The 576,716-nt window shown below is 46.6% G+C and overlaps 1 protein-coding gene and 1 long non-coding RNA gene across 5 annotated transcripts; one reads left to right on the top strand and one right to left on the bottom strand.

Annotated features, from left to right (window-relative positions):
* The first annotated feature begins 129,323 nt into the window (after positions 1-129,323).
* Positions 129,324-240,086, top strand: LOC135896416 (uncharacterized). Its single transcript, XR_010562696.2, has 3 exons — positions 129,324-129,635; positions 222,565-222,631; positions 239,876-240,086. It is a non-coding gene; the product is annotated as an uncharacterized lncRNA (long non-coding RNA).
* Positions 197,786-401,110, bottom strand: LOC135896415 (uncharacterized). Of its 4 annotated transcripts, none has more exons than XM_065424789.2 (8): positions 400,648-401,110; positions 338,725-338,782; positions 307,279-307,327; positions 219,964-220,145; positions 216,254-216,471; positions 207,538-207,673; positions 204,754-205,140; positions 197,786-200,591 (listed from the first exon to the last, which is right to left on the bottom strand). In XM_065424789.2, the coding sequence occupies exons 4-8, from the start codon at positions 220,034-220,036 to the stop codon at positions 200,464-200,466; spliced, it is 942 nt and encodes a 313-aa protein (XP_065280861.1). In that variant the 5' UTR covers positions 220,037-220,145; positions 307,279-307,327; positions 338,725-338,782; positions 400,648-401,110; the 3' UTR covers positions 197,786-200,463. The 4 variants fall into 4 exon arrangements, with proteins under 4 accessions (XP_065280861.1, XP_065280860.1, XP_070393130.1 ...); XM_065424788.2 differs by lacking the exon at positions 400,648-401,110 and adding an exon at positions 381,477-381,605; XM_070537029.1 differs by lacking the exons at positions 338,725-338,782; positions 400,648-401,110 and adding an exon at positions 319,614-319,645 and having other exon boundaries at positions 219,964-220,142; positions 307,279-307,314.
* Positions 401,111-576,716: the final 175,606 nt, after the last annotated feature.

The raw sequence follows: 576,716 nt of genomic DNA on the forward strand, positions 1-576,716 counted from the left end.
TGTTGTGAACTAATGTTGCACAATGTATCAGTGGTTAGATTTGCGCAACTCTCTACTTGTACGTTCTTGTTGATTTGGGATGTTACATTGTAAGACTCGTCACTCCATCATTACCGCAAGAGCAGGCATTCTATTCCCATGGCTGTGCCGATGACGGTTGGTAGACTCCTTTTACTTCACCACATCATAAACAATTTTTTTAGTAGAGCTGCCTTGTGGCATAGAAAAATAACGAGAAAAAGCTTTACGAAAGCAACACTGTAGCTGGAAATGAGGTGAAATACAACACAGGAGCACTTCTTCGGCGCCGCCAAAATATCAAAAGGCAGAGCAAATCTCAATTCCCGAGCTCTCCGTAAAGTATCGAACCGGCTCGTTGGTGTTACATTTTTCTGAACAGCTTGAAACGAAGGAAATTATAGCGAAAAAGAGGGTAGAAGGCAAGCTGCTAACTGCTATTGTAAAGAAATTATATTACTCGTAACATGCGGCTATGCGACGTAACATGCGACGAATATGACCACAATTAAATGATGATCACAGTGAGGTACCGGCAGCATAAGAACAAAGTAATCCCGATGCAATTGTGCGACGACGACAGCAGCGTCACAAACACGACATGAAGACCACGGAATGACCAGAGCGTGACGAATATGTTATGACGTGAGTTGCACATCCTCGGTTCCCCCCCCTCACCTTTTACACCATTAAGTTCAAATTACTCCGCCGACCATTCGATTTGAAATTATCCACACACTCACCCACTGCAAGAGTTGTTTAGACTTGGTCTAAACTAAGCTGTGATGAGCGGGTAAAACGAAACCTGGTTGGTCGCCACCGACCGCCCGCATGTAAACCTTCAGACACTACAACACACTCAAGCGAAAGCGGGTGCGTCCCCAAGGTAAAGTAGGGAATACACAGGGAAGGAGCGAGATGGAAATTCAAGACGATGACCAAAAGGAGAACAAGGTAAAAACGGGAGCTTCAAAAAAGATGCGCGTTAGAATGGTGCAGAGAGAGAGAGAAAGTAATATAGGAAGGCAGGGATGTTAACCAGTCAATAGTCTGGTTGGCTACCCTACGCTGGGGGGAGGGAGGAGGGGAAGCAAGAGAAGGGTTGGAATGGTGCAAATACCATATGCCCTTTAACGGAAAAACCTGTGATGAATAACGGCGGCCGGTGTTGATTTCTCCCGATGCCCTCTTGTGGCAATTGGTAAAATCATGCCGAAATATATATCGAAACATCAGTACGGGCGCTTTTGTAGTTGAATATCATCAGCGCGTAATTTGAACAACTGACAAGTCATAGTGAAAGGAAACGATCGTTAAGATTTTCTGGTCGCATACGTTAAGCTGTAAAAATTTGTATTTCTGTAAATATTAATCTAGAAACTCTAGAAAAGCAGACGCTTCTTTTTTATTTATTTTTTTCGCATGCAATGCGTTGGACTGTTACCGGTTCCCAGTATTTAATTTTAAAAAGTCAATACAATCTGCAAATTGTGCAGGCTCTAATAATATTCAGATTAGTATTACAGATATAGATTAATATTGACAGAAACAGAATTTTTTGTAGTTTAACGCAACCGACGAGAAAATGTTAGTGATACTTTCCTTTCACTATGGCTTGAGAGTTGTTCGAATTCTGCGCTGATTATGTACAACTGCAAAAGTACCCTTACTTATGTGTACACACACACACACACACACACACACACACACACACACACACACACACACACACACACACACACACACACACACACGCACACGCATATATATATATATATATATATATATATATATATATATATATATGTCGGTACTATATTTCCGATGTCCAATACATGGAAATGGAGAAATCAACAGCGACCACAGTTGTTCGTCACATATCTTTCCATTAGAGGACATAATTCTTTCAGTCCATACACTGCGTACCCAGAGAGGGAATCTGCATTCGCTTTGTGTTCGTTGCTTGTCATTTCGTGTTATTTATGTTACGTTGCCATGACCGCAAGCATCGCTCGATGTTGTATAATGCACACGTGATTACTATTCAGCTGAGTGTCATCATCCCATGTCCGAACATAACGCATGCCGTTACGGCCAACGTCACCATAGATCCGGTTAAAGCTGCTTTGGAAGAACGAGTTAGGAGCCATCCATAAACTGCGAATCCCTTTTCTTTTTTATCTAGCAAACCTTAACTAATACTCGAACCATGCTCGTCGCATACTAATTACCCGACCAGTAGATATCTTTTCTACATCAAGGCAGCGCGTGGAGGTGGGCAACCACGGTAGTTTGTCGCGGGCTTGGGCTCGTGCATGCATGCCATTTCAGCATTTCTCGCTATGCATGGCTGGCTCATTGCGCCAAGGGGTTCAGTTGTTAGGTATTCACCGCATTGCTCAATACGATGATCTCGGACTCCCAGTTCCATCCGCTCGCAAGCTCACCAGGGACTCTCGATATCAGTTTCGCAAGGAACGAAGCCTGCGTGGCACAGATAAGCGACTCTTTAGCCTGGGAGATGCATACCGATGTGGAAATAGAGTTCCCCATGTGTACTTTTTCCAGAAGTTCTAATCCTATGCGACCATCTCGTTCGCCGGTAAATGCGTGCGGATATGAAGAAATGAGTTAATACAATACCACGGGATACAGAGGCCACTGCACTCGCACTATTCGAGAGTACAGTACACCCTTCATACACTCAAGAACGACTTCTCGGACCGATTAACAAAATATCCAGTCTTACCGCAAGGCTGCAGTCGCTTTCTATCTTTCCTGATGTCGCGTCTACTTGAAGCTGATTAGCACTGAACAACCGTCTCACGTAACGCGGTGTCCAGCAGGCGCCCTCGCGAGCAAGCCTCTGTTCCCGGCCCCCATATTTCTTTTCCCTTCTTGCACTCCCCCCCCCCCCTCCACTCCACTTCAAACCACTAACAACATCAATGTTGTTGCTAAACCACCCCTGATCACGTTGGGCTGAGCTATACACTGGAAAAAAATACAACGAAGGTAACAAGGACGCAGACGGACAAAGCGCTCTTCGTAGTTTGCACTTCATCCATGTGCCTCCTGGTTCCCTCTTTTGTATTTTTTTTTGCCAGGGTAAAATTCAGTGCAACGTAAACATTAACGTGCTTCAACTAGCCCATTTCATTGTTTTACTCAAGGTAAACCACTGTTATCATTTTTTTTTCTTCGCAAGCTACTATTTAGTGAACTCGATTTTGTAACAATACATTTTGTTCGCCAATGACAATTCAAACCGCCGTAAATAAAGCCACATAATTGCGCAACCATGCGCGCCAAGCGCTGTCTAGCACGGCAAGATCGAATGCCAGTTGAATGTTCAAGGTGCGTTAGGTCCGCGTGAACGAGCCTGAACACGACCAGTCGCTGGCCCTGGTGAAAACTTCATTAGCCGCTGATAGGCTTTGCGCTCGGGGGAACCGGCTTCGGTGTGCCTGCGGACACATTGCTGTGGTCTGTCTGTTGCCTCGCTTTCATGCTGCACCTGGCGAGTGACGCAATCTACGCCTATAGAAAAGGTCCGGGAAAAAGTGTCGCCAGAGAACGCCCAAGGCGGGTTCTGCTAAACAAAGCGTGCTCGTTTTGCGCCAGTAACCCAAACAACGCGTAATTTTATTCAACTTTGATTTGCTGTCAGAAACGGCCGAGTGTCAAAATGTGTGCTTTAACACAGACTTTATTGTGACCAATAAACTCATATGGCAGATCAGTTCTGCGGAAATGCATAAGTTGGAGGAATTATCACGAAAGAGAAAATTTTCATCCATCCGAAAGTAGTGTGAAACTTATTTCCCCAGCTTCGTGTTACTTACGGGTGGACGACAATTTTCACTTTAAATAAACTAATAAACATGATCTTGGGTTGAAGCGTGAAGGGACACGGACACATACTAGAAGCAAAGCAGACAGGACGAGCGCTAATTCTAAGCTAAATGTTTACTGAAACGAAGTGTGTATATATATATATATATATATATATATATATATATATATATATATATATATATATATATATATATATATATATATATATATATATATATATATATATATATATATATATATATATATCCCTTCGCGCTACAATCCAAGATCGTCTTACCATACCAACTCGCCCAACTTGCTATCTTTTTGCAAACTAATAAACGTTCTGCAGACTTTTTCCTTGCATTGCACACTCATCCGGAGATAGACAGCCGCCTCTTCTGATTCGCCTGCTTAACTTTGAAGCAGCAAAGCACCTTTTTATTACAATACCTTCTTCATTCGCACATGCTGCATTATAAACATAATAATTCAAAATTCAAAGTATACTGTTTAGGTCAAGAAGACAATATTAAGGACGCATGTTTAAAATAAATTAATTGCTCCTTTTTCTTGTTCTTCGGTAGTCGATTCAGAACGCCTACTGCCTGATGCAGTTTGACACGGAAAAGCGAGAACTCGGTTGTACCCAGAATCGTGGCTTAACGAGAAAAAAAAATACTAAAAGGAATCACGTTGAATTCGTAGCTGCACTAGTTCAAGTGCAATATTTTATGATCAAGCGCCGTTATTGATTTACTGACTGCTAAGCAACTAATTGCACCAGGGGAAAGCTGTTTCGTGACTTCGTATAGATAAAAAGCTACGTGGCATACAATAAACGGTTGTGCGCCTGGGAATTACGAAACTATTCATAGCACGGAAGAATGAACTTAGCCGAAACTTCAGATTCGTACACTTTCAAAGTGCTATGTGGCTGAAGTAATGGGCCACTGTATACTTAAAGCAAGCTCGCAAATAAGCAGCTGCCATTGAAACAGCTTGATAACAAATAGCGATAGATGCAACAGATCATAGTATTCTAGTTTCAAAAAGCAGAAGCTCGAATAAGTTAAGTAAAATAAGGAAAGGTCTTCGTGTTAACAGCTAAAGCCGCTCCAAGCATATTCGATCGTCCAATGCCCCACTTGACATTAACTTCCCATTCATCAATGTACAGTTTCCGAAAAAAAAAAGATAGCCTGTAGTGAATATCCTTACACGCTTTTTTTTTCTCTAGCATGCGTTTTATGTCATCACTCCAAATCAGATAATATACGTTTTCATAATTGCCGAAGGAGCCAGCTCAGGCACATTCACATAAACCAAGTCACTTGTTTCTCGCATCTGTCACATTTGCCTACGTAGCGAACGAAACATTAAAAGCAGCGATCAGGTTTCTTCACTGCGGGACGTCGATAATAAAGGTGTCCCAGCCAACGCTAGCCAAGCTGTTGAAAATGTATAAGAGAGGATTCTGAGGCCTATGGTATTCAATCGTCTGCCCTCTTCTGTAAGCAGAATCATTTTTGGTGCGCTGATCCCCTTGATAATTACGGAGGACTCTTATATATTTAAATTCGTTTTAGTTAGGAGGGTGACTTTTGATGGTAAAGCCATCGATCCCTCCTAAAACAAGCTTCTGACGCTTTTTTCGCATGCTATCACCTGCGTAAGCATTGTTTCCACGCTTTAGTTGTACCGCGCGAAATACAAAAAGTGCTGAGCAATTACGCCTCCGTATGCAGTGACTGATGCCGATTGGTCCTAACTATTACCTCAAGGAACTAACTCCGCTCAGTATTTGACTCGGCAGCAGCTAAGCTGATAACCAAGCTACGCTCTTCACGCAGGACACGTGAAACTTGCCTGGAACCACCTGGGCGCTTGCCGCTTCCAGGTGGTTGCCGAATCAAACAATGAATGGAGTTTGTTTCGTCTAATTTATTTCGAGACGACTGATTTCCCTACGCGCGGGAACATCAGCCGCGCTGCACTTTTCGCATTTCGCGCGCTACCAATAAAGCATGGAAACAATAATTAGGCAGGACATAACGTGTTGAAAATGACTTGATATGTTTTGCGGAGCAATACAAGCTGTCTTTATGAAAAAACATGCGCTTAAACAAAAGGTTTGGCAGTTGTTCAACAACATTTTCAAGTTAGCCAATTATCTAGATAGTGGAAGAAGACATGATAACCAATATAAACAAATCTCATAGTTTGATATTGTGCCAGTTTTTTTTTTCAACAATTTGGCTAACGTTAGTGGGAACACCCTGTATGCAAACAGACTTTTACAGTCACCAGAGCTAACGAAGTCCAACGATTTGATGATTTTATTCACACGCCATGTGACGCGATACAATATCATTGTTTCGGCTTTGGCATACATAATGTCTAACTAGAACAGGTATACCGGCACGAACCCACAGCATCACTCACGCAATCCTATAGCACGCCATCTAACTGGCAAATAAGAGAGCCATATAGAGCTGAACACACGAGTATCGATGGCTGCAGAATTACAGCTGGTATTCATTCCTAACATATATCACGCAAATCACACGTGAAAACGTAACGTCAAACTTTCGAGATATGGATAAGCTATCGGAGACTCGTTTGTTCTACAGTGCCACATAAGCTTATAAACAACAGACATCACAAAAGACGTCGTGTCACACTTTGCCACTTTCGCTCTAAACGCTCTAAACACTCGAGTTAGGCTGAATAGGTGTGACTTAGCACATCCAGTTTCTTCTCGGCCTTTGCCTTATTCTCCAAAAAGATAAAAAAATAACGCGGCATGAGAGCGCCGATTTGGCAGTTTCAATAGAACTACAGAAGAAGAAAACAAATAAAATGTTTTCTTCGTAGTCAAGAAAGAACCAGATGTACAACGCGATGACATAAGAAAGCTTACATGGGAAGAGGTGAAAGCGCGGGTTCTTTTCTTGTTTTTAAGCCTAAAGAGAAGCGGAGCAGCGTGCCGTTAAAGAAAAAAAAACAGCACAAAGTGCTTCAGAGCCACGCCAAACCTTTTCCTCCGGGTTCGTTCCACTTTCGTCCTATCGGCCGAGCCGGTGCCATGTCATCATCATCAGCCTATTTGTTTTGCTGCAGTGGACGTAAGAATAGGTTGATGATGATGAACATGATGACATTGCACCCGTTTGGCCGACAGGATGAAAGTGGCCCGTTCTTCTTTCGGGCCAACTCGAGTTTGAGTGGCATTGCTTCCGTGCTGGTAGGTTTTAGGAACACTTGGATTAGCAATTTTTGACGGGTTTCGTTTGTCGAATATTTTATTCCTTGCTGTGATGCTCATTCTAGAAATCTTGTTTTGCCTTGATGCCGACGCGACTACGCGTTCGCAGAGGAGGAATGACGCTTTACGGTGCAGAAAGGAGCGTTTAAAGATAGCGACCCGAGTATAATCATAATATGACACTTTTAATTACGAGTTATGGTTTTTTTTTACCTTGACGCGGACGCGAGAATAACGTATTCAGTAAACCATGCATGAATAAAAACGTTGTCAAAAAATTCCAAATTTATTGATGAATATTATTCTTAGCCGAAGTGTACATCATATGAATGATTATACAACCCACGTACGAGTAAGCGTAAACGGTAAAAAATCAAGAGTTAGAATAAAGTCAATAAAGCTTATCTAGGCGAACCATAACAAAGTGTTCTTGAACTGCTACTAGGACTAATACAGTTTTAGTTCTAGATTTACAGCGGTGTATTGTTTTCTAAACGGACCCTTAATGCCGCTTACCAGCCGGTACGTCACATGGTGCTTCTGATCGTTCTCTTTTCAAATACTGAAGTGGTGGCGCAGCTCTGTCCAGCGTTTTCCATGTCATGACACGTAACCTTGAAGGCTTCCATTGGAGAGACGGTGTCACAAAACATATCATAGATCACCGCTACATTTAGCTTGTAAACAATGCGGAAACTTTTGGTGTTCACGCATAACGCGCTGAGGCCAGGTAGTGTGTCCTTGGACCATGGATGATTGGTAGCGAATGATCTGTTCTTTTTTTTTTCCAACAGCAACTGTTACATTTTTCTACACATGTAATTTTCATGCTGCATCTATTATTACTACATACGACTGAAAAAGGCGTATTCTCTGTAGTGCGACCAATAAAGTATCAATGTAGCACTGAAATCTACCGGTAGGCTGGTTAGTGATTCGCTTTCTCACGGGCAGAAAAGGACTGCTGCGTAAATAATCATTTATTTAGTATACGGGATGATTCATTTTTCAATTTTTCCGCAATATACAAAATTTATCTGTAGCAGATAGCATAGCTCTTGTCCTTTACCTCAATTATTCGAATAAGCGGTCATTACCGGCACGAGATATCGAAACACACATTCATAACATTAACAAAAATTTGCTAATCAAGGTATTAATTACTTTACGCCAGATATTGCAAGGTACGAATTTTAGCCGGTGAGCTTGCAGGAGGTATCCACTTGAAGTGAAGCCCTAGGATAACACCAGTTTAGATGTATTATTCCCCAAGATGTGGGATGAAATACATGGACGTTCCCATTAGATTTTTGCTTCAATGCATGAAAGAGTGTTTTGTCACAAGAATACACCAAAACTCATGATGGATACATGAAAGCGTCTGTGTGACGACGGTGACAAAGGCATGGCAAAGGTAACATAGTCACGGCTGAATGGCGACAGCATGATTACAATAGAATGATGAAAAACGAATGACCTAGATCGATGGATGAAGGTCACATGACGATGACCGCACGTCAACAATTGGATGACGAGAGAGAAGAGTTCACGACGGTGAAACAAGACCATGACGAGGATAGCATGGCGATAACGGTATGACGACGGCCGCATGACGAAGATCGCATGTTGAATTTACAGTGATGACGATGGATGACCGCGACGACATACCGACGATGGCACAGCAACGCATGCACGACGACGTTTCTAGGACGACGACGGCATGATAAGGGCATGAGGACAATGGCATGACGACCAGAGAGAGAGAGAAAGGCAAAAGAAATACAGGGTGGTTAACCAGAGATTATCTCCGGTTGGCTACCCTGTACTGAGGGAGGGGCAAGGGGATGCGATAGGTGAGAGAGAGAAGGATTAAAAAGAAAGAGAAAAGAAAAAAAATTACACACACACGCACGTACACACAAACTTCTTTTCGTGGGCACTGTCACGCAGCCCGCAAAGGCTTTCCTAGTGTTATGCAGTGTCCCCGTACAATCCTGCGTCACACAGTGAAGTAACAATCTGTCAGACAATCCAGTGTCTTTTAAATACCGCAGCAGCGCCTTCATAGCCGATCACGCTGATGTTCGCGTAAACCAGTTTCCAAGGATCTGGTTTTCTGTCATTGGGCGCTTGTCCAGTTTGTCTAGGGTGGCTGTGTATGAGGATAATGGCGGGCCAATGACCCTATCACGAAATCTGTCAGATGACGACGGCGTGCCGACGACGTCGTCGGCAGAGAAACAAGAAACAAAAAGCCGACTGAGAAGTAGGACTCCGCAACCGTTACGTGCATTGTGTGCAGGTCGTTGTGTACAGGATCGCCTTGAAATGCGGCGCATGCTACTTAGGTCAGAGAGGCAGGTGTCCGAACGATCGCCTGCGTGAACATGCGAATAATAATAAGAATGGAAAGGAACGTTTATTAGCCCTGCGTTGTAGCGCATGCGGATGCACCCCTTGTTTAAAAACAAATCAAAAGTAATTTTCACACACATGGATGATCGAATGCGCATCATCGTTGAATCGCCCAGCATGGCGCGTGAAAGAATGCCTGTGCATAAGTAAGTTATCCCTGGCCTTATCACGAAGGGGGTTGACATTCTTAGACAATGGCATCGCGAACAGTGAGCGGTGATGGCATCTTTATAATGTTTTCCTTCTTAAATTTTTCTTCTTTATTGTTTGTTATTTACACAGATATTTTTGATGTCGGGTTCCCTCTGTTTGTTTTTCTATATAACACCTTGCATCAGGCAATTAAATTTCATTTGGCAGTAAGTGCTTGTCCTGGCTTTTTCCTGTTCCTCCTGTCCCGCTTCGGGCTGTACCACACAGTTTAAAATGGAAAATCAACTAGCCCAAACCATCACCCTTTTAACTTAGAATACAACTGCAGGGCAGACATCATCATCATCATCATATTCATATATGTATTATAATCATCATAATCAGGGTAAGTTATGTCTACATCACAATGAACACTTCTCCCAGCAATATCCAATAACATCTGTCTTTCGTCAACTGGCTACCTTCGAGTATATAAATTTCCTAATTTCATCCAACCGCACATATTCTGGCGTCTTCGACCGTGCTTGTTTTTTCTTTGCCCCCCCCCCCCCTTCGTGTTGCTTAAACAGGCCACCGGTTCACGCGTTTTTGCGCGCGACACACATGCAGTGGCATAGTGCTTTATTAATTTACTCGCAGTTAAACAGGCTCTTTGCCTGTGAGTCGAATGACACCAATGTTCAGAGACGCTTTCATTTATAATGGCCACACTGTAAGAAGGTGGGCGACTGTGCAAGTACACAACTTTTACATTGATAACAGAGCCTAAACAGATGTAAACACAAGTATTTGTTTTGGCGCTATTCTTGTAATGCTAACTTGTCGTAAATCTGGTTAACCTCCCTGCCTTTCCTCTTCATTCTCTCTCTCTCTCTCTACTTGTCGTAATTTAATAAATATGAAGCACAGTAATAATTAAGACAAAAGAAAAGCGCTTGTTTGTTTTACTTTATCCGAAAATATAGCTTTTAGGATAGGAGAGTAATAAATAGAATAGGCTAAGATCAGCGAAATTGATGAATGGCTAAGATCAATGGCTTTCATGTTCACTGTGTCTTTCTCAACTTCGCTAAAGCTTACCCGCCGTGGTTGCTCAGTGGCTATGGTGTTAGGCTGCTGAGCACGAGGTCGCGGGATCGAATCCCGGCCACGGCGGCCGCATTTCGATGGGGGCGAAATGCGAAAACACCCGTGTACTTAGGTTTAGGTGCACGTTAAAGAACCCCAGGTGGTCAAAATTTCCGGAGTCCCCCACTACGGCGTGCCTCATAATCAGAAAGTGGTTTTGGCACGTAAAACCCCATATATTATTATTCGCTAAAGCTTTGGACGGGGTGGCACATGGCTTACTTCTACTAAATCTTAGCGAACTTATTATTTACACCAACGTATGTCGCCAGAAAAAAAGGCGTCTCTTACAAGTAAACCCAATGCGTAACGGCTAATGACCGTTCGTCCACTGTTTCACCGGTTTCTTCTGGCGTCCCACAAAGATCTGTTTTGGGTCCCTTGCTCTTCCTTAATTTACCGGCCTGTCTGTCTATGGTTATTTCTCATTCATAATTCTTTTTCACGACGATGGAGTTATTTGTAAGATAATAAATATAACTTTTATATACTCACAAGCTTCAGAAAGAGCTTAACAATGTGTCCTCATGAGGTGAAAATGGATCTTTCGACAAAACGTCAAGAACTGTTAATGCATGAGAAGAACTCGCCAGAACTGCGCTAAATACTGCCCATTCAATGTTGATGGCACGACATTAGATCCTGAATCGTCTTACAAATAAAGTGGCATCCACATCAGCAGCCATCTTTCTTAGCTCTTGAACGTGGACTCTGTTGCTGACAACGCTAACCACATGCTGAGTTATGTCGTAACTTTTGCCTATCAACATCGTCGCTAAAACTGCAAGAATGCGGTTGCACAATTTTGGACCATAATCACGTAACACTTTCCACTTCCCTTGAATCCATTCCCGATTGCGCTGCTCGTTGTAATTTATCAAATTACTTTCGTCTAGACAGCGTTTTATGTACGGCGTCCTCACTCGCATTACCTGACTTTTTATGGCCTCGTAAACGCTCTGGCCGTTCATTGTTCCTCAAACTATATCATTATTATCGCGTTCCAAACGGTGTTCTTTCTGCTACCATTTGTGTGTCATCTCCCTCGGACCATAACTTCAGTGTTTGTGTGCTATCTTGCAGTACAAATCCGTGTAACGATTCTTTTATCTGCTAAACGAGCATTAAATGTAACTGCGTTCCGGCCGATATTACTGCCATCGGACACCAAGAGCTTCAAGGCTGCCATCCATGAGGCTTTTTGTTAGTTAGGTTAATTTTGTTTTTCAATCTTGGTAATTAATTGTTCTCAAACGTTTTTTTATCTTTACTTGTTGTGTTGGTATTTCACCACTACTTCCTATAATGCCCGCAGGACTAAGAAGTATGGTAAATAAATAAATAAATACTGCATTACCTCTGGAGTGCTCTACATTCTGGAAATCGAACTTTATCGATGTATGTATTATTCAAAGCCCTGCAGACATTGCCTAATAGCATAAGTTAGTGCATAGTAGTTCCAGCGACATTGTGCTGCGTTGTCCTTAAGCTCCTTGATAGGCAATGGTCGCTGCAAATGCCGTTATTCATCCAGTCGAAAGTGTCTATCGTAAGTTGTAAAATAAATTGACATACAGAAAAAGTTATTGTAAACCACATGGGAGATAGCTAAAACCTGCAGATTCTTCATGAACAACGTTAGAGCCTTCAGTGACTATAAAGCACATGGCCGCCTACGAAGTTTAAAAGTTGTGAATTATCTCGCTCTAACGCAGCTTTCGTTGCTTCCTCGTTTCATTGCGATACATATGAAATGCTTTCTGCTCGGTTGTATTAGTCAAGTGCAATGTCTCTGACATTCAGCAGGACACCTACAACAATCTTGCCATATTAAACTTCTGGCTATCTCAAAAAATAAAACCTTGCTGAACTAGCCTGCATTAGAGATAACGTGCTAGGGTGGAAGCTGATGCATAATGAATTGGCATATTAGGTATAATTGCGACACAAGTCCAGATAAGAGGAAATGTTGCAGGCTCCGCCGTGGCTTAATCAAAGCATCTTAGATAAAGTCAGAAGATGTTAAGGCATCACAGTGACGTTGCAAATAGGTGTGTGAATTGTCAGCAGATTCGACCGCAGCAACAGTAAACCTGACATAATATAAATCGAAGCTTTCTTTGCCTGCCATCCCCTCACTTCTGCCTGAGTCGGTTGGTCTCTGGTCGGGTACTCGCCGAATAGAGTCCTCGCCAATGTGAAGAAAAGAACACAGAACCACTTTGGGCAGCGAGATTCGATTATCAGTGCCCCAGCACAGCACAGTGCTCTAACCATTAGGTCATACTCAGATTTTTTATCTTTTCAATTATTTATTAAAAATATAAAACGTACGTGTACACGTTACATGCAGAGTGGCCAAAGCAGCCATAGCCGCGTCTACTAGCAAAAAGGAAGCGTTCACACTACACTTAATGCAGAACTAATTGTAGCTTCGCAGCCACGTTTCGTTCAAGTGATTTCCCAGCTTAAACACCCTGATAATCCTAGAGATGTTCAACTGTAGTGGTATTCCGTTTCCTTAGTCTATACTTTTTCACTCTTTTAGAGAAACTTTTGCAATATTGGGTCCCCATCGCACGCGTACTTCTGTCGTGTCAACGACAACTAGCTTTCGCAGAATAACACCGCTTGTTTATGATAATGATGTTCATCTGCTAAGGTACACACCCACAACGGGTAGGATCGGTCTAGAAGTGCATCCGCGTGTTGAGTAGAATGATGATTTGCATACTATGGCGGTTACCCACCACAGGAGATTGGCCAAGAAACGAGCCGTACGTGCAGTGCCATTACCAACAAGCTCTTTGAGATGTTTGTCGCATGTTTATCATGATTAAGATTTTCATACTATGGCGTAAACCTGCAAGGTTTGCGTGGTGCACTAAAAGAAAGAAAGCAGTTAAAAATGAAAAAAATGCAAGCCACTACAATAGTTGGTATGTAGCCTAGCACGAGTGCGCGCGATGATATGCGCGCACCCCAGTTTCCTTTACGCCAAAGACACATGATAAAAATGGACGTATTTAAAGCTCTTTATTACTAATCATGAGAGCTTGGCTTCAAAAAATTCCAGAATGTACGTTGGATTAGCATAAATTTTATTATTCTAATTCGGATAATGGGTTCATCAAGATCTGATAATTTCAGCTTTCACTTTTGGCGAGTCTAAAAAAAATGTTGTGGTATTGGTCAATTCGGGCGTATTTCCAGTGTCTATTGTGTGCTTACGACCAAGTATTTGAATCCGGTGGCACAAAACGCTGGTATAAACCGCTTTCTCACGCAATATGAATGGGTTAATGCACGTCACGTCTACCAATGCTTTGGATAGCCTACGAGAAGCCCAGTGAGATTTGCTATCAGGGATAAAACCTTAGTTTGAGCGCATTTCTCGAATGTATATGGCTGCGATTTCGCTCACTTTGTCGTCTAGTGTAGCTTTCTCTGCCGCACTCAGGAGCAAAAAGAGCGACTTGCCGGAATAAATGCCTAGTCAGTGTCAAGAGAAGCAGAGTACACATTCGATGCTCGATTTCTAATCTAGGTACTTCATTTAGAGGTGCTGAAGGTGAATTGGGGAGGAACCTTCTGGCTGGAGGAAAATCAGAAAGCTGAATTGTGGTAACTTTGTCCCATTTCCTTACTTTTTCTTAGCGAATTAAACCACAGTGTCTCGCAAAAGTCCTGAGGCTTGCTCTAATGGTGTTTGTTAAGGGTACACAGTAATGCAATCTGCACTGCTTTTTTATGGACGGCAAGCGCTTCTTTTTATCTTGCTCGTCTCCTTGCGACTTTTATTTACGTCCCTTCCCTGGAATCAGAATACATGTGTCAGCAAAGCTCGTTAGCTCAGTCAAAAAAAGAGGGGGAATAAATTACGAAGTAGAAGCCCAGGGGGCGTCAACAGCCGTTTTATACAGATTTACGAGTAAAGTGATATTGTTTATAAAAATTGCAGCAGAACCCATCTCACCATGACACTCTACGTTAATGAGATTAGAACTGAAGCAGTGCAGTTATACACAGTATTTCCAGCGCCAAATCACGTCAATATTGGCGACTGTATGCAGCGGTGCTTCTCTCTCGAACTTGCTTGTCGATACGCTGTGCCATCTAATGACGACGCGGCGAAGTCCAGGCGTTCAGCCTGTGTTAATTATTCAGAGATTTCTGAATATAGAAGCTGTCCCAGCTAACTTTCGCCAGAGTTTAGAAATATGTCTATGCCCTCTAAGAGGACGCGACCAAATGCATGTTGCTTAATATTGTGTGTAGTAAGTCACGCTATTTTTTATTCTGCTTAATTGCCTAATTAGCCAAGATTATATAGCCAACTTCTCAAGCAACAAGGTTTGACAAAACATTCCTATTAGCAAGTTGTACAACAGTTTGGAAAACGTCCAATTAAACAGTTTTTAACTTTCTATCTATTGAGTATTGGTGTTTCTTTTCGCTTACTGCAAATGCTCGTGAAATACAAAAAAAAAATACCACGTGACATGCCCGCTTGGGCGCCGTGATTACAGCGTTCCCAAACGTTGCGCGCACAAATGAACATAGACTTTAGCAGGGTGTGCTGCCGTGACAGGGCAGCTACGCAGATGTTGGCTGTACGATTGAGACTAGCAACCGTTGTCTCTTGCGCTGTGATAGCGGTCGCCCTGTCACCTTTTAAGCGACAGCTCACCCTGATAAATGCTATGGCCGTTTGTACACAGAACATTTGGGAGCGCTACAATCACGGCGCGCAAGCGGGAATGTCACGTGGTATCTTTTATTTTACGAGCGTCTGAAGAAGCGAAGAAAGCACTAACAGTGGCTAGATAGAAAGCTAGAAACGGTTTATACGGACGTTTCCTGAAACATTCTACAACTTTCTAATTGAAATTTTTTGCCTAACTTCGTTGCTTCAGAAGCTATTTGATTAATGTTGACGAATCATGCAATGAAGCAAAATACAAGATATAGTGTGGCTTACCCTATAAAATAATCAGCAACATACATTTGATCGCGCCGTCTTTGAGTGCATCGGGATACTTTTAAACTCTGGCTAAAATTAGCTGGGACACCCCTCTGTATGATGCGGGTTCAATTCCACCTTGCACTGGAGAAATTTTAAACAATCTTCCAGTCATACAAGAGCGGCCCATATTGAGTAGCCCACGCCCAGTGACGTAAGTGGGCGTGAAAGCGGTACATTGACTGGTGGCACATACTCCGGGGGTGCATATCCAGAGAGCCAAGAGGGCGTCAAAGAGCGCCTCATATCCAGTGGCATATGCCCAGTGACACTAGTTTACATGAAAGATTTTCATTGATCTTCCACTGATGAATACTCAGGAGGCCAAGTTGTTCCTATGGTTGTTTAGAACCTTCCTCCCACCACAGTAGTTTACATGAAGAATGTTCATTGATCTCACACTGGGGAATACTCAGGAGGCCATGTTGTTCCTATGGTTGTTTCGAACCCTCTTCCCACCACAGCAGCCGAATGTGCTACCCATTGCAATGATTATAGGCCCATATAGATTCACATTCGGACAGACAGGTCGTGAAAAGAGGGTGAAGTGCCCAAAGAATGCTAATCGCGATAAAATAAATGAGGCAGGAAACGAGCCAAAGAGAGGAAACTATTTCGTAGCTCAATGATTTGCAATAATTAAAGGCAGTGGCTTTGACTTATGTTTGACGTCAAAATTTGTAACGTATGTTAGACGTGTGTTTGACGCATGTTGGCCTAAAGGCATAAATGCAATGTAAATATAAACATCTGGGAGTATGCATATGATTATATCTCAATTATGAAGCCAAAATTTCAGTTTGGAATGTTGTCAAAAGTGGTCCAAAACAATGTCAAGATTTAGGAAAGTCGAATAGACCGAGTGTACTTTCGAGTCGATGTCAAATATTGAATGTAAGACCGACCGTGGTAGCACGATGGATCATACACTGAATTCAGTGGCGATGGCGTTACGCTCCTCAGCTCAAGGCCGCAGGTTTGATTCCGCAATCGGCGGCTGCATACCGATGGGAGCAGAAGGCAAAAAGGCTCGTGTACCGTGAATCTAATGCCATTCAAGGACACCTGGTGGTCAAAATATTTGGCTCATGTTTTAGCGCGGTAAACCCGAGAATTTAACTAATGAAATGCAATGTGTGACCCATCCAGTGTGCTTCCAATGTGAGTCGAGGACACTGAGATGGGCTTTAGGGGAAATTAAGCTCTAAGAAATCAAGCAATTTAAGAAATTGCCTAATTAATCACTTTGTTGTTAACTAACGGCAGATGGCGCGTGAAAGCGCGTAGCAAATTTTGTGAAAGCAAATATAGGAAGCTGCAGGGCTATGTATGTGACTATCTCTATCTGAAAATTGTGCATAGACTGCATGGCGCAATTTTTTTCCCCAAATAACTCAAGACCGTGTGTGTGCCTGTGCACACGTCTAACTTGCGCACGTGTGCCATTGCACACGTGGCACACGTCACAGCCATCTAGTTGACCAAAGGTGTGACTTTGTGTGTGCATCATTGGACACGTGACGGCATAACCAAGGGAAGCAGGTGGTGCCACATCATGAGTACATAAAATGAGCGCGTTCATGACGTTCAGGAGTCTACAAACGGTACGATGCTTTCGCATTCCCACATGTAAACAGTCTTAAGTGTCTCTGCATAACTTTTTTTAAGCTACATGTGCTTCGTTTTAGGATAGGACTTGTGCTTTGAACGTGACCAAAGGCATCATTTCACATTTATCCATAAATATTTTTAATTCTCGCAATATTAGGCGCTCAAGTCGGGGGGTGAGGGGGGGGGGGGGGGGGCTTCTTCTGCCGTTATTAAATATGCGTTCGTGTTTCTTTTGCTCGTAAAGTCATGGACTATTATACGAGACGGGCGCTTGTAAAGCGTGCTCTGCCTTCCACGCCGTATTTATCAGGAGAAGCACACCCAGCTCTTGTGCACTGTGCACCACGTTTCGAATTGGCTGCAACAACGACGATGCCGATAGTATATAAGGTTTTCAATGGAAAATTTTATTTCCGAGTGCATCTCTCAAATTTACAACTACTATGCACATCCCAAGGGATCTTTGCATTCATAGTTGTCCTTAAAAACACAAGGAAATGAAAATATAGGCTTGTTGACGCAGCATACATTGGTAGCATTGGTAGCAACTTTGACAGTGGTAGGCATATTTGTATATAGGATCAAAAATAACTGATATGTGATCATTTGCGGTCCCCAAATATTGTAAGACCAAAAGATCGTTAAAAAATAGGAGTGCAGCCAACAATAAAATTATTTTTATCTTCGTGTGGCAAGGGTAAGGGAGGGAGGCCAGTACGCGGTCGTGGTTTTGCAACACTTCTTCGTTTTCAGTGTGTGTAAAGAATTACCGGTGGTGTAAAACAGTCAACTGGTTTACCTCGTTCAAGCGTTATGCTCTTGGTTTATTTGTTTTTAATGTGATGCAGCACTGACAAACTCAGTGTTCTACATCACAACAAAAGTTCATTGCTTCATGGTTGATGGTATATTTTTCTACATGTATAATAATTCACCAGATGATTTTAGGGAAAGCGTCTAATTATTATTGATTGGAAGAATCAATTAAGCGATTAAGAGCATGCATTTTGTTACATCAGTGCTCTTATAACCATGTCATTATAAAGTCATTGCAAATGTTCCAACCAGCCGATTTATTACATCTAGTGTGAAGCATGTTAACTACGTACTTTATCATATTGTCCGTGAAATATATCTAGTGGTTCGATGCATCTTGCCCTAGCAGAAAGCACACTTCTGTCTAAGGGAGGCGAGATAACTATTACTTTACGAACAAACCAAGTAATATGCTCTTTTTATGCTGTATCCCATAGTTTAGAGGCTACACCAGCTACAACGATAACATTTTATGCTTTTTTGGCATCTAAGCAACATTAATTGAAAAACGAAGAATGGAAACATTGAAACGCGTCGCCAAACTTAAATAAACACTGAACTTCTAAGGCCTGAAATAAACGAGCAAGCACCGCAGTTTTCAATTCGGAATGTACCCGGGAAAGATTTGTTCAAACTGCTCAACCATTGCGCAAGGTAGTGAATCAAATCTGTGGGAAATTCTAACGCAGCACACTACCCCTGATACAGTTTGTTTGTTAACACATTGAGAAATTATCTACTTGAAAGCAGTTCAAGACTCGCCGTGGTTGCTCAGTGGCTATGGTGTTAGACTGCTGAGCACGAGGTTGCGGGATCGAATCCCGGCCACGGGGTTCGTGTACTTAGATTTAGGTGCACGGTAAAGAACCCCAGGTGGTCGAAATTTCCGGAGTCCTCTACTACGGCGTGCCTCATAATCAGAAAGTGGTTTTGGCACGTAAAACCCCATAATTTTTTTAAGCAGTTCAAGGCGTGCTGTTCGTCTCCTGATATGCCCGTGTACGAAAGGACAACTTTGATCCGATGAAGCTCTTCAAGGTCCCAATGAAATGTCTGCAGTCAAATTTCTAAAGCAAAAATAAAATAACAAAATATTTAAACAGAATATTCATCCGTCAAGCGATGTAAACAGGTTGGCTATTGTGAACCTAGTCTGATAAGTTGATGCTGGTTTGTTCTTTTGTTGGCCCTGCTGCGCCTGACTTTCCTTATAGTTTAGGGTGTGTGCTCTCGAAGCCGTATTTAACGACATGCCAACATTAGAAACTGTTTCATTTCTGTCTCTATTTATGTTACCCGGTGATACTACACGTTCATACGCATGACCGTTCGGAATCGATGGCAATAAAAAAAAGGGGGGTTGTGGCTGAGCTAACTCAATTATCTATGACATGCAAGCACTTAATTTGATCTAGCTTCAACTTCGTGACCTACATAATAATAAACATGCCTCAACAAAGATTTGCAAATGAAGAAATAGAGGTGTTACGGACTGTACAGAAACCCGACCGAGTGTGCAATGAACAATGAATTTTTATCATGGTGCATAGACAAGCTTGACAAGAACACTTTACAAAGTTCATCTGTCTGCTCCGTTACCATTTTGCGTGCACAGCGTGACACAACAATTGATGATGCCGAGAAATGAAATCAATCCTCTTCTATTCATTCATTGCGGTGGCAAGAATATTCTTAGAGAGCATGCAGAACTGGCTGCTGGAGATGTGCATGGGAACCGCGGCGAAAGTAACTCAGACTGGAAATGGTCAGGCCGCAAGAATCGCAGTGCGTCCAAGAAAGGTCGGTGTTTTATTCCTCCAGCGGCAACATATAGAATTGCCCCCTTGTTGAATTTGTTTTTGCTCAAAATTTTTATGGCGAAGAAAGGATGAGAGGAACTAAGCAGGCAAATCGATCAAAAAGAAAGGAAATATAGGGTAGAGTGACGTAGGGAGAGATACCGCTGTCGTTCTTTATTAGAACGCTCGTTTTCTTAAGTAGCCGCAGTCACATTCAGCAGCTATGTCGTTCGCATGAGGATAGTATCAAACTACCTATTCTAAAGAGAAAAAAATGCATGAATGCTCGAACCAAGAAAACCAAACCAAAATACTTTCTCCAAGCAGTTTCCTTTCATTCAGACCTGTTTTCTAAACTATTGTTTCTGTTTTTGGTTTAACATGTCAATAAGGATTTAACATGGCTGCTTCGGTTAGGTATCTGCCTGCTAAGAAATGAAAAATATGAATAATGTTCGGAGCCTTGCAATCTTGCAATCTTGCAGAGTCTTGCAATCTACACCTTTATTTTACCTCATAGCCAACTCAGGTGGATACACATATTTCTATGGAGACAAGAATCACGAGTACTAAATAAATGAGGCGTTTTGAAATTTTAGTAGTAGAGCGCATCATGTCTAAAGAATTGATTTCAACACTACATTAACGGCTGTGTTAAATATAAAACATATCTAGGCTAAACAATCATGGTATACAAGTTCTTCGTGTTACGTTTCTTGGAAGTGCGGGGTATCTGCTCGATGATTTAGCTATAAACATGGAATAGTGCAGTTGTAGAGGTTTATACAGAATCACTAGTAATTTGTCACTGTACTTTCCCGCTCAATGATCGCGCTGGAACAGCAGAAATACTAATTACTGCGTCCTCTAGTGACTTTTGAGGCGCGTGTGTGACGCCGTGGTTATTACTGTTTTAAATATAGGAAACATTTTATGCATAAACATATGCTCTCATCGCTGCATATCTTCATTCCATCAAATAAGTCATAAAGGCTTACAAAATGTCCACAGCAAAACTCTTTGCCAACCACCTCTGTCGTCGCGATTGTCTCAACTGTAAGTCTCAACCTCTTCATCCTACTTTTTTTGTCTCTGGCAACCACCTTGTATTTTTATTTCTCAGCCGTTCAAGAAGTGATTACTCAGGTGTACTTATTTCCATATATTTCGTAAAGACTTCTCTCGGAGCATATGCACGTGTGGTTTGTCCGCGAAATTCGAGTACTTCTTAACGGTTTAAATATCAACGGAGATAGGTGGATTGCAGCAAGGTATTCTTCAAAATGATATCCTAGTCCTCCACCCATTAAACCAAAGCAACGGCGACAGAACAATACATCGCCAGTACATCGTCGCATTACGTAGCGGATGATTATATCTGGCACCTGGCAGCACTGAAATGTTTATTTGCTAACCGAAACGTTCCTTGTTCTTCATAGTGCACAAAATGAAGTGAGCAATGAATGGGGAGTGACATATGCTGGTCCGATTAGCTGTAAGACAACGTACTTTTAGCTCTTTCCACACTGCAGCCTCCCCATCTCAAACACCGATTTTGCTTTCAACATGATAGTTTACTAAACACGAGGACTGTTAGAGAACGTCGTTGTTACATGTGCCTATGAGGCATAAACTATACTCCACCTGCGACTTGGTTCCCTTAGTCAACGGCGAAGACGTTACACACCTCTAGCCACCATACCAGAAGGAAAGAAGCGCAGCTTCATTTTTTCAGGAGAAGTCATTCGCCATTCCCCTGAATATAACTTTTGTCATACTAGGAGATGAACATCAAACTTTAAAAAGGAAAAAATCAGGGGCAGACACAGGCGAAGCATAGTCGCTTTGTCCGTGTGCCTCTCTATTTCTTCCTTTCTCATGTTTGCGGGAATTCTACTTGTATAAACATGTACCAACTAGCCCAATAAGCCACTCTCAAAATAAGTTATTTGTAGAATTTGTGTTCAAAATGTTGGAACGCAAGATTTATCAGCTGTATCAGAATTCGGAGAGGTCAGAAAGCTTGCGCAGATGGTAGACATGTCCTGTTAAAAAATAGAACATATACCAGAGGTCGCAGTTACATTTCTAGGGAGTCTTGTGCTGAGGAAACATTTTATTGTACGTGATAAACTTCACTATAACAACTGAATATGGTTGTTCCAATTTTTCATCTGTCAGAATTGCCACGAAAAATTATTAGCTTTCATAGTCCGCATACCTCTGTAGTCTCCGTAGGGCCTCTACACTCTGACGCTCCTCTTCCGTTCGATACTTTCGAGAGTCCATTGTGGTATTTGCGAGTAGAGGCCTACGCGCCACACAATGACCGCGACTAGGTCGCGCAGCGCAGCTAGCGCGACCGAGTCACGTCTATTTGTGGCTCGCTGACCCGTACGGGCAAGTGGACCACGAAGAGGAGGCGCCAGGTCAGTCGCTGCTTGAGAGTGGGCGCGTAGGAGAGCGCGCCCGTGCGCGCGAAACAAGGAGGGCCCGAGCCGAAATCAGCCAGTGAGCGGGGCATGCGCGTGAATCGTCGACAAACTCTGTGACCTTATATGGCCTCCTGCTCGACCTTGGCTCCGACTAAGCAAAAAAAATTCTTCCCATTCAAAAAAGCTGCTTTACGCCTAATGTGGTAATAGCACCGTCTGCTGAATTTCTTGTGTTTTCAGGATTCAAGCAACCACGGCACGACTAAACACTACTACTCTCGGCTTCCCTACATCTGCAGAGGCGAAGGTCGTTATTAACGACCACTTAACACAAGACAACAAACGTCTGTTTGCTGAAGCCCTCGAACTAAAAAAGCAGCACAGCTGGAAATTCCTATGGACGGACAACTGCCGCATCAAAGCACGAAAGACAGAAGGAGGCCGCGTGTACGTTATTTCTAGCACACGCGACCTTTCGCTAATCGCCTCGTAGCTGTCCAAGCCTTCCGTTTTTACATCTAATCAAATAAATATTCCAAAGAATGCATTTTTCTTCAGAAGAACTAAAACGTTCACTAAATAACAGCAGGCTCACCCATAAATCCCTGATACACTTCAACATACGTAGCCTCTCAAAGAACTATGATAACATAATAGATTTTTTTTCTAATCTAAATAACCCTTTCACTATCATTTGCCTCTCAGAAGTATGGCTGACAAACGCTGATAGCAAGCCATTTGGTATACGCGGATACACAATGGAAGTATGTGTCCGTAAGGATGTTCGGTATGGTGGTTCAGCAATTCTTGTCCAAGATAACCATCCATATCACCGTCGCCATGATCTATCTTTCTCTTGCCCTAACGTTGAATCTGTATTTTTGGAATTCAATAAAACTTTTCTTTCAGCTAACAGTAGAAACACAATAATTGGATCAGTATACCGTTCTCCATCATCTTGTTCTGCAAACTTTTGTTCTCAACTAGGTGCTATCTTGAACATCATTGCAAACGAAAACAAAAATGTTGTCATCCTCGGTGACATAAACATAGATATTACTAACCCCAATGATAGTCATTGCTCTAATTATACCAACTGCTATGCGGGATATGGCCTAGATTCATTAAAAACCGTACCCAACAAGATGTCCTCCATCCGGATCTCACACTTTAATAGATCATGTATTATCAAACTTACACCTAGAGCATTGTGCTGGCATAGTCACTGTTCCCATAACAGACCACTATCCCATATTCGTTCTATTAAAGTCTATTAACACACCGTACCAACGAAACACAAACACGGCAAACTTTCACACCACTAAGTTAAACTAAACTAAACCCCGTGTTCTTTGACATGTGTGATTCCTGTGTTTTATTAACGTGTCAATTACCACATATTTATTTATTCATACGCTGTATCTGTTTCATCTGCTGTATTTTGAACTTCAATTATTGTAAGCAACTTTTTGTATTTCTTTATTTTTTTCATAAACTTCGTGTTTTCTGATGTCTATCGTTGCTATGTTGCCAAAATGTATTAATTCATGCAATGTTAAATTACTAATAGGAGGTCCCCCTGACAGTTCTTGTAACTCCGGGACCTCCTTCTGTACTAATGATGAATGATGAAATTAAAAAAAATTATGACGGAGAGTGCCTGGAGTGGAGGGGGAGGTCAGTGGGTATGGCAGTAACCAAAGCAGCGAGCGTTGTGGTTCAAACTAAACAACTTTTTCTTTTCTTTCATAGCAATGCATGGATTTTGGTAGTTGCCTTCAAATTAGTAAGTAAAGTCGACATGACGGAGTTCGAATTAATGGGTGTCGACTGTAATACAAACTGCATCACAAGATGGGACAAAAGATGAGAAAGGGAACAGACGGTGCGGCCGACTGATCGCTTTCTTACCTCGTATCCACTTTTTTTCGCGCAGTTTGTATCAATATCACGTAAGAGCTGTTTGATCAAGATAAAATAATTATCGATGTTGAATGACACAACCCGCTGCACTATGATATGCAGTGCTAGGGCAGATATCACAATTCTTGTCGCTGAGCTGGATTATCCGAAGAAGCGGGCTTTACTAGCACTGGAAATCGAAACACGTATTCAACCAATTAGCAAAAAGTTACTAATTACCTTTTGAACTTACTCCTTCATGGCAAATATTGCAGTTAACAAATTGTTGCTTGTGAGTTTGCAAGACGCATCGATTTGAAGTTATTTTCCAGGATTTTGCCAGTTTTGAGATGGTATTTTCCAAAGTGTGGCCGTTCCAGGTACTTTTCTGCATCAGTGCATAAACAGCGTTTTGTTACAAATGTAAGTGGACTAATAGTTCAAATTACGGTGACCTTGATGGCGAATAACTCCGACCTGCTGTCATTCTGGAAGTTTATTCCAAGTGGATACACCTAACAATCTCACCGGTGACAATAAGTAAACTGCAATATGTGCCTCAATGCGATTAATTAAAAAGTTAGTTATTGAATGTTCGTTAATTAGTTGAATATGTGTTTTGATTTCTCGTGCAAGTAATGTCCGCCTTTCTAGACAACCCAGCTGAAGAACTCCAATGATGGTATCTTCAACAAGAGATTTTGAAATATCGCATAAAACTCAAAAAATTATCCCCCCATATAAGAAGACCGGAGGTGGTATGCGTAGAAGCAGGATTTATACGAATGACTGCACTAGTCACATACTTGCTTCATACACTTTGGATCGTATCGGAAGATCTGTTGAGGCATATAGAGAAGCCACCACCACTCTCACCATTGGCAGTTAAGCCAGGACGTACACTGGTGCACCACTTGAAATGAAGAGCCAAGTCGAAGTTCCTGTCGAATACAACGGGCAGCGGAAAGATTCCCCTGCCGTAGTAGTAATGCCGGGAAACAACCCACCGCTTCTGGGACGTGACTGAGTTGAGAGCCTGGCGATGTGGTTGAAGGGCTATCGCGTGATACAAGCTGAGCTCACTCCGGAGAGGGTCACCAAAGTCTGTGTAGATGTTTGGCGCTTGGGTTACTTATGATAACTGGCTTTCAAGTGAAACTTGTCTCTAAAGGAGGCAGTTTGCCTGTATTCTGAAAGGTACGCCCAGTGTCACATATGTCAGTCGTGAACGAGTCGCAGAAGCGCTAGGCACCCTACAAGCCGACTGGGTGCTCGTTGCCGTCATGAAATGTGACTAGGTCACGCCATTAGCCACAGTGAAAAAAGAAAAAGAAAAGAAAAACAAGTTAACAAAGTGCGTCGCTGCGGAGAGTTTATAGTAATAGTGAATCCCTGTGTTAAAATTATCAGTACATATTGCCCATTTGGAGACATTTTGGACTTACTCGCAATTCACAAGGTATTTACCACAATAGACTTTTTGTCAGCTTATCAACTAATCGAGCTGCAGCCTGACTCGTGGTCATCGCTAACTATAAATAGCCACGTAGACTAATTTCAACATATTAGTATTTCAGTATGTTAGTACTTCCAGTTTTCCAAGCAATCATGGACGTGCTACTACACTTCCTACCTGGAGTGGTTTACTACCTCGACGATGTCCTCATCCCAGCTGCCTACTATAACGAATGCCTGACACAGGTGGAAGCGGCTCTTCAGCACTTCGTAAAGCCCGGCAAGAAAAATTCAAATTCAAAATATGTGAAATATCTTGTCCGCTTATTTGACGAGACAGACGTGCATCCTTGCTTTGAAAAGCTGGAAGCCATTACGAAGGCCCCAAGCCAAGGTTCTAGCTAGGCATGCGCAGATTTTATTCCCGCTCCATGCCGTGTATGCCATTCGAGCTTAGTTGTTTGTATAGACTGCTTCAGAAAGATAATCCATGGTTGCGGTCGGCGGAAACGGAACACGCATTACAAAACAACAAAAAAGTACTGACTCAGAATGCAGTACTAACTTATTATGACCTGGAAGAACCGCCAGTTTCATATTGTGGCTCGTCCCCACACGTCGGTACGGGCCGTTTGATTTCATGTTATTAACGACGAAGAGAAGCCCAGCACGGAGACATCACGCACCTTGGGCTATGCGCACATCGAGATGGAAGCATTGGTGATTGTGCTCAGATAACAAATGTAAATGCCTTTATGGGTGACAGTTCACTAATTTTTCTCAATACTTATCGCTAGCTGGTGTTTTTGGCCAGACAGTGCCGATTTCGCATATGGCCGCCATGCGCATGCGGCGTTGCATGCTGTTGTTGGCTGCTTACCGCTACAAGTATTTCCACCGAAATAGAGCGCTGGTAGCCGACGGGTACATACTATCATGATTACCACTTCCTAATGGAAGCAGACAAGAGTTATTACATTTGTTTTGTTTTGTTTTTCGCTGTAGAAGCAGCACCGGCAGCAGCACTTTAGCAGACAAGATTTGGAGTTTTCCGGCGACAGATAAACACTGCATCACGGTGAAAGCGACAATTTATATTTTGGATGGCTCACCTGAGAGGCTCTATAATGATATGACACTATATTTTGTATACAGAGACGAGCTATCTGTAGACACAGGTTGTGTTACGTCGGGCAACAGGGTAATCGTTCCTTAGTTGCTACAGTGCGAGGTGTACGGATTGTGCAGGAAGGACACTGGTGTGCTGAAGGATGGGATATGCTCTCAAGGAGTCACGTGTGGTAGGAAAAGGGGAATAAACGTTTTCAGGCGAAGTTAAAAGGCTATCTAGAGCTTGTCAGCTAAACAAGAGCGCGGCACCAGACGTACAATACCACTGGTTTTACGGTGGTGGCTCACCATACGGTCGCAGCGGGCGCACCTGGACGTCGCGTACCAAAGAAATGACTAAAGTTTGGAACTTGTGAATGCCCATTTTAAGTGGTTTGACGTAAATCGCGTGCACTCGACCGCCGCACAGAAGCCAGTAAAAAAGCTTCACACCGTGTTCGCAACTTTTGCAGTTCCCAAGCAGATCGTAACACGTAATGGATGGTAACGTGCAATGGCCACTGTACATCTTTTGTAAGAGTCGACGCTGCGCGTCACATAAGTATACCTCCGAACCAACCAACTTCGAATGGAGCAGCAGAGAGGCTCGTTTAAACAGTAAAGAGTAACTTCATAGATTTGCGGCTTGACGAGCAGTGCACGGGAGAATCTCGGGCCGTTCAGCTTCAGCTTGACCAGCTGATGTTTACATATCGTAACACTCAAAGTTGAACGCAAACAGAGAGCTTTCTGTTGATAACACCATGCACGCGCCTCTACTTTGTCCCCGGAATCAGCACAGTGGCTAGAGTAAACAGCAGCTCCACGCCGACATCATGGACTCAAAATGACGGACGTGGAGGGAGCCATATTCAGGAAACAACATCCGTGCAAGAGAATCTGACGTGGCGAACCACATTAGTTAGAAGATACTATTGTTCATCGATTCGATGCCGTAACATATGCAGTCCATGCAGAAGGCCAGGGACAATTCATGGATGCAAACGGCATTGTTGCTAATACGTGTTCTCTTCCTTTACCCAAATCCGCGCGCACACCTCACGCAACCGCTATGCAACCCTGTCTAGCAGTGCCTGAGCTGACAGAGGAAAGTCAGACCATGGTCAATGAACTCACTCATGAAGCTACGTCTACAGCTACGTCTACCTGAGCCACTGCCATGTCGAAGCACGAGGATACCACGCCAGCCCGGAAAATATGACTGTTAAACAAAAAGCAGGCGTGGTGACAACACACAGGACGCCCGCGAGCACTCTGTATGTTTCCAAGCAAGACGCTGGCTTATAGCATTACGCTTCTTCCCCACGAAGCTACAGCAACTGCCTTCTGAGAGCCAGCCGAAGACAGGCCGGAATGTCCAAAAATCAGAACGCGCAGCCATGCGTATATTCGTAGAATAAGTAAACCGCTGTCCAGAATTTTCAATAAGCACGCTGTCCAGGTAATGCATCTGCCGACTCGTAAGACGAGGAATGAGCTCATAACTGTGAAAAGCCACTTGCCCAGTTCAAAATATCTGGGAGAATTTTAAAACTTTCCCTGCGCATATTACGAATTTGTCTACATCGTAGAAACGGGAAATTTACAAAGTGACTGAAACAACGCAAGAACGACGTTGTCAAGAATGACATCAGTCGCTATTGCCGAGCACATTCAAAGCGCGCGCGACCCAAGAAACTGGAACGAGTCAAAAGCTCACAGCAAGGAAAAAAAATTATCGGTGAGACTACGTCTATCTGTAATTTCTTGTTTTTCCTACCCACAATACAAGCTCAGGAGGATGCAAGGAAACGTTAATAACGCGTGCATTCTCAAGCCCTATGGCGAGCGTAGTAGCGATCGCCACTTGTAGTGTCCATGTAGTAAATTTTCTGGTGAGCGGCTCATTCTAAACAAAAGATCTGTGGAGATCTTAAAACATTCGTTTTTTTTCATTGGTCTGTGACCGGTAATATAATGATGCGCTTACCGTACGTGAAAGAGCCCCAGGTGGTCGAATATTCTGGGGTCATCCACAACTGCGCGCCTCATAATCAGAAAGGGGCTATGACACCTAAAACCCCATAATTTTATTGATACCCTTACCTGATCAGATTGTATACCTTTAAGCTCTCGATTGCGTTTTGAGAATCAAGAATTGCTAAACTTAGGGAAAAGTTAGGGCTGAATTTACAATGCAGCAGAATGTAGAGTGTGGTTAACTGTTGAAGGGAACATTCAAATATACGGCTCAATTTGCTTGTGGCCTAGCTGCAAGTACCTATGGAAGCACTGTCAATGCATTGCGCAGCTGTGTAGAAAGGTGCCATAACTACCAACCACTCTTGATATGCTACAAATATAAGCCATATTACACTTTCGAGAGAAAGAAATTGTGCGCGACTCTCCTATCGCCAACACCAGGGACCAGCGGAGCGGGTAAGGCCAGTATATTTTTTAAGACTGGCTCCTTCATATACTTAGCAATGCCATCTCGAGAGTAATGTCTGTGTCTACTCGCTATAGGTCTTCCCCGTTTCTTATAGCGGAAGAGGCTGGAAGATCCTGGGTTGCGTGTGCTCGGGAACTTTCGCACAATGCAACGATTCTCACACCCTCGCCATGTACTCCCCCCCCCCCCCCCACCATCACTAGGACCGCGCAAGCAAGCGAGTGGGCTTTTATTGGATAGCAATGACGTCCCACCACCTGTGTCCCCGCTGCATCGCTCCTTCTCCACCGCTAGCCTTCACCCACCCTCGCCACGTCGCTATGCTGCGCGATGCTATTTTTATACACTTTTTTCACTCTCTCTCAGCACTCTCTCCCCCAGCTCGTCGAAGCTGCGGACGCCAAGAGAAAACCAGCGGGGTTCAACAGCTCCGATGTGAAATTCGTGGTCGCCTAAGCACTTATTATGAGTAGTGAATGCAAAAGCATTCATGTCAAATGGGACGCCGCTGAGCGGTTCTTCAAGATTTATGTTATGAATAATGTTCTTGAGTTTTTTTCCGGAATATGTTGCGGAGTTTTGCAGATCCGCTGCTGCCTGACTGAATCGGATCGACGCGTCTGCATTTCGCGTTTCTGTCCTAAACGTTCCCTACCTTCCTAGGGACTAATCACAACCTTCGACGCTACTCCGCTTCGCATTGTCGAGCCAATATGCGCTCGCGTTCTGAGCTACACTTCGCTGGTTATTGACGACGTTCTCTATCGCGTCGCCGTATCTTCTCTGTCGAGGCGCGATGATGACGTGGCATCGCGGCGATGCCCTCTCTCCTGACGCAAAACACCCGGCGCGCTCTTGCGGCAATCGGTGTTCCGATTTGCCCGCTGTGCTACGTCGACGCGCGCTCGTGATTTGGCGTCGCAGCCAATGGGAATTTAGGTGCCGTTTTGCTGCTACAGAGCGCGCCGGCTTTTTCAGTCAATGGGTCATTTGATTCTTTGGCATTAAATATAAATCTGGATATGCTATTTATCGTTTAAGAGCGGAAGGCACTGCACCTTTCAAAAAATCTGGAGAGCGCGTAAGCTTCTTCTTTAACAGTGGAACGTGACAGCATTCAATGATCCCTGCGTACTTCTCACGCTACCCTGCAACTGCAGCTTATGTAACCGTAATGTTTACCGGGAAACGCTGGCAGCGAGCTCTATGAACGAAGGCGAGCTTTGTGTTTCTTTTTTGATGCTGCGCAAGGAACACAGGGGGCCGCGCCGCTCCTACTAAAACAGACCTTAAACGGCAGCTCGAAAACGAGTGGTGTGCGTTTGAGTTTTTGTGCAACCGAATTGTGTTTTCTCGTAATTGCAATCCGACGCTGTCATCTCCAGGCTATGCGTAAGTGGTACCTTACGATTTTTCTGATGCATATTAGTTTGCTTTGAGAAATTCAAGTATTTCAGGAACTTCTTTGCGCTACACGGAAGGTCTGCGTAGCTGGTTATGCCTGGCTGGGTAAGCGTGGTTCGGAAGGATTTGTGCCGAAACAATGGTTGAGGCCGGACGCCAGCACCGGGTTTCCTGTGACACGGGCTCCTTCACGCTCCCGCGTTAAAATATGGAACCACCCTAAAACAGGGCGTAAGCATCATTTAGAACGCTCCTTACGTTGCATCTACGCGGACGTTTGCTCATAGTAGGTGTGGGGCCGTTGTATTGCTGTTGAAATTCTATTAGTTCAGCAGCTTCTTTGCACTACACGGAGGGTCTGCGTAGTTGGGTATGCCTGGCTGGGTTAGTGTGGTTCGGAAGGATTTGTGCCGAAACAATGGTTGAGGCCGGACGCCAGCACCGGGTTTCCTGTGACACGGGCCCCTTCACGCTCCCGCGTTAAAATATGGAACCACCCTAAAACAGGGCGTAAGCATCATTTAGAACGCTCCTTACGTTGCATCTACGCGGACGTTTGCTCATAGTAGGTGTGGGGCCATTGTATTGCTGTTGAAATTCTATTAGTTCAGCAACTTCTTTGCACTACACGGAGGGTCTGCGTAGTTGGGTATGCCCAGCCAGGCATACCCAACTACGCAGACCCTCCGTGTAGTGCAAAGAAGTTGCTGAACTAATAGAATTTCAACAGCAATACAATGGCCCCACACCTACTATGAGCAAACGTCCGCGTAGATGCAACGTAAGGAGCGTTCTAAATGATGCTTACGCCCTGTTTTAGGGTGGTTCCATATTTTAACGCGGGAGCGTGAAGGGGCCCGTGTCACAGAAAACCCGGTGCCGGCGTCCGGCCTCGACCGTTGTTTCGGCACAAATCCTTCCGGACCACGCTTATAAGCGTGGTCCGGAAGGATTTGTGCCGAAACAACGGTCGAGGCCGGACGCCGGCACCGGGTTTTCTGTGACACGGGGCCCTTCACGCTCTCGCGTTAAAATATGGCACCACCCTACAACAGGGCTTAAGCATAATTTACCGCCGTATTCAGAAATGCATCTTAATTTGAAGCCCATGCTTGACTTGATTTAAACGACGCCTGTCGTCAACGCACCAAAAGAAACGCGATGAGCGTCATCGGCGCGTTCGCACCAGGCGTCATTTATATAAAGTCAAGCATGAGCATCAAGTTAAGCTGCATTTCTGAATACGGAGGTTAGAACGCTCCTTACGTTGTATCGACACGGACGTTTGCTCATAGTAGGTGGTGGTGGTGGTATAAACTTTATTTAATAAAGGCCAAAAAAAGAAACGAAAATTAAGATGCCGCAGTTCCGTGGGTGGCCTTCAGGCTGCCGGTCGTGGCCACCAGACCATGCCTGGCGGCGACTTCCACTGCCCAGATCGTTAGCCGTAGCTGGACATCCGGCTCCGAGCTGGCCAAAGCAGCCTCCCACAGCTACGGACTAGATACATGCCAAGAGGCAGGGGGAGAGTGTTTCCGGCATGAATAGAGAATATGAGCATAGTCTGCTCGTGGGTGTCTGCAAAGCATGCATTCAGGTGAGAAGGTCCCGTGGTGAATAAGGGCAAGTCGGGCAGAAGAGAGGAAAGTGTGGGCCTGTAAATGGCGCCATGTGCTCTGTTGGAGCTTAGAGAGGGATTTGTGAGGGGGAGGGAGGGCTAGGCGAGAGTTGCGGTAATGAAGGGCAATGTCATGGAAGGTGAGGAGGGAGTCACGCGTGTCCATCCCGGAGTGGAGGGGGCCAGCTCGGTTTGTCATCTCGCGAGCGATGGAATTTGCCGCCTCGTTGCCAGGGTGCCCCGCGTGAGCTGGAACCCAGATGAGTTGGATACGACGAGAAGGGGGAGGGGAGTGCTCAAGGATGCTGAGCGCGGAGGAGGAGATGAGACCCTTCGCAAAGTTGTGGACTGCAGCTTTGGAGTCGCTGAATATGAAACGGGCCGGGGTAGTGCAATGGCAAGCGCAATAGCTGCTTCCTCGGTGGCAGTGGAGGTGGGGGCAGGTATAGTGGCAACGGTCAGGGGAGCAAGTATACGGGAAGTGGCTGCAAGGGCGTAGGCGGGGTGGGAATTGTATGGCGCCGCATCGACATACACAGCATTAGACTGTGAGCCATACTGGCGCCAGAGGGTGGTGGCGCGGGCAGAGCGGCGGGCGGCGTGATGCTCAGGGTGCATGTTCCTCGGAAGAGGGTTCACAGTGAGCATGGAAGATACAGAGGAGGGTAAGGGGTGGGTTACACAGGCAGGGGACACAGGGGTCAAGCGGAGGGAAGAGAGAAGGGCTCTACCAGAGGGGGTGCGAGAAATGCGGTCGAGTTGTGCCGTGCGATGGGCCTCCACAAGCTCTGAAAGAGTATTGTGGACGTCCATCGCCAGCAGACGAGAAGTGGGGGTGTAGGTGGGGAGCGCAAGGGGTGACTTGTAAGCTTGGCGGATGAGACAGTTCACCTTGTCTTCCTCGGTGCGAGAGAGAAAGAGATAGGGGAGGGAGTAGACAAAGCGGCTGAGAACGAAGGCCTGGATAAGACGGCGGAGGTCGTGCTCACGCATGCCGTGGTGCCGGTTAGCGACACGTCGAATAAGTCGGACGGTCTGGTGGACAGTGGTAGTAAGGCGGGAAAGGACGGCATTGTCTTTGCCATTGAATTGGAGAAGGAGACCCAGTATGCGGAGGCAGGAGACAGAAGGGACGGGGTGCGCGTCAATAATGATGCTAATGGTGGGAGATGAGGAGGCGGTCGTACCTCGAGCTGGGAGGAGCAGAAGCTCCGACTTTGACGGGGAGCAGGCCAGCCCGACTGTGCGAGCATGACTGGCAACCGCGTTCGAGCCCGCCTGGAGGACGGCCTCCATCACTCCAACATTTCCGGTGGTCACCCAGAGGGTGATATCATCGGCGTAGAAAGCATGGGCCAGGTTAGGAATGGCAGCCAAGCGCGTGCCATGGGGAAAAGAGTGATGTTGCAGAGCAGGGGGTAGAGGACAGAACCCTGGGGGGTGCCCCGATTTCCAAGAGTGATATTTGGAGAGGAGAGAGGGTCGAATGAGATCTCAGCCGTACGACAGGCAAGGAAAGCCGTGATATAACCGTGGATACGAGGACCAACGTTAAGGGTGGAAAGAGCATCTAGGATGGCGGAACGGAGGACGTTTTTAAATGCTTTCGTCATGTCCAGTGCCAAGACCGCACGAGTGCGCTTGGCGTGAAGAACCTCTTCGGAGAGCTGGAGCATGACGTCATGGGTAGAGAGGGAGGGGCGAAAGCCGAACATAGAATCGGGGAAAAGGTGGTTGTCGTCTAGAAAGTTCTGCAAGCGGTCGAGAACAACGTGCTCCAAGAGCTTACCAAGACAAGAGTTGAGCGAAATAAGGCGCAGATTTCGGATGTCTATTGGTTTGCCAGGTTTGGGGATGAAAGTTAACTTAGCGTGGGTCCACTCATAAGGCAAAGTGCTTATACCCTCCGTGCATTGCCGTTGGATGCTCAAGGTGTCCCTTCACTGCTGTTGGAGCCACAGTTTGCCTTGCCGTGTTGGTGCTACATTTCTCACAAGCATGGATATTTCTCAGCCTGTGAGCACAACGTTTGTCGAAATATTTTCTTTTCTTTTGCATGACCAATATTACAGAAGAAGAGAGTCAACGAATAAGTTTCCATCCACGCACTCTTTTAGCGTGACAACTATAACTGAAGGTTACATGATAGCCTTTTGTGCAGTTAAGCTCTTGAATTAGGTTGCGGAATTCTTTATGTCACTGGCGATTTAGCAAAAGCTTCCGGAACTGTCACACCACTCAAGTGAGTGCCGGGCGTTTGCGTAAAAAGAGGAGATTCTTAAATCGAAAGCCTTAAAACTCTGTGCTTGAAGGTCGCGTCGGGAGGTGCAGAAAATATCACGCGACCAAAGGAAGGCCGGAAGCGAACCAGCGCCTGTCGAGCCGTATATAAGAGATGATTAACGATTAGCAAAAGTAATTGATGATTGATTAGTGATTGGATAAAGGTGAGTTAATGTTGGGAGCCTTTGGAGCTATGCAAAGATGGAAGGCAGCTGGGGAGGATCAAGTAACAGCAGATTTGTTGAAGGATAATGGACAGATTGTTCTAGAAAAACTGGCCACCCTGTATACGTAATGCCTCATGACCCCGAGCATAGCGGAATCTTGGAAGAACGCTGACATAATCCTAATCGATAAGAAAGGGGACGCCAAGGACTTGAGAAATTATAGACCGATCAGCTTCCTGTCTGTTGCCTACAAAATATTTACTAAAGTAATCGCAAATAGAATCAGGAACACCTTAGACTTCTGTCAAGCAAAGGATCAGGCAGGATTCCGTAGAGGCTACTGAACAATAGACCATATTCACACTATCAATCAGGTGATAGAGAAATGTGCAGAATATAACCAACCCTTATATATAGCTTTCAGTGATTACGCGAAAGCGTTTGGTTCAGTCGAAACCTCAGCACTCATGGAGGCATTACGGAATCAGGGTGTAGACGAGCTGCATGTAAAAATGCTGAAAGATATCTATAGCGGCTCTACAGCCACCGCAGTATTCCATAAAGAAAGCAACAATATCCCAATACAGAAAAATGTCAGGCAGGGAGATACGATCTCTCCAATGCTATTCACAGTGCTTTTACAGGAGGTATTCAAAGACGTGGATTGGGAAGAATTGGGTATAAGGGTTAATGGAGAATACCCTAGTAACTTGCGATTCGCTAATGAAGTTGCCTTGCTTAGTAACTCAGGGGACCAATTGCAGTGCATGCTCACTCACCTGGAGAGTGAGCATGCAAAATTATTTTCCAGAAAACTAAATTAATGTCTAACAGTCTGGGAAGAGAACAGCAGTTTACGATAGGTAGCGAGGCGCAGGAAGTGGCAACGGAATACATCTACTTAGGGCTGATAGTGACCGCGGATCCGGATCATGAGAGTGAAATAATCTGAAGAATAAGAATGGGCTGGGGTGCGTTTGGCAGGCATTCTGAGATCATGAACAGCAGGTTGCCATTATCCCTCAAGAGAAAAATGTATAACACCTGTATCTTACCAGTACTCACGTACGGGGCAGAAACCTGGAGGCTTACGAAAAGGGTTCTACTTAAATTGAGGACGACACAACGAGCTATGGAAAGACGAATGATGGGTGTAATGTTAAGAGATAAGAAAAGAGCAGATCGGGTGAAGGAACAAACGCGAGTTAATGACATCTTAGTTGAAATCAAGAAACATAAATGGGCACGGGCAGGACATTTAATGAGGAGTTACGGAATGGCTTTCAAGGGAAGGGAAGCGTAGGAGAGGGCGGCAGAAAGTTAGGTGCGCGGATGAGATTAGGAAGTTGGCAAGGACGACATGGCCACAATTGGTACATGACCGCGGTAGTTGGAGAAGTATGGGAGAGGCCTTTGCCCTGCAGTGGGCGTAACCAGGCTGATGTTGATGATGACGATGACGATGATGATGATAATAACGATGATGATGGTGATTTAATGTTGACTAGGGTTGATGAAGGATGATTAGGGAGGATTAGAGTGAATTAATATAGATGGAGGTTGATTCACGTGAATCAAGGAAGATTAAAGTGGATTATGGTGGATTAAAATTAGGATTGATTCATGTGGATAATGATGTTTAAGGTGGACTAGGGTAGATTAAGGTGGATTGGGGTATAATAAGGTAACTTGAGGTGTATTAACAAGGATTAAGGTGTATTAAAGTGTATTCAGGAGCTCTAAGGTTAATTAAGGTGGATGAAAGAAGATTAAGATGAATTAGTTTAGATTAGGATAAATTAAGGAGGATTAAGGTGAATTAAAGTGGTTTAAGGAGTCTTAAGGGCGATTAGTCTGAATGAAGGAAGATGGATCAGGGGGATTAAGCTGAATTGCAGTAACATTACAAGGCTTTCGCCTTCGCGCCACTTAGGCGATACCTGAGAACACCCGGAACATTATTGTTTTTCATAATTTAACACATGGAGAGCATTGGCCAAATAAACCGGCCACCCACGACTTTAATTAGTGATGGGACGGGATCAGCTCCCTTTACAAAAAATAAAAAGAGGGAATACCAGTGAAGCTGCGTATGTAGGCCCCTTAATAGCGAACTGCACCTCCGTCAGGGGTCGGCCCGGCGTTGCACTGTATTCGAGATCAGCCCACGTATGGGGAGCGCTTAACGCCTGCTTCACCTTCGTCGCTTGTTGGGCCGGTATTGCACTATATTCGGGATAGGCCCACGTATGGGGAGTGCTTAACGCCTGCTTCACCTCCGCCGCGGGTCAGCCCGGCATTGCACTATCTCCGGGGTCGGCCCACGTACGGGAATTTTTTTTGTTTTGCTTACGACACGAAATTTTCCTGGAACGGTAGAGGTACATAGCTTCTCTGTAAAAAGAAATACACCCTTCAGCGGAGCTCCTTGCACGCATTGTAGCAATATCGGACCACAGATGTTTTATAGCACTGGCAATTATATCAAACCCGAGCCGCCTTCGGACTGTTAGCGCCGCCGTCACCGCCCGGTGAAGCTATCCATGCCGACTGCAGCTGGACGGCACGACCCTCGCAAGGTTCTCCAGATACGTGTTAGACGCCTAGTGCGTTTGGCTGCAAGAATGAGGAAGCTAATTAGGCGCGCCCTTCCGCTCTGCCCAGTCGTTTTTGCAGCGGAGCCAGAGCGGCGTTCTATCTCTAACTGCTTGCGTTAGTGTTCTGTGAACGAAAACGAGCGCTTCTGCTGAACCTACGTGTGTATACACCTGAGCTAAACAGTAAATAAATTTCAATCTAGAGGACTAAGCTAACCTAACGTATCCGCATGGCCATTCAACGTGTATAAGTGCTACACACATCACAGAATATTGTATGCAGAGTTGGAAACAACCGCGCTGAGCTGATAAAAGTAAGCGCAAAGCCACTGTGTAGTGCCCAACTCAATGCGATCAATACGTAAAAAAAAAACAGCTCAGTGCCATTCTACTCTGTGAAGAAGGATCACCAGTGGAGCTGTGTATATGGGCTCCTTAATGGCGAACTGCTCCTCCGCCGCGAATCGGCCCGGCATTGCACAATCTTCGGTATCGTGCCACGTAGGGGGAGTTCTGTGTCTACACGCGGACACGATCATGGGGAACTTGTCTTAAGAGGAAGCTTTAGCTCGGGTGCTCCTATTTAAATACATGTAAAAGGATAGTTCGTTTTTCTAGGCAACCACAGCACCAAATTTGACGGGGTTTGCTGCATTTAAAAGAAAATCTTAAAATCTAGTGACTGTTGGTTTCAAATTTTCGATTTAGGGCGTCAATTTTTTATAAAAATTTGGCAAAAATAGCAAATTTTCAGAAAACGAAACTATCAAGTTTATAACTCCGTAACTCAGCAAGAAAAAATGACATCGCAATTCTGTGAATTGTACCTGATAGCACATCTAAAGCGGACAAAATTGATATGTTACACATGAACCTAAAAAAATGGGGAAATGTGTAATTACAACTTTTGCAGAACCCTCGTAAACAACGTAACAAATTCACGTAAGATGTAAACTGACATAACAAATTTGTCCGCTTTGAATGGTCTAATGGATGCCGTTTACAGAATCGCGATATCTGTTCTTGATGCAGAGCTTTTAGTTTGTAAACATCGTGCTTCAATTTTTTTCAAACGTCTGCATTTTTGAAAATCCTTTTAACAAAATTCAAGCCCTAAATCAATATTACACTTCCAACAGTCACTAGAATTCAACTTTTTCTCTCAAGTGCAACAAATTTCATTAAAATCGGTCCAGGGGTTATCTCAGAAAAACGTTTTTGCGTTTTTACATGTATTTGAATAGGCCGCGTCGGAGTTGGGCCCGAGCTAAAGCTTCCTCTTAACAGCTTCTTTGTAATTCGCTATAAAATAGGTTATGTCTTCGTATCCTAATTATCATGAATGGATTAATAAATAATGAAATAATTAATTGCTGACGCCTATGAACACGGGAGCATTGAATTGGCAAGAACGCGTTCGCCAGCTGGGGAAGAAGAGGCTGAAGCAACTTGTGATGATGATAGTTTTGTGATAGGGAAAGTATCCCTTAACAGCTTCGCTGTAAAAATAAAGAAGAGAATCTTGTCTTTGGTACAGCGTTTAAGTCTGCGTCTCTTTTTGCCAAAGTAATTTTTTAATGACTCAGGCGCATAAACACAGAGCAAGCAAAAGTGAACATTTATTTACACTGTAAAATCAAGCAGAAAACCTTGGAGGCTGCTTGTGAAAGTCATGCGATAGCTTCCCGACACAGCTTCTGAGATTATCTGGTGGAGACGCGTATAATGTAGCTCGGTTGGCTCTTGCTAATAGTCGTTTTGATCTTGCGATATTCTGCTCCTTTCATCATAAGTTCACTTTAGAAAACCCCTTAAACTCCTTGCGGGGACACATTTAGCGCAGATATCAGTCTCGGCTCAACACGTTACAGCCTTCGATTATACAGAAATCAGCCTTATTTACTCCGCAAGGCAACCGCTGATTGGATTGGAAAAACTTTCATAAATTAAAGTCCTGCAGGACGCACGTCAGCGCGCGTCCTGATCTCTAAAAAATATATAAGTTTTACGTGCCAAAACCACTTTCTGATTATGAGGCACGTCGTAGTGAAGGACTCCGAAAATTTCGACCACCTGGGTTTCCTTAACGTGCACCTAAATCTAAGTACACGGGTGTTCTCGCATTTCGCCCCCATCGAAATGCGGCCGCCGTGGCCGTGATTCGATCCCGCGACCTCATGCTCAGCAGCCCAACACCATAGGCACTGAGCAACCACGGCGGGTACCGCTGATCTCAGGGGGAAGAAGCCAAATAAATATTTGGCTTTTTCTTTCTCTTGAAAACAATTCTTGGAGCAATGCTTTTTTGCCGCGGTAAAAGATCACGCTGCGAAAAATCCGAAATTTTCTGGTGTAGTTGCGTACATCATATTCAAGGAACACCAAGGCGGCATTACCTTGCACATCATTCTGTAAAACTTTAGCCATGTAAATTAAACGTTGGCACAGTAACAGACTTGGTACTTTATCCCCTTCCTCAAAAATTATGTTGCTTTAGGAGCCACCCCTTGTTTTAATTGGCACTACTATTCATGGAAAACTCGAAGGGCCTTGACGACCTGCTGTGCATAACTTTGTTCGTTTGAATAGTTCGAAAGCCTTTACTGAAGATTTCTTATCATTAGCTACAAATAAGCAATGGTGTCTGCAGCCAGAAGTGCGAGGATAGAAGCCACACATATGAATAGAATCACGGGTATTATATTTGAGTAAGTACTATCGTCCGTCTGGTTTCATACGCCAGTCGATTATTCAATAGCATTGCCTACCAGTACAGCTTTTTCTTACCTAATTGGCTGAGAAGAGGCAAGGAGCGCGCAGAAGAGAGTTCCGATGGAGCGGAGCTGGAGAAGTGAAAGTAGATGACTGGATGAGAAGACTGGCGCCGGCGTTTCTGATTATACCCATTCGTCTTGCTTTGTTTGCGTTGCTCGTCTACGACTGTGGTGGCGCACAAGGGGGCGCTAAAGAAATTTCACCAGAACCCATCATGCGATTACTATCGACGGCAATGCATCGAATCAATATAGCAACACAACGTATTGCCACCATCGGAACGAGTTATGTATGAGGCGTGTACTGTAGCAGGACTCCTCTTTCGCGGTTCACCATGAACATTCGGTGCCGTCTCGTGCCAATGCCCCGAAGCCTGGGCGCGGTCTCTGAAATGGATGGCGCACCGTTGGGTGCGAACGCTGAGAAAAGCGTCATCAAGAAACCGGCCTGCTCTTAGTAACCATCGCGAGGGTGGACACAGAACGCGTGTTCTATGTCTCGCGCTTATTTCTAGAGACGCTGCGCCATCTGGTGGCACTGCTCAGGAAGACGAGACGCTCTGACGTGACGCGCCGGTGCCTTCCAAAGCTGAGTTCCCTGGATTGCCGTACCCTAAGTGGCCCGTAGTCAGTGACCCGATTTGCCGAGAGGTTCAGTGAAGAGCGGCACATACCGAGTGCACTCATGGCACAGCTACCTAAAGAGTTAGGGTGACGGCGTTGATTGAAAAGCGGTGCCTACCCAGTGCATTTCTTGCGCAGCCTGCTATTGTGTAAGGTCAGACGGACAACAGGTCAGACGAACAGACGGACGGACGGACGGACGGACGGACTTGCCGGTCCATTTCATTCTCGCAAATTTTTCTTTTAATTTTCATACACGCATCTTTCAGCGTGGACGATATCATGTCAACTTTTCCGTTCGAAAGTGCCTTCAAGTCAGCCTTTCCTTGACTGTTTAATACTGTGTGTCATCTTCGTGACCACCAGTTGTATATACAGTAGCAATGCGTAAACAATCTAAAAAAAGCATCGTACAGTGATAACGGGATGATATGACGACGAATTAGGTTCAAAGGGACTACAATTAGGCAATTTCAAAGACATGCACCTATATACTTCCCAACGTTAACAACGTGAAATACAGCTTAATTGCATAAACATAAGCGTGTTACATCTTGGCACAAAATTTACGGGGAAAGCAAAAATGTTACCTAGACCGATCCTAGTAGGGTACCCTGCACTGGAGAAGGCGGAAAGAGCGCCGAAAGAATAGAACAAGAGAAGTTCATAGCACAAATGCGCGCACAAGTAAATGCGCATTCATCATTCTATTTATCACACGCAGCAGCATTTTTGCGACTTTCCACATAGCAGATGAACGAAGCCGCAGTCACAGGATCTTCTCGTTTGAAAAAAGTTTGCTTGTCATTTCCATAAAGCCACCTGCCACACAGGTGGTGTCTGCTATACCGTCGTAGACGAGACGACTTAAAATCTCTTCTGTGCCACGTGTTACAGCTGACCCTTAAGATATTCAAATTAGGGACAAATGTCCGGTCGTAAAGGAAGCGGATAGTCGCAGCCGACAAAGTAATGTTTCCTCGAGTCCAGTAAGCAGGGTAGATGGTGTAATTTCACTATATATCCACAATGTGTTGATGCCGGTTATTCCACTCTGATGCATTCCACTTTCTTAATGTGACGGTGCAGGCAAGGCTGCTAAACCCTGCCTTCATTCTCGACAATGGAATTGAAGGTTCTCTTGTTATCCATAGGCCTCACCAACAGCTTTACCCACACTTGCATTGCTCATGATATCGCGGTGACACGGTAACAATTGAAATGTTGTGTCGTGTCCTTTGGCAATCACTTGCTTTAATGACAAATAATTTGCGCCATTGGTTTTTCATCCATTCATGGTAAGAAAGCTTGTACATGTCTCTTGGAAATCAAAGTATATAACTTGGAAATTTAGTGACTGATTATAGCGACAAGCGTCAAGAGACTAGGAACAAGACAGGGATCACTTGAGTGACTCCCTCCATGCTGCCATTTAGCTACTTCGTCATCAGCCACCACTGTAATATCTGTTGTGTTGACGCTAAAGCACCGACTTTTGGGCTAGTTGGTTACGCATAGCCGATCATGGTCAGGTGCGCACAAGTAAGCGCTTCTGTTTTCTGCTGCTCACTTTGTGATTGTTTTTGCGTGCTGGCACAAATTTCTGGAAGAAAAGAATTGCTCCGTTTAACACCATCAGCAGCAGCAGCTTTACTTTTGTGTCCATTGCAGGACTTGCAGGACATTGCCTCTCCCCGCGATATTAATTACAGCTGTCTTGTGCTAGCTGATTCCGAGTTGCATATAAAATTTTTCTAAGTTCATCCCGCCATCCTAAGTTTCTGCCATCCTAAACTGCGCTTCCATTTCCTTGGCCCCAATTCTGTATATCTAATGGTCTACGGGTTTTTGTCCCTATGCATCGTTTCGCCGGCCTAGCACCATTTTTTCTCCTAATATTAACTATAATATTGTCTACCTCCGTTTTCTCTCTGATCCACATTGCTTTGTTTCTTAATAACTTCACTACTTAACCTTACGCCTAACATGCTTCATTCCATCGCTCTTTGCCCAGTCCTCTATACTTATTCTCAATCTTCTTTCTAACACTCCAAGTTAGTGCCACATAAGTCGAAAGGGGAGTGGATATGTCTAGTGCCCAGTATGTCCAGTTAATAAATAGCATACCTGATTAATACAAACAGATTGGGTGTCTTTCAGCACTCTGCCTCAAAGGGGATGCCAGTAAAGCCTCATCATCATCATGATCATGCAATTATTTTATACTTTTCTCTTCCACGATGGCGGGAAGCTCCCGGTTATGGTTTTATAATGCCTGGGGTATGCGCTGCAACCCGTAATTATTATTCTGTAAATTTTTTACGCATTATTAGGGTCCGCCGTGAGTATCGACCTCGATAAACGTTCTTTTGCAGATTGTACAGGATAACTGGCGATCACGAATTTTTGTAATTTTACGAGGCTATTGAACATTACGGTTACATTCTGCATATTATTCTTCAGCTGTACTGCTACAATATCTGGGTAATGTCCTCAATCATTTGGTGCAATTCGTCCCCAACGTTGCTGAATAGAAAAATGTCATCTGTAAACCGAACGTTACTGAGATATTCGCCGTTCATCCTCACTCCTAATCCTTCAAAGTCTAATAGCTTGAATACTTGTTCTAAGCTTGCAGTAAATAGGATTGGATAGATTGTGTCTCCATGCCTGACCCCTTTCTTAATAGGTATTTTTCAGGTTGCCTTGTGGAGAAATAAGGAATTTGTAGATTCATAGATATTTGCCAGTATGTTCACGTATGCTTCCGGCGCTCCTGCATTGCGCAAAGCCTCTATGAGTGTTGGTGTCTCTACCGAAATAAATATTTTTTTTTTCATAAGCTATTTATATAGTGATTTATGAAGGCTGTTTTTCAGAATCGCCGACGGCGTGGTATTAACGTGTAAAAACGTCCACTGAGATAGGAATATATCAATCATATACTCATCACTGGAAGATCACTTACGGAAAAAGCTCAGACTGCCGATGACGTTACTCACGTGTCTGTTTTGTATGCCCAAGGTTTTCAAGTGCTGCATATACCTGTATATACCGTGCCCCTTCAGCAGTATAGCCTGAAGCGAAAGGTCTTCTAGGATCGTCCTGCAAGCATAATCTGCCTGTTTGACTGGCGCTAGGCGTACCGATTAAGCATAAAATGTGTCATATCAGCGTACACGCAGAGTACCACCATCTATTTCATGTTTGGTTCCCGCGGTCTCTTCCGCAGACCATGCCTTGTGACAGGACATCATTATACTTCTGCGTAGGTAGATGCATCCAACGGCAGTGGACAAAGAACTATTAGGCCTACGTCTAAGTCTGATTATGCTTTCCAGATTTTTTTTTCCATTCCCTTGTTTCTGTCTTGCTGTTTTCTGCATAAGAAACAGTTTGCAGAACGCGCTTTTTCAATAAGGCGTGTCTTTGTCTCATTTATTCTTTTACTGCTCAACCTTTGCTACGCTGTCTCGCTTCCCTGTTCTAAGAATGCCATCCACTTTCATTTTTTGGTTTAAGAGAAGGGATGATGGAAAAATAAACATATCACAAGAAGCGATGGCAAAATAAGTTCACGATTCTGGAGAGGAGTGACCAAAAAAAAGAGTAAACAAAAAATGAACTCCAGACGTTACAGAAAAAGCGCCCTATGAAGACGACAGCGTGCTAAAACCACTTTCGCACTCCCTTCAGTCTAGCCGCTCAAGAAGCAGTTTATCTTTATAAGGATGGAAGAGACTTTCACTCTTGTTCAACGGCCAGTGCTAGTAGAGGTAATACTGCACGCACAGGTGCTGTACAGCTGTGGCTGGCGATTTGAACTAGATAGGGCAAGCAGCCGGCGCCAATCCTGTAAAAAAAAGCAAAGAAAGCTTTGCTTTCTTGATGACCGCAATTCAGAACACACACACGGAGCCGAGGCAGCCCTGTTTTGCATGGGAACGTCTACGCGTTTAGGTGTTTCGTTTGTTTGGCTGCAGTTCGTGTTGCGACTAGAAGCTCTCCGTAATTGCCACTCATTGATCGGGTCCGCTCATAAAACACATGTCACCTACTGAGCACCTGTGCGTAACTAAGTAATGTGCTGGCGTAAGTAGTTCTGAATAAATTGATGGTGCGCGCATCCCATTTAACATGATTTTGGGGCGATTGAATCATAGGCATCTCCTGCAGTCCGGAATATTCACAGTATAGATGGAAATTTCTTTTTCGAATCATCTGCGCATTAGTGATTTTATATTCCAATCATGTACATTAGTAATTTTATATGAAATACTTCGATACATATTGTTGAAATCAAGTATCTGTTTCACCGATAATGCCTGAAGGAACCTGGCTTCACTCGATTAGCAAATCTGTTGAGGTGCTTTGCTGCAAAGCGCCTTTTTGTGCTGTATTTACTCGTAAAACGCTTTTAAATGAAAACCTGGGAAATGTTTCAATAGCCCTATGGTTTGCTCTCTAACGCTTATTCCTAATATGCTCTAGTCTAAACTGCGCAAATTGTTTGTGCTGTGTACATGTATCGTGCATGAAATGGTGCTGCGTTTTCCTTTTTTTTCCTTTTTTGAGGTCTGATAAAGAAATACGGCAATGATATTCCTTTTTCTTAAATAAGAACTTATACTACACTGTACTTAAAAAATAAAGTGTGTGTTGCCGAGGCGCTTCATAAATGTGGACACAACGGAGTCAGTGCGATTCTTTTCAATGAATATCTTCCCACACAATTGTTTATGAAGTATATAATAATGGCGTAGGTATAACGAGCACAATTTTTACATCCCCCCTCCACCCTTAGCACTGTTTCCTCCTAAGAAGGGTATCGTCAATGGAAATACCCTGCCTGTGCCTCCATTTTTCATTCCGTGGTCGGTGCGCATATGGTAATCCTTTAAGGTAGGTGCCATAGAAAGGTACTACAATGGAACCGTGGCAGGATGGGTGGTACATGTGAACGTCTACTGCTTTCACTTTTCTAAGAAGAAAGGAGTGAATATACATACGCGCACTAGGTTTCAGTGGGGTATAGCCTATAAAAAAAGCATTTGCCCAATGACTGCTGTCTATGCGCTATAACGTGAATGACGTCACGGATAATTGGTTGCGTCGAAAGCCTCAGGACCGAGACAGCGAGCGATCTTCTGTTCGAGATTGTGGACTTTCTTCTGCTTACGCCGGCAAAAGTCTTGTCTTACACGTCCAGTTCAACGTTGTATGCGGAGTGGAAACGTTTTCTTACAGTGCTCAAGAAACGTTGCAGTTTCCCTTTATTATTAGGTTTCGCGTGCCACAGCTAAACAGGTGTGATGACAAAGTATCGGTGTAATGGCACGCTTGGGAATAAGATCAACGTCACGTTCTTTACCATGCGTCCAAACACACGTAGCGAAACATTTGGCACTTCCCTACCCATCAAAACATGACAGCTGTGGCCAGAAATTGAGTGAGTGATTAAGCTTATTTATTAAAATGCAAATACAAGATTTCAGAGTCTTTCCATTCTGTGGAGAAAGATAACCAGGGAAACCGTGTATGTGGGCTCCGCAGTGGCGAAATGCACCTTCGCCGCTGGTCGGCCCGGCATTGTGTTGTCTTCGGAATTTTATTCTGCACGCGGACACGATATTGCAGAATTTAGCCCTCAACAGTTTCACTGTAAAAAAATAAAAGAGAAAATAAATACTTATATTGCCTCAGGGCCTATACAATAAATGAATTTATAAAGCTCCTTCAGACGCCAAGGCCTTGTTTCTGAAGGTAAGCACAAGTCAGCGGTACAGCCTTTTCTAATCGTGGGCAAAGCTACAGGCGAGTTACTTCTAAAGATCAGGTGGAAATGGGCCAACGGTTTAGGTTATCAGACCGACCGATTGTGGCAGTTATTCCGCTAGTCATATAAGAGCTAGGTTGAACACTACAGCTTCTTTCTCCTTTATACTTGGCAAGTTTAACACTTCTGGCCCTTTAAAGGTGCTGTTTTGCGTTAGTGCAGCACATGACGCTGGTAATAAACCAGCCCTTAAAAGAGGCCTGCGGGTCATCTTTTTTTATGTTTTAAATTTCCACAGGATAATTCTTGCATAGGCCCGTGGATTTTTACATAACGACATAAAAAAATGCCGGCAGATCCGACGTCCTGTGGAAATCCATGCTATGCGAAGCAGTGTACGGAGAGCCTACCAAGTCAACGAAACGACCATGGGAGCACCAAAACGTAGGTGGCTGTTTGATGACGTACATAACGCGCATCTCATGATATTCATGTAATTTATGTATTAATGTAATATATGCATTTACGTATGTAACTCATGTATTCATTCATGTTCGTCATTGTCATACTATGCCTATTTTGGTATTTACCAAGTAAACAAAACAGCCCTGAGAGTACCAAGATGCAGGCGGCTGTTTCATCATTTAGATGACACACACATCTCATGATATTTATGTCTTGACCGATCACTTATGTTCGCCACGCACTCTCCTCATACTATGCCAATTTTGGTGTATACCAAGTTAACGAAACGACCATTATAGCACGAAGACGTAGGCAGACAGACAGACAGACAGATAGATAGATAGATAGATAGATAGATAGATAGATAGATAGATAGATAGATAGATAGATAGATAGATAGATAGATAGATAGATAGATAGATAGATAGATAGATAGATAGATAGATAGATAGATAGATAGATAGATAGATAGATAGATAGATAGATAGATAGATAGATAGATAGATAGATAGATAGATAGATAGATAGATAGATAGATAGATAGATAGATAGATAGATAGATAGATAGATAGATAGATAGATAGATAGATAGATAGATAGATAGATAGATAGATAGATAGATAGATAGATAGATAGATAGATAGATAGATAGATAGATAGATAGATAGATAGATAGATAGATAGATAGATAGATAGATAGATAGATAGATAGATAGATAGATAGATAGATAGATACTGTCAAAGTGGCAAATGTTCGGCAAGAAATGCTTCCCGTATAAAATGGTTAGCCTTCTCGAAGAAACGTGCCTAACTCGAACATTTTAGTCATGCTGCGTCTACAGTTTGGAGTGCAGGCGAAGAGTCACTGCATATTTTATTGAGTGCGCCTCATGAAGAGGCAGAATACGAACTACCGGAACGCAATTCCTTTGGCTAAGCACGTCAGAAAAATACGCTGACTGTGGCTTGTTCGTGGACAGAGTTATCTGCCTGCTTCTCATCATTTCTAAACCCGAAGCGCGTCCGCATCAGAAGGAATTGCTCGTCTTGAGCGAAAAACTAGAAGAGAACGATGACGCGGCGCAACACTTCGTATAGATTAGACAATGCGAGCGTGCTCTGAACTATTCCGGGACGCGCATCAGGAGTCTCTTACCGTTTAGTGCCGGTTGCGACAGGGACTCAGAGCAGCCGAACTATTCAAACCGCGCAACTTTCGCGTTTTTTTTTAACAGCGCAGTTCTTACATTTGTTGCGCTGTGACCGCTTCGCTGCAGTCGAACAGCGAGCGTCGTAATGCGTGTTTTACGGCGTTCGAGGGAGCCGCATTCGAACAAGGCCGGGACAATTTCCTCGCAAGCTCTAGTATGGGTGCACCAAAAGTAAGCCCTTTGCGCGGCAGCAAAAGCACTAAAGTTTCGTATCGTGTTTGTGTCGTCGCTGCGCTGGAGACGCTAAAGTGCAGTAGGAGAAGATCAACGAAGGGAAATGATGCGAGCAGCGCCACTTCAGGAGTAGAAATGAAGCAGCAACTCAAGAGTGAGTGCGCTCTGGAGGCGCCAAATATCTGCTCTATAAGCTTTGTTTAGTTTACAGAACATGTCGGACAAATCGCTTTCATTTCGAGGTGCTTAACCCTCCTCAGAATTAGGGGTGTGTTAGGCGCTGAACATTGCTTTGTGTCTGTCACAGAGCATGCATTTCTGCTCAGTTTCATGCTGGATTCTTTCAGCTTTCTGCTTTTTTTATTTTTCGTGGTTGGGAGCAACAACGCCCGTGTCGAGCATTTCGCAGGAGACGCGTGCTTGCTTCACGTGAACAAAACAAAATTATAGGGTTTTACGTGCCAAAACCACTTTTTGATTATGAGGCACGCCGTAGTGGAGGACTCCGGAAATTTTGACCACCTGGGATTCTTTAACGCGCACCTAAATCTAAGTACACGGGTGTTTTCGCATTTCGCCCCCATCGAAATGCGGCCGCCGTGGCCGGGATTCGATCCCGCGACCTCGTGCTCAGCAGCCCAACACCATAGTCACTGAGCAACCACGGTGGGTCACGTGAACAAGGAACCATTGAACACACTATATGCACGTGCTCGAGCATGTAGGAGACAGAATTGACTTAGCATGGCCTGTCGTATTTCTCTTAGTTTCTTGCCAATACATTTTCCACCATGCGCGGACCGAGGCTCTCTTACAAAGAGGGGGTCTGCGTGGCTTTCTTATGGTACTTGAGGATGATGAGTGCACGAGCGCTTACGATAAATAATAATAATAATAATAATAATAATAATAATAATAACAATAATCCTGTGGTCCCGCAGGGGCGTCTGCGTAAGCAGGCGTTTGGTGTGTTGCGACACCACGTACCCGAGCACACGAGGGTTGGACCCTCCCGCGTGTAGCCGTGCGCGGCTTAGCCGTGTCTGGGGAAAGGGGGATCCTGGGGGTTGAGCTGAGGCTGGGTGTTTGGACCTTGAAGGCCCCCCGGCGGAGGCAACACACCCCTTTGGCCTCTGCTTCACATAGACGGCACCCCCGGACTGACCCACCCGGGGGAAATCGGTAGTTGCCTTTTCCTGTCTCTCTCTCCCTACAACCTTCGTCTGTTTCTTACTTTCCACCTTTCCTGTCTCCTTCTCATTTCTTTATTACTTCCGACCTTCCTGGCAGCAAGGGTTAACCTTGTGTGAGTAGCCAACCTTGGTTATATCATATTGGGTTATAGCGGCAACGTACAGCTGGCGTTTGCAGGCCCTCTTTTTCAGGCCCTGCAGCGTCCCCTTGTTGGACTCCATGGTGGTTGGCTAGCGTTGCTGCCGAAAACTACACATCCACACATGGCTGCTTTCTTCCCTCGGCTACCTGATCGCCCTCAGAAAAGAGGGCGCACCGATGAAGTATTCCAGTTTTTTGGCCGCCAAAAAGAATCCTTCCCGCGCTTCCATGTCATTCATTCTGCACAACCAGATAAACCAGTACGAACAATCTCACCCTTCCTTGTTTCCAAGTCATTGACTGAAGTCTTTGGTCCTGGTTATAAGGCGTCGCGGATGGCAGGCGGTGATCTGCTCTTGGAGCTGCGCGATCAAAAACAATACGAAAAAGTGTCAAAACTGGTGTCATTTGGCGAAACCCAAATAATTATAACCCCGCACCGCACGATGAACACCACCCGTGGTGTTGTCTCTGACGATGACTTGATGGAGCTCACTGAGGCTGAACTCTTGGAGGGCTTCCGTGACCAGAATGTTATCAATGTTAGACGAATTAAGATGAGGCGAGATGGAAAAGAGATCAAGACGAAACACCTGATACTCACGTTTGGCTCAAGTGTCCTTCCCGAGTCCATCGAGGCCGGTTATATCAAACTTCGTGTACGACCATACGTTCCCAATCCTCTCAGATGCTTTAAGTACCAACGTTTCGGCCACAGTTCACAGAACTGTCGAGGCCGGCTGACTTGTGCCAAGTGCAGTGACAAAGAGCATTCCTCTGAAACGTGCCAGAACACTCCACATTGTGTTAATTGTGATGGTGAGCACGCCGCGTACTCGCGGTCGTGCCCTTCCTGGAAAAAAGAAAAGGAAATCGTTACAATCAAGGTCAAGGAAAACATAACTTTCAAGGAGGCACGGAGGCGGGTATCATACCTGCCCAAGAAAACTTTTGTCGATGTGGCGCGTCAGGGGGCAGCGTCACAACGGCCTCCGGCGGCTGTCCGACTCACAAGCAGTGAGTCGGCAGTTACGCCTTCTGCCCCCGCGGCGGTAGCAGCTAGCGCTGCTCCGTCAACCGAGGAGAAGGGACCATCGACCCCGAAGGTGGGCGCAGCCGAGGCTGCCTCAACTTCCCAGGTCCCTTCCAGCGCTGGCAATGGCCGGCGCAGCCAAATCCCCCAGGGAACCCCATCGACCTCCGGACTGGTGGGCGCAGGGGTCTAGCCCTCCAAGGCGGGACTCTCCCTGGTAACTTCTCGCTCGCAAGAGCAGGTGTCCGGCGCCTCACAAGAGGCAATGGACACTACACCTATCCTCCAGGGGCGCCAAGCGCCTAAGGAGCGGCGAGGTTCACTCGAACGCTCCAGAAAGGGCAAAACCCCGATCACAGGGCCTCGAAAGAGCTCTGTAATCTAATCTCTGAAATCTCTGTAAATAATAGTTCTGTTTCCGTACACACAGCACCTATTTACTCCAAATATGGATACACAGATAATACAATGGAACGTCAGAGGTCTTCTTAGAAACCTTGATGATGTGCAGGAACTCATCCACAAATACAATCCAAAAGTGCTGTGTCTACAGGAAACACACCTAAAATCCAAACATACAAACTTTCTCCGACAGTACATAACTAATCGCAAAGATCGCGATGATGCTGTTGCATCATCGGGCGGTGTCGCCATTGTTATCCATAAGAGCATTGCGTGTCAACGTTTACAGCTACAAATGCCTCTCGAAGCAGTGGTGGTTCGAGCTGTTCTCCTAAACAAACTCATCACCATTAGCTCTCTTTACATACCCCCACATTACAAATTAACGAAACATGAATTTCAATCCTATATAGATCAATTGCCAGAACCTTATGTTGTTCTTGGCGATTTGAATGCACATAGCACCTTGTGGGGAGACTCTCGCATCGATGCGCGAGGTCGTCTCGTTGAACAGTTCCTTTTTTCTTCAGGTGCGTGCTTGCTCAATAAGAAGGAACCCACGTATTACTCCCTAGCAAACAGAACCTTTTCTTCAATAGATCTTACCATTGTTTCCCCGTCCATACTGCCCGAACTTGAATGGGAAGTCACGAACAATCCTTACGGGAGCGACCACTTCCCTATACTGATAAGAACATCTAAAGAAAACCAATATCCTCCGCAAGCTCCTAGGTGGAAAATAGACACAGCTGATTGGGAGAAATTTCGAACTCTCAGTAACATCTCATGGGCCGACATGTCTTCTCTAGAAATTGATGCTGCTGTGGATTATCTTACATTATTCATAATAGATGCCGCATCAAAATGCATATCCGAAGCGAGTGGTCTGGCATGCAAACGACGTGTACCGTGGTGGAACAGCGAATGTAGGATCGCCCGTAAGAATCAGAACAAGGCGTGGGGGTTGCTACGCGCTTCTCCCACAGCAGAGAATCTTATGAACTTTAAGAAAACTAAATCCCAAGGCAGGCGAACCCGCCGACAGGCCAGAAGAGAAAGCTGGCACAAGTTCTTATCGAGTGTTAACTCGTTTAGGGATGAGGCCAAAGCCTGGAACAGAGTTAATAGGATTAGAGGGCGGGAAACACATTCACTCCCCCTAGTAAACACACAGGGCGATACACTGCAAGACCAGGCAGACTCACTTGGGGAATATTTTGAGAGCGTTTCAAGTCAAACAAATTATACACAATCCTTCCTCAAATGCAAACAAACAGAAGAACGTAAGCCATTAACAAGAAAAGGTGGAGAGAATGAGCCTTACAACCGTCCTTTTTGTATTGCCGAATTGAGAGCTGCCTTGAGCGCATGCAACAGCTCCGCACCAGGATCTGATAGAATCATGTATGAAATGCTCAAACACTTACACAATGACACGCAGGTTACACTACTCACACTTTTCAACACCATTTGGGATGCAGGGTACCTTCCAGCTGCATGGAAGGAAGCCATTGTGATCCCTGTTTTGAAACAAGGCAAGGACCCTTCCTCAGTGGCAAGTTACCGCCCGATAGCCCTCACAAGTCGCATTTGTAAGGTGTTCGAAAAAATGATAAATCGGCGACTCATCTTTTTCCTTGAACAGAGCAAAATTCTTGATCCTTATCAGTGCGGCTTCCGAGAAGGACGCTCCACAACTGACCGCCTTGTACGTGTAGAAGCAAATATCCGGGACGCATTTGTACACAAACAATTCTTCTTATCCATATTCCTCGATATGGAGAAGGCGTACGATACGACGTGGCGTTACGGAATCTTAAGAGACTTGTCAGAAATGGGCATCCACGGTAATATGCATAATATTACCTGCAATCACGCTCCAATCCTGAACATCCATGTTTTCATAACGTTACCGATATGACGTGCGCTACACTTTTCAGCAAGCTATCTGTCAAATCGTACCTTCCGAGTAAAAGTCGGCAATGCACTTTCACGCCCTTTTACGTAAGAAACGGGTGTACCCCAAGGAGGCGTGCTCAGCTGCACGCTCTTTATAGTGAAGATGAACACGCTTCGTGCTTCATTACCACCCGCCATCTTTTACTCTGTCTACGTGGACGACATTCAAATAGCTTTCAAATCTTGTAACCTCGCAGTCTGCGAGAGACAGGTACAGCATGGCCTGAACAAAGTCTCAGTGTGGGCAGACAAGAATGGATTTAAGATCAATCCTAACAAAAGCTCTTGCGTTCTTTTTACAAGAAAGAGAGGCCTGGTTCCGGATCCTTCCTTAGAACTGTGTGGACAACGAATACCTATCAGCAAAGAGCACAAATTCCTAGGTATCATACTTGACTACAGACTCACTTTCGTCTCCCACATTAAACATCCTAGAGAAGAATGTCTGAAAACAATGAATATAATGAAACTTCTATCCCAGACTACGTGGGGTAGTGACAGAAAGTGTTTAATGAATCTATATAAAAGCCTCATTCGATCGCGACTAGACTATGGTGCCGTGATTTATCACTCTGCCGCCCCGAGCGCACTAAAGATGCTAGACGCAGTGCACCATCTAGGAATCCGACTGGCCACTGGCGCTTTCAGAACGAGTCCCATACAAAGTCTATATGTAGAATCAAATGAATGGTCTCTCCACCTACAGAGATCATACATCAGCTTTACATATTTCCTTAAACTACGCTCCAATCCTGAACATCCATGTTTTCATAACGTTACCGATATGACGTGCGCTACACTTTTCAGCAATCGTCCCTCCATAAGACAGCCTTTCTCGCTGCGTGTGAAGGAGCTTAGCGATGAAATGCAAGTCCCACTCCTCGAGCATCGATTAATGCATCTAACCAAGCTCTTACCTCCTTGGGAGTGGCAGGTGATACAGTGTGACATATCCTTTATAAAAGTTACAAAGCACGCTCCTGAGGCCGAAATCCAAATGCATTTCCTAGAGCTCCAGCACAAGCACTCCTGCGCAGAGTTTTACACAGATGCTTCGAAGTCAAATGGAGGGGTATCCTATGCAGCCGTCGGCCCATCGTTTTCGGAATCCGATGTACTGCATTCGGAAACAAGTATCTTTACGGCCGAGGCCTACGCATTACTCTCTGCTGTAAAGCACGTAAGAAAATCGAAACTTCCAAAAGCAGCGATCTATACAGACTCTCTCAGCGTCGTGAACGCCTTAATGTCACTCAGCAAACATAAAAATCCCGTATTTAATGAACTATATTCGGTCTTGTGCAAAGCGTACACAACTAACCAGAACATCATATTATGCTGGGTCCCTGGCCATAGGGGAATCAAAGGTAACGTTCTGGCGGACGAGATGGCCACGTCAATCACATTGCAAGCTGTTAACCCTACCGCTGCAGTGCCTGTCACAGATCTGAGTCCTTTCTTGCGAAGGAGGCTGCGAGATCACTGGCAACACATGTGGGATGCGGAAACGGATAATAAGCTCCACCTGATAAAACCACAGTTAGGATTTTGGCCGTCTACTACAAAATCGCGCCGAACGGATGTCCTATTCTGTCGTCTCAGAATAGGACACACGTTTGGCACCCATAATTTCCTACTCACCGGAAGTGAGCCTCCAGCCTGTGGGAGGTGCGGAGAGAGGCTGACCGTCCTCCATGTCCTCCTGGAGTGTCGGAAAGCCGAATCTGACAGAAAGAAACATTTTCCGTTAGCATACCGGCAGCATATTCCCTTCATCCTGTAATGTTACTCGGCCCAGAACCGCTCTTCGACACTAACGCAGTCCTAAGTTATCTGAAAGATGTTGTGTTGCATGTTGTTAGCCCAACATGTTCGTAGCGTCTCCTCTCTTCAGAGGATGGCGCTGCGATAGTTTTTTCGTGTAGCACGTGCCTCTAGGCCCTTGTGTTTCAAGGGCTCTGGCGAGGCAACAGTGCTCCAGGCATTTTTACCATCTCATATATTTTCTATTCTGCATCATTCTTTTGCGATGGATTTTAATGTTCGTAGTATTCGTCATCTGTCATCGCCATAATTTTATAACAAGTTAATTTTACGCACTTTACAGCGAATATTTTTAGGCCACTTTACAGCCAAGTTACATGTTCCATAATACATCGTCAACATTACCCCTTGTCATGGCGCTCTTTGGCCAAACCTGGCCCTTGCGCCACAAAAAACCACACATCATCATCAATAATGCTGTGGTGCACAAAGCAAATGCCATGCATACGCACTACAGTTGCTAATAGGTGCGGTCTGCTATGTAGCATATATACCGCGGCCGCCGTGGGATGCCTTCTTTATTATTATTATTATTATTATTATTATTATTATTATTATTATTATTATTATTATTATTATTATTATTATTATTATTATTATTATTATTATTATTATTATTATTATTATTATTATTATTATTATTATTATTATTATTATTATACTACGGAGCGAAGTACGGAGTTACTGCCTCGCTCATTGAGAGATCGCGCTAGGAATAGAGTTGGTGACGCGTGGGTGCCATTCTCAGCAGCTGTCGCAGAAAACCTCCGCTCATGGAGCGCTTTGTTTTAATACAGACGATGCAGGCTACTTTGGCGTCATCTCGTAGTCACCGTCGCAGCAAAGCCCCTCGTGCGTGGCACTACGCTTTTCTGCTCGAGCTTTCGCCATACCCTCCTCCTCCACTTTCCTACACGTGCTCTATTCGCTCTCCACGTTTTTTTTTTTTTCATCCCCTGCAGCGCTCCGCTTTAATTTAGAGCAGTTTAAATTTAAGTTTAATTCCAAGTTAAATACAAATTTAAATTTTAACATGTTTTAGTAATTCAGGGTTTTCTTTATTTTTCAGATTAGCCTTCTTTTATGAAGCATTTAATCCATAAAAAGCGTTAGGAAAGGCGAATAGGCATAATCAGGGTCCAATTGTTCATAACTACTTCCCAATCAGTCTGCAGTAATTCCACCTGAAATACTTTCAACGTTAATGGGTTTATACCTTGAATTATTACAGATTGTCGGTATTGGAAAGGTTTGTTTCCAACGCTTGATTCAGGGAGAAATGAAAACTGGTGAGTGATCACTTACTTTTACACCGATAGTTCCTGAGACCGTATTATGAGCGTTCAGATTAGTCATAAAGACGTCTAACCATGTAGCACAGCCATTTCATATTTGCGCATGCGCAGCAGTTAGACTGGATAATTCATTTGACCCCAGCAGTGTTACGAACGCACGCTGGGTAACTGATTCTTGTAACCTGTTAATGTGTGTTTTTACATTTTTACATGTTAGCACTGTGTTTTATACATTTTCTTTTGCGCAACACAAAAACGGATTTAATAATTTAAGAAAAGGTCGATGAGCAACCAGTTGGCGGACGATAAAAAACAAAGAAAACATCATTTTTACAAAGAATGGTTAAGATTTCGATATTATTGTCACTGAAATCATATGGTTTATATACGTCACCATAAAATAAATCTTTCATCTACACTAATAGACCCCGACATTTCTTTTCTGCGCGATTCAGATAATACGTATGCTAGCCGGAAAGACTAAGTATGTCACATTCTTCCTGATACCTGGTTTTAGTAAGCATGATGACGTCATATAAAAAACCAAAGCATGAAAATAACGCATGCGCTTCACCCTGCTTTTTTCTGGTGGCCTGGGAGTTCAGATGAAAATATAAGGGTTTACTGATAGCCGAGTTAACGTCTGTTACGGCAGAGTCTGCCAGAGGAACCTCACCCATAATCTTGTTTATGATAGGGGTGACAGCTAGAAATTTTTATTACCGTATTTTATTTAAGCCCTCAGAGCATGTCACGTGAAGCACGTGCGATGTGTCAGCTTTCCGCACGAGTATATTGCCACCCTTTACCTATGCGTACCTCCATGCTTTTTTTTTTTACAATAGTCTGTCCAAGAAGCTTTCTTGAGGACCGGATGCAAGTGCACGATTTTATTATCTCAACAAATATACAAAATATTCGGATCATTTTCACCCTACGCTTCAGACCAGTCTTTGTTCTCTATAAGTTAGCGAAAAGTCCTCATATTATCTTCGGTAAAGTTGCGACAGAAAGAAGGCTGACATTAAGTATAAATAAATTACGCATATTGGAATTACACGGCGGAACCACTGCCCACATGTTACATTGCGTAGAAACGAGAAAAACAAACGTAGAGTAGAACAATAGTGGCATCTCAACTTATTTGCTGCTTTCGCGATACAACAGGTGCACCGCAGAAGAGTCTTCCGCCTTATTTTACTTCCTGGCTATGACACTCTGCTATGTACAGCAACGACCGTGGTCTAGAACAAACCTGTTTTTCTCCTCAAGATCATTGAAACTTCCGCCTTCTATTTTTGCTTACATGAAATACCTCGTTTTTTATGTTTGTCTTTTCTCTATCGACCTTCAGTGTCCTAGCATTTCGACTGGTATTTCAGCGCATGACCCATTTGTTTACTTTGCCCTGATAAGTCATGAATGCGCCGCTCCTATTATTTTTATTTAGTTTAGTTTTATAAGCTCTTGATTAAAAATTTTCGCAACACAAATTAGTTGTCCATTCGTATGACTGCGATCGAAGAGGTTGTACATCTGCTGGCTTACCTAATACTTACTTTAAACAATTATAAAGAATGTACCTTGTTTAGTTCACCAAGGATAGCAGGGAAACGTATTACAAGCCTTGTATAAGGCATAAAAATAAGGATAAGACGAAGTATTACTAATTATTTGCAACGCTTCTTTTAAGCCAGAAACGTATAAGCTTCACCAAATACACTGAACATGCCCCCGTTTCCATCAAATGTAAAATCAGTCAGATGCACAGTTTCTTCAGGACCATTTGAAGCATTGCGAACAGTGGCACCATGACACACTGTAAGGCTTTAATAAATAATTTACCACGAAGCCTCTCATTACTTTACATAGAATTAACATTTATCGTACGTCACCTGCACCATGCTTCCTAATTGACCTTAATATATATAACGTCCATAGCATAACTCTCAAACCGTACCGGAAAAACCAACTAGACACATCGTACACACCACCAAAATGCCCACATTGAAATATTTTGCTACTCATCATTCTTAGCGTGCACTTGATGTTCCCTAAATATGCAAAAGCAATCTGCGGTTTTCGTTTCTCCCAAGGCTGTAGACAAACACTGTAACCATTTCGTATAACGTTAATAAACAAGCCAAGAACGACGGCTTTGTAGTTTTCATTTAGGCCATTATTAAAGCACGCATAAAACATTGTCTTCTTATTGCGTATAATATCTCTAAACTTGCTCAAGATATAGATTTCCTCATTGAACTGGTGTCAGAAAACCGCATGTTTTTGAGCGGTTGTTGTCGCTCTACTCGCTTCGATGTAAAATCTTCAGGTTAGAGTTGTCAAATACCACGTAACGTCCTGTGATAAACTACCATGGATAAGTGCCCATTAGAATCATTCCATTTTGTGCTTCGTAGATACTGCTCATTTCATAAACATAGCTATTACTGAAGCTATACTTGCCATGCCCGTCAATTTATTATTTTCTCTCCACGAATCAACCTTAAGCATTTAGAGTGACGTCACAGTCTCGCGGCGTGAAATTTAGTGTTACAACGAGAAATTCGGAACGTAGTTTGCGTAAACAAACTGTAAACGTGTCTCGAATACATCATGAACATTGCGAGAAAACTGGCATTTAGTAATAATCTTATAGTACAATATTAACCTAACTACATCGAACTTTCGGTACACGTGACTCGTAGCATAGTCCCAATTTTGTTCAAGTGTGATTCCGCTGTCGCTTCTGTCTTCGCTGGGCAGAAGAGAAGTTTTGTAAGCATTTCATATAACACCTTCAAACAGAAAGAAAACTAATTTTTAGCCATTTTTATTCAGCGCCTAATTTACCTAACAGGGTGGTGATTTGGGCGAGTTAGAACAGTTAAGTAGTGGTTGCGGTAAGCGCATTGCGCTCCGCAAAACATATGACAAAAACAAATCGAAATAGGTAACGAGGCCATAGCGCTCTTTCCTCGTTACTGTGGTGGCCTTTTTACTGAGTCCCTTGTTTTGCGTATCGTTCCAACATCTATCATGCCTAAATAACCTACAAATTAAGAAATATCCGGTGTAATTGCCCCTACCATTTTTATTATTTCTTCTATATACCAGCTTTGTAAGTGGTTTCTTATAAGAACACAATAAAAAATGCCATATAACGCTCGTTAGTACTACTAGATGCACTAACTGTATTGCTGTAAACGCGTTTCGCATTGTTACTCCCTGTGGTACTTCAAGTGGTAATATGAATTTGTAAGATATGTCAATGTCACACTGAAACACTGTCTCACTTCAGTGTTAAATCTAGAAAATTATTCTTCGCAGTAAAATTGCATCTCTACCCTACCACAGAAAGTTTCAGAAAGCCTGTTCTTTACCATAGTGGATCTTTGTTTTTTTCTTGTTGTACCATCTCGGTCTTATAATTGGTTCTCCCACGTTTGAAAAATTTAGGAAAGTAATTTTTCGATTCCTCAACTAAGTAGGACTTAAGGACAACCTTGATAATTATTGCTTTGGGCCAGTATTGGTGCTCACGTCTATCAAGAGCATGTGGTTGGGAGACCGGCTAAAACAATAACATATTAGGAATTCTTCATTATCTCAGCGATGTGTCAACCAGAAAGCTGAGCATTCAAGCCCTTCTTTGTAAATGTTACATGACTTTAAATGACGAATTATACTGTGCAGTGATGGTGTAGGAAGAAACTTGGCTATTTAGTAATATGACCGTGCCTTCTTAGTACTTTGGTACAAGTATCTTCTAAATTAAAGAATAAAATCCGACGTTTTACTTGCCAAAACCAAGATCTCATTGAGAAGCACGTCCGGTAATTTTGAATACCTGTGGTTCCTTAACGTGCACCCGATGCACGCTACACGGACGATACTGCATTTCACCCCGTGTCTAAATCCGGCCGCGCGGCCGAGATTTGGCCCCGCGAACTCGTGCCCGGCAGCACAACGCCAAAACTTCATCTACAACTTATTACGGGTCACAGTGCGCAGAGCCCATTGTTGCGTCAGCGATGTATATCTGGCCTAAATGAAGAGAGTGCCTAACTCAAGTGGCTACAATCCGCGTTTTCATCTCAGTAAAACCCAGCTCGTTGTATGTTGGAGGTTTCCATGCTTGACGAAGCTTGCAGTTTGTCTTTGTTCTACGCAACATCCTTCCACACCTGACAACGTCGCCACGTTCAAAGCAACGAGTTCCTCCCAACTTGTGCCATCACTGTGCAAAATATTTGCTCGCGCATGTTTGCTATATTTACAATATTTACAATAGAATATAATTTACAATATTTATTTACAACGTGCTGACTATTTCCCGAGTAAAAGATACTTGGACCACGGCCACATCCGTCGCTGGCGCCAAATGCTACCCGTGAGCAGAGACAGTTATTGAAGTGCACCAACCACTTAAAGTGCACCTGTGCATTCGACCTCAAGCACTCAGTAGTGACTCCCTTCCTCGTTCCATTTACCCTTTCCTTTAGTGCAAGCTTGGGGTAGCAAACCGGACGCTCGTCTGGTTGACCTCCATGGTTTGCCTATCCTTGCTTTCTTTCTCTCTAGCGACACTTCTTTTTCTCATGGCAGCCGAAAATTAAAAATACGAGCGTAGCGAATACCTAACAACACCTTCCAAATGCGTTTTCAAATATATCAATGTTTGAAATGCCACATACATTTTAAACACCGATAGTAGGCTTCAGGGCTATTTCCAATGTCGCAAACGTTAGAAAAAAGCTGCATAGCGTTCTCGATATGTTATGCTACGAATATGCCAAATAACTTTATGCACTTGTGGTGCTTGTACCCATGGTGGCGCTACTAGCATGTTTGTGGTTTTTGTTATTCCGTGCAGGGTTTGTTGGAATTTCCATCTGACTTTCTTTTATGAATATTTCTCTCTTCATTAGTAGTGTGTATTGCATCTGGTGACAACCGGCTCAAAAAAGCCCTGCATTCCCATTTCCTTCACCTCTTAGGAAAAATAAAAATGAACCATCTCTTGCAAGGTAACATTAATGTCCATAACAGAGATATTCCATTTGGCGTGGAACGCTTGTACGTTCATACAAGACAAAAATATTACTGCTCTAGTAAAGCCTCCTATCTCTCGCTTGCACAGTACAGCCGCAGGGCAGGAAGGCTTCACATCGACACCTCAATAATGTCACTTCCCGCTTACTGTCACAAATGTATTAAGTTACAAAATTCTTGCCCTGTTATGCTGTTTTATTTATAATATTACACTTCTCCACTCACGCATATCCTCGCCAGCAGAGTAAAATACTGCAGCTTTCATTATCGACACATTTTCGGTGGTGGGCACACTCAAATTCCAACGAATAAAAAGACAACGCGAAACTCTTTCCCAAGGCAGGACTCGTTAGAACGCCTTCCGGGCTGAGTCATGCAGGCCATTTTTACAGTGAGAGTCATGAAGGCGATGCGGAGGACAAGCGCAAATCGTATCACGCCATTTCCAATCGACAAGGCAAGAGTGGTGAGAAAATTTGTTGGTTGTTATCTCCCGCTGCTTTAAGAACGTGAAGAGGAAAGCTGCTAGAGGGAAGAAAAAGATAAGAAGAGGCAAGCAATGTACAAGTACTGTGTGAGCGGCGCTAGGCTAATAGTGCAACCATATAGAGAATATGGAGCAACGATGATTCCTTGGTTGGAAAAGACGTGATTACTGGGTGCGAAAACGTCGAAGGGGTCCCAGGTGCGTCTGAACCCTCAACGGGCTCTTCTTGTTTGCCGATTCCTTTTCTTTTAACCCCATTCATTTTTTTCCTTGTAGTTCTTTTGCTTGCTGTGTTGCTTTGGTTGTGCTGCTTCTTCTGGAGTTGCTTCCATGGCGTTTCTACAACAAAGGCCAGGAAAGCGCCTAGAGAAATTACATTCATATCCATTCGTTTCACTGTGCTGTGGAAGTGGCTTCTGAACATATACTAGATTTTACATGCACCTCAATTATTCTGTTTAAGTAGCCTTGGTATTCTTCTGTTCTACTCTACATTTGAAGTATTGCCCATGTGAAAGAGTTCCTGCAAATAAAGAAAAATGCAAAAAACGTCAGCCTGTCATTGGATAAGTATACGTGGAAGTGTATCCTGCAAACGCCCTTAATTCATTTTTTATCCAGAATAGCTCGTTCGCCTGCCAGAACACTGCTCTGACAGGCCCGATCATCCTAATATTGACGCAAGTGTGTCATCTGTAGCAGTATCTGCAGCTTATGTAGCGGCGGTTATTCGCCATCCATACTCTGTTCATCGTTGCATAGAGGAACATGAAGGGACCCGCAGTGGTTGATGGCTGACTGCTCATTCACTGTCACAGGGAAGCTGGCTCCGCAGCTTAACTGCGAAGCCAGCTTCCCTGTGACAGTGAACAGTGTATGTATCTACATGAGAACATACGTTCTCATGTAGATACATACATACATACATACATACATACATACATACATACATACATACATACATACATACATACATACATACATACATACATACATACATACATACATACATACATACATACATACATACATACATACATACATCATGTTTTGAATATTCTTGCAGATAGATTGAACTTTACAGGCAGTAGTGCTGCATTTAAAAAACAAGCAAAGAACTTATTAATTACCACATGTATACAGTATAATCATTAACCTGTGAATTTTCATGCCTCGACCAATGCTTAAATCATTCAAGAATTAGTATTTTGAGTGTTTCCATGTATAATGTAATTTCATCGTATCCTCATGCATTCTTAGTTTCAAATTTCTTGAATTTATTTTGTGTAGCTATATATTATGGCGTGCGCGCGACCTCTTCTGTATGATTGTTTAGAGATGTTATGTAAATTTTTCTCTTGTTCATGTGATTTGTTATGTGTACTCTTGCAAGTAGCTAGTTGTCCATTTTCCTGAAACTGATGTACTGCAATGTTTTTTTTACTCTGTTGAACTCGAAGCGTGTGAGCTGCCACGAACTGCGGAGGGACAGGGACCTTTGTTAGGCTTGATTGCCTTTAGCCCCTGCCCCTGCAGTGAGCTTTGCATGCTGCTTACTGTAAATAAAACACTTACTTACTTACTTAAACTTACGTCGCAGCAATTATTCGGCTTTGCATTGTCCAATATTTTAATGTTGATCTATATTCTCCTGACTCAGGAACTATAGTTATTCGTAATCATGATAACATTGAAACATGCTGCGGGATTTATTTCTGTCCGGAACCTAAACAGGTTTTCATGTTTGCGGTTGCTCTTGACAGAACTTAGAATGCTGTAGAAGTTTTTCTTTTCTTTTCTTCACGGTCGGTTTGTCCCACGGTAGGTTTGTACCTCATAAAGAAAGTACTGTCATTCTGCTTACACCCCTACAAATTCATGAAAGCGAAGACGCATACTGTGCATTTTTAGGCGCTGTCTATGGTTTCCCTTCCTCGAAAGTTTTAGATGCGTGCGTGCCTTAACTAAAATGCGATCGTAGCTTGACGCATATGCCTGGCTCTAGTTTGTTCAAGCGCAGCCTGCCGCTTTCTTTATTCCTGTATACAGTATGAAACAATTAGGGCCACATTACGTAATATAGTGCTATGCTACGAACCCGTAGGTTTGCTTCTGCGCTTATGTCAGTGCAGCAGCTTTCTTAAAAACATGTCTTCGTTTTGCTTATTCCCGCTCACTCGTCGTTATTAAAACAATCTCTACCGCTTCTTACAACGAAGCTCTTCGTGGCTAGGGTTCCGTGTACTTTTCATGTCCGTCAACAGTTCTGCATGTGCAAGAACTCAGCTCCCGAATTGGATGCTAACTCATTTCATTCTGTGCCAAAGCTTGTAGTCTCATCACTTGAATATGCCTTTATGAGTAGAAGAGTTATAAACAGGCACCATTTTGAAAATCAGTAGACTCTCAGGCAGGTCGTTTTCTTTGCTTGCTTACGGGGGTATGAGATATTGCATAAGGCGGTATGAGGCATCCGTTATCTTACGATAGCTGGTAAAATAGTTGGATACATACATACATACATACATACATACATACATACATACATACATACATACATACATACATACATACATACATACATACATACATACATACATACATACATACATACATACATACATACATACATACATACATACATACATACATACATACATACATACATACATACATACATACATACATACATACATACATACATACATACATACATACATACATACATACATACATACATACATACATACATACATACATACATACATACATACATACACAGGGCGTACGGCATAACTTCTGCCAAGCATTAAAAATATGCAGATGCCACATAGCTACAGAAAACCAAGGTAATGTTGTTTGATGTGACTTTGAGATATTCATATTACGTTCTTACATTCTGCCTAATTAGATAAACAGTATTAATTGAATAATCAACTTCTGAAATATTGTATTTAAAATAAAAGTGTTAATGAGAAAATTGTAGAGCGACATGAATAACTCCCGACATGGTTTTCTGTACCTAGATACGTAGTACATAAACGTCTTTATCTGAGCGTGAAAGAAACCGGCGAATACACGCAAAGTTCCTCGAGTGACCAGTCGCGCGGCAATGTTGCGTGTATTTGCGGGCGTGTGCGTTGCGAGCAAATCTTACGCGGTATCGACACGTTTGCTCGTCTCTCATTGGCGTATGCGGTGTGACGTCTCCGAAGCAAACATAGCACTTGCTCGAAACGAAGTGGGGCGCAGCGGGGCCTAGGCGACAGCTCCATGAACTAGAGTTTATTTTTGTCGTTCTTGTGACCATTGCATGTGTTATCCAGCATCCGCAGAGATAGTAAGCGAAGGCAGCAGACCGCTCTACCCTTCCTGACTACTCGTCTGCGTGTGATCTTCAACAGAAACTGAAGAGGCGAAGTTTATTGTGTTACGCGAATGTCGGAAGGAACAGGCGGGTCGGCTACGATGACTTTGGACGTTCCGAATTGGTCGACGGTTGAACGGCCGTTTTCCCTCACCTAGGAATCTTGGGAGGACAGAGTGTTTATAAGCAGCCATGGTGCGGCTGCTGGGTGGGCATTCTCTTGCAGTCATGCTAGACTGATGAACAGTAACATTCTCATGTAGATACTGTAAATGAATCCCATATTCCTCGTTGTCGATGAGAACCAGTCTCTCCCTTAAACAACGTCCTCAGCGTGGATAAGTTGGACGACGGTCGAAGTAGAAGCGGTCTATTGCAAGCCCGACCCCAACCCTTACAGTGTATGCATAGCATGATACATTGTCCTTATGTGTCAAAATGAAAAGTGTGCGACCGCCACTGCTAGCCGGATCCTGCATACGCGATTGGATGCGGTTATGCATGCGGTTAATCACAATTGATGAAAGCCAGTCCTCTACAAGTTTCAGAAATAATGATACGATCAGTAGCGATAAGCTTTAATTCCTCATCACTTTCATTTGTGATGTGCTATTCCGTGTGAAGTTTTGCCTGCTGCTACGGGCTGTGGTGATGCCAAAAGCCTACAGACCCTATCCAGATTCAGTACTCGGGTCCTTCTTTTTACAAAGTGTGTTCAAGAGATACAAATTTTAATGTGTACGCGGGATGTGCCGCAGCTGTGCTAGGCGTAAATGTGTTCGCTTTGTGCAATGTTCGTGCACTGTGAAGTGAAAAGCGTGTAGCGGCGCGACTGTCGCCTCCAAAGCTGACCAAGAAGAGAGCCTTACGTGCCGGTAGCACGACAAGGGAACACGCTAGCGTGCTCGACTTAGTGGAGCGGTGTCGGCCGCTCCAGAGATCCCGCGGCACCATGGGTGGCCGGCCTAAATAAACAGTGGCCACGGCGGCTACCTCTTCACACTGCCTCCCACAAATTAGCGACGCGAACGACAAAGCCCTGCCTTCCCACAAATTGGTGACCCGGACGACTGAGCCGAGCCTTCCCACAAATTAGTGACCACACCAGCGTCAGCACACCGACTCTACTAAGGCCAGTTACGCAACCTCACGGGGTCCGGCAGAAGCCCTGCTTTTGCAGGGTGTCCAGGAAGTCTGCTTTCGCATGCCGGACGTCTGGCTCATTCCGCTGGACAGCCACTTCCTTCTCAACAAGGTTTCAGGTTGCGGAAGCGTTCCAGGCTCCGGTTGTCAACACGGCCCCAAATTTTACGAGGACCTGCTGGCAGCCGTCCTGGCTCACTACGTCACCTCAAACGCGCAGTCTCCTCCATCCAGCGCTCCGTCAGAACAGTTCTCGCCATCTGAATCATCACCTCATTCCGTGTCTTGCCATCGCACATCGCCGGCCTCCATCTGTGCCGACCGCCAGTGCGCACCGGCCCCAGCGTCAAACCGCCACTCGGTTCGTGAGGCTCCTTCCCAGCTCAAAAGTAGCTGCTCAACGACTCTTTCCAAGGAGTTCACTGGGCCAAACGCAAGCGCTATCATCTACTCTCCGGCCCACCACTCTCCTTCCTTGGACGGTCCCGCAAGCTGTGTACTTTCCGTTCGGGTGCGCCTCACTGATCATCGGTTCAGAGTCTGCTACACCGGCTCCACTGGGCGCATGTTTCATACTCGCAAGCACGGCGACGCCACATTCCCAACCTTCGCGATGCCTTCAGCGACTGCCGCAATCCTGATGCTATCGGCATTCGATATTTCACCGCAAGCAGCAGCAGGCGAGCCTTCTGGTGTTCCGAGCTCACACCTTCCGCGGATGCATGGCCTACCGAAGTTCTACAGGAGCAGCTCTGCCATCTGTTCCTTTTTTTATTTTATCGTCAGCTCGAGAATCACTTCTACATCAAAAACATGAGTGACTAATACTTGGGGCTACCTCCACGCAAGTCCCGAGCTGCCAGACTGTTTACTTTTGGTGATCCAACTTCTGCAGTCCCGGGCACCTGCGAAAACCTGCGGCAGGTCACAATTTTGCACTACTGCATCACCTTCGCTGCATCTCGCTCACAACCAACATTGCCGGTGCTGCCTGGTACACCTCTCTCAGATTGATGCATCCCTCTCGGATTGAAAATAAAAAATACGCGAGCGCAACCTAGCTGAAGAAAACCAAGGTAATGTTGTTTAGCGTAGCTTGGAGCAAGTCTATCTATTTTTGTATATATGTTGCCTAGGTACAGAATTATTTATTACTAATTATTTAACCTCTCAAATATTGTAATCAGAACAAAATTGACAATCGCGAAATTGTGGGGAGTCATGATGAATTCCTTATTCATCTTTATGCTGCTCTATACATGCTACATAAAGGTTTCACCCAAACCGCAAAAATCCCGCAAACACACGCGAGAAAAGTCTCGCGGCACTTTTTTTCGTTTCGCGGGCTTTAAACATTGTTGAAACATTAATAGCGGTTAGTGTTACGTCAATTTGGTTTGAACTGGTATAGAATATTAGCAATCTGTAGAGGCACAGCGAAAAAATTGCTCGCTCATGATGAAGCTTTTTATCAATGAGATTTGGACATGACTTCGGCAAGGGCAGTAGCCGTTTCTGGTGTTATGCCAAAGCGCAGCTATAAGATAAGAAGTTCGCAATCATTCTAACATAAGCAAAGAGGATGAAAACGAAAACCTGCGCGCTCACGAGACATTCGTTACATTACTTGGCATTTTCATTCTAATGCGTTTTTACTTCTTGTTGTTTTCTCCCACCAAATGACGTGGGTTCGAGTGCCCTAATTAACTATATCTTAACTAAATTACCTTAATTACCTTCGCCTTATAAGGACATCAAAGGTAATGGGTTCGACTATCGCCCTTCACAATGTCAATTGAAATCCAACTTGAAGATATGGTTGGTTCGGCCATATCCGTGTGGGCCTTTGGGTCCGGGGCAGGTCGTCACCTAGCCTGCTTTAGTTACTCAGGTATGCTGTCCATGCTTTTTTTCTAGCATTATTGTATACGTCTCTTTAATCTTCTCTATCTACCTTGTGCCGCTACCTGCCTGTAATAGACCCGGACGTATCATTCTCTTCGCTGCATTTTCCCCCAAATACTCCAACATCTCTAGCTTATCTCGACTGCTGACCGTTGGTACCGTTGACCACTGGCTGGTACTTTTGCCTACTTTAACTCCAAGCGTTTCTGGTAGTTTTACCTTACGTACATGTCTCGCTGGGCGAATCACTTCGCATTCCATTAGAACGTGCAGAGTGGTCCCCGGATTTTCGCTGCAGCATACACGTGCCCGATCTAATTGCGAATATTTGTTCCGGTATGTTTTGCCCTTAGGTAACCATCTCGAGCCTCAAACAGCAAGGCACTTTCCTTCGTGTTATCGTACACATTTTCCATTCTAATTTCTTTTTTCTCATTCTTGCAACTCTCGATGGTGTTTTCCGTTTCCACTATTTGCATCCAATTCGCTGTTTCTGTTTCTCTCAATTTCTTTCTGATTGCTCTGGCGAATGCCTGGAGGCAAGTGCCATCTGTCGGAGGTTCCAGGAACCCAGCGGTGCACTTTGCGTGTGCCTCCCGCTGTGATTGATGGGTTTTTGGGTGCAGAGACGAAGAAATCCCAGGATCCTAATCGTACACAACTTCGCTGTAAAAATATCACCTATATCACATAGTTTGCTGTCGCCCATGCCGCAAGCCTGCTTGCAGCCACTAGAAAAAAAAAGCACATCATATCCCTTGCAGTAGTGCAGAAAGCTAAATGTATGCAGAAACCATCTTCTGTGTTTTTTTTTCTGGTTTCCGCACTAATAGGCGTGCAGCAAGAACGAACTTCTACTGTGTGGCTTTCAATGTTTAATACTTTTTCTGAACAGAGAAAAATATTTTGTTTGGAACGGCCGACTAACCTTGAGCAATAGCTCGGTATATAAAGGAGTAGCACCGCCAAAGCACACACTGCAGTGGTTCCAATGCACAGTAAGCAGCCATTTCCGGAACTCTGACTAGATCTGTTAGGCTAAAATGGAGTTTGCCAATATTTAAGAGCAAAATGTATTGTGCCGAGTACCGCAGGCAAAGCTTTAGCAGTTGTCATTAAAGTGTAAATTAGTAGCACCTACAAAGCAAATTGTAATGTTCTCGCATTGCATTGCAATATATCGTTTTGGTTAGGATTTTCCCAGTTTTCTCGGAATTGTGAACCCCAGTTCTGCATGTGTTAAATGTTTCACTACTCTGTAACCTGCAAATTTTCCAGCGAATCTGTTAGTGCGATTGAGAGCGCTCAAGAAGGTGTGATTTTCTGCAAGAAATATACCACTAACAATGACAAAATTTTGATGAGACGTGAGTAACCTTAGGGCGAGAAATGACAGTGATTTCATATTTACAGAAAATTGCTGCAGCAAATGCCATAGTGTTTTATCTTTATTGTACGCTGTGTTTTCCAGTATCGCAAGCAAACTTTACGTTACATCAAGGTTATGTTTGTGCGAAATGACTGGAATGTTTTAGGCAGTGTGTAGCTAAATTGATATGGACTTTTTCAATAGTTAAAAAATTCATTGAGCTACGCAGCGTCATAGTGCAATTTAGCCCGCCGCCCTCGCATAAATATTTAAAAATCCATGCTCAAACTTAACGATAATGCGGACAGGGCTATGGTAATGAGCATTTGAAGGTAAATGGGTGAAGATCAAATACATCCTGTGTAAGATGAAATATTTACAAGTGCTTGAAAGTATTGTACCTATGTTTATTGGTATGTTTCCCAGTTCCCAGAGGGGACTACATTATAGCAAGTTTAAATTTGTGAGGAAGGTCCTAAATGTAACGTGTAGCAAAATTTTAACGTTATTGTCTTAATTAGAAGCATGGCACGTAATAATGAAACTTTATTCACTCACTGATATTGTGTGCCACATAAGCTTGATGACAAAGTCCACCGTTGTCATCAGTTAACAAAACGACGAACCATGTTTGTTTGGTGTTAGCAAAGTTCAAATTAGGGGTGATGTGTTGGTAAAGAGTGAAGTGGGCGCGTTATATGCGTCTTTTGCAAAAAAATCTACTTATGCGAAAACCTTGGAGCGTTACGAGTGTGTTTTCCCAGCCACGCCGAATTTAGACCTTTCGGAGTAGAGTTGACAAACAAAACGTCGATTTTGTTCAACAAGTTCGAAAGGGTGAAAATGTATAAATCCGGAACTAAACCATTTTTCATACTATGAGACAATAAAGTAAAGTCGTACCTACATTCAATTTGCTTCGGGACATTCCTTATATGAGATTAAGCCGCTTGTGTTGTTGCATAAGACTAATGACTACGACCAGAAAATGTAACTCACTAACGTTTCTCGAACAATATTGCCGTATTCCAAAGTTCTCACAATGGAAGAGTTGTTCTTGGCCTAAATGACGTTCACTAGAAGACATCGCCATGGCAACAAAATGTCAAACAAATGCACAGAAAGAAATAGGACATGGCCAGCGTACTTTAGAATAAAGTTAATTCATTCTTTGGAATTTCGAACGACAGTGCTCCGCATTTTATGATTTTGTATTTTACCTCTTCGTAACAGTAACATATTTTCAGCTGAATGGAATCCCTTTCCGCAACAAATTCCGTCATGTTTATGCATAAACTATGCGATTATTCTGGAAACAAAACAAGTCCTTCTCCAAAGAAATAAAATTCAGTTTCTCTCGTAGGCGAAGTATTGATAGAGATGGCAAAGTAATCAACATATACATGAAATAACTTTTGTGTCTTTATCGGCCGTATAAATTGTATTTACACTTCCCTACTAGTTACTTTAACAAACACGAAGTCACAGGCGCCTGAGCAAACACGAACCATTCTCACTCGATCTCCGAGAGCACTCCCCTATCGGGACGCTGGCGTGGAGAAGAGTGCCGGCAGCAGCGAACGAATGTTGCGTACTGTCGTGGCTCTGAAACTTCTCGACTGCCTCTCTAAAGCTTGATATTATTCGGCGTTGACAACTAGGCATGTGGAAAAGTAGCGTGCATGAAGCCATCAGCCATATCGACTCGCGCACCTTCCCAACCACTGCAGATTACTGATCTTCCATATATACGCATCTTTCAGATATATAGTTTAGCATTGTCTTGTTCAGGTAGAAATTTATTTCCATATGAGCGGTAGCAAACTATGACAGCATAGAGATACCCTACTCACACCACGCGCCTGATCTCGCTGCTCAATTTTGCAAACCAGCTTGCGAGGGGCAACAGTTACTCTCGGTTCGTAACAAAAGACGATAACTAACGTTTTGTCAAGTCTACAAGTGTTCGCAGAAAAAAGGAACACTAACTTCCATAAGCTGTTCTTCTCTCGTTATGGCCATTCGGTGAAGGAGTCGGTGTTTAACTTTTCAATTCACTGTCGGTTATTTCTCAGTGTGTGTTGCACAATCGCTCAGTGACGTACCTAACTTGCTACATAGCTATGGCGGCACCTGTGTCCAAGGTACAGTTCGCGCGATCTAAACGCTTCAACCCGCATAGAGGATGGTAGAACTGGCATGCGTTAGACTTATCTGCTTTGTCACGCGATGTTGCCTGCGCGCATTAAAGAGAAGCTGAAACGGTTTTCAATTTCCATGAATTGCTGGGATTGGGAAGAACAGACCTAATAATTTACGGTTCCGAAATTTTTTTTTCGTTTTGTTAATATAAGGGGCGGAAATCGCTTTCTAAATAGGTAGTGACTACAGTGACGGGGCCCGGCACTTTAACATCTGTACTACAGTGACGGGGCCCGGTACTTTAACATATGCACTACAGTGACGGGCCCCGGTACTTTAACATATACACTACAGTGACGGGGCTCGGCGCTTTAACCTCTGCCCTGCAGTTCTTTCAAACATTCTATGCAAACAACTTCGAGTACTTCACGGCAGGCAGTGAACTTTATTAAGGTCCTGAGGAGCGACTCCGAAACCCCCTTATGAGGGAGGGGGCCGCCGCGAGCCGTTCCGACGTTGGGACGGGCAGGCCGTGCTTCACCGCCTCCTCCTACGCTTCTTCCGTGGTGAGATGACCGTGGTCCCGTAACGAGGGACACCGCCAGAGCATGTGTTCTAAGTGCAGAATGGATCTCCGCAATCCGGACACCTGCCCCGCGCGGACGCGGCGTTAGGTTGCCCCTGTGATCCACCACGGCCGCCGCGAACCGGTCGGACGAACCGTATTGGGCGACGTCGACGAACGCGACCGATCGTGGATCGTCGGCGACGGATCCGAGAAGTGCGGCAGCTCGGGCCCGGCGTGTGCCTACATTGCGTTGCGGGTGCACGTTGCGCGGGAACGGCGAGACCGTGACGGCCTCCCGCGACCACGCGTCGAGCACGCACCGCCTTTCCCTGTATGGTTAAAGTCCAGCGCCTCCAGGATCCGCCACCCCGCAGGCGAGGAAGCGAGCCTGACAACCTGGACTAACTTCTGTGACCCAACCTCATCGAAGGTGTTGTGGACCCCCAGCTGCATGAGCTTCTCGGTGCTGGCGCTTATGGGGATGCCGAGCACTTCACGGACCGCGGTATTTTATTCCAGTACTGTCCACAACACCACGTGAATTTCACGATGTCAGCAACTTCCGTGCAGTAACGGAATACATCGATTGCACACATGCGGATCGAACGACCGCAGTGGGTACTTGTCCACGAATGTACAATCTTTTGCGTATGCACTGTAACACCTATGATGATTATAATAAAGAAAGAAAGTTCACTCTAATGGAAGGGGAATGGTAAAAACACATTAAAAAAGGCACGGCACATGTTCCTGCTTGTGTAGCACCAGACAATGAATATTCTACTGAATTAAGAAAAAGAAGCAGCGGGTAATTGCTCGCTTAGAAGATTGATAAACATGCAGTTCGATAAAATTTGAGAAATAATGATATTGAAGCTTCCAAGACTTTAGAGGAAAGAAAAAAAATTAAGACTGAATCATCGCGACGGAACATCACAAGTCGCTGTAGGCGTCGAAGACCATAGCTATAACAAAATTATTTTTGAACAGCTCCGATAGTGTCCATGCAACAATGGTTGCTTGCGTACTGTCAAATGGTCATATGCTGCGGCATAAAGCTCACGGCACGATGCGAAAACGTGATCGGAGCGAAAGCGAAACATTGCGCGAGGACATGCATGCAGACGCGAAGTCGGTCGCCGCGAACCCGTGCGATCGCTGCATTGCAGCTTCATTCTGTTATGCTACATTTAGTTACACAGACAGCCATCCCACTATAAGAACACCTTTCACATAGTTTTTTCAGCGATTGCTTACGTTTCACGCAAACCGGTTCGGTGGAATCGATCGCGGCGACCGCTCGCAGTGTCCCAGCTTACTGTACGTAGTAGGCAGAAAGATAGCGTTTGTAAACCATTCTGTGCTTTCTGTTTATCCAGCATGATTATTTTAAAGGTAAAATACTGCCATTTCGAGAGTACTTGCAAAATTGTTCAGGAGGGCTGCCGCATAGTATGTTTAACGCCGACGCATGTGAGGCGCTTCCGACAGATGGCGACTCCGTAAGTGGTCCTCGCCCCCAATACCAACATCGTTATAGTGACGGCCCCGTCGGTGTAGTGTTGTTGTTAAAGCGACGGGCCCCGTCACCGTAGTGTGGATGTTAAAGTACCGGGCCCCGTCACTGTAGTGCAGATGTTAAAGTGCCGGGCCCCGTCACTGTAGTCACTACCTTCTAAATAACCCGCGCGGACACGCCCCCATCGCTTCCCGGAGCGCCGGGTGAGGTTGTTGCCAGAGGAGAGAACCGGCGAGAGCGACGTCACGGGCGGAGACCGAGCCAACCGAGCTGCGGACCGGCGTGCTGACATGTGCTGGCATGCCTCTTTCCGTCCTGCGCTTTACTGAACGACGCTACGAGAGATCTGCCGCCGCCGCCGCCGCTCACGTTTGTTTTGCGATTTTCGTAAACTGTTCTTTCCTTCTGTGCTGCGTGAGTGCCTACAGCCAAGGGCGCACAACATGCCCTCGTTCTGTGCAGCATTCGGCTGCGCGAACACAGGCGGGCGAGACGATGTGATGTTTCACGAATTCCCGAAGGACAAGAAGCTTGCAGCGCAGTGGGTACGTGCGGTGAGGAGAGATAAGTTCGGGCCGACGAAATCAACTGTGCTGTGCTCGGACCATTTCCGCGACAGTGACTATCATCGGAGCTTGACAACGATGCGGGCAATCGGTATTCCAGTTAAATAGGCGCGACTGAAGCCCGGCGTTGTTCCGTCTATATTCTCCTACAAGAGAATATACCATCCGTGTACTTATACGGCTGCTAACACGTTCTTTTTAAAAAAAAATTCTTTTCGGTATTTTTTAATTGCAGCCCGTAGCGGCAGCTTCACGTGCATGCTCGCGCGAGCAAACGCCGCTGGCACGCTGCGAAGCATAGACGCAAACGCGCGCAGTAATAAATTTTGGTGACCGGACTTCGAGCGTAGCTTCCACAGCGTTGCACCTGAGGTATCAAATGGAGTGTATAGGCTTGCCTAGTGACATTCGACGTACGGTTCAGTCATCGTGTTTACCACACGGCGGTGCTAAAACTGCCTAATATCTTTATGTCAACACTAGCATGGAGCACGTATACCGATTCTTGATCGAGCCACACTCGCAAAGTCGTTGAACTATATTATGAATACGGCACATATAATACCTCTGGTCATCTCTGGATGTGTATGATAAGCAACTTCCATGACTGTACCTCACAGCACTGCATGTGCGCGCTTTGAAACGCGGCACTTATGTTCGCGATCGTGTATCAACGCTGAAAAAACCACGGGACTTTAGACAAGCAGCGGCAAGGTGCTTGACATCGCGGAATTTCACCCGTGTTTAGGATCTAATGAGAAGTTAGTGCTTCGGAATTCTTCCAGCAGCATGTTCCCACTGACACTTCAGCGCATTTTTTCACCCGTCATTGCAACGTGCAGCTACATGAAAAGAACAACAACATACGTACTAGCTAAGATTTCCAGCGCGCGAGAAGGTGCACACATCGCTCTCGCTGTTGGCACACTCAACATCGTCGTTGCCGCCGTTGCCGCCATCGTTTTCCGTATCGGCTGTGGTTTCAAACATGTACGGGGAAAATACAAGCTGTCGGAGACAGCGAGAACGTTCCATCTTACAACTCAGCTATGAAGCCAGAACAGCAGAACCGCATGCTACCAGAGAGAAAGGCATGGTGCTACGCTCTGAAACGGAGACATGCGGCGGCGCCTACCGGTGACTACCGCCAACGACGTCACAGCGGCCCCGACCAATCACGGGCAACAGCGGCGTTCGCGCGATGCCCTGAGGCGCTGGTGCGCGTTTTCTTGAAAAAACAGCCGCTTGAGTTTGTTTCCGCCCTTTTTGAACCAGATATTCGTGTTCAGGGGACTCAAAACTGTAGAATGCCGCAGAGAACTCATTTTTTTCGAAAAGTGTTTCAGCTTCCCTTTAATAGTAAGCTCTGTGAGGAGCTCGAGTGAGACGCTGAACCTTGCTAGGGCTTTTTTTTTTGCAGTTGTGGCACAACCATCAATTTTATGTACTCCATCACTTCTGCAAGTTGCTCCAGGGGCAGTATTCCCGGGCGATCTCTTCCGGAGATACTTCACTTTCGCGAGATTTCACGAAATTAGCGCTGGACGCGTCAGCGTCTGCGAGCGACAGCGTTCCTGGCACATTTCCTTGGCACAGCGCGAGAACACTGTCGCCCGTATACGCCAAATGCGTCCGGTACTTAGTATGCTGAGATCTCGCGAATGTGGTAATATCTCCGAAAGTGAATGGCTGATAACAGTCAGTTATAGAATGGCGTTTGTCGCCTTACGCACGTTAAACGCAAGTACCTTTGCGGGACGTTACAGTGCGCGTCCCTTCAATGCTTTTAACGCAAAAGCTTTACTGGCCGCGAACTTGCGATTTCACCGTGGCGGAGCTCCGCGGAGGCACATGACGTCACAACGCACGCCTCACCGCAGATATCTCTCTCTTTCACTCCTTAGCCACTACTGCGCATGTGCCACTAGTAGCACCGAGCCACAGCTGTTCCGCCGCTGTGCAGCGCCGCGCCTTTCCGAAAGGGTGGTATGATGTTTGGTATGACGTCACCACGTTCCTCGTTGTTGCGCTCCATAGAGTTCCCTACAAAAATTCCCTACGCCTCCGCTCGCTTCGCCAGCTGCATCGCATGCCTAATAACATGTCGGAGGATTGAAAAGGAGCGCTCGCGTGCACCGCAACCACAGTTGAGGTGGCAGTATGGACGGCAACAATTCTGATAAGCAGGAGGAGGCCTGGAATCGTCATCGGAACGAGATGAAGAGGAAACGAATCGCCCAGGAAGCAGAACAGCGTGCCGAACGACTGGCTAAACGCCGCAACATAGCTAGACAACCAGACTAACCTGTTGTTCCGATCAAGATTGCAGATGCAATCCGCTTTCGCTAATAGCCGAGCGAAGCCACTGCCAATCTTTAGTTTGACATACCGGAACGCGAACTTAAGAACGCGAAATTCATGTACAGGCCATCCATTAGCAACCAACTTTTGCTTAGTATGCGGACGCGTCTCGATAGGCCTGCGGACGCCTGCATAGCCGAACAATCTCAGAAATACAACAACCTCTACAACCATCCCACCATGTGGGATAGTTGTAAAGGGAGCGTTCCCGACTTCTTCGCTTGTGTCAGGTGGAGTTTAAACCCAATCGCTGAGATGCTGCGCCTCTGGTAGCAGCAGAGGCATCCACTCGCAGTCTTTGTATGGGATTCGAAGCTTATCCTTGAGGAAGCGGCGTTCAAAATACCGGTTGGCTCCCGCGTACATGTTTGCAACTGTAAGGAACATAACACATGTTTCAACATAGTGCGGCAAATAACCACCCGAAAACCATGCTTACCGCATTCTGATATAGTTACCCGGGTTGGTTCCTCACAATATTTTTCTCTATTTTCTTGTGCGGCATTTCTGATTTGCCATGGAGCGATATTTTTTTCTTCTTTCTACTGCTTTTATAGATTTGTTCGCACACCAAACACTTCTACGCGTCCTGAATTTATTTTAGACTTTCAGCTGCCTCTGCTTCTCCCATGCTTATCAACCAACCCATCGTCTCCAACGCAATGCATTCGAGAACCGTTTTGGTTTCTCCATTTTGCTCTGAATTTTCTGACGAACACGTCATCTCACTTACTATCCTGTGTTTTGCGTGATTTTTCGAGGTACAAGATTGGATGTGGTCTCGCCCGCTCCATTATTTACGTTCGGATACGGAGCCGCAGAACGTCGAGCAATGAGTGATCCAATGCAGAGGCTACCTTCTTTTACTGAGTTATGTTTTATGTAGAAAAAAATGGGTGGTCTTCCCGTCATCGTGCATCTGAATGAAGGGTCGCTTTGGCAACTTATACTGTGCTTGTTTGCTTGTTTTTTTGAGAAATCTGCATCGGCAACCCAGTAGCTATGGCGTTGGGTTGTTTAGCTCGAGGACGCGAGGTAAATCCCCACCATGGTGGGCGCATTTCGCTGGGCCATATACAAAGTATGCTCTGTCACTTCAATTTAGGTGCACGTTGAAGAAACACAGAGAGCCATAATTATTCGGGCGCCACCACTATGGCGTGCCTCAAATTCAGGTCGGAATTTTTGGACGTAGAACTGTAGAATTTGGATAATTTATTTCAATTATGTTAGCGCGTTGTTACATGCGTGAAGGCCAACCTCTCGCACAGCGTCCACTCCAGGATGAAACATGGCACTCAGCATGGGCACAACGGGCAGCGTTATCCGAGAGGCAGTTATCAGTGCTATCTAGATACTGCCGGAGCATCACCCAATCTGACAGAGAAAACCGCTTCACCGCTTAACCTTGTGGCTTCGGAACTGTTTGTGGCCGTTGTCGCTGGAGTTGGGCAGTCCTTTGAAACTCACAATAATAGTGGCTAAGTGTGGCTGCCTCACCTAGAAGTTTCGATGCAAAAGCAGTACACGTTACCTACGCTCACAGTCTTCAAATAAGAGAATTGTAGTTTCTAGATAATCAGCCCTTAAACATCATTGCTGCTTGCTGAAACCAAAGATGTGCGGTTAGTATACGGTCATTGCTTGTGGCGACGCCATCAATTACGTGACGGCTTCTTGGCAAACAAATGTGGTAAGCGTATTTGGTGTTGTCGGTGTCTAAAAATAAAGTCTTGTTGGGTAGTAGTTGGAAGGATGCAGTCATTCACTACTTGTGAATTGCTCTTGTACGATTAGGTGAGCATGATTAGGTGGCATCAAATTCAAATTCAAGTTCTTTATTTTGCCATGAAAACACAATAAAAGTGTGCCAAGAACTGTTTGGACCCATAGCCATAGGATAGTTATGAGTCCAAGAAATGAAATTCTATAATGCAGACGCTTCGTCACATGAACAATAAAAACTTGGAAAAGTGTAGCGGGGGATATATACATAATAAAAATGACAAAAAGAAAGCATAACAAGAAACAGTTGATTCAATTCAAAAACATCGTGCATGGTATATTATAATAATAAATGAGATGCAAACAGCAGATAGGTGTCTTTTAACATGTTTAATGCATGCACTGAAAGAATTTTTTGGCTGTAAGTGCAAAATTTCGAGCGTATTTTATTTCTTGTGGAAGAGTGTTCCATATCTTAACACCAATGAAAGAGAGCTGTCGTTCTCCATAAACGTTGTGCGTGGGAGATAGAATAAAGTTGCTTCATAATACATTTCTGGTAGTACACGATGATGTATGAAAGAGGTACATAGGGAAGGGGTGGTTGTTTCTTACTATACTGTTTACGACAGTTGCTGTTTTTAGGAGGCGTAGTGAATCGAAGGGTAATATCCATAGATCGTGGAATAATGGGTTGCTGGGGGGATCCTGCTTAGATTGAGTTGTGATTCGTAATGATCGTTTCTGCAATTGTCTGATTGGCTGGAGATAACTACTGTAGGTCCATCCCCATGATTCTAGACAGTATGAGAGATGACTGTCGATAAAGGAGAAATATAAAATACGTAATGTGCTTGTGTAAAAAAAATCACGTGCTTGAAGCTGTTTATAGCGCCCCGATGCCACCTTCGCCCAAACTGCTAATAAGTGGTCTTGCCAGTGCAGGTTTCTAGCAAAGATTACGCCAAGATATTTAAAACGCGGAGTATATTCTAGTAGAGAGTTGTCAATACTAATGTTTACAGAGTTGGCATCTACTTGTTGTCCGCGGGAGTGAAATATAGTATATACTATATTTTGTTTTCTTGACATTTACAGTAAGCTTGTTGGCTGAAAACCATTTAGAGACGTTTGCCAAATCTACGTTTGCTTTGGACTGTATTTCCTCGATGCTATTGCCAATAATTATTATAGCAGTGTCGTCTGCATGCATCAGCATTTTTCCGAATTTTAAGATACGTGGAAGGTCGGAAACATATATGGAAAAAATCATGAGTCCCAAAACAGACCCTTGGGGCACACCTGCCTAAATACATTGTGGCGACGATGAGACATTATTTATGACAACTATCTGATGACGTTCATTGAAGTAACTAGAAAACAAACCGAAAATCCGTTCCCGAAAACCGTAGTGCTTTAGCTTGTACAAAAGGATGGAATGGTTGACTGTATCGAAAGCCTTCTTTAAATCGAGAAAGACTACAGCTACAAGTTTGTTGTCATTTAAAGCACAGTTTATAATGTGGGCTAAAGACTGCACTGCTGATGACGTTGAGTGGTTTGGCCGAAAACCATGTTGCTGTGGGCAAATTATGTTGTATTTGTGTGTAAAGCTACTGATTCGATTCGCAAGGATTTTCTCAAAAAACACACTAATGGCGCTGAGCACGGATATTGGTCGGTAACTAGAAGGGCTGAGCGATCGCCGTCCTTGTATATCGGGACAACTCGGGCTGTTTTTAGTGAGGTTGGGTACGTGGCGGTTTAAAGTGAGTGATTGAAGACGTGGTATAATATTGGACCCAGAATATCAATATTTTCTTTTACCATATGTACTGTAATTTCATCTATACCTGCAGCTTTATTACTATCCATGGTTGCTAATGTTGAGTGTATCTCGTTAAGTTCAATGTCATCCATACGAAAGTAGTTTGGGAGTGGACTAGGTAATAAAGAGTTCATATCTGCATTATTTACATTGGTACCTGAAGAAATTCCAACAGTAGAGAAATATGAATTACAGCTGTTTACAACATTCTCATCAACCACGTCCGGAAACGTTTGTTTGTGTGGCTTGCTTATAACACTATTCACGATTTCCCACAGTTCTTTAGAGTTACCGGAGCTCTGTTCGATTAAACGTGTATAGTATTCTTTTTTTAGTGTACGCATAACTGCCACAGATTTATTGCGTACCTTTTTGTACTGACCCAAGTAATAGCTATTATCCTTATGCTGTTTCCATTTATGATACCAAATGTCCTTCTGCTGCAATACTGCTAAAATCTGCTTCGTCATCCAGGGTGACACGGGCAACATATATGAGCGAACAGATGTTTTAGTACTGCTGCTAGTTTTAACGCAGCAGTATTATTATGTGCACTAGTTGCTCCATATTTATCTGCAAACAGCGCAGACGCAGCAGAGGTAACTAGAACACACTGAACACAGCACTGATCACCAAGTGAATGATTGTTGCATTGAAGGTTGTAAATATAAACCTTGTAGGAGCTAGAGACCTAAGGAGGTAAGTACATAAGATGGATGCAACGTATGTATGAAACAAGTTTAAATAAAGCACGTAAAATAAATGAAACTAAATTAATTGCAGAGAAATAGACCTGTTCTATCAGTCAGGCACAATAATGGCATGGCTGTACAAAGTGGCCTGCTAAGACAATTAGCATAAGCGTCAAGAATTTCACACATCCGTCGCACGCCGTAAGTCCTGAGGACGCGTGCATTTCAAATTTCACCAGAATCCAGTAGCACTTATTGCGGCGACATGCAAAGAAGACTGCACATGGATCTCGACACACGTATACAACAATGTTTAATTGCTTTTTTCTTTACATTATTCATGAATAATACTCTGCTGAATTCAGCGAAAGTATGATCCTACTAGCTCAGCTGAGCGGCATTGTACTCCACTTTCAGAACTTTTGCACAATTTCACCCATAAGACAGTACAGTGCCACGCAGTTGCCTCTCTTTCACTTCAATAGATTTGCATGCTTTCGCAAACAGTTCATGCAGTTCGCTTAAATTGATTTAACCTCTATTATGTTTACCAGCAGTACGTATGGATCAAAGGACTTCTAATGGACAATGACTGTCATTTTGTATTTAAGGGGGCATGCGGAGCTGAAGAGTCAGCTTTTGAACTGCTGCACCTAAACTTTTGATCAAAATTTCAGGGATGGTTTACCTTTTTTGCATTAGAATATGTTCTAGGGTGCAGCATCCTAGCACGAAGAGAGAAGAGCTTATAAGCGTCATATTGAGCAATCAAGTGTGTCAACTTAGGAAAACTGTCATTTCAAAAATAATAGATGTGTAATAATCGTTTGTGATTAGATACCTTCTAGATGGTTTATATTGCAGAATGAGGTAAGTCGCATATTTTTATGTCATTTCTGTGAAAATGTCATCACTCTAAAAGCGAAGTTCATTTCTTTTGTTGTCATTATGTATCAGACGTCTCATAATTTATTGTGTAGGAAAATATTTATGGATTTAAAAAGTACCTCACCTTGTTCCTGACGAAATTCTAGTCCAGAAACCACCTTGTAAGCACCTTTTAGCGAAGAAGTTTGGAAATGACAGTTTTCCTAAAGGTTCTGTTTGGCCAAAAAGTGCAAGTTGAGAAAAATTAGCTTAAACATATTAGAACACGCTATCTTATCTTAAGACGAAAAGTTATTATAAATTAATAATAAAAGCGCCCTGGTTCATAGGTTCGACCATCCTCTTCAATTTTAACCTGCTCGGCTGCAATTGCTTCAAGTCATCTTTGCCTTCTTTTTGTTTTTTAGCTTCATAACAGTGTACCCGCCGTGGATGCTCAGTGGCTGCTGCTCAGTGGCAGTGGCTCAGTGGCAGGGGCTGCTGAGCATGAGGTCGCCGGGTCGAATCCCGGCCACGGCGGCCGCATTTCAATGGGGGCGAAATGCGAAAACACCCGTGTACTTAGATTTAGGTGCACGTTGAAGATACCTAGGTGGTCGAAATTTCCGGAGTCCTCCCCTACTGCGTGCCTCATAATCAGGACGTGGTTTTGGCATGTAAAACTCCATAATTTATTTTTGATAACAGTGTAGCACCGTCGTCTGCGCTCGTAGACAAATGCGCCGCAGCCGGAATTGCGTCTTGCCTTTTTAGTTTTTACCTTCCGGCCGCCGCACTCTCGATGGAAGGCACCCTATCATTTAAAGAGCGCGAAGAAGGCACTTTCTAATGCGGGCATTCACTCTGCGTTTGCTTTCCAGTGCACTCTGTGTTTACGTCTTGAATACAATGTTCATGGGCGCTCTCGACGGCGAGCACGCAGCACTGTTACGAGAAGAGAGTTAATTTTCTCCTTTTCTACAGCGCAGATTGCAACAAAACTTCGTAATGAGTTTCTTTATACGTCTAGGAATAGGAAATAAATGAAATTGGAAAATGCATTTTTTCTCGCGAAATTCTCGATTTAACCCCGCATCCCCCCTTAAACCGGCATGCTTAGGTAACTCAGACGATCATGCGAGCTTTTAATATCTCTCGGATAAATACGAGATAAAGATAACAGAAATTTTAGGTAGAAACTAGACCTCATCTAGTGTCACGTGGAGTGATTTCACATGCGACTTCATCCTTGAGATTTCGCGCGTGTAGTAAATGTACCCTTGGCCTCTCCTTGCATGCGATGTTCCGATATTCGCAGGTGCTGAAGTTCTCGGCGTATTTGTATATGCAACGTCAACGGCGGACGAATAAATATGCGGATCACCAAACACGCTGCAGTGCTCAGTTTTATACGATTTCAAGAGCAAAATGTTTTTCACAAGAACAGTTGCTGATTAGATTTACTATTTTTTTTCAACAAAAGCGACCTGAATAAAAGCCTACGCCAAGCGTTCGACTTAACGTTCGCAAATGCGACAATCAAAACCACCGGGATCGATGCACGCGGAACGACAGCGAAAAGGTTTCATTCGTGAAAACAGTACTCGCGAACGTTGCTGCTGCGAAAGGTGAAACAAGCATTCCGCGAACCGCATTGACGGCCTGGGGCTACCTTGGAGTAACTCATCACGGAAACAAAGATAAAACAAACAAGAGTTCCGGACCTTAACCATAGGATCTCTCCCGTTTGTCTGTCTGGATCAGGGAAGAGAAAAAAGGGATATTACTGGTGAGAAAGAAATTTTCGGGTGGTCAATCTACGGTAATTGTTTAAGGTACACCCGAGAGCCCCCACACGCACTGCACACACGCTTTCTTAAGCTTCCAATGGCAGCCTACTTAGTGGAGCTCGAAACTGCGACTCTTTATAGCTCCGTTGCTCTTGCAGGCGAAATCGCTGCCCGTATTAAAATACCGTATAACCAGCCACACGCGGGCCGCGCGCACCATTCGCTATCGTGATAGCATTGTGGTGATTGATATCTTCTCACTTCGTTTCAATTGCTTTATTTCCCTCAAAAAATTGACTTCATATGCACAGCATATTCTGGAACCCTGTATTCATTTCGCTCTGATCTCGCATCTATTATTCTCTCCTTTCAGACTGTTGGCCTAACGCCGTGGATTGGTTCTCGCTTATCGTGCTTCAGGCCTGGGATTGATTCCTTGTAGGCGCTAGGTTTTCTTAATTCTTCATACGGGGTTGGGGTGTCCAACCCAAGTACGAGTAGGATAGCTGAGAAAATGCTCTCGCATTTAAGAAGAGCTATGCGTATGCTTCGCACTTTGACGGTTAGCTAAGTGGCGCACTCACAAACTCTCTGACAGCGTCCGTACGGATACATTTATGTTGTTCATTCAGCTCATCTTCAAACATGCACACAGATTACTGTTTTTGAAACTGCTTTAAAGCACGTCATTTATAGTGAAGCACTCTACGACGCAAGTGCACAATTTGGTGAAGTCGCATGCCGCACATTGGTGCTGTGGCTAGCGGCCGCGTCTTAATTCAGACTTACTCATCCTCAGTCAGGTTGGCCGAAATGCATAACGTCTTCTTCTTCAAACACCTGCCTTGCCTCGCAATTGTGATACCATGGTTGTGATGGATCTCTTTTCTCTTCGTTTTCGTTTGTTTATTTCCGTCAAAAAATTACTTCATGTGCAGAACATATTGCGGCAACTGTGCACCATTTCGCGACCAATGTGGCAGAAAATGAACAGTCGCAAAAGTCATCATTAGTGCCAAGACAATTTTCACGACAATGCTGCTCACTGCATTTACACCGATGATGTAGTCCCACGAAATGACCTCGGCACCGCTTGGACAAACAGCGACAGTTGTAACGCGGCAATAACTGTACGTGACGCACCATTAAGAACTAACGGCGAAGAGCTACAAGCGGTTCTGCTAGATGGCCAAGCAGCCAGAAATGATAGCCTTTCATCACGGCTCCCTTCAGTTATAAACGCCGTCGCCGAAAACTATACGCGAATTGAGCAACACTCACGCAGAGCAGCTGGCAACCGCCATCCACGGAAAATCCGAAGCTCTGCAGAACAACAGAATTCAGTTGCGCATTTATTGGACACTGCGCAATATATGTGCGACAGAAGGAAAGAGTGAGCGGACCGTTTGCGCGGACGCTCTCTCACTCATTCCTGTCTCTGTTGCCCTGCTTCCCTTGCCGCAAGATCGGCAAGAAAGGTTGATGTCGTCAATGCTTCCCGGCATCTCCGGGAGCATAGAAAACTTACTATGAAAGCATTTAAGGTCATGACTCTTTTAATCCAGCGCTTCCACCCCGGGAACTAAATCGTCGTTATTAAAAAAGTGTGCATGTATACACACACACTCCACCATCGGTGCCTTGGCAGAGTCAGTAGCACCTAGGGTCATAGCTACTTTCCTTGAAAAGTCGCCGAATCCAGCCTGTGGTACTTGCGACACTGCGAACCCGTCAGAATGCGCTATCTCGGCGCATGCTGGCTTATTGTCACTGCGATAAATCTCGCTTTCAGGGCTATGGAGCACCACGTGTTACATAAAACGAGCGGATCGTTCAAAAAGATGTTACCGCTTTCGGCAACGCCAGGAGGAGTAAAGAGTAGAGGAGTAAAACAATCTGCACAGGCACATCGATTGGGTCTTGACCAAAAGCGCTGAAAATTATTCAATATTTTTGAAAATTATTTTAACGATCTTTCCAAATACTTCCGTTGGGCGCTGACAAACGCCGGGGCTTTTCCATCGATCTCATCTTATGCACCATCTATGCACGGCGCTTGCAACGCTGCTTGAGATGACTGGTAGCTGTTACTGACGCGGTTGCGACTAACAAACGCGGCTTCTATTGCTTTCGAAAATGTATGTTTCGTAAGCTACAAGCGTCGTTCTTTTAAACATTAAGCATGTGGCACCCATCCTGGGGCGCTATGATGTGAAGCTGTTTGAAACTGTTTCTATTTCATTTTCGCAATCAGAACTGTGCACTTCCGGCCCACCCCAATTTCGCCCACCTGTCGCGCGACGTCGCGAGAACCGCGAAAGTTTGTTATCTCATATGACGTGTACACACTGGTTACGCACGATTAGACTGTACAACAGTATTGCAATCATTTTCGATTTGACGCTTTTTTTCGCCGCTAGCCATCCGCTATTGGTCCAATACTCTCGGGCTGAGCCCGCTTCTCCTGTTTCGTATAGTATTTAAGAAAACTGTAGAAACTCAGCACGCCAAAGTGACGTGTAAGAATTAACGCTGCAGTAATATGCCAAAAAAACTGAACTTTTTTTTCGGAATAGCTGATGACAGTCCCGTTGCCAGATGAATAGAAAGTCCCTGCCTGCCGATCACTCTGTCAGTGGCTACTGTTGCCGGATAAAGTGGATTTATTTGCGTATAATAAAAAAATGCCTGGCAGTATAACGTTGCCGATCACTTCCGACCCGTACAGGACATCGCTCTGGGAAATCTTTTTCACTGAGGATCCGTTTTAAGCAACGTGTTTACACCTCGGTTGCACGCCGCCATGACTTTTGGCAAGCCGCCCCAACCTAAGCAAGGGAAGCGGACAGATCGCGGACGCCGGCACCATTCTCCTCATCCAGTTATCTGCTTTCACTGCACTAGCAAAGCACCACCGAAGCCTTTTCTCCACGTCTGCGTCTCCCTTGTCTTTTTTCACTCGGTTTGATCAGAGGAACCAAGGAAAACAATGCTATTCGCATTGAACGCAAACAAATGTTATCTACCTTAAACGAGTAGGGCGTTTTGTTGGGCTTATCCAGCAACAACCCGACGCTTGCGTTGGCAGTTACGTCAAATTGGCTATTGGGGATTGACATAAAAACAGATTGGGATTAGAATATTTATATGTTATAAGGCCCCTGATCATAATACACATATTACCATTTAGGAGAGCCCTAAAGATTTCAGCTGTCAGGTGTTCAGTTTACTTTAGTGCTCATCTATTTTTCATTGATCTTTTTCACAGTCCAATAAGATACAGTGCACACACTCAAAACTCGCGGTGATGAAGTATGTCAAATTCTGTTAGACAGTCAAAATGAACCCCACAATATCTGCGACACAAAATAGTCGCCTTTCTCACTCTTCAAAAATTAGACAAAAAGAAAACTCAGCTTGAGTTCAGCCTGACTTGCACAGTTATTTCTCAATCCATGGTCAGCAATGGCTACTTCATACGCTGCGGTAAGAACAGGAAATCATCCCTAAACTACACATTTGCTGTGCACAGGCACTTACTTTTATCTTTTCATGTTCTTTTATATTTGATTGTTCTAAGGGGAACAGCTCAGATTTTACATATAATGCGCTGTTACAGTTAATTCCACAATCAAGCTAACACAAGCTAAATTGACAGCAGAGTCATGCAACCTTGTATGATCACAGCGTAACTTTAATGAATCTGTTCCTTCCACATAGTTATATTTCCAATTTTATTTGCCTGCAATAAACCACGCAGTTGAAAACGTTTTCGAGTGTGACTTAGCCGTTTGAAACGTTGCCAGCGAGTAAAATGTGAAGTTAAGAAATTACCAACCTGAAGACTATGTAAATGGATCATGGCCGACGCGTTGCATGTATATGTCGCCTTCGTTGTATCTGCATAAAACTGGCCTCTACTGGTGCATCTAATTTCACCCTAAAGTTCTGCCACGTGGCACCTCAAGCGAACAAAAGAAGTAAGGCATCCGAAGGATTTATTACGCAATTGTTGACAAAAATAGTATTGCACCAAAACACATTCAATGCTAAGCGCACATTAGCCATAACAGTGCCTTAATTTAGAGGCCATTTGATATTATTGGCGGTCATAGTTCTCAGAGCACAGCAGACTAAGCTCTACGTGGTTCGTAAAACAATTTTCACGCTCTGGATTGATGACATAGGAAATTTTCTACAAAAGGCCCTCATTAAACCACACACTTACGTCTGTTTTGCATTTCCCTTACCCAACACATATTTCCAGGAAATGTCAACAGAATCGCTCATTTAGTTCGCCGAGGACGCCATTGGCGCCTCGTGTGAGGCATGAAAACGAGTGCTCAGTAATTGCCACTTAATCTGAGTCATGACAGAAAGCTGTAAAAAGTAAAACCAGTCATTAATGAACGCTATCTCACGCTGAGGAAAAAGTATTATCATCTGTCTTTATGATCGGTATCATCTGTTTCTTTTCATGGCGATAGGCCTAGTGAAACGGCACCAGGGTCCTAGCTCATGGTGCCAGAGCATCATTTCTATGAGGTGTCCACCTGCTGTAAAATGAAATGGAGATCCTTGGACTATGGCCGTATGCATCGATGGTACAGAAAGCACTGAAAACGTTATTGCAATGCCTCAAGTCGACAGGTCATGGTGGCCGTTTGTAGATTCGGTACATGCCTTCAAATCTGCGCGAAACTGTAGTCTCTCTCTCTCTGTTCTTCTTTACTCCCCTTCCCCCAGTGCAGGGTAGCAAACCAGATGTGCATCCAGTTAACGTCGCTGACTTTCCTCTCTTCTACATCTCTCAGTCTCTCTGTCGCGCACTCTCTTTGATGCCTCGTTCTTCACCGCAACATTGTAATACATGAATCTACAATCTAGCAGGGCTTGTGACGAAGAAACACTGAATCCTTGACAACACTGCTTGTCACCGGCGGTTCTGTAGAGACGCGCCGTGTGTGCAGATGGTCAACGTATGTCTTTACCACAGTAATCTATGATCTGTGAAGCTTAGCTAAAGTTGTCTATTACGGATAACGGCCGCGTAACGCGTTCAAGCCGCGTGCTTAATAACTATTTTACAATGATTGTCATTTACCCACTGACATTTAGGTCTGCACGCATAAGCTTTTAACATTTTTGCAAAATATAAGGTAGGTAGCATCTATAGTTCTAATGTAGCTTCCTCATTTTACGCCATTTGTAGAATACACGTAAAACTCTAACGTGCATGCATAATTAATTTATTAGGAAGTCCACAATTACGCCCCGCATTCTGAACTTTGTTCATGCCTAACACATAACCGGTTTCTTAATCTTGTTAAGTATAACTTAGGTACATGGCTTAATCAACAAACAAAAAGATCAAGGCAAATTACTGTGCACACTGGGGAACGGATAAAAAGAACGGGAATACGTGTATTCAGCAAATATTTGCCACTCTCCTGATTAAAGCCGCAATGTTGAACGTCCTCCACACACTATTCACTGCCTGTCCCACATTTTTATTGCGCTCTTTATTGGGTGGCCGGTACAGTTCTCTTACGAAATTGGGAAATATTGCAGGTAGCTGCAATATAACACTTTAGAGCACGCCTTTGCGGGATTTCCCCTAAGCCCTTTAGTAATTCACGCTCTTAAACATAAGACTGTAAGTCATAGGTATGATTTCATAAATTTGCTTCTTTCAGGACATTAGGAAACTTTCCTTCGCGGATAGCGAAAGCTGTCTAGACGCTTTGCAACAAGAGTATGCTCTTTTCAACAAACGCTGCAGTTACCGCACACAGACTTTCAACGTTCCTCGTACATTACACACAGCCTACCACCATTTTATGTCGTGCATAAATCAAATTGACTTGCTTGCTCTGCCTTAACACCTTCATCTGCGATTCGATTACGAGGCAAGTTCTCCCGCTTGTAACTAAAGACGCAGCAAAAGTTTGCGATGGCAAATTTACTCTTAGCTGACGTGATGCTCGCAGATGCACAGAACGCATTATTGATGCGTTCTCTCCACTAGTGAGCAAGGAGTTATCATGAATAAAGATTCTAACCACGTCACTGTCGCTGACAGCTCCTGGAGAAGCAAGTGGCCGTAGACGTCCTGATTTTCTCAGTGGTGGCGACCATCGCTTGAAGGGTAACTCGCTATAGAGGAGGATCTCTACACAGATTGTGAGTCGTGGAAGGTGCAATACGCGGAGAAGTACTTGAACAACAGCTAGGAAAATTGGACGTATCTATAAATAAATGCATCATTAATTTCAATTGTCATTGGAGGATAAGGGCTAAAACGGTTAGACAACTTATGACTGACACATTTTAATGCGCCAATATTCTCAACGTACTTCACCCACTTTCTGTGGACCAACTGTATGTACGCGCGCGCGCGCGCGCGCGCGCTTGTGTGTGTGTGTGTGTGTGTGTGTGTGTGTGTGTGTGTGTGTGTGTGTGCGTGTGTGTGTGTGTGTGTGTGTTTGTGTGTGTGTGTAACCGTACTCCCGCCTGATTGAGTTACTTTGGGTGAGAGAATGGATAGTTGCCGCTGTTCGAAGAAAGTCTTTGAAGCCCGCCGGGAGCCCTGCGTTTGTGCCACTCGGTCGGTGCTGGTCTTCGATCAACCTCTTTGATGCTAAGTTGAGTCTCTGGGTATGTGCAAGTAGGTGTGTGCCGCTCTTCAGTGAACGTCTGATACCCGCGTGCGTAACTAGGTATGTGCCAGTTGTAAGAAGATTTCTTAAAGATTTCTCTGCCACTGGGCAGAAATATCTCTTAAATTTCTCCACTGCTGTGTGGAATCGAACCCACGTGACAAGGGTTCATCAAAGACAGCAACACGAAGCTTTCAGGCACAGATGCAATGGCTATGCGCCACTGTTCATTGAACATCTTTCACACCAACGTTTTAGTGAGCAGTGCCATGAATGCACTGGGTAGGTGCCGCTATTGAATTAACCTCAAGGCAACTTAGCTCACTGAGCATGTTTGGCTTAGTTTGCGGCGAGCAAGGGAACAATTCTCGGTCTTCGAAGACGTCGGCGCGCCACGCTTCTGGTCTCGGAGGTGACGCGGGAACTTCTTGGAAGCGCCACCAGATGGCGCAGCGTCTTCAGAAAGAAGCGACGGAGAGAAGCCGACTTGCCGCATGACACGTTTCTCGGCGACCGCACGCATCGCGCTCCAGGAATTCCAGAAGCCACGCGGAAGCCTCATGACGGCGGCGCGAGATAGCGCCCAGTGTTGTTTGGGAAGCATGAAAGGGTAATTATGCAGCAGTACACTCCTCATACATACCTCGGTTCGACATTGGCGATAGGTTGTGTCGCTGCATTGATTCAAGGGTAAACGCATTACCATCGGCAGTCATCATGAGGCGGGTTCTGCCGAATATTTTTCGAGGCTCCCTCCGCTCACTTACCCAACCCAAAGCAAATGCTGGTTGTGTCGAAACTACAGTGTCGTAGCTCGTTTTCACACATCCACAAAAGTGATGTAGGTGATTAAGGAAGCAATGAACACGCGTAATGCTAATAAGCAAGTTACACGTGCTCATTAGGCAATGCGAGGCCTACTTTGTGACTTCATTAGTAGCGTGCAATAAAATGTCGTCTCTCCCTTCGTTAAGCTCGTCATTAGCGCTCCAAAACGAGCGCGGTGTATTTGATTTTTATGTATGTACGTGTGTATATTTGGACACACCAGACGAATCATTATCAGGACCTCGACAGAATCTCGTTTCTTATTTTTTTTCGGAACTGTTTCTTTCCTGCCGTTTTTGTTGCCCTCGGTATAGTACATTAAAGCAATGTGTATGAAAGTAGGCTGTTTTCTCTTTTTTGCTCCTATTGAAGTGCACTTGGTATTTCTATAGTGATAAATGCACCCTTAGCAGTGTGAGCCTCCGCTCCATTGCCTCTCCCCGTTGCTAGGCCATAGTTAGCTCACTTACACTGCACTGAACTACGTACGGTGGCCGCTTCTGGACACGGAAGGCTTGTTGGTTTTTCTAGCGAATGTGTCAATATATTGCAATTCAGACAAGCGCTGCGTTATGCCAGTTTGTATTAAATCTTCAAGAATGGGCAGGCTGATCGTAACTGAGAAAAACATGTGAAAATGGATACGATGATACCACGCAGGAAGCCGCTTTAGCATTTCGCCTTAGGTGTAGGCTGGGATTTATTTGTCTAAAGCATGATGAGGCCTCATTGCTGTCGCTTCTGGACATACAAAGGAATGCCGAAATGTGATTGGCATAGTGAAGCTAGGACTTTTGCGTCAATAAAACACGAAAAAAATTTGGGTCTTTTTTGTCGGTTTTCTGCACGCGTGTAAAGAAAATTTATGTTGTAATTTCGGTTTCATCATCATTGTCATCATCATCATCCTGGCTACGCCCACTGCCGGGCAGGGGCCTCTCCCATACTTCTCCAACAGCCCCGGTCATGTGCTAATTGTGGCCATGTTGTCCCTGCAAACTTCTTAATCTCATCCGCCCACCTAACTTTCTGCTGCCCCTGCTACGCTTCCTTTCCCTTGGAATCCAGTATGTAACCTTTAATGACCATCGCTTATCTTCCCTCCTCATTACATGTCCTGCCCATGCCCATTCCTTTTTCTTGATTTTAACTAAGATTTCATTAACTCGTGTCTGTTCCGTCACCCAATCTTATGCGATATTGTGCAACTAATATCATAAAGAGAGAGACAGAAGAACAGGGAAAGGCATGGAGGTTAACCAGATGGGTAGATCCGGTTTGCTACCCTACGCTGGAGAGAGAGGGGGGAGACAAGGTGATAGCAAAGTAGAGATAAAGAAAGAGAGTAGCATAGAAACGAACAAAGACACCAAACTTTAGCAGGGAAGAAGTTTGGGCGTGTTGGTGGGATGCATTCAGACTGGGATACATAGCGCAAAAAATTACACAGGGGCAAGCAGAACACAGGATCCTGTGTTCTGCTTGTCCCTGTGTAATTTTTTGCGCTATGTATCCCAGTCTGAAAGACACCAAAGACTACCTAGGGCAAATTACTTGAATTGACTAATTGAGTTAAACGAATGATAAAAAATAATGGAAAAGAAAGTGGATGAAAGAACAGCTGGCCGCAGGTTTTACATTCCCATTAATTTATCATTTCTTTAGTTCTGTTAGTAAATCGAAGTAGTTTCCCTCATGTGCGCCTTGGTGTCTTTATTTGCTGGTTTATTATGACATGATTAATACAAAACAAGACCCTTCGGTTCCCTTTCTTCTTGTGTTACTAAGTCAATTTACCGGCATGCATGGGAATGACTGACAATGCTGCCTGCGACGATGGTGGCAGCGACTGGGCCATCGAACATGTCCTTTTCGATTGTCCTTGCTACAGCTTCCAGAGACGGTCAATCCTTGTCACTGTCGCTCCTCCACGACCGGCTGCTTTCCGAGCAGTAGACCTTGCAGTTTTGGCTGATACGGTCTCGACACCAGAGGGTGACGAAAGCACTAATGAAATCCCTCTGTCAAGCGACCTATAGTTGCACGGCTATGGCACTCCCGCGTTCTTTTATGCCTCTGTGTTTTCTTCTGTTTTTTTTTATATCTCTCTCTCCATTTCTCTCTCTCTTTGTTCTTTGCTTCTTTACCTTTCTGTCTCCCCTTATCCTCTTCCCCAGTGCAGGATACCAAAGTGGTTATTTATCTTCCTGTTAAACTGCCCGCCTTTCGCATTTCATTTATTTATCTCTCTCTCTTTCTCTATATGTCACCTCACTAACTGTCCACCGCATTTTTTCCGCATCCACATGGCGTCACCGCTCACTGAAACCTGGCAATGGATATTTGCATTTAGCTCGTAACGGTCGTGTCAAGCTCAAGCTGACATTCATGAATATCTCTGAGTCTCCTGAATTTTACACATACCGTACACTCTTTATATATAACCTCAAGCCAAGAATTCTTCTCCCCCTTTAAGCCCCCCCCCCCCTAACACACACACAAGCGCAAGTAACAATTTCCTCTCGCATGAACTCTGAACACTTAGGGGAATGTTTTTCGTATTCCCATCCCGTTCTCCGCCGATACGTAAATTGTGTTCGAATAGTCAGGCGTGTGGGCAGGCTAATAGGGCGAGATTCGATAGATATAGCATAGCCTCTTGCGGGTTGCTGAGCATTTTTCTCGGCCGTTTTTCGCCATTTTAATTGTTATGACCAGACATGTAGGTGTTACAAAAAAAGTTACAATATGCAATTACGATTACTTTATTCAGAAATTTAATTGATTAAGATTACTAATTGCTGCCCCACAAATGTAACAGAGCAATTACTAAAAAGTAATTCATTCCTTTAGCGTTACTTCCCTCCCTACGATTATTAACATTGCACAAATGCTGTAAAGATAACGCGCTCGCCTGACTCTTTCAATGCGTCCTCTGCAGCCTTTCCACGTTATTTATCTTCACTAAGCATTCCTTTTGGAAATGTTACTCGGTATTCTTCCCTCAATTTTCTTTTTTTTGTGTGTGTGTGTGTGAACACAACTGCAACGACAATGAAAAATCGCTGAATTTGCACGCAGTGGGGAAGGGCACCGTAGTAACGTACGAACACCTTTAAACAAAATGATTGCGGTTACTAAATGCTGCGGTGCTCGGGCTTGGATTCTCTATGAAGCGCAGCGCTTCGTTTTTGTTGGGACTAGGGGAAAGTGGTCGCAGCAGGGTCAGTCAGAGAGAGAGAGAGAGAGACGGAAAAATCAGAGTAGCTGAGTCTTTGGCGTCAACGTCTAAAGTGGCTATCATTATCGAGCCACTAAAATGTGTCGAACGACTTCTGGTAGGCATTCCTTTCGGCTTCATTCCCTTCTTAGCCATTTAGACTTAAGCGACTAATTGTAACGGACATAGAAAACGTTCTAGTTCCTTGAAAAGGTGTCCTAATCATATTATAATATAACTTAATAGAATTCTGCATATTATTCGGTCTTAGAAATATTGTTCATGCGTTGCAGGCACAGAAATACGACCATATAAAGCCAGCAGATCATTAAGCCAAGAAAATGGTAGAGGTAATTAGCTCTCGCTTAGAAAGAAAAGGGGAAATCAATGTTGCCATGGAAATATAATTTGTCGTCATTGGAGACTGAACCCACAGGTTTCGCGTAATACAGGGGTTGTGAATTCTGATATCTTTATATGATCGTCATTAACCAATATTGAGCCCATCTGTTTCCCTTCTCCTAAGTAACGAAAATATGTGTATATGAGTAACTTAACATATACCAGATAATAACAGATGCGTTTACCTGCCACAAACTTGTATCTTTCAATGAAGCCATAGACCGCACTAAGAAAAGAATTCAGCAGCATCTCTTATCAGATATGAAGGTCGCCTATAACTCTTCCAGGAGAGAGAAAGAGAAATTTATCACATGATAAAAGCTCAGAGGTCGAAACTCCACGAGAAGTATGCAAATCTGCCAGCCTGTCTTGTTCAGGTGATCAAGGAGCAGCTGCATCACGCTGATTGTCCGAATGAGGTAACCTATGTTCATAGTTTAATCCCTTCGGACCTTCAAAGCTGCGTCGCCACTCAAAGGTTGTTTCGTCAAAAAATATAACTTCGTACATTTTATCGGTTACTAAACTAAGTAGTTGAACTACCGCGAGCGTTACCGAGTACTCAATGGAGCCATTAAACTTGAAAATTTCCGCAGAAACTACTGTGGGAGTTGTGTGGGCAAGCGTAAGCATTGTTCTACTTGCTCATCTGCACGCATCCCGGTGTCATCAATGTTATGAAACTTGTTCAGGCCAGTTCAAACTACAGCGCTATGGCGTTACGAGTGGATGCGGACGGCGACGCCAGGTACGCTGATGACGTTCCGATCATTATAAGCTGTTAGCGCTCTTTAGCACCTTGTCTATCCGCGTCGAACCGTTGACCAAACGTACTCGGGCGACAGCTTCGTATGGCACCGCCACGCCCGCCACACCATGACAGCGATCTGCAATGCTGACTGAGACTGCCGACTTTTGATAGCTTCCAGCGCTGTGTTCTCGCCACTTAGGATAGAATAGGGATAACTTTAATAAAGTGCCGTCAAACGACGGTTTACCGCGTCGTGACGCTGGACAAGCATCGACCCGGGGTTATATCCTACTCTGCACTAGCCCAATTGGGCCCGTTTGTAGTGGGTCATGAGGCTTGTGCTTTTCGAGCGCACCCCGGGCCTGCTGAATAGCCCATAGTTGTGAGTCCTTGTCAACAGACTGCAGTGCACTTTGAAGTTCGGGCGGGTAAGTCCTGGGGGTAGCTGCCGTCGGGAACCTTGCACAGTCCCACATGATGTGCCATTGGTCCGCCGGACTCGCGCCACAAACACCGCACAGCCCACTGGGATAGAGCTCTTGGTGAAGCACGTGCAGCTTCTCGCCGCTTACATAGCGTGGAAGACAGACCCGTGGGCCCGTATCTTGAAAGCGACCTGCGAAAGTGGCAGAGTGAGGCATGTGCTGAGAGCTGCGTGGGCACTGTGTTCTGGCCGCTGCGTTGGCGTTGAAGCAAGGAGCTGCACGAAGGTGAATACACTCACTGCTACGGGCGCTATGTCAAAAGCGGTCGTCTTACGGGACGGACGGAGGGACGGTTTTCTCGTTCGGTTCGCCTAGAAATGCTTACGCATTTATAACTATCAAAAAACGTAAATAACTACATGTATTTCGTTGCGTACAAGTGTGATTACGACCGACTTTAGACTCTACCGCTTGTGATAAATGGCGCTTGGGTTAAACCTTGGCCGGGTACTTTTGCAAGCTTAAATCGACGTCTAACAATGGTCTTCTATGTATTCCTAGTTGTAGCACTGAGAGCGCATGATTTGTCCTGTGAAATTATTGCCCTTTGTCTTGTCTACGTACCACTTTACGTCATGTACTACATGCCATTCAAATCTTAGACATGTTCCCCTAAAAGCTGCTAACTCTCTGACGTGTACCTTGTAAATATCGTTGCGATGCTTCCGTCATATTCTGGTTGAGGTATTCATGGTGGCGGGTTTACCAATGTTTATTCCATGTGCTAAATTATTACCAGCGATTCGGACCGTGCACTTATTTCAACGTAATGTTAGGAGAACATAGTTCATGAAGGATAGCGTACATTTAAAAGCAGGAAACATGATTTGCAATCAGCTCAGTCCTCTGGGGGCAAATTTCCTACCATTAGAAAAAACGCAATGGAAGGAAACAAAACTTCTTTATTTTAATTATTGCCACAATGCTATTAAACCCTCAGTCCACGCCTCCACAGGAGTATTTCTCCAATCACTTCTAAGTGTAATCCATGAAATAGGGCTGCTTTTCTAGGTTCTTGCGCTTGTCCAATGTTCAAGGTAAGAGGTGAAAAATATTATTAAGCAGAGTGCGTCACACAAGTCTCAGTGTCGCCCGAAAGACAAAGCACTGGTTATGATAGCAAACATTACACAGTGATACAAGGTAAAGATAGTAGTTTTGTCGACCGCCATAAACTGCTTCGAAGATTCACTTACCCATTTCGTAACTAATGGTCCACCGGTTATCTGCCCTGATCATATTCCATGGCCTAATTATTTCAGGTTTTTTTCTGGTAATGTTAACAACAATGTAGACTATACCCGTTCGCTGTCTGATCCACAGCGCTTGCTTCCTGTCTCTTAAGTTACGCCTAATACATTTCGTTGCATCGCGCTTCGCGAAGTGCCTAACCTGCTCTCGACTTTCGTTAACCTCCAGTTTTCTACTAATCTCCTCGCGTTACGCTTTATAAAATTTCAGACTACGTAAACAGGCAAGTGACACATACGCTTATCTCTTGACAGGCTTTGTTGCCCGTGAGAAGTGGTATTGCTTGTGTGAGGCTTCATTGCCAGTGAGAGTAGATGCTGCGAACAAGACGAACCTTAAGTTCATAGCGTTACTGAGGTAACGGATAGAGCACCTACCAACAAAAAGTGAATGTGTCGCTCTATCTCTACAAGTGCGCTAAGCCTAACGATTTCTGCGTGCCGAATGGTGCAGCGGGAACTGTGTGTGTGAAGTGACTTTAAAGAGAATGGAAGAGATAAGTGCAGGGCAGTAACTGTCTGTCACAGGAGGACACCTCAACAGCACTGCACGGGGAAATGGGGTGTGGGGAGGAAAAGATGAACACAATGGAAAACAGAATGCGGTAAAAAAGAAAATGCAGGGCTCAGAGCCGCGCTTTCAGTTGCGTCGCACTGCAAAAGTCAAGTAGTGCCGCAAGCGCACTCTTGTCGATAGACGAGCGGGCAACAGGAAAAAGCAGCGTGTTGGTCATGTCGCAAGGCAGTCTCGAACGCTGATACGATGAGCACAAGTCCGTGCGCTCCACACTGAAAGTATGACAGTGAAGTAGGAGGTGCCCAAGCGTCTCCACATCTGCGCAGTTGCTGCAGACGGAGTCTGTCACGGTCGTCATTCAGAGCAATCGCGTAGTTGAGCGGGTGCCTGTTGCAAAGTGCAGTGAAGAAACCACGCTAACCGTGCGCAGTCAATTTGTCTGATGGTCTCCAGTTGCTTATGGGCTCAATGCACCATGGACTTCGAGAATACTATTCTGTGCTATGAGGATCGCTGATCCTTGCAGCCCAGCACACTTCTACAAGTAGCATGTGAAACTAATATTCAAGCTTTTCGCCATATGCAAGTATTATGGCTGGAATATTTGTTTGCTTATGGTGACAGCTCCGTTTTGTTTTAGTTTTTTCCTGCTCTCGCTTACTATCGTCTCCACTACATGTTAGATAACCAAACGCTTTTCTGGTTGACACTCCTGCATTTTCCCTTTTTCATGCTCTTGCTCCTTCTAGTTTTCTTTGTCATTGTTTTAAATGCAAGGCAAATATTTTCTGCATTACAATTTTGAAGTGTAATTCTGCATAGCGAACTGTTTGGCGACGTTATCATAGAATCATTTTTCAGGAATGAGTTGGCTTGATCTATGGGAATTTTATTTCCTCCATACCTTTACAATGTTTTAGTTACGGACAACACATCCTCCGGAGAAACATTTCTTGAAACAAAAAAAAAAGCTATTCCAATTCACCAAACGCAATGACCTTCTTTTCTGATTGAACTGCAAGCCACGCAGAGTTCAAACCATTCGTAGCACACAACTTTTGTTAGGGCAGGTTGAGCCCAGAATATCACGAAGAAGCACTCCAGGAAGAGCAGGACTGTCGACAGCGGATGGGCTAGTAAGATGAAGTAAAGGCTTGAGCAGATGACCTTCTCAAGACTAAGCTGACGCGACCTTGGAGATCTGAAAGCTTAGACTTGACAAGAGTAATGAAATGAAGGAGAAAATCGACTGAACGAGCGAAAAAGCTAAAGGTAGAGAGGCGGCAGTAGTGGTCAACAACTGTGTCGGCGAGTAATTTATTAGTCCATGAAATATGTGGTTGAGACGGTGGCTAACTTTATGAGAAGGATAAAATGCCTATTTGCCTAGTGCCTCTTTATCTTATGTGAGATGAAATATTTCAAAAACCAGTAATGCATATTGGATGGCGCTGTATTATGATTTAACCGCGATGTTAAATCTTCTATATCTGCCTATTATTTTATTACAGTATACGAAGCAGGTTATAGGAGCGCTCGTGAGTTAAGCTTTTGACTGTTGTACTTCTGCGGGTGATATAAGGAATAACAGTTGCTTTCATCGCCGTAACATATCATGACGAAACCATTAATTAGCCTGGGTAAGAACAAGATTTAAGTTTTCATTTTCATGTGGCGTGAAGTTTAAAAGAATTACAAGCACCATGTTCTCTCAGCCGAACACACTTACGTTGTAACAAACCTCCTGTACTACTTTCAGGCACCTTTCCTAGCAGCACACTCCCTAGGATCGATAGCTTAAAGAGACATGAACCACATTCATTTTAGACTGAACAACAAAAAAAGTTTTTCGCGAAACTAAATGGGGTCGAAAGTAGCGGATATGGCACTGGTAGCTACAAGCTACTGGGACTTTGGGTAATTATTGACAAGACGTTTCTTTCTGCTGCCTTCCTTTTTTTCATTTTGATGTAATTATTGCCAAGAAGGAAATAAAGTGTTTTGTTTAAGTGCTTGCTGAATGCAGTTCAACCCATATCCTACAGAGAAACTTCCCGGCTGAGTATGAGGCGCAGGGTCTCGTCATGACAAATCACGTCGAACAGTGACAAACAGAAAACCGATTAGCTATAAACGGACTTTCTCAAGTCTACACTATTACCGCGCAGCCACAGCGCGTATTGAATTCCAGGAGAAAACGAGCTCATGAAAACGTTACCGAACAGCAGCCCCAATAGACATCGTTCCTTCTTTCGTTCCGTGCAACAGTATTGCCACAATTCTAACTTTAAAATGATGTTGCCAGATGCTCATGTCCAGTGTAGTTTCCATGGAATGTGTACACGAGCAGGCATAAAGAGAGGTGTTATAGTAATAGCTACTAGGAAGAGAAGGTTGCGAGGGGTGTGTGCGTGCGTGCGTGCACACACGCGCGCGCGCGCGCGCGTGTGTGTGTGTTTGTGTGTGTGTTTGTGTGTGTGTTCGTAAGCATGTGTGTGTGTGTGTGTGTGTGTGCGTGAGCCTGAACGTGGGTGCGTGTGCATGTGTGGGCGAGTGTGTGTGTGTGTGTGTGTGTGGTGTGTGCGTAGGTGCGCGTGAATACAGGTGTGTGAGGGTGTGTTTGTGTGTGTTTGTGCGTGTGCGTGTTTGCGTTAACAGGAGTTCACATATGCATGCGAAGGCAGCTGATATACGCCCTAGAAAATCTATAGAATCATCCGAAACTTTACTTATGATGATGTTTTAATTTTTGCCGGTGTTTCAATCTCGCACTAGAACTAACCAAGGCATGCTAACAGTTTTAGCACAAGGCCTGCACTAGGCTACATATGTGAATGTAAGAATTTTGGGGTTTTACGTGCCAAAACCACGATTTCATTATGAGGCACACCGTAGCGGGCGACTCCGCATTATTTTGACAACCAGGGGCTTACGCGTGTCATTTCACATCGCTGTCTACTCAAGATACTGCTGACAAGAAATGCAATCTACAATGACAAGAAATAAGCTTCTCTGCGTGGATGTATCCCGAAATTTTGAAATTTATTTATCCATCGACAATTAAAATAAAAGAAATCCATGCTACGCGTTGATGCTTTAAAACAATAAAAATGGTCGCCGCTTCGGACTGCTAAATTTCTTGAGCCCACGTTTTTGACACTTTCTTAAAGAGCACACAAGTGCTTAGGGTCGTCCATACTAATTTTTCAGCGCATTAGTGCCACGTACCTCACTAAATATTTCGCTTTCAACAGCGGGACATAGCAGAAGCACAGCCTAACAAAAGACTACGGTGAAACTATGAAGGAGCTGAGTGGAGGCTTTATAGACCTGCTTCAAATTTATTTCACTGTAATTAGGTTCTCGCGCAAGATAAATGAGAAAGTCGGGTTTATTTAAATATAGGCCATATCACAACCTATGATTTAAAGTTTGATCCTTTTCCGGGCATTTCGCAAGTATCTGTTATGAAAAAAAAAAAAACCAGCCCCGTTCTCGCGCATTGGTGCAAAAAGAGTATAGACGTCAGTGAAAAAAAAATAGTTCAATGTCCTGCAATTTTTCCATGCAGATTAAAAAGAAGCGATATAGCAGTTCTGAAGCCAAACAACAACAAAAAATTAATTTTTCGCTACCTAGGCAAGCCCAGAAGCCAAAACGCACAGAAGGCAACGCACGCTGTTCCTCATTAACGTCGTACAAAGTTGAGTACAAGTTGAGTACAGTTGAGTTGAAAAGCAGCAATTTCAAAGCACAAGAAGGTAACCTCACCTCACCTCAACCTCAACTTCAATTATGCGCAACCGAAGAAAACAACCGAAGCTCAAAAAAAAAAGAAAAACTAGTGAAATTCTAGAGGGCAGCGTACCTCTATATTTACGAGAGTAAATATTTAAACCTAAATCTGCAAGTGAGGGCGCGTGATATCTTTGTGATGGTCAGTGAGAGCTCGTTAATGCTGAATAAGATGTTAGAGTGAGAGGCCCGTCCCACCTCATGTATCTCATTTATTCGTTGTGTTATATTTATTTTTTCTGTATGTCAGTGTGCACGCGTGTCCATTACCTCTGATATCTTCCTCCACAAGCGTAAATAATGTGCTCGGAATGAGGCAATTAGCGTACGGGCACCTAATTAATGACAAAGTTGACAAGGAGGTACAGATGTTCTCGGCCGGTGGCATGGCGAAACAAGCAAAACCATACAGGGCATATAAAAGATTTGTCAGCGAGTACGAATCTCATCAGTGCCATTTTCTGGACAGCACTCAACTCTGTTTTCTCTTTCAGGCGTTTGTGCGTGCTCCGGCCATGGTAATGCTGTAGAAATGCGTAGCTGGGGACTTGCGATAAGGGCATTCTGAAAAACGTGCGAGCAGAACAGCCTTTGTGTTTTTGTCATAAAGCTGCCAAAAAAAAAATGAAACCTCTAAGCAAAACGAGCCCAATTCTCAAGACTGATGCTCAGCAAGAAAGCTACACATAGTGCCGTGTGTGCCTTTTTTTCCGTGTCGCCGTCTTCCGTGCTGTGCTCGTTGTTTCATAAATGGCTAAGTTGCCCGAGCCTGCACGCTTGTGTCTAAGCAAACGTGATAAACTGCTGAGAAAAATGTGCATGAAGTACACCTTCAAGAAGGTGATGTGAAGAAGGAGAAGAGCAACAACGAGATGAGCAAGTCGCGGTAGTCCGATAATTTCTATTTTTCCGTCATCTTCATTTGTAACAGTCACACGATTAGGAGAATTTTCCACTGAGAATGACATCCACAAATCTTTATTGTCCGCCTCCGAAAATTTGCATCTAAATTTTTGTTGAAACAGTAAAGAGTGCTCCACTAGAGCGGCTGCAGCGTCGCGTGCATGCCTCCATTGTAGAGTCCCTTCATTAAACTTTTAGCTTCACAAGTTTGATCTGGTGTTATCCCCATTGTGCCAATTCTGCAATGAGAGTAAATCTCTAGAACATTTCTTGTCAGCAGAAGTCGCCATCTTAGAGTTTAAAGAAAAATGCTGTAAGACCCATTGAGTGAACATGAGATTGGCTCTATCGGTGGTCCTTTCTTTTGGTGCTACCAAATGGAGTTTTAGCTCCAAGGACGTTTGTGAGGCGCTCTCCACTTTACAGTGGAAAAAGAAAATAAGCCAATCTAAAAAGTTTCCTTTCCATTCTTATTTTGTACTTCAAATATTGTATTGAGTGAACTGTAGACACAACAGAGTTTACATCTATATCAAATAAATTCTCAAGTTCAAATTACTAATTTTTGCTGTAGCCGTATTCCTCAAAATTATTGTTTTCTTTATTTCATCCTCGCAACGCCCTGTTGATCATTAATTCCCCAAAGCTGGATGCGGTAGGTCATTAAGGAACAATAAAAATGATGCAGATAATTTGTATTCACAGCCGATGATTAATATGAACTGATGTAGTTATGGTTCTTACAATGCGGCCAGATGAGAACGAAAAGTGGCGTCTTCCGAGAACAGAAAGCGTGTCTTCTTGGAACATGTAATTCAATAAAGGGAAAATGAGACATTCACCCAATCGTAGCAATTGCTACAAAAGAAATACATATGGAGTCCTCGAAAGAAAAACCTCGCAGTTGAAAAAAATTCGTCCTGGTCAGGGTCTCGAACCCGGGGCCACTGCCTTTCCGGGGTAGCCGTAGCCGTAGAACTATTACGTCAAACTCTTGCCTTTTCTTCGACTTCTTGATAAGTTCTACATCGCCCTGCGATCTACTAGCCCCCTGGTTAGCTCAGATGGTAGAGCGGCTTCCCCGGAAAGGCGGTGGTTCCGGATTCGAGTCCCGGACGACGACAAATTTTTCTTCAACTGCGAGGCTTTTCTTTCGAGAACTCTGTACGGATTTTCATTATAGCAGATGCTACGATTTGGTGGATGTTTCATTTTTGCTTTATTAATTTCTTCTCTCCCCCTTGCGGGTTTTGCGCAGAACTATTATGTCAAACATTTAATTTATTTCAGTAGTGCTCAAGACATTGTGCTGCAGCTTTACCTTTTAGGACTAATGCACTCATCTTGCAAGCGGATCTTCTTTATTTCTTCCTCTCCTTGGTTTGGCGTGGTTGTTTGCTGCTCTCGGCGGCTGGGTTGGTCCGTATCTCGGCGGAGATGTTTGTGAATATGTATACGAAAGTGTAGTCTTGCACTACTGTCTGTTACCGGGCACGTGCCAACAGGTAACGGATATAGTGCAAAGCGAGGCTGTCCGTAGCGGCAACTAAAGTACGTAAACGATGACGTAAGCTCCAACTCAAACAAGCCACCTTCGTCATTCCATTCTCCTTATTTCATCGTCTTTCTTTCGTTGTGATCACTCCTTCGTTGTCATGCCATCGTCATTACGCTGTCGTCATCATTATGCAGCCGTCATTCCGTCAGCGACCTTCCATCAGCATTATACCGCCGTCATCATGGCACCAAAATGCCTGTCGCAATTCCACCGTCATCATGCCGCAGTTGCCATGTCATCATCCTTACTGTGTTAGCGTCATTCAGTCATCGTTGCGCATTTATGGTCATACTGTCATCATGATTCCGCTGTTGTCGTTTCCGCGCTGTCAACACCCTGACCGCCATCAGGGTGTTGCCGTCGTACACTGAAAGCTCGATCTAATGAAACCCCGTACTGCGAAGTTTCCGCTCTAGCGAAGAAATTTCCATTCCCCGGCAGGTACCCATACAGTTCGATATTGTCATCAACACGACTTAACGAAACTAACTTTACCGAACTCAATTTAACGAAGTTTTTCCTGAAATGAATGTGTAACAAAAAAGCGTTGATTTCTTTCTAATTTTGGCACAGACGAGATTTTCTTCGAGCGTGCACTCTAAAGATATCTCGTTAAAACACCTACGTGCCGTAGTCACGTCCCTAGCATTATTTTGACGAGGCCGCATGACGTACCCATACAAGGAACTGCGGATTCAGCACCACCCCGGTAAGGGCGGTGGTGGTTGCTTTCGTTATTTCATACTTCATGCGACAGATGGCTCGATTAGCAGTCAATACAATGCCGCAGTAGTTCTACGTGTCGCTACATTACAATTTTAGAATTTTAAGGACCGAAAAAATGTTATCTTTATTTTACAAGCATACCGATTGAACGAACTAATTCGAGCATGGTCACCACTTCGGGAAATCGAGTTTCAGTTGTACATCGTTATCGTTTCGGAGTTGTCACCACATTGTCGTCATGTCGTCGTCGACGTTCCATATTCGTCATTCCTTCTTCATCTCAAGGTCATGATACCGTCCTCGCCATGTGATCATAATCACTCAACCGTTGTCGTTTTGTCGTAGTCATCGCAGTGTGTCGTATAACAGTCGTCGGCGTTCATGAATGTGTTGCCGTGATGCCGCTGTGTTCGTTCCATCACCGTCAATTGAGCTTCATCCTCAAATTGTCACCAAGGCATCGTCATCCTACATCGTCTCCATCCCATTTTTGTCACGATGTCGTCATCACGCTGTCGGTGTCATATCTTCATCGCTGGAATATGGTCATCCGTATCTTCATTCGTGCATTGGGGTCGCTACATCCCCGTCCCGCTGTAGTCGTCATAGCATAGTTGTCTTTACATCGTCCTCGTTTCTTCCTTGCCATATCATCGTCGACATAGCGCAGTAGTACACCAATCGGCGTTATGGCGTCATGAATGTTCAATCGTCGCATTCTATCGTAGTCAGTCCGGCATTGTCCTGCCATTGTTGTCATGATCTCGTTGTCCCGCCGTCGCATAGTCATGCCATTGTCTTCATTCTACCGTCATTATACGTAGTATCCACATGTTCGAGCGCCACAACTTTATGTTTACCTATGCGTTTCCTGCTGAAAATGGGCTCTTTACTTTCAAATGGTCATTATATTCTGGCTAACCTCCCTGCCTTCTGCTTTTCTCTTTACTCCAACAGAGAAGCACAAGTAGAGGCATAGTGGAACTGACGCTACATAGGACCTCAACAAAAGAAGCCACTCATTAAGGAACTCTCTTGTATGAACCTAACCACCCTGCTGGACACAGTGAAAATATCAGTGTTTCTGCAGATGGGGCAAAGTGGTCTTCTGTTTATATGAGTTCCATTCTAACTTGGTCAGGATGGATAAAAATAAGTTACATCTCATGTGGCAACAAAACTGCAAAAATATGCCCAGCAATAGACCTTTATTGTGGGCCATGGGTGTATAAGCTGCGTATGTTTTCTTACTTTGGAAAATAATTTATATGTAAGCACGCCTCTCAAATTAACAAAGATCACTAGTCCCACAGTAGAATCGTGGGCGGGCGCATAATAAATTTTGATTATATTTCACTGCCTCAATCAATAGTTGGCACCAGCACTAGAGTTGGGTACTGATCTGAAAACGCGGTTATTAGCCCAGAAAATCCTCTCATAGTTAAAGGCGCCCGCTTACCTGCACTTCTGACAGGGATTTGTGGATCAAAAGGGAAGGTGACATGCTATGTGATTGCACAACGAGACATTGCCGCGGACTGCTCCATGAGGAAAGATGAATGGCCCAGTAGCTCTACACGATAAATCGAAGTTGCGTGTGGCAGAGCGGTGAACACGGCAGGCAGTGCGGGGACGCGAGATGCCAAAAGAGTGAATATTAGTGTATGAGTCGCCTACTAATAACGTTCATTGCGCCATTCGTGTCCTACCATATGTGCTGATTGGTGTTTGCGCCAGAACACCACCGAGTTTTTTTATGAGCGTGGCATTCTGTGTCGAAAACTCTGCGCAATTCTGTGACTAATCGTTCCGACTGTTGGCTTAGAGGTTTGCGACACCGGTACCGGAGTTGTCAGGGCTGTCCACTGGGTGGTCTTGCTTTGCGCGTGAGACCGTGGCGTTTCACAATGCAGCCTAACACGCGACGAGCGGACAAATCTCCTGATTAAGCCATTAGGCCAGTCTGCTCACTGCGATTGGCAAACACGCACCCACAAAAGTACACTGCTGCCGCAGACGCAAGGATGATGAAATGGAATCGATAAATCTAGTTATGGTATTTGTAGGCGACAAGAACACGGTGTTCGTCGTGATGGCTAGGCATCATTTTTCTTCCCTCATGTAAAAAGTTCCTAGGTTCTTTTTCGTGTTACTAAATGGTATTCTGTAGCAGAGAAGGCGTGGCTCTGTTTATTCATTATCCAAGCGCACGATAGTGCCTGAAGGCTGGAAATAATTGGTGCGAATACTCCAGTACGCTTGGCTTTGGTATCATGCATTTATGATAATTCTAGTCATATTGTACTTTTCAAGGCTATTTGCGCTTGTGCTGATAGTACCTTTGACGGCACTGTTCCTGATGGTACCTGCCTACTTAATTAAGTGTCCAGGGATGTCCAGGGATGTAGTCATGTATTAATGAAGTTGGGCTCATTCCAATCAGATAGTTCCTGTTGGCGTGTAGATATGCGAAGTTTTTTCGAAGCGTTCGTTCTTGAAAGTGGGATTGATAAATACCAGGATTCTCCGTGAACTAATTGAGCCGCTTCGTCTATACCTTCATTGAAATTTGAGGTTTTACGTGCCAAAACAGCGATTTGATTATCAGGCATGCCGTAGTGGGGTTCTCAGGATTAATGTTGACCGCCATGGTATTTTTAACCTGCCCCCCAAGCACGAGACACGGGCGTATTTCCCTTTGGCGTCCATCAAAATGTGGACGCCACGGCCGGGATGTGATCCCATGAACTTTTGCTTGGCAACGCAATGTCATAGCCGCTAAGCCACCGCGGCGGGCAGCATCTGCACGTTCATTACCGATAATGCCACAATGACTCTGCGACCACTGAAAAATGGAGTAGCACCCCTTCATGGCTAAGTTGTCTGTTGCTTCTACAATATCAACTACCATATCTTCATGTGCATCACGACGCAATGCTGACCATAAACACTGCAGTGCGACTTCGAGTCACATAAGATTGACCATTTGCATGGTTGTTCCCCATTGGTTAAACTGAGTGTGACACGAAGGATGACAACCTCTGCAGCTGTCGATGTTGTCCAGTGAGGTATATTGAAATTGATGGTGGTGGCTTTCATCTGGATGACAACAGCAGCGGTTGAGCTGTTCAGTTGAACCGATCCGTTGGTGTATATGTGCGCGTACTTATTGTACCTCTCACTCAAGGTGAGCATGGTAAGCTGTTTGAGATCTGGCGATGAGCACTCTGTTTTCTTCTGGCTACCAGGTGGTCAGGTGGACTAAGGGTTGAATGAAACACCAAGAACGCGTCGAGAGCTTTGTTGAAAGTGTGAAGCGAGAAGGTGATGACTTGATCTTGAACTTACAGTTTTTCGGAATAAGGTACGTGGTCCTTCAGCAGGTAAAGAAGCTAAATGGTGACGAGGTGTCCGGGCAAGGTGTCGTAAGTGTGCCCTGAGGTTTCCGACGGTGATGCGCGTCGTGATCAGGTAAACTCGGGTGATCACGATGGTTCCCAACGTTGATGCATATCGAGGAAGTTATAGAAAAATACGTGTGTTCCATGGTATCGAGATTCAAGCTCTTCAAACTAAATAAATATTATACATGTTTGCTGATAATTGAAGGCGCCTGAGAACTCGATATCGTCTTCTACTTCCTGTACATCTGCCTGAACGCGAGCTGATGTACTCCAGCTCGGAGCTGAGCGGCGGGCTACCGTTTCCCCAGCTCCTTTCGCTTCCTCAACTGAAAAAGCACCCGTGACTGAAAAAAAAAAAAAACAGGAGTCCTGCCTGTGTTGGATCCCTGAGGCCTTCGATGTTATCGGTAGCTCAACGGTCGCAATCGCCTAAGGGTATTTTTGTTTTCAAGTTGAACAGAGAAACCTCTTCCGACCTGACGAAGCACTTAAAGGGAAGTGTTCAAGCGAACCCTATCCGCAATTTTGGGCGGAAGTGAACCCGAACCAGAATCGATATTTTTCGAACGTACCTGAACTTGAATAACGATTGCCGGTTCGGCATGAATACGTTCAGCCATATAAGGCTAGAACGAGTGCACAAAGTCTGCGCCATTCATCGAATAACTACGTCTTGAAGAGGCGCACTCTACTACCATATTGCCACGACTCACAGGTTGCGTTGTGTGCGAGAATGGGCATAGACGATTCGTATCTGCTGTTAACGACAGCCTCCTTGGCAGAGACGCTTGCACTTCTAAAGTCGGCCCCGCCAAATGCGTTCCACGGCCGAAAAGTAGTTTGCTCCTGATTGCCTGATTGCTTACTGCTGATTGCCTTCATGCGATACACGGGGCTCTGTGACACTTGATGAAACACATAGTGACACTCAGAGTAGGCTCAGGCGGAACAATAGCCAGCTATGTATGCCAGGCTAACCCCGCCTGCTGTAACACCACCACCTAAAATCATTGCATTCTACATGTGTGCGCATACGGGATAGAAACTTGGAGGTTAACAAAAATGTTTGAGAACAATTTAAGGATCGCACATGGTGATGTTACGAAAAATGTTATGCGTAACGTTTAGAGACAGGAAGAGAGCAGTATGCATCAGAAAGCAAAACGGACAAAGCTGATACACTAGTTCATATTAAGAGGGGAGAATTTAGCTATGCAGGCCATGTAATACGTTGGGCAGATAGGGCTGCACCATTGCAGTTACGAAACGAGTGATAAGAGAATGGAAGCGCAGTCAAGGATGGCAGAAAACTTAGGTGGAATGATGAAATTAGGTGCTTTGTAGACGGAAGTTTGAGTCATCTAGCACTGGACAGGTGTGATTGTAGGTCGCTAGGAGACGCCTTTGTCCTGAAGTGGAAATACAAATAGGCTAATGAGTATGATTATGATCATTATTTATACGTTCTCTCACATGTGGAAAACCACTCTTGTTTTTCCTATTTAGGTCTGAGTTAATTTCCTTTCCTTTTTGTCCTCTGGTAGCTTCAACACTAGTTAAAGAGGGAAGGTGTTTAAGGCCTGAAGTCGGCACCCTTCGATGATTTGAGTGTACGGTGGCAGCGCGAAGGAACAGCCGTTGTCCAATAAAGTGACATTTTATTCAAACGCCGAGGTGCCTGTCCGAGTCCAAGCCCGAAACTCCGCTCTCCACACAAACCAAACATGACTTTTTAAGCCCTCAGTTGCACAAAGGAGTCACAAACCAGCCAATCACATATGCGGGTTCACATCATTGTAACCAATAGCACAACCACCTTCGTGCCGCACATGGCATTGGTGGAAACAGTGGCACACTTTACAACACGTCATGGAATAGGATTGCTCAAAGACACGTGTCATCTCCTTCTCCCCTACGTTAGGCTCCAAGTATCGGCCGTTGATGTCCTACTCTTTTCTCCTGCAAGCGGCCGCCACACAAGCTGCGAGAATGTTTCCGTGAAACCACGGCTGATTGACTCGATGTCTGCCGTACAGTTGGCTGCCCTGCCAGGACTGAGAAAACTCTGTCCCCCGTGCAGCGGTGGGCCGGTTCGCTTGAAATCCAAGCACCATAATTGGGACCCGATGGCGATCACACAGAAAAGCATCCATCGGTCGTAGCCGACTATGTGGTGGTAAAGATACCGCCGTCTTCACAGGCATTCTCAGAAGGCACACGCGGATGCCAAACATTGACACTCAATTGAACCGGCTGGGCAGTGTCGCGTCGCCCAATGTGTTTGACCGAGACGGCCGACGAGATATGTGGAAAGCGTATGGGCATTACCGGTGGCGGTGACCACAAGCACCCCCTACCTTTTAACTTCACGTCCGTCTTCCCGAACCCTCCCCTTCAGCTCGCACCATCTGCCCTTTTGTTCCGAGCGACGATGGAGATCTAGTGCCTCTTCTACGGCGCAGCCACTAATCCGATTTCTTTCCACGCGTGGGGTTTTCCGCGTCCCCTCCTCGCGGAACTCACCTACGTCCTTCGTTTCCGGTTATTGGCCGATACAGCAGCGTATGAACTCGTCCTGCGCTTTGCTCTAGTCATTTAAACTGGACCACAAAACAACAGCTGGGCCAGCTCCCCAACCTCAAACTGACTGTCTGGCTGTAAAAATCATGCCTCGAATTATTGCTCCTTTTCTCTTCTCTGTGCCACGTCTAAGGTTTTCGCGGTGCTGATAATTCAGAGGGGGCAGGTTTACACCATTAACTGTGGCCTCAGCAAAGCTTCCGATGTTGTCAGCCACTTACTGCTTCTGGCCAAGCTTGTCCATTTTGGTGTTGACTCTTCGGTTGCCAAACTCTTACGCTGTTATCTTCTTCATAGATCGTATTAGGTTAATTTCAATGGTCAAACGTCTTCTTTTTACATTACAACTATCGACGTACCATGAGGATCAGTATTAGGACCGCCCGTTTTGATAATTTTTATTAATGACGTTTTTTTTACGCTATTCAGAATTCTTCTTTCCGTCTATATGCCGATGAAATCAAGATTTTAAAGAAAATTGATACTGTTGATGGCTGTCGCATCCTGCAGTCAGACCTGTTTTATTGTGGTGCGAAGGCATGAAATGGCCCATTGAATGTAAAATACCGCTTCTGTCGTCTGGACAAGCTAAAACCGTCACCTAAATTCCAATTGGCGTTTCGAGAGCGCCTCGACGGATCATAGCGGGCGAAAAGGAACACGTACTGCCGCAATAGCATGCAAAATGTTGCGTGAAGAGAGAGAATATCGCTGCGACGTCTCTCTCTCTCTCTCGCACAGACACACACACTCTCTCTCACACACTCTTTCTTTATCTATCTATCTATCTATCTATCTATCTATCTATCTATCTATCTATCTATCTATCTATCTATCTATCTATCTATCTATCTATCTATCTATCTATCTATCTATCTATCTATCTATCTATCTATCTATCTATCTATCTATCTATCTATCTATCTATCTATCTATCTATCTATCTATCTATCTATCTATCTATCTATCTATCTATCTATCTATCTATCTATCTATCTATCTATCTATCTATCTATCTATCTATCTATCTATCTATCTATCTATCTATTCTGCAGCCTGCGTTATTATCCGCGCATTCCTTGTCCGCGCGAACTCTCACCTGTGTTCTAACGGCGCCTTAGTATTCGCTACACAGAAATTATTGTATAAAGAATAGAAAACAAATTCGAAAGAAAAAACTATGGTGGTAGTGAGATTCGAGCCCCACGCTCAGATGCCGCGTGCCTAACCCACTTATCGGAGCTCAGAACTTTGTCGCCGTGTTATGAGGCGAAAGCAGTGAATATTAGGAGTCCATAGTTATCACTTTTCGATCTGTTTTCCCACAGCAAGCAACTATCACAGTAACGCAGATCAGTTGGCATAGTTACCTTGCCTTCGCTTTGATAGAACATCCCATTAGTTTCCTTTAATGTGGAGGAGCCGTCGGTAGGAGGCAGGGACCAAAGTGTACGAACAGGGACGCGAACAAAGCTACATCTTTTTATACAGTAAAGATCATTTCACACTTTTTCACAGAGAGGTGGCACTTGCAAAGAGTTCAGCTTTTCTTTGTCTTCGACCTGTGCGCTTTTCCCAAGTCAATACTCGCTCTCACTCAGCAGCAGCTGTACTTAAGCAGCCTGTTGGATGTTTGAGCGTCGACCTTCCAGCACCGTTTTACTCGGAGTTTCGGCTCTTTTCCTTCCTTTTAATAAATATCCTGACGCTACTGTGCTGACATGTTCCTGCTTAGGGCGTACCTTTTATATCGCGGAGTTTAGTGACATCATTATCTCGTTACAAAGCTAATTGGTGGCCTTACAATAGCAGTGCGTTCTAAGGGTCGATATACGCTCTAGCTGCACGCCACACCACCGTTCTGCCCACACGCATGTGCTCGGGCGGAACTTTGCAGATTTCGCAGACCGGTACACGTATTTCGGCTTACGCTGTATGTGCGAGCCCAGTGTACACCAAATTTGTGATCCAGTGTGCGCAATGTGCAGTCTTCCACACGACCGCACGCGTGCGACAAGCGGGTGGTGTGGCTAGACCGTAAATCGGCCTTTAATTAACCAGCCCTAAGGTAGGAATAATGCTGTGTAACTGGCGCGCGGCCTGCGCAGCAATGTGCTATCACCACACCGGTCAGTTGGCGTAGCTCAAGCCAATTTTCTCGAAGTTTGCTGACGTCACAGCAGGCTTACTCAGTCCCGTGAAACTTGTAACAAGACTCGTTCTGACAGTCTACGAACACATTTCTTTAAAAATTTTAGTAGGCCTCCGTCAACAATTCACCGCCGACTTGGATTGGAACTGTGATTTAAAACAAAGAGATTGATTCCAGAGTATGTGACATATCGACATTAATGTGTGCTGAAAACTTTATCAAAACCTCTCAAGTTCCTTCCCATTCTAAATAGTCATCGGCAAACAGTACGAGTGGTTGACGCAATGAGGATACATGTCCTTAAAATATATAGTGTGATGCGTATAGTAAACCATTCTTTACACAAGGTTAACAAGCATTTTGAAGGAGTAATAAAGTTATTTAGACTAAAGTTAGAAGACGGTATGTTGACTGTCTGCTTAAAATATAGTTTATGCAAAACTAAATAGGAAGTCTTTCAACGGTGTATGAAGAAATGTTTCTTTATAAAAAAGTGGGAAGGAAGTCTTTTACCGGTGTATTTAAAATATTCTTTATATGAGAATTAAGACGGAAGTCTTTTAACGACGTATTTAACATATTTTTATACAAAAGTAAAAAAGAAGTCTTTTAACGGCGTATTTAACATATTTTTATACAAAAGTAAGAAGGAAGTCTGTTAATGGTGTGTTTAAAGTATTCTTTATACAAAAATAAGAAAGGATTTCGACAGTGTATGAACAAAGTTACTAGAATGTAAATGTGAATAAACTGTCAGTAAATAGAAAGTTGGTGGGAGTTCTAAATAATATGAATAGACATTTTTGTTAGGGTTCTTCCTAATTTCTTTCTTAATATTACAATATTACTGTTATACCAATTCCAAGTGGCTAAAAGTTATGTAGCTGTTTGTCCCGTTATTAATATAAGGTCGTATTTAACGTTCTGTAAAAATTGCTTTCTAGCTCACGGTAGAATTAAGCCTTATCTAGCTGGAATAATTAGCGATCTCGCTATATTGAAATCATCAATTATGCTGCGTTAAGCTTACACAATTACTTTGTTTTGCCTTCAGGTATCAATGAACATTTATGTATGAAATCGTTGCTAGAAAGTGTCGAGCGTTCGCCGACCACGTACTTCACGCTGCAGAAGTTGTGTTTAGGAGTGTTTTCTACAAATGGCTACACACAACCGCTGAAGCAGAGTGCCGGCACTGCGTTATTTTTACATGGGCTTGACAGATAAATCTGGGGCTGTATATCACGTCTAATTTGTAGAGCAACGCGTTATGAACGTACTTTACAATCGGCCGCTCCTCTAAAAGATAAAATAATTCCCGGGCGACATAGTGGTAAATTAGAGAGAAATGCGTTAGCATTACGTCGCACCTCTGTGAGGTCCCAGATCCATGACATAAACCGCGCTGGCCATACTCCAGTGTGCTGTTCAAGAGCACAGAGATCTTGCCTCTTCGAGGAGCGAGGTTTAACTGACGATGTTCTGGAACAGCGCATCGTCAACTGAACGTTGTAGCTAACTTTAGCAAGATTTTAAAATATCCAAATGCCACGTAGCTGGACAGACGCAAGGTAATGTTGTTTGCCACCGCTTAGAGATAGTCAAATTATATTTTTCGTTCCACCTAATTAAATAATTAGCCTTAGTTAATTAATCAACTTCTCAAATAATATCAAAGGAATAAATGAAAAAATTGTAGAGCGACATGAAAAACTCCCGATACAGCTTTCTGTTACTCAATACGTGCTACATAAAAGTGTTTTTCGGACCGTGAAAAAAATCCCGCAAATGCACGCAAAATTTTCGTGCGACTGGCCACTCGAGGCACTTTGCATGTATTAGAGAGCTTCTTTAACGCTGGGAAAAGCACTTTTATGTAGCACGTAATCAGCAACAGAAAGCTGAAGAAACCTGGCCGAAGTTAGCTGGGTCACCCTCTTTAAATATACAGGGTGTTTCACGTAAATTGAGCCAAGGATTTTGAAAAAAGTGGTTAGCCGCAGCTGAATGAAACCGACGGCATATGGTTTGCCGTCATGTATCGCTCCTTAGAGTACTTCTTTATATTCTGCTTAATTAGTTGATTAACCAACATTAAATATGCAAATTTTTTAATATTCATTTTAGGTAACAAGTGAGTTTCCTTGCGTTGTAGAGGGGATTCAGAAACGACCGATTCAATCTTTGTGGCAACGTACACCCTTGAGCAAAAGCATACGAATCAACAAAGCCGAATCTTTCCTCTGCCTGTGAATGCAACTTGAGATTGAGGGCTGCACGCCAAACTTGGCATTGTAAACTTTCCAGCGTACGTGTTAATACTAGTCTATTCACGTTAATTGCAAACAACTTTCGTTTTTTTTTTTTGAGACCCTTTCGTGCGCATACTTTTGCTCAGGCGTGCGCATACTCCGTGGCGATTTTTTTCGGTGTTTAAAGAAAGCGCGCGAAATAAGAAATAAAACCACGTGACTGCCCTCGTGCGCTGTCGTATTGCAGCACTCTCAACAGTGCGTCGAGCCTATCGCCTATCAGCGACGACGGCGCTTCCTCTCCGTGTGCCGCCGCCAAAGATGCTGACGCATTGTGAAGACGATGCCTACAGCCGCCGCCACTCACTTCACCAAGGCCCGCGCGCGCGTCAGGCTGCTGAGCACAAGGTCGCGGGATCGAATCCCGGCCACGGGGGCCGCATTTCGATGGGGGCGAAATGCGAAAACACCCGTGTACTTAGATTTAGGTGCACGTTAAAAAACCCCAGGTGGTCAAAATTTCCGGAGTCCTCCACTACGGCGTGCCACGTAATCAGAAAGTGGCTTTGGCACGTAAAACCACATAATCATTAAAAGGTCCGCGCGCACAGTTCTTTCTCACGAAGTGCATTGCCACGTGACTGACTCGACTGACTTTCACGCTGGGGAAAGGCACCTTTACGTAGCACGTATTGAGCAACAAAGCTGTATAGGGAATTTTTCCTATTGCTCTACAATTTTTATATTGACAATGTTAATCTAATTATGTTATTGGGGAAGTTGATTTAATCGTTAGGATTGATTATGTAATTAGTCTAAGTGCAAAGAAACTGTCTCACTATCTCCAAGCGATGGCAAACAACACAACCTTGGTGCTGTCCAGCTACGTGACATTTGCATATCTGTAAATCATGGTGCGTGACAGGTGGGACACCCTGTCTAAAGAACTATCCTATAGCGCCTTGAATACCCCGTCGCACGTGCGCGCATGGCGGCTGCGTCAGCGCGCGCCTCCTGGTGTAAAACCAAACATTATTTCTAAAGACGATGCTTCTGGGAATGGAATCACTTCATATATTAGCAGTAATTCGCCCTCTCCTCTTCTCTGAATCGGTACGCGGCTGTCATGAGTGTTTGGCACTGGGTGACACACACTCCCCTGATTTCTTCCAATGGTCACAAATGATGCGCGTTTTTGCTAAAATCGGATGCGAGCTGAAACCGTAGCATATCCTAAACGCGGTAGATTTTCCTTCTTTTTTTTTCTTTTTTTCTGAATCCCCCCCCCTCCTCCCGCCCCGCTTGCGGCCGCACAGTTCGGGGTAGCTCAGCCGCCACAAGTACGATTATAGAGGGGCACTCACGTTCTCGGTCACTGCAACCAGACTCATTCCGCAGGTGACAGCGTGTTCCTTCCCATCGAGCGGCCACGTATCGAGCTGCTGGCGGGCTCGACCAAATAGTGCTGTAAAAGTACCTTCACTGCAACCACACCAAACAAGATAGTCCCTTTGTATCCACATTAAAGCTTGTACCTCGTTCTTCTTCCGTGACACCCTGTAGTGTGGCAACAAAAACATACGTCTCCAACCTTAGCTGTCACAAAGATCAGATGCACTTGATCATCAGCGCTGGTCGTAATTTAGGGCGCGTTGCCTTCCTCCAGGGTAATGGCAACGACAAATTAAGAACGGCGTGCTCCCAAATCGCGTGCAGTTTGCTGCACGATGTCGGTAAAAAGAGACAGAGGTAGAAAGAAAGGGAAAAAAACGGGACAGGAAGGCTGAAACAGTGTCACCCTGCGGCTCACAAAGCTGATTAATGGTGACAGCATCCCGACTGAGCTTATGCACAGGGAACTTCAAGGCACTTTCTGAAGTTGCGAAAATGCAATGGCTCTGGCTCGTAAACACGCTGTGTTTAGCAACAGGGTGGATACGGTTTTATATACCTCATTACTTCCGAAGATGGCAATCATGCGGAGCCTGTGCTATATGTAGCCTTTGGATTTCAAGAGGTTAGAACAAGGCGGCGTCCAATAATATTCAGCGAAGTGGACCACATGGTGCCGTGAGGGAGCCGCGTCAGGTTTGCATGAAAGTTGACATCGTGGCAAAGTTTCCACCACCCTTAACAACGGCAAGTACGTTGGCGTGCACTGGGCACTTTTGAGGCTGTAGATATGAAAGTAATAAGTGACCAAGCACGGGAGGAGCAGGGGGTGCCACACCACGCCCTTAATATTGGCGCACGGGTTTAAACATAAGATATATTTCTGGGAGTTGGAGTTCTGACGACAGGATCATAAAAGGTTCCAGGTTAAGGGAGTTCGCGAGCTGATGTTTAATGACTGAATGAGCTTAAGATTTATTTGGTCTTCTTAGGTTTATAGTTTCTGCTACAGCACGAGTGTTACTAATGAGCAGCAGCACAATGGCAGTGTTTTAGTGTCGCAATAGCAATGGAAGAATAAAAGCCGGAAGGAACAAGACAAATGACTGAGCCACTATGCAACAATACGAATGGCCAACAGAATTTAGTGCCGGTATGCGCTAGCAGATGCGCAAGGCAAGTAGAAGGACTTCAGTATGCTACTCGCGCGTTAATGGGGGAATTATTCAAATCAAAGTGCAGCTATCATTCGCACCCGACTGAGGAACTCATTAAACGGACCTTGAGCTGCCTAATGCACCCGCTAAACAACGTCATTAAACAACTCGGAGCACGCCCATCGCGTTCTCACACACCTCTAGTGCTTACGAACCACGCCCTACGAATGTCTGCCACGCGTTTGCACCTGCGTGGGAGTGGACCATTAGGTTCGGACGGCGTGAGTTACTCGCGAACGTTGTTGACAAAGTAGATCAATATTTATTTCTTCTTTCTTGGAGCATTTTTTTCTCTGATAACAATGCAAGCCTAATACTGTGTTTTGTTAGTCATTAGGTAGGAGAGAAAGTTCCGTTTACATCTTTTTTTTGCAGTCAACGGGTAAGTACACTGTGTGGAGAGCCCGTGACCACACCATGCACGCATGAAACATTGCCTCCCGATCATATCAAGACAACTTGCACGTGCGCTGTAATGTATCTGCCGTCTATCTAACTATAAGTATACAGGCTCCTTTCGCCCCATTTTACCGTGAAACTTCCGGACCACATAATTCGTACAGTGAAATAAAATTTCGCAAGCCCGTCGAGACGCAGTTTTATCGCCATAGCAACAATTTGGAGACTGCTGGTGAATTGTCATGGTCGCAGCTGGCCCGTCAGCGATTTCGTACAAAGTCCAAGTGCGTTGTAGTGTAGGTGCGAGGTTGTTGGAGGCCCGATGATTAGGTGTACGCAAGTGGAGAAAAGGAGTTGAGTGCGTGGTATTCAAGTGAAGGGTGGAATGATGGAGTGTGCGAGGAGAAGTAGGAGTGTCAGATATCATGGATGGATGGATGGATGGATGGATGGATGGATGGATGGATGGATGGATGGATGGATGGACGGACGGACGGACGGACGGACGGACGGACGGACAGACGGATGAATGAATGAATGAATGAATGAATGAATGAATGAATGAATGAATGAATGAATGAATGAATGAATGAATGAATGGATGGATGGATGGATGGATGGATGGATGGATGGATGGATGGATGCCGTGAGCGCCCCTTTGGAACGGGGTGGTGGGTTGCGCCACCAAGCTCTTGATATTGTATTGGCTAATGACCTACCTATGTTTAACCTGCGTTTTATGCCATTTCCAATAGGGACGTTCAAAGGGCAGATACGCGCACTTTACATTTCATTATCATTTTTCGGCGCTGAGACAGAGTTACCTGTGGTCTTTTCAACGCCAGCGGTCCGTGAGGTACGCGGCGCGTCCGGCGTGCTGGCAGTGCTGGTAGCGTCCGGCGCACTGCGGATGTCTGTTTCACCGAGACGAGACTTGCAATGAAGATCTGTCTGTGAGAGGAACCTATTTCGTCCATATGGACCAGTACATAGTTTGGCGTGATGCGGCGTGTTAGGGTGGGGTGTGTTATTGCGAGCATGCATTACACCCATTTCATGATTGTGGCTTGTATCATCTCCAGCCAATCTGCCTGGCTGGTAGCCATTTCGTGCTTACATCTGCTCTCGATTACGGGAGAGACAGTATTTTTCTTGTGCAGTATTGCGCTTATTATCGCAGTGGAAAGACGGCAATGTATGATTTCATCGTTTCCACAAAGAAGCAGACGACGCGCATCGGAGACCAACTTGGACAAGAAACTTCCGCATTTAAAAAAGGTGACTGACACCATGCTGATTTATTCGAAATGCTTCAAGCGGGGCGACTTCTTTCTTCCCGACGAGCAGACCATTGCTTTCTTTTTTAATTATCTTAAATATCTTGCTGGCATTTTAAATCGCGGCGTGTTCACTGTTTAGGCAGGTGCTGCGATAAATTATAGTGATGTATGCTTAAGATTTATGTGGTCTTGTTCGTTTATAGTTTTCCGCCCCAGCACGACTGTTACCACTGCTTATAGCAGCAGGAATATTCTCGTTAATATTCGTCTGCGAGCCGGCACGATAGCAGGAATAAGTGCTGCGGAAATTCTGAATTTGATCCTGACACAAGATATATATATATATATATATATATATATATATATATATATATATATATATATATATATATATATATATATACGGAGAGAGAGAGAGAAACAAACATATATTGTCATACAGCCAGATTATAGCGCACGACATCTAGCGTGGAATTCCCACATTGTAACGATTACGCCACGGGTGCATGTCTCCACTGGAGGAATACCCTTGAGAATTTATCATGTGACAGTGACCGTACTGAGACACATCTAATGCTTCGCATTGTGTAGATGTTAAATGCACTTCAGTGTGCTACATAATTGAATACAATGTCTCCCTTGGTGTAATACTACCGCTTTTCCGTATCGAGTATGCCTGTTCTGTTTCTTGTCTGTTTCTAACCCGCTTCTGGACTATTTCGTAGACTGGTACCCAAGCTAGTGCAGTATTTAGAGTAGCGGTCACACCCAGAAAAGTGAAACGTGGTTAGAGATAGGAAAGTATTGTACAACTGCAGGAAGTAATGTTTGTTGTTTTCATGGCCCTGTGAATTGCATTAAGCAGTCACTTACTAAAGAAATAAGCAAGCATTGTGCCACGCGGGCACGGACAAACGTGAACACAACTAACTCGATGACCACCAGCACACGCTGTCAAAATACTAAAACGTGAAGAGCGCAGAAGGGAGCGAATGCTTGCGCTGTCTCTCCCTTCACAACTCCGAAGCTCTGACACTTTGGATTACCGGACCCCAGCACTAGGCACGCGTGAAGGCAAAGAACGTACAGCTCTCGGCTCGCCCATACTTTACATCCGCCAGAGACCACCTCCACGATAGGGCATAGGCACAGCATGGCCGGGCTAGAGGAGGGTACGCATGCTGACCTCCTCCTTCCCTCTCACTCACCTTGCGCGCGCTTTGTGACAGCAAAAACTTCGATTGCAATTCAGCCCTTAGTTTACATCGACGAAGCGTTCGACACCGATAGGTGCGTGTAGTCGTGGGGCTCTCTCGCGCTTCCCAACGCACACGCTGCGCCAGCAAGGGGGTCGCCGCGAATCGGTCCCGTACGTGCGTGGCGTGGGTTCGATTCGGCCAAGCACCGGATATATTTTATATTACTTTTTTAACGTTTAAACATGGCACATGCGCTGTGCAATATGCCCTGTTATCCAAATTGGCCTCAGAAGTATTCATTGAAGTATGCCGCGCACCTATTGGTACTTGCCCAGTAACTCAGGGAAGTCCGGGGGTTGGTTTCGAACCCTGTTACGTCAGCACGGCAGCGTGCTGCGCTACCCATGATCCCGCATAAATGCGCATTATTCGCCACAACGCGCGTTGGATGTCCGTAAGAAGCATTCGATGTGAGCGTGAGTATATGTTGGCTTTGCCGTCGAAAAGGTCGACTACAGTTGAACATGGTGCTCTTATGTAGGTGACCCGGTGCAGGTATTGTTTCACTAGTTTCCAAGCTAGTCGGAAGTCTGTGATTACTTATTTGTAAGGTAAACATGCACAAGTGCCAGGAGTTACCTGCTGCTCATATAATAAATGTTATGGGAAACCCTCGGCAATCTGAACACCTGGCGGTCAGACGCCAGTAAGTAAAAACAGGTAAGGTGCGGCTTTCTGTTATCATAAATGACCTTACTATGACACTAATAGGTAACGGTCGAGAGATGGGAACCAGAGTATGTGAAATACACATAACCGTAGTAGCAATTGAGCACGATGTTATGCAATTACAAGTACTTTCAAATGCTTCTCCTGCCCCTTCCACACCGTAGAAGCAACAAGTGTAGCTGCCGGAGCACGCGAATAGGCAAGTGCATAAAAAGAAAGCGGGATGGGTGAAGGTGGAGAGGCGGAGTGGATTTATTGTCCGAGAACAGCGCTCTTGCGGACATTCAACCTTGGGGTTCAGAGGCAAGAATCACAGCGTGTCCTTTATGACTATGGAGAAGGCAGCTCATTAACGCGATGCGCCTGCTGATGTGGTGGAAGCAGGAGCGCATTGCCTGCGCAAACAAGCGGGCCGCGTAGTTCTTTGTGAATGCAGCATGCGTACGAGCCGATGTCGGCTGCTTGACCTGTTGCTTCGGAGTAGTTTTTCAGGGACATTAATTTACAAGTTAGCCGTCAGCGTTGGTAACGGTGTTAGTGCCCGGTACTTTGAGACGTGGCAGGCTCTTCTAACGTTACTTGCCCCCCTCCTCCTTAACAAAATATTCTTGCTGGTGTTTTGTTTTGGTTGGCAACCAGTTTTAATATTCGTGTAAACTTAACTGTAATTCTTACTTGTTTCTTCGCTGTTGCGTGAATGTGGCAACGCGAAGTTTTTGTTGGCGAGCGTCCCAGTAACTTTATAGGCAACATTTTTATTTGCACAAAGTTGAATTAGACCCAGTTTTATTCATATAGACAAAAAATGAAGTCGTTACGACTGCTTTTAAAAGCGTGACCGGGAAAACCATCCTGGCGTTCGTTAGTCAGCTCACTGGCAGAGCAAATGTGCGTGCTCGTTGAAGTGCTCACTCGTAGTGGGAACTGCGGCAGCCTGAGTCTACTTTGCCTGCCGGCCTTGTGATCGGTTTCATCCAGCGGCCACAAGAAAAAAAAACAGTGCAAGTGTGTTCCTCTGCTTCATTTATTAAGCATGGGTGACTGTGTGGCGATGGGCGAGCAGGAGGCTTCACTCATCGGCTCGGAAAACACCGAGGTTCAGGCTCTCTAATGAAACCGGGCAGGAAGGCACGAATGGTGCCTACGCACTGCCTCATTAAATATTCACCTGTTCGTTAGTGGCTAAGGTAATGTAAGCGCAGCTAGTGCGGGATTCGTCTTCTCAGTTGAGATCACCAACTAGAATGAGGAAGGGATCTTGAGTTTAAGGTTGTTTTTTTTTTCTTTTTTTTCTTTACAGTAGACACATTTTTTTTTCAGGCATGGGTTAAGGTTTTTGTGGGCATGGGTTAATTTTTACGACTGTGCAGCGCACACGGCTGTAGCCGTTAGGCCTTTAAATTCCTTCCTACCACCACGCAAAAGCAGAGCGAGGCAGAAGGGAGAAACCAGGCTGTGAAACAAATTAAATAACAATGTCGATATCGTGCCTACGGGTGCAGCATTCCGACTCGTGCATGGCGTCACATGGTAGCACAGCGCAGTCGGTATCGTTAACAAATTTTCTCGATTTTAAAAATCCGAAAGTTTTAAGATATTCAAGTAACCTGTGCAGGAATGCTGTGTCACTTGTGATAGCATGCAGTGCCCCGTCACAACATGAAATTTCCTAGAAAAGACGTTGCATGTCCAGAAACCTTGGTGCTCTCAAGCGCATAGTTTTGAACATCCGTTGGCAGGAAGCACGCAAGTGGACGCCGATATTCAAGTCATATGCTGCTTCACTGCTCCTCCGATTCATCATAGCTTACAATTTAACAGCACGATTTCATGACACTCAAACACGCAGCATTTTGGTGACACAAGTATCAAACTACCCACCATGGTTGCTTAGTTGCTATGGTGTAAGACTGCTAAACACGAGGTCCCAGGATCAAATCCCGGCCACGGCGGCCGCATCTCCATGGGAACGAAATGCGAAAACACCTGTTTATTTAGATGTAGGTGCACGTTAAATAACTCCAGATGGTCAAATCTTCCGGAGTCCCCCACTACGGCTTCAGATCGGGGTTTCGGCACATAAAACCCCAGAATATATAGAAAGAATATGAAGGTGAAAGATTCCTGAATCTCGCCTCAGAAGACTCGCAAATGTTACAGAGTTCACCCCTCATGCCTAACCGCTAAATAGTTCGGAGCCATCCTGTTAGTAGCTTTGTTACTCGAGGTGCCAATGTTCGGCAGAGTCTACCTAAAGCCGTTTGTGCAACTTCTGCTTCTGAGCACATTGCCAATTCGCATTACAATTCAGTGGCTCCTGTCCATCGAAAAAGTTCGCTCTATATTATCCTAATGCGGACCTACACGCTGTGGGTTTATCCCCCATGCTCTTGGAACAAAGGAACGAGAACACAGTAGTGCAAACAATCACAAGGGCATTTATTGCACCTTTCAAAGAGCAATGCCTGCTAGCCGAGTTGCTATCCACAAAACATGCCGATGGGCGCGCGACAGATCGCGGAAGTCCGACTCACCGAGACCGGATATCGAGCGAATATGTTCGCCCCATGCTGGAGACCAGTGCCAGGTCATTCGAGCGTACGGTCACGTGAATGTTGGTGCGTTCGAACGAGGCCTCGCGAGACGGTCTCGCAGAAGCATGCATCGGCGCACGCGCGGAACGTCGGCGCCGCTTGCCGAACAGCAGCCAAAGAGGAAGAGCCTTCTCGTTTTTGCACCCAAGTAACCCCGCCGTTAGGTGGCGTTAGCAGCGCAACGCTCTCGCCATCTCTCGTACTGCGCTTCAACCATACCGACTGTCGCGGGCACTAGGCCACGTGGCGAAGCCGGATTGCAGGAGACGGGAGCTATGCGGGAAAACAACACAGGGGAAGCGTGAGAGACGCATCCCTACAAAGTTCAGCTCCACGACTCCTGGTAGAACCTTGTGTTTGTCGAAAGTGGGAGGGGGCGCAGGCTCAATGGTGACGACCTACTTATTTTCATTCCCACAACTCAAGTAGGCCAAGGTGTTGTTAAGGGACGCAAATAGAAACGACGCTTCTAGCATCCATGTTCTTCATCTGCAAATTCTTCGGCAAAGGCTTAAAGGTGTCGACGATAAATTTATTCCGGTAACTGCACGAGAAATGGCTTTACGTGGGGAGCTATGTGATGCTTCACTAGAATTGTACAAAAAAAAAGCTTTAAATAAATATTCTGGGCGTTAGGAACCATGATAGCATGTAACGTTCTTAACATAACAAGGGGACAAAGATCCACAAAAAAAAATTCGTTTAAGAAACTAGTTTAATAGTGCAAACTAGTTTCGAAAAAGTACTGCAGTACTTTTTCGAAACACAGTTTGCAAAACGATTCTCAATGATTTCATACTCTGTTGGCATCACATTCTCATAAGGGGGATGCGCACGTAAACAAAGTCTTTATTGTGGGAAAGCTGTTTAGCTCCTACTTGAAAATATTTACTCGCGTACGCAGGACATCAATGTTTGTATATTGGCAGCGCAACAAGAAAAAGATACATAGATCGTCTGGTTCGTAAAGCATTCAATATAGCACTAGCCATCCTCTTTCTTCCTCGGGGCTGTCCTTTTCTCCATCGTCACAGCAAGACTACATCACATCATCGCTGCTTGATTATTTCATATAAATAAAATACATTAAAAGCACCATGTGAGAAAAAAAAAGTAAGCTTAAGATAACAAGGGCAGAAGTGTAACTTAGAGGTGAACGCGAGCTGTGTTTGTATGGTCCTTTGGGTATTTTTTAGTCAGCGTTATTTTGTTATTTTCTTTTGCACATTATAAATCTTTGCCAAATGTCATATTATATCTCGTTTCAGGATTTTGCCCTCCAGTCCACTTGCGTAGTTAATGAACGTGATCGCTGAGAATCAGAACAACTGTCTTCAAGCTACAAGTACGTCACAGAGGCGAAAAGACAGATCCACGTATATCCCGCAGACTGCACTTTCTTTCTTTTTTTCCAAAATAACTTCTCACTTCAGTATGTCATTGCGGCTCCCGAATTGGGCTAATAAATAGATACTCAAGGGCAATATTGCTAGCTCATGGGAACCGCTGCAGAAAAGTGATAATTGATCGTTTTCGTTTGGCACCCATAGGCAATAAAAGTGCGAGAATTCCAGCTATATCGCTTAAAACAAAACATAAGGTGTCATTAAAGTGTAGGTGTTCACAAGATATGTTTACACAGCTTGAAACAATCCACAAAAGCTAGCTTCTAATAAAATTAATACAAGGACAATATCACAGAACCGGTCGGTATAGCAGGGTGCAAACAATGGTCATGGTAAGCCAGTGAAGCTCTTAAATAGAGCCACTATTTGGTACCAATTTCGTTCATTGATACCACGTGGCTTAGTAGGCAAAAGGAAGAGCACGATGGCTGACTCCTCCTTTGAAAAGAAAGGGAAATGTGTGCTTGCGAAGAACGGCCATAGTAAATATCTAGAATAAGTATTTTTTTAAATATAAGACATCGGCTATGAGGGTCAGTGCCCCCTAAAGAAGATAATTCGAAGCATGGTATATATGTTTCAAAATATTAGCACATATTCCAGCATAGTTAATGTCGCCGCACTTGTACAATTTGGCAATAAACAATAATCAGCAACTCGTTTAAATTCAGAGCACTATTCTGCTACCTCTCTCAAATATCAGCTGACCCAATTCAATGCCTGTAAGTTTGCTGAGCTTACCACTTAGTACAATTTCACGCATTCGTGGCCTGTTTTACCGGTCCCTTTATGCCTATTTCGTTTATGGAATGGATGACCGGTCATAATACTTGCACATCATATAGATTAGAAAGGAAACGCGGGTTAACGGTGTTCTATCTCAAATAAGTGTATAAAATGTAGCTTGAAATGTTATTTGAAGCTCAAAACAAGCCGTCCTTTATTAATAGTGAAATTAGTAGAACGCTGGAACGTTGAAAATGCTCACACAGTTATTGCTTTCCAGTTACTACCCTCTTGCAACCATAATGAAAAAAAGGAAAAAAAAGTAATATACCTGCGAAAGCACATTTTCAAAGCAAGACAGCACAAGTTTCTTTCCCTGTAAAGCATGTAAAACAACATCAACAGTAACGCATTGCGCTTAATTATTTCTGTCACTTTTCTGCATACGACATGCAAGGCAGCAAGAAAAGTAAATACCGTCTCTAGTGAATCCTTTTGTGATGCCGCCACGAAAAGTCTTGTTTGCTCGCACCCTTTTCGAAGGTCTTATTACACTCGAATAGTTTCGTTGTTTTTCGGGAAACGCTTTGAGAGCTGTTGCTCCCTCCGGTGGTATCGCTAAGGGCATGTTCTGTTTGCCTTCTGCGTTGTACCGCGTCACGGTCCTTGTCTTGTGATCACTCAGAACAAAAGAAAAAGCAGAGCGAAATTCAAATGAAAAGAATACTGTTCGTGCACTCTAATAACAAAGGGTAAATAGCCAAAGGCTAAAATGGGGAGCCTCCTGATAAATTCAAAGCGACTGCAGTTATTTATTATTCTGGATCTAACGGTAAATTGTCTTGTTCACATGCTAGCATCGAGTTTCCAAGTTTATCGCAGCTTTGTTTGGGCGCGAGCGTATATATAGTTAACGTTTGTTTGAGTTCCTTTGAGTCTCCAATGGGAGTGCTAGCTGCGGCGAAAATCTCTGACGAGGTTCCGCGTATAGAATCTCTAGTGAGGTTCTTAGGTCCCCTTTAGTTAAAGAGTGAAACAATAGACGAGACGTACGAAGCAAGGAAGATCCTAAATTTTAGGTCACTGTCACAACCAGTGACGTATTTGTGGATCAGCGAAAATGTAACGAAAAGGAAAGGAACAGTACGGCCTAGTAAAAATAAAGAAAAGCACAAAGAAAGTAAGGTAGATAAATAATCATTGCACTAAAATTTCGAGCGCTCAGGTCAAATTGCTTGCCGCTGGAGTCAAATTGGTTGGCACATGGCTCGGATGTTATGGTGGGCGATTAGGTTGGCACTATACGGTTAAACTTTTCAAATAGCGAATATGTCGCATGGCGTCCACATTATTTTTTGCCACATGGATCATTTTGCATGACGCTCCGATTAAAATCTGCAGTCATTACAAACTTTTCCCTTCGCGGCAACTGCGACCTCCTCCCGGAATGCATCCCCGCGAAGGTTCTGTGTCGGTTGTCGTAAGGAGCCATGAGAATTTCTTCAGCATTAGTTCAGATCGATACAAGTGCCGCATGTTGCCTGTGGCTGCGAAGACGTTGACAACTTATCTTGTCACTGTCCTCGGTTTAATTTACAGGGAGAGTGAATGTATCTTGACGAATAGGCGATTGTCTGATGTCTGTGCGGACGCTACAACAATACCGTTCCCACGAATTGTCAACTCAGAAAGCAGTGAAGGGACGTTTCTGTATTTTTTCTTGGACGGCTGACCTTTCAAAGACTGACCCATTCACCGCGTCTTTATTTCTTCTGTCGTTATTATCTTTCCAGCTCCATTTAAAAAAAAGAATTATGTGGTCTTACGTGCCAAACCCACGATACGATCATGAGGCATGCCGTAGTGGGGGTCTCCGGAAATCTGGACCACCTGGGGTCCTTTAACGTGCACCTAAATCTAAGTACATCGGTGTGGCCGGGATTCGATTCCGCGACCTCGTGTTTAGCAGCCCAACGCCATAGCCACTAAGCAACCACGGCCGGTCTCCATTTTGCCCTCCAAAATAGTAGGGCCGCGAAACAAATGCTTTTCTGATTAGCAGTCCTGTATCTTGACTGCTGTTTTAGCCCACGAAAGATTAAAAACGAAATAAGTGCAAGGAGGCAGCCGTAACTGTGTTACTACACGTGACTGTCTGAGCCGTAAAAGGTGAAAGAATATGAACAGCGTGCTAAGGCCCATTGCTCGGGAAACGAAAACAAAGAGTCCATCAGACACTGTCGCCACCCTCGTAAAAGCGGCACCGTACATTGAAACATAGTCGCCGGTGCATGTGGCTAGACATTGGGCAAGAAGATAACTCAGGGAGAAAGAAAACTCCGAGAACCAAATTTTACGCAACGCTCTGATACCAAGTTTATGCTGTTAGTTAAGGGCGGAGTGGTAAATCTTAATGCCCAGAGCGGCTATCACGGAATTGGGGGTGCTGTGGCGAAGCATGCACATCCGCACGCCAAAGCGTTAGCTTGAAGTCTGAAGGAAAATGCGAAGACCAGATATTATTTTGCGCTTTCTTTCTATTTAGTCTTTCTCCCTGTCAAGCTTGGCGCTTCTGGAATTTTATGCCGGTTTACGTTAGCACTGCATATGGCGCTGGAAATAAACTAGCCTTAACTGGGCCTGTTTTCTGTTCTTTAGGCGCTGTCTAAAAAGCCGTGGGTTCTAGACGTGGAGCTCACTGCGCCTTTTTTTGTTGAGTAAGCCTCGGGAAGAAGCGGAAGTGATAGTACCCTCGCGGTTTTCTTTGCGCTCATCAAATCAGAAGCGTAAATGGATTTTAATAACAGGCCTGCAGATTTCAACACCGCCCAGCCGAGGGTGGGAATGATGAGAATACAGGGAAATAAATTTGAGCTTTATACCGGAATGCCGGCCATGGTCGAGTCCAACCGCAATGATATACGCAAACTGCGGGTTGTTCGTCGATGAAGTGATCTACCTGATTCACAAAATTTCTTCAAGCGCGGCATGCCTGCGTTCGAACGGATCGCTCATATTGAGCGAGCCGCCTGGACAGGATGATGACGCGGCGCAACAGCTGAATATAGATATGACAACGCGAGGCTGCTCCGAGCCGTCGCGTGACGCACGTCCGGAGCCTCTTACGGTTTAGAGGCGGTTACGAGGGGCACTAAGTGCAACGGATCGATTGAAACCGCGCTGTCTTTTTGAAATGGGATAGCCCTCACATTTTTTTACGATGCGAGTGTTTCGCTGCAATGTAACCGCGTGAGCCGCATCGTGTATTTCGGGATGTTCTAGCGTGCGGTGTTCCACCGAGGCCCGGAGAATCGGCACCGCTCAAGTTAAATATTCTGCTCGTGTCTTTCCTGTCGTAGCACTGGAGACACTGATGTGCTAATGTGAGAGAGAAGAAAGCACAGAAGAGAACTTATCCTGGCACCGCGACTTGAGGACTATAGGCATGAACCAGCATCTCGAGGGTGAGTGCGCCCCAGAGGAGGCAATTCATTCCTCTGCAAGATATGCGGTTAATTTTACGGCAAACGTCAAAGAAACCAACGTGTTAGGTCAAAATTACGGACTCTGTTACGTGTTAAGTGTCGGACGTTCGGACGTTCATGGTGCATGCTTTTTTTGTTCTTGTTGTTGTTGAGTCGACGTTATGTATTCTGTTAGCGGCATTTCTTTCTTTTTTTTTCGTGGCCGGGCTCAAAGAATGCCTGCTCCAAGCATCTCGCGCGAGGCGTTTGCTTGCTTGAAGTGACAAATGAACCAAGGCAACGGCTGTCTACGAACTCGAACTAGTTGGAATTAGAACTCGTTTTGCATGGTCAGCTTTGTCTTATTTGCTTGCCTATACTTTGTCGCATGGCCACGGCGATAACACATCATTGAACTCCGTGTGTGGAAGAGAAATACCGTAAATTATGCTGTAATGTTTTGAAAACTTCATGCGACACTTCCAAGAAAACGTTTGAGGAGCGAGACCTTGGAATCACTACTCATTCTCAGCGCAGACGGTTTTAAACCTTGAAACCCATTGCGTGTTAATGTATCAGTACATATTTACGCAGTTCGATGTATTGTGATCGAGAACAAATATTGATATGTTGCCTTTATTTTCCTATGTGTACTAGAATAGCGTGTACGTTTTCCATTTATATGACGCTGACAAAAAGAACACCATAGCAAAGACAGAACAAACGTGCTTTCATTTGTGACATACAGTGTTCTCGTGAAATCTGTGGCCTTTAACGTCCGCCGAGGGCTGACTACTTGGAGGAGAATGCTGACCTTGCTTTAGATCCCGTGACCACCATCGTGGGGGCCAGGCCAAAAACTGAAGTTAATATTTGAAGGATGTTAACGGAATACACAAACGCGAGCGTCGACCGCGCAGAGCTAGCCCTTTCCAATGTGCTTCCTATATTATTTACCATTACGCCCTCTCGTCTACATCGAAGCCGCATCCACATTATATGATGGCGTGAGGATATGTGCCGTGTGGACACGCGTAACTAAAATGACAGTGGCTAAAGCGGTCATGGCCAGCAAACTAGACGAAAATATTGTTACCGTGGTTACGAGCTCGGCTATAAAGTCTAATTTATAATCTGACGTAGCCGGCGCGTCGGTGAGCTGTCAGCCGATGTCCGCCACACTGCGCACGCTATTATGCGCTGCGGGTTGCTGAAACGCACCGTTTCTATACAGCCTAACATCAGCCCATCACAATCGACGTCTTACGTTGATAACGCAGCCACGCAGCGATGAAGGAACCGAATTCTAATGGTATCTTCGACTGGTCGCCGGTATGCCCCGAAGCAGAGTCGGGTAGATCGGTTGTTTCCCGAGCTCAAAGGTAGGGGACAAGCGCGCAAGCCGAACGTGCGACTCGCTCTCGGAGGAAGAAATTGCTGATGCGAAGCCATGTGACTACTGCCAACGTCCGATGTTTCGCCTATCCAAAGCTTCCGGCGCTGCCGGAAAAACCGGCGGACGTGCCGGCGGGACGAACGTTCGTCGAGACGCCAGCATGCAGTGGCCTAGGTTGCCAAGGTTACGTGGGCCGTCGCCAACAGCAGCGACCCGGCGCTGCGATGACGTTGCAGTCTCGATGACTGCTCCGACGTCAGGGCTCGGAGCGCCTCAGAGCGCTCCAAGATAGAGGAGAGGAATCGAGAAGAACCAGCCGAACGCAGGGCGCGCATCCTCTTTCAACCAGCCGAAGACAACGCCGCTCGCGAGAGCGCTCCAGAGCGCTCAGAAACGACCAGCCGAAGATAGCATGAGTGTGTTTCTTTTTCTTCTTTTTTTTTCGAATTGGGGGTGTTGGAGCATGGAAACACTGGCCTATCTCTTTTACCTGCCACCAGGCTTTGCGCGAGCACAGTTTCTGGTAACGCCGCCGCAGGTCGATTCGCGCTCCGCTATGCGCGAAATTTGCCGGTCATGCACGTGGCAGGCTATACACACGAGCCTAGAGTGCCAAGTGCTTGAGCATTCGTTTGTTTGAAAGCTTCCTATAGTCTTGCTAATTCGTGCTATTGTTCTGTCTCGAATTCGGCGCCACCAGCACGCGCTAACAGACGCCGGTTACCGCAGCCATGGAGATGCTCTGTGATATTGTGCTCGCCTCTTCCCAGCATGACTACGCAGTGTCCGAAAGAACACGGGCTCCGAATATGCGTGGGCACCTAAATGCGCCTTCGGGAATGCCGTAGCCGGAATTGTTTGTCGTTCGGCGTACACTGTAACCGAAAATAAACCCACCTGGGAGTTTTTAACAGGTAATGTGCCCTAAAACCTCCCCTCTTCAAATATTTACTCCGATGTATGGGAGCAAAACAGCGCCATTCCCTCGTTTCACTCCGCTGGCTAGCTGCGGGAGTATTAGGGCGACATGACGCGATCTTACTCCGCTTAAAAATCTTGTTCTCCCGTGAAACTCTGACAGGGAGTTATAAAAAACTCCCTTCCGCCGAAAGAGGTTGGTCACGTGGCGCTTCCCATGAGGCTGTGCGCCTCGCCAGCGACCGGGCGCATTCGGCGGAGTCGGCAGTGCTCATGGCTGACGGTTTGTTTACATTTGTGAAGTGTCATTCCATGGCAGCGTTTCGTCAATTTGTTTCCCGTATTTCCTTCCAGAAAGTGTTATAGGCATGCCTGAAGCTCGCTGTTTCTCAGCTTCAAGTACGTTAGCTCTGATGACTTTGCTGACAACGATGAATGCAAGAGCAACGTTTTCAGGTGCGGAAAAAGGCTTAGGAATACCTCGAAGCTGCTCACTGGCTCTGATGTCGGCTCAGGTTCTGACTCTGTTGTCGTGCTGCGTGACCCTGGCTTGTGTTCTTCACTACGTGAAATACGACTTTTATGTCCTTTTGGGTACACGCTGACAACGTCCGGTGTAATGTTTGAAAGGGCCGCGTAGCAATGGCAACAGCAGCCACTGTTCGAGCGACGACGTCCGTGCTAGTCGCACATGAATGGCGTACCCCAAGTTCGTTGCGGTGCTGTGTTGCCAGTGAGAAAGATTGGAGTGCAAGCAACTGTTTTTATGTATCTGCGAACGGATATTCTCACCCGAAGAAAAACGGTAGGACATACGTATGCGTACTGTAAATAAAGCTTCTTATTGAGCGATGTGCATCGAATTGTTATCGCGCATATAGGTTTTGGTCACGTCGTTGCTTCCGATATTGCATTAAAATTATGCTCTATCCGAGACACTGATTTAGACGCATGCCTGCTGGCTCCAAATTCAAGGATTCACTAAACAGATCAGCGATGTAGCTCCTTTTCACAACCGAGAGATATTGCTTGGACGCGGAGCAAGTAGTGCGGTGTATAATATGTATGACTGCGCATTTTTCAGTGTTAGGTCGGCTGCTGCGGGTCAGGCTCACACGTAATAATTTGTTGCTACGCTACCACTATATCGCAAAAATTAAATTTTGCTATGAAGCAGACGCACTTACATTTTTCTTGCTTACTGTAACTAACGCACTACTATTTGGCCGCGAACGCCGGCAGTGTGCGAAGTCACTCCAGCACTCATAGAATGGCATGCTAATTGTGAAAATTTACGCCATTAACTTTTTTCTCTCACTATTCTGAATTAACAGTTCTGTGTTGAATAAGGTATTCTGTTAATATCAGAGAGACACATCTCGTATGAACGACCAAGCGAGTCGTAATTCTGAAAACAGCACAGCTGCTCCCTAGGCAGTTTCGAGGCACACAGTATTGTGGCTATACTATATACTGGCACCGTTGCTTCTTGAGTATCGCGTGTACGTGGGATGTCTTTCAAATTTCTGCATTGGGCGTTTCTGAAATGCTTATGTACGTCATGATATATGTGCTTTCATTGAGCTTTTATTGACTTGTTTCGTCGAATTTGACGCGGTCTCGTGTGCATATTTCGTAATTTGACCAGCAGCCTCTGTATGTAAAGATGTTCACGCTAACTCTCGTCATGCCTCTCTTTATACTCCCGTTGCACCTCGAAAAAACTCCGTCCATTGCAAGGCAAGAAAGAAAGAAAAGATGGAAAAAATAACTCCCATAATTCCACGCGAAAATTCCGCACGCACGGAGTAAAAATTCTACTCCGATCATACGGAGCATAATAAACTCCCAACCGGGGGGTCGCTAGAGGACAAGCGGTATACTCCCACCTCGGAGTTATTTCCGTTTACAGTGTAGCTTGTCATCTGCGTCGCTTATATCAATACCAAAACGCGATGGATGTTCGAAGTACTCAGATTCACTACAGTCGTGTCGCAACACGTTGAAACGGGAAAAGAAGGCTTAACAATCATGATAGGTCAATCCCTCATCTGCTCTCCCGATGTGAAGACACGTGCACAGCAAGTCCATCACGCGGCTTTACTGCTTGACTGCGACTTTTTCGGTATTGGCCTCGAGCTCCACCACTGGAAAAGCTGGCGCCACCGTCGGCGTGACGTGCTAGGAGGGATCACGTGGACATAGCGGCCGCGTCGGCTGCTTCGGGCGCGCCGAAGCGAGCTGAAAACGAGTTTAAATTCCCTCGTACGCTGCGGTCCTCATTTAATGGCGAAATTTTCCCGCTTCGAGTGTCTCCTTTACAACGCTTGAAAGCACTACAATAGGTAGTGGCTGCCTTTGAAGGCGCGCAACATGGTAGGCTACTGCTCGGTGCCGCAGGGCCGGACGCACGTAACGGAGGCCGGTGTCGGCCTTATTCACACGTAGCCGCAGGACAAGAAGCTGTGTGAAGCTTGGCTCGCGAAACATAAAACCGGCAGTCATCGGCTACAACTCGGGTATGCAGCAAGCACAGACGCGAGGAAGATTTCTGCTACGGCGCCCGGTCTGCGATGTTCTCAAAACGCGCACTCAGACGCTCGCCTGAGTCCGCTGCCCGACTAATGTCATGACGGTTTGGTCTATGAACTTGTCGATACTATACACTGTAAACGAAAATAAACCCACCTGGGAGTTTTTAACAGGTGATGTGCCCTAAAACCTCCCCTCCTCAAATATTTACTCCGATGTATGGGAGCAAAACAGGGCCATTCCCTCGTTTCACTCCGCTGGCTAGCTGCGGGAGCATTAGGGTGACATGACGCGATTTTACTCCGCTTAAAAATCTTGTTCTCCCGTGAAACTCCGACAGGGAGTTTTAAAAAACTCCCCTCCGCCGAAAGAGTTTGGTCACGTGGCGCTTCCCATGAGGCTGTGCGCCTCGCCAGCGACCGGGCGCACTCGGCGGAGTCGGCAGTGCTCATGGCTGACGGTTTGTTTACATTTGTGAAGTGTCGTTCCGTGACAGCGTTTCGTCAATTTGTTTCCCGTATTTCCTTCCAGAAAGTGTTATAGGCATGCCTGCAGCTCGCTGTTTCTCAGCTTCAAGTACGTTAGCGTGGATCACTTTGCTGACAACGATGAATGCAAGAGCAACGTTTTCAAGTGCAGAAAAAGCCTTAGGTATACCTCGAAGCTGCTCACTGGCCCGCGATGTCGGCTCAGGTTCTGACTGTCTTTTCGTGTTGCGTGACCCTGGCTTGTGTTCTTCACTACGTGAAATACGACTTTTATGTCATTTTGGGTACATGTTGACAACGTCTGGTGCAATGTTTGAAAGGACCGCGTAGCAATGGCAACAGCAGCCACTGTTCGAGCGACGACGTCCGTGCTAGTCGCACATGAATGGCGTACCCCATGTTCGTTGCGGTGCTGTGTTGCCAGTGAGAAAGATCGGAGTGCAAGCAGCTGTTTTTATGTATCTGCGAACGGATATTCTCACCCGAAGAAAAACGGTAGGACATAAGTTTGCGTACTGTAAATAAAGCTTCTTATTGAGCGATGTGCATCGAATTGCTATCGCGCATATAGGTTTTGGTCACGTCGTTGCTTCCGATATTGCATTAACATTACGCTCCATCCTAGACACTGATTTAGACGCATGCCTGCTGGCTCCGAGTTTAAGGATTCACTCACGATGTAGCTCCTTTTCACAACCGAGAGATATTGCTCGGACGCGGAGCAAGTAGTGCGGTGTATAAAATGTATGACTGCACATTTTTCGGTGTTACGTCGGCTGCTGCGGGTCATGCTCACACGTAATAATTTGTTGCTACGCTACCACAATATCGCAAAAATTAAATTTTGCTATGAAGCAGACGCACTTACATTTCTCTTGCTTACTGTAACTAACGCACTACTTTTTGGCCGCGAACGCCGGCAGTGTGCGAAGTCGCTCCAGCACTCATAGAATGGCATGCGAATTGTGAAAATTTACGCCATTAACTTTTTTCTCTCCCTATTCTGAATTAACAGTTTTGTGTTGATTAAGGTATTCTGTTAATATCACAGAGTCACATCTCGTATGAACGAGCATGTGAGTCGTAATTCTGAAAACAGCACAGCTGCTCCCTAGGCGGTTACGAGGCACACAGTTTCGTGGCTATATATACTGGCACCGTTGCTTCTTGAGTATCGCGTGTACGTGGGATGTCTTTCAAATTTCTGCATTGGGCGTGTCTGAAATGTTTATGTATGTCATGATATATGTGCTTTCATTGACTTGCTTCGTCGAATTTGACGCGGTGTCGTGTGCATATTTCGAAATTTGACCAGCAGCCTCTATGTAAAGATGTTCGCGCAAAGTCACGTGATGCCTCTTTTTATGCTCCCGTTGCACTTCGAAAAAACTCCGTCCATTGCAAAGCAAAGAAGAAAGAAAAAATAATTCCCATAATTCCACGTAAAAATTCCGCTCGCACGGAGTAAAAATTCTACTCCGATCATACGGAGCAAAATAAACTCCGAACCGGGGGGTCGCTAGAGGACAAGCGTTATACTCCCACCTCGGAGTTATTTCCGTTGACAGTGTAGATACTGCCAAGTTCAGTGGAGTGGAAAGGCAGCGGTGAGAAGCACATTTAAAGAAAGCATGGCATATGGTCATGTTTGTGTTATGAATTAATGCACTGGATTACAAAAAAGGAGCAGCGGGAAATTGCACGCTGAGAACGCCGATAAACATACAATGCGACGCAACTCGAGAAATAGTATTGAAAGGTCAAAGAATTTAGAAGAAAAAAAAAGATTGCATCGTCGCGACGGCACACCACAGTCCCCGTAGGCGTCGAAGTCTCTACAATGAAATTATTTTTGAACAGCTCTGATAGCGCCCACGCAACAATGGTTGCCTGTATACTGTCAAATGCTCATATTCTGCGGCCTAAAGCTCATGGCACGGTGCGAAAACGCGCGCGCGGAGAAAGCGAAACAGTGCGCGGACAAGCATGCAGACGCGCAGTCGGTCGCTGCGAATCTGCGCGATCGCTGCATTGACGCTTCATTCTATTACGCTCCATTTAGTTATACAAACACTATAAGAACATATTTCACATAGTTTGCTCTCAGCGTTTACCTACCTTTCACACAAGAAGCCGGTTTGGGAGACTCTATCGCGGCAACCGCGCGCAGTGGCGTTCACTGTACGTATTCGGTAAAGAGATAGCGTCTGTAAAAGACTGTGTGCTTTCAGTTTGCCCAAGATTATTATTTAGACAGTAAGAAACTTCTCTCGTTTCGAAAGTACTTACAGAAATGTCCGGGAGAGCTCGCGCGTGGTGTTTTCAGTGAGCGCTGACAGCAAAACCTATGAGGAGCGCGTCACGTGATCCCTCATACTACGGCATCGAGGCGCTTCCGATAGAGGGCGACTCCGTAACTCCTCGCCGCCAATACAGACGTAACAACCACGGTTCAGATCTAGATCAGCTAGCGTCATCGCCTTCTACATTTCCTTATGTGAAATCGCTCTTCTTTGATGTTTGTCTCCTCGCCGTTCTGCTTCGGCGTATCCGCATTCCAGCTGGTCTTTCAGAGCACTGCTCACTTTATTTATTTATTTTTTTGCTTTCTACAGCTATGAAGATCACTGCACAGATCGTTTCACAGATTTCTTTATTTGCTTAATTATTTATATCCGCTTTTACACGTGAAATGTCTTCAAAATCTGTCCGATGGTATCGCTCATAGCTCATGTAACGGAAACACGTAAGATTATCGTTTAAAAATGTTAGCTATAATACTCACGTGCGTTACTTCACCACTGTTGTATGAACGAAAGAAACCATTACTAGATCAAGCTGGTGATCCGTGGGCCTATGGCGCCGTTGGTGCGCTACGCATGACGCAATCGGAGCTAAATTTACTCTCGGGCGTGGCGTTTAGAGTGGTATAGTTGGTATTTGTCCATCGGAGTAGGAATGGCGCATTTTATTACTTTGTCTTGATACGCGGTAACGGTACAAGCAGTTCAATTTTAGAGCGCTAGCCCTAGTACTCCAAGTACAAACCCCAGAAAAACGCCTGCTTCCGTAGAGGTGACCTTCAAGCTCAGCCAAGCTGAAACTGGGACTTAGCCTGCCTAATGCCTTGTGGAGTGAAAACCAACAGCGGCTCAAGATAAGTCCTTCATGTAGCCACCGCCAACGGCGCTGGCTGCATCCAAGTTCTTTTCGAAGCGAAATCGAGATGCCTTAAAACACGCGCCTATCAAGCGAGATATAAAAAGATGAAGCATGTGCTCGCTGTGGTAAAGCTAGGGAAACGACGGAGCATGTTTTATTAGAATGTGAAGACGTCTACCCAGTGGTCGATTTGGCACCACTGGCCTCCTTGAAGCCCTCGGGTTCAGCGGGAACACTGGTAAAGCTAACATGTCCGCAATAGGTATTAGTAAGAGGCGATAGCAGGATTGGTGGAACAAAAGTGGGGAAACGACAAAAGACGGCGACGTACAAAAGCACAGTTTGCAATAGGGGATCAGAAAATCTGGGCGTGGTAGATAATAGTGTTCTTTTTTTTCTTTTTTCATTCTTTAACCTAGGTAGGACATTAGGCAGTGTAATAGCAAGAGCTTGGTGGCGCAACCCACCACCCCGTTCCAAAGGGGACGCTCATAACATACATACATACATACATACATACATACATACATGCATGCATGCATACATACATACATACATACATACATACATACATACATACATACATACATACATACATACATACATACATACATACATACATACATACATACATACATACATACATACATACATACATACATACATACATACATACATACATACATACATACATACATACATACATACATACATACATACATACATACATACATACATACATACATACATACATACATACATACATACATACATACATACATACATACATACATACATACATACATACATACATACATACATCCGCCCATCCATCCGTCCGTCTGTCCATCCACCCACCCATCCATCCATCCATCCATTCATCCATCCATCCATCCGTGTGTTGTCTTGTGGTGCAATTGTAGATGCGGTAGCTGCTACAAAAGCTGCAAAGGCAACCAAAACCGCGCTGCTCTGGCGGTGGCTATACACGAAGGACTGACCTTGAGCAGCTGTTTGTTTTCACTCCACAAGGCATTAGGCAGGCTAAGTGGAGGAAGAGAGCTAGGAAGCTTACCAACAAGTGTGTGGTCTGTAGCGTGGGCAGCACAGCAACAAAGAATGTCAAGCGGAAAGTCAGAGAGGATGAAATAATCTCATGGGTAGCGGCAATGGAAAAGAAACCTGCCATGAGTAACTACCTAAGAGGAGAAAACGAAATCAGGAAAGAAACAATTTATGATAACTCACAAGGAAGCTCATTATTTTTTGAAGCAAGATCAGGATGCCTTAGAACACGCGCCTATAAAGCGAGATATAAGAAGGAAAAAGAAGCATGTGCTTGCTGCGGTAAAGCTAGGGAAACGATGGAGCATGTTTTATTAGAGTGTGCAGACATCTGCCCAGCGGTCGATTTAGGCACCACTGGCCTCCTGAAGCCGTTGGGTTCAGCGAGAGCAGGGGAAAAGTAAGCATGTCTGCAATAGTGGTTAGTAAGAGGCGATTGGAAGATTTGTGGAAGGAAAGTAAGGAAACGACAGAAAAGGGAGACATACAAAAAAAAATTTCGCAATAGGTGGTCACAAAATTTGGTTCTTGAAGTTCATATTGTTTTTTTTTATTTCCTTTTTAACCTAGGTAGTGCATTAGGCAGTACAATACCAAGAGCTTGGCGGCGCAACCCACCGCCTCGTTCCAAAGGGGATGCTCATAACATCCATCCATCCATCCTTCACTACGCGTTCCCGCCGACAGCGCCGCGAGCGTTGTCTGTGTACTGTCTTGTGGTGCAATTGTAGATGCGGTAGTTGCTGCTACACAAGCAGCAAAGCAACCAAAACCAAGCTATTGCTCGACTAACTTGGTTGAACGGTGTTCAACGAGGTTAATTTTTCATATTGAATTTCTTTTGTTATCTCCTGTTTCGGCATTTTCCCAACCGAAATTTGTGGGCCAATCTTAACATTGTTTGAGAGTAAATAGATTGGCTGACTGTCCAGTTGGGCATGTATGAATAGCAGAATACGTCCCTGTGTAACTAGCAGGGACAAGCTGTACGAGCACGCAGCTTGATTTTGTGGTCTCTGAAGTGAGTGCCGGAATTCATTCGGGCGCGAAAGAGAATTTTTGCCTCATGGCCCACGATGCTGCTCATATCCATGTGATATATATTTATATTACATTAGAGACAAAGAGAGATCAGAGCCGAAAGGCGGGAGCATAGCCGGACGAGAAATAACTAGCTTGTTACCCTCCGCTGGTGAAGCGGTAACGGTATGACAGAAAGGCTGGCACCAGTTTTGCCCGACAAACGAAGCAGTGCTTGTGAAAGCAAGATATTGAACAGCTACACGGAGTAAGGTTGCACACAGTACACTTAGCGTGCCCTCATATTTACTAAATGTGAACTCGGTGTTGTGTACAATTGTTTTAGGAGCCTTTAAAATATTATGCAAAACGGCAGTATGAAAGCCTCGACCGTTTGCATTTATTGTACGCCACTCACCGACTTTCAGTTTTCACCGGATTATTCAGAGTTCTATCTTCAGACCTGGTAAACAAACTACAGGCCTCGTATACAGCTTAAAATTGGCAGAAAATGGCCATTCAGTAATTTTTTTCGGGGCATGTAGTTAACCTATACATCTCAAACATTCAATACTCGTCACCCTTAGAGCGTACCCCCTTTTTCCTGCACGCGAAATTTCTGCTATTCTTGGTCCTCCAAGGGCAGCAGAGAGAGAGAGAGAAAAAAACTTTATTGGTTCTATCAAGGGGTTTAGCGGTGAGCCGTCTTGCGCTTGCTGCCTGGCTTCTCAGCACGGGTGTGCCCCTATTCCAGGGCTCCACTGAGCCTGGCCACTTCGCACGCGTGCTGCACGATTGCCCTTTGGGCGGTGAGCTCGCAGCTGGTGAGCAGGCCCTCCCATTGCTCCGCACTCGGGTTTTTATGTTTATGGAATGTGCAGTTATGCTTACATTCCCATGTTATGTGGTAAAGAGTTGGTATTTCTCCGCACCATGGGCAGGAGTTTCTGTATTGTGTCAGGGCACAAGGGCAGCAGAGAAATTTTGGGAGTGTTTCATATAACGCCCTTAAATAGGCCCAGAACAAATGCTTTCCACTTTTTATTGGGCCCCTAAATAACACACACACGCTCCGCAGATCTTAAAGCGGCGAGGAAATTGCGACGGTTAATGAAATCGACTAGCCTCAGTGACCAATCCTAGGCGTAACGTGATGAACATCCGCATGTGTTCACACTGAAAGTAACTTTCTTTCCTCCCTGTCCTTTCTTACCATCCCTTAAACCCCTTCCCCCGTGCAAAGTAGAAAACCGGGTGAACGTCTGGTTGACCTCTCTACCTGCCATCTTTTCCTCCTCCTCCTCCTCCTCCTCAAAATGTGTCTGCGTGTTTCATCTAGCATGTAATGAATTTGTTCAAAATCTAAATCTTCTCAGTGAAATGATTTTTCTGAAAAACGTATGTTGTTGAACGCTTCTTGTCGCTCTGATAGCGTCGTCGTAAAATTATCAGGTTAGTTTTGTCAAATGTTTAACACACAACCAGCGTATAGAATACGATACTATCAGGTAACGTTCAGTGGTCAATCAACGTTGAAGAGTAAGGAGCCTACACGCAATCGCTGTTTTGAGGCGGTCCCAACGGAGGTCACAAAACAAAATTTTTAACCGCTATTTGCCAACAAATTTTGTGAGCAGCCATTTTGGACCTCAATCACGCTAAAAGTATTTGCAAACTTCTGCCTTTATTCGTCGTACTCGGTCCACGATAGCACCTGATTAATATATTTATATAAATTAATTCTATAGAACTTCGTGCAAGAAACCTGCATACACCTCCGATTTAGGTATAGGTTGCCTTTTTGTTTCACTTTAACACACCACATTTATTTCTTTTCAGTTGTTTGTCGCAAGATACAGAATAAAGCAACATAGTGGCATTATCTCACATCAAGAATGTAAAATGCATTAAGCAGTGTCGTTTTCCCTAACTTTTACATAATTTCATGAGTGTTTTCTGGAGTGTGTTGCCGAAAACTGTGCTTAGTAGCTAGTCCGTTGAAGTATAAGGTAAACGTGCCATACACTGCATTCACATAAGCTATGCCGGGTTTTTCAGCCAACAGTTTCAAACATTTTGAACGGTTGCCTGTGGCAGATAGCACAGTTATATTTCATGAGCTGGTCTACTCGAAGTGGCGGAGAGAACTTGCCCAAAAATTGAAGTGCATAATCGACTAATTAACAAAAGTTCACCAATTAGGTTTTTAACTAATTAACCTATCGCTCACATTGCCATTTACACATTGCAATTTATAAGCCGTGGAGTCCCCAAGGCGGATACATTGTAACGAATTCTCAGAGTGGCGCCAGTTTACAGATATTAAGTCCAGAACATTGCGGAAAAATGCATTGGTGTTCCAGTTACTTTCCTACCAAAACGTCAGTTTATGCATTGAAACACAAAAGTAACTGAAACGCCAATGCATTTCTCGACAAAGTTCGGGAAATAATATCTTGAATCTGGTCTCATCCTGAGAATTCGTGCTATGTGGATCCGCCTTGCGAACTCCGCGGCGAGAATTTGTAAATTGAAACACAGGACATAAGGTCATTAGCTAAAAACTTATTTAGTGAATTTTTCTTAATTAGTATACCCGCCCATTTTGGAAAGCGTTCGCTGGAAAACCCTGTATGTCTTTGGCTGCTGCTGCCAAAGCTTACTGAAAATTTTCGTCGCTTTCATGTCACGAACAATACCGTTCAAAATGGCCTATCTGGCTGTTCTTTCGTTATTTTGTGGCCCACATAGTGTAGTTTATAAAAACATTTATTGAAGGACTCTGGGTTCACCCTCAAATTTAGCTGGTGGCGGCGGGAAGTAAGCGACAAATTTAGGGTGGTCATCACCCTAAAAGATTTTCATCAAAGTCACTTAACACCTTTACCATTTGCATGTATGCTTCCTACGGATGAGTGTTCAATACAGCCACAACATGTTGTGCGTTCTAGGTATTTCTGATTTCAGAAACATGTAGGGTTGACGTGAAAATATTATTTTATTTCCATAAAGGAATAGTAAGTATTCAAAGCACCATCGAAGCACTTCCTTTTTGCGGCGTACCTTTTAGTGTTAGCACTGGCAACCTATAATATAATTTTTGTAAATGAACAACACACCTCGTGTACAGCACGGTATTCGCTAGAAAACGAGTATTGAATAATAAATTGAATAATAATAATAATAATAATGTATAACACGAAATTTAGCTACACACCAAGCTGTCATATCACTTCCCCAGTAGCATGGTATCAATACTTCCTTTAAGTTGAATATCAAAGCCGTTTTGTGTCTTCCCTGGGCAGCGGAGTAACTTCGATAGCTTTTCATATAGTGCCTCTAAACAAGCCGTAAACGAATTACTAACCATTTTCATTCATCCCCTAATTAGACTATGCGCCTCACACTTCTCGATCCTATCACCCATAACATTTGCTAAATTTTCTTAAAATACAAGTTTCGTAAGTACTCATGTAAGAGAAAACCATGAAAATCGGCATTTAACGTTTTTGAATGCTTCTAGCTGCACCAGTCGCTTTGCTGTAAACCTGATCGGCATTGTCACTAACCTGCAGTGAAAATTTATGTTTCTAATCGATATCAACGTATGACAGAAATAATCTCTCACTTCTGTTATAAGTTCCTTATAATATTCTGCAGAGCAATATGGCGCCTCTATTATTACAGAAAGGTCAAAAAAGCTCGTTCACTACCGTAGTCGACTCGAAGTGGTTTTTTTAATTGTGTTCGTTTAATTGTATTTAACGATTTAAAGCATTTACCTTATTGTCTCCCGCGTTTCCAAAAATTAGCGATATTTTCTTTTCTTTTTTGCCTACTCAATAAAGCTGTAGTTATTGACTGCATTGAGAATTATTAATATGGACCCGATTGACGGCTCTCATATGTGAATCGCATGTACTTGGTGCACGGGGGCAAACAATTACCTCATTAAAGTTAATTGCGGTTTCTTCATGATATACCTTATGTGTAAACGAGAATGCAGAACAGTCAGTGTCTTCTCTGTAAGTGCTACGTATTTCTTAAGAGCGAATTTAGCCTCTCCAGTGACAATGTAAAAACTTGGCTCTTTAACACAGCCGTCATGTTCTTCGTGTAATTTCGTACTCGTGTCTTCTAAGCTTTTAGTATGCTAAATCTATAATTCCTAAACTATAGGTCAAAGCACACAGAACCAATTTGTGCGTCTGTGCTGCACATTTAGCCTCTATCTCGACATTGTCGAACTCAAACGGCTACACTTCGCGGTTACGTCTCAGTAAAGCGCAATGCCGTGTATATTGAAGATATGAATGCGTCAAAGTCTTGGCGTTTTGCTAGTGATACGCGACATCCTTCGAAACATAACAACGTCGCCAAGTTGAAAGGAATCATTTTCTCCGAACACTTTTTTTTCCTTTCTTCATGGCCACGCAGAATTTTATAGACTAGAGGAGTGAATACAGAACAACGTATTTCAAATGTATACATCATCTGGAACACCAGCTTCAGTGCAATTTCCACTGCCGTAGACACTTGATTATACCTGTACAGCATTCTTCCTATGCGATGCTACGAATGCCCGAAATAGCTACATGCGCCCTCGGTGAGTCTACCCGTGGGGGGCTACTAGCGTGCTTGTGACTTGTTTACTCTAGGTAATGTTTTTTTTTTCTAATTTCCATCTTACTTTATCTGATCTTTTGTTTCATGAGTAATGTATTGAGTAGCTTGACACAGAGGGAACTACAGAGCCCTACCATCCTTGTCTTTCCTCTAATGAAATAATCCAATAGAAGATCTCTTACAAGCTAAAATCAATGTCCTTACTAGAGACATTCCGCACGTCGCGGAATGCTTCTACGTTCAGACAAGACGAAAATGTATATTCCTGCATCAATATCCCTCGTCTCTCAGCTTACACTGTGGAGCCACAGGACCGGAATGTTTCACATCGACACCACAGTAATGCCACTTCGCGCTTCCTCCAACAAGGTTATTGAGCCCCGACGTTTTGGCACTTTGGCACATTTTGGCTATTTGTCTCACTTTGTGTCTCTCGCCAAGCACATCCTCGCCACCAGGAACCACTTCCGAAGCTCCAACGCCCGTGCTTCTAGTGTGGCGAATGCACTCAAATGCCAACGAAATGGCAAATAAAGCCAGACTCAGTCCCACGGCAGTCTTCATGGTACCGCTTTCCAGGCGGAGTCTGACAGCAGGCCATTCTTGTGCAGCAGCATTTGCGAAGGCGAACCGCGGTATAAGGGCGAATGGCACCTAGACGTTTTCGCTGGTTGGGGTAGAGTGGTACGAAAATTGGTTCGTTGTTATCTGGGCCTGCTTTAAGAACGTAAAAGCCGCTAGACGGAAGAAAAAGATAAGAAGAAACAAGCACTGCACAAGAATAAACAGCGTAAGTGGCGCTAGGCCGTCCGTAGAAAGATGATTGCACTGTTTCGGAATGGCGTGATTAGCGGGAGCGAAAAAGCTGAAGGAGTCCCAGGCGCGTCTGATCGTTCAGTTTCTTATCCGTTTTGTTTTGTTTCTTTACTTTCCCTCTTGCATAGCTCGCTGTGTCGCTTTCTGTTTTGGCTTTGCTGCAGCGGGCTTTGTGCAATAAAGGCCAGACAGGAACCTAGCATATTAACGTCCATTTCCTGCCTTTTCCCTGTAGTACGGAAGTGGTTTATGCACATATACATAATTCGACATATGCACCTTAATTACATCTATTTGGATAGCACTGGTATTTCTTGTTTGCCCTAATCTGGGTATTAATCACGAACCAATCTATTATTTGTTGAATATTTGGTGCAGCCAATCGGCTTGGTTCTTTCTTTTCATGTAGGCAGCAATGTGATCTCTTCCGTGGGTTTCTGCATTTGCGAACCAATGGATGCTGCCACCGAGACATAGTGAGACGAATTCTGGGTCTTAAAATATCGCTGCATGTCTTGCCGCACAGAAACGTGGAAGTTCCATCACTTAGATAGCAAAGTTGATGTTCATAGGCTTCTTCCTTTGGAATTTGCATTGGTGTTTCCCTAAAGCTAATAACGATGCTAAAACCCGCCACAGCAATTCATAGACCAGAAGTTGTAGCTAACATGTACCTCAGTGTCAACATGTCTAAGGAGGCAAGCCCTGAAGCTTTCACCTGAGAAGTGCGCGCTGTTTGCGTTTTACTCGCAAAGCGATGGCCCCGTACACTTTGCGGATCAATGGCCCAATGCTAGCAAACAGACGAACACACTGATTTCTTGGCGTCATTGTCGATACGAACTTGTCTCGGAGCCCTTACGTTTCGTACATGACAGAGCGTTTGTCCGCTATTATAGACCTCCTCTAGTTTCATGGTGGGAAGTCCTGTGGTGCCACAGTACCATCAGTGATGCACTTTTATAACGTGCTATTTATGGGCTACCTGCGGTACAGCTTGCCTGTGCTAAGGAATACTTGTACGACAAATACTTTGCGCAGGCTCAAACACTCATAACGTTTATTGGCCTCCCAGAAGATACATCGTCAATCGTGACAGTGGCCATAATCACAGATTAATAAAGAGGGATAAAAAATAGGCCGCGGTTAGATAAGGGAATGCTGCTACTTTTCTCATATCTCTAACTTTCCAGACAATTCACATGATCGCTATGTGCACCCTATATGGACTCCTGAGATGTTTTGCGCATATCTGTACAGGGTGTTTAAGTTTGATGTTTCCGAATTATAAAACCAGTAGTTGGAAAGCGCTCGTCCTCGTGGACCCTTGTTCGTTCCCGTTTGTGTAGCGCACTTTCACGATGGGTCAATACCACCTAGGCCAGCTCACAGTGGTGCCACACATTATTTCATTTCAGAATACATAGCTACAGATGTCCTGAGAGCACACGCCCGACACCTGGCTCGCCTTCCCTCACACCATCTTGCTTGCCATCCAGCACAGCATTGAAAATTTTGCACAGCTGTTGTAAGACATCAGTCCTATTTCCTAACGCAGTTCACGCCTGCTACACGTATATCAGCACCATTGCAGTATCTGCACCGGCCGCAAGTACAATTGACATTTAAGCGCATCAAAAATAAAGCTCTAGTGCCGTTGAAAACTTTAAAGGAAGCAACCTTGCAACGTTTTTAAACGTGCGCAGAATCTAGCAGCATGTGTACACAGATGGTTTGGTAAAACTCAACAGCTGTGCTGCTGCATTCAACCTCCCAACAAAATCTGAAGATCAGGTTGAAAACGGCATGTATTACCACATAGATGGATGCAGAGCTTGGTGCACCCCATGCTGCACTTGATTTCATTAATCAGGAGCAACCGTAACAATGGACAGTTTTCTATGATTCCATGGAGGCCCTTCAGTACCCACGCAAACCACGGACCCAAAGAGCATATGGCCTCGGGAATTCGACAGACATATCATGACAGATGACACATTCTTTCAATGACGCCCGGGACACTGCAACGTGAGCGGTCGTGGTCGAGGGGTTTCGATATCACTTTCACGAACAGATGCTGCAGATGAGCTGTGATTGATGTTCCGTAAGTATACGTTGCCCCTGTTGGACTCGAACGTTTTTACTGTGGGCAGTTTAGATTCGTTGCCTCCAGATATGCAGATGCTCATGAATCATCACGGAAAACGACGACAGCACAAAACGGAAAATCACAAAATCACAGGACGAGCGTTGTCCTGTGTCCACCTTCCCACCTTATTACACATACATCTACCGCCTGGGTAGCCACGAAGTGAACGGGCCATGCTGTACTACTTAAAGCTAGAAGCCCGAAAAATGATGGGAAATCGCGCCGAGGTGGCTGAATTGGTAAGAAAGAAAAATGGAATAAACTTTATTCAAGAACCCTGGGCCGTGCTTCGCCCGTTTCATTCTAGTTGTCTGCCAAGCCGAGCGTCTTGATGAGCTCGATCATGGTTTCAATGTAGTCGTAGAAGGAGTCCCCCAGCCACTCCTCAAGTGTCGCAGGCCTACGGGAGGATAAAAGTTTGGCAAGGCCAGTCTGAATAGCCAGACTGCTCCCCGGACAGTCCCACAGAATGTAAGCATTGTCCGGGAAGCCACCACATGCCACGCAAGCAGATTTACCCAGCAAACCTTGTATATAGTGTTGGAAGTGTGGGGACAAGAGAGAGTGCGTCTACGCATGCCTCCATAGTGCCGCCTCTCTTCGCTTTATGTATGCGTCCGCTTGTGGATACTTCATGAAGTTTCGTTAATCGCCAAGTTGTTCGCCCCTTTGCGCCCGCGCAAAGGTGCGCTGCTCATTCAGACTCAGTGGGTCCGGCCACCACAGAGGAGGGCCAGGCAGATTTGCGCGGGATGTGGCATGTGCCACTTCGTTCCCTCTGATCCCTGTGTGACTCAGGATCCATTGAATTCGCGCTCTAATGTTTGGGTGTGCCTTGAGGTGCGTTGGTATTGCTGAGTGTAGTGCCACGGAAACGTTTCTGGCTGCGAGTGCGCTGCAGGCAGCCTGGCTGTCTGTTCGAATGAGCAGATTTCGTTCGTGTGGATTTGGCATAGTCGCGCTCTCCACGACAGCTGCAAGTGCCGCTTGACATTGTGATATAATGTTGCAGTGTAGGCCCCACGATATAGGTGTACAGTCGGTTGCCACCCCTGTGCCGAAAACCTTAATTATTTGGAGAGGCGTCCACGTATAGGATACTGTGCTCAGTGTTGTCCCTCAGGTGTAGCACTCGACTTTGTCGTCTTTCCGGTTGTGTGTCTGCACCCACATTTCTAGGTATTCAGTCGATGGTAGCATGATCTAGCGTGTCCCACTGGGGATATTGTTGTTCTCTGCCTCGTTATTGTGGGATATCGTAGCCTAGGTCACGCAAAAATACCGGTCCCTGTCTGTATAGCTTAAGGCGCCTAAATTGTGCCTCTTGGTAAAGTTATTTCAGCTCGTCCAGTTTAGGCAGAACTACCGTCTCATCGACTCGGTTGGATCACGAATATGCAGGGGTGCCTAATATTTTTTCTCGTTATCTGCCCGAGCATCGTTCTAAGTTTGCCCTTTTGTGTTTTGGTGACCTTTAAGTAGGGATATGGGTACATTATTCAAGGTATAGCAAGGGCCATGGGGAGCTTTCTGAGTTAATTGGTACTCTTTGATGCCTCTCACCTGCTCTGTTGTTTTTGTAAGTAGGCTGTTGACTTCATGGATCTGTTGAAATATTTGCCGCGCCCAAACGTCCGCCTTTCCATTGTGCTGCAACCAAAAGCCCAGGACCTCGATATGCGTTTTTCTCGGGATAGTATCCTGGTTCACCTGTAGCGTTATTAGTTTTCGTTCCTCCTGTGCCTGCTGTTCTCTTTTACTGGTTACCACTATGTGCTCACACTTGGCACTGGACAAGGCGAGGCGCCTTTCTTGGAGGTACAGCGCCGTGACAATAATTCATGTTTGGAACACTGGCAGTATTGCAACCATTCTTTCCTTTAGCAGTAAGAAAATATTGAGCTGCCGCAGGGCGTAAGGTTGTCGCCAACGAATCGCCACTGTAATCAGTATACAAGCTATAAGGAATCAGAACGACCATGGAGCGCGCTGCCCGTCAGACTCATTCTGATGCAGCGTCATCTTGTCTCGTGTAGATACTATTGGGGAACACAACGCTAGCTTGCACAAAAGCGTGCACGTGGTGACGCAGTGGCTTCGGCGGTGCGCTGCTATGCCCGAGGGCGCGCGATCGAATCCCGGCCGCGGCGGCACATCTACACGGACGAAATGCAGAAAGGCCCGTGCACCATGCGTTGAGTGATGTGCGTTGAGCCATGTGATGTGCGAATGAGGCTTAGGGATTGGCGCCTACAGAAGAGTCACCCGTCGCCATTGGTGACAGATACCAACCAGCATATTCAGGGAAACACGTACAGTCGTAAAAAAACAGAAATTACATAAAGACGAACTCGGTTGGTGAAACTTAGACGCGCCTATGCATTGTTGGTTCGCGCTTGTTCATATATCAGAGAAATAATAAATGGATTAGTCGCATTTCTATAGATGCTAGTCCTTTTCCACCAATTTCATGCACCTTAATTCTTCGTAGCTTCCCGATGTCCAAACAAGACCAGCCCTTTCTTTTTGAAACCTGGGCGCTGCCTCAACCAGCGTACCGGCCAAAACCTCGGCGCTGCCTCAACCAGCGTACCGGCCAATAGATAAGTCACATTGTGTGAGCTTCGCACATAACGTGCGAGGTTGCCCCCGTGCGCGACGACTGCAGCCATGCTGTCTTCATTTACAGCCGCCATCAGACTTAACACAAACATAGAATGCTCATCGCTGAGCACAGAAGCCTCATCTAGTGAACAAATACTCTTTATAAGGAGCAATAAGAGAACAGAAACGACGTATTAAGCTAAGATATTGAAGGCATCCCGTTCAGAAATTAATGTCATCCAGAGATGCAGGATCAAAAAGGCACTTAAGAGGAAGCTTTAGCTCTTGGGTTTCTGTATATATACATCGGAAAGAAGAAATCGTTTTTCTCGGCAACCACTGCCCCAAATTTGATGAAGCTTGTTGCATTTGAAAGTAAGAGATGAAGGCTAGTGACTGCCGCAGGCGAATTTGCGATTTATTCCGTCAATGGTTAAGTAGACATTGTTGAACATCACAGCTATTTATAAAACGAAGGTACCAAGTTTAAAACTCTAACTCAGCATTAAAAAACAATATTCCAATTTATTAAACCGCATCTGTTAGTGCATCTAAAACGGACACCATTTATCGATTATACGCGATTTTAACAGATCATTCATATGTGAGCAGAAAAATTTTCAAAGCCCTTGTTAACAAGGTAACAAATCCACGTAATATAGAAACTGATAAATCGAGTTCGTCCGCTTTGTATGCTCTAACCGATGCCGTTTACAGCAGTGTTATATTTGTTCATGATGCAGAGCTACAAATTTGTAAACATCCTGTTTCTATATTTTTTATACTGAGCTTCTTAATTTATTTTAATAAGCTTAACCCTTAAATTACAATTTCGCTTCACCGATTCACTAGTATTTAACTTTCTATCTCATCAACACATTGTATCGGAGCTTCCTCGAAGGTAAAGCTTCGTCTTAACGTGTTCCCTTAACGGCTTAGCTAAGTTGTAGCATAAGATTCTGATGAACACAGAGAACAAGACGATAGAGTTGTTGCAAATAAGGTATATCATTGAATAGCAGTTGTATTTCCAGAAGCCGTATCAATACAGAAGAGCGAGCGAGAAGTAACAACTGTTCTGATGGGTTCTCGATAGTTGACGCGTTCAGCCTTACCTCAAACATGCACTCCTATAGCAAAGGATTGAGAAATACGATTCTTACGCCTTTCATTTGCAGTTCCAATGAATTCACATTTCGTGGAAATAGTGGGAACGTATTGTCTGATGGGCATGCAAACGTTTAATCGTGCGTAATAACTACGGCCTGCGCGGTATATAATTTACTGCACTGATAGACGCATTGCACGCATCTTTTTTCTGTTTCTTCCAAATGTGACACCGAGATTCTATTTCAAAGAAATTGAGTTCATGTAATGCGTAATGCGGGTCAAAGTGTTTTGACCTACTTACCAGCCTTAACAGCAATGCGACTGCTCCAAAGAAATGACCTTACTAGAAATTTGGCTGCGATTCGGCAAGAAGGCACAAGCCTTCTGTGCTTCTTTCTTTCTATATTTGACTAGCTCGAGTCTTCTGGCCGTATACATCTGCGAAACGAACGCTCTTCAGTATTGGCTTTAATTAAGCGCTAGTATGCTAATCAGAACTCAATCCGCGCACATGTCTATGAGATGTGGAGCAAGTGATAAGCGCACGTAGACAAGCCGTGAACCACAAAGAGGCATGCCAGAGACAAGAGACATGCTGACGCCGCCCTCCCGCTTCTTGATACAACTGTAACGAGCTGTCAGCTATAATGACTGTTGTATGGCTCGTTAGGGCGAGCTGCTTGGTCAGCTTCGACGCGTTCAGCCATGAGCTTCATAAATATTCAGAGGCCCCACTTGTTCCTTTTGTTTTCTTTCTTCATTGCAGTGCGGCTGCATCTGTTCTAATTTTGACAGAGGGTGAGGATCGGCAAGCGCATTTTACTTTGGATCTTTCTGTATGTCTGTGTGTAATCATTGTGACCGCTGTTTTCGATCACAGTAGGTTGCTTGGATAACAATTCGCGCGTAACAACAAAAAAAAACGCATGTTTCTTTTGGCACAGTTACCCGCATTTCCTGGCGCCACTTGTGGGTCTACTAGAAAGGCCGCTTGTGCCCTTATTATAGGCTCTCTCTCGGGGAGCGACTATGTCTACAAAAAATGAAGCCCATGTTATGGTAGTCCTGTCTGCGCGTGCTTCTTAGTTCTTATAAGGAGCAACGAGCTTTACGAATTAATTTGCTAGGCCTTGAGGTCCCGTATATATGTTCTATATATTTTTCTCATTTTCTTTTAATACGAGCGTTTCATTACTCACTTAGCACTAAGAAATATAGCGAAAACTGTTAATCGCTTTGTTCAGTTCTCAAAAGTGCTATGGGTGTGCGTACGGTGTGGCAAAATTGCTCTATAGAGTTGAGTTTAAGAAGCCGTTGTTAAAAAGAAAATGGTGTTGGTGAAACTTACATGATTAGCAACTTAAGGTTTTCGCCTTAAAAAGCAGCTGCTTCTTCACTCATGTCTTCACCTTGGTAGGTCAGTGACTATGCTCTGTCCTCGTTCACCGTTTAGCAGGACTATCGTTGCCAACCGTGGACCTTTACCGTCAAACTTCTCGCCTGCAGCACTACCACTGTAGTGCCTCTACCCACTCCAAGTCCTTCTTGTCATTCGCGGCGTTAAAAAGACAATGAAGATGAGATATTTGGCTGCAAAACAAACCGTACGTCATTTCTGCATGAAAATCAGACTGAACGCTTCCACGTTATCACGGACGGTTACGATTCTTCCAAAGGTTCAGTTTGAGCAGCGGCTATTCCCGCGATATTTATCGTCCCTCAACTTAAGAAGACTCACATCCCATAATCGACGGCTGTAGCAATCGCAGCTATCCTTATTGGTCACGAATCCTCACAGTCATGGTCCATCTTTAGTGATTTGAAGGCAGCTCTCCAGTGTCTGGTGTCCCCATTCAGTCATGCACCTAACATGCAGTTAAGCGTAGATATTCGACTACTTCATCATGCAATCAGCAAAGGGCACATCATCATCTACCTATGGTTACCGAATAACTGCCGGATTCCTGGCTATGACTGTGCGGATGACGCTTCCCGATCGGCCCTCGACGGTGCCCACTGTATACCAATACCACTGTCGATAACAGATTCAGCCACAATGCTTCGCTCGCTTGCCCGCCTACTTACACGGACTCAGTGGAAGACTTGCGAGTTTACCAACGCAGTTCTCTACAAATTAAGCATCTCCTCTGGGACTGTCCCCATTACAGCGTGGCAAGAAAAGTGCTTCTTAACATTCTCGAAAACCCGTACGATCGCCCCGTGACGAAAGAAAAAGTGCTACGACACTAGTCCAGGCGGGTTTCGGCACTGAAGGCATTAAATTATCTGCTCAGATTCTTAAGGACATGAATTGTGCGGCCGAGATCGCGTTATTGAGCGCCTTTGTTCTTGATTTTCTCATTCTTTCCATCACCGTTTATCCCATTCATCCCTTTCTCTAGCACAGGGCAGCCAGCCTGTAATTAAATTCACTAACCTTCCTGTCTTTTCCTAACTTGTTATCTGCTCCTCATCCTCCTCCTCGATCTTGTAGTGCCAAGGATCAGGTCGCTGGTTCACTGGCAGATCACGGCGGGTGCATTTGTTGGGGGCAGGATACAAAATGCCCGTGTGCCATGCTTTGAGTGCATGTTAACAAAACCTTCATTGCTGAAAATAACCTTGTTGTTTATACCAGAACTTTTAAATAACTCTTTTAAATAACTTCTCTGTTTCTTTATATCATCACTATTCTCAATCACTCAATCTCAATCAATCAATCAATCAATCAATCAATCAATCAATCAATCAATCAATCAATCAATCAATCAATCAGTTGAAGTCCTTCTATTCTTCAGACTTTTCTTCCTATGACCATAAAGGTGTTCCTCTCCGGCAGCACATGCAACCGGAAAACAGGAAATTCCGTCTGTCGTTCTACCCTAATGCGACGTATTCATTACCCTATTCCAGGCACATTGTGAAAGTTTGCTGTTTGGGCTAGTTTGGAGCCTCTTCAAGAAAATAAATTTGTGGTGGACATCTAGTTTCCAGCATAGTGTTCCGGCGCTCAAACCATTAGATCATAAATACTTTTTTTGTCTTCGTTGCCTGACACCAATAATATTATAGAACTCATTTGGCATTTACACACAATAGCAGCAGGTACATAACATTTACGCAAAGAATGAAACAGTGGAAACGTGGAAACGCTTATTAGCATCGCCAGCCTTGCGCCGTCTGACACCATCCCTAATCTCCTTTAATTTTACAAGAGCGTTGACGCGTTCCAACCAATGGGCCCACATTTCCACGTATTTCTGACTTGCGCCAAGTTGTCTATACTTTCACTAAAATATTGCTTCACCGAGCGGACATCGATGTCTGCATGTCGTGTTGTACCTCTTTGCCATCATATTTGCCTTACCCATGCAGAAGCATCGTCAGATCGAACTGTATCACATCAGAGTGAACGACCCAACGAATTCCGTGCGGGTCAAGTGTAAGTACTTCTTTTTAAACCCGTTGGAGCATTTCGCAGAGACAGGCAGAGCTTACGATTAAATTCTGAGACTTCATTTTCCTAAACCATTGTGAGACACGCTGTAGTGGGGGGCTCATAATTAATTTTGACCTTCTCCGGTTCATTACGTGCACCCAATGCGCTCTACATGGGCGTTTTTGGATTTCGCTCCTATCACAATGCGGCTCTAGAGGCAGGGATTCGATACCCCGGCCTCGGGCTTAGCAACGCGACGATAACGCCACTATGCCACCATGGGTGGTGAACAGTGTTTAATCAGTCAAGGAACGAGTCTTCAATAGTTTCTTCCATTGCGCATATAACATAGCGGATGCCCCGTGAAATAAGAAGTGTGCAGAAACTCTATGTAGTTGTAAAAGCATACGTAAGCATACCCCCAATGTCTGTTTGCTCACCGCAAAATTTGAATTTGGCCCACCCTCAGATTTCGTTTCTCCAGCCTCCAAAGTGCAAGTGGACCCGCCCCCAAGATTAAGTTGGTCACTCCCAAATTCAAGTTGGCCCGCACTGAAATTTCAAGTTGGCCCTACCCCAAATTGCAGTTGGCCGACCCCTACTATAGGCTTCGCCATGCATGTTTGTGGAGCCCTATGTATATATGGGAATTCTCTCTGATCAACTTTTTTTTTTTGGCGTCGATCGTTCCGTGTCGCCTATAAAGCTTCCAATCATCTACATTTACACTATTATAGCGATTAAATGTCTTAAATTCACGAAGTGCATCTTATTGTGCACATACAAGGCATTGCACTTTTCGCGTGACGGGCTGGGATACTTACGAAAGAAATCTTACGCATTAATAGTCATGTCTCTGCTTGCCATTTCCTTACTGGCATACTTCTCTCTTGCCAAAGACAACCAGCTCATTGAAACGCTTGCTGCGACCATCCCATGCCAGTGTCTCATATTTCCCCTCGTGGCAGTCAGATCTTCAGGAATGTGTTAGAATTGCACCGCCTTCGCGATCATTAGAAATTCCCCAGGGCTTTCCTCGCAGCAGATAACGCTAAGCATTGCGGCATCCTACTGCAATCGTGATCAGCCCTAGTCGAACAGGTTTGAACGTTTCTTCGCCCAAGTACAAATGCCGTCGTCGTTTTACCGTACACCGCAAGACATGGACCTACGTACGTGCGATTTTATTGTCCCCGGTAACGTGCCAAAAACCGGTTGTCTCGCGCTTACGCCCGGCCAGTACTTACGTAGAACCCATCAATGGGAATGTCGTCCCCGTCACCGTCCTCCCGCTGCTTTTGCGAGGCCCACGTTGGCGTCACACACGCTACTGCTCATCTTACACGAACACGCTGGTCTCACTAGCAACCCTTTGCCGAAACCCAAAACGATGCTGGATATACCTGCGAAACACTTAGCAAAGCGTCAACTCCCACAGGGCCTGAAATGTGCGTGCATACATACATACATACATACATACATACATACATACATACATACATACATACATACATACATACATACATACATACATACATACATACATACATACATACATACATACATACATACATACATACATACATACATACATACATACATACATACATGCATGCATGCATGCATGCATGCATACATACATACATACATACATGCATACATACATACATACATACATACATACATACATGCATGCATGCATGCATGCACGCACGCGCGCACGCACGCACGCACGCACGCACACACACACACACACACACACACACACACACACACACACACGCACGCACGCGCACACGCACGCACACACGCGCACGCACGCGCACACGCACGCACACGCACGCACGCGCGCACACGCACGCACACACGCACGCACGCACGCACACACACACACACACACACGCACGCACACACGCGCACACACGCACACACACACACACACACACACACACACACACACACACACACACACACACACACACACACACACACATATATATCGCCACCCCTGTGCCAAACGCAACTCCTTGCCCGCCTCCTCACTCACCTTAAAGCTGGCATTGTAGCAACGCGCCGAGGCGGAGACGCGACAGCGGGAAAACCATGCGCGTGCGTGCGCGCGAGCGCGAGCACCCGCCTACCAGCCTGCCAGAGTGTGCGTCTGACGAGTGAAAATTGAGTTTGTTCCGGCTTCTCGTGTCTCAGTAATTTGCGCAAACGAGATTACAGCGGTCTGCCAGTGCTGGCGCGGTTAATGTCCTTCCGGCCGCGAGCGTTCGCGAACATCGGTGGTGGTTACGTTTAGCTGGGATGCGGTAAGGCGAACGGCGAGGAATAGGGGAGCTGTAGAAGGGAATGGGACGGCGTAAGTTAAGCAGTCGGGAAAGTCGCTGCACCACGTTTGCGATTGGGTTCAGTTAGGAGCCGAAGTATTCATGGGGAAATCGAAACGGAATCAGGTTAATGTAAAGGATGCTTTGCGAGCTCGATAAGCTATACTTGTGACTAGCTAGAAAACCGCCATTAGCGCATTACCGAGACAATAAAAACAGCTCGCGGCATAATTGTCGTCTTTGTACTCACGGCTTGCTTCACCGACGCCACGAAAGCACATTTATATTGTTACGGGGCAGTGCGGCAAAGTGTGACTACGAACAAAGAAGACGATTTGTCGCGAAGAGCGTGCGGCTGGTTCGGGCCGCCATCTCGTGCATGCACTGTTGCTGCAACTTGCATATTCTTGTAAATACACCTACGTTTTACTACTTCTGCCCCGTGGCAATATCTAGAGGGGGGCCTCGGAGACATTCTTTTACGTTAGTGTAGGTTTTCCAGCTATAGGTGTCGTGCAGACTTTCGTACCATACCGGAACGTAGTTCACGTAATGGCGCGCCATGGCTGCGCCAAGCGTCCTGCGTTGCACGTCTGCTCCTACACTCCCTTTTCGCAATTGACTCTGATCCCGTGAGGCCTAGAGAAAAGTAATAGTTTGTTTGGATTGCTAATTCTTAAGCCGGATGGAGGAACCTGGGGCGGAATTCACTAGGCTGCGCTGTTCGTACGCAATATCTTAGACAAAAAGTTCTTACGCTGAGATAAGGGTGCAACCAAAGGGCCGGCGCATTTACGTTATGGCGTCGTGTGAGAGCGAGGAGGAAGCAAAGCTCCTATTAAACGACAAGAAATGAAAGAAGTGCTGTCAACTGATAGCATGATCTCACATTGTACAACTGGAGTTGAAGGTACATTCTTACGGCAAATCACTGTACGCCCATATTCATCCCGTTGAAATTCCGGACAAATCTTGCACGTTGTAAAATGTCGACAGAGTACTTTTAAGTTCACTTTAGGACGAAGTCCTCTCCCGGCGATCTCTAGTTGCCCCTGACCTGCGCTAGCTGATTCCAAGTTATGCCTGCAGATTTCCTGATTTCATTACAGCAACTCATTGTCTGACGTTCTCGACAGCGCATCTTTTCTCCTAGCTCCCTCTCGGTCTTTCTAACGGGCCATCGATTATCTGCCCTACGAACTACGCGGCCTACCCAGATCCTATTTTCCCTCTTAAATTCAACTATAACTTCCGCCGTTAGCTGTCTGAACCACACCACTCTGTTCCTCTCTCTTAGCGCTAGGCCTAACATTTTTCATTTCATCGCTTGTTCGAGCGGTCCTTAAATTATTCTCAAGCTTGATTGTTAAACTCCAAGTTTCTGCCTCATATGACAATACCTGAAGTACCGAATCATTGTGCACTCTTCAACGACAGCGGTGAACTCCCGCTCACGATTTGGTAAGGCCGACCGTTATGCACTACGACTCATTTTCATTCTTCTGTAAATTTTCGTCTAGCATGATCAAGGTTCCGTGTGAGTAAATGACCTAGATAATCTCACTCCTGCGCACATTGCAGAGGCTGACTGCCGATCATGAGTTCTTGTTCTCTTAACACTGTATTCAACCTTGCCTTTGTCTTCTGTGTATTGTTCTTGCGCATTATTCTTCAATCTACTCTTACACCTTCTCGGTTTAGGTCCTCAACCAATTGTTGCAATGTGTCCCCAGCATTGCTGAACAGGAGAACGTCATTGGCAAGCAGAAAGTTGTTGAGGATTTTCCCCGTTGATCATCGCCCTTAATCCTTCGCAGTATAATAGCTTGAATGATTCTAAGCATTCAGTGAATATAATTGGGCAGATTGTTTCTCCGTGTCTGACCACTTCCTCGATAAGCATTATTCCGAAACATGTGAAGCCGGAACTATCACTGAGGCAACGTCGAAGCCTGAGAAGGTGCGCGTACATAAGCTGTGGCGGAACGTAAATATGGAAGGTACAGATAGGCGAAATAATTAGATTTATCAACCGTATTCCGCAAGCACCAGTCCCTTGACGAGAAGTTTTTTTTCAATGCTTCAGTACAACCCGTACGATATTCTCTTATACGACTAATTAAACACAGAAGTCGTAGCTTTGTTAAACGCAATCAATTAGGTGATCGAACTGTGCGCTGCCACGAGAGCGCACAAAACAGCACAATTCGAGTGACGTAAATGCTGATCTTGCTGATACGATGCGTTTTAGTGACTGAGCTTAACGTCGGGGCACGTTCATCGTGGTTCGTTTCGCGATACCTGGCCACTGTGACAGGTTTTTTCATGGCGTCATGTTTACATGCTACTAAGCAGAAGGCGTTAAGCACCGTAAGACTGTCGCCGACGGGGAAAAATTTATTTCCACCTCAATCAAAACTATCGGACCTATTTTAAATAAAGTTTACTTTCTTCGCTGAATGCAGAAACCCTTGTGGCGGCATTTTCTTTTAAGTAAGAGGAGGAAACTATAGAAAGAACATCGCTGTAAGTGACTGAAAGACCTGAGTGACATCATTTTGCACAGCACTGATGCTAGTCCGGGGTTTAAAATAAGCATCATCATCCAATCATAAGACGACGATGGCTGTTGGCTGCTGTCGCTTTTCTTTGTCGTCTGGTCTTCCCATTGCCTGTTACTGGCTTTCTGCATGCAAAATCAAGCTTAGTGGCGTCTGTAAGCATTATGCTGCGTGCTCTGTTACAAAAACGAAGTTTGTCTAGTGATGGTCGTCAGTGTGGTTATTAAATATAAATTTGTATGCATGCGTGTGTGTGTGCCCTCTCTCTCTCTCTCTCTATCTCTCTGTATGTGCGTGTGCGTGTGTGTGTGTGTGCGCGTGTGTGTGTGTGCGTGTGCGCGTGCGTGCGTGCGTGCGTGCGCAATCATGCGACAATTCCCTTCATTCGTGAGCTGTATTTATTTCACAGCATCAATCTTCTTCAAGGCAGTTCGCATGATTTCGCTATTTCTTTTTCCTTCATACACACGTCATCGTATTGACGTCCCGCTTCATACGATAGACAGGATTGCCATCTGTTGAACGCGTACGTTGGTGCACACCGTTGGTACAACACTACGTCGCTGCCCCTTAGTGCTAAAATGAAACTATGAGCTATATAATAGAAGGCTGACAGCGAAAGACGACAGCGTATTGTGCAGCAGCGACAAAAGTTTATGATTAGGAACATTTACGCATTTTCTCATTGTTTTATCTCGCATAAATAATTAAAGCCTTAAAGCGTTGGAAATGTATAATCATCCGCAGCCCTATCAGCAAGAGGAAGCTAAAACTACAAAGAAAAAAAAAACAGATAGAAGTTCTGAAAACGTATCAGTGACAAAATTGACGGTTGTCAGGAACGGATACTACACTTCTATTTGCTAACACCCAATAGAATGTCGTGACGCGTATGAAAGTTCAGGCTATTGCGCGCATACGGAAACACAGCCCAACCCCAGTGTAGGGTAGCACACCGGAGACTAATATCCGGTTATCATCCCTGCCTTTCCTTTTCATCTCTCTCTCTCTGTCTCTCTCTCTCTCTCACACACACACACACACACACACCCACACACACACACACACACGCACAACACACGCACAGCCTATCATACATTAGGCAGAAGTTCGCCCCACAGCATTAATGTTGCTGCCTTCCACAGCAGCGCACGCTCAACAAATTCACTAAATTATACTCAATAAATAAAACTCAATATAACTCACTCAATAAAAAGTGCACTGAAACAGCTCAGTGCACCTTGAGATGACAAATCAGAGCGCGCTACAAGGATATAAACGCGCGCCATCCTCAGCTATCAGTTGCGGCCCTGGACAATCAGCCGCAACAGCGCATTCCAGCGCTTTCCCTCCTCAGCTCATGCAGCGCAGATCGGCACACTTATGTTAGCAAGACCACTGCACCCCTATCATCAAATTTCTTCTTAAATCGTCATCTGCGGTGACTGTTCAGAAAACTCACAAGTTTTCACCCAGTGGTCGTGGTATATACAGTCGCTCGGAGCCGAAGTGTGCAATAAATTCTAACATGTTTTCTGCACTCTTTGGACCTTGTCTTGACCCGACGCAATGACAATAATGATTCTTTATTCTGTTTTCTTTAGTTACACGCTGAGCTCACTACTTGCTGTCGAGAATGCCACGTCACGCTGAAATGCGCATGTCGTTCGTGACGAGAAAGTGCTTGGTTGGGCGGTAATTAAGAAAGGTGTTTCGATTTCGGATGCTAGTGATGTCCGCCTCTTTGAATAATCCAAATGAAGCACTACATGATTCCACAACTGAAAGGCTTTTATTATTAAAGAGACTTCCAACCAGACTGGTAGCCGTAGTTGATGCCGTGCATCCTTTTGCCTCCATTTTAGAGAATTGTTTACTGTAATAATTGTACTGTGAAGGGTTTGTGTTGTGCTTGCTGTCGCGGCTAAGAGTGTTTTGGCCGCTGTGTAAAAACCTACGAAAGTAGATTTTACGCTCATAATAAATACCATGTAAGGAAAAATAAAGAAACAAGATTGTGGCATAATAGTCAGAGCACCACGATGCTGCGCTTAGAGGCCTAGGGTTCGTATCCCGCCGCTACAGGCGTTTCCTTTGTTTTTTAAGTAAATGCGAATCTACTAGGTGAGAACCCGACCATCGACCGACTGACCGACAGACCAGCGAACCAAGGCGAAATCGCACAGTAGGCAAAGAAAAATTATTTTTAAAGAGACTGCGATGAAGGCAGACGAATAGTGCTCATGGTTTAAACAAATATAGAACCATTATTCTGTTCTAAATGCTTTGCTGTGGGGATTTTCACTTCCATGATTCTTCCTCCACCTTAAAGGCTTCCACAAAACTCATTTGCTTTCTTCCTTTTCTCTAGTAAAAAAAAAAAGATAATAATAGTTGATGGAATAAATGTTTATAACGCATTTGAACACGTGTAATAGAAGCACGCACTTCGTGCTTCTAACCAACCATAAATAGCCGAGAAAGAAAGCGATAATGCTATTCACAGAGTAGTTCTATTTTTTTCATCAAGCCATGACCGAGATTGCGGCCTGATGCTCAGCGGCCGATGAGGTGCAAGCTGTCACGTGACCCCAGCAAGGACTTTGAATAAGTTTTTTTTCTCTCTCTCTCTCTCTCTCTGAATACTGGACCCCACTGAGGGCTTGACAGTTGCCCTCTTCTGCTGCTGAGCTTCGCTTTTCTATGTGAAATTGGCCGGAATTATTACGGTGTAAAAAATAGCCTTAATTTGTTGCATTTTCTCCGAACGGTGATGTTTTGCTGCGACACTGAGCTTGCAGTCCTTCAATGGAATTAATTGCATAGCTATTGGTGAGCAACAGTCTGCTTTGGAACATGTCGAATTACTACATGTATTTTGGATGTTTTACGCGTTTTTGTTTTTCCTCGGAAACACCAATGACGAAAGGCTTAGCACGAAACAAATGGCTGATTCGGAGGTTATTTGAGATTCCCTATAACTTTGGAATTTTATATGTTTGCGAGTGAAGCAACAATGAAAAAGTCCAATATTAAAAACAGTAATTAATACTTCGTGATGAAATAAATACTGGCTGCAAATACACGCGACTTCCGGTACTCTGCAGTCGGTACCATTTCTCTAGAGCACTTGTTTTTTTTTTTATCTTCGTCCATGTTAATTGGAACACCCGGCATGTTGTTAGTTTTGGCTCGCAGGGCAAGTAAACTGATCATTTAAGCGGGGGCAATAGTGAGGACGGACAACACATTCTTTCTAGCCGACGGTGAGAAAGGATGGGAGAAGATTTACTCACTGAACCTGAGCTTGAAGGAGGGTGGGAGAAAATTATTCGCTTAGGTTGACGCTAAGTAAGGATGCGACTTGCATGGCGAGGGTGAGGGAGAAAAGAAATAAAGAAGGTACTTGCCCACCTCGGGACTACAAGTAACACTAAAAGTCACAAGAACGCTCGCATACATGGCGTGCACAATAGGAGTAGAATCAATGACATAGATGAAATGGTGTAGCTGCAGCCACAGGTTCACGTGATCACTTACTTACCTTTGCTTTCACGTACACTGAATATACCGCAGCCGAAAGTAACGTGGCAGCGCAACACGACAACTTAAATCGGTTACCGCAGCACCACTTCTGATTCAGAAGCATTACTTCATTCTTGCCTCTGTACTTTCTGCGCTTACAATAACGTGAGAAACTGTTGCGGCTTGACAACATAGCGGCAGATGATTGCCGTCCTTCTACGACTTTGAGCTCCCAAACGAGGACACACCGAGGTCTTCAAGTTAGGTTCATTTGTTTTGCTATCCAGCAGCTGTGCAGAGTTTGAAAACAGCCAGAGTAGAGAAGTAAATATCTTAACATTATTTTAGCACGGGCTGCAAGGACTGTAGGTGTGAAGACAATACGCCTTTTGTGTGTACCGCATACTTTGCGAAAACGTTCCCCTCCTCTTTTTGTTGAATCAAAAATGTGTACTTATTATAAGAAATCTAACGCTACCTGTTTGTCCTTTACGCCAGCACCAACTAAAGTAAGGTTTCCATGAGTTTTTCTAAGGACGTAATCGCTGGGGGAAAAGCGTAACGAAAGAAATTTTGAGGCTCGGAGACCAACGCCCATTTGCAAAGAGGTTGGCAGTCAGTCTTCATTCTTTTTTTTTCTTTTCTTCTCCGCCCTTGGCTACGTGAAGGTGTAGAAGTAATGGGCGAGTGACCATTACGCTTCCTCGCCTTCCAGCGCGCGCCAGACCACGCAGCATGGGCGCAGCCAGTATGCGTTTATGGCCATTACTTTTTTTTTGGTCCGCTTAGCGAACCATTAAAACAACGAGGACACCGTCGCCGCCGAGAGACCCGCTGACACGCATGCAACGCGACGGGGCTTTTAGAATGATTTTGCGAGGCTAGTTTAACCGTAAGATACGTGGAATAGCTTTGAAAACGGGTCTAATGGGCAAAGAGGTAGCAAAACCCACGAAATGTGACTGCCTGCTAACGCACTGTGCTGTAATGATGTTTGCTTACGCACTGCATAAGTAAACAAAACGTGGAAGACGCGCTTACTCGCCACGTTCGTGCGGACAGTCGAGACCCCTCGTCATGTTTTCCGTCCTTCCTCACTTCGAAAAGAGAACACAAACAAAGTCTGTGTACGTTCTAATGTCTTCTCCTTCACTCTGTATTTCGCGTTAGTTTCGTGCTAGTTTCGCGCCTCCGTGTTTTTACTGCCGTTGCTGCCCTCCCACCTCGCAGTGCATAAATTTGAGAACGAACTGGATGCCTTACCCTGTCCCTTACACCGCCCCTCCCCACCCTCCTTTTTCCATTGGGGCTCTTGTGCTTGTGAACAGGAATCCCGTCACGTGTTGAGCTGAAGTAGTCGAGAAGTGTATACGTTCAAACATAGCGAATGGTCCTACTATATCTTTGCGAAGGTGCCAGTTAGAGGGCGCGAGTTGACATAATGTAAACAGAGGAAGACGTACTGGCGTTTTCACGTCACGTCCGCATCAAACATGCCTTAACGATAGCTTGTATGTGGACATCTCCTCCTCGATAGCTTATCTGTCTCGAGGAGGACGAAAGGAAGGAAAGCCAAGCAGCTTAACCTCGTCCTCTACTCTGGCACCTAGCGATGTCCTGCACGTCAGTAGGCTCAAGGCCTGCTACACTGCTTCCGAGTCGGGCCTTTAGTCGCTATGGGACGGCGCTTTTGCCGCCGGGGGTAGTGTTACGGAACAGTACTTGCGATCACGCAGAGGCGAGCAGTGTGAAGACAATGACGACGATTACAGGCTAGGGTGGGCTTTTGCCTCTTGGCCATGTGGGGCGTATTTCCCTGTAAATATACTTGTACATATCTTTTCGTCTGCGTCTTCCTACGTAACAATATCAAATTAACTGTAATAATGGTTGCACGGAATCTTGACGGGAAGTTATAACATATCCTGGGAAGACAAAATCATGCATTGTATCTCTTTATTTTATTTTTTGCTCTAAATAACCAAATGAGAATTTGCTAACCATGACTGAAATTGGCCGTAGCTCAGCGATGAGGGGGGGAAAATTAACACGTTTCCACTTACCATACAACAGCCACATATAGTTGTTTAGCTTAAAGGGCGGGAATGAGCACTACACTTGATAGGGATGAGGGAAGGCACCGGACATTTTCTCATTTAGAACTAATGCTTATTAAATCCAGCACGTAAAGATGTACCAACTCACTCAGCAATGTACATTCCTAAGATACATATTTGCTTAGTTGTCTGCAACAAAACATTGTTCACATGGAGTCCGCCAGCATGGATTATGAAACAGAATGAAGCGTTCAAGAGGCAGCGAAACCGACGCGCAAGAAGTGATGCAGATCTGTCATCAGTGGTGTCAGTTGCCTGAATGAGCAGAGATTCCAAGAGAAATTGTAATGAGAGAGTGCATTCAACTGGAATAATTACTCATTTGCTCCAGTTTCTCGCGCGTGTAATTCTTTTCTTTTTCTTGTTTGCAAATATTTTCCTTGAGCATCTGTTGCAGCGTTCTCTTTGGCGACATCTTGCCTATGTTCCTGCAGACGTATCTTGAGATTTCCTCACCTTCTTATCACTGCTCTGTCCTTTTTACTCTAACAAGGTGTATCACCCGGTAAGAAGTCGAATGGCAGTGTTGCACTATGACGAATGTACTTTTATGACATCACAAGCAAAAATTTTCTATTAAGATACATACCAGGTATTTTAATTGCCTTTTCTTCTGGCCGGATGACAATTCCTGTAGCGTGACGACGATCGCACTACTGCGGTTACGACGACGGCGCGGTAACGTTGGCATGATTAGACAGCCATTTGCTGCCAGAAATTGGGACATCTTATCTCGGCGTGTTGCTTATTCCACCCGACATGTTTCTAGGTGGGCTGCACTACAGCGTTGATCCCCTGCCTCCGCGACAATGATTTAATAAGTGTTCGGTGAGGCCCCAGCAAGGTAATTCATTCCACAGGCCGAACAATTACTGGCCAAGCATGCCAGGCTATCCATTGGGTAACGTTGACATCGACATCCGGCATCGGGCACTGTTGAAATATCGGCAGTATCAGGGCACTAGGCTGACTAGACGAAAACGAAAACAGGTTCGTGCAAGTCCGCTTGCTGCTGAGACATATTTTGTGCACACTTAGCACAAACACGAGGTGTGATCAGAAATAATAGTGCTCAGACCTATTCTTCGTAGACCCTAGCATTAAACTGTCGTTTCTACGAAAGCTGAGAGACACCAGAAATGTTATTTTATTGCACAGATTGGGACTTGGCACAGCGTATACGCGTCGCCTTTCACGTAGAATTTAACGCGTTCCGATTCCGTAGTGTGATTCCGTAGTGCGATTCCGGTCACGCCAACACACCTCCTACTCGAGTTCCCACGACAGGATACGGCGAGGCGACGATTACAAGCTGATTTACTGTTTCTAGACTATCGGCCGTTCACTCTCAACAAAATACTAGGTCACTGGCAACAGTCAGGCTACAAGAAATACTTGTGCCTTTTAAAATTTTTTTGGAAAATAAAAAGAAATATTAGGCTCATAATAACTGTACCTAAAGGACGCCACTATCTCTTAAATACCACAGATCGTGCATGCGACTTCACATTTTTATGTTTGTAACACACGTTTGAGTTCATTATGCCTTATGTTTTTGTGTTCATATATGTGTAGCTTGGTCAGCCGCGTCATCTACAACATACATCAATTCATGTGCGTGTTTTCGAACCCACTTCTGTTTACGGAACTGTGTGTGTCTCTTAGTTAACTCTTTTCTGTAACTTCCTTTACTCATTTGCGGAACTCCGCAGTTGTTTGTTAATAGTTGAGTGTCCCAATATCACCTTGCTTTCAGTTTTCCTTGCCTTTCGAAAAGGAGTAGCCGGTGCCATTACTTTCGCCCAGCACTCCTTCAATTACAGATAGATGATAACAAGAAAAAAAATTATAGACGCTGACTCGAGTAATACGGAAGCAGCGCTGATCTCAATCAACATAAGAACACGGCTGAAACACCGGTGCAGTGGCGGGATGTCGCCGACTGCAGGAAGTTCCAAGAGACAAGCTCTCCTTGGTGACCGCACGCCCTCGCCGCTATACATTTCTGTACTACTTTCATTCGCATCTGCCGCGGGCACTCTGCGGAGGGCACCTCAGCGCTCCGGTTCTTTTTAATCTAAGAGCTGAGCTAGAAAGGGCGCCAATAATTCAGCATCTGTCGCTGCTCACTCCTTTCCATCGCAGCCACCGCTTCTTCTCCTTCGGTCATTTCCGCTTCCGCTGTCTTCCGCAATCTATTCTACGAGAGCGCGACCGCGGACAGTGGGTACGAGAAGCCGCCCTCTTCCTGCTTCGAGGCGGCTAGCGCCTTCTCTCTATCTGCCAGGGCTTTGCCTGTCTGGCTTTTTCGTGTGGCTGTGGACTAAAATCTCAGCATCAGTGGTGCAGCGTAAGAGACACCGGGGAGGGGGAGGCTGTTATAAACACAAGCGGAAGAGAAATGACCTGCTTTCCGGGAGGCAGCGCCCCATGGCTGACATGCTGCTATCTTCGATATATATCCATAACACTCCTCCCGCACTGCTTAGCACAGAAGAGTTTGTTCTTGCTATCATTCTATTGCAGACTTCTCGTCTACTTAATTATTTGGTTTGTTTTCATTTCAGTTTCTTCCCTACATATTCATTTCGTGTTTAAACTGCGTTTTCTCTCGAAAACTGGTTCACCGATCTAGCTCTCTTATGGTACCGTTGGCCGGTCATTACATAGCTCTGCTTCGGAGAAGCCATACGTTGAGCGACTCCCGGGCCCGAGCGAGAAGCAGAGCTCGTCTAACGAACTAGGCCTTGAGCGACGGAAAGGCATCCATGAACAACTTCGGCAGTTGTGCTAATGCAAACTCTACTGCAATAAAGACCCGAGAAAGATGACCACTTTCACCGTCACCGCTCAAGAAATGGATGTGGAGGGCATCACGCGATCGGATTTCGGCGAGATCTCGGAGCCGCTCCGACGAGAGAGTTGGAGCGACTCTGCGCGCTCTCGACCACGTTCGATCGCGTGGCTGGAACCAGCCAAACACGAGCGCTCCGTTTCAATTAGCCGAATACGGAGCCGCGTGTCAGAGGGCACTAGAGCTCTCGCTAAAGACCAGCCAAAGACAGCACTATACTCACATTGCTCTTCAGTGAACCCCGGTTTCACTCCATCGACTTCACCCGTCAACTTCTTTTCGCTTCTTATAGAGCGAGCGGCATTGATACACGACGCCATTATCTTGAACGTCTATTTGAATTTCTCATTCTTTAACAAGATTTGATGTGTTCAGGCTTGGTAGGGGAGGGCTTGCGGGATAGCGTCCAGATGATTTGGATACAGCACCGTGTGCGGAATATGCGGCACCGTGTTGGAACTCCACGTAATACCATATTTTACTGACTATATATACAGTTTTCTTGTAGTGCCCTACAAATCGGAAGGCCTCTCCAGAGATCGTTCGCTAATCGTTGTCAAGTAACAAGACATAGCGGAGACAATTCTGCGTGAACTTCTGTTCGAGCTCGGTACGCTTGGTACGCTTCTAGGGCAAGATAAATGTTAGGGAACCGCGATCGCTTCCTAGCCTGTGCCAAAAACGAGGGCAAGCGGACACTATCGGTCTCTAAGTTTCTGTTGAAGTTTGCAGCTTTACTTTCTGTGTCTAAAAGGTTTTTTGAAGAAATGTAGAGATTTCTGAAATCGTGCTTATTGGCAGAGAGCTGTCGCCTGGTGGATGATGATTGAACTACGCATAATGTAGAAGGCAGGTCACGTCGTCTGCTAGCAACTGCGTTTTTACATGTGGACATACAGCGTGCATACCTGTCATACACTATTTGTTACGCGGTCGTAAATGCTGGTGTGAATTTTCTTTGCCGGTGCAGCGAAGCATTTGGCCTTGCGCTGTAGTCTTTGCGCTGTAATAAAATGAGTGGCTGCACGTGTGAGTACGTTTGGTCGACACGCCCTTCATTTCTCACAATCTTTTCCATTTCATTGCCGCTCCGTGTTTCAAGCCCTTCACAAGAAAACAATCATCGTCGTCTCAAAAAAAAAAAGAAATCGCAGTTCGACCGGAAAGGCGAAGCACCGATAGCGACAGCGAATTATAGATAGCCGTACGAAGTAAAGATACTAGTTTTATCGGCCGTATAAACTCGTAAACATTCGCTTACTATCTAAATTAACATTGATAGAATGCGTAAGCGTCAATCAACGAGGACGTAGAAAGAAACAGACACACAGAGACAGTGCTGTCTTTGTGTGTCTGCTTCTATTCACATTCTATGACGGATTCAAACCAACTAGCCCGTCAATGTGTTTTAACTAAATTGACCAGCAATGTGTCACGCGCGCACAGGTAAACATGAACACACATCGCTCGATGACAGCGGAAAATGTGTGGGAAAACGCTGCAGCTAGGACTAGTGGCAGCAGCCCACGAGCAAATTGATCTCCGTGCATATCTCGCTTCAACGTGTACGAAACGTCCAAAGCACAGCGCATACGAAGCTACTGGTACTACGCGCACTCTGCAAACATCACAGGTTGCTTTGAAGATGAGACCCACGCGGGTACGCACATTGACCACATCGAACACCGCTTTCAATAGACACGAGCGCCGGCAACGCGTCCTTACAGCGTCCGCCAAAGGTGTTTACTATGGCGTCGGCGATTCGCATGGCCTACGCCGTAGTAGACACCGCGGTTGCATCCACTCTGTATGGAGCGGCGGGCGAGGGGGACATTGAGGCACCGTAGCAGCCGCCAGAGAAGAACGCCCCTCCTCCCTCGCCTCACTGCCCTGATTAACGCGTCACAGGAGAGGGCGCACATCCGGGCCGCGTTCCTCGCTCGTGCATGCGAGTTTTAACCGCGTTCGCCAGCTCACTCTCACACGCTTTAACTCATACGCAACCTCACGGCGACGGCAGAAATCCGCTTGTGGGGCTATCGCAATAAAAATGGAGTTCGCACTGCTCGATCCAAATTCAGCATTTTAGCGAAACTTTGCCTCGATGTGTTGATCACGGGGCAATCTTACAAATTGCACGCGAGTTTGAAGGATAGCCTGCGCACCGTCGCTGGATGTAAAAAAAAAAAAGTCGTTTCCTAATCCGTTACGTTCGGCTGGAATTTGCAATGGAGCCGAATGCTTATGGGCGCTAGTCATAGAGCAGGTTGAAAAGCCTGCCTACATTCTCTACTTTGCCTGTAAATTTCGCCATCTTATTTAATCAAAATTAAGGACAGCCCCAACGTGAAGGCTAAAGAAAGAAGATATTTAACTTTTTCTTCATTTGCGTTAAGCTAAAGCCCCCGAAAACAGTGTAAATACGTACTCCCCACCTTCAATCCCCGTCTTAGAACCCAACACCAAACTGCGTTCCAGCTAACTCCTGTACACGTATACGGACAAGCCGTCAACATGCCGATTCCCACCTGAGTACACGCATCTCACAGACCACGTTGCAGCCTGCGCTTGCGGCCTCCGGCGGAGCAGGACAAAGTAGTATATATAGGACAAGTAGTAGTAGTCTGACCGTGTTGAACACAAGCACGGTGGCGTTCTCTCACGGGCAACTGGGCCTATGAAATCATCGAACTCCGAGTATGACGTGCTATTTGTGTGCGTATAGTCAACATCGTCACGATGACCCGGAGTTTATCCAGTACCCTCACGGAGTTGACGCTGTTAGCTCACTCGCTGTTGCACGAATTATTCCGGGAATCCACTATTTGTGCGACAGTGATGGCCAGAATGGTCTAGCAAAGTTCGTCCTCATCGTACAGTCGGTGCTGCGCCAAGAAATTTCGCAATCCGGCCATCGTGAGCAGTCTGCTGGACACCTACGATTCAATAATGTCATCTCCGAATGAACGTTTTCAATTGCCCGACTAAGAGATCATCGAGAGGCGCCCCCGAGCCCCACTGTCACCGTCGGAGCAGCCGAGAACTCTGGTCGCGCTTGAGAATTGCGCATGCGAAGGGAGCTTGGTCTGTTCGTAGCGATGGCGATTATTATAGGCACCGGCGCTTGTTGTGTTATCGCCACTTCCCCTCAGCCCTCAGCTTCCGCCTCTTTCCTTCGCTCCTTCGAAATGTTGCCGGGCTCTTCCGTTAGCTCAAGATATCACCCATTTGCCAGAAGGCCTACAGAATCGGCATCTAGAGTGCCTACCGAATCGAGCGCTCTGATTCAGGAGATTACAGCGACCATCGAGACATATCCGTAAGTCGTTTGCCAGGACACGCCGATATATAGAATTACTCGCCCCCACCTGTTGTCTGTTTCAGCAATACGTGAGAACGTGCTGCAATTTTAAGCACCACCGGACATTACAAGTTAAACTATTAAACAGCCTGGCTTCTAGACTCTTATAGAGCGCCATTCCCCTGAATAGCAACTGTGTCTACAGAGATGTGCACATTTCACTTAAAATCCCAGAAAACACAACACTCCTTCATTCTTCTTCAAGTTTTGCAGAAAGATCATACAGTATGGTTCAATGTAACACTTGCCATAGGTAATCGCCTAGATATAAAAGAAAAGTGCGAAGTTGCCTTCATTAGGAAAACTAACATCTCAACAAGAAGGCTCGTAAGAAGACTCAACAAAAAATCGCAAGGCATAGTAGCGCTGACTGACAACGAAACGCTTTATTTTACTGTTCGGTATATTAAGGCATAATGAAGAAATGCACACGAAAAGAAAAATAGAGATTGCCAAGACATTCATTCGGCCTCACCTTAAGGCCCCCACCTCCCTCTCCTCCCTTTGGGCAACGTAACGAGTCGCCTCGCTCCCCTCGGCAGGGGCCTTCCTGTCAGGCAGGGTGTGGAAGCATGAGACAAATGAGCAATTGCTGCAGAAGGCAAACGAGGAAAAGAATTTCGTAGCAACGATAAAAAAAAGTGAGGACGCGATTCGAACCGACTAACCAACAATCATGAGCCCAACGTTATTGCACAGCGCCATGAAACCAGACGGAAAAGTCCACTATTACAGATTCTGCATCGGCTGCTGTTACCCCGTCATTACACTGTTCCGACTATAGAGCAATCGAACGAAAAATTTTGTTTGTCACGTTAAGAGACAGGAAGAGAGTAGTGTGGATCAGAGAGCAATTGGGCATGGCCGATATTCTTGTTACAGTAAGAGAAACAATGGAGATGGGCAGGCAATGTAAATGCGTAGGGCCTATGACCGGTGGACCACCAAAGTTAAATAAAAGGTGCCAAGAGGAACAAAATATGGGGTTTTACGTGCCAAAAACACTTTCTGATTCTGAGGCACGCCGTAGTGGAGGACTCCGAAAATGTTGACCACCTGGAGTTCTTTTAACGTGCACCTAAATCTAAGTACACGGGTGTTTCCGCATTTCACCCCCATCGGAACGCGGCCGCCACGGTTGGGATTCGCTCCCGCGACCTCGTCCTCAGCAGCCCAACAACATAGCCACTGAGCAACCATGGTGGGTGTGCCAAGGGGAGGGAAACGCAGTCGTGAACCGCAGAAAATGAGGTGGGGCGATGAAATGAGGAAATCTGCAGGCGCCAATTGGAATCAGTTTGCGTAATAGCGAGGTAATTGGAGATCACTAAGAGCGGCCTTTGTCCTGCAGTGGAGAAAAAATAGGCTGCTGATGGTGACATGAAACTAAAATTCTCAAAGTGACCCGTACCTTATCCTACAAAGCTGCTTGCGTTTAACGTACGTTAAGCAACAATTGTTATTCTAAAACTGACTACTATCGTGGTTTTCGCACGTAAAACAAGCTTCCTGTTGTGCCGTTGCCAAGGTGGCAAATGGCGCTTTACGACAATCTGTAGAACTTTTTTCTCTAATAAAACAAGGTCGCGCCACGACGAAAATATTTATACATACATACATACATACATACATACATACATACATACATACATACATACATACATACATACATACATACATACATACATACATACATACATACATACATACATACATACATACATACACACACACACACATACATACATACATACATACATACATACATACATACATACATACATACATACATACATACATACATACATACATACATACATACATACACACATACGTACGTACATACATACATACATACATACATACATACATACATACATACATACATACATACATACATACATACATACATACATACATACATACATACATACATACATACATACATACATACATACATACATACATACATACATACATACATACATACATACATACATACATACACACACACACACACACACACACACATACATACATACATACATACATACATACATACATACATACATACATACATACATACATACATACATACATACATACATGCTATTAACTTCAATACCACCTGCTGAGGTACGAAGAAACGGTAGGAAAGAAAATCCCGCTTCTAGATCGATATAGCATTTTCCAATTACATGTTATATTTTTATGTTTTCCTTGACATCTCCTGCATTATGTTGAGAGCGTTTGCTGTCACCATAGTAAAATAGTTCCGATAAACTTTCGCTGCCGCAGAACCTGTTCGAGTGACGACTCCCATTGGTCACGTACTGTTTGCTACAAAAGCATCGTTGAGCATTATGTGTATAACATGCTCCACTTATTACCCGCCGTAACATTACGAGCGCTTTATTCAATGTACTAATATCAACTAGAGTTCCATAGGAATCAGGCAGAGTTAACATTTATTGATGCCAGCAATCACGGGAGCTGACTCAGCCTCCCTCCGCCTAGGAGACAGTCGAAATCCCCTAGGTTTCAGCGTCTGCCTTGGCTAGCTGGACGGCCCAAACCTGAGGAAGTGTTCTGTAAGAGTCCCCCAAGTCCATTTCGGCTGCTTGTGAAGTGCAAATTGGCTGTGGCGCCTCGCGGCAGCGGACGTGCAGCCCAGCCCGGCCAATCACAACTTCAACAGCAGACTTAATGGACATGTCCACTAGGCGGACTCATATAGAATACCTCCCCTGGTCTCACTGGTATGACCTGAGCAGCAGGGTCTACCATCGCTGCCGGTCCTAAATTTTGCAGCCCTCGAAATAAGCTACCTTCGAGCAGGCCTATATAATATGCGGAAGATCTGTCCTACCTTTACCTAATTTAAATTGACCATTGTATTGCCTTGGATAGAATCTGCTGTAGGCTATCGGGTAGGGATATATGTTTGTTTGCAGGATGCGCCAGGCCATCGACTGTTTCTTGGTTAGCATCGGTATGATCAGGTGGGTACCGGTCCATTTCCAGCCGATAGTGATCGGTGATTTCTTTGCAGCTGCCCATGCGGTTTTCTCTCGTCCCCGACTTTGTCGGCTCACTTGCTTGGCGAGTAACTCCTCGAGCTACATTATAAGCAGCCTCATTGCGGGAGAGAGACGAGGGCGCGGGCGCCCAAATGATTTGTGTGGTCCCGCGATGATGGTCTCTGCTATTATTTCAAATTTCTGAGCGCCTCTGGCCAGATGCATCCTTTCGCGAAATAACCAACCACGATCTTTGAGTCTATTATAATTCTAGCTTTCGTAAAGGGCACCGCTAATGCTAAGGCTGATTTCTACGCAAGTTCAGGGTTGTCCGCTTTCGAGGTTCCGCTCACGAGGAGTTCTCCGTGCGCGTCTACCGCTACGACAGACATCCCTTTGCGTCCTCTATATTCCGCAGCTGATGACGAATACCTTCACTAAACGAATTATACCGACCTCCCTGATGCCGTAGTGTCTATTGGCAATTAGTTTGATTAGTCATCGTGTTTGCTCTGCGCTGTTCTCTAGCGCATTGTAGGTATCGAGGTTTCTGCTTTCCGTGTGCAAACGGAGTGCTGAAATTCTGATCCGGTCCATGATAGGTGTCGGGCCCCCATTCGCCTTGATAGTAATGTTCGGTGTTCCTCCGTATTGTTTCCAGGTCGTAGGGTTCACCAGCAGGAGTTCAGACTTTTGCAAGGAGCAACTGAACCTCCTGTCCACCGCGTAGCGTTTGACGGCGTCCGTGGCCTGCTTGATGGCGTCCTTGATTTGGCCCTCGCTGCCGCGTCTTGCCCACAACGTTATATCGTCGGCGTACATGCTGTGGTTGAGGTCACGGATCTTGCTGAGGACTTTTGGCAGGCCGATCTTAGCCACGTTGAAGAGAGAGGGGGACAATATAGAGCCCTGTGGCGTTCCCCTACTACTCAGTTCTATGTTGTCCGACTTGATTTCTCGCATCTTGATTGTGCTGTACGGTTCGAGAGAAAGTCCCGGGCATAGATATTGACCATGCGACTTGCCCCCTGGCCCCGGAGGTGCGCTAGGATAGCCTTGTGTGTAATATTATCGAAGGCTTTGTTGAGTTCCAGTCCTCAGATGGCCTTTAATCGCGCTCCTTCAACCACACGCGTTGAGGATTTCATGCTTGATTTTGAATAAGACATCCTTCGTGTACAGTTTCACCCTGAACCCGATCATCATGAGTCCATACAGGCTTCTGTCCTCCATATGGTTGCTTAATCTGCCAAGGACGACGTGCTCCTCCAACTTCCCCGCGCACGAGGTAGAGAGATGGGCCTGAGGTTCTCAATCAGCAATTGTTCTCGCAGTTTTCGACAGATTATGGCTAGCTTGTCATATTTTGCACCAAGCTAGCCGTAATCTGTCGAGAACAGTTGGTTTCGCTCGTGCTGTTCATGTGTGTCTGAATTTCACTGTACCGTCCTCTGCTTGGTATTCATTGCTTTTCATTGCTATTCAGATGCTCGGAATGAGTTGTTTACCGTATTCCTTTAGACTGCGGGAAGAAATCCATTGGACAGACGGGAAGAAGCTTCAATGATCGCTTACGAGAACATTGGAACAATGTTAGCAATCTGGTAAAGACTGCTCATCTGGCCACACACTGCTTGCGTTGTGGCTGTAAACCCTTGTTTGACTAAACACAAGCGGTGTCCACAAACCCGGGTCAAGTGAATGGGAAGATTATCGAGCCGTTCGAAATGCCTAGAAACAATAATTCTAAGTTGCCCATCTGTTTCACTATCAAAAGAAGAAATCTTCTTCCTATCGTGGTAGTTGTCTGTGGTGGATGATTATGCCGAAAAGTGATCTCTGCAGCGACGGTGGCTTTTTGCTCCTGTTGTGCCATGGTATATATGTGTGTTAACCACGTGCAATAAAAAAAACTCAGCGCTAGTCATTCTCTGTGAAGAAAGATGGCGAACGAAGCTGTGCATGTGGGCTCCTTAATGCCGAACTGTAATCCACCGCGGTTTGGCCCGGCATTTTACTATCTTCGGGATCGGCCCACGTATGGCGAGTTCTTAACGCCTGGTTCACATCTGCCATGGGTCCACACGGTATTGCACTATTTTCGGTATCGGCCCGTGTATGTGCTTAACATCTGCTTCACCTTCGCCGCAGGTCAGCCCAGCATTGCACAATCTTTGGTATCGGCTCACGTATGGGGAGTGCTTAACACCTGTGCCACCTCCGCCGCGGGTCGGTCCGGCATTGCACCATGTTCGGATTTATTTTTCTACATGCGGATAGTGGCGAAAGTAGCCCTTAACAGATTTAATGTAATTCAGTTGCTGATAGCACTATGTGATCGTGCCCTTCTGTAGTCGTGCCCTTCTGTAGAGAATTGTATGCTGGCAATCTATGCCTAACGCATGCCCCATAAAATAACAAGTTTGCTCTCGTGACGATTGTATTGAAACATGTACTTGTTCAACCTTTTGCCGGGGACTGCCTTTCCCTTGCTAGCAACTTAATGTTATCGCTCAGGCCAAGGCGCCCCTGCATGACTTGAAACTTATTCAATTCCTGTCATTGATTTTTTTCTGTTGTTTACGGTCTCGCCGAACGGTATGCAATCAGGTTGTACGTGCGACGCGAATAATGTTGTATTTTCCCGGAGGGTCACGCGCATCAGTGGTAACGTTGGAACTTTCGACGATCCATTTATAAAAGCCAAATCGCTTGTCCCGCAGGTAATATTTTGACAATCGTGGATTGTGCTCGCCGATATCTTTGCACTTGGACCGTAACTTGACTTTCTGTACACAGGTTCGCCCAATAGAAAGGCTTCACCGTAACCCTCACCGCTTCACCATAACCCTCTTTTTTATCCCCATTACCTGCTTAACAGCGACTGGATACGGCCTAATGTTCATGGATATGGAAAGCAGTATGTAGGTCCTAAACGGAAGGTTATTCACATACGCAGTTCTCGTTTCTAAGCGCTTTGTGCTAACGCGTTTGAGCATACGCGATAGCGTGCCGACCCCCGCGCGCCCCAGCGCTCTCGTTCCTTACAACGGCATCAGCCATTCACGCTCACCCGGCCGTGCCTAACGCGCAGCTGAGACCGAGCTGTGGTTCGCTAGACGGGCTGCGGCTTTCCGCTGTCCCTAAACTTCCGGCGTTTCTTCGTTACAATTTCATTCACAGCAATTCCTAGTGCTCTTTCGTTCTATCATCTTCAGCGCCTTCATGACGACAGGTTTGTTGCACAGTCTGCAATGGCTTCATGGGGACGCATTGTTGTGTAGTCGGCAATGACTTCATGGGGGTGTGTTGTACAGTCTGGAACGGCTTAATCAGGATGGGTTGTTGTACGTTCTGCAGCGGTTTCACAAGGATGGGTTGTTGTATAGTTTGCAACGGCTGCATGAACAGCCATATCTGTCTGCATATTCTATAACTGGCACCTCAGTGTGGCTAATGCAGAATTTTTAACTGTTGCTCTTCAAGACTCAGCCTCTCATGAAAAAAGAAAGGACCGTGTCGTGGTGATTCTTACCAGCGACGCACTTGCGCATTACTTGTGCAAAAGTATTACTCTGAAATCGCCGCTAACTTCCTCACACCTTACTTATGTATTCTGAGTGGTCACGATTGTCACCGTGTATGGTACGTATATGAGGCAATTATTTTTTAGGTTTTTCGGAATTTGAAAAAATTGTCCATAGCAGATAGCGCATTTCTCGTCCCTGCGCTGGATTACCCGAAGAGGCTGACATTTTTAGCACGAGAAATTGAACCACACATTCAACTAATTAGAACTCTACTTACTAACTTCTTAATTATTACTTTACGACAAATATTGCGATTTGCGAATTGTAGCCGGTGAGTTTGCAAGACGTATCCACTTGAAATCAATCCAGAATGACACCGGCTTCAAAGATATTTCCCAAAATGTAAAACGGAATGCATGGGCGCTCCACTTACATTTGTGATTCATGGCATAAAAGAGCGTGTTCTTTAAAATGTAAGTGGAACAGTGCATTTTTACGGCAATTTTGATGACGCAGATCTCCAAGCTGGTACCATTCTTTAATTCTTTAATTTCTCGTACAAGTTAATTACGCTTTTCTGAAAAAATCCAGCTAAAGGACTATAACTATGTCCTCTGCAGCAGGCGGTCTTTTAAAAATTTTGAAGATCTTAAAAGCGATCACCCCGTAGATTAGTATCGAAACACTGTAATCTCAATCCGGGAGTGCTTTTGGCAGTTCTCAATAGCCTAGCGGCCGTAGGTTTCCTTGGTCCTAGAAGAACGGTCCTGTTATTTTGCTTGCAGAGTAGTTTTTGCACAGTGTGTACCGAGAAGGAAGCACATTCTGCGCTGCACTCGCTCCGCTACCATATGGTTCGTTTCGTACCATGCGAATCGGTAAGATTTTCTATACTTCAGAACCTCGGACGTTTGATAGGACGCTCTATAATTTCATCATTGGAAGGTTTTATTCTATTTTTTCGACTTCAGGTGTTCATCCAATAATCTTGACTAATTATGGACATAAAGAGAATGCAAAATAAATGTGTGAATTCCTCCACACACACCGGCGGACAATATTCGTTTAGTGGTGGCCTCCTACAGTGCGCTCAAATAGTTTTGAACGCTGGCATAAGCTAGCTGGTAGAAAGTGTACAGCCTGCAATTGTGCTGTTGGGTCAGCTTCGTTCTCTATAAAATTACGTAATGAGATAAAAAACGTCACTTAAATATTGCCATTACAACAAACCTTCTGCAGATTCATGCAACGGATACGTTCGAATTTATATAGAGTGGAGCTTCGTAAAGTTGTTAATTGAATGCTATAAAACTGAATGTGATGCGTAATATTGTGTTTAATTTCGTCGTACACATACAACATGTATTCTCGTGCCGTCTTTATGCACCGCCCAGGTCGCAACTAGGGCTGTGCAAAGGTTAGGAACCTTCAAATAAGGAGTCTAACAGTATCCTGTTCGATTCGGTCTTGGAAAGGTATAGTCACTATTGGTGAATAGAAATATTTTCACGTGAAGCTATTTACGCGAGCCGTTCCGGTCTTTCCCGGGCGAGGCTGCTGGGTACAGCGGTGTTACTTTCCGATATGCTCGCACGAAGGGTAGCCCTAAAACATCTACGCCCAATACAGGTGTCTTGGTTTCTGCCCTTGTTTTGTACGGATTTGCTCAATGATGAACTAAATGATACCTGAGTATCCTCATTACAACAAATACACGTCATCAATAGCCCAATTTCAATAATAAAACAAATCTTTCTATGCGTATACCATCGTAGGCTTTCGGGTTTCGCACACCCGCTTGGTCGGGCTTTCACCGACTAAAGTGCAGTTTATTGCAGCATCTCCACAATCCGGCCGATATAATGAGCTTGCCGATCCTAGATACTGACACGTGTACTTATCTTTATCGGGCGACCACGTTTAGCCGCCTAACAAATGTTATCGCACAGCGCGGGACGCGCCTGCATGTACCCGAACTTTCTGGAAAGTTATCGATGCTCCTATCCGCTGTCTGTTGTCGCCGAACCTTGTGTTATCTGATTTCATCGCTTGACGTGAATGGTGTAGAACATTGTAGAAGGCATGCGGGTCCCAACGATTAGTCTGGAACATTCGATGACTGCTGTATAAAAGCCGACGCGCTTGACCCGCTGATCAGATTTACGACGATCGCCGACTGTGTTCGCCGCTCTCGTTGTGCTTTAAGTGTAGCGTGTTTTGTGGGCACAGGTTCGCCCAATAAAAGCTAGATTTTGCCGTTCACAGTATTGCTACTGTGTTATTCAACGTCACCACCACGTGACATCTGGTGGAGGTGCTTTTCGTTCATGTACCGGACGCCCCCGACAAGCCATGATCCAAGCCCGGAGCACAAAGAGAACACCAACGTAGTCCCGGAGCATAGAGCAAGCCGCCGTCTTCAACAGCTGCCCCCGGAGCACGGACTTCTACCTGAGAAGACCAAGAAGATTGTGGACAAGGCAACCCCAATGGCAGCCCCAGCGTCCCCCATCGTGCTGCAGCAGCCCAGGGAACCTCCGACGTTCCGCGGATCAACATTCGAGGATCCGGAAACCTGGCTCGAAACGTATGAGAGGGTCGCTAAGTTTAACAGTTGGGCCAGCGACGACAAGCTGCGGCATGTCTCTTTCGCATTGGAAGACGCCGCCAGGACGTGGTTCGAGAATCGTGAAGCCACCTTAACGACGTGGGACCTTTTCCGAAGCGGCTTCTTGCACACGTTTACAAGCGTCGTGCGAAAAGAGCGAGACCAAGCTCTACTAGAAACCAGAGTGCAGCTGCCAAACGAGACGATCGCAATCTTCACGGAGGAGATGGCCCGTCTTTTCCGGCACGCCGACCCGGAAATGTCGGAGGAGAAAAAAGTTAGCTTCCTGATGCGCGGCGTCAAGCAAGGCCTTTTCGCCGGACTTATTCGTAACCCACCGAAGACTGTGGCTGAGTTTTCTGCAGAGGCATCGACGATCGAGAAAACTCTGGAGATGCGCACCCGGCAATATAACCGCCAGGGGCACAGGCCACAGTATGCCATCCAAGGACTAGGTTCGGACGACCTTCAAGAGACCATCAGGGCCATTGTGCGCGAAGAACTGTGCAGGGTCCTGCCTTCGTAGCAGCCTCAAGTAGCTTTGATCGCTGACATCGTGAAAGATGAGGTTCAGCGATCGCTTGGGGTTCCTGAGGTGCAACCTCAATTACTGCAGCCCCAGCCAGAAGCGATGACGTACGCCGCCGTCGCACGCCGTCAAGGTCCCCGTCCGCGACCACGCCAGGGCCCTGCAACGACGCAATTCCGTCGTCCGCCGCCGCCAGCACGCCCACCCGTCGCCCAGCGCACCTACGCGAGGAAGACGGACATTTGGCGAGCCCCCGACCACCGTCCGCTCTGCTATCACTGCGGAGAAGCCGGCCATGTGTATCGCCGATGCCCATACCGGGAGATGGGACTGCGAGGTTTCGCCGTCAATGCTCCGCGCCCGCAGCGAGGTGAACGCCCTCGCGATATCGCCGACTACCTCGCCGCTACTCAGTGGAGCTCTCGCCGACCGTCGCGTTCGCCATCACCAGGCCGCTACCTGTCGCCGCAGCGCCGACCATACACTGGCCCAGCCCGGGGCCGGTCAGCGAGCCCATATCCGGAAAACTAAAAGCAGCAACCGATGGAGGTGCGGTTGCTGTTCGTCGAACTGACGAAGATCCTCCGCTACCGACGAAGACGACGAAGAAACCATCTCGACGACCTAATGATGACACGCCGCCGTCCGGACGAAGTCAGGAAGCCAAGACTACACCGAAGAAAGACGACTTTACGACGCGACGTTCCAGCTTCAGTTCAACATGACGCAGCCGTGATCCGACGCCGAGACCTAACTGTAACGCAAGACAAAGAACCACCGACCTTGACGTGCTTCTCGACGGCCACGCAGTCACCGCTTTAGTAGACACAGGAGCCGATTACTCCGTCATGAGTGGATCCATCGCCGCCCAGTTGAGGAATGTTAACACTGCATGGGAAGGCCCTCAAATACGCACCGCCGGAGGACACCTGATTACGCCGACTGGGATCTGCACGGCAAGAATTACCGTTCATGACCGGACTTACCCTGCCACCTTCATTGTCCTCCAACAGTGTTCACGAGACGTCATTCTCGGCATGGACTTCCTGAATCAACATGACGCAGTCATCGACCTGAAGTCGAAGTCGATAACGCTGTCACAAGATCATGCGATACCACCGGAGAGCTGTCGTAGTCACCACGCCTTGAGTGTGCTCGAAGATCAAGTGAGCATCCCGCCGCGCGCCAGCATTATTATTTCCGTCGGCACTGAAACACCCGCTGACATAGAAGGCGTCATCGAGGGCGACCAACATCTACTGCTCGACCATGAAATTTGCGTCGCAAGAGGGATCGCTCGACTCCACGGAGGGCAGGTGGAAGTTATGCTCACCAACTTCAGCCAAGAGTTCAAGCACATCAGCAAGGGCACGACAATCGCATACATCGAGGAAATTGTGGAAACCAGCAATGCCTTTGTCCTCTCGGATTCAGCCGCATCTACCCCGATGAGCATTGTCCCCGAACCAGACTTAGACGTGAATCCAAGTCTTCCTATGAGTAAGCAGCAACAGATCAGAAGTCTTCTCCGAAGATACAAAGACTGCTTTTCGACGTCATCGAGGATTCGACAAACACCAGTTCCAAAGCATCGCATAATAACCGAAGAGAGCGCTCCACCACTCCGTCAGAGCCCTTACCGAGTTTCGACGCGAGAACGTGAAGCTATTAGGCAGCAAGTCGACGAAATGCTGCGCGACGACATCATCCAGCTGTCGAAAAGCCCGTGGGCCTCTCCTGTAGTCCTGGTAAAGAAAAAGGACGGAACCCTACGCTTCTGCGTCGACTATCGTCGACTGAACAAGATCACGAAGAAGGATGTGTACCCGCTTCCACGGATAGACGACGCATTGGATCGGCTCTGCAACGCTAAATACTTCTCATCGATGGACCTCAAGTCTGGCTACTGGCAAATAGAAGTCGATGAGAGAGATCGCGAAAAGACTGCTTTCATCACGCCAGACGGCCTCTACGAGTTCAAGGTCATGCCATTCGGACTGTGCTCTGCGCCTCCAACGTTTCAGCGCGTCATGGACACGGTGTTAGCCGGACTGAAGTAGCAGACGTGCCTTGTTTACCTGGATGACGTCGTTGTCTTCGCCGGAAATTTCGACGATCACCTTAGGCGGCTTGCGACAGTGTTAGAAGCCATCAAGTCATCAGGGCTCACTCTGAAGCCGGAAAAATGCCGCTTCGCTTACGATGAGCTTTTGTTCCTAGGCCACGTGATCAGCAAATCAGGAGTACGCCCCGACCCACAGAAGACAGCTGCCATCGCAAAGTTCCCGCAGCCAACCGACAAGAAGGCAGTGCGCAGATTCCTTGGCATGTGTGCCTACTATAGGCGCTTTGTCAAGGACTTCTCACGCATCGCGGAGCCGCTAACACATCTAACCAAATGTGATGTCGCGTTTAAGTGGGAAACGCCGCAGGCCAAGGCATTTCAAGAACTCAACCGATGCATGCAGTCGCCGCCGGTACTTGCACACTTCGACGAGGACGCCGATACCGAAATCCACACTGACGCCAGTAGCCTAGGCCTCGGTGCCGTCCTAGTCCAGAGGAAAGAAGGACTTGAAAGGGTGATATCGTATGCTAGCCGGTCGCTGTCAAAAGCGGAAAGCAACTATTCTACGACTGAAAAGGAATGCCTCGCCATCATTTGGGCTATAGCTAAATTCCGCCCTTACCTCTATGGCAGGCCATTCAAAGTCGTCAGTGACCATCATGCATTGTGTTGGCTAGCTAACTTAAAGGACCCTTCAGGACGGCTGGCGCGGTGGAGCCTCAGACTACAAGAATATGACGTCACGGTAATATACAAGTCCGGAAGAAAACACTCCGACGCCGACTGTTTATCGCGCGCCCCCATCGATCCCCCGCCGCAAGACGACGAGGACGACGACGCCTTCCTTGGGATAATAAGCGCGGAAGACTTCACTAAACAGCAACGAGCAGACCCGGAGCTAAAAGGTCTCGTCGAGTATTTGGAAGGGAACATCGACGTTGTCCCTAGGGCATTTAGAGCGCGGGTTGTCGTCATTCACGCTACAAAACAACCTGCTCGTGAAGAAGAACTTCTCACCAGTCCGCGCCAGCTACCTTCTTGTTGTACCGTCAGCGCTGCGTCCAGAAATACTGCACGCCCTACACGACGATCCAACCGCTGGGCACCTCGGATTCTCCCGGACGCTCTCGAGAATACAGGAAAGGTATTACTGGCCGCGTCTGACCGCCGACGTCGCCCGTTACGTCAAGACATGCCGAGACTGTCAACGACGCAAGACACCACAGACAAGGCCAGCAGGATTACTACAGCCGATCGAACCTCCTCGCCGACCATTCCAGCAGGTTGGGATGGATTTGTTGGGGCTGTTTCCGATATCAACATCCGGGAATAAGTGGATCGTCGTGGCGACGGACTATCTCACCCGCTTTGCTGAAACTAAAGCTCTACCAAAAGGCAGCGCAGCCGAAGTGGCGAAATTTTTCGTCGAGAACATCCTGCTGCGACATGGTGCCCCAGAAGTCCTCATCACCGAAAGAGGAACGGCTTTTACAGCAGAGCTCACCCAAGCCATTCTGCAGTACAGCCAGACAAGCCACAGGAGGACAACTGCCTACCATCCGCAGACGAATGGTCTCACGGAGCGCCTGAACAAGACCCTCGCCGACATGCTAGCAATGTACGTCGACGTCGAACACAAGACGTGGGACGCGGTCCTGCCGTACGTAACCTTTGCGTACAACACGGCGGTGCAAGAAACAACACAGATCACGCCGTTCAAGTTAGTTTACGGCAGGAACCCGGCGACGACGCTCGACGCCATGTTGCCGCACGTCACTGACGAAGAGAATCTTGACGTCGCTACCTACCTCCAGCGCGCCGAAGAAGCCCGACAACTCGCCCGCCTACGCATAAAAAACCAGCAGCGTACCGACAGCCGACACTACAACCTCCGACGACGCTTCGTCGAGTACCAGCCCGGCGACCGTGTTTGGGTATGGACCCCGATACGCCGACGAGGGCTGAGTGAGAAACTACTGCGACGCTATTTCGGACCCTACAAGGTCATCCGACGTATTGGCGCACTGGACTATGAGGTCGTGCCAGACGGCATTTCGCATTCACAGCGGCGCCGCGCACGACCTGAAGTGGTCCACGTGGTGCGTCTTAAACCGTTTTACGGACGCTAACGTACATCCCTTATTTTGTTGTTTTCTTTGCTACGAGTGCTTATTTATTACTTTCGTTTATTTGCAGCATCGGGTCGATGCCTTTTAAGAGGGGGGTAATGACACGTGTACTTATCTTTATCGGGCGACCACGTTTAGCCGCCTAACAAATGTTATCGCACAGCGCGGGACGCGCCTGCATGTATCCGAACTTTCTGGAAAGTTATAGATGCTTCTATCCGCTGTCTGTTGTCGCCGAACCTTGTGTTATCTGATTTCATCGCTTGAAGTGAATGGTGTAGAACATTGTAGAAGGCATGCGGGTCCCAACGATTAGTCTGGAACATTCGATGACTGCTGTATAAAAGCCGACGCGCTTGACCCGCTGATCAGATTTACGACGATCGCCGACTGTGTTCGCCGCGCTCGTTGTGCTTTAAGTGTAGCGTGTTTTGTGGGCACAGGCTCGCCCAATAAAAGCTAGATTTTGCCGTTCACAGTATTGCTACTGTGTTATTCAACGTCACCACCACGTGACAATACAGTGTCTCAACAACGGAGCCCATTCACGGAGACGGTATGCATTGGGCGGACACGTGGGTCACGTGGTGAGCGTCTCGGCATCTTGCCCTCTTCGCTTTCGGACAGGCAATGGCTATGACGCAAGTCATTGCGCGGAATAGAAACAATAGCATCGCACCTATTTACACGCTTAACGAAAGCTTCACTTTTCCGATTACGACATGTGGGTTATACCTGCGTAATAGTTTTCTTTCCAATAGTTTTCTCATTTTTCAGTACGTCAATTGTGCGCAATTACACATAAAATTGGAACAAGAGTACGATAACTGTCAGCCACCGAGGACACAATATGGATGAAAAAAAAACAATAATTTGCGTTGTGGAGCACACTGTACATCATTCAGGGAATCACCCTTTACTGGCTATACGGCGATACTTCGCACTCTTCGAGGAGTCCTTTGTCTGCAAACAAACTATTTCGCTGCCGTGATCAGGGCATCTTAAGGTTCACTGCAGGACCAAGGCCTCTCCCAAAGACCTTGGATTAACCCCATCTTGCATTGGCCGATTCCAAATTATGCATAATAATTTATTAATTTCATCACAAGAAATTGCTATTGTGGTCAATGTTGCATCCTTCTGTGTATTCCTTTCTTTTTTTTATTTCCTAGCACATTACCGTCAATTCTGAAGTATAACCCACATCAGTCTGGAAAAATTTAAATTCAAACCTCGATATGACAGCAAGTGTTGCCGGTGTTATCGGCCAAACTATTCTCTCTGACCAATGTGCGTCAGCGCCCAATAAGGTATTTTATGTTAGCTTCACTGCAAACTCTAATTCAACATTATAAGTGGTAGAACGCTTCAGTTTTCTTTTAAGGTTTCCTAAAAAAATACTTCGCAGTGGTGTCATTCTCGCTGGTATCCCCAACCCCAAATCAGTAACAATAACGGAAATAGCAAGAATACCTCGATAACATGCGAAACACTAGTTTATTCTGTGTCCCAACAGCAATCGGGACAACCGTCTGAAATGGCACTAGTCTAACTTTAATTGGCGATTACGAACGCGGAGGAAGCCTAACTTGAAGTATCTCTGTCTTGTGAGTTGTAGTGAAGTGTAAAGGTGAAGTGTAAATGGCCAGCAGGCGCAGGCGCTCTCTATCCTTTAAACAGACGCCTCAAATACACACGTCAAAACGCTTGTGTCATTGAGTTATATTTTCTATTTTGATATGCAAGGGTGAATGAGAAAGTCTGTGTCCGTATTTTTCATTAGCCAAAGTAAGGTACATACAGGTAATTACAGATATAACGTACTATTCTATGCATCTTACACTATTTTTCCACATAGTCCTCACACCAGTTCAGATATTTTTCCCCATCGCAGCACTAAATTTCACATGCCCCTGTGGTAGAAATCGTCCGGCTGACTGTGGAACCACCGTCGGACTGCTGTCTAGGCTGCATCGTTGCACGAGAATCACTGTTCTGTCAGAAACACTTCAACACGAAATGCTAAGCATCCGGAAAATGACCTTTAGGTGAACAAGCCGATCCACTTTCACCTTTGCATCCACGCGGGTAATGTCCGTCAGCGACGCATGTGGCCTCCACGAACGCTCATTGTCATGCTAGGCTGCACGGCCTTTTCTGATCTCAGAGCACCACCACCTCACACTTCTCAAAGCGAGACACATACCCCCACACGTGGGCTGCATTTCCCTGTGGATTTCGATGGGCGTTCGTCCCTTGCTTCATAGAAAACGAGTCACACTTCGTTGCTCGTACGCCGTGGACGTGTGAAGCACAACCGCCATCCTCAACAACTGACAGCAGCTCCGAGCCGTTGAGCTACCAGGCCGGACCAGTCCAACAAAAATCCACCGCTGGGAATAGATATGTTGACTTGGTATTTACAGCCGTAATTTAGCTAAAAAATAGGGCCAAAACATTCTCATTCGCCCTCGTACATTGCCTTGTGTTTGCAACATTACAGATATGTGTCCTTAAGCATTACGTTGCATGTGGGCTAATATCCACAAGCAATGGCGACTTTAATGTTACTGTTGTATAATATGTTCTTTAATAATTGCTGGAACTTCGGAAGAAGGTTTGCTTAACACCGATTCCCACATGCGCTTACGATCTACCATGTTCTTTTTCTTTTTCGTCAAGCTTACTATTAAGTGCTGCAACCTCTACTTTATTCGTTAGAGCATATGGGGGAGCACCCGATTCTATCCGCTGACACTTGCTAAGTAGGTTTAAGACCTGGGGCTTCGCTACTTGTGTTCACGCATGGTATAGAAAAGCATACATGACGCAAATGTAAACTGTGCCACAATAATTATCTTAATTTATCTCCATTGAAGCACAACGTGTTCTAAGTTACCCACGTCATTGTGCGCAGAACGGTAGGCAGATTTGATGTATATGTTGCTTCACACACTATGTACAACCGCTGCCTTTCTGCGAATGAAATCGCAGGACACTCACCAGGTGCCGATCTGGAATGCGTTTGTTGTCTGTGTTGGCTTAATTAAATGGCAGCTTTTCGCTTTTATTCCGTGGCAGGAGCTTAACATGACAAAGCATTTGGTTATATATATATATATATATATATATATATATATATATATGATGGAGGATGTGTTCACTAATCTATCATCCCGTCACCTTTCTTCGCTGAATGTCGATTTGCGAAGGTAGCCACCTGAAAATAATGCTAAATCCGATGTGCTGTACTAATTGCTGTAATATATGCAGCACTGCCTTAAAAAAGAACAGCAGGCTCAGGCTGCTCTTGATTTTCCGCAAGGCTGCTTCAATGGTGACCCTCGCTAGCCCCGTCGCACCAGGACCAGAAAGTTTGCTGGTGTTCCAAAAACCCGGCGTTCTGTACGTCCGCGATCTCCTCTCTGCCTTTTACCGCTTCTTCTTCTTTTCTTTCTATCCCTCCCTCCAGTTATACACTGACGATTCTGTTGACAAAGAGAATGGAGTTTGTGCAGCTGTTGACGTCATCCTGGTTCTCAATGTCTCATGGGCTGCCAGATTTCAGCCCATCGTGCCTCTTACGGCTTAAGAAAACAGCTGCACTCGCAACTAAGTTTTATTTATTTATTTATTTATTTATTTATTTATTTATTTCCTTATTTAATGGTTTCTATATTCTCCAGGCCCGAAGGTATTACAGAGAAGAGAGGCGTACAAAATCACAGGCATACTTCTTGGTGTTGTCAGCGTTTATTACAGTGGCGATGGAGGCATGCAGGGAGGGGGTTCCATTGGTTGCAGCGGCAATGAATAAACTAATTCAGGCGGGTTTCAGTGTGGCACAATGAAACCCCTATCTCAAATTGATAGTTGGTGCGGTACGACAGGTAGGGCAGAGGTAAAAATATATTGATTGTTAAGAGTGATATCACACAATAGGAGGGCTGCCTTTAACACATACAGAAATGCATACCGTGGGCGAGCAAAAATTGCACTTGGCCACAGAACAAACATTAGAACAATAATTATTCAGTTCTTCTTTGTTTTACCTTTCAATCTACCAAATCAACTTTTAGGTTCCACGGTAGTTATGTGCTATACGGCACTATTCTCCCATACTTGGTTCATGTTTATTGCTCTCATCGTAATAAACCCTCCACTTATTAGCCAACGCTTTCTGGTGCGTGTTCATTCCATCCGTTTTTCTTCTGCGCTGTTTCCCCGTTGAATTCCATGTATAGTCGTAGACTCAGTTGGCACGCTATACGTTCATGCACACGTTCTTACTTGATGATCAATACGACACCCTGGTTTCCTCTCGAGTTCGTTCTACTGCCGCTTACGTGTGCCATCGAAGAGTGGACGTAAATACGCAGTCCTGGTCTCCGCAATACGAAGGCTATTTAGTTGTCTGCACAAAAGCGCGCAAATCAATTCGCAATGTGCAATGAAAGGAGTAGATGCTGGTATGGAGGCTAGCCTGTAAACCGAAATAACTCCCAGGTGGGAGTGTAATGCTTCTCCTCCATGCAATGCCCCATACCATCCTTTTACGGGATGTATGGGAAATGTACGCGACATTACCATGCCATCGCTAAGCGCCAGCATCATTTATTTCGGTTGATGAACACTCGGAATTAATTTAGGATCAGCGTGTAGCCATCGTGGCACGCCGTAGCGACATTCTGGAAAGCAAGAAGCTGGCTCGAGATTGCATTAGGGAGCAAAGTGGAAGAAAGTTATCCTGCGGTGAACACAAAGGAAGCTTTTGTGTGTGTGTGTGTGTGTGTGTGTGTGTGTGTGTGTGTGTGTGTGTGTGTGTGTGTGTGTGTGTGGGTGGGTGTGTGGGTGTGTGGGTGTGTGTGTGCGTGTGTGTGTGTGTGTGTGTGTGTGTGTGTGTGTGTGTGTGTGTGTGTGTGTGTGTGTGTGTGTGTGTGTGTGTGTGTGTGTGTGTGTGTGTGTGTGTGTGTGTGTGTGTCTCTTCAGCATCTACTCGGTGTTCCAAGTACACCGGCCGAACATCTACGCAAAACTGTTTGAGTTGCCCCCTGCAGGCGCCTACCTGGCGGAGACGGTCCTTTTTTCTTTACCCAATCAGCAGACACTGGACTCCCACGTAACTTGGCGTGAGTGGAGGTGCTTTGCGGGTGCCCTAATAACGCCCGTTGCACTCCGAGTGCATTTTGGTCAGGCTTAAAATAAAGCACAAGACAAAAGGGTCAATCTAGGGCGCACGGATGGTTGGATCCCACCCACATTTCTCGTTCTTGCCATCAGACACCGCCCTATTTTTTGCCGCCATCAGCGCCCCTGCTTACCCAGACCTGTCTTGTAAGCACGCAGAGACTTTCTTGAGAGGCGCGAGTGTTTACGGGTAATTAAATGCTCAATGGCCGATCACCTTTGCGGGACTAGTTTTATTTCCACAATAATTAAGACCTTGAGATATAGCAGGAGAGCGGTTGCTTCTGCTGCCGCGCTCTGCCGGGGCGATATCCAGCGACGCGCGCCACCCTAAGACCTTCAGATATAGCAGGAGAGCGGTTGCTTCTGCCCTTTTTGAAAGCTGCCGTTTCTTGCATTTAGCGGTGAAAAGAAACGCACCATTGTTAGGAGAACCCTAGCTGTGGCTTTGTTACATTGCTGCTGATTGTGGTCTGTTAGAGTTCCAGTTTCTTAGTTATAGAAATCCTCTCAGATTGCTGTAATAAATTGTGATCGTAGAGGGAACCAGCCGCGAGCAAAATGTTACCTAAAGGCAAATTTAGCGCAGCGGAATGCGGTCATAGCCAGCCAGTTAGAACTATTACAACCTTTTACTTAGCGTGAGTGAGACGCCGCCTGTTCGCCCCAACTTTCGCTGTGTTCCAGCCTGGAACGTACAGCGGTCTTTTATGTTCACTTGTGTGATATTTTGTATGCTGTTCTAAATCTATGCATGCTACTTTTCCTATGGCCAAAGAATTGTCCTGTTGTATAAATAAATAAATAAATAAATAGGAAAGGCACGGTGCTTCACCACGAAGAAAAATCTGGTTTTATACCCTACACCATGGAGAGAGGTTACCTTAACGTAAAGAAATAAGAAAGTAGAGAGAAAAACAGCGACAGAAAGGGAACAGGTCTCTATCACCTAATACTCTCACAGCGTAGTAGCACTTGTAGCAGTAAGAACACCAATTCAGACTGGTAATATCCGGATGCTACCCGAGCGCTCACTCAGAGATTAAGGCAACTGTTACAATGTAACAAGAAAAACTTGTTCAAATCCTGAAATTTGTACTTTCACCCAGCTTTCTATTTACGTCTGCAAGCCAGACTGTACTATCGCGCTCAGTATCAGCTAGAATGCGAAAGCGGGGGTGGAAAAGCGGGCTCGCGTAGTAGCTAATAAAGAGCGCAAATATACTCCTGATTGAGCGCCTTTTTACTCCTGATTAGACGCGGAGAGCTATTTGCCCCCTCAACAGCCTCTCATTCTCCTGATACTTTTTTTTTTGTCAAACAAACCACGTCCGAACTCTATAGCACACTAGCACACTCTATGGCACAATAGCATCACAAAAAAAAAATCTGGTGTGCCGCGTGCTATACCCACGATCAGATTATGGCGAACGCAGTACCGAGAGATTCCGGGTTAATTTGAACGTCTTGGGTTCTTTAACGTGCACCCAATGCACTGTACAAGGGTGTTTTTTGCATTTCGCTCCGATAGAAATGCGGCCGCCGTGGTCGGGATTTCTTCCCCCGACCTCGTGTATAGCGGCGTAACGCCAACGTCGCTAAATAACCATGGCGGATAACGTAACGAAACCGAGTAGGTGTTGGTGATGCGGATAGTTCTTTTGCGATAGAACTTAATGGACACTCCAGTCGCATTTCTGCCGTCGACGTAAATGGCGGCGTTGGCGCTGCCGTGATGTTCCGTATAAATCCCAAGGGTGGTAACATATAGCATAGCCGTATGCTGGATGGGCGCGTGAAAGCGTGCGAACGTGAACCGACGCTGGTGGCTCAATCTCTCGCGCGCAGTGGAGGAAAGCGGGGACGAATCACTCTGTTTCCCATCGCGCGCAAGGCATTAGGGGGGGGGGGGAGGAGAGAGGAGGAGGAGGAGGCGTCCCACTAAGGTGGCAGCCCAGGCCCTACCGAGGGCGAATAGCTCCGTGTGGGCTCTGTTCTCAATGTCTAATCGGTTTAACACACTCCGAAGAAGGTCGCTTTCAATGTATTGGAAATTACAAGAACACAACACGTGCTCGATCGTGTTCACAGTTGCATGAGTCACAGATCGGTGTGTCAGGCATTTCAATGAGGAATGAGCAGGCATTCGTAAAAGCCACCCCTAACCAGAGGTAGCACAGTAAAGTTGCATCATGGCGGGAGATGTTCGATGGAATCTGCAGCTTCACTGTAGGAGCCAGCCTGTGGAGACGACAGTTGGAGAAAATCGGGGTGTTCCAGAAAGTCTTTGACTTGGTGTGCAGTCAAGCGCACACTCTAAAACATTTTTTGGTTGTTACATTTATCCCAGCAGCTTGAGATTGCTTCGTAACTTCTCTGTCCTTAAGCAATCCAAAAAAAAAAATTGTTAAGCCCAATGTGCCTAGCTGTAGCCGATACGATAGCGCACGAGCGCAGTCACGGGGCTTGTTTCATATTTCGCAGGCTTTCTTCAAACGCCGAAAAAAAAATCACCACGCGGCATGTACGCTGCCACAAAAAAATTAGATCTGTCGTTTCTGAACGCCCTCTACAACGCAACGAAACGCACTTGGACTAAAGTAAATATTAAAAATTTTGCATAAGTGATTTTAATCCAAGAACCAAATAAATGGAATATAAAAACAACTTAAAGGAGTGTCACATGACGGCTAACCATATGCTGTTGGTTTCATTCAGCTGCGACTAACAACTTTTACTAAATCATTGGTTCAAGGTACGTAGAACACCCTGTACGTAAGGTGTCCCAGCTGATGTTAATCAAGCTGTTCAACGAAAAAAAATATTAACAAAAAACGCTGAAGAAGATACGATCTCAAGACCCACGCTATTCGATAGTCAGACCTGTGACAACCGAACTCCGTAGATATTATAATTATACCTCTAATCTTTCTTTTCGTTGAACAGCGTACCAAACGTCAGCTGGGACACAAGGTATAACCCTAACGTATTTTCTTCCTTCTCTTGTTTTTTTTTCTTTTCCGGCTCTATTACTCCTAAGGTAGTTTGCAACCGATCCCTTTACACGCAAATACAACCACGTAGGTAGCTACAATCATGACAGCAGCCTATATGCAAACCTAAATGTACCTTCATACCACTTCACCAGGCTACAAGAACTAAATTTGATCAAAGAATAGAATGCGTGAATACTGTCAGCAAGGCCTCGAATTTTACGCACCGTCTGAATACTTACAACGCACGAGGGAGTAAATCCGTAAAAGTGGGAATCTTTACTCATAATAATTTAATACACACACAACTATTCGGAGCATGTAATCCATTCCAATAACGCAGGTCCTTCACAAGTGTCCTCGCATCACAGCCTGAGAATTCTGCAGTAGTCAGCCACCTACGAATCATGCCGAGTTACCTTGCACTTTCTGAAACTTTATGGAGCAATAAGACAAGCAGAAAGGCATTACGTCCCATATTTCGAAGTAAGGTCGCTGTAAACCTCGCGGGTCACGTACACACTCGCCTTCATCATTCTTGCAATCGCGTCACTTCTCTACGAGGCCACGGAGTCACCCCTTGTCGTCCACCCACTCCACTTTCTTGTTGCGTCATGCTATACAGCACCCAGTCAGCGCACCGCCGTACACGACTGTGTATGCACACACTTGCTCACTACCACCTCGCGCTCCCAACTTCGGCCTATGTTTTCAAAGGACCGGCGCACTCACACCCCCACCGCGGAAGGCTCTGTGCGCGGGTCAGGCACATTTGAGTTGGTCGTAGAGCAGCAGTTGTCAGGACTTCGCTCGCCGTCTCCATACACGCCCGCAATGAAGGGACGACCAAAGTTGATACGAAGCAATCAGTCGCTCCTTCCTTCCTGCCAATGCTGCGGACGAGGTTGCGGCGTTCGGCGCTCTTCGCCTTCCAGAAGGCACGAACGTCGGGGGAACGGAGCACGAAACGAGAACTCGCGCGCGGCAAGAACCCCGACGATACCGGAGCGTGGAGAAGGCGACTTTGCTTCCGCGGTTGCTATGACGTCGCCTGCCATTTGCTCTAGCTGCTCCGCCGCCACTTTGGTCAGAAAGGCACGTGACCTCCAGCGCTGTATCGCCCGCGCAGCAGTTGCGTATTTCTTCCACGGGGTGTCGCCAGTCAGCAGTGTTGACGTCGGCTGTTACGTAGGCGCCCGCCTTCATTTTCTCCCTCCTTTCTACTCTTGGCTGCGTCTCCAAAAAATGGATGGGGATAGCGCTAGGCGAGAGGGGGCTTGAAAGGAGAAGGAGCCAGGCGCCAAATCTGGTTTGGCGCTCGAACATATCGAAATGTGATGTCATGAACCAGTAAAACTGCTTCTCCGTGGAACTCATATCGCGTAAAGAAATCATGGCTGAGCTTTTAAGTGAGGCGTCTCTGCAGAGCTACCCCCTCTGATGCCACCAAAACTAGAAAATAAGCCAATCATTCACGGAGTCAACTGAGATTGCTGGGTTGGACAACAGTAGAAATACCCGCTTGTTTTCGTGCAGGAGGCGCGCCTTGAGAGTTTGAGAGGCTGGTCAATGAGTTTTCGAAGCGATGTTATAGCCTCCATTGTGTTACTTTTCCTTTAAAGAGACGTAGGGCTCAGTTGTTACTTGTGGCTAAGTTAGTCCTGGGCAACACTCTTCACCAACACAATTTTTCGTCTTATGTGCGTCAACATTTCGATGTGTACAAACTATTGACACTTAGATTTTGCTCTGAACTTAAAATTCCGGAAGGGAGAGTCTCTTAATTTCATCGTTAGGTTAAGCTTCAGAGATTGCAATAAATATCTTACTAGTGAAATGGCCATTTACTGCAGGGCACCATGGATATTTTCTGCTCTTGTCCCTAGTGAGGCCTCTCGCCGGCACCTCCGAACGCGCCAAGCCCGAAACGCGCAGCTTTCCAACTTCACTCTCCTCATTCCCGCACGCACGCACGCACGCACGCACGCACGCACACATTCACACAAGCACGCACACAAGCACGCACGCACACACACACTCACACAGACGCATGCACGTACACACGTGCCTGTGAGCAGGGCGACACACGTAGCGTTGACGATGACTACCGCAATGTGGATGCTGAAAAAAAAAAAAAACTCAGTGCCGTACCCAGATTCTGAGAGCAACATACTGCTGGGCCAACTTGTATACTCTCCCACTTAAACGTACCGAAATAACGATCCAATATGAACGATGCGATCAACAAACGTGCTGAAAGTTAATTCAATATTTCCTAGCAGAGGAACATGTGTAACAGTGTCGCGCTGCACACGTGCTTTGGATGAAAGAAAAACTGTGCATAAGATTGCGCGTAAAACTACAGATGAGTGCACGTCATCGGTGCACGGGCGCGATAATTACGCAGTGAGGAGAATACATGACTTCAACATATTATTAAATAAAGATTAGCAGGCTGAAATTGCAACGGACCACACTTACCTTGTTCCTCAAGCGTCCTTTTCCTTAGAGGAGGGCCACTTCGGTGTGTCGTAGAACACCCATGTGCTCTTGGGCCATCGCTGCATTCATTCCCAGCCCTTACGAATAACATGCTGACGTATTGTTTGCTAAATTCGCGAATACTCAACCTAATTTAATTTTCAGTGGTATGCTGCAGTAGACTACCTACAGCTTCAGCTATGCTTGTGCTGCATTGCGAAAGAGACTGCAGTTTTTATGCGAAGCATATTACGAGGGCTCAACCCAGCTCCTCAGGCGCGGCGGTGACCATGAAATCACGTGACACCGTGACGTCACGACAGAGGAGAACGAGGGCTCAACCCAGCTCCTCAGGCGCGGCGGTGACCATGAAATCACGTGACACCGTGACGTCACGACAGAGGAGAAGTGGCTTTGGCTCAACTCTTGCAAGACGGGCTGGGTGGGAATCGAACCAGGGTCTCCGGAGTGTGGGACGGAGACGCTACCACTGAGCCACGAGTACAACGCTTCAAAGCGGTACAAAAGCGCCTCTAGTGAATGCGGTGTTGCCTTAGAAACGCGCTGTTTCTAAGGCGTGCGTCTCTTGCTCAGGCGCACATTTCGTTGCCGCGCCGAACGCTGCTTTGCTCGACGCTCACCGCGTCCAATGCGGGGCGCGTAGTCGCTGCCCTGTAGCCCATTGTCTTACACCCCTTGGCGGGTCGACGGGAACGCTGTCGCGTTCCACTCTTGAAGGCGAAGAAGTAATGCATGAGTTGTTTCTTCGTCTAGCCGAACCAAATATAGCCAAGCAACAGCAGTTCACCAGGCTAAACAGTGGTTCAACAACTAAAATAAAGGCTAGTATGCTTCGCATCCTGGGCTTAACCTTACCTAAGCCACAGCCATTTTTTTTTACTTTGCATCCACAAAATAAAAAACGTACGTCTGTAGGAGCAAGAAGTCTCTCCAGTACCAATACATACTCGCAAAAATGTCGTTTTCGCATTACAAGCAAAGTACTGGGATCGATGTGCAAAGATATCACTGCTCGTCTCGTCGATGAAAATACCATATAAATATCTTAAGCCTAAGCTACCCTTATATTTATGACCCTTTGTAAACATTACTTACCTCGTAGTGATGTCCATGAGAATTGTCTATTATTATAATATTTTCCTGCTAAAGGCAATGCTGAACTCTATTTGCTCTTCCGATATGTCTCCCCATAGATCAGATAAAACCACGACTGTTCAAGCTCACGAGGCTCAAATTCACTATAAAAAAATTCACATCGCAGTAACCGCAGGCGGTACTCCAGAGCCCAGAAGAAACTCATTCGGATTGCAAATTGGTGACGATGCGTTTTCAACAGTGCCGCTCAAATACGCGCACGGTGTTCTTTTGCTTGTCCCTGTCTTAAGTGGAGCTGTTGAAGACGACCCGGAGGAAAACACACGACAGCCACACATTTCCCGCACCCGATCATTTTATTGCCCAAAGATTTGGTGCCGCGCTTTACGTCGACACCAGCAAGATGCTGCGGGATCAAGTGTCAGGCGGCCACTAGTGCGAAGAACAACTCTCTTTATTCACACACTCCGCGCATGCGTGATGTGCTCGCATGTCATTGGGTGAGCGTCGGAAGGCGTCACGTGTCTTCCTGTCATACATACCCTATGTACCGTGCGTGAGCATAAAGGTGTACGCTTTCTCTTTTATTTACAATATTTATAAGAGCAGCTGTCCCCGTGGCGCAAGAAGTAAGTGATCCGTTTAACCAAGAAAATATAGATCTTAAACTCCGGTATTGTTTCGTAAAACATTAGAGGTGTGCTTAAAGTACGCACCTAACGGTACTGCTTTTGCTTGCCGCATTTGCACAGGCTGCATCGTCAGGTGGGTTCCACTGTGTGATATTAAAGAGCGTCTTCAGGGAACGAAAGCATCTAGCAATTACCGGCCGCAGTCACAAATAAAGGCGCGTGGTTTGTTTCAAATGTAGTGCTTGATTGTTTACGATCTTGTCATATTACACGCTAGAAAGTATCACCCTTGGTTTAGCGGTGGTAGATAATATTGAGATCCTTCTCACAGCGTCACAAAGCTATTGCAAAACTCTGCATTGAGCTCGAGTAAATGACCGCTCCGGAACTGGAAATATACTTGCCGTAGATTATAAAGCGTCCACTAAGCTCCACGAAACTAGGGATCTAGAAACAAGAACATGTATATTGGTGGCGATTCGTATTCGTGGCAAGTCCGAACAAGCGGCGAATAACAGTAGCCGAATCCCGCAAGGTGGCGGTAAGTCCATGACAGAGAATCTGTCATCCACCTGTCGAAGCTACAAAGCTACGAGCTTCCTTTGTACTTCGTGCTGCGGTCTGGTGGTCGGACAATTTTTCGTTTCAGCAGGAATAAATGGAGGAGAAGAAGCACTAACGAGTAGCTGAGGAAACGTTAAATAACCACAGGTGAAGCAAACTTGAAATCAGAGCCACTTTTATACGTTATTGAAGCGACGGGGAGGTAAAGCGTCGTTAGCCGGTATGATTTCGTGAACATCACAGCTCTACGCTCTAATATGATGACTAAGTGGGAAGTTTCAAATAAGTGCTTTAAATAGACGACGTTGTGGATATGTGTCAACAAAAGGGTCTAAAGTTCCTCTCAAGGTGGTTATGAATCGGGTATACTATCCGAAGCATACTTTACGTTTATCGTACTTTGAAGGCGTCTTCTCGTACGCCAATTTTCCTGGAGTGGCTAAAAATTGGTCATAGAGGAAAAGCGAGAATGGAACAAGGACACTGTAGGCGATTCCCGTGAAGAAAACAAACAGGACAACAGAAGCGCAGGGTTAACAGCATGTCTACTGAATGTCTAGTGCCATACAAAATGCGCATCATTGAGGCATAAGGAATGTATCCTGAAAGGTGTTTGAGAGAGGGAGAGTGCGCGAAATTTTTTATCTCTATTTTATTAATGTAACCTTGTTTTTCTAATTTACTAAACATACGCCTAACAATTTTTCCCAAATATTTTAAAGCTGTACATGTTACTAATACCGAACCACCACATTTTATTGCCTGAAACGTTAGCATCAGACGGTGCCCGGAAAATTATGATTAAATGAACAGAAAGTCAAACTAGTTCATTTTGATTCACCTTCAAAAACTTTCCAGCTGAAGAGCGCAAGTACAACGCACAAGCAAAAACTGAAAAAAAATGTGTCCAACAACTGTTCCGTATCGCCTTTTATGATCAACAGCAACTTCCAAACCACCGCAACTCGGGACCGAGACATTGTCAGTGCAATCTCGAGGCTCGCAATGATCGCACTTGTTCAAGGTGATTTCATTCCCCAACACAGCTGCACCGCTGCTGTCGCTAACACTGCTCCGAACCGCTGAAGATTCTCTCCACACATTCGTTCGTTTCTCCAAGCAGCCACCCCCTATTCTCCCTCCTTCAACAGACACGCTTCTCTACATAGCCACCATAACACGAGTTTAGCCCACAAGCGCAACTCACTTGTGAAATGTGTTCTTTGCGCATAGAGGCAGCCAACCGACAACAGTTCATGTTTCACCATGTCGTCTACTGAAGCCAAGTCATGAGTGCGATGAAAGACAGGCTCCCTTCAACCGGAATAGGCACAGCAACCTCGCGTATAGACCACGCGTACGTACCCGAGCTCCAGAAGGGTCGCTGCGGTGCGGCTGAGTTACTTCTCTTTCTTACAACATACGACCACCACTGCGTCACTTGTGTGGTTTTCTTTTTCCGAGTTGAACCCTGTCTGCCGGATGCCTTTAGAAAGTTGGAACCCTTCTGACGTGGCAGCCCGTAGTTCTAAGCTCGCGGTCTCGAAACAGAGCCTCCTCGGGAAAAAAAATTGTGGGAAGCGGCTTGTGCGGTGAAGTCGCGAGGGACTTGTAAGAAGGTGCAGGGCGCAGGACGCCGAAGCAGCCGGTGCATCTGATGGTGAAGTGGAGATTGTCTTTGAGGTGACTCTTCAATCCTTCGCTTTCTAATTCAAGTACACTGCGGAGCTTCGTCGTGGAGCAACGAGCAAAGCAGTTGGCGCGCGTACTAGCGCGGTCTGTCTAGGCCTTGCGTTGAGTCCATGTCGCATGTCCGAGGCGTGAGAGTTTGTTTTTTCTTTCTTTTTTTCGTGGTCGCACCACGCAGGACACTAGAGAGCCACAGGTAAGCGGTATCACAAATGCGTCCTTGTCGACACCGTAGCAACCTGCACCACTGGGACCGGGAGCAGTTGTACGGCGAATGCGACCAACAGTAGCAGCACGGCTGCCGGCGCTGACAGAGTGGTTGAGGCGTCCCGCACTGTAAAGTACAAACGAATGAATGATAGAGTACTCGTTGGGGAATACAGGATAGGTCTGCCTGGTGGCGTGCCTATTAAGGTATTTGAGATGGTTAGGATGAAGTACTAAAGATATGCAGAGTGCACGTCACATTATATACAACATACGCTAAAAACACATTGGAACACACTACTCACTGAGACCACTGTCACTGACACAACTGAATGAAGTAGACAAGGCCAGTAATCTGTAACGTTTACTAAGATGTAGATGGTTTGACGAAATCCTGCATTATCGGTGGCTACGTCACACCTAAAAAAAAGAACACGAAGACACCTTGCTAGACACACGGCTGAGGCGAATTAATAATCGTGACTCTTTACGTACACAGCGCACAAAGTTCTGAAAACGTTGTGCGCGTGTTCTTCCTTAGAAAGCTTCCTGTCAGTCATCGCGTCACATTTTTCTAGCCCTGTACTCAAGATGTCGCTAATGCATTAACCACAATACAAAGTAAGATTATAGCATTTAAAAATGAGTTGACAGAAGTATTTTGCTTTAGGCTTGCCTTGGGGCTAGTTGAAATTAAAACGCAAGCCTTAATAAATGTAAATTCGACAGCGTTTCATCGTCTGCGCTCATGCTCACGTTTTGTGTAGAAGTCTTAACTTCTGCAGCGCTGTTTTTCAAGTATGAAGTCTTAAGAACCTAAAGCAAGGCGCTTGTCATTTAAGCTTAAATTTGATTTTAACGTAAATAATCTGGAACTGAAGTGTAATCCCCTGCCTTTTTTGTTGTTGCTGCTGCCATTGTACTCTCTGATATCTTCTATACTGGCGCATATTTATTCTCAGGCTCGTTTTTCTGTGCTCCTTCTGTTCTCTCAGAAACACGTCGTCAATATAGTTTCCGTTTTTAAAGAGAATAATGAACCGCTTCATGCACAATACAAGTTCTCCATGGCGTCCAACAGATGTGTGATCTTACCGAAAGCATGGCATAGCTTAAGTGTGAAAACGGCGAAAAAAAGCGGAATTGTTCAGCGCGGACGCTTTGTTTTACGGATGCTACGATAAAAATTCGGCAATGCTCATAGCACATACGGTAATACTTTATGCCTAAACAGGAGGATGTTTTGATATAAGCAAGCTTCATAAAGCCTTCTCGCCATTCATGATTAGTGTTTCGTTGGCGTGTGAAATTTTTGTTTCGTTTTCCGTCTTGTTGCCAACAGACCATCTGAACGTACCATTGTCGACCTATGGTATACAAGTGAAGTGTGATTGCTAGTCGTACCTCGCACCCGGTTAGCATTGCACTGTTCAGTGTAGCGCTGATCGTGAAGATCAGTGCTGCGTGGAGAGTTTCATCGATGTTATTGAAGATGGATGTGTCTCTCATTTGAAAGAGGGTGTTCATTCTTTACTGGCTCAATGCTCGCCATCTAGCACATAAGCAATATCAAGTACCAACAAGCTGAACACTCCATAACGTCCACGCAAACGTCAGCCATTTGTCATTCACTCTTCTCCCACGCTGCAATGTGCTTATCATGGTCTAAACTTGTACGTTATTTCATTGTCCAGCTTCGCTGACCGCCTTTCGTCCTTTCGTTTTAGTGAGGGTCACCTTGGCCTAACCCAGTGTAGGGCAGGCAACCAGTCCCTTGACTGGTTAACATCCCTGCCTCCCGTATATCCTCTCTCTTTCTCTCTCTCTCCTTGGCCTAGCCCCACTTGTCCATAAATTACGGTAATGCTGTTCACATTGTTTCCGCGTACTTTGTTTCCGGGGCAGTGAATACAACCCTCATAACTGTCTTAAGTCAGCCGGCACCTCCAGTTCGTATGAAATCATGTGAACATAAGATCACAAATGAGGATGCGTTGCCTAAGGCAACAGGGGCTGTGGAACCAATAACCAAAGTTCTTTGATTTCATAGCACGACAAAACCACTATGGTGGAAGGGCTCAACTTGTACAACGTTTCAGGATTTCTTGCTCCTCCAATCCGCAGCGATGGATGTTTATTTCATTGTTATTTTCAATTGCTTCTAAAGCATTTCGTCGGCTCAACCAGCACAGTGAGAATTTTCCAGGCCTCATTTATTAACCGCGCCCACTTGTTTTTCCTATATTCTGAAAAACCATCTTTGAGATTGCGGTTTTGATCTTTCACAGGAATCTGCTGTTCGTCTGCAATTGATATTTCCGGAGTGGTGAAATTGAAAAGATTTCGTAAATTTGTATTCGCATTTTGCATCTACCTCAAAGTTCCACAATTACCGGTGTCCTTTCTGCATGGCATTCATTCAATAAGTGTTTTTTCTTCTCCTATTCTTATTCATTTTACTCGCAGTAAACATCCATACTGCTCCTCTCGGCTTAAAGCCAGACTTTCTTCGGCACATTTATTCATGGTAACTGCCGCGTTCCTGTGCCAGTTCTTATGCCAAGTTTCCTAATGGCACCAACACACCCACACCTTTTTAATTTTTCTTCTGTAATGCATGAAACACGTATGGCATCCTTGCACAACTTCGTTTGCGTCTAATTATTAGTCCTCTCTCGCGGGTTCCCCCGACGGTGACTCCGTCCACACTTTCTGCGGACGCTTTCCTACTTACGCTTATCAATAAGTATAGTATTCTTAAGGGCTTTTCTATAAAACGCAACGCGTTAAATCTATAACGTGAAAGTGTGAACGCGGAACAATACGGTGGCTGTAATAATGAGAAACTATAGGAACGCGCGTCAATACCAATCAGTATTTATAAAAGCATCATGCAGTTTGTTGCCGCATCTAGTGGATGTGCGACAGACTAGAAAGAGCCGGTCTTCAGAGATGATGGCCGCACTAAATAAACTATAACAGACGGAAAGAGAAGAAACAACAAGCCTAAACGACATGCGTGCAATTTGCCTTCCTCTTTTACTGTCTAAATAAACGTAAACGCTCGATCATTGAGCGTAAGTATTTTCTCTTTAGTGAAGGTGGACACGGCGCAGCTCACCGTTAGTTATCACGTGGTCTTGTGTGCTTTTCTATCAGCGCACAACACGACATTGTTACTTGTTTGACTACCATACCTCTCCCGACTATCAAAAGCAACCGGAAAACCATTACTACGCGCGTCCCAAACAACTTGATTTGCGCGATTTGGGTAAACTTGGACGTGTATTGAAGAAACGCGGTGGGAGGACGACCAAAACATTCACAACATGACTAGCGCTGATTGTCAGCAGAATTTAAATAGAAAAAAGATCACCCATTTATAACCATGCGGAAAACCGAACTCATATGAACATGACTATAAATGGCTGGTGCTTTTTCCAAACAAGTTTATTTGACAGCGAGCGCTAGTCATGCTCTGCATGTCTTTCTCCTCGTCCCAGCGCGCTGCTTCAGTGTCTCTTTACGGGCACCTATAGTGCACCGCAAATGCTAATGCATTTGAATGTATCCATTCAAACGGAAGCTACAAGAGTACATGTAGCGGAACATTAAGGTATTGGAGTGCTCTTGAGAAAAGCTCCAAACTCTGAAAGAAAAAAAAAGCTATTGTGGTTACTTTGACCTTGTGAGAAATAAATTCATCTACTTCACGTTATGAAATACCATTGCCAGCCAGTAGTTAAAACTTTCCAGCGCGTGTTTCAAAGTCGAATTAGCAGTGCATATTGTGTAGGCGTAACAAGAGTGTAGAGACGCGTTGCAATGGCTGAATGCCTATGGGGCTGTGCCACCGAGCAAAAGGTCTGGGGTTGAATTCCCTACTACCACTTCCGCGATTCTACGCGGGCGTAATGCAAAACACTCGTCTACAGTAATTTAACTCTTTGTTGACAAAACCCTCGTATTAAAATTTAGTCTGGAACGGTGTCCATCAGAGCCCGCTACTCAGGACTTGAAAAGATCACAAACATCAGTTTAAGACCAACGGGTACATATTAGATTGTCAAATATGAACGAACGTTGCACTTTCGAAAGACTAGAGAAAAAAAAAAGAAACTGCGAGCCTGTGACTCGCAGCTGAAGGCAGGAATGTTAACCAATCAAGGGTCTGGTTGCCTACCCTACGCGGGGGGAAGGGGGAAGGGCAAGAAATAGAAGGGAGAAAGAGAGATGGTATGGAGGCGACAAATGCCGTAAACAGTAAAAGCCGCAGGAAACGTCCGTGCCTCGGCTCGTGTTCTCGCTGATGTGGAGTCCGGACTTCTGGTGGCGGCCTCCGGAGGACGAGGAAGACCCGAACACGAGCTCCTCGTTGCTCATCGTGTAGACTCTGGAGATGGTGGCGGTGCACTTGAGCTTCATGTTGCCGCCCCGGAAGTGGTCCTCGGTGAGCACGAAGCGCAGGCCGAGCGAGGCCGTCTCCAGGCCGTCGGCGTGCAGCGTGGTCGAGTACTCGGTGGTTCCGTCGGCGCCGGCCACGGCCACGTCGTTCACGTACCAGCGCAGCGTGGCGGCGGGCTTCGACTTGGCCGAGGTGCAGTTGACGCTCACGGTGTCGCCGATGCGGTACTGCGCCTGGCCCCCCGTGATGCGCGGGCCCTCGGTCGGAAGTACTGCGCACGCAGCGGCGACAGCGCGCGTTAGACTGCGGGCCGCTCGCCAATGAACAAGAATGAACTATAGCTTGGACTTTAACAGGGTATTCTTTGTCTACGCAATCGCTTACTGATTTGAAGGAAAACGTTTCGGTATTAGCATGAAGAACAGAAAGCTGAACTTTCTTTTCTTTTGCCTGCGCGCTATTATGTGAGGATGTTACAGATTGTCTTTTTTCTTTCTTCTATTCCTGTTGTTTTTTGTGCAGAGTTGCTCAAAACTTCTCAGTTTGAGCCTAATGTTCCTACGGAGAGTAATGTACTTTCTTTGCCGATAAACAATTGACTCTCCATTCGAGCAGCAGCTGACGAAATCCTTGATGGCACTGCCATATGGTGCGGGAAGTTGAGGCGGTGGTGTCGACACCTGTGTTTCGTTTTTTTTTTTGCTGCTTTTGTCACTTACAGAATTTGCTGTAACTGCAAAGATAGGCTCTTTGTCATCGCAGATGCACAATTTACGAAGAAATTATCGCTTTTACAGCTTCTACTTGCTGTTTATTCGTGGTACCCTTCTCTTGTCAACGCAATGCCACAGCATTAGTTGGTGCTCTTATTTGAGTGAGTTTGATGCAGTTTCAGAATCCGAATAATGTGAGCAATAAAGGAGGATGGCAGTAAACTTACAGTTAATCTTCCTTAAAGAAGCAAGAAAGAAAGCGCAAGTGGACTAAGTTATTGTTACCGAGCAGTTCGTGCAATAAAGGTTCTATGCATAATAATAGTACGCTAACACTCCGTAAAAGGAACTTTCGGTGTAGCGCAATCATTCACAACCATCATAGCAAATGTAGTACATCGTACCGAACGCAAGAGGTGGGCGGCATTGTGTTTACCACCTGCGTTTTACGAAACCGATAAGACGGCCACTGTGCATGTCGCGTCAAGGTTCCTAATACAGAACGTAAGCATAGAGCAATTGCTCAATTACCTTCTTGTGCGTCGCTGGGCGGACCGCGTATTTCTGCGGCTCGTAACGTTATGGCTGCTGTAAACCATACAGCAGGCAAATCTTTGGTGCAGCTGCGCTGTGCTAGAAAATGTTTTTCACATCATACGATCGTCCCCCTGGTTGTCAGCATAGAATGGTGCTAGTTTAACTAAATGACATCACCTCTCCCGAGTCGCTCTTTTTTCCGTCGTTGAACGTTAACGAGCATATGAAGGAAACACTTTGTTCTAACAGATTGAGGATGGCGCTCTTGTTATAGCCCACGGAACACGTGGTATCGTTCCTCCAGCTTTCGATGAAACTGTTTGGACGAAAATATTTAGAGGTTAATTTAATATACTCCCACAGGTTTAGTGGGAGTATATTTTACTGCGACAGCAGGTCTGAGCCAAAAACTGAGATTGCTGTGTATATCAGTTACTTCTGCACGCTACGCCTGCGGCTGTAGTCATCAGGTCACGCCTTCATCCGCACCTTCGCCATATAGATAATGCTATCGAAACTTTGCCCGCAATCTGGGATTTGAACTCGGGTTCCTGCGACAATGTGGGAGTGGGAGTTCCACGCGCTTACCACAGCGAGATCGCAATGCTAAAGCACGTGATAATTTAGGCGGGATCTTACGCCGCACACGCTCTGAGAGTTATGGCATCCGTGCAAGTATTTGGAAAGCCTCGACAAGCAACTAGTGCCGTAGCATATGAGAAGGAATCTCTGAATTTTGCCGATTTTTCTTTTTCACTTTCTTTTTATTTTTCTGGAAGGCTTGTCTCGGTAGTAGATAACCTCACTCAGTTTTGTTTGATTGAATATATTTCCGCATCAGGTGCTAGATGAGATGCATTCATTTTTGTACTTACTCACCTCCCATTCGTGGCACTGGAGCGTGCGCTATTGTATATGGTTGCATGCTTGCGTCTGTTCCACGGAGTGCATACAGCCTATGGCGAGCGCCACTTCGTCGCGGTAGCGCGTTCGGGCCCAGCAACACTAATCTGCATTAGCTCTCTCTCGCGGCCTTAGAAACAGTGTCCTAGCTTCTTTGAATAAATACGCAAATTTACTTTCATTTCCTACTTATACAGCTTGCACATGCATAGCGCGTAATATTGTCCATAATATTGCCCGAGTGATATTTGATATTGCATTCTGGTTCACTTCCGCATTTCGCTGATCCTGAGGTATTTGTTTCTAGATTCACTTTTTCACACTCCTGTTAATAACTCTGTACATAATCCCTTTGTTCAGTTGCTGTTGTAATTATGTTGTAAGGGTCAGCATGGTGCTTCACTCTGTGACGTCTTTCTGTACATTTGTTACACCACCTGGAACCGCAATTGAAATCGACAAAACTGACGCTGAAGCTGCATTGGCCAAAGTTGCAACAAACTGCAGGAACTTGCCTAGCACGGCCATGTCCTTCTGGCCGCCGACAGTGTCGAAGGAAGGAGCCTCCGCAGACACCTCGCACCGGTATGTACCGGCACTGTGTAGGTTCACGTTACGCAGATAGACCGACGTCCGCCCCGATCGTGCCAGCTGCGTCCGCAGAGGGTGAAAAGAAAACAGCCGCGATTAGGGTAAATATCCGAGCATTACACGAGCAAGTATGTTTGCGCGTGTCACACCTACATCCTGAGCGACAGTCGTATAGGCGAAGTGACGAGCATTCGGCGCAGCAGTGGATTAAGGCAAAGCTAGGCGATTTAGAGCTAAAAAAACGTTCTATGCCATGCATTCCATAATTTATGAACATGGTCACAGATTATTATGAAAGCAGGAGACGTATTTCCAGACAAATACTATTCACTGCCGCTCGTCGTAGTCCTCGTCCTGACCTCACGCTGTGAACTAAAAGGAGACAAGAAATTCTTGACATCTGCGCAACAATCGTCCTTTTACAGTCGGCATTTTTTTTTTCAAGATCATTTATTAGACGATGTAGATACTTTTTCTTAGTCTTCTAGAATCAGCATGTTATTTCGACGAAATTGGACGCAATTTAAAACCTCTCATTGCCCCATTAGTTGCATGAACACAACCTTACATGGCACAGTGTGCCTCAGAAGCTCATGTGCAAAAAAAAAAAATAACAAAAGAACGTCAGCTACTTTAATGCTACCTTGTAAATGATACTCAGGACACATAACACACACTTTGATAATCCTGATGTTAGCCACACTACAAACGAAACCTTCCCAATCGTATTTCGCTGGTAAGAATTTTTCTAGCCATTACTTGTAGGAGTAGTTGTGCGTACGTTTGATCAACTGGAAACTGAAAAGTCCATAAGTCAATGTCCCAGAGCAAAACGGAATGGTATTTTCCATATTCGTGTCGCGACAGCAAAGTGAAAATATTTGTTTCTTCTTACACACAGTCCGACAGTGGAAACTTGTCTGCCATATAATAATTGAGTACGGCCTTTGTTTACCATGCGACTGCGAGTAGCCCGTATACCACCTAAAAGCGGTAGCATCTTTTTATATAACAGATTTTAAAGATAAGTTAGGATAGCTTTCAGTGCCCGGACAACAGCAGACATTTTCGTCTATGTATTCTATGTTGAAATAACGCCGAAATCTCCTTGTAATTAAAGTCATTGGTGTTATTAGTTAAAGAAGAAAAGGAAATGTTTCGAATATATATCACCAATGCATTGCATTACAAAGCGCAACACGCAAACGTACAACAAGGACAAGAAGCGACGACGACAAGCGCTGACTTCCAACTGTTTGTTCAGTTTTATAAGAAAAAAAAACATATGTGAGCACACACATGTTTTCATGTGCCCGAAGAAAAGGTAGAAGTAACATAGTCATGATAACAAGTGGGCAGCCAAACGCGGATTATGGTTAAACCTAAGTAGCCGCACCATTCTCCACGTGTTCCAAAAAAACGATGGTTCTTTTTGTGAAGCAGCTGCAACAGGTTCACTAACAGCGCCTTCTGCTTCAATAGCTCCTGCTTCGAATATTATTCTTCTTTGGTCATACACGTGCGTTCCATATACTCTGGCATCTTCAAAGAGGGGAGCCGCAGGGATGGCTTTTTAGCACTATATTGTTTGGATTGCGGACGCACCTCCGTTTTTGATGATACGAGAGTAAGTGGTGATGATGATGATGTGTGTTGTTTTGTGGCGCAAGGGCCAGGTTTGGCCAAAGAGCGCCATGACTGGTGGTAGTGTTAAGGATGTGTTATGGAAGATGTGACTTGGCTGTAAAGTGGCCTAAAATAGTCGCTGTAAAGTGCGTAAAATCTACGTGCTATAAAATTATGGCGATGACTGATGACGAATACTATGAACTTTAAAATCCATCGTAAAAGAATGATGCAATGTTTAAATTATGCGAGACTTTAAATTGCTTACAGCACTACTGCCTCGCCAGAGCCCTTGAACCATAAGGGCCTAGAGGCATGTGCTATTCAGAATAATTATCGCAGCGGCATCCTCTGGAGAGAGGACCCGCTACGAACATGTGGGGCTAAAAACATGCAAGACAACATCTTTCAGAAAGCTTAGTACTGCGTTGGTGTCAAATAAAGGTTCTGGGCCTAGTAACATTACTGGATGAAGGGGGATGTGCTGGCGGTATGCTACGGGAAAATGTTTCTTTCGTTCAGATTCGGCTTTCCGACACTCCAGTAAGACGTGGAGCACGGTCAGCCTCTCCCCGCATCTACCACAGGTTGGAGGCTCGTTTCCCGTGAGTAAAAAGTTATGTGTGCCGAAAGTGTGTCCTATTCTTAGACGGCAGAATAGGACATCTGTCCGGCGGGATTTTGTTACGGGAGGCCAGAAACCTAATTGTTGCTTGATTACATGCAGTTTATTGTTTGTTTCCATGTCCCACGAGCGTTGCCAGTAGTTCCGCAGTTTTCTGCGCAAGTAGGGCCTCAGATCTGTGACAGGGACTGCTGCGGTAGGATTTACAGAATACGATGCAACTGATGTGGCCATCTGGTCCGCCAGAACATTGCCTTCAATGGCCCTATGACCGGGCACCCAGCATATGATGACATGCTGGTTACATATATACGTTTTACATAGGACAGAATAGAGTTCGTTGATGACTGGGTTTTTGTGCTTAGAAAATGACATCAAGGCCTTCACAACACTGAGGGAGTCCGTATATATAACTGATTTCTGGAGTTGTGATTTATTTATATGCTTTACGGCCGACAGCAGTGCGTAGGCCTCAGCCGTAAAGATACTAGTTTCCGGATGCATTACGTCGGATTCCGAGAAGGATAGACGGACGGCTGCATAGGACACCCCGTCGTGTGACTTCGATGCGTCTGTGTAGAACTCCGTGCAGGAGTATTTGTGCTGGAGTTCCCGGAAATGCATTAAGATTTCAATCTCTGGAGCGTGTTTTGTAACTTGCATGAAAGATATATCACATTGTATGAGCTGCCACTCCCACGGAGGCAGTAGCTTGGCTGGATGCATTAGGGGAAGCTCGAGGAGTGGAACGTGCATTTCTTCACTAAGCTCCCTCACACGCAGCGAGAAAGGCTGTCTTACGGAAGGACGATTGCGAAAGAGTGTAGCATATGTCATGTCATTAATGGTATTAAAACAGGGATGTTGAGGATTTGAGTGGACTTTCAGAAAATATGTTTGGCTCATGTATGTTCTCTGAAGATGAAGTGACCACTCATTTGATTCTGCATATAAACTTTGTATGGGACTTGTTCTGAAAGCGCCTGTGGCCAGTCGGATTCCTAGATGGTGGACAGGGCCTAGCATTTTTAGTGCGCTCGGGGCGGCAGAGTGATAAATCACAGCACCATAGTCTAATCGTGATCGAATGAGGCTTTTATAGAGTTTCAATAAACACTTCCTGTCACTACCCCACGTAGTCTGGGATAGAAGTTTGATTATGTTCATTGTTTTTAGACACTTTTCTTTAAGATGTTTAATGTGGGGGACGAAAGTGAGTCTGTAGTCAAGTATGACACCTAGAAATTTGTGTTCTTTGTTTACAGGTATCTGTTGTCCACACACTTCTAAGCAGGGATCTGGAACCAGGCCTCTCTTCCTTGTAAACAAAACACAAGAACTCTTGTGAGGATTGATTTTGAATCCATTTTTCTCTGCCCACCCTGACACCTTGTTCAAACCATGCTGTACCTGTCTCTCGCAGACGGCGAGGTTACAGGATTTGAAAGCTATTTGAATGTCATCGACGTAGACAGAGTAAAAGATGGCGGGTGGTAATGAAGCACGAAGCGTGTTCATCTTCACGATAAAGAGCGTGCAGCTGAGAACGCCTCCTTGGGGTACACCCGTTTCTTGCGTAAAAGGCCGTGAGAGTGCATTGCCGACTTTTACCCGGAAGGTACGATTTGACAAATAGCTTTTTATTATATTAAGCATATTACCGTGGATGCCCATTTCTGACAGGTCTCTTAAGATTCCGTAACGCCACGTCGTGTCATACGCCTTTTCCATATCGAGAAATATCGATAGGAAGAACTGTTTATGTATAAATGCGTCCCGGATATTTCCTTCAACACGTACGAGATGATCGGTTGTGGACCGCCCTTCTCGGAAGCCGCACTGATACGGATCAAGCATTTTGCTCATTTCAAGGAAATGGATGAGTCGCCGATTAATCATTTTTTCAAATACCTTACAAAGGCAACTCGTGAGGGCGATCGGGCGGTAACTTGCCACTAAGGAAGGATCTTTGCCTTGTTTTAAAACAGGAACCACAATGGCTTCTTTCCATGCAGTTGGGAGGTATCCTGCAGCCCAAATGGTGTTGAAAAGTGTGAGTAGTGTAACTTGGGTATCACTGGGTAGGTTTTTGATCATTTCATACATGAGTCTGTCTGATCCAGGTGCAGAGCTCTTGCATGAGCTCAAGGCAGCTCTGAACTCGGCAATACTGAAAGGGCAGTTGTACGATTCATTTTAAGACATTTTCCTTTGAGTGGCTTACATTCTTCTATTTGTTTATACTTTAGGAAGGATTTCGAATAATGTTTTGAACTTGACACACTCTCAAAGTGTTCGCCAAGTGAGTCTGCCTGATGTTGCAGCGTATCACCCTGTGTGTTTACGAGAGGGAGTGAATATGTTTGACTGCCTCTAATTCTATTTACGCGGTTCCAGACTTTCGCCTCATCTGTAAACGAGTTGATGTTCGATAAAAACTTTTGCCAACTCTCTCTTCTGGCCTGTCGGCGGGTTCTCCTGCCTTGAGACTTAACTTTCTTGAAGTTAACAAGATTCTCTGCAGTGGGCGACGCACGTAGCAACCCCCACGCCTTGTTTTGATTCCTACGTGCGACTCTACATTCATCGTTCCACCACGGGACATGCCGTTTGCATGCCGAGCCACTTACTTCACGTATGCATTTACATGCGGCATCCATTATAAAGGCTGTGAAGTATTCCACAGCAGCATCGATTTCTAAAGAACACATGTCATCCCATGATATACTAGTTAAATTTCGGAATTCCTCCCAGTCTGCTGTGTCAATCTTCCACCTAGGAGCCTGTGGTAGATATTCATTTTCTTTAAGTGTTCTTAATAGTATGGGGAAGTGGTCGCTTCCGTAGGGATTATTTGTAACTTCCCATTCGAGTTCGGGCAGTATAGACGGGGAAACTATGCTCAGATCACTTGAAGAAAAGGTATTGTTTGCAAGACAGCAATAAGTGGGTTTCTTCTTATTCAGCAAGCACGCACCTGAAGAAAAAAGGAATTGCTCAACAAGACGTCCTCGCGCGTCTATACGAGAGTCGCCCCACAGGGAGCTGTGCGCATTGAAATCGCCAAGAACATAAGGTTCTGGCAATTGATCTATAAAGGATTGGAATTCGTGTTTCGTTAACTTGTAGTGTGGGGGCACGTAAAGAGAGCTAATGGTGATGAGTTTGTTTAGGAAAACAGCTCGAACCGCCACTGCCTCAAGGGGCGTTTGTAGCTGTAAACGCTGACAGGAAATACTTTTATGAATACAGATGGCAACACCGCCTGATGATAAGACAGCATCATCGCGATCTTTGCGGAACTTGACATACTGTCGGAGAAAGTTTGTGTGTTGTAGGTTTAAATGTGTTTCCTGTATACACAGCACTTTTGGATTGTGTTTTTGTATAAGCTCTTGCACGTCATCAAGGTTCCTAAAAAGACCTCTGACGTTCCATTGAATAATTTGTGTCGCCATTTTGAAGGTAAATAAGTGCTTGTGTGTATGGAAACGGAGGTGATGCCTTAAGTTACAGAGCTCTTTCGAGGCCCTGTAACGGGCGTTCTACTCTTTCTGGAGCGTTCGAGGGAGCCTCGCCGCTCCTTAGGCGCTGGGTGCGCCTTGAGGATAGTTATAGTGTCCATTGCCTCTTGTGAGGCGCCGGACACGTGCTCTTGCGAGCGAGAATTTACGAGCGAGGGCCCTGCCTTGGAGGGCAAGACCCCTGCACCCACCAGCCCGGAGGTCGATGGGGCTCCGTGGGGGATTTGGCTGCGCTGGCTGTTGCCAGCGCTGGAAGGGGCCGCGGAGGTTGGGGCAGCCTCAGCTGCGCCCACCTTCGGGATAAAAGGTCCCTTCTGCTCGGTTGGCGGAGCAGCGCTAGCTGCAACCACCGTAGGGGCTTACGGCGTAACTGCCGACTCACTGTTTGTGGGTCGCACAGCCGCCGGAGGCCGTTGTGACGCTGCCCCCTGACGCGCCACTTCGGCAAAGCTTTTCTTTGGCAGGTATGCAACCCGCCTGCGTGCCTCCTTGAATGATATATTTTCTTTCACTTTGATTGTTACTATTTCTTTTCCTTTCTTCCAGGATGGGCACGACCGCGAGTACGCGGCGTGCTCCCCCTCACAGTTTACACAGTGGAGAGCGTTCTCACAAGTTTCAGTGGTGTGTTCTGTGGCACTGCATTTGGCAGAAGTTTGGCGGCCGCGGCAGCTCTGCGAGCTGTGGCCGAAGCGCTGACATTTGAAACATCGGAGTGGATTGGGCACGTAAGGCCTAACACGGAGCTTGATGTACCCGGCCTCGATTGACTCGGGCAAGATACTTGATCCAAAAGTAATTATTAGGTGCCTCGTCTGAATCTCTTTACCATCCCGCCTCATCTTTATTCTTCTGACGTTGATCACATTTTGTTCGCTGAAGCCCTCCAGGAGTTCCGCTTCAGTCAGCTCAAGTAAATCATCATCTGACACAACACCACGGGTGGTGTTCATTGTACGGTGTGGGGTTACTGTTATGGGGGTCTCGCCAAATGAAACTAGTTGCGGTAGTTTCTCGTACTGTTTTACATCGCGGAGCTCCAAGAGGAGGTCGCCGCTTGCCATCCTCGACACCTTGTACCCGGGACCAAAAGCATCAGTCAGGGATTTTGAAACAAGGAATGGTGAAATGTTTCGGACTACTTTGTTTGGCTTTTCAGAATGAATAACGTGAAAGCGGGGAAAATTCTGGGTTTGACGTCCAAAAAACTTGAAGACATCTTCGGTGCGCCCTCGTTTCTGAGGGCGATCAGCAAGGGAGGGGAAAGAAGTTTCCATGAAAAATTGTATATATTCGGCAACAGCGCCGACCGCCCACCACGGAGCCCAACGAGGGGACGCGGCAGAGCTTGCATACAAGTCTGCACGACGCCAGTCGTACGCCGTCACTATAACCGAATATGGTGTACCCAAGGTTGGATAGCCACACAGGGTTAACCCTTGCCGCCAGGAGAAAGGAAGTAAAAAGAAGAGAGAAGGAGACAGGAAAGGTAAAAAAGTGAGAGATAAAGACGAAGATTTGAGGAGGGAGAGACAGGAAAAGGCGACTGCCGATATCCCCCGGGTGGGTCAGTCCGGGGGTGCCGTCTACGTGAAGCCGAGGCCAAAGGGGTGTGTTGCCGCCGCCGAGGGGCCGTAAAGGTCCAAACACCCGGCATTGGCTCAACCCCCAGGATCCCCGTTTCCCCGGACACGGCTAAGCCGCGCACGGCTACACGCGGGAGGGTCCAACCCTCGTGTGCTCGGGTACGTGGTGTCGCAACACGCCAAACGCCTGCTGACGCAGACGCCCCTGCGGGGAGAGTAAGTGGTAGGCGCGCGTATTATCAAACTAACATCGTATGTCAAGTAGGAGCTATTGCAAAAAAAAAAGAAACACGTTGTTAGTAAGCCTTCCGCTGCTCTTTCACAAAAAAAGCCTGGCGTTTTCGGAACGCGTGGGAAGTGGTGCACCCTTTTAAGTTGAAACACAATCCTATGCATCAGGACTATTTTACTGGTCGACGAGGGTCTCGAATCCGGCAACATTGATTCTTTCACGTCGCACGTGTGGGCTTATTGACTAGTTCCTTCGCCCAAAAAAAGGTCACGTACTCGTGACGCCTGCGCAGAAAAGATGTTCCACGTTTGCCGCCAAGGTTTGGGAGTGGTGGCGCTGGCTAACACTCCCAGGATTAGTTCTAGTAGTAAAAACACAAATACCTCGGAAAGTGGATGGCAAAACGGCGCTGCGATAGCTTACTTGGTAAGGGCATCGAACGCGTAATGCGAAGACGTGCGATCGTTCTCCACCAGCGGCCAGTTGTTTTTCATCCGGTTTCATTTCCATTGATTTGTTATTTCTTTAATTCAGTTAGTAAGTACAATTTCCCCTGTGTTGTCTTTGCTATCTTTGTTTGTTTGCTTCTTATGATATGATTAATAAATGTTGGACCCCTCGGTTCCCTTGCTTTTCGTTCCGACTTAACAATGGACACTTGTGTAGGTGTATGCGTGCATATTGTGAACTTTTCTCCTACTCGTGTTTTAGCCAATTCCTTCCCTGCCGCTAGTACATGGTAGCCAATAATGCTCAGCCTCATTAGCCTCCTTGTCTTTCCTTATCACTTTTCTCTGGCTCTCTTTCATTCACCCGAGCTACTATGTTTCCAAAACACTGTTTATGTATTCAGTTGTGGTACTCTCGTAACGTTTGCGGTAACTAGTACTGGTGCTACTGTCGTGTGTGTCCGCGTTGCTTTCGAGGACCCCTCACCGGGCAACGGACGAAACGTTTTTTTTGGTCACTGCTGCGAACTTACTGGCGTGCCCCGACGGCACTGCGATCCAGTTATATGTGTGCAACGTTCGCGTGTATCATACGCACGTCCACGTCGACGCCCGGCAGGGGCAGGAATTGTCCCGGTGGCCAGTCGTTAGGCACGAAGCGGTAGAACTCGACGTCGTTCTTGTACCACTTGACCGAGTAGAGCCGATCGCCGTTCAGCTCGTAGATGCAGCTCAGACCCACCGTCTCGCCCAGCGTGGTCGGGGACGGGATGTCCACGTTGACCAGCTTCACGGCGGACACCGTGGTCACGAAGCCTGCGTGACGGGCGGAACGAAAAGTCCCAAGGGTCAGCGTCCCCCACCCGTTTATATGGTGAATCGACATGACCAATACTGCACGCTGAACAAGCAGGCCTTCAAACTCGCCATGGTTGCTTAGTGGCTTTGGTGTTGCGCTGCTAAGCACGAGGTCGCGGGATCGAAACCCGGCGACCGCGTTTCGATGGGGGCGAAATGCAAAAATACCCGTAGGGATTTAGATGCATGTTAAAGAACCCCAGGTGGTCCGAATTGATCGGGAGTCTTCCCTCTGGCGTGTCTGATAATCAGACTATGGTTTTGGCACCTAAAATCCCATAATGTATATATATAATAATGTAATGTAATATATAATATATATATATCTATATATATCTATATATATATATATATATATATATATATATATATATATATACATAGATTGTAAGCTGACTTTTTCTGTTGCTATAACCTATAAGAAGCAGCCCCCTTCTTTACATCAGTTAATGGTAACTAATAGGTTGATACAATTGTATCCCTTCCATCTTTTTTCTTTTTTTACTTTTAATGGACACGAAGGACCACGGGCTAAGCGAGATTCAACATAAACTGCTGTTAGCATAAGCCACCTAAGCCACCTCTCTCAATATACAAGACTCCCACCAGAGGTGGTTATTCGAGGCGCTATATCGGACGCGTTACTGCTCGAAGAAGAGCCGCTAAGCGTCATGCTTAGTTCTCTTATGTTATGCATGCCACTGAGCAAATCTACCATTAAAGCACATCGCATGGGTCCATCGGCAAACAGTGCGACAATGGTGCCTCGGGTATGTAGCAGCATACTTTCCCGAATTTTTCTGAGAGGCTTGGCACGAAGAAACGTTTCCATTAAACCATGATGTTTTATACAGTGGTGGTAATGTCAAGTTTATGAAGGGTCTTAGTGCAGCTTTCTTTCTGTACATGCATATGAAATTATGAATACACAGCGGCACTTGGAAAGGATGGGTACCCCTTGAATTGTGTTTTGCAACAAACAAGGCAGCCTCGCTTAAACATTTCTAGACAACAGGAGTATGAGGGCTTTATTCTCGGTATATCAGCAAGCATTTTCTTTCCTTCCGAGAAAATAATCGCCAAAATTTCGGATATCAGTAAATATTTACTTAATGCTGTCGGTATCAAGTAGAGTAGTATTTACAGAAAGAAAAAAAAATTCAATAATTCTTGCACTGAAGTGATGGAAGATAAAAAACTTGTTTTTCTCGTCAAACAGGGAAATGTTTTTCGCGAACGTTCTATACTGTCCCAGTTAGTTTACGTTCAACACAGCGAGCAGCGTAGACGACGGGACAACCGGCGTTCGTTTCACTTGAACCATCATGTGACGCTGTCCGACATATTTTACTTTTTTTTTTCATAAGAATTCGCATAGCAAAGTACTTTTTTTCTTGGTTTCAAAGGTACATAAAAGTGCTAACATGCTGCTTTGCATTTCATTCTTTTAATTGTTTAGCCAGATTGTGAATTTTCTGTCCTGCACGTTCAACAAACATAGGGATTTCTGCCAGTAAAGCTGTTATCCGTTTGCCCAACAGAGAAACATGCCAGAGAATGTTCGACGTCGTCAGAGGAAGAATCCCCCGTCCATTATGGCGAAAGTCTTGATACGTCTCGTCGGTCAGCCGACCTTGAGCGAAAAACGCGCCGAAGACACGAAAGGTACCAAAAAGGCTACGAACCCTCGACCTCTGGTGGGAGTTCGAACCAATCATATTGGGTGTTAATGAAGGCGAAGTTAATTGCGATACAGTTAATGCACTCGAACTCACGACCATTGGTGTTAATGAATGGGAAGTTAATTCACGCACAGTTAATCGAGATGGAGTTAAGGCACTCCAACCCACGACCTTTGGTCGGAGTCGAACTCTCAGCCTTTGGTGGGACTCGAGCCCTACACCTTTGGTGGCGGTTGAACCCACCACCTTTACTGTTAATTAAGTGGTCCTTGCCAACCACCGGCAGCAGGCAGGCGCCCGCCACCTCCCTGATCCATTCCGGCCGAGCCTCAGTGATAATTAGGGCAAAGTTATTAAGGCACGTGCAATTAAGACATATGATAAAGGCACTCGAACCCACGACATCAGTCGGGAGTCGAACTCTCGACCTTTGGAATTAAGAGGGATGCCTAAGCGAAGTACACGAAGTGAATTAAGGGAAGTGACCAAGCGAATTAAGAGGTATGCCTAAGCGAAGTAGACTAAGTGAATTAAGGGGGATGTGTACATCATGCGTCCATCTTTAATGCATCGGCACTTGAGGCTTCGCGTTCAAGTCGTCTTACGACTAACATAAGAGATCCTGTGAATTTTTTTACGCTATTCGGCAAGACAGCACCAGCAGCAACGGTCAGTAAATTCCTGGAGAGTTCGCAAACAAGGCTTCGCTTTGAAACAACATCCCCCCTGCGCTGGCGTGAAGCCGCCCTTCCAGCTACGCAAGGGATTCCTATATGAAATATGTCTCCCATTGGTCTTTGACCATGAGACTCTATTTTGCATGAACGTTTTACCACGTTTGCGTATGTATTTGTGGTTAAAATCCGAGGACACCTAAGCGCTTTTCATAAGTTTCGACTGCGAAGGCATTTACGTCCAATTGAATGGCGCTGACCGGTTGTTCCAAGACTTGCGCTGCGAGTAATTCACCGTAGAGGTACGCGCAGCCCGAGCCAGCAACCAGCAGCAGCATGCGGCACCAATGCCCGAGGCCATCGGCGTGGCTATGCCTATCGGGCGACGCGTCGCGGCGATGCCCTCGCCCCTCACGCAGCCCCTGGCGCACTATCGCACAGCAGGTGCCCTCTTTCACCGTCGCTCTGCCACTCTGCTCCGTCGAGGAGCGCTCGTGCCGAGAGCGATAGTGACGTGGCGTCGCGGCGATGCCCTCTCCCCTCACGCAACAGCTGGTACGCTATTGCACAGAAGGCGTTCCCTTTCGCCCGCTCTGCTCAGTCCAGGCTCTGCTCGTGGCGTGCCCTTGCAGCCAATGGGAACTCCATCGAGGCGCGCTCGTGACCTGTGCCGCAGCCAATGGCAATGCGAGGTTAAGTGCCGTTTCGCTGTTACAGAGGACAGGCGCCGACCTTTTCGCTCAATGGGTCATTTGACGCTTTCGCACCAGTAAACATTGATTGACTTATTGTTAAACCTGCATGAGTTTTCTTACTATTAATATTATATGGTACTTCGGAGGTGTTGTCGACTCTAAGTGGCGCCGGCTACTGCTTTTCACATAGAGATTAAAAAATAATTAACTTTGTAGCTTCATGCTGCTGTTTGGTGGATAACAATATTTACTTACAAAAGTGTATATATGGCGCTACAGCTTACACGTTAAAAGGTCTGCTCACTCAGTCTTCTGACTGAAGGAACAAGAACAATGTACAAAAAAATGATCTTGTTTTTTTTTTCTGTAGATAGGTTTACATAGTCCTACAGAACGCACCGTGTAGCCAAGCGATGAGGATTCCCCGTGCGACGGCCTTAGCGCCCGTGGGCCTCTGGCAAGGGCCCGCCATGACATCAGATCGGCCTGGGCCTGGCGCCGGGTTCTTGCTCACTCTCCTTCATGCAGGGGCCTCTTCCCCGCCTCCTCCCGCCACCCGTCACAAGATCAGGTTCCACCTGCTGGAGAAAATAGGGAAAACGAAACTAAGGGCCACTCCTGAGTCTGGGGACAGCTTTGCGTTTTATGTTACTCCTGCCTTCACTAGCAGAGCTCTTAGCGTCTCCTTTAGCAATAATGTTACGAACACGTTTTGTTAATTGACACAGTATTGTTAAGGTCATAACTCTCGTATTGTATCCATCAGAAATTTCAGTTGCATTAGCAGTGACGGCAGGGTAAGGGCAGCTTACCCAACCATCACTGCTGTTACCAGCCAGTCATCATCCCCCATCTATCACCCAGCCATCACAATGGAAAATTGTATGAAAATTTTCATGGGGAGTCGACAGTCAGCCAGTCGGTGCTTACACTGCCTAAGCTCCCTGTATTTTCTCCCGTTTTGTATCTCTCCCTCTGCATCTGCCATTCAAATTAACGCGCACAGCTCTTCTTATTTAGGTATGAGAAAATGCATGGCCATGCTAGTACAAGAAAAAGCACGTTTGTTATACAAAAACCTTCACAATGTGATTTTGCAATTTTTGCCCGTGAAGAAGCATGCTGGCAGTACACCAGCGAAAATTTGTTCGCGTGTCGAAAAAGGTAGGCGCCCTCGAGGCACGAGACGCATTAGTCTGAAAATAACCACCCCTCGCTTATGAAAATATGTACGTACTCTTACGTTAACTACTTAACTAACCGCCTCCGGAGGTTGGTGTTACTTTTTACCATAACTATAATTACAGGTCAGCTACAGAGAGGCCTGCCGCAATCTACTTCCGTGGTGGAATGGCGTGGATGCCTTACATTCACATAAACAGTTAGCTGCCGTCTGTCTTCTCTAAGAGTAATTTCAAAAGGTAATACCGCATGCCTCTAATTAACTTTGTTTTCGACCAGGTAAAATTTCTGTGCTGCGTAAGCATCAAAGCTCTATGCAAAATTTACGGGATGTGCGTACTTTGTAAACCAAAAGCCGTGTTTTTGTAGGCGTGCACACGCGCGGCGCACTATTGCTTTCAAGTTTTGCACCAATGAGAAGTTTCGCCAGAGACGAGAACAGAGTCGCAATGGTTGTCTCTTTTTCTTATATCCAATAGGAAAGTATGTTGATGTCCTGCACGCAGTTGTAATTCCGACCATAATCCATATTCATTCCTTGCCCAGAAGAAAAAACAATGACGAGCAGCAGTGAGAAGTCACGAGGATGCTATACAGATTGCGTTAATTAGGAAGAAACGGGAATTTCGAGTAGGTGTTATTATGCGGCGAAAAAAAAGCAATTAAAATTGGAGCGGTCTGAATCGGTTTCGCAATGTACGAAGCACTTACCCATTCACAATTGCGCAGACGATGCTTGTTACGAGGGCATGCTAAGTGTCTTTGAGCTTGAACGTAGTTACGGTACAGCAAAAAAAAAAATTAATTGCTCATGCATGAAATTTCACTGTTTATTGCTATAACTGGGGTAGTTGCATGCATAAATGCAGTTAGGCTATTCGTAAAACCGAGCGTAACTGCCGTATGCGGCAATTCAAGTTCAGGGTTACGAAAATGAGCCTCTTGATAACTGGCGCCATTTGAGCTTTGCTATCGCTAACTTCATAATGCAAAAATAAACGCACTCGAATGCTTTTCGCGATGTTTTAGAAATACCCTATCTGACGTTGGAATAAAATTTTAACACTGATCTCCTCTGAGATTTCATCTGCGTTCTGCGGGAAGCGAAAACTGTTCTTTGCACGAGCACGCAGATGTCTTACATTGCTTATTTTAAATGCAGTATCAGTAATGCGCTCGGGCGGGGATTACGAAAACAGGCTTTAAAAGATATTACTCTTTCTGGCGCCTTGTCATGGTATTATTGGGACAGACTTGGTGCGCAGGCGGCTAATAACTATTTGCTCCTTACTCATTCCGATCTCAAGATAACGAGACGTCGTTCCTCAAGTGTAATAACTTCTTTTTCTTTTTTTTTACTTGAGAATTCCTCTAATCCTTTCTTTCGGCAGACGTTCAAAGAAATGTTTCGCCATGCTGGAAATAAAAACATTCTCACCTTCGTATTATTCAATAACGTCTTCTACACAACGTCTCTAAAATGCCGACAACTAATCCTCAACGGATTCTTCCCACAGTGGCACAGTGTCAGAATTACCTTATTTATTCATTTTTTGAAGGATCCATCCCAGAGTTGGACAATGTGAAATGTCCAGCTGGTCTGATAATTGGATTATATGCAAGGAATGACAATGCCTTTAATCGCCTTAAAAATTCACCACCGGCAGCTCGTTGAGCACCCAGGGAGCTGATGACAGCAAACTCCGCTGTCTCATTTTCGCAGCCGCTGTTCTTTGGGACTGAATTTTTGAACAGCTGGTGCACTGATACGCTGCATTGCTAAAGTGACATTTTTTTTTTCATTCTGCTGGTTTGCAGGGCGGAATAATTACCTGTCTCGTTCACGGAAGCGTTAACACAGTGGATTTCAGCCAGAACAACACTTGTGAGTACACTTAGTAAGGTCTCCATTGAATTTTGGCGCCTCACTGGTAAAGCGAGAAGAAAAGTTAAAGCTATAAAATTTCTTACACCAGACGTGATTGCAAAAAGTGAAAAAGAACAACACGTAATATTCTACATCCGTGAAAGCTGGAAAGGATGGCTTCGGTAAGCCACGAAGCGTAGGCTAATGCAGGGAAATACTACGGGCACCCATTTTACAGTGCCTAGGGCTTTTAGGGGCTTTTTCTTTTTTTTATTTCGTATTTATTCGGACATTTCAAGAAATGTCCACGAACAAAGGGAAAGAAGACAGTCTGTCTCCTGACTGGGCTTACCCTTAATGCTGCACTTCGGACAGGTGCAGCAAAGCGGAACACAGAAGAAACAATATACTATCTACAGAGAAGATTAGGCACATCATCACCGTCAAAATGAAAAGGTCAAGCACACAAATCATTTTTTTTAAAGTCACACGCAACGTATGTGTTAGTTATACTTCGATGTGTGTCGAATACTGGGCACATTTACATAAAGCAAGCAGTTAGCAAAAACAACGAAATATTCACAAATGTGGCAATACGGATTGGTACTTAACTTTATGCCCATCGTATGAGAGAACTTATTGTACTCGTAGTTTCGGTTCTATGTACAAGCAAATAGTTGATCTTTTAACACGTGGGTAAATTTGTTCCTAAATTGCAATATGTAAGTAGTTTCTTTTGCATATTCTGTGGTTTCAGAATGTCTATTGCATAGTGCAATTATTTTATTATTTGTTAACTGCATTCAATAGTTGGGGCTACATATTGGCGAAACAAGTGCTACAACAGGGAGATTATGCGAACTATTTCTGTTCAAGAACATATGAGTGAACAGTTCGGAATTTTGTTTTATTTTCCTAAATACCAGCGCTGCTAGTTGATATTTGTAGCAATCCAGAAACAGCACCACATTTTGAGCACGAAGTAATGATGTATCGTTATGGGTTGTGTAATTTATTGGATCTAGAGCACGCTATTGCAGGTAATAGAGCTTGTTGGCACCCGTTTTGTACCAGGTTCCACCGAACTAAAATCAAATACATAAGTTCAGAATGAATAAAGGAAAAGTATAGCCGTATTTTACCATTACCTGGAAGATGATATTAGCGCCGAATCAGGCCAATAGACCTTGATATTTGAACTCGAACGTTATCTACATGGTCAGAACAACTCAGACTACTTCGGAAACATACTCCAAGAAATTGATGCGATTGCGTCTGTGTGATGCTTTCCTTAATAAATTGCAAAGACGCATTGTAACCAGTTGAATTATTTATCGGGCGAAAGAGCATACATTTTCTTTACGTTTAATTCTAACTGACTGGATATAAGCCATGTTGTTGGTTCGCCTAACCAGCAGTTTGATATTTGCTCAATTTCTTGGAAATTAACGCTAGCAAAAAAGACGTTCGTATTATCTGCATGCATGACAAAGTGTGGAGTAAAATGCATATCTACCATGTCATTTATGCATAGAATGAAGAGTAAAGGGCTGAGGATTGACCGTTGCGGTACACCGTACTTGATAATACCCAAGTCAAATTTAATATAATGAATCCTTGTATACTGTTTTCTATTGCTACAGTAATTTTTCATTAGAACAAGCACTGTTCCACGTATACCATACATTTCGAGTTTCCTAGGCAAAATACCATGTTTTAGGAAACCAAACGCTTTGTGGAAATAAAAAAAATTCCCGCAGGCTAAAACTTTCCTTCCATGTTATTAAGCATGCGACCCCTAATGGGCAGTAATGCTGTCTGTGTCAATCTACCAGACTGGAATTTGTACTGTTTTTTACAAGTGACATTTTTTTTTACTAAAGGAATGTAGTCTCTGATATACTAAATGTTCAGCAACTTTAGAAAAATAGGCAGTATGGATATTCGGCGGTAATTATTTATTTCATTTTTATTTCCTCCTTTCAAAAGTACTGTTACACGGGCTATTTCATGTAATCTGGAAATATACCCATCAGGAAAATCCGGTCGCAAATGTGTTCCGCTATCGAATCAATAACAGCCTTAATAGGAGCAGCAGTAATACCTTCATCGCCTGGACGACATTTGCTCTTCAATGGGCCTATATTAGACGCCACTACGAGATCAGTAACAGGATATGAAAAGACAAAGTTCGGCGGTGAACTGTTAATGTAAGACTCGGCAAGCTTACTATCAGCCACCTGCGCCGTTTTACCTAATGAGCCGACATCCACAAAATGCAAGTTAAACTTATCTGCAAGTGACTTGCCACTGTAGTGAATATCACTGATATGTAACTACACAGAGATGGTAGGGCGCCTTCTTCCTACCTATCAAACCATTAACTGAATCCCTAAGTAATCTTTACTTATCCTATATTTTATAAAGCTCTTATTGCTAAAAATGTGTCTTTGCCTTCTGTAGGTCCATGTTGAATTTGTTTCTTATATTTTTATATTCTGGAAGGTCTGGTTGTCTAGTGTACAAAAATGAGCAGACAGTTTATTTTTCATCTTTATTCGCTTTTAAGGAGTGCTCCTGTAACCCATTTCTTTTATTTTTGCTTTTTTTCTTTGTTTTTTATTAATATATATAGAAATCCGATGTTGTAAATGCCAGCAATTTTTTTTCTATAAACAAGTTGTACGTCTTCGAGGGGTGACTTTCCTGGCATACGTCATCCCAGTTGCAGTAAATCATTAAGGAACGAAACTGGGGAACCTTTTCATCGTTAATATCTCTATACCTGTAGTTTGGTGGGCCGTGTCGTTTAGAAATGTTGAATGGCGCAATTAACAGTAAGCGATCACTTACACGAGACCTAAAATACTCTAGTAGAAGCATTTTGAGGTAACAAATTTGTGAAACAGATATCTGTAATCGTTTCTGCTGTCTGCCTTATCCTAGTGGGGGCACTAATAATATTTTCACAGCCATACAAAAGCATTATTGCTAACAGTTTTAACTGAGAGAGGCTATTTTGACAAATACTTATGCTTAGGTCACCAAAAGCCTCTGTAAAGCTTTTGTTAGAAGTCGAACGTTGAAGAACAATTTCTATATATTCAAGAAATGCATCATGAGTATTGCCATCAGGGCGTCGGTATGCAAGTATTATTGCGATGCTACGGCGTACCACACTAACTATTTCATAGTCACTGCACACTGTGCAGCCATCAGACTCAGGCTCATAAGCAAGACTTTTTTTAATGTACAGCAACACACCGCCGCCCCTTTTTCCACTCCGAAAGACAGATACATTGTTGTATCCTTCGAAGTTATCTGCTTCAGCGTTAGAAGAAAACCAAGTTCTTGTCAAACCCAGAATGTCACAATGAAATCGTAAATGTACTACTTCACTTTCGATTTCCTCGCCCTTATTCCTCCTACTCGACGAGTTGAGGTCATATAAAGAGAAATTGTGTTCACAAAGAAAATCAGCGCTCTTTTTTACTTTAATAAAATATTCCGCGTTATACATGGAATTGTCCATAAAACAATAAACTATGGAAAATCGTTTAGGAAAGATTTCACACAATCTTGTTTAAGCCTTCTTTACATGAAATTCTGATCGAAGGCGCTCCGGGTTCCTCTCTGACAAAGATCCTTCCATCAGACGACCAGACAAATTTGTAGCTTAGCTCACTGGCCTAGGTCTTTGCCATCCAAAGCAGATTCTTTTTTAATATAAAAAATCACAATGCCATCGTGTTCTCTCCTTAGTTCGACGCGTTTCAAAATGCATAAAACTTTCACATATAGCCGAGCAAATCTTATCAATATAACCGGGGGATTTCCCCCTGATGTGACGGCAATCTGCGCATGCTCTCAACGCCACAATGGAAAAGAGAAGGCAGACGAAGCTTCCTTACAAGGTCATTAACTTTCGGCAGGATTTCTTCTTCAGCGACAGGCACGCCATGAATTTCTAGGTTAAGGCGGTGGCTGTATTGCTGAAGGTCGTTTAGGTCCTGGTTTAGCCTGATCCTTTCAAGTTTGTCGTGATTTCTTTCAACAGTGTCTACTCTTTTGCGAAAGTGTTCAGTCACCTTGTTTTGTAAACCTTACTTTGACGCACAAAGTTTGGGCCTGGCCACTGTTTACGCAGCAAATTTACAATTTCCGAGTTTTGATTAGAAACTGAAAGAGGCTGCCCATGTGGCCTTCTCTAACGTCCTGATCACCTGCTTGTGCTCTCTGCATAGAAAAGACCTGGTTATACGGCATTCATTCATTGAGACCGATTAATATAATGCGCCTACATAGTTGCGCGTCTTCAATATGCAAAATAAGTTACCTGACATGAGAGAACACAGTAACAAAAAGCACATCAATCTAGAACGTGCTGCATGCTTTCCTCACCGGGTGTGACGGTGGCATGATTTCATTTTCGATGTGACATTTCGGACTACAAATTGATTTGCTACTGAGTACACACATATGGCCTGCCGTTTCACTGAATTGTTACTTATGACCAGCTTTGTACACCGGCACAAAATTTCTGCTTGAATTTTATAAAAATGTCTGTACTGCGCGTGAACACGAGAACAACTGGCATAGCAGAACTGGGAATCCTATGAAAATTATGATTATGAGAAAACGCGAACCATGGACAACATTTAGGCAAATGGCTGCATTGCTAGCTCTGCAGTTGCTTTTGATGGTCAGCCTAGTTTTTGGTAATCGTACTCTTAGTTCCGGAAGCGCCCCTTTAAAAACAGAGGCACATGCATGCCTGCGAACTTGTGAAGTTTAACGTTTGTAACATCCCGCGGGTTCTCAACTCTTTCTTACACATTTATCACACATTTCATACGCGTCTCTTAAATGATTGCCGGCAGCCGATCTCTGTTGAGGGATGCATGAACCCCTTTAATAAAAATTATTTACCTTTACGCCCAGCACATAAGCTATGCGAAAGCAGCGGCAAACGTGGCACAACAGATATTGACTCGCAGCACAGCGGCAATTTTTTTTCAGTGACTGCATCCCTCTAGCCTCATTACACCGTCAGACGGGTTCCAAAGGAAGGTTCGAGGACCGACGAGCGAATCTCATTCGCAAAAAGAATACACTTTTCGCAATGCTTGACGCAACATTCGTAAAATCGTCCAACCAGCCTGAAGTGATAAAGTGTTCGACTAATTCAAGGGAGTTGTATTCGAGAGAGCATATTCTGAAGAGTACGCAACCAGCCAGAAATGGCATTTCGTGGCGCCAATGACCTCAGCGTCAAGCAATTAGAAGGCATCGTGTATGCTGGAACTATACCTGACTCAGGGTGCATTTCAAGCACTCAAGATTCCTTCAACCAATTTTGCAATAATCTCAAGCATTCAATTTTTATTTTCCTTTATGTTATTTATTGCTGCAATTGTTCAATGCAGCAACATTTGCCAATATTTGACAAAGTATTGACTGCTGTGAGAAGCGTTCAAACAATGTTGTCTGATGCACTCTTTTCGACCACTTAAACCTTAGTCTCGAGCCAACGTTTCGATTTTCGTCTCGGCAACGTCAACAATGACTAACCCTCTTGCCAATACGTTCGCTCCAGCCTGAAGCTTCCCGTATTCGCCCACTGCTAATCATCTCCAGCGCCCATCGTGTTGTGATCCCTTGTGTTGTTCGGATTATAATTAACGTGCGCTTTGTTGAACAGGAAGATGTAATCCTGGAAGTGGGAAATATGCACGTGCAACAGACGCGTGGTCGAGAGCATGCTGCATCCGAAGCAAGTACCCAAAGATTGAGTTCACAAGGCAGAGTTAAATTTATTTACAGTCTTTTAACGTGTTCACCACCAGTGTTTACCGGTCATTTACTTGAAGGTCTTCCTTATGGTTTCTCGAACAATCTTTATAAATGTTCTTTTATTATCGGACAGTGTATCGGACAGTGTATCGGACCGTGTATAGTGCACAGATAGAAGAAAACCAGAAGATTGCCTGGGTTATTGTAAATGATCCAAACTTCTGTTGCTGGATAGCGACTTCGCTTCTTGATATTCTTCACACGACACGAGCTAATTCGTAGTCTGCGAGAAGCGAGAGAATATTTGCATACTGAGTAAGCGTAAGTGTGGATGGACCTTCGAGCCGCTTTTTGCAGGCATTTCTCGTCTCTCGAAGCTTCTTTATTGGGGCGGCTGAGGCTGCTTCGCTTTGATGTACTTTCAGATTGACCTTTTCAGAATAATCTGAGCAGACGGCCTATTAGTCTTGAGAAAAAAATAATGCCGATAAACACGCAGTTCCGAGCTTAGAAATGGCTGTATTTCCAAGGTTAGTATGGATTAATTATGATAGTGTGCCATAAATAAGCCTGGGCGCACTACACTGGCCCCACCAGCACCACCTTAGTTCTCGCACTTGCTCCGCACGATCTACAAATTTATTGTCATTACGCCCCTGCACTGCTTTTATATTCTTACCCAGGAAGCACAGCAACTACGTACTGCTCACCTAACTAGCATTTTTATATTTTAATTTGTTTTATTTTTGCACAAACCATACACCCGTTTAATAATTTATCTCCGGTTTTCCTTTTTGAGCTACCTGCTCTATTTACCACGCACTCGTCTAGCAGTCAGTTAACGGTTGTTCGACCAAATCTCTGCTTCCATCTCCACAAAATCAATTTCGATCTTTCTTCGCTTTCGCTTGCTGTTTCTTACGTTGCACCTTTTTCGCTCCAGTGATGCTGAGTCAGCTTCATCTTGCTAACTAAATTCTTGGATGAGTCTGCCATTCTCTCCTGACCACAAAACAGTATTTAGTTATTTTCTCTGCCCCCTTTTCTGTCACGTATCTCGCTAAAGTTGCTGGCTTTCTCTTTTCTAGTGAATTTTTTTTTTCTTGTTTCTTCTGCGAATATCGCCTTTCCAACGGGCGACCGCATGGCCGGCCTTCTCCTGTACTGATTGTTTGGTCCCGTCCGCCTGGATGCTTGACCCCAGCAACACAAAGCAGGCATCTTCTTGAGCCTCGCCGCTCAAACTCTCTGACTCTGCAGCTATATATTTAGTAGAGCGGCTGGTTCTCGTCCGCTTTTCTTCCTTCCGGGTTTCGAAGACTCGTGGATTACATTTTTCTTCGCGAGAGAAAAAAAAAAGAAAAAGAAGGGTCATGCCACCGTTTTTCGGACACCTCGACGCCGCCTTTGTGCTCCCTTTTCCGGGACGTGGAGCAGCCTTTTGTAAGTTAGGACGATGGAAGTGAAACGTTGATGCTGTTCCGTATCATTTTGGTCGTCGTACAAAAGTCTGTGATCACAGTGCTGTGACAACGCTGACAGACATTTCTGTTTTCGATGCACGTTGGCGTATGCTACATAACCGTTTTCTTTCCGTAGGGCATTAGTTGCTGCATACGTCAAAACAAAGAAAGAAACAGACTTGTCATTACGGATTCATCCCAAGTTGTTCTGTCATGCCCTCGACTTTTCTTCTTCCCTACCTAACAACCCCTTCATCGCCATTCTCTATGCATATGTTTTTACTTTGCGGTAATCGGCCGCCAAATCTCTCCTGTGATGATAGATAAGGCACAGTGATACTTTGGTTTTACCGTTAGACCCTAAATTTTGAATTCGCTTCATGGTGCATTACTACCTAAAGGTCTTAGTAAGTCTATAAACGCCCCGGAATACGTATATTTGTTTATCCAATCCTTTCCCCAGCAAGTGTTGTCTCTCTTGGCTCAACTTTAGGCTTTCTCGTAATGCGTCGCTGGTGAAAAAAAACGTTCATCATATACTTGTAGCACGGGAGCTGCATCCCAAGCCAGTGCAAAGTAGCTAGATAGTCTCAACGCGGCTTCTAACGATCAGAAGAACTTCAGTTTGGCCTAGTTGGTACTTACTGCAAATCATATTGACCGCAAAAAAGACGGGGACAGAGGAAGAAAACAGCACGGGCGGTAACTTTCAGTTGAAAGTTACCGCCCGTGCTGTTTATGTGTTTTCTTCCTCTGTCTCCGTCTTTTTTGCGGTCAATATGATTTGTTCTAACGATCATTTCCACGCCCCTCGCCAGTTGAGCTGTAAGGTTATGAACAAAACAGCAGACAGGCAGGCGAGCTATGTGTGTGTTCACAATTAACCTGGGCAGCACGGAAGAGGAGAACCTGTACGATTTGCCATGATGTCACTGTCGCTCTTTTCTACCCGTTTATGCGGTCGTTGTTGTGATCACGCGCGTGTGCTTGCACTCATTGAGCGGTGATTTGCTCACCTGAGTTCTTCTAAAGTTTGTGAATCTCCTCACAAATGTTTTGGTATTTGTTTGAGCAGCGTAAGTGCACGGAGGCCGCCAGTTTGTATAATCGTGCGACCCTTAAGCCGCTGAAATCAAGGTTAAGATTTCTGGTCGTGCAATCGATTAGGCACTGTGTTGCGCAACAGCTGCTGCGGGAGAGTTATGGGGAAAATTGGAAATGTGAAAACCTTCGAAACGTAAGGATCCACACGAGAATTGATGGCCGCTTTGCACGCACTCCTGAGATTAACATGCCAAAGAGGATAATGCCTGATAACATTTCCACTCATTCATAATGGTTATTCTAACGTGTGAGTAATTAAGGGTACAAATTGTCATAACACAGATGGTTTAGCGATGTGGACAGGAGCAGTGGCGTTCACTTAAAGCGTATTAAAAATGTGTACGATTTCGCATGCCCATCACATTAATAGAAATCCGCAGTTAGCTGGAAGGTGACTGACTTTCACTCGAAGTGTAAGGTGTTGTGAGGCAGATTTTTTTTTATGTGTGGGCAAAATTATCACGCTACCTCCACCCTGTGTTCAGAAAAGAAACGGAATCTATGGCAATAACATACCACAAATAAACGCAGGAAGTTGGTTCCGCCGGAAATCCACAAGAAATTGGTGTCAACTCAAGTTTCGGCGCATATATTTTATGCAACGACTTCGAATCGAAACCTCCAAGCGTAAACGCCTTGCGTGAAAAGAAAATGTGCGCCAATCGATGAGTAAGAAAAATAGAGGAGTCGAGATTCACGTCTTCTGTCATCGATTGCGGCTGCGAGAAGCACGAGCGACAAAATGTAACGCGTTGGCCCGCGCCCGTAATGCCTGCGAAGTGTCTGTGTAGCAATGGTAGGGCGGAGAGGGCCGGCGTGTTGGGTGCACGAAGAGGGGCAAAAAAAAAGGCGTAATCTTATTACATCCATTTCATTTATCGAATCGCTTTGACGCGTCTGCCTGCAAAGCAATCAATGCAGGGGTTCTCACGGGGAACGTTCCATTTCTTGATTGAATCCGAGCTGGGTCGTTCGATCCCGCCACGAGCGCACGCAGGGAGCAAAGCTCGGAGGCCTAAACTCGAGCTCGCAGAGTGTGAAAAACGGTGAGAAGCGTTTCCTCTAGAAGCAAGAGTAATCCTTTCTTCCTCCGATTTTTCACCCGCCGCAACAACTCCCAAAATTTCGGTGAAATCTCGCGCTTCCAATTGTGTGTGTTCTACGCATTAGATGTTGGAACTTGACTCGGAGGGATCTCCACGTTAAATGCCAGGCTTTTTTGTCTCTGGGTCGGTTTCAATTTTCTCAGAGACAGAAATGCGTAAGATATAGATCCCTGGATTGCCAAAAACAAAAGGAGCACAAGACTTGTTCATACTTTCACCTCCCCGGTTTTCTCTTCCTTGCTGACCGAAAAGATCCAATCCAGGGAGTCTTCTATCCAATTCGTATATTTCTTTCGCGAAGGAGTGGTCGATTACTTTATTTCGCAACAGCAACGTTTTTTTTTTTTTTTTTTTGCTGTCGGATCACTCTCGCGACTGACATATATAAACAAGACATTTGCAGCTTGCAGAATTGAGCTGCAATTCTGTAACTGTATTCATTGCAGTTCATTTCTTTCTATCTCCCCCTTCCACTCTGTTTCTCCTTTTATCCCTCTTAACCCTTCCCCCTGTGCAGGGTAGCCAACCGGAACTACCTCTGGTTAACCTCCCTGTCTTTCTCTGAATTTTTTTCTTTCTCTCTCTCTTCATCCCAGTCGCAAGCGTCGCACTTCTCGCCGCACATGTATTTCGCAATATTTGGTAATCGCATAAAGAATAATTTCTGTGAGCAAAAAAAAAGGCAAATTATTGAGAGTATAGTAGCGAGTAATAGCGTTGCGCTGCTACTGCACGGTTGGTGTTATCAATACACGTTGAGTAAGGCACGTCGCTGCGACGCAGCAGGTAATGCGACTCCTGCTTGGTACAAAGACAGCGCCTTGGAGTTACCAGGCGTCTCATAATGCTGGCGCGATGATTGCCGCCACTTGCGTTGCAAGCGTCGTAACTCAACGGCGCATGAGGTGACACCGAAGGGAAGCCGTTAACGACGGTATTTAAATGGGATGACGTTACTGAAGTGTTGACAATGACAAAACGACAGCATGACGATGACGGTATGGTGAGAGTGCCGAATGACAAAGCTGGAAGGGCGCCGATGCAACGACCACGAGGCCGTATCTAGTGGTCCACGCTATTGGACAACTTGTGCCACTGGTTCGGGTAGTGATTAAGCGTGACGACGATGACGAGAGTAAGGTCGCAAAGCTGGAATGACGACAGTGGGGTGACGACGACAGCCCTATGACCAGGAGCGCCTACCGAAGGGCAGAAGCAGGTCGAAAACTTCGGCCACTAAGTCAGCGTAAGAGGCTGACTAAGTAAGAGTCAGCGTTATCGTACGCTTATGCGTACGATAACGCTACATAGACCGATAGGTTCAAAATGGCTGAAGTAGGCAAAACAAGAACCAGGTAAAACGTTTTAAAAGGAGCTTCAGAATCTATTCGCTATGCGAAATTTCAAGCTATAGGCAACAACACTTAGTCATTTGCATTTGGTTGCTTATTGGTTTTTTCCATCCCTTTTTATGCGAAGCATATTACGAGCGCTCAACCCAGCTCCTCAGGCGCGGCGGTGTCGCCTTCAATGACCTTTGACCCCATGCCATACCACGTGACACCGTGACGTCACGACAGAGGAGAAAGAGGGCTCCAACTCGCGCCGTCGCTCACGGCGTATAAGCAGCTGCGCTTGTTTCTAGGTGGCGTTGGCTCAACTCTTGCAAGATGGGCTGGGTGGGAATCGAACCAGGGTCTCCGGAGTGTGAGATGGAGACGCTACCACTGAGCCACGAGGTTTTTTTTCTTTATTTCACCACTGAGCCACGAGTAGGATGCTTCAAAGCGGTACAAAAGCGCCTCTAGTGAATGCGGCCGCTTGCTCAGGCGCACATTTCGTTGCCGCGCCGAACGCTGCGTTGCTCGACGCTCACCGCGTCCAATGCGGGGCGCGTAGTCGCTGCGCCGTAGCCCATTGTCTTACACCCCTTGGCGGGTCGACAGGAACGCTATCGCGTTCCACTCTTGAAGGCGAAGCAGAGTAACGCATGAGTTGTTTCTTCGTCCAGCCGAACCAAATATAGCCAAGCAACAGCAGTTCACCAGGCTAAACAGTGGTTCAACAACTAAAATAAAGGCTAGAATGCTTCGCATCCTGGGCTTAACATTAGCTAAGCCACAGCCATTTTTTTCTTTCTTTTTCTTTTATTTGTGTATTTATTCCGTTTCAGTATTTTTTTCACGAGCACCATTTTCTGTTGCTCCTTTTATCATCTCTGTCAGAGAGAATATCTCACGGCCTCCAGCGATGCAGATAACAGAGGGTTGCTGTTCACACGGTCGTTGACACGCCGGCTGACATGGCCGTGTCACCGGCCTTGTGCATAACACCCCGTTGTTCGCAATTCTACACCCTCGCCACTGACACACCTTCGGTCATTGCCGCACCCACCCGCTTTACCCCCTCTCCCCTTTAGAAGAACCTTGGCTACATATTATGTGCCGACGAAAGCATATGTCGCCATGAAAAAGCAAAGTCCACTTGTCAAAACGTTGGCTCCCGCTTGTACCTTGTTCTCGTTTTGCTCATCGTCTTGAATTTCCATCTCTCGCCTTCCCCGTGTTCTCCCTTAAGTAGGCAAAAAATAATATTCGCATTAAAAAAAATTGTTCCCATTATTACCGCAAAGTTCATATTGCCTGAAGGAAGGACAATCTCTCATTCTTACTTTTTTAAATTAAAACAAAAGAAATTGTTGTAGTCACCCAATAATGGTGACTGCTGGTCCTTTTCGCATAGCAGAAACCATAACATTCCCATATGCTGAATTTAATACGTTTTGGCGTCCTGTGATGGTAACCTTGTTACAGTTTGTAACGGGCATTTTTCTCAACAAACCTCGTCCAGGAAATATTCACCAAAAAGGCACTCCTCCTTCCTTAGGACTCGTTCTTCATTATCGAGAATTCGTACAAGATAGCTGTGTCATTTCACTATAACTGTACGGCTATAGTCCCAGTTGAAAGGTTTGCTATGCGTACGAAGGATTTCGACAGCGGGGAAATGAACTTCGGCCTGCACGGCTCCGGCGTGGACCGGTTGTCTCGCGTTCGAACAAGCACTAGAGCTTTTATATATACATAAAATATAGATATGACATAAGGGCTACGCATGTCAAATTGCCGCAGTATTGTTCTTAGCCCTATGGAGCACGTCACGATATTTTTTTCCAATCCTGCAAGCTGGGTAATTAGCAAAGCCTCGTGAATGAACTTTTTATATATTGGCTCTAGCGCAAGATCAATACAAAAGTAGTAGCGCCTGTTCAGACACATCGGATTATTTTATCTATGCTAATATAACTGCCCCGTTTAATTTTTTCGAGACTTTCAGTCATCCTCTTAACAGGAAGCTTCGGCCCGGGTGCTCCTATCTAAATACATGTAAAAAGAGAATTCGTTTTCTCGTCAACCACTGCACCAAATTTGACGACGTTTGTTGCATTTAAAAGAGAAACTTAATATATATCGACTGTTGGTCGCGAATCTTTTAATTTAGTTTGTCAATGTGTTAATAAAAATTGGCAAAAATTGCAAATTTACAGAAAACGAAACTATTAGGTTAACAACTCTGTAACTCAGCAATGAAAAATAATATCACAATTACGTAAATTGCAGTAATAGTACACCTAAAGCAGACAATATTGATATCTTACATAGGTATTTCAAAATGTTTAGTAATGTGGAAATACAGCCTTTGCAGAACCCTTGTACACAACATGACGAATTGGTCCTATTGGAATAATCTAATATGTGCCGTTTACAGAACCGCGATATCTGTTCTTGAAGCAGAGCTATTAATTTGCAAACTTCGTGCTTCTATTTTTTTCCAACTTCCGAATTTTTGAAAATGCTTGTAACAAAATTCAGGCCCTAAATCTATATTCCGCTTCCATCAATCACTATAATTTACCTTGTTCTCTAAAGCGCAACAAATTTCATTAGAATCAGTCCAGGGGTAATCTCAGAAAAGCGTTTCTGCGTTTTACATGTATTTGAATAGGCAGCGTCGGTGTTTGGCCCAAGCTAAAGCTTCCTCTTAAAGTATTCAACCACGTATACGGTGCTGACGTAGAAGCTGTAAAAGTAAAACGAAGAAAACTAACCCGCACGAATTTAATCGCGAAACTCGGTAACCTACCCCACACCAAAACTCGATAACATTACTCGCAGCGCAAAACTCGAAGGACCTCTCGGCAGCGTTAGATTGGACATTAATGCTTTCGCATTCACAACTCTTAAGAAGTGCTTAGGTGTGAGATTCCTCAGTAAATTTTCATCGCATATGCACCCGCGGAGCCTTAGTCTTCTTCGTATCCCCAAAGTTCTGCATACGATTGGGCATATACTGCAGTAAAGGGCAGTAATCGCCATAGCGAAATAATGGATATCACGAAGAAATTTCTGCTTCCCATTTAACTACGTTATAAGCAGATTCGGGTGCATACCAGAGGGACGCCTAGGAAATTAACGGATATCGCCACCCGCTTAACGTTCATAAAATAACAGGGGTTGCTAACCCTTCTCGCTGCGAAAATCTTCGGAGCTTCCCCCATTTCTTCCCCCATTTCTTCCCCCATTTCTACTGCCATAGCAGCAGTAACAATTTCTTTATCTGTACAGCAGGCTGCGACATTACCCACCTACGGCAATATTTTAACATCCGACACTTCTAACTAAAACCCATGAGGACAACTGTTTCCAATAATCATAGTGTGTGTGTGTGTGTGTGTGTGTGTGTGTGTGTGTGTGTGTGTGTGTGTGTGTGTGTGTGTGTGTGTGCGTGTGCGTGTGCGTGTGCGTGTGTGTGAAAGAAAAAGTTGCTATGGCGGCAGGATTGGCGAACACAACGAATTATGTTAATGGGGCCCCAAGTGACTTTTTAATAATCGATCATGTCGAGCAATTCATGAACCCCAAAGCGATTCCATGTTTGATGCTAAAGCCGACATTAAGATGGTCTAGGCTTGCAACGAAAACTTTCTGCGGTAGACATATACGTCGAATTAGATGGGCATGAAGCTCCCGTTTGTATAAAACACATCTGAACGCATTTACAGGCGTAAGATATGTGGGGAAATTTCCTTTCACACAATAAGTTACCGGTATAAGGCGGGACCTTTACATGTAAATGCCTTACGAAGGGTTATACATAAACTGAAGTAATCTTGATGGAGTACTTTAAAACGGTTTACAAAGTTGTACATAAACAAGGGATTCAATCAGAACCATTTATCACACAGGGCCGTAAAAACGCCGTTTTGATGAATGCATGGGCCGAATCACTTTGCCCTATGGGCGGATTCACTTCTTTCGCAGAGCCATTTACTAGTTACTCAGGGAATTTTGTGGTGATTGTAATAGTACTGATATTATCTGTGATATTATAGGTGAAGCAGTTGCAGTGCAGCTTATTGTCGTTTATTGCAGACCACACAAAAAATTTCTATAGACGTGAACCATAAAAACTGCCTCTCTCTCTCTCTCTCTCTCTTGCGGATGTATTTTTCAAAATTCGACAACATCACAGAAAAAAACCTGATGAATTTCCAGCGGGCGACCTGCAGACGGCTTCTATAGCACCCGAGAACAGAGCCGAGGGTGCTAGTGATTAATATTTACGGGTGTCAACGAAGCAACGGACGCCAGCGGAGAAATGGCGGCGGCTTGCATGTGAACATGCCTCGGCCTCGCTTCTCTACAGCGCAGCGAAAGTTGGCACTTCTGCCTGTAGTCCTCCTCCTCCTCGTCACCGACAACGAAGCACGGCGTCCGCGTCAGTGACGGAGTGAAGGAGTACGCGGCGTGCACCGAGACAGTGACAGAGCAGCTCCGGTGCTGGAAGAAGCTGCCTCGGCCACGGACTGCGAGCAAAGCGCGCTTGTGATAAGGAAAAACTCCGCACAGTAGGAGAGTTGGCTGGGGCAGGGACTTTCCCTGGCGTCTAGGGAGACGGAGGGCGCGTGGAAGGTGGGGCGGGGGGAGTTGCCGTGATTGAACACAGTGTTTGTCCTTGCTCACTGCTTGTCCTAAGCACTCCTCCTACTTGACGCCTATATTAAAAACGATGAACGACGCATATATTACCTCAGCAGCCAGCACATCGCGCAGGGGTGACAGCACGCAGGAGAGGAAGAGGGGAAAGCGTTTAGCGAACTCGCTAGCCGGGCTTCTCCTCGCGCTCCCTTTCCCCCATGTAATCACACGCGCACTGCACGTCGACGCGGCGGTACCGCTTTGCTGTTCGCGCGGGCAACTCTATCGACGCGATGTCCGATGTTTGGCAACAGCCCACCGCCTTCCGCATCTGCTGTCACGAAGTCGAACCCTCTCCTGTTCGATGCCTCTGTCTTTTCTTTCTCTCTCTCTCTCTCTCTCTCTCTCTTTCTCCGCGCTCGTATTATTCCTTACTGCCTTAGAGCAGAAGGCACGTTCGCTCGTTTCCATTCTGTGGTCTGAGCTGGTTTTGTTTTCTTGAATATTCGACCCTTGCTAGCTCTAGACCCAAGTAATTCCACTTGCACACTTACGAAATCTTTCGGATGGCACAATTATTGGGCTCTGTGGCTCGTTGAAAATAGTTTTTGCTGCTTTTATTTTCACTTCATTCACCTAATGCCATGTCTTCGTTGTCAAGAGTGGTGTGTGTGATGTGTGGGCTAACTTACAAGACGCAGATGGCGACATGTTTGCACGTCATTTCTTCAGATTGGAAAGTGCGTGCAGCTTAGTTTTGGCTATAATTAAGGTGCCTAAGCTTAATGGGCTGAAAATAATTATTTTGTGTTCTCAATGATAGCGTTTGTCTCGGGAATCTAGAGTCACTTATTGGAGTTAAGTTGCGCAATACTGTAAGGGGGGATCACTTTTAGGTTTTACGGAAGTTTTAAAAAATCACCCGTTACATATAACATAAATCTAGTCCTTGAACTGGATTTTCCAAATGAGGCGGACATTATTAGCACGAAAAATTGAAAAACATGAAGTATTTTACAAAAATACACTAATTGACTTCCTAATTAATTACTTCATGGCACAAATTTCAATTTTTAAATTGCGATCGGTGAGCTTCAGATTTAGTTTCAGTTTATTACTCTTTTTGAATACAATGAATGGTTAATAAACAATATACAGACGAGGCGTATTCAATCAGAACAAATTTGCATAATGACCCCAGTTTGGAGATGTGCGCCATCAAACTCGCCGTGAAAATGCACTGTTGTTCCGCTTCGTTTTTTAACAAAACGCTCGTTTAGGCATTTACGCACAAAATTAACTGGAACCCCCGTGTATTTCGGCCCACAGTTTGGGAAATATCTCGAAACTGGTGTCATCCTGAAAATTCATTTCAAGTGCACAGGCGTTGCAGGCTCACCGGCTACAATTTCTAAATTGCAACGTGTCTCGCAAGATAATTCATTAGGAAGTTAATTACTGGAGTTCTGTTAATTATTCAACATGTGTTTAGATATGTCGTGCTGGTAATGCCTACCTCTCCGAATAGTGCAGCTCAACGACAAGAATTATGCTACCTGCCGCAGGCGATTTTGCAAACTTCCATGAAACTTGAAAATCGTCACCCCATATAAAGCTGCTGCATCGGGTAAGAAACAAAGCCATTATAAGTACCCTATATAATAAGCGCTATGTAATATTCACCAAAGCGACTGCACCGGAATATCTTCCACTCTATTGAGCTCGACGTCTGTTGAACCGATATTCTTTAGCAGCAGCTACTGATACTGTTGATTAGGGGACCGCGGGACCAATTGCAATGAATTTTTGCTTTTGCAGTGACTCAATCTACGGCCAGGAGCAGGAAAAAAGATATGTCCGAGATGTTGAGAAAAAAAATCCCCATGTGGGCTGATCCGGGTGATAGTACAGAAAAGGTGCAAGCACAAGGGCCATACCCTTGTGGGCTCGGGAACCTGTAACGCGGCCTTGAACTACCCTTGTCACACGTCGGACACACGCGTCAAAATGTCAGCGTATATGTTTGAAGTAAAAAATAAAAAGTGAAAAGAAATAATGAGCCATTTTACTCTGGGAAGGTGGTTCAACAGCGAAGCTGTTCAGCACATGACACGCAAGTGACACGTAATTTTGAACAAAGTCACAAACTCGTTTTTGTGTTGATGGGTGGTCATCGTGACGAAACGCTAGTCTATGAACTATCGTTTCGCCCAAACGTTAGTCTATGAAGATGCATGTCGAAACGCCACTGTACATGTATGAAGTGTAAAATAAAGAGTAAAAAAATAAAATCAACAATATAAAAAATAATGTAATAGCAAGAATAAAAGTACAAAATAAAAAGTAAAGACGAAACAAACCACGGAGGTATGTGTTTGTAGGTACGTGTTAGGTATATTTTTGCCTTTATTCAACCAATATAAACCAACCTCGATATAGAACTTACAGCTATTGAGCAACACAGCTTCGCTGGTCTTTCATCTTCACATAGTGGAAGGGCTCTAAATTTTTATTACTTCTCATGAGTGGACATTTTATGCAAGCTGTACTTGTGTTTCTTTGACTATCAACGAAAATTCACCGATTATTACGTACTCCCTAATGCGCAATTTTACCGCAGCTTTATACGTGTTTTCATTTCCCGATATATTCTCTGGCGCTGACAATCTGTCTCGTGCGGCACGTTAGAAGCGGAGCGAAGTGTGACGCGACTGCCTCGCTATTCGGGACATCATGATAGGCAGCGTGCGGGTGACCCGCGGGCGCTATTCACGGTATATCACAGCAGTCGCCGCAGACAGACCTCCACTTAAGCAGCGCGTTGTCTCCGTATATGGTATCGTGTGACGCGCTCCACGCAAGCCATCGGTGAACAGACGACGGCGCGCCCCTGTGGCGCCATCTCGTAGCGGTCGTCGCTGCTGAGCCCGTCTTGCGCGCTACTGCGCGTTTCTCCTCACCGCTACCCTCTGCGCTCGCTTTCGTCGTTCGCTGTTCTCCTTCGCTCGGTAGCGCCGAGGCTCGCCGCAGAAATTGGCGCCTAAGAGCTACGCTTTAAAGATATTTAAAAAATAAATAACGGTGTTTTACGTGCCAAAACCACTTTCTGATTGTGAGGCACACGGTAGTGGAGGACTCTGAAAAATTCATCCACCAGGGGTTCATTAACGTGCACCTAAATCTAAGTACGCGGGTGTTTTCGCATTTGGCCCCCATCGAAATGCGGCCGCCGTGGCAGGGATTTGATCCCGCGACCTCGTGCTCAGCAGCCTAACGCCATAGCCACTGAGCAACTACAGCGGGTCGCTCTAAAAATATGACTCAAGAAAATGGTGGGAAAAACCGCAAACTTTACCACATACGGACCGAATAATATATAAGGACGAGCGCCGATTAGAAACTAAGAAAAAAAATTGAAACGACCTTTTTGGTTTCCTAATATATGAGAAAACAGATGTCACAATTTTGTAGGCTTGCGTTACGGCACCTACTGAAAACTAGAATACATGTTTATTGGACTAAATAATGGGGTTTTACGTTCCATAACCATGATCTCGTTACGGGGCACGCCGCGGTGGGGGACTGCGGAATAATTTGGTCTGCCTGGGGTTCTTTAACCTTCACGTAAATCTAAGTACACGGGTTTTTTCGCATTTCGCCCCCATCGAAATTCGAATGCATTGTTGTGCAGCATTCTGTCGAAATCCAGTTGTGCTTATACGACATTTTAAATGCATGTGAACGCGAAGTATCTAAGTATTTTAGGTAAAGTACGCATACACATGAAATATTTGGTCTTCGAACGCTCTGCCAATTACTGTTTGAAGAGTGCGATATATGTTCTTTCAGCAGTACAGCTGATGTCAAATGGTTTTGCTTTTACGTACAGTAAACATTTGCAAATCAATGTAACCTAGCCAAAGTAGTCATCCGTTTCCACTTGTTTCCGCATCTTGGTGGTTTATTTCCAGTGCAACCAACTTCACTTAAATTTAATTGAGCTGTTGCCTAGTGAGAACACTCCTGCTTTTTTAGAGAAGCAACAGCTGTAAAGGTTCGTGTTAATATTCCGTGTTGTATCTCCGTATAAAATGCTGGTGTTGAGGTCGTAACAGCTCTATTCTCTTTGTTTTCTTGCAGAAAACAAGGTCTGAAAACCCTAAAGCCCTGTATTTAACTCACTCTTGAACAATTTTCATACTTATGCCAGTTGCCACTGCCATTACGTAACAATCTGTTGTACAAGTTACTCTTGCAGCCGACAAACAAACTCCCTGGGTTCGCTGACGCCGCTGAAGTTCTTTATCTGTGCAGTCGGGCCAGGCATATGCCTTTTTGGGCTAAAGCACGTGCCTGTTTACGACGGCAGTTTATTCGATAGCAACCGCCACCTTCTGCCTCCTTGGTGATCGAGCACGTCTGGGCCCAGCTCTTTCGCCTCGTTCAAACTTGTTCCGTGGCTTATCCGTCAACGTTATGCGTGCAACTCAATTTCCTACGGGGTTCAAGCGTACGCGGCACCGTTCACTCCAGAGGCGGCTCACCTCTCCCTTCCCCCCTCCCCCCCCGCCCTTGTCCCTCACCTTTGCCTTCGCCGTAGACCGGTGGTGCGGTATCATGCAATCACTGCAGGAAGGGGAATAGGGATTGGGTTAGCGTTCCCCAAGCTTGCGCAGTCTGGCAAAGCGGTAGCGAGCTGAAAGTGAGCGTGCGAAGAAAAAAAAAACTTGCCAGCTAAAGCGCCATCCATATGGAAGCCTCCTGGCGCGAAGTAAGCGGCCGATAGGTTTGTTCGTTGGAGACGACGCATATCTATAGCCGGGGAGACAGCCAGGGCGGTATTCGCGGCCGTATAAGGGAAACCAATCAAAGGCGAGCCACGGCTCCGCTTCGGCATGCTGTGAGCTAGCATCTCTGCAGTTAATCCTGCTCGCCTAGCGCAAACCCCTTGTGTTGCCCCCAAACACTCTTCAGTTCCCCAGGGGCTGCTCTTCCTACGATGACCGCTGCGCAGACACCGAAGCTGTTGGTACTACGTTCGGTGGTTAAGCTGCATGGCTGGTCCTATGGGGACTGCGGCCGTACAAGAGACCTGCATCATATTTTTTTCCTCCCTTCCCTTTTCCTATCGCGCAATGGTCATCGGTGAATCTCGGCATAAACGTACCTGTTCCGTTTCGATTCAATAAACTTCTGATAACATCACAACCAGGTGTTGGCGAAATAACGCATGAAATTATGCGCCACTGTTTACTTTGATTTTATTCCGATCAAAACGCAACGGCCAAGTAATTCTTGCGGATGGTTCTTATTCAGAATTGGCCCAGAAGTGCTTAATTCTCCAGACCATCCCTTTATCGTTGAGTGAGGCTGCCGCAGGAACACGAAAATGTACGTCGTGCTCATTCTGGATTAACACAATTTTCGTTATAACAGTTGCGCGGGAACGCGCTGAAAGTGGAACGCGTCATCTTCCCACAATCGATAAGGTGCGTCTACCAGCGCGCCTTCTTTGCACTGAGCAAGTTAAAACTCGCTGACTACGACTGATTGTATAAGGAATTATGATATTGCTTCTTGCGCCTTGGCTTTACAGCTCACGCTATATCTTTGTGGCGAAATTTAGCCCAACCTTGCGCACTCTGGCTTTGGAAGCACTAGCACGAAAGAGAGCCATTAAGGGCACGAATGTAGAAAATGTACTATGACATTTCGGCACACCCCTATTGACCTGCTTACCTGTGTCGGTTTCATTTATTTCTGTATCTGAGTTGTCTCGGAACCTAATGCTGCGTAGCTACCACCATTTCGATTAGTCTATTTATGGAGGGCTTAATGCAGAAGTACATCATTCTGCCTGATACTGCGCTTGAGTCGTTCGTAATCCGTCGCCCTTTTAGGACACCGGACGCATGCTGCGATTGATATTAAGTGTGACGAAGGAAAGCAATAGAGGCCCACCGACGGCTCCCTAATTGAACATCGTTGGGTATAGTGCGCGCAGCAATGATTCAAGCGGAAATGATGCTACGTACTTGCAATGAACACAGGGTAGCGATTGGTGACAGTAAGAAACAGAATATGGCCTCTTCTTTGAAGGACCGTGCCGCTAATTTTGATTACAAGTTCCGGACGCCGCGCAATCAGCCGCGTGATCCTCCTATGCGACGACTACCTTTAGTTCTATCGTGTACCCCTCGTTTCATTAAGGTAACTGCAGTGTTTCATTCCAGCTTTTATCGACCACATGTAGTACAAACATTTCTTTCCTTCATAATGTAAAGGCTGGGACAAAACAATGCGGGACTTGCGAGCGCGTGACGCAATGCACTGCTCTGCCGTTTAACAGAGCTAGCGTCTAGTGTCGAGACCTGGCTTTGCGCATGCGCATGTGTTTACGTTGGTGTGCCTGCCCGTACGTCCACTTTTTTGCCATGCCTGCTGTCGGAATGGCGACGATTCCGGAATATTGCGCTAGTAGTACACTCATCTTTCCGGCCGGCTGCGTATGCAGATGTTGTCGCACGTCACAATGGCCCACACACGAACCACTCTCCCAGCTTAACCTTCGGAAATTATCGCAATTACGACTGCAGGCGGGCCAAAAATGGGTGCATGGGCAGGCACACGAGCATGAAAAAAGCACGCATGCGCAATGTCATGTCTCGACAGACGGCGCTTGCTTCGTTAAAGGGCGCAAGAATGCATTTTGGCACTCGCCCGCATATCCCGTATTGTACTGAACCCGAATGTATACGGATACACAGAACTCAAACTTGAAGCACGAACGCCGGAACAGGCTGTCAAGCTGCAAGTTAGATAATTTTCCTCTAAGCGAAGGAAATAAGTGGACTGCCCTTTCCACGCTCCCGTTTTCTCACGTTTTGTTTTCTTCACAGTCGCTCTTTGAATACGTCGCATAAGCTTCAACTGTGTTTAGCACCTATTATACTACGGGCACAGATTATATTACAAGCACTCTGTCGATGGCAAATAAAGTTTAAATGATTTCTACGTGGTACTGCAGCAGCACGGGTTATAGATCCGGCAAATAGAACAATGCGACCTGGTTGCGTTGTACGCGTACAAGCAGCATACGCACATTTTTGTATACAAGTCAGAGTCAACAGGCCGGTAATATCATATGGCAGCGTTGTAGTATTCAGCGCAAGATGCACGGATCTGTCGGTAAAAAGCGCAGCATGTCAGCTATTTAGGAGCAGGAACCGGGACTGACATTGCAGACTGCGTGACAAAGCTTGTAGCGTGCGCGATCAGAGAAACCGACTACAAATAAAGAATACCTTGGATTTCGTGGCAATCTCTCTTGGATTTCCACCAAATGATAAAGAAAGAGCGAATGAAATCCCACTACCGCAAATAAAAATTTTGCGAAAAAATTTTCAATATCCCCACTTCGAAATGAATCCACTCCAAGAATGTACGCAGCTATGGAATCCAGATTTCCCATGCCTTCTGATTATTTTTTTTGTAGCATGCTTTCGTTTTGCACCTACCGGAGGGAATACGCTCCCCAGCCCCCCTCTCTTGCAAGTTCTTCTGTCAAAAGATCGGGTTCTTCCGGGAGACACATAAGAAACGTCATCTCACCGGGCAAACGGAAGCCAAGCAAAAAAAAAAACGTACGAAAATGCGGGAGGAATTCGAAAGAAAACAAACACTGCACAAGGCAGATCGCTTCCACCTTAGCGCACTTGAATAGCTGAATGGGCGCTGCCCACGCGAGGACTCGCTTCTGTTCTGTTTTCTTTATTTTCTTTCCGCTTCATCGCAACCATTACTCGCATATTGCCAACCCCCATTTCTCCGTCTGTTCCTTCAATATCGTCCCTCCTTCGCTTAAACGTAACGGAAGGCGGAGCAGTGGACCTCGTGACATTGCTTTTTCGATTGCTAACATCAAAGCTCACCATTCCTTGCTCTCGTTGTCATCAGACAGACGGTTCCAAACCTGTCGAGCGTGCAAGAGCACATGCTCCGCCGCAGCTTTTAACATAGCGGCAGATTTCGCGAGATAGTATTAAAAATAAAAGGTGCGGTGACACTTTCAGCGAACCGTGCGCTGACTAAAGAAATGTTTGTAAAAATGAAAAACGATTTTCGAATATTGCGAACGAAAAAAAAAAATAAAGTTGTGACCGCAACGAAGGGACAGAAGACACATACACCGCACACGTATATATCAAAAGTCTTCCTATACGACACTCTGTGCTTGCGAAGCTCGCATAGCTACCAATAATGCTTATTTTCACTTCATCTTAGAATCGGGGCTCCGTTCCGGCCGCGGGATGAAATAGACAATATGAAGAATACGGATGTCTGGGAGGGTTGTACGACGAGTGAACCTTAGAAGGTGAAGGGTGAATTCCGCTGACGAAGGCAGAATTAGGGACCTTTCAATACGTTCGCTGGGCCGCAGCCGGATCACCAGAGCAGCAAGGCATGCAAAATGTTCTCTATGGAGGTCGTGCCGCAGGGAGCGAAGCGTGAGCAAACGGGCGGATGTAAGGCGGGCGGGAGGTGGGGGCGAAGTCTTTCTCGCTCTCCTAGAAATACCCCAGGGCGCTTGGTTGCGATGACGTGCTTGCACGTGCTTCATTCTTATTTGAACGTCTTTATATTTTTTTTAGTTTTTGCGCAGACGCTACGCAAGCCCATGGACACGCCACTATACATTGAGAAGCACCATGCGGCCGTCTCACTTGCTCGCTGAGGGCGAAGGGGGGCGCCGCGATGAAAGAACACGCGAGTCGCCCCGGGCGTGTAACCGTCGAAGAAGCAACGTCGACATACTCGCACAACTAGTCGCTATAGCGGCTTTCTTTCGGCGTTTGCCCTGATTGTCTGTTACTTTAATCTTTCTTTCCGAGAACGACGTATGTACACCAAGGCCAAGTTCCTCCTGTTCTGAAGCCAGGATGTAGTCGCGAAAGCAAAGAATGAAAAGTAATAGTGGGGAGGGATGAGAAGATAGCAGCGATAAGCGCGGTTGCTTAGTAGCTGGAACGAAACATTTCTGAAATCGAGGAAACGTTCTTGAAGTCGCCACATTTGATTGTAGTGCTTTTTCAACTTGCCACTGCTCTCTCCGGTTTGAAGTAAGATTGAATAAAATCCTTACAGCTTGTGCCTAGTTCGGCCGCTCTTTATTTATTACTACCACTTATGAAGGGCAAATGATGAGTAGGCATTTGTCAGAAGTAGTGAATCGAGTGGTTTTCAGGTCTAAAAAAAGAAAACAAAAGTATACAAGACATTCTGAATACACAAATCGTACCCTGCACGTCCTGTCTCCTCGAGGAGCCAAGTGCCACTGACTGCGGTCCGGAGCAGACGACGGTCAGTTGTGGTCACCGGCTTCCCCCACTTCTCACACATACTTTTTTTTTTCCACTTTGACATTCCTAATGCTAACCCATTAAGAATGAAAACTAAAGAGCTGCTTTTGCGAGAGCTATCACTGGTTGTGTTTTTGGGAGAACATTGCTTTCTCCATTACGCCGCCGCGCACTCATTCATTCATTCACAAAACTTTATTAGCGTCCTGAAGCCCGGTCTTTTCAGACCGAGGCGGGCCGCGTCCACGTCGGCACCGCCAGGCCGAGCCTTATGGCGTCATCGTGGACCCTCTGGACAGCCCGTAGCTGATCTTGATATGAAGAGCTTGTTATGAACTTGTGCCAGTAAAGCCATTTTTCTTCGGGGTCGGCGAGAGTCGCGGGACAGCCCGCCAGCATGTGTCTGATGTCAATGATGCCATCGCACACGTTACATTCTGTCCTAATTTCTCTTTCTGGGTGAATTTTATTTATGAAATACGGAGTGGGGTACGTCTCGGTTTGCAGTAAACGTAGCGTCACTGCCTGAGCCCTGTTCAATTTTACGTGTGGCAGAGGGAATTGCCTACGCCCCAAGTAGTAATATTTAGTTATGTCGTTGTAAGTTAGTAAGTGATCTTTATGTTCCCCGGAATGGTAGTGGGCGTCGGTTCGGTTCTGACCGGCACGGCAAGCAAGTCCTCGTGCCAGGTCGTTCGTCACCTCGTTGAGGTTGGGCCGAGTCTCGTCCACTTGTCCCATATGTGCAGGAAACCATCGGATTTCAGTTTTGATAGTTTCGACCTTGTCGATAATTTTAGCCGCAGTCCCAGCTACATAGCCTTTGTCAAAGCTCTTAATTGCTGCTTTGGAATCGCTATAGATGAAAGACCATTTACGGTTCCTGATGGCTAGAGCAATCGCACTGACCTAGCTTCATTTCAGTTTTCTCTTTATCAAGTGCGTGCACTTTACCTCGGCACTCGCCCGATATACAGAGAGCGCGGAAAAGATAAAAGGAAAGCTAGGATGTTATAAGGTAGGATAAAAGGAAGGCAAGGATGTTACAGGGGTCGTACCCCATTTGTTACCGTACACAGAGAAAGGGAAAGGGCGGAATGAACTTTAAAAAAAATCTAAGAGCGTAGAAAGTCACCGCCCCCTTAGAACTCGCGCCTAGCAGCCAGCATCAACGATACGTATGTGCGCCACCTAAAAATTGCTCTGTAGACGAATCGGAATATATATGTCCCAAACTATGGCAGAGTGACTTTGAGCGTGGGAATGGCCGGTACTCATTTAATGCCAGAAGCGCCATCTTACCACAAGCTGCCTCTTGAGACCGCACCGTATTATTTTCGGCTCATATAGCCATTCTGCTACTCATGAAGTTCAGTTGGTGACCGCAACGCTTGACTCTTCGATGGCAGCATTTTGATCCACCAGCGTTGAACACCTAATCTTGTTTGCAGTATTTCAATTTGCAAGTTAACTATCATGCTAAGTATTGCTTCTAGGCAATTCTATCCAATTTTCTGCAAGAAATCACCCAGTCATTTCCCCCCTTTTTTTTGGGGGGGGGAGGCAGAGGAGGAGGTGGAGACATAACTAGACTTAAAGCGTACTTGCACTTTAACGAAAACAGCCGCCGGTTAAAATAAAAGAATGTGCAACATCCGCTAATGGCAAGAAACAAGAAACGCTGGTGTAAAATAGTGGAGTGTTCGGCGAGTTGGTACAGATTCATGAATTTTTTGCCAGTCAGATCTTGTCTCCTAGTTTCTTTCATGCTGCATATTTTATCGTCACACGTTTTCAATAAAAGCTTAGCTGACCGACTACGCTGGTGTTATCCCGTACATGTCCCTGTCTGCGTCTTTTTCTGAGCTTTTAGGCTCGCAGGGTAGCATACGGGTAAGAGTCAGCGCTTGCCGTGCAAACCTCACCTTTCTGTCCGCGCCAGTATCCTGCCTGCAAACATAAAAACAAATAGCGTAATCTCAATGTGTCTTTCGTGTGTGAGTATAATAGTCATGGCTATGAGGAACTGCGCCGACCAGCGAGTAGCACAAGCAACCTGAGCCACGTCAGGAATACCATAGGCTTACGCGTTGTTCAGTCATCAATATTTTCGAGTTTCGCGCATGCAAAGCCATCCTGCTCTAAACGATCGCATGGTCTATATTACTACAATGTACGAGCGCGGCAATTTAAATATTTCCGATCATCGCGCACTACTCTATGTCTTCTTCGTTGGCAAAATGAAAGGAACAAGCGGCAGCAGGGAGAGGAAGACGACGACGTTTCCACGCAGACGTGGTTTCCTTGTGTTCCTTGGAAATTGCTCGACAGCAAAGAAAATCTCGCCCTTATCCGGATACGAAGCTCATCGGAAGCCTATGGGGACCTGTGGACTCTGGTGAGGACTCTTCTTTGCCTTGTCCTACTGATCCTGCTCGTCTGATAGACTCAAAACAAGCACGGTTGGCGCTTAGGCTTAGTGCGGCCGAGCCGCCGCGCTCGCCCGACGAAGAAGAAGTGTTTGTGCCAGATGTGAGCTCCTCATCTGTACCTTCCACCGGACTGCTGCGCGTGACAACATCCATGCCAACCATGCAGCCGAAGTGTGCATCCGATAGCTCGAATACCCAAGATGAAACACCGAAGGACAGTCCTCTTCGTGATGTGAATGTGAACCTATCCGCAGTCGTGCCGACGGACACTGGTGACCCTATGGACGTGCAGCCCTCTGGCGGTTCGACGAATGCAGCCAAGCGAGGTCCCCCTATCAACGTGCTTCAACAAGACGCCATCGCATCGGAGCAACCGGCAAAAAAGGTAAGGGCCACCCCAGACTATTCCTCCACGGCCTCCCCTACGCCCGCTCCCTCTCAGTCTTACCCAACGCCCACCCCTTCTCAATCATATCGAGTTCACATACGGCCCCTTTCATGCTACGACATAACTTCAGTAGCCACAAAATATGTCCAAAGGGTCATCGACCAATCTCTTGAAACCACCGGATACAAAGGGTTCGCAGCATATAAATCTACCAACTCGATCACTGTGCACTTGGCATCTCTCAGTGATGTGCAGAAAATGTGCACTTTAACATCTATCCCGCTGTCAGAAGATCAACACCTGCCTGTGCAGTGCTACTTTGCATCGGGCCCTAATATACAGAGGTGTGTTGTCTATGGCATTGACCTAGAAGACACCCCTGAGATAATATGTCGTGAATTGACCTCCACGACACACAGGGTGCTCGCAGCTAGATTCATGGGCAAAAGCCGTACATGCTTAGTGACGGTACAGGGCCCTCAATGTATCCCAGAACGGTTTTATTACTATGGTTGCATATTGCGACCTAAACCATACCTCCCTCGAGCAATATTCTGCTACCGCTGCTTTCAACGTGGACACATGCAGGCATTTTGCCCACAGCGTACTATTGATCCAGAAAAGCTCACACCAGAAGGCCAACCACGATATCGATGTGGCTTATGTAAATCTGATGAGCACGATTTGACAAGCACAAATTGTCCGACTAAACAGAAGGCCACAATCCGGATACGAAAGGCTATACCAAAAACGACTATAGTAACAACACACAATCGTTATGAGGTTCTTGCAGAAGAGCCAGAGATGCTCCTGGCAGAAGAAGAAAAAGCCCCAGAAACACAACTGTATTCTTCTGTTCTTAAACGTGGCAAGCAGTCGCAGACAAAGAAACAGAAATTACCGGAACCTCTGCATCAGTCAGATGATGACCATGATGACATTGACGCTCGGATAGACGCACTGGCCAGAGAGATTGAGCGACTACGCAAACATAAAGAATTGGTAATTCTGCGTCGTCAGAAAATAGGACCGACACGTGACGCTTCAACCACTGCTAATGCCACCGTTACGCCTGGATCCCGTCCGGCACCACAGGTCAACCAAGCTGTTTGGACAGCAGTTTTAGATCAACTTGCTCAGCTAACGTTGCTCATTCAGAATTGCCTGCATCATGGCTAATTCTCTGCAGCAGCTGTCACAGGATGGAATTCTTCTGTGGAATTGTCGGGGCCTAAACTCCAAGTTAGGAGAAATTAAAACCAAGCTTCAATACAATAAGCTACATGTGTGGGCACTGCTTATTCAAGAGCATAATAAGCTATGCTCCCTAACCAATTTTAATGGGTACCATAACCCATCTATTAGAGATAGACGTGCTACTACAATGGCTTCAGCTCCGGGGAAAGCTGCAGTTTATATATCATCGCAAATTGCTCACACAGTGATTGACCTGGAGCCATGGTGTAGTGGTAATCAAGAAGTTGTCGGGGTCCTGACACGACCAGTGAAGACTCCTGTCATTCTAGTGTCATTCTACGCCAGACCGCAGCGCACACGTTTGAACTTGGGGTGGATAGCCCATCTCCGGTCTACGTACCCGGGAATTCCTATTCTCGTGGGTGGAGACTTCAATGCCCCACATACAGAATGGGGGTACAAGTACAACTCACGAAGAGGATGCCAAGTTAAAAACATCATGAGCGATGCCACTTTTACACTGCTGAACCATCATGCTGTGGCTACCTGTACTGTACCCGCAGTATCTAGAACAAACGCCCCAGACCTCACGTGGTGGTTGGGTCCTGGAATGCCGCAGTGGCGGGTGGAACCAGATACATGGGGCAGTGATCATATGCCAATAATAATTGGTTTGCACAGAACGTGCATAAAGAAAATTCGACGACGAGTAACAGTCACGCATTGGGATAAGTTTCGGGAATCATCGACTGATAAAGTACCCTCAGAGCCCTCAGAAATTCTTCCCGCTTTGAAAGAACTGCTACGGAGGAACACCACTGTAACCACAGTTGACGAGGAACAACCTCAACCGGACCTCACCCTTTTGCAACTTTGGGCAAAGCGACGTCAGGCGGAATTGTATGCGTCGAGAAATCCCGATGCACTAGGTAGCCGTGCACGTGCTAACCATATAGCGGCGAAGGCGCGTCAGCACGAAAAGCAACTTTCTCGACGACGATGGTATGAATGGTGCGAGAATCTTGGATCGGGCATTGGAAACAGAGCACTTTGGCGCACGTTCCGGTCAATGGAACGCGGTCATAAGCAACCTGACCCTGCAGCGAGCGTTAGGTTAGCGATGCAGAGTTCGCCGCATCAATTTGCAGAACACGCTGCTAGAGCGTTTTTCCCGAAATACGATCAAGCGTCACCTATAAACTGCCCCGAAATTGATGAGTGTGACACAGCTTCCATATCCGATATATCCAGCCCTTTCACCATGGCCGAACTAATAGCGGCGATTGAAACTTCGAAGAAACGAACAACACCTGGTCCCGATGGTATTCCTTATGAGGTTTTCAAGAACATGGAAGGAGCAGCTCTCGACGCACTTCTTCAGGCTATTAATAAAGTATGGGAGACTGGAAACGTTCCACCTGATTGGAAGCACTCAATTGTTGTCGCGATTCCGAAACCAGGAAAGTCTCCAAATAGCCTGCAATCTTTACGCCCAATTTCACTAACCTCAACTGTCTGCAAACTCGCTGAAAAGATGCTGGCCACACGAGTTTCCTGGTGGCTTGAACGCCACGATAAATATCATCCTGCTCAAATTGGATTCCGTTCTTACTTGGGAACTGAAGACGGACTTTCTATCTTATCAGACGATGTTTTACAGGTTTCTCCACACAGTCACGCTGTGCGCACGGTAGTAGCAACAGACATAACGAAAGCTTATGACAATATAGACCATGAAATCATTATATCCAACCTCATCGACCTGGGACTTCCACCGCGGGTGATAAGATTCATCTACTCATTCCTTCAGAATCGCACATTTGCGATTAGAGTAGATGGAAGGCAAGAAGGATACTTCACATCGAACAGAGGAGTCCCACAAGGTTCGGTTCTGGCTCCTCTTCTCTTCAACGTTGCTCTAATACCTCTAGCCTGGCAACTACATCGGATTCCAGATGTGAGGTTCTTAATCTATGCAGATGATGTCACTTTGTGGTCCGTGCATAAAGATATATCTAGACAAACTCAACAGCTTCAAGAAGCCCTTGATGTGCTGAACAACTACGCTCGGAAAGCAGGATTGGACATTTCCGCCCAAAAATCAAGCTATGTTGTGGTGGCCAACAAGAAAGGACGCACAAGAATCACGCAGCACCCCTTTACATTTAGACTCGGCGCAGTAACAATCCCTGAGGCTTCTGAGGTCCGCATACTGGGTCTCGATATTCACCAATCCGGCAGTGGTGCACACTGGCTCCGTAAAACCAGACAGAGTTCGACAAAAACACTTCACCTTATTCGTCGCATTGCAGCAAAAGCAGCTGGAGCTCGTACTGACGTAGCTCGACGGTTGGTGCGTGCAGTCTTGCAGCCACGAATTTTATATCAAGCACAATTTCAACGGCTGACGTTGGCACAGCTAGCACAGTTGGAGACGATTAATCGCGATGCTATGCGCACAATCACAGCACTGCCCCGCATCACTCCGATACCAGCCCTACAGGAACATGCCCAGCTCAACACAATTGCAGAGCTAATTTTGCAACGTGAAAAAGCACGTGAAATAAAAAAGCAACTTATTCCGGCTGTCGCTGCGCTGCATGCTCATTTTCACCGCGGCTCTCGGATTGACAATCAGCCCTGTCCAATGCCTCCCTGGGAATTCACCAGCATCACAACTAATAAGCCAACGAAGTTACGACGCAGCGATACAACAGGTACTATTGACGAACACAACATCGTCGCTGCATCATGCGTTAACACCTGCAAAGTCTATACGGATGCTGCCATTCTCCCAGACGGCGGAAGGACATCATTCCTGAGTACAACGCATAATTTCATCAGCGGCCACCAGCGCTATTTATCTACGGAAGCCAGCGCTCTAGTAATGGAACTTCAAGCCATCCACGACGCTATGCAAGATGCGACATCTAAGCTGCCTACCATCAAGCAACTAGACATCTTCACGGATTCTTTAGCGGCTATGCAGGAACTCAAGAAGGTCGATAAGGCGATGGAAATCTGCGAGAGAATACACACTATGAATAGTAAGACAGCTACTTGCGTCAAGGTACACTGGATTCAAGGCCATTCAGCGAACCCTCACAACATTGCTGCTGACCAGCAGGCACACTGCCCTCCTAATCCTGATCCTCCACCTATTCCCCTCCCACCCCAACCCCGTAACTCGCTGAGAGCCCGTAAAAATGTTCTCCGGCAGGACACACGCGCTCTTATCCCACCGTGTGTCTGCTCCCTCCCCCTTCACCTTACTAGGGCGGAGGAAGTTGTGCTTAGGAGGCTTCGGGCCGGGGTGGCCCTTACACCGGCTGTTGTCTCAAGGTGGAACTGGTCGCATTTACCACTGGGTGCTACGTGTCCATACTGCTCCGTTCCTGTGGTGGAATCAGATGCATACCACCTAATATGGACGTGTACGGGTTTAAGTTCGGAACGCTCGCGTCACCTACTGCAAGCCGGCCTCCGCTACAGTGTGACAACCAGCTATGACCGCTGGATACATGATAACAGATTTCACAAAACACTGCTTCAATTCATACACAACACAGGCCTCACAGCACACATATAATACACATATACGCTCCAACAATTATGCCTTAAGGGCAAGCCTTCATCGCAATAAAAAAAAAAAAGCGGCAGCATATTTTTTGTGACTACACGACACGGAAGAGCGTTCAAAAACTCTAACCTTTTCATTAAGGTAATCTTGGCTTATCTTCTTAAGTACTTAGAGACTAAACAACATGGTGGTGCTGGTAGCGCGTTATAGTAAAAAATAAATCACACCTAGATTATATTTTCTTTCCTCAAAGGCACCGTTCAGAATGGCATACTTATTTATAGCGGCTGAACGGTCCTATCTTATTCCCTTAATCAGAATAAGAAAGTGTAGCCCGTGTAAGAGGCTCTACTGTTCGGCGCTGAGGAGCAGCAGCAAGTTTAAAAAAAAACTCCATTGCCGAGACCCATCATTTAGCCCCGCCGTGTGCAATTCGTTCCGAAGACCCAAGCTGTTCTTGCCGCGCGGGACAACTCGTAGCATACGCGGTCCACCTAGGCCCATGCAATATGCAGGCCTTCTTTGCTGATAAGCTTAGTGGCACACATGTTTTACGACCCGCTGCCTAAGAACAGCGGTGACCCTCCTGAACACCGGGTCCTTAATTACATAGTGCATTATTCACGCGCCGCTAATTCTTTCTGGACATCGCTGAGAGACCCTCTCGCACAGGTGATACTTTATGCGAACGACGCATGAATAAGTAAAATTCGCTTCCCGTTTGACCTGCCCTCGGGGCTTTCTAAAATGTTTAGAGGGAAAGTACGTGAAGAGAACGGGGCGCTTGGATACGTTTAATGCACCTGTCCCGGGAAGCATTCGGTTTCGACAGCTTAGAAGAAAACAAGGCGCCTCCGTTCGAAGGTGGGATGCGCAGGACATGTTGTGCAAAAATATCCCAAAATAACTTTTAAAAAAAATAGGCGGAGTTACTCACAGATTGCGTTTTTAGTTCTTCTTTTTTTCATCTCTGGAGACAGTCGCTGATAACACACAGTGCGTGGCTGGCATCTGTACGATTCCTAAGCGAACGCACGGAATGATGTCATGATTCTACGTATGGCGTACGCAGAGTAAGCGAGCGGAAAAGAACGCGAGGGGGCGCTGGCCTCAGCGTATCATCGTCGTCGAGCTGGCGTCGTTATGTTGTCATCATGCCACCTAGGTCATTGTCACGGTGCCGTTCCGTCTACAAAAACATGTAGACAATCATTTGTGACGTCATCATCTAACACCGTCAGAACTGACGTCATCACCATATCGACGTCGGAAGTATAATTCGAAGGTACTGCTAGTGTGTCCACATAAGCTATTCGCTTACTTTGACAATCGTCTCTCATGACATTGGCGACCATTTCCCTTTCTTTATTTTTTTTTTATCGCAGATGATACACGCACCGTCTATGCGACTTCCAAGATCTAATTAGAAAACATTTTACTGATGGCACACGGAGGTGAAAAGAAATCGGTACGCGTTGTGAAGGTACACAGGGAAGTACCGTAATATTAGAGTATAATTACAAGGCATGGCGCTGATTGGGGTGGTCCGCGTTAGAGAATTGGACGTGTAAAAGCTGCATGTAGCGACAGCCTTCGGATTACAGGCAGGCAACACACAGGTTACAACTCAGCACTACCTATACTTGGCCAGCTACATTCACGAACCTTGTTCGTCATTTGTTTCCACTCCTTCTCCATCGCAGAGTTCAATCTAAAACACGTCGCCAAATTTTGACATGTACTGCACAAAATTTTAACCGACTAAGAGCGAAGTGCAAATTATTTTTAGTCCTACCTTGTGTTCAATTGTTCCTTGTGTAAGAAGCCGCAAGATTTTGTGATGTTATATTGTATGACAGACCACAGTGTATTTGTACCAGACAAGTGCAAACAACTCAGCGTATGTGTACATCAGTGCCTGCTCTGAAGACGCAGTTTGATATTGCGAACGTGATTACATATGCAAGCTAAAAATTCGTTCAGTCGTTTACATTCCACAGTTTGTGTGGATCAGCCCGATGACCGGGGGAAAGCTTAACGTTGACAGCTGCAGTAATACCTCCGCCATCATCTTGTCAGAAAAAAATTCAAATGAGAAGTCATTACACCGAGGTTCCCTTTTTGTTTTAATGTCTTACCGCATATTTCTATCGTCAAGGGCACATTCCATGTTAAACATCACTTCCGCACATCTATCACTGTCTCATTTCAGGTCGTCGGGCGTAGTTACATCGCATGAAAGAGGTGGAAAGAACATAACTTTGTTCGATGGCAGACATCGGTACAACATTTTTCCGATCGGGTATCACCGGCCATCCTTGCAGCTACAGCGGCAGCGACAATACAGGGGACACGAGCCGCTTGCTTGTCGCCGTTTTCCATCGTCAACGTAAAGTGGGATGAGAATTGGTTTGGCTGCTACTCCGCTTCTTCTACATCGCGATTGAAAGCACATATCGCAGCCTATTGAAAGAAAGAAACAACAAGAAAGGGACCGTGTTAAAACAAGATCTTTAGCAGTGCAAGGCGAGCTGTACAGCGTTGCCATTTTGTTTGAGAAGCTCGAGAAACGACTCATTAGTTGGAGCGGAAAAGCATGTCTCATTCGGACGCGCTCATGGGCCCGTTGTTTGTCATGATTCTATTGCGCCAATTGGTTCTGTCTTCTGCTTAAGTGTTGATGGCTTCGGCGCGCCCGAGGCGTTGTCATGAGGCATCTGTGAATTGCCTGCGCTCAGAAATTCACAAGAGACGCCGCGACTTTTCTGCCTTTCTCACTGTTGTTTACGGGTACTTTCTTTTTTATACAAGGCAAGGAGATATCAGATAAATTTCTTAAAGATAGATGCATAAAAATGTACTTATTTTCATTTCCGCTATCGCGAATACTACACTGCCAGAATAACGCCGGTTCGACTCAGAAAATATTTATTGCATTGGGTCTCTAGCGAGTGCATCAACACGTTTGTTTATATTTATCCAGTGAAGTGCTGTATGTGCCAAAGTTTATTATATCTTCGAAAGATGAGGATTATACAAGTTGTATCATTACTTTTTCTTTAATATGTATATTTGCATATGTTGTTACGGCTGTTGCGATTCCGTTGTAGCGCATACACATAGTTGTCGACGTTTTTTTCTTCTTTGAGCACCCTTACGTTTGCTTCAGCTTGTATTCTGATCCCAGTGATGAGGTTATACTGGTATCCAGATGTAGAGCACTCCGAAAGACAATTTCCAGTACCAATCCAACAGCGAGGCAGTCTGGAGGCGACTGTGTGCTATTCAAAGCTATGAGCATCGCAAAGTACTCATCGCGCCAGCATATACATTCTAGAATTTCAACATTACCTTAGCAGAGTGGTCATTTTCAAAACTGATTGGTTTGTGGCGCGATGTTGTTTACTTGAGGAGAAAAAAAAATTGCAGCAATCGACACAAGTACCGTCGCCAACATAGGCCGAGAGGCTACTGCACCCGCAAGTGAACTTCAATTTATTGGAATACAGCAGCGTCGCGTGAAGTTATCTGAATGCATTGGGTTAGTCGCAGGTACGCACCACTAAGAAATTTCACCCAGCATGCATCGTTGCCAAAAAAAGAAAAAGGTAACAAGTTTTCCGCAACATCTGTGGTGTCCAGATTTTCGCTCGTAACAAGTACATTACGCGTCGCAAACCTACCATGCCTGGACCTTTAACGGACACCCTAAATTTCAGCTTTCTATATGGAAATAAGCGCGGATTGATTCTTGGCATATATCGGATAGTAATGTGCTAGCACACGTTTAGCATATGGCGTTATTCAGGCGGCCTTTAGGAGTAGCAGGCGCTTACTATGTGAAAGTAGCCGGCAATTTCCTGAGAATTCATCATCATCGTCACCATCATTATTTTCATCATCAGCCTATCTTTATGTCCACTGCCCAGGACGGAGGCCTCTCCCTGCGACCTCCAATCACCCCTGTCCTGCGCAAACTGATTTCAACTTGCGCCTGCGAATTCCCCAATTTCATCACGCCACCTAGTCTTCTGACATCCTCGACTGCACTTCCCTTTTGTTGGCACCCATTCTGTAACCCTAATGGTCCACCGGTTATCTAACCATGTGCATTAGAACGCCTGCCCAGCTCCATTTTTTTCTCTTAACGTCAGATGGAATATCGGCTATCCCCGTTTGCTTTCTGATCCACTCCGCTCTCGTACTGTGTGTTAACTTCACGCCTAATAATTTTTGTTCCATCGCTCTTTGAGCGTTGCTTAACTTGTTCTCGAACTTCTGTCTTAATATCCAAGTTTCTGCCCCTTATGTTGGCACCTGTAGAATGGACTGATTGTACACGTTTCTTTTTCAAATTTATTGGTAAGCTTTCAGTCAGGATCTGACAATGTCTGTCGTATGCAGTCCAAACCATTTTTATTCTTCATCCAGCTAATTTCCTTCTCAAGATCAGGGTCCCCTGTGTGTTAATGACCTGGGCGAACGTACTCCTGTACAGACTCTAGAATCTCATTGGCGATACTGAATTCTTGTTTCCTTGACAAGCTATTGAACATTATCTTTCCCTTCAGCTTAACAGCATTCAACCCCGCCCTTACACTTACTCAGTTGAGGTCCTCAATCATTTATTGTAATTCGTCGCCAGTGTTGCTTAGCAGCACATTGTCATCTGGAAACCGAAGGTGCTCAGATACTCGTCCTTGATCCCCACTCCTAACCTTTCCCAGTCTAATAGCTTAAATACTTCTGAGCATGCCATGAATAGCATCGGAGAGATTGTCTCCTTGCCTGGCCCCTTTCTTTACTTTTCTTGTGGAGAACTGAGGTTGCTGTGGAATGTTTGTAGATATTTTCTAAGATATTCACGTATGTATCTGGAGTACGCAGTGGCTCTTACTACTGGTATCTCAAATAAATCAAATGCGATTTGATAATCCATGAAAGCCATATCAAGAGGTTGATTGTACTCCGAAAATTTCTCGATTGACTGATTGACGACATGGATGTGATCCATTGTAGAATATTCCGTCCTGAAGCCAACGTGTTCTCTTGGTTTATTGGAGTCAAGTGTTGCCCTGATTCTATTGAAAATTATCTTGATGAATATTTTTATCGAAATGAAAATAAATGAGAGACGTAGTCACCTTATAATGGTGATGGCTACTCCTTTTCTCACAGCGGAAACAACAACGTAAAGCATATATGTAAAAAAATGAAACCACATCATAGGGTCAGAAATCCACCAATGAACATATAAATATAGGAAGCAAATGGAAGTTGCACCACAATGAAATTGTGAACAAAGTAACAAACACACAGAAGCGGTCATGATGTAAAGTGAAATGATCATGTAAGCAGGTGAGGAATTGCACAGAGTTAAAATAACGCATGGAAAGAATACAAAAGAAAGTGCATAATTAATTTATATGCGGTAATAATTACAATTAACAGAATCGAGTTACAGTAACATCGTGTGGCTATTCAGGGCGATATCTAGTACCTGTTAAGGCTGCCTGTCTCTTCGCAAAAATGTTCAAATGCGTTCATTGCTTTTTGCTGTGATATTTTCGATAGCCATGTGCCCAGCAATTTTGCGAGTGAGAAAGGTCGGTGAGGATCAATGGAGTGTCGGTCTTGTTCAAGCTGCCATTTTTGCGTCGCGTATGTGGGGCATTCGAGGTGTAGATGAGTAACATCCTCATCGTTGTGGCCACAAGAGCAAACCAGGGAAAAAGCCCATTTTATGCGACATAGGAAATGTTTGGTGTATGCTCTGCCAAGACGCAGTCGATGAATTAGTGTCTCGGGGCTTTTCGAAAGTTCTACATCCAGCTGGTATTTGAGTTGAGGGTCCACTTCCTAGAGAATTGATTCCTTAGTATTTTCATCAAACCAGGTTGACATACGCAAGTCCTTCTTTATTTCTCTCAATATGCGTTTCGTGTCTTTTGGTGAAAAAAAGGAGTTAAATTTCTGCATCTTTATGGGCCGATTTTGCCAGCAAGTCCATTAATTTGTTTCCTGCTATACCAGCATGGCCGGGGACCCAACGTAATATCAATTCATGTTTTCTTTCATTAGCCTGGGTGAAACTGTTCAGTGCAGCGTATGTTATTCGTGCGTGTGGTTGGCTGTCTAGAATATTTTCAAGACATGCTAAAGCCGATAAGGAGTCCGTGAAAATTACCCACTTTATTGGTTTCTCATATTTTTTGATAAAGTAAGTGGCTTGGAGAATTGCCACTAATTCCGCTATTGTTGGTTACGATGTGGGTCCTAGTCAACAAGCGTACTCTACCTGTACGGATGGTATAACATAAGCTGCAGTCGTACTTTCTTTTATTACGAAACCATCCGTGAAGACGTGAATAGATTCCTGGTACTTGTCAAATAGCTGATGTAACGCTAATTGTTTCGCTGCGAATGAGGAAACGCCACTTTTATTTTTAAGGCCTTCGATTGACGTTTCTACTTTCGGCGCCTGCAGAAGCCGCGTTGGATAGCACAGGTCTGAGTGCCATCAAATTAATTGTGGAAGTCGTGATTTATTCTGTTGAAACATAGCGTGTATCTGTGCAGCCGGACGGTTTTCTATCAGAGAGATCAGTGGTTTCGAAAGAGACGTCGGCATCTTTCCAGGCTGCGAATTGCGGTGAAACGCTGTGCCCGCGCTTCTGTAAAAGAGAGATGACCGAATGTAGCTTGCGGAACTCCCAGATACACTCGTAAACTCCGAGCCTGCAACAGCTTTAGGCGGTGAAGGGACGTCGCAGATAATTTGTGCAATACAGGGGCGGAGTAAGCAATTCTCCTACTTGATGAATGTTTGATCTAATACTGATTGCAAGCTAATGAACCTTTAATTCTTCAATTGTTTAATGTCTCCCTTCTTGTGTATTACTATAATGTTGGCATTTTACGTATCTACACCTTCTCTCTCCCTTCTCCCTCTTCCCCTTCTCCCTTCCCCCAGCGTAGGGTAGCCAACCAGACTCTTGACTGGTTAACATCCCTGCCTTCCTATATTCCTCTCTCTCTCTCTTCCAGCTCTCTGGAACACTTGAAGACGTGAAGCATTGCGTGTGAAGGGCCGCAGGCTTTTCAATTCATCATGCCTTATTAAACGTCGCGTTAGATTTCACTCACCTGGAGTGGAATAAAAAAATAACCCTATTAGATCGGAATTAACTATCACTACAATTGAGCGACATTGGTGAGCCGCTTATGCAGCCGGCAATGAGCCGCTTGCTCCGCAACGTCTGGTACGTTGATGTCACACATACGATATGACACGAGATGATGTGATACGAGATGTGGCAGGCTTGCTTATGCGACTCAACGGAACGATTAAAAGCAATGCATAATAGTATTGCTGAGCGTTGTTGCGTTACTAAACTTTGTATGTACGCCTGTACATATGCCAGCTGAATCTATAATTCCCACATTTCTTAGTTATCTACTTTCAAGTGTTCCACTTTTACTTGAATAACATGGTCATGAGCACTGGATAATGAATACGGCTTTTCTTTTTTCTTGCTTTGTGTGAGATTGCGCATACTGAAAGAGTCGCTTGCGGATAAAACGCCGAGTCTCATAGAAATAAATTATGCGTAGGAGTTTTTCAAAATATGCAGAATATTTTCACTTTCTTCGTCGTTTATCTTTCTTGATTGAAATGTGGCAGTAAAACACGAATCACGTTGCGTTAATTAAGTAATGTCTCGCGTGTGAAGCAAACGAAAGAGCCGTCTATTATGACGCTCACCAGGCTTCAAGATATTCTAGAAAACTACCATCACGGCATGAACTCCGAAGAGTACCCCAGCTTTTATGAATAGGTCGTTAAAGCATTTATACTGAAAGGTAGCTTTATCGTGGCAGGTGGCGAAAATGGCGCAACATCTCCGCGCCGCGTAAGCACGCACTTATGAATCTTGAAAAAGTTCGCTCGCGAGTCCGCCCAACGACATTAACTGGCACGCCAGTTAGGATGGAGCCTTACGTTCCCAGCAATTATTCCTCGTTTTGAGAGCCTCGCTCTGGAAGGCGTCCTCCGGCACCGCCGGACCTCGGAGTTTAGGAAGAGCGAGAGAGAACAACTTTATTAAACACGAAACTCCAGCGTGAGCCCCAGTTTAGTTCTCCGCTATGATTGGAAGCGCGGCCCTTAAAACGACTCCGGCATGCAACCCCGTTTTCCGTATATTAGAAGGAATATACTCCTCGTAGCTCTCCTCTCAGTTTCAGAAGCGGATGCCACGTTACTTGGCGCCGAGGACTCACTATTCCAGTAAATATGTAAACGTTGTCCTACACAGGGCGCCAAGCCCCTCCCCCAGATCGAGACTGCTGCGAAGGCTCGAACAGGCAGAATTTTACGAGTTTGTTCTCGCCTCCCGCCGTAAACACACCACCAAATTTGGCGTGCCTGTGCAGCCGAGACGCCGCCTTTCACAGGAAATGAGGAACGCATGGATTCCACTCGCAAGCATATGTCGGCGGCTTTTGACGCGCTTGTCGTGGGCCTCCACCCTTTCCCGTCTGTCTCTCCTTGTCTCCTTTACGTCTGTTCGTGCCATTTTACTGTCACACCTGCGATACACTAGTGGTGCAGGTCGAGGCATCTCTCCTTTGTGCCTCTCTCACTTTCTGTCACTTGCTTCCCAAGAACGCAGTCGTTCATTTGTCACTGTCATAGCGTCGCGAAGGCTAACGAGTGATACCTTGCGGATGCCACTGGAGATAGATCATGCGTGACCTTCCCCGCCACGACCCTCGCCTGAGCACCTGTCGGCGGCGGATCTTACCGCGCGGGCTGTTCGTGAGGTTTTCTCGCTTTGTGCTTGCGTGTGTACGTGCGTTTGTTTGTTTGTTCCCGTACAAAAAAAATTCTTGAGAAGGCATTGAAATATTGTTGGTCAATGTTGAGTTTTTTATTGAGGAATTATTGAGAGTATGTTGGAGAATTGTTGGGTTGAGTGTTGAGCACTCTTGAATATTGGCCACTGAAATCGAATTGAAACACCATTGGGTACCTCAATGTTGAATAATTGTTAAGTTACCATTGAAAGTCCATTGTGCTTAGACGGCCCGTTGTGTTCGTTTTGTTGAATGGTTGTTGAGTTACCATTGATACTGCGTTGAACTAACGTTGTGGTAGTTCTGTTGACCTGTTGTTGAGTTATTATTGCCACAGCATTGAAAAGCATGTCGTGCCACAGTTGAGATGCCATTGAGATTTCAGAAGTCGCCATTGAAATATGATTGACGTTTCGTTGGGCTAGTGTATTTTTATTCATACATTGAAATTGCTTCGCTGTTCACACTTGCATGCCCCGGTGCCTGCTCATAACTTTCCCAAACACAAACAAAATCAAAGGAGAGACTGATCAACTTGAAGTACCTTTATTTACACTAAAGATGTGTGCACGTGAAACATTATTACAGTACATAAGGCACCACTACATCGAACCTGGAGACACAGGCTAGTACCTACAGCACTATAGCAGTGTAAATACATCTGAAAAAACCTATACATATGAATCCAATCAAAACGATCATTGTGCTCTTCACTTTCGACTTAAGTTTATGACTAGAAGGCAAAGCGACTCAAAAGACAGGGCTTAAGCATACCCTTGCAACAACCAACTTTGAACACATGAATACTTGGAGCTGCTTGCATGTGAATACACAAAAGACATCTCAATATGTTACATTAAAATGTTGCGCACACTAACACATCACAGGAAGAGCTACGGCTGACTGTGAGAAGGCAAAATAACCAACTTGAAACGAATGACTTCACGTAAATATATACAACCTTTAGCACACGTCTTTCACCGTGATTAAAATTTAATGAAGTACCAAAGTAGACTTGCCTGAGCTTTGTCTTCGAGATATATATATTTTCATGTTGCCCAATTTTATAAAATAACATCACTCAACTTAGCTATTATTTGACGAGACATCATTTAGAAAGTTGTCGGGCATGATGAACACCTGAATCGTGTTTCTGACAAGCCAGGATTGCTTTCTTCAGAAATAAACTTGTAAAGCTTTTGTGTAATGAAAGCAGCTTATCTCCCTGGTACAAGTCAAGAACAAACAGTACGCCATTTGATTATGTTAATTTGGGGTACAGAGGAGTTCGTTAGTGGCATTTCCTCAATTTAGTGGGCTCATTTTCAGGTAATATTTCTGGACTTGCACAAAGCTAATTAAAGCACTTTTGGGGGCCTTTTTTCCTATACCCAGCAACTAAGTGCTACCTCAGTCAATAAAGAGATAAGGAAAGGCTAATACCTTGAACAATAAGAGAAAAAATAATTATTTAGCACAGAAAATTGGTAGTAACACATGGCTAACACAATTCCAAACAGCCATATAAATGGTCACCTGCACTTTCAGTATCAGGCACCCCAGAAATAGTCTTACAGTATGAGAAAAGGTTCCAATGACTCGACAGCCCGATTGCTGAGACAGTGAAAAACGCAAATAAACCATATACGAAACACCAATTACCTCAATTTCACAGATAAAATGTTATTAAAATAGCACCAGAATTTTGCTGCATAAAATATATAAAGGTTGCATAAAAATTGGGACAAAGCAGTAACTGAAAGACAGAGGGAGCTACAGCGCACCCATGTTGAAAAAGATTACAAGGAAAATGATATATATGCATATTTAAGTTTACGATTTTCGCTCCAACACATAGAAAACGAACGCATGCACTTAGAGCATAAAACGGTTCATGTGCCTGGAGAATGCAGCGCAGTACAAAGAAGCGTCATGAGAACCGAAAAACAGATCTTACTACGAATGCTTGCAACCTACAATCAGGCATGTGCCATGTCATGCCTTGAATGGATGAAATTCATAAATCTTACACACAAAGGAAGTTGCCGTCACTCTTATTGGCTTCCTGAGGGGACTCCTTGAAATTTAACTAGAAAAATGTACTCAGTGTCAAAAACAAAGAGAAGATAAGACCCTATAGCGTTCTTCCTGAAATGAACAGCGCAAATAACTTCATGTATCAATTCTATGGACACTTCGCCAATTCGGTGTACATTTATATTTCACAACCACCCAAACAGAGACGAGAAGGATGAATTAAGGTAGGAACACACATGAACGCTGACTCAAGTAGAAGTTTATTCGTGAAGACGAAGATTTTAAACACACTGGCCAACTTCACAAAGAAAAAGCCATGGATGCGCAGCATACACAGCCCGGCACAACAAAAAAGGACCGAAATACGTCCTGTAGAATAAACATGTGCGCCAAAAACTAACAAAAACATGAAAACTGAAAGGTTTCTCCTGTAAGCGATAGTAACGAGAAGTACTGTAGCAACTCTTTCCCACTAAGGGTCACAGAAATCTTGTTTATGAATATTTCTTCGTGATCAATAAATAATGCTTCCGTAAGTCCTTTTCTGTTCTGGTCTCTGTGATGAAAGAATCGTTCTTTCTGCTCTATACCGCAACACCAGAGGAGTTCCAGAAGCAATATTTATTGATCACAAACGAAACAATTGCGTAACCAAGTTATCTGTTGCCCTTAGTGGGAAAAAGTTGTTCTCAAATGAGTATTTCCCGTTGGGTAGTATCACTTATCGGACAAATCTTTCGCTTTTTCAATAGATTTGACCGATAGTTCTCGTTTTTCACGCACGTTTATTCTACATGACATGGCTTTTTCATATTTTTTTCTTGTCGCACGTGGCTGTTTCTGCCACGCACGCACGGATTTTTACCTTTGCCAAGTTGACCAGTGTGTTTAATACCTTTGTCATCAAAAGCAAACATTTAGTACAGCTTGCGCTAGTGTGTGCTCCTACCTATTTCGTCCGCCTCTGTTCGTGCTGCTGTTTACAGTACCCACGTATCACTTGGTTAGGCTGATAAACATTCTCACAAACAAAAGTAAATGCCTCCCCTGAAAAGGTAGCCCATCCTTTACTACTAAACGCCAGAGCAAATCGAAAGTAAGCCTTCACAGCGTCCATGCAGCAGCTGGTACACCACAGAGTAACACAAAAAATAGTTGAAAATCCCACTTGATGCGAGCTTGCTAGTGAATCAGCCACATATCAATGGGTGTCTCTTGCACGACGCCAAGGTGCTTTGGGCGTAGAACACTTTAGCATCTGGGAATTTACTGCATACGTAACCTGTGAGAAGGGAATGTGGACAGAAAATGAGATTGCGCGGATTAAGAATCTGCCACGCACTGCACATAACTACGCACGAAATAGAAGTACACACTATACTGACAAGTAAAAATTTGGGACTCTTTACGAGTGCCTTCGAGAAAAGGAAGGAATGGGTTGCTACGGTAAATGTTAGCTAAAACACGCACAGCGATGTTTCACAGTGCGGAAAATATTCCCGGCTCTCTCGCAGAACCAAAGACCACGCGACAGTGCATAGCCCATACCAAACAGATATCGAATCTTTTGGTAGAAGTCCAGTAGAAGGGATGACCTAAACATACGCCGAGAGCGATGCGAGCGTGAGCGTGCCTGTACGAGTGAGAACATGTACCGCTTCTTTGAAGCTAGCCGCGCTCCGGCGTGGCTCCGATCATCCCGCGCGATTTGTGTGCAGAACGTCGCGTACACGCCCTTGCGTTGCGCGGTAGCGTCCGCGCAGTGAGCTAGCTTCATGCACGCGTCATTCTTCACCGCGCAAACGGTGCTCGAGTGCGACGCTTAGCTCGAGGCGACAACGCGCCGATTGGCGCTCCTTTCGCTTCTGGAAACATCCCATATTCGGATCGATCCAACTCAAAGAGGCAGCAGAGAACGGTGGCATGTTTCGGTTATCGCTTATTAAAATTGTACAGTACGTCTTCAACGGCAAACCGCCGCGCTAGATAAAGATGCTTACTGCGGTAGTTTCGGCGGTGATAGACGATAAGGTGAGCCCGTCGGCGGCTGTGTTCTTTGACCACGTCACCACACCTCTGTTCATTTGCGCTGTGTATCCATGTACAGTCACCGCGCGGAAGCTGTGACTAATCGGTTGGCCGTTCTCCGAAAATCCCAGAAAGGCGAAATATATTTCGCGGTGCGCCGCATCATTAGACGCAACCTAAATCGAGGCGCGCTTAACCGCTACGGCACAAAAGGTGATCACACTAACCGTATGGTATACGATGAGCCACTACGGAAAAAAAAATTCTGATGTTCCCCGTGCCAAACCAACGATCTGATTATGAGGCACGTCGTAGTTGGGGGCTCCATATTAATTTTGACTTCCCGGAAATTTTTACGTGCATACAATGCACAATGCACGAGCGTTTTTGCATTCCACTCCTTTGGAATGCGGCCGCTGCAGGGATCGTATCCACGACCTCGATCCCCAAATTGCCACGGAGGCCGCCATAGTTACGAAATGCGTAAGCGTGAAGTGCAACACTGCCTTCCGGTACGAGTGTGGTACAAGCGTAGCACAGCTGCACACCTGCTGCACGATTATTTGTCGCGGTTCTCCTAAACTCGTAGTGCCTGCCTAAATACCTTGAAAGGCAGCGCGCCTCTCACGTATCGGAACGCGATAACAAGCGCTTAGACGGCATACGTGAGCCCCCATGAAAAATGACGTTTCCACTGTACAAAATTATCACTGCGCAGAGAAGCCGATCCTTATGTTCCAATTGTGTTCTCTCCTACAAATGAAGGAAACGTTATTAGACAGGAACAAATGAAGCAATGCAATTTTACGCACATGGGGCGCCGCTGCCTCTTCGCCTACCATTGTTTCTGTTTCAAACGAAGTGACGGCGGCAGCGAGAGTTAGTATCGCGCGCATTTGCTCCGGGGCATGCGGTTTGCTTCAAGAAAGTGAACGGTGTGCTTAACATGTCACGCTCGTCAATGTCAAAATAGAAAAGAAGGCTACGTGACCAAGAAAACGAGATTACTTACCTATCTTCAGAAGTGTGGCTGCGACTGTTTCGGGGTGCCTTCTCTCCAACAGGCATCATGGCGTCTGCCGCGCAACTCATCAAAACCGTCAGGCTCGCACATCAGCAGAAGACTAGTTGTTGGGTGAGCCAACCACTTCACCGGATAAACGTCCCACTTATCGTCGTTAAAGCATTCCACTAAAATGTGCGTCATGATGTCCGAAAAGAAAATACTTTCATCAATAAGCACGAGGCGTGAACCACCGCACAACTGCAACCGAGTAACTGAGTCCGAAAGCCGTTCACAGCTTCACGTGGTTTCACTATCGTATTCAGTTATAAAAACCTTTCAAACAAAAAATAACGGCACTTAAGAACCACTAATTAATTTGCAATAATTTGTTATCAACTAACCTTCATAAATTATTAAGAACTACCTAATTTATAGCGTAAACAATAAATACTACGACCAAAAAATGCGACTACGAAACTAGCGGTAACCATGTGTACTGTTGCAAAAGTGTGCGTAAAACGAAGCTCGATTGCGCCCGTTTGCGCGAACATACACACCCAAACGCTACCTTAACGTTTATCGCGCCACCTAGAAATAAAAATTACTACTAGTTTTGCTATTTTTACAAAAATAAAGCTTCTAAAATAGTTTGTAGCGTTTTTGCAGATGACGAGGTGACAAGTAAGGTACAATAAGAGTCCGTTACCTGTATTTCTTTCATTTCCCTTTGGTTTTCCTAACTGAACATATACGAGACCTGCAGGCTTGGGAGAGGACGACCGTTCGGCGAGGCTCAAATAAATCGCGTGCTGCTTGCAAGGCGAGAAACGGGAGCAGCCGCAGATACAGCGATTAGCTGTGATACTATTGCGGCTGTTGCTGAATCTGAAGCTCTTTGAAGTCAATGGTTACAGCGGCTGCGCGCTGCGATCTCAAAGCGCGTTCATTCTTTGATCTCTAGTACCACGGACATTGGACAAAAACTATATTTGCTTTATGGACAGAGGGTACGTCGCAGGAAATTCGAAGACCTCACCCGTGTATGTTAGTAGCGTGTGCGCGCTTGCATCCTACGGTTCCCACAGTGCCTCCGATGCTCGAAGGTAGCGTCGTCGCCTGTCGGCACCTGTCTTATCGCCGGCCGCGCTGCCGCCGTGTCTACTTTTGGGGAACTCCACATGCGCGTAGTCACCGTGTTGGCAAGTGAGTTTCGCATTCTTCTGCTCCCCAAAACGTGCTCATTTCGGATCGTACCAATGGTTATGTCATCTAGTGTATGTTAAAACGACGATGGCATTTGTACACCGGCGAAGAAATAAATCGTTATGAACTTGGGCGGTCATGAATCTAGTCTAACGTTGCAGTTTTTACGTAGCGAAAATGGCTACGAAAGTGGGGCGGTCCCGGAGATAGGCGCTTCAACGCGCCAGCTGTAGCGACAGCACCAGGAAGTGGCACGCGGCGCACACGCCAAGCATTTCAGAGCTCACTGGCTTTCGAATGAGAGGAGTATGCGCGCGCTCGTGGCCTATTAGTTAGAGTACCGGGCTCGACGGCCGACGTTCGATTCCACCCCATCGGTCACACATAATTTTCTATTAATGAAAGCGAGGCGAAAGAAGAACCTACCTGCCGCAACGTGACAGGAATGAGGTTGGAACGCATCGCAAAACATGTTTGGAGTGTCTTCATATGCGAGTCCTAATTATTGTATTCTGGACTCAACTGCTACACAACAAAAGAACAACTAGAAAAATCAACACAAATTACCCAATAAATTGTTTATTGAGAACACTCAACGGTAATATTGTTGTGCAAGGGTTGAGTGAACTCAATTGCTCTTGAAAATTTGTTGAAGTCAGTTGTTTCAACAATTCCCCAACAATATATCAATGGTTAATCAACACTCATTTTTGTACGGGTTTGTTCCGGGTGGAAGGTTGTTTCCGTCGCACACCACCTTTAACGAAAAGTGCGGGCTCAAACATTCATTTCCAGGGTGACCAAATAATATTTTAAAGAATAGAGGCGCCTGTAACCTCCTTAGCAATATAACGTATTTAAGAAATAGCACCCACGGCCACCGCACTGGGTACCGCTGCTCCTAGTGACGCCTCTTATTTTGTATAATTGATGAGGAACATTATTTTAATTTAGCAGTGGCTGGGGGGGGGAGGCTACATTATATCTCATGGACTAATACTTTGTTATATGTATTCATGAGAGGGCAAGCCGCATTTGTTGATTTCTGTACATTAGTTTATTAGTTTTTATACTATTCAACCTTCTAACGCTATGGAAAAAAACTCAGTGTTCGCTCAAGCCAGCGACTAGGATTATGTGTACAGTCAAAGTACAGAAGGAATCTGAGTTCCTGCACCTATTCACGTTACGCTGCGTTTTAATGCTTAATAAAACTTGCCTTTGTTAGCCAGTATTGTTCGTCTGTTCGATGGACCTCTCAACAAAGGACTGGCGAAGTGCCCTGGCGTTCGAAAACTCTCCATGCCGGGCATCGAGGAAACTAAAATTATCGCTTCTGCTGGTCACATTTCGAGCTTTGTAAGAAACTGCTTTGACTTCCACGTATTTTCGAAGCTTGTTCAGGAAAACTCCGATATCTTAGGAGCGCACTTGAACACCGATAAGTGCAAGGGTTAGGCTTTGCGGCCTTCGCCGTCAAACTCTGAGAAGGATATCAATTTCTCGGACCCGTCAGAGTTCGCGGAGTGACCTTCGCAGGAACCATCGCTAACGAAAAAATATAGGAACACGTGGTGGACAACACAAAGGACACCATAATTAGGGCGTCGCAATTCAAGCCGTCACTCACTGTGAAGGCAGACAGACTCAAGACGCAAGCGTGCGAGTCTGACTACTAAATCGCGTATATCGTCTTAATGCATCGCAGTTTCATATGGCGCCACCTTACAAACGGTTGGAGCTCCCGTTTGGCTAACCAGCCCGTCAAGGTAAATACGAGTTGCCTCAAACGGCCTGCAGAGTGCATTGGTTTGGGCCTTCCAGGCCTTGAACCCTTCGCATGATCACCAGCGGTGCTGAAGTGACCACCAGTTTATTCGCAGATAGCGAATTGCCGGGTAAAAGCCTGCTCATGTACCGGACCATGTTCGCTAAGGTCTGCGTTCACGGCAAAGAAATAAGAGACCGCAAGCTGAACGCTCCCTAGAAATTTACAAAACTGTGTACAACTTTAAATCATGATGCACGGCAGAGCAAACCGCTGAGGCAAAACAATTCGAAGAATTACAACAAAGGCGCCAAATAGAACAACGGACGAAGGAAGGGGACACGAGACACGTGGTTGTCTCGTGTCTCCTTCCTTCGTCCGTTGTTTTATTTGGCGCCTTCGTTGTAATCATGCATAACCAACTCGCCCACCAGCACATGCTCAGTGAATTCGAAGAAATAGCGGCACAAGATATTAGCTACGTTCTACGGAGCAGACGCTCTACTGAAAAAAAAAACAGTTCGATACCGATGGAAACAATGTAGGAAAAGCAAAATCTCTAAACTGATGCGTGAATTTTTCTAGCTGAAAGTTACTGACGGGGCTTTGCCTCGACAGATGGTACAGCGTGACAAAGTATACAAGTGCATACACTGCGGGCAATGTGAAGCGTTTCGGCTCGCGTTGTTCCATTGCGATGCGACTGAAGGTGTGTTGCACCTAGTGGAACGCACCTTTCGCATCAATGCCGGCTCGCGACGGCAAAGGAACATTGGCCGGTTCGCCCAATTGATAAAATTGCTAAAGGTCTACGCGATCTGGTAGTATCGGTGCCAAGCTGAAGCACGGCGACAGCCACATCGCGCAGCGTTCTTGGCTTCACAGAGCATTTTCGAAAATCTCATTGCCTGCTTAGATGATGAACTCGGAGTTAATGGTTTCAATGTCTTTTTAAGGTGCTGCCACGTGCATTTTCGCGTAATGCGAGCAGGAAAGCTACAGTTTCTGGCAAAGCACATGCTACAGTGAAGAACCTGGAACAGTCATATATTTTACGCATTTGCGACGCAAGTATTACGTTTTAGCAAGATATGCAGCTAATAGCGTAGTCACGTAGCACGTTTTGCACGATCGCATTTTGCATTGTTGAATTCGCGTCGAACCTTTCTATAAGACATACCGACGCAAGTGTAAAGGGTTTAGTGCTTAAGCACCTCTAGAGCTTCCGTACATTTGTCGAATAAAATTTCCTTTGTTAAGCAATAATTGCTTTAAAAAAGTATTTAACCACCCCTTCACTAAAAGAAATTACATGAGGCAGGCTATACGAATCAGCAGTAAAAAAAGAAAACAAGAAAAACTTGGAGGATGCTTAAGCTTCGCCGTTAAGAGTGAAACGCGATAGTATTCAAAAATCCGACTGCTTCTCACGCTTCCCGGCAACTGCTGTTTATGTAACCATGAAGTTTACTTGAAAGTGCTGGCGGCCAACGCTAAAAACGAAGGCAAGCTTTAAGGTTCGTTCTTTTTTCTCCTCCTTCGCCTGCGCGCACCGCTGCTGCCGATGCGCGGAGGCGAGCGCCATCTGGATGGCGTTGCAAGAAACCGAGCGGGGCGCGCCGCTCTGGTAGAATGGTAGAAACGCGGGAACAGGAGTTTGTATTTCACTTCCTGCGCAACAGAATTACGTTTTATCGTATACTGAAATTACAATCCCATGCTATCATGTCTCTAGGATGTGTTTAAGTCGCACTTTACAATCTTACTGACGCATTTTACATTGAGAAGTTCTATTAATTCCGTAACGCCTACGCATCACGCAGAGGGCCTGCGTGGTTCGGTATGCGTGGTTCGCAATGATATTCCACTCACGAGACGTCCGGCGCCGACGCCGGACGCCGTCACTGGGTATTCTGCGAGACAGCACCCTTTATGCTATCGCTTCGAAAGTAACCCGTCTCAAGGACTTCCTTTGTAGGACGCACACGTATAAATTTGGGCTAGGAATACCACAGACAAATCGGGCGCTATCCTTGCTAGCGCACTCATTAGAGCTGTTCAGCCAGCCTTGGAATGATGCGTGAATTTGGTTAGAATTCTTCCCTACCGATGCGAAAGTTCATGTGAGTTTCTGTATTAACATTCTTGAAGCTCATTCTTTATCGAAAACTTGTTTTATAGCTATGATTTAGCTCTAATGTTTACGAGCAGAACATTTATTGGATGCCTTCCTAAAAATATAACAACTTAGGATATTAAAAAAAGTTCTTTATAGCAAGTGTTACCAAACGTCAAGTAGACCTAGCTACAAGGGTAGCGGAATGTGTGCTATTGCTTTTATGCGGCGGGAGTTATGCCGAGAAAGTACTTCATTGTGAATGTATAAGTGTTAATCATTATAAGAAAACGTTATGTGTTTAGCAAAAAACACTAGTTTACTGCAGAACCAGAACGCTGGTGTTGGGGTCCTGCACCTCACAGCTGCCTTACACCTTGTGTAAAGTACAAAATCATACCCACATATCGATCTAACAGTCCAAGTCCAGTGAGTAGGAGCCACTTCGAAGCATAACTTCACCAACGAAAGGCCGATAGTACCATGATAATTTCATATTGCGGATATAACACAGTCTATATAATTAAGGTAGAGATATCATTGAATTCCGGTCCGAAGCATGAGATATCATTTCTGATTTAATGGGATGATGGACACGACCGGGGAAAAACTCTAAGAAAGAAACCGTGAGATCAGCATTGACTGCCAGCCCGAACATGCTCATTGGTTCGGTACCGCATTTACGTTGCTGATAGGCTTCCATCAGATATGAATCCTTACCGTTTACAGTGCAGCAATTCAGGCAGGACATTTTTGGGAAATTATTTTTCATGCCATCTTATTCCTCACAGACTTCCACTTTCCCGAAAAAAGCTTTCGTGACGTTGGTATATGAGGGTCAGTAAGAAAATTTCCAGTTATAAAGTTTGAAGACGTGCTTCATCTTTTACACCATTACAGTTCCTTCAACCACTCACCTTGAGTTTCTATGCACTTTTGCACATTCTGTTAAAGCTTTCTTCAAAACGTTTTTCTATTTATTTTCTCAGAGAGCCGCAAACTGTCTCCTAAAGCAGTGGATAGCTTCTCCTAGGCTTGAGAAGCACCTTACCGCACGTGCCGTGTTCGGCTGTAAAGGATATAAAATAATCTCCCAGTGTGATGTCCCAAATGCAAAGTAGTTCCTGAGTCACGTATTTGATCTTAATTGAAGGTCGATTTTGGTTGCGTGAGCATGCCCAAAGTTGCGGTGCACCAAAATCACCCCGAGTCCCGTTCTTAGTTTCTTCAAAACTTCGCAAATGCACACTTCTGTGTAGCACTCGCTGGTGACACTTTTTTGCTTCGCAAAGAGAACTCTCGCGACATGACCGCTTTCGTGAGAGAGAAAGAAAAGATAGAAATGTTGCGACTATTGTTGATACTTCGTGGCAGCTTCACCTTTGTTGGTGCTATTTCATTGCGATAAGTTTGCGCTGTTGACTGGCACGACCACTGTAGGACAACCTGATAAATGCAGGTACCGTCACCTCTATTGATGTTAGAAACGTGTCTTTAGCTGCCTTCTTCGAAACTAACCAGCATTTCCTCGCCGCATTGAACACAAGTCCGATTTTTCTCATCTGTGAAACGCTCAGAAGTACATCAGAATGAACCTGTCCAGATTCACAGAGGCTTTTGCAACATTTTTTTTTATTCGCTAGCGATGCAATCTCTAGGGATGTTTCAATATGCTTTAAATGTCGCTCAACTGTTCTAGCACAGTTTGTTTCACATCAGACAATGTTTTCTTAATTTATTGTGGTCACATGAAACCAACGCATTTCTTTGTCTCTCGACAGCTACATCCCACCACTTTTATATTCTGTAAATCACTGGAGAACTTTCGCGCGTGAAAGCACAAGGTCCTCAAAAGCCTCCGACTAACAATTAAGTTTATTGTTTTATTTAAATCATATTGTAAGATCCCGGCGCTAAAGAGCTATCAGTCCATCTTACTTGCTGACGGCGTCTCAGTACTAAGCAGACTATAATAAATGTAGCCCTACAGTAATGAGCACTAAGACAAACAAGTTTATACTTGCCTGGACGTCTCAGAAAGGACGTCGCTATGGCTCAAGTTTTTCAGAAGTTTATAAGTGCATACATGATGTACTCCATACGTGGGTATTAGCGTATACGGTATCTCAAAACTATTCTAGTAACCCTTGTACGGGATTTATCTCCGGTAGAAATGACGTACCACCGCGTAGCCGATGCATTATGAATGAAACTGCCGATAAGTTACGTGCAATAATGCATGCAATCAATATGGCTTGCTGAGCATTCGATTGTGTTCGCTAGTGTGTTCTCGTCCGTCCATATTTGGGGCCTGCGCCACGTTGTGGTTGCCCTAATAACCAACTGTTCTACCTAAATCACGTCCCTTCGCGTCAGCCATAAAGTAGCAATTTATAATTAGAGAATAAGGAATACAGGTGACTGATATTTTGTTTTCCGTGCATTCTTTGAAGGAATAGTGGGAGCTGCGTTCTGTGTTCATGAGAACACACAATGTCTTTCTTTGATAATGACAGGCTATTATGTCTTCCAGGTGCCAGAGATGGCCACGACACAGCAACCGGCCGCTGCAAAGTTGCAATGCCTTGCCTCATTTGTTCCGCACGCTGCATACGCGTTAGCCTTTGAGCATTGCGTCAGTCTGAGTCTATTAGCTGAACGTCAATACCGTGCGCACGGCAGGGCATCTTGCAATCATTTCGCATAGGCAGCCTTCAACGAAGCGACGAGACCCGTCATTTCTCAATGTTACGTAGGCCATCAAAGACAACGGCATCAGAGAGGTAGCCCAAGTGTGTTGATGTGCAACGTTAGGGGGGCGACGAAGTATCAACGTCATAGGAGTTCTCATCTAGTGAAAAATTGGATATACGTGGAGACGACCTGCAGCCGTGCGTACGAACCACGTCACCTTCACATTACCACAAAATATCGGCATATGCAATGCTCACACTCGCACACGTAGTGCAACGAAATGCGACAGTACGTGTGTGCGTCCCATTTTGGGAGTGTGCGCTGGTCTCCCCTCTCCGCTGCGGTTCTGGGCACGCGTCTCGCGTGCACCAGTATAGGATTGAGCAACCCATCGATCGCGCACTGTTGGCAATGCGAGGCCCCAACCAGCAGGTGTACCAGAGCATTGCAGCACCGGTTTCGAAAGAAGCGAAGCCTATTCGGACGCCGATAAGCGGTCCGTCATTCAGGAAGATACGCACTACGCTTGTCGAAAGAGACGTCCGCGTTTGATGGAGACCATGACGACCATCGGCAACCATGGATCGTCTTTGTGCGCGTGTGAGCCGCGGAATGAAGAGAATAGCACGCGATAGCATAGCCCCCTACTGCCAACGTTTTCCTCTGCCCTTTCGCAGCAAACCGGCTTCCCTCGCCCGCTCCTCGTGTGACATATCCGGCCTCACAGTCGCGGTCAATAGAGACGTCATATCGTGCAGGCGTGGCACGTAGCGCTCGACTTCAGCTCCGTGCGTGACCAATGCGTAGCGGCAGACCGCTACAGAAAGGCCCGTATGTTTTATTTCTGTCTACACCAGGCCTCTCCATATTCATTCATTCTTTTTTTTTTCTCACGATTTGGAAGCTGCTGCGTTCTGAAAAATGGATGTTATCGCAGCGGGTCAATGTAATTGTTCACAACACCTAAATCTAAATGATCAGTCAGGCAACGCACGCATAACGACACTCGTGTGCGTACCCTCCGACATTTTCCAGCCCCACTTTCATTAGAAGTGAGCGCTTGAGAGAGAATGCTGGACGATGAGTCAGGGGGAGGGCAGGGTGCTCTGAGCGTCAAACATCGCTGACCCCTTGGTCGCCCAGGTATGGTCGATTCCGTCTCTTGGCGCCGGTGACGCACGAGAAGGGCGAGCGTGGTGGTTCTATTAAGGATATAGCTCGCCGAGCTTCGAGTCTGGCGCCAGTGTGCTTTCGTCGATCCGTCGCAGAGGTCCGCGCCGTGTTGTGTTTGCACAGGGCTATATTGACTCTTTTATCTAAATTACGTCGCTTCGTGTAGGCCCGAAGCGGTCCGTTCGCGACAGAAGCCAACTATGTCAACATCGCATAAGCTCAATGCAGAGACAATGTTGCCGGTCCTTCTTTTACCTGTAAGTATAAGCTATCGTCGAGAAGCGGTTGCACGCGAAAATTTCGATTGCCCTTTGGAACACCACGCGAGCAGCGAAATGTATTCGGCTGGGTAACACAAATAACGTCGATTTTAATGGTGATTTTTGTTTTAGCTTGCTCAAATTCCAGTGCAACGAGGACATTGTGTTCGCTAGGTGTTACGTTTGCCCATCTTCACGCGAGAAATGTTGCAATGTTTACGCATTGCAAATGGTTAACTCATAGGGTACTGACCAGATATGTCTGGGGCTGCATGGTAAATTAGAAACATGACACGACCTAACAGCAAAGGTGCGAAGATGCACAGGTCATCGGGTGCTTTTCATTCATTCATTTTCGTTAGCTCATTTGGCGGAGCTTGTAAAACTTGACGAGGACCGTATAGCATCGAGTATTGCAACAATGGCTTTGTATTCATGCATTCAAGCATTTTTGCAACTAGTATTACAAAGAACCGCAGTTGCCGCAAGAAAATGTAGATTCTCCAATGCAATGGTTTCTATTTTAATCTAGCACACGGACAGGCATGTTAAAAGCAGCAAAATAAATTTTCATTTGTTTTAACGCACTACGCACCTACTTCAAAAGAGCATCTCATTTCCAAAGCCCTAAACTTCTCGGACAACTGCGTTCAGAAATGTGTATAGGGCATTCATGAGAGACTTGTAGGCAGTAGATTGTTCAAGTATGTGTGCCTAACAGATTGCATTAAATATATGCCTGCATGTGCTCCCTCAGTAGCAATGAATATCGGAAGATGTGAGTTCTTTTGTGCTCATTCCCCCATTTTGTGGTCTCTCTATTTGACAAAATATTCCGTTTTTGTGTTTGCTTCAACTCAATTTGCTGTTCTTTTGTTCCTTTACTACGACAGCGGTTAAACGTTCCAGCCAGGTTGTCCATTCACTCCCTTATGCTAGTGCCGTCACTGCGCCCTCTTCCTGCTGGCTGCTTCCTCTCAATTTAACCCCCTCCCGATGAGGCGAAGAAGAAACAACACTCTGTCCACTACCGCTGCCGAGTATCGAACTGATGTCTCTGCGTCGCTGTGCAGCTGGGAGCCGCGAGCTCTGACGCACCACTCGGCTGGCGCGCCGAATGGTTCCGCAGCTGTTGACGCCGCCATTCCACGCTGGACGTTATGCGTCAGGCACACACTTATATTGCTGGCATCAGCGCACGTGTTACATACACGATGAGAGGGAAAACTGTACCTGACGAGGACTATGGTTAATGAAAAGAGCGCTACGAAGACGCGGACTAAAAGAACAACATGTACGACGACAAGGCGTGCTTTTAGTCCGCGTCTTCGTAGCGATCTTTTCATTAAGTATGCAAACCCAACTCGCCCACATCAAGCTTCTGCTGCTTCAGAGGACTATGTTCCGCGCATCGCAAAGTATTTGTTCTAGAGGCTGTGGCGCTCCTCTTAAATATGTACCCTATTAAAGAAATATGTATGGCCCCATAACTACCATCACCGATATCAAACCTATCCCATACAAGAACCTCCTTTTGTTCAAGGCGCTGCAATACGAAAGTGCACGAGCGCCGTCACCTGGTTTATTTCACATTTCGTGGGCTTTTTTTAAACGCCCGCCCCCCCCCCCCCTCCCCAAAAAGAAAACGACACTCAGTATGTAGGTTGCCACAAACTATTGGATCGGTTGTTTCTGAACCACCTCTACAACGAAACGCACTTGGCCATAGAGTTAATAGTAAAACTTTTGCGTAATTCGTCTTAGTTAAGTAATTAAGCAGAACATTAAAATAGTCTAGGGAGCGCCACACGACGGCGAACCATATGCCATTGGTTTCATTCATCTGCGGCCAACCACTTCCTTTTACATCCTTGGTTCAAGTTGCGTGAACCAACCTGTATGCGTTTAGAACCTGTGGAATCATAGGTGGCAACGGGGATTTAGCGTTCAAAGCCCAAGTTTGACGCAACACCACAGACTAGGGTTTTCCTGGACTTCTGTATAACGTGCCCCGAACTCGCGGAGCAAACTCGCTTTTGGATTCAAACTCCCACCCGAATACAGCAGGCGTTGCCAGGCACCGACAGCACGAGACAGTGCTCGTCAAAAGAGTGACGCGACCACCGAGAGTTACCACGGCGAGTGTTCTGCACGTCGTCATCGCAAATGGAGCTCCATCGCTGTTCATAAGCGTGACAGAATGCGTTAAGTTTACGAGCTCCGTATGAATAGTTAACCGCTTTGGCGTCGCGTATGATGCGTTACGTCGTTTAGACGCTGTTTATCTGTAGTAATTTTCAATGTTAGTGCCGACATAACGTTGAGTAAGGCCCGGTTGCGTAGCCTTTATATATATATATATTTTCTTTGCCTGCATGCACATTCTGAAGCGCTGCATAAATAAAAAGAGAAAGTGCCACGAAGCTAACCGCGCCGTAGGCGCACTCACGCACCGAACTGCCGCCGCGGAGTGCATCGACTTTCTGTTCGGCGTGCGCTTTCGCCACGTCATCGTGCCCGAGCCGCAATACCGAAGTCGCCGTGAAAACTTAATGGCGTGGCCGATTAGCTGATCGCCGATCGAAACCGGTCTCAGCAGTGCCTTCGCGGGGTGTCGCCCATTGTTCGGTGCGACACTTTGGGCGAGTGAAGTGGCGGGATGAGGCCTGTGCGAACACACAGAACGGAAGAGAGCATCGCCAAACGACGTCCGTAGTGGGCACTTTTGCATATAGGGGGGGGGGGGGGGGGGGGCTCGTCTCGTGAAAATGGTGCAGTGATATATACATACTATGGCGATAGCGCGATCGAGATATTTTAGAATGAGCATGTGCACGTGGTAGCACTGCTATTGTCACCGTCTTCTAACAAGGTCCAAGAGCTGCTCGTGAAGAACGTTTTGAGCCCGACACATAAACACATTCTTTGTCATCTGTGGAAACGGAAGGCTCTCTCACCCATGGTAAAAGCTGGAAAGAAAGAATGAGAGGAATTCCAGTTTATCCTGAAGCCCGAAAATGACCCATTCGTATTGTTGTCAGTCGATCCGCCGTTCCAGGCTACGCAGCGTTAGAAATCAACGCAGCATAAAAGTAAACATGGAAAGCCAATATTTGCGCAAATAATGGTTCGCCGGACACGGTTTATAAGCTCCATCATTAGTTATGTGCTTCTGATCGGCATGTTGTAACGGAGGCCTCTCAATCATATTTATATAAAACAATCCAGTAGATCCAGCGAGTTGGAATCCATACAGCCAAGCTTTGTGTGTGTGCGCTGTTATGGTTGGGGTCGGGCATGAAATAGATGGTAGCTGGCCAATGCCGTAGTCCAACTTATCCCCGCTGAGGTCGTTGTTGAAGGGAGAGACTTGTCCTCATCGAGAACGACGCATGTGGGATTCATTTACCGTATGTACATGATAACGTTACAGTTCATCAATCTAACATGACTGAAAGAGGAATGCACTCTGAGGAGCCGCCAACGGCTCCTTAAATACACTCTGTCCTCTCTAGATCCCTAGGTGAGGGAAAACGGCAGTTCAACGACGACCAATGGACGGTTTGCAAAAATACTGTTGCGCATGCGCGAACACGGCTGTCACGAGCGCCCTCTACATGGTTAGGTACGAGAAGCAGACGAACAACCAATGCAGCTATAACGCGCCTTGAGACGACGGTTTGTGGTGGTTATGATCGCGGTATTTTCGTGAAAAGGACGGCTCGTTGTGTTGCATATTGTGCACAAAGTGTTTCACCAGCAAACAAAGCACGAGTTTATTTCGGCTTCTGTCCGAGAAGAGCTATCCGGCGAGGAAAGCAGCATGGTTAAGCGACGGCCGGAGATGCCATCACAGCACACAACTTGCTCGCTCCTCGCAGAGCCGGTTCTCATCGCGCTATTTGCTGCTACTGAATTGTCATATGCCAGTGCTGCGAGGTAATTTCGGCCCGAAAGCTTCGAGACACCTTTAAACGCAGCCGCATTTTGCCGGAATAGGGAAAGCTCTGGATGGGGGGACGAGAACGGACAGCGCTTGCGAACGCGGAGTGGTGTCACTCAGTTGTCGCTGACATGTTATTGTACTGAATATTATACAGTGATGTCGAAAGTGCGCCTCATATGACAATCAGCGCTTAGTACTACGCCACTGAAGTGATCGAAACACGCCATTCGAGGGCAGCTGGTGCGACCGACAGGCAGCGCGGAGCGACCACCATGCGACGGAGTTCGGCTGGTTTGCTCTTTTTTGCCGACGGTGTACAGATAGCCAAATGTATTTCTTATTTAGCCTTTTAATATTGATGCATGAGTCTAAGAGCTCGTAAAAAACTATGCGTTCAATTCCTAGCAGAAGCTTCTTCGTAACCGGCGACACCCACGGCCAGCGAGCAAGGCCTACCGTCTTCATCGATGGCAATTAGAGCGTATACAGTCGAGAGAACGGTGCGTCGTTTGAGACATTCCCGTATTTGCCATGCGCGAAAAAAGGACCGTCGTAACAAGTCAAACAGCTCCCTAAAGCTTTGTTTTGTTCCAGATGGGCCATATTAGTAGGATAAACGCTCCTAAGCGGAACATCACGCTCGGCGCACTGACTTTGTCGGCAGCCGCCGATTGCTCGAGCCGGCAGGCCTAGCTCCCGGTTGTCGAAGCAGCAGCCGACGGCGCTTGTGATGAAAACGGAGCGGGCCATAAAGTGTTTATTTTCGTGAGTATTTTAGCGTCTGGACGATTATCTCGCGGTTAAATGAACGCAGAGTTAGTTCTCTCTATACTCTGTCGGCAGCAAAGAGCAAATAAGGCTAGCCGCCTTGCACGGTGGTCGCTGCGCGCGGCCAGTCTGCGAAACCAAGTGTCGACACTCGGCGACACATCGGCAGCGTGTTTCGACGACGCGCACTCTCCTCTTTGTTAAAAAAGTGTATTTCGCTCGCATCAGTTCCGTGCTGGCATCAGCAGCCCCAAATATACGATATTTTTAACGTAATCGTCCTTCAGTGCCGAGCCTCGATGAGCCTGGCGAATAGTGGCAGTTATAGAAAGCAGATATTGCCACACACGATCAGTTTGAGTGGTACGCTTCAAGAAGTCGGAGGTCTATAACATGTACGAAAACTGGAACCGAGTGACGGCGTCTTCAATTATTTTTGATGCCATGAACACACGCGGTTGCTGCGGAAGAGGCCAGGCAGCAGCCGAGAAACGAAACTCGCTCTCTAACCACATACTCTCGCACGCAGAGCACTGCAGCTTTGCCTGTTGTTCGCCAGATGGCGCTCACTATTTTGCAAACCGTCCATTCGGAGCGTCCAAAGTCATCGTAGCCGATCCATCTTTGAGGGGGAGAGTTTTCGCACTCACTTCTGCACAGGTTGCATTGACCACACCAAGGTTAGAGGGTTCTCGTAGACACGGTGCTTGAGCTGAGCAGGCACCTGTTCATCCCAGTGTTGACTCTGCAGACAATGGCCGCCGCGTCTGTCCATGACTTTTAAGCCCCGTGAGACGGCCGCAAGACATCTTCTCCAAGGATTTCTCCCGCTTCTAACAAGCCGTGACAGCGACGGCGAATCCACTAACAATACTTGGTCCGCCGACCGCGTTTAGTCATAGCGGCGCCGACAGCGTGTTGATGCGGCACATCGTCGCCCCTACAGAGTGAGTCACCGAGGCAGGTGGGAAAGGGTTGCACGGTCGCTTCTGGGAAGCTCGCCACCCCCGCAGCAGCAACTGGCTGAGAAAATTTTGTAGGTCCGTACCCTTGCAGGCCGTTCGTAACAGCATAAATGGATTAAACACGCACGCACGCACACACACACACAAGCGTGGGCGCACGCAAATACACCGAAACTTCGGTTAAGCGGAGTTGCTGAAAACTAGCGATTACGACGAACGCCTTGAACACATGATGACTTCAGAAACAGCATGCAAATACATACGTAGCGCAATTCGAATCATTTGTATCCGCAAGAAGCGTTAACTTCCTGATTACCGCGCAGCTGCAGATGCGCGAAGGCGAGCTTTCTGGTTTGCATCTGCTAGCATCTGCTGCTGCCGCGGATACTAGCACCATCTGGTGGTGCTGCGAGAAACCCAGCGGCCAACCAACCACCTACCAGTCAACTAACCAACAATACGCCAACCAATCACAGCCGTGCATGTGCCCCGCGTGTTTCACTGTGATTGGTTGCCGTATTCAGACCGAAACTCGCTGAGGTTCGCAAAGAAAATCTTCGTTTAAAAAAATACTATATTGACGAAGGATCAAATACCTATGCAAATTGGAGAGTATGGGTTGTAACTGTAAAAATGTCGCTCATAGCATATCAATAACGTAAAGCGATGGAGGAGCACTAAAATTTAGTTGCAAGTACCTCGTGATAAGCGACCGGCCACTCGCACGTTTAAACAGTCGTTATTCTGTTAGTCGACACCACCATCGCAGGAACGATGGAACGTGCCATTCTAAAGAACTTCAAAATGATGCACGTTAACATATCAGCAGTTACGTTAATCCCGTTAATAGACTGTTGCTTGCGTCTACTAGCACCAGTTTTGATATAAGCGCAAGTAATGTATGAGAAAAAAACTCGCAATTTCACCCCAAAGGCAAAGTAGCGATTGCGATAGCTAATTAGTAGACAGTCATACGAAGTAAGGATAGTAGTTTTATCGGCCGTACAAACTTCGAACCATTCTCTTACTAACTAAATACCAAGCACGGTGTCAGCGCGCACAGGCAAACATGCACACATCACACTCGATCACCTCGTAAACTCGCTGTCAAAACGCTGGAGCGAGGATGTGCGGCAGCAACAGCGAGCGAATTGACCTTCGTGCTGCCTCTCGCTTCAACGCGATCTAAGCGTAGTGCGCCCAACAATATGTACAACAGTACGTCCAACAATATGAGCCTAACTGTCCATATTCGCGCACTATGTGGAACACCAGCTGCGCCTCGTATGGGACCATAAGGGTGAGCACCATCGCAGAGCCCTGTACGCGGGTAGTGCCCCCACAGGATCCGAAGCACCGGACGCTTTAAGCTAGTGAATTTGTTGCGCTGTAATGAGCATCAGCCCTGGCAAACACCAAAAAATACAAAAGTCACCTATATATCACGTTTGTATTCTACTTCAGAAACGAGCAATAACCATGGACCCCTAATAACTTTGGGACTGTGAAGGACCAAATGCCGGTGACTGCACAGTTTTCAACTTGACTCGAATATTTATGTCCGAAAAAAACAACACTTTTGGTGAGCGATCATCATCGCTCATTAATTTTCTCGACACTCATCTTCAAGTGCGTTTCGTACTTTTTTAGTCATTGTGATTAGAACGTAAAACACGATAACTGTGTTTAAAGAAAAAGAGAGCCTTTTGCTCAGTCTCTCGCCATGTACGGTCGCGCGAAGCTCACGCTAACACAAACAGCATGGAACACAGGGTCGAATACAAAGCCGAGATAAGGTCACGCTCTCGGGACACCGGTGCGCTGACGAATGTTTAACGCCTCGTGAAGAGCTTTCGTCTCTCTGTGCACCTCTTTCTCTCTGTCTTTTTTTTTTCTTTTTTGAGCTTTGCGCCGGGGAACGTAAGTAACGTGATTCTACGATTCTGTCATTATTTATACGCGCTAATTACCTCATTCCGTGCACGCAATTTTCAGATATGCAGTAAAAAAAAGATCAACCTGCACAACCGGATGTACAAATCACGCGTGCAAAAACTCGTAGCACATTAGTGACCAGAGTATCCGACCCTCTCGTCGTACCCTTGATACCGAGTTAACGAGCTCTCATTTACTATCGACGTGACGGTCCACTTCCCCGCCGCTCTTCGATTTGTTTCTGGCGGTTCAAACTTGATGCCCACAGATAGTTAGATTCATATGTGCCGCATCGTTTTCTTTTCTTTCTTTTCTTCGTTAGAAATTTTCGCTCGTACATCTCGTTCTTTTTGATAACATACCTAGCTATGCCTGGATCAGAAATCTGCTTTGAGCTGATCTTCAACGTTCGTGACACCCCCAGCTACACACTTCACCTTTTGCAAGTGTCTGTCTGGCATCGAAGTATTACGGCAGAAAATTAGACCCTCTTTTTCTTTCACTTCGTAAGGTTCTTCGTGCTGAGCTCATGCCTGCGACAATAATCACTTGTGAGAGGGAGGGGGGGAACAATTTTTTCCTATATTTATGCTCCTAGCTGAAATATACGCGCGCTCATTTCTACGACTAGTTTGTGCGCGGAAAATCGTTAGGAGTAATGCGAAAAGAAATGTTAGTCAGTTGTCCTCCTAACCCCCCGAAACCAAATTTTCAGGATTGCTGTTTTTTTTTCCTTCTTTCTTTCTTTTTTTTTGGCATCGCGTGCCTGAGCTCAATACCACATCCTACAAAATGTGTGTGCGTCATAGTGTCCACGACTCAGAGCAAAAGCTGCTTTAAAAAGAAATTCTTGGGCGCAATTTCTTCAAAATAGTATTTTGTTTCACAGGCGATTACAGCTTGTTTCTTATACAGCAATTGCTTCATGCCTACACTTCCAGCAGGCAACGTTTTTAATTGACAAAGACGCTTTCACTCCTGAAGGTTTTGACCAGCACTTTGACCTTCTCCAACTACTGCCGACAATAAAATTAGGAGAGGAAACGTGTTTTTTATAACATATTTTTCTGTACTAATTGTACATTTACTTAATTATTTATTTATTTCGTTATCGATTTAAAGATACCTTAAAGGCCCCTAGAGGCATTGTATTAGGGGAGTGAGTATACTCAAAGTTTATAACATACAATAATTATAATGCATATGTGAATACACATGCAGAAATGCAGGGTAAGAAATGCACTAACATACAGTAATGCCTTTGAACGCGAAATGTCAGTGAACAAGAAGAATTCACAGAGTAAAATATAATCTATAGAATTAGAGCATATGGGCCATAATTGGGCTATAACGAAACAGTGTTTAACGGATAGTTGCACATTAATAACGGCAAAGAAAATGACAAAAATAGTGCGTTAGATTATGTATAGTTTAGAAACTGCGTTGTTAGAAAAAGCCGGAAATTTTCTTGGCCACTCTCATAAGCGATGATGTTAGGCAGTTCATTCCAATAGCGAATGGCTCTCGGAAAAGCGGAGTAGTTAAATGAATTAGTCTGTCCGTAGACGCACATAACCGATTGTACAAGCGTTGTGGCCTGTAATGATTAGTTTCATGAGGCAGAACTGATGGCGCTGTATTATGGACGTATTTTTGAAATAATGATAGCAGGGCGATATCACGACGATCATCCACGGGTTGTAGTGAGAGGTAGAGTTTAGTTTGTGTTATACTTCTTTTTATAGTCATAACAACGCGAGATAAAATGCGCAGTCCTATTCTGAATCTATTCGTGTTCTTGATCAGATATTTCTGATGGGGAGACTAAAAAGATGCAGCGTATTCAAGGTAATGGCGAACAAATTTTAGGTAAGCTAGTTTACGAATGTCTTTATTAGGATTATGCAACTTGCGCTTTATGTACCCTAATGATCTCGAATAGTTAACGCATATATATTCAACGTGCGTTGATCACGAAAGAGTCGAAGTTTAGGTTAACACCAACATATGTGTATTGAGTTTGATGCAAAATAGTGATGTTATTTATGTGGCAAAAAACGTAGCATTACTATGATTGCTGCTAGAAGAGGTAATTTTATATTTAGAAACGTTCAGCTTCATTAGCCAAGCGTTACACCTAAAAGAAATAAGTTGTAAATATCTTTGGAGGATTGTGCGATCATCGGCACACTTGATGGAACGATAAAGAATGCAGTCGTCCACAAGAATGCGCAGGTGTGAGGAAAGGTTATTCGGTAAGTCATTAATGTATATTAGAAATAGTAACTACCCAAGACCGGTGTCTTGTGGTACACCTGAAGTAACGGGCGAAAGAAGAGAGGAAAAATTACTAACTGCTGCAAAAGGCTGACCATTACATGGGGAGTTGTGAATCCATGCTAGTGTAAGAGAATCTAATTTAAGAGAAGATAATTTCAAAATCAAACGGTGATGTACTACAAGGTCGAGCACTCTTGAAAAGTCTAGAAAAGCACAATCAGTTTGTAGATGCTTTTCCATGTGAGTATGTGAATCAATTATTAATTCAAACAATTGCGTCTCACATGAGAAGTTTCTCCGAAATTCTTGTTGATTAGGAAAGAAGAATTTGTTGGCTTCCAGGTGGCTGTAGACATTTGACGCAATTACATGTTCTATTATTTTGCAGCATATAGATGTTAAGGATATTGCACGGTAGTTTAGGGTGCGTATTTATTACATGACTTAAATATGGGTATCATCTTTGCTATCTTCCAGTATGAGGGCAGCACGCCAGTCTCTAATGATTGCCTGAACATGTGAGACAGAATTTTATTGGATACTATGACGGTTTTTTTGAAATTTCTGAATTAATGTTGTCAACGCCACAGGATGTGGTTAGCTTGAAATCATTTATCAGGCATGCGACACCTTTAACAGTTATTTCTATAGGAAATATATTGGTAGCTTAGCCCCGTTACAACCGGTAGATCAGGCTGATGTTCCGTGGTGAATAAAGAAGAAAAATTAAGTATTAAAAGTAGAAGCACACTGAATATTTGGAAGGGGAATGTTATTATTGTTGCATAAAGAAACGTTATTGTGGTCATGGTCTGAACTTATAATCAACCAGAACTTTCTGAGATTTGATTTTAGAAGAGATGGTAAGTCATGAGTTAAGTATTTATCTTTAGCTGAAGACAGGGCTTAACAGTAAAATTTTAAGCTTTCCTTGTATATGTGTCCCAAGCTGCTTGTGTGCACAAGTGTTTAGCATTTTCGTAGTGGCGCTTCTTCCTTTTTCTAAGTAAGCGTAGGGATCTGGTGAACCATGGGTTAGATTTGTCATTATATATCTTAACGAAAGGGACATACTGGCTAACCAAGGCATACATCTTATTCCTGAAGAGATGGACAGTGTCTTTGTTTCCATTTGGCACTTCGTGTCTGAAACATCCTGAATGATAATTACACCATCATGGCGCTTGCCTAATGCGTTGGACGCTTTTGTTCGCAAGCCACGCCAAACTCATAATTAAGTGAACTTAGCTAAATCGCATGGTGAACGCGCTGCCGTTTATTGTAACAGCAGGGTAATACATGGTTACCAAGCAAAATGGCGCGATGTGCGGTCAATGAAACCGCCTCTCTTCTGCACGTATCTTCTAACTCGATAAGATTATAGCAGGTATGTTAGGCACATGAACTCACCACTGCAGGTGCCGGCACGAAACGTGCCTCTTGCAGCCCGAGTGAACCACCTACACGTACAAGCTTAATGCTCTGCGGAGGCCCAATGGTAAGGAAAAAAATAAAACTGCAAGACTGAGAAAAACAGTGAAGTAGACTGAAGAGCGATAATGCTACAGTAATTGCATGAACCGCAGACCCATAACACTCGAGCGTGCTCCTGGCTTTCTTAAACGTGCTTCCTTGCAGTCTCAGAAAGGAAGCGGTAAAGCAAGCTTCTAGTTTTGGCAGAGTTGCACAATGTAAGAAGTAGAACATTTCCCAGCTGCACTCGAAGCTCTTTTCTGTATGTTATTCGTTTAGGAGAGATGATTGTGCAAGTAAACGCATTTTAGCATGCGAGATGAAAAAAAAATGATTGCGACATAGTTATGAATATATGCACTTTGCGTGGAAATGACAGGCAAGAACAATTCTGAACGGTAATGAAAATTGACTATATCACTCCATTCAGCACAAGTTCAACCAAATGGTCGATTAAGGTAAATAATTACGTCGGATAGATCGACGACGAGCTCCTTCCTGGCACAGACGTGGCATAAGCACCAAAGCGCACTTAAGAGGTACCTGCCGACGTTGACTTTCCGCAGTATATATGTTTGCGAGATCTCCGCATGGGTAAAAGTCAAATCCAAAGCGACGTATTTATGATGCTGTGTGACATTACTTGGTTTCTCGTTTGCGGCGACGGTTCTGCCGTCCTTCAAGGCGCACGTACGTCCACTACTGACTACTGTATTAGTTCGGCAACGGATCACAAGCCTCGAAAGCAAAATAAAGATGAAACCGTTGGGTAACAAACGTAAGCTTTAGGTTAGGCCGGGTAAAGTATTCAACATGCATGCCAGTGGATATATCGAAGAGGCACGAAAAGATACACCCACCAAGATAACTGAAAATTTACTGGCGTTTCGCCACCCCATAAGGGAGGCTCCCGTTACAAGGCTGCCGTGTGGGGAGCCAAAACCTCATTCAATGTTCATTCACCTTGGTCGGTGTATCTTTTCGCGTTTCTTCAAAACGTATTTTCTCAGCCAGACGGGCTGCGGTCAAACCTTGGATTTCATACATACCAGAGCTTTGCAAACAACTGCTGAAAAAAATATGCTTCTTCTAGTAGAGAAGCATACCCTTTTGAGTGCAAAGCGTACAATGAGCGTAAAGAAGGTTGCGCGCTTCTGGTCGAGCCATTTGCTCATTCACTGTTCCTTGCAGAGCTTCGCTTTTAGCAGAACCACTTCTGATATCGCGGAAGGAGCAGCTCTCGGGAGCGCGGGCGGCCGAAGAAAACTAATACTCCGGCCATCTTCACCTTCACGTTACTCCGCGCCCTCGCAGAACCGCAAAACCGCCCTTCGCCCTCCCATTTCCCCGCCTTGTCGTAACCAGCCCCGAGGCCTGACGGAGCACCAACGTATCGGGGCCAGGAGGGGGTGACCGTTCAATGCCGGGGCCGAACCCACTCGCGTGCGAGTGCATACGTCGCCGCCGCGTGAGTGCGGGTCTAACGAGTGGGAATTGAGTTTGTTCAGGTTTCTGGTATCCCAGCAATTTGCGCAAACGAGATTAGAGCGGTCTCCCAGCCCTGGCGCGGATCATGTCCTTCCGGCCGTCGGGCGCCCGCCAGAAGCCGCCCCCACTCCTCGTACGGACGCTTGGTTCTGGTAAGGAGAGAGATGCGCGTAAGAGGGAAGTGGCTGAGGGACGGGACGGGCTTACGGAGAAACCGGAGAGGGTGAGTATGGGGAGGGGTATGGAAAGGATAGGAGCCAGTGGAGGTGAGGGGATTTAGGGTGTTTTGTGAGCGGTGCGCGCATACAGGCACGTTCGGGAGGCACAGAAATGGACGAGAGGGGGGCGGAAAATTCGAATCGAGGAGGAAGACAGAGGATGTTCCAGGGGGCGGCAGCGAGGGAGTCTTCTATATAATTAGGTTGAAAGCCCGCCACGTGCGCATTAAAAACAGCAGGAGAGCCAATAATCACGTTTGTATTCACGGCGGTCTGATCAATAACCACCCCATATTTTGCTACTTGGTTGACACCGCCGTGGTGGCTCCCACCTTATGTTGTCCTTTGTCTTTTCGGACCAGCCCCTTCTCCCATCTTTTCGACCTTCGCTGAGCGGGCTTAGGCGTCGCACTTGCCTGCGGCTCCGTTTGCGGAATCGTGTGGAGCAAGAAATGTTGTCAAGAGACTGTTTGTGGGCCCCCTCTCCGGAACAGTCTTTTGTGCTGCTCAACAACACTTGGCCGTTTCTGGGCCACGAACGAGTACTCAGAGGTAGTTGTTTGTTTGACCTCGCGGCTTATTTGCTGTGATGTCGGTGTGACGCGTCTCTGCCCAGCAGGAAGCGTATTAGTAAAGGCAAGGCGCAGAAGACCAGAACTCAAGACGATGAACACAAGCGACAGGACCGGCGCTGGTCCTGTCGTTTGTGTTCTTCTTCTTGAGTCCTGGCCTTCTGCGCCTTGCCTTTACTACTTCAAGCATGAACCAACTAACCCAAGGAAGAGCTTTACCTGAGGAAGCGTATACAGTGTTTCTTTTTCTTTTTTTAGAAAGTCAAATATTTTTTGAAATTGCCTGTGAAAGATAGCACAATTCTAACCCTTCATCTAAATAACTAGATGAGGCGACCATTGCTCCTACGAGAAATCAAAAGGCCGAACTAAACTATCAAAATGATCACCGTAAGTAACTACTTATTTAATATATTGTGGCAAATATCTAAATCTACGATCTATAGCTGGTGAATTCGCAAGGCGTATCAACTTGGAACGAATTATTTGAACTGTACCAGTTTCGAGGTATTCATTTTTGATGTTTCCGACGAAATGCAGCGGTGTTCCAGTTACTTTTGTGCTTCAATGCATAAAACAGCGTTTTGAAAATTTTAAACACTTTGAAAATTGGACACTTTGAAAATTTGAAACACACTCATTTTTTATTATAGAACAACTACTGTTTGGTGTTGATCAACTCGTCCAGTAAAAAAAAAACATGTGTCGTTGCCATTTATCATGGGCCAGAAGCCAGCATAAACACAAATCCTTTTGCAGGCGAGTGCGCTGGCCAATATAGAAAGGCGCAAACTTTGCACCACGATAGAGACTGCAAGACTGTGAACTCTTCTATGACATGTACAGCGCTGTTCCCATAAAGCCATTATTTCCGGTTTTTCTTAATAAGGTAATGTAGGAGAGCTATTGTTCCTTACAGCATAATGCTTGGTTTCTTGCCTTTGGCCTCGCATTCCGGCTAAGAATTTTGATCAGACTCCCTCCATCCACCTTCGATAGCTTTTTTTAAGTGCGAGTTATGTTAAAAGCGAGACAGACAGCAGAACGTTAAATCTGTTCCCCTAACCATTCAAGCATAATGATAGGCGACTGCGGGACCTGACATGCCCTTTATAGAAAAAAATATATATATCATTTAGGTTCTACACTTCGAGTTCTTGTGTTACGTGCAAGCGCAATACTCTCGATCGATTCGATGTGCGTCAAAGAAACTAGAAGGTAAGGGTGAAGAGAGAGAGAAAGGAAACGTACTTTATTTTTGATTCTCCGCTCACTCACACATTGCTCTTTTACTTTCATGCGCGCGAATAAATATAAGAAAGAGAGAAAGGCCATGGAGAAAGAGCCCCTTTAATTGTTTGCAGATCATTTATAGGCGCTGCGTGTTGTTGTATTTGGCTCATCTGCTCGCCATTCATGCCCCAAACAATAACAGTTGAACACTGGTCAGCTGTTAAGCAGTGTTAATTTTTCAGAAATGTGCTAAGAGTGCCATCTTAATATCTGCGATGAGCTTTATGCCTGACAGCATAAATTGAACTGACAAGGAAGACAAAATTTTAACGCATTGGCATATGTTAATATATTTAACACAAAGTTGAACATATTAGCTCCAGTCAAGCTGTTGCGGCTTTAGAGCTTCTTGTTTGTGGGAATAATATATACAAAGCAGAACGAAGTACTCGGGTTGGTGCTTACCATAGCAGCAGTGCAATGACTTACAAGAAATGAGGATAGTAAAAGGGAAGACAATATAGGGCAAAGTTGGTGGTGAATACAAAAAGTTCTCTCGAAATCTGCACTCCGAGTTGTTTTACCTGCTTCTATTTGCCTTAGGTATTTGAGTTTGGGTTTACCTTTAGAATATACAGAATGAGTACAATATGCATTGTGCTCTCTTAGTAAAAAGGGCGCAATGCAAGTTCTTGTTCAAATGCGCGTAACAGAAGAGCAAAGCATAAGGAATTGCGGAACATACAAAATGCACCTCTCTTAACTTGTGTAGTTCAGTGTAACGTGCCAGAATCAGAACGCTTCGAAAACACAAATGAATTGATAAAAGACTGCTGGCGTCGTTCACGAAAGGTGAAAAAAGAAAAGAGTGCTCACTAAACTTCTGCAGCACTAGTACTTATAATATCATGATACTTTAACTATTCCTTGACTCATGTTATCTTATCGATCATGCTACCTCATGCTTTGGACATTCAGCCAGCAAATACACAACTGAATGAATTTTACTGGTTACGGTGTTACGGGTTACGGATGTTCTCCTGGTTACGGGTTACGGATATTGAAGTACTTATTTGGCAGTCTTTTCGAGTTCGGAAGCCCGGCCCGCACGGCGGTTTAGCCTACGCACGACCTCTTCTGCTTTTTTTCGCTCTTAGGGATCAGTGCAAAAAAAAATGCCAACAAAGAACACTTCCAACTCTGCTACCAAATGTCTTTCGTGTCAGGATGGAAGCACAAAGAAAGCGCGCAGTTCTCCAAGATTGAACGACTCGATTACACTAGCGTATATTTTTTTTTCTCCTTTTTTTGTTAGGGAGCTACGTTGGTTACTGAGGCGTCTCATTACCCTGCGGGAGCTGCTTGAATTAGCCTGTCTGTGTAGCTCTAACGATAGCTTTTTAAGCTCTGAATTTCCAAGAGTGCCAAGAACTGAGTTCTTCCGTGTGCAAAATAAGGCCGCGAGAGAGTGTCACCGCATGAATTCAAGTGAAACTCAGTTTCCGTTTCTGGCAGTGCCGATAAACTAGAGAGAAGTGTAAGTGTAGTAATATTTATCTTTCTACGCTTTGTCATTAGGGGAAGACGAGCGCGCAGGAGAGCAGAAGTGTCGTTCAAACGCTGTTACCTTACTGCATATTTTCAACTGAACCTACAGATACGACTGTAGGTTCAACGTGGCCGTCTGAGAAAGTTGGCTAATGATGTCCCTGTGCAAGCCTGATTTTTCTTGCGGTATCTTCTGCCAAAATTTTGATTTACTGCCACGCGATTTTTCGAAAATATAATACTTAGTTGAAGTGATTATTCAAACAAGGCATGGGAGATTTGTTGCGACCTCACAAAGGAAAAATCAGCTTCAGGTACTTCTCTTGAAATACCCGTGTTTAGATTACAAAGGAAGAAAAAAATGTCCGATGATCACGATACTTCCTAAGGAAAAATTCGAGCGCAGCATTCCACGCGTATTCATTTCGCGATACATTGAGGCAAATAATTTGAGGCCGAAATCACCACACCGACTGGTAGTGGGCCAGTGCCGTCAGCGCCTTCGCACAGGAAGGAGCTGTACGGCAAGCGTAGCATGATGAGCGGCATCGGAGGCAGCTGTGGAAGAGGACGACGACGAACGCGCGAGGAGTGGCACGAGCACGTTCACGCGGTTACGCCGACGTCGACGCTCAACCCAGGAACAAGCGCCTAAGAACTGCGCTCTAAATAATCAATTCTAACGTAACGGGACGAATAAAGAGTGGCAAACAAGTTGTACCGCACGTGCCTTTGCGACGCACACTAATATCGCTATGTGCGAAAATGTGTCGAAACAGAAGCCTAACCTACTTAGACAGAGCACGTGTAACGATGTTTGTCTAAGCACTGTTACGACTTTGCACCGCTGCACCACTATTACGACTTTGTGGTGGTCCCGTAGCGCTCGTCACCCGTTTCGTGACAGAGCGTTGGTAGCGAAGACTCCGAGTCAGGCGTCAGTGAGAATAACGAAAGGGATTTTATACATTATATACAGGTCATTGTACAGGACAAGATCGGATCGGCACTGGGGCCGAGAGCTCACACAAACGCGACTGTTGCCGCACGGCGACGTCCGGCAAAAACGCGTGACACATCTCACCCCAGTCGAGAGCGGCACTCTGCTCCCGGTGGGTCGGCGGATCCGGTTTTTCAGGCGGCTCGTCCCGGCCTTATAATCCCCGAGGGACCATTGTCACTCAAACGGCCCAATACAAAGCCAGCACTCGACGGTCGTCCGAGAGGTCCAACCAGCGACCGCGCTGGCCACCCGGTTCAAAGTTCGTGCGCGCGGTGACCTCCAGGCAAAAGGAGGTGCGGCGCCGGGTTGTCTGGCACTTGATGACACGTTCGAACATGTTGTTCGCCGATGCTTCTCCGCAGGACACCGCTGCCTGACGGCTCAGCATCTTGACTTGTCAAGGGAGAATTTGGGCGCTCGCAGGATAAATTCTGCATCTTGCAGATTCGGAATCCGGGCTGGTGGTAATGACACAACAGCACACAAAGTAAGCGATCTGACGTGCATGGGACGTTCGGTTGCTATTGTAGAGTACAAAGTACGGCGCATTATTTTAAATGTATACTTTGTTTTATAGTAGTCAATTACGCTGTGAAGTGGCGAGTTGGGGTGCTCAGTATTGTCATTAGCTGCTACTCGGACAATGTTTGCTTGTACGCAATTGGTGAGTCTCATTTTCTCACGTGGGCACTGTCCAAAGCACCTGTGAACGCCTAAGAAGCAGTCAAATTATTTTACAGGAGCATAATATTGCGTTTCTGCAAACAACGACACGAGTCTTTTATAACTGTGAATGTATCTTCGAGACCAATCTCGTTCCTTCTCGACAACCTTGTTACTATCAAAACGTAGGTCGAAAAATAAAGGGATTTTTGAGGAACGGTACATTTACCTTCATGATAGAAAACTGAAGCATACATTGGTTTTCTACATAGCCTCCCTGGACTTCAACGCACTTTGCCCAACCTCTCAGAAGTTTTTTTGTTTCCGTCGGAAAAAAGTCTTTTTTTGGTTGCACCTGTAACCAACTTTGCGCCGCTTCAATTACTTCTGCATCAACGTTCTTCCCCTGAGCGCTTGCTTCAATGGTCCAGACATGTGAAAATCGCTTGGAGCCAAGTAGGGACTATGGCGGGTGTTCCAGCCATTTGAATCCCAACTCCTTTGTTGTGTCGGCCGTCCGTTTGGCAGAATGTGGCCGATCGTTATCTTCATGCAGGATGACACCATTTCGCAGTTTTTCTCGACTCTTGGATCTCATTGCCGGTTTCATTTTAGTTCGCATCACATCACAATAGTTCCCACTGTTCACAGTTTCGACCCTTGGGGTGAAATTAACAGCTACTACACGTCCCAAGTCTCAGAATAGTGTGAGCATAATCTTACCAGCTGATGGTCGACGTGTAAATTTCTTAATTTCTGGTGATGATGAGTGTTTCCAAACCATGCTCGCAGCCTTACTTTCCGCTTCGTAATGATGTACCCAAGTTTCATCTACAGTAACAATTTGCTGTAAAAATCCATTTCCCACGCGACGATAACGGGCCAAATGTTTACGCAATATGTCCAGCCTTCGTGCCTTTTGCTGCACTGACCATTCTTTTGGGAACCCCCCCCCCCCCCCCTTGTACACACTGTTCTAAATTTAGCCGGTGGTGTAAGATGGGGTACGCTAATCCGTGTCTGGTAAGTAGAGTATTGGCGATTTCGTCCACTGTGATTAGTCTGTTTTCCATCAGCATACCCTCAACGACTTTCAAATTATCCTCAGTGATTGACGTCCATGGCCTGCCCGATCTTTCTTCGTCACATAAAGAAGTTCATCCCTGTTTGAAACGCCATATCCATTCGTAGATCTTGCTTCGCTATAAACAACTGTTTCGACGAACAATCGACGAACAATTTTCGCAGGTTTAACACCTTCCGCAAGCAAAAAGCGAATCACTGCCCTCATTTCCTTCTTGGGGCAGATCGACAATGGAACTATCATGTTTAGCGGTGTGCTACACTCTAACGACTAACGCGGGAATAAGAGTCACACGTTTCATAGAAGTAATTCAGCGCTAGATACTAGCCGTGCTGTCAAACCCTGGTGCGAGAAATTGCAAAAGTTCCTATGTTTTTTATTTCCCTTCGTATATAAAGAAAACAACGCCTAGATCACCTTTAGGTGACGGGACCACTAGATCCCACGGGATGTGGCATCGATGAGAGGCAGGCGCTTTGTCGCTGCACGAACTTGGACTCGGTCGACCGAAACAATGCCACGTGAGGCTAGGGGGTTCTTTCTTCCCTTGGGAACTTCCTAAAAAACTCATTACCAAGAAGTCCATCGAGCCATGACTGAAAGCCAGATGATTGAGCAGTAAGAGAAAGGAATAAAGGACAGGAAAGACAGCAGATACGTGAAGGAAGCACTATCACCGGGCACGGTTGGCGTAGGAGGAAGGTGAACGTGCCTTTTTTTTTCCCCCATTCGACAACGTTTGGAAGGGGCGAGCAGCAGTACGCAGAGCATCGCATTGTCCGTTAGCAATGCGGACAACGCAGGCCACTACACATTGGACACAACAAAAAAAAATTGTTGTATCCTGCCAGCAGACTTTCACGTCAGCGTTGTCCTGAGGCGCTGCCTGCGTGCCTCGAAAGCGCCCAATTTATCAGAGTCATCTGGCGGTCGGCCCCATACCGGCTCCGGTGGTAGCGTCTTCGCGTTCCGCCGTCGTCTCCTACGTAGCGTTGACAGGGCCATGCCGCCGCCTAGGAGCATCAAGAGCGGCCATACAGCATCCAACGTGGCACGCCCCCCTTTCTTGCCTGTCAGGAAGCAGTTGTTCAGCAGGGTGTTGACAGGAGGCGAGAGACAGGGGGGACGTGGTGTTTCATTGGCGAGTGTGGTGTGGGTTGTGTACGGGAGGCTGCTTTGGACGTTGTTGGTGCCGCGTAACTCACGAGGGTTGGTCGCGATAACGAGGTGCGCGTGTACCACGTGCTCTCTTTACCTTCCTATCGGACAAACACACCTGGCTTAAGCCTCGCCGCTTTCTCGCGAAGCGATGCAGAAAGAAAAGAAACAGCCTGGCCGAGCCCGTGGGTGCAGCAGGTCTTTTTTTTTTTCTCCCGCACTCGCTTCCGTGCCCCGCTGGACCATGCAGTGCTGCATTGTGCGCCCGCTGCTGCTACCGGTTCGCGGCGAAGACAATTGAAGAATGGCCCTTCCTGCTAGTTTCTTGCTGCCGTTTGCCTCCTTCCCCTTCAGCTGCCACGTCTGTTTCCATTCTCTTCGGCGGAGCCTTCGCTTTTCTGCCCGCTAGCCTTAATCCTTTCCATGCAACTGACCCGAGCCCTCGTTCTTTTAGCCTGCTGGCCCATTCTGCGTCCTTCAAAGGTTTTTTTGTCACTCATTCCTGCTCATTTTCTTTGCCCTACATGAAGAGAGAGAGAAAAAGGTTTTTGTTCTCCTAACTGGTACCTTTTCTTTTTTGATTTCCTTGCGTTTCTTCGCTTCTTCAACGAAACATTCCTCTCTGCTGCAGCATTGTGTTTCTATTCTTTCTTTTTTTTTCATGACAGAAAGCTATTTTAACAGCTGGGTAGCGAGAAAAGGGTGGCGTTTGTCTCTCAGCAACTTCTTTTCTCCTCGCTCTCGGTTTAGTGTCGCCGTTGCTTTTCCCTTCGGGAGTTCCGGCATTCTAGCCCGGTCGCCTCACCCCCTTTCGCAGGTCATCCGCTCTTTGGTCCCGAAATTCTGTGCCGGCTGGCTTTGACCCCCACAGGGCCTTTCCATTGTCCGTTCACGTGCCGCTGCGCCGCAACCCCCTTGGGGCTTTTTGTTGTAGCAGTCGGCGCGTCTAATTCATTGGAATTCGGCTCAAACGACTGCAATGAGATGTTTACTTTTATCCTCTTGCTAACGAAGCGCGATCGGGACGCTGATGTACGGCTTTGTGCTCCACATTTCCAAATGGTCTGCGGTACACTTTGTACGGCAACATTCGCTTCGCAAGTGAGCAGCCTGTCTTCCTGAACGCTTCTGAATTATTAAAGCCAGGGCTAGTACAGACGGCTATCTAGTAGTCGGTTATTGGAACCCGCTTTAACGTTGTTATTGAATCACTAATTAGGCTCGACGCGCAATACTTAAGCGAACTACTGGTGGAGTAGTAATGGAGAAAACGAAGTCTGCAGGCGCTCAAGCCGCGCACAATAGTTAAGGAAGTACTCAAGCTGATGAAATGACTTTTGGCAAGCCGAGACACAAGAACATGTACTACCAGCCTTACAAGGTGTCACAAAAGCGCTGGTATGCATGCAGCTCACGGCCGCGATACAAAGTCTATACATCGTCAACATAACGGTCACACCTCATCGCGTGCAGCCACTTTATTTTCTTTGCTTCGCAAAAAATCACTTCCACAAATTGTTTCAAATATATCCTTATATTCTCCAATAATTAAAGTAAAGGCTGTTTCACATGCTGCGACTGCAACGACGAAAATCGGTGCTGTCGCACGCGTCGCAATGCGATTTTTAGAGGGCTCATTTCACATGATTGCGATTTTAACAATGCGACTGGTGCGACGCCCAGGGTTGCTTAATGCCAGGTTTCGTGGCACACGCTGCATAATTCTTTTATTGTAGTGAATAAAACGTTTACATTATAATATCATTGACTTCTCTTGATTATAAGCAAATAATATGTACGTTTACTCATTTAAAAACGTTAGTTAAGATTTGTCTTGGGGTGCGCGACGGCGGTTTCTGTAGTTCAGTGCGACATCGCGCACGTAAACAGCTGTTCGCAGGTGGTTCAGCGATGTGTGTTGTCTTATCTACCTTCTATGACCGTTTCGTTCTGCCTGTGCTACAACAATCTGCAAGATGACCTATCGACAAGTTCATATAGCTACCCTCACCGTATATGCAGTATTCGGAATTCGGCTGCCACGAAGTTGTCGTGTCAGCCCAACAAGATCCTCGCGCTACCCGTGCTCGGCGTCAGCGTCTAGAGAAATGTTGCGTGTATATTGCCTGTCATTGCGCATATGTGGTGCCTGCTCCTAGCCATGTTCTGACGCCAAACGCAACAAGAAGCACCAACCCGAACGCCCGCGTGTGCCCCTGAACGAAGCCTCAAACGATCCGTGTGATTACGACGTGGAATGAAAACTGTGTTGTGAAATTCATCCTTAGCGCTAGCCTGGTTCGTCCATCGCCGTGCTTGCGCTGCGAATATATATATATATGGGAGCCCTCTCTAAATATTTCTAAAGGCGCAAAAGCCGACGCATCAAATGTTTAAAGCAGTTACCGTCGCTTTTGTAGAAACCTGTACGTTGTAATATAGCATTCTAAAAGACACGCTTCTCGTCCACTTTGTTGTCCCATGTCTCGCGCTGGTAGTATACTCGGAACTTCTAACAAGAAGACCATATCAATACGCGCTATTCATAATGCAGGATCGTAGGCCCACGGCAGGCACACTTGCCGTAGAATTTTTCAGCTTTCTGCTCAGCCTCGCACGCCTCTCACGGTTAGCCTGTTTTGTGGAAATAAATATTATTATTATATTATTAATGTTATTAGATATTATAGTTTCTTCACTGTAAATTATAGCAATCATCCAGATTTCTTACGCTAGTCATGCATTTAACCTGTATTAGATCAACATTGTTACGACATGCTTATGGGAGTCATTTCAAACTCGATTGCTCAGCCAGAGAAAGTACAATTGCAAGCCTCTATGTTTATTCCAATTTGGTATTCCTAAACATTATATTGGCAGAATTTTATGCCTGCTTGCATTTCCTGCAATTCAATGTTCAGAGCTGGAAAAACTGATTCCTTTTCTTGCTGTCGAATGGCTGCTTCAATGTTGATAGCAAGCTATAATTATTCATTTCGAAAGTGTTAAGCAATGACTATATGTCTAAGCTTATCAATGCGTTTTTGTTCCACGAACACAATTAAGTTTTCTCTCTCCCTCTCATTGACAGCCATGGAATGAAACCGTTCACTTTCATAAGTATCAGGATGCAAACATTCTGGAGATTGTCCTGAGCATTTGTCTGCATCCTATAGTGTGCATGTTTGTATTAAGTTCTCGTGTTACAATCGCAGTGATCTACACATATTGTTATATTGCAACAAACTAATTTATTTAACTTTGTTTTCAAATCTACCATGTGGCCATGCAGTAACGACTGCATTAATAAGCAAAAAAGAAAACTGCAGATTCAGTGTACGTGTTGGAATCTACGCGAAGTGAAGATTCTGTCAAGTGGTCAATTAAATGCTGTTAAAGTAACTGCAATATATACAATTTGTCTTATTTCCAACAATCCAACATGTCATCTTTTGCAAGGTTTGCTTATGCACTACATAGGTCACAACCTTAATGCATGTCATGTAATCTTTATGCATTACACTGTTCACAAACCATACCGAAACGCAAACGGCAGGTAATGTAGATGCACGCTGCGAGACATCAACACAGTGACGTTTGTTGAGCAAGGAATGGTGCGAGGTGTATGCAGATGAATGAATGACGTACTTATGTACTTATTTATTTATATACCTCGCAGGCTGCAAGGTTGGAGTATTATGCAAGGGGGAATAAAAAAGTTGTTACAAAAGGAAGAAGGGCACAACATTAAGAAAAAGAACCAGCAAAAAAAGCAGTACCACTACATTGCACCAACTAGCGCAACATGTTTTACTGGCACAACATTATACAATACTTAACAAACAATAACAGAAAAAGTTACTGCCCATGCACCCTGTACAGACGGTAAACCAGCGAAGCTGAAATGTGCAGTCCCGGTTTTTATCACTGGGTTAATTCCAATGGCTTATTCAAGTCTTTCTATATTATTGGTTATGTCTGTGTTTCTTAATGAGGTTATGCACATGTTTGGCTTGGGTTTATCACATTGTTTATTTGGAATGCCGCACATTGCACTTTGCAAGATCACCATCTTCGAAAGTGCAATGAGCAGCGGTTCATTGTGTTAATCCAGGTGGTCCGTCGAAGTCTTTCTGAATTATGTTACGCATTTGTGTTTTGTAATGCGTTAATCATAATGTTTATGACTCAGTTATGCACTGTAGTTACCAAGTGACACACCGGGGCTGCACATTTCATTTAATTAAATACAGGGACACATTTTTGAACCTATAGGGAAGTCTGAGAGAGACTTCTGCACGCGCGCTCTGCTGCTAGAGAGAAATGATGTCACTATCGGTGTAGCCAATGGCCCGCCACACCTTTGCTGCAAGATAATTATGACATCATGATCTTGTCTTAACCTCGTCCCACTCTGTGTCCCTTCCTTGCAATAATGCGTAGATAAATGTTTATGTGTTAAATGCATAAGTATTTCCATGTCTACCCAACAAGAAATGTCTCCGTCCCTCATGTAAGACGAACAATGGCTCACAACCCCCGAAACAATGGCTCATACCCCTACGCTAGGGTTCTTGTGATCGGACCATGAATGTTTCGCCTAGGCATATACAGCTTCACTCTAAAAAGAATGAACACCTTTCTGCTAGATACCAAGATAATCTCATGAGGTGTACTAACAAATGAAAGTTTATTGACCATGCCGAGTAAATGCTGGTCGACAAGCAATAAATCGAATTTACACAAAAAGCAGAAGCAAGATCTGATGCGTGTCCATACAGATCCCAACAGGAAACGCATCCATCTCTGAAAGTGTAACAGCAGCCATGCTGACACAAGATTCTCCCAGTGTATTTGCATCTACAGCATCCATAATTTCTCTAGGCAGCCGATCTCCACAGAATGCTAGCTTCTTCCTCTACAATGCACTCTCCACATCTGAGCGTGCATCGTAGAGGAAGAAGCTAGCATTCTGTGCAGATCGGCTGCCTAGAGAAATTACGGAAACTGTAGATCTAAAAATGCTGGGTTAATCTTGTCATCACGGCCTCCGTTAGAAATGGATGCATTTCCCGTCAGGAAATGCACATGAATTTTTGCTTCTCCTTTTTGTGTATGTTCAGTCTATTGCTTGTCAGCGAGCATTTACTCGGTGTGTACATTAAACTTTTGATTGTTAGATCATCACGGTTTTCTTGTTTGTCCTATGTGTTCTTTGGTGCCATTTGCAGCCAGGCTATTCGTTTTTTTTTTTTAGACTGCAGCAAGTCACTTTAATAGCCCTCATGATACCTTATAAAATCTTTTATTTGGCCAATGTAGCAAGAATTTACAGTGTGAAGCAGCAAGAACAGGGTATGCTAACTTCTAATTAAAAGGTTTATTGTGAAAATGCAGTGATCTATAAAGGTTACCACAAAGTCGTACAGCAATAAAACCTGATAAAGACTAGTGCTTGATGAAACCAAACATAAAAGCAGGAAAGGGGGAAAATACATATAGATATACACGTCCAGGGAAAAAAAAACAGTGATCACCAAGTGTGCAAGTGGCTACCTTCCAGGAAACTCATTTTTTCCCCAATGGCATGGAACTGGAAGAATGTGCTTGCATTGCATAAGCAAACTGTCAGTCTGTCTATTGGAATAACAACAGTGTTTCTTGAAAGGTGCTGGCATGCAGGATTGGCAATTGTAATTATTTTTTCCTGCACTTGGAATTTTTCTTTATTTTCTTTCTGTAGCATATTTATTTATGTCTTCTTCTTCTTTCTCGTCCAGTGTTCCTGCTCTAAACCAACAAATGACGCTTGCTGCCTGTCATTCAGTGTTGGCCGAAGACATTTAGCTAGAAACTTCGTACTCGATACTTAAACTCGACAAGAGAAAAATTCTTTTTTGGTGTGTTGCCTGTAGGCAACACTCGTCAATAAAGGGTTAAAAGCCTCTTCACTCTGTTCATTTTTTCATAAGCGGTATTACACAATGTCCTGCAATAAGGTTTCTGCTGCTTATGGCCCACTCATATCTGCCAGAAGAGACAACTCTTGAAAAAGGTTTTCTTTGTGCTATGTGTGCGACGTAGTATGAGCATTCATGCCTTGACATTTATACATCTGTAGAACCAGCTTCTTGACAGAGTACTTGCTATACCTGATCATGCTTACTTGTGCAGTGCTGTTGAACAATACATATTGATGCAATGAATATTTACACACTTGAATTATCACGAAAGATGGTTGTTTTACAATTCCGCGCTTTGCTTTCTATTGGTGTTAGATTTTGCATAAGCATGCCCCCCGTGCAATAGCATTTTGAAGTGTAAGGGTTCAATAAAAGGTGATGAACTAAATCTAAGTGCAAGAGCTTTTTTTCGCACCTATGACTCCCATCGAAATGCGACTTCCATGGCTGGCAAATCAATCCCTCGCCTTGTGTTAGCAGCAGAATGCTATAGCCACAGTGGCAGGTGAACAAATTGAAGAACAATATTTCTGTCTATAATTTTTTTTCTTGCCTGTATGTAAGTAAAGTTTGGAATAAGTTTGTCATTGCAAAAAAGCCCAGTTTGTGTTCTTTTATTGAATAAACCACATATTGTGTATAGTTGAAATGCAGAAATTTGTTCTAAAATCCTCAGGTGATATATGTTATTGCAAGTAGCATGGTATTTCATTACTTATAAAGATAGTAATCGCAGCGGATATCGTTATATGGGTTTACACACTAATATATGTGATCACAAACTTATTAGAAACTTGCTAGAAACATGTAAGGCATGAATGTTTCTGCACACTTGATCAGCTGTGAACGTGCAAGAACTGCTTGTACTGGCTGACTTCACTGCACAGTTTGGATTTACTTTTCTTCAGCGTGTCGTTTTATACTGTTTTATCCACACAAGAACAGGGCGTTTGCCTGCTTTTCGCATTGTTGCACGAGTTCTACATAATTGTGCAGGAGGGTACGTTGTCACTGTATTTACTTAATCTACTAGCTGTGCAGTTGGTTACCTTGCAGAGCAAGTGTTCATCCAGATGCAGTAAGGATACAAAGTCCGCAACATAGTCAATGTTTATTGGTTTCTGTGCAAGAAAAAAAAAAATTCTCCAGAGAAGAGGTGCAACTAAACGTGCATGTAATATTTTATTCAAGCCACGGATATAATGCTATCGTAGCAAATTCATTACGATAGCCTACACCTTTGCTCTGTCAGATTTAATAAGAGGCAAGATAAGCTTTCAAGATGCATCGGGAAATTCGTGCTTGAAAACCGACAAGAAAATGCAACTGAACGGTACCGCGTTCAGCGCAACGTTGAAACTTCGGGTACTTTGCTGTCTTGTCATTTGCCCTTGCCGAGGTTGAAATAATTCAAGCTGCTCCGCAAGCGCGATTTTCGCATGCTACTCAAAACATTGTAGCGACCTCGTCGTCTGCTGGGGATCGAACACCTCCTAGCACTGACAACTCGCAAAGGCGTACGAAGCAAACGTGAAAATGCACTTCATTTGCTGTGCAGAGTGTCAACAAACGCATAGAAATCGGAGAATGCAATCTGCGGTACAAGTTTTTTATTCTCCCTTCGCGTACGTACCGAATTCGACGATCCACGTCTCCGCACTTGTCGATCGAGACGCCATTTTCCAAAACAAACCAGCGAAATAGCTCCTGTGGCAGCTCTCCGCGCAATTTCGACGGAAAATCGCAGCGATCGGTGCGACGGTGCGACTGTGCGACCAACCGGTTGGTCGCAGCCGAAAATCGGGGGGTCGGCACTGCGACTGCGATTTTCATCGCAAACGACGGAAATCGCACTTCCGGTGCGACGAAAATCGCATCATGTGAAACAGGCATAATGCAGCATTGTGCGTTGCTATTTAGCGATTCTGCATTCGGCGCAAGCTTATATCGTTTCGGTCGCGTACATGAATGATAAGAAGAAAGTGAGTTATCTGTGCTAGGCTGTTTTATTTATTGTTACTCGGCAGCTATACACAGTGCTTGAAAACTGCCGCAGTTTCGAGGATAGCGTTGCACACAGAGCACTGTATCAAATTGAGGTCATCTATTGCGTGCTGTAGGTAACTCAAACATCATTCAGCTTTTCGGTGTCTTCATTAACGGAGGAACGGTGTAATGCTTTCCGGTAAACGTTTGCTACTGTTTTATGTTCCTTTATTATGCCTTAGGTTTTACCTTAACTCCAGCGATCGTATTGTCTTGATTCTGGCTATATGCGTCAAACGAACCAGTTTTCTGCTCCGCAGGAATTCTTGACCATGTTATTCTTTAGGAAACTAACTCGGATCCGGCTTTGTTTTGTTGCCTTGTGGCTGACTTTAACCTCCGTTTGAATATGCCATAAATTATTTTAGCTTGACCGACTGCATCTATTAGCATTTTCTTAGCTCACGAGAACAGTTTAATCAGACGAGAAAGTCATGCAAACCTAACATCTTATGCATTTACATATGCATCCACCCATTTCGTCAAACCTCGTTTCTTCGAACGCTGTTTTATCCCGAACGCTTTATCGCATGTTTAATACGTCCTTACGATTCGATATTAGAAACATACTTACCCAATTTTAAATACAAATTCGCATTTGACGTTCGTTATTAGAAATATGTGCAAATAAGTATTGACGGCAGCTTCAACATCGCAGAGTTTTCAGCCATACTTCGGTACCTAGCATTCCTTTAATGAAATGCTGTTGGATGGCGCTTCTGTTATGGAAAACAATGTTCACGACGGCATGCATGCGCGTTGCAAAGTCAGCACTTACCAGCAACACGCTTTCCTCGCCTGAAGCTTGGTCAGTCTGGAAGGCGTTCCTGGAAAGGAAGTAAAACGCAGATTAATTAGTCGCCTTTTAGTATTATTACTTACAACTGCCGCAGTAACTGCATCAAGAAAACTTGAAATAAAAATGCGAAACAGTAGCCATTTAGATGTCCTGCGACATCCGCTGAAACAGCGGGCTTGTATTCATAAAGCATTTTGTAAGGCACAACTCTTCGCAAGAACAGGCACCTCCCGATCACGATAACTGCCGTATTAACAGGGGAAGCCCACAGCCAATCCCAAATGAGTATTTCGAAAGAAAACACTTGTGAACTTCGCGCCTAGGATATATTCACGCCTAAGACGTTTCTCTTTGCATATACATGTCGACTAGCTGCGCTATCCTTTTCGGGGCTCTGATTGGAGTTATTCAGTCAAATACAGGATATCCACCCATAAATAAACTGCAGCTTTATTCATTGCACTTTATCCATTGGAGCTTTATCCGTGCAAAAACAATTCTGCTCGAAGTGCTAGATTCTATACAAATAAAAAGAATGATCGGCGGCTGCTCATTGCGGGAAAGAACTCACCAATATCAAGTAAGAAAAAGAGAGGCGGGTCGAAGATAGACGAGTGAACGGCATAAGCAGCTGCCATGGAGCGCCAGAGGCTTTACAGAGAGAGAAGGCAGTGTCGTTAACCAGACAAAGAAACGACTGATTGGCTACACTCCCTCTCTCATCTTTCTATTTTTTCCCCTTTCCCTAGTGGCCTTACGGGATTCCTTCATTTCCGGGATAGGCATTGCGGCGTCAAAAGAAGCCACGGCGTCCTTTCCTTCAATGTGAAAAAAACTCGAGAAGGTCAGGCATCTGAGTAGAGGGCACAGCGCAGCAGGCGATGGTGCCAGACCACGGGATAGTCACTGATAGACGCTTCCATGGCAAAGCACGCCACGGGCTCTCCCCGAACAAAACTGTGCGTCAAGACGCTGTGACAGCGGACCCCAGCCCGCAGGCAGTGAAATGATGGGAGAGGCATCCCCTCTCTATAGCGTCGACCGCCAACCCACCCCACCGCTCAAGCTCCTTGCTCCTCCACGATAGTCGCTTTCACCTCGAAGGACCCCAACCTACGGGCCGGCGGTTCTTGATCTAAGACCTCCGTTTGAAAGTGAAGCAATAATTCAGCAGCGCCGGCGCTCCTGCCCTCCTTTCGCCGGCGCGAGCCACCGCCGCCACAATTTCTGCTCTCGTCATTTCCGCTTCCGCTGTCCGCCGCAATCCTTTCCGCGAGTAGCGCGACCGCGAAAATGATGGAGAAGTAGCCCTCCCCTCCCCCCGACGTGGAGACCGCCGGCGTCTTCCTGCGGCCACGTCCGCTGCTGCCGCCGCCGCCGCTGCTGCCCTTCCTGGTCTGACGCAGCCTGGAGGCCCGACGCCGGCGTGCCGATCAAACATAAAGACGCGGGACAGGAGAGAACCCGCGCCTCCCTTCTCTTTCCCCAGCATCCCCGAGCGGCAGCTCGCCACGCTTCACGCGGTGCCGACTTCGCTAGACATTCATAACGCCCCTCTATAGCACCGCTCGGCACCCGTGGAATTTCTTGTGCTGTTGCTTCTTCTATGGCATTTCGGTTTCCTTCTTCTTTCTGTTTATTTGATTTTTTCATCTGCTCCCTTTCCCTGCGTTCCTTCCCCCTCCCCCCTTGCTTTCTTCCCCTACCAACAAATTCCTCTTTCTTTTGTTGCTCCTATCTGCAATGCTTGTTCTCTTTCACACTGCTGCACCTTGAGTCCTCCCATACCCTCGCCCTGCCATTCGCTTTCCCTCAGTTCTGCTTCTATATGCGCCCTCGCCCGCCACCCCTCAATCTCACTCCCCCTATGGCCGGCAGCGTCGGAACTTGGGGATGGTTTCCTTTCTTTTCACAGGGAGGCTTGGCTTCTTTCTCGTTTTTTTTTTCTTTTTGGCGGGATTTCTCTTTGCGGGATAGTGTGCGGACGCGCAGGGTCATTTATCTGCGGCGGGAGGTGGCGTGAGTGAAGGCCGCGCAAGAATAAAAGTGCTGCATTCGCGAGGCTCTCCTCTGTCTTCTCCGCGCGTGATTTTTATTTATTTATTTATTTATTTATTTTGCTTAGAGCAAATCGACCGTCTTCTGAGTGTGCAGGTGGACTCATCGTCCTCTCGTCAGCCCCGAGGCTTTTGTTGATTACCGAGCAAACTCAGATTAAGGATAGAGCAGCTGCTGACAGAGTGTTCCTCCCACGAACTTCGCTTTCATTGTACGTGCAGCAGTTGGCACGCATGTCAAACGTCGTGTGTGTGGGGAGGGGGGAGGGTAAGTGCGGGCGGAAGCTTACACGCGCACTATATTGTAGTGCCTTTCTTTTCTACATGAGACTAATTCTCGCACCCACCCTGGTAGCTTATTGACAATGGCCTGGCGCTGCAGAGTTCGAGTTTCCGGGTTGACTAAATGCTGTGGCAGCCGCATTTTCAAGCAAACATTGTCGCGTACTTTGACTTCACGTTAAAGAGCCCCTGGTGGTCAGAATTATTCAGGAGTCCGTTAGTGCGACGTGCCTCACAACCATATCGGGGTGTTGGCACGGAGACCCTATAATTACTATTTATTTTTATGAGATCTACACATTCCTTATTTCGCCGAAGAAAGCGTTATCTGTGCCATGGGAATATAGAGGCTAACTTTCTACTCAGCCATGACTTCTGTCTTTCAGGGTGTGTTCTTCTATAAAACTTCACAGTCACTTGAATATTAAGTAGGAATTTTTTGGGGTAAGGCAGTAAGAATTGTTTCCTTCGCCATCTACTTTCAATTCTAAGTTGTCGCTACAAGACGCTGCATCCGAACAGAACTCCTAGGCTTATGCGACCATGACATAAGTGGTTATAAGATTGTGCTCATCACATGAGATAGCGCTTTTCTTAATAAGTTTAGAGGAACAAGTGAGCTTGTTAAAATCGACGCCGAGTGGCAAAGTGACAGCCCCGAATGACAGCCGCTGCCAACTTTACCAGCTTCCGCAAACATCACCACTTGATTAACGATGTAACTCTAGTATGCTGCATACATGGGTCGCTGTTTTAAATTTATGTTTCCTGGTAGATGCGTTTACGTACTGAATGAACATTGGATACGGAACAGGCCACCCGCTTCCACTACTGCACGCTGAGTTCACCGCAGATTTCACTGCGTACCTGACGTCGGAGGGCACTGCAAAGTTTTTTTTTTTTTCGAAAGGGCTCACATTACTTCCGTTCGTACGTAAACGTCCCTCCATAAGCACTTCAGTTAATGAACCGCGTTCTGTTGTAGCAGTCATTTGATTACAGTACCATGCAATCGGTAGTTTTCAAGTCCATTATTCAACCCCGCGTGTTTTTAACATCGCGGGGGAACCGCGGAAGTTCGTGGCCACCCGCGTCCGCGATATCAAGTTATAAGCCAACAAGTCACGTTGCGACGAGCAGAGTGAATAAATATGCATCGGGTGTCACACGCGCTAACGAGCGCCGCTTTGTAGTCGGATAACGGCCGGTGCGCTGTGTCCTCCTGTCCACCTCGCGTGTAAACACGGGGACCTGCATGCGAGCCGGAGACTGCGCGGTGTACGCGTTGGTGTAGGCGGGGGTGCTGCCCACAAACGAGCCATCATTTGCATTCCCTCTCTCCCGCGCTCTCCTTCCTCCACCAGCGAAAAAAAAAAAGGTTTAGCCTCGCCCAGGTTGAGTGGAGGACAGGGGGCTGAACGTGAAATCAAATATTAGAGAGTTTTAGATTCCCCATATGCGGATAGCAGTTCACGTAATACTGGATTACTGCATACGTTAGCGGTGAGCTGTCGGGTCGATGGCGTCATCTTGCGGAGGCGAGTTTAGCGACAGCGGACACATCGTTATTGTTTGGCCAAGCGTGTTCTAGTTAGCTGCTGGTGTTAAGAGTCGTGAGCGAGTTAATCGTTAACATGCAGTACATACCTTTCTCTTTTTTTTTGCCCTTCGAAGAAAACACCCACGGAGCAAAATAATTGCTTTGTAAAAAGCGTCACACAATGTAGCTACCAACGTTGCCACTGCAGTCCACGTCTGGCTTCCGTAACCCCGCGTTCCGTAAAGGGCACTGCGTTTGAGGACAAACTAAATGACTGCATGAAATAATGCCCGCGTTTAGTTCGTCTGCAATCGTATTAGCGTTAAAGGAACACCGATCTTGCAGGGGACGTATGTATAGTAGCAACAATGCCAGCAATTCCACCTGGTGGCTCAGAGAATGAGGAGAGAGTACGCAAAGCTATAGTACTAGTAGTTAATGACGTGCTCTAGTTAACAGCCAGTGTAAAGCGTTGTTAGTGGTAGAATCGTTTACGTGCGTTACCTCTATGGATTTCCTTCGGCGATATTTGTGACAGACCACGTTCAAGGGCGTGCACAAGCAAGGACAGCGAGAGGTGTAGACAAAACGAGCGCTTACCGAGGATTCCACTGAATTGAAAGAAAGCGCTCGTGTTGCCTATATCTCGGTCTGTCCTTCTTCTTGCGCGCGCTTGACCGTGTTCTGCTATGTGCTGTGCCAAACCAACTCACCCCAAAAGTCGATGGCCTCGATCATTAAGATGCACAAACGTTTATCGAACGCATTGCAGTCCACAACCGTGGCCACAGCCGTCACTGGCTCGAAAAGCGATTCGTGCACTAGTGCGGTACTTGAAGTGCACGGGCTTAAGAGACCGCTTATAGTGTCATTGTGTACGGTGTCCCTCCCACACGTACTCAGCCCTTACTCTCTCCCTTTCTTCCTCTTTCTATTCCCCTTTCCCCCACCCCCAGTGTAGGGTAGCAAACCGGATGCTGTTCTGCTTGACCTCCCTGCCTTTCCTACCCTTGATTTCTCTCTCTCTCTTGCAGTCAAACAAACTTTCACAGGATGTCGCTGCCAGCTTTGCTACTGTTCGCGGATCCGGTTTCCCGGTAATGGGAGAACCGTAAGACGTTCGGGGACCAGCTGAAACTCTCCATTAGAGGCACCGTCGGGCTTTGAATGCCCTAAAATCAGCCGACTCGTGCATGAAGCAAGGTAGCGCAGGGCTAGGTGGGGCGGCTGATTAGGGTTCAGTATTGAGTTCCGAACACCTAAAGTCGCTCAGTAGGTAAGCGAAAACCTGCGTACACAAAAAATTTAGCGTTATTTCGGGATTCCACTCCTCTCCACCTTTTCTATCTTTCTTTCTCCACATATATATATATATATATATATATATATATATATATATATATATATATATATATATATATATATATATATATATATATATATATAGGAACACAACAGATTCTTCCATGCAGTGGCAGTTTGTTCGTAGGATTTGCATATTCTCTAAATATGGTACGGGGGCTCCAGCTTGCCGTTCAAGAAATTATTTCAATAAAATGTCATGCGTAAGGTCGTTATTTCCGAAGCAGGACATTCGCTTTTTAACCATTTTATTTGTTAAGTACTGCCTGCGGCTGCCTAGTTCGTTTGGGGAAACACACCTGGCGGTGGCTGCATGTTTTTTTTTTCTTTCCATTGGTGTTTGCCTAAGCGATGTAATCAGCACACGCGACTCATCTCCGTCATCGACTAAAGTAGCCTGATTTTAAAATCCACTTTTGCGACAGCGAGATACAAGAAAGAAAAAGAAAAGAAAAAAAATGAAGGAAAGAAAGCAGTGCTATAGTTGCAAGCCATTTAAATGTTCTTGTGACACCTACTTTCCAAAGTGTGCCAAATGATCGCTAGTAGCATGCCCCAAGTTTGCGAACGCTTATCTCGTATGCAGATAGGACAGCCGCTGCACGAAAGCAGATATGTCGAGCACGACAGCCTGGAATAAATGCTGATAGATCGAGATAAACATGGTAAAAGACGCACGCCATGACGCCCAGTCCGTTTGTTCCTTTTCTGTAAAGCTTGCCGTCTAGCACAGGGGTATACCGTGTGTTCCATCTTCGAGGCTTCTGTTTTCTCATGGCACGACCAACTGCCGGAAGTGCGCGCTATCCCGACTGGGCACGCCGGTAGGCCACGCAGGCTAAATCGATTCGGCAGTTTTCTACGTCTCGTTGCGTGCTGTGCAGGCAATCTTGATGGACGTCTCCGTACGCGCTGTACCGTTAGGACAACCGTGGTAACAACCGGCTTGTGTGTGTTTATATTTTGTCTCACTGCTTCTTCTTATACGACGAAAACAGGGTGGCCTAAAGAGGACACCGCAAACGACAGTCGAGTCCAAGAAAAGCAATAAAGAAAAGCGGAGACTATTGCCCTTCTGAAGAACTTTGAACAAGAAGTTGAAGTAGTCGAAGAAAGCACGCGAGGACGAAAGCAAAGTTACAGAAGCAAGCAAACGCGAGGCGAATCTGCTGGGATATAAGTTTTTGTTGCGGCCGTGGTAAGGCACGTGTTTCATGTAGAAGAATAAAAAAAAAAGCCGTGCGTGCGACAAACCACCGACTGCTGTCGACACATCCTCAACTGCGCTGTTATCTGAACCCTCGCTGGCTGTGAAAGTCGTTCTTATAGAGCACGGGTCCTTCCAGTGTATATATCAGCTACGCCTTCTCAGAGCGAGACGTATATCCCACATGGCAATACGCTGCGCATAGTGTGGTGACTACCACAGTAGTTTGACCAGTTCCTGCCCGACAAAAGCTACAGAAATTCTGAGAATTGTCTACTAAAGCGTAAGCATGGTTTGGTTCCGCTGTGACATCGTGTTTGCTTAGTTTTGCTTATTCGCTTGCTTATGCGCGCTTACCCATGGCCTTTCCGGTGGCAAAGAATGCTTAGGCTTTAGTGGGCAATTGTCGGATTTTCTCGCCGCATCCGGCCCCTTCAGTGCAACCGTACCAAGTGGGCTGGAACGCCGGGCACGAGCGTGCCTCGAAGGAGGAAAGCGGCCGAAAAGAAACACCCGCCACAGCAGTAGCACGTTAGGTGTTGCGTCAGCGGAGAGTGCATTGCCGCGATGCCATGTTACACTCGACGTCGCTCTCGCAAGACTGTGCTATGTGCGCGTTCCTTGCGCAGGGCAAGCTTTCGCCTGCATTCTGAATGCGCCTGGGTAAGGCCCAGTGAAAACGCGCCAAGCGTCTCAACACGCTCTCTTGCCCGCGAGGTGTTCCTTGCTCGAAGGACGCTCAGCAGCAGTGAATTGAACACTGGGCCGCTGCAAAATCTCAAGTCGGTCTACAGCCAAATTGCAGTTGCCCCCCCCCCCCCCTAATTTAACTTGCTCCACCCTGCAGATTTCAAGTTGGCCTAACCCCAAATTTAACTGTCCCACCCAAAAATTTCAAGTTGGCCCACCACCTAATTTCAGTTGACCCACTCCCAGATTTCTGCTTGGCCCACCCCCGAATTTCAGTTCACCCACCTTTGAATTTCGGGTTGGCCCACCCCCAAATTTATGTTGGCCCACGTGACATTTCAAGTTGGTCTACCAACAAGTGTTAAAATGGCCTACCCCAAATTTCAGTTGGCCCACCTCAAATTTCAGTTGGACCACCTCCAAATTTCAAGTTAACAAACCCCCAAATTTCATTTGCCCCACCCCTACTATAAGCTTCCCTACGCATTTTCTCAGGAGCCATATGTAGACTGTTATCTCTCTGGCTATTCTCTTTTTTTTTTCCTTTAAATTGTATCTTGTCGCGTAGAAGCTACCAATGATCTACTAATACCCTATCATATTGAATAAATATTTTTGCAAATTACGCATTTTCTCGCAAACATGAGGCATTACACTTTTCGCGTGACAGGGCTGGGGTGCTCGCCAAAAAATGCTTGCACAATAATTTAGTGCAAGTGCAGCCATGGCCTATCCTTCGGCACCCAATGATGTGATCTACGAGCTAGTCCCATCTGCTTCGATAGTATACCACTCTGGGAAGGGAAGATCCCCGCACTATTTTCTAAGCCCTCTTGCCTGCGTAGGTCCACAAAAGCCTTGTTGCGCTTTTTGAGGCTCACTGGACTGTACTAACGCTTGGGACTTTCGGCGAACATAACCTCAACGAGCGTACTCACACTGACTGCCTCTGTCATTTCAAAGCGAAGCTTTCTTTGTGAATTCCCTTGCGCCTGTTTTTTTTCTGAACGTGGCTGCTGCCTGCTGCTGGTGCTGCTGCTGTTCATGTGTTCTCAACCAATTGCTCACACTCGGCTGCGGGACGGCGGCGCCATCCAGGAGCGATCGTTCACACTACTACCCCGCAGCATTGGAAGGTAGATGGGGAAGCCGGCCTCTGCATGGCGGCTCATTGGCCGCTGATTGAGAGGGTGAGGGGGCCGCAATATGGGGAGCCACGATGAGACGATAGAAAGGGCACCGGAGGAGGTCGCTCCAACTTGCGCATGCGTTGCGCCACCTGGCAACCGCGCGGACGGTCGCATCTGCGCCTCCAAGGGGAGGTCGGGTATTTCAAACAAATGGTGCAGAAAGCCATCAAACCATAAACCCCTATAATGCTGGTTGCGTTCAAAGGTGTATTGCATTGTTCAGGGCATCCTTGAACCAAACGAGGAGGTGCGCATGAACACTGCATCGCAAGCTTTGCGGTGTACAGATTCCAACATCTTTCCTTTTCCTTATCTAGCTCGCCCGTTCCCCAATTACCAGGTAGCGAACGGTGCACGGCGTTACTTAACCTGTCGGCTTCTTTTTTTCCTGTTTTGTCTCCCTCTCTCCGTTATCAGGGCTTACGGACTAAAAACGCTGATAGCACCTTGATGTGAAACGCCAACAACTCCGAATGCGCCAGCAGACAGGAGCAACGAACATTAATCTGACATGACATTATTAATTTTCTTCGTAATCAGGTCCGCGCTAGAATGTAGGTTTAAGCACACAGGAAACAAGAAAGAGGTGACACGTGCTGCGTCAAGCGTGTGTCGTCTGTTCGACGCGACGCCAGCGATTTTCTTGCCGTTCAGCAATAGCAGTACCGCACCCTTCCGCACCGCCAGCCCAGAGAAGGGACACTCTATCAATTGCCGCCTAATCTAGAGAAACAGCATCGCTTCGTCGTGCGCGGGACAACAGGCTTAGTAGGACAGGCGCGTCGCAACTGAAGCCAGAGAGCCAGCGAGCAAAACGGTACAACAGCTCCCTATTAAGGGTCGCCCTAACAAGAGCGAGTACTCGTCAGGAACGACTCACGAGCGAGCTATCTTTCTCTTGTTCCTTACTCTGTCCCACAGTATACTTCTTGAGGCAGTGCGGCACGCTCCGAGCCGGCGTAACGTCTGCGAAGCCTGCGCCCGGTCAGGAAGACAAGTCCCTTGATCGATCTCAGAAGCGTGGTGGTTAATTACCGTCCTGCGGCGAACCAAAACAATGTTCCCCCGGTCTCCATGGTTGACCCGCGTCGGCTCCCCGGTAGGGGAGTCTTAGGGTTCGGTCCTCGCTGGCGAAAGCCTATACGTCTTCTCCTAAATAGGAAAGAACCCAGGCAGAGATCCGCAGCTGCTTTTCGGCTTTGTTGTTTGCCCCCAGAGCCTTCCTCACTCGAGGCTTACCCGTTCTCTCACGGCATTTACCGGGTTGGGATGAGAGATCCGGAAAAATAAAAAAGAAAGAACTATGGGACGAACGAGAGACAACGCGAGAGCCGCAGACACGCACCTTCACATGACCGCGCTCTACGCCGGTCGGCTTGTGGCGAACGGATAGAAGGGGCGCACCGTTAATTCCTGACGGTGTTGGCATTCCAACCGGGTCCCTTCATTACTTAGGCGTCCCCGGTGCCCAGAGTTCTGGAATTTGTCTTATTGCTGCCCGAGCAGATCGGAGAAGAGTTGCGGCAAGATCCTTCGGGCCGGTCTTGTCGTCGTCTCCGACCGCGGTACGCTCTTGGCGTGCGGAACGTCGCCTAAGTGCATTTCTCGTTTATTTTTTCTCCGCCTTTTGTTCTCGTTCTCTTTTGTGCACGTGACGCGTTCCTTATTTCTGGTGGGTCTGACCGTACCGCTCGCTCTCCTAGGAGAGCGGTCAATATTAATTTCTGGCGGCGGCGTTATGACCCGTTTTGCGCACCCGTCAGAAGCTTGTGTGCGGTGCTGCGGTGTGTAGGCAAGTTCTGTTTTTCTTCAACGAGATAAGTGCTGCCCTAAATATGAGCTAGGCGAGGTGGGACTCACTGCAGGAGTGGAACAACTTCGATTGCCTATGTTTCGGGTAACCTTGCGCAATACCCCTCACTAACAATAGGAAATGTTTACGCTACAAATGCAACGAAAAAGAAAATGAGAAAGAATGCTCATGCGCTTGGTTTCTGACATTAGTGAGAGGGGAAAGCAACCAATCGGTGCAGGAGTCAGTGAATGAGCATCAGTTACTGCTAATAATTTTGCCTATTTTGGTGCGTTGCACTGTTGCGGTGAATAAGCTAGATTTGATTCTAACCAGTTCACCTAAATTTCTCACGCACAGATTATATGCTATATATTTGTATGCGTCAGCGCCCCTGACTATCAAGTGAATTTTGTATTGTATACGCCCGAATAACCTCTTGTCAGTCCTTTGTTATTTTCTTTGTCAACCTCCTCCATTGAGGGTAGCTTAATAGCGGCGACCTGCTTAACCTAGTTTGCTGATTTTCAATTCAATCTCTATATTCGTGATGCCTATACCATTGTACGCTTAGGAACGACCCTACGCACCGCAAATATACAGATGCGACATGACACTAAGTAATTTGAGAAGCATTAACGCAACCAGCATTGAAACTGTAATGATGCGTGAAAAACTTTAGACGTCACCAGTACTGCAATGCGTAGATTAGTTTTTGTTAGTTTCTGGTATACCAATAGATGACCGTACAATTATTAGAATCACGTAATCGGGGCCAGCTTTATCATCTGCAAATACAAATGAAAATGGTTCATTTCTTTGAGGGTAAGGGTTATGTTATTCATCTTGCAACTGACAGGTATGCTTCTGTCATGAACCAGCGAAGATCGCTGTTTAGGATTAGGATTTCCCTATGACTTGTACAACGCGATCTCGGCATCCGCACAAATACAAATATTAATCACAAATCTGAACAACGTCTGCAGAATTTACACCAACGATTGGTGATTGGTTAGCTTCCATCGATGAATAGACAATGAACGAGTTCAAATAGAAATCACTCGCACACTGTGTTTAAGTTGTGAAGTTTATGGAAAGTGACGAAGTATCGAAGTCTGTGAAACTCGCGGATAAATAAGCCAAAGAAAGCATAGAGAAAATTGACGATTTCCTCTTGAATTATTTGTAAACGAGTGTCAAACTGTCACTACACCATATTCTTTACAAAGGAAAGGGGATATGAAAGTGAAAGAAAATACATGGCATTCCCACTGCTGAGAGTCGAACCCAGAACTTCTACACGATGCGTGCTGTGTACTTTAGCAATAGACCTGTGGGGATGACTGTCTATATTAGGTTGGTTATTTGCGGTCATCCATAAATGACGTTGTACTGGGTGAGATAATCAGCGCATCTCAGGATCTTGACAGGTGGATTTCATAATTTTTTCTCTTTGATGACACAATTTTGCGAACAAAGCAACTTTTCTAAAGACAGAATTCAATCATTGTATCTGAAGTAGAACTGCAAATGAGCAGTTACATGAGGCACATTGTTAGAAAGGGAAAGTGCGGAAGCTCATAATGCTACAGCGATGTATTTGCATGCAGAGGCACCTGCTCATCTTCGCTTACGTTGCGGTGTCATAGTTATTGCTTAGCTCCGCAAGACAATGTGCTTGCCCGTGCAGATGTATTTGCTAATGTATGGCCTCAGGCACACTCAAGCTACAGTTTTGTAGCTTTTAATTGGCCGTAGTTTCCCACTTTGTTGTACAATATAAATCAAGACATTTCTCAAAAAAAAAAAAATTCATGGTCGTCTCATCAAAATTCCTTGAGCGCATGCGCGCGTTTCTACCCCTTCGCAATTTTACAGATATTTTTGCAGAGCAAGCACACATCACTCACCGGAAACAACGTGAAAGAGTGAAAACGCATAAATTGCGCAAAATCGCAAATGGCGCACCAGGATTTAAAAAAAGAAACCCAAGCGTCAGGACGAGAGCAAATTCCCTTCCTGTTACGACCGAATGAAAGAATCGCCCCAGTGGAAAACAGCTACCACACGAAATTTCGTACACCCGCTTGTGCTTCAGGAAGCTTCGCATTTCTGAAATATTCATCTCCGGATATTCTCTGGTGCTTCTTTCGGCTTCCCAATCCGCCCATTCGCATTGTACGCGCCAGCTCACCGTTTGCTGCTCCATATCCCGTTGCCATCTTTCTTCTCTTCTTTGAAAGCCACTGCCTTAACGAGGAGTTGAAAATGAAGCAAAAAAAAAGGAAAATAAAAAACAATTAAGAAACGATTCCCTTCATGTGTTCCAACCGGAAAGTGTGCCCGGAAACATGGGCACACAGAAACGGACGTTTCCCTCCATCCCCCCCTCCTTCCCGGAAAGAAAAATTGAATGGCACTCGCATTTAAAAGAAAATGCAATACAGAAGTACTACGATGCAGTGTTCCTTGTACAAAGCTTGTACAATATAGCAAAACGACAACTATACAGCGCCATCGTGTGCCAAGATAATTTCTGCGGTCAAAATTTTATGACATGAATCTGCGCGTCCGGATAGCGCACGGGCAATTCTATGCTCTTTGTTAAAAGCCGCGTATTCAGTGCCGAGACTACCCTAGGTTTTGTGGAAACTGAAAACTGCGCGTTTTGTCATACATGTGGCATTGCTATGAATACTACGGCAGATCATTTGGCAAGAGCGCCGAGCATTCCGGCTCTAGCGCAACTCGCAACAAGAGTGAGAAATTCAGTGGGGATTTAGGCGTTAAATGAAAGAGAAATGCGTCAGCATTACGTCGAATCTCTTTTGAGCTCCCGGATGTACCATTTAAACCGAGTTCGCCACATTGCAAGGCGCTGCTCAGGAGCTCACTCGGCGCACGTCCTGCTTCTTCAAAACGCAAAGTGCAACGGTTGGTGGTTGGTATGAAACCACCGTCAGTTGCACAAACATATACAGGGTGTCCCACGTAACTTTAGCCAAGTTTTAACAGTGTGCAACTTCCACGTAGCTGGACAGAACAAAGGTATTGTTGTTTGCCGTCGCTTGGAGATAATCAAATTGTTTTTTTTTTCTTGTACCTAATTGCGTGATTAGTCCTATTTAATTATTAAACTTCTAAAATATTGTTTTAGAAGAAAAGTGCAAATGAGAAAATTGTAGAGCGACATGAAAAACTCCCGATACAACTTTCTGTTCATCAATACGTGTTACACAGAAGTGTTTTTCCGAGCGTGAAAGAAGCCCGCAAACGCGCGCAATATTGCCGCGTGACTGGGTGCTCGAGGCACTTTACGTGTATCTGCGGGCTTCTTTCACGTTCGGAAAAACACTTTTATGTAGCGGGTATTCAGCATCAGAATGCTGTACCGGGAGTTTTTAATGTCGCTCTACAATTTTCTCATTGACCCTTTTCATCTAATCATAATATTGAGATGTTTAATAATTAATTAGGACTAATTATGTAATTAGGTTGAATGAAGAAATAAACTATCTCCAAGCGACGGCAAACAACAATACCTTGGTTCTGTCCAGCTACATGGCCTTCGTATGTTTTTAATCTCTGCCTAATGTTAGCTGGGACACCCAGATTATACCGGGTGTTTGAGCTAACACTCTCAAAATTTTTAAAAGGTTGACTGTGGCAGATAGCAGAATTATAGTTCGTGAGCTTGTCTACTCGAAGAGGTGGGCATTATTAGCAAAAAAGAATTGAAATGCTTAATGGACTAATTAACAAAAATGACTAAATTACCTTATGGCCTACATTGAAATTTACCAATTCTAGACGAGCCGTTCGCAAGGCGGATCGACCTTGTAAGAATTCTGAGGATCACACCAGTTTCGCGATATTAATTCCCGTACTTTGCGGACAACGGACAACGCATTGGCACTCCAGATACTTTTTTTAAAGAGAACGTGGCTTTATGCATTGAAGCACAAAAGTTCTTCAACGTCATTATTCACCCGAGATTCGGCATTAGAGCGTAGCCGGACCATAAGATGTGAACGTACACATAATTATTTAGATGAGTTCTATGTAAGCATACCAGATAGATGAAGTTTCGTCGTCGAGAATGTTTCGAGGAAAGAAACCTACCCTCCTCGATTTCCGCGGGATTTATTGATACAATTCGTTTTCTTAGAGCTTTCCGATGCTTCTCGCGGTCAAATAGTTTGTCCCGCGCTGACCAAATGCTAGCATGTTGGCTAGCTCAAATGGCAGACCGGGTCGAGGAGATCAGCGACCCCGGGTTTGATCGGAGATCCAGGAGAAACTTTCCTTCGACTACAAAGTTTTCTTTCCGTGGGCACTGAAGTGGATCCGGTGCGGCATGCTACTGCAGTTAGCATACGCTTTTTGTTTCTTTCCTTTCCACCCTTTTTAGAGCGCAGCTCTTTGGCGTCCGTTCCTGGGTTTCGCGTCGTCGTCGGCGTCGTCGTCGTCGGCGTCGGCCTCGTAACCAGCTCGCCTCCGCCGCCGCGCTCCGCCGCCGCGCATGCGCCGCTGCTCCGCCGCCGCGCATGCGCGCTGTCGGCTCTCCGGGCGAGGGAGGATGATGGAAGGGAGGAGGAGAGACTGTGGAGGAGGGCTGGCTACACAAATGGCTCTTTGGCGTCCGTTCCTGGGTTTCGCGTTGTCGTCGGCCTCATAACCAGCTCCGCCCCCTTTCATCCCCCCAGCGCTAGCAGCGACCGACTGATACCGCTTTCGTGAGTCCGCTACCGCACTCACGAAAGACGTCGTGCACTTCCTGCAACTCGCATTAACCGTCCATCGATCCACACCGATGTTAGTAGTGGGGGACTTTAATGTTGACATAAAGACAAACAGCACTTTCCTAACACTTATGCGGGAGAACATCCCGTTCCTCTCGCTCGTAACGCGTCCCACGGCTGTGACAACCTCGCGAGGCACTTGTATAGATCTCGTCTTTGAGAATCAAGCATTGGTGTACCAAGTCGAACATATATCAGTCTATTTCTCCGACCACAAAGCTTCCTTCATGACTGTCAAGAACTGTTAATGGAGTCTTTGTTAAAGGAATACGTGTGAAAAATAAAAAAAAAAATTCTGTGATAGCGCATACATGTGTTGCTCGATTTCTTTGCCTCAATCTATCGAAAAGGTGAAACAGCTTATTTGCTGCGCTCAAATTTCGCATTAGGAAGTAACGTAATCGTCGGTAATTTTTTTTTCTGTGTGTGTATACATGAAGGTTCAGTGCTCAGCGACGGAGCAGTATGGGGACCGACGCTACTTCAACCCCCGGTGAGCACTGGGTGATTAGTGTGGGGGCCGAGTGCAGTCACGATGCATCAAAAAGAACCTTCCTTTCATATAACACAAAAATTCATCATCTAGTTGTCCCCGCCTCCCAGCACTGGCGCAAGAAGGTTGCCGGTCGTCAGTTTGGTGAACTAATCTCGTTTCAATTGTTGATCACTGTACCTCTGAGAGAGAGAAAGAGACAGATAAATATTCTTTGTTACTCGGCGAATATGATCGTAATGTTCATGATGATGATGATACTGGGCGGTTGCTCGGCGGCCTTTGTCTAGGCCTCCTATTTCAGGCAAACATGAGCTTCAACGTGCCTTGAAGTAGAGCGCCCGCAACCACACCCTCAGTCCGTGCTGGTGTTCCAAGACAGTCCAATGTATGGGCCGCGTTACCTGGGGATCACTTTCTAGGGCGTCATTCTATCCTTTCTTATTCGGTTCGCCAGCAGCAGGTTGCATCATTGAGGCGACACTCTGAACGCAGTAACTCGCAAAAAGTGAAAGTATTTACAAAAGTTGTCGATAAGCATACGGCCCCGATGCACAGCTCCCAGTACTTCCACTTTGTAGGCATCAAACAGCTGTGACATGTTCGAGTAAGTGGCGACATCAGTTGGCGTCACTGCGCAACTTGGCTATGTCCTTGTCCCGGTTTTTGGCATTATAAGATATTCTCACTTTTTTTGTGCATGAGTGTGTTGTGTTCGGGAATCGCACTTGCAGTAACAGGCTGACTTGCTACGAAGTAGGCTCGGCAATAAGCGCCGCGAACACGGAAAACGCATTCGAATCTGCTTGCTTCTGCAGAATTTCTCAGTTCTGAGGATCAACGTACTATGTGTGACGTTGAAATGGCGCGAAAGGCTGGTCTTCTTTAACGCTGCCAGTAAAAAATAAATAGTTTGCCAACTTGAGGTACGCTTCTTAACGCACCCAACTCTGGTTCTTTGTCTTTCAGTATTGTTTTAATATATGCAACTGAAGGAGACGTTGGCACCCTTACTAGCCTCGGCTGCTTCTCTTCTAAGGTCAAGCAAAAGCGAGAGCATGAAGACACGGAAAGTCAGATATCACGAACAGTTCGAAAAATTTATAGAAAAGTAAAGAAAGCCACATAGGAGAGTAAAAGAACACTCAGAGACCCACAGTTCCCTAGACACAAAAGAATTCGAGAACTTTCACATTGGTTGAGAATTTCGCAGAGGCGGCGGGCGAAGAATCTACACTTATATGGATATCAAGACACATACAACACCTAACAAAAATCATACCTGTGTTACAAATATACAGACGGGAGCTGCCCGTATACGCTATATTAAAAAAGTATACTGGCCTCATTCACGAACATTCAGTATGATCCTCAAATTTTTTTGTATTTATCACGAATATTTTGAAATCCACAAGTGCTCTTTTCTGTAGGTTCATTGTTGGCCACGGACCAAGTATATTTTTTTTCTGCTCAAAATTGTTGGCCGGTGGTCTAGCAATGCTACACTAGCCTTTAGTCTTCGCCTCGCATTATCGTGTCGCTGGCACCAAAGAAGGAGGTTGCGTACATCACCTATGTTTGCTTCCACAGAGCGCTATCAGGTTCGTACTCTAATGAGAATCACAATACGCTTATTTTGCTTGATTTTTAGGCTGTGTTAGAATACGGCGTTTCCAAATATAGCACTTACTAGTTGAAGAATAGATGTATAAGGTGCGACATTTTTACCTACTAAGGTAATAGGGGTAGTTGACAAGTACTTGGGTAGCTCAGGGGGAACCGACCTTGTGATCCAAAATGATAAATATTTGGGCCAATTGGTATACAAGGGCGCAGATATGTCGACCATTTGTACATATTCAGCATTTTGCTCCGTTTGCACAAAGTCACAGAGGGAGGCTTACAATCCAAGGAAACGCTATTTACTCCGCAATATTAAAATTGCAGTGCCTCTGATAGGATGCTGGTAAATGCTGAACTGATTTCGTGATGCAAATACGTATGCAGTGACTTGTCTAACAATGTTATGACTTTTTGAAGCATGTACACGTAAGCAGAATTCTCCTATACTGTTCTGTGTTACTCGTTGCGAAGCATCAGCTATTTAGTTTCCCTCAACCGACAGAAGTGTCGACAGAAGGCTGAAGAACCACTGCGATGATTCCGCAGCCATCACTATTTGTTCGCAGCAGGAAACGTCTGTCATGCAGGACGAGGCAAAGATTTGCGCCGAACGTATCCTATGCATGCGCGCACGGCCATGAACCCTGTTGACAGGCGCTTTTAGCTTCCGTTAGTGCGCTGCGTCCATAATCAATTGATTCATAGAACGAAATCGCTTTCCTCTGAATATCGATCGATGAGCCAGCCGTTTCCTTGGCCATAACTTACGGGCGGTCCTCGTATCCAATGCTTCCAGAGAGCACCGACATAGTAGCGCTGCGACATGGTGAAACGGAACGCATCGTATTGAATAAACGATCGGTATAGTGGCACTTAAACTTCAGTGACACCGATCGATGCGCAGGTCGCTCATCAAGTCAGGATGTTTGGCGTGCTCTTTACTAAGAGCGCAGATGATATGATAATCGGCCCGAATTGTTTGCTCCACATGGCACTTTCAATCGATCTTATACGCGAAAAACTGGCATCAAGACAGGCTGGCCATCTCGTAGGTGGACCATTGTCATGCTCAACAGCAAGAACAAATGAGGCGAGAGTGCCCTAGCTGAGCGCAGGGGTGTGCGGGGCAGAGCAAGTGGCGGGCCGAAAGGGAGGCGGATACACGAGGCGAGGTGGGCGGGCGGGTAGATATCGAGAATGCGCTCCTCTTGCGACCGAGATGACGAGAACAGGCTGTCCAATCGATTCGATCGGGTTTTACCCGCGGCAGGCGCGCATTATTTACAACTAGGCCATCGCCTACCATCTGAAAGCCACGGCTATGCAGCGAGCTGTGCAGTTAGGGCGGAGGGAGAAAACATGGAAGGGAGAAGGAAACTGTACGGCTACGGAAAACAATAATGGGAAAAGGTCGTTCCTATACGCTCGATGAGGAACAGAGGATCGGGAAGCAGGCGAAGTTCGGCAAGGAGTAGGGGTTGGGGTGAGGACGGTGACTTTGGGGGGCGAGGGGGGGGGGAGGGGGGCGATGGTTAGAACAGAACTTCTCGCACCCCTGCTAAAAGCAAAATAGGGAGCTGGTACTAGGTTTATAGGAAGGAGGGAGGGAGGGCCAGATGAGGTCGGCCACCGAACGCGCGTAGTGGTCGCGCAGCAGCAGCACAAGAAGCACGGCAGATTAAACGGGGCCAGCCGCGACGCTCTACCGAGAGAAGGAGACGCCGAGTGTGCTGCATACTAAGTAAAAACTCCATCAAATACACGTGCGCGTCGCCGACGACGCCGTCGGACATAGCCTGCCGCTCCTCCGCGCCGTGTACGGCAACGCGCTTCAACAATCGCGGACATTTTATTGCTCAGCACCCCTTCGCGACCCCCCCGCCCCTCCAGCCGCTGCCGCCAGCACCCTCCCGCGACTTGATCTCGCATGCGGCACAGCTGTCGCTTTAATGAGCCTTCTGGACTTGTTCTCTCGACCTCCGACGTTTCTCTCCTTGTTCCCGTCTCGGTTTCCTCATGAGCGTTTGCCACGGAGGACACAACGGAGCTCGAAGGCGTCGAGGAAGTGCGCGAGAAGGCGGAAGGGAGAGTAGGGACACGCGAGGAACTTAAGTGCGGCACCAGAAGAATGCTGTCTTCCTCTGTAAAAAAAAAAGAAAAGGAAAGAGAAAGAGAGTGAAGTGATGGAGTCTCTCGAGTCGCTCGGAATGGCAATCACCGTGGGCCCTGCAAAAGAAGTAATTGCTGGAAGCGGTGAGTGTGGGTGGGCTGCACAGTTTTGAGTCGTCTGCCAAAAACCTCGTGGTGTAGCCAAGTGCTTGCCTGTATTTAAAGTGCCCCTCATTTATTTCAGCGCCTTTCTCTGGATCTTCATTTAAGTTAGTGCCCTGCGGCCTAGATCTGCAACGCAGTCGAGTATTGGACGACATTCTTCAATAACATATTTGGACATTCTCTACAATAATCAGGATGATGAACTTGCTTGCACCGCTGCGCATCCCACGTCTATGTCGTCTTCAGCATCCCCCATCACATCTTTACGTCCCCGTACCCCCTTCCCCTTCGCAGAATAGAGGGTAGAATGAGGTGGCTCAGGACGACCTCTCTGCCTTCCTTCAAAGAAGGTTTTCCTTATTTTCTTCAGGTATATTTAAAGCAGGCTCAAGCAAACACAGTTTCACTCACTCACTCACTCACTCACTCACTCACTCACTCACTCACTCACTCACTCACTCACTCACTCACTCACTCACTCACTCACTCACTCACTCACTCACTCACTCACTCACTCACTCACTCACTCACTCACTCACTCACTCACTCACTCACTCACTCACTCACTCACTCACTCACTCACTCACTCACTCACTCACTCACTCACTCACTCACTCACTCACTCACTCACTCACTCACTCACTCACTCACTCACTCACTCACTCACTCACTCACTCACTCACTCATTTAAGAAGTTTCTTCTCTCTTTTCGACGGTAAAGAAAGTACAGTACGTGCTAAAAGCTGGAAAGCTGACAAAGCGGACAAAGTGAACTTGCCGGCAAAGCAATTTCAAGCAAACGAAATTGAATGCAGCATAATGAGGTAGTCCGTCGGATGACACCTTACGCCTATTCTGTTGTCTGCAGTTAGCAAGCGGCGCCAACAGCTCGCCCTACATGTCCCTGCAGGTGAGGTCACTTTCGACCACCTCGCGCTCCTCAGAAGCATGCACCCATACGTGGCTGCACGTGCGTTTTTGCATTCCGCTCCAGTCGTAATACGGCCACGATGCTACCCGGAACTGAACGCTTGACCTGTTAGCCAGCAGCAGGATGTCACATATTCATTCAGCCACCGTGGTCGGCAAATCCTTTATTCCAGGGGAAAGCGGTGTATACATATGATACTAACATCCCGGTTTTCCTCTTGAGATGATGTAGACGCTGTAGTATCCCTCAACGAGTGATCTTTCTTTCTTTCTCATACTTCCTTTTCGCATTTTTGAACTCTGCGCGAGAAATGCAGTGTCGTGCGCTTCCATTCATTTATCGAAAAAAAGCTCTTGTGCTCTCTCTTTCTTTTTCTTATCCCATGCCACGAAGTACTGAGTTTTTAATGGCACCCCCAAGCTGCGCCGTAACGCCGGCAGTACGAGCAACAGAAGCGGGCACATCTGTAGGCGTCCAGACCGAGTTCAGAATAGCACGAAATTTTAAGGGTGGGGTAGCGAAGCCGTAATGGCAGCCGGGAGGACAGGAGGAGACGCGCACGTTAAGGAAATGAAATTTGTTTGTCGTTTCAACTCTTTTCGGTTTTGTCCTCACTTTCTTGCCTTCTAATGAGCACAAAAATGTACACTAACTCCTGAATGGAAAGAAGTAATGTGCCGAGGGAGCGGAAATAGAGGTTTTCCTTGAAAACAGGGACAACAACGCAAACAAGCACGCGCTTGTTGTATTTAATTTCTGTCTGCGTGCGTGCGTTCATGTTTGCGTTCCGTTCTGTTTTCGTCCAGCTTTAAACATAATAATTCGCAATGGACCCGAGTTTCCTGACGCTGTTAAACTACACAGCATCACGGCACACGGTGGCGTCCGCACCTACGAATGTCACCAGTTATAACGAACATGTTTTTTTTTCAGCTTCCTCTGTATATTTCATTGCTTGCTGAGGGGCGATCTTTCCTTTTTCGGAGAGAGAACCGCAAACTCTGACGGAAAAGCAGTCGGCCAAAAGTCGCATAACGTGGGTGCGTATCCCCATAGCCATTCCTAGTGTATGAAGAGCCATTCGTTAGAGTAGAAGCGGCGTCCCTTCCCTTTCCTGTTGCTTGTTTCTACGCTCGCGCGATGATGTGAAGCACAAGCCGCATACGAGTGCGCAAAAAAAAAAAAACTTATTTTTAAGGGGACCCATTACACGATAAGAAATAAAAAACAAGCCATTTCTTTCTCACGGTTTTTATTTTAATGCTCTTATTTTTCTGCAGGCGCAAGCTCATTTAGGCCGTATTTGATAGCACGTTGCCGCAACCACCTGTTTTCGTTGGGAAGAAAGACAGAAACAAACAAAAAGATATTGAAGTAAAGACAGCGGCAAAACAACAAAGGCAGCGCACGGAAAGAGCCAGCCTAAAACGCAGCCCGATCCTTAGAAAAGTGCCTGTTTGCCGTGGCACCCTTTCGGAGCCACAACGGCTCTAAAACCCCGCCGCTGTTATTCAGAGAGCCGGCTGAGGTTTGCTGTGCCCCAGAACACCGATGCTTGGAGCGCGAACAGACGTGGAGTGCCGCTGTCATTTTCGCGTTTGCCTGTTTTATTGAGGCCGTAGCAGTGCCGGCTCGACCGATGCGGTGTGGAACACGTTTTCCTTCGAATCGCCACCTATTTTCGGCGAGGCGTGCTTGTATGTTTCGAGGAGGCTGCAAAAGGAATCGAGTACGGCTTCTTGTTTGTTCTTTTTTCAGCTTCGGAATGATGTTTGACGCGTCACTCGCGGTTATACAGCTCGCGCCCCAACGCTTGCTTATGCTGCAAGCCTGTCGGCGTGCCTTTCTCGAGATATAGGCGTATTTTTTCGTCTACGAGAAACTACGCCTGCAGGCGTAGTTTCTCGTAGACTCGTAGTGATGGCTGTTTGTGCATTCACACCCCCAAGTTTTAAACTACTTCGTCCCCCGGCATGGCGGAGTGTCGCGTAGACGCGTCGTATTGGAGATGTATAGCGAAAAACGAAAAGAAAACTGTTCATGGTTGCGTCCATTTCATGAATCAAAGCAAATAGCACTTTCGTTCAGTATCAAACAGCGATGGCATTAGGCTTCGAAACACTGGAGGCTACACCATTTCTCACACTCCATCTCCTTTCCGTTGGATGAATCTTGCGCCTCAGCTGTATTCTGTCCTCTGCTTCCTCTCTGCGTCCTAAATGAGTCAGCGCTTCTTTTGATATTCTCACACATTAAGCGCTTCACACGAGTGTTTCAACAAGCACATTCTTAAAGACACCAGCCCCCCCCCCCCCCCCCCCCCTACGATCGCATTTGTTCTGGCGGGTGCCCATTAGCTAGGCACTGCTATAGGCATGCCATGACGTGTGCTCCTCCAAATCACATGGGCGGAGCCCTCGCTTTGATTTTCTCTTGGTGCCAGCAGTTTGGCATTCGTCGCAAAACATCTTTCAGTACCATTCAACACAAGAAGCCTAGAACTATTCAGCACAAACTTCAATCGGTTCCGAATATTGACGCGAGAATTGCTCCCAAAGTTCCACTGCTTGCCGGCAGTGAACTTGATCCCACATGTATTCGTGTTCTGACAGGCAAAGTCAACGCAAGCCACGACTACTACTTACGCATGAAAGCGAGTCAAGATGTCCACAAAAGCCGTTACGGCGAACCATTTCTTTCTTTCTTTTCATCTTCGAAGGTGACTTTTGGTGAGAGCGTGTTCCGTCTCACAAAAGTAATGTGTGAGCGTGTTTGGAGCGAAATTGATCATTTAACTTGCATATTTTCATCTCACTCAGATTCCTATCTCGAAAGACTACCGCAAGCACTAATCGCGCACATTTACGACTCTGCATACGCCCCTTGGACGCATGTATAAGCCGGCTTGTATTTCACTCTACATGTTTTTTTAACTGTGTTCCTGCTCCATTTGCGTCCTGCGTCTCGGCAGCTGCGTTAATTCAGAGCTGACATTCCATGTCCCTCCGGCTCGTCTAGCAAAATCTCATTAGCATCGAAGCCTTCAATGAATGATGCAATCCGCAAGTCTCACATTCACTTGCTACAGTTTTGTTTCTCGAGGCTGGCAGTCACTTTTTTCTTGATTTAGTTTTACCGCACACTTACCGTTCGCGCTTCACGCTGGTCGGTCTAAGCGCGAGATTTTTTGCCGTCGCAAGGCCGGTCCTTTCCTCATTCATGGTTCCGCCTGCCTTGTTCGTTTGTTTGTTTGCTTGTTTGCTTGTTTTTTTGTCGTCTGCTTTGTTTTTCAGATGGTCATTGGCATCGGAGTATCCGACGCAACTGGCCACTCCGACGAATCGCACGACCGCCTACGGATGACCTTTCGGCTCATTAGAACTTACACCGAGTAACAGAGCCCCTCATTCAACTCTCACTGCTCTCACTTCCTCCTGCTCCTCAACTGCTTCCTCTTCGTTGCTCGCCTCTCAGGTACTCATCCGTCACGCTTTTCCTTAGGACCACGCGACCAAAAGGAGTTTCATTCTCAGCGGCTGCAGTAGTTCTGTGGAGTTCCGTGCTGCCCCTGCTGCCTGCTTTTGCGGGGAGGAACACGCAGCAAAGAAACGGCAAACGAACGAAAATCGCGTCTACCGCCGCGCCTCTGTCCGGCACTGTTCTCCGGGTGCCGCTTTCTCTTTCTGGAGAAGAGACGAAGCATTTACGTCTTGGGAACTGCGGCCGCCGTGCGTCGTGCGGCCCCCGCGACAAGGGTGTGCACTTAGGAAGGTCCATTTCTGCCTAAGCTCTCTCCTGTGGGTCGTAGGCGCGACCTCGTCCGTCATCAGGCGACACACTATCCCCATTGGCCGCCGCCGACTCTGTTACTGGCCGGGGGGTGGGAGGTCGCTTGGTAGCAGATGGCTTCGACGGCGTCGTCCGAGCTCCTCCACTGATTCCTTGTCTTACTCGGCTGTACACCGGCCTAATATAGAAAAAAAGATGGGAAAATCGAACCGACGGAGCAAGAAACTAAAACGCCTCCCGTTCTTGCGCAACGCTAAAAGTTCCCTTAGCCGCGTCCCTCTCGCTTGTACGGTTCTCTGGGGTGTTATTTAGCTCGGTGGAAGCTTGACGCTGTTTTTGTTAGGTAGCCTGCGCTGCGTCCGGTTGGCACCAGTGGTTTCGAGCGTCCGCAAGGGCAGTATGCGACAAAAGTCGCCTGCCTGTACCGCGGGGCGTTCCTTCCCATCTCGGTGTGTTACAAGAGCACGTGAGAGGTCGGCACGGGCGATGCTCGTCGCTTCATCACTTTTCCTTTTTGTTGTTGTTGTTGTTTTTGTCACTCTTTTCTGGTCCTCCCCTCGCACCTCCCCTTTCCCAACATCGAGTACTACGGCGAACGTGTAGACACGACTTGTGCTTAAAAGACAAATTTTGTCCCGCCGTGGTAAAGCGCGGTGAAAACTCGCTTCCCCCATTTGTCTGTGCAAGGCTTGCTTTTTATTCGCCCGATTTACCTTAATATTTTTGCGGGTGTGTTCTCCCTGCAGGAAGGTAATGCGTGCGTCATAGCAATGTTTCAGGCCTTGAACGGATACCTTAGCTTTGCCCTTATGCAATTTCTGAACGCCTAATGTTAGAAACTTTTTAAGTTGTCCCGCATCTTTCTGAGTGAGTAAACGGTACCAGATGTGAGCCACGAAATATTGCCTGTATTTTCCAAAAAATCCAAGACACCTGAGCATTGTTTATGAGTTGTGAATGCGAAAGCATTCATTTCCAATTGAACGCCGCTGATCCGTCAAGTGAACGCATTGAGACGCTTGGACTATGCCTCGTGGGGCCCTATAACGTAAAGCTATTTTAATATGTTCTTGTTCCAATCTCCTGACATCAAATTTACGTAACCACTGACGCAAGCATTGGGTGGTAACCCGCGGCGTTGTTTAGAAAGCCACAATAAAACGCACTCCTCGTTTATAGGAGGCCACGTTTTTTGCCTTCAACGCGAATGGCATTGTCTACAATGAGCAGATTTTCTTATCAAATTGGCTGACAAGAGGCCAGGAGCACGTTCTTAACTGGGAAGGGTTTGGATGGGGCCGACCCGGCACAGTGAAATTAGATAACCGGACGAAAAGGGTGGTGCCAGTGTCTTCGATTTGTCGACTTCCGCTTACTTAGCTTGCGGTGGCTGGCGTAAAATCGCGGCGGTGTGCAACAGAAGGTTAAAAATGCCGTCAGGTCGTATCTTCAGCAAAGAAGAGTTGGCAGAGCAATGTCGTATACGCGCCGAGAGGGCTCGATAACCCTAGACTGCCGAGCAAAGAAATTTATTATGCGCAAATAAATTCATGCCCCACGGCAGCTCCAAGCTGCTAGTGAGAGTGTGATACGCGGGCAGCCATCTTTTCCCTTCGGAACAGGGCAGTCTCCCGGTTATTCAGAAAAAAAAAACATTTTTGTACGGCGTATTATGACGTGTTTAATGCGCACACGTCACTTCGACGCGGTTAGTTGTCGCGGTTTTGTGACGTCGCGTGACAGACACACAAGTGGGTGCAGCCCGAAAACGTTTGACAAATAGCAGAGTGCTAAAGGCGAAAAAGGCGTCGAATCAGAAATAACTATTTTTTTTTCATTCGGTCTGATCATGCATAATCACTGTGCGCACACCATATCATAGGGGACGTTTTCGCGGTTTTCATGATGTCGCGTAGCAGAAGGGTGAAGTGGGTGTAACCCAAAAAGTTTGTCACCAATCGTGGAGGGCTGGTTGCAGAATTAGAATGCAAAATTTTCGAATAGCCTTACGTTGTAGCGCCCCAATATAGCACAAGGCTGGTCCACTTCGATCGGCGACGTCATGTTACCTTGCCCGACTGCCATAGAATCTAATGGGGACTCTCCCGAGTAAGCCGCGGTGATTTTGACGTCACCGTTTTCGTCAAGCTGGGCTTGGCAATGGAAATTTCGGTCCAAGTAGCATGATTTGATAAAGCAAAGTGCACAGCCTGCTATTTAGGAGGCGCTGCTTTAGCCCAGTGGATAAGACTCTCGGCTCCTGAGCGTGGGGTCGTAGGCTTCAAACTCACTACCGCCAACGTTCTGGCTTTCTAATTCATTCTGCTTTTATACAGCAATTCCTTTATAGCAATTAACGAGGCGAAGATTACCTAAGCGAGGGCTGGCGCGGACAAGGAAGGCGCGGATAACACAGGTTTCTGATAGCGAGATCGAGAGTGAAGTGATGTCACGGCAATGCCCTCTGCCTCTGGCGCAACATCTGGTGTGCCATCAGGGTAGCACGTGTCCCCTTTCGCCCGCTCTGCTACGTCCAGGCGCATCCGGGACGTGGCGTCGCAGCCAGTGGGAAATTAGGTGCCGTTTCGCTGCTTACGGTGCCGTTTCGACGCCGGCCTTCTCGCTCAGTGGCCATTTAATGCTTTCGCATAAAAAAATAAAACTGATACTAACTACGCTCTCTTGTTTCACTTTCCCCCTCATACTCGCTCGCTCGTTCCTTCACCGCGCTTGAAGACGGGTTGCACGCTTTTGCTTTCGTCTCCTTGTATTTTCTTTATTATTATTATTATTATTATTATTATTATTATTATTATTATTATTATTATTATTATTATTATTATTATTATTATTATTATTATTATTATTATTATTATTATTATTATTGATTGGGTCAGTGTATTGTGGTCCTCTTTCTAAATCGTCCGTGCACGAGACTGCATCTTTTCATTTGTTTCATCGTCGCAGACATTTCCGTAAAGCGTGCTTTGTGCTTTGCTGCAGAGAACTGCGCCAGAGCTAACTTCAACGCATTCATACGGCTTCAGACGGCTGTGGTTCACAGGAATACGTCCATCAATATCCGCCCTGTGTAAGATGTATAAATTATGTATTTTGAGTTCTTTATTAAGGAAAGTGTAGTGTGGTCGCCTTTGGAAGTAATATTGTAATGGTCATCGTCATCATCATGATCAGCAGCAGCAGCAGCATGTTTACGTTCACCGACAGGACGAAGGCTTCTCCCAGCGACCTCCAATTACCCCTCATTTTTTCCCGCTGATTCCATCTTATGCATACAAATGCCAAGGGAAGGGAAGGCAGTCGATAATGGCAGAAAATTGTGAGGAGCGATGTGATGGAAGTATGGCTGACATTGAATTACCTCACCTGACCGAAATTACTTTTGCATAGGAAATCGCAGCCCGTTTTCGGCGCAACCGTAGCCATGTTTTCTTGACGAACGCTGTGGCGAGCATGTATTGCAGGAGAATCCATCGACAAAATGGAGTAGGGTAACATCATGGGTCACTGGGGCCGAATGAATTAATATTCACTAGCATACTGGTAGCTCTGGGTGCAGGCATTGCATTAGGCTCGCGATAAATATTTACAGCGTGTACCTTAGCAAGATCGCGCAGTTTTTACATCACCATGGTTACAACTATATCAACTGCAAATAAGTTTTTAACGACCCTGTGTATTTCTACTGTTGTCTATATATATATATATATATATATATATATATATATATATATATATATATATATATAGCTCAGAGCGCTGTACACTGGTTGACCATTGAAACGATTTGAACTACTTGCCGTGAAAAAAAGAAAAAAAGAAGGAGCTAAGTACATTCACTGCCACTATTCTTGATCTGCTCAATTATTGTACAAGAGATTTTCTAAGAGGGCGAAATTCTCGAGTAATATTTAACAGCCCTGAAGTCGTCTGTAAGATCACGAGTAAAGAATTCGTTGTAGAGCCTTAAACCAGAGGGAACCAATAATCTCAACTTGCGGTATACGTGTGCCCGTTATGTCTGTTATATTAAATTTAAAATAGCATTAATCAAAATACAGCTGTCCAATCTAAACGTCTGATAATAAATATTGTGCGATCTTGATCTTCCAACACAGGACATTTTTCTTAATATTTCCATCTGGCCTGATTTTCGGTTAGAAAGCATATAAGTATTGGGCTTAGTTTTTATTATACACATTACAGTTTAAAATATCATTGAAGTTATTTGACGAAACTTTATTTCTTATGTTGCTAGTGAATTAAAACACATCTGCACATCACATGCATTAAATATGCTAATGCCGCATGGCCATGTTCCTTTTTTAAGCCTTTCGATGCGGGTCCTCGCAGCCCTATTTAATCATGCATGCGAAGCCCTCTTCGAAATCGAGCTTCCTCAATTACCAGCTCAACGATCGTTTCCCTTCACCACACTAAAAGGCTAGTATGAAGCTAAGTCTGTTCAATAAACAACACTACCACTCCCACATGCCCCTCCCTACCTTCCTTTCAGCTTCTATCTAACAACACTGTGCAGAATGCAGACGTCCGCCATGTGATCAAATGGTTTTGTCACAGCCAATAATTACAGCTGCCGGGCAATTCATCATCAAAATGCTCGATACGCCAGGATAAGTAGCGAAGCCACGCCACGAGACTGCGCTTCCGTAGTTGCTGCCGCTGCTGCTGTTATTGATAAATCGGTGGAAGCCATTAAAAGCGTCTAATGTTAGCTGTCCCGGAGAAAATGGCTCGTTCAAACGCTCAGCAACACTGGAGCTGCAAGCGACCACTGTGGCCAGCTTCGTCGCCCTTGACCTCGATGCATCAGAGAACGCGAAGTGTGCGTGTGCGTCTTCTCCCCCGTTCTATTAGTCGCTGCCGATTGATTCGATGCGACGGACTTCATCCAAATCACCCGAACGCTTCGCGAAATCTGGAAGGGGGAACGGGGACGTGTACGCTACAGTGACGAGCAACGGAAGTCCCGTACGATGGCGCAAACGACGCAATCCGTAGCCTTCTGTGAGGAACGTCGGTGACATCGGCTACCGCCTGTCTCGATAGATTGCGAGGCGGCCCGCAAAAAATCTGCAGTGGCAACAAATTTGATTTGGGCGAGCTGGTTCGTCTTGAATGTAACTTGAAGCAGCGCGAAGGCACGAAGACAAGAACGATGACGCAACCTCAGCGCTAGTCCTATTACGGTTATTTTGTTTCTGTACTCGTCCGTTCGCGCTGTTTGGAGTTAACATTCGCCATATCTGCGTTAGCACTGGGCCGCATTAATGTTTCCGGTAACCTTTTGGCAACAGTGTGTGTCGGGTGTGGTTAGACGTGATAAATTATTATTATTTCGCTTTGAGACGTACATGCAGTAGAAGGAAAGCTCAAGAAGCAGACTGATATAGATTTCTATGGTCAAGAAAACTCACCATTAAGGTTTTTAACCAGCTCGAGAGAATACTGTACTTTGAAAGCGATAACGCATTTATAATAAAGAACTTGTTTAATTCTTTCCGCAGCAACTTCCTTTTGAAGAAAATCACCAAAATTTATGAATATTTGATAACTAATTCATTGAAAAAAGCTTTAATTATTTTAATAAGAGCAGTTTCTTTTGCTAATAACAAATGTGCGGTCAGGAAAGGTTAGAATTGTGGCTGATGCCCACTACTCTTTCTTTCTTAGACAAATTGTATACATAACAAAGATATGCCGGCGCAAACAAAGAAAACAGCAAACAAGACAGAAAATGCGCATAGCGAAGATAGGCCAGCTCTAACAAACACTCAAACAATCGAGATAAAATAAAATTAAAATAAAACCTCACTACGCCTCATTTATTGTTCGCTTTTACTGTCAATTATTTTTTTTTCATGTTTTTGACTTGCTTATAGGCAAGGTCATAGATGCAGTCTATACGAAGCACGATACTTCTTGGAATAGAAGTCAAGCGTGCTTTCGTTATTACACATGCCAAGCGTTATAGCAGACACGACCTGGAAAAAGGGATATCGCAGAAGCGCCGGCGTCAAAGCGATTTTGTCGGAACGGGTCCCCGTGAACGAAGTCGACGGAGGCTCAAAATTTTTCTCGCAATCGTTAGTACTAAGTTAAACTTTGAACACCACTCACTAGAGCTTTCTAGGTCTGATTGGTCACTTCAGGGGAACGAAACGTTCAAACAGGCCGCAGGTTCCCCCATGGTAACGGCCGCCATCGCTGCAGCAGCCTTACTCCGTGCTGCCATTTTTAAAACTCAGGAGAGCCAGAGTTACCCATTTGCATTCCGTCAAGTGGGCCTTCAAAAAATATCTTTTTGGCGAAACGCGATAGTGCCGTGTATTAGCGCAGCATTCACGCACAAACAGACGAAACGACCACCGCTCGTGTGTGGCGCTCAGTAGACGACAGGAAGTCCCTGGACGAACGAGACTCAGCACTATCATATTTTGCAGGAAGCGCAGAGACGAGTGAGACACGTTCTTGGCACGGAAGTTAAGGAACACTAGTAGATAAGCACCTCATGCATTGCACGCAATGCTGGGCGGTGACGCTAAAGATTAGCGTCCTTGTCGTTTGCCATTAGTGGAAGCAAACTGTCCACAGAAGCACAGTGCAGTCACGCTTGCGGCCTGACGTTTCAGGGTGCGGCAAACAATCTCCAGCGCCAAATTTATTCCAAACGTTCTAGGTTCGGCACGTTCTGCTTAAGATTTGAAAGTTCTTGTCACTAAGTTGCATTGACCATAACTAAACGACCTCGAAACATCTACCAGTATATCAGAACCGTTTTTCTAAAATGAACGTCACATGTTTTGCATCGTAGCTCAATGGGCACACAGTGATGGGCGGGCCAGCGCTTCTGATGCTCACATTGTCTCTTTTGTACGTCACCAACTTTAATCGTGACCATCGAAACGTATTTCCATTCTTGTCATTTCATTTTTTTGTACTTGCAAACTATTTTACGTTCTCTCAAGAGCGCGTGAGAGCAGCTTTGCGCATTTTTATCTTAGAGACTCCGCAGTAAGAGCGAAATATGAGTTGTGCGGGGTTAGCATTTAACTCGAGTGGCGAATGCATTGTTGAGCTAGCAGCTTAACGGTCCATTTGTCTTGCTATCTCGGCATGAGGGAAACAGAAGCCTTCCTGTGAGGCTAGCATACAAAAGAACGAGTGCACCCTACGAAATCATTGCAAGGCCATTTTAACATGAGGAGGTGCCTTGTGCGTCTGTTTTATTGCTGTTTAACGGTTGTTGCGGCGGCCATTTTTTTTCTTTAAACTGTCTCATGTTTTGTGTTGTGTTCGTGCGTCAGCGCTACGATACTGGAGCACATATTCTCGAGATTAGCTCACTTACCTGCACGAGCAAGCTCCGGTTGCGTCCCCCTGGATTCTCCTCTCTTTTTGTGGCAAACCTGCAAACGCGAGGAGAAAAAACTGTGAGAAAACTCATTTGGTGGTGACAAGCAATCGACAGCCTTCTCATTAGTTATCAAGTGCTGCAAGCTAACAAGATTTATTGAAGACATTTTTGGAAAGTTATGAATTGGTCGATAAAGCGTTACACTCTCGAAAATTCACGAGGAAGCAATGGGACTAGTTTCGGATTCCCATCTTAGCGCAGAGCTCGTGCACTCTGCACCACGCACCCACAATTGAAGCTCTTTCACCACTGAAAAAGCTCAGGATTCTAGAAACAAAGGAGGACGTTCGAATTTACAGATTGTGGCCTTCAAAACTCCTTATTAAGATCAAAGGATGATTTGTAGGAACAACTACCACTTCTTATCCCCTTCAGCCCTTTCCCCAGCACAGGATAGGCAGCGGGCACTTACAGTGGCTAACCTCCCAGACTCCCCCCTCCCCCTTTATTTTTCTGCTCTTTCTCCATCTACAGATTTATTCTCGCTCAATTCTTTATCTACTAAACGATCATTGGAGTGAGTCTGTAGCAACGATTATATCATGTCACCATGGGCTGTCTAAAGATATAAGCGTTTCGCTGCGCTACATGGCAGTTTCGTTGTTATTCGCGATAAATACGATATAAACAATTACTCGTCTGTTCGTAGGATTATATGTGAACAAAGTGCAGATTACCTTGAAATGTTGATTACAATTGCGTCTACAGTAGTGCATTGTCGCGCTCTGAAATGGAGCAGAAAGAGAAAAGAAATAACCAGTAGAAATTAAAGAATAAAAGGAACTCGTACATATTTAATTTTGTTACGATATTATCTTTAGCAGCGCTCGTACATCCTAGCCACGTGTCATACACGGTTTCGCATTATTGGTGTTGGTTACGCTGTGATTTCAACTGATTTTGCAGTATCGCCCGTCCTACAACCCTACTTAAAGAGTTAAATCTTTATCTGCATGGGCCGTGCGACGTAAAATAGCATAATAAATTAACACTTCACACAGTCGTTAACGTTTGGGGATATTCCGCGCGGGAAGGCATAAGCATTCGAAGGCAAACGTTACGATTTGGAAGGGAGCCGGCAAGCGCTGCAGGCCATGAAAATCGCTCAAGCGTGACCAGCCATAGAATAAATAGCCCGGTGCCTCTGTACCCGCGATTCTATCGAAGCCATCTGCACCGGAGGCTTCAGTCTCGAAGAATCTCCCTCTCTCCCTCTTTAACCCTCTCACGCATGTGCCGTCCTCTTCTGGGTAAATGAAAATCGTCCGTGAATCGGAAGCAATTCCTCCGATTGATTGAGCGAGTGATAGAATTTTTCGCACAGTAGGAACGGAAAGCTGATGGCCGCGATGAGCCGGGCACGCTCGGAGGCTCTCATCGCCAGTCGAGGCACGTACAAAGAATACGCTCTGCCTTCGGTTATTTCGTCCTTCTTTTGCTCTCTCTCTTTTCTTTTCTAACCGCCTTCGTCAAGGCCCCCTTGAGAGAGAACCGTTGTGATTGCAGAGACATAAGGACGGGCTTCTGTGTAGCCGTTTGGCCTTCCTCCCACGTGCTCTTTCGATCTCGGTTCTTTGATTGCTTTACACCTTTTTTTTACTTCTCCAGCAAAGCTTCAGTTTTTCTCGAGATCCTCCTCCGCGTGGGCCAAATTTCGGTTAGAGTGGGCCTGTGCCGTCTTCGGAGCCTGTCATGGAGCACGTTTGAGTGTGTCGTTGAATTTGCGAGAGAGTGTTTCCACGACAGGTGAGAGGAGCATCGTTTAGTCGGAGCAAGATGCATGCATCATGCGTCCTCTCCTCAGATGGGTTTCATGTTCACCCGAAGTCAGCGCCGTGCAGTGCTGCCTTAAGAGTAGGCGGACTTCTCATCAGTGCCTGGTGGCGTACTTACAGACGCCTTACGTCGTCCATGCATGGCTTGACGAGACCACGAAAACAGCACTTCTCTGAGGCCGCATCATCGTGTGAACCGACCCTAAACGGTATAAACGCTCTCGGTAAGGTGCGTGATTTCATTTTGTACATTGTAAACAGGCAATGCTGTAAAAATAAGTGAGTTTGCCGCGAATTCGAATGAGTATACATACTTCCCGGTACAACCTAATACAATTCCATAATCGTGAAGGAACGAAGACAAGAACGAGAAAACAACCTCAGCGCTAGTCCTGTTGTGGTTATATTGTTTCTGTGCTCATCCGATCGCACTGTTTGAAGTTAATGTTTGCCACATATGTTTTCATACTGGACCGCATTAATGTTTCCGGTAGCCTTCCGGCAACGCTGTTTGTCGGGCCTGTGTTGCCGTGCATGCGTTCGGAGATGGCTCGTTCAAATTGTAGTCGTATCACATGGCCACATTGGTTCCATCTGCCAAATATGGCCTTTTTATGTACCAAATGTCACTTCTTTCAGCAAACTTAATCCCTGCTGCAGGCATTTGGTGAGGGACTGCTTGCACATTCCTCTTTCATGACGCTTCGTCGCGTCTCGCGTCTTCCGCGCATGAGTATACTGGAAGGATTTAGTATCTGGTACTAGGTTACTCGGCTATTTGGTACTCTAATTCAGAGTGTGACGGTCATCACCACTTTTACAAAATATTTAAAAGCCGCTTACCCTCCTCGGGTGCCCGTTGCCGAGAAGGCCGAGATATCTTTCCACATACGGCTCGCGCCATAGAATGTAAAATATTCACTTCACCTGCGCGCTTCTTTCTTAACTCTCATTTCCCAACGTTCTACAAAGAAAGTTCGAGATCCTAACATGATTTCGAAACTGATTGCGTAAGGAAGGTATCGCCAAATAAACTACGGTAAGAACGAAGCTAAGCTCTGAGAACCCAAAGGGGATCTCAAGTCACGCAATAGCGCTTCTAGGGTCCACAGGGCATTGCGCAAATAAGCGACCGAACAACTTCTACAGCGAATGGGAATTTTGGCTTCCCTATTTACGTTTCGCAACATCCCATATACAGCCTGCGGCTTCACTAGGTCATTGGCGACTGCTATACCTATTGAAACATAGACATCCCTTCACGGCTGCGGATGGAGGAGCTCATCCGTCAACAATAAACAAAAGTATAAGAAATTACTTCTAATAGTCATGGCGTGCCCCAGCAGCACTTTATTCGGCATGAGCTATATCTATCATGGCGCAGTGAGCTATGAACCTGTGCAGCACACCACTGTTCTGCTGCTCACATGCGCCGTTGTGCAAATAGTCGATATTTGCAATTCTGTGCAGAGATGAAGATTCGGTGTTTTTAAATCGCTGTATTTTGCGCGTGTTTCGTTAGCTTGGCCATATCGCATGCTACGTAGGGGAAGTATAGTATATTGAATATTAGACTTCGGGAATTAGAAATTTGCCGGACTGATCAATTTAAGGTTATAAAGAACACTCCACTGTAGGCGTATGTCCTTGCACATAACCAACGCTGTCAAATATAACATTTCACGTTTCGCACGCTTTCACAAATTTTCCTGAAGCGATCATATTACTAACCACAATATGAGGAAGTGGGCAGGCTCGCTTGAGTCTTCTGTATTTAGAAACACTGGCGCCTCACTGCACGGCAAAGCTGTGTATCTCTGAGCCCGATGGCATAAGGCAGTGGCCGTCTAGGGCATACGCCTGGGATCAGACAGCAGAACAGAGACAGAACACACATAGAAACAGTAAGCGAAATTAACAAGCGCGAACAAGAGGGGCACAGAGCAATGCCCCGGATCAAGAGCGGGCGAAGAGGGACGACAAGAAGTAGAAATACGAAAGCACCCAGCTGGGGATGCTAGCCGCCGGCGCTGTACGATAGTTCCCCACGGTGCCGTATGCCTGATCTGGCACGGTTCGCGCGTTTAAGCGTCTCCCGGGACTTGCAGCTTCCGGTCGCCACGGAATCACTTTCTCCCTTTCCCTCTCCCTCCCTCTCTCTCTCTCTCGCACACAGTGACGCCAGTGGGAACGTCTCAACGGAAACGGTAGCCAGTGTATCTGATTTATGCACAGTCGCTGCGGCATCACCACGACGGCAGGCAGTTACGAACGCCGCCGCACATTGCACCCTTCTACCCTCAACACATAGCCTCAACACATAGGGGTTCGCCGGTGCACGGGGTGTTGCATAACGGGAACGGGCCTACGCCTTGCCCTGCGCAGAAACAGCGTTTTCACGGACACGGCTGCGCGGCGTTCAGAAGCAGGTATTATAGCCCGTTCTGGCTGGGCTGTGGTGGCGGCTGGTCGTTAGTGCGATCCGCCAGCTGACGCTATGGAAGCAGGGGCGGGATACCGGTTCAATGAGCGCACCGAACGGCTTTTATGGATGCATCAGGCTGACTGCATAGCCGTAGTCGCCTCGACTGACAGTCAGAAAGTGGTTTCGAGAGGGATTAACCGATCCGCTTGATCTATACGTCGTCAAAAATGCACCCTTCGAACCTTTGTATGGGTGGCTCGCTGCTTCATTCTAACCAGGGAAAAGAGATGTTTTTTGTTCCCGTGTTCCCCTGGGTCTTCTAGTTACTTTCCAACTGCCAGCCCTCTTTCTAGAACCGCAACTTCATTTGCCCTTTAATTTAGCATTTAACTACTCTAGTCATTCAGTTTATGCTGTTAAAGAGCGATAAAAGTGCCACCGAGGGAAAGATATTGCATTCTATTGGATATAACCATGCTGTACTCCTGCTATTACAGTCTGCGTGGCAGTGGACCCAGAGCGCGTTATCCAGTATCGTCGGCCTTCGCGAGGAGATCAGTCTCCAGCATTTACATTGAGACCTGCTTCTTATATATGGGATGCTGAAATGATTTATTTCTAAGTATAAAAATAAGTGTAGAAACCTGCATGCCATCTCCGCTGTTTGCACTTAATCGTCGAACTGAGTGAAGTTTTTTGTGAATAGAGTAACAGTAGCCAGGACAAGCCGCACAGAAAAGCGTCCCCAATTGTTATAAGGTTCCCGCACGGGACTTCTATAGCAGCCTTGCTTCCTATAGGAGGCTGCTATCTATGGGAGCCGAAAGGGCATGCATATTTGCTTGTTTGTTTGTTTGTTTGTTTGTGTGTTTGTTTGTTTGTTTGTAGAAAGCATCCGTTTTTACCCTACGGCAAAGGTTATTCACAACTACACGAACTTTCGTCAAACCCGTGGTTGCAGCTTCCATGTGCTTCATATATTAAGCTTGAGCGACCCTGAGGCACAAGGAGCTCGGCACGCTGAGACCATTGCTCCAGAAGATGATAAAGCGATTTGAGCCTCTTAAAGAGGCTGGGCGCTAAGGCGCGAATGTGACCAACTCAAGGTTTCGATAAACATTTCCGAGTTCATTAATCGTGTGGGCCCGTTTTTTCGTACAATGTTTTTTATTGTGTTGTAGAGCTCCGATTGAGGAAACAAATTTTGCGCTACAGTTGGCTACGGGTCGACATTATATCTCATGAATTGTCCTGCCGTTGCTACGTCCGAGCATCACTCTTTTCGTATTACTGTTTGATGAACATACCGTTGGACGACATTTGCTGTTTTTGCATGTGTGTGTGTGTGTGTGTGTGTGTGTGTGTGTGTGTGTGTGTGTGTGTGTGTGTGTGTGTGTGTGTGTGTGTGTGTGTGTGTGTGTGTGTGTGTGTGTGTGTGTGTGTGTGTGTGTGTGTGTGTGTGTGTGTGTGTGTGTGTGTGTGTGTGTGTGTGTGTGTGTGTGTGTGTGTGTGTGTGTGCGCGCGCGCCACCTATTCTGCTTCTCCCTGAAGCTACACAAGGAGCCGAGACACTTTTCCCCACTGAAGGACCAACAGCCCTCCGTAATAGCAGGCCATCGATGTTACTGAGCGGGACCCGTCTACAATCCACTTCAGGTATAGAGCCCGCCGGCATTCATCACTCCAGAAACACCAAAACTAATACACCAGCACAATTCAATACAACTAGGTTGCGGAACGCGCACAATGGCGATCCGGATATTGCAGTCTTCATTCAGCCATCACCCTGTACTTTGAGCCGATATTGTACGGCTACGATGGGACAAGGAGGCATCCATGCTTTACAGACCTGTGCTCATACGAAGCTCCGGTGGCGAAGGCCGAACTAAACGAAAGCTGTCTATAATAGCCAATTGGAGAAGTCACTGTAAATATTGTGGCCGTTCCGTTTTAGGTCTCAACTACAAAGCCTCACCGGTATAGAATGTCAGAAACTCCACTGGCCAAACCTGTGTACATGCGACGGAATACACCAAAATGCGCACACTGAAATGCTGGTTTCACATCTGTTTGCGAACGTGCGACGCAATCTGAAAAAACGCGTCTAAACGAGAAAAAAGATGATAAAGCGTTATCTATATTAAGTAATATCTCAGATGTACTGTTAAATGCGTTAACCTTCATCAGGCGTGGCCTTTAGAACGACTATATGTTATGACTCGCTGCTCCTATTTGTAAACATTATTTTGTTGCTATAGAAACCTTGCACAGAAATCGACGACAAGCAGAAGAGCAGCTTCAGCCGTTAGCGGTGACACCGAGGTTTGGCTTCAGTGTTCCTGTACACCTTGTTTTCTCAAGTTTCCTATAAGCAGCATATGCATGGTGTGTAGTTAGGGTCACCTTTTGGCGCGTTTAGTTCGCTTCCTTTAATATCGCTATGTTGAGTCTCATTACTTAGTAGCTGGCCATTGGTGCCTCTTAAGGATCACTTTTACTACAAATATCCGGCTATTAGCCACAGTAGCTTACTAACTATTGCAATGCGCTGCTAAGTTCGAGTTCGTGGGTTTAATCCGGGCTGAGACGATTGCATTTCGATAGGCATGAAGTTCAAAAACTGTTCGTGTATTTAGATATAAGGGCACGTTAATGAATCCCAGGTGGTCAAACTTATTACGGAGTCCACCACTCCGGCGCTCCTCATAATTAGATCGTAGTGGTTTTGGCACGTAAAGGCCCCAGAATTATTTCTTTTTCTTGGGTATATCATCTACAATATTTAACATACAACCCAGCTTAGCCATAAATAGGATATTAGGTTTTAAAAGATATGCCTGCCATAGGCGTCTTTCTCGCTACTGTTGTGCTTCATGACTGCTACTAGATTTAAATAAACACGGAGACAAGCTTCGCGGAAATACCCGAGGCAAACACAGAGGTAGCGTTAGACATTTAGATTTATGACCACTGTTTTCTACTGGCGCCTTAAAAAATGCCATTGGGTTGTGTCCTTGCATTCTCTCCATACTTCATCACATGTTCACTTTTCTTCTTCCCCTCAAATAGCGAAGCTTGTAGCATGCTAGATCATCCTAAAGGCTTCGGATATCCCTAACAATCTCAGAAAAAAAATTTCATTTTATAAATGAAGTAGCACTACTGGAGAATTCGAGGGAGTCGCCTGAGGTCATCCTAGATGATCCTATCCTTAAAAGATGCCATTCAGGATGCGGTTGCACCTTCGCGTTCCTTTTTCTTCTTCGTCCATAGAGTTATTTTACCGCAGTCAACGGAAAGATGCTACATGAGATTTCAGTTCTGGATAATCGAGTCAAGCTTATTGCCGGTCTTACAATACGGCTAATGAGATACGCTCGGGATAGTATGTCAGGTGATCAGATGGCTAACATGTCCACCTTATCAATAAACTGCACCTGTCTCTGGTAAAAGAACACACGAGTGCTCACAGTAAGGAGGCGGTAAATAACAAAGTCACTGAATGATCACCGTATATTCATGCCAGAGTACGTTTTCTCTGACTGTCAGCCAAGCCGGGAATCAACCCACCATCAAAGCCGAGAAATATTGGCTCAAAATTTTGCGGAGCTTGTGCTCGTGGCACGTGACCTAGCGGCTTAGTCCGTTCAACTAAATATTCAGATTTATTAAATTCTGGACATCGGCGAATGAATCGCTTGGGACAATACATACAATTACATTGGGCAAGCTAATAAGAGAACTTTCTTACGCTCGATATGTCAGAGAAACGCTTGCTCCAAGATTGGATCGATACTCCCAGCAGAAGGTCGGAGAACCGCCACGCAGGTCCACTTGTATTTATTAACTTTGTCAATGGGCAGCGCATGTCTTAGCCCGTAGAACCAACAGTGTGACGGCCAGCGGCGCCTTCCTGTCAAGCAGAGAAAATGCCGCTTAGTTTTCCACACACATGTCTGAGGCTCCGTTAGGGTGCTCCAGGGAAAAGGCTTTTGTCCTACCTGAACCTCCCCCACCCCCCCGCTCCACCCTTCACCTCCCTACTAATTCGCAAGAAAGTTCTGTCTCCGCTTTCATGCACGGCACATTTCTCGCCGCCCCTTTGTGCGTCTCTGACGGCCATGAGCTAGCGCGCTCGTTTCCCCGGACTCGCGACGAACGAAAGTGTGCGCGCGTCCCTTACCTGTCGTCTTCGGCTCCCATTGATTAATTGATTAGTCGGAAACTCTTTTCTCGTCTACGTCAGAACAAAGGGGGTCTGAACCGGACCGCCGCTCCGTTTCCGGAGCATTAGAAGGAAGCAACGCCTCCTTTATACTTTCTTTTTTATTTTTTTCTCCCCTGCACATCCGAGTGAATGCACAAGTGTCCCCCGTCGTCGGCGTCGAGGACGCCCGTACCGCGCGCACAAGAACGAAAGCCGATTGGCCTGCGCGGGAGCCATTAACGGTCAGTTCCCTCCGTGGCTTTGTTTACGCGTGAGTTTGCAAGTGCCGCGTGCCACCCTGGCTATATATTCACGCACGCGTGCTGTGTCCAGGAACCTGTGTCCCATTTCTTAACTGTACCAGTCCGCCGTATGCGCCCCTCCTCTTCATTCCGGTCTGTCGCCAACATTCTTGCCGTTCCCCCTTTTCCTCTCATATCGCCTCCTTCCCATTGTCGGGCGCATCGGTTCGCCGGCAAAGCGTCCGCTTCGATTGTAGTACGCGCGGGGATAGCGCGCAGTATGTAGCGCCGCGTTATTTTGTCGTCCCTCCCTATGTGGAAGCCTATAGTACAAGGCCTTCTTTCTCGGCCAGCCCGCGCCGATAAGACGGCATGCCTCCTGCTGGCGCTCTTGCGGAAGCACTCCCATCTAAGAAACGTCGGTTATGTTTACTCAGTTTCGCCTAGAGCATCCGCTTCTTTGCGGACAGGACTAGATGCACTCCACCGGTGTGCGCTTACCGCTAACATAGACTACAGCGTTAATAAAAACTTTTCGGCCTTCCAGAATGTTATGTAACCGGTGATAGGAGTAGCAGGAACCTAGCATTCTCGTTTCTCGTGAGACAATGTATGCATCTCTCAGCAAGTTCGACAGGGCCCTAGTGGGAGCGCAAACCACGTATTCTACAGCCATAGCTTGGTTTCTAGCAGGGATAGAACGTCAGATGGGATTCAACGACGACGTTATCGCAGCATGCAGCATAGGCTCAACGATGATGTATTCAAAAGAAATTGAAGGCTGTTCCGCCCTGCAAAGGTGGATCGCCAGCGGAGCCGTAAGCATTGCGTCAAGAATTGTAAAGGTGAAGATTTTATTGGTGTAACTCATTTTAAATTAGGAGCGACGATCACAATGGATTCGTGGTCAGTATGACATACACTGATCGGCACACTCGAAACTCCAAATACATTCCTTGATAATGTCAAATGGATGCACGTACGACGCTGGGTGGTCAGTTGGGCCGGATCGGTGTACTATTGCAAACGATATGTCTGCAACATGAAGCGCACAAACCACTCCCTTTTTGGTCCCGACACATCCGCACTGAAATCACTGACAACAACCACAGGGGTAGTGTCATCGCAACTAACTCCCGCGAAATCAGTCGCAATGAACCTTACGGGGCTATGAGCCATTGCATTTTTTGCTTGTTTATGGAGGTAGGAGTCACTACTAACGGCGATATGAGCCATTACTTACAGGAATATGAGCCATTGATGATCACAGTTTTAGACATCCTGTTTTGTATGTTGTATGCATGATTAGAAAGAATGTGAGCACTGTTCGCTTAATTTTGCTAAGGGCTTGTAGCCTCGCATTACGGGGCTATGTGCCATTGGACTTTTTTATTGCTTACGGGGGTGTAAGTGCTTACGGGGTATGAGCCATTGATGTAGTTTTTCTGGGTGGACACAAAGATTATATGGTACCCTAGCCATATACAGCTCCGCTGTAAAAACAACGGCGCGACAGAATTTTTTATGACGTTTTGACAGTGGTTATGTTGCCAGCCAAGCAAGGGCTTGAAACGAAGTTTCAGCACTGAAGCTTCGTTTGAAGCCCTTGCAAACTTCGTATTTGGGAGTAAAACTGCTGGCGTGAGGAAGTTGGTAATTTATAGTCATCCAGAAGTAAGGTTTATCCCCAACCTTCGTTCATTTATATCGTATGACGGTCTGCCAGAACGCTAATGCATGAAACATTCCCCAGAACCTCCACAAATTGCTTCACGGAGTATTGTCTTACTGTGACGCCACTACGCCACGACGCCACTACTGTGACGCCGTTAAGGGCTTTCTTAGCCGTTTGTCCGTCCATTTCGTTACGCTGACTACGACCATTGCCCTCATTAATGCTATTTTCTCGTCGTCAGGCCGCCTCGTCATCCTCAGTTTGGCCATCGCTACTATGACTTTGATCGCTACCCTTTTGAACTTTTCCCTTGAAGAACGTGTCACTGTCCACCCCCGAAAATGCACTAGGCACACTGGACACTGGGCACTGGGTTGTTAGTTCGCGTCCCAACAAAAGGGCTTGCATGAAGGTACTGCAGTTGTGCTTAACAGTGTGGGTGATTGGGCTAATTTATTATTTAGTAAGTGCGCAGTGCTAATGTCATCAAGGACGTAAACGGAATGAATACGAGCAGTGTATTTGTGCATCCTCCCATGCATCATCTCATGCATCCCTTTCTTGACTGGCGATTTAGCACGCTATCTCCGTATGGCTTGCGCGCACACTTAGGGTACATTAGCAGCAAGCTAAAGCTAGTATTATACATACGGTAACAAGCCATCTTCAACTCTGATTCGCGAAGCAGTACGCGAAAGGCAGCACGTGAGCTCAACAACCCAATAAGAAGCCTTCCCTCGATGTTTATAACGCCCGCGCCTGTTTCAGTGCACCACCGCTACGCGCGCTGTCCCTGGTGGTATTCCGGGCGAATGTAATCACCTCGCGCAGGCTGCACGTGAGCCGCGTTTTCTCCACAAGCTACAGCACAAACGCTCGACTGCGCAGTCTTCCGGCCTTTCAAAAACGCTTCTTCACCATACCGCCTAATCCTGGAGTTCAGCTGGCACATGAGGTTCCGTAAACGCGGCGCGTCCCACTAATGACTGTCGCCTAGCTGCCACCGTATTTTCGTCCGTCGCAGTGTTTTGAAAGTATCGAGCAAAAAGGAGCGGCGCGGATGCCTCTGGGAATTACTCCCGCGCATGTTTTCGGGTGACGTCCATGCGTCGAGCAACGTAGACGGGATCGTGATGCCTCTTTACAGGAATACGTGCTTCACGGAGCTTACACGCTTGCTTTATACGCGCTTATACACGTTTGGGTTGCTACTCGGCGAACGTCGTACAATGACTCTCCCTGATGTAAGTACCTTGCTCAAAGCCTGCCTACTTGGTGCGACGAGGATGATCGGGCTTTCGTATACGGCGGAAAAAAATGGCCAAAAGCCAGTTAAGCTTTGAATGTCAGCTAAGCCATCAATGCAAGAACAGATGACGGAAATACGCAATGATAAAACCGACAACGAGTATGGAGGGTCCGCTGTGGTGTTTCCCTCCCCCTCTCCTCACCTCCAGTTTCATTTTTTGTTATTTCATCAGTCACAAGGAAGTCCAGGTGCATTCTTATACCGGGCGTGCCACATAGCTTGAGCTAAACATTAAAAATATGGAAATGCCATGTATCTGGGCAAAATCAAGGTAACTATATTAGCTGTCGCTTGGAGATACTCACACTTTTTTTTTCGTTCCACCTAACTAGATAATTATCCCTAACTAATTAATCGCCTTCTCCAATAACATAAGTAGATGAAGGTACCTATGCGAAAATGGTAGAGTAACATGAGAAACTCCCTATAGAGCTTTGTGTTACTCAATACGTGCTACATAAAAGTGTTTTTCTGAGCGTGCAAGAACTCCTCAAATACCCACAAAATAGCCGCGCGACTAGCCGCACGAGCCACATTGCGTGAATTCGCGGGCTGCTTTCACGCTCGGAGAAACACTTTATGTAATATATTATTTCAGAAAGCCCCCGAAATTTCTACAACTGTCAGTTAGCAGCATCGAGAGGGCATACACTTCTAAGAACGTGCGTATTTACGACACTTATTCGTAACACTCCTGCTGCGCTAAAGTAGTGTTTTATTCCTGGCCAAAACACTGCTGTAACGCAGCAAAGATGTTACAACTATGTGTCGTAAATTCGTGCGTTGATGAAACGGCGTACTGTCTCGATGTTTCTAGCTGAAAGTTCTTGAAATTTTGGCGGACTTATGAAATGTTATCTTTTGAAATATTGTTTCCATTGATTGACGCCTGGTGCGCTGCTGCAAAGTTCGACGGATAGCCGAAGCGCCGGTGTTCGAAATTTCGTGACGCGTGGTGGCCGAAATTAATCCAAGGGAGGCACAAATTATGCCGCACTACTTCGCTACGGCGTACTCACACATCACTATTTTCACATCGACAGGTTTAACTCCGGGAGCTGTCCAACCCCACTTACCAGTGCCAGCCTGTCGCCAAACCCTTCGACATCTTAGTCTTTTTTTTAACTTATAGCAATCTGCATTCGCTTTACCAACCACTTCCAAGCACATGTAATACAAAATCCATTCCTCGCAGGCACAAGCGTGGTTGTAACACACGAGCAGGTTTCGGAATGGTGATGCATTTGCTTCACGGGGTTTCAAGATTTAAAATGTTCAAAACGTATTCCCGCTCACCGAACGGCAGCGCTCTATAATAACACTTGCAACGGAAACAGAAAACAATATTTAGCGCAAGAGTGAGGTATTGTTAAAGAAGACGGACGGACTTCACATGAAAGAGAAAGCGCACAGTTACGCGTTTGTTTGTAATTTTGTTCACGCTTTCCTGAGCGCGATACCCAGAAAAGGAAAGCTGTTGTTCCTTTCTTGTTATCTCTTTCTCGCTCTCACACACACACTCAAGAAGCAAATGTGTTTGCTCGCGCCCCTCCTAGGGGTCTTGTTACGCCTGACTTCTTTCTTTGGTCTTTGTGAACAACTTTAGGAAACGCTGCCGCTCTCATTCTCTCGTTCTGACAGCATCACTAATGGCATATTCTGTTTGCCTTGAAGGAGGTCACGCTCCGCGGTGCTCGCCTTCGGCGCGCTCGAACCGTCAGAAAGGAAAAGTGAAATTGGAAAACAAAGCTAATATCATTCGGCAACTTCAATGGAACGCAGATGGGTGCTGAGGGGCCCCCTCCGCCCCTCCCACGCTCCCCTCCGACCCCCCCATGGGAAGAAAGAGATTACCGTTATCATTCATTAAGCCGCCGGCTCCGAGAAGTTCTGTTATTTACACGCTAACATCATGCTTCCCTCTCGGTCCTTCGTGTTTTCGTGCGTACGCTCTTATGCGACAACTTGTGTGATTTGTTTGCCCTTATTTTCCGTGCTGCTTCGATTTCTGAACATCTGCGCAGGTTTGGGTTGAGAGCGCACTCCGAGGAGGAGATGAGATTCCTGCCCGGTCGTTAACTAACGCGCTCACCAAGAGAAGCGAAAGAACATCAAAAGGAGCGCACCTCGACGAAGTACGTAAAGAGATAAAGTGGTAATGCAAGCATGATGAGGTTATTCAGAGAAAAATAAAAGTGACGGTGCTAGACGAGAACGCTCAAAAAAGATTTCGGAAGAAAAAAGATTAAAGTACTCGGACGCTGGTGATGGAGACAGCCATATCTCGGCTGATGGACTCAAGTGGGCCGGATAAAGAGATCATCCCCACAAGATGTCATTTTGATGAGCATGATAACCAATGACAGCGGGTACGATTTCAATGTCGGTAAAAAAAAGCTTTAAGCCCATTTCGCATTTCTGTCTTCTTCTCTTGTTTCTTTGAACTGGCTTATCGTTGCTATGTACTGTTTGGCTAAGCGAGGGATAGCAGGCGTCACCCATGAGGCCAAGCTCTCTTATGGTCACGTATTTAATAATCACTCTTTCGGTGGTGCGATTGATACTTGCAAGCAGATATTCCATGGGTTCGTTTTCCATTCTTACGTGCTATTTTGATGAGAATTTCTTTAGGCCAGGCATGTATATGATTACGTTGTTTGCTGTCTCCTGCCTGCTTCTCAGAAGCAATCCATGGATAGAATTATCATGTCATACCAGATACCAGTATTAGCTAACAATGCAATGCGATAAGCGAGCAGCCATGCACCGAAGGATAACATGTGACCCGCAACAGTGCGTGCCAGAGATTCACATGATGTACGCCGGTCTTTACATCCGACGGAGACGTACGAATCAGTGGCGTAGCCGGTAATTTCGTTCGGGGGGGTGGGGGGGTGGGGGGGGGGTGCTCACATTGCAGATCGGCCTCCTCCTAAGAGGAAACATTAGGTCAGATGCTCCAATCTAAATACATGTGGAAGGAGAATTCATTTTTCTCGGCAACCACTGCACCAAATTTGGTGAGATTTGTTGCATTTAAAAAAAAACCGAAATTCTAGTGACTGTTTGTTTTGAATTTTCGATTCAGATCGACAATATTTTATTGAAAAGTGGCAAACATCGAAAATTTTCAGAAAACGAAGAAATGAAGGTTACAACTCTGTAGATCAGCAATGAAAATTGATATCACAATTCTGTGGATTGCACATATTACTACATCTACAGCGGACAAAATTGACATGTTAAACATGAGTCTCAAAAAATTAAGTATTATGGAAATACGGCTCTTGCAAAACCCTTGTACATAACATAACCAATTCACGTAAGAGACAAATAGAAATATTGAATTTGTCCGCTTTGAATGGTGCAGTGGATGCCTTTACAGAACCGCGATATCTATTCTTGATGCAGAGCTATTAATTTGTGAACTTCGTCCTTCTATGTTTTTCGAAGTTCCGAATTTTTCAAAATATTTTAAACAAGGTTCCGGCCCTAAATCGAAATTCCGCTTGCAACAGATACTAGAATTTAACTGTCGCTCTCAATTGCAACACATTTCATTAAAAGCGATCCAGGGGTTATCTCAGGAAAGCGTTTCTGCGTTTTACATGTATCTGAATAGGCCGCGTTGGAGTTGGGCCCAAGCTAAAGCTTCCTCTTAAACAATTTGCCTAGGCATCAAATACATAAATAACTGCATTGCCATTGCCAAAGATGCTGCAAACGAATTCTTGAACGCTACGCACTGTCAATACAAGTAAAATATGTATTTTTTCATAAAATATTATACTCGTATGGGCCAAAAATTGTGCCCGACATAACTGATGTGAATGTTTCCATGTTTTTTGTCCTTTTAATAGGTAAAGACAATATCACACGAACTTTAGAACTGCATCAGTTCGAAACCAGCAAAGCACTGCACGCCGCTGATATGAAAAATGTAAAGGCCATGAAATGAACAAGTTGAGGACAAATATGTTAATGAAACTTTGTTATTCAAGATCCTTGTTTACATTCTTGTACTACATATGCAACGGCCAGTGAAAAATGAACGGCCAGTGCTACGGAGTTTCCAGTGCTGTCTCAGGAAACCAGGGCGCTGCCTGCATTCGTGCCAATTAACCCAATCGCAGTGTTCGATTTCTCGTAGCACTTGGGAGCCGGAATGTGACTGTTCTTCGCCGTATTATGAAACAATGAAATGCACTAGGTTTTCACTGGCTTTCCTTTGAATTCGGCTCATAATGGCATCCTACTGGATAGTAGGCTACCCCATCCCTCGAAGTGAGCAAGTATTTAAGCCTTAGAAATAACCACACATCCAATGTGACGCACAATCACCTCCGTTTGCCTCAATTCGCGAAATCAAGAAAGAAAATACGGGTGCCAGGCGCAAACTAATGAATTCTTCAAAGTCGGCCGTCTTCATTATGTTACCCGAGTATATTACGCCTTCCCGAGAAAAAAGTGTCGTCATTTCGCTTTATCTTGCCTCGAAAAGTGTCGAGTGAAGAGGGAGAAAAGAAGAAAATAATGCACATAAGCGACAGTGACTACATTCGAGAGGAGAATAACAAATCGTATAATGGGATGATGCCTAACTTCAGCGACTACTATACTGGAAGGAATGAGCAGAAGTTAAAAGGGAAAACGTGAAGGCGACCCAAGAAAGATATTCCATCAAGTACACGTTGTACCGCATTCTATTTTTTGTCTTCGTTGATGCCCTTTAGCGATGGCCATTGTCGCTCAATTATTTTTTTTTTATCTCTCTCTCTACAACGAGCAGCAGACGCATTTGAAAGCTGAGCTTCTCGCGAATCGCAGAGCCCACGTGCGTTTTCTCCGGGCTCAGCGAGACATGCATGGGAGGAGGCCTGCACAGCTCATTGCTTCGTCAGGCCTCGCGGGACATAATTAAATTTCAGTTCCTTCTGGATTTCTCAGCGAGCAGTTTCCGCGCTATCTTGATCTCTTCCTCCGCCTCCTTCCCCCACACCCTCTGACCGAGTTTTCTTCTTTTTTTTTTTCGCTGTCTCGTTTGTCTTTGTTCATACCTGATCATCCACACGCCCTCTCCGGCTATTCGCACCCGCACGAAATATTTTCCATTCTTCGCCCTAACGATATATACCGCTGTCTGCTGCTTCGTGCATACACCGCCCGGTCCGTCGTTTGGCTCGTTTTTATTCGTCTCTGAGCACACTTAAGTCAGGTTGTTTCCGGTCCGCGCTCATAGTTTCTTTTTCTCTCTCTCGCTCTTCTTTATTGTGTGCGAAGGTCCCGCACTCGTCGACTTGGGTGTAGTTTAGTAGTATCGGCCGGCTCTCAAGCACAAGTTCGTCTATATAGCTGTCTGCTCGAAAAAGAGCGGTAAGTGAAACAAAAAATAGAGAGCGAGGGCCGGTGGGGGAGAGTTGAGTGAGAAGCGGAGGATGGAAGAGGTGCGCCCGGAGGGACGAAGGGCCACGTCCTTATTCGAATCACGTCTCTGTTATCACATTGAGACGTGTGGCTTATATGCTCTCGTCGCCGGCTGCAGGCGCCGAAGCTGGCACGCGGGAGGAGACGTACGCGACGACTCCTCGGAGAAAGGATTTTTTTTTTCGATTAACCCGGAGAACTCGAGCATACGCTGCCGACCGATACGTGCCTCCGACAAACCGTTGGGCAACGGCGGAGGACACGACGAATTTGCGAACTTGTAGAGTGCACTAGTCTTTCGTATTTCGGTACTTTTTTTATTAGTTCATTTGTGGTGTGTTTTTTTTTTCGTTTTTTTTTTTCAGCGAGTATTCAAGCTCTGATGGCCTCTATTGTGTGCGTTCAATGCCAAGCTCTATTCAGAGACGATTTTCCTTGCAAAGCTGCCCGTTTCGTGTAGCCAGAGGGTTCGAGCCAGAATTCATTTCTGTAACGTAATTTTCTTTGTAAACCCTCTGACTTATTTAGCTTTGCCTTAATTAACACGAAGGGTCGAGGGTGTGACTGCCACGAAACGTAGTGGGTTGGAGTGCCGTAATTAACTCTATATTAATTACCTGTGCCTTACATAGCTTTTTCAGTCGTTGAGTAACTATTTCACGGGAGACCTAGTTCTTAGTTCAACTGCCAGCCCTATTTAACACTAAAGATCGTGGGTTCGACTGATACCAAAGGTCGAGTGTTCGTAGCCTTTTGGGGCCATCTTGTGCTTACGCCAACACAGACAACGCCCAATGTTTTGCCTGATAATGAGCCATATAATGCTTTCGCATTAAAAAATTTAGTGATAGAAGTTGGAAAGTAGACGTACAGCTGTTTGCTCTGGGTGTCAGTACGTCGTCGTGTAACATGTTTACTTATTTCATTGTTTCTGATTATGTTTTGCATGAGGCATATTCTTCAAGTTTCTGAGTCGCTGCTCACTAACTATCCTGGAACAGAAATTCCTGATTTTATCATATCTGACGTTTCTGTAGAGCGTTCATTGATTCCAGGATTTGTATGCTTGAGAAAAAACATTGATGAATTCAAAATCCTTAATTCTTTCTGGAGCTGTACGCGTTCAATGATTCGGTAGATAGAATAATTCCGGTGGAACTAAATTTTCAGTCGTTAGAATTAAATGAAACGTGAAGGGGTTGCATTAGTTGATTATCTCAATCTGATTGGTTGAAGTCTTGAGCTTTTGTTGTGGCAGGGCACAAATAAGGTGAAGTTGAGAGCGATTAATTGTAATCATTAAATTTAAACAGAAGCCTTAAAAGCTCTGCTAAAATGTACTCTTCATAAGAAAAAAACAAGAACATCAGTATCCTCAGGCTAAATGTATTGTATGATGCAGTGTATTGAATATATTGTATGTATGAACGGAGCGATTATTTTCTTCGTACAGAAGTATTCAAACCAGAAAGAGAACATTATAGCTAGCATTCCTTCACTTTAACGGGACTGTACTTTCCACGACAAAAAGGTGCCGCAACTAACAGCTGTACATAGTAATTAACATCATTTGAATTGAATACTATTCATTAATTTTTGTGCTGAGGGGCACTCTAACCAAGAGAAGTGCCTTGTCATTTGTTTATCCTGCGTGTTGTATATTATGGCGATTTTTGTGCATATAAATTAGAATAAAATCGCTTCCGTGGTTGCCTGAAAACATTCGCACGTTTTACTACGTTCAAATAGATACACCCCAGTAGTATTAGAGCTGAAGCCTTCTGATAAGCGACACTTTCGTGCGTCTGATGTATTCCCGCGGCACGCATATCAGATGCAGATTTGGATCGTTATTTGTCATACCTGAGTCATACTCGCCGTGGGTGAGCGAGTCCACGCGGAAAGACGCGTTGGAAGTACGTTCCCCGTTGTCTCTGGTTTGGGACACTCGCACAACGCACACACCAAATGTCCTGATGCACGCAACGAATGTGAACACTCGCCGTACTGAGGTAATTACAAGGTTGCCAGTGCCACAACGTACTGGTCTTGAGTGTTTTAGTACTTAAAAAGCCACCGTGAGAGAAAGAGAGCAATGGCAGTCACTCGCACTTCGAACGACGTGGCACAAATGTAATTTTGGATTGCTTTCGCAGCAACGGTTCCCGCGCACCCGCACTACTTCAGGAAGCGCTCCGTAATGATTGAAAGTAGAGCGCACGACAGGAAAGGCACAGGCTTTGGTGCTTTGCACTGTGAGCGGGTGAGTAGGGGACGTTGTGTAGATAACCGCGTGCTGGCGTTAGAGTTATTGATGACCTGGCCTGTGCCTTCCTTCTTTTTTCCCACTAACTTTCGTTGTTTTCTGCAAAAGTGCCAATACGAGGGTGTCACGAAAGAGGGCGAGAGAGGAGAGGAGATATGCGTATAGACGGTTTCGCTTTACCGATTCGTCGCTAATGCGACGCCAAAAACGCTTTGTTTAGCCCCTGCAGCGTAGGCGAAGGCTGTAATGATGTCTGACACGCGCTGTGGAAACGAAGGGCGACTGCAGCTTCGCTATTTACTTCTCCACTTTCCCAATGCTTCTTTCTTTCTTTTCTTTTTTTTTCTTTTTCAGAAAGGTGGCTTTAGTTTCTGTCGTTGCACTCTTTCCGTTCGGCTGGGTGTGGTTCCCGCTACAATGTTCGTTCCCTTGCATTTTTGCATTTATCCGAGAGTGCGCGTTTGCTCGCAGCATTTCTTTTTCCCGTTCTCACGTATAGCTTGGTGCGTACTTTCGCCTCACGTCTCCATTTCGAAACTGTTCTTTTAAATCCAACAAGACCTCGCCCAGAGCCTAAGGAGCCTCGCGAGTCTCACTTCTTGTTTCTTGTTGTTTCGGTGATGCGAAACACGCTGAACCAAAAGAACAACGAAGGAAAAATTGAAACAAGAAAGGAAAAGCTAGGCGCAAAATTGAGTGCGTAGGCGAACCGTGAGAGGCGAGCGAGGTCACTTGGCAAGAGGGCTATTTTTCCACCGTAAGCGATATTTGCATACATTTATGGCGTCCATCCGGCGAACTGATCGAGTGTGCTTGCTTGCTCGTTGCTTCTTCATTCCTTCCCCTTGCTTCACCTTTGCCGCTCTTCGATTACACTCCACACTGCGAGGAAACGGCTAGCCGTACCACCTTTTTCTCTCTCGCTTCCTTACCTGTTTAACTTCCTCTCCTTTTCTAGATGCTTCCTCTCTCGACATCCTTTTTTTTTTGCTTGCTTGCTTGCTAGCTGTGGGAATGTGCCTACAGCCGCAGACCCAGGTCTTCAGATTACAACGACTAAATACACCGGCGCAGAAGAAGCGGGTTTTGCTCCGTGACGAAAAATAAAATAAAAAACCAAAAAAGTTGTACGGTGGGCAGTCACCTCCACTCCTTCTTGCCTTTGCACACATACAGCGTCCCCGAGCGGATTCGTCGACCACCCCACTCGCATATGCCCAGGCCTGGGAGCTAGCTAGCTCTCAACGTACGAGCCCGGGATTCGCGTGCAGTCGTCGTGACGTGCTACGAAGATGTCTGGAAAGGGCCGATGGGGAAGCGTCGAGGTTGTCTTGGGGAGGCAGGGTGGAAGGGAGGCTCATTGCACGGGGAGCAGTACAAGAGAAACGAGTCTGGCCCTCTTCGCTGTCGTCGTCGGGTTACCGCGGGGCACACGTGGCACGGCCGCGCTATATAGGAGCCCACACCGAGCAGGCAACCGCTGGTTCCCCGCCCTATGCGGGCGCCAGGCTGCCGCTTCGGATGGCGTGAGTAGAGGTGCTTTGCGGGGGCACCCGAAATGCGCCGCTGCACGTCTGGTGCTTTTCGCGGGGGGGTAGGGAATGGGCGGAAGGGGCCCAAGAGGGGCGAAAAAATAAGGTTAGAGAAAGGGGCTAAGGCTTCTTTTCTGGCCTCAGCACGCATGAATAGCTTCCACACACACCTTTCCGTACCTCGATCGCCGTCGCTTACTTCCCCCCCTTCTTCTCCCCCCCCCTTTTTCCCCCAGGCCTGTGTGATGACCACGCCGAGCTTGCTTTCCTCGAGAGAAACGAGCGCGTGCGGACGCAGAATTGCCGAGTGGCCCAGCCGTCGTTATGGGCCTAATTTGGCTATCCCGCGTGCCTTGTGGATGTCGTGCTCGAGGAAGAGAGGGGCCGCTTCCGCCTTCGTTTGCAACTGTCATTGTGTGCCTCGAAAGGGTGGCCATGGCTGGAAGCCAGGGAGGTTTAAATTGTGCAACGGAACAGGCGGTTTGCGGCCAGTCGGGGTTCGTGGTTTGAATCAGTCGGTGGTGGCGCGACAACGCGGAAGTTTTGTTGGTTCAAACGAAAGAGGCTAGTGGGCTAGCTGCTATTGCATGTTAATAGATTTTAGCGCAAAGAAACACGCGACACAAGAGAAGGCGCAATGGACACAGCGCTTCTAACAACTGATGCTTCATTGCACTTGGTCACAGTGTATATAGCACCGTACAATAAAACATGGAAAGGGAAAAAATTATGGGGTTTTACGTGCCAAAACCATTTTCTGATTATGAGGCACGCCGTAGTGGAGGACTCCGGAAATTTCGACCACCTGGGGTTCTTTAACGTACACCTAAATCTAAGTACACGGGTGTTTTCGCATTTCGCCCCATCGAAATGCGGCCGCCGTGGCCGGGATTCGATCCCGCGACCTCGTGCTCAGCAGCCTAACACCATAGCCACTGAGCAACCACGGCGGGTCATGGAAAGGGAGTGTAACGTCACTATAGCATCAAAGATCGCCTAGCACCGTAACAAGCCACCACTACTGTGACAGGAACAGTATCTCCTTTTCTGAAGGCGCGAAAGATGAGCAGCTCACGCAATCTTTGTTTCTGATGATTTCAAAACGCCTCTACGATTTCCCTTGTCAGTTGATCAGAATGCCTGCCCATCACAGTAATCTTTTTAAACAAAGACTTCCAGCCACAGCGCATGCAGTATGCAGCAAGATGACCGGTTACTGCCAGTTTGTCAACATTGTTTGAGTTCTCTCGTAAGCGATCATTGAGACATCTGCCAGTTTGTCCCAAATATTCTTTCCCACTTGACAACGCAATGCCGTAAACTACACCTTCCACACTTGGGACAACAAACTATTCTCGATGATTTGTTTCACAAGCATTGCGTTTCTGCTTGGGATTATTAACTTTGGCGCACAAGCCAGAAAGTTTATGTGGGGCAGACAGAACAACGTCCACTCCAACTCTTCCTGCAATATTCTTCAGATTGTGGCCGACATTATGTAGATACGGTACCACGGCCACATATTTACTACTGCATGGCTGCAAGGCGGCACCAGGACTATTAATTTTGCTTTTTCTTAACATGCTGCCCGCCGCCGCAATCAGCAACTGCAAAGGGTATCCAGCTGCGCAGAATCGCGAAAGCTGGTTATTGAAACTTTTTTGCACAAGATGCTGGCAGTATTTCCGAAGTGCATTTTTAAAACATATGCTGGCGATGCCCCTCATCACTATTTTCGAGTGTGCTGATGCGTTTCGATGAAGGGGCTCCTTTCCTCTTGGCTCATAACACCAACATGTATGGGTGCTTTTAGAAACATGAAGGGTGAGGTCTAAGAACATAATGTCTCCGTCAACAGACTCTTCACACGTTAAGGTGAGATGTTTTAGCATTCGCGGAAAACGGAGCAGATTGTCGATGTGGCGACCGCGGTGCAATCCCTTTTACGGCTGATGTTTAGTGCGAACAGTGATTGCAGTACGGACACAAATCAATTTCCAAATTTATTTCACATCGCAAGGATGTTAGCGGCACAGACGAAATATCTCTACTAGGGCTTGGCTAAGAGTATGTGCCCCTTGCAGTAACTTCGTGTTTCTTTTTGCATGCGTAAAACCAATGACTAAAAGCAACGAAACACTGAAAAAAAATTAACTAAGAGCAGCATAACGTCTCCAATAAAGCCATGCGATTACAATCATTGAACGAACAAGTCACTGATAAGTAAATCAGTTGTACAATTTTAGTCATAACTGAAATATGTACTAAATATACAGGAACGATACACGACAAGCCATGACGTGAGTAGATTTACACGCACGTTTGTTAGGTAACTACTTATTATGAAATCAACTATTTCACAAACATGGCAAATTGCATGATACCAATAGATGCGCATAAGTGCTTGTAACTCATGGAGCACGCCAAATATTCTCAGTCAGCGTATTTTAATAAACCTACAGCATGTTTCATGTTAGCTCGATTCATGAGGAATGAGTTAGAATGTTGCATCTTTGAACTGTAGTGACTCATTGAAATGTCGTTGAACAGTTGCGGAATGGGAGTACTATTGAGTTCCTGAAAACGAGGGTGAGTGGTGCTTTCGTAGGGCACATTAGCAGCGTGAAGTATGGCGTGTTTCTGAATAACGTGCACTTGATAAATGTTCCAAATACTAGTGGTTTCACACACCAATTTACTAGTTCATAACAGAAAGAAATAAAGAATTGTGCCAGAGAGAGAGAGAAGTCATATGAGAAAGGCAGGGAGGCTAACCTGCACTAGGTAATGGGGAAAGGTGATTGAACCTGCACTGGGTAATGGGGAAAGGTGATTTAATGAGGAGAAGGAAGAACGAAGTTCACAGTTCGCACTGTTTCCACATGCAAACATTCATCACAGCGCAACTTTTCTTAAATTTCTGCTGTTCTTTCTTTTTTTTGGGGGGGGGGGCGGGTTGGGGGGGGATTCAGCTTGATATTAGGGAAAAGTGGTTGGTCATGGGCATGTGCTCTTCACACTTCACGCCAAATTTTTTTATTGACAAGCTATTCCAGTTCTGAGAGAAATATAGAGTAATGCAACGTCTTATTCCGGAGTCTGAAGCGCGCACGGCTTTTGTTTTCCGAGCGGTAATTTATAATGAGTTACTCCGAACATCGGTGTAATGAATTTAGACACACTCTAGTCCGCTGCACCAAATTCGCCACGTCTGTTCTTAAAAAATAAAATAATATACTAGTATCATCTGCTTAAGTGACACATGTGGCGTTTTGATCAATGCTGACAATATCATTCACATAGGTATTACACGCCGGACACTCAAATGTGCGAAACGTGTTTGTCTGGATTGTGTCCGCCTTTCTGGCTTACACTGCACGATATCCCGCATCATCGGACGGGCCAACCACCAGAAATGCTCTCAGTGTGTCTGTGTTTCATAAACAATACTGCCTTCGTTCACACGTTGCCGTTTCCGGTAGAATTTCTTCAGATTTTTTATTGTGAGGCTGCGTTATTTGATTCCACCTCAACAAATGGTTTCACTGCACCATTTTCTCTTCCGTAATTGGCATCTCGTGCTGCAAGCTCTGTAAAGGCATGCCTATTGGCAGTGATCTTCCCCTCTTTTGTCTGAAAGCCCATAGGTGGTGCTTCGTTTTCGGAGCGCTGCCGCAGTTTTAATGTCGTGAGCAGAATTTGCAAAACGCTTTTTGTTCCGGAATATTTTTGTCATTGACCAGCCCCTTCAATGATATTTCTCCCCGGTCGCTCTTGGAATTCTTGTTATGTACTAATGGCCTTCTGAACTCTTGCAGTCGTATGAAAACTTGGTCCCGTATGCAAGCTGTATTTCTCACTAGTTGCCTAGGCGAGAAAGATGTTGCGCTGCTTGGACATCGGTGGCGCAGGGCATACAGCACTTGGTTTACGCCAGCTCAATATTGTGCTGCCTTACCCTCTGTTTACACAAGACAACAGCTTAAATAGCTCTGCCTATATGACTGCAATCAGAGATTTCAACAATTGTTCACGTTCTTCGCCTACTTCCACCTTGCCCCCAAAACCCTGGTTCTGCGTACCTACTGCTGCAGCTCCATCGGATGGTCCTAATATTGCCAGACATACATAAATATATAAATACACGAAGGCTGTAGGTGCGCCGAATGCAAGTACCAAACAATGAACTTATGTTAGCACTTTACGCTAACCGAGAATATGGTACCATTAAGCACAACTGCGTTGAGCATAATAAAAAAAAGAAGATTCCGCATAAAACACTGTACGTACATTGACGGCAGATAAGCATCTCTCAGTGGCGCATACCCCTTAATGAAATAGCGTATTCTATTCAACGGCCTCATTGATTTACTCCCTATTTCTGTAGGTACCACTGCTTATTGTGCAACCATTCTTGCCCAATCCTCAAGACTTCGTATGTGTCACGTTCAAATATTCCTAGAATCCTTAAATATAGTTATAGGTGTATTGTACATTCTATTGCATACACATCATCATTATTCCCTCAACAATAATCGTATGCTACTTTCATCATGCTGACAACGCTGCGCTCGCACTCTTCATCAGCCTAATTTGGTGTTAGTCTCTCGGTACCGTTTGTAAGTGCTGTAGAGCATAAGTATGAACATTGTATGAGCATAATATTGCGACTTAGTCCTGCATAAACATAAGCGTTGTATGATATTGCACGTTGCAGATAATTACAATGAAGACAGTAGCACGCAGTGCATTGAAGTTTGTAGCGTTAACCGCGTCTCGTTGATTCCAACAAGCGCGTTGAATTAGATTTTCCTTTTTCTTTTGTTCTTCGCTCCATGTAGAACAGCTTGCTATGGCAGTGTTACAGCCTCATGGAGTGCTGTCGAAGTTCGGCTACTGGTTTTCAGGATGTTAGGCCCATCATCAGTGTCGAGCCCGAAGAGCTGCTGGACGAGCTCGGTTCTGGCTATATACTAACTGGCTGAAGTCAGCCGCCTCTGAAACTGCAACTTCTCTAAACATTTTCAAAAATGCATAGTACTTTATTTCAGACGTTTGGCAGACCTTCAGAATTGCACTTGATAGCGATACAGTCACTTAATGTTTAAAGCTGAAAGTTAGTCTTGTGCGTATACCATAAGAACGAAGTGAACCAATGCACAGCGAGTCTCTCACTTACGTTCTATTGTCCATACTGTCGACTTACCTAAATATGGCTGTGGTGGCTGCTCTGAAAGTCGGTAATGTTACTAATAAAACTTTATTTTTCTGCACGCGTCTACCTACTCGCTGTACAGAAGCTAAACAAAACTAAAGAGGCGCCACATTTCCGTATTCCGCGCTATGTCCTTTACCTATAGAAACACGACCTTCTGCGTGCCCTATTGACGTCGCCAAACGATGCTCTATTTTCAGCGCAGTCAGTGTTCAGGTGACTCCTTGCATACATAAAACGCTTTTTTTTCTTGTTTTTCCATGTCTTCCGGGGCAATCGAAACATCTTCGACGTGTATTTCCCGCATTAACATTCGGCCTTCGCAATTCGTTCAGTTAACAACGCGAAGCGTACCGTGTGCATGGCGTATGCTCAGGTTCGTTTATGCGAGAACAGGGAAACAGTGGTCTTCCACAAACAAGGCAGCATTTCGTTGAATCAGTCCGAAGAATACAGAACCAGCAAGAAGCAACCGCGCATTACGGTGCTTTCCATTCGTGGAGCGCCATTTCAGCGCTCCGATCAATCACAGGCGCAGCGTACCTTCGCGTACGAAAACAAGGCCAGTCGATACACAGGCGAATTGCGGAAGGCTCCCCCACCGCTGCCTTACCCGTCTGAATCGCGTTCCTCTCTTTGGCAAAGGGCACGCCACAGTGTTTCTCCTGATGCGTAGGTGGAATCGGCTATGACACCGCCCCGTCTTGGTCACTACCACGTATAGACCGGCTGCTCAGGTCGCTGCTGGGTAATGAGGAGTGCTTATCGGAAGCGCCGAAAGAATAACCGCACGCGTATAAACACAACGATTAAGCCACTTCGTACTGAATATGAGCCCACTCGATGCGCCTACGTCACCGCAAGCTTGTAATCAAACTCTGGGCGGATTTATCTGTCTATTAAATATGTACTGACCGGCCTATTTCCTAAGCGTAAGCATTATGAATGGTTCGACTCGTTTTAGTCATTACGCAAGTCACATAGACGCTCGATAAAAAAAAAAATATATATAAGTCGTTACCACGTTGACTAAAAGATTTATCTCCGCGACCGATATCTAAATGCATGGAAACGGAGAAATCGTTTTTCTCGGCAACGGCAACACCGAATTTGATTAAGCTTGTTGCATTTGCAAGAACAAAACTTTAAATCTCCTCGCTGTAGAAAGAGAAACTTCGATTTAGGCTGTCGATTTCATCACGAAAATTGTTGCAAATAGCAGTATTGGTAGTATCAAAACTATCAAGTTTACAATGCACGCTCAGCAATGAAAGATGTCACATTTCTGTAACCTGTGCATTAGAATGAATCTAAGGCACACAAAACGTGCACGCTAGGCGACCCTCTGAACTATACCTTTAGTTTCTTCGTAGAATTTCTGCAAGAACTCTCGCAAACATTGTAACATATTAGCGTAAGCTGTAAAGTATAAGGGAATATATCGCTGGTTATTCATCGTAATACTGAAAACATAGTGCAGAACGGAAAATGACAAGTGGCGACACGACAAGTGCTGACTTTCAGCTAAGCCTTTACTGCGGATATTAAGTATATATACACGCCCATCGGAATCAGCAAAAGGAAAGAACGGAGAGGAAGGAGGTAAACTGTCACGTGTGGTCTATGCCAAGAATTCCTACTCTCTCTTCGATAAAGACACTGACGGCCAACTGACGCACTCGTCTCCTGCCCGTGTTATTTCGGTGGCCTCCACAGTTTCCCTGTTGCGGTGGCGATACACGACTACTGTCCGATCGAAAAGGTGATCGCAAGACGGCTGCGCGTCATTTTTTTTTTGCAGAGGGTAGCCAGTAGGTCGTCTGCATAGCAGTGCTGCTGACTTTATTTTTGTGCTCTTGCAGACGCACATTCGAGCACGTCCTGGTCTGATCAATGGAGTGCCAGCCACAAGAGAGTGAAATTTTGTGGGCAACGCATCACATGTAGGGGACATAAGCACCTTTTTGGTTGATAGTGCAGTCTGGTTTTCGCCCTATCGTAGGGCAGCTCAACATGCACAAACTCAAAAGCTTATAGGCGCCATGAACGACCCACCGGAACGTTGCCCTGTCTTCTTCAGATTATGAGACACTTTATGCGGATAGGGAATTACTGCTACCTTATCTTTGTACCTTTCTTCTTTTTTTTCTTTCTCTTGTCTTCCACACTCTGTTCATCGCTCACGCGTAATTCAGCCTTTCTGAAAAAAAAAAATGTTGCCTCGCATAATCCTTTAAGTCACGTGTCACTATGAGTGACGTCACAGCACCGACATGTACGTAAGCGCACGCGGGCGATTAACGTCGACTCTCCGGCTCGGAGTGCGGCGCCCACGAGGAGGAAGGCAAACTGCGTTTGGTTTGAAATTGAAGCTCTTGCCGGTGCGCGTAGTGGTGTAATACTTAGAAGACCCGATCGTTTGCGCGCGTTGTATGTACGGCGCTTAGCCCGAAATGACCAGGCCTGGCAAAAGGCGCTTTAAGCGTGAGAAGTTGCTTTCTAGATCCTCGAGCTTTCCTGCTGGCTTTTGCAGACCTCGTTTTAGCGGTTGGCGCCGATGTGAAAGCCGAGTGATTCTGAACGCCACACTAAGGCTCGAAAGTATGCAATATTTAGAAACAAGCTACAGAGAACAGCTTTTAGCCGGCATGCATACGACCCCTGGCATGCTACCCTGCAAGGGGAGGTGGAAGGGAATTAAAGGATTCCAGAGTAGAATGGAGGAAAGGAAAATAAATATTTATGAGACGTGCCAGTAAAACTCTGCGATTTAAAGGTCTGACGACGGCGGAAAACATATTCAGGCCTTTCTATTTCGTGAAGTAAACCTTCTTTAAAGCTTTCCGAGAACCCCAACTTGCGAGAGGTATAGCCGCACTCTGCGTATGCATAGCACTTACGCAATGCAACTATAAATGCCGGTCAGTAGCGTGATATCCAGCCGCAGATCGCAGTTTCACGGGGTGCAGTCGATTGCCTCTCTCGCTCGCTTTCTCGTCCTTTCGCTGCTTTCTGAGCGGGCGCCTTGGAGCGATGGCGCCATCTCGCGGCACCTTTGTTCAACGCGAAGTGTTCTCGTCCTTCCTCGCTTTCTGGGCAGCGTTGGATAGCAGCATGGGTCAGCCTATCATAGCTTACTACGTTGGCACTCGACTCCCGCGTTGGAAATAGTCTCATTGCAGCGCGGTCCTGGTCGAACGAGTAGATGGCTCTTTTTGCTTCTCGTTGAGGTTCAGGTTTTGCAGCGTAGGCTTACAGCCGGGCAACAGAGCCAGTGCATCTCTTGGGATAATTTTAGTGATCTTCGAGCGCTCTGTCTCTTCGCCCTATCTTTGCCCATCTACGGGTACAGTTACGTCGGGCAGCTTTGCCGCTGCCAACGCATGCCTGCACTGTAGGCCGCTGTACTGACGGCCGGTGAGTGCCTCTGGATATGTATGCCTGCAGGATAAAATACCATGATAACGAGCGGCTATATGGGTTGATGCTCTTAGTACCTAGTTATGGTGTGGTTCTGGAGTTCCGAAGCATTACACTCCCGAGTCACGTTGCGATAAAGCCTAGTACGGTAACAGCTTAGTACGGTAATAAGCTAGTCAACATGCTTCCCCTTCTTTTCAAACAAAATATTGTTGTATAAAATAAGTTACTAAAAATCTGGTTCGGTAGACAAGTGTGCCGTCAAACAATACAATACCAACTAACTGTGTGCGCACGTTGGAAATAAAGCGTATTTTATATATATTTTTCTTTATCTGTACTTTGTTTCTCAGGTCAAACAAATACGCACAATAATTTTTATCTCCAAACGATAGTGCCAAGGCGGCCATTTAGACCAACTTAAGCACCGCCTGTTTTGACGAACAATGCGGGCGGGGTTCATTTAGCTTTACCGCTAAGACGTGACACGACACGAGGCGTTGCTCATTGCAAGACCCCGAAGTCCTACAGTCAGCGAGAGGAACAGGGGGATCCGACGGGTTCCATTTTTCATTTGTCACAATTATATGAACTCAATGGACAACGATGGCTGGAAAAGCATAGCCGTGGTGGTGTAGTGGCTTTGGCGTTGCTATGCTAAGCACGAGGGCGCCGGTTCAAATCCCGGTCGTGGCGACCGCATTTCGACACGGGCGAAATCCAAGAAATGCCTGTGTACCTTGCATCCGCTGCACGTTAAACAATCCGATGTGGTCAAAATTATCCCAGAGTCCCCCCACTACGGTGTGCCTCATTATCATATCGCTGATCTGGCACGTAAAATCCCAGGATTTATTTTTATTTTAGGCAAAGCATACAAAAATTTCATTATGCTTTCTATGAACAGTAAGAAATATGCCAGAAATATTATTGTTTGTTTGTTTGTTTCTTTATCTATGTGAAAACATATAAATCTGAAGAGAGAAAAAGAAAGCAGGGAACAGGCTGGCAACCACTACTGGAAGGGCCACAGTGCTTGTAGACTCTTCTGGAAAGAGCGAGGACGCAAACATGGAAATGGAAAGGGAAGATGAAACTGGACAAAAAAACAACTAGTAGCAGGTAGCAGCCTAACTCACATCTTTAGCATTACGTCTGCAACAGATAATTTCTGCGGTTCACCTAACGAAAACCAATAGTGTCCAGTATGATTTTCTTTGCTAAATGGTCTGCAGGCTTAGTGTGCTTGTAAGTAACAAGGTAATACAGGAATTCAGTGAATATGTAAACTTGGAAAGTACAAGTGTATTTTTTTAAAATCCTTCAACCGCTTAAGAGTACACGACAACGAAACGATAAGTGCTGTCATTGCCTACAGGTAGTCGTGCAGGTATGACAGAGCAATAGCAGCGACATCATTGCAGAGAACCACAGCTTCGTCTAACTTAACATCTTTCTTGGTGTTTTTATGTGCGTTGTGCTGTAATTGAGCGTGCTCTTTCACGTAGAATGTACACTTCCCAACAGTCTAACCTATCCGTTCTGCAGGACGAAGGCTTTTCCTCGCGATTTCCGCTAGCGTCCTCAGTCTCCATCGTGTGCCCTCAAATTTCTTCATTCTCTGCCTTCACAGACTGAGTCTCGCTTACCTTGACACCAAATCGGTTGCACAAATTGAACAGAGGTAATCTGCTGTAAGCGCTACATGACTTGCCCCAACTCTACCTTTTTCCCTCAATCAACATCTGTTTGCTCCCTAATCAACGCTGCTTCCATCGTGCGTGTTAACAACACAGTTAATTGTGTAGTGGAAACCGTGTTGCGGTAACTGTTACGCCTAGGGAACCTTACATGCAAGTGTTGCTTCCCATAGTTCCGCCTATCACTGCACATTTTCTCGAGCCCAACTTTGACAACGCACGAAAGAGTGAGCACCTCACGGGATACGTACTTTTTTTTTTGCAAATCGTAATGGCACTTGTTAGCTGCTATTCGCGAGCACTGCAAACACATAAGTGCGAAAGGTTTATGCAAGAAAACTTGCAACGTTCATCGCGTTATGAGAATATTTAAGCATTTGTCTTTTTAAACTAGAAAGAGTTTTATGCGGGGTCCACCATCAACTTCCTGTAACGGATGTGATGCCAGCGCGAACACGCAAGATATGCTACCTTTACAGGGATGGCGCCGCCACCTAGGAGCAGTGAAGCGAAGTACGGTCTCATGACATAAACCAGAGCGGACAGTTAGCGCTTCAGTAGTCTCAGTGCAGCGGAGGCTCAAACGCAGTGTAGCACGGTGTGGGTGGTGTACGCCTTCTGCTGAGGTGACGGCGCAGTTTCCGCACATGGGTTGCCTTTCGCGTCCGATTAGCCTGTGACGCCTCGTCGCCTACGGAGTGCAGCTTCAACATGCATCAGCAGTGCTTACACGCCACCTCATGCATCACTTGCGATGACAGCAACTAAGAAAACTGCTGCGTTAAGCGGCGCAGAAAGGAAACGACGTCGACGGGCGAATCTCGCTTTGGACCGGCGAGAAACCCGCCACCGTGAAGCAGAACGCCTTCGCGCGTTCTTCGTTCTTCGTGCCACTCGCATTGCTGAAGCCGCGCGCGTCGCGGCTCAACTGGCTGCTCAAGACACTATACGGAGCCGGGCCAAATGCTCGTACCTTCACCGAAGCGGCTCGGCAGCTGTACGCCACTCGCCAATAGGACTCCGCGCGCTAAGCAAACCTGCGACATGGTAGCCGACCCGCGGACCGTGTGCCTTTCTCAGAAGGACGTGTTGTTGGGCGAGTTGGTCACACACAGAATCAAGAAAGGGGAAGGGACAGAGCGCCTCTCCCGTCTCCTTCCTTGTTTCTGTGTGTGTTCGCACCTAGTACCCAAGATGAACTGCGCCTTTCGCTGCAGCGGACCGTCAGTTCGCGAAACAAACATACAACAGCTTCTGTGAAGACATGTTTCAGTTTCGTGTTCTACCGATTCCTATGAAACTGGCATCATCCTTTTCTTTCTTTATTTTTCTTTTTACAGCGAAGCTGTGAAGAGCTAGTTCCCCCAGGAACGTGTCTATGTGGAGACGCAAAGCTCCCCATACGTGCGCCGATCCCAAAAATAAGGTGAAGGTGAATAAGGTGGAGGTGAAGTAGGCGTTAAGCACTCCCCATACGTGGGCCGATCCCGAAGATAGGGCACTGTCGGGCCGACCTGCGGCGGAGCTACAGTTCGCCGTAAAGCGGCCCACATGCACACCTTTGCTGGTCATGCTTCACAGAGTGAAAGGGGACTGAGTTTTCTTTTGTTGCGCTTACAACCTCTCGATTGATACTCTACGCGTGGGAACTTCATAACCGCTTTTTTTCATGTTCTTCAGATATTTTCTTGATGTTTATACATGTTTAGGTATGTGCTGGGACAGGAGGGAAGTGAAGGAGTCCACCCTTTCTTGTCCCTCCCTCCTCAACCCGCAGCGCTACCGAAGCGAGCGCATTTACACCTTCTCTATACCTATATCGAAACGCCGTATTGAAAAACGTTCCACGCGTTTGAGGGGGATTGGGGGGGATCAGATACAGCGCGAAATGGAATATTCACCGTTGTCGCCACGACAATTTCACAGCAGGATTTAAACGCCCCCGCCTCGAGGTAAGACAATAAGGTGGCTTCCCTTCCTTCTTCTTTCGCGACGAAGCGAAGAAGCAACAAAGTTGTTACGCCCGCAGACGCTGTCGGTGCAGTTGCCTGCCGAGCACCGCCGCGAGAAAAATCCCGAGCTTAGCGTGGAATTATTCGGCACGTTTTATGTACATTCCTTTCCACTGGCCTGTCTGTTTGCTTGTTTTTCTTTTTCTTTGCGTTAGCGCGCGTTTCTCAGTCTACCTCCTTGCGCTTTTGAATGCGTCTGCGCCTGTTTCGTACCGCCGCCGACATGGAAAAGCGGGTATGCTCGCGCGAGCGTGCAAAAACACGTACTTTTCTTTACGCGGCTTTGGCACCGCAGAGGCCGATCCGCGCACGGAACCGTAAATAAGCGGTCGGAATAATAGGTTTTTCTCCCTCCTCTCCCTCCAATTTTTTTTTCATTCCTCCTCCTCCCGCGGCGTGTGTCGGGTTGCGTTACATCGCCTCTCTGCTTCCTTTCGTGGTTTGCCTTTTCGTTTTGTGGAAACCTCCGCCTTCCCTCCCTTCTCCTCCCAACCACCCCGCAGCACAATCCCCAATTCGGAGAAGATTGTGTATGTGCGCGCGCGAGGGAGCTAGCTCTTTTCGGGAGGGCGTTTTTCATTCGTGCATATTCGGCGCCAGCACCCTCGAATCGCGATTGAACGCCAGTGCTACCCCCCCCCCCCCCCGCCCCCCGAAGCCCACCGCCAGCGCCAACAGCACCACGCACTCGTGAACAACGCGGCTTCGCAAGAGGCGGTGGCAAATCTACGTTCAACGCCGCGCACAAATTTCTTCCGACAAAATGCAGATTGCTGTATCTTGTATAGGGAGAGCCGAAAAATAAAGGGGGAATCACGCTGAGCGAGAAACGCAGCTACGCTGAAATTGTAAACGAACGAATTCGTTTTCTTTTTTTCTTTTTTCCCCACCAGGCGATTCTCCTTCGTTGCGCAGTCGCCGTATCGCGTATCGTGGGTGTAGTATATACGTAACTGTTCCTTCTTTTTCTTACTCGCAACTGGGCCCGCCCGTGGCGTCATTTCAATGGGTTGCGTACGCAAAACCTATTTGATTCGGGCCGTGTGCATAACGAAAATAAAAGACGAGTAGGAGTTCCCAACTCCTTTTCAGTTCTTGTCGGTGTTTCGCGTGTGACGCTAACATCATTGTCACTCGTAGTACGCTGTCGGGTCTTCTGTCAGTCCTGAACAGGGTTGCGTGAAGAAAAACGTGTAGCTGGGGCTAGCAATGCAAATCGAAGTCCTCAATCTGAAATTGAGCTTCAATCATCATTTTTTTGCTTGCTTACGTTATCTCCCTTGCCATTTTCTTGCGGCGTCAGGAACGGAACGCGTTGCACTTATGCAGATCTGAAAGCGTATGTCCTGACGCTTTTTTTTTTGTGTTCATTTTGCCTTTCGACATTGGCTTGCGAAAAGCTACGCCCACACTGTCGGAGGCATCAGCCGTCTTGAAGCGCGCACGGTAAGCAAGAAACAAAATGCGAAAAAAAATGCGGCCATGGTATTGTTACTATACACCGAACTATTTATTCGGGGGACATAATTTCTGGTATAATTAAGCCCTAATTTGTTGAAATTTTGGTGTTACCCGAGCATGTGGGTCTATGGCGCATTGTGCTATTATTTAATTGATCCTTTCTGTATAGTCGATTCATACACGTGCTGTAGTTATGGCTGGATCTAAGCGAAGACCAGAATCGGCTGCTTCAGCCTGCGGGACAGCGTGACGTTACTTGATTAGCACAACAGTACAGATGGCTGATTCAGTAAGTTTTCTATGCTGCAGTGAATAGCGTCCTTATTGCAGCTCGCTCGCGGTGTGCTTGTATGCGCTGTGCTTCAGCGGCACTGAGCCCCGCTAAGCTCGTCTGAGCACAGAAATAGTGTTCTGTCCCGTTGCGTGAATTAAGGGTGCGCATACTCGGACTATCCCTTTCAGAGATGTCACTTTCAGTGCATAAGCTCTTATTGGCTGTTCGAGCAAAAGCATTCAAGTTATCCAACGCGCCGTGTACTATGGCACACGGTAGTCACGCGAAGGTGGTGGTTTCGCCGAAAGTGATCTTCTGAGAATACCGCTCCAGCTTTGCCCGTAGCAAAATCGCTTCGAGTGCTGCTAGTTTCCTGCGCTCTAGTGCGATGCAGGTTGGTTAGGTGGAACTAAAACTACCTACAGACTCGTCCGCGGAGCGAAGCGTTGATTTGGTCAGTCGTGTCAATGCTGCTTTACGGTATGTCCGAACACCGGAACAGCACAGCGGAGCAGCAGTCATTGTAACAATAGCTTGTGGCCATTTAGTTCAAGAGCAAATCTCCCGAGGCATTTTTTTTTGCTGTTCTCGCGGAAGGAAAGAAAAGAAAAGGAAGCCAGAATACATTCACGACATTGCTGTTGCCAAAAATGTTTACACTGGCGAATGCGCTGCGCACAGCTCCATGCTTGGAATAATAGCCCCATATACTCTGGTCGAACTCAACATCACAAAGTGGCGCCGCTAGTGGTTCTGCTAACAACTACGTTTCCGGTATTCCAACTGTTCAGTTGTACGGTAATATGCATGCGCGCAACCTTTAACTCTTAGTAATTCTGCGCAGCAACCACGAAAGACTAGTTTCCTACGCCGGCGCGAGTTCATTTTGACAAGACTTTCGCTGTGGAGTTGCAGCAGATGCTCCAGTACGCCTATCTGCACTTGGCCGATGCACGAAACGAAAAGGGCGGACAGAGAGAGAGAGAGAGAAAGATAGAGAAATATAATGAAAGCGAAAGGCAATGTATATTTCACGTGACCAAGAAAGATGTTCCTAGATGCAAACGAGGCGGCACGTTGCAGCCCGCACACGCCATTCTGGATACACGTGTTTATCACAGACGGGGAGTCGTTCTATTCGAAAGCAGCATTTTCTAAACATTTCTCACGCGGCCCGTATACAAGGGTGTGCACGCGGAAGGCGCGGACAGCCAGCCGCGGACGGCATACAGAGAGCCCAGCGCATCTCTTGACCTCGGCGGCTGCTCGTCGCCTTGGCATGGATGCCCAAGCACGGCCGCGAGCCCGCGTTGTGTAGTTTTTTTAAAGATTCTGTCGCTCGGGCTCTGCGGCGCGGCGATACGCGTACGTGATCGCAATGAATGAGGCTCCGCCTCGGCTTTCTTTTGTCGCATCGACGAGAAGGGCGAGAAAGGCAACGTCTCTTCCTCTCCGTTCGTGTTAGTTCGTGTTTCCTCCAGCGTTGCACTGCGACTGCGGCGTGTCAAAACCACGAAAGGGCGGCGAAGTGTGACGCGAACTGGGTCGTCAAGCGTTCGCACTTTTCAAATGCAAACGAGCCTGGTGACGTGCGCGAGGCCCGCTATTGAAAAGCAAAGGAAAATACTTGTACGTGCTCTGCCTCGTGTGACGTTTAACTTTGGAGTCTCCCGAAAATGTCCCCCCACACCGCGGTCTCTGTCAGGGTACAGGATGTGATGTTCTGGCACGCCTCGCAACCTCCCCTTGTTACGGCTGCAAACTGTCGGAAGTGTTTGTTTTTGCGCGAGACTGACGTGCACAACGCCAATGCTCGTTGACAGTGGCCTTCTTCGTGACGCGAGACCGTTTAAGACTGCGAGAAAACGTGACCTTCATTTTTCGCTCACTTCGAGGGACGCTCGCTTGCGGAGGTAGTTTCATTTTCGCGAGATTTCGCGTGACTAGCGCATGATATGTCGGCGTCTACAGATGACAACGTTCTTGCTGATTACTTCGGGGGGCAGCGCACCATTGCCGAACACAAAGTGTAAGGCGACGACCAAACTTGCTAAACTAACTACTTTAGTGAACATCGTTCTTGTTCCTGTGTCAAGAACGCTCATAGATGCCGTTACGTGCGGCGCTGCTCCCGCGAAATCTCGCGAAAATGAAAGTGTAATCGCAAGCGAGCTCCCGAGAATAACGCCTTAGAACCACTCCTCCGCGTCGGCCATCGATTGCTTTGGCTAGCCTAACGAATGCGCCGTGAATATGTTATCACCGAAAGTGATCTACCGATAATATGACCCCTAGTGGCTGGGCAATCTGATTTCGAGTACCGTGCCACGCGCGTCTATTTTGTGCTCGCAGGGAGGACAGGCTGACAGTGCAGCGTTTGCGGAGTGCTGCCGATGTCCATCTTCTTGGTCAGACGTGTAGCTTGCTTTCCCCGCTCAGTGTGTCATTCACCTTATAAAACAATATGCTCGATAGTGCTAAGATTCACCGGCGACTACGATACACCCTAATGCGAAATTTGAGCCCAGCTTTTCCTCTGCGTCTTCTTTTTCCGCTTTTTTCGTTATTTTTTTCCTCCTCTAGCTCTTTGTCGTCTTTGCAACCCCAAAATCCCCCCTACTGTGAAGGGTAGCAAACGGGGAACTCGCCTGTGGTTAACCTCTCTGCCTTCCTCTCTTTCTCTCTCACCTGAGCACAGCTGTATACGTGTTTTCATTTCGGGACATATTACAGCAAAGCTGTATACCTCTACCGTCCAAGGAAATTTTCGTGTCGTTGCAATGGTAACCAAAAAACTCCCCATACGTGGGCCCATGCCAGGCCAACCCTTGGCGGAGGTGAAGCAGGCGTTAAGCACTACCTAGACGTGGGCTGATATCGAAGACAGTGCAATGCGGGGCCGACCCATGGCGGAGGTTCAGTTCGCCATTAAGGGCCTCACAACACAGCTTCGCTGGTCATCCTTCTTCATAGAGTGGAAGGGCACTGAGATTTTTGGCTGGCCCGGACAATCTGTGTCGTGCGGTATTTTGCAAATGGAGCGAAGTAGGGCGAGACTGCCTCGCTAATCTGGAGGTGGCGAGAGCGAGTGCGTGGTGACGCGTGAGCGCGATTAACAGCAGTCGCCGCCAACAAATCTACCAGACGACGCGCGCTACTCTGGCGCCATCTCGTAGCTACCGTCGCCGCGCTACGCTTTTCTTCTCACGCTTTCGCCATACCCTCCTCCTCTTTCCGCCTCATGGTACCCCTGTTCTCTTCTCTCCGCCTTCCTCCTCGCGTCTTTCATCCACCGCTGCAATCCGTGTTCGCTTTCATCTTTCCTTGTGCTCGTTAGCTCAGTTGTGCCGCCCCCACCGACGCCAACGCTCGCCGCGGGAACGGGCGCCTGTAATTTATTCCAAGATTAAAATCCGTCCAACTTCTGCAGAAGCAAATGTGTGAAAACATTCCTTCTTTTCTGTTGCTTTTGAAGAATCGGTGCTTCGCTTGTATGTTGCTCTCCTTCTTTCGCGCTTCGAAGGCCTGTTTTCACCTTGTTTTTTTCTTCTGCAAGACATTGAGGCTAGATAGCCGTGAAACAGGAACCGGAAATAACTGCTTCTCACCTGTACGCGAAGCGGTCTGACCGTATGATCGGGAAAAACAAGATTTTCGTGTGTGGGGCCTCTCTTTGGTCGAGAGCAGTCGTATTTCGGTGGGACGGCGCTTCCGCAAGCACGCAGTAGCGCGCTTGATGGATCTGATTGTGGCGTGCTAGCACGCATAGCGACGGCCAGGCAGCCTTGCCGCGTGCTTCTGGAAGGCCACGTGACTCCGCCGGAGCTCACGGGATCGACCGAGCCGATGTCGACCGCGGGCCAAGCTCGCTCATTCGCTCTGCCCACGCGTGACTTCGTCGTCTACGTTGTGTGGAAAAAAAAAAAGCACAGGTCGTTTAAGTTTTTGAAGAAGACAGAAAAAAATAAATCATGAGGAAAATTGTTGCGTTTAATCATGAGTGGAGGAAGCGAGGTTTTAAGCTCAGTGCGAAGGCAGGTACGTTAAAGAAAGGTCGGACAGAAATTGGGATAAGTTACTGACATTATTGATCTCTGTTAATAAAGAGCATATATAGACAGCGAGCACTTAACTTGCACTTAACGGCGCAGCGGAAGCTATTTACCTTGTGCAATTTTAAATCTGTGGTCTTTGTTTTATGGACTTTTACTTGAGTGATTCGCAATTCTCTCCATAGCTGGGCTAGTATCTAGCTAGTCATTTGGTGTGTTTCTTACACAATGTTTTTTTTTTGTGGTCGATATCATCTACCTGCTATGCTCATGTGCTTTCTTTCGTAAACTGCTTTAAAAATAGCGTGACATACAAGCACAAATGCATTAGGCCTTCAAACGCTATGGTATATATTAGGTGTTGTTTCTGAGTATAAGTAGTCTTAGCTAAGTAGCTCTATCTCTCTCTCGCTAACCAACCAGCCATTCTAACGATTTCATGGAATTCTTCCAGAGAATTGCAGTTTGGCCTACTTGGTGTTTACCGCCCGTGTCGTTTTTGTGATCTCTTTTGCTGTCCCCATCTTTATTTGCCGTCAATATGATATTCATGTAATTTCGGGGCGCGTGTTAGGCAGGCACTTTTTCTACACGGAAGTGGCCGCGTACGCAAACGTTGAGTGACATCTTCGAGATGTGTTACCAGGAAGAAAAAAAAATAAAATTATGTGGTTTTACGTGCCAAAACCGCTTTCTGATTATGAGGCACGCTGTAGTGGGGTACCCCGGAAATTTTGACCACCTGGGGTTCTTTAACGTGCACCTAAATCTAATTAGAAGGGTGTTTTCGCATTTCGCCCCCATCGACATGCGGGATTCGATCCCGCGACCTCGCGCTCAGCAGCCCAACACCATAGCCACTGAGCAACCATGGTGGGTACCAGGAAGAAGCGCATGCTGGCTACAGTCAATAGATAAAGCCAGTGCAGAACGGTCGCTGTGTAATATTAGGTGCCGCAAAAAGAAAAGAGGAAAGCGAGGAGGCCGGCACTGTTCCGACGGCTAAAACTTCAAGAACAGCACGCGCTATGGACAACCAGCGCTCGAACTTCGCGTGGCAAGAGCAATGCCGTAATGCGCGGGCTAGCGAAAGGAGAGGAGCAGTTTTTAGCAGCGCATTCTGCGATTTAACGTCAGCAATTTCAACATCCGTATTCAGGCACATGTGCCCAACTTCTGACTTGTCGATAACTGACTAGGCGCCGCGATGATAGAACGTAGGAGTCCATGCGATTCTTGCAGCACGCATAGACTTGATCAGACCTTGCTTTTTTGCGTGAACCTCATCCAAACGTTGATATAGACGCGCGTTGATGCGCTGATCCGCGCTTCTTCCTCTCCGCAGTCTTTCTCTTTACGGGCGCGCACGCCTGGTATTGTTCAAGTTGTCTGGATGTTTTCGTGGGCTCTTTGCCAGGCTGTGTTGGCCTACTTTAGTTGGACACTGAAGCTGCCATAGAGCCTTCTAACCAGATCCCGTTTTCGGCAAATAAACCCGAACTTTCGCACGCAAGAACCGGATACGTGCGTATGCGCCTAGGGCGTACGCCCGACGTACAGTTCTTGTACTTTTCTGCGCATGCGCACTGTTCAAAGTGCCCCTGCGTCCGTTACTTGCAAAATACTAAAGCCCCCGGGGCTGCGCCTGTAATGTACAAGACGTGCTTAACTCCACACGATAATGGTCATCCAAGTCTTCTCGCATTTTTTTTATCTGGCTCAACACATCTTGCGGTACACTTGGATGAAATAGTCGTTATCGCGCCTGGAAAAAAAATTCAAGGCTATCATCTGCGTCTAAGAACACAATAGTTGCGTTCATGTTCAAGCAGTGGAAGTGCTTTGTCCAACACCGAATGCAACAACAAAAAAACAATGATTACTGCAAGTGCTTTGTGCAAATAAGAAAGCACCAGAAAACGTACGTCGGATATAACGTACCTCGTAATGCCCTAAAGTTAAACTAAAGCGTTGGCGCCACACAATCATCGTCATGCCGCCATGCTCAAGAGCGACCTTGGCACGCGAGTTCTATAATAAAGTGAGACTATAGCGGAGTATGTCGCAGAAAGTCGAAGCAACGCCACAGTGCTCTAATGCTTATCGCATTACCTCGAACCTCATCGTAAGATGAGTTATTCCGTAATGCATGACAACGCAGTGATTGCGATGGTGACACTGCATATGAGTACGATGGGATGACAATGGCGTGAGGAGGATGGTATGACGGGTGTCGTAGGTGAAAGCTGGAGTGACGGCGTTTATACGAAAACGATGGCATGACAGCGACGGGTATGACAATGGGTGCATGATTTCGACTATGTGGTATCGACTGTACGTGTCCAAAAAAAGAGGGGGAGGAAGAGTACATTTTAACGAAGAAAAAGGAGGAGAGGCGGGCCTGTAGAGCATTTCTCTAGCCTGCTACTCCTCAATGGGGTAAGGGGTGTCTAGAGAAGTGCATGAGATGGCAATGACGTTGATGGAACCACAAAGGCGGTAGTACGATGATGGCATGATGGTAATGAGATGACGATTCTTTAAATTATGATAGTATAATGGCGACAGCGGGAGAAGATGACATCAGGTCAATGGGATGATGATGTTGGCGCCACCACGACGGCATGGTGACAGTATAACGATGAATACATGATAGCGACTGTATGACGACGTCGCAAGGACGATGATGGGGTGACAGCGGCGGCATAATCATGGGCGAATGACCACAGCATGGGTACGATAGAATGACGAAGAAGGAATGACGTTGATTGATTTACGAGGTGGTATGACGAAGGCAGCTTGACGATACTTGTGATGACAGCCGTGCGAGGACGAAAGCAGACGACCACGGCATGTCGATGTCGAAGCTAGAATGACAACGCTAGAAGGGCCTCAAAAGCTCCGCGACGACGGTATAATAAAGAATGCATAACGTCCATTGCATGATGATGACGCATTGATAACGATGACATAACAGTATCAGAACAATGGGATCACAATGGCGTGACAACGACGACATGGCGATAGTCGTAAGATTAGGTAGATCGAGAGTTGTATAGACAGATAGCATTAAAAAGGGCACAAATCCGTCTGCGTTCATATAGAGAGCTGGAGGGGGTATTCTGTAAGTGCAGAATACCCCCCCCCCCCCCCCCCCCTAGTGGACATGTCCACTTCTTCTGCTGCTGAAGTTCTGATTGGCTGGGCACGGGCAGGTGTCAGCAGAAGACAGGCGCCCCCAGCCAATGAGCACTCGAGCAGCACACGAAAGAGACCTTTCCTCTAGGTGGACGCTTACGCGTTAACCCTCCGCTCCCCCCCCCCCTACCCTCACCACCGGTAAGCGCAATTTGTTCTTCGAATGCACACTCCAAGAGTGGCACTATCGCGTTTCTCTGCTGGTGCCAGTGACAACGTCTAAATATATAATCGCCACGTGAAGAATACTTCGCATGTATCCCCCCACCCTCTAACCACAATTACTAGCGATGCGCAGCGCGGTAGCGAGAAGCTCAATTCGGAAACAGGGCTGTTGCGCCATGCGTTTGCTATACCAGGCACTGAAGATGCTCTAAAGCTCCCGCACATTGCGACAGAGAGCTTTGCCGCCGATCGACTGCTGTTACCGCGCACTCAAGCGTACACGATCGGTTCGCCAGCGCCAGCAAAGTATAGGAGACATCAAAAGAGTTCTCACTTCTTGCTTGCGTAACGACGGTGCAGCGAAGCATTCGCGATGTTTGTCCCTTCAGGTAAGGATCGGTCTGCAGCAGCTGCGCTGACGCTCCATCCAGCCAGGTGCCAACGAGGTTTTCCTTTGTGCGTGTAAACGTCTGGCGTGCAGCCACTGACTACTAAGTCTGACGTCATACAGGCGCACGGGACATCTATAGCTGGAGCACTCCGCATTCTGAAACAATTACATCGTGGTACTTCAATACACTAGTGCGCCCTAGTGGTGTACGTGCCTTTCCGAAAACGTTAAATTTTAGTGCAGCATAATAATTTGTTGCATAATAATGCAGTTTTGCGTCGCTCCGCCACGCATTGCAGGTCCCGCAAGCTTTTGAGGCTGACTGTACACCCGTGCTCAAAACTACACGGACCACGGGAGCGTGTGCCAAACTGCACCGACGCGCCACCTTCCGACGCGGTGCCGGCTGTCGAGAGTGGCGCCGACGCGCATGCTTATTCCCATCATACCTGACGCCCCGTCGTGTAGCTTTCCTCGTTTTCAGTGTTCAGCGGACCGGTACTTCTGCCGCTTCCTCGGCTGCGTCGTAATCTCGGCCGCTGTTTCAGCGATTGGCTGCAGCATCGCTCGCTCGTGCGTCCTTAGTGCATTTCATTTCTTCTGTTAACGCGCGGCCTATATACCGACTTTTCTCCCGTCTTTTCGACGATTCGGGCAGAACGCTTGGTTCTTGCTGCGGCGTGGTGTTATGGGAAGCACTTCCAGTGTTTGCGGCAGACGTGCAGCTGCTACTTTCATAGATTAAATTGCCGATGCATTGTCGCAATCCTTTTTCTTGCGCGAGAAAGGACGCCGATTGTTAAAGCGTGCACTTGAACGGTGGCGAAATGTTGGAGGCGCTTCTGTTAACGTGAGGACGCAGCGCCGCAGTAAGAAGCAAGACGTCTGCGCGAGTCATCAACAGGCGCGAGAACTCGCAGTTGGCTGCTCAATAGCCGATGAAATGCGACGATGCACAATGAACGCGCGAGCCATGGCTCTACCGCCGTCACTCAGTGAACCAGCGGTACAGATGTGCCGAGCAGCGTTGTCGATGAGCTGCGTAGCTCGTTAAGTAAAGCAACATGACGTGCCGGCCGATACGATGGCACGCACATCCGCACCACCGCTCAAAGGGTAGTCTCGACAGCAGGAGACGCGCCGGAAGATTGTCCATCGATGCAGTTTGGCACTGAATAAATTTAAGGCAAGATAACTTTTACTTTTTACAGTGGAGCTGTATATGGCTAGCAGATTCGTCTGTCTGTCGCCTGTACGCCAAAAACTCCTCAGGCGCAACCTCATGAGCATGCACGAAACAAAAAAAGAGGAAGGGAGGCGCGCGATTGACTGCACCGGTAGTGACGTCGTTGCTCTTCCTCGCAGCCGAGTGCGCGCGCAGCAGTTTCTCTCCGACTCCGAAATGGGTGGGCGAAACGTCATACGTACTCCTGAGGAGCAGGCAGCTTTCGCTCAGCTACTCCTAAGGAGCAGGCAGCTTTCGTTCAGCAACGCCGCGAGCAGAACCGGGAACGAGGTTGTCTACGCCGTGCCGATGGTGCAGCCCGGGCACAAGAACAGGCTCGTGCAGCCGAGCGCAAGCCGCAACTGCATAACAAGGGTCCAGCAGCCCTACCAAGCCGTCGTTTAATGAGTCGTCGGGGTTAACCCAGTGATAAACACCGGGGCTGCACGTTTCCGCTTCGCTAGTTAACCATTTGTACGGAGTGCTTGGGCGGTGTTTTTTTTTACCGATTATTATCACTTTATGACTCACGTAGCAATGTCAATAAATGTAATTTAGCCAACCATTTGTAGTCTTATTCATAAGATACCGCCCAGATTCCGCAAATAGAAATAAAGGTGCGTCAAAATGGCGAGAATTTAAGGAACTGAGGGGAAAAAAAAACAATGTGAAACAGAGGCACCTTGTTAAGTGCCTGGGATTCATTATAAGATATGTTCATTTCAAAGTCGTATACGAAAAGTCGGCACGAATATCCCTAAAGCACGCTATCGCATTAGGGAATCACGGCAAGAATGTTTCGAGAATAGAACGTTCGCAACGTGCACAGAATAGTATCGCGTGAATGCGCGAAAACTTTTAATAAAGACTCCTGTTGTCTTTAATTGAATCGTCCTCTATTGAAATTAACTTTATTTAGAGACAATGAAACAAAACAAACAAGCTAAAACAATTTCAGCAAGTATCCTTAAGAGGGGCGCAATTCTCAAAACCTTAGAGCTGCGTGCGCACAAATATATATATATATATATATATATATATATATATATATATATATATGTATATATATATATATATAGATATCGCGTAATGAAGGTGACATCAAATATTTAAGGCTCGTATTATTAGTCTTCAGTAGGAGCGCAGCACGACATGGCAAATGTTAATGTTCCATGCAAAAGGGCCTGTGCTTGTCTCGTCAAGACACAAGTTATCAACTTGCTTTGCGAGAGCATATTCTCTAGAAGCAGGTCCCATACTTTCTAATAGTCCCTCCAAAGTATTCTTTCTTTCTTTCTTTCTTTCTTTCTTTCTTTCTTTCTTTCTTTCTTTCTTTCTTTCTTTCTTTCTTTCTTTCTTTCTTTCTTTCTTTCTTTCTTTCTTTCTTTCTTTTTCTTTCTTTCTTTCTTTCTGGTATTTTTAAGGATGCGTCACGCTGAATAGACAATCCAAGTCATAATGGCAGCAGTCGGAACCACGCCCGACCCAAAGAGAAAGGGAAATATGAATCGAAATTTAAATGAATCGTTCTAAAATGAGGCCCAGGAAATTTGCATACGGGTACACGTGTGTGTGCCCTTGAGTGAACGCCTATGTTTGCTCGTATTTATCTGCGCGCCTGATGCGCGCGTGCGTCGGGGCGTACCGGACGAGTACGCGTGGGAGCCACATAGAAGCGGGTTGTTTCGCTGACCCGTGATTTGAATACTCGCATGAATAATATACGCTTTATCCTAAGGTGTCGCAGCATGTAGTAGCATGAAAAAGGGTAGCCGGATGCAGTGCGTAGGAATGACGAAGGAGGTATTCGGTCCCGACGGCTCGACGATGCCGGCTCAACGATGGGGCGGCTTGACGATGGCAAGCACGGCGACAATATCACAGCGCTGGCATGACGATAGAACAAAGCCGGCAGAATGATGACGATGACATGACATTGAAGGAATGACGTCAGTCGCATGTGGGCGATTAAGTAATGAGTTTAAATTAAAGAATGATTAAATAATGAGATTAAAAAGTAATTAAATAACGGAACGACGACTACGGCACGACGACGACGGCGTGCTGACGTCGGAGCTCACGTGATCACCTGCCGCCTATGGCTAGAGGCAAAAAAAAAAAGACAGATTAATACAGAAATTAAGAAAACAACTCCCATCGTGTTTATAAAGTACCTTTGAGTTCATGAATGCACGCGTTCTGTACGCATCGCTGCACATTTGCAAGCACGGCACGCGCTACACGCCCGCAGAGCGAGCCCTCCACGATGTGGCTTGTCAATGCACATGTGACGTCAAGAACCTGAGACCTGGATCCCAATGTCCATGCTCGGCACCATGTGTTTCTTCGGCAATCCCCCATAGTGGGTGCGCACCCACCAAAGAAGAAAATGCGTTCAACTGAACTTGTCTCGATACGTGCCAGTACATACCAAGTATCAATTATACAAATTCTCAGTATCAAGTCTCAATCATTGCGCACAGTGCCCGACTATGCGCGGCCGCGCGCTGTTGCAAGATGAGCGAAGTGAGCGTGAGGTAGAACGCCATCGGCATCTGTCAGCTGGTGTGACGCAAACGTTACTGCGTCTAGGAATTGAGTTTTTTTCCTGTCTGATTTACCTTACCACTATATGCTGTTGTCGCATAGTGTTGCCATCGTGCCGTCACCAGCAAGCTACCTGCCCAGCTGAACGCATCTTCAACTTTCGGCTCAACGTGTGAGGAAAAAAAAAATTATGCAGGTTCGATGTCCGTGCTGGAGTCTATATGATGCCGGTTAATTAAACGCTATAATTCCGCGCATAATGTGCCCAGCGTCTTGGAGCAGAGCCATTACGTGCCGGCCATGCAAATTAGCGAGACGTGGGACCCCCCCACCACGTGACCGACGTGATCAGCGCGACCGCGGATTACGGTGTCGCCGGGATGGGCCTGTCTTTTCGTCATCCCATCTACGCGATCAACACAGTTTAACTATTGCACTACTGCCAATATTGCTCACTTAAGCCGGCAATAGGGCAATGACGCAGGAAAAGCGCCAAACCTCGGTAAGCAAGGCGTACAAAGCTTGGCTATACTAAAGGAATTACGCGGTTGGAGGCGTTTATTTATTGCTCTGGCGATCTTTAGGTACGGTCGGTTGTTTACTTGCCTAATTTCATAGAGCACAGAGCCAGGCAACGGTATAGTTGTGGGGCTAGTAGACACGGCTATATGCAAGTGAGTTTGTTGTGAATGCTCGCTTCTGCGTGAACCGTTCTTCAAAAAGAGCAGCAGTTATGGCCAGCAAATAATACGAGGTCACGCAAAGAAAGCTTCGCCATGAAATATGAGCCATAAAATATGAGCCATAAAATATGTACCATGCCGCAGAAGCTCCCGCCTCCGCGGCATTGTGCAATTGGGCGCGCTAACGATTTAGCTGTCGCGCAACTTTCACGCGCGCCCATTTGTGCAGAGCTTTATGCATGCTGCACAGAAGAGAGGAAGAGAGAGGGTAAGCGCTTTATTGAAAAAGCTGATTGTTTAGCCAGCGTATTTTCGCCTTGATGCTGCTCTGCAGGGATTGGGACGAAGGCGAAGAAGGCTCTTCGCCATCCTGGATATCTGTAAACGACGACGGGTCGTATCTATGGAGTCATCGGCATCTTGTGGTCGAGTAATACTCGTGGGGGATTTTGTGCTGCTGGGATTCCATGACTTTTCGTCAAATTTGGGCAGGGGGGAGGGGAGTGAAGTAGCTCCCGTCGCGTATTGCTAGTCAGTCAGCTTCAATTGCACGGTCAGCACCCGCTGTTTACTTAGTTACCAATCGCTTGAATGGCTTCCGCACCAGCTTTTTCTTTCTCATTTGTCGGATATCTAATCTTTTTTTTGCTTCGCATTTTGCCATGCCTGACGAATGAAGTGGCGAATACGATTTGCCCATTTCACAGCACATGATTGCCGTTCATTGTAAAATGGAGACACGGCTGCGCTAAGAGAGAGAGAGAGAGAGAGAGAGAGAAAAACTTTATTGCGTGTAAATAAAATAAGGCACGATGGTTGGCATGAGTAAGCAAAAAGAATAAATGGACTCTTTGACAATGTCCTCTTCTTTGGGTGCATGATACTTTGCAGAGTAATATTCGACAAGTAACTTTAGAAAACTTACTCGAAAGTAGTATCACTCTCTTTCACAATAGTCATGACACTTGCCCTGGTCACAATTTTTTTTCAAGGTCATTCCCGGTGCAAGGGTGCCTGCGAGAGGCACGGGGTGTCGCGGATCCTATCAACAAACTGCCCGTTTCCATGCTTCATGTCTTAACATTCTTCACTAATAATAACAAATGCTCGAGAAGCCGCAGGCGCATGGATATAAACTGTAGCCGCGTTTACATCAATGCGGAAGGGGCGCACCGCGTCGCATTCCTACAACCCACAGCATCCGTGCAAACGACAGTAACGCGCTTAATATATATATACGATACAATGTGCCAGCCGAAGGTAGATCGAGCCTGGTAAGTCGCATTACGCGTTGCATATAGACACAGGCCTAATGCATCGAGGAAAAACAGAATAGAGTAATGCGGCTGTCGGCGTGTGCTCTCCTCCCCACACCAACCGGTGAAACGCACTCGCCCAAGCAGACACAGGTTCCGGCTCATTTCGGACGAAGGGCGTTGCGACACATGGAATCGTTGGCTCGCAGTGTTACCATGAAGCACTAATAAACCCCACACCCTGCTGTCGCATTTACAGAAACGTGACTTACTATGTTGCGTTAAAGTCTCCTATGGCGTAAACCAGATATTTTTCCGTAACGATATTTACAAGCTAAGAAACTAGTTCTGTGCTTTCCATCCGTCTAGCCTTCCGTGCCATTACGCGCCGTCGCGCATCGCCATCTGACCTGAAAGGAAAAAAAAAACAAATTGGGTAGTTTTTACGTACCAAAACCGTGATCTTATTATGAAGCTTGTTATAGTGGGGGTGACTGTGGATTAATTTTGACCACCTGTGAATTCTGAACCTCCACCCAAATGCTCGCATGCGGGCGGTTCTTTTTCTTTTCTCTGCGTTTTGCCTCCTCCGAAATGCGGCCGCCGCGACAGGTATTTGATCCCGCACCTCCTGCTTAGCGGCGCAGCCATAGCCAGTCATTTCACCTCCTCGCCACGATGGACCCTTCAGGAAGACAGAGAAAGAGAGAGCTCATGCATGCGTGACGAGTCTCCGCTTTCCTTGTTGTCATCTTTTGTTTATCCGTCCGACCTTTCTCCAGTGCAGGGTATCCAACCATATTGAGCCTGTTTACCCTCCCTGCCTTTCCCTTATCACTTCTTACCCTTTCCCACCTCTTGCCCCTCCGTCATCGACATTTTTACAGAAATAATTTTGTTATTTACAATTAAGGACGTTTACAAAAAAAGACAAGAAATTTACGCTAAAATTTGCGAGCGTCATTGTGGCAGTCGTGGTAGTACCTGCTGTCGCTCCGAGCGGCTTCCAAAAACAGCTCTCCTGTTGCTTCCCATTTTATATGGGACTTTTTCTCTGCTCTGATGTTTACGTCCCGCCCTTACCAGCACAAACGTATACCACCGCGCCTCTGCTTGAGCTCGTCTTACTATGTAGACGCCTGTCGTATTGGACCGACGTCTGTCGCTTTCAAGATGCGACTCGCATACCGTCCTTTTGCATTCCGCCGCCAAAGGAATGCAGCCGCCGCGGCGCTGAATGACACGTGCGACCTGGTGCTCAGCCTCATACGTTTCTAGCCGCTGAGCCGCCGCTAAAATTTTCTTTCGGGCCGTACCTTTTCCCAAAGCGCAAGAACTTCAAAACGACAAAAAAACTCCAAAACGAGTAATTACTAAGTCAGGAAAAGCGAAAGCTTATTGGAGTCCCTAGACGTGTAATTATAAACTTGAAAGAAACGAAAGACGCCGGTCCATACAGGATTATGCATTAAGCGCAAGTCGACTGTTGTGTGCACCCCGCCAAGAGGTGACGCCGAATTTTTGCCTCGGGAACTCCGCCGCCCGACACGCTGTTAGCCGGGACGCTGGTGTCGCCGTACAGCAGCCTTCCCTGAGCGTGCAATACTTTCTTTTTATTCCTGTTTAATGCAGCGCATTTATGTTTTCCTAGTGTTCAACGTCGCCTGCGCTGACAATTTACGTTTACGCGGTCTCTGCTTAAACGCATTTGACGCCGCATGCTGAACACGAATGACCTCAGCCTCTCAATTCCCTGTTCGAGGGCTTTTCTGTATAGCTTATACGCAGACATTCTCGCGCGATCGTTGCTTTTAACCCCGTGAACAAGTCGCAACAGCTCTGTTTCTCTCAGCTCTGTTTCTTTCTTCGTTTCTCTTCTTCTTATTCCCGTCTTTGGATAGTGCGGCTAAACTTCCTTTTCGTTTAGGTGCCGCCAATCTCGCTATAGAGTAAGCACGATCAAGGCGTGCTTGAACTGCGCTCGATAGAGTTATTAATAACGAGCGGCCACTCCTAGAGCTGGCGGCTTTAAAGCGCTTGCGTTTTAGATCCGGTAATCCCTCGTAAATTCGCCGACTTTCTTCTCGGCTCGCTTGATCTGGAATTCGGCCGGACGTTTGCAGATCCCCTAATGAGAGGGACGACGGAGCCCGGCTTTCCGTGGCGGGGAAGTTTCCTCGAAAACTTGCAAGCCCCGGTTGGACGGACGCGCGCGCTGGCACCCCCCCCCCCCCCCCCCAACCCGGTCGAGGATTATCGGGCTGCGAATGGGCGAAGCACGCGCTGGGCTAGCCGGTACAGCGCGCTCCCGTTCAGCCGACCTGCGGTCCGAGCTCCGTTTCTAAGCCACTAATTTAAATTCGAGAATGATAGCTCGCGCACGCTGCGGCAGTTCGACGCGCGAGCGCCTTTGCCCAGCGATCCGGCTCGGCGAGTTTTCATTCAGCGTCCTTCCCGAACGCATCGAATAGGACTCACCTCTGCCTGCCTTCCGTTTGAGTGTCCGCGGAGCGTCAGCTGAAGCCCACCGCCGTCTCGATCCAGAGCAAGAAAACTAATAATAATGAGCATAAACGGTGGTGTTTATGGAGCGCGAATCCACTTGGCGCCTGCCGTGCCGCTGACGCCCACGCTCACAACCGCGCGGCCGTTGAAAAAGTGCGCATCCGAAAAAAAACAAAACAATAAACTTGTTCAAAAGGCGCAGCGGAAGCGTTGATTAGGCGACGTGCTAAACCAAGCCGAGCATCGTCGTCGGAAAGGCCGGGCGCTGATTTTGTTCAGCAAAAGACATACGAGCGAAGCAAAGTGAGCGCTATTCAGAGCACTGGCTGTCGGTCTATACTGGACAAGCAACCAAGCGCAATTGACAGTCAATCGGAGTATGAAAACGGCTTTGCCAGCGTACTTAGGAAAAAAAAAACGAAATCGGAGATGACGGGCCCCCACGCATGAACGGAGCTTCCAGAAATTATATTTACTCGAAACCTAACAAATCTCCTTGCGCTCTAGCAAGAAGCAATAACGGACTGCATATATATATATATATATATATATATATATATATATATATATATATATATATATATATATATATATATATATATATATATATCGAGAGTTCCGTGCAAGATATATAGAAAAAGCGTGTCGCCCTTCCAAGTTCAAACAGCGTGGGCGTAGTACATTCGCCGCGCTTACGTGACACCATATTTTGCCGTAAACAGGCGTCGAGTATACAGGAAACGTTCGTCGCTTCGACGACAAGTCTTAACCACAAGTTAACCACAACAATAGCAGCTATAGTGGCTCCGTGGATGTGGCGTTCTGCCGTTGAGAACGAGGCTGCGGCTTGGATCCCGGACTTCAGTGGCCGCGTTGTGACGAGGGCTTAGCGCAAAGAAAAAAAAAAACATTCGTGTAGTTAAAGTTACGTGCTCCTTAAAGAAATCCTGGCGGTCAATTTTATTCCAGAGCTTGCAATACGTCGTGGCTCGCGGTTCTAGCGTTGCTTTAGAACCTTAGACTCTATGAATTATGCAACTTAGTTAACATAGAACCCATTTTGAGAAGCAACTGAAAGCCCGAAAAAAAAAAGATACTTATATAGTTTGATGCATCTTAATTCGCGCAAACTTGGGATACATACCTCGCCTCTCGATTACGAACGTTTCGCTTCGTCTATGATAGTTTCGCACATTTCCCCTTCCTTCAAATAAACGGCAAAGTTAGAGATTGGCATGCGCGCCCTCGCATAATCGGCGTTAACTACACGTCGTCACGTAAGCAGCTGTAAAAGCGAGCACGTTAATAACATCGGACGGGCGAGAGTCGTCTGTCGGTTAACAGGAGCAACACACGCCCACGCGAACACACACAGTGGGAAGACGCGAAATCAGGAAAGTTCACTGACAGTTCCGATGTGCGCCCACGTCGTTTTGTACGTCGCCCGTTAATGGGGAGCGCTCCCAAATAAAGAAACAAGCAACGATATGAAAAGCAGGTAGGATCGCCCGCTGCAGCCGTCACGTCATAATTCAATGTGCTAGCACGGCGACGCTAGGGAAAAAAAGGGAGAGAGCGGGCTGGCTGCTAAAGCAAGACACGAATCCCCCGCGGGTTATATGCGTGGCTGTCGCTTCCCTGTTATCGTTCGTCGCTTCCTGCCCTTGCATAACAAAGAAAAAAGGAAAGTATAAAATGACGTGAATGCAAGTAAGCTGGCCTGAATGCAAGCCTCGCGTAGACTGCATACGGGCTATATAGCGAGGACAGAAACGTGTAGGGGAAGTGGGGAAAAAAAGGAAAGAAAGCAAGAAATTCCCACACGCCGCCCCGACCTGTCAAGCAGCCAATAAAGATCGCCATCGCTTCGGGGCGCGGCTTTTCTCCTCGCGTCCATTACTGCGCAGGTGGTGGCGGCTTCGGTGCTTCGAGCACAGAGAACGCAGAGAAATTACGGTGACAACGCCGGCGAGGCCAAAGGGCACAGCGAAAATAATAATAAGCGAGGATGTGCAGGAAGGAGGCGAACGTTGTGTCAAACTGGCGCGGGACGCTGATTTGACACATTCCGCGCGAACGCCGGCGACGATGACGACGTCGACAAGGGGTGCGACGGCCCCGAAGGCTCCGAGGCGCGGTGCAGGGAGCGTCGCGAGGACATACAAGTTTCGCGCTTTGACGCCGGCGTCACCTCGTCGCGAACTGCTTCGCGTTTCCGTCCCGGATTTCTCATGCAAGCGCGTGTTCTCCACTGTTCCCTCCCCGTGTGCCTTCATGCTGTCAAAAGCTGAGCAGCGGAGCTGACGGTGGAGGAGCGGGCTTTCATGCAAGCGTAGAGAGCGCACGCGCTTGCCTCGCTTTAACAAACAATTGAATGTACGTTTGAACGTGGGTTAGTTACGTTCGTACCAAGGGTTTCGGTTTGTCGTTTTTTTTTGGTCTGCCACTGAACTAATCCTCAAACTTAATTTGTTGGCTCAGCTGGGAGGTTAGAGCGGTGGCTCCAGAAAAGTTGTGGGAGGCGCTTCCGTTCCTGACCCGGGACGATTTCTTTCGCAGCGGTGAAAACCTTTTCGTAGAGCCGGATAAAGCCTGCTACAGTCAAGTTCACAAATGTATCTCTCTCTCTCTCTTTCTGTGTGTGCGTATGTGTGTGCGTGCGCATGATAAACATGAATCAGGCTGTGCGTCACTTGTGCAAAGGCGACACTAGGACGAGAACCAGGCGACGACAAGTGCTGGACGATTTATCGGTCCCGTTCTTTTCCATGTTTCCCCTCTGCGCTGTTAACGCACAAGTATAGATCACCAGCTAGCCCAGTCATGCACCCTCAGTTTAGCGAAATTCCTTTTTATTTGGATGGTAATTATATTAACACTCCAGGCGCATTTCTGCCTTCTTCGTTGTCGTCGGTGTCGCCGTCAACTTCCAGATAAAGTTCAAGGGTGATAACATCGTCACCGCGCGCCATCTGCTGGCATGTGCGAGTGAAAGGGTGCGAGCGTGAGCCGACGATGGTGGCTCAATCCTGCGCGTGCGAAAGGATGGAAAGCGATGAGGAAGCGTGTCGTCTTGCATTGTGCGCAAGCCACCCGGCGAAGGGGAGGGACAGGTGTGTGGGTGGGGGGGAGGGGGGTGCGTTCTACTCCAGCGGTGGCTGCGTATGGGACGGACGCGCGCGCCCTATCTTGTTGAAAGCGATCTCCGATTTAGACAGAGCGCGCCGAGCGCTGATAGCTTGGTGTGCCTTGTGTTCTCGCCGCTTAGTTTGCGTTGCCGCGAGATGCAGCACGAAGGTCAATTCGCTCGCTGCTGCTACCGCACTTCCTCACTCCAGCGTTTAGACAGCGAATGTGCGCGGTCATCGATCCAGATGTGTTCATGTTTGCTTGTGCGTGAGTGACACCATGGTTGGTAGTTTAATTATTAAGCGAATGATTACTAGTTTCTATGGCCGACAAAACTACTATCCTTACTTCGTACAGCTGTCTACTAACTTGCTATATCGCAATCGAAGCTTCACCTTTTGGATGAAACTGCGACTTTTTTATGCTTTCCTGCACATTTTTATTCAAAAAGAGATTCGACTAAACGGAACATAAACGTTTCTAAGGTCCTCGTAGTGCCACGTAATGTTCGTAGAGCTCCTGAAGCTAGAAAACTCTAAAGGGCAAGACCAGAATTTCGCATCTCTCCGACGGTATTCAGCAATTTGTATGGAACAAGAAGCCGACCAAGCGTCCGCGAGTCTGCATTTTGTCATGTAAGTAATGGCTTCGTTTCTTGTGACAGCGGCTGCGCTCCACAAAAACGCTGTCGTTGCCTAAAAAACTGCGAAAGGTAGCTAGCCGTTCAGTATGATTTTCCGAATGTGTCTTCGAAACCACTGCTAAATGCCGGGTCCACGAAGTGAAATCCTCGAAACAACAGAAGTGTTGCTTCAGCATACAACCACAAGCATTATTTAGAGTGGGTTAAACTTGACTGCAATGTCAAGTGGCTGACGACCTTGGTGGCCATCATTACTAAGCCGGAAATGATTTGTCTACCACAGAAAACAATGCATCACTTAAGACTTAGGACGTCCCGGTGCTGCTTCAAGTGAATCTAAATTCATTCATGCATTCATTCAAGCATTGAATTTTAAACGAAGGCGTATAGCCTAAATTGGAAGGAGGAAATCAGGCAATAAGCAGTACGCCTATCTCCTTAGCGAAGGCATGAGAAGCAAAATTTACTAAGCAGCACGATAGTTGCAGTGCCACATAAATTCACTAGCCATCGCTAATGCGCGATAATGAGTGTTTTCTCGCCGAAAAAATGTACTTCCCATATTGCTTCTCTGCCTTGAGCAGTTCCTGTGCAGGCAACACCTAATTAAAACTGAAAATAAACATGGGACGTATTCTGCGACGATCACTTCGGCGATACTATCGCCTTCATGTGACGTTGTGCTCAGCCAGCGAATGAGCTCATCCTATTTTGCTCAACCAAGCAATCAGCGAGCGCCTGATGGAGATGGTATCACAGGGCCAAACTGTCGCCGGAAGTGATCGTCGCAGAGTACGTCCCCATATCACTGATGTGTAGCACACCTGCTCTACGAATCCGTATTGCCACGCGAAGACCACCATGATGTGCTATCGTAACAGACGGATGATGATGATAATAATAATGATGATGTTGATAGAGTTGGACATGAAACCGTTGCTGTGGCCTTGATGAATACTCTAAGCAGACGCATAAGTCCACCGTTCGTGTATGGTGCAAGCAATACATTGAGCCACGGCACCCATAAGCACCTGGTAACTTTTTGTAGAGAAGTAACAATCGATAATAATCGTCAAGTTACACTAAACGGCTAGGTTTTTGGCGCGAAAGACTTAGTCCCGCCTATGGATGTAAGCTCTGAACATACTGATACATGCATCTTGAGTGTTTCTTGTGGACGATACACACGGGCGCCCCGACGAAGACGACGAACGCTCTCTGGCTCTAGAGCTGTCGGCTGAACTGGCCAGCGCTGCAGTTATCTTTTGTAAATATACTTTGTAAATAGTCTCCAGTTCTTAATCCTTCGTTCGTGTAACATTTTGGTGGAGGGTGCCGTTGCCCGCCCTCGCCACGGAGCTCCGCAGCGGCCGCACCGTCCTCCTTTCCCCCATGGCTCCCGGTGACAACACCTCGTCTGCTTCTACTCCTGCGATCCCGGCAACAACCTACGTTACGGTTACCAATCTACGCGATCCTGGCATTTTCTCCGGCAAAGATAATGCCAACGTTGAGGACTGGCTCACCCTCTATGAGCGTGTTAGCCGAAACAACCACTGGGACCCTACCATTATGCTAGCGAATGTCCTCTTCTACTTGGGCGGAACTCTTCGTGTCTGGTTCCGCACACACGCGATCTCTAGCTGGGATGCTTTCAAGGAGAAGCTCAGCGGCGTCATTGGAAATCCCACCGGTCGGCAGCTGGCTGCTAGAATAGAGCTTGCTAGCCTAGTTCAGTCTTCAACTGAATCGTTTTTTTGCACTTCTGATCCCACCAGTGTCTTAGAAACGGAGACTGACGTGTTTGATATCTTTTTTCGTATTTTTTGTGATAAATGTGCTTGCTCCTTTTGAGCTGTGGTTTTTCGTTGATAGCAACACTTTAGAGAACAACTGGATTGAGGTGGCCTCTAAGGTCCTATAGACAATGAACAAATTGGTCTAACATATTCAGCAACAAACAAGGTAGACACAGCGTTACAGCTATAATGGCTATTTTTCGCAATGACTGTTCGTAGTTTTGTGCATTCAAATGAGGCGGCGGCGCTGGGAAGCCAATTCATTTAAAATGCCTTTTGACGCATACTCAGTAATCATTTTCTTTTATTCGCGGAACACTGTTTTTCGTTTCCATCATGGCTGCCCTTGTTTCATGAAAGCGGGAGTTGACTTTGCGTGAAGTTTTCGATTACTTTTACACCGTTCCACATATTAGCACCGAAATGAAGTGTGAAGAAATATAAAATATTGGCTTAGGCACCAAAGTAAGAGAACTTATATCACTGAGTCATCATTGTATTAGTACGGTGGCTTAAAACTTTAAGCCATTTAATCCGGTCGCTTTAAAATGGTCACATCATCAAAGCAATACTCTCAGTCCAGAATTTTCTAACACCTCGGGCTATCTGGTAAATCGGCTTTAGTGCACGTCGGCATTGAAACCTGCAAAACCATGCTTTAACTAAATGTGCTGATTTGGCGCAGCTCAGAAATCGGTGAAGCACCGAGTTAATTTTGATTTTTTTGGTTGCCTTTCGTGTATTAGTTTATTGGCGGCCTTTACAGCGTGAAGACCGGGCGTACTCAGCAATACCATAGTGGTAATGCAAGAATAAATTAAAACATTCAACAACGGTGAAACAGACGCTCTGGATTTGTTTACATTTCATTTCCCAGTTCTACCCGCATGCATTCATTGATTAGTTTTTCTTTAGTTAGCGCTCTCATACCCGGAAGGGAGAAGCGTTATACCATAAACGCACCATCCAGTTATTCAGTGGCTTAATCAAAACGGCTCTCCTCAGTCGTCCATGTCGTGAGCCTATGGCGATCGAAAGTAGCACAGCTGAGCAAGGTGAATTTGGGTGAAGTTGTCCAAATACAGCGGCAAAGTTTTATATATTTACACTATGTGCATCACTGACCTATGATATGCAGCGTATTGCGCACTTGATGAAAGTTCCCTGTAAAAAAACCACACCGCACTGTACGACGATGCCAGTGTGGTACAGCTTGTACTGTACTTGTTCTCATCGTTTTTTTTCGTTTTTTTATTCGTCTTTTATTTGTCTGCGTGAGCAATATTCCATTGGGAATATCTTTCGACAGTCCATGCGAGTTTGTGTATGTGTGCGAATTTCATTTTCGACTGTCAATGTTTACACTGCGTATGACATCCTGATCTCTTGTTCTCTGTTTAGCGCTTCCAAACCACATTTAAATTGCCTGTGTTCTTCTATTCTCAGTTTCGAAAAAAAAAATAGCAAGAAAGGACGTTGTCGTATCTCATAGAGCACAGTAGCACAGCCCGCACACAGCACAACAGCCGTCGCCATCTGGTAATAATAATAATAATATATGGGGTTTTACGTGCCAAAACCACTTTCTGATTATGAGGCACGCCGTAGTGGGGGACTCCGGAAATTTAGACCACCTGGGGTTCTTTAACGTGCACCTAAATCTAAGTACACGGGTGTTTTCGCATTTCGCCCCCATCGAAATGCGGCCGCCGTGGCCGGGATTCGATCCCGCGACCTCTTGTCGCCATCTGGTAGGCACCATCTTAACGCGCTTTGTTTAAATATCGTGAGCGCGCATGACTTGTTTTTAACTTTTTGCCGCCGAATTCCGTGAGACTGTCGTTTTCTTAGCGAGGTCACTACTAGAGTCCGCAATGTACGCATTCATAATGCGACAGTGAATCAAAAAGACTTCGCCCATATTTATGTTTAGCCAAATTGCGACTGTTAATGCGAAGTCCGCATATCCCTTCCCAGCGGTGGACCTCCCTCGGACCGGCACGGTCTTATCTGCCGGTAGCTCCGTGGCACGGCGCTGCTGCTAGTTCTTTGAAGATGGCTGTTATGCTTCACGCGACCACGGCGTACAAGCGACGAAGTCTGATTCGTTTTCTACGGAGAGTAAGGGGGGGGGGGGGGGACGAGCGCCTATCGAAATCCACAGAGAAATGCAGCCCACGTATGGGGGAAGGGTGTCTCGCTTTGAGAAGTGTCAATTGGCGGTGTTGTGAGTTAGCGAAAGGCCGTGAAGACTTGCGTGGCAATGAGCGTTCGGGGAAGCCGCGAGCATTGCTGACTGACTAAAACAGCATCTCAAATTTAGTGCTGTGATGGGACAGGAGAAATGGGGAGGGTCTGAACCAATGTGGGGACTATGTGGAAAAATAGCGTAAGGTACGTAGAATAGTACGTATATTTGTAATTGTCTGCATGTACCTTATTTTGACTAATAAAAAATAGGTGCAAAGACTTTCCGATTCGCTACCCACAATTAGTTTTCCGCAAGGCAACATGACATCTCCGACAACCTATGCCAGAAAATAGGGGTTATGAATGACTCGTGTTGGCTATGGCTTTGCGGTGCTGAGCTTCAGGTCATGGTAGCGATCTCGGCCGGGGCGGCCGCATTTCAATGGAAGCGAAATACTACAGTGTTTGTTTGCTTAGATTTAGCTGTATGATAAAGGACACCAGGAGGGGAAAATAATCTGGTCCGCCACTACGACGTGCCTAAGAATCAAATCCTGGTTTTGGCACGTTGAACCGACGAATTCAGTTATTTTAAACAATCTCAAACCTGTTATGATTCTATTTAGTTTTGCAAGCACTTAGGTTCCTGTGCGCTCACCACCGGAGAAGCGACAAATATTTATACTGCAAGCATGTTGCGCGATGATAATGCTGAACGTGGTATCTTAATGGGCAGGGGCATATTCTGTATTGCCACTGGTAAATTTTAGGCCACCTACGCTCGCTGGCAAGTATATCTTGGGCGTATGTCTTGATGATACCTTAACTAACGTAGGCTTTTCGAGTAAGTGCCTTTTCTAGTTGCCACTTGATTAGCAGGAACCTGCGACCTTAGTAAAAATAGCGCAAGAGGGAAACAGGCCATGTGTTAGCCGACGTATTTGCTTGGGAACATTAGTTCCTCAAAGCTGATGTGTCTAGCCCGCAGTTAGCCTAATAGGCTACCAACCCTTAATGTTCTCGCCGTCATGACATGCGTTCTTTCTTTTACCTGCTTTTTTTTGTTTTCCAAATTCGTATAAATTCACGGACGCCATACGTCACTCTGAAGACATGGTGCATATTTCAGCCCCTACAAAGCAGGAGGAAAGAAATGTCAGCACCTACAGGCTGTTCAGCACCTACAGAACACCATCTTTATCTGCTCCGCAGGGCATGTATCATATGACCCACCCGGTAATTACGACAGAGTATTAAATAAATTGAGTAGTGCCTTTATAGCAGGAAAGCTGAGTTATTAATTGGTTAGAGGTGTCTGCCACTCCGAATATGTTTACGGTAGTCTACGAATTCAGTGACGTTTTGCCAGATAAATTGTATTCTTGTGAAAAAGCCGGGGGAACTGCATTCATTAATGGCGTTTAGTTCGCTGGCGTTCTGGAGGCTCGAAATTTGGGGACGTGAACTTGGATAACATGCCCGATGTGGCAAATGCTATTCACGCAATCGTAGGGTGACATAACTGTAGTATGCATAGGAGACAGCCATTATATGCATGTAAGTTGGACGACGCCACTGATACAGCCACTGCGGGATTCTCGGTTTGTTGCAACGTAGTTTAGAGCTATGAGAACGATAAAAAAACATGTTTGGCTTTAATATATCGGTTCGGCACATTTCTGGCCGCTGAGTCGCCGCTGCAATTATAGTGGAATCATGAATGTGTATAATTGTATTCTTTTCCTTAGAACACCCTTGTGGCTTTCTACGCAAGCTTTGTTGAAATTGGATTCGTGTCGTGGCTATGTTTTCATTTGTATTTATTTTTTAGCGGTGATTAGTGTCACTGTGCGTTTCATGGCTACCAGTAGATAGTTATAGCACTTCAGAGAAAATAATTTAAAACATTCAACACTATCGGCCAGTGTTTCGTCTTCCCCATACTAGATATCCAGATCCTCCAGCACGCATATGGCTGAAGTGTCACGATTTACTTCTCAGCTGAAAGTGTTGCGATATAGCGAACGCAAAACACCCATCTCTCCTAATATGCCTGCTACTACACGGCAGAGCAGAACGATGCCATAACGTTGCTTCTCAGTAAAGGCAAGCTGCATTGTAATAAAGCAAATGGGCCTATGCCCATAGTTCTTATTTTGGGTACGCTACTGTGCCTCTACATTTTCCTCCAGCAAACATAACTTAAAGCTCCGTCGATTGTGGTATGCGGCTTTCTAAAACAGTGAGGTGACGGAAGCTTGCGTTCTGGCATAGTCCGACTATGCGCAGATACGCATTGTTATACGCATTGATTATAACTATGGAAAAATGTGTATATTTTACTGTATAATACCTTTCTCGTTATTAATAATTTTTTTCCTATGATTGTCGCGTGCGATTATTTGTATTAGGAAGCTCGCAAAGCAGAAAAAAGGAACGTCCCGTATATGAAAGGCCGCTTCGGAACTGCATTAGATAGATTATATTTGTGATATATCTTGACGTAAGATATTCAGTTTTCTTTTAACTTCATGAAATTAGACAAAATGTTTTCCAGCATTAGCGTGGTATTTCATTTTTGTTCATTGGTCGCTAAGCCAATGAAAATCACCCAACTTGTTTTCTCCTTTTGGTTAAGTGAAGAAGACCAGCGTTTCCTAACGGACTGCTCACAGCTGCGCTGGAAATTTCGTCTGGCAATACTAACGCTGCGTAACTGCGCTAAAATTTCTTGACAGATAGTGTGCATAGTCTTGTGATTATTTAAACGCCACACAAGAACAAAATGTTCGAAGTTACTATTGTCTTAGTGGGACACGGGTAGTGCACGTGACGAAATTCCTTGGGTGGACAACTGCCGAAATGGTAAATAATAGTTCCGTTGTGCAGTGTGAACTATAGCGAATGTGGAGTTCCGAAAAGTATTCGTTGCTGCAGGGCTACGAGTGACTTCTGAACGCAGTGCTTAATGTCGTTCATGACTTCCCAACAATTTGGGAGCCGGCGCGTGACAACGAATGTTAAATTTGCTAAAGATCTCCATCGCAAACGTGCGCGCAACCATTTAATCGAAATCTACCGAAGGATGTGTTTAGCCCCTGCTAAAGCATCATGCAAAGAAACAGTGCGGGACCAACCTCTTCAAAAGTAGAAGAGCTTCCCGGCGATGGACCAGGCGCCGAGCACCGCTCCGGGGACCAGAAGTTCCTCAAACAGTACAACACAATGTTCACCGGAGACGGAGGGGAAATTGACAGCACACCGTCACTGCGGCACTAGTCGGATGGAGCAGCTCTTTTTATTTCCTGCCCCCACAGAATCGAAGGAAAGACGCGCACAGTCGTGCCTCGGCGATCCTCTTCGAACCTTCAGCACAGACACCTGGAGGCCTCGACTTCGCTGGTCGCAAGACAAGAGAGAAGACACCGTGTCGCGTTCCCTCCAGCGTGGCTCGTTTCAAAAGCCCGCCTCCGTCGTTCGGCGCACGGCGAGCACGGCGAAACCGCGGCTCGTGTCTCGCGAAGTCCGGGCCTCGAGATAGCGAACTGAAACCGCCGCGCGCTCTCCTACAACAAGCGCGCCGAAGAGCGCGACGCTCGAGCTCTCCTCGCTCCAGGAGCGCTGGCGACAGTGTAGCGCCCTCCACTCGCTGGTACACGAGTAGCGGGCCCGACTACTACCACGCGTCCCGCTCTCCTCCTCTCTCATTCTGGGCTTCGCCCTCCCCTATCCGTGCGCACCCCGAGTTGGCGCCGGCGCTGCCGATCGCGTCCGCGGACTCTGCGGTGCGCGCATCCTTCTCGCCTACTCTTCCTAACCTCCCCCCCCCCCCGCCTCCCCTCTCTTCGGGACACACTGTGCTGGCCGCACCGCCGCCCTGGTGTCAGGCTCGCGAATCGCCGCGGTCCGTGATCGCGGTGCCTGTGCGTGCTGCTAGACGCCTCCCCGAACCCCCGCACCCACCCCTCCCCCCTTCTCAACCTCTCTCTCTCTCTTGCCGAGACGCGCGCGTTCACCGGACGCCACGAAACAGAAGACGGCAGGCAGCGCGGCGCGGTGCGGCGCGTCAGGATCGGTGCCAGTACCTGTATCGGCTCGGTCTCCGTCGCTGGTCTTTTACTCTCTTCGGTATCGCCGCATTCGCTTTTCCTGCGCAGGCCTTCAAATTTTCTTTGCGCAGTACTTACCTCGTCAGGTGAGCCGGAAAGAGAGCGAGGAAAAGAAAAAGAAAAGAAAGAATCATAAAGGGAGCAAGCGGCTGGAAGGACGCCGGGGCTTCTTCTCCGTTGGCTGGGTGTGCGTGCGTGTGTCGCTTATCTGCGGCACTGTACGCGCAGGCCGTGATAAACGGTTTATAGGCCGAAGCCAAGCGTCGTGCTTTGAGCGAGAGAACTCTCCAACGCGGTGCACTTTCTGTATTCTACAGCTTTATCGGCTTTTTTTTTTCCTATCCTCTCTGGCTCATTTCTTTAACGCGCCCACAGACGCGGCGGCGACTCCGCAAATGTACGTGTGTAGCCCTACCTACGCAGGCACCCCCTCTCTTGCTTTTCACTCCTATTTATTTTTTTTTCTCTGATACTCTCGCGTTCTGCTGGATTGCGCTCGCCCTACCTCTCCCACTGTCAACTCTCAATATTTTGTTTTAAAGATTGAATTTTTAACCTTCTGATGTGTGCTCCCTGCTTGTTTACCTGAGAAAAAGGACAAAAAAAAGAAACTGAGAGCTAGACAAGGAGGGTTGCGAGGTTTTCGTGCAAGAAAGCGGTGAGTGTCGGCAAGAAAGCTGGTGAACATACGGAAGTCAGCTTCGCTGCGCGTTTCGCGCGGATTCGCCCCAGCCACGCTGTTTGGGCGATAAGCGAACAGGACCGGGAAAGGGAGGTGGGCGCCGGTGGAGATTTATCGAGTTTCACTGTTATTATTTTCGGCCCGGGTAAAGTGGCGGATAGAGCAGATGCCCACATGCATGTGTGCGCGCGCGCGTGTGTGTAAGTTGGTGAAGTCTACCAGTGTTTCACTGGCTTCATGCTGGAAAGAAAATCGCGGCAAGAATGTTTTTTTTTTCTTTTCTTCTTACACGTTTGCTTTGCTTTGAACTCCTTGGTTTGGATTCGTTCCCGCCTCCGAGCAGTGCGATAGACGAGTGTCCAGGGTCCCAGGACACAGTGCTAGCTCGATTTGGGATTTGCAATTTTATTTTGCGATGCAAGCAAATATTCGGCTGTAGACGACAGACAGAAGTAAAGCATTGCGAGGGCGTATCAAAAGTCCAATAAAATGAAGGTTCTGTTTGCAATAGCCGGTAATTGACCTCGGCCGCGACACCGCATCAGCGAGTGAAACCAATACTTGTAAGTGATACAGTGTTTTAAAACAAAAAAAAAAGCGATTAAGGGAATCCGACTCGCAGGGTATCCCAAATCTAACGAACACTGTACGTTAGTCGAGCCGCGTAGACGCGTACAATGGCTGCAATTTTGTTTTACTGACATGAGAGTGGGACTTGTATTTCATTTTTTTTGCGAGCTATGTTCCTACCAACCTCGATAAGGGAAAGTGGTCGGGTGTTCCCTAACAGGCTGCAATTAATTACGCGATGTGCGCCGCGTCGCATGTTTCGCAACCTCTTTGTCTTGTGGAGGGAACAAATTAAAGATCGCGGCGCATCTTTTAAACTGGTCCTCTACACCTGTAAGTAAGATTGGGTACTGAGAGACAAGGTCCCAAAGGACGCAGTTCAGCGCTCTCTGCGATTATTGAACGAGGGTGGCATTTATTGTGTTCATTCCAACATTTCTTGCCAAGCAGCGGCCTTTCATACCACGGAGGCAAGCCAATATTGCAAGTCGTCTATCTTGTATTCTCCTATAAGAAAAGTGTATCGGTTAATTGTAGTTTATCCAGCGTTATTTTTTAGCTCTGGCACTTTTTTCTTAAGTAATCGAGACTGCTTTATTGGCGCTCGCGCGCGCGTGGTTTGTGCGTTTGTGTGTGTGCGTGCGCGTGTGTGTGCGCGTGTGTGTGTGTGTGTGCGTGTGTGTGTGTGTGCGCGCGTGTGTGTGTGTGTCTGTGTGGAAAGGAGGGGGGGGGGGTGCGCGCCTCGCCGAACTTAGTTGGCTTCTTCCTCTAGCAGCAAAGCCATGCGCAAAGCACGCTTTACAGATCATAAAAGCAGGCGGGGTGAACTCGGAGCAAGCACGACCTCTTACAGCAATAGCAATTATATGGCCTTTGTGCGAATTTCCGCCGTCGCCGTCATCGTCATCGCCACCGCCGTGAAGTTTCGTACAAAATCCGAGTACGATAATGTCGCGCTCCGCGCACCGTATGATGTGGGTGCGATGGACAGTGTTCAATGGTAAGCCGAGAAGGATAATGGCTTGGTGAGCGCTGCCTTGCTGTGTTCCCAATCATGGAGGTCAGGTGATCAAGTGCGTTCTCGAGAAGGTAGAGGGTTGGAGCGCGCGGTACATACTGAGGGAGGCGGCAGGCGAGCGCTCGTCTCCTCCTCTAGCGCGGCATGTATTTGTATGCCGCGGTTAAATGCAAACGCGACCCGCACGCCCTATCTTGCAGATAATTTGCGGCGGATGCAAACACTGGGCGAGCCAGGATCGCTAGTGGCTTCAATTGCACTGTCGTACCACGCCCCTAGGTCCCATAATATGAAGTTTCGGAGAAGCCTTGGTGCGAGAGCGAACACGAAGCGTTCCCTATCCGCTACCGGTGCTCTTCATCATGCCAGCTTTGTGAGAGCGATGAAATACTGCCTAAGTTAATGCGTGTGGGAACAATTACTGCAGTTTATATTGTCGATAAGACTACGAACCTTACCGCACTTAGTTGTCTAGTACTATGCAGTCGCTATCATTGCTCCGCCTTTCAGGCTAAACGACGATTTTTTTTCTTTGATCACCTGTGCTTGACCTAAAATTCGACTGAGAAGAATAAAGCTATATTGGTCATGTACAATGCAAGGTTCATGCCGAAAAACATGTACCTTGAACTGTACACGCTAGGTACATGCATATACAAGCTGTTCAACGAGAGACACAATTATAAGACGCGCGGTGCTCGTTCGTGAGACCAGTGACAACCGAACGTCGTAGCTTTTATAACTATATGGCACCGTCTTTCCTAAATAGTTTTTTTTTTCGTTGACAGACTTGGCTAACGTTAGCTGGGACACACGGTATAGCGTCGGCTATTATTTCTTTACGCGTCTCTTGATTCTCGCACTAGTAGGCACGCAAGTGTATCACTCAGACCTCCTGGGGTCTTTCTCTGGCTGTCAGATGCTATAAGGCTGAGCAAGGTTTTGCATAGCACCGTTTTATTTACTTCTGGGCCCGTATCCACAAAAACTCTTGCGCAAGAGCTGTTTACAAGGAAACATGGCAATCCATCCTAATACCGGATGTCGTATCCTCTGAGCTTTTACAGCCTGTGTAATCAAGTCGTCAATAATGTCAATAGCACCAGCCACAAGCTTTCGCTTAAATCGATGTTTTCTATGCTTACTCTTTCGGATTTGACGTGGATGCTGGCTGGTGAGTCGGTCACTATCACGACGGATATATTTATGGCTTGATATATATGGAGATTAAACGTCTTGCCAATACAAGTACCAGTAAGCTGGCTTATAAAGCTGTTGTGTGCTGCCAGTGCCAGTGCTAAATAGTACCAGTGCGCACTCCTATTTTCTGCGTGAACAATAAAGAATAAATTCCTGCCTGGAGCAGGACCATATATTGTCGGCTCGCAGGTATCATTGAAGACTACTGGCCTGTTAATAAGATATTTCAATATATTCAGCGTATTTTTTGAAATACCTAATTTTCCTTGACTCAGTTGTTCACTACTACTAGGTGTGTGCCTATTCCTTGCCAATCTTCTAGGATTCGTATGTGCATCTGGGAAACAAAAGCTGCAGAACTATTATATGTGGCTAGAAATCTGTCGCACTTTTGTTTTTGCAGCTGTCATCGCCATTAGTCAGTCTACAGGTATTGTGCACCTCTCTCGTCCATGTGACACCGTTGCGTAGACATTGGGCATTATGCAACCTCCTAATTTGCTGTTTTTATTTCCGCATATCTTGTGAGCGCCCTAGTGCACAAACATAAAAATTACATGAGAATGAAGTTGTGACCTTAATGGCGCATAAGCTGAAATATCGTACGAGATTTCAGGTTGCGTAAAACGAAACAAAAATGTGGTTCACCTCGCCGCTCCGACATGTCAGAAATTAGTTTGTTTGCAACGCTTTCAATATGGTTCGCTTCGTAGTATAGAAAACCTTCAATTCGGCCATCGATTGCGTCACCTGCAAGTGCAATTTAACATTTTACTCGCTTATTTTATTTATAGTTTTACTTTCTTTTTTCGACTCTCCTATAAAACCTTCTGTTCTCCTTCCCCCTCTTAATGTACAGCAACATGTCAGCGGTCGTATACATGACGGCAAATACATCTGCCTACCAATACAGACATTCTCTCTTTTTCTCTCTCTCTCTCTCTCTCTCTCCTTTAACCACTTCACTGAGGCGTGGCTTCACAAACATTTCGTCCTCTGTGGCTAGCCGATCAGACCAGTTGTTTTTCAAGTGGCTGTGCTTTTTATGAACCCGTGTGATCTGACCACCTATCTTTGTGCGCAACTTACAATCACGCGTAGCTGCGCAATGAAATGGTTGACCATGTTCCGGTCCGTAGAGAATTATTGATAATATTTGGATGATGATCACTGGTGCATGACGCCCGTCAGTAGTTGTAGTTATGCCCAGATGTACATAATTTTGTCTGCGAAGGAAGCGGTAGCATTTATTTCTACCACACGTTTTTCGGAATTGCACATATATCAAAGTCGGCGCTTAGAAATATAAAGTAAAGCACGCTCTTTCATTTGAATTATTCATTCTTTTTTGGTCAATGCAAGGCATTGCCAGCGGGTTAAGACAATAGGAGGTAATCAACCTGCTGACGTTGTACTGCTGGTGCTGAGCGCAACAGCCACAGTGATCATGTTACATTGTGAACAGCATTTTTACACATATGAAAGGAGCAGTTAGTTCCTCGCACAACAATTTCAGAAGTACACAATAATTTCCTGTTAAACAATAACAAAGCTCTTATAGTAATATTTCACAGATTAAGATTGTTGCCTCAAACGTTTACCTCCTCGTTATTAAATAGACTGATGTTTCTTTATCAACATCAAACAATTTTAATAACGAGGAAAGTTCACTGAGGTCCTTATCTGCGCAAAGTTACGTTTTCGTTGCCTTCATTTCCCTTTGCGTTATTTTTTTTCATTTCAAGTAAACATAACAATAAACTGCCCCGGTGCTTCTCCTAGCGTCATTGTCTGTTATTTCGTATGTTCGTGGCGCCCAATGATTCGAGCCCCTCGGATCCTCTTATTCCTCTAGCTTATTTTTACTGCACCTGTAGCATTTCAGTCAACACTGCTCTAAAACTAAAGATCACAAGAACCGTGACGAATTAGCATGTCGCGATGCCTGCATAGCCAACGCCCATTCGCTGTGAACTTGGGGAGACCAGTCATTTTCTACAGTTGGAACAAATAAATGTATGGTGCATTTTCCAACAGCTTTATCACCTAACAAGAGCCTTCAGTTCGGATGTTACGAGACGAGGGACGAAGTTATGACTTTAGTAACGGTGTTTTTTTTTTGCGCATATGAGACATTATGGCAGAAACCAACTCGGGATGAATGTCGACGTTAATGCGATTAGCACCGAAGCATAGTATATTATATATTATTGGGTTTTACATGCCAAAACCACTTTCTGATTATGAGGCACGCCGTAGTAGATGACTCCGGAAATGTCGACCACCTGGGGTTCTTTAACGTGCACCTATATCTAAGTACACGGGTGTTTTCGCATTTCGCCCCCATCGAAATGCGGCCGCCGTGGCCAGGATTCGATCCCGCGACCTCGTGCTCAGCAGCCCAACACCCGAAGCAATGTAGCGACATAGCTTACGGACGTCGCCGAAACGTATATTGTATCAGGCGCGGACATCAGACGGGGTTCCTCTCTCGTGTTTCTCTCTGGACACGGTGCGTCGTCTAGCGGTGCTGCCACGAAGTCCACGCGTGGTGCTGACTTCGTTCATTCACGACAAAAGAAAAGTCCTTTTCAAGATGTCTCTGGTGCTGGGCGGCTTAAAATCCGCGTCACATACATTCAGAGAAACTTAATATGTATTCACACACGCACCAAGCGCGAACTTCGTGGCAGTGCCACTAGACGGCGCAGTGTGTCCACGAAAACACTACTTCAAGGCTACCCGCATTAAATGTCGGCATTCGTCTTTCTGTTAGAATTTTTTTTTTCTTGTTTCGTGTCTGTTTTTTGTTCATTGATTTGCTCACTCGTTTCCCTACTCACTAATTTATTGACAAATTTATCGCTAGAAAAAGGCAAGTTTTATGACACTGATTATCCGCTTTCAGAAATTACATAAAAACCCACCGTGGTAGCTCAGTGGCTAGAGCGTTTCGCTGCCGATCTCGAGGTCACGGATTCAATCACGGAGGCAGCGGCGGCGGCCATATTTTGTTGGAGACGCAATGTAAGCACGATCTTGTGCTGTCACACAGTCACAAAAAAAAGTCATATACAAAAATAAATACTACGATAACACATCCAAAAGGTAGCCTATGTGGAATTGCGAGTGAGAGAAATATTCACCTAGAGTATATATTTTTCGTAAGCACTCTTATATTTTTCAGATGCCCCAGGTATATTTGAAAACAGCAGCGTACGATTCTACTACTGAGACAGTGCCCTTGCCAACACCCTTCGCAAGGCTAAACGATATTATGTTAGGCAGTACAAACGCACTTTTGGCTGCAAGGGTGTTCATGACCATTGCCGAATGAAAGCTTTTTCCATCGATCTCCCATTGCGCAAAGGAGGATGCTCATTCAGGCGAATTTCTAGATGTTGCGAACGCAAAAGAACAGCGCAAGGATAGAACAAAGTATCAAGACTGCCACTTTACATCGCCCAGAGTGACCTACAGTTAAACATCTCGCTGGAACATGCAGACAGTGAGCACCGTGACACGGACTGTCATTCGAACATATACAGTGTCTTTGTCATTCATGTCTGTTTCATTTTCTGCCAATGTCACTGTACGCGAATATGTATAACAGTTTTCTGTTAAAAGAGATAGTTTAGAGTCTGTACATGTCATGTGCATTACTTGTCTAGGTCCTAGTGTTTGTGAGCGCAGCGCGAACAGCAAGATGAATTTAAAAAAAAAGAAACTGAACCACTCAAGCTGTCAACCGTAATTTTTTCCCCCTGCCCACATTGTAAGTCCTGCTCTTGCTCTGTTCCCTTATGTTCCCTCCAACTACTTCTGTGTATTGCGTGAGCCGCGGGCCTGTCCAATTGCGGAAGACTTCCGTACCTCGTCACACTCCGCCCAACACGCCGGCACACTGTACTGCGTTTCCATGCGCGTGACCGCCTTTGCGTTAGCCTAATAAACCACCGGTTATCTGCTCTACGTCATACAAGACCTGCCCGACTACGCCTTCTCTTCTCTTTCTCAGCGAGAGAGCCGTAGCTGTTCGTCTTTGCACACTAATCCGTAGTGTCGTGTTCCTGTCGCTGTACGTTACGCCTATCAATCCCCGCTCCGTCGCTCGTTGTCTGGTCCTCAGCTTCGTTTCAAGTTTATGTTTTTATTTTCCATGGTTTAGTCCCATGTGGGAGTCAGTAACCTACTGACAAAACGCACAGGTTCTGTATAAAGGATACGGCTAAGTGGCGCTTCCTGACTTACAAATCATTTCCACGCATGCTCCACACTATTTCTATTCGTCTTGTCTGCAAATTTCATCCCTATCTACATTACATATGACTACTTCTCGTAGTTAAGCGCCGTCCTTCCTAAGTTGTTGATTCGAGTGAGTTGGAATTGCGAATACACAGTCGCTATCATCACATCATATGCACACGGGTGGGGCAAAAGAAAAAAAGATAATAAAGAAACGACTACAACATAAGCAGAGCACTCTTTTTGAATCATACTAATACGTAATCAATCTTTAAGAACTCCTATTTACTTTCACTTTTCATTAGTCCGCCAATCAACCCCCAAGCCCACGCTTAAACATTAACGTATGAAGTTTTAAATCCATTCTTGGAAGTGATCTCTAAAACTTCTTGTTATCAACAAACTTAGGAATACAGCAGAACTGAAGTACGCCAAACATTCGAGAAGGAAAAACCTGAAATTGTTGTTGTTGCCTTAATACATGGTTCATACCAGCGAGAATTCCGTGTTCCTGCTGTTGTCGTCGTTGTTTTCATTGTCTTAAGAATATGATAATTATTATTGACGTTCTCGTGTTCAGACCGGCTATTTGCTGCTTTGACTTTCAAATATCCGTATTTCGCCAAAGTTTCTGCGCCCCTCTTTTAATTTATTTCCTAGTTTTAATTTTGATGCGAAAGCGTCATATGGCCCATTGAGTGAAAGAGCCGGCGTCTGTCGTCTCTAGCAGCGAACCCACAGGTACTTTCCCATTGGCTACGACGCCACGTCACGAATGCTCCTCGAAAGAACAAAGCGGGTGAAAGGGAACACCTTATGGTCGTTAGCCACCTAGTTTTGCGTGAGGGGAAAGGGCATTGTCACAACGCCACGTCACCTTCGCTCTCGCTCTCGGAAGCCGGCGCGCGGTTCGTAACTGTCTCTCTCATCCCTGTGCTTAGCTGATGTGCGCGCCTGCCGGCTTTGGTGACCGCTGCTGCTTCCTCCGTGACTTCCCCGAGGACTTCATTTGCATGTGGTGTTTGCACCGCATACTCCTGCTGCTAGCTGGCTCAGGCATCTCCTGCTGCAATGGTACATTACTCGCAATGCAAAAATCGAAGGACTGCTCAGCGGCGTTCAAGTGGACATTAATGCTTTCGCAATCAGATCTCATGAGAAGTACTTAGTGCCCTCAGCTTCTTTTCTTGATTACTTCACGTATTCCAAGTTTTTGCTTTAAACACAACTTCACACGTAAAAAAAAATAGAAAGGTGTGAAAAGTAAGGAGTTCGACCAGACGTGTGTCCTTCTTGATAACCTACGTAGGGGTAAGTGGGTCAAGAGATGAATGACACGATATGGGCCGTACTCCTCTCCCAGTTAGTCTTTCTGTTTACCCTATCCATTATGGTTTTGATCTTCTTTTTCTTTTCCCGTTCTCCTTTTTCTTTTTACTTTTTTACACCGGCTCTAAGCACAGCGATAAGAAAACAGTTTTGTTTTCGCGACCAAACGAGTAATGCGTTTTACGTGTGCATGATCCAGCAAAAATAACGCTGAGATGGTCACACGAGTTAGGCAACATTACCGGATTGATTGTTTCACGTGTAACCTGGTCTTTATGGCACTACTGTGGCACATCGTCGTTATTCAATTAATCGAGCGTGAATTTCTTATCAGGCGCACTCTATCCTTCGTTATTTGCACTGAGATTGTACGATATCTGCTAGTATAGGCCTGCATGCATGGAATACTTGGCAATGCCAAACATCTTTATCTCCCAATTACGCGTCATTGTTTTGTGACGCTAATGTTATCCCGACAACGACCTTTGACAAATTGACATTTATGTAGTCTTCCCGGTTGAAGGAATGAACTGGCTCCTGGACGGAATGCTACTTTTTCTTTGTTCAAATATTGGTGTGATCGATAGAGAAAGACACTAGCCATCGGGATTGAACTTGCGTCGAGATTTTTATTACGCTGAGGCAACTTTAACGACGGGCATGTAACGTTATTATTTTTTTCTTGTCCTAATTGTTACAGCCGATAATTAACTTGTGAATGAGGTTTCCCTTAGCGGTTTAATGTGTTTTAGGCGAAATAAACGAAGCATGATTGACTGGCTATTAGACCAAGGTTTGGTTAAGATTTCATTTATTAGAACTGACTATAAGTTCCAAAAGTGATCATTCGACTCCTCAAGTGTCTTACACTGAAGTATGCAGTGGCTCAGAATGAAATCATCTGTTTTTAACACGTATATTGACAGCGCACCCTGATTTGCGATCGAAACGAATAACTGCGTGTCATAACCGACGGAAAGTAATCATCGCCTACCTTGTTGTGAGCCCACGCATCTTCAACGTCAGACGCACTCTAAGCAATCCGTGAAAAGCTTTGCGGAGTGTTCACTTTCCACTACGTTAGATACGTAGGTGCGTCATATTGGGATCCATGATGCGATGGGTTTCGTAGCCCAGCTTGCCGTCTTAATTCGTAAATGTCTCGCTTCCAGTTTACTATTGGGCCCAACGGGCTCCACATATTTTCGTCCTACTGACTAAGATCAATCGCGGCACACTTGCCGGGTCGAACTTTATTTCTGCATCAATTAAATAACTGTGGCGGCGCTCTTTTCGGGGTTGTGCGCTATGTGATGCAACGCACGTGTGCCTAACGCATCATTTGATAAGAAGCAAGCAACCACGCATGAAATCAAGCTATAGTTGCGACTGCGGTGCACTTTGTCGGCACTGAAAATGTTTGCTTCGGCGCAGCTAATTAACGCGTGCCTTACAAAACGCGGAAATGCTTATAGACCCCTTATCATTGACAGCCGAAAAAATGAAAGCATGAAAAGTACTTGCGCGGAATCGCAGAGGCTTGCAGACCTCCGGCGATACGCTTAGCCAACGCGTTGTGCTGATAGACGCTGACAGTTCACTGCAGACGGTATAGTGGAGCCTTTTAATGACTCTCGGTGGTCACGCCGCACTTGGGCCGTAAATCAGGTACAATGACGCGCACCCCCGTTAACCTTGAGCGTGCACTCTAATAGCCTTGCAGTGATTACTTGTTACCATAGCGTTAGGCACACACGAGGAGGAAAACTGCTCGCCGAGAGTCGGGGTACACCGGCAGCCTCCGCATACTGCTGTGACGCTCTACACATCCCGAGCAGAAACTGCTCAGGATTCTTCCTCTCCGTCTCACACTCCGGAGACCCTGGTTCGATTGCCACCCAGCCCATCTTGCAAGTTGTTTTTATTTATGAATTGCCTTCCGGGATTTTCGCTCGTGGCCAACGCCGCCGACACCAGCTGTTCTGAGACACCAGCTCCTTAACGCTGCCGCGTTACAAGATCCGAGGACACCTGAGCACCCATTGGTTGGGAATGCGAAAGAGAGAGAGGAACATAGATCTAAAGAAAGGAAAGACGCTTTATTCTGCAATGCGAAAGCATTAATGTCTCTTTGAACGCCACTGGGCGGTCGTTCGAGTTATTAACTTCTCGCAGGCAAGCGACCGCGTTGAGACGCGTAGCGCGTCTTGATTTGGCCTTACCAAGGCGCACACCCGCCATGGTTGCCCAGTGGCTATGGTGTTGGGCTGCTGAGCACGAGGTCGCGGGATCGAATCCCGGCCATGGCGGCCGCATTTCGATGGGGGCGAAATGCGAAAACACCTGTGTACTTAGATTTAGGTGCACGTTAAAGAACCCCAGGTGGTCGAAATTTCCGGAGTCCTCCACTACGGCGTGCCTCATGATCAGAAAGTGGTTTTGGCACGTAAAACCCCATAATTTAATTTTTACCGAGGCGCACTTAGAACACATGCGAGGCCTTGCGTGGCCAAGGAACGTGCGGATAACACAGGCTTGCGAGAGCGAGGGTAACGTGACGTCGCAGCCTTGCTATTTCATTGCACGCAATACCTGGCGCGCTTTAGCGTCAGTAGGTGTTCCCCTTTCCCCGCTCTGCTCTGTTCCGTTGAGGCGCGCTCGTGACGTGGTCTCGCAGCCAATGGGAAACTCAAAAATTCAAAATTGCAAAAATTCGCCTATTCAAGCCTAGATGGCGGTAAGAGTTTTTTGGGACACGTGATGGAAGGACCAACGGAACGGAGGAGAAAATGACCCCGGGCGCCTGTCAGAATAATGCTACGCATTAAAGCTCCTTCTCGCATACGCATGCGTAGGTTAATAATAACGTTGTCATTTGAGTAGTCCGCACTCACTCGGGTCTCCCTTAACGTGAAAACATTTCACGTCACCTCGTTTTGCTTTGCTATTCTGGATGTCACCCGACAGAGCTGTAAGTTATTGCGCGCGATTAGCACACCGATGATGCCTGTGTATCCACACACGCTCTCCGTAGTCGCATTCAAAGCTACAATGCCTAATGCAAAGTTTTACATTGCACTTTCGACGAAGATCTCACTGCAGCCAACATCGCGGTTTTCACTGCGCGTGGCCATGCTGCATGAAGTAACCTTTAAAGCAGACAGGTGCGACATGCGGTATCACTGAATTTGTTCTGTAGCTCACCAAAAAAATCTGTACTGCAGACGGGCAAAGCATAACATAAAGTTTGCCTAAATGACTCTGGCCGAAGTTGAGAAGCAGCTTATAGACCAGAAACAAATGTACACGAAGGCACAACCCTGTTTTTTGCTTCGAGTGTGCATAATAACTCTATTTCTGATTAATGTAAATGCGAGTGAACGACGATGTATATTGCTTTGCAGCTTTTCATAACCAGTCGTGGTGAGCAAGAGTAAAATATATTCATCGTTGGAAGTTCTCAACTAGTCTTCTAATAAAAAGAAACATTTGTTAGCAGAGTTATTACATATAACGCAAAAATTAGCGTTGGCTTCTCACTGAACGTCAACCAACATGGCGAGAACATGATTCAATAAAGCATGCTTAAACTACTTTACAGAGGTACAAAACTGCCCTGCTGTAGCTTTCTAATCTTAGCATCACTAAGTAAAATTTACAGCTCAGCAGTTATATCACTCATAAGCAATGCGCAATTTCCTAAAGTACTACGTTTAGCCTCCTTACAGAGTGTTCCAATAACGGTTGCTTACCTTTACCGAGCATGCGTAGGTTGCAAAGCAACCCTATATTCGATGTTCTTTTGTTTTAATCAAGCAGAATTTTTAAAAGTCGCCTATGGAATATAGCATGATTTTAGCCATCGAGCCGGACTACTAATAAAGGCGGAGATTACTTGCGGCTTCGATTAATCCAGCTCAAGGGCTGCAAATACGTTATCTGCCACAGGTAACATTTAAAATACTCTGCATTGTCAAAAAAAAAAGAAAACGCAGAATTTCTTCCAAAAACATGTGCGCAAACGTGCGGGGGAAGAAAACCGTCTCAGTGGGCAGGGTAACCAACCCATAAAGATGATGTTCCCACGTTTGATCCCCGAGACTAGGGTGAACTTTTCTCCGACTGGGAAGTTTTCATTGAGAAATTCGTATGGACCTTGATTCCCGCTTATTAGTTTCACAGAATAGAATAGCGTCTGTAGTTGACGTCTATATCCTTAGCCAAAGCTAGCCATGAATATGTGAACTTTCGCCTGGGAAAATAGAAGGTACACGCACAGGCAGAAAATAAGGGAACACTTTCTTTCTCTGCAGAAAAACTTTGCAGGATGTAGCTTCGGTGTTGCGTGGATGACAATTTGTTCTTTATATGATGAATATTGTTCCAGTTTTCGACTTCTTGCAGAATTGATTTGTCACGAGTAGGCACTACAGTATCAAAAAAAAGGGAAAGGGCAGAGACTTGAGCGGTGGTTCTTACTTGTGAAGCGGGCCTGATTTGGCAGCACATAAGCGCGGTCACCGACGGTCGGCCCGGACAGCGGCCGCGGCGGTGTGCCCTGCGCGGTGTCGTCGCCGTCGGCTTTGGCGGCGGCGTCGCTGCTTTTAATGACTTGGAACGGGCGATTCCCGGCCATTGTTCTCGGGTCGATTCGTTGGGGGGGAGGACACCCAGCCAGCCGGGCAGCCAGAGGCACCTGTTCGGGCGGCCTTCTCCTATTCCGGCAATCGATGCCGCGGCACCGACGCACCATTACGCCCCCGGGTGGGGCGGAAGGGGAGAAGCACGGGGGAGCGGGAATGGGGTTTAAGGGGGGCGAGGGAGAACAGGGGCGAGGGAGTGAAAGGGCGACGCAGAAGGAGGGCCGAAAGCGCTCTTCTTGGTCGCGCGGCTTGGGGGAAACCCCTGGGCTTCCAGAAAAGATCGTCCGCTGGTAGTATAGTGGTGCTAGTTGCCAGTGCTTTACTGCCGTCCACCTTTGTGCTTTCTTCCCCGACACAGTCTCTTTCGTACCTTTTCATTCCCCTGTTTGCTTTCCTTCGACTGACGCTAAGCGAGAATGTCTATCGCTGCCTCTTCCTTCTTTTCCAGTCTTCTTCGTCCAGCTCGTCACCTTTTGTTTGGTCAGACTCAAATAGGGTCGGCTTGTTTTCTTTCCGCGTGCTTTCTTTCGCGCTGCCGTTCTCTTTCGCCGCGGTCCGGTCGCGCGCTGATTGGCTCGTAAAAGTGTCCCCGCAATAGCTGCCTCCGGAGGCGGCACGGGGCAAGGGGGAGTCGGTGAGGAAGGGGGGATTGGGATGGGGTGGGCTAGGTATCCCGCTAGAAGCGGGACCGGCTGATGCCACGGTGAGGACGGGAGGATGTTATAAGCGCAACTTTTTGTCCTCGTTTGCGCGTTATTTCTCCGACCCTTGTCCTCTTTAGGGATAGCGGAGGATGCATTTATGCTCGGGAATCATCCTCTGATGCCTCGACTTCGCGGCAAGCCGCGCGAGTTGCCATTTTCTCTACTTTTTTTTGTGTGTCTATTTCCTCACGATTCCCTCGTGACGCCCCAATGAGGAAATAGACGAGTGGCGTGCCCTTTTGATGACCACAAGGAATCAGATCCTGAGGGCGAAGCCTGCAGCATTAGTGACCAGTCCTTGGAAGATGCTGTCCGTCTCACCCACGCAAAAATTCTTATTGACCCCTGTTTGGCAATATTCGTCGCAAGTCTGTGCTATAAGTATTCTGGCAGATCAAAACCTAAGTGTGATAAAAAAGAACAAATCAGTAGGGCAAAGCAGCGAGCGATGATTGCATGGTTGAGCATCGACACACTGGGAGCAATTATTTGCGTAAGGTCTGCGCCGTATTCGAAATCATGTTCGCAGGCAACATATCCTTAATAGCGAAAAAAGAGAGAAAGCACGCGTTCAACGAGAGTCCATAGCTATAAAATTACCGAGCGCAAAATCTTTCATAGGCTAAGGCGAACCTAGCCCTAAAAACGCTGCCGGAAATTGCTCTGCCAGATCGCCACTTATGAATTTATTTACTCATGTACCCTAAAGGCCCGAGGGCATTACACAGGGGGGGAGTAGTATACATACCTTAACTCAATTGATCAATCCAGTACAACGAGGATATATCGATGCAAACGAAGGTAAACTGCCAGAAAGACAAATCTCAAAAAATAAAGAGTAAAGCCTAGCAGAATAAGCTAACAAGGCTGAGCATTCACATCCTGAAACAGTAGTCAAGTGAACGAGTTTGTGCCAGTTATATAGTGTTTTTAGCAAGACAATACAATTAGCAGTCTGATAATTAGCAAGTTAGATAATTAGCAATTAGCAAGTCTGAATTTAGCAAGTCTGATACAATTATACAAAGTCATTCAGACACTAAGATGAAGCTTTAGTTTGCGAGTGAATTGGTCATGGTTTGCTATACAGACAATATGTTCTGGAAGTTCATCCCAATGATTAACAGCGAGGACTAAAGGTGAATACAGATATGGGTTTGTTTGGGTGAAGAAACGTTTTAATTTGAATTCGTGGTCTAGTCGAGCAAATATTCGGTGGGCAGGTTTGTTAAATACAGATCTGTGAGAACCGTTGTGTTAGATTTTGTGAAAGAGAGATACGTGACTGTAGTCTGCGCTTTTGCAGAGAAGGCAAGTTTGGGGACATTTTTATTTCGGTAGTGCTAGATGTCTGAGAGTAATTCTTTCTTATGAAACGGGCACTATTGTTCTGAAGAGATTCGAGTTTAATTATGAGGTATGCCTGGGGAGGGCAGAGATTGAGTTTAATCCCGAAGTCCATTGCAGCATATACAGCGAGGACCGAACTTCATCTGCGCGCAACGTTTTGAGGAGTGAAACTGCGCTAATCTCAGGAGTAATGATGAAATGGCGAACAAATGGGGATATTTCTACGAACATCAATAATTGAACAGCTGGGGTGAAACGGCAACTCTCGATATCAGGTAAACATGAACGTGTTCATTTTTGTCTTGTTCTTTGTCTCTTTGCACCGTCTTCTTCTTTCCTCCTTCCAAATGTAGGCATTTTAACCACATCGAGGGCCCATTTTTCGACACGCGGGATCCACGCTCTACCAAGTTTCAAAAGTTTGCCCTAGAGAGCAAGCTGTCACTGATGAGCATCTCTGCCAGTTGCTAGTGTCGCCGCAAAATAATTCGAAGATCACCCATTCCATTTGCGGCAAGAGCAATGACGCGCGCTTTTCTTCCGTAGAATTGCTTAGGTTTCGCCTGCTGTTTCGCGGTTAGGAACAAACAATGCTCCTTCACATTCTGCGTAGTATACAATACCGGCGCGCGCAGTGATTTGGCACCTTGCTTTATTGCTTTAGTATTAGGAGTGTTAAAGTGGGAAAAAAGTGTGTGTGCAGTGTAAGAAATCGGTCACATATGCCGAGATCACCGAGAGCGCGGTGACGGCAGATGTTATAAGAGCGCAATATATATATATATATATATATATATATATAAGATGTATATGAATAGTCAACGTTTCATTACACCACACGTCCCAAAAAAAACGAAACTGCATTATACAGTAACCACCGTTTTCTATAGACAATTGTTATCGCTGGTAATATCTTCTAGAGTGGTATTCCTAACCCGCCTGGTCCAATGTTCATAAACTCATTCTGCATTTTTCCTTATCGCCGCTTAACAATTGTTATTTTTGATGCACATTGCCCTTCACTTCGATCCCTATAGCATGAAAACAGAGCACGTGTCTCTGAGCTACTTACGCAAGGCTTTGAAGAAGCAGACAAGCGAACACCGCGCGAATCGCTTCTCCTTACTCCATAAAGCTCCCCGCTTAGATAGAGAAGAGATGACGGGGTGAAGATGAGAGGCAAAGAAAGAAAACGCGTGAAAGAAATCAGACACCAAACGGCAAGAACGAAACATCTTCCATTGTTTATTCGGAAGCAAAAAAAGCTCACGCCGACCGTGCGGTCTATATTTCTGTGCTAAATCAAGTTCCGCAGAAGCGGCGCCTCTTCTTTTTCCGACGCCCGAATCGTTGCCAAATTTTTCTTCAATAGCGGCTACTTTGCGAGCGAGAAGTGGCAAGTTTTTTTTTCTTTGTTTTTGTTCGTTTGATCTGTCTTCATAAGGGAAGGCGGAGTCCAGCCGGTTCGAAATAAAGAAATAAAAGAAACCGAGTCCCTTTCGGCGATGATCTATTGAGGCGCAGCGAACTATGTTTACTCGTCGGCGGGTCTCGGTGCGAGCCCATTGTGGGGAGCACGCGCGAGCTGCCACTTCGTACACTTTGATTCGCAGAGCCGCTGCGGACGTGTTCGTTTCGCTTATCCCGTTGTCGATTGCGCAAGAGCGGCTGCTTGTTCGGCGTTCGTCATTGTGGCGGGAGCGGTTGGGTTACAGCGCGGCGCGGGGTGCTTGAGTGTGAGGATATAAAACGGGCCTCCCAATTTTTTTTAAAGAACGAGAGACGACGTTTCAGGAATTACTGCGACCGAGTGCCGTGCAATACTGGTGTGATAGTACCGCGAGAAGTTATTGAGGCGCAGCGGTATATTGTTAGACGATATTGGCGTTTGTGGGCACGCCACACAATCGTTTTTTAAGAAAGCCTTGTTCATTTGAGTGTCTTCTTTCTACTGTCACACGGTCATTTGTATGTTAAGAGGCAGGGCTGTTTTGTTCGCGTTTTTGTTTTGAGAGCTTCTTTTTGATGTGCTGTTGGGCTCTTAGGTATAGTAGAGTGCATGCTATATCTATGTGTAGTGTTTTGTATGTTATATATCTATAGCTGGATATATGTGTATTTTATAGAATTAGAATATGTTATAAGTGTATGTTCGACATACTAGGGAATCAAGGTTGCGTGTACGTGCATAAATAGCAACACATGCAAGGTGTCAAAAGTGAACTCTCCATAAGACGAGAAGGAAGCGGCGCCGACTCTGTGCGTCAACACATCCGTTTTGTCATGGCACTTGTTCGTTTGTTTGTCATGGTATTCTAGGTTTTCCTACTGTAGTAGATTACTTACCCCTATACCGAAGTTATTTACCTACACGGGAGTGGCAGGGAACCAAGAGGCGGACAGGATAGCTCGAGGGTACACTTATTACCGAGCATCCAACGTAGGCGACCTCGAGGAGACCGAACCTGTACCCCAAGACTATTCGGCGATACTAAATTACTACAAGGGCTGCATAAAGCGGTATCCACCACCGCACAAACTCCCTTAGCAGAGAGGACTCTGTCGGTTGGAGGCAGCTACAAACGGGCTCGTACCCGAACCTAAACGTACTCAGCAAAATTTATCCCACACAATACAATGACAAATGCCCCTGGTGCCACGAAACACCCACGCTGTATCACATAACGTGGGCATGCCAGAAGATAGACGTGGTACCCGTTATACCAAACCCGAGTGCAGAGCAATGAGAGGGAGTGCTCTCCAGCGATCGCCACGTCGACCAAGAAGGTCTGATTCGGCGAGCACAGCTGGCAGCAGCATCCAGCGGAGCCCTGGACTAAGGGCAACCGACCGTTGTGCTAGAAGATGGACGATTCCATCTCAAGACCGCAGAAGACCAGCGAATCTAGAGCGGATGTTTTTCACTCACTCACTCACTACCTACTGTAAAGCAGCTGCTGAGAGTCAAGTGCCTCAATGCTGGTTGCTTGGACGGTAATGTGCGGTCCTGTTAGAGGGCTCCTTTCCTTTTGGGATGCAAACAGTAGGCGAAGATTATGCGAGTAGCATGCATACAGTATGCCAACACTGTAGCGTGCTAAACTGCTGCAGGACCACGCAAAAATTCTTTCGCATAACCCTTTCATCGGAGTGCACGATCAGTTCTGCGTTGGTTAACCTAAAGAACTGCCCAAAATTCCACATCAAGACGCTGCCAATAGTCCGTAATACGTTACCTCACACTGTGTCGTTCTTATTTTTTTCCCCATTTCGCGCAAGTTCTTCCACTTAATATTCCTTCTTTCATTGTTTAGTTTCATCCAAGGGTACCATATACATGCCACGCTAGCTCAAGATGCGTTTAGTCTTGTATTGTTAACCTCATGCACGTTTTTTCTCCGTGCTGCGTTGTTCACGATGTAGAAGTTTGCATGCCAACTGGCAATCAGCGCCACTCTTTCTTGTTCCGCAGTCGGCTAGTTTAGCGAACCGTAACGTTAATGATCACATTCGGCAGCAACGAGGTGTAATCTTTTCGCTGTTCTGCTTTACTTTTTGATTAAACGTAATTGAGAACTATTCCCTTGCTTCTGCAACTTTGAGGAACCTCGGACCTTATTATTTCATTACGAACCCTCGACCTTTGGTGGGAGTCGCACCCGTCACCTGTGGTGTTAATGAAGGCGAAGTTATTTAGGATGGGGTTGATTAAGGCACGCGAACCCACGACCTGTGTGGATAGTCAAGGCGACGCTAGTTCAGGCACAGTTAAGATATAGTTGAGGCACTCGAATCCATGACCGTTGGTGTAATGGGGGAAGTTGAACTCACGACCTTTGGTGTTCATGAAGGCGAGGTTAATCGACGTACAGTTAATGGAGATAGAGTTAAGTAAAGCATTCTAACACACGACCCTGGGTGGGACTCGAGCCCTATCATTGGAATTAAGAAAGATGACTAAGCGAAGTACACTAAGCGTATTAAGAGGGATCACTAAGCAAAGTAGAATAAGGGAATTAAGGGTGATGTGTACGTGAAGTGTCCGTCTTTAATGAATAGGCACTTGGGCTTTCGCCTTAAGGTCTTCCTAGGGATAACATAGGAGATCCTGCGAATTTTTTACGTAAAACCGTCATATGGCCCATTGAGCGAAAAAAGCCAGCGTCTGTCTTCTGTAGCAGCGAAACGGCAAGTAAATGGCCTGCGACCCCACTTCACGAGCGCGCCTCGTTCGAGCAACGCGGGCGGAAGGGAACAGCTGCTGCCGCATTAGCGCGCCAGGTGTTGCGTGAGGGGAGAGGGCATCGCCACGACGCCACGTCATCCTCGCTCTCGTTCTCAGAAGGCAGTGTTATCCGCGCTTTCCTTGTCGTCCCAAGCCCCCACCTGCGTTGTAAGTGCACCTCGGTAAAGTCAAAACGCTCCAAGCGTCTCAAAGCGTTCGTTGGCCCGCGAAGCGCTCATAACTCGAATGACCGCTCAGCGGTGCTCAATTGGGCATTATTGCTTCCGCATATTCACAACTCGTAAGAATTTCCTGGGTGTCCAAACATTTTTTGCAATAGTTATATTTTCATGCAGTAGGAAATATTTGTACAGAACGCACAGATTTTCACCGTCACTCTGATATTCAATGTATTTTAAATTAAATATATAAACAAATAAAATTGCCCGCTAGCCGGATTCGAACAAGGGACATCTAGCACAGAAACCCGATACTTAGTAATTAGGCCACGTATGCTTGTCTCAGCCTTAACGACTTCTCATCTGCGAAAGGCTCCCACCCTCTCCAACAGTATTCAAGGCGCGGCATGCGGGTGGCTGCGTAATGCGTGCTCGATATCATCCAGCACCGGATTTACTTCTCCCCTAAAGAGCGCCGTGAACGAGGTTAGGCCTACAGATCTTGACTACACTACCTTTGGGATCGGCCCACATTTTTATAATTCACTGACTTCGCCATCGGTCCAAATTTCTGGTTAGTTAATTATATACAGCCGAAAAGAAAACTGTGTTGGCAATGACAGAAATACCATTAGCATTCAAATGTTTTTGCAAGATACAAATATCTTACACTCACACTAAAGCTTCGCTCCTGAGCACACTATGGCAATTACTCACAGACCATAGGGGTGTTGCGCACGTTTGAATTTCTTGTGTGCAATTACGCCGTTGTATAAAATTACGCGCAGTTATGCGTATTTATGTTCTATTATGTAGCTATCTAGAATATATACAGTTCAGCAATCTCGTCTGTGCAAGTCAATTTCTGGCGTCTTCAGTGGACTCTTACGTCTACATTCATGTATGTAAAGTACTACGAACTTGATGGATTTTCATTCTTTGAGCAACCCTGTAATCAGCGCTATTCCTTCAGAATGTCAACGCGCGAACAACTAGCCAACCTTCGCAATCGCGTATAACCACCAGAAAAACTGGAGCGCGCCTATGCCTTTAGCGCAGCGGTCAGCTCACTAAGTGGTTTGCGGTGAATCAGCGTTTTAGCTTGTGACCACGAAACGTGTTCTTTGTTTCGCGGGAATATCTGGCCGTTATTATTACAGAACCAGCACACATGTGGAAACATCAACGAAAAAAAGAACTGACAAATACGAACGCTAATGTTTTCTTTTGCGTTCGTCTTCGGCGCTCGTGTTCGTCTGATTTTGTCCTCGTCCGCGCATCCCCAAAGTGCGCTGCCAACGAACAAGCCTTCCAATATCTCCATCGGCTCTTCGATTGAAGATGTACACGCTTTATTTTACTTCTCCTTTCGCAGGGCGGCGTTAAAAAAATTAAATTACGGGGTTTTACGTGCCGAAACCACTTTCTGATAATGAGGCATGCCGTAGGGGAGGACTCCGGAAATTTCGACCCCCGGGGGTTCTTTAACGTACACGTAAATCTAAGTACATGGATGTTTTCGCATTTCGCCCCAATCGAAATGCGGCCGCCGTGGCCGGGATTTGATCCAGCGACCTCGTGCTCAGCAGCCCAACACCATAGCCACTGAGCAACCATGGCGCATAGAGCGGCTTTGGAGCCATGATTCTGGAGTTGTGGCTCAAAGTCGGACGTCACATCATGGCCCGTTTTCCTACGCCCCCGGAGCGCCTAAAGAGAAGGGACTCTAGAAGACACTAAGCTGACTAAGCACGTCTCCGTCGTTTCCTGCCTAATGGCGAGCGTAGATTTTTGGTGAAGTGATGAGTTCGGAAGGCTGATGATACCGAAACGGGTTTATTTTATGTATTTACAGCAGACATTACAGCAAACTAATCCACTGTTATAGCAACTCACTACGGCATGACTGAATCGAAGCAGCCTACATGTCGAATCCCAATAAATGTCAATTCCCTAGGCAAGGGAATCTCATCACATTGCCCCGACCAATCATAGCATTGTGCCACACTCCACCAATAATTTTTCATGTTCTCGCAGAAATAAGCCACGCATACCCAATTTTCCTGCTTACCTCGATGATATCCCGAGGAAATCTCGAAGCAACATTCCCGCGAAAGAGCTCGGACGTAAGCTCTTTGTAAAGACCAGCTGGTTCTTAATGACGCCCAACTTGTGCTGCTTAGAATGACTGTGGTTGCAGACAAACATGGCCACTTCAACGCCACTTAACCAACCAGTTTATTTCATCAGAGGAATTACACAATGAGTGTTACATCGAGTTGCCTGAATAGAGGCTCTTCACCGCTTAGCAAAGCTGAGCCACACTTCCACCGGAATGCTGGGCATGTGAGCAATTCCGTGAACCCATAAAAGGTATGCGCTGTTAGATGAAGCAGTTGTTATATAATTTTCATTGGCCGTCATGTTATATACATGTGTGCACATTGCCGCTCTGCTCCCGCCAAGATGCTTTTGTGCCTCGAGCTGCAGAAAGCGTTTCAAAGACACCTTGCAACGACACAGCGGAAAACCACCGACCAAAATTTTCCATTCATCATCAAGCCGAAAACGGTTCGTGCAGGCCACTGGCCACGAGGCGCCGAAGAAGAAGAGTGATACCATGGCGGATGGTGCTCATACACGGTCGGCAACTGGAGCTTCTCCCGTCTCTGGGCCCCCCGGAGGAACCAGTCTCGCCAACGCAGCTGCACCGCCCAAGAACACCTGGAATGGCACGTCCTTCGCCGACTGTGCCGGTGCAGTGTGCGTCGCCATAATCATGGCGATAGTGATCATCATTGTCTACGCAATTGTGGAACAGACAAGGTGCAAGAAGCCTTCCGACACCGAGGTACACTCGTTCTGCTGCCCCGGCGAGGTCGAGAGGATGGCCAGGTACCTCAACACGAGCGTTGACCCGTGTATCGACTTCTTCGCCTACGTCTGCTCAAGTTCGATCGAGCTCAACCGCTCCCAAATTAGCAGCCTGGACTTTAGACTCGAGAGCGCCGTGATAACGGGCGCGATGCCCGACAACGTCCAAACGGCCAAGGCGGGACGCTTCCTCAACTCATACTACCAGTCATGCCTGGAGACCATGACCCACGGCGGGTCGTTCACCACCTCACTTGCGAGTGCGTTGTCGCAGGAAGTTCGAGACCTCCTCAACCGCATGGACTCTCGAAAGGCGATGGCTTTCATCATGACGCTGTCTTTCAGGTATTATATCCGTTCAATCATACAGGTCACGTACCAAGAGGCAGCGAAGGTCATTCTTGAAATAGCGGCTAAATGTCATCCCGAGGCCCGCTCGCTGAACTATTTCAGCGCTGCAGTGGACGCACTGAAGCAAACGGCTAATTCGACAGCGACAACAAAAGATACCGCCATGTTCGTTGCAACGCTCTGTGAACAACTTCAAGGCCACCGGAATGAACGTGCAGTGTACTACCTATCAAATGGCAGCACCGATTTCAGCCGAGAGGTTTGGAACATCGATGAAGTTAAGGACGCGATGAATGCACTGGGTTACAGCCTTGATGTTAAATTTATAGAGGTTCAAGGCGTCAAACAAATTCGGCTGCTTTACGACACTTTCAACAACTACACGAGTAGAGATACCAAAGTGGCCTACCTTTTGTGGCACTCAGTCGTAGAAGTTATAGAACAGTTTAACATACACCCCTATTCGCCCAAATTTTCGACCCAAGTCTTTCGAACCTGCATGGACAGCGCTTTGGTACTTTATGAGCTTTGGGAACTGTTCAACGCCGAAATCCTCACTACCCCGCGCAAGGATGATCACGTAAGGGACATATTCGCGCTGATAAAAGGCGCCGTTCATGAACAATTGAAGAGTATGTCCCTCATCGAAACCGAAGACGCAGAGAAGGGAGACCACTTCTTCGAAAATGTGAATATTGTTACACCAATGGCGGAGAGCCGAGCTTCCGTGCCAGTGCCAAAAGCCACGAAGGACTTTGCCCAGAACTTGCTTAAGGGCCGGCGTTTTGACTATGACGTAATGACTGCCCGACAGTCGAATTTTTCACTCTCCACAGCGCCTGTTTATTACCGGGATATATCCTTTCTGGGAGACCGCTATATCCTGCTGGAACCGTGGGTGTACCATTTCATTCGTACAGGTCCCACTTCCCTTCTTCCAAATATGGCTATCCTCGGTCAGCTCTTGGCGGAGTGCCTGTGGGCCATGGTTTTCGATGTAGTGGGGTGGGAACCTAAGACATTAGAGAACATGCAGAATTTTCGTAATTGCTTCTATGACATATACACCAAGAAAGGCAAGATAAGCCAAGAGTTTAAGGTGCTTTACGCTTCGCTCGGTTTGTCCACAATTGTATTTACACTGAACTGGACCGACTGGGAGACAGTACAACAGGCTTGGAGTCTGTGGACCCTCTCTCACGCACAATTATTTTACATACTCAATAGCTACTACCGCTGCCCGAACAATAAGTCGCTGCAGAAGTACCTCGAGATCAGCGCGCCTGTAATGTATGTGCAGGATTTTGCGAAGGCATTCGGTTGCCCCATGAATGCTTCGGTGGCGAAACCTCCGAAATGTCGTGACCTCGACCAGTCCCACACTTAAAGGATACCCTCATGCCCGTGTTCGTTTATGTACTGTCTTTATGTAATGCTCCACGCAACCTCGTCATGTGAAAGTGCTTGTGATTAACGGATACGAAAACGCGTGTTTCGTATGCCTTACGTCACCAGAACTGAATTTTGTTTTGATATAATGGAGTTTCACAAATAATTGACTATATCTTTTGTTCTGTGCATTTTGGTAGCGCTGCAATGGTATGGTATGCCTGAATATTGCGATCTTGTGCCACCGACATTGTTTGAGCACAGAGTCAATGTGTCCTTAAATGATGGCACTCGCTTCTCTTGGTTTGTCTTGCGTCTTTAAACCTTGTCTAAATTCTTGTTGCCGAACTGGTTGCGTGGTTGCGTGCCGATGTTTATTCCAATAAATAACAATTGAGACATCGTGTGTATATATCAATATATATATATATATATATATATATATATATATATATATATATATATATATATATATATATATATATATATATATATATATATATATATATATATATATATATATCTATGGGGATGTGGTCGGTATCCCGCCGGTGCTGCGTCCTCTTTTTCTAGTTTATACTAACTAAATTCCGTACATTTACATGATTGCAGCGAGATGGAAATCAAGGATTGGATGTAACAGCCGGCCGCGTCCAACAGTGCATAGTTTCCAATTGAAAAAATAAACTTTCGGCGCGCGTAAGCTGCGCCTCTAAATTGCAACACGTGATAGTTTTATCGGGTCCCTTTGCCACCGATGCCCACATCGGATATTCTGCGACATGGGGCCCAATAGAAAGCAATGGTGAGCCGATCCCGGCGGCAGCGCCGGGGAGATAAGGTAGAGGCTTCAAGCAGCGACTTTTCAATGGCTGATACCCACGTAAGCAAGTGAAGAGGGCTTTGCGTTAGAGTTTTGCCGTAACAAAATTGTTTTCTCGTGTACTCAAATTCTTTTCTCGTATATTAAAATTGCACTCCGGAGCTATTATGCCTCTAGGCTGTGTGTAAGTGTGACTTTACGAATTTTTGTGACGAAATTTACGTTGTGAAATTCAATCAGTTCAGCATCACCTAAGCGCCACGCGGAGGGCCTGCGTGGTCGTTGTGGGGAATGATTCTTTTCTGACGGACAACGCCGCCGACGGTGGACGCCGACGCCGACACCAGTTTTTCTGCGATACGGGGCACCTAACCCTATCGCGTTAAAAGTAAATAGTGCAACAATAAAGGCACACTCCATTGATGAAATCCCTGTACAACCAGCGGTGTCCATAGTTGTTGTCGGGAGGATTAAACGTTACAGTGGTGTACTTGCGCAAGAAAGATCACTGATGCCACTGATGCGGCTCACCCGCACGTGCTAGTTGAAGCATTAGTTTAAGGATGAGTGCACTCTTAGAGCTCGTGAACAGAGTTGTGCTTTCGCTCCTGCATGGTACTGTCAGTCGAACTTGTGGCTGTAAGCGCCTCGTGCGGTCCTTGAACAATTAAGCGAGCACGGTGGCTACCGCGTTCACACCCACATTCCTGGATATAGCCACGAAGTATATTTGTCTGCGCATGTGTTCTAGATGAGCATTTGCCAGTGCCTTCACGACTGCGGCGACAGATGCTTTAACTGTGGGCGTCGCCGACAGATGTTTTAAGCGCGACGAAATGCGTCGCCGCTGTGCTTTTATACCGATCTGTAAGGCCAGCAGATCCTGCTAGCAATGAAGTCTTGGACATCCAGACCTTCGTTCTCATTGCAGTCGTTCGGGTGTAGTCCTCCAAAGATGGTGTTTGTGTCTCGCCAACTAGATGAAGGGCGTTTGGGGTTCTCTTACGCGGCTGTGCCGTGGAGAGGGAAACCACGAAAAACATATACCTGCCATTTACTAGGAACGTCTCGGCGGATAGGCTCGGCCAAAGGTCTCCGTGGTCGATTGATTGTGCGGGCGAATTATATCGACCACATAATCGATGTCAGATGCGTTGAAGCGTTAAACGTGCATTGCTATAGGCCTCTCCGATTTCGCTGCGCCTGTTTATACAGGTTGTTCGCAATTACAGAAATTTTGGAGCGACAGCTCTACGAGGCCATGCCTCGCAAGGTCATGACCTTAATGACCTTAAGCCGCCGGAACACAAGTGTGGCAGGTGTGGCGTCGCGCCACGTGATCCGCTGCGGAGAGGCGTTGCCGCTGCGCTCACTCGCCCCTTCGCCGTTGCAGTACCACGTGACTAGGCGATGGTTAAGGGGGTAAATATACTCCGACGCAACGTGCGTGCGTGCACACATTACGTCACGTTGGCGAGAACAGCGTCGGTATCTCGACCGATAGTTCAATGCACTGGCGCAGCCAACGTAAGCGGAAGCGGCCAACGCGCTCCCACATGCCCGGCGTCAAGGCCGCTTCGCCGGCGCTTGGTCGCCCAATTTCGCCATGGATGGCACCGCGTTGGCTGTCTGTGCGTTTCGCCTCGGCGCAAGCCACAGGCTGAATCCAGTCATCCAATAGACGAATCTAGACGGCAGACTGCGAAATCTCCAGCAAATGGAACACCGGAGGAAAGGGAGGACATATTAGCAAGCTATAGAGAAGCTTACCAAGCGCGCAAGCGTGCCAAGATCGAACCTCCTGACACCGGCGCCTTCGTTCAGCAACACGAACAAAAAAGAGAAGGAGATGAAGCTGTGCATACAAGCAACGGTACCGACAACGAACGTTTGGCGAAGTACACCCTTCAGCTGGTGGCAAGCTCGACTGCGACGGCCAGGTTTCACCGCCACTTCACGGACAAACCGTTCGGCAGCTCTGTAGCGTGTGTGAAAGACCGTGGCCTAACTTTAATGAAACACTGTGTGCATACTCTTTGCAAACCAAGTGAAACAGACCTTGCGGTCGTGATAACCATGGTTTACAACATTTAAAGCTCCGCCACGTTTTTTACCGTCGGTCTGATCGCGCAGTGTGAGCCAACTGCACTACGCTCCTCGATTTGACTACGTGCAAGGTCGGTGCAGTACGAATGCAGGGCCAGTCCCTACTTAAGAAATGCAGGCAAAGTGGTAGCTCAGCAGACGGCGTCACGCAAAGCTTCTTTATTCGTTGTTCGCGGACATATACCGCTCTGGATTGGCAGTTTTTCTAGATTGCTAAATGAGGCGAAGCACACGTTCAATGTATGTACGACTGTCATACCAAGTCGATGCATCATAACGCATTACATTGAGTTTGATTGAGTGATTTCTTTTTCGTGATATCTGTTTTCTTACGGAATAATATATCCGTACCATTCCGTTGCCACTTCGTGGTACACTATAATGGTGCAGTCACATGGTCGACGTCGAGCCGTCGTCGTCATGCACTCGTCATCCCATTACAGTCATGCCATCATCGAGATACCGCCTTCATCGTTCCATCGACGTGATTCCTTCGTAGGCCTACCCTCATCGTCACCGAGTTACTACCATACAACCCTCGTCATGCCGTCATGTGCATGGTAGACCCTCGTGAGCGAGTGTAATGGAGAAGTGGGATAATCCTGGAGCCAGTTCATGTCCCACATAGCCGAGGCAATGGAAATCTCAGAATGGCGAACACTGATTCTAAATAAAGATGTCTTCCCCAAAACGGTATGTCGCTACTTTACCTGAAAGCCATTCACATTAACGTCCGCAATCATTTTGAGATGGGCCCGAATATTGCCTTGCTTCAATGTCGCTTTGCCTCTATGTCGTTTTGCCTCAATCTCATTTTCGCTGCATCATCAGCATTCATGCGGGTCCGTCCGTCCTTTTTTATTTTTTTTTAATTTTTTTGGCTGACGATAGTAACACCGACCGATGTATTGGCCTTTCCACACGAGCTGTCAGGACTATAGGCGCCGACCTTTGAAAGGGGCTGTGTTCAGCAAAATTAGGGCATTTCGCAAGCGTTTCTGGGGAGCAATTTTTGACGTTGTGCTCCATACCACCCTTCCGGCATCATGCAATGACCACGGCCGTGCTTCGCGACACGTCCCATACTTTGACATGTGAAGCCTCTCGGTGGAGGCTCGAAGGATTCGCTCACATCGTTCGCTGTACGAACGGAATTCGCCGCTGCCCGTCATTCACTGTTCATCTAGAAAGTCAAACCAATTTGGCTTCTCTGGTTTGAAGTTCGTCGTTTCTATCCTTGACACTCGTCATGAGGCCGTGGCTGCGTTAAACTGGCGCCATTCAGAGAATGAACATCGGTAGGACAGCAAAGCATGGCACCTCTCGATATTCTGTATGTACATAAATATTTTGGTGTCATCAGCATAGAAAGAAAAAGGGGGAAGAAAAGCTTCTGAATTGCTGAGAAACGTCATTGATGAGAATTAAGAAGGAAAGCAGACTTAACATGGAGCCTTGAGGCACACCACTAGATGCCCTATAGACAAAAGAAGATTGATCATTGATTAGACGATTAGCGGTGTAGTGCTTCTGCACTATCATCTTGATTGTGCGCAAGCTTCTCGAGCAGTAAAGAATAATTGACCACTGCAGAGGCTTTTCTGAGGTCCCAGTACACAGCGTAAGCTTGCCCTCTTTCTGTGATGGGCATGGAAAGCTGCACATTAAGGCTGACAAAGTTGGTGTTCGTTGATCAGCCATAAGACACTCCGTGCTTATTTGGGGCAGGAACATTTTTGCGCAGAACAACGATACAGTCAAATGAGCAATACATTTCCAAAAGCTTGCAAATTGCGAAGTCTGCTTTGCGACGTCTGCTTTGAGGCTATGATTGAGGTCAGGAATAAAACGTGTGTGGTTGTACAAGCACGGGAGCATTGTTTTGATTTCCTCAGCGTTTTCGCTTGCCTCAATTTTACGAATTTCCATGTGGAAGCCAGTGCGTTGAGATGCTTGGCTTCAGAATTTTTTTTTGTTGTTGTGGCTGCGCTTCCGTCGGTGGTAACCGCCCTCTGGACGGAGCAGTACCGCACCGTTTGAGGACCCGTTAAATGTTGTTGTCCACCGAATTCGTGACGCATACCCACTATGGGGGTTTGGCCAAGAAAAGGGTCGAACATTCAAAGTTATAGCCACAAATAAACTTTGATGTATGCTAATAGAGTATGTGCTGTTCAAATTTGAAGCTGCACGATATAGTGAAGGCAATAATAAAGGAGGTAATGAGAATCAATAATTGAAAATACATGGAAAGAAAGATATACAAACTTAACATAGCTTTCGGTTGAACTTAAAGCAATTCCTGGACAGCGGCGCAAATAACCCTGTATCGGTATCCCAGGGTATATAGATGTTGTGGGTTGTGGTTCGCATCGGGGTACCGACCACCGTCGGTTCAAGCTTAGAGAGCCACAGGGCTTCGTCAGCCGTCAGCCTCTACCCCACTGCAGCGCACAAATTGAGGCCGCAAGGGGCTACCGCGCAACGCGCGCAAGCACACAGTATTGCCCTGAATGAATGGAAACGCTTTACTGTCTCCGGTGGCAGCCAACTCTTCGCAAACACCCGGTCCCGGGACGGCGCCGGAACCAAAGGGGCCGTGCACCAAGGGCGAAAATACAGAGAGGGGCGCCTATAGCAGGTCGCTATATGAGCACAGGCTCAAGCTGGGACCCGCCTCTAGGAAAAGACCCGACGGCTATGCTACTTCCTCTCGCGATAACCATTCGGCCAACTCGCCTGAGTTCGGGCAATCTCCTTCGGCTAGGGCCTCCGGTAAGTGCAGCTCGGCGTGGTGCGACCTCGCGCGTGCACTAGGCAGCCGTCCTTCGGTTTAGCATTTGGAAATGATCAACACAATGTACGCGCTCCCCGCACCGGCAAAGGCACCACGCGTGAGCTCAAGGTTCCTAACAAAGGTGTTGGCGGACGTGAAGAATAATGTACGCACCCGACGCAGTTATAAGGGAGAAAGATGCTGCCGCCATGAGAGTAGCCGCCAGGAGCCGCCTCGTGACGTCCTAGCCCCGCCCTCATCGCGAACCATAGCGAGTTACGCGCCACCACTGACAACTACAGTCCTTCAATCATTTGAAAGTACCGACAGTCTTTGATCCAGCCGACAACGCCTGCGATAGGCTGATCAGTGACATGTGACCTTGCTCCGCCCTTTTGCCGCCATGAAAGTTCCTGCGCGCCGGGCGAATTGCGCGCGTTTCGCCTGTTGTGTTGTGCACATCGCTGCGATAATTTCGTTCCGGGAGGGCCGAAATGCCTTGTTGCTGTGCGGTTGGGTGCCGAAACCGGACGAAGGATGGCAAGAAGTTATTTTCCATCCCGCGCTGCACCCAGAACCTAACCAAATGAAAAGTATGGTTACACAGAATTGGACGGACGGACTTTGAACCGTCGGTAACAGCACGACTATGCGAGGCAAGTAGCATACAACGATACAAAGGTGCGATAGAAAGTATACACGTGCGTGTGTGGAGCGGTGATAGTATTTCACTCGCGTGTAGGAATTTTGAGGGCCGAAGATTGTGGATATTATTTATTTTAGTTCGCTGTGAGCCCACTGAATAGATTGGTATAACCTAGGATGCGAAGGACCGAAATGCCTTGTTGCTGTGCGGATGGGTGCCGAGATCAGACGGAGGACGACAAGTTATTTTACATTCCGCGCAGCAAACGAAACCTAACCAGAAGGTAATTGTGGTTGTATAGAAATGGACGGAAAGACGGAACCGTCGGTAACTGCACGACTATGCGAGGAAAGTAACGTAGAGCGATGGGAAGGTGCGAGAGAAAGTATACACCTGTGTGTGCAGAGCTGCAGTATTATTTCATTCGCGCGCATGAATGTTGACGGCCGAAGTTTGTGGCGATTACTGATTTTAGTGCATTACGAGCCCGTTGACTTAGCAAGCGCAGTATGACCTAGCATGCAAGTAAATAGTGGGGCAGAAAGCCATTAACTCGCTGACAAATATCCGCATTGCGTTACGTGCGATAAAAAAATAAAATTCAGCAGTGAATTCTACTTTTACATTTTCCTGTGTTTGTGCGCGCGTTGTTAACTGCGCTTTACATGTCCAAAAAGTAATTTCCAATATCCTAATCATATTTTGTACATTGCATATGTGAATAAATATATTGCTAAGTGCCTGCATTACTCTGCTTTTAAAAACAAATACTGCATAGCCACAGCTACTGGCCGTCAAATAATAAAGCGTAATACACTATATAAAAGTACATTGCATACAGCTGCGAGCTCGTTCCTTCCAAGTTTCCCTTACACTCGAAGATGTTTCAGTAATCGGCAATGCCATTTTACTGATGAAAAGCGCACAACTGCAAATGAACATAAAAAAACACCACAGGCGATACACGGATTGCCAGCAAAACACAGTGCAGTAATAGCTGGGCCAATCCGCGTGCCTTTCGTATAAGGACCCTCTAATTCTTACGGGGATTTAGCGGTAAACGGAGGCGAAAATGGATAAACACAACAATTCGCGTCATGATTCGAGTTTACGCGGCGACGTCGCACGGTTCACGAGAACAGTCAACCGAATTCACACACGTGCACACACTACGCTTGATATTGGTGTGCCGCGAGATCAGATCGCGCTCACACGCTCACACGATCCATACCGCCTCTTCATCATGTCACGACCGCTGCACTGGCTCGTAGCATCAAACCACAAGACACAGCAGTCGTCGTGTAATCGCTACACGAAAGATACACTCAGCGTCTTGAAGACTGTTGGCGCACTCGTTTAGACACAGACACACATGATGTTGTATAGTTGCCGTGAGGGTCGCGCGCATTGAGAATCGCACGTTTGAGCGAAGTTAAGCCGAAAGTTTTTCGGTCCAAGCGACTCTCAGCCTTCATTTTCACACGACTTCTTCTTTCAATGCAACCGCTATGTGTACGCAGCACACTTACACGCAAACGATTTCACAAAGCATACGGGATTAAGCGCAAACAATCACCAAGGCTCGCGTGGTGATTGAGCGCAAACGAACGAAATGTAAACATGCGGAATCAAGGCGATCCAGCCCTCATTGCGCTCTCTGAGCTATTTTCTTGGAGCGCTCATTTGAAATTAAAGGACTAAATTTAGCAGCTCGGTTTCTTCTTGAGTTTTTCTCCACAGTCAGGCACCAGTAGGTTTTATTTCCGTGCGTATGCAGATGTTTTTCACCTGACGAATGCCGTGGCGCCGCGGTTTAGCATGGGCGCCGTCTGCTACAGGAACTTCCTAGGTTGCACGCGGGGCAGATGTCGCTACCTTGAAAATTATAGAGGGACCTTACTGACAACCGGTTGCTAGAGGGAAGGGGGTGAGCCGCAGAGATGGCGAAACAAGTGAATGCGCCCGCATGATGGTGGCCGCGAATTCTTAAATCCCCACATTATCCCAAATGAGAATCCTAGCACAACACTAAAATTTGAAATCGCTGTCAGTGCCTCACCCATCGACAAAAATTGCGCTATTGTTTACTTGCCCTTTCTCACTGGCTCGCACAAAGCCACGCCCTTGCTATCGCCGTGATATGCCATCAGAATGGACGAATAAGAATAACACGTTGTCCTATGCTCAACAATAGATGTACTGAAATAGCACTTGTCATTTTGAAAATTCGGGCAGAACTCATCTACGATGATTGTCTGTGTATGCGAATAGCCGAAATGGGGTCATGTATGAGGCATGCACTGCACCCTGGCTTCTGTCAAGCGTTTCCCTGAGGACACCCTGCGCAATCTAGCGGCGCGCCCTGCGAAGTCGGGACATGGCCTCCAAAATGCGTGTCACGCCGGTGCGAGGATTGTGTTGTTGTGCGGGAACACTCAGAACGCATCCCACCCTTTCCGACAGCATTCATGGCGCCGCATGCTAAAGCATCGGCCGACTGTGTAATGCGCTTTCGATATCATCCAGCACTGGATTTCTTTTTTTATGCGAAGCATATTACGAGAGCTCAACCCAGCTCCTCAGGCGCGGCGGTGTCGCCTTCAATACCACGTGACACCGTGACGTCACGACAGAGGAGAAACGGGGCTCCAACTCGCGCCGTCGCTAGCGGCGTCGCCCCCCCCGCATCGGACGCGGTGAGCGTCGAGCAACGCAGCGTTCGGCGCGACAACGAAATGTGCGCCTGAGCAAGCGCCGCACGCCTGAGCCGACGCCGACGACACCGGCTTTTCTGCGACACGAGCTCCTTAAAAACGCTGTCGCGTTAAAATAAAGGCTAGTATTCTTCGCATCCTGGGCTTAACCTTAGCTAAGCCACAGCCATTTTTACATAAAGAGCGCTGTGAACGCTTTAGCGAGGGAGGAGCAAAGGAGCCACATATTGTGAGAACTTCGTCCGATCCTGCTTCTTTATAAAAATTAGAGGAGAGGTTGCCGCCCTTAGTGGATGTGACTACTCTTCTTGAGGTAAACTAAGCTACACGTACGAAAAGCAAAGAAACAACAAGGCAGTCAATTACCCGGAACACTTGCGAAGGCATACAGACGAGTAAACAAGGACCAGAAGAAGAAAAATCCACGAAGTTCGCAGTTCTCTACATTCAAGGAAGTAGACGCAAGAGTCCGCTGAAGATGCCAGAAATTGACAGTGTTGCAGTCGAGATTGCTGAACTGTATATATGCTATACAGCCGCATAATAGAACACATAACTCCACATAATTGCGCATAACTAAGTATAGCTTCATAATTGCACATAAGAAATTCAAACGTCAGCCACACGCCTATGGTCTGTGGTATGAGAATAATTACCATAGCGTGCTCAGGAGTGACGACTTAGTGTGAGTCTACGATTTTTGTATCTGCCGGGCTCCAAATGCGATCCCGCATGCTGTCTTCGACAACGTGCTCTGGCTGTGCCCGTAGAACGCAGGCTCCGACTTTCAATGCAAGTCCAAGTGGGACGCCTTGTTGAAGAGCTCGTATTTCACGAACCAACTACAGGCTGTCTAGAGGGCCGGCGACGCCGCGGAGAGTCCCTACCTACCTGTCCCGTCGTGGGCGGAGCCACCAACTTGACATTGAGGAGTCTTCGGCTCCCCCCAATCAAGTTCCTCAGGACACTGTAATAAAGTTCTTGTCACTGTCACTGCCGAAGCCTCTCCTATAATTTTTATAAAGAAGTAGGTTCGGAGGAAGTTCTCACAAAATGTGGCTCCGGTGTTCCTCCCTCGCTAAAGATGCCACCGAAATGTTGACGATGATAAACAGGCCATGCTGCCTCAATGTATTCGGTACGGACCCGTACGGTGTCGGGAAGGGCATAAGCATTGCAGTATATGTTCATTAAACGCGTGTTCAAGCATATTTAATCCCATGCGCCTGAACGCATGACGGGATATATATATATATAATGCCAGTGGCTAATAAAACACCGCATTTTTTTCTGTCGAGACGCCCTTGAATGCAAGGAGTTGGATGCGAATATTTCGAAAGTTCAGGGTGCTTTCAGGGTACTTTCAGGGCACAATTTTTAGGGTAATGCAGCATGCTCAATTAATTCCATACAATTTGCTAGTGTTGGCTGCTGTTTTGCGACTATATCCACTGTATTCGATTCACGAATTGAGCGTGGGAGGAAAGAATAGCGAAACGTATTATCAATAAACACACATTCCACAAGTTCCCGTGCATGCCTTCTTCTGGTCGGTCCAGTATCACAGAATTATATATATATATATATATATATATATATATATATATATATATATATATATATATATATATATATATATATATATATATATACATATATATATATATATGTATATATATATATATATATATATATATATATATATATATATATATATATATATATATATATATATATATATATATATATATATATATATATATATATATATATATATATTATGCACACACTTTTCGCCGGAGCTTGTTCTTTCAGATGGGGAACATGTTTTGATTATGTTGATGACTGCTAAGGCATATGGCCCCCCACAGGGGACCGGTCAAGAAGCGCGTCCGCGTGTTGCAGATGATGATGCTGATTTCCATGCAATGTCACATGCCCACAATGTGTAATCGGCCAAAAAACTGGTGGTAAAATGACAACACCCCACAACTGGAATAATTGGCTAAACAGCGGAAAACGCCGTGAACGAAAAAATTTGCCGGCTATGGGATCTCAGAAAACGTCTAATTTCCCAGAAGCCTGCAAAAGTAGTCACTAAAACCGAACCCCACTAGTTGTTCACATATATTGGTAGAAGTTGTGAATGCAAATAATAAGCAGCGTTGTGAGGGCGCTCGGAAATCGGATGTTTTGTGAGATGCTGTGGTCCGTAATTTTTTACAGTGAAGCTGTTAAGGGCCACTTTCCCAGCTAAAGTCTCCTCGGGTAGAAAAACAATCCCGAAGATACTGCGATGCCGAGCCAACCCGTGGCGGAGCTGCAGTTCGCCATTAAGGGGCCCACATACAAAGCTTCGCTGATCATCCTTCTTCACAGAGTGGAAGGGCAGTGAGTTTTCCTTTCGGTCGACTGTGCATAGTGTGCCAACGCCAACTAGTTTCTTGAGACGATGGCTGCGTTTTGATGATGGTTATAATTTCCGTACTGTTGCTCGCGCCCAAAGTGCGGTGGAAGGGAAGGGCGGCTACTCAATGTGGCCGTGGTACATTGAGTGGCACGGCTACGCAAGAGCACATGCGCGCCCTAGTTTCGTTTACGCCAAGCACGCTGGAACAAAAATTGAAATATATCTAACATTCCAGTACTCGCTCCACGAAAGCTTCGTTTCACATAGATTTCAACATGCGCGCTGAATCAGCATGGTTCTTGTTTTTATTTTTACAGTCCACGCCTCATTGAATGCGCCCACTGCAGCTGGGAGTCGAACTTTAGAGCCAGCTTTAGCTCGGGTGCTCCTAGCTAAATACGTGTAAAAAAGAGAATTAGTTTTTCTCGGCAACTACTTCACCAAATCTGGCGAGGTTTGTTGCAGTTAAAATAAAAGTTTTAAATCTAATGACTGTTGGTTCCGAATTTTTTATTTACGTCGTCAGTTTTTAATAAAGATTGCCAAAAATCCAAAATTTTCAGAAACCAAAACTATCAAGCTTAGAACTCTGCAATGAAAAATGATACCATAGTTTTGTGAATTTCATGTAATAGTAAATCTAAAGTCGACAAAATTGTCGACTTTAGTGTACTAAAGTTGACAAAGTCGACGAATTGTGATACAACCGAGAATGTCGTATATTAAATTCTGAGGAAAACATTCGCGGAAATGGAACATGCGTCAGTTCCAAAATAATTCTAGCCGTTTTGTTTGAAAAATGTGAACTCGGACAGGGCAGAGCCTAGCAGATAACAAATTACTTCTATTGCTTCGTTTTTTTTTTTTTGTTTTTTTTCTGTTATGGGGCAGCGGAATGCGTAAAGCAATTAACCGTATTTTCAATACAAATAAACGGAATATTACCGCCATGCGAATGCTACGGGGATTATGCGCTTGCAGAAAGGAACCAAGAGTATTAACACGATATTACGCTGGTATCAGTAATGATGATGATGACGATTCCTCGTTTAATGGCACAAACCCCCTGTGAGCAATAGCCCTTGAACTGGGTAATAATATAATAAAGGAACGAAAAAAAATGTGATCAACAATGCAGGGGCGATCGGTAGCTCATGCAGCGTTTCTCAAACACGTTGGCATCTTCGCGCTCAAGGCACCGCTGAAACCGCTCGAACTTTCATGCACACGCACCGTGAAACAATATTCTAGTGAGGATGAATGAATGAGGTTTTATTATTAATAGACAAGATATAGTACAAGGCGATAATATACAGGAGAAGGTCCCGAGATCAAACACTGTTATGGGACCTCCTCTACAGTGTATACGTAAAAATATAAACAACAGTTATTAGCTAGAACAGATGTTAGCTAGAAAGGAGTAGCTCGCTTCCTACTCTTCACTGGAAGAGAAAAGAAGCTAGGCAAAAATCAAAACGCCGGAGGCGTAGCGTTAACTGAAGGAGAATATAAACGCGGAGGCACAACAGGAAATTTTCTAAAATTTACAGGACGTTTGCAGAGGATATCCGGTGGTAGGAAGCACGCTAGCGTCTGTATTGCTTTCTCATGTGACGATTGATAGGGTCGGCAGGTCGTCCAAACGTTTCGCCCGTCAGCAGTGAGCAACTGCCGTTTACACGAATGCCAGTACGTCTAGGAAAGTGAGCGGAAACATAATGGACAGTGCCTTCGTGACCACAGTCTTCGCGGGTAACGCTTTGGCCCATTTTGGTGCCAAGACAGGCAGTTCAGTTTAGTATAGCGTGAGGCAGAGCAAGGCTGTTAGGGCGGCCTGTGTCTACTACAAAAGGATGGGTAAGGACCCGTGTGCCCTAAACCGGTTAGGAAATTGCTGTTCGTGTCGATTTATGGCCATGCTATTCTTTCAGCTCCTTTTTTTTTCTGTTGCACACTCACGTTGGCCGAAATGTTGGCCGTGCCCTTGAAATATAAAACGGAGCACCGAAATTTCCTCTTAGAGGCCGCAGAGGGCTTAACACATTCGTCCCACACGATAGACCTAAATAAGGTGGATGAGAAATCTAATTTCTTTAGATATTAAGATGTCAGATTCTAATTCACGCAATACGATTGACTTTTGTAGAAAAAAAATTCAACATTCACTCGGTGTGCGAAAATAGCTAGCATATGCCGGTATGAGGAAGAGCTGACCATAACTGCTCGACTAAAACAGCCCATTGATGCAGCTACTATCTTTCGCTTCCGCGAGTTATTTTTGCAGCCGAAAACAGTACATTTCGCATGACAGCAACAACAGAGACAAAAAGTAATCGCGGTAATTCGCAATTGCAGGCTAGGTTTCTGTTTTTTTTATTATTATTTCGCCCCGCCACTGTGACGTCACGCATGTTATATTAATTTCGCGAACCCTGAGCCGATTATACATACTCTCTTCTTTTTTTTTTCAAATCTTGCCAGGTTGACCTCTCTGCTTCATCTAGGGCGCAGTATACCAAGTCCCAAGCGGGTGCTTCCTTGTGTGGCTATTCCACTCTGCTTTCCGTACTTGCACTGCATTAGTTAAACTATTAGTACAGTACTGCATTAGTAAAGTACTGCACTGCACGCACTGCAATAGACTTTATTGCAGGTCCGGCGAGGACGGGAACTCGTCGCGCACCCGGCTAGTTCCATGTCGGGACCGGCAGGTCTAGCCCACCGGCCCGGTCGCGGGCACACCGGACGGCCAGGCTTTGCTTTTATAGAGCGGGGCTACGCAGAAGCGAGTCTCACTGCTCCTTGATGAACTTTGGGTATGTCGACCCACACTCCCAGAGCATGTGAGGTAGAGTGGAGGTCTGGCCACAGGGTGGGCAGGCGTCGTCGCGATACACGTCGGGGTAAGCGTCGTGGAGAGCGGACAGACACGGATATGTGCTGCTCTGTAGAAGCCTAAGCGTAACGGCTTGCGCCCTATTCAACTTGGGGTGAGGGCGTACAAAGACCCTTCTGGAGATGTAGAAATATTTAATAATCTCATTGTGAGTAGCGAGCCAGTTGCGACGCATTTTTACTCGGAACCGCATCCATAAACATAAACTCGCGCCTATGGCAAATCAGTTCTGCGGAATCACGCAAGGTGGAGCCAATGTCGGGTGACGTTAGGTCCACGTTAGCTAACAAACTTGCGGCGCTCGATCATGCTCATGTCACGTGTGTCGACAAAGAAACTTGACAACGACGGAACGACTGGGATGGCATGGTGGCCAGAGGAGTAGGTGTGCCGACCGAGCGTAGTTCCCCACTTCTCCGCGTCATGGTGCACAAGATGGCGCTGCAGTGAATAGAACGGTTTTCCTGCGAGCTTCGTCCTCCGTATACGCAGGGACATGTGTGTACGCAGGCAAGACAAAATACATGTTTGAGAATATCCCTGCGGCTCATTTTAGCAATGATTTATGTTTCAAATAGCATTCTGTGAAGTGTAAGCAAATTTGTATGGTTCATTGTTCTATTGTCAGAGAACACGAAGTGCTGTAACTACTTCATTTTTAGCTTCTATGCGAAAATCTCGCACAACAGCTTTAGTGATAATGAACAAGAGTAGAGTGATTTCGGGGTTTTACACTTTGAACTAGTTAGTAGCCTTTTCGCAGATGTCGTTCAGCCAAGTAGTGTTTGAATCAAATGAATAATAAGGTTCAACGTCCAGAAGCACAAGGGTTAGCTAGAAAGACACGGAGACGCCGCAGTGGGGCCTTCCGGAATTTTTTTTCGCACCACCTAACAGTGGTTGACGTGTGCGTAAACCTAATTACACGAGCGTTTTATATTCTGGCCCAATCAGAACGCGGGCGCTACGGCAAATAAAGGAAACCACGTCCGCGTCATTAGCAACACACCGATGACCTCCGAGCCATCACAGTGGGTAAGACCTCCGTTTGGAGAAAGGATGCTGCACTTGGGGCTGCATTTACAGCTCCCGTGTTAATAAGCCTTGATGTTTTTTTCGCCTTTCCTAAAACTTAATAACATGTTCTTAGAAACGTTTACGCTGCTGCTGGCAATATTTCTTACATTTCAGGTACAACGAGCATAGCAGTCCTGAAGGTTTATGGGTTGCAGCCGTCGGCTCCTTGCCCATAGATTCACACGCTTCCTATGGAACTCTATTGAACTGTTAGGTTGAAAAGTGACTTCGCTCAAAGAGCAAATCAGGCAGCCGTGGAACCTTCCACTTCCAAATCCAGTTACAGAGAATGATGTAACACGTACGCGATGACGAGCTCGGCAAGCTCGTCAGCTTCTCGGGCATCTTAGTACAAAGATGAGCGCAAGCCCCATGTTAATGCGTCTTTGGTAAACTTTGCAATGTAAGGAACACGGGTGAAATCGCGCTTGAAGTGCTGTTCCTAAAGGCATCTTTCGCCTACAAATGGCGTCCGCTGCTGCTCTTGTCAACGCATAGAACAACGCTTCCTTGGGCACCCTCTGTTCATAGTTTACAGCGAAGAAATAATTGTGCCTCTTAATCTTCTTCGAAGTGGAAATGAGATCGGTATTTGGTACTGCCTCCGCTTATTCGCCATCGGAGAGGAGCTTCCCCTAAATATGAATCTCATTTTATCGTCGTAAAAGCTGAAGATGGCGCGAACACAAGTATCTCATGAACGCGCCATAGTCAACCATTCAATCCGCTGATATCGTACGGAAGACGTTGTCTGTGCAACTAAAACTAAAGAAAGTAAAGCGCGATAAGTGGTCAGTGCTCTCGAACCACTGCCGCAGAAAGCTGCGCGCACACAGCCTGCGGAGCTCATGACGTTGGAAAGTGTAGCGTTTTGCTTTTGATCAAGGCTACGCGAAGTTTTGCGCTGTTTCAGAAACTCTAGGAGAGCAAAGGCAGCGGCCGCTGTGCGCCATGCATGTTTTTTCTAAGCATTCTGACAAGAAAACTTGCGATGCTAGAATATGGCAAGAGAATTGTACACGACAAGGCTGCATTTTATGGCACCCGGTGGAATTCTTGCACACGCTAACTGTTGTTAGCGCAAGGAAGTGCTGAGAATGAACCACAGAACGTTCTGAAAAACAAGAGGAGGAGGAGGAGTCGATTTTAATGAAGAGAAAGGAGGAGAGGTCGGCCTGGAGAGCGTGTCTCTAGCCTGCTACTCCTCACTGGGGAATGGGGAAGTGGGAAATACAGGGAAAGGTAGGTGGCGGATGATTATGATATGGTACAATGAGATACTATATACACGTTGTCCATTATGCGGATGCGCACTGGAGACGCACTACACGAGGAGTAATCTTGTCCTTACAAAAAGTAATCTTGCCACAAAAAGTTTTTGCGCAAACACATTTCGCACTGACTACACGTCACACACAGCTTTCGCACAGCGTCTAGAGGCGATCGTCTAAACCAGTCTCACTTAAAAAGTTAAAAAGTGCTTTTATGGCACGTTGGGCACAGTCAACACTCCTCCACGCGCCCAAAAGCTTTTCTTCTGAAAAGGGGCGGGAGTCCAAGCTGTCAACAGTAGATTTGAGTTTTCTTCGTTCGGTCGCATATTGAGGGCACACGCAAAGTACGTGAGCTATTGTCTCGAGCGTGTGACAGACGCTACATTCAGGGTCCCGTGCTTGTCCAATCTTGTGAAGGTATCGGTGGGTGTATGCCACACCCAGCCGTAATCGATGAATGAGTGTTTCCTGGCTTCTCCGCAACCGAAGTGGAAGCCGGAATTGTAATCCAGCGTCAAGTTTATATAGGCGCTCTTGTCGATGTTCGGGGTTGTCCCAATGTCGTGCTGTAGAAGTTTGAATGGTGGTATGGAGCAAGGTGTTAATGTCATACCGGGAAAAATGAATTTTTACAATGGTTTGAAAAACAAGAGGAAACTATGCTGGCTACAGGGCCACGGAAGCACGGACAACACGGGTGTTGGATATCGTAGAGAAACCCTCTAATCAGCGCTGTTTCTTCGGAATGTCAACGATCGAACAACTAGCCCACCCTCGTACTCATCTATTTGCGAAGGAAAATGCGAAGCACGCGCGTGCCTCTAACACAGTTGTCGGTTCACTAAGTGGTTTGTGGTGAAACTGCGCTTTAGCCAGTAATCACGAAACGCGTTCTTTATTTTCCGGGAATATGTGGCCGCTACTATGACAGAAGCAGCGCACTTGTGGAAAAATGAACCAACATGAAAACTAACAAAGACGAACGCTGGTGTTTCCTCTTGCGTTCGTGTTCAGCACTCGTATTCGTATGTTTTATGCGAAGCATACTAGCCGCACAACCACGCTCTTCCTTGTTGGGCCGCGCGCGGCCGCGTAGATACGATATGACGTCATAACAGCTGCAAAAGCGAAGGCTCAACTCGTGCGCTCGCTTGCGGCCCCGTAGCTACATAGCCGGGTCTGAGCACGTGCGCTCGCCTGCGGTCGCACGGATGGTATTGCGGCCTAACTCCCGCTCCTCCCGCTAGGGCACTGACGTCACAACAGCTGCAAGCCGGGCTCAAGTCTTGCGCTCGCCTGCGGTCGCACAGCCGGTGCTGCGGCCTAACTCCCGTTCCTCCCGCTAGGGCACTGGCGTCATAACAGTTGTATAAGAGAGCGGCGCCACAGAACACCTATACAAACTTAGAGAAGGGAAACTCTACCTTCCACAGTGCTACGGAAATAAGCGTAGCGGTGGCGTCGTGAACTAAAGTATGCGACCATGGGTGGCGCTGTACAACAGGAAACGGAAAGGGGGAAAAAGGGGAAAAAACGAAATTAGGAAAGAAACCATTTATGATAACTCAAAGGGAAGCTCATTACTTTTCGAAGTGAGATCGGGATGCCTTAGAACACGCACGTATAAAGCGAGATATAAGAAGGAAGAAGAAGCATGTGCTTGCTGCGGTAAAGCTAGGGAAACGACGGAGCATATTTTATTAGAATGTGAAGACATCTATCCAGCGGTCGATTTAGGCACCACTGGCCTCCTTGAAGCCCTTGGGTTCAGCGGGAGCAGTGGTAAAGCAAACAGGTCCGCAATAGACATCAGTAAGAGGCGACTGGAGGATTGGTGGAAGAAAAGTAGGGAAACGACAAAGGACGGAGACGTACAAAAGCACAGTTCGCAATAGGGTATCAGAAAATTTGGACGTGGTAGTTCATAGTGTGTTTTTTTTTTCTCATGGGTTAACCTAGGTAGGATATTAGGCAGCATAGTAGCAAGAGCTTGGTGGCGCAAGCCACCGTCCCGTTCCAAAGGGGACGCTCATAACATCCATCCATCCATCCGGAAACGGGGTTTTGCACAGCTTACCAGGTGTTCTGTTGCTTTACTGGGTTTCTGGCTGCTGCGCCTCGATCGTGCACCCGCCAGTTTAGTTGCTGTGTGGCAAACGTAGCGCCTACAGATTTATGTAGGCGCTACGTACGTTTGCCACACAGCAACCAAACTGGCGTGAGCACGATCGAGGCGCAGCAGAATACATGTAGCGCTGAGTCATATCGAGTTAAGGCACACTCTGAACTGACTTTTAAGGGCATCCCGAGCGGTTTTTCGTTTTTCGGCGGCACAACTCGGGGCACCCCGAGTTGTGCCGCCGCGCTCCAGCTGTTGCATTTCGTGTAGGGCTACTGACAGAATGCGGTTTCCAGATGGCACGATGGCCTCGACTGGAATAAACGCACACGACACCAAAGATTGAGTAAGCCTGAAAATATTTTATTGGCATCTTACAAGTACAACAAAAATCACACGTCTACGCATCCTCACAAACGCGGTTACATAGTCAAGAACATAGTCAAGAAATGGCTCATTAATATGGGTAGCACAAACGCACAAGAAAGGATACCTAAGCTACAAAACGTACGGTCGGCAGCTAAGTATAATAATTTCCCTGTCACCGCGTGTAACTTTTATACAGCATCTTTACAGCATCTTTACAGCACTACCAGGCCGTGTAGTTTGGCGGAAAGAACGCAACAGCTTACGGCCGTCAGCTGCCTCTTCCTTACGGGTGTCATAATTATCCTAATCTCCGCATCAACGTCGTGCAAGTCCGCATACAGGTATCTGTATCTGAACCATATGTGCCAGCTTAATACATGTGTAGTGAAATTATGATAACCATTGCGTCTTATCAAACGTATTGGTTTTGCAAATGCGCATTACAGCTGACGGAACGACATACTGTAAGTGAAGCACAAGAGAACAAGGACAAAAGGAGGATACAACACTTGAAGAAGAAATGAAAAATTAGTAGGCGTACAGCAAACAAGCGATGACGGAGAACACACAATGATGCATCGGGTGTTCTGTGACATCGGTTTGCGTACTTACGGTGTTATGGAGATCAACGGCATAAAAACGTACCTTCAAGCGCACTCCCTCAACCTCCGCCGCACTCATTATGATAACGCCTAAAGAAAATGAGGCACTATTCTTTGCCAAGAGTAGATCTTTTTACAGCAAGTCTATGTAATGACTCGTAGACAAACCAGCATGCTTTCGAAAATGTTTTACCGCCGTAGTGTTCGAACGCCAACGGCCAGGAAACACATCGATACCAATAGGCTGTCGGCTGTCGGTGGTTAATCAAGCACAAAAACCTTGACGCTATGACTAAAAAGCAGCTTCAACAATCAAATTAAAAAAAATCAACTGCCTATTTGCCTGAAGTAAAAAATCATCCTTAAACACCTCGATTGTTCATGTCAATGGTTTGTGTAAATTAAAAAATTCAGCATGTTCAGCGCCCCTAGCAGAGAAAGCACAAATTAAAGTATTCGACCAAATTACAGTAGCTCCACTTGCGCGCTTACGCTGAAACGCGCCTCGATTGATTTTTCGCCCTCTGTGGCCATTTGTTGAACTTGAGAGTGTACGGGGCCTGGCGGCGCGCTCTCGTCGAGGCCAGTTGTATAGCGCGATGGCGGGAAAGGAAAGGGCCGCTCGTCAGACCGCAAAGCGCAAGTTACAAAGAGCCACGGAAACGGCCGAAGAAGAAGTTCGGCTTGCCAAGCGACGTGCACAGTACGCGGCTAAACAGCAGCGTTCCTCCACAGAGTCCGAGGTAAAGGATGAAGTTGCGAGTGTATCTGGGAGTACTTCTACTCGCTCGGAGCGGCGAAATGCAACTAAAATAAAGGCTAGTATGCTTCGAATCCTGGGCCTAACCTTAGCTAAGCCACAGCCATTTTTTGTCCTCGTCCGTGCGTCCCTAAAGATCTGTTGCCAATGAACTAGACTACCAATATCTACTTAGCAAATCCGCGATCTTCAATTGAAGACGCACCCACTTGATTTCACTCCCCTGCCACGGTTGCTTAGGGGCTATGGTGTTGGTCTGCTAAGCAGGGGGTCGCGGGATCAAAGCCCGTGCACGTTTGAATTTCTTGTGGGCAATTACACCGTTGTATTTAGTTATGCGCAGTTATGTGTAATTATGTTCTATTATGTAGCTATCTGGCATATATACAGTTCAGCAATCTCGTATGTGAAACTCAATTTCTGGCGTCATCAGTGGACTCTTACGTCTACATTCATGTATGTAAAGAACTACGAACTCGATGGATTTTCCTTCTTTGAGCAACCCTGTAATCGGCGCCATTCCTTCAGAATGGCAACGCTCGAACAACTAGCCCACCTTCGCCCTCGCGTATATCCAACACAAAATCTGAAGCGCGCCTATGCCTTTAGCGCAGCGGTCAGCTCACTAAGCAGTTTCACGTGAATCAGCGTTTTATCTTGCGACCACCAAAAGCGTTCTTTAATTCGCGGGAATACCTGGCCGCTATTAATACAGAAAAAGCACACTTGTGGAAACCTTAGCCAACAAAAGAACTGACAAATACGAACGCTAATGTTTCCATTTGCGTTCGTCTTCAGCGCTCGCGTTCGTCTGCTTTTGTCCTCATCCGTGCGTCCCCAAAGTGCGCTGCCAACGAACAAGCCTTCCAATATCTCCACCGGCTCTTCGATTGAAGATGCACACGCTTTATTTAACTTCTCCTTTCGCTGGCGGCTTTAAGGGAATGAAATTATGGGGTATTACGTGCCAAAACCTCTTTCTGATGATGAGGCACGCCGTATTGGAGGACTCCGGAAATTTCGACCACCTGGGGTTCTTTAACGTCCACATAAATCTAAGTACAAGGGCATGTTCGCATCTCGCCGCCATTGAACTGCGGCCGCCGTGGCCGGGATTTCATCAGCGACCTCGTGCTCAGCAGCCCAACATCATAGCCACTGAGCAACCACGGCGGATAGAGCGGCTTTGGAACCCTGATTCTGGAGTTGGGGCTCAAAGTCGGGCGTCACAGCATGGCCCGTTTTCCTACGCCCCCGGAGCGCCTAAAGAGAAGAGATTCTAGAAGGCACTAAGCTGACTAGGCACGTCTCCGTCGTTTTCTGCCTACGACCGAGCGTAGATTTCTGGTGAAGTGATGAGGTCGGAAGGCTGATGATACCGAAACGGGTTCATTTTATATATTTACAGCAGACATTGCAGCAAACAGATCCACTGTTATAGCCACTCACTACGGCTTCACTGAATCGAAGCACATTACATGTCAAATCCCAATAAATGTCATTTCCCTAGGCAAGGGAATCTGATCACATTGCCCCGACCAATCATAACATTGTGCCACACTCAACCAATAATTTTTCATCTTCTCGCAGAAATAAGCCACTGATAGCCCATTTTGCTGCTTGCCATCGATGCAATCCCGAGGAAATCCCGATGCAATCCCGATGAGCCATTGCATTGCTGAATGAACGTGTTCCACGTCAGCTCTCTGAATTTTCACTAATTGCACCGATTATTCAACTGGGATCTTCATGAAAGTGCATCGATCGGATGTATGAACCTACGTGGACCACCGGAATACCCAATTCCGAGGTAGGCGTCCAATAATTCGGCAGTTAGAACCGATTTTGTGACCCACGAATAGCGCCCACCGGCCTCGGCTTCGGCCGAGGGAAGTGGTAGGCCTACTCTCAGGCCGCATCGAGCCGCAGCCAATTGCCGACCAATCGCTAATTTGACAAGCGGACAGTGACCCAATATGTCGACCGCTATGAGAATTGAGGTCGATGGCGAAGAAATTTCGCCGGATCAGCTCACGAGAGCCGAGGGGTGGAAAACCGCCGGCGAGAAGTTGAAGCAAAGGAGCCACGCAAGCCAAGATGGCGCCGAAGCCGCAGTTGACGTCAGCAACAGACGTGGCGATGACATCGATGGCACCACCGACAAGAGCCTTCGTCAGAGGATGAAGCGAGTAAACAAGGGCAAGCTGCTCAAGGGCGCGAGAATGCCGGACCTCCCACGCGAAGACGTGAAGATTGTAATGCGGCCATGCGGCGGGCTTCAAGTGAGCGATGTGGCCCGGGTCAAAATCAGCCGAGCCATTACTGGGGCGGCCCAAGTCGATGCAATTGCACCAAGAGAAGATATTATTTGTCCAAACCATCAACAGAACATAATCGTCGTGAGTACCTCGAAGAGGGAGCACGCCGACAAGTACGCCATGGTGAAACGCATCGACATTCGAGGAACGGCCCACGAGGTGAGCACTTACGAATCGGCGCCTCACGGAACAGTTAAAGGAGTGATACGAGGCATCCCGCTAGAGGACACCGTCCAAGAAATTCAAGACCTAGTGGTGCACAAGCACAACCCGACGGCGTTGCAGGCGAAACGAATTGGCAAGACCAGATCCGTGGTGATCCCCTTCGAGGGACCCAAGGTTCCCAATTACGTGCGTTACGGGAACCTGCTCGTTGAATGTTCACTGCACCGCAAGCAGATCGACGTCTGCTACCAGTGCGGCCGCGTCGGACACCGAATGGACATGTGCCCCAATCCCCAAAATCGCATCTGCAGGGGTGCGGCATCGCCAACCCGGACAAAGAGCATGCGTGTGTGCCCAAGTGCGGCCTGTGCGGCGGCAAGCATCTCACCGCCGACCGGGCCTGTAAGGCAAAATTCAAGACGCCGTACGTGGTGCGGCGCCGGCGCTGGGAGCGGCGCCGGGCCATCGACGACAGTAGCCAAGAAGATAGAGGTCCTGCAGGCCGTGCCCAACGCAGCACCTCTTCGCGGAGCCGTTCGAGAACGCCGGCCCGCAAGGGCAGCCACCAAAGCCGCCAACGATCGAGATCCCGTTCCCGGGATGGCCCGAACAGGGCCGACCAGGCGCCATCGGCTGGCTCCAAGGACGGCCGCCGCTGGGAGACGATGGGGAAAGGAGGCAGTCGTAGCTCGAGTGGAAGACGCCGGGGGATCCTGTTCGAGGTCCCGGACCAGATCAAGAACCCGGGTCGAGTCCAACCAACGAGGGATACTCGCCGAGAAAAAGGTGGGCTGGACCAACAGGTCTTCCGTCGCTATAGGGGATGACAGAGAGTTCCCACCCCTCAACCCTACCCCACCTGCCCCCTCTAGCCAAAACGCCGCCGCACGCCAAGAGTGCGGCGAATGTACAGAACTTAAAAGACTAATCGAAAGGCAAAACGCCCAGATTCAGGAACAGAATGTGCAGATCAGAGCACTCATGAGTAAAATAGACGCGCTAGCTAGCGGCAGCTCAGCGACTAAAATAACCAAAACGAGCACGGCGCCCGAGGACGCCAGCGAGAAACGCAAGGTGCCGTGGAGGGACCGCCTCTCGCACCGCTAAGAGCGGAGAGGAGAGGCGCAGCCCATGCCACAAGCATTGAATGTTCAAGAAGCGATGGACGCTGAAACCACAGCTGACCTCAAGACGGCAGCAGCGGCACCGCAGACGTCAAATCAACAACAGCAACCGCCGCAAGAGGGCAAACTGGCAGCGATACTCGCAGCCATCAATCAAATTAACGAGAATCTCGACAATATGAATGCCAGGTTAGAGGTCTTCGAGCGTCAAATAAAGATCCTGTCAGTCAAGCACGAACGATTGGTGGCGAAGACAGCGACGATAACCGTGAAGAACAAGTTCGCAGCACTAAGAAAAGAACGAGCCAATAAACTCAAGGAATCGATCGCGTACAGGCGCGGTCGCATCAAAACGTCAAAGGAAGATGGCGCAGACGCCGAACAGTAAAAAGCAGATCCGCGGGGGGAAACAACGATCATTTACCAATGGAATTGCAGGGGCATCCGCACCAAGGAAGCCGAGTTACAACTTCACATAGATGGGCTCGACCAGAAACCAGATATTATCGCGTTACAAGAGACACACGGCAGACCCAGACTCGCGGGTTACGTGACCTACACGGATCCGACGGAAGGCGGGACGGCGTTACTGGTGCGCACCAACATAGCAGCCACTCAGCACCTCACCGCACAAAAGGGCTGCGAACACACGCTGGTCGAGGTTCATACAAGGACTATTGGCAGTGCCGGAAACCTGTTTGTGATGAGCGCATGCTGCAGGCCGTCACAAAGGCAGTACGACTTTGAAGCAACAGTGAGCCAGGCGATGAGGTTGGCGGGGAACAGGCCGCTCCTGGTCCTAGGCGTCTTCAACGCCCCTCACACTACATGGGGTTACAAATACCAATCTAAACGAGGCAAGGCTCTAGCAAAGGCAATGGAGGACCAAGAAATGGCGCTCCTTAATGAACCGGGCGTCGCCACCCGAAAGGGAAACAGCGTCAATAGGGACACCACCCCGGACCTGTCGTGGATGGCGGGCTCCCTAGAAGTGGCCTGGTGGAATGAAGACGTAGACCTGGGCTCCGACCACAGCATCATAAGTGTAACGATCAAGGGACCAAGGTACCGGGCAGCCCTCGGCAAAGCCCGGATCACCGACTGAGACCGAATGCGCAAGAACACGGACGAAGAAAACGAGACCTCCGGAGAAAACGCGGAGGAGGGCAGACATCACACGTACGCAGAATGGGCGCGAGAACAAAAGATCGCGATCGACAGATTTACTCAAGAAGTTGTGATAACGATGCAGACGCCCTTCGTCGACCCCAAACTAGCACACATGTGGGAGGCGCGGCACTCGCTCACGCGAAGATGGAAGCGTCAACGACGAAACAAGAAGCTCGTCAAACGCATCGCGCTTCTCAACAAACAGATCACTGAATACGCAACCAAGCTGTGCCGAGAGAACTGGATGAGTACGTACGACGGGCTGCAGGGAAAGCTGTCGGCGCGCAAGACCTGGTGCCTGCTCAGACACCTGATCGACCCGTTGAGCAGCAAGACCGCAACCAACCGCAACCTCACCAAAGTTCTGAACGCTTACGATGGCAACGGCCAAAGGCTCATTGAAGACCTGAAGGTGATCTACCTCAAGACGGAGAGAGGGCGATTTCCGATACCGGAGGAGTACGGGGGACCGGAAAATCCGGCATTGGATGAACCATTCACCATCACGGAGTTATTAACAGCCATAGACGAGAGTAATAAGGCGAGCGCACCCGGAATGGACGCCATTACATAGAAGCTGCTCAATAACATGAGTGATGGGGCGGCACGCGGGCTCCTGGGTCACATCAACAGATCCTGGGAAAGCTCGAAGTTGCCCGCAGAATGGAAAGAGGCCGAGGTACGGTTCATACCTAAACCCGGCAAACCTCTGACCATCGAGAACATACGCCCCATCTCGCTCACGTCCTGTGTGGGCAAGGTCATGGAACGCATGGTTCTCAGAAGACTTCAAGCACACCTGGACGAGACAAATCAGATGCCTGCGACCATGTATGGATTCCGCCAGCACCTGAGCACCCAAGACGTCTTGATCCAATTACACGAACTGGTGATTAAAAGAGCAACGAGGCACGCGCCGCGGGGTCTTTGAACCACAAAGGGGCCTTCGACAACGTGTCCCACGCCAGCGTGCTCGAGAACCTGCGCAAGACGGGGTGTGGCCGCAAGACCTACGGCTACTATATCAAAGATTTCCTAACCAATAGAACAGCAACTATCCGGATAGGAAATGAACGGTCAGAGCCTGTGGAGCTCGGGGACAAGGGTACCCCACAGGGGTCTGTCCTGTCGCCTCTGCTTTTCAACCTAGCACTCCTGCCCTGCCCGAACTACTCAATCAGATCGAGGGCGTGGACCACGCGTTCTATGCCAACGATATAACGGTGTGGACGAACCGCGCGGGTTCCGTTGAGGAAGCCCAGCAGAGAGCGGCAACGGCCGTCCACGTGTATGCCAGGACCTGTGGCCTGAGCTGCGCTCCACAGAAATCGGAGCTGCTCATGGTACAGCCCGGAAGACCAAAGAAAGAGCCTCCGCCGAACATAATCATCACCATCGACGGCACAGAGATCAAACCAACGCAGCAGATCCGGATACTGGGCCTGCTGTTGCGCAGCGACGGCAAGGCGCACGCAGCCGTCAACAAAATCAAGACCACATCCGAGCAAGTCCTGAGCATGATCCGGAGAGTCACCAACCGGAACAGAGGAATCGAAGAAGAAGACGCACTGCGCTTGGTGCAGGCATTCGTCGTGTCACGCGTAACGTACTCCACCCCGTACCTCCAGCTTGCGCAGGTGAACCGCGAAACGCTGAACACGACGATAAGGAAAGCAGTAAAATTCGCCATGGGCATCCCAGTCTACTCGTCAACGCAGAAGCTGCTGGAAATGGGTGCCCACAACACGGTGGAAGAGCTGGTGGAAGCACACCTATCCCACCAGAGGGTAAGGCTGAGCCGGACAGAGCACGGTCGGGCCGTCCTACGCAAGATAGGATGGCAAATTGAACAGCTACCTACAACGGAGCTGCTCCCCACAACGTGGAGAGACATTATTAAAACCAAGCCCCTCCCCCGGAACATGCAGCCGGGGAGGAACAACGAGAGACGCTCTGCGCGGGCCAAGGCACTGGCTCTACAGCTGGAAGAGGACCCCGAGGTCTTCTACGCGGACGCCTCACTTCCCAAGCACGGAACCAGAGCAACGGCGGTCATCACCACCATCGATAAACTGGTCACAGCCGCGTCGATACGGACGACGAATACAGCTGAAGCAGAAGTGGCCGTGGCCCTCGCACTCGCACAACCGGGAATGAGTACCGTTGTCACAGACTCCCAGACCGCCTACGCAAGCTACCGCAAGGGGAACGTCTCTTCCGTGGCACTAGCGATCCTCAACAAATGCAAATCACCGGGACGGGCCGTTGAGCTCGTGTGGGTCCCGGCTCACTCGCAAGTGGAAGGCAACGCACTCGCCGACCACTATGCCCGAGAACTGTCGATCCGGGCCGAGGACGAGCCAGGGCTACCGCACCCCGTGACAAGCTACAAAGAAATCACGCAAATGTACAGAAGCGGCAGATGTAGGCTTCCCCGTCCGTCCGCAACTCAACCGAATTCAGCAAACGATCGTGCGACGCACGCAAGCGGGGTCGCTAGCGCATCCCGTGCTCTTGCATAAGATGTTCCCAACAGAGCATGACACTTCATTCCCTTTTTGCAGACGGTCAAAAGGCACTCTAGCACACATCCTTGCAGAGTGCACTAAGCTCAAGAACCCCCCACCATCCCTACCCCCCACCCTCCCTAGCCCCAACCCCCCCGAGCGATGGGAGACCTTGTTGTCCAGCCCCGACCTACCGACCCAGCTCGCGCTGCCGGCTAGGGGCCAGGAACTGCTGGACGCATATGGGACCTGAGAAGAAGGTTCCACCCCATCTGGTGCCAGCGCGCACCAACCGTCACTAAGGGCTCTGCACAAAAGTTGATTCTCTCTCTCTCCCCGAGGAAATCTCGAAGCAACATTCCCGCGAAAGTACTCGGACGTTAGCTCCTTGTAAAGACCAGCTGGTTCCCCATGACGCCCAGCTTGTGCTGCTTAGAGTGACTGTGGTTGCAGACAATCATGGCCACTTCAACGCCACCCAACCAACCAGTTTATTTCATCAGACGAGTAACACAATGAGAGTTACATCGAGTTGCCTGAATAAAGGCTCTTCACTACTGACGAAGCTGAGCCACCCTTTCACCGGAATGCTGGGCATGTGAGCAATGTGAGTGACCCCATAAAAGGTATGCGCTGTTAGATGAAGCAGTTGTTATATAATTTTCATTGGCCGTCATGTGTGACACTTGTGTGCACATTGCCGCTCTGATTCCGCCAATACTCCCTTGTGCCTCGAGCTGCAGAAAGCGTTTCAAAGACACCTTGCAACTACACAGCGGAAAACCACCGACCAAAATTTTCCATTCATCATCAAGCCGAAAAATTGGAGGACGCTTGAGCTTCGCCTTCAAGAGTGGGACGCGACAGCGTTCCCGTCGACCCGCCAAGGGGTATAAGACAATGCGCTACGGCACAGCGATCACTTACGATGCGCCCCGCATCGGACTTAGCGCCCACCTATCACGCGGTGAGCGTCGAGCAACGCAGCGTTCGCCGCGGCAACGAAACGTGCGCCTGAGCGAAAGAAACGAACCAAAGAACTCGGTGTCTCGGAGGGGAAACGATCTACGCCAGCCGTCAGCCGCCAGCCGCCAAACGTCGTGATCGGCACGGGCAGAGAGATAGATAGTAATCTAAACCGGCAGCACGGCGAAGCGTCGTCAGGGGAGAGGGAGTCCCGCGACGCGCCTGGCAGCGGTCCCAATGCGCGCGCGGCGCGCCTCCTGTCGGGGCAGCGCCGTACATTGAGAGGAGGGGGTCTTCTGTGTTTGCCGCAAGATGGCTCTGCGTGTGCGGAAAGCGCAGAAGAAATGCAGCGGAAACGCACTTCGCAACTCGTGTTATTGTGACTTCTGTACGTTACATGTTCATAATTACCGATATACACCGCAGTATAACTTTCCACGGCTCGTTTCGAAGGCAACACCGCATTCACTAGAGGCGCGTTTGCACCGCTTGGAAGCATCGAACTCGTGGCTGAGTGGTAGCGTCTCCGTCTCACACTCCGGAGACCTGGGTTCGATTCCCACCGGGCCAATCTTGGAAGTTGCTTTTTATTTATGAAGCGCCTGCCGTGATTTATCGCTCACGGTCAACGCCGCCGACGCCGACGCCGACGACACCGGCTTTTCTGCGACACGAGCTCCTTAATGCTATCGCGTTAAAACGGTTCGTGCAGGCCACTGGCCACGAGGCGCCGAAGAAGAAGAGTGATACCATGGCGGACGGTGCTCATAAACAGTCGGCAACTGGAGCTTCTCCCGTCTCTGGGCCCTCCGGAGGAACCAGTCTCGCCAACGCAGCTGCACCGCCCAAGAACACCTGGAATGGCGCGTCCTTCGCCGACTGTGCCGGTGCAGTGTGCGTCGCCATAATCATGCCGATAGTGATCATCATTGTCTACGCAATTGTGGAACAGACAAGGTGCAAGAAGCCTTCCGACACCGAGGTACACTCGTTCTGCTGCCCCGGCGAGGTCGAGAGGATGGCCAGGTACCTCAACACGAGCGTTGACCCGTGTATCGACTTCTTCGCCTACGTCTGCTCAAGTTCGATCGAGCTCAACCGCTCCCAAATTACCAGCCTGGACTTTCGACTCGAGAGCGCCGTGATAACCGGCGCGATGCCGGACAATGTCGAAACGGCCAAGGCGGGACGCTTCCTCAAGTCATACTACCAGTCATGCCTCGATACTATGACCCATGGCGGGTCGTTCACCACCTCACTTGCGAGTGCGTTGTCGCAGGAAGTTCGAGACCTCCTGAACCGCATGGACTCTCGAAGGGCGATGGCTTTCATCATGACGGTGTCTTTCAGGTATTATATCCGCTCAGTCATACAGGTCTCGTACCAAGCGGCAGCGGAGGTCATTCTAGAAATAGCGGCAAAATGTCATCCCGAAGCGCGGTCGCTGAACTATTTCAGCGCTGCAGTCGACGCGCTGAAGCAAACGGCTAATTCGACAGCGACAACAAAAGGCACCGCCATGTTCGTTGCAACGCTCTGTGAACGACTTCAAGGGCACCGGAAGCAACGTGCAGTGTATCACCTATCAAATGGCAGCACCGATTTCAGCCGAGAGGTTTGGAACATCGATGAAGTTGAGGACGCGATGAATGCGCTGGGTTTCAGGCTCGATGTTAAACTCATAAAGGTTCAAGGCGTCAAAGAAATTCGCCTGCTTTACGACACTTTCAACAACTACACGAGTGGAGATACCAAAGCGGCCTACCTTCTGTGGCACTCTGTCGTAGAAGTCATAGAACAGTTTAACTTCCACCCCTATTCGCCCAAATTTCCGACCCAAGTCTTTCGAACCTGCATGGACAGCGCTTTAATACTTGATGATCTTTGGGAATTGTTCAAAGCCGAAATTCTCACTACCCCACAGAAGGATGATCACGTTAGGGACATATTCGCGCTGATAAAAGGCGCCCTTCATGGACAATTGAAGAGTATGCCCCTTATAGAAGCTGAAGACGCAGAGAAGGGAGATCACTTCTTCGAAAACGTGAATATTGTTACACCAATGGCGGAGAGCCGAGCTTCCGTGCCAGTCCCAAAAGCCACGAAGGACTTTGCCCAAAACTTGCTTAAAGGCCGGCGTTTTTCCTATGAAGTATTGACTGCCCGACAGTCGAAGTTTTCACCCTCAACCGGGCCTCTTTATTACCGGGATACATGCTTTCTGGGAGACCGCTATATCCTGCTGGAACCATGGGTGTACGATTTCATTCGTACAGGTCCCACTTCCCTTCTTCCAAATATGGCTATTCTCGGTCAGCTCTTGGCGGAGTGCCTGTGGGCCATGACTTTCGATGTCGTGAAGTGGGAACCTAAGACAATAGAGAACATCCTGAATTTCAATGATTGCTTCTTTGACACATACACCAAGAACGCCAAGATAGGCCAAGAGTATCAGGTGCTTTACGCTTCGCTCGGTATGTCCACAATTGTATTTACACTGAACTGGACCGACTGGGAGACAGTACAACAGGCTTGGAATCTGTGGACGCTCTCTCACGCACAATTATTTTACATACTCAATAGCTACTACCGCTGCCCGAACAAAAAGTCGCTGCAGAAGTACCTCGAGATCAGCGCGCCTGTAATGTACGTGCAGGATTTTGCGAAGGCATTCGGTTGCCCCATGAATGCTTCGGTGACGAATCCTCCGGAATGCCGAGACCTCGACCAGTCCCACACCTAAAGGATACCCTCATGCTCGTGTTCGTTTACGTACTATTTTTTATTATAATGCGCTACGCAACCTCGTCATGTGAAACTGCTTGTGATTAACGGATCCGAAAACTCGTGTTTCGTGTGCCTTAGGTCACAGGAACTGAATTTTGTTTTGATATAATGAAGTTTCATAAATAATTGACTTTAGCTTTTGTTCTCTGCATTTTGGTATCGCTGCAATGTTACGATGTGCCTGAATATAGCGATCTTGTGCCACCGACATTGTTTGAGCGCAGAGTCGATCTTTCCTTGAGTGACGGCACTCGCTTCTCTTGGTTTGTCGTGCCTCTTTAAACCTTGGCTAAATTCTTGTTGCCCAGCGGCCTCACTTGATTGCGAGCAGCAGTGGTAGCGCGCCCATGTGTATTTCAAAAAGAAAAATTGAGTCATCGTATATATATATATATATATTGCGATGAGGTTTATTCTCGTTCACGACGTTGTGGAACGCTAGGCAAAACAAGGCACTGCAAGGGCTGTCCGATGCACGGGGTCGCTCGAGATCACGGCACGGCCCTTCGTCTTCCTCTTCAGACGGCACATACACAGGGGCGCGTCTGCTTCATTACAATGCCCCGGGAGCTAAGCGTAGCCATCCTGGCGACTCAGGGCGCGGAGAAGATGAGCGGGTCGTAGTACGGTTTCAGGCGGTTGACATGTACTGTCTCTCGCCCACGACGACGCAGGTCTGGTGACACGGTGAGCGGCTCGACGATGTAGTTGACCGGTGAAGTGGCCTCGATTATACGGTATGGACCGTGATAACGCGCCAGGAGTTTGGAAGAAAGGCCAGGAATGTTGGCTGGTATCCAAAGCCACACAAGTGAACCAGGAACAAAGTTGGGCGGTGGTTGATGAGCACGGTCATGTCTTGTCTTTTGACGTTCTTGAGTCTCACTAGTCAGGGCACGTGCCAGCTGACGGCAATCTTCAGCATATTTGGCGACTTCGGAAAGCGGAGTATACTCTGTAGCGTCAGGTTGGTACGGCAGTATGGTGTCCAAAGGGCATGATGGCTCACGGCCATACACAAGGAAAAAGGGGGAAAAGCCGGTGGTCGCTTGCGTCGCGGTGTTGTACGCGAACGTAACAAAGGGGAGTACGGTGTCCCAGTTGGAGTGGTCGGATGAAATATACATCCGCAACATGTCGCCAAGTGTGCGATTGAAGCGCTCGGTAACACCGTTGGTTTGGGGATGGTACGCGGTCGATTTGCGGTGAATTATCCTGCACTCAGCGAGGAGGGCTTGGATGCCCTCCGACAGGAAGACACGGCCCCTATCACTCAGTAATTCTCGGGGAGCACCGTGGCGAAGGACAAAATTGCGAAGGATGAAAAAACCAACGTCACGGGCGGTCGCTGCTGGCAGTGCTGCAGTCTCAGCGTAGCGAGTAAGGTGATCTACGCCGACAATAATCCACCGATTTCCACGCCCGCTGCATGGAAACGGGCCGTAGAGGTCGATGCCGACGCGGTCGAACGGACGAGACGGGCATGGCAGCGGCTGCAACGGTCCTGTGAAACGCTGTGTAGGTGTTTTGCTTTGTTGGCATGTAGTGCAAGACTGAATGTACTTTTGCACAAAGTTGTACATGCCTCTCCAATAATAGCGCTGACGCAACCTTGTGTAAGTTTTGAGGACGCCGGCATGAGCGCTTAGGGGGTCAGCGTGAAAAGACGCGCAGACGTCAGAGCGCATATGACGAGGTATAGCGAGGAGCCATTTGCGTCCGTCGGGCATGTAGTTTCGGCGATATAGAATGTTGTCCCGCACTGAGAAGTGGGTTGCTTGGCGACGCAGTGCTCGTGTCGAAGGGACATCAGACGGAGCAGCAAGGTAGTCGAGTAACATTGCAAGGGATGGGTCCTTGCGCTGCTCTGTGAGCATGTCAGGGATGGTGAACGGTGACAGGGTGGACGAGGAAGCTGACAACGACGCCAAATCAGGCGTCAGTGGGGAGCGAGAGAGCGCATCAGCGTCGGAGTGCTTGCGACCAGAGCGGTACATGACGCGGATGTCGTACTCTTGCAAGCGAAGCGCCCAACGTCCCAAGCGTCCAGACGGGTCTTTCAAGGAAGAAAGCCAACAAAGGGCATGGTGGTCAGTAACAACGGCGAAAGAACGGCCGTAAAGGTATGGGCGAAACTTGCTTAATGCCCAGATGATCGCTAGACACTCCTTTTCTGTGACAGAGTAATTTAATTCTGCTTTCTTTAGAGTACGGCTCGCATAAGCGACGACGTATTCATCATAGCCAGCTTTCCGTTGCGCTAAGACCGCGCCAAGGCCAACTCCGCTGGCGTCAGTATGGACTTCCGTGGGAGCATCAGGGTCGTAGTGGCGAAGAATCGGTGGTGAGGTCAACAAGTGGCGCAATTGCTGAAATGCTGCATCACATTCAGGTGACCATGCTGCTATGCCGTTACTGGCGGAAAGTAAACTTGTCAAAGGCGCCATGATGGATGCGAAATTGCGTACGAAGCGACGAAAATAAGAACATAAGCCAATAAAACTTCGGAGGGTTTTGATAGACGTGGGCCTTGGGAACTCTGCAACAGCGCGGAGCTTGTCTGGATCCGGGAGGACGCCGTCTTTTGAGATAACGTGACCCAATATGGTTAGCTTGCTTGCAGCAAAGCGGCACTTTTTGAGGTTAAGCTGTAGACCGGCAGAGGCGAGACAGGTCAGAATGTCATGCAGGCGAGCGAGGTGCGTCGGAAAATCGGTTGAGAAGACGACGATGTCGTCGAGGTAACATAAACAGGTCTTCCATTTGTGGCCACGAAGGATGGTGTCGATCATACGCTCAAAAGTAGCAGGCGCGTTGCACAACCCGAAGGGCATGACGTTAAATTCGTAGAGGCCATCGGGTGTAACGAATGCGGTTTTCGGACGGTCAGGCTTGGCCATGGGAACTTGCCAGTACCCGGAGCGCAGATCCAAGGAACTGAAGTATTCTGCGCCTTGTAAACAGTCGAGAGCGTCATCGATTCGAGGCAGAGGATAAACGTCTTTCCTCGTTATCTTGTTTAGGCGTCTGTAGTCGACACAAAAGCGAATGGAGCCATCTTTTTTTCTCACCAATACGACAGGTGAAGACCAAGGACTTTGAGAGGGACGGATGACTTTACGTTGGAGCATGTCGTCCACGTGCTCCGTGATGATTCGGCGCTCTTCGGCAGAGACACGATACGGGCGCTGTCGCAAGGGGGAGTGGGAACCAGTGTCGATGATGTGAGAAACACCGGTGGCACGGCCCAGTGACGTCTGATGACAGTCGAAAGAAGAGACAAACTTGTGAAGGAGAGCGAGAAGTTGGCGGCGATGAGATGGGGAAAGTGCAGGGTCGATGGCTTTGTCAAAACCCACTGAAGGTGATGAGCCGGAGACCGAAGCGATGGCGTCAAGGTGACGGAGGGAGGCGGCAGGAACATCGAAGTCGTCGACGTAGTCGACCGCTTGAAAGTATCCTACCGTCTCTCCACGCAGTAGGCTGATCGGGTACTGGTAGTAGTTGGTGACCAGCATCACAGTTGAGCCAGAGGTTACAGTAAGCACGGCAAACGGAAGAACAATGCCCTTGCGTTGAGCAAACACATCGGACGGCGTGAACACTACGGTGGCGTCAGATGCGGAATCAGACGACAAGACAACAGCCATCGACGACTCAGGAGGTACGGTTGTGTCGGCATCAACAGTGAGTTTGTCGGCAAAGTGAGGAGAGCTGGTCGGCAGTGATTCACATAGTGGTAAAAGCGACACTTCTGCACGTGAACAGTCAATGACAGCATGATGACGTGACAGGAAATCCCAACCAATGATGAGGTCGTGAGAGCACGATGGTAGCACGAAACACTCGATTATGTACAGAACGTCGTTGATGACGACACGGGCCGTGCATACAGCTGAAGGGTGGATTCGCTGCGCGCTGGCAGTGGCGAGCACCAGGCCAGAGCGAGCTGTAGTCACTTTTCGTAGCTTGCGGCAAAGGCCCTCGTGAATGACGGAAACGGCTGCTCCGGTATCGACTAGTGCCACTGCTGGTACTCCCTGTACAAAAACGGTGATTACATTTTGCGGCGAAGATTGAGGTCTTGAGAAAATCGACGTATTTGCAGTTCTTGCCTCAGGAACTGCAGCAGTCAGTTTCCCTCTTCAGTGGGAACTCGACGACGCAGGGGCGAAATCGAACGCCGACGAGGGGAAGGGGAACGCCGAGTTTCCAACCGGCGATCAGTGTCGAGACGTCGCGGTGATAATGGAGGCGTGGCGGCGTATTGTGGTGCGTAGCGGGGCCTGTCAAAGCTGGTACACGCAGTTGAGGCGCGGCGGCGACAGAAGCGTGCCACATGGCCAGCAATGCCGCAGGCGAAGCAGATAGGCCGGTTGTCTTGAGTGCGCCACGTCTCGGTGGGACGAAAAAAGTGTGGTGACGGTCGGGCAACTTGAAATGAAGCCGGATTCATGGGCGATGGAAAGGAAGCGGTCTGCGCAGGTGGCCGTGCAACCACGGCTGCATAACTGAGCGGCAGCGACGTAGGGTGGTTGGCAAAGTTGGTATGGGCCAGCGGCACACTCATAGGGTTGGATGGGGGGGTTGTAGGAGCTGCAGGAAGCGCTTCAGATATGTGATTTCGGATGGCTTCCTGCAGCGTTGGAGGCAAAGCTGCCGTAGGTGCGTCACTGTGAGGCAGCAGCGAGAGCTGCCTGGCCACCTCTTCACGGATAAAATCTTTGATATGCTGCGAGAGGGTCGAGTTGGTGAATTCGGTAGAAACCGCGATGCTGGAGACGGAATCGGCGTGCTGGATGTTCTGGCGGGCGATGGAACGTTGGCGGCGCAGCTCGTCAAAGCTCTGGCAGAGGTTAATGAGGACGGATACGCTAGTTGGGCCTTTGGCCAGCAACATCTGGAATGCGCTGTCCTCGATGCCCTTGAGGATGTGTTTGATCTTGTCATCCTCTGACATGCTGGGATTGACCCGCTTGCACAAATCGAGAACATCCTCGATGTAGCTGGGGAATGTTTCTCCAGGCTGCTGTGCGCGCTGGCGTAGACGCTGTTCAGCGCGTAGCGTACGCACAGCTGGGCGATCAAACACTTCGGCAAACAGAGTCTTAAAGGCGGACCAGCTTGTAAAGTCTGATTCGTGGTTGAAGAACCAAAGTTTGGCTACGTCGGCGAGGTAGAACGGCACGTTGGTCAGCTTAGACTGGTCATCCCATCGGTTATGGGCACTTACACGTTCGTACGATGAGAGCCAGTCTTCCACGTCGTGTTCGGCGGTCCCACTGAAAATGGGTGGGTCGCGCTGACGAGGGCCGCCGGCGCAGATGACAGTGGCAGCCGGTGGGGCGGGCAACGAGGTGGCGGGATCAGGCATAGTGGAAGGCGATCTTGTTGGCAGGGTTCGAGTGCGGAGCTCCAGGACGAGGCGAAGGATCTCAGCAACCTCCACCAAATGCGATGAGGTTTATTCTCGTTCACGACGTTGTGGAACGCTAGGCAAAACAAGGCACTGCAAGGGCTGTCCGAAGCACGGGGTCGCTCGAGATCACGGCACGGCCCTTCGTCTTCCTCTTCAGACGGCACATACACAGGGGCGCGTCTGCTTCATTACAATATATATATATATATATATATATATATATATATATATATATATTGTCGCGAAGCACTTTGAGCAGTAAGCGTTCGCGACTAGAACGTTGGAGCAGCGAGAGGTAGTGTAGCCGACCGAGCACCGAAACAAGGTTGTTCTTTCTCGTCGTCGTTGTCTCTCTCCTAGCCACAGCCCCACTGCTCCCTATTTTACAGTACAGTTATCTCCCCCGCGGAAAAGGAAGCCGTCCCGGTGACCTACGGGTAGGACAGCACAGGCGGATCATAGTAGGGCTTGAGACGCTGGGCATGCACAATTTCGCGTCCACGGCGGCGATGATCCAAAGGTAGCTCGAGGGGTTCCACAATATAGTTGACTGGAGACGTTTGTTTGATCACGCGGTATGGGCCCTGGTACTTCGACGCGAGTTTCGGTGACAGGCCAGTGGTAGAGGCTGGAACCCAAAGCCGCACTAGCGAGCCAGGAGGATAGGATACAGGAGCATTGGAACTTTCTCGATGGTGCTTCTGGCGTTGCTGGTCTTCTGACGTAAATATACGGGAAAGCTTGCGACACTCTTCTGCGTGTGCAGCAGCTTCGGATAGGGTAGTTGTTTCCGTGGAGTCAGGGCGGTACGGAAGGATAGTATCCATTGTGGAAAAAGGTTCGCGTCCGTACAGGAGAAAGAAGGGCGAAAATCCCGTGGTAGTCTGCGTGGCGGTGTTGTAAGCGTAGGTCAGAAAAGGTAGAACATGGTCCCATTTGGTTTGGTGGGATGCAACGTACATGGCCAGCATGTCACCAAGAGTGCGATTAAAGCGCTCGGTCATGCCAGTAGTGGTGCGATGAATGATGCGGCATTCTTTGAGGAGAGCCTCGATGACGTCGGAGAGGAAGACGCGGCCTCTGTCACTGAGTAATTACCTGGGAGCTCCATGGCGAAGGATGATGTGGCGCAGGAGAATCCAGGCGACGTCACGTGCAGAAGCGCTGGACAAAGGGGAAGTTTCCGCATAGCGCGTAAGATGGTCGATGGCCACGATTACCCAGCGATTTCCATCTGATGTGGTTGGTAGAGGTCCATAAATGTCGATGCCTACTCGATCAAAAGCACGTGCTGGGCAAGGCAAAGGCTGCAATGGGGCAGTTGAACGACGAGGGGGATCGTTACGGCGTTGGCAAACCAAACAGGAGCGGACATAATGATGGATGAATCGATACATCCCCCGCCAGTAGTAACGAAGGCGTAGACGCGCGTATGTCTTCAGTACCCCTGCATGCGCGCACTGGCGATCGTCGTGGAACGCTGCGCAAATATCCGAACGCAGGTGTCGCGGGATGACAAGCAACCATTTGCGGCCGTCCGGGAGGTAGTTGCGACGGTACAGGAGCCCGTCGCGAATGGAGAAGTGATGTGCTGGGCGACGTAATGCGCGATTGTTAGTGGGTGTCGATGGGCTGGACAAAAAACGCAGCATGGACACAATCCATGGGTCTTTCGTCTGCTCCAGAAGAATGTCCGTGGCAGCAAGGGAAGACTCGGACAACGAGGCTTTCGGGAAGCTAGCCTCGTCTGTTAGTGGAGAACGAGACAAGGCATCCGCATCCGAATGTTTTTGGCCAGAACGATACAGTACGCGAATGTCATACTCCTGCAGTCGAAGGGCCCATCGAGCAAGACGACCGGACGGTTCTTTTAAGGATGACAGCCAGCACAGCGAATGGTGATCAGTTATGACGTCAAACGGGCGGCCATAAAGATACGGACGGAATTTGGTTATGGCCCAAATTATAGCGAGGCATTCCTTTTCTGTGACAGAATAGTTCGATTCAGGTTTAGTGAGTGCACGACTGGCGAAGGCAACGACGTACTCATCGAAGCCAGCCTTTCTCTGAGCGAGAACGGCCCCAAGGCCAACGCCACTGGCATCCGTGTGTATTTCAGTTGGAGCGCTGGGGTCGAAATGGCGCAGGATCGGTGGTGACGTCAAGAGACGACGCAGCTTTGTGAAGGCGGCATCGCAATCCCGTGACCAGGTTGAAAGGTTGTGGTCACCATGAAGAAGCTGTGTTAAAGGTGCAATTATAGTGGCAAAATTGCGGATGAAACGGCGAAAGTATGACGCTAATCCAATGAAGCTGCGCAGGTCTTTCAAAGTCGTTGGTCGGGGAAACTGGGCAACAGCTTGTAGTTTCGCCGGATCAGGAAGTACACCTTCTTTCGACACGACATGGCCGAGGATGACCAGCTGCCGGGCAGCGAAGTGACACTTCTTCAAGTGAAGCTGGAGGCCAGCATCGGCGATGCACTTTAGGACGCGTTCAAGTCGAAGTAAGTGGGAAGGAAAGTCCGGTGAAAAGATAACGATGTCGTCCAGATAACACAGGCATATTTGCCATTTGAGGCCGCGCAAGATGTTGTCCATCATTCTTACAAATGTGGCAGGCGCATTACACAGGCCAAATGGCAACACGGTGAATTCAAATAAACCGTCAGGTGTGATGAAGGCCGTTTTCGGACGGTCTGACTCAGCCACTGGCACTTGCCAGTACCCGGATCGTAAGTCTAAGGATGAGTAGAATTCAGCGCCTTGGAGGCAGTCTAGCGCGTCGTCAATACGGGGTAGCGGATAAACGTCCTTGCGGGTGATCTTATTAAGTCGCCGGTAGTCCACGCAAAAGCGAATTGTGCCATCTTTCTTTTTTACCAGCACTACAGGAGAAGCCCAGGGACTGTGCGAAGGTTGTATGACACCGCGTTGGAGCATGTCTGCAACTTGCTCAGCGATCACGCTACGCTCCGTGGCGGATACACGATACGGCCTGTGGCGTAAAGGCGCATGGTTGCCGGTGTCGATGTGATGGACAACAGTGGAAGTACGGCCTAAGCGTGATTGTTGTAGGTCGAATGACGTGCGAAAGCGGTCTAGAAGATGGACGATCTGGGCGTGCTGCGCTGGAGTGAGGTTGGGATCAATACTCTGGTAAAATGGTGGGTAACACGGCGGCGTGGGAGGAGAAACTTGAAGGGCCAGAGCGTCAACCGGAGGAGAAGCCGGGTCGTCAGGCACATCGTAAAGGAAGCTTGGTTCAATTTCGTCGGCATAACCAAGACACTCATTGCGGAGCAGCCTGGCAGGGCAAGGAAACAGGTTCGGTACATAAAGTGCGCTCGAACCTTGTCGAATGGCAAGAAGGGCAATAGGAAGCAAGAAAGGATGGCGGCGAGCAACAAGCTGAGACGGCGTGAAAAGAACTGTGGAGTCGGAAAACCCAACGCAGGAAACGGGTACAAGTGCGGCAGAGTATGGAGGAATCTCGGTGTCGGCGGTGACGAACACACGACTGGAAGTGTCATCAGTATCTTCAAAAACGTTGGTGCCGAATGGCGACAGCGCGAGTTCAGCACGGGCACAATCTATAACGGCATGATGAGAGGACAGAAAGTCCCATCCTAAAATCATGGCATGGGAGCAGCGAGGCAGAACAACGAACTCAATATGGTATAAAGCGCCGCTTATAACAACACGCACGGTACACTTCCCTAAGGGTTCAATCGGCGCAGCGCTTGCTGTACGTAATGAAATGGCTGAATAAGTCGTCGCGACTTTTCTAAGGGTAAGACGAAGCTGGTCCGAAATCACTGATATTGCTGCTCCCGTGTCTACAAGCGCATGAACGGCAATGTCTTCTGCATAAACTTCAAGGATGTTCGCAGGAAATAAATGAGGTCTTGAGGAGTTCGCTGAGATCGCAGTTCTGGCCTCCGGAACTGCGGTCCTTAGTTTTCCTCTCGGATAGCTTCAGGACGACGGATAAGCGGCGACAGAGAACGCCGACGGGGAGACGGAGACCGACGGAGAAAGCCGCTGTTTGCGCAGCTCCTCATAGCTCTGGCAAAGCGCTATGATGTCGTTGACCGTCTGAGGATTCCTCGCCAAGAGCATTTGGAAGGCGTCGTCTTCTATGCCTTTCAAGATGTTCTTGACCTTGCCATCTTCGGTCATATCAGGGTCTATACGCCGGCAGATGTCAACTACATCTTCAATGTAGCTCGTAAAAGTTTCGCCCTTTTGTTGGGCACGACAGCGAAGCTGTTGTTCAGCCCGAAGTTTGCGCACAGCAGGGCGACCGAATACTTCTTGAAGTGCCGTTCGGAATGCTGACCAGGCGGAAAAGTCAGCCTCATGGTTGCGGAACCAAAGACGGGCGACCCCGGAAAGGTAGAACGGGACGCAGCCAAGTTTGTCAGCATCAGACCATTTGTTGTGGGCACTCACTCGGTTGTATGATGAGAGCCAGTCCTCGACGTCATGATCGTCAGTTCCATTGAATATGGGAGGATCCCGTTGGCGTGGCGCACCAGGACAGATGACTGGAGGTGGTGCCATGGGTGGCGCGGTAGGGCTAGTCTCCTCAGGCATGGGAGATGTGACAGGGATCGTCCGGCTTCGGAGTTCCAGGTTGGCAATAAGTCCAGCACCTCCACCAAATGTCGCGAAGCACTTTGAGCAGTAAGCGTTCGCGACTAGAACGTTGGAGCAGCGAGAGGTAGTGTAGCCGACCGAGCACCGAAACAAGGTTGTTCTTTCTCGTCGTCGTTGTCTCTCTCCTAGCCACAGCCCCACTGCTCCCTATTTTACAGTACAATATATATATATATATATATATATATATATATATATATATATATATATATATATATATATATATATATATATATATATATATATATATATATATATATATATATATATATATATATATGTACAATGGGGTGTGGTAAATATCGCGCCAGTGCTGCATCCCATTTTTCTAGTTTTTACTAAGTAAATTCCGCACATTTACATGATTCCAACGAGATCGAAATCAAGTATTGAATGCTACAGCCGGCCGCATCCAACAGTGTATAGTTTCTAATTGAAAAAAAAAAAACTTTCGGGGCGCGTAGGCTTCGCCTTTTAAATTGCAACGTGATAGTTTTATCGGGCCCCTTTGCCACCGATGCCCACACCGGACATTCTGCGACATGGGGCCCAATAGAAAGCAATGGTGAGCCGATCCCGGCGTCAGCGCCGGCCGATAAGGCAAGGGCTTCAAGCAGCGACTTTTCAATGGCTGATACCCCCGTAAGCAAGTGAAAAGGCGTTTGCGTTAGTTTTGCCGTAAAAAAGATGTTCTCTCGTGCATTCAAATTGTTTTCTCGTATTTTCAAATTGCACTACGGAGCTATCTTGCCTCTAGGTTGTGTGTATGTGTGACTTTACGAATTTTCGTGACGAATTTTACGTTGTGAAATTCAATCACTTAAGCATCGCCTAAGCGCCACGCGGAGGGACTGCGTTGTCGTGGTCGCCGACGGTACACGCCGACGCCGACACCAGGTCTTCTGCGATACGGGTCACTTAACCCTCTCGCGTTAAAAGAAAATAGTGCATCAAGAAAGGCACTCTCCATTGATGAAGTGGCTTTACAACCGGCAGTGTCCATAGTTGTTGTTGTGCGGAGGATTAAATGTTACAGTCGTGGACTTGCGCAAGAAAGATCTCTGATGCTACTAATGCGGCTCACCCGCATGTGCTAGTTGAACCATTGGTTTAAGGATGAGTGCGCTTTTAGAGCTGGTGAACAGAGTTGTGTTTCTGCTCCTGCATGGTACTGTCAGTCGGACTGGTGGCTGTAAGCGCTTTGTGCGGTCCTTGAACAGGTAAGTGAGCACGGTGGCTACCGCGTTCACACCCACATTCCTGGGTATGCCCATGAAGCATATTTGTCTGCGCATGTGTTCTAGATGAGCGTTTGCCAGTGCCTTCATGACCACGGCGGCATATCTGTAAGGCCAGTAAGAAACGCCAATGTATGAAAGCCTCTAACCCTGCAGCTAGAATAGAACTGGCAGAACTTTCGAAGTTAATCAACAAGCGCAAGACAGCTGACATAAGGAAGTATAATATGGATAGAATTGAACATGCTTTCAGGAACGGAGGAAGCCTAAAAGGAGTGAAGAAGAAACTAGGAATAGGCAAGAATCAGATGTATGCGTTAAGAGACGAAGCCGGCAATATCATTACTAATATGGATGACATCGTTCAAGTGGCTGAGGAGTTCTATAGAGACTTATAAAGTACCAGTGGCACTCACGACGATAATGGCAGAGGGAATATTCTAGAGGAATTTGAAATCCCACAAGTAACGCCGGAAGAAGTAAAGGAAGCCTTGAGAGATGTGCAAAGGGGGAAGGCAGCTGGGGAGGATCAGGTAACAGCAGATTTGTTGAAGGATGGTGAGCAGATTGCTCTAGACAAACTGGCCGCCCTGTATACGCAATGCCTCATGACTTCGAGTGTACCGGAATCTTTGAACAACGCTAACTTAATTCTAATCCATAAGAAAGGGGACGCCAAAGACTTGAAAAATTATAGACCGATCAGCTTACTGTCCGTTGCCTACAAAGTATTTACTAAGGGAATTGCAAATACAATCAGGAACACCTTAGACTTGCGTCAACCTAGGACCAGGCAGGATTACGTAAAGGCTACTGAACAATAAACCATATTCACACTATCAATCAGGTGATAGAGAAATGTGCAGAATATAACCAACCCTTATATATAGCTTTCATTGATTATGAGAAAGCGTTTGATTCAGTCGGAACGTCAGCAGTCATTGAGGCATTGCGGAATCAGGGTATAGACGAGCCGTATGTAAAAATACTGAAAGATATCTATAGCGGTTCCACAGCCACCGTAGTCCTCCATAATGAAAGCAACAAAATCCAAATAAAGGGGTCAGGCTGGGAGGTACGATCTCTCCAATGCTATTCACAGCGTGTTTACAGGAGGTGTTCAGAGACCTGGATGGGGAAGAAGTAATTGGGGATAAGAGTTAATGGATAATACCTTAGTAACCTGCGATTCGCTGATGATATTGCCTTGCTTAGTAACTCAGGGGACCAACTGCAATGCATGCTCACTGACCTGGAGAGGCAAAGCCGAATGGTGTGTCTGAACATTAATCTGCAGAAAACTAAAGTAATGTTTAACAGTCTCGGAAGAGAACAGCAGTTTACAATAGGTAGTGAGGCATGGGAAGTGGTAAGGGAATACACCCACTTAGGACAGGTAGTGACTGCGGATCCGGATCATGAGACTACACCAATCATTCTTCTTCCCATAGCTCGTTGCGTCGTCCTCAATTTAAGTAGAACCCTTTTCGTAAGCCTCCAGATTTCCACCCCGTACGTGAGGGATAATGGCAACCTGCTCTTCATGATCTGAGAATGCCTGCCAAACGCACCACACCCCATTCTTATTTATCTGATTATTATCAATGTATCCTGATTATTATTGATTATTATTCTTCTGATTATTATCGATGTCAGAGGCGTTGAAGCGTTAAACGTGCATTGCTATAGGTCTCTCCGATTTCGCTGAGCCTCTTTATACACGTAGTTCGCGAGTACAGAAATTTTGGAGCGACAGCTCCACGACGCCATGCCTCGCAAGGTCATTCATCGCTTCGCGATGACCTTGAGCCGCCGGAGCGCAAGTGTGGCAAGTGTGGCATCTCGCCACGTGATCCGCTGTGGAGAGGCGTCGCCGCTGCGCTCACTCGGAGCTTCGCCGTTGCAGTACCACGTGACTAGGCGATGGTTAAGGGGGTAAATGTACGCCGACGCAACGTGCGTTCTCGCACACCTTACGTCACGTTGGCGAGAACAGCGTCGGTATTTCGACCGATGGTTCAGTGCACTGGCGCAGCCAACGTAAGCGGAAGCGGCCAACGCGCTCGCCTTTAGACGCTCGCCCGCGCGCCGATATGAGAGTTGAAACGCGCCTTTAACGGCCGCTTCGCCGGCGCTTGGACGCCCATTTTCGCTATGGATGGCACCGGCTGGGCAATCTGTGCGTTGCGCCTCGGCGCAAGCGACACGCTGAATCCAGTCATCCAGTAGACAAAACTAGACGGCAGGCTGCGATATCTCCAGCAAATGGAACACCGGAGCAAAGGGAGGACAGATTAGCACGTTATAGAGAAGCTTACCAAGCGCGAATGCGTGCCAAGATTGAACCTACTGCAACCGGCGCCTTCGTTCAGCAACACGAACAACAAAGAGAAGAAGATGAAGCTGTGCATACAAGCAACGGTACCCACAACGAACGTTTGACGAAGTACACCCTTCGGCCGGCGGCAAGCTAGACTGCGACGGGCAGGTTTCACCGCCACTTCACGCACAACCCGTTCGGTAGCTCTGTAACGTGTGTGAAAGACCGTGGCCTAACTTTAATGAAACACTGTGTGCATACTCTTTGCAAAACCAAGCCAAACAGACCTTGCGCTCGTGATAACCATGGTTTACAACATTAAACCTCAGCCACGTTTATTGACCTCGGTACCACGCTCTGCGAGCCAACTGTGGTACGGTCCTCGATTTGACTACGTGCAAGGCCGGTGCAGTACGAATGCAGGGACACTCCCTACTTAATAACTGCACGCGAAATGGGAGCTCAGCAGACGACGTCGCGCAAAACTTCTTTATTCGTTGTTCGTGGACATATACCGCTCTGGACTGACAGTCTTTCTAGATTGCTAAATGAGGCGAAGCACACATTCAATGTATGTGTCGAAGCATCATAACGCATTACATTGAGTTTGATTGAGTGATTTCTTTTCCGTGATATCTGTTTTCTTACGAAATAATATATCGGTACCATTCCGTTGCCACTATACGTAGTACACTATAACGATGCAGTCACATGGTCGACGTCGAGCCGTCGTCGTCATGCACTCGTCATCATCCCATTACAGTCATGCCATCATCGGGATACCGCCTTCATCGTTCCATCGACGTGATTCCTTCGTTGGCCTACCCTCATCGTCACCGCGTCACTACCATAGAGCCCTCATCATGCCGTCATGTGCATGGCAGACCCTCGTGAGCGAGTGTAATAGAGAACTGGCATAATCCTGGAGCCAGTTCATGTCCCACATAGCCGAGGCAATGGAAATCTCAGAATGCCGAACACTGATTCTAAATAAAGATGTCTTCCCCAATACGGTATGTCACTGCGTTACTTGAATTCCAAACACATATGCGTCCGCAATGATCGTGAGTTGGGCCCGAATATTGCCTTGTTTCAATCTCGCTTTGCCTCTATGTCGTTTTTCCTCAATCTCATTTTCGCTGCATCATCAGCAGTCATGTGGGTCCATCCGTCCTTTTTTATTTTACTTATTTTTTTTGGCTGACGATAGTAACACCTACCGATGTATTGGCCTTTCCACACGTGCTGTCAGGCCTATAGGGGCGACCTTTGAAAGAGGCTGTGTTAAGCAAAATGAGGGCATTTCGCAAGCGTTTCTCGCGAGCAATTTTTGACGTTGTGCTCCATACCACCCTTCTGGCATCCAATGACCACGGCCGTGCTTCGCGACACGTCCGATACTTTGAGATGTGAAGCCTCTCCGTGAAGGCTCGAAGGATTCGCTCACATCATTGGTTGGACGAAGGGGATTCACCGCTGCCCGTCGTTCACTGTTCATCTATAAAGTGAAACCAATGTGGCCTCTCTGGTTTGAAGTTCGTCGTTTCTCTCCTTGACACTCGTCATGAGACCGTGGCCGCGTTAAACTGGCGCCATTCAGGGAATGAACATCGGTAGGTCTGCAAAGCACGGCATTTCTCGATATTGTGTATGTACATGAATATTTTGGTGTCATCGGCATAAAAAAAGGGGAAGAAAAGCTTTTGAATTGCTGAGAAACGTCATTGATGAGAATTAAGAAGGAAAGCGGACTTAACATGAAGCCTTGAGTCACACCGCTAGGTGCCCTATAGACAAAAGAAGATTGATTATTGATTAGACGATGTAGCGCCGTAGTGCTGCTGCAGTAGCATTTTCATAGTGCGCAAGCTTCTCGAGCAGTAAAGAATAATTGACTAGTGCAGAGGCTTTGCTGCGGTCGAAGTACACAGCGTAAACCTGCCCCCTTTATGTCATGGGCGTGGAAAGCTGCACCTTAAGGCTGACAGTGTTAGTGTTCGTTGAAAAGCCATAAGATAATCCGTGCTTATTCGGCACAGGAACATTTTTACGCAGAACAACGATTCAGTGAAATGAGCAATACATTTCCAAAAGCTTTCAAATTGCGAACAGGAGAGAAATCGGCTGATCGTTTGCGACGTCTGCTTTGAGGCCATGATTAAGAACAGGAATAAAACGTGTGCGCTTGTACAAGCACGCGAGCATTTATTTTTTTGATTTCCTCAGCGTTTTCACTTGCCTCAATGTTACGAATGTCCCAGTGCAAGCCAGTGCGTTGAAACGCTTGGTATCAGAAATTTTTTTATTGCTGCTGCGCTTCCGTTGGTGGTAACCGCCCTCTGGACGGAGCAGTACCGCGCCGTTTGAGGACACGTTGATGTTGTTGCCCACCGAATTCGTGACGCATACCCACTATGGGGGATTGGCCAAGAAAAGGGGGAAATATTCAAAGTTATAGCCACAAATAAACTTTCATGTATGCTAATAGAGTAGGTGCTGTTGAAAGTTGAAGCTGCACAACATAGTGAAGCCAATGATAAAGGAAGTAATGAGATTCAATAATTGAAAATACGTAGAAAGAAAGATATACAAACTTAGCTTTCGGTCGATCTTGAAGCAACTCCTGGACAGCGGCGCAAATAACCTTATATCTGTATCCCAGGGTATATATATGCGCTGTTAGATGAAGCAGTTGTTATATAATTTTCATTGGCCTTCATGTTATACACTTGTGTGCACATTGCCGCTCTGATTCCGCCAAGATTCCCTTGTGCCTCGAGCTGCAGAAAGCGTTTCAAGGACACCTTGCAACGACACAGCGCAAAACCACCGACCAAAATTTCCCATTCATCATCAAGCCGAAAACGGTTCGTGCAGGCCACTGGCCACGAGGCGTCGAAGAAGAAGAGCGATACCATGGCGGACGGTGGTCATACGCAGCCGGCAACTGGAGCTTCTTGCGTCTCTAGGCCCTCCGGAGGAACCAGTCTCGCCAACGCAGCTGCAGCGTCCAAGAACACCTGGAGTGGCGCCTCCTTCGCCGACTGTGCCGCTGCAGTGTGCGTCGCCATAATCATGGCGATAGTGATCATCATTGTCTACGCAATTGTGGAACAGACAAGGTGCAAGAAGCCTTCCGACACTGAGGTACACTCGTTCTGCTGCCCCGGCGAGGTCGAGAGGATGGCCAGGTACCTCAACACGAGCGTTGACCCGTGTATCGACTTCTTCGCGTACGTCTGCTCAAGTTCGATCGAGCTCAACCGCTCCCAAATCAGCAGCCTGGACTTGAGACTCGAGAGCGCCGTGATAACCGGCGCGATGCCGGACAACGTCCAAACGGCCAGGGTGGGACGCTTCTTCAAGTCGCACTACCAGTCATGCCTGTAGACCATGACCCACGGCCGGTCATGGGTCATGGTACACTATCCACTAAATCCAATGTATTCGGTTCGCGAATTGTGCGTGGGAAGAAAGAATAGCGAAACGTATTATCAATAAACGCGTATTCTACAAGTTCCCATGCATGCCCTCTTCTGGTCGGTCTTGTATCACGGAACTTCATATATATATATATATATATATATATATATATATATATATATATATATATATATATATATATATATATATATATATATATATATATATATAACATGAAGCCCGTTCACGTGTTCATAATGATGATGCTGATTTGCATGCAATGTCACACGCCCACAACGAGTAATTGACCAAAAAACTGGTGGTACAATGACAACGCCCCGCAACACGAATGATTGGCTAAGGAGCGGAAAATACCATCAACGAAAAAATTTGGCGGCTATGGGATCTCAGAAAACGTCTAATTTCCCAGAAGCCTGCAATACTAGTCGCTAAACAGAACCCCGTTATGTTGTTCACATATACTGGTAGAAGTAGTGAATGCAAATACTAAGCAGCGTTGTGAGGGCGCCCGGAAATTGGATGTTTTGTGAGATCCTGTCGTCCGTAAATTTTTACAGTGAAGCTGTGAAGGGCAACTTTACCTACTAAAGTCTTCTCATGTAGAAAAACAATCCCGAAGATAGTGCAATGCCGAGCCAACCCATGGCGGAGCTGCAGTTCGCCATTAAGGGCCCACATACACAGCTTCGCTGGTCATCTTTCTTCCAGGGCAGTGAGTTTTCCTTTCGGTCGACGGTGCATAGTGTGCCAACGCCAACTAGTTTCTTGAGACGATGGCAGCGTTTTGATGATGGTTATAATTTCCGTAGTGTTGCTCGTGCCCAAATTGCGGTGGGAGGGAAGGGCGGCTACTCAATGTGGCCGTGCTACATTGAGTAGCAAGGCTACCCAAGAACACATGCGCGCCCTAGTTTCGTTTACGCCAAGCACGCTGGAACAAAAATTGAAATATTTCTAACATTTCAGTACTCGCTTCACGAAAGCTTCGTTTCACATAGATTTAGACATGCGTGCTGAATCTGCATGGTTCTTGCTTTTATTTTTACACTCCACGCCCCATTGAGTGCAACCACTGAGGCTGGGAGTCGAACTTTAGAGGAAGCTTTAGCTCGGGTTCTCCTAGCTAAATACATGTAAAATGAGAATTAGTTTTTCCCGGCAACTACTGCGCCAAATCTGGCGAGGTTTCTTGCATTTCAAATAAAGTTTAAGATCTAGTGACTGTTGGTTCCGAGTTTTTTATCTACGTTGTCAATGTTTTATTAAGGATTGGCAAAATCGAAAATTTTCAGAATACAAAACTCTCAAGTTTACAACTCTGCAACTCAGCAAAGAAAAACGATCCCACAGTTTTCTGAATTTCATCTAATAGTACATCTAAAGCGGACAAAATTCATATGTTACATATGAATCTAAAAAAAATCCATTAATATTAAAATACAGCTTCTCCAGACCCCTTATGCACAACGTAACGAATTCACATGAATAAATTGACACATCGAATTTGTCCGCTTTTAATTATTTAATGGATGCCATTTAAAGAACCGCAACATCTGTACTTGAGGCAGAGCTATTAATTTGTAAACTTGTTGCTTCTATTTCTTCCGAACTTTCGCATTTTTGAAAATCTTCTAAAAAATTTCAGGCCTAAAGCAAAATTTTCCTTCCGAGAGTCACTAGAATTTAACTTTCTCTCTCAAATGCAGCAAATTTCCTTAAAATCGGTCTATGGTTTATCTCAGAAAAAGGTTTTTGCATTTTACATGTCTTTGAACAGGCCGCTTCGGAGTTGGGCCCGAGCTAAAGCTTCCTCTTAAGAACAGCAGAATGGCTTACTCATTTAGGCATTTTGACGGGTTCGAATGACCCAACCAATTTTTATTCGAGTATGACATATAGAGTTGCAGTCTGCATTTCTTATCTTACTTACCCGATATGTGGAGGTTGGCAAGAGAATCTACAAACGAACACTAAGGAAAATACGAATTGTGATACAACCGAGAATGTCGTATATTAAATTCTGAGGGAAACATTCGCGGATATGGGACAGGCGTTAGTTCCCAAATAATTCTAGCCCGGTTTGTTTGAAAAATGTGAACTCTAACAGGGCAGAGTCTAGCAGATAACCAATTACTTCTATCGCTTTGTTTTTGTTTCGTTTAGTTTTTTGTTTTGGGGCAGCGGAATGCGTAAAGCAATTAACCGTATTTTCAGAACAAATAAACGGAATATTACCGCTGTACTAATGCTACGGGGATTATGCGCTTGTAGAAAGGAAGCAAGAGTATTAACACGATATTACGCCGGTATCAGTAATGATGATGATGACGATTCCCCGTTTAATGGCACAAACCCCCTGTGAGCAATAGCCCTTGAACTGGGTAATAATATATTAAAGCAACGAAAAAAAATGTGATCAACACTGCAGGGCCGATCGGCAGCTCGTGCAGCGTTTCTCAAATACGTTGGCATCTTCGCGCTCAAGGCACTACTGAACCCGTTCACGCTTTAATGCACACAGGCCGTGAAACAATATTCTAGTGAGGATGAATGAATAAGGTTTTATTATTAATAAATAAGATATAGTACAAGGCGATAATATACAGGAGGAGGTCCCGAGGTCAAACCCTGTAATGGGACCTCCTGTACAGTGTATAAGTAAAAATATAAACAACAGATGTTAGCTAGAAAGGAGTAGCTCGCTTTCTACTCTTCACTGGAAGAGACTAGGCAAAAAATCAAAACGCCGGAGGAGTAGCGTTAACTGAAGGAGAATGTAAACGCCGAGGCAGGACAGCAATATTTCTAAAATTTTCAGGACGTTTGCAGAGGATAGCCGGTGGTAGGGACAACGCTAGCGTCTGTATTGCTTTCTCATGTGACGATTGACAAAATCGGCATGTCCAAACGTTTCGTCCGTCGGCAGTGAGCGACTTCCTTTTACACGATAGCCAGTACGTCTAGGAAAGTGAGTGGAAACGTAATGGACAGTGCCTTCGTGACCACAGTCTTCGCGGGTAACGCTTTGGCCCATTTTGGTGCCAAGACAGGCAGTTCAGTTCAGTATAGCGTGACGCAGAGCAAGGCCATTAGGGCGGCCTGTGTCTACTACAAAAGGACGAGTATGCCTTAAACCGGTTCGGAAATTGCTGTTCGTGTCGATTTGTGGCTTTGCTATTCTTTCAGCTGTTTTTTTTTTTTCTGTTGCAAACTCACGTTGACTGAAATGTTGGCCGTGCCTTCGATATATAAAACGGAGCACCAAAATTTCCTCTTAGAGACCGCATAGGGCTTAACACATTCGTCCCACACGATAGACCTCGATGAGGTGAATGAGAAATCTAATTTATTGAGATATTAAGACCTCAGATTCAAATTCACGTAATACGGTTGACTTTTGCAGAAATAAAAAGAAACAAATTCAACGTTCACTCGATGTGCGAAAATAGCTAGCATATGCCGGTATGAGGAGGAGCTGACCGTAACTGCTCGACTAAATCAGCCTACTGAATGGCAGCTACTATCTTTCGCTTCAGCGAGTTATTTTTGCAGTCGAAAACACTACTGTAGTAGACGTTTCACTTTTAGCAATTTTGCATGGCAGCAACGACTGAGAAAGTAATTTAGAAATCGCGGAAATTCGCAATTGCAGGCTTGGTTTCTCTTAGCTTTCTTTGTTTTTATTATTTCACGCCGCCACTGTGACGTCACTCGTGCTATACTAATTTCGCGACGTCTGAGCCGGTAAAACATACATTTTCGTTTTCTTTGTTCTTTTTAAAATCTTGCCAGGTTGACCACTCTGGTTCCTCTCGGACGCATTATTCCTAGACCCAAGCGGGTGCTTCATTGTATGGTTCTTCCACTCGGTTTTCCGTACTGGCATTGCATTAGTTCTAAGCCGTGTATCAACCATCCTCCGCAAAAAAACAACTGCACGGAATATAAAGATGGCGTAAGAAGTAACGGAACACAGTGAACACTTGACAGCGCGCAAACGCCAGCATCAAGTGAAAAAGCGTTCTTACAAACCAGTCGTCTTCGAAAGGCACGCAAATTGTGCGCGTCGCACGCGCTGCGCGAACCGTTTTAGGCGAAGTTTTCATTAGTAAGCATGCTGTTCATGCTCAGCCACCATATGCTACTAGGGACCACGCGACCCGGTGAGTGAGTGAGTGAATAAACTTTATTACAGGTCCGGCGAGGAGGCGAACTTGTCGCGCACCCGACTAGTTCCACGTAGGGACCGGCAGGTCTAGCCCACCGGCCCGGTCGCGGGCACACCGGACGGCCAGGATTTGGTTTTCTAGAGCGGGGCTACACAGAAGCGAGTCCCACTCCTCCTTGATGAACTTGGGGTATGTCGACCCGCTCTCCCAGAGCATGTGAGGTAGAGTGGAGGTCTGGCCGCAGGGCGGGCAGGCGTCGTCGCGATACGCGTCGGGGTAAGCCTCGTGGAGAGCGGGCAGACACGCATAAGTGCTGGTCTGTAGAAGCCTAAGCGAAACGGCTTGCGCCCTATTGTACTTGGGGTGAGGGGATGGAAAGACCCTTCTGGACATGTAGAAATACTTAACAATCTCGTTGTGAGTAGCGACCCAGTCGCGACACATTTTCACTCGGAACCGCATCCATCAACACAAACTCGCGCCTATGGCAAATCAGTTCTGCGGAATCTCGCAAGGTGGAGCCAACGTCGGGTGACGTTAGGTCCACGTTAGCTAATAAACCCTCGGTGCTCGATCATGCTCATGTCACGCGTGTCGACAAAGGAATTTGACGGCGACAGAACGACCGGGACGGCATGGTGGCCAGAGGATTAGGTTTGCCGACCGAGCGTAGTTCCCCCACTTCTCCGCGTCATGGTGCACACGATGGCGCTGCAGTGAAAAGAACGGTTTTCCTGCGAGCGTCGTCCTCCGTATACGCAGGGACATGTGTGTACGCAGGCATAACAAAATACAACTTTGGGAGTATCCCTGCGGCTCATTTTAGCATTGATTTACGCTTCAAATACCATTCCGTGAAGTGTAAGCATGGTCGATTGTTCTATTGTCAGAGAACACGAACTGCTGTAACTTCTTCTTTTTAGCTTCTGTGCAAGAACCTCGCACTACAGCTTTAGCGATTATGAACAAGTGCAGAGTTATTTCGGGGTTTTACGCTTTGAACTAGTTAGTAGCCTTTTCGTAGATTTGGTTCAGCCGTGTATAGTTTGAATCAAAGGAATAAAAATGGCTGTGGCTTAGATAAGGTTAAGTCCAGGATGCGAAGCATTCTGGTCTTTATTTTAGTTGTTGAACCACTGTTTAGCCTGGTGAACTGCTGTTGCTTGGCTATATTTGGTTCGGCTAGACGAAGAAACAACTCATGCGTTAGCGGGAGGAACGGGAGTTAGGCCGCAGCACCGGCTGTGCGACCGCAAGCGAGCGCAAGACTTGAGCCCGGCTTGCAGCTGTTGTGACGTCAGGGCCCTAGCGGGAGGAGCGGGAGTTAGGCCGCAGTACCATCTGTGCGACCGCAGGCGAGCGCACGAGCTGAGACCCGGCTATGTAGCTACGCGGCCGCAAGCGAGCGCACGAGTTGAGCCTCCGCTATTCCAGCTGTTATGACGTCATATGGTAGCTACGCGGCCGCGCGTGGCGCAGCAAGGAAGAGCGTGGTTGTGCGGCTAGTATGCTTCGCATAATAAGGTTTAACGCCCAGAAGCACAAGCGCTAGTTTGAAGCACACGGAGATGCCGCAGTGGGGCCTTCCGGAATACTTTTTGCACCACCTGACAGTCGGTAATGTGTGCGTAAACCTAATTACATGAGCGTTTTATATTCTGGCCCAATCAGAACGCGGGCGCTACGGCAAATAAATGAGCCCACGGCCGCATCATTAGCAACACAGCGATGACCTCCGAGGCATCACGGTGGGTAAGACCTCCGTTTCGAGAAAGGATGCTGCACTCCCGTATTAATAAGCCTTGTTTTTTCGCCTTTCCTAAAGCTTATAGTAACATATCCTCAGAACCGTTTACGCTGTTGCTGGCAATATTTCTTACATTTCAGGTACAACGAAAATAGCGGTCCTGCAGGTATATGGGATGCAGCCGTCCGTTCCTTGCCCATAAATTCACACACCTCCGATCTAACTCTATTGAACTGTTAGGTTGAAAAGTGACTTCGCTCAAAGAGCGAATCAGGCAGCCGTGGAACCTTCGACTTCCATATTCAGTTACAGAGAATGATGTAAAACGTACGCGATGACGAGCTCCGCAAGCGTCGGACTAGAAATTTTGACATCGTAATTTGCACAGGGTTTATTTGCAGCTTGTTGCTCCGATAACTTTCCGAGCGTTTGTGGTCATTATCACGTTGTGTGTTCCAATTGCCAGATAACGTTCGCTCTTAGCTTCTCGGGCATCTTAGTATAGAGATGAGCGCAAGCCCCATGTTAATGCATCTTTGGTAATTTTTCAATGTAAGGAACACGGGGGGAATCACGCTTGAGGGACTCTTCCTAAAGGCGTCTTTCGCCTACAAATGGTATCCGCTGCTGATCTTGTCAGCGCATAAAACAACGCTTTCTTAGGACCCCGTTATTTATGGTTCACAGCGAAGAAATAAGTGTGCCTCTTAATCTTCTTCCAAGCGGAAATGCGGTCAGTATTTGGTACTGCCTCCGCTTATTCGCCATCGGAGATGAGCTTCCGCTAACCATGCCACTCACCATATTGTCGTAGACGCTGAAGATGGCGCGAACACAAGTATCTTTTGAACAGGCCATATACAACCATCTAAATCGGCCGATTGAATGCGAAAGACGTTGTCTGTGCAAGTAAAACCGGAGAAAGTCAAGCGCGATAAGTAGTCAGTTTCTCGAACTGCTGCCACAGAACGCTGCGCGCACGCAGGCTGCCAAGTTCGTGACGTTGGAAAGTGCAGCGTTTTGTTTTTTATAAAGGCTACGCGAAATTGTGCGCTGTTTCAGAAATTCTAGGAGAGCGAAGGCAGCGGCCGCTGTGCGCCATACATTTTTTACTAAGCATTCTGACAAGAAAACTTGTGATGCTAGAATATGGCAAGAGAATTGTACACGACAAGGCTGCATTTTATGGCACCCGGTGGCATTCTTGCACACGCTAGCTGTTGTTAGCGCAAGGAAGTGCTGAGAATGAACCACAGAACGTTCTGAAAAACAAGAGGAAACTGTGCTGGCTACAGGGCCATGGAAACACGGACAACACGGGTGCTGGATATCATCGAGAAACCCTCTAATCAGCGCTGTTTCTTCGGAATGTCAACGATCGAACAACTAGCCCACCCTCGCACTCGTGTGTTTATACGAAGGAAAATGCGAAGCACGAGCGTGCCTCTAACACAGTTGCCGATTCACTAAGCGGTTTCGGGGAAACTGCGCTTTAGGTTGTAATCACGAAACTCGTTCTTTATTTTGCGGGAATAAGTGGCCGCTTCTATGACAGAAGCTGCGCACTTGTGGAAACATGAACCAACAAAAAACTAACAAACACGAACGCTGGTGTTTCCTCTTGCGTTCGTGTTCAGCGCTCGTATACGTATGTTTTTGTCCTCGTCCGTGTGACCCTAAAGTGCGCTGCCAACGAACTGCCCTACCAATATCTTCTTAGCAAATCCGCGAACTTCAATTCAAGACCCACACGCTCGATTTCACTCACCTGCCGTGGTTGCTTAGGGGATATAGTGTCGGTCTGCTAAGCACGGGGTCGCGGGATCAAACGCCGTGCATGTTTGAATTTCTTGTGTGTAATTACACCGTTGTATTTAGTAATGCGCCATTATGTATAATTAGGTTCGATTATGTAGCCATCTAGCATGTATACAGTTCAGCAATCTCATTTGTGAAACTCACTTTCTGGCGTCTTCAGTGGACTCTTACGTCTACTTTCCTGTATGTAAAAATACTACGAACCTGATGGATTTTCATTCTTTGAGCAACCCTGTAATCGGCGCTATGCCTTCAGAATGTCAACGCCCCAACAACTAGCGCACCTTCGCGCTCGCGTATATCCAAAAGAAAATCTGAAGCGCGCCTATGCCTTTAACGCAGCGTTCACCTCACTAAGCGGTTTGCGATGAATCAGCGTTATAACTTGCGACCACAAAACGTGTCCTTTATTTCGCGGGAATATCTGGCCGCTATTATTACAGAAGCAGCATACTTGTGGAAGCACCAACCAACAAAGGAACTGACAAATACGAACGCTAATGTTTCCTTTTGCGTTCGTCTTCGCTGCTCGTGTTCGTCGGCTTTTGTCCTCGTCCGTGCATCCCCAAAGTGCGCTGCCAACGAAGAAGCCTTCCAATATCTCCATCGGCTCTTCGATTGAAGATGCACATGCTTTTTTTCACTTCTCCTTCCGCAGGGCGGCTTTAAAGGAATTAAATTATAGGGTATTACGTGCCAAAACCTCTTTCTGATGATGAGGCACGCCGTAGTGGAGGACTCCGAAAATTTCGACCACCTGCGGTTCTTTAACGTGCACCTAAGCCCCACCTAATTCGAGGTGGGGCTCCTATTTTCACAATTTTACAGAACCTTTTCTGCTCCTAAACGCCGACTTGAGCTTAGCGGAGCTAAGCTTAGTGAGGAGTAGGGCCCTTGTTGGGCCTAGTAAGTCCACCTGCCCGCAGGCATGACGGATACAAGCATGGACGATGAAGATTTTTCTGGAAATGAAAGAAACAATGCTCAGGAAGACTTCGGCTGGCAAGTCGTGGCTGGCCGAAGATCACGAGCTAGCACAAAGGCTGTGGATGAGGAGAGCACATTGCCACGCAGTCAGCGAGATCATGGCGCCAAGAAAACCGCCGTCGGTGGAATGATTAAGAATCGGATTATCAGAGCTTCGAGAATGCCTCAACTGCCTGAGGAGCACAGCAAGATCATTATACGGCCTCGAGGAGGGCTCAATTTGAACAAGGTGAGCACCACCACGATTGGTTCTGCAGTCATTGAGGCGTCCGGCCTAACGGAAGACGAGGCCCGTGAAGATGTTGTCTGCCCAAACTTCACGCAAAATATCATCGTAGTCAGCACACCTAAGCCCGAACATGCTGCGAAGTACGTCAGAATCAAGTCTTTCAAGATCATGGCAGCGGAATACGAGGTAAATGCATACGAAGCGGCACCACATGCCACATGCAAAGGCGTCATCCGAAGAGTGGACATCAGAGACTCCCAAGCTATGATAACAAGAAATATCGTGCATGACTTGAACCCGCTTGCGCTGGCTGCTAAGCGCATCAAGACGTCGGAATCGGTCATAGTACTTTTCGATGGACTCAAAGTGCCCAATTTTGTCAGGTATGGATCCACACTAGTGAGATGCTACCTTTACAGGAAGCAATTCGACGTCTGCTTCACCTGCGGAACGGTCGGGCACCGCTCTGATGTGTGTCCAACTCCTGACTTTGTTCAGTGCAGAGGTTGTGGAACTCGCAACCCAGGAGATGAACATGTGTGTGTACCTAGGTGTAAATTTTGTGACGGCGATCACCCTACCGGCGACAAATTTTGCAAGAAAAGATTTCAAGTCCCTTACGTCGTACGACTCCGTCGAAGAGAGCGCAACAGGACTCGGTCGTCAACAAGAGCGCAGTCGGAGGCGCATCAGCTGGCGCCCAACCATCGCCCCGAGGACAGGGAGCACTCGCGCTCCAGGAGTCGCACCAGATCCAGGCATCGTTCGCTATCCAGGGAGAGAAGGCGCTCCAAGTCAAGGGACGCGCAGGTGCACTTCGTGCAAAGAGACTCCATCCCTGGCGAGAAGACGACGCCAGGAACCACCTGGGCTGACAAAGTCAAAGGTATGGCGAGGGTTGCTGGGGGCGCCTCGGCGGCTGTGGGTGATGACAATGATGCCAGAATAGAGCAATTAATTAAAGAAGTAGCCTCTTTAAGAAAAGCTAATGAAGAATTGACCAGGCAGGTAGTAGAGCTTCGTAAAAAAGAGCAGTCAAGCCCTGCTAGTGTAGAGATAGATAGACCTGTGAGCAAAAGCAACGATCCAGGGGAATCCAGCTCCCCTGCCCCTAAAAAGAGAGCGGTGAGTTCCGAGGGTGATTCAGTCTTCTCAGCCCTCAGTGAAATAAAAGAGGCAATTAAAGCGTTAAGAGAGACAGTGGAAACGACCAACTTTAAAGTGGACAAATTGTGGAAATGGAGGCTAACGGCAGAGAAAAGACTTAGGAAAATGAAGGCGCGAGGGGATGACGACGATGAGTATCTGCCATCGGAGGCGGATAGTATAAAGTCCATTCCTGGATTGTCGGGGGCCACCACAAAGAGGAAAATAGCAGGTAATAGAAAGGCATCCTCACCTAATAACAATGGACAGTAATCATGGATTTAACGTGTGGCAATAGAATTGTCGTGGGTTCCAACACAAAAAAGCAGCACTGCAACAGGTGATCAGGTCATCTGAGGCCAGGCCAAAGGTAATTATGCTGCAGGAAACCTTAGCGGACGAAATTATGCTCACTGGGTACAAAGTTATATGTAGAGACAAAAGAATGGGGAGGGGGTTGGCGACCCTCATTGACAAAAAGTTGCCGTACATTGAGCATGAGATTCACCTTAGACATTCCAGGTTTGAATTTATTCTAGTTGAGATTATACTTAAAAGAAACAGAGGTAAGACGCAAAGCATTTTCTGCTTGAATATTTACAGCAGTCCTAACGACATGAGACAAAGGTTTAGAGCACTCTTCAACAAGGTGCTTTCGCTTGCCAAAAACTCCCCTCTCATTATTGGAGGGGACTTTAATGCTCCCTATCATACATGGGGATACGCTTGGAACACAAAGAAGGGAGAGGAGCTATGGAGTCTTGCCATGGATCTGGGATTATGCTTGATTACTGATCCTGCGTATCCCACCCGTTGTGGCACTTCCACAAGCAGGGACTTCATGCCAGATCTTACTTTTGTGAACAATTCAAGAGGAGCCAATTGGGAAAATTCAAACTTGGATCTCGGAAGCGATCATTACATCATACACATAACCATACGCATACCGAGACAGGAAACAAGAATCTTCAAATTCACTGATTGGGATCACTTCAGAAAAATTAGGGCGAACAGAGGGACAGTGGGGCCTCCACATGCCGAGCAGGAGCCCCTTCAGACATGGGTCATCCAGCTCAGAGAGGACGTCAAGGAGGCCACTAAAGAAATCAGGACAGAGGAAAATATTGAAGCTATGGACAGCAGGCTGGCGCATCTGATTGAGGCCAAACAGGCTATATTACAGAGATGGAAAACGCAGAGACTTAACAGAAGGCTAAGAAAAAAAATAGCGCAATTAAACAGAGAAATTGATGATCATTCGAAGACCCTCGTGAAGCAACAGTGGGATGAGATCTGTAATTCGGCTGATGGTAGACTCAAACATGGAGGTAGCTGGAACCTCCTCAAGCACTTGCTCAACGAGAATGAAACAAGGACAAGCAAGAGAACAGCTATAGCTAAGTTGGTTCATCAGGAAAGCAAAGATAAAACAGAGAAAGATATCATGGATAGTCTCGCAGCCAAATATCTCCCACTTAAACAACCAAACGAAGGAGAGGAGAGCCCCGAGTATACGGGAGGCATATGTGAAGAACTTGACCGGGACTTCACTGAGAGTGAAGTGAGGGCCGCTCTTCACAGTCTTAATGGTAGATCGGCGGCTGGACCTGACGGAATAACTAACAAGATGTTAAGAAATCTAGATGATGCATCAATCTATTATCTAACTGAACACTTCAATGAATGTTGGAGAAAAGGGGTATACTCAGAGGAATGGAGGGTGGCCAATACTATCCTCATACCAAAGCCAGGCAAACAACTCACTCTAGACAACCTCCGTCCTATTTCCTTAACGTCATGTCTAGGCAAAGCTATGGAACATGTCATCCTAAATCGACTCACGAAATACGTTGAGCAGAACGAGATACTCCCATACAACTTGATCGGCTTTCGTCCAGGGCTGTCAAATCAGGATGCTATGCTGCTGATCAAACATCAACTTATACAGGCTAGCCCAGCGCATACGAAAGCTCTTTTGGGGTTGGATGTGGAAAAAGCTTTTGATCGTATAAAGCATAAGGCAATACTTGACGTTCTCTCGGAGATGGGTTTGGGTAAGAGACTTTTTAATATGATTAAGGACTTTCTTAGAAATAGAACTGCACAACTCATGCTGGGTGAGCTTAAATCAGAAGCTAAGAATTTGGGAAATAGGGGCACTCCACAAGGGGCTGTGCTCTCACCCATGCTATTCAATTTAGCAATGTCCAAGGTTGCAAGAAATCTGGAGAAAATTGAGGGTATACGCTATGTGATATATGCCGACGACATAACCATATGGAGTGCCAAGGGCAATATAGGACAGACAGAGAACAGATTACAGGAAAGTTTATACGTTGTAGAGAGCACACTGAAAGCCATGGGGTTGAAATGCTCGGCAGCCAAATCAGAACTCTTAGTCATTAAACATTGCAGAAAAGGTCGTAAACCAAGAGGTTACATTCCGGAAGATGAGCCAAGAGTGTGCTTATATACTCATGAAGGATCCGCAATCAGGCTAGTTGAAAAAATCAAGGTTCTTGGGTATCACATAGACGGAAACAATACTAACTACAGAACAATACAACATATCTCGAATAAAACAGATGAGGTCATTAGGTTACTAAGGAGAATTACCAATAGACACAGAGGCCTGGGAGAAGACAGCGCTTTGAGGATAATACATGCCTTTGCTCTCTGTCACTTCACTTATGTGGCTGGATTATTCAGATGGAAGCAGGCAGAACTTCACAAACTTAATGTGATGCTCAGGAAGCTCGTTAAAGTAGCCCTAGGTATACCCAGTAACGCTGCAACCGACAAACTAATGAGTCTAGGGGTGCACAATACAATGCAAGAAATTGCGGAGGCCCAACAGCTAGCGCAACACGAAAGATTGACAAAGTCACGAGCTGGCAGGAACATATTACAGGCAATAGGTGCAGAACTGAATACATCGAGGAGTCCAATAGAGGCTGAAGTAGAATTAATGACTGAAGTTAGGAGCAAGATCAGAACCAACCCTCTCCCCAGAAACATGCATCCAGAATATAATGTCGAAAGGAGAAAGGCAAGAGCTAAAGCACTCTTGAAGGAAATAGAGCAGCAGAACCAACTGGCAGCTATAGTTGATGCCGCCTGGGTGAACGGTAAAGAAGCCTATACGGCCATTGTATCAAATTATCAAGGGAAGGTGCAAGACGCTCTCACAATTTTTACCAAGGACCCCACGGTGGCGGAACAAGCGGCAATTGCTCTAGCCATCAGGAGTAATAAGTGGGCCTTCATTTACAGTGATTCAAAAACCGCTGTAAACTGTTTTGATAAAGGCTACGTAGCTGGAGTTGCAGCTAAACTTTTTGAAAACATTGTGATTATGACAACTGAAATCCGATGGTTTCCTGCGCATATGGGGAAAGTGGACGATACTCGGGTAAACCTCAATGAGGTTGCTCATGACTTGGCACGAGGACTTGCTAACCGTGACAGTCACAACCGAGCCGTTCACCATCAAGCGAGGGAATCCAGAGATCATTTATTAACATACAATGATGTTACCAAACATTACTATTTAGGACGCAGACAATTCCCATGGCCACATTCAAAACTGAACAGGGCTCAGGCAGTCTCACTGCGCTTATTGCAAACGGGTACATATCCCACACCGTACACCATTAATAATATATATCCAGAGAGGGAGATTAAGATGGAATGCAATGATTGTAATGGCATCATTGGGATCAGACATATGCTGGCGGGGTGTCCCGCGACTCTCCCCAACCTCGTTGAAGAATGGACACAGTGGGAGAAAAGGATTCAAAGCCCATTGTTTCAGGACCAACTAAGGGCAGTCTAGAGGGCCCATGATGTCGCTGAAAGGCTTGGCCTGACAGTGCCAACGTGGGAGCGGCCCGCCTTGGCTTGAGAAGTCGAGCCTCCGGACCTCAGTACAATAAACGTTTTCACACACACACCTAAATCTAAGTGCACGGGCGTTTTCGCATTTCACCGCCATCGAAATGCGGCCACCGTGGTCGGGATTTGAGCCCGCGACCTCGTGCTCAGCAGCCCAACACCATAGCCACTGAGCAACTACGGCGGATAGAGCGGCTTTGGAACCCTGATTCTGGAGTTGGGGCTCAAAGTCGGGCGTGACATCATCGCCCGTTTTCCTACGCCCCCGGAGCGCCTAAAGAGAAGGGATTCTAGAAGACACTAAGCTGACTATTCACGTCTCCTTCGTTTTCTACCTACTGCCGAGCATAGATTTTTGGTGAAGTGATGAGGTCGGAAGGCTGATGATACCGAAACGGGTTTATTTCGTATATTTACAGCAGACATTACAGCAAACAGATCCACTGTTATAGCAACTCACTACAGCATGACTGAATCGAAGCACACTAGATGTCGAATCCCAATAAATGTCAATTCCCTAGGCAAGGGAATCTGATCACATTGCCCCGACCAATCATAACATTGTGCCACACTCCACCAATAATTTCTCATCTTCTCGCAGAAATAAGCCACTGGCAGCTCACTTTCCTGCTTGCCATCGATGCGATCCCAAAGAAATCTCGAAGCAACATTCCCGCGAAAGTACTCGGACGTTAGCTCCTTGTAAAGACCAGCTGAATCCCCATGACGCCCAGCTTGTGCTGCCTACAGTGACTGTGGTTGCAGACAAACATGGCCACTTCAATGCCACTTAACCAACCAGTTTATTTCATCAGAGGAGTTACACAATGAGAGTTACAACGAGTTGCCTGAATACAGGCTTTTCACCGCTTAGATAAGCTGAGCCACCCTTCCACCGGAATGCTGGGCATGTGAGCTATTTCATGACCGCATAAAAGGTATGCGCTGTTAGATGAAGCAGTTGTTATATAATTTTCATTGGCCGTCATGTTATGCACATGTGTGCACATTGCCGCTCTGCTTCCGCCAAGATTCCCTTGTGCCTCGAGCTGCAGAAAGCGTTTCAAAGACACCTTGCAACGACACAGCGGAAAACCACCGACAAAAATTTCCCATTCATCATCAAGCCGAAGACGGTTCGTGCAGGCCACTGGCCACGAGGCACCGAAGAGGAAGAGCGATACCAATGGCGGACGGTGCTCATACACGGCCGCCAACTGGAACCTCTCGCGTCTCTGGGCCCCCCGGAGGAACCAGTCTCGCCAACGCAGCTGCACCGCCCAAGAACACCTGGAATGGCGCGTTCTTCACCGACTGGTCCGGCGCAGTGTGCGTGGCCATAATCATGGCGATCGTGATCCTCATTGTCTACGCAATTGTGGAACAGAGAAGGTGCAAGAAGCCTTCCGACACCGAGGTACACTCGTTCTGCTGCCTCGGTGAGGTCGAGAGGATGGCCAGGTACCTCAACACGAGCGTTGACCCGTGTATCGACTTCTTCGCCTACGTCTGCTCAAGTTCAATCGAGCTCAACCGCACCCAAATTAGCAGCCTGGACTTTAGATTCGAGAGCGCCGTGATAACCGGCGCGATGCCCGACAACGTCCAAACGGCCAAGGCGGGACGATTCCTCAACTCATACTACCAGTCATGCCTGGAGACCATGACCCATGGCGGGTCGTTCACCACCTCACTTGCGAGTGCGTTGTCGCAGGAAGTTCGAGACCTCCTGAACCGCACGGACTCTCGAAGGGCGATGGCTTTCATCATGACGGTGTCATACAGGTATTCTATACGTTCAGTCATACAGGTCTTGTTCCAAGAAGCAGCGGAGGTCGATCTAGAAATAGCGGCTAAATGTCATCCCGAAGTCCGCTCGCTGAACTATTTCAGCGCTGCAGTGGACGCACTGAAGCAAACGGCTAATTCGACAGCGACAACAAAAGGTACCGCCATGTTCGTTGCAACGCTCTGTGAACAACTTCAAGGGCACCGGAATGAACGTGCAGTGTACTACCTATCAAATGGCAGCACCGATTTCAGCCGAGAGGTTTGGAACATCGATGAACTTAAGGACGCGATGAATGCGCTGGGTGTCAGCCTCGATGTTAAATTTATAAAGGTTCAAGGCGTCAAAGAAATTCGCCTGCTTTACGAGACTTTCAACAATTCCACGAATGGAGATACCAAAGCGGCCTACCTTCTGTGGCACTCTGTCATAGAAGTCATAAAAGACTTTAACATCCACCCCTATTCGCCCAAATTTTCGACCCAAGTCTTTCGAACCTGCATGGACAGCGCTTTGGTACTTGATGAGCTTTGGGAACTGTTCAAAGCCGAAATCCTCACTACCCCGCGCAAGGATGATCACGTAAGGGACATATTCGCGCTGATAAAAAGCGCCGTTCATGAACAGTTGAAGAGTACACCCCTCATTGAAGCTGAAGACGCAGAGAAGTTAAACCACTTCTTCGAAAACGTGAATATTGTTACGCCAATGGCGGAGAGCCGAGCTTCCGTGCCAGTCCCAAAAGCCACGAAGGACTTTGCCCAGAACTTGCTTAAGGGCCGGCGTTTTTCCTATGAAGTATTCACTGCCCGACAGTCAAAGTTTTCACTTTCAACCGCGCCTCTTTATTACCGGGATACATGCTTTCTGGGAGACCGCTATATCCTGCTGGAACCATGGGTGTACGATTTCATTCGTACAGGTCCCACTTCCCTTCTTCCAAATATGGCTATTCTCGGTCAGCTCTTGGCGGAGTGCCTGTGGGCCATGACTTTCGATGTCGTGGACTGGGAACTTAAGACATTAGAGAAAGTCCTGAATTTCAGTGATTGCTTCTATGACACATACACCAAGAACGCCAACATAAGCCAAGAGTTTCAGGTGCTTTACGCTTCGCTCGGTATGTCCACAATTGTATCTACACTGAACTGGACCAACTGGGAGACAGTGCAACAGGCTTGGGGTCTGTGGACGCTCTCTCACGCACAATTCTTTTACATACTCAACAGCTACTACCGCTGCCCGAACAAAAAGTCGCTGCAGAAGTACCTCGAGATCAGCGCGCCTGTAATGTACGTGCAAGAATTTGCCAAGGCATTCGGTTGCCCCAAGAATGCTTCGGTGGCGAAACCTCCTAAATGTCGTGACCTCGACCAGTCCCACACTTAAAGGATACCCTCATGGCCGTGTTCGTTTATTTACTGTCTTTATGTAATGTTCTACGCAACTCCGTCATGTGAAACTGCTTGTGATTAACGGATACGAAAACTGGTGTTTCGTCTGCCTTACATCACCAGAACTGAATTTCGTTGTGATTTAATGGAGTTTCATAATATAATTGACTATAGCATTTGTTCTCTGCATTTTGGTATCGCTGCAATGTTATGATGTGCCTGAATATTGCGAGTTTGTGCCACCGACATTGTTTGAGCGCCGAGTCAATGTTTCCTTGATTGACGACACTCGCTTCTCTTGGTTTGTCTTGCGTCGTAAAACCTTGTCTAAATTCTTGCTGCCGAAGTGCCTCACTTGATAGCGAGTCGCAGTGGTTGCGTGCCTCTGCTCATTGCAATAATAACAATTGAGACATCGGGTATATATATATATATATATATATATATATATATATATATATATATATATATATATATATATATATATATATATATATATATATATATGGGGATGTGGTAGGTATCCCGCCGGTGCTGCATCGTATTTTTCTAGTTTATACTAAGTAAATTCCGCACATTTACATGATTACAACGAGATAGAAATCAAGTATTGAATGCAACAGCTTCCGCGTCCAACAGTGAACAAGGTCCAACAAATTAACAGCTTCGCCTTTAAATTGCAACGTGATAGTTTTATCGGGACCCTATGCCACCGATGCCCACACCGGATATTCTGCGACATGGGGCCCAATTGAAAGCAATGGTGAGCCGATCCCGGCGGCAGCGCCGGGCAGGTAAGGCAGAGGCTTCAAGCAGCCACTTCTCAATGGCTGATACCCCCGTAAGCAAGTAAAAAGGGGTTTGCGTTAGTGTTTCGCCGTAACAAAATTGTTTTGCCCATTCCAAAAGTGGACAAAATCAGAGTTCTGGGACTTTTGATTCAGGCCAACAGCTTTAATGGCGAAACAATAAGGAAACTAGTCGGCTGCGCACTGCAGACCATGAGGCTGATCCGCAGGATTGCCAACAGGCGGTCCGGGATGAGAGAAGCGAATCTAGTTAGGCTAGTCCAGGCCTTTGTTATAGGTAGAATAGCTTATGTTTCTCCCTTCCTAAGTTTTAGGTCATTCGAGAAGAAGAAGATTGAAGGCATCATACGTAAAAGTATAAAACTGGCGCTGGGGCTTACCATCCGCACTGCAAATGAAAACTTTTAGCTCTTATTAGGAGATTATCGAAGCAGTGAGGATCTCGCTGTATGAGAGACTTGCGGGAAGCCCTACGGGCAGGAAACTCCTAGCTAGACTAGGTATAAACTATGGGGGGGGGGGGGGGGGCAGGAAGGCATCAAAGTCGACCTGCCGCTAAGCGGGCGTAACCGACTAATAATCCCACCAATACTTCAAAACATGCACCCAATCCATCACAAGGAACGCAAAGAGAAACGGGCCGAGGCTCTTGAGAAGAATTTCATTAACTCGAAGGACGTGTTCTACGTTGATGCTGCAGACTATGGCAACGGCCGCATGGCCCTAGCTGTAGCGAGCGCTGAAACTAGATTCATAGACAGTGGCACAGTTCCAACGGATTGCTCTCAGATTGGAGAAGAATCTGCCATAGCACTTGCAATTGCAAGTACTGCAGCCAAAATTATAGTCAGCGACTCTAAGGTTTTCTTTGAAAATGCGAACTCGAACCGGGCAGAGTCTAGCAGATAACCAATGACTTCTATCGCTTTGTTATTGTTTCGTTTTGTTTTTTCCTGTTTTGGGGCAGAGGAAAGCGTAAAGCAATTAACCGTATTTTCAGTACAAATAAACGGAATATTACCGCCGTACTAATGCTACAGGGATTATGCGCTTGTAGAAAGGAAGGAAGAGTATGAACACGATATTATGCTGGTATCAGTAATGAAGGTGATGACAATTCCTCATTTAATGGCACAAATGCCCTTTTAGCAATAGCCCTTGAACTGGACAATAATATATTAAAGGAATGAAAAAAATGTGATCAACACGGCAGGGCCGATGGGCAGCTCGTGCAGCGTTTCTCAAACACGTTGGCATCTTCGCGCTCAAGGCACCGCTGAAACCGCTCGCACTTTCATGCACACGCGCCGTGAAACAATATTCTATTGAGGATAAATGAATGAGGTTTTAATATTAATAGACGAGATATAGTACAAGGCGATAATATACAGGAGGAGGTCCCGAGGTCAAAGACTGTAATGAGACCTCCTGTAGAGTGTATAAGTAAAATTATAAACAATAGTTATTGGCTAGAACAGATGTTAGCTAGAAAGGAGTAGCTCGCTTCCTACTCTTCACAAGAAGGGAAAAGAAGTTAGGCAAAATTCAAAACGACGGAGGAGTAGCGTTAACTGAAGGAGAATATAAGCGCGGAGGCACGACAGAAAATTTTATAAAATTTGCAGGACGTTTACAGAAGATGGACGGTGGTAGGAAGCTCGCTAGCGTCTGTATTGCTTGCTCATGTGACGATTGACAGGGTCGGCAGGTCGTCCAAACGTTTCGTCCGTCGGCAGTGAGCTACTGCCTTTTACACGGCTGCCAGTACGTCTCGGAAAGTGAGCGGGAACGTAATGGACAGTGCCTTCGTGACCACAGTCTTCGCAAGTAACGTTTTGGGCCATTTCGATGCCAAGACAGGCAGTTCAGTTTAGTATAGCGTGAGGCAGAGCAAGGCTATTAGGGCGGGCTGTGTCTACTGCGAAAGGGCGAGTAAGGACCCCTGTGCCCTAAACTGGTTCGGAAATTACTGTTCGTGTCGTTTTATGGCCTTGCTATTCTTTCAGGTCTTTTTTATTTCTGCTGTATATTAACGTTGACCGAAATGTTGGCCGCACCCTTGAAATGCAATACGGAGCGGCAAAATTATTCTTAGCGGCCGCAGAGTGCTTAACACATTTGGCCCACAGAAAAGACCTCAATGAGGTGAATCAGAAATCTAATTCTTTAGATATTAAGATGTCAGATTCGAATTCACGCAATGCGATTGATTTTTGCTGAAAAAGAACAACAAATTCAGCGTTCGCTCGGTGTGACAAAATAGCTAGCTGATGTCGCCATAAGGTGGAGTGCCGTAACTGCTCAACTAGAACAGCACATTGAATAGCACCTATTATATTTCGCTGCTGAGAGTTATTTCTGCAGCCGGAAACAGTAAAGAGAAAACAGAGAAATTAAGTTAGAAATCGCTGTACTTCGCAATTGCCGGCTACGTTCCTCTTTCTTCTTTTTCTTTGTTTTTTTTCTTATTTCGCACCACCACTGTGACGTCATCCGTGTTATACTACTTTCGCGACGTCTGAACGAATTATACATATCTTCTCTCTTTTCTTTTCTTCTTTTATCTTGCCAGGTTGACATCTTTGGTTAACACCTCTAGGACGCAGTATACCTAGTCAGGAGCGGGTGCTTCCTTGTATGGTTCTTCCACTCTGTTTTCCGTACTGGCGCTGCATAGTCCTAAGCCGTGTATCAACCATACCACGCAAAAAACAATTGCACGGAATATAAAGATGGCGTAAAAAGTAACGGAACACAGTGAACACTTGACGGCGCGCAAACGCCAGCATCAAGTCAGAAAGCGTTCTTACAAAGCAGTCGTCTTCGAAGGCCAGGCAAGTTGTGCGCGTCGCATGCGTTGCAGAAGTCACTTCATGGGAAGTTTTCATTAGTAAGCATGCTGTTCATGCTCAGCCACCGTTTGCTACTAGGGACCACGCTACCCAGTTGTGACGCATTTTCACTCGGAACCGCATCAATCAACACAAGCTCGCGGCTATGGCAAATCAGTTCTGCGGAATCACGCAAGGCGGAGCCAACGTCGGGTGACGTTAGGTCCACGTTAGCTAATAAATTTGCGGCGCTCGATCATGCTCATGTCACGCCTGTCGACAAAGAAACTTGATGACGATGGAACGACCGGGACGGCATGGTGGCCAGAGGAGTAAGTGTGCCGACCGAGCGTAGTTCCCCACTTCTCCGCGTCATGGTGCACAAAATGGCGCTGCAGTTAATAGAATGGTTTTCCTGTGAGCGTTGTCGTCCGTATATGCAGGGAAGGCAAAATACCTGTTTCAGGGTATCCCTGTGGCTGACTTCAGCTGTCATGTATGCTTCAAGTACCATTCCCCAAAGCCTAAGCAAATCTGTATGGGTAATTGTTCTATTGTCAGAAAACACGAAGTGCTGAAAGTAGTAACATGCCCCATGCTAACGCATCTTTGGTAAATTTTTCTATGTCGGGAACACGGGTGAAATCACGCTTGAGGAACTGTTCCTAAAGGTCATATCATAAGAAGCCAACAAACACTGACACCAAGGACAACATAGGGGAAATTACTTGTGCTTAATAAATGAACTAATGAAACAATAAATAAATGGAAATTAAAGTGGATTTCGGGATGGGTTCCCATCTGCGGCAAGTTGTCTTTTCATCCACTTTAATTTTAATTTTAATTTCGCCTATGTTGTCCTTGGCGTCAGTGTTTGTTGGCTTCTTATGATATTACTAATAAACATCGGGCCCCCTCGGTTAAGCCCCTTTCTTCTTGTTGCTCCTAAAGGTGTCTTTCGTCTACAAACGGTGTCCGCTGCTGCTCTTGTCGGCGAACTGAACAACGCTAATTTAGGCCCCCGTTATTTAAAGTTCACAGGGAAGAAATAAGGTCGCCTCTTGATCATCTTCGAAGCGGAAATGCGGTCGGTATTTGGTATGGCCTCCGCTTATTCGCCATCGGAAATGAGCTTCCGCTAACCATGCCGCTCACCTTATCGTCGTAGAAGCTGAAGATGGCGAGAACACAAGTGTCTCCTGAACGCGCCATAGTCAACCATTCAATCCGCTGATTGCGTACGAAAGACTCTGTTTGTGCAAGTAAAACTAAAGAAAGTAAAGCGCGATAAGTGGTCAGTGCTCTCGAACCACTGCCGCAGAACGCTGCGCGCACGCAGGCTGCCGAGATCATGACGTTGGAAAGTGCAGCGTTTTGCTTTTGATCAAGGCTACCCGAAATTGTGCGCTGCTTCAGGAAATCTCGGAGAGCAAAGGCAGCGGCCGCTGGGCGCCATGCATTTTTTTTAAAGAATACTGACAAGAAAACTTGTGATGCCAGAATATGGCAAGAGAATTGGACACGGCAAGGCTGCATGTTATGGCACTCGGTGGCATCTTGCACGCGCTAGCTGTTGTTAGCGCAAGGAAATGCTGAGAACGAACCACAGAAGATTATGAAAAACAAGAAGAAACTGTGCTGGCTACAGGGCCAGGAAACACGTACAACACGGGTGCTGGATATCATAGAGAAACCCTCTAATCAGCGCCGTTTCTTCGGAATGTCAACGATCGAACAACTAGCCCACCCCCACCCTCGTACTCGAAGCACGTGCGTGCCTCTAACGCAGCTGTAGATTCACTAAGGGGTTCGCGGTGAAACTGCGCTTTAGCCTGTATTCACGAAACGCATTCTTTATTTTGCGGGAATATGTGGCCGCTACTATGACAGAAGCAGCGCACTTGTGGAAACATAAACCAACAAAAAAACTAACAAATACGAACGCTGGTGTTTCCTCTTGAGTTCGTGTTCAGCGCTCGTACTCGTATGTTTTTGTCCTCGTCCGTGCGTCCCCAAAGTGCGCTGCCAACGAACTAGCCTACCAATATCTTCTTAGCAAATCCGCGAACTTCAATTGACGACGCACACGCTCGATTTCACTCACCTGCCGTGGTTGCCAACAAAAAACCTGAAGAGCGCCTAAGCCTTTGGCGCAGCGGTCAGCTCACCAAGTGGCTTCGGTGAATCAGCGTTTTAACTTGTGACCACAAAACGCGTTCTTTATTTCGCTGGAATATCTGTTCGCTATTATTATAGAACCAGCACACTTGTGGAAACATCAACCAACACAAGAACTGACAAATACGAACGCTAAAGTTTCCTTCTGCGCTCGTCTTCGGTGCTCGTGTTCATCTGCTTTTGTCCTCGTCCGTGCATCAACAAAGTGCGCTGCCAACGAACAAGCCTTCCAATATCTCCAGCGGCTCTTCTATTGAGGATGCACCGTCTTTATTCCACTTCTCTTTCGCAGGGTGGCTCTAAAAAATTAAATTATGGGGTTTTACGTGCCAAAGCCACTTTCTGATTATGAGGCACGCCGTAGTAGAGGACTCCGGAAATTTCGACCACCTGGGGTTCTTTAACCTGCACCTAAATCCAAGTACACGGGCGTTTTCGCATTTCCCCCCCTCCGAATGCGGCCGCCGTGGCCGGGATTTCATCCAGCGACCTCGTGCTCAGCAGCCCAACACCATAGCCACTGAGCAACAATGGTGGATAGAGCGGTTTTGGGATCCTGATTCTGGAATCACGGCTGAAAGTCGGGCGTCAAACCATGGCCCGTTTTCCTACGCCTTCGGAGCGCCTAAGGACAAGGGATTCTAGATGACACTAAGCTGGCTAAGCACGTCTCCGTCGTTTTCTGCCTACAGCCGAGCGTAGATTTTTGGTGAAGTGATGAGGTCGGAAGGCTGATGATACCGAAACAGGTTTATTTTATATATTTACAGCAGACATTACAGCAAACAGATCCACTGTTATAGCAACTCACTACAGCATGACTGAATCGAAGCACACTACATGTCGAATCCCAATAAATGTCAATTCCCTAGGCAAGGGAATCTGATCACATTGCCCCGACCAATCATAACATTGTGCCACACTCCACCAATAATTTCTCATCTTCTCGCAGAAATAGGCCACTGGCAGCACACTTTCCTGCTTGCCATCGATGGAATCCCGAGGAAATCTCGAAGCAACATTCCCGCGAAAGTGCTCGGACGTGAGCTCCTTGTAAAGACCAGCTGCTTCCCCATGACGCTCAGCTTGTGCTGCTTACTGTGACTGTGGTTGCAGACAAACATGGCCACTTCAACGCCACTTAACCAACCAGTTTGTTTCATCAGACGAGTTACACAATGAGAGTTACATCGAGTTGCCTGAATGAAGGCTCTTCACCGCTTAGCAAAGCTGAGCCACCCTTCCACCGGAATGCTGGGCATGTGAGCAATTTTGTGACCCCATAAAAGGTATGCGCTGTTGGATGAAGCAGTTGTTATGTAATTTTAATTGGCCGTCATATTATACACATGGGTGCACTTTGCCGCTCTGCTTCCGCCAAGATTCCCTTGTGCCTCGAGCTGCAGAAAGTGTTTCAAAGACACCTTGCAATGACATAGCGGAAAACCACCAACAAAAATTTCCCATTCATCATCAAGCCGAAGACGGTTCGTGCAGACCACTGGCCACGCGGCGCCGAAGAAGAAGAGTGATACGAATGGCGGACGGTGCTCATACACGGCCGGCAACTGGAGCTTCTCGCGTTTCTGGCCCCCACGGAGGAACCAGTCTCGCCAACGCAGCTGCACCGTCCAAGAACACCTGGAATGGTGCGTTCTTCGCCGACTGTGCCGGTGCAGTGTGCGTGGCCATTATCGTGGCGATAGTGATCATCATAGTCTACGCAATTGTGGAACAGACAAGGTGCAAGAAGCCTTCCGACACCGAGGTACACTCGTTCTGCTGCCCCGGCGAGGTCGAGAGGATGGCCAGGTACCTCAACACGAGCGTTGACCCGTGTATCGACTTCTTCGCGTACGTCTGCTCAAGTTCAATCGAGCTCAACCGCTCCCAAATTACCAGCCTGGACTTACGACTCGAGAGCGCCGTGATAACCGGCGCGATGCCGAACAACGTCCAAACGGCCAAGGCGGGACGCTTCCTCAACTCATACTACCAGTCATGCCTGGAGACCATGACCCACGGCGGGTCGTTCACCACCTCACTTGCGAGTGCGTTGTCGCAGGAAGTTCGAGATCTCCTGAACCGCATGGACTCTCGAAGGGCGATGGCTTTCATCATGACGGTGTCTTTCAGGTATTATATCCGCTCAGTCGTACAGGTCTGGTACCAAGAGGCAGCAAACGTCATTCTAGATATAGCGGCTAAATGTCATCCCGAGGCCCGCTCACTGAACTATTTCAGCGCTGCAGTGGATGCGCTGAAGCAAGCGACTAATTCCACAGCGACAAAAAAAGGTACCGCCACGTTCGTTGCAACGCTCTGTGAACAACTTCAAGGGCACCGGAATGAACGTGCAGTGTACTACCTATCAAATGGCAGCACCTACTTCAGCCGAGAGGTTTGGAACATCGGTGAAGTTGAGGACGCAATGAGTGCGCTTGGTTTCAGCCTTGATGTTAAATTTATAGAGGTTCATGGCGTCAAAAAAATTCGCCTGCTTTACGACACTTTCAACAACTACACGAGTGGAGATACCAAAGCGGCCTACCTTCTGTGGCACTCTGTCGTAGAAGTCATAGAACAGTTTAACTTCCACCCCTATTCGACCAAATTTTCGACCCAAGTCTTTCGAACCTGCATGGACAGTGCTTTCATACTTGATGAGCTTTGGGAACTGTTCAAAGCCGAAATCCTCACTACCCCGAGCAAGGATGATCACGTAAGGGACATATTCGCGCTGATAAAAGGCGCTGTTCATGAAGAATTGAAGAGTATGTCCCTCATCGAATCTGAAGACGCAGAGAAGGGAGACCACTTCTTCGAATACGTGAGTATTGTTACACCAATGGCGGAGAGCCGAACTTCCGTGCCAGTCCCGAATGCCACGAAGGACTTTGCCCAAAACTTGCTTAAGGGCCGGCGTTTTGAATATGAAGTAATGACTACCCGAAAGTCGAAGTTTTCAATCTCAACAGCGCGTGTTTATTACCGGGATATATCCTTTCTGGGAGACCGCTATATCCTGCTGGAACCATGGGTGTACGATTTCATTCGTACAGGTCCCACTTCACTTCTTCCAAATATGGCTATCCTCGGTCAGCTCTTGGCGGAATGCCTGTGGACCATGGCTTTCAATGTCGTGGAGTGGGAACCTAAAACATCAGAGAACATCCAGAATTTCCGTGATTGCTTCTTTGACACATACACCAAGAACGCCAAGATAAGCCAAGAGTTTAAGGTGCTCTACGCATCGCTCGCTATGTCCACAATAGTATCTACACTGAACTGGACCGACTGGGAGACAGTGCAACAGGCTTGGAGTCTGTGGACGCTCTCTCACGCACAATTCTTTTACATACTCAACAGCTACTACCGCTGCCCGAACAAAAAGTCGCTGCAGAAGTACCTCGAGATCAGCGCGCCTGTAATGTACGTGCAGGATTTTGCGAAGGCATTCGATTGCCCCATGAATGCTTCGATGACGAAACCTTCGGAATGTCGTGACCTCGGCCAGCCCCGCACTTAAAAGATAACCTCATGCCCGTGTTCGTTTACGTACCGTTATTATATGATGCGCTACGCAACCTCGTCATGTGAAACTGCTGGTGATTAACGGATCCGAAAACTCGTGTTTCGTGTGCCTTAGGTCACAAGAACTGAATTTTGTTTTGATATAATGGAGTTTCATAATTAATAGACTATAGCTTTTGTTCTCTGCATTTTCGTCTCGCTGCAATGTTTTGATGTGGCTGAATATTGCGATCTAGTGTCATCGACATTGTTAGCGCGCTGAGTCGATGTTTCCTTGAGTGACGACACTCGCGGCTCTTGGTTTGTCTTGCGTCTTTAAACCTTGTCTAAATATATATATATATATATATATATATATATATATATATATATATATATATATATATATATATATATATATATATATATATATATATATATATATATATATATATATATATATATATATATATATATATAATATATATTGTTACGGGAAGGAAGAGGCGTTTGTCTATTTACAAGTGGCTTTTAATGGCTGAGCCAACAAGCGTAGAGCAGCGACACTGCTAAACACTTCTTCGTCGTCGTTAAGACCACCGTCAGCGTCGTCTTCTTTCCACATTACCGACTGTGACATTACCCCCGTCGGAAAAAGCACCTGATTGGTGCGGCTCATCGGTCTGAGAAAGGTAAGGTTTGAGACGGCTGACGTGGATGATGTCAGAGAGAGGTGAAGGCACCGTAGCATTCAGCGGATACACTTCATATGTGAGAGGGGTCACCTGGCGAAGGATGCGGTAAGGGCCATGGTATCGCGAGAGGAATTTCTCGGAAAGACCAACATGCCGAGTTGGATACCATACTAGCACAAGAGCACCTGCTTCGTAGTTCACATCGTGATGGCGCTGTTCGTAACGGCACTTCTGGCGTGTCTGTGAAGCAGAAAGACGAATGCGGGCAATCCGGCGTGCTTGGGTCGCCGTGGCTATTACATCCCGAGTGTACGCTGTCGGCGAGTCGAGTGTGGTCGAAAGGAGAGTCTTGAAAGGCAAAGTCGGCTCACGGCCGAAGAGGAGATAGAAGGGTGAATAGCCAGCTGTGTCGTGGCGCGAGGAATTGTAGGCGAACGGGAGCGGCGACTATAGGGTGATGGCGATCGGCTGGTCGCGGTCGCTCGAGCGTTGTCAGGTGCGTCTTCAACCTCGGTGGAGAGTGATGGCGGGCGAGGATTCAGTGGGGAGCGGTGGTAGGCGGGAAAGTTTGGCCGAGAGTGGGCTGGCCAGGAACTTCGACAGTGGCGAGAGATGTGGCCCACACGTCCACAGTAAAAGCAGATGGGTCTGTCGTCATGGGTGCGCCATTCGGCCGGGTTGCGATAGCTCGGATATGGACCGTATTGGCTACGTGGAGCAGGGGCAGAGGCAGCAGACGATGCAAAGTCAGGACGGCTGGCGGAGCAGATGGATGGAAGACCTACATTGGCAAGTTCTTGGCGAATGACCGACTGAATGAGGGACACAAGCGGCCGGGAATCGACAAAGCACTGCGTCACTGGCGTGGCAGGAGATGTTGCTTCGATTTCTCGCCGAACGATACGTACGACGTTCTCGGAGGAGGTGGGCTCACGCGGTGGACAAATGTCTTCGCACGTCGATGAAGCTGCGGTATTAGGTAGACGCGTAAACTGTCCAACTATGCGGCGACTCTTGGCGTCCTCAAAGCGGCGACATTCGGTAATGATCTCGTTGACCATTGTGATGTTCTTATAAACAAGCAGGTTAAACGCGTCGTCCGCGATGCCCTTTAAGACGTGGGTGACCTTGTCTGCCTCTGCCATATTGTTATCTACTTTGCGGCAAAGAGTGAGGACGTCCTGGATATACGCCACGTAAGATTCAGTGGACGCCTGTACACGGGTCCCTAGGTCCTTCATCGAAGCACGTTGGCGGCCGACGGGTTTGCCGAACAAATCCCTAAGCTTGTGTTTACACTGGTCCCAACTAGTAATTTCTTCTTCATGTGTTTCGAACCAGACCCATGCTGTTTACTTGAGGTAGAATATTATATTAGCCAGCATAAGCGTGTTATGCCACCTGTTGTAGGCGCTGGCCCGTTCATAATTCTGTAACCAGTCATCGACGTCCACGTTGTCAATCCCGGAGAACATGCCAGGGTCGCGAGGCTGGGCCAGGATGACCGTCGGTGGCGACGACGGGGCCGCGGTTGAACTCTCTCCTTCGGATGACATGGCGGCCAGGTTACGTCCACTGCGGAGCTCCGTCTTGCTCGAGTGATTACCCCGCAAGTCCACCAATGATGTTACGGGAAGGAAGAAGCGTTTGTCTATTTACAAGTGGCTTTTAATGGCTGAGCCAAGAAGCGTAGAGCAGTGATACTGCTAAACACTTCTTCGTCGTTGCTAAGACCACCGTCAGGGTCGTCTTCTTTCCACATTACCGACTGTGACATTACCGACTGTGACAATATATATATATATATATATATATATATATATATATATATATATATATATATATATATATATATATATATGGGGGTATGGTAGGTATCGCGCCGGTGCTGCGTCCTATTTTTCTAGTTTATACTAAGTAAGTTCCGCACATTTACATGATCGCAACGAGATCGAAATCAAGGATTGAATGCAACAGCCGGCCGCGTCCAACAGTGAATAGTTTCCAATTGAAAAAAAAAAAACTTTCGGGACGCGTAAGCTTCCCCTTTAAATTGCAACGTGTCAGTTTTATCGGGCCCCTTTGCCACCGATGCCCACAGCGGATATTCTGCGACATGGGGCCCAATAGAAAGCAATGGTGAGCCGATCCCGGCGGCAGCGCCGGGCAGGTAAGGCAGAGGCTTCAAGCAGCCACTTCTCAATGGCTGATACCCCCGTAAGCAAGTAAAAAGGGGTTTGCGTTAGTGTTTCGCCGTAACAAAATTGTTTTCCCCATTCCAAAAGTGGGCAAAACCAGAGTTCTGGGACTTTTGATTCAGGCCAACAGCTTTAATGGCGAAACAATAAGGAAACTAGTCGGCTGCGCACTGCAGACCATGAGACTGATCCGCAGGATTGCCAACAGGCGGTCCGGGATGAGAGAAGCGAATCTAGTTAGGCTAGTCCAGGCCTTTGTTATAGGTAGAGTAGCTTATGTTGCTCACTTCCTTAGTTTTAGTTCATTCGAGAAGAAGAAGATTGAAGGCGTCATACGTAAAAGTATAAAACTGGCGCTGGGGCTTCCCATCCGCACTGCAAATAAAAAGCTTTTAACTCTTATTATGAGATTATTGAAGCAGTGAGGATCTCGCACTATGAGAGACTTGCGGGAAGCCCTACGGGCAGAAAAACCCTAGCTAGACTACCCATAAACTATGGGGGGGGGGGGGGGGGGGCAGGAAGGCATCAAAGTCGACCTGCCGCGAAGCGGGCGTAACCGACTAATAATCCCACCAATACTTCAAAACATGCACCCAATCCATCGGAAGGAACGCAAAGAGAAACGGGCCGAGGCTCTTGAGAAGCATTTCATTAACTCGAAGGACGTGCTCTACGTTGATGCTGCAGACTATGGCAACGGCCGCATGGCCCTAGCTGTAGCGAGCGCTGAAACTAGATTCATAGCCAGTGGCACAGTTCCAACGGATTGCTCTCAGATTGGAGAAGAATCTACCATAGCACTTGCAATTGCAAGTACTGCAGCCAAAATTGCAGTAAGCGACTCTAAGGTTGCGGTGATGAACTTTGCCAGAGGCAGAATTTCTCCCGAGCCGAACAGAATCCTGCTGACCTGCAGAGATAGCAGGAAAATTGAAATAATCTGGGCACCTGCGCACGCCCCCCTCGCTGGGAACGAGGCGGCCCACGAATTAGCTCGAGGACTTACATACCGAGCTGGTGGGCTAGCCGAAGGCTTCACGGGGCGGGAACGCTTAGTGCGTTACAGAGAGATCACACAACACTACAGACTAGGGCGGGTTAAATATCCTTCGGCTGATACATCCTTAAACAAGAGCCAGGCCTCCACTTGGCGTCGCCTGCAAACCAACTCGTTTCCAAGCCCGGTGTCGTACAGCCTCTACTACTCGGGTCAGTACTCCAGCCAGTGTAAGCTATGTAAAGCCAGGGCGAATCTTCATCACATTCTGTGGGAATGCCCACACGCTCCCCCTGAGGGAAGAATGAAGTGTTTAGAACAATGGGAGACCTTATTAGTCAGCTCCAATCCGGAGATTCAACTGAAGATCGTCCAACTGGCCGAAACCGCCGCTAGGGTCCAAGGACTCCTGGCCGTCGTCTAGGTCTGTTGGACAAATAAAGTTTTACAATCCAAAAATGTCGTGTATTCAAATTGTGATCTCGTATATTCAAATTGCACTCCGGAGCTATCATGCCTCTAGGTTGTGTGTAAGTGTGACTTCGCGAATTTTCGTGACGAATTTTACGTTGTGAAATTCAATCAGTTCAGTATCGCCTAAGCGCCACGCGAAGGGCCTGCGTGGTCGCTAGGGGGAATGAATATTTTCTGACGGACAATGCCGCCGACGGTGGACGCCGACGCCGACACCAGATCTTCTGCGATAGGGGTCACTTAACCCTATCGCGTTAAAAGAAAATAGTGCAACAAGAAAGGCACACTCCATTGATGAAGTATCTATACAACCGGCAGTGTCCATAGTTGTTGTACGGAGGATTAAGCGTTACAGTGGTGTACTTGCGCAGAAACATCACTGATGCCACTAATGCGGCTCGCACACACGTGCTAGTTGAAGCATTAGCTTAAGGATGAGTGCGCTCTTAGAGCTGGTGAACAGAGTTGTGTTTTCGCTCCTGCACGGTACCGTCAGTCGACCTTGTGGCGGTAAGGGCCTGGTGCGGTCCTTGAACAATAAGGCGAGCACGGTGATACCACGTTCACATCCACATTCCTGGGTATAGCGATGAAGTATATTTCTCTGTGCATGTGTTCTAGATGAGCGTTTGCCAGTGCCTTCACGACCGCGGCGACAGACGCTTTAACCGCGACGAAGTGCGTCGCCGCTATGCTTTTATACAGATCTGTAAGACTAGTAGGTCCTGCAGGCAATGAAGTCTTGCAAATCTAGACCTTAGCTCTCATTGAAGTCCTTCGTGTGTAGTCCTCCCAAGATGGTGTTTGTGTCTCTCCAACTAGATGAAGGGCGACTGGGGTTCACTTACGCGGCTGCGCCGTGGAGAGGGAAACCACGAACAACATTTACATCCCATTTACAAGGAACGTCTCGACGCATGGGCTCGGCCGAAGGTCTCCGTGGTCGGGTGATATTGCGGGCGATTGATATTGACCACATAATCGATGTCAGAGGCATTGAAGCGTTAAACGTGCATTGCTATAGGTCTCTCCGATTTCGCTGCGCCTGTTTATACACGTAGTTCACGAGTACTGAAATTTTGGAGCGACAGCTCTACGACAGCATGCCTCGCAAGGTAATTGATCGCTTGTCAATGACCTCGAGCCACTGGAGCCCAAGTGTGGCAGGTGTGGCGTCACGCCACGTGATCCGCTGCGCAGAGGCGGCGCAGCTGCGCTCCCTCGCAGCTTCGTCGCTGCAGTACTACGTGACTAGGCGATGGTTAAGGGGATAAATATACTCCGACCTAGCGTGCGTGCTCACACACTTTACGTCACGTTGGCGAGAACAGCGTCGGTATTTCGACCGATGGTTCAATGCACTGGCGCAGCCAACGTAAGCGGAAGCGGCCAAACAAGCTCCCACGTGCCCGGCGTCAAGGCCGCTTCGCCGGCGCTTGGTCGCCCAATTGCACCATGGATGGCAACGGCCGCGCTGTCTGTGCGTTTCGCCTCGGCGCAAGTGACACGCTGAATCCAGTCATCCAGTAGACAAAACTAGACGGCAGGCTGCGAAATCTCCAGCAAATGGAAAGTTGCATGCTCTAATACCGGAGCAAAGGGAGGACATATTAGCACGTTATAGAGAAGCTTACCAAGCGCGCAAGCGTGACCAGATCGAAGCTACTGACACCGGCGCCTTTGTTCAGCAACACAAACAAGAAAGAGAAGGAGATGAAGCTGTATATATAAGCAACGGTACGGACAACGAACGTTTGACGAAGTACACCCTTTGGCTGGTGGAAAGCTCGACTGCGACGGCCAGGTTTCACCGCCACTTCACGGACAACCCGTACGGCAGCTCTGTAACGTGTGTGAAAGACCGTGGCCTAACTTTAATGAAACAATGTGTGCATACTCTTCGCAAAACCATGGTTTACAACATTTAAACCTCATCCATGTTTTTTGACCTCGGTCTGACCACGCAGTGCGAGCCAACTGCACTGCGCTCTTCGATTTGACTACGTGCAAGGTCGGTGCAGTACGAATGCAGGGACACTTCCTACTCAAGAACTCCAGGCAAAGTGGTAGCTCAGCTGACGACATCGCGCAAAACTTCTTTATTCGTTGCTCGTGGACATATACCGCTCTGGATTGACAGTTTTTTTTTAGATTGCTAAATGAGGCGAAGCACACGTTCAATGAATGTACGACTGTCATAGTAAGTCGAAGTATCATAACGCATTACATTGAGTTTGATTGAATGATTTCTTTCTCGTGATATTTGTTTTCTTACGAAATAATATATCCGTGCCATTCCGTTGCCACTACGTAGTACACTATAACGATGCAGCCATATGGTCGACGTCGAGCTGTCGTCGTCATGCACTCGTCATCATCCCATTACCGTCATGCCATCATCGGGATACCACCTTCATGGTTCCATCGACGTGATTCCTTCGTTGGCCTACCCTCATCGCCACCGCGTCACTACCATACAGCCCTCATCATGCCGTCATTTGCATGGAAGACCCTCGCGAGCGAGCCTAATAGAGAACTGGGATAATCCTGGAGCCAGTTCATGTCCCACATAGCCGAGGCAATGGAAATCTCAGAATGGCGCACACTGATTCTAAATAAAGATGTCTTCCCCAATACGGTATGTCGCTACGTTACATGAATTCCATTCAATTTAACTTCCGCAATCTCCTTGAGATGGGCCAGAATACTGCTTTGCTTCAATGCCGCTTCGCCTTTATGTCGTTTTGCCTCAATCTGCTTTTCGTTTTGCCTCAATCTCATTTGTGCTTCCGTCGGTGGTGACCACCCTCTGGACCGAGCAGTACCGCGCCGTTTGGGGACCCGTTGATGTTGTTGCCCACCGAATTCGTGACGCATATCCACTATGGGGGATTGGCCAAGAAAAGGGTGGAATATTCAAAGTTATAACCACAAATAAACTTTCATGTACGCTAATACAGTAGGTGCTGTTGAAAGTTGAAGCTACACAATATAATGCAGGCAATAATAAAGCAAGTAATCAGAATCAATAATTGAAAATACATAGAAAGAAAGATATACAAACTTAACATAGCTTTCGGTTGAACTTAAAGCAATTCCTGGACAGCGGCGCATATAACCCTATATCAGTGTCCCAGAGTAGATAGAGGTTGTGGGATGTTCGGGTCTCAACGGAGTACCGACCGCCGTGGGTTCAAGCTTAGCGAGCCACAGGGCTGCGTCAGCCGTCAGCCTCTACCGCACCGCAGCGCGCAAACTGAGCCGGCAAGGGGCCACCGCGCAACGCGCGCAAGCACACAGTATTGCCCTGATTCGTGTGAGGGAATCAGGGCAATACTGCCCCCGCCCCTCCACCCTTCCATTCCCTAGAGGTCGCTCGATCATGTGACCTGCAACATCACACAAGCGGGAAGACGGCGCGTGCTATGCCCCCATCCATCTCAATTCACCGCGCACCCACAGCTTACGGCGCGTGAGACCCGATAGGATTTCATCGCACTTGGACTTTGTATAGAGCATCACGGCGACGGCAAAAATTCGCCTGCACTGTGCATTTCGTTTATATGGGAATCAGATTCAGGCACGTGAGAAACCCCTGCAGCGAAGCCGTGAAGACCGGCACGTGGAACTGCTGAAGCGATAGCATGTGTTATGAAAATGCACAACGTGTTGTGCACTTTTTGCGAAAATGTTGTGAAAAGGCTCAACGTTTCGACACTGCTACATGCTGTTGGTAAGAGTTGTCCAGCACTCACCTTTCTAACAATTCAAATAAGGTTCCGTGCGAATCTTGGCAGTTGGCTGTTGTAAAAACTTGTTTTGCATGTATGGCGAGCTGTGGCCGTGCTGACGGAGGCTTTAACTCTGGGGAACCCCCTTGCCTTTCTCTCATTTGCATCTCTCTCTCTCTCTCTCTCTCTCTCTCTTTCTCTACTTGCGCTGCGACATTATTTCATCTTTATTGCAGGGGCATCATAATTCACATGATGACCCTGCACAAGTTGTCACGGTCAAGTGGTCACAAATGGCCACTCGCAAGTGGTCGCCAGTGTTCGCCTTTCGAGAAAAGCGACCATAATTGACCAGTCGTTCACTGCTCGATTTTTCAGTCACAAGACCACAGCGACATATATTCTGAACCAATCAGATTCGCAATAATGGAACGTCTGTTCACGCGGATACTTATATTTACTTAGTGCGCTTGATTTAAACAGACAACGACTGGCTGGTCGCACTTGCCAGTGTAAGTATAGGCCGCAATCATTCCTTTCTTTATTTTATCGCCAGTCACAAACGGTCGCGCGACCTCCTCAAGTCGCCGGTGTGAACGAGGTTTGCTCGTCGCTTCCGCCCTCTGTCACACGCGCGCTCGCACACATTCGCATACACGCAGTTTTAATATGTTAATTTTAATATAATTAGTTTATTAATAACTTCGCAAGTTGGCAAACGAAACCACGTACATTAAAAAATTAACGCTTTATCTTTCTTTTGTTTCATATTTTTCCTCTGTATGCATCTCTTCATCGCGTTCTATTGATCGATCCGTCACGCTCTCACACGGCAAAGATAACAGGGTCTGAGTCCAGCCGGTTTCCCTCTCAATTAACCTGGCGCACGCTTGATTCCACGTGACTGCGCATGTGCGCGCGAGATTAGTACATGCCACGCAGCACCGCCTTTCGCTCGTTACGGTGCACTCTAGCAACTGCTCGGCCTGAGGAACCTGCGCGTTTTCATAGCGCCCCTCCTCCGGCATTGACATTTCAGTGGAAATCGCAGGCGACGGCCAGAATACATAAGCCATGCAGGCAATGCGACGCGACAGTGAGCCTAATTTAGGGCACGCGACGGCCCAGTCCTTCGCGGCTCCGCCATGAATATGCGCCGAGACCGTCATCAGGCTTCTCGACCCTCTCGTTTCCATATAGGTGGGCTACTTAGCTGCTTCAATTGACTTGGCGTTTCGCATCACGTATTCGATGCGGTGACAAATCCGAGCACTGTGATGATAGAGGGAATCCGGTCAACTCGGAACTTTTCTGCGCTTGGTTAGCTTAAGAGAGGAGCTTTCTTAGTTTCCGGTCTTCGTATACTTCGCAATCCTCAAGCTCTTTCGAGTACACATGTTTACCCTTTTTTCGGACCCAGTTGAGTCCATGCCATAAATCTGTTCGTTTCAGAGTTCGTTCGCATTACCTTCAAGCTAATCAGTGCTTCTCTATACAGGCCGACGCGCTGGCTGTTATAATATTCGCTAATGGGGTATCGTAACCGTAACTAGTTCACGTGAAATAGAGCGCATGTGGATTTTTCACGGCTTTGGTTCTGAAATGGTCTTCACTGCGTAAGGTAGTGGTGTTGATCCCTGCGTAGCTTGCCCTATTGTTTCTCTTCCTCAACCTTGAACAAACCGAGCCTTGGCCGTGACGAAGAAGAGGCAAGAACTTCTTGTTTTATTAATTTTCGCGCCACGTATTCAGAAGCCGAATGGAAGGACGAACTGAATTTGATAGCATGTAGGGTGACAAGGAAAGAAAGAGAGAAGGCAGGTATGCCTTTGGTTGGCTGCCGTACACTGGGGGACGGGAAAGGGGGAATATTAAGATAAGAGACAGAGAATGGAAGACGTGGTGAGTTCGCGCGCGCCCGCGGAGTGCCTGACCAAGTTAAATGCGTTCACACAGGTCAGCCACCCTTAAAGAAAAGACAAAAGTGCGTTGGCATTTTTGTAGGCTGATGAACGATGGGGATGGTCTTCAAGTAGTGCCTGCACGGACAACGGCTGATCGTCCAGTCGTGGCAATGCAATAGATAGTGTTTGTCTTTCAGACTGAAATTGACGACAGTGGCACAATTATTGTTCGATGTTCTCTTCACTGCCACAGATGTCGCACGCAGTGATGTCGATCATTCCAATCAATGCAGTGTAAGTCTTCTTGAAAGTCAATCCCAACCACAGCTGGTATAGAAGCAATGCCTCACGTCAGTGAATCCCGGGGTGAGGTCCTAGTTGGAGCATAGGATTCAATTCGTGAAACCTGGAGCGCCTTATATTTAGGGTGTTCCACTCTGTTAAAGAGAGCTTGCATGCCAGGTGGTAAAGCTGCCTTGCAGCATCTGTTCTGGAAAGAGCAATGGGAATGCAGTGTTCTCGATGTGACTCGCACAGCCTTGTCAGCGCGATTATTTCCACTGATAACGCAATGACCAGGTAGCCTCTGGAAAATGGTTTCGTCGCCTTTTTGCTTGATGTCGAGGTAAAGTTTGGCAATTTCGTACGTTACTTGTTCGTGAGCTCCACGCCGGAGAAGTGACTGCATACAGTGTAAAGCCGGTCACGAGTCGGAAAGCACGGCTCATATGCCACGCCTCTCTGTGTCAACAAATTAAGGTGCACTGCGCAAATCCATGGGTTCTGCAGCCTTAGACGTCGTAACATATGACGTCTTGAATCACATTGTGTCTCCTTTTGTCAGTATAAACGCACTGCCACCACAAGTGGTCGATGCAGTCGTTCCGTCAGTATATATCTGTGCGTGGCTACTGTATTTCTCATGCAACAGGAGTAAACTCACTTGTTTTAGTGCAGACGGTGGTATACGTGACTTTTTCTGACGTTCTGGAATTCTGAGGCGTACTTCAGGGCCACACCGGCAACATGGAGGAGACACCGGCCTTTCCGCAGCTGCGTACCCCTACGTAAGCGAGGCACGATATGCACCGACAGTGGTACCATATGACGTGCGGGGTCTCTCTATGGCGAGTACCTTGAGGTGGTGAGAAGAGGTCTGGGCAATGTGCTTGTCTCGTGCGCGCATTGGGTCGACAGTGATGCGCGTCGTGATTTAATAATCTTGAGCAATGGCAATAGTTTCAGCTGTTGACGCAGTGTGTGGTATACGAAGTCATGTACTAAGAGCCTGAGCCCGAATGCTCTAAATTTTACGCAAGTTAGTTTTGCAGCTGTTGGATATTACAGGTATGTTGTACCGGAGGAATCGAACAGACACCCTGTACAGCCTATCACGGATTGTGTGGACACCCCCCAGTTCTTTCCTGAAAGGAAATTAAGCAGATCACGAATAGCAATCAGTCCCTTTTGTCGTGGTTAAACTGAAAAATCCAGGACAGGTCTATGTCAATCCCAACCCGCAAGAGCTTGACTTCTGCTGGACGATAGCATTGGTCCATTGCTTGACATGCCGTATCCAGACATTGGCTTCTGGGTGAATGCCATCACTGCACACTTTTCCCGCTACACCTCCACTCCTTGTTTGCGAAAGTATCATGGTGTAAATGAGACCGTCTTCTGAAGCCGACCGCGAATCCGAAACTTTATGGCCCCCGACAACCACATACAAATGTCCTCGGCGTAGATAGAGAGTCGAACGGTGCTTGGTAGGTTCTCGACTAGTCCAATGGGAGCCAAATTAGAAAGCCTCGGGCTTAAAACTCCGCCAAGCACTTTGCGGCTACTGTAATACTGGGATGTCAGGCCATCCTCGGCCATCCTCATCTATGGGTAGCTACAAACCCAGAGATACATCTTGCCACCAAGTCCTATTATTTATAACGCTTTAATGATACCTTCGTTGGTGACATAAGCCCCTTTAACGTCTAAAAATAACCCAGAAGAGAAGTATTTACTGGTTTTCTGGGATTCGACCTATGTCGCGAAGTCGACAACGTTGTTTATAGATGAACTGGCGCTCCTGAATCCTGTCTGGATAGACTCCACAGTTTTCTAAGTACCACTCCATACGCGTTACAACCATCCGTTCCATTACTTTTCCTGCACAATTAACAAGCGCGATGGGACGGTATGACTCAGAAGGCGACTTGACAGCTTTGAGAAGCGGAATCACGTGACTTGACTTCCATTCCTGGGGAACCGTGCCAGTCTGCCAGGAGTCGTTGTACAGGAGCAGCAATGCTTTTCGAGCTCGTTCACCAAGATTACAGAGAGCGCGGTATCTAATGCCATCTGGCCCTGGCGCTGAGGAATGCCTGCATAAAGCAAGCGCAGCGTCTAGTTTGCCCAGAAAAAAAAACAATGCTACATACGGGGATCATGTGAAAATGGTGAGTAGTCGGGATTCCGCATTCCAGTGGAACTTGCTTCACCGGCGAACCTCCTACAGAGAAGGGACTCGCCGCGGTGGCCTAGCGGCTATGGTGGTGTGTCGCTAAGCATGAGGTCGCGGGATGAAATCCCAGCTACGGCGCCCGCATTTCGATGGGAGCGAAATTCAAAAACACCCGTGTTCCGTACATTGCGGGCACGTTAAATATCCCCTAGTGGTTAAAATTAATCGGGAGTCCCCACTACGGTGTGCCTCATAATCATATAGTGGTTTTGGCACGTAAAACACCAAAATTCCGGTTTATTTCTAAGAAGAACTCTGCGACTTCAATCTCTCTGCATTGTAGATAGAGCCAGGAAATAAATAGGTGGTGCTGTCCAGGGGTTTCACGGAGGCCACGAACAGTTCTCCACAAAGGGACAAAGGCTTTCGGAGATCCAGAGATTCGCAAAAACGCACCCATCGTTATGAAGACAGCTCATTCATGTTACGCTGTATATTCTTCTGTATGCGTCTGGCCAATCTCAAATCATGAATGGATTTTGTGCGTCTGTATATTCATTCCGCACGGCGGTTAACAGCGCGAAGTTTCTTTAGCTTGATGTCAAAGTCGGAGCGTGCGGATCGCATGAACATCGAATATGTGGCAATTTGTTAAGCACATTTTCCTGCGTCCCCAAGGCTGAATGGTAAGTCGTCTCGACAGCAGTCTTCCAGGATTTATCTAAATTTCGGCCACTCGTTGCATTGGACGATTCCGGAGAATTTGGAGCTAGTCAGCCCCCCAGTCGTCAGTCAGATAAGCTGGGATGTGGTCACTCTTCCACGTTTCCAAGTTCGAGAACCATTGAACCCTTCTGTTAAAGGAAGGCGAAACAAAGGTAAGGTTTAGGCAGCTACTATACGCTGTTTCTCACAAATAGGTGGGAATTCCAATATTTACCAAATAATGTGCTCATTCAGAGGGAGTGAACACCAACCTTCTGCCTGTCGCTTTAGTCTTGGAGCCTCCCCAGAAATAAGGCTGGGCATTGAAATCCCCAGTCACCCACTGCATAGGAGTCATCAAAATTTGCCGTGGGCGCTCGTAGTTAGGCTACTTGATGGTGATAAGTGGACTCCCAGAATTGTTCGAGTGACCTTGCTCTTCTTCAAAGTTAAGCAGACGCATTGGTTTTCATTGCCAGGTGACACTGGTTGAATAATATATATCAAGTTGTGTCCTATGAAAACAATCTTGTTACATTGCCCATGGTGGAGGACATAAAGCACTCACCCCCGGAAAGTCTCATGGAAGACGATAGGTTTCATTTCAACTATTATCACGTTGAAGGCCCGAAGGCGGGGGGGGGGGGCAATACAAACATGTGTAAGAGGTTTGGCTCACAAATGAGAATAATGGGAAAACCAGTTGGCGTATACAAACTCTTGAAAGTTGGACAAGCGTCATCTATGTCCTCTGGCGTTGTAGTAAGTATGGAGTGAAGAAGGCTTAGTTATGCGACTGGCCTACAGCAGATTAGTTGATAAAAAGCCTCAGAAATAGGAACAATGGCAGAGTGAGCTGTTTGAGTTGCGGTGTTCAGCCCAACGTATGCTCAAATCGACTCTCCAACGACAAGCGCAAACGCAGTTCTCGGTGCACTGCTCCCGCGTTATAGTACTGAGTGCTTGGGGCTAAACCTCTCACGTTGCAGCAACAGCGCGTGAGCTCTTCTGCACAGATGACATGTGGTGCTTTTTGGTTCAATGACCAGCAATGACCAAGGAGCCGTCTCGTATTTTTGTATTCTTTCTTCGAAATGGAGGCATTTCATCGTCTTCATCCCGCGCTGACTGTCCAGAATTCTATGCAAACGGAAGCTGAAGGTTTGTTTGCGGTTCTGGCGTTGAGCTGTTGGTGGACATGGTATTCAGCTACGTTTGAGTTGCTGTAGAATTGCTTTTTACCCCTTTGGCTCTGATGAGTGGTGTCTTATTAATGCGAAAGCAATGTATGTCCCATTACGCAAAAATCCGGCGTTGTCATCGTCGACGTAACCGAAAGATGGTCCCAAAAATGGCCGACGGCCAGGACGAGTAAAATACATCAAAAATGTTCACATTGACGTCAATTTTGTCAGGCAGGTTTCTGTAAACAAAGTCAATTGTTGGAATTGAAAAGAAAATTTGGTACGTTTCGGTCTTGGGGGCATTTGAAGCCGGGCTTCCGGAGTGAGAGACTAGCACGCTTCCACCACCCCACGGTGGTCCCACGGTTGTGGTTGACTAAAATGGTCCCTAGTGCGTGCGTCATTCAAGACGTCACGTCGCTGCTTCCGTCACTGCCTTCCACATGCCACTTGCTCTTCGGAGTTCATTGGTGCTGTGTCTACTGTGTCTACTGCGATGCACTGTCGACGTCAAATCATGAGCGTTCCTAGTGCGTACGCCATTGTACACGTCACATCGCTCCCTTCGGATTTCATCAGCGCTGTCTCTGCTGGGATGCTCTCCGAAGCATCTACCTGAGCGGCAGCTGTGTAACGTGGTCGTCCACGGAAGCGCAACTCAGAAAACGGAGCAATGGAACACGAAAAAAATTAATCGCTCTGCAGCAAAATCGTCCGAATGTGTCCGGTCTCCGGATAACGTATACGCCAACACAAACGTCGATCCAGCAGAAAAAAAAACTTTAATGCATGTCAAAAACATAAATCGCAAACATTTCTCCTAAGCGATTATAATGCTTTCGCATTCCAACACGTGAACAGTCTTACGTGTGCCTGCTGAATTTTTATCCCTTTGGTGAACCCGTGATTTTCTTCTAATTCTCCTGGCTTGCCCTCGACTTCCATTGACTTTTATTCGCGTACTTAATGACTCTTGCTACATTGTCAATCCCGCTTTCTCCGCTGAATGGAGAGGAGAGGAATTTCATGTTTGGTATATTGTTTCATGCAACGGCGTGTCACTGAAAAAAAAATTTTCTGGTCACGAAACTTCTTGTTAAGATAGCTGTGTCCGGGGGACAAAGAGGCATTGATAAGGAACTGAACAACACAGGCTGTCTCGGTTCTTTGAAAGAATCAGAGAGGAGTCATTTACAAAAATTAAATCATAAGTGTGGTGGCGACTTGAACAAAATTAGTGTTAGGAAAAGTTCGAAGCAGTACAATGGGTTCCGAATTGCGCAGGGGCTAAAATGACCCCCCAATAAGCAGCTCGTGAAATCAGATGACCCGAATAAGGAAAAATAAAGAAAACATACTCACCAAAGAGGTATCGTAATGTCCCGATAGTAAGAGTCATTATAATCACAATTGTTTGAAGAACTGTCACTGGGAAAAATCAGTTTCACTCAGTGTCATTTGCATTTTGACTTGTCATAGAGCGACCTCAGTTATGTTCTGCGACATCCAAGGATAATTTTAGATCTTTTAATATTCTTGTTCGTTTTCTTTTTCGCTTTTGGCGCTTCCAGATAATCCTCGCCCTCAGCTGAGAGAAATATTGGGAAAGAAAGTGAAAGCAAATGAGCAGATACGCGAAGATGTAATTACAAAGCCTGTCAATACCATCTGCTCAAAAACGCTTTTTTTTTTAACCGAAGCTTTTTTTTTTTTTCATCCCGCTAGTGGCATAAGGAACGTCGCCTGAAATAAAGCTTTGACCTCGATATCCTTCTCTCTTTCGATCGGCTGCGCGGACATGTCGGCTTTACCAAATTTTTTTTTTTCTTTAACTTCAGCTGCCTGATATTACATTATTAATTGGAGCTGTCGCCTCCCATGGTAAGCTCGCGGACCGGGTGAAATTCGAAAGCTGCCTTGGGGGGCTGCTAATGTGTTTCTCCTTTTCCCTTTTTTTTTCTCCCTTCTCTCTCGTCTCGGCCCCACCACTGCTTCGCTCTCGATCTCCACCCTATTGACACACACACGGTGGTCGTTGTGGCTGGCTGGCCGGCTGGTCACTTACGCGAAACAAAAAGAACCCAGCGACCACGGCGGCTATCGGAATCGATGCCTATAGATCACCCACCCTCCTTGCGACGCAATGGCAATAGCGGCTGCGCAACGAGATAGAGCCACGCGGTGAAGCGCGCTTGCCGGCCGCAATGTAGTGGCGCAGTCAATGCGCGTACCCGCATGCTTCATTTTCTTGCGTACCGCACTGCTAGCTGCATATTAAACATTCGTGCATGCTCAAAGCGCTTTCCCTTTTCGGCACTGCTAGTGACCTTTTCTTTTCGTCGTTCCTGAGCAACTGGGCCCTTTTCTTTTGTTGCTCCCGCGCATAAATAAAGCGCGTATGGGCGCGAAGTACGAGAGAAGCGAAAGAGAGAGAGAAAAAGAAAGAAAACACACGCGTAAAAATAGATCCGCAAACATCGGCCCAGCAGACGTACGCGTTCTTTGGGTCGATTCGCCGTAATGACAACAGCGGCGCAGATTTGGACTTTGTTACGCTCCGCCGTCGGCTGCATCAGCACCCCCCCCCCTCCCGCCCACGCCTTGCCGTCCCACCCACGTATCTTTCTAGCGTCGTCGCACTACGCCAGGGACCAAACGCACGAACCACGCATCCATTCAGCGGGCTCCGTTTCAGCCGCCCGTTTTCGCGTCTAATTACTCCTCGTTCATTCCCGATCAGCTGAGCACGCGTTCGAACGTCGCTGGCTTTAATGTGCCTGAAATTAAAAAAAAAAATAGAACAAAAAATAAAGAAGCGCCAACCTAATCGGAGGTCGCAGTAATATTTCGATTGGGCGCACTCTCCTTTTTTTTTTCTCTTTCTCTCTCTCCAGTCAGTGGGTTCCATGGTATCCACAGTTCAAACGCCCGAAAAATAAAAAAAAAAGTGTGCTTTGTCCCCAAGTCGGCTTGGGTCATTCGCTTTCTCTATCTGGATAAAAAAAAGTATCGTCACATCTGTAATGTTGCTTCATTTCCATTGACATAAAATGTCACAGCGTTAAATTTCAGGCTTGTACCCGCCATGCTCGCTCCAGAGCTATGGTGTTCTGGTGATGAGTGCGAGGTCACGGGATCGATCCCCGACGGCCGCATTCGTCTATTCGCGGAATGAATAAACTCGCGTATTGCGCTTTGTGTTAAAGCACTCCAGGTGGCCGTAATTATTCCGAAGCCTTCTCCTACGGCGTTTCTCCCCGTGTTTCTTGGAGATGTTAAACCACGTTATGTGAATTATAGGGTTTTTAAGACTTTAGTTCACTTACTGCGCGCCTCTGTAAGTCATCCAGTTTATGTGACAGAATCGCTAAATCTACTACAGGAGGCATTTATTGCATTTCTTTCCACCAGAAATCGATAACCTCGGTGCATGTAATCGACCCGATCGCATCCAATGCGCGTGTTGCGTCAGCGATTGCGGTAGGAATCGAATCGTTAACGTGCAAACTGTCATTACACGAGGACGAGCTTGTTGATTTGGTCCTTCCTTGCTTAATGGATCTTTGGAATGTATTTATTTCGTTGAACAGGTTGTATTTCTTCCACGTGTGGAATGGTATCAGGGCTGAAGGCTGCGCAGCAACTGGCCATTGGTGCAGGGGCCTTTTCGCAGACGTGTTTGTCATCACGAACACATTTGTGTGTTGGTTTGTTTGTTTCTGGCTGTATTACACAGACTTCGAAGGTGGTGTATAAGATTTTACATACAGTAACACGACCTATTCCCATATGCATTTTCCAAAAGAATATAACAGTATATACCGTGGCTTCATGGACCAGGTTTCAATCTGATATGAAGCACGCTGTAATTGGAGACTACAGATTATTTTGGAGATCCGGATTTCTCTACCGTTCATTTAATGCATGGTCCACGACGTTTCTGCATTCCGCCCTCATAGGAATGCGGCCACCACGAACGCGTGATGCACCTTGTGTGCTCAGCAGCGCAATAATAATAATAATAATAATAATAATAATAATAATAATAATAATAATAATAATAATAATAATAATAATAATAATAATAATAATAATAATAATAATAATAATAATAATAATAATAATAATAATAATAATAATAATTATTATTATTATTATTATTATTATTATTATTATTATTATTATTATTATTATTATTATTATTATTATTATTAGAACATTTGTATGTTCTCTGCAGGACGAAGGCCTAGCCCTGCGATCTCCAATTACTCTGTCTTGCGCTAGCTGATTCCAACTGGCACCTGAAAATTTCCTTATTTCTTCGTCCCACCAAGTTCCCCGCCATCCTCGACTGAGTATCCCTTCTCTTGGCACCCGTTCTTTAAATCTAATGTTCCACCGGTTATCTATCCTGCGCATTACAGGGCCTTCTAAGTTGCATTTTCTTTCTCTTAACGTCAACTAGAATGTCGGCTATCCCCATGTTGCTCTTTGATCCACACCGCTCTCTTTCTGTCTCTTAACATTAGGCCTAGCATTTTCGTTCTATCGTTTTTTGCATGGTCCTTAGCTTGTTCTGGAGCTTCTTTGTCAGTCTCCAAGTTTCCAAGCAACCATGGCGGGTCCCAAAACAATATGCGAGGCAAGTCACAGGACTCGCAAACAGAGTCAGGGCCGAGATATTGTAGCGATTCTTTCCACTCGATTCTATGCAACCTTTATCATCGCCCGTTCACAGCCGGGTGATACCGTGGATAAGGCGAATGGACTATCGCTCTTACCGCTGACAAAGCGCGAAAAGCGCTAAGAGAAATAGCGTTGGAAAAGGCATCGTTACAGATTCGTGGCCCAGGTTTGATACCTTCGCGGCAACCAGCGACTGTTCCACATAAGTTAGGACCGTGTGTCTCGCTAAGTACATATAAAATTAGAACATATAAAAGCGTTATGTATAAATTTAGAAGCCCAGAAAGCTCTTCAAAAGTCTGTCACCTCTGTACATTTGTTACAAGTGATGCGACACTTCACAGAAAGAAGAAGGACTTTAGCCGCAATAAAATATGAAAAAGAACCGCCCGTTGACCCTCTGCCACCTGCCATGACGAAAAATAAGGGACAAGCAGTGCAATTGCACAGTAAACACTAGATTAGGAAAGAAAATCAAGCTCTGTGATATTTTAAGCAGATGTCGCAGTCAGCGTGATGCAACATAGGGGTAAATAAATCACGCACGAATCAAGGGGCCTCCTTGAATACTTCAAGTAGGAAATGAGCTGAGTCCTGGGAATAAGCCACCACACTTTGTCTCTGTCCTAGTCCGCGCGAAGTAGGTTCGCGTTCGTTCATATCTCGCAAAAGAAACGACACGAATGACAAAGAAGAAAAACACGCTGAAGAAAGACTAGTGCATCTAGCACTTTCATATTGTGCCCTCTAACACCGCTTCTTTATTGTTCTTACGTGCTCGCACACTCGGCCCTCCGTGTTTGTTCGAGTCAGCGCTCTAGCTAGGCCTGCTTCTATATTAAATGAAAGGCACACGCACTTGCTCGCGCACGCTTGCACGCGCGTGCAGCACATGCAGTCGTCATGTAAGTGCGCCGATGTCGTCTGGAAGCCCGCACTTTTTTTTTTTTTGTCGCCGCGAGGATTCTCTCGCGTTCCCGCCAAGACACCCTCCGCGTTCTGTCACCACCTCGTGCGGCGCGCGCTGGCGACAGAAAGCGGCTCGGCGAGAAGAAAGAGTGCGAGCGAACCGAACGCGTGCATAATGCAGGGCGCCGCGCAGACAGGCTCCGGAGTGGCAGGGGGTTCTCTCACCTGGAGAGATGCTCCGACGTGAAAGGCTTTGCCGCCGACCCTCCTTCTCTTCTTCTCCCTCTCTTTCTTTCTCGCTCTCGCGCCACTGCCGCCGCTCTTCTTTTATCCTCGTTTTTTTTTCTCGGCTTTTTAGCGAAATACGTGATCAGATGCAAATAGAGAGGAGCAACCCGTTGCTCCCTCTATGCTCCCTTCTGCTCCCTCTGCGCGTCTGCACTTTCCGTACTGCCGTGAGACGCGCGTGGGACCGCGGCATTCGGGACAGTGTTCTATCAGATTTTGCTTCGCTGACAACCTTCAAAAGCACGACGTCAGAAGAAGAAAGGCGCTTCAGTGACTTTCGGTGTAGTCAGTAAAGAAAAAGGATGCATGTTTCGATAGCGCCGAGAGTGCCAGTTTGCGTGCGTATATACATTGGATGTATTTGCTGCCTTTTTGCTACGTCTTTTTATTGTTGTGCTTGACCGCTTAATCGTGCCTTAATCTGGACGTTCTACCAGTACCATGGTGCATGCTGTCGCAAGTTATTTTTATCAAAGGGTATCTTCGTAAGTCGTTACCAGAAAAAAGAATATGAAAACAAGTAGCCAGAGGAGTGTGTACACACCTTCATTGTTTAGTCTGTGCCTTAGAGCTGTATGCGCTGTGCATGCGTGCGTGCGTGCGTGTGTGTGTGTGTGTGTGTGTGTGTGTGTGTGCGTGCGTGCGCGTGTGCGTGTGCGTGTGCGTGTGTGCGTGTGCGTGTGTGTGTGTGTGCGCGTGTGTGTGTGTGTGTGTGTGTGTGTGTGTGTGGCAAATGCCACGTCCATGCGTTTCCTTTGCTTACGAACGTGCAGCTCTAGGCTTAGATGATGTGTATTGCATATTTGATCCCTCTTTTCTTGAAAACAATGGGGACAATTTACAATCTTGTGTAAGCGGCAGTCGCACCAAGGTTCCCAAATCGTTCCTGAAAACGTTGTGTGCGCTACCAGTTAGCTCGAGCGTGACACCAGCAAACTCATCTGAAAGAATAAATCTCCCTAACAAGGTTTCAGCCACAGTCTGTTATGTGGAGGTACTTTAACGGAACCTTGTTGCGAAAGCCTGAAGGGGTAGCGTCTTTTTTGATCCCATATAGTGTCATGTAGGCGACAAAACTTCTTCTTACTGCAGGAGAGAGAGAGAGAGAGCAACGAAATATCTCCAATTAGCTGTCCTCCACGAGGGAAGAGGAAAGTGGCAGAAAATGTTAAAAAACAAAAAGGAAACACAATGCTTAAACCCATCAGGCTAATGTTGCTAGCTCGGAAAGATTTATAGCATTAAGGTGTCTGTATATTCGCTAGCTATTTTCGTTCATTATGACAACTCACGGGCTCCTACTCTTCACACACTTACCAAGCATACGAACGGCGCTGTGAATACGGCCTTTGTCTTAGATTTAACCAAATTTGCAGGTGACATGACGGGTATTAGCACTGCAATCAGTGCGTGAACATTCTGCCGCTGCATCCAAAAGCACAGTCTGTCTTCTATCTATTGAGGTTACGTGCTTGGAAGTTCTCTCAATGTCTAACAGTTGTTTTTCATCTAAAATTAGGAAAAGTATACATTAGGATAGTACTTTTATCGGCCGTATAAACTTGTAAACATGGGTATACTATACTCGGGGTCAACTTTCTGTATATGAAGGGAAAGATACAGGCGCGTGGCTGCTGCACATGTGTTACTGCTCCAAGTAGTCCGGCAGCGTTTGGCAGTACTTTTGGTTACTCGGAACAGACGCTGAATCGATGCAGCTTCCACGTGCGACGCTTTTGCATTTCCCCAGACGCGGAAGGGAAAAGCCTCAAAATAAGCAAACCTTTACACTCAGTGGTGCGTTCTGTCTCATTTAACTGTTACTAATAAGGTGTTTATGTTTTGTCTTCTCAAGCCTAAACTAACGTGGATTAAAACGCGGGACTCTTTTCAGAAGCGCTCTCACTTGTGCGCGCTTTGCCTCCGTAGCTTTTCCTTCATAGACGCAGAGAGTAAGTAGTCTGAGAGTATAACTAAAATAACAAGCATGGTGCCACGAGTGCACAAGCCAACATGTACACATCTCACTTGGTGGCCGCGGTGGCCGCGTCAAAACGCTTCAGTGAGGAAATGCGGCAGCAGCAGCGAGCGAATTGACCTTCGTGCAGTGGCTCATATCAACGCGAACTTCGCCTTGAAAACGAAGCTCAGCGAGGAGTCTGTATCCGTCGCAGATGGCTTTGAAGATACAGGCGGCCCGGCCGGGTCCGCGCGGACGCCTGGGCCTCCCGGAGAAAACGCGTATCCCCTTTCCCTACCGTCCCCCATAAGACTTGAGCGCGAGGGAAGGCTGCGCGCTTGCTCCCCGCTTTCCGCCGTTGCATGCGTGAGATTGAGCCGCTATCGGCGGCTCACCCTGACGCGCTTTTACTCGCGCGCTTTCACTCGCACATACAGCATACGGCGCACGACGATGATTTTATCGCGTGGACATTATACGGAACCTCACGTTGACGCCGACGCTGATGCTGACGGCAGCGAAGCGCCAGGAGTGTCCCTATAATTGCTATCGCAATAAAAACTGAAGCCTGTGCCTCTTGGCTACGATCTCTTCGAGACTCGGCAGATCAGTGTAATTTAATAAAATGTACATTTTCTTGTTTCTTGCCTATAGAGCGTTTTATTGTGTGCGTGCACGTGGATGTTTGTGCGTGTGCCCATGCCCCGTCATGTAGAGGCCAACTTTATGACCAAGTTTGTTTACCTTATAAAGCTGCCCAGCTGCTACATAATTTTCCTTTTATGGGACATTTTGAGCGGCACTGATATCCTTCATATCTTAAGTTGTTTGTGATAATATAACTCTAAAGATAAAATTTTCAGGATGTTTTCTTTTTCTTTTTTGCGTGTATAGAGATACATTTCTTTTAAACTTTCACCTAAGGGGATCGGTTACTGTTATTTACTTCCAGAGTTATTTCTGTGATACACAAGTTCATGTACTACCAAGCGGAAATGAAATGCACACATGGGAAAATGAACTAGAAGATGTATTTTCCATTCCCCCTTCGCCACTGTGTATGAGAGTGGGCTGACTCATACATATAGGCTTAGCTTGACGGAATAGCGCTTTTAGCAATCGTCTACGCCCCGATCACTCATCTCACTTTCAGGTATATCAAGTAATAAGTAATTAGACGCAACATGTGTTGTTCTTTATTCCTTCTTGTTAACGTTTAATTCCGGCGTAACTTAACAGTTATCTCTCACGTAGACCAGGTCGTGTACCCGATTGACACGTGGTGTTTCCATTCCTGAGCATGCGCAGATGAGTTTTGTGTCTTCTTTCATTTTTCGCCTCAGTGCTCCCTTCACGGCGTTCGTGTTGTCCACTTCTCTACTCTTGTGTCCTGTCTGCACGCCTCACTTATAGTTTGCATAATGAATCCTTACCAACTAGCTCAGCTTTCTGTCGTTCTAATAGCAGACACTACTGTAAAGCGTGCTTCTCCACAATAAGAATTTGCGTGAGGAGAAGCCCAAGCCAATAATTTGTAGTGTAATACAGGTGAGACGCGAAGCTGCAGAGCGAGCAAAGCTGTGTGCACATTTCTCGCATAACTAGAAAACTTAGCATCAAGATGGTGAGCGTCCTACTGAGGCAACAATAAACATAATAGAGACTTCAACTCACATAAAACTTCGGCCATCTCTATTTCGAAGCCTCTGCGTGCTGTTTGCCCAGCCACCGCACTGGGAATCTGCATGCGCTGAGAATATGTAATGGTGGTCACGTCACGGCAGTCTGTTTATGTACGTGGCTGTTGGCGAGCAGAATCAATCTCTATTATGCGTTATAAGCATGCGTTGTGATGCGGTAACGTTGTGAAATAAAAAGTTTGGGAATACCACTGCTATCAGTAAATGTCTAACTACAATACCTTATCGACAGTGTGTTCTCTTATTCAGTTATTGTGTGATTCTCGCTAAATACAAGTGCACAACGTCGCCCGTATAAACAATCGGTAAGTTCAATAACAGCCCTCTCAAAGCCGTTTGTCTTACGCAATGCTTTTTCTGAGCGGAATGTAAGCCGAAAGAGAAGTCTCTGTAGGATGCAAATTTAGAAGCAGTGTGGGGCAATTCTTAAAGACTAAAGAGTCAGTAATTTGCTTGTACTTTTGTAACGCATGGCAGATGAGGAACTGTAGTTTCCCAATCACCGCTATCTTTAATTTTGCAGTCTATTGAAGCTGCCGTTGGAGCAAGAAAAATCACCTAACTGCTATCGGTGAACAACGCCGAAGGTGAGTCCCTTACGCCTCTATCACATCGCGGGCGGCTACCAACGGTGGCCGCCTCACTGGGGGGAGGTCGCGATGGCACGATGTAATGTGGTAAGTTGCACAATATTCTGGCGTGCTAAACGTAAACGGCTCAGGCGTGTGCGTGGATGGTGTTATTATTGGACGCCGGGGCGTGCGTGCATCGGGTAGATGCAGTTGGCAGTAGTGCAGAACTTAGTTGCTTGGCAGTGACGTTACGGAAGCGCCGCGTCGCGCAGGTGGAACGATACGACTTGCTAGCACTGTGTCCACATCTTGATATCTTGGAGATATATTGCGGTTGCAGTGCTTTCACTGAAACCATTTAGCAATTACCCCATTTCGGCCACCGCTGGGCGTTTCAGCTAAGCGACCATCTGTTTTACACATAGCCTCCAGAGGTCGAATTCATTATACCCCAGTGTGCAACTCAAATCCTCCCAGGAAAATAGAAGATGCCGCTGCTAGCTTATCAGGACATGAATGCCACGAATTATTCATGTTGAGTATTTTTGTGTGGCCGGCCTACCTCGCGGGCATACTCTGTCTCTTAAGGCCATTACCAGAACCAGTGCATGTAACGTCAGACGGCGCACAATGCCCGCCCTCTGACGTTACATTACATCTCACACCCTTATATCTTTAGGCTTACCAACCACGCTGCCTGTTTCTTCGTATGGTCTCCGCACTCGGTGCTCGAATGCTGGCTTTCTCTTTGCTTGGTTGGTTGCTGCCAGAGTCGTCTTTCTGCCTCGTCTAGACGTCTCTATGGAGCTGAGGATATCATCTAGCCAAGCTACTTTTGGGTGCTCCGAGGTGCTATATTATAATACGAGTAGAAAACCTTAAATAGCCGTGTTCGACTGCCATCCGTAAGAAAACAGCGCCATGTTAGAATTTTGCGGAGGAAAATATGCAGATGTTTACATATCGTGGTGCGTGCCTTCGCGCTACTAGCATAATCGGTTACTACTAGAAAACGTTATCTAGTGGACAGAGAAGCTGTTTTCATATAGCTTTATCTCATACCTTTGCAAACGGCAGCAGGTTTACCGCAGCTGGCATTCATACTACTCTAAGCTGTAATTCTATAGGCTAGTCTGAACAACGTGGTTTATCAGGTAGGCTAGCGGAGAAATGCAAGTCCTGTGCTTTATTTTAATTGCATTCATTCCCAAAGAATATGGCTTCTCGAGTTACGCTACGGCAATATCAAATCTTTTCCGACTCGGCAAAGGTAATCACGCCTACATTCAAGCGCCAGCATAAACTACAAGAGCGTATTGATCATAACACGCATTATTTCGTCATTTAGAACCGCGCGTGTGCGTCCATCGACGACGTGGATGACGAGTTTCCACGACAAAAGAAAACCAAAGCATCCTGGCAGCGCGCTGCCGCAGTTCTCATATCCAATGCAAATATCGCACATCCCCGAAAAAAAGAACACTTGCCCCAAATTCGTTCGCAGTTAGAGGCACACGCATTGTGCGGCGAAGTCGAACGCATAAGCCGGCCGACATCATTTTTTTGCTGCCCAAGCGGGGCTGTACGACAACACGCTAGTCGCGGCGCGTCGTCATCGGTATAGGCGGCCCATTTTGGCGCTACTAGTCTCGCATTTTTTTAGGCTTATCTGCGAACGGCCCGTTTATCTCGGTTCCGGCTTCAAGAGGCCGCGAGGCCTGACGCGCCGCCGCGAGCAGCAGCAATGCAACCGCAAAACGATCGCGCACAATGGAGGCGCCAGAAGCGTTCCCCGCCGTGCACAGTTCCGGTGGCCAGAGGGAAGGGAAGAGGTGCGCGCCTGCCAGTGCAGGGAACAAGGCCTGGGGAGAAACGAACCAAGACCGGAGAATGGCGGTTATAGGAATATCGACAGCACTGTGCACGCAGTCATAGCGCCGCACTGCTCCGTTAAGGGGACATTAACGGCGTATTATATCGCCACTGAGGAGCGAGGATGGAGATGGGGAGGACATAAAAAAGCGGTGGCTACGACGAAAAAAAAAAAAACATGAGCGAAAGAAACAACGACGACGAGAGAAATGGAGTATGGCGTGCCACCCGGAGCGACGCCGCTAACGCCTTCCGCGGTGCCGGCGGCGACTCGATGCCTGCAGGAAAGACGTCGTTAGCCGTGTCACGTGGTTCGCATTAGGCCTAACGTTGTTTGGCGTCTTTATAATGCGCGCAACGCAGGGGACTCTTGCGCGCGCCGGTTGTTCCTCGCCTTGCGCGGCGGCGCGCAGATCAGGATAGATTTGATGCGCGCGCAAACTCTCCACCCCCTTGCTTGCTTCTTAGGCTCCTGCGAAAATTCTACGTTGACGTTTATGTTTTTTATTTAAGAGCGCTTACTCTTCTTGGGTCAGCGTGTGCTGTCTAATGCGGTTAAAGCCTCTTGTGTACTTGTCCGTGTCCTCGACTTTAGGCGCTTCTTGAGGGCTCTGCGGGTCGCGTGTGTGCCTTCGAGCTCACGCCTTGGACGCTGATAAGAGGGGCATGAAAGCAAGCGAGGAAACTCTGATCTTCTCGGCAATTGCTTTAAATATAGCTGGAATGTTCATTGGCATGCATAAAGTCCTTGCCTGAAAAAAAATATGTCTTGGCCATCGTGCTTGTACGTATTCATTTAGTTATACAATGCGCTGAATAACCTTAAAAATCGTGCAATTGCAAAAGGCTCAAATGAGCTATAGAAGCCGCATACAGCAACTCGGCGCAGAAAATGTTGGTGAATGAGCGTTACGGCGATGGAGCCCAGCAGCAATTCTTAACGCGAATTTTCTTTCCGTGTGTGGCTGTCTGTAAGCGTGGCGGTGGACAATAACAAAGCCGCGCGACTTGCACATAGAATAGAGGTGCAGCAGCTGTGCCGCATTTAGCAGAATGAGCTGTCTCACCAACGTCACATGTCCTAACAGCTTTAGGCCTCAATATTGCTGCTTGACTTCTAACGCAAGCCAAAGGGCATACGGTGTTGACCAAATAACCGACTCCCACGTAATTCCTCTTTCTTTCTAGCCTACATATTTCTTTTGTATGTTTATTTTTACGCACTCGCTTTGCCGTGTGTTATCCTCCTATGTCCGTAGTCTGACGAATGATAGCTTCAGAAAGAAAAAAAGAGACACCTGTATTCGGGATTAACCCTACGTGGGCTGAAACGAACCCGAGACAGTGCAGCCTCATGCGTCTTGTGCGACCAGAAAGAGAGAGAGAGAGAAAAGAATATGAAATCGAATGAGCGCGCTCGTAAGCTGCCCTCGCGTCCGACCCGGACCGCGTGGGCTCCGTTTTCACCGCCAGCTTAGAGAAGCAAATCAATCGTGCGCACGAGTGCGCCGATTTGGTACACGCCCATGCGATTGCCACACGAAGAGATTTTCCTCGTCGCTGTTGCAATCGTCTGCGAGCGAGCTCTGGCTAAGTGGCGGCCTTTCTGAGGCCCTTAATTATATTTCAAAAGGAAACTAATAACCGCATGGCCGCTGGTAATCTCTGCCCGCGGAGTGGATGTGACTCATTTGCAACTAACTCTGCCCCCTCTCCCCCGTACTGCTGAACGCGACTCGTATATTCATGCGTGCAGGCTTGATCGAAAATCATCCAGTTCATTTAGAGCGGACCAAACGACGCTTATTAGTTCCCAGAAAGGGTGACGCTTGGCCTGCTGAAGCTGTTGCAGTGGCGCAACACGTACTGTTGTGTGATGGTGAGGCATCACACAACAATTGGGCATCATGTCGGCATGCGTCTGCAGTTCGTCTAGAGAGCAGCTTGCGCGCAAAATAGACGTTTGATGTTAGTTTTCTTTTTCGGATAAAAAAAAATATAGAAACTACGCGAAAAGATTTTCTTGTCATTTTGTCACATAATAGCACTGCACAGCTGTACGATAGCGTTGTTAGATGGAGCATATATTTTGTTGGTCTTAAGCTACGATTGTGAGGAAAATTTGTGTTTCAATTGCGGAGGGTTTGAAGTTGTTCACAGCTGCGATATGATGTGGTATTGGGAAAACAGTTTTGTTTATGACAACAAAGCTAAAGTATACTGTGTCAGAACTTCAAAAGACTGGCGCCCTGAATACAACGAAGACGATGGTAAATCCTCTTTTTTTGCGTGGTTAAATATATACACGACAATTTTATGCTGCCATCTTAAACCGTACATTAGTTAAAGTTATATACTTAAAGTTAAAGCGTATATGACCCTTTACGCTCGGTATTTCGATCGAAGAACTAAAGGTGCAAGTGAACCTGAGAGAGAATAGTGCGACACACAGGCAATCAAATATCGGGAAGCTATGCGTTTCACCGCGGGTTTCGGGAAGAATGGTACCTGAATAATTGAGAGTATGAGAGATTCGGGGCTGCAGCTCAGCAGTGAAACCGGCTGTTGCCTGCTTTCACCGGGCAAACGCACGCGAAAAAATTGTGCAGTTTTAATGCTGTCACAGAAATCAGCACCCTAAGAATAAATAGAACATTGACAATCAGTGACTGCTCGTACCGGAGCATGTTATTCGTCGGAGACTTCTCGCCTCCCCCCCTCCAGTGGCTGTTCTCATGCAACTGAAGCTCTTCATCATCGTGACAATTTGGGCTTGTCGGCATGGTGTTCTGAGATGATGTTCGTAGCGCAAGTACATGGGAAATAAGAAAGAATAGGAAAATCAGGGTGCTTGAAGCTCATCAACCCGAGTGGCTGATTTTGGTTCTCGTTCAGGCCCATTAGACCAGAACACCAATGAATAAGGACCTACCCACCCACTCCATCCCACCGTATCCCTTCCCTTATTCCCATTTTCCCCTCCCTTGACTATTCAATAAAGTTTTTTCGTCCATCCACGCAGTCTCATTCTCGACAATGTGCGCTTTGGTCACTTTTCCTTACTTTCTCTCTCTATATTCCCCCTTTCTTTTTTACCTCCGTTGTAATGTAACAGGTCTGAATCCACCTGGTTAACCTCGTTACTTTTCATGTACTCGCTTTCCGTCTTAGCCGAGGTTATATTTATATGCATGCTCAAGGTGGCTAAAGTGCTCTTGCGCATCTTCACGGCGAATGTAGTACACGGCCTCCCTGTCACTGTGTCAAGAAACTGTTCTCTGCAGGTACATGCGCCCTGCCTGTCTCTTTTTTTTTTTGCGACGTCGACGGCGACGTCGACTAGCCTCGCTTTCTTGCCTTATATGTATCTCTTACACTGCCACAATGACTGTACAAAGTACGTAAGAGCAAAAGTGCTTCATTAAGAAGCACGATTACTCTTTAAAATTCAGTTAACTGATATCGAACGCGGCAACACACCTGTGTGTAAAATGGGACCACGCTCTGTTCAACCGGAGTTCGGACTAGAGTCGGGGACGAAAGCTTTGGTTCGCGGGATCTGGTAATATCTTTAATTTCCGAGCAGTTTGCGAGCACAGCAAGTAAAACCACGTAACCCTGTGCTGTTGCGATACGATAGTGAAGGCTACAGATGCCTGCATCAAGCTTTGTGAACCGACCGCCCAACTATTATACAAATTTCTTTCTCCGATCCCGCGGTCTCCAAGCTTCGGACGCCGAGCGTACGTCGAAATGCGAACATTGTCCACGTGAGGATACCGCTGTGAGAGCAATGCATCTCTGTTGACAGACCAGACTCTTGTGAAAAGACGGGCACTGCCGCTCGTTCGATTAAACAACTCCAGTCGTGTTCGATATGTTTTACAGCCCGTACGGCGAACCCGCTCGAGCGACAAAGAAAGGACGGGAGAAGACGCGTGAGCAATCAGCTTTTAAGTAAAATATTGGATGAGATGTGTCATGCTCTCGTATCGCATGCATTATTCATACTACCGAGAATGCGCGTGCCCATAAGCGACAATTTGTACAGCCAAGACGCCTCTGGACCACCTTATTGCGAAATAATTTAATTATAGTAGTCTTTCAATGGCACGTCGCGGGCCGAAAGTTTCGTTAACGCCCACTGGGGACATCATGCGCTGAGGCAACACGACTTTCAAGCGGTATTGTAGAAGTTTACTTTCGTGAAGGAAAAAACAAAGCAAATCAAAAAAGGAATGCTGTATTGAGCCTTTAATGTTGCCGACAGGGGAAAAAGAAATTTCACTGCGGAATAATAGTATCCCATCTTGCTCTATATTTGAAGGCTCAAGACGCTGAAATGGTCGGTTTCCAAGTAGGAGCTATAATTCTCTCTGAAAAACTTGCGTAAACGTTAAAATGAAAAGACTGCCGCTTCACAAAAAAGTTCAACAAGCATTCAACCCGGCCACATGAAAAGATGAGTTGTCTCAGCGGCTGCACCGGGGGCGTACGCGAATACAGACGTAAAGAAGCAACGACTTGAAGTGTATTGTCGACGAATTTTCCCAAGTATTTTTGTTTATAGCGCTGCCCAATGTCAGAACGTGCATATCACGCTGTCCGAGCCGTGCTGCGTGATGCACACGTATACCGTGTCGGCTAGTAATATTAACGCTTGCGTCATCCACTCTTTTTTCCTAGCCACTGTCTCCTCGTAGGAAGTAAGCCAATACTGTACAATACTTAAACGCATGGCATCGACTCGATTCTACCGTAGCCGCACTGTTGTAGCGGCCACTTACAGCTCACCGGTATGCCAGCAGGACAGAGCTTTCCCGCAATACAGCTTTTCACAGTGCAGACGTATATATAATTGAAACTGCGGTTAATTTCGCTGCACATTCCGAGTCCGTATTTCTTGAAACTTGCGCAAGGCATGCAGTCTCTATCGAAAACCTATGATTTGGGTACTGGTTGACTTCAACTCGCCGATTTCAAGTTCCCCGCCGTCTTAAGTTACTGATTATTTATCGAGTAAAGAAAAACTCAAATTGGTAATTGTAGTGCTGGTGTTGGTGGTGAGTTGCAGTAACAGGCGCGTTTTAGCCTGGCGAAAGAGACCGGCTATTGCTCCGGCCGAGCGTCTCCTACAATATCACTGCTGCATTTCACCAGTCTCTCCTAAGAATGTAATAAGAAAACGTGAAGCTTCTTTGAGGGCTACGACTGGACATTCTGGGAACACAAGCTGTGGCAGGCACGCATGCGCAAGGTTCTTCCTTTGCAGGTTCTCGAGAAGAGCGTCCCTTTTCATCGCGGTATTTTTGGCACGAGCACAAAGTATGCTTAACGTCTCCTATACCATCGCATGCTGTACAATTCGGGGAACCGATACAGCCCGTTTTAAATATCCATGCTGGTTATTTAAATTAAGTTTAAAACGTTACTTATGCTTCTTCTCAATGAAATTACCTGGTTGCGCAGGGCGAAAGTGGTGGAAACCAAAGCGACCCTAAGTAATTACGAAAGTCATGTTTCTTTTTTCTTTTGCTTTTATTTGATTACTCTTTGGGGCCATGACCTTACGAGGGTCATAAAGCGCTGCATATGCATGATCAGCAGCTTTTTCATTTCCAGCAATATTGATGTTGGGGGCAATACTCTGAAGCTTTACTATGACGCCTTTGTTCCCGAGCACTTTGACGGGGGCTATTGATTTGCGCGGGAACTTGATGGATCGCAGACAACCGCAGAGTTGTCGCAATGCAGCCTTTGCCTGCGTGAATGTGTTTTTCTTACGGACTCAGTTTTCAGTTTGCGTAAATCAGCAGCTATTACCACGCCTTCCACAACTGTCAACGAGGGTAACTATCACTAATTTTGTCGGCTTTGATCACACCAGTTGTCAGGGTAGCCCCTGGTGTGAAGCTCTGGGAATAATGATAATTTTCCCTCGAATCAAATGCTTGTTAAAGGCAGAAGCACGCGGGTTATCTGACAGTGTGTTGTTTTTACCCGTCTCGAGGAAATTGGTAAATTAGGATAGCAAAGATGAAATTTAAATGTCTTGGGCCTTTGTGCACCCCCCGTAACAAAGGCGAGGAGAATAGAGGATAGATTTTCTCAGTTTATATTTCCTTAGGATTACAGTGCGGCTTTAGCACCGTGAATGGCGTAGCGAAATGACTACCCTGCGCGGTGCTGAGCGATGATGGCGCTCGCGATCACGGCATCGAAGATGTGATTGGAAGAAAAGTAGGGAAACGACAAAAAAACTGAGACGTACAGAAGCACAGTTCGCAATAGGAGATCAGAAAATATGGTTGTGGGAGTTCTTAGTGTTTCTTTTTTCCTTTTTTTTCTTGTTTAACCTAGGTAGGACATTGGACAGTATAATAGCAAGAGCTTGGTGGCGCAACCCACCGCCCCGTTCCAAAGGGGACGCTCATAACATCCATCCATCCATCCATCCATCGAACAAGTGCCATCGTGTCGGGCCTTGGAAGCGTACCGTAGAAGTGCTCGTGCACTTAGATTCGGTCGCATCTTAAAGGCAACTGGCGTGTCGGTCATAATCCAATGCCCCACCCTACAGCGTCGCTTACAGTGAAGACCTGGGCAATATGATTAACTCACCTTAAAGCCGCACGTACGCCAGAGAATGGAATTCGCTGATTACATCATCAACCTGTTTCAGCGTACTTTTCCTTACAATCCCCCAGGCCTGCGACAACCTTCTGTCAGTTCTACAATAGGTGTTTTCTACGTCTGCCTCTGATATGATGACGAGACCGGTACACTTGTTAAGAACAGGGAACCGTTTTCGTAAAGAACGCTGGAATAAGGCTCTGACTAAATGTAGCGTGGCTGAGCCCACTATTACGTTTTATTTGAGTACCACAGGTTGCATAGTATGTTGTACGTGCGTATCTCACGTCTGGCGTTGTTATATATTGTTGCGTACTTTCATGTGCAGATCTGAACTGAACTTAGGTGCGTGTTTTGAGACCGTCTTGTGCACTTTCACTCGTTTAAAGAACTTTGTTTGTCTCTCCGGGTCCTTTAACATTCCTCTGTAGGTAGAACTTTGGAAATGTTTGTGGTTTTTTTTTTTTTTACTTTCACCAGTGCGTGTCACTTTTTCGTGCTTTTGTTTTGCTTTCCCCGTGGAAAGGGCTAGCCGGCGCCAATAATGGTACCAATCTCCCATTTCACTCCTTAACAATAACAAAAAATTATATATGGACTTCGTTCACAGGCAAAACAAGCCAGTCCATCCTTTAAATTTTCTTTACCTCGTTTTTTAAGAATTATATTTGTACGGAGAACGTGACCATAGCGTATTTGAATGCGCCAGAAACTTATCCTGTCGTCTTTCGGCCTTTGCTGCTTTGATGTATACACTCTGGTCTGAGCAGTACACGAGAGACAAACGTTATCTAAATCTTCACTGGGCGCTTCACTGACCGTAGGTTTCCCGGTGCTCTAATCATCTCGTGCACCGCCAACGCGCTCAGTCTGCAACGCCACTGGCGACGTTGCGCGTCCCACCAACGTTGTGAGACGCCTGGTAGCTGCCAGGACGCTGTTCCTTCTGCCGAGCAGAAGTTGGCTTGCGTGCTGTGTCCCGCCAACATGTCCCACCAATGTGTAGTTAGAACTCGATCCGTAAGAGGACATCGATCGCACCGCCAAGCCTTGATATCACCTACAGTGCTTCACGGTTCGGGCGAAGCCGGCAAATTGTTTTCAACTACCAAGCTATCTTTGTAAGAAACCGCATGTGTTTCTGTACTCCCTGTCGGGTAGATGGCAATATATTTTTTCCCTTCCATTCAGCTGCATATTAGCTATTTCTTGGTGCATACTAATTGTCGCCTGTTCTGATCTGGTTCACTTGTAATGCGCCTTCCATTGAAGATAACTGGGCAGCCCACACGACTGAAAGCCTTGCGAAGGGTCACACCACACGCAGGGTTAGGAGTCTCGGGCAGAGCCAGCACCAAACGAACACGCTTGTATGGAAGGAAACAACGGCGCAAACGCCACATTATGCCACTCACCCGCGCTGGCGGCGATCGACACCTCCTGTTTTCGATAGCCGGCTTTTTGGTACAGGGGAGTTGTCGGGAAACATAGGGGAAGGCCCTCATTGCGTGAAACGGGACACGGAGTCATTCATAATAAAAAGGGAATGGAAGGGTGGACGAGGCAGCCGGCTCAAGCGCATGGACTCCCTCACACCTCCCCCCCTTCCCGCCCCCTTTCTAGCGCTGGTGCTGGTTGCAACGAGAAAACGGAGCGGCCGGCTTGCTCTTCGCACAGCTTTGGCGCGAGCCATTAGAGTTGTTGATTGCCCGTAACCTTTTTATTGCTTACGAATTACCGAATTATGGGTGCCAGTGACCCGAAGCAGCTGGTAAAACTGCAACTGGGTCCATTTGCATGATTACGGGATATTACAGATAAACGCGCTGCTTTGCGAAATAGCGCAAAAGTTCTTAGTTTTGTGCAAAACAGCATGCTTGCACCAATAACGCGACAGTATACTAACGATAGTAGCGACATCTTGTGACCTTTGGGCAACTACAACGCGTCTGATACGCTTTCGTATTTCTTATGCTGTTGCGTGAGTTGTTGTCGTCGAAAGAAAATCGTTTAAGACCAGCATGTTAATGTCGCTCTTGACGCCTTACACCAGCAGTTATGAATACGGTAGGTTACTGTAATGTTGGCTTTGTAAGCTCTTTGGTTAAACTCTGCGTCGCAAGATGTCACTGTCGGCGCTGTTACTTCGGCACATATTTTCCACAACCCGGTATTCCGCAAACACGTGAAAAGTGTCTATCATAGGAACGCGACGAACATTCGCGTCGGTTTGGGTTGGATTCCTTACCGACGTTAATCTGGAAATTCCCATCGGCATTGGACACTTATGCATTCGCTTCGTCGCACGAGTGAAAATTCGTAATTGATATTACGCCTGATAATATTTGATTACTGCTTTCTTTTTTTCTTAGAGTACGTGAAACGAATTAATATTCGGCAAGGCCGAGAGCAGTCTAGCCTCACTGGAAGCCATGTGGAACGCATTTGTGACTCGTTTTCAGCGCGATGTGTCGTGGCGTCGGGACATCCTTTTTGGCGTTCTGTGACTCCCACACTCGCGATTCAGGTCGAGGCTACAACCTGGTCATCAACTCGACCATTGCTATCGGTGGCCCTTTGGCCCTTTCCGTCGATTCTTGATCGATTTCATTGACCAATAACGAGCTTTGTATATAAACGATTCCAATTAAATAAATTCAGTTAATTAATGTATTCTATAAAAGGCAAGCCTGCACCGTTGCCGGTGCCAAGGGCAGACTGGAGTTTAGTACAGATTAGCGCATGCGAGGCATGGTTTATGACGTGCGATCGTTCCGATGGGCATGTCATTGAATGGGGCTCATCTGGTTGGTTATGAAAGTGCACGCCTCAAGTTAACGCACTTCGTCCATGGTAATTGTGCTGTGATCGCACATCGCCGAAAACGCACTGCCACCGAAGGGCGTCACAACTTGAAAAGTGTAAAGTCCGCTTCAGAAGTGAGTATACCTCACTTGCCGTAGCGTGGTAGCGTGATACGGCAAGTGAGGTAGCGAGGTAACATGATACTTCAAGCGTAAATATGAAAAAAGAAGTATCACAAAATGCGTATTTAGACTGGCGACCATGTGCTATTAGGAATACAATGTATTGTTGCCGATGTGAAAGTCAGCTGCCGCAGAGGAGCCGCCCCTAAAACTGCTGTCAGCCATGAACCAGCACTGTGAACAAAGAGCCTCTCCCATAAGACGTAAAGGTTCCTGAAAAAAGTCCTAATTATTTGCATTAATCAGTAAACCAATCAATGAGTTCCTTAACCAGTGGGAAGGTCGCTTAAACCAGCATATTACAGGACTCTGGTTAAACCTGAAAGGCCGTCGCAAACATTACTTCCAGAAAAAAAAGGGCGGGTGGTTGCACTATAAAAATGGTTGAATGTTGGGAAACTTCGTATTGCAGACGCAGCATATCTTTCCATCTTTTTTTGAGTTTTCATTTTTTTATGTGAGAACAATACCTGAAAAACTGCGTTCTAAGAATACTGTACATATCTCACGAGAATTATGTCTCTTCTTCTGCTTCTTGTCATGATTGGTCGTTCATTCTTACTCTATGAACATTGCTCCAACCATTGTTATAAAGAGTCGCCATTTCCATTAGTTTTTCTGAGTCCAGCCATTTAAATAATCGCGCAGGCGCTGCTTCTTCGCTTCGAAGTCAGCGTCAGACGTCCCCCTTATATAATTCTCATCCGCCAACCTCACCTTTCCTTAACTTCATGCTCTCCGGTGGTCTGTTTAATCATGTAATTAGTCTCAGTTTTACTTGTCCAACAGAACTACTTCAGCTTTCTCTTTTGAACCGTCCTTTAGTTGTCTTAGCCCCTGATCACCAGCCAGATATCGCCGTTTGAGCACTCCACTCATATTTTTCGCACTCTTCTTGCATATATTTCAATGCATTCATTTGAGCTACGATTACATAGATCCGTTGAACGTCGGATTGTATGAAGTGCTTTGTTTCCATATGGCGTAGCTCATCGTAGCATAACTTTCTGCAGCTGTCAGTTCGGCTTTAGTGTTTTCTTCTTGTTATACAGAGCTCAAGTACTCATTATTTCTAGCGCACTGCCACGTTACCACTGGTCACTTTTTTCTTCTCGATGCCTTCCTAATTGCCTTCTCATCTGCCATTGAGCCGAGACAATGCCGTTAACCTCTTCATTTGACTATCGTGTCGTCCAACTAAGAGGTCTTCGCATATTGTAGCCTCATGCGCTGCTGCTGCTTCTCGTCTTCATATGCCTCTCTTCTAAAGGCGTCTTTCACTATTCAATATGGGTTTCTGGAATCAAAATTTTTCGCAGAAAACAATGTTTTCTTTACATACGTAAATTCTGTACCTGCGACACTATTGCTGAATACGAAATTGAACTGCTGGGGTTCATATTTCATTTTTACGCATTGTTGTCCTTGCAGGATTGTGAAAAACTTCATGTGTGTGTGTCATTCTAACAGCCACAAATTTTGCTTTTGTCATTTGAGGTCATAATATAAAGGTGTCTTTTTTTTCCCTTTTTTCTACGCTGTTTTGGTACCTCTTCATAATATCAATTCTCCGTCACTATGTTTAATGCAGTTTCAGAGTCTCGTTTACCAGAACACTGCCCTTCCGAATACACGTGTTCACCCTTGAGATTCCCTTGATATTGTAGTGAGTGCCAAGGAAGTATATTTTAAGAACTTAAAACAGCTCCATGTTGCACAGTATAATTCTGCGTTGGCCATTGCTTCCACAATTCGACCAATTTGAGTTTGAACGTCTACAATCCTAATTTCTATAAATATTACGAATTACTGCAAAGCTCTCATTAGCCAAACATATTATAATGCGACCAGAGTTTACGAAATAGCTTCCGGCGTTTGTAATCTTTGCTAAGCCATATTTCATCTATTAATTACTTATTCCGAGCCGTTGTTTCAATGGCCCCTCCTGTGTGTGCCTTCGTGAATATAAGTGAGCTTCTTTACCAGGACATTATCATTCGCATAATGGACTCTGCTCCCACATTGACAAAGATACCCAGGTTTCTTCCTTACATGTATATGTCCACAGTTATAGCTTCGCTTTTCGATTGAAAGTACTAAAAGTTACTAGAACAAGTGACAGTGTATGAGTATTCGTACACGCCTGCATGCCGTTACGTAACAAAAGTATGCCAGGTCAAGTAACCCACATTCGTGCGTTCTTTTTGGCGAATATGCTCATGGCATACCTGCAGGCCTGCAGCGTTTTAGTATACAAGGAGCCCGCAATATTAACCTATGGGTGCTCATTAACGTTCATGCTCGCGTCAGGTCACGTTCGCCGGTACTCACTCACCTTCATGGTCGCGTCTACTCGCCCCCTTCGCCACTCCCTCACTCTCACGCCCTTCAAATGAGTAGGGGTGAGTATGCTCGCCGAAAATTAGACCCGAGTCAGTTAGCCAAGTGAAATACGTGGTGCTGCCACTCCAGGCAGCGCACAGGCTGAGAGGAGCACGGGATGGCTCCATTCTCGGCTCGGGAACCGCGGCGGCGCCCACGAAGCACAGTTCCTCCTCTCTCGCGCCCTCACTTCTCGCATGTCCCTCTCTCCTTTCTCACGCCACACTCGCCCACAGATTCTCGGGCGCAGGTGCTACGGCGCTGTGGGCGGCCCTCCCAAAGTCCCGCACGCCGATCCTGACGGGACGTGGGGACACCGCCCATGGGGAAAATAACTCCGGCTCGGCAAAAGCTGCGCCCTGCCGCCCACGGGACGCACTTGCTTGTGCGTGGGCTCGGGAAAGGACGCAGCAGAGACGAAAGAAGGGGACCGTTCGTGCTTACGGCAAAAAGTTGGTCGGCCTCAAGTTTCGCAGCCACAAGCGCCTTCCTTGCCCTTTCACTTTGCTTCCTTTTACAGCGAAGCTGTTAGCCTGTAGTTGGTTGAGATCTTTTTTCGTGGCGTACTCACCCAAACCAGCAGCTGAAAAAAAAGGGTTTGTTTTTGAGTTTCTGCGTAACGGAATCAGGGTTTCTCGTATATTCGAATTACAATCCGATGCTATCATGCCTGTAGATTGTGCGTAAGTCCTACTTTACGAATTTTCTTACATATTCTACTTTGAGAAATTCAGTTAGGTAAGGCACTTGGTCCAGGAATAGGGCCTGCAAGAATTAGGATAAATGAGGATGGCCGTGAGACGGCAGCTGGAGAAGGGCTTGTCTTTAAGTTTCCGCGTAACAGAATTAGGTTCTCTCGTATTTTAGTATTACAATCTGAAGCTTTGTTGTCTGCAGCTTGTGTGTAAGTCGTACGTTACGCATTTGCCTGGCACAATTTACTTTTAAACATTCATTTAGCTCGATAAGACACTTGTGCTCGGCGAACAGTCAAGAAGAATGAGGATGTGTGGCGGCGCACTTCCGCACACATGCGTGAGCGCATGACGTACGTCGCTTGCGGTGGTGGTGCTTGTGTACGGTCGTCTAACGTCAGTTGGAGTGGTGGTACTTGTCTGACGTCCAGGCCAGCTTCGCTATACATCCACTTTTGTAGGGTGGAATAGAGGCGGACTTTTTTTTTCATTAGTGGCTGATCGAGTCTTTGTGACTGAGCGCTTTCTTGGCTACAAAAGCATCATGAAATGAGAGGCAATGCGATGTATATCTTTTTCTTTATCTTGCTAACCATACATGTGATGACCGATTGGTTCAGAAGCTAGTTCGTATCAACCGCTTTGAAATGCGTCGTGTTCAGTAAGGGCTTCTGCCAGTTCGTTTATTTCAACCTAACAACCCGGTAAATCATCGGCCGAAGTCCACTTCGTGAAAAAGCGCATATATTTACTATTATACCAGCGTTTCTCGTGCGAAAGCGTCAAATGGTCCATTAAGCGAAAAAGCCAGCGAAACACCTGGTGAATTCCCATTGGCTGCGACGCCACGTTACGAGCACGGCTCGATGGAGGAGAGCGGGTGAAAGAGAACACCTGCTGCTCTTATAGCGCGCCAAGTGTTCCGTGAGGGGAGAGGGCATCGTCACAACGCCGTCACCCTCGCTCTCGCAAGCCTGCTTTATGGGTGCGTTCCTTGTCCGTGGAAGCTCTCACGTGCCTTCTAACTTTGACTTGACCTCGTTGATTTGACCTCTAACGTTTTGATTTGGCCTCGGTAAAGCTAAATCAAAAAGCGCTAAGCGACTCAACGCGCTCACTGGCCCGCGAGGAGTTCTTAACTCGAAGGACCACTCAGCGGCGTTCCATTGAACACTAATGCTTTCGCATTCAGAACTTATAAGTGCTTAGGTTTCCTCTTATTATTTTTTTCTATTGCTTTTCTGACTATTCATTTTTCTAAGTGTTATGTGTTCACTGTGTCCCGAAAAAGAACTTTGCTAGCATTCAATATCGATCTTATTCCCGCAGCCGTTTTATTTATCAATATATGTCAGATTGCCAGCACATGGTGTACTTGGGAAAGTGGGAAAAATGTCAATTCCACCTTCTACTAGGCACCGTGAAAAAGCAGCGGTGGTTATGTCGTGCAAGGCTTTGCGCTCACACAAAATCTGGGAGCAGTGGCGTCTCTGCATGTGTTTCGGAGGCCAGACCGAGCAATACTGTAGAGAACGAGTACTACCTTATATATACCTCATGCATTCAGACCTTCTTGCTGCTTTTCTTATCACGCTGTATCTGCTCATATTGTCCTAAATGTCAGAACAATGTGTGGTTTTCTAAGTGCCGAAGACTGCGAACGGACACAATCGCAACTGATTTCAGCGATTCAGCCTGTCGAGGTGGCCGAACCGAAACGCGCCAAGCGTCTCAACGTGGTCGCTTGCCTGCGAGAAATTCATAAGGCCGTTCCGTGCCGCTTGTCGATGTGTGCGTCCGTGACGTAACGTTTCGTTATCGGGCTTCTGCGCTAGAGGTCCTGTGTTCGAATCTTACGCAATACCTGGTTGGAAATGACGGCCCTTACAAACCGAGGAAGCCCTTTGAAGACAGAAGGACGACGTTTAGGCAAATCCATGTACCACGCATTATTGCCATGCTGGCTAAAGCACCTCGCTTGAAGCTCCTGTAAGCACTAGCGGCAGAATTCCCTCCCGTAATTATTGTATGAAACTCTATGCGTGTGACATAACAAATTGGGAATGCTCGCAGCGGCTTCTGACATCTCGGTTTCTGCATCGCCCCTATAAATAACTGCGAGAATAGGTTACGCGCTACCTGTTTGAGATGAGATTTGTAACGCAATCGCAGACGACATGCGAGTCCTGTTACATCTCGGCGGATGCGGTAAGAGCAAAGGGATAGCGGTGTCTGTGCGCGACTGATGAGCGGACAAAACAGGGTATGCATGGCATATTGCATCATTTGAATTCAAGAGCTGAAACATTGCGTAAACTTTTGTGTACCTTATATAAACGAAGGTTATTGCCTTAGACGTTACCTAAAACTTTTCTTATCCAGAACGTGCCGCCAGGCGAGCACTTGAAGAGTTGCCAAACTGATAGGTTAGTTAATTGGTTAGCTTACAATAAGTAATTCGGTTAATGCACCCAGCTGGGTAACGTGAGTCCAGCAGAGACTGTAGTACACAATCATCCAATAATTATTACAGCGTGAGTATTGACACGTCTGCTTGCTTATCTTTCTCCTGTGACCGCTCTTCGCCGGCTAACAAACGTTAAACGTTATCGCTCAGTTCAAGACGCGCCCGCGTGATTTGGAACTTATGCGAACGTTATCGTTAATTCTATCTGTTGTGCATGGCCTCGCCGAACCTTGCATTATCAGAATACATGCACGACACAAATTTTGTAGTAATTTCTGGAAACCATGCGGGCGCCAAAGATTACACCACACCTTTTGACGAGTCACGTATGAAATTCTACGTACTTGAACCACTCATCAGATTTCAACGATCGCCGACTTTGTTCACCAATATTGTTGTGCTTTGAGTCTAGCCTGGCTTTCTGGGCACGCACAGGTTAGTCCAATAAAGAGTTAGTTTCGCCACTCATAATTTTGCTGCTGTGTTCTTGACCGTCGCTACGACGTGACATTATACTTATTGCGCACCTAAATAGAAAATATGAACTTTTTTTTTCGTTCTTCTATCTCAGGAATGCGGCTTCAGCGAGCTAAAATCGAACCTTCGGCGCTGTTCTTCCCAGCCTAAGCCTGCGAGCCACTACACTTCTACACTCTAAGAAAAGTTTACACCCTTTGAATCGTATCTTGCCACACAACAATAAGCGTCATCTATCTTGACCACATTTCCTTTCTTTAACGCTGTGAGCCGGTACTTCCAAGTTACGAAGAGCATGCGCGTTATCAGCATGACAGAGCATTCTCGACAGGAAAGTAACGAGCGCAGCGTTTTTAAGAATGGAAACGCAAGCAGGGCAGATGACTATTATTGTTGTATGGCAGATATACACCCCAAAGGGTGAAACTGTTTTCAGAGTGCATTTGCTGCCAGAATGCACATGTTAGCGCAAGAAATCGAGCCGCTTACCTTATTCAGATTTCCTCTTTTGTGCTGGCTCGAAAAGCGATTCGTGCACTAGTGCAGTACTTGAAGTGCACCGGCTTAAGAAACCGTTTACAGTGTCCTTGTGTATGGTGTCCCTCCCACACGTACTCAGTGCTTACTCTCTCTCTCTTTCTTCCTCATTCTATTCCCCTTTCCCCCCAGTGTAGGGTAGCTAACCGGATGCTGTTCTGGTTGACCTCCCTGCCTTTCCTATCCTTGTTTTTTCTCTCTCTCTTTTCTGTGAAATGTGGACTACGTAAGCGCGGACTAGACGGCCAACAATGCTGAAACGGACGAAATGCCAAAGACACATTGATCGTGCCGGGAGCATAAATTTCTCTTCGCATTTTTTTATTCGTTTATTACTTTTATTCATTAATTCTTCTTTTTGTACCTGTCATACTCCTCGCTCTCCCACTATGCGTCATCGTACTCACTCACCTTCCGCATTTCTTCTTCCCTTTTAATGCGAAATTCTTATATGCTCCATGAAGCGAATAAAATCCGGCGTCCCTCCGGTGTTCCCATCCGAAGGCAGCCAAACGCAGGCCACGACGGCCGCATTTTGATGAGGGCGAAATGCGAAAATACCCGTGTGCTCAGATTTACGTACACGTTAAAGAACCCCAGGTGGTCCAAATTTTCGGAGTCCCCCACTACGGCGTTCCTCTTAATTAGATCGTGGTCTTGGCACCTAAACCATACAATTCAATATTTTTTTACGAAAACACACGTGAACAAATTATAACGTCACGTCCCCTGCGCTGGACCTGCTCACGGGGAAGTAAAGTGAAGGAAGATGGAATAATCAAGGGGGATTAAGGAGAAACTAAGGTGGATTAAGGTGGATATTGAACTTAAGGTGATAACTTAGACATTTTGTAATCAAATCACCTGGGGATACTTAAGTGACTGTCATCTTTCTTTTCTTGTCATTACGATCGCATATCTCTCTGTTACTGCACTAATCATCTGTCTGTAACCCTACCTACACCGATAACCAAACCGTCGTATAGGTACTCGCGTAGGTACCGCGGTGCTCACTGTACTCCCTCGTCTTCTTCCTCATCTACATTTACCCGCCGCCTCACCACATCGCAGTCGAGCCTCTTCTTCCGGGTTCTCGTGCCCTCTTTATATTTCTTTTTTCCCAGCCGCTTGTGACAAATGAAAATTTATCGCAACACCCCGCGTCGGACTTCATTTCTGCTCGCGGTTTGTCTCCTGCTGCGGCGAGGCTCCGGCGCCTGAGCGACGCACCGCACCAACCACCGCCAAGAGCGTCTCTCTTCCCGTCCTCTATACCCACAACGTCTCGCGCGCTATCCGCACGCGCGAAAGATCACGCATTCATCTGTTCTTGCTGGTCTGCCGTGATGCCGCTGCCACGGCCGCGTTCGCGCGCAAACACAAAAACAAACAAACAAATAAAGCAACAGCGAGCTCGAGCGTCACGACGGCTTCGAGTCGGCGGTGGCAGCAGCAACAGCAGCGGAGGAAAGAACTCCCAGCGCGAGATGGCAGGGAGGGGGAGGGGGGTGTTCTTCGCCGTCGAAGTCAGTGGGAACGCGCGCGCAAGAAGGATTAGAAACGAGAGCGCGAGCGAGAGAATATTTACGCGCGCCGGGGCCCCCACTATTCAGATGATACGGGCCGCAGCGGAATCGCGCGTGGTAATAATGAAAAACGACGCCGGCGGCCGGATAACGCAAAACCCAGAGGGGGGCCACAGCGCTCAATATAGAACCCGATGGGCCGCGCGCAGCGTATGCATTCCCGGCGTACCTTTTTTTTTTCTTCCTTTTCTTTTATGGCTATCTTTCTGGTTCACTAGCCGAGAGAGACAAGCACGCGAAAGGGAGAATGGCGCGCAACAGCAAGAACAGTGCGGTCGGTCGGTCTGTCGGTCGGTCGCCCGCCAGCCGTCGTCGTCGTCGTCGTCGTCGTCGTCGTCGTCGTCGCCGGAGTCGCCTCGCGCGATCGCGCGAGTCGGGGCGAAAAGCGATTCGGCTTACGCCGGGCCGGCCGCGTATTTAGATTTATACCGCTAAATCTCGATCGCGATGTGCGCCGACGTTCCTTGCTCTCCAGTCCCACTTTCCCACTGTCTCTCCCTCTCTCTCTATTTGTCTTTTGTTTTACCGCCGGTTGAGGCGACGGCGGCGGGTATCCCGCATTTTAGGGATTTCCCGTAAGCGACGGCGGAAGTTCGGGGAGGGAGGAGACGACTTCACGAAAGCGAAGCGAATCAAAGAAACGTATTGAGCAAAGTGGAGAACAGTCGGGCCGGGAGGCGAAGGGGGAGTCCCGCCGAAAAAACGGACGGAAGAAGGCTTTTGGGTCGAAACGCCGCCGGCACGAGAGAGAGCTCTATATACGCTGCAGCGATGACGGTGTGCGGCGCTTGGTTATACGGCGGAGGAAGTGGCAGGATTTTGTTTTCTTCCTTTTTTTTTGAGAACGGGCCTTGATTCCAGCTTTCGCGCAGCCGGTCGTGTTGAGCGCGAGTGTTTGAACGAGCGGTGGTCTTTGCTTGCTTCTTCCTCGCTCTGATGAGCTTTGCAGCCGTCTTTGTGTGCCCGCGGTGTTATATCCTTAGGTCCTCTTCCGAGTCGTCGTTTCGAAATCAGCGTGCATAAAAGAGGTCATTTATTTCAATGATCTAGAGCTCGGTTAGCGCGCTGTGGTGCCTGGGAGAGATATGAATGGTATAAGCGGGCTCAGACTCTGGATCTTCGAGGGAGGATAAATGAATGGACGAAAGAAAGAGTGAATTATGAAAAAAAAAACGCGTGCGACTTAAGCGTGCATTCTTCATTCCATTCGCCGCAGTGAGGTTCACGTGAAATGTTACCGCTATTTTTTTTTTTTAAGAAGACGTCTATATCAATCCGGCTCTTCCTGTTTCTTTCTTTTTTTTCGTCCATGCTTGCCTTATTGTCACAACTCTGTTTAATATTTCCACCGCAAACATTCGGCGATGTGTTTACGCTGTCTTTAGGGAGGACCGTGTTACTGTAAGCTTGTTCCATAAGCGTGCGTGAGAAGAAGGGATTTGAAATTGCACTGCGTAGTAGTAGCGAAACTCCCACACGTGAAGGAAATACGAAAACATGCACAAAATGACGTCATAGTTATTATTTTTTTTCGTGTGTATTGTAAGAGCTATGCAGGGCAATTTCGCAACCATGATTAAAAAAAAGCAACCAGCCTATGTGTAGCCGGTAATTGAAAAGCACTTGTTTTATGTTGACTCACCATTCCAGTTTTTGAAGCATTACTTGTTCGTTGAGTCAAATGAAATACTTTAAAGGAGCCGGCTAACAGTGTATGTAAAAAAGAAACTTCTGTTAGGGCGCCTAGCGCTACATGAAGCCTTAACTAATGTATATCATTTATATCTGAATAAATAGTGGCCCGTTTCATTCACACTTTAACTATTGCAGCAAAGCAATGAACATTCTCTGCCTACTATATATCTTGCAGCTGCCATGCGCGTGCGAAGTCGGCACTAAAGATAACATCTTTGCACTATGCTAGAAAAGAATTGCTTAGAAACACTCTTGGTCTGGTTATTCATGTTAAAACGCAATTATAGAAGTCCCGTATTAGTGAGCGCAATAATTAGTGCGCACATTTCTCTCTACCATTTCGTGGATTGTTTTTTTAAATTTTACCCATATACCATGCACCCAGCCAGAGTTATCCTCCCAAATGACGGGAATGTGTACGGTGAACGAATAATCCCGTTCAACGGAGCAAGGTCTTAAGAGCTTGCTGCTCGTGTAAATTATGTGATAAGAAGTGTTATGCTCTTCAGCTAATTGCACCGTCTTACAAATCACTTGACCTAGCACATATGTCTACCCATAGTATTAGTTACGTTTAAAGTTTTATCTTCTTTTGTGTTTTTTAAGTAACTGTGCGTCCACTGCGCTGATGACATTAATTATGCATGTTTGTTTACTGAGCATTTCTTCTGCGGCGCTTTCCTGGTGCTTTCAGTTTGTGAAATTGGAAGGGTTTCATGCAGTGATTTATGACCAGTGTGTGTGTGTGTGTTTGTGTGTGTGTGCGTGCGTGCGTGCGTGCGTGTGCGTGCGTGTGCGTGTGCGTGCGTGTGCGTGTGTGTGTTTGTGTTTGTGTGTGTGTGTGTGTGTGTGTGGCGCCTAAGTAAGACCATGCACTCGTGACGCCTGCGGCAGAAAGGATGTTCTACATCCACCGCCAAGGGTTAGTTTTAGTAGCAAAACATAAATACTCTGCAATGCGAAGACGTCGGTTCGTATCCCACCTGCAGCCAGTTGTTTTTTCATCCACTTTCATTTCCATTAATTTCTCGTTTAACTCAATTAGTAGGTACAACAAATTTCCCGTATGTTGTTCTTGGTGTATTTGTTGGCCTCATATGATAAATACAGCACACGCTTGTATAGAACTTGCCAAACTATCACTTTGTTTGTCATGTATTACTTGCGTTGGTTTTGTCACAGTTGCTATGTGTTGAACGCTCTGATACAAATAGCCAAGTTTACGTATACCTACCTGCACGACTCGTCACCTTCTTCCTTACTTTCGGCATGTGCGATTAACCCAACTCAGACCACCGATCAGCCATCAGTTTCTAAAGCAGGCAATTCCTTACCACTTTACGGCTCCTTGATCACCACCACATTAGTCCTGCGTTGTGCAGTGGCTTAACCAAAATGAAAGACATGCTGATTTATAAAATATGAATAGGATCGATCGACACTTCAGCTTGCACGTTAAAAACTGGCACGCGCTTTAGGCACGCATAATACAAGAAACGTGGGGAGGCGTAACATATCACTTTGTGCTGCCAGCCTTTCAGTATCGAAAAGGAGGCTTCGTCTGACCCGACCGACCGACCGACGGACCGACCAAACTTAACCAAATCGAATCAGACCAGCCGGCCCGAATGAAAGCGATCCGATCCGATCAGAACCGAAACGCCACTGTCGAGGCACGTAGCGTGAAGACCGGCGATAGGGACAGGGCGGGATGAAGGGCGATGAGGACCCAGAGAATGCGTTCAAGACCTAACTTTCTGTTTGTATGCTTTAGAAAGCAACTAATGGAAAACAGCGCTAGTGTTGCGGTTCACGTAAAGGGTTCACGTACATAGCTGCGTACTGTTAAACGAACCGTCTATTGTGCAGCTCTCGCTTTACTGGCGATGTAGTTTTAAGTGCCCGCTGAAGTTATGTCGATGGATTGTACGCGTGTGTAGACAATGGCCATGGACAGTAATCGAAAGGGATCTTGATTGGGAGGATTGCACACTCGCCAGAGGGAAAAGTTTGCACGTGTTCTAAACTCATGCGTTCTCTTTAACATAAGACCGCAGTGTACATCTGGCCCAGCTTGGTCACATCGCCAGATTATGTTGGAGAGCCCAAGGGTGGGCCAGCACAGTGAGAGCCGCACATTAGGCGGTTTCTTTTAGCAGTGTATCATTCTGTACGTGTCCACGCGGCATCGAACATATTTACTTGAATCGCAGTACTAGCGTTCCTTGCGAGTTATTGCTTTCTAAAACATGTAAATAACGTTACGCATTGCTTAAATTATATGCCTTCATCGTCATTATTCTGCCTAATTATTCACTACAGGCTTACCGACGCAAGGAGCAAGAAAAATCTAGAGCTGGGAGCAGCGTCTCTCTATGTCTAGTGTACTGCGCATCTCATTTGCAAGGTCCATGAAAAACACCAGCTACATCATGCTTATCAGAGACATTGTCCTCCTATCAAATTGACTTGTCCGTAGCAAGGCTATCCATCTTTACATCCACTTCGGGGCGCCTCCAACACTAAGATCAGCTTGGCTTTACGAGATAAAGAGCCGTCCAGATAAAAAAAAATGCAGTGATTAATTGACTACCTGCTCAGCCGCGACGGTACCAAGCAGTAGGCTGTGTGCACGTGGTGCGATAACTAGACTCCATTTGCACTGACTCTCATGCAGTTCTTTCTTTTTCGCATGCACATGTTCTCTTTTTTTTTCGAAAATGTAAGCATAGGACAGGCTCGCGAAAAGAAAAAAGAATCAATACATTAATGTTTTCGAAATGAAGGCGCACAAATGGAAGTTGATGAGTATACTGGAGAGTGCGCTATGCCAGGCTTGGCGTGCCAGCCCTCAATTTCAATTTACATTCATCGACGGAGGAGAAAATCAGCTTCATCATGAAATATCCATGGTCCGCATGCACTTGATCAGTGGAGTACAGGCAACCATACTCATTAAAATTAAATAAACCTAATGGGGCATACCCTCGCGTCGATGCAGTATAATCCCAATGGCTGCGACAACTGTATTTTAGGCGTATGGAGCACACAGATCGCTTTGATCTACGCAGGACATACCCAGGCTCCGCTGTAAAAGTTCCAACACATCCAGGCTGCGCACGAGGCATCTATCGAACGCGGCATCTATTGAAGACAATGCTAACGATGTGTCGCAGAACTGCCCGGTTTGCATCCTCTTAAGTTTTTTACCATCAAGGCTATCTGGCATCTGACACCGGTTATTGCCGTGATATCGTCTAATTTCATTTAAAATGTATACTTGTTTTGTTAGGACTATACGCGAGCGACAGCTACAATATTAAGATTCTCACGACCCGTACTGAGGCAATCGAGAGAACCACCTAAATATAAGTGGGGTTAAGTACAAGTATGGGCAAACAGCAGCAACTAATAGAATTAAACAAAGGAATTGGTGGAGGTATGAAAAGCGCGCTGACCAATGACAAGCGGCTTGTCCTAAATGATAAAGTGCCTGAGGTACGCGACTACCACTCGTATTCCCAAATCACAGTTTCTCGACATCGACATATAGTGCAGACGTGAAGCATTGCTACGATTTGTTAACTCATTTGTTCCTTTTAATCGCGCGCAACCAAGTCACTGCCAAGTCTCTTGTAGGCAGCGCCAGTTTTATATTTCAAGCGCCATGGTCCTCGGCTGAGCTGGTTGGCTCCTAACTTTTTGGCAAATCAGCACACACCTATTTTTGCAACACAGCAGGAAGGCGAAGCATTGTCGAACTACCAATAGAATTTGCAATACCTTTCAAAGGGTAAATATATAAATAAATATATATATATATATATACGCAGGAAAGAGACGACGAACTTTTTGGAAGACTTCTTTTTTTACTTAACGTTTTCGGCTGGTGGACCAGCCTTCGTCAGAGTAGCATACGCAGGACCTGCGTATGCTACGTCGGGTCCTGCGTGCTGAACTTTGAAGAAAACCCCTATATATATATATATCTATATATATATATATATATATATATATATATATATATATATATATATATATATATATATATATATATATATATATATATATATATATATATATATATATATATTTATATATATATATACACGTGTCTTTATTCACTGTTGTCCAATATTGCTACGGAGATTTTCTTTGCAATGGAGCGCTGACAAATGTTTCGCCGTTTTTCCTAATGGTGAAGGTTTCCAGTATCTCACGACACCTTATCGCGGTTCTTATATATGACACGTGTACCATTAAACTGCCCCGTTTCCATATTAAGCGCACTGACACGTGCAGCGTGGTCAAGAGCTAAAAGAAACACAATAATGTGTGGCTCTAACTTTGCGGTTGTCGTACCTTTAAGCACTTACTACACGAAGCGACGTTAATAATGCATCGCATAGGCGTGTAGGCCCGCTGCGCTAGTTCAGTCGTTATGGCGTTTGGCTGGTGAACTCGATGCATGAGCGTTCTATCTTGGCCGCGGCGGCCACAGTCCGATGGGGCCGGAATGCTGCTCGTGTACCGTGCATTGGGGGAACGGCAAAGAACCCTAGGTGGCCAAATTATTCCGGAGTCCTACACTATACAGTGGAGTCCACCTTATCATCATATATCGTGGTTCTCGCGCGTAAAAGGCCCAGAATATATCTTCTTTTACAAAGGTGCACCATGAAAGGTGCCAGCGCGCTTTGGGGCCTGCGATTTGTTCATTTTCTATTTGCCAGAGAAGGGGAAGTAAATAAAACACAGGAATCTCAGCTCGAATCGCAGATATCGGCAGTATTGTTCCTTTACTGCGCTACCACTTTCCCGCTTTTTCTTTCTTTTCATCGTGTCATTTACCGCGAGCACTTAGGCAAAACCGGGTCATTCCCATGCGGCATTTTGGCAAGCGCTGCTCCTCTTATGTCGTGATCGAAAGGCACGTGAAAGCCATTAGAAAAGAAACAGAGGAGGGCGAGACGAACCCGGGGATCCGTGACTGGGGCCACGCGCACCGAACTATCTCGGTCCACGAGGGTACGCTAGCCCCGTCCTGGCAATCGCGTGGTTTCTCAGCCTCGCACGGGGCGAGGGTGGGCGGAGGGTGGCGTTGGCAAGGGGGGGGGGGGGGGGGGGGCTATCGATTCGCGGCCGGTCTCTTCCCCGTCTGCCCGCGAACAAACAGCCGCAAGACACGCGTTCGCGCATGCAAACAACGTCGCGAGCCCTAGCCCGCGGCGGGTCCCGTGGAGAGGTGGCACGAGGGGGAGGACGCATAGGAGGCGCGGGGTGGGGTTCCGAGCGTCAGAGCCGCGAGACGCAGCGCGACATCCTCTTTGCGACAAGAGCCGCGTCTGCCAGAGTCGGTCGCCAGTTTTGCGCGTGCGTAAGTGCGTGTCTACTACGCTCGGCTGCGCGGGCTGCGCCCCCGTGCGCAGCGCGAAGAACGCCTCGGCGCGTGCCCGGCCGCTCCTCGAAGCTCTCGATCAGTCGAGATTTTGATCTTGTTTTCTCTCACCCCTTTCTCTCTCCATCGTCCTTTGGAGAACGCGCCGCCCGCTAAGTGGGCTTTCCCTGCGCGCGCCCGTGTACCCCGGACAAAGCTCATGAGGCGCGACGCGCGAGCGGCGGCGGCGGCAAAATCTGGCCCTCGACGATGCCGACGACGAGAAGCCCATACGCGAGAGATCGATACTCGACGCTTTGCCGCGCGCGCTGTGCCCTCGGCCCGAGCGTACAAATGTCTTTGCGCAACTGGGGAGTTCGTGTGTGTTTTATTTTTGTGAAAAAGGGGGAGAAAACAAGGGCGCCTCGTTCCCATCTCTCTTTCTTTGTTTTTTCTTCTTCTTTTTTTTGCACTTCTCTCGATTCTAAGCAACGCCATCATTGCCGCTGTCTCGGAGCGAGCACGCTTCTCCCACGAGACAACATCGTTGAACCGGGGACAAGACAGAGTAAAAAAAAAAGAAAAGGAAAAAATCGCTCACCGTATAGAAGGCGGGGGCTAAAACCGCTTGACTGGCTGGATCGAGCGTTAGGTACACAGGAGCCCGAGCAACCGATGGTTTCCGAGTAATGGCGTCTGCGAAACACGTTTTTCGACGGATAAACGTCTGCTTGGTGTTTGGCTTCATGTGCAAGCATCGCTTTTAGGGTCCATGTTGGTATAGTGCGCTTCCTTATGATTTGTGAAGATCGAAACGACCTGATTGGAGAATGTGAGCTCACTCACTTCAACGTTCAGGGCAAAGTTAAACGTATCTGTTGCGAAGGGGTTCGTGGGTCATTGACTCGCCATCGTCTCAACGACCCGGCAAGCACTCAGATCTTACCTTCTTGTAAGCTCAGTAATCTACACGCGCTTTGTTAGCCTGGGCCACGAAACCGTCCTTTCTTTCTTGTCTTTCTAGTCGCCAGAGTGCGCGTAGATCGTATCTACTGATCGCATTTCACCATACAGAGAAGAATGCTTTCAGTTCAGTATGTTCGTCGCTTAACACACGAAGTTTGTTAACTTCACGAAAATCTCTCTTGTACACCCGTCGCGGCGGCTCAATCACGGATGTCGAAACAGTGCCGGCAACGCACAGACGGCTCAAAACGGGACGACGTGCGCCTTGCGGGTGATAGCTAACCTGCTCAAGCGGCGATCTCCCACTTCGATCTCATAGCACTAACTATAGAAGGCGCTTCGAGCGCACGTAGACGTTACAGTGAACGCGATCGTCACGGCATTCGTTGCAGACAATACAGATGCCTCACTGAGGGCCACCTCAAACACTGACCAATGGCACTCCGTGGTGATCGCGAGGCGATATACCTTAATAGCTAACATGTAGGGAGTTGAGTGGTTACTGTATACAAGACTCTTTACTCACTGCGCATTGTCGAACAAGGGCAAGATGTTCATATACGGCAAAATTAGTTGATAGGGGACGCATGCTTTATGTAGCCTATTCGCAAGCTCCATGATAGCACACTAATGCAGTTCCGCGGGTGATGGTGTAACGGTGCGGTCGACTATCTGTAGCGTTCGATGCTGGGAAATGGGCAACAAAATAGCTCACGGTGAGGCTAAGGCCGCACCAAAGCGCCTGAGCAGCACTACAAAGTCGATGATTCAGAAGAAGCGATACTGTCGAAAAACATATTAAGGTATCAGAATGCCCAAGTTGCGTACAAAAAAGTTATTACAGGAAAACGATTCGCGCTTGTTGTGTCGAGGAGGAGGAGGGTTAGAGAAAGGAGACAGAGAAAGACCGTGGTTTTTGCTAGTGCAATGCCGCCTTTACTTCATGCCTGCCGTATCAGCCGAGAACTTCGTTCTAAGCCCTCTGCCCTATCCTCCTTTCCAACACTGTCAGATGCGAGCATCGATTGCAAACGAAATCACGTGCTGTTTCCACCCAGATTACTGTCACGTGTGCTAAGGTGACCGAAGCGACGAGTACCGGTTGCCGGTGATGTCGAGTGACTTAAAATGTACATAAATGATGCTATGTTTCGTGAATATTCTAGCTCAAAGAATTGCGGCAGAACTCATGTCCTGATGACTGTCGACGGTAATGCGAATAGCAATTGAGCAATTTAGCGACAAACCATATTCCTGAAGCCACGTTTACTTAACAAACATACACACACACACACAGAAAGAGAGAGAGAGAGAAACAGGGAGAGAGAGAGAGAGAGAGAAAGAAAGAAAGAACTTTATTCTGGAAAAATATGGTTAAGGGGGCCGGAGCGTGGGTCCTCAGTCCGGCACTCCAGTGGCCACCCCGCGCCGGGGCTGGTCGAGGAGGCTCTATTGAGTATCGAGGTCAATCCGGGCAAGAATGCCCAAGGCTCCCTAAAATAATTTTGTGCTAATTTGGGTGAATTTGAATTTTGGGGCCGTGGTTTGCACTCCCATGTCACATAGGGCATGGATGGCCTCCCGCCACATTAGGGGCATTGATTGGCATATCTGGTTCGCCAGATGTGCCGCCACCGCTTCCAGATGTTGATGGGTGATCGTCTGGATTTTTTTTGTATAGCTGAACTTCCTCCACTGTTAAATTCGGGTTTGGCGCGCCGAGCTCTTGGTGTGAATATTCTAAGACATCGCACGCTAGTATTTGCTTGTTGTTTTCATCTTTCCTTGTTCGGATTGAAGTCTCGCGAGCAAGTGCATCTGCCCCTGTGTTTCCAGTGACCCCAACACGCCTCGGACACCATACAATATGATGTGTTTGTCTTAGTCGATCACCCAAGATACTAGGGGTGATGCTGGGGACTCTTCCGTGGATGAAGAGTCCGCAGACCGCCTGGTAGTTCGTGAGGACGTAGGTGGGCCTTTCATCGCCCTCCCGTGTCTTTATCGCCAGGGCTAGCGCAGCAGCCTCTGCTATGCTGGTACAGGCTTTCCGAACCGAAGCTATTGTCATTACTCTTGGGTTTCCGTTGAGTCCTGTAGTGGTAATTCTGAGACGTCCAGTATTTAGGCTATATGTCGAATATTCCCATGACGACGATGGCGTAACGAGTGTCGAATAGTAAAGCTGAAATGACGGCGGCAGTGAACACGATGGCATCGCGTCCATGATCTCATACCTAGTGGCCCAAGCTGTTAGACCACTTGGGCTACTGGGTCGGGGTAAAAGACATGGTGGCTATGGCACGGCGAGAGTAAGATATCACCAAGCTCTAGTGAAGATAATGGAGCGACCACGATGGCATCACGACCACGAGAACATACCTAGTAGCCTGAGTGGGATGGAATGGGATGGGATGGATAGACGGATGGATTTATTTATTTATTTATTTATTTATTTATTTATTTATTTATTTATTTATTTATTTATTTATTTATTTATTTATTTATTTATTTATTTATTTATTTATTTATTTATTTATTTCAAAATGAGCTAAGCGTATAGACTGGCCTTATGTAATGTCCCTGAAGGGGCCCTTAAGGAAATAATAACTGATGATGATGATGACTGGCTGGCTACCCCATGCTAGGTTGAGTATGTATAGGGAAATAAAGCGCCGTGTATTGGGCCTTTTCCGGCGATAACAGAAAGGACTAGGTAGTGATAACGAAGTCATCGTCGAAGAAACGATTGTCGACCGTGACGGAGCCGCGATGATGTGGGCATGGGAACAGTAGTGCGTGAGGAAATGTAAGATCGTCATAGGTCTACTTTGGTGTGGTGCGCATGCCGGGTGGCGTATCGGGTTCAAACATAGTAAACGCGACCTATAGCGCATACATAGATAACGGGGCAGAAAGAACGACGAATGGAATAGCAACTAGCCCGTACCAAAACCCTGCTTCAAGCACAGTTACCGCGACTATCGTACGATCGTACTCAAGAACAAGAAATGCAACTTCTGAAACTACTTGAACCAAGAGATGAGTTGAATGGAGCTTCACTTGCCACGTAGGAATTGACATCGATCGAATGGAAATGACATCAAATGGACCCACATAACGCATAAGCAGAGTTCTTACAGGTTAGTGCGCCTAAAAGGCATGTGCACATCATCTCCTCCACGTCGACCGGAACGCAAACAATTTGACCAACGATTCCAAACTGGCCACCATGCAGAAGACGTGTCCCTCGCACTAACGGGATCTGGAGCGACACCAGGCGCTCGGTAACCTTGTTGAGGGGGCCAGGTACGAGGGCCTCTCGGCGTAGGTGAATCCGTTGTTCCTCCCGGGGAACGCTCGCTCGAGGATCGCCGCGCACGCGCGGGTCGTGACACCTTGACCACGTCCGATCGGAACCAGAGCCGATAGCAGACGATACAGGCCACACCAAATCGGTCTTCGACGAACTGCTCTCGAAATTACCCGTCTGCACCCCGCAAGTGTCTTTGCCCCAGTCAGTGCCGTTCGACGGCCGTCCTGTTCGGCAGCCGTCCACTCGGCTTGTCGCTGTTCTTCGGCCACGAGTCGCTTCTCGCCTTGCTTGCGCTCAACGGCCGCGCGTGTCTCGCCGACCCGTCGTTTCGGTACACGTCGCGTACCTGTGCCATCTCTGCAAAGCCTTTGCACTCCTATGCTCCTCTCCCATTTGATATTTTCGTGGGCTTATTTTATTGTCCGCAAGCAGAGGCCTACACATCTCAAAGCGCACTAACTAACGCCCACCCACGTCTATACTTGTGGCGCGTGCATCCGTACCGGCAACTGTACTGACGTGTTTTACCGGCAGATTAATTTTTTTGACGATCGTTGACTGTATTCACCACTGTCGTTGTTCTCGCAGTGTAATCTGTTTCTCAGGGCACAGGTTCACTCAATAAAGTGCTGGTACCACCGCCGTATTCAAGAGCGCATCTAAACTTGAAGCCCATGGTTGACTTGATATGAGTGACGCCTGGCGTGAAAGTTCCCAGTACGCTCACTGCGTTTCCTCGGGCAGTTTGCCGACAGGTGTCATTTAAGTGAAGTCAAGCGTGGGCTTCAGTTTAAGTTGTGCTTTGGAATAAGGGGAGGCGCAGAGTCCGTAGCGTCGAGTGAGCGGGCTCATGCATAGGGGCGCGCGCGCGCATCGGTGACAAACTCTATGACCTTGAGCGGCCTCGCTTTTCACCTTGGCGCTGACTAGGCAAACAGACGCATTGCATATAAAAGTCACGAAAATTTGTATATCACATTTCGAAGTTCTTCTACTGGCACTAACAGCTTAACTGTAAAATTCTTCAGCTTCTTGTGAAAAGGCGATAATGTTCTAGAGTACGCCAGTGTTCACGTAATGTTTGGGAAGTCCGCATTAAGGAATAAAAGAAAAGATAAAACCAGTTCCAAATAATGAAAGCTATCAAAACAGCAAAGATTGCGATCGTTTTCTTAAGTTTGAACTCGTGTTTAGCGCGATTTTCAAGAAGGTCTTTAGTTTCGTTGTCGTCGTTCTGCTAGATTCGAGCTTCGGTTTCGGATTGCGCACTCTCTTCAGTTGCGTGAGGTTGGGATGAAACCACAGTCTATCACACACCTTGCAGCTGTGGCCACACTCACGATCGAGGAATTTCCTCTCGAACCGTCCATCGACACCCTCCGTGAGAGGAATCTCTCTGCGTGGAAGTCTTTGCTCAGCCTCCAACTCTGGAAGTTGGGGGTTGGCTTGCCTTCACCGGCGCTGGGTTTGCGCTTCCCGTTCTCGATCCTCGGCGTTAAACGGAGCTCAGGAATTTCGCGACGTCGGCGCTGCTGCTCGCGCCGAGCCAAATCCATGAGGCTAACGGGCGCGCGCCGGCGAAACAGGTGCTCTTACAGCCCTCTCCTCCCCCTTGCTCCGGCGCGCGCCCCCTGAGTGACACCGGACGCTGGACGGCGAACGCCCGACTTAAACAGCTCCGTTGTTAAAACGCAGTCTTAGATGATTCGAAGCGACGAACGCTGCAAGAGTTGCAGAAACATGTCACGAACGAGTTGTTTAGGACAAAGTGCGACAAAGTGATAATTAACCTTTAACCTGACTTAAGCATTCCTTTTTTAAGAATTTAAAATAATGTTCTGTGTTCCATGCGAAACCTAGTCCCAGGCTTCTCAGCACTGGGAAATAATAATATTTTAGATAAATAATTAAAGACACGTCTGAGAGAAACCTTGTACCACTGTTGTAGCTAAAACTATAGAAGTTTGCATTTCAGTAGCTTAATTGTTCCGTCGTTTATTTCGCAAATTCCCGGTTAGTTTTCGTGACGGTCGCTTTTTCTTGATACTCGACACTAGCCATCTTGCGTTCGTCAAGACGAATGGCGTCCATACACGCTTCTGAACGTTGAAAAGACCAGCTGTTGCCACTCGACGCTTGGGAAGCCTGATTATTTCCGTAATAGCACACCATAAGGCATGCTTGGTCGCTGGCCGAGATATACATAGTCTCTCGTTTGTCACGCGTGGCACAACGACGTACTCATTTAGCAGATTAGCACGTGGTGGTTTCACTAGGTCGAAAAATAAATTGGCAGTGGCTTAGCTCAGCTATGCCAGGATGTACGTAGCGTAAAGGTACGGTTATGCTTGGTTAATCTCTTGCCTTGCTTGCTAACCTTAGCTTATCAGGCTATGGCCTCGTTCACAAATGTGTCCACACGGATTGCTCACAAAATTCGAGAGGAAGAGTGTAGGCGCACTCGCACTTTCACCGAGTTTCATATCATGTTCAGTGCACCGACGAGTCTTGGGATCGTCTGTAACACACTCTTGATCCTGCCGCTGTTGTTGGGACGCCATAGCACGGCGTTGAGCTTCTTGGCGACGTCTTTTCAATAGGTGTTCTTCGCGTTGCTCCGGTGTCTCGACCGCACGTTTTGCCTTGGCTCGCTCGTTCTTTCGACGCTCGACGGCCAACTGCCAAGTGAATATCTCGAGGTCTGAAGAAGTATGGTTTTGCGGTCTTTTGCGCCGACTGGCAGCGGCTCGACTCTCCTTAACCTCCATGTCGAGCGCGCTGCATCAATCGTCTCTCCCACGCATTTATACGCACCGTGCGCCCTCGCGCATGGGCAGTGCCAGGCGGCACCGCAATCGTAAATGCAGCAGCGACGCACACGGCGCCGGCGCGTCTGCGGAGACTTCGACGTCACACCTCTGGAATGCGCCGCAGTCGGCGGCGGCGAGGGCGACGCAGCTGCGCCTCTCGTGACGTCACGCGGCTCTCGCGCATGCTCAGTATGGCAGGCGCAGAAGATCGCGAAGCTCAGCTCCAACCCGCGTAGTGTAGCTTTACGCTACAATAAAGGCATTAGAAAACCTTAACACAGCCAAGTATTTATTGTACTGACATTGTTTGGGTTTCCGTCAAACTTTGTTGAACTTAATAGGAATGACTATTCAGATTGCCGAAGTGCATTCTTTCTTGATGGACGTGAAAGTGCCCCATTTCCCTTTAGTAGGGGGCCCTCTTGCACCATTACTCTTTGTACTCAACTTCATGTCATCTCTGCGCTCAGTAATGAGAGACCGTTACGTGCGCGGCCTCCCACTGCCTCGTAGCTGTAGCTGTGTTGTGAAGTTGCCAGCCTTCGACGACATCATGTTGTATCTCGGGAGCGAAGACAGCTTATCGCGTAGCCTTCAAATATTCACTGAGTGCGGAAATATTTCAGGTACGGTGCTAAATTTTTTCAAACTGTCACTATTTGTTCATTGGTTACCCAGAAACACACCTAAGGCCACTTTGCAATCTCCAAAAGAATGCTTCTATTCTATGTGTATTTTAGGCCTTGATTACACCTATTGTGGTACATACATCAGATTGTGCTAGGATTTCAATTCTTGAGTATATAAGAGGGAATATTCAGGATGCTCAAGGGTACGATTTACCCCTATTGGAAAGAATGTACTTAGCACAGTCTGTATTTTGCGGCCGTGTGCGGTACGTTTGCCACGTTGTACAGCAACCATTACGGGTTACTAGTTCGTTGTAGGGCCTTCTCGGTTCCCTAGTACAGAACTGCTTTGTCTCACCGCGCTTGGGCAATGACGCTATCGCGGTGGGTTCGCTTTCCCATCCGTGTCTGTCCACTGCCGCTTGCTTGCTCTGCGATTTGCGCTCCGCCTGTAAAACGGTGATGAGTGTCCCACGCGTGAACTCGCATGCTATTTTCTTGACACAAAGATTGCTTACCTGTCACCGGTTGTACTCTTAAATTATCGGCCTATAATATCAAGAGCGCATACGCTTTACTCTGCGGCCGTTGCATTTTATCGCCACGTACAACAGGTATGTCCTGATGCAGACGTCTTCAAAAACCATGTTATGAACACAATTTATAAATACACTGTCAGCCTTACTGCTTCCTCTACTTCTCTCAGCGTGCCGCTCACGTTCCGACAATGTGTCGTGGAGTGCGATAACGGCATTCTTTCTGTCTGGCCATCTACAAGACTTCATGTGGCCTCTAGTGTGGCAAGTGCTCGCTATAGGCGTGACTGACCAGAGTATGGGACATGCTCTTATCTTCACTGTGTTCCAATTATCCCCTTCCAGAATCCAACAAACATGTGCTGCTGCAATGCGTCGTTGCTGCGATATTTTGGAGGACCGTGCATGCTGGTTTCGTGGCCTAGGAGTTAACCGCTTCATCACCTCTCGTCGTTACTCTCGAGGCCGCTTCGCGCGACATTTAATTGCTGCAGGGGCCTTCTGTCTGTGACATAACTGGTGCGAGGCAGCTGCCGTAAAACATTGTCTCCGCACTCTATTTCCACTTCTGGAGCGGCTCTATACTCTGAGTTAGTTTCGTTTCTGTCAGAGTGCATGTTCTTTCTTGGGGAAGTGGAATTCTTTCGACAGTGGTCTTGTCCTTTGTGGGCGGTGGCTGATAGACGCGTATGGCTTAATTTTCTACCAGCCTGCTTCGTGTAGCCAGGCCATCAAAAGTATTCGTTAGTATATATCACCTACGTAGTATGTAGGTGCCGTGATTTCTGTGTGTGTGTGCTCTCGTATGCATGGGAATTTTGGTGTATACACATCTCATAGTATCGCCATGTAATTATGTAAAGTGCCTCTGTCACATCACCATTGTTCATAACCTTCATGTTCTTGTACATATCCAGTATCATTTTAGGTACTGCGACATGTTATATCTGTTCATGTTATGTGCGCGTTTCTGTTGGTCTAAGTGGTTATATGTTAGTGAGGCCATGCGGACTCGGACATTTCTTCGAAAACGTACCGTGTATACAATGCTCAGAACTTTGTGTATGTTATCTTCCTAGTTGTATTGTACCGTCATGTGATTCGATATGTTCTTACCGTTTTCTGTTAAAATTAACTTTTTCCAAACACTTCGAGTTTCCCCTTCTTGAGTGGAGGTGCTTGGCGCAGACAATCTTCTGTGGCCCTACGTCGTATCTTTACCACGTGGAAGTGATGCCACGTCGTTCCAATGAATTCGAGATCCAATACCCCACCCCAGATGCAATGACGTCGTTCCATCGACGTCATTACTTAGTCATCCCGTCCTCATCACTGCGCCGGCGTCATACAATCATATTCATGCCGCCTATGTTACGAGAGACATTGGCTAGTAAGCGCCATAGCAAAGCAGGACGACAGCCAAGCAACAAGACTCACAGAATGACCACAACAGATGTTAAACAAGCGCGAACTCAGAAATTGTCGTGTGTGACTGCATTGCTCGAATGCTAATCTCTTTACCATAGACGGTCATCGAGAGATAATGTCTGCCGTAATTGTTTCTGGCCAAATGTCACGGATGTGGTTTGCCGTGTTCCCCAGGGTGGTTTTGCTTCCCATTCTGTGCGTGGCCGCTGTCGGCTCCTACCAGTGCACTTCCTGCTACGTTTAGTGTGGGGCAATGCATGCCCCGCTCGAGTTCCCGCGTATTACTTTCTGGACACTCATCTTCGGCAGCTCGTGCCCATTATGCATCTCTAGAGGGGCCCCCCGTCATTAACGCTCGCGACATTTTATGCAACAGAATGGCGCCATTCTTCACCATGTGCAGTTGACCTGTCCAGGAGTTGATATGCTTAACGGTGCCACGTTAAGACACAAGCTACCTTATTGCTCGCATTAGTTCAGGCTGCACGTCAAGCTCACTTCTGTCATACGACATGGGGAGCGCTAACGCCATCGGTAAAGTCCGAAGACCTCGTTGTCCGTTAGACCAGGCCTCAAGTACGGTGAAGGACAATACGCCCGAAGAGCCCAGAGCGATGCGTCTTACGTTGATTAACGCGATAGCGTTAAGAACCCCGTGTCACAGTAAATGAGGTGTCGGCGGCGTTGTAATCCGTACGTATTTAGGTATATGTACATGCCACGCCTTGCTGTATGACATGTGGCATGTGCGGGTTATATTACCACACCATTCTATCACTAAGGTTGCTCGTACCTTGTCTTGCATTCTTTACAAAATTATTCCACGGAATTTTGAGAATGACAGTCCGCAGGCAAATGCCATGAAAGAAAACACCGACAATGTATGCCTTTTATCGTAGATATTCTCAGACTTAAATGTTAAAAGTGCTAAACAATAACAGAAACCTAAAAATGATGTTCTTCTTTTTTTTGGCACGGCTGTGCACAAACGTTCGGATCGGCCCACGCAAGAGGCTGCGTTTCTACCAGAAAGGTCGCCTTCGTGTATAGTGTTCGCCGCTAGCGTTTTCCGGAAACATTACGGTTACATACGCTGAAGTGAGAGAAGCAGTCAGGGATCTTTGAATGTTATCGCGCCCCCGGCCTGCCCCCTGCCTGCAAAAGCAAGCGGCGGAATGTAATCGCTCGTCTTGTCTTTATGTCCTCCCTCTGTGAAGTGTTGTTTTGTATTTGCGCTAAATTCAATATAATTACGCATGCACAAACTAGTTCAAGAGCAAGTCCTGCTATGCCACCTGACACATGCGTGCCAGTTGTCCCAAAGAGCTAGAAGGCGTTGGCACCACGGAGGTTTTGTTATTGTTGTTATTGACACGAGAGATACATGCGTGCTCAACGCTATATTTTAAAGAAAGCCTGACTAGAATTGTAACTGGGTGTCTGTTTCAAGCCACAGAGCCTGACTGGCTACCGAGAGTTGCGGCATTAATGAAGACGCACTAATCTTAATGAGGTCTTGCAAAGGCAGTTCATAGAGGCTGGTTCCCGAATGTATACTTTCTTGCTGTGTTGGCATTGTTCGCCGTGGCAATAAAGTATAAAAAATGCATTCGTGGCCACGTGGCTATAGCATATAGCGCTGCCTGTACACTGAGTCACAGGTTCGACCGCACCATAGGACACATTTTTTTTTTTTTTTGCATTGAACAAGCCCGAAACGAGCCGAGGCCGGAACCTACCTGCCTACCTAGTTACCGCAAGGTGCCTTACTTGAGCCGAACGATACTTCCCAATAATATAAATGTTACCTTCCGTATAACCTACTAGAATGTGCAACTTCTTTGTGTGATATTTTAGCCCGCAACCACAACTTCTTATTTCTCATGTCTCGTTTCACCGTCTCCACGTTGAAAACGAGCTGGGAGGTTGTACTGCTGCCGCGATGAAAGCTGATGACGTTGTCCAGTGACGAGGCCTGCGTGGCATCGCCCGCGTGGCTCTATGACGAGGGCGTCGGTGGGAACGCGTTGGCGCAGTGGGTAATGAATCACGATAAGAGCCGCTAACGAACTAACGCTAATTACTTCCGAACAGTGTCAGAAGTCGCTCGTACCACTTCGCTCTCTTTGATGTATGAGTTGCTTCTATATTCACACATCTGGGAAAGATTTTTATAAGGAGACATTTACCAGCTCGCTTCAACATTGGGCTACTGGTTATGAAACTGCCACGGGACTCTTTTGGAGCCTGTCGTATGTCGTCCGCAGAGGGCACACCGCGATGATGGTGCAGGTAGGCAGGACATACCGATGCGCTCTTCTTCCGCGATTGGTCGCTAAGGGTCGACGACCCTTAGCGGTGGTTGAACATTGCCGGCGCAACGTGATGCTTGCCGCTCCTTTTCTGTACAGTGCTCAAAAATTTATTAGCGAACAACTTTGAAACTTCGTTTCGTATCGTTTTTCACATTTACTTGCAGTTAAGTGCGACAACAGCTGAAGTCTCACTCCAAAATAAACACTTGGGACTACTCCATGCTTTGAAGCTGGCCACAAGGCAATTACACGACGCACTTCCACGTAATTACGCGTAAGATGAGTTGGTTCGTCTTCGTGTTTAGATTTATGAGCACTGTGTGCACATCTCTCCCGGTGTGGTGACAGCGATACTTCCCGAAGGCGACAATGCTTAATATTTGTTGTGTGCCTGCCTGTCAACACGTTGCAAAGGCGCCGAGGAATAATCATCTTCGTTTTGTTTCCGTGCAGATGTGGACCTACGAGACAAGTGTTACGCTTGCGAGATGCTCTCGGTGTTACTTTTGGCTGGGAACACATTTGCATTAGTAAAAAAAAAGAGCATTTGGATGTTGATGGCGCTATACGTGCAGACAGACGTGTGCAAAGTGGGCGGAAAGGGCTGCTGTAATGGTAGCGATTTCGCTGAGCTCAAAACAGACGTCGTTCCGTGGCTTCAGGGGCCTGCCGGCTTACTTACGTGTGGCACGGTATCGTCCACTGACACGGTAGCTTCTCTAGTTGCCCTCTAATAGCTACTTTGTGACGGTAACCATCCTGCAATTTTGTTGAGCGAAAGAAACTGTTGCTGTAATAGGATGCCTAGAGAGTAAAGAGTATTAATTCCCATCTAAGGATGTTGTAACAAATTGTCCCGGCCTCCCCTGAGTTGTCAGCACAACAAATTGGGTAAACTAAGGCTTACGTCTTTCTTCTCGCCGTCAGCATATTGTGGTTTACTACAATGTTCTTTGTCCGCAGTGGAGCATGCTCAGTGGCTGCGGCATGATGATACAGGGTTCCGAAGCTCTCGCCTGGCGGTCTCTCATCTGTCAATTTAGGACCTTGAACAGCATGAAGGAATGATTGAATATTTATTTTCAAAATATTTATGTCCGTCTGAAAGCAAGAAGTATCACGACGATGATGATGATGCTGATGATGATGATGATTTATTGGCATTCCTTTTGACACGAGGCGCCAACAAAAACTCACCTACACTCTTAAAAAAGTTTACACCCTTTTCGGCATATCTCGCCCCAGAGCAATAATCGCCATCTGCCTTGCTTTTGTTTCCTTTTTTTTGAAAACCCGGCGCTCCCTACTTTCCTGTCGATAATGCTGTGTGACGCTGTCAATGCGCAAGCCGTTCATGACATTGAAGTACCGGCTCGCGGTGTTAAAGAGAGGAAATGCGAGCAAGGCAGATGACGATTATTGTTGTGGGACAAGATACGACCCAAAACGTGTAAACTTTCTTTAAGAGTGTAGCCTGCTTGATTTTATCAGCCATACTATACGTGTTTTTCATTCTAGCATTATTCTATACATCTCCTTAATCTTTCTTTTTTTTCGTGAAAGCTTCTCTGTCTACCTTATACCGCTACCTGTGCGTGTAAGGGATCCGACCGTATTTCTTCCCTGCTTTCCTTTCCCCAGTTTTTCGCCATTCTACTTACGCCAGCAGCGCTCGTGACACCTTCTTTTCCTGTATGTTTTACATACAGGAATACAGGAATAGTTTTACGTGCCCAAACCACAATATGATTATGAGGCACGCGTTAGTGGAGGACTCTGGATTGTTTTTTACCACCTGTGTGTCTTTAACGTGCGCCTAAATATAACTACATGAAGCGCCGTAAGGTTCCCGTCTTATAAACACTGTTTACAGAAACATATTTCCGTGCCCTCTACTACGGCCGGCGTTTTATAGGTATTATGCTGCTTTTCACGTTAAACCTGATTGGTCACCAATTAAACATTCAATCAAAGGATGGACCTTGTTTTCCCCATGCAGAATGGTTATGAAACAGTTTACACGTCCAATGACAGATTGTTTTCTTTTCGCCAATAGCCTACTTCAACAAAGGATGTTTATTCTGAGTGAATGTATAACTACCCGCGTCAGAAGGTCGAGATAAGTAAAACTAAAGGTTGAAGGATTGTTGGGAAACTAAAATCGATAGAATACATTTCCTAGGGCAAGGAGAAAATGCACATCACATGCATTTCCCGTCAGAGCAAGAGGTCGCAGGTCCGATACAAAACAGAAGCACTACTTAGGTATATAAACTGTTCTGCCTTCTATCATTATAAAGAAAAGTGAAAAATAATGTACCCCTTAAACCGCTAGGCAGGGAACGCCAAGAAATTACGAACCATGCTAGACAAATATACGGTCCACTAAAAGCGAATTGGGTAAGGAGAAAGAAATATGTTCTGTTTATCTTCTTCTTCGTTTTTTTCCTACGAGCAACATTTGTCAGTGAAGAGACGAAGAGAAAACGATAAATGAAAGGCAGAGAAGTTACCAGGACTGAGCCTGGTTGGCTATCGTATATTGGAAGACGAGAAGAGGGGGGGGGGGGGGGAGAGATTAGGAGAAGAGAAAATCCACTGTGGATATCGCCGACATGGTAATAGTTTTCTGCTCTAAATTACATACGATCACTGAGACGGATCACAGACAGTCGCTCAATCAGTTGCTTTCAAAAAATTGCAGCAGTGCTTTTGTGGACTTTTGTAGTTGCGATATGCGAGGCCATGTTCCCGAGATCTTGTTCAAGGGGAATGGTTTTCCATCGAACTTATTTATAGCTGTGCAGAGGTCATGTCTTTCATTTTCAAAAGATAGGCAGTAGCACAGTAGATTTTCTGTAGTCTCTTCGACACCGCAGGCATTGCACTTGGCGCTATCAGCCATTCTAATTTAACACGTATATGCAATGGCGAACGCGACGCCCAAGCGTAAGCGGCACAGCATTGTTTCCTCATTTTGTGGAAGCACGGGTACGAGCTGCAGTTGCATGAATGGGTCGAGAGGGTGCAAGCGATGCTGGGTGAGAACAGGTGTGTGCCACTTCTTCAATGTCATGCGGAGCGTTAGCTTGCTTAAGTGTTGGCCTGCATCAGTCCTCGATAAAGGCACAGGAATAAGGTTTACACCTTCATGTGCTTTTCTAGCAGATTCGTCGGTGAGGTCGTTGCCGGAGATACCGCAATGACCCGGCAGCCACTGAAACACGACGTCGTGTTCTTTAGCGATCATATGATGGTGTGTTTCTCGTACATGCGACACGAGCTGTTCACAGGACCCGTGACGAAGAGCAGCAAAAGACATCGTAGGGCTGCCTTCGAGTCGCGGAATGGAGTAGCCGTCACCATTATTGGGGAACTACATCTCCCGTTTATTTGCATTTCAATAAAAAATAGAGTTGCAGAATATTGCCCACCGATTGGTCGATTAGTTGGGCCTTGTGTTCAAAGATAGCCAGATTCCCGCGTTGCTGCCTTTTGTATCCTCGCACGAACCTGCAGGCGAGTGACCGCTGATGCCCAGATGCAGATGTCGCCAGCGCAGATTGAGACACCCAGTGTTTCCTGTAGGGATTTGGCCGTCCCAAGAGGCGCGAGGTTGAAAATAATAGGGCATAGAACACCGCCTTGGGGAGCGCCAGAGCATGTGTAGTGGTTGGTTTCAGTGAAGGTTTAGCAAATTCATGGAAGTTAATTTAATCCTGCACTTCCCTGCACCGTCCTTTGCACACCATGCATGACGTCGAAACGTGCGATTTGCCCGTTCCGTGCACGGAGGCCAGCCAGTCATACAAGCAAAATTTGTTCTTCTGGTAGGTTCCCCAATGCCTTCTCACGGTGCAGTTGACGAAAGGCAACACATAAAGAAGAAAGTGCGAACAGCGGCAACGCAAACGCGCATTTCCTGTCATTTCGTGGGGCGTTGAACAATGGGCGTAGTCGTCAAAAGTGCTCAGACTAATCATTTTGCAATAGGCCGTAAAACGGCAAAGAGGAGTTTATGCACGCCACGCAGAAAGAAAGAAAAAAGAAAAGCTACGGATCCGCCCCCAATGCACTGCGATCGCTTCACTCTTCTAACGCAGCCGTGGACATAACGACACGCCGTAACTTTAACGCGAGACGCGTCGCGGAAAGCGTCATCGTGACATAAATGAAGCGGCCGTGTCAAATGGAGCGGTTCGGCAGAGAAGGCGAGCACAAAAAAAGCAAAGAGGAAAGTCATCGCAGCACCTGAAAGCAGCAAAGCGAGTTTCGCGTGGAAGGGAAAAGACATTTAGAATGAGATCAGCCCAGGCCATCAAATGAAATGAGGAGACGATCCCTGTCGTTTGTTTCGAGGGGAGAGAGGGTTGCGTGGGGCGAAAGAACCCGTTATTAGGGTGTGGAACGTTTCAGCGAAGGGGACACGCGTTTACGTCCTGCGGATCGGGTTGGCAAGAGGACGGGAAAGGGAGTGGATGGGAAGGGAAGGCTTTGAGGGCGATACGTTGGGCTCAAATCAAGTCTGGAAACGAGCGGCCTAGCGAGCAGAGATGCTCTGTCTTGTTGGGGAGAAGCGTGTAATTGGGGAAGCTCGGGAGTTATTTTAAGCTCTCTAGCATTGTTACTCAATTTAATCTTTTTTTTACGCAGTCTGATTTGAGTCATCGTCGATGCGGGCTGTTTGCCAGAATCGACTGAGTACGCAGTAATAGGCCACGGTGTGAATTAGAGTAATTAATAACGACCAATAGACGGAGTGCCCTTGGTGTCGACATTGCGAGCTGTCTATGCGGCTGAAATAAAGAACTATAACAAATGGCGTACTTTGTGTACGCAATTTTAACTTTTTCTTTACCTGTCGAGGTGGCTCAGTTTCTGTAGTATAACAGTGCTGAGAACGAGGCTGCAGGTTTGGCGACGTTGGGGACGGGATGTGAAAATTCTCGTCTACTGTGATTGGAGTGCACGTCAAAGAACCCCAGGCCCAGTAGTCAGAATATAATTCAAAACCCCCTCCCTGCGCCCCCCCCCTGCTATCCTTCCCATTACAGCGATCCTCATAACCCCCTGTGCAGCTTTATAGAGATCGATCCCTAAGATTTAATTAGTTTCTTTTTTTTATTTCTTGTCTTCATCAACTTTAGCTGTCAATTCAACGGACCAACGACCTCACATATAGCTTACGGGAGATCTCAAAGGTGCATTTATCCAGATTATTGAATATTTTATGAACTCTTCAAACAGAAGAGGAATGAGACATGGCAGAGGAATTAACGCTTCTTTGTTCTCTCCAGCGTTGCCTTGTCCGTTTAACTTCGTCTTTCTTCTGGTTCCTCAAGGCGCTCGGAATACTCAACAAAGTTCCCAAACTAACCAATCTTCCTCCATTAGCTACGGAGCCTGTGGACTTGCCTTCAGAGCTTTAAAAGAACCGAGTGCAACGAAACAGCTGTCAGGCATCAAAGAAGAGCACCGACTTTTCTTTTTTTTTTGTGTGCCGAAACCATGCTGCAAGCGTCTCCATTCGCTTGTGCTGGTGGCTGGCGTCGGTAGAGAGATCTGATTTCATTTATAGCACTCAAAGCTGCTGCCAAGGGTAATCTGTGCACCAGTGAGCTTCAAGGAAACGACGCTAGAAAACAGTACCGTAACGAGTGGAGACAAACACAGCGCTGACTATAACAGCCAGTTTCTGAAATAAAGTCCATATCCGATCTAGTTGCTACGGCGACATCTTAAGGCAGACAAAGCGCTAAAGCGCAAATAAAACACGGACAGCGGTAACAATGAGGACATGCAGACCGCTCTGTATGTCCTCGTGCTTTTTGGTGTCCCTGTTTTATTTTCGCTCTACCCGCCTGACGGTAACCAATTTTTTGTGGCGTATGTACGTCATTATGCACTGGAACTAGGGTGAGTACACGAGAACAAACAAGTAGATATCACCGCTAACCATGCTATGTCACGTGGTGGATATGTACGATTTCATTGCGCTGCAGCGACAGTTTCATCCTTGCCTGAACTAGATTACACAAAATATCTACACGCAGCCGTGGCCAATCGAGTGCAACACACACAAACGCGCGCGCACATACAAAGAGGGACAGCGAGACGAACTTATACAACAAAACCTCCTCTGCTGAGAGAGAGAGAGAGAGAATGAAGAGGAAAGGCAGGGAGGTTAACCAGATATGAGTCTCCGGTTTGCTACCCTACACTGGGGATGGGGGATAGGGGTTAGAAAGATGACAGAGAGGAAAACGCTAAAAAAAAGGAAAAAAAAAACACGCACACATGGAGGCACACACACAAAAGGCGTTCCAGTTAAAGCCGTTCACTAAGGCCGGTAGATCGCAAAAAGCGCAATAGCGCTTGCACGGCCTTCTTCTGTGACGGTAGGTCCTGTCGATGTTGTAGAATTCTTTTTTCGGTTAGCGCTTGGTCGTCCAGTATGTCAAGTTCGTGGCGAAGGCATGCCCTCTGTGTACTGTACTGCGGGCAGGCACACAGAATATGGCCAATTGATTCTTCATGACCGCAGTGGTCACAGGTTGGGCTGTCGGTCATCCCTATGCGAAGTGCATAGGCTTTAGTGAAGGCAACGCCCAACCAAAGTCGATATAAAAGCGTGGCGTCTCTACGGCGAAGCTGTGATGGCGCTCGAAGACTTAATGTTGGATCAAGTGAGTACAGTCGTGTGTTTCTTAAATGTGGCTCATTCCATTGCGACACGGTGCACTGCCGAGCAAGTAGGCGGAGCTTCCGTGCTGCGTCAGTTCTAGAATGAGGAATCGGGACGCAGCGCTCCTCAGTATGGGCTGAGCGGGCAGCGTGATCCGCCCGTTCATTGCCGATAATCCCGCAGTGACTTGGAAGCCACTGAAAGGTTATCTCATGGCCTGCTTCACTTATATGTTGCAAAGTCTCTGTAATATGGAATATTAGTTGTTCGTGTGGTCCACGTCGTAAAGGCGACAGTAGAGACTGCAGTGCCGCCTTCGAATCGCAGAATATTGTCCATTTATGTGGTGGTTCATCACCAATGTGATGAAGGGCAGTAAAGAGCGCTGCGAGCTCTGCTGCCGTCGATGTTGTCGCGTGGGTCGTCTTAAACTTGATTGTTGTAGCTTTCGCTGGTATGACGATTGCCGCCGCGGTGCTACTTGGAAGGACAGATCCATCAGTGTAAATATGCGTAGAATCACGGTAGTGCTCGTACAAATGTAGTAGCGTGAGCTGTCTAAGGGCTGGCGATGATAGATCAGCTTTTTTCGAAATACCAGGTATTGTGAGGTTGATTTTTGGCTGAGCGAGGCACCATGGAGGAATCGAAGGTCTCGCAGCCGGGGTAAAACAAGCTGGCAATGATTCATCATATGCGGTTATCGTCCGGCTGAAAGATGTGTGTGGTCTGTCCGCTGTTAGGGAGGCCAAGTGGTGACGAGGAGTCCTGGTCAGATGCCTTATATGGGTCCTGAGTACTTCAATTTCAATGTGGGTCTTGACAAGATGATCTCCAGCGATTGCTATCGTAGCCACTGTTGAAGCACTCTGAGGCAGGCCTAGACAGATCCGGAGCACCTGACCCTGAATACTTTGTATTGTGCGCAGATTTGTTTTACCAGTGTTGTTTATTGCTGGCAAGCTGTATCGCAGAAATCCTAGGAAAAGCACCCTGTACAGTTGCAACATCGCACTTGGCGACATTCCCCAGGTCTTGCCAGCGAAAAACTTGAACAGGTGGCAGATGCCTGTCAACCGTTTTTTCATGTATGATACGTGTGGGCTCCATGACAAGTCCCTGTCGATTATGACACCTAGGAACCTGTACGATCGGACCCGTCGTATTATTTGGCCATTTATCATTACACTGTAGTTGGCCATGGGTTTGCGCGTAAATGGCACTAGTGCGCATTTCTCTGAGGAAATTTCCAGGCCTCGATTACGAAGGTAGAGAACAGTTTGTGTGGCGGCTCTCTGAATTCTCGCTCGCAAATGTAGGCGTGTTACTGCAGACGTCCATATGCAGATGTCATCCGCGTACATTGATAGCCTGACTGTAGTTGGCACGTGCTCAAGGAGAGCAATTAGTGTTAGATTAAATAACACAGGGCTAAGTACACCGCCCTGGGGGACGCCACGGTAGCTATAATGTAGACAAGTATGGCCTTCTTCGGTGCTTACAAAAAAGGATCGCATGGATAAATAACTCCGTATCCATTTAAACATCTGACCACCCACTCCTACCTCTGCGAGAGCAGAGAGGATGGCCTCATGCGTAACGTTGTCATACGCCCCTTTAACGTCGAGGAATAAAGACGCGCAGAGACGCTTACGGCATTTCTCATGTTGAATGTAGGTGACCAGGTCGACGACGTTATCGATCGATGATCGACCGCGTCGGAAGCCCGCCATGGCATCTGGGTAGGTGTTGTGGTACTCCAAGTACCACTCCAGGCGTCCTAGTACCATCCTCTCCATTACTTTGCCCACACAGCTCGCCAACGCGATCGGGCGATATGATGAGAGCTCCAACGGCGACTTGCCAGGCTTCAGCAGTGGAACAAGGCGACTTGTCTTCCAGGTTGTTGGTAGCGTGCCATTTCTCCAAGATTCATTGTAAACCTCAAGAAGAACACCTCTCGCTCGCTCCCCCAGGTGACACAGAGCTCGGTAGGAAATTCCGTCAGGTCCTGGCGCTGATGTGCGGCTACACAAAGCTAATGCTGCCTTAAGTTCGTGGATCGAGAATGGTAGATCCAACCGGTGATCACGTGGTGGCGGACAGCTGATCGAAGGCGATGGAATGTTGGTAGCTGTGAGGTGGCCGGATAATCTGGCGCAGAAATCCTCTGCCACGTCAATCTCCGATCTCTTTTGAGAGAGGGCAAGTGCCTTAAATGGGTATCGCTGTACGGGAAGTGTCCGCAGTCCGCGCACCGTTCTCCATAGTTGCGATAAAGGCTTGCGTGGATCTAGCGACTCACAGAAGGCAGCCCAACGTTGCGATTCGAGCTTGTCTAACCGGCGCTGTATCTTCTTTTGCGTGCGCCTGGCAGTCCGTAGATCGTCCATTGTTTTCGTACGTCGGTACCTTCGTTCAGCACGTCGTCGGATTGCTCGAAGTCTTTCTAGTTCTACGTCAAATTCGTTCAGTTTCGAAGAGCATGTGAGAGTGCGCACAGTGTCTTGCACCGCGCTCTTAATTGCCTCTTCCAAGTCGAAAGATGGATTGGCGTCGCAGTGTTCTTCCATTATAGACTGAAATTTAGGCCAGTCCACTCTTTGGATCGTATCCCGTATTTTGGAAGGGGACAATCCTCTGATCTTGATGTACGTGGGGATATGGTCACTTCCGTGCGTCTCTATGTCCGCAAACCACCCTGCACGTCTGACAAGGCTTCGTGAGACGAAAGCCAAGTCAAGACAGCTGCTGTAGGTGGAGCCACGTAAGAAGGTAGGACTTCCATCATTCAGCAGCCAAAGTTCATTACTGGAGGCGAAAGATACCAGAGCTCTGCCTCTTGCGTTGATCATCGGACTACCCCAGAGTGTATGATGGGCGTTGAAATCTCCAATGATGACCCAGGGATTGGAGGTTGAGGAAAGGATGTCTTGCAGTCTTTTATAATCAAATGGACTTGACGGAGATAGGTAGGCGCCCACAAAAGTAAAGGCCAAATTCTTTTTCCTTACGTTTAGGCATATATATTGATTATTGTCATTAGGTGGTACAGGCTGACGAGTGTAGGTGAGGTCACGGCGAATACACACCAAAACCTTACTGTTTTCATAAACAGTTGACGACATAAATAATTCATATCCAGAAAGCCTGATTGTGTTCGTTAAGTTCGGCTCGCAAATGACGATAATGGGAAACATATTGGCGTACACGAAGCGACGGAAATCCGAAAGGCGCGCTCTGAGTCCGCGCGCATTCCACTGGAAAATAGCTGCTTGTCGGACCTCTTCCCTAAAAGACCGTGGCTGTGGAGCCATGATCTACTCAAGGGTTGCAAGCACCGGACTCAGAGCGTCCAGTACTTGAAGCGCACTTCTGGCAGACGGTGTGTGCATGTTGCGTAGCAGCACGCGAATGGCATTCATTAAAGGCCTTATAAGTGCAATCACTTGTTCATCGGTTTTCCGCGACTCCTCGGATACAGCACCTTGCTGCACTGGGGGCGGCTTCTGCTGCGGCTCCTCTGGCGGTCGTGTACGTGGAAGTGGCGGCCATTCCTTTGTGGAGAGAGATCTGGCAGTTTTCTCCCTTCCAACATCGGTGTTCGGAGGGCTGGAAACTTTCGCTGGTGATGCTGCTTGACGAGTTGACTGTTCCTGAAAACTTGATGTTTTCCGTCGTGAAGACCTTCGACGGTGACGTCGTCTTCGCCGTACTTTCGCAGCAGCCTCTTTGTGGGTAGAGTTGTCTCTCACCATTTGTTTAAGAATGGTGATCTCTTTCTTGATCTGGGGACAGTCTTTGGAGGAGGCGCAGTGATCACCCTGACAGTTAGGACACTTCAACTTGATTGCGCTGCAGTTGTCTTCTGAGTGGGGTTCGGCACATCGAGGGCACACGGCCGAATTTCTGCAGACACCCTTCACATGGCCTATCTTCTGACAATTGTAGCATTGCATTGGTCTTGGAATAAATGGCCGAACCTGATGGCGAAAGTGGCCGACCTTCACGTAGGGTGGAAGGCAGTCGCCTTTGAACGTTAGTCTCACACAACGTGTGTTGCCGAGGCGACAAACATGCACAATGACGTTGCGTTCACTTGCTGGTTTTATAAGAACTGGGAGGTCTGCATTAGGAATTTCATTGTCAATGTCATAGATGACTCCTGTTATTGTGGCACCATTCGTTGGCATGATGGATCGGACCTTGATGTTTCCCAGCTGCGTTACATGTTGTAGTATGGTCAGCGCGCTCGGGTTCATCACATCAATTGCCAGGATGTTTCGTCTAGTGTTTATCCTGACATCCTTAATCTCGTTTGGCACAGTGTTTTCGAGGTACACGGAGAGTGCTTGCCTGTTGAGGACGCGCAGGTTGTCGGTAGCGTTCTGTGGCACAAACAGGATGGAGTGAGGCCATCGTTGAGGCGCTGTTTTCACAGTGTTCGAGCTGGACGCCGAAGATGAGTTGATAATTCTTCGTTTGGCCTTGCGGTACTGGACAAGTCGAAAGCTGTCTTCCGAGGACTCGTCGCCTGATGCGGAGTACAGCTCTGTGTCCTCGCTACCACTCGATGTATTTCCTCGCTTCCTCGAACCTATGTCCGCGGGTGAACGGGAACCGGGAGGATCCTCGGGGTGTTGCACATCCATCACCGCGATGGAGGGGGCGGTAGACCCCACAGGTGCAGTGAGAAGTCCAGAAAAGCACAGAGACGGGCGAGATGTGTTCCGCAAGAGAAGCACTTCCTCCTCTGCTGAGTTGTTTTTTACCTTTATGACGCGACTGATACAGGCCTCACAAGTCCGTAATTTCAGTGCGACACAAAGCACCGGTGCGACGAAGAAAATCATGAACCCCTCCCCACACGGCGCTTGCTGTACGTCTTGCCAAAAACAACCTATTTCAGAGGCCTTTTTCTTTTCAACCTAAACTGAGAAATGTTAACCATGCTATTTTGCGCAGAAGCTGTACCCATCCTTTAAATGTGTGCTCGCCGATTGATGTCGTTTGGCACACACTCTACGAATTAAAGCGACTCACGCCTGCATTATAGCTCGAAGACGGCAAAATAACAGCTTCTTTTCCCCCTTCCGTTTCGCTCCTCACGCCATCCCTTTATTTGAACGTCGGCTACAGCAAAGGATCGTCTGTACAAAGCGCCGCTACGTGCGGGGCGCGGGCGGGTGCAGCGAGTGCAGTCCATCGCGTTAACAGCGCGGAAACCCTTCATTACAGAACGTGCGGGCGGCACGCGGGTGTCCGCGGAGTCCAGGTACACAGTTCCGC

Source organism: Dermacentor albipictus, chromosome 4, assembly GCF_038994185.2.
Source record: "Dermacentor albipictus isolate Rhodes 1998 colony chromosome 4, USDA_Dalb.pri_finalv2, whole genome shotgun sequence".
Classification (NCBI taxonomy): Eukaryota; Metazoa; Arthropoda; class Arachnida; order Ixodida; family Ixodidae; genus Dermacentor; species Dermacentor albipictus.

Excerpts from the sequence above, each read along its gene's own strand:
- LOC135896415 (XM_065424789.2), bottom strand. The coding sequence starts at position 220,036 with ATGGCGGGCCCTTGCCAGAGGCCCACGGGCGCTAAGGCCGTCGCACGG. Across the intron at positions 216,472-219,963 it reads CCTCATCGCTTGGCTACACG|GCTTCGTGACCACGGTGTCC; the intron begins GTGCGTTCTGTA and ends CCCGTCACGCAG. Across the intron at positions 207,674-216,253 it reads TGCCGGGCGTCGACGTGGAC|CTGGCACGATCGGGGCGGAC; the intron begins GTGCGTATGATA and ends CTGCGGACGCAG.